This window comes from Phoxinus phoxinus (assembly GCF_949152265.1).
Source record: "Phoxinus phoxinus genome assembly, chromosome: 6".
NCBI classification, from domain to species: Eukaryota; Metazoa; Chordata; class Actinopteri; order Cypriniformes; family Leuciscidae; genus Phoxinus; species Phoxinus phoxinus.
The window spans coordinates 15,042,603-15,607,262 of NC_136881.1; the positions used below are offsets into that span (position 1 = coordinate 15,042,603).

General features: G+C 38.9%; 10 protein-coding genes and 1 long non-coding RNA gene across 18 annotated transcripts; 3 read left to right on the forward strand and 8 right to left on the reverse strand.

The window, feature by feature from the left end:
• Positions 1-2,465: 2,465 nt before the first annotated feature.
• zcchc7 (zinc finger, CCHC domain containing 7) lies at positions 2,466-62,359 on the reverse strand. Its single transcript, XM_079617325.1, has 9 exons — positions 62,221-62,359; positions 60,357-60,928; positions 23,189-23,247; positions 22,880-23,017; positions 21,796-21,966; positions 19,587-19,622; positions 5,051-5,146; positions 3,637-3,754; positions 2,466-3,555 (listed from the first exon to the last, which is right to left on the reverse strand). Exons 2-9 carry the CDS (start codon positions 60,913-60,915, stop codon positions 2,990-2,992), a joined length of 1,743 nt encoding a protein of 580 aa, XP_079473451.1. The 5' UTR covers positions 60,916-60,928; positions 62,221-62,359; the 3' UTR covers positions 2,466-2,989.
• A 5,404-nt stretch (positions 62,360-67,763) lies between these two features.
• Positions 67,764-124,922, forward strand: pax5 (paired box 5). 5 transcript variants are annotated; one of them, XM_079617326.1, is made up of 11 exons: positions 67,764-68,123; positions 76,920-77,085; positions 80,494-80,691; positions 81,921-81,985; positions 84,800-84,925; positions 92,504-92,685; positions 100,439-100,565; positions 109,302-109,403; positions 116,443-116,529; positions 117,447-117,533; positions 119,420-124,922. In XM_079617326.1, the coding sequence occupies exons 1-11, from the start codon at positions 68,078-68,080 to the stop codon at positions 119,500-119,502; spliced, it is 1,269 nt and encodes a 422-aa protein (XP_079473452.1). In that variant the 5' UTR covers positions 67,764-68,077; the 3' UTR covers positions 119,503-124,922. The 5 variants fall into 5 exon arrangements, with proteins under 5 accessions (XP_079473452.1, XP_079473454.1, XP_079473453.1 ...); XM_079617328.1 differs by having other exon boundaries at positions 67,775-68,123; positions 92,504-92,604; XM_079617327.1 differs by lacking the exon at positions 67,764-68,123 and adding an exon at positions 71,615-72,953.
• A 1,582-nt stretch (positions 124,923-126,504) lies between these two features.
• Positions 126,505-136,601, reverse strand: LOC307001143. The gene is made up of 3 exons (XR_013798176.1): positions 136,249-136,601; positions 130,078-130,181; positions 126,505-127,858 (listed from the first exon to the last, which is right to left on the reverse strand). It is a non-coding gene; the product is annotated as an uncharacterized lncRNA (long non-coding RNA).
• A 4,527-nt stretch (positions 136,602-141,128) lies between these two features.
• melk (maternal embryonic leucine zipper kinase) lies at positions 141,129-154,260 on the reverse strand. Its single transcript, XM_079614719.1, has 18 exons — positions 154,002-154,260; positions 153,426-153,506; positions 153,206-153,291; positions 152,900-153,016; positions 152,661-152,804; positions 152,169-152,237; positions 151,756-151,848; positions 151,560-151,658; positions 151,354-151,422; positions 151,171-151,269; positions 150,663-150,749; positions 149,885-150,013; positions 149,151-149,303; positions 148,261-148,525; positions 147,259-147,358; positions 144,134-144,293; positions 142,273-142,376; positions 141,129-141,787 (listed from the first exon to the last, which is right to left on the reverse strand). The coding sequence occupies exons 2-18, from the start codon at positions 153,487-153,489 to the stop codon at positions 141,610-141,612; spliced, it is 2,016 nt and encodes a 671-aa protein (XP_079470845.1). The 5' UTR covers positions 153,490-153,506; positions 154,002-154,260; the 3' UTR covers positions 141,129-141,609.
• A 2,459-nt stretch (positions 154,261-156,719) lies between these two features.
• Positions 156,720-187,507, reverse strand: frmpd1a (FERM and PDZ domain containing 1a). Of its 2 annotated transcripts, none has more exons than XM_079614710.1 (17): positions 187,314-187,507; positions 176,272-176,709; positions 169,277-169,378; positions 169,003-169,166; positions 167,490-167,592; positions 167,250-167,295; positions 166,585-166,689; positions 165,844-165,939; positions 165,344-165,469; positions 164,771-164,890; positions 164,529-164,665; positions 163,603-163,726; positions 163,157-163,249; positions 161,574-161,756; positions 161,312-161,456; positions 159,658-160,737; positions 156,720-159,452 (listed from the first exon to the last, which is right to left on the reverse strand). In XM_079614710.1, exons 3-17 carry the CDS (start codon positions 169,372-169,374, stop codon positions 156,778-156,780), a joined length of 5,295 nt encoding a protein of 1,764 aa, XP_079470836.1. In that variant the 5' UTR covers positions 169,375-169,378; positions 176,272-176,709; positions 187,314-187,507; the 3' UTR covers positions 156,720-156,777. The 2 variants fall into 2 exon arrangements, with proteins under 2 accessions (XP_079470836.1, XP_079470837.1); XM_079614711.1 differs by lacking the exon at positions 187,314-187,507 and having other exon boundaries at positions 176,272-176,335; positions 176,454-176,472.
• A 528-nt stretch (positions 187,508-188,035) lies between these two features.
• On the forward strand, positions 188,036-205,213 carry kdm4c (lysine (K)-specific demethylase 4C). 2 transcript variants are annotated; one of them, XM_079614712.1, is made up of 22 exons: positions 188,036-188,162; positions 188,914-189,092; positions 189,318-189,493; positions 189,878-189,992; positions 190,746-190,939; positions 191,078-191,127; positions 191,230-191,333; positions 191,439-191,576; positions 191,690-191,883; positions 193,717-193,883; positions 194,536-196,268; positions 197,321-197,432; positions 197,808-197,989; positions 198,072-198,291; positions 199,398-199,474; positions 199,565-199,620; positions 199,813-199,921; positions 202,227-202,415; positions 203,554-203,724; positions 203,948-204,067; positions 204,153-204,245; positions 204,551-205,213. In XM_079614712.1, exons 2-22 carry the CDS (start codon positions 188,949-188,951, stop codon positions 204,710-204,712), a joined length of 4,506 nt encoding a protein of 1,501 aa, XP_079470838.1. In that variant the 5' UTR covers positions 188,036-188,162; positions 188,914-188,948; the 3' UTR covers positions 204,713-205,213. The 2 variants fall into 2 exon arrangements, with proteins under 2 accessions (XP_079470838.1, XP_079470839.1); XM_079614713.1 differs by lacking the exon at positions 203,554-203,724.
• A 1,185-nt stretch (positions 205,214-206,398) lies between these two features.
• On the forward strand, positions 206,399-289,418 carry dnah6 (dynein, axonemal, heavy chain 6). The gene is made up of 79 exons (XM_079616837.1): positions 206,399-206,532; positions 206,841-207,200; positions 208,688-208,861; positions 208,949-209,214; positions 209,801-210,068; positions 210,279-210,413; positions 210,732-210,846; positions 210,944-211,058; positions 211,868-212,036; positions 212,741-212,848; positions 212,972-213,082; positions 213,184-213,273; positions 214,314-214,434; positions 214,522-214,673; positions 214,863-215,015; positions 215,135-215,386; positions 216,042-216,170; positions 216,292-216,405; positions 216,712-216,855; positions 217,933-218,088; positions 218,300-218,350; positions 218,434-218,526; positions 218,669-218,788; positions 218,886-219,066; positions 219,306-219,402; positions 219,503-219,716; positions 219,826-219,990; positions 220,068-220,178; positions 220,350-220,475; positions 220,785-220,940; positions 221,483-221,644; positions 224,931-225,068; positions 225,177-225,344; positions 226,050-226,198; positions 227,440-227,547; positions 228,346-228,901; positions 229,014-229,136; positions 229,345-229,527; positions 230,998-231,141; positions 232,864-233,085; positions 233,188-233,335; positions 233,413-233,570; positions 234,873-235,004; positions 236,236-236,407; positions 236,944-237,090; positions 237,733-237,806; positions 238,011-238,165; positions 238,327-238,558; positions 239,978-240,130; positions 240,223-240,363; positions 243,807-244,049; positions 244,248-244,415; positions 244,603-244,838; positions 247,509-247,770; positions 247,901-248,024; positions 248,942-249,138; positions 249,394-249,597; positions 252,620-252,745; positions 253,156-253,320; positions 254,180-254,247; positions 254,729-254,909; positions 255,980-256,159; positions 260,062-260,295; positions 261,006-261,141; positions 261,271-261,443; positions 264,170-264,360; positions 272,394-272,554; positions 273,691-273,779; positions 274,420-274,566; positions 280,716-280,854; positions 281,517-281,636; positions 283,134-283,255; positions 283,369-283,498; positions 283,644-283,771; positions 283,933-284,118; positions 286,998-287,070; positions 287,237-287,388; positions 287,990-288,212; positions 289,155-289,418. The coding sequence occupies exons 2-79, from the start codon at positions 206,922-206,924 to the stop codon at positions 289,256-289,258; spliced, it is 12,492 nt and encodes a 4,163-aa protein (XP_079472963.1). The 5' UTR covers positions 206,399-206,532; positions 206,841-206,921; the 3' UTR covers positions 289,259-289,418.
• Positions 289,419-289,553: 135 nt separating this feature from the next.
• chrna8 (cholinergic receptor, nicotinic, alpha 8) lies at positions 289,554-352,734 on the reverse strand. Its single transcript, XM_079616836.1, has 10 exons — positions 352,221-352,734; positions 339,218-339,357; positions 322,649-322,693; positions 313,343-313,452; positions 300,331-300,410; positions 297,943-298,110; positions 293,326-293,520; positions 293,110-293,196; positions 292,869-292,978; positions 289,554-290,860 (listed from the first exon to the last, which is right to left on the reverse strand). Exons 1-10 carry the CDS (start codon positions 352,291-352,293, stop codon positions 290,318-290,320), a joined length of 1,551 nt encoding a protein of 516 aa, XP_079472962.1. The 5' UTR covers positions 352,294-352,734; the 3' UTR covers positions 289,554-290,317.
• A 10,830-nt stretch (positions 352,735-363,564) lies between these two features.
• chrnb3a (cholinergic receptor nicotinic beta 3 subunit a) lies at positions 363,565-382,489 on the reverse strand. Its single transcript, XM_079615309.1, has 6 exons — positions 382,136-382,489; positions 375,993-376,144; positions 370,390-370,434; positions 370,195-370,304; positions 366,142-367,045; positions 363,565-366,053 (listed from the first exon to the last, which is right to left on the reverse strand). The coding sequence occupies exons 1-6, from the start codon at positions 382,194-382,196 to the stop codon at positions 365,922-365,924; spliced, it is 1,404 nt and encodes a 467-aa protein (XP_079471435.1). The 5' UTR covers positions 382,197-382,489; the 3' UTR covers positions 363,565-365,921.
• Positions 382,490-496,737: 114,248 nt separating this feature from the next.
• On the reverse strand, positions 496,738-517,767 carry chrna6 (cholinergic receptor, nicotinic, alpha 6). Its single transcript, XM_079616079.1, has 6 exons — positions 517,481-517,767; positions 509,027-509,166; positions 507,593-507,637; positions 506,027-506,136; positions 504,783-505,842; positions 496,738-497,853 (listed from the first exon to the last, which is right to left on the reverse strand). The coding sequence occupies exons 1-6, from the start codon at positions 517,536-517,538 to the stop codon at positions 497,728-497,730; spliced, it is 1,539 nt and encodes a 512-aa protein (XP_079472205.1). The 5' UTR covers positions 517,539-517,767; the 3' UTR covers positions 496,738-497,727.
• Positions 517,768-532,950: 15,183 nt separating this feature from the next.
• Positions 532,951-556,541, reverse strand: chrnb5a (cholinergic receptor, nicotinic, beta 5a). 2 transcript variants are annotated; one of them, XR_013798021.1, is made up of 8 exons: positions 555,825-556,498; positions 550,519-550,664; positions 544,307-544,351; positions 543,938-544,047; positions 540,855-541,815; positions 535,749-535,891; positions 535,303-535,524; positions 532,951-533,858 (listed from the first exon to the last, which is right to left on the reverse strand). XR_013798021.1 is itself a non-coding variant. In XM_079615917.1 (7 exons), the coding sequence occupies exons 1-7, from the start codon at positions 555,874-555,876 to the stop codon at positions 535,509-535,511; spliced, it is 1,473 nt and encodes a 490-aa protein (XP_079472043.1). In that variant the 5' UTR covers positions 555,877-556,541; the 3' UTR covers positions 532,951-535,508. The 2 variants fall into 2 exon arrangements, 1 of the variants encoding a protein (XP_079472043.1); XM_079615917.1 differs by having other exon boundaries at positions 532,951-535,524; positions 555,825-556,541.
• Positions 556,542-564,660: the final 8,119 nt, after the last annotated feature.

Genomic DNA, 564,660 nt, shown 5'->3' on the forward strand with positions numbered 1-564,660 from the left:
TTTTTATTTTTAAATCAGACTCGGTCACGGTTTCCATAAACTTGGCCATTCTCAGCACTGAGTGACATTTTCTGGCAAGCAATCAGCACATATGCAGGGACCATAAAAAGTACTGTAAAAACCTATGAACATCTATTTTAACCACAAACTTTTCTCATTTTTCATTATATTTTGACTTTCATGGGTTTAAAGCTATATTTATAGACATATTTATATGCTTTTTTATAGCCTGTGTGCATTATATATACATAGCTTTTATTAAGCCCCAGTTGGGCTGCACTGAGAACTGGACTAATGAAAAAGACATGTCACATACAGCTCATGGACCACAGTAGTGGAGGAAACATTCAGATGCAGGCAAATTTAGTTTTAAGAGGAAACTAGAAACATGACCTAAATAAAGATTTTACAGGCAAACACTGTCCTTGAAATTAAAATCTTGAGTATGGTTAAATCATTACACTTAAGTGGATGACTGTGATGGTTTTGAGAGCTGTATGTTGAGTCCAAGTGTTGTGACATTACTAGGAATGTGTTGTGGCCAACTATGCCAGTAAAAAGCCTGATTAATCATTTCTAAGGAATTAGTCAGTGTAAATCAGTGTGTGACTCAGTGAGTGACTCGCAACTAAATTCAGTTTCACTAGTGACTGCATGTTTCTTCACTCACTCCGTACTGTATCTCTCTTACACATCTCAGCCAAGCCCTGTGGGACACTTGAGTTTACATACTGTCTGCAAATCTTTAGAAGAAGAAAAAAAAAGGGATTTTTTTATTTTTCTGCATGTGGGCTGGATTGCCGTGTTTGGTGTTGGATTTATATTTGGCTTAAGTAATCATCTCTCCTGTTTTACTGTTGAAAACTTTTCAGGCAATAAAAGCTTGACGGCACACACTTTCACATAAACATCCACACACACACACACAGAGAGACGGTCCTGCGGAGCAGAAAAACATTTGACGGAACAATTGAACAAATCTGAACTCTTCTGGAGCTCAAATATTGCACTTAACAAAAACACAACCCGTAAATGCAAAAGGAGGAATTATATAGAGAATTAAAAGGAACGTGGGATCTTAAAAAGTGAAAAGTAGGGAAAGGGAAGGAAATGGCAATGGTTTAAGCACTTAACCAGCTGTTTTCTGCCTGTCATTACTTCAAAGCTGAACAGCCCGAAACACAACACCTGGAGCTCAAGAAGATAATCACGGGAAAGTGGAGAAAGGTGGAGCGCATATTTTTGTCTGAAACTGAGAATTTAGTTCAACAGACAGATTTTTAATATGAGATTGCATGTAATCACAGCCGCGCTGATACGCAGATGAACAGCATGATTGCAAGTTCAATAAACAAGAAGCTCATATTGAGGAGCTTATTAACATTGAAGGCACAATATTGCCAGTTACTTATCTGTTTTGATCCGACAACGAAAACTGTTCCAAAAGCAGAATCCACCGTTGTGAATATCTGAGCAAAAGTTTGAAGTTGCATTCCTGAATGAATCAGCGTTGTTGAATGAATAGGTGGAGTGAATGATTCAATTACTCGCTCACTCACTTGTCACCACCAACTGGCATGCAGATATTAGGAAAGTAAAAATAGACAAGCGCAGAACAAGTATATTTTATTTTATGAAACAAAATTGCAGAAATAATGGCTGCTTTTAAACTGGATTTCAAAACTGATATCAAAATTGATTGATTAAACAAATCCCCCCAAACTCATATCATTGGTTAAGCTGGTGGGATGCTAAAATAAATGTTTTGTTGGCCCCACAACATACAGTATGTTTATACTTTACCTAAACAACCTATCTGTCTTAGTTTTCTTTTGCATACTAAGCTGGGATAGCTTAAAATGACACTTTCCCTAAAAAAAACAGGATATTCATTAAAGCTGCAATAGGTGATTCTCTACAGATTTTTTTTTTGTTATGCTGGTTGAAAGTCTCCTCATATCCTAATAGAAATCACTCTTTTAAGTGGCCTACATTTTTTTTTATATAAATATATATCGTTTGTGGAAGGCGTAGGACCATAAAATGTTCGTTCAATCAATTAATTCGGTCCGAATGAAATGAAAGCATGTGTTCCCTGTCAGTCAACGTGTGTTTGCATACCACTGCACAGCTTGTTCACGCAGACATCACACATCATCAACGCGTTCACGTGCGCTGTGCAGACAGAGAGAGAATGGCAGGCAAACAGTTGTTTATGTCTGTTATTGTAGTACTGTTACTCACTGTACTGTAAAGTTTTCTCACTGGTGAATCCAATAATGTTGTCTCTGGTCGTCTCGCTTCTTGGTCAGTGCGCGTTCATGTGTTTTGGAGGAGGCGTAGCTTTGGACGGCGATTTGCACAATCGTGATGCTTACAATGCTAACAGGCTAAAATTAGCATTTCCCAGATCACCCATCGCACCTTTGAAATAGATGTTAATACAAAAGATCTCAAACAGGATATCAAAACAAACAGACTTTAATTTAATCATGATGTTACAGAACTCCGCATGTACATAAAATAAGAGAACTCATCATGTAGAAGCAGGACACCTGTCACTAAAAAAACTGATGTTTGCTAAACCTATCGAAACGAAGCACTTTTTAATGTCAGTTTAGTGCATGAAAAACATTGTGTAATGCAGCCAAGCAATTAATAGTTCTTTTACAATTCTGTGAAAGTGAAACGCACCAAACACAGTGAATTTGCACTTTCAATATTCATTTGTTTTCCCTATTTAATTAACCTCTAAAATGTGATGTGATCCATTTTACATTCACAATATTCAACAGCACTTTAATTGTATTTGGGTAAGAGGGTCTTGATTCGCATTGATTCGGTTTCCAAGAACAATCCTAAAAAAAGCTCTAATACTGTACATGAAAACGTGGATGGAAGAAAACGGACCAAAAGCAACTAGCCAACCTGAAAAAGCCAGTATTGGTGATAGAATCATCGGAAGTCCTATTCACACGCTCTGGCATTTTTAGGAACGTTTTTTACCCTTTCTTTGTTTAATCTGAAAAAGGTTTTCATCAGATGGATACACGGAAGAATTGTTTTCTGCTTTTCGCTGTCTCTTTTTCAATTTCCTCTCCTTCTTTTTCGTTATTGTTTCCGTTTTCTTTTTATTGTTCTTTTCTATTCCAAAGGCCTTTTTCAGCTTCATATTGGCTTTCTGGGGAGACGAAAAAACCCCTGTCGAGTGAGGGCCCTTTTTGCCACCTCTAGGAAAGTCTGCATCTTCATCTAAAACTAGAACTGAAGATTTTTTCTTTTTCTTCTTTTTGGCTTCCTTCTGGCCTTGCTGTTGTGGTATAAACTTGCCTTTGGCGTGGCTCCCTGGTGTTTGTGTGTTCTGCTTGACACTCAGGTGTTGATGATGTTTGGGCGTGTGTGCGATGCGTCTCTTCGGTGTGTGCTGGTTGTTTGTGTAAGTGTTGTGTGGGTACGGAGACTGTTTGTGGCTGGTTTTTTGTTTCTTCCTGGGCGGTTGAGGGGTAGATGTAAAACCGCCTCCATCAGTGGACATCAATCCGGCATCCTGAAGATCTGTAAGAGAAGCGCATGTCCTTATATCTTTAGGTTGATCAGTGTCTATCAATTCAACTTACCAGGAAGATTCCAACAAACCTTTGGCCTTCTTTTTTAGTCTGTTCTCCCGGCTATTGATGTCCTTTGTTGTGTCATAATAAGTAATCAAGGGCAGGGTGGGATACGTCCCGTTATACATTCTCCTCTGAGAGCATTCCTGCAGAAAACACACACTTTAACACCTCATATTATTCATTACTTTCACTTTTTTCTATTTGATTATATTTTAAAATGTAATTTATTCCTGTGATTGCAAAGCTGTATTTTTCAGCATCAATTCTCCAGGTCTCAGTGTCACGTGATCCTTCAGAAATCATTCCAATATGCCGATTTGATGCTTAAAAAATATATTTTTATTATCAATGTTAAAAATGGTTATGCTACTTAATATTTTTGTGGAAGCTAATCATTTTTTTTAGGATCCTTAGATGATCAATGTTCAAAAGAACAGTATTGATTAGAATTTGTTTTGTAACAATGTAAAAGTCATTACTGTCATTTTATCAATTTAATGCACTTTTGCTAAATAAATGTAGGCTATATCTTAATAGCTATATTGTTATATCTCAAACTTTTGAACAGTAATGAATACAGTGTGTGCATAATAATTATGCAAATCGATATATCACCAAGCACATTTTACCAATTCCAAACCACATCAATCTTAATAACTGCTACTCATTTTGTATATAATCCTTTATAAGTTACACATAAATGTGAACAAGGGCTGGAGGTGGAAAAAAACACCTTATATGCACAATGTATATTGCATTATTATTAAGCAGGTTTTCCTTTACAGGATGCAGTTCTGGAAAATAGTGGCACTGGAGACTAAAGGGTTCCTGATGGTTTCACACCTAATTCTTCACCTTAATTCTTAAAGACTTTTACAGGTTATACCTTTTCTTCTCAACCTGTTTTTTGAGTGACGCTGCTGCCCCAATAAACATTTATTGTCCTTTGGTCATGGCTTAATTGTGCAATTTCTATTATTAATTGCATGTGGTTTGGAATTATTAAAATGTGCTTAGGAAAAATATATATATTTTATAATAACCATGCACACAATGTATACTTTAGTTTTAATATTGTTAGCAGAGCATTATCATGTTGTATATGTAGATAAAATAATGCCAAAAAGATTTGTACACGCATAGTAAGATTTGTGAAAAATCAAATTGCAAGAATTTAAAAAAATCTGCAGTGTATGCTTTGTAAATCATATATTTGGAAAATGTGTCAATTGGTTTAAGTGTGACAAACAGAGCAGTTTTAAATGATGAGGGGCTGGCACAGGTGTCAAGCAGGGGTTTTCATTCATTTGTGTGTGGAAATATTGTATATAAGTTTTGCTGAGGGGTTGTTGTGGTTGTTATCCATTGCAGAGAGCAAAAGTGACATCACAACATCAGCACACCCATGTGATGCCCATGGATGAGGCCGATACACTTACATGCCCAAAGTGTCCTCTCTTAGAGCAGTTATAACAGTAGGCAGGTTTCCTGCAGGCCTCTGGATCACTGGACTTGTTGAGAGGTCCCAAAGTGGTCTACAGAGAAACAAACAGAGCAAAGGGAGAATGATTACCAAATTACCAAAATAATGACACTGCCGAGATCTTTAAAAGAGAGTGTGACCGCCTCGACTGACAAAGTGGACCAAAGTACTCTGTATTTACAGTCTGTCAAAAGAAAAACAGTGAAGCAGTTCCTTCATTCACTCAGTAGTGTACCATTTCAAATAGTGGTTTTCAACCTTGACTCCAAGGCCGTCCATTTTTTTCCAAAACAATTTAGGCTTATTTATGTTTTCTCACAATTTTAAGCTTGGCATTACCAGAAAAATCTATATTCATTATAAAAAGTCATTCAAATTATATTTTATTAATTTACTTGTCTTTTCCTGATTAAAATTTTAATTTAGGCTTCATCGTATAACCCAGCTGGTTCATTAAAGAAAAATGAAAAACTGTTTTTGTTGTTTTAGCTTATTTTGCAATTAAACTTATTTTAAATAGTTAAGTCATCTTGAGGCCCTCTTGAAAGTTTGCCGAGACCCCCTGGTTGAGAACCACTGATGTAAAGGGATAATAAAATAAAACATTGTCATTATTTACTCGTACTCCTGTGTTGCAAAAACCATCTCTGCTTTTTTCCGAGTCAAACGGACAATATTGCTAATATACATTATAGTTCACTTTTGTCCATTTTTGACAGTCCCTGTCACTTTATGCTTTCATAGTGTGGAAAAGAGCAGCTGACATTCTGCGAACGTCTTGTAGCAGGATACTATGCTCATAACAAACCCTTTGTAACAAAAGCATCTACTGTGTGACAAGCAAACAAGCAGTCAGGTTAAGAAACCTCCAATTAGGGTGACATGAATTTGGGCACAACCACTACCAGAACACTCACTAAACACACACAAGAATACAACACGCTCATGTCAAGTGTGTGAATGCACCCCGGCCTCTCAGCTGTGCCCTTTGTGAGCGTGTGTATGTCAGCGGTAGCCGACTACCTGCGTTATATTACTCTACTTCACTCAATTCCTTTCACTCGGTTCTGTTATTATAAACCTCACTTACATTTCCCATCTCGCAAGTGAATGATGACCCCCATTCACTCTCTCTTTCTCCCATCATCCACTCTGTCTCCTCCTCCCACTCTTTCTCACAGACATTCATATAATCTGTATATTTTCCTTTTCTTTGAGGTGATATAAGGGAGTGATTACCGAGGGTATCAATAAATCCCAGTAATGCGCTGGTGATAAGGCCGCCTTTGGAGTGTGTGTATGTGTGTGTGTTTCTCCATCTGGTCCCGGGGAGCCCAAAGGCGTTTCACGCTCCATCGCCCTCCGTAAATACAGCACGATAAAGAGGGTAAGCTGACTGGTGCGAGCATGTTTGTGTGCGTGTGTGTGCGTCGTGCCCGAAAACTACACACATATTGTCTTTTAATGTCTCCTCAAGGGGGCGTCGAGACATACACACACTCATATACACGCATTTTCAATAAGCCAGGACACACGCGGTCCCACTACGTCATATTTTAAACATATCTTCCTCCGTTCCACACACTCTCTCTCTTCCTTTCTGTCCGTTTTCCGCTTGAGTGGTTAAAGGGTGGAGGGGTGAATGCTATTAGAACCGTTGGTCATTATCAGCTCAGCGCTGGAGACTGCTCCATCTCCATCACAAAGACACCACCGGTTACCCCCCCAGACACCCACCCTTCTCTCTCTCCGTCGCTCACTCACTCACTCTCTCTAACCCCCCAAACTCACGGCACGGTTTGCCTTCCACTGGCCTTTATTAGTAATATTTGCTAAACAAGCATCACTATTGCTCATACATAGAGTTTTGGTCAAAGCCTTTACTCTAAGTATTATACTTCAATGTAACTCGTACTGTACTGTATGTGCTATGGACATAAATTACACCTCAAATCATTAGGCTTGTTGAGGAGACATATGCTGTTACTTTTCCAAGCGATGGATTGCCTGGTGGATGCTAAAATTTGTGTGTGTGTGTGGGGGGGGGAGATCCCATAGACTTTTAAGGAGGAATCTACGAGAAACTTGGAGCCTTCTTTTGACCTGGGCCAATAAGCATCCACCCAGAACATCCTAGAAACCACCAACTTACGACGGGAATCGGAATTTATTGGTTTTAATTTGAATTTCGATTCCACAAAGCAGTTCTTTGATTCATTATTAGCCATTTCTAAATAAAAATGCTAATGAATAAAATAAAATAAACACCAAAAAAACTATTGTAGACTGTTGTAAAAATTCTGAATGTAGACTACATATAAAACAGTTCAAAAGTTTGAGGTCAGTATGTTTTTTTTTGTAATCATTTTTTATACTTTTATTCAGTTGATTGTTAAATTGATGAAAAGTGACAGTAAAAACATTTATAATGCTACAAAACGTTTCTATTTAAAATAAATGCAGTTCTTTTGAACCTTCCACAGAACAAAATATATTAAAACATAAAAATAAAAAAACATTTCCCCTCCTCAGATTTTGGGTTTATACTATTTTAAAGTGAAAAATATCATGGTTTTCACAAAAATATTAAGCAGCATAAGTTTTTTCAACATTGACAATGTTAAGAAATGTTTCTTGAGCACCAAATCAGCATACTAGAATGATTTCTAAAGGATCATGAAGATCACAATAAATTACATTTTAAAATATATTAAAATAGAAAACAGTTTTAATATATTTAAGAAATTTTAATAATATTGATAAAAAAAATATCTATTAAATGGGTGAGAATAAGACATTTCTTTAAAAACTATTTCTAAAATATTATACATTGTTTTAAAAATCTTACAAACCCTAAACATTTGAACAGTAGTGTATCTCTTTTCTACTTGGTCCCATATGAACAACCACTCAATAATTAGAAATAGACAACAATTAAATTGAAATGTTAGAAGTCTTAAGCACACATAACAGTAAACACAGTTCTTAACATTTCTGATGGCAAAATCAAAGACTTGTGGTCCAGCGAGTCAGGATCAACTCCAGCTGAGTCAGTGAATGAGTCGCTAGACGGGTTCAAACATATCTCTCATTAGATCCAACATCTTCATAACTGATTCATTAAAAAAAAAATCATCTCATACAAGTCATTTGTTCACAAACTGGACTATACTGGTTTGTTTGTTGTCACGTGCAACCAGTGAGGACAACTCAAAAGAAAGACGTCTATTATATTTCTTTTGAGTTTTTGGATTATTTGGGGGTTTCAGTTTTTTTCCCAGTAGACTTGGGAAAATTCATCATCTTCCATTTATCCAGTTTTCCACATTTCCTGCGTTTTAACTTCCCTTTCTCCACCAGTGTTTCTTATGTTCCTTCTTACTCACTACCTTCTAATCTTTATGTTGTTCTTTCGTCTCTTTGTCCTTCAACCTCTTTCTCTCTCTGTTCCTCTATACTGTACCTTCGCTATCCATCTATTCTTCTTTCTCTAAATGTTTTTCATTCTTGCTGATATCTTATGCAAATTGGTGTTTAGGAAGACTCTCCCCACCGTCACACCTACGCTGTGCCCCCTCCCCTGACCTTGAGCTTCTGTTATCACGCTCGTGCTCGAATGTGCCGGAAAAGGGAGGAAGACTGACAGGGGGGGGGGAAGAAAAAGACGACAGGGCGACCCCTCCTTCATCCGATTCTCTGTGCATAAGAGCTGCTCTGTGGCACTATTAATTACCTCTCTTTAGTGTGTGTGTATCACCTCTATCTGAAAGGATTATCGGGGCAGAGGGTGGCCTCTGATATGTTTGTGTTTCAGGGCCAAGAGTCACAGAGCATATTCTCACTCACACACTCACACACACACACACGACCTTGTGCAAAACTGAATTCATAGACCCAAATATCTGTACCACATTATTCAGTAAAAAAAGAAGAAGAAACGTTAACCTAAGTCGTGACATAAAATGTAGCATTTTTTCCACCCATAGATTTTTGGTTTATGCTATTTTAAAGAGAATTTTGTTTGTAGCTTACAACATCCCACACTACTATTGTACTATTTGGCGAGTTAACATTACATTTTAAGCAGTGACAAGTTGCATCCTACAGTGTGACATGCTATATTTCATTTGTAAAAAGTATGCAGCTTTTATGAATTTATATTTATTGAAAAACTATACTGTAAAAAAAATGTGACAGTAAATAAAGCTTAATTGGTTACCTGACCATATATGATGAAAAACTGTAAATGTTTACCATCAGATTGTATATCATTTTATTGTATTTATTGCAAGTACCATATTGCCATATAACGTACGGTGAAAAACTGTTTTAAAAAAATCCTATGTGACACTTATTATTTAAATGGTTTTGTTTCTTATACTTGTTATCAGTTATGTACATTAGGTTGTTACAATTTCTGTTTATATTTAGGTCTAATGTGTGTTACAGTCATGGTGTTTTGGTCTTTGTGTGACCCATAACACCATGGCTTTCTATTGTGTCACCTGTATTATTTTGGTGGTTTTAGCGCATTTTGAGGTAAAAGGTAGATGTTGCTATATTAACATTATATAATGTTAATATTCATTACAATGAAATATACGGTTATATATTGTCTGTATGTTAAATGTCTGACAACCAATGTTTCTTTTCTTTTTTTACAGTGTGCATGGACTATTTGCACTTGTCAATTTGCTAAAAGATTTCTAGTGAAAGCAATAAAATTAAATAAAAAAATGGAGAAAAAACATTACCACAATTAAAATTAGAAGTTTTAAAATGTAAAAAAATAAAAAATTCAGACACATTTTTTATGTCATTTATCTGGTTAAGATGTTCTCCTTTTGGGTATAAGCCTAATTAAATTAGATTCAAGTCCAACTGATTATTTTGGTCAAGGAAGAGCATTTAATGCTATATAAATTCATGTTCTGGCTTTGATTTGTTTACACTGTTCAATTAACCCAGAAACAAACGCACTCCGTCCACACTAGTGTTTTCCAAAAGTTTCTCGTCCACACTGAAATGTCGAAAAACGCTAAATTCACCTTGCTGCGCATGCGTAAAACCTCATAAACGCTCACTGAGATATTAAAGACAGAACAAGACATAAACAAGTTATGCAATTCTTCTGGCAGGATCATTTTATTGAGCAAAATATCTCACCATTCACTGATGCGCCTTAGGTTGCACTCACTCACCATTATATGTTTGGTCTAAAACGCAAGTGCTGTCCTGCAGCAAAACATGAGAGCAGTTGAGAGTACATTTTTCAATTATCTTTCCAGGACTGTGATATGAAGAGTGTGAAAAGTAGCATATCTTTAGCAACTGTGTGAAAGTGAATAGCACATAACTGGCAGTATAAACATACATATTTATCGGTTCAATATACGCCACATGACTAAACATGCACCATCATTTTCAAATACCTCCGTTTTCACAATCCACACTACAACGTGAAACCTGCGTTCTCTAATTTATTCACTTCGGAGAGCGTTTTCAAAAAGCTGTTTTCATTAATAAAAACGCTGTCTCAAGTGTAGACGGAAGGCCAAAATGGAGAGAAAAATATGTTTTCTAACGAAAACGTATTAGTGTGGACAAGACCTTACACTATCAACAAGCACCAAACACTATATTTATTAGAACCAACTACAAAAGTTTGACCAATTCAGGCTGATTTACGGACTGGTTGCAATCATGATAGGTCCGGTACGTCTGTAAGATGTCTGCTAAAGATCTGTTAATCTAGAAAGCATCTGCTGTGTACAAACATCTGATAAACGTCTTAAGCCGGGGACACATTCACTGTAAGGCTGATTATGAATGTAATTTGATACTTACGACTGATCATGCCCAAACACGCCGAGTCGCGTTCATTCGGTGTTCACAGTCGGTGTTTATAAACTGCTCCAGTCGTTGGAAACAGTCTGTAAGTGTGTTCAGTTCAGTCTTAGAATGATTCAGCTAGTTGTTAAGTGTGTCCCCGGTATTAGACAAAGCAGTTTTACATACATTGTATTGTAAATCTTAAACATCTTAAAGATGTCTTTTTAAATGTCGATATGACATCTAACAGGAAACGCCCTAGAGACGTATTGCAGATGAGCAAACACTAAAAAATACATCTTGCAGATGTAAATGCCAACATCAAATAGATGTCTCAGATATATACTTGTGCTATCAGTAAGCCAATCAGAGTGAAGTACCTATGAAGGTACTGCCTTCCCTCACACGACTTTCTGTCCATTTCTCCCCTCATGCTTCAGGACTTCTAGTATGAGAACATAGCGCTGAAGAGAGGCCAAAGAGACGCTGCCTCTCTCTGAAAGCTCATCTGCTGGTGTTGCTGTTGGACAGTGTTACAAAGATGAGTGATTTGCACAATATTTCTTCTCATATTTCATATTATTTCTTGTACTGTTGATTATTTTCTCATCCAATGTTTTTAAGAGGCACCGCCTCCCTTGCCTCCTCAAAGAAAACGGTCCCTGTGCCCACACAATCACATGTTTAAGCAAATAAAACACACATTTACTCGCACACACATTGCTCATCCTGGCAACAGTACCTCACACCTTGGCTACAGGCGGACACAACCTTAATCCTTAAACCCACATCAAATTTAAACTGTTTCCAGTGTAATCACAATTCAAACATGCACACACAGTGTAAACAGTCTTTGTGTGCTTGGTGGATTAGGGAGAGGTGGGAGATTTGGGGTGCATTTTGCATACGTAATAGAAAAATCTAGAGAGCCCCCCAGAAGGACAGGAAAGGAATGAGGGTAAATAGAAATCATAAGATATTCACCATTTTCATTCCAGAAATGCATTCAAAATATGTCAATCCACAAAAAACAACACTCATTAGATATGACTAAAGAAGAATACGAATTAAGAAACTTAAAGGGTTAATTCAACCAAAAATGTAAATTCTGTCATTAATTACTCACCCTGTTGTTGGTTTGAAAGCCGTATGACTTTTGTTCATCTTCAGAACACAAATGAAGATCTTTCTAATGAAATCTGAGAGATTTCTGTCCCTCCATTGACAGCCTACGCAACTACCACTTTCAAGCGCCAAAAAGGTAGTAAAGAGTCTAAAGACATCATTAAGGTAATCCAAATGACTCCAGTGGTTTAACCTCAATTTTATGAAGCGACGAGTGCTTTGTTTGCACAGAAAAACAAGATCACACTATATTTTAAGGTGACGTAGTTACACTGTAATTGCTCAAATAAGTACGGAGTAATATTAATTATTAATATTACTACATGCACTTATAGAGTTACGGTTAGCTTTAGGGTTATTTACTTGTAATTATGCATAATTTACTGTATTTACTATTAGGGTACTCTGTTGAAGTTTAAAACTTGGATCTGCCCAGAGTCACTCTGGATCTGCCATAACCAATCGCTAACGTTTGGTCGTGACGACTCAAACTAGTGCACAACCTCAACGTCATCGTTCTCAGCTACTCCCTCTGTTCGCTGATTGGACCGGTAAAAAATTGACCGGAGAAAACCCAAGAATATACCACAATCCCAGACGTAGTACTGAAGGAAAATGAAAATTGAGCGGAAGTACGGAGTAGGAGGGCGGAGCCAGGCTAACGTGTAACTACATCACCTTAAAATAAAGTGCTACCAAACGATTTACCATTTTATTTACTAAATGCAACAGCGTGAATACGCTTTGGAGATTAATATTTTGTAAATAAAATGGTAAATTATGTTTGTTTGTTTTTCAAATCAAGCACTCGCAGTTGCATCGCTTCATAACATTAAGGTTAAACCACTGGAGTCACATGAATTACTTTAATGATGTCTTTACTATCTTTCTGGGGTTTGCAAGTGGTAGTTGCGTAGACTGTCAATGGAGGAACAGAAAGCTCTCAGATTTCACAGAGACAGAATTTAAATTTTTGGGTGAACTATCCCTTTAAGAAACCACAAATTAGCTGTGCCTCTTGTGTGGGAGAGAAAGAGTGAGAGGACGTCAAATGGAAGCAGATCAGGGCTCAATTTGCTGGAAGAAGAGGATCCAGAACCTCACAAATTCCCATTCACATCACAATCTAATGTGTTTTAGGAAAAAATTAAGTGTAATAAATAATTAAGGGTGCACTAATATAAAAAATGCTGGTCGATACCAACAAGCTAATAATTACGATCATCTGTGGACCAATAACCAATAAATGGCTGATATTAAAATCCTATACAGGTTTTGTATCAATCGTTTCAAATGCTAAAAGTAAAATTGGGCATTACAACATTATAACGTACAGGTCGAAAATTGGATATTTAGAGATTTGCTAAAGTTTACATTTAACAGTGAAGTTAGAGGTTTTTAAAAATGTATGTTTTAAGTCAGTGTTAGCAAAGATAATCTAAAATCTAAATGTAATAATATTGGAAATGAGGATGCATATTTAAATACCCACTATATCCATCCAATATTGACTAATAAAATATATTAAATAATGTCCAAAATGGCACATCTATAACATCCCCAGTATAACCAGGGAATATACCACTTGCAATAGATTATATAAATGTCAGGTCTTGTCATTGCATGTACATATGCACTGGCATAATATTTTAATATGGCACAGAGATGACCTAAATGTATATACACAGAACCACAATCACAGGAATCAATGTATCATGCTCAAATTTTGATTGTTGATTCTTCTGCACAGCGGACAGAAAACAAGTGATGATTGACATGACAGGGCTGCAGTAGCTCAGTCTTTTCCATGCAGGTACACTGCTTTCCTGTCATGTGATTTACAAACAGATCAAAACAATCTCAATTTCTTCTACACGTAAACTGAACAATTAGTCTTAATTTTTTTCCGGCTATTTACATTAACCGCATGTAGGTTTATCTGGAAACGTATACCCCTGTGTACAAATGCTATGTCAACCCACCTGTCAACATCCTCTTATTCATGTTTGTTTCACGCCAAAATATTCCATAAATGAAAAGATGCAAAGAAATGCTATGAAGGACACTCTCTGACCCATTTCTGGTCTCAGCTGCAGACCGTTTACTCTCCCGTCTCTCTGTGTTCAGTAAGAAGTGTGTGTATACGTAGAGGCGAGAGAGGCTAACAGATAAACGTTTTTCTATTTTCATGCCAGCTCCTCTTGCTTTTGTAATTCAAATGCAGACACAGGAAACTGGCAGCCAAGAGGCACACACACACTTACACGGATGTGCGGCCATACACACACGCCTTGTAATGCTATCGACCCCTGGCCTGTCATGCAATGCCACACACACACACACACACACACACACACACACACACACCGGTCTCTCTGTGCCTGCCTTCCAACTGATAACCAGAAGCCATCGTCCAAACCAGCGGAGGAGTGAGAGACTGTGTGTGGATTTGAGAGTTTAAGAGAGAGACAGAAGGGGGAAAAAGAAAGTAAACAGGAGCGTAAGCACTGTGTTTGTATCAGTGATTGAGGAGTTTGCATCTAAAAAGGTCATAATATCATGATGAATCAAACTGCTCAAGGAAAAATTCTAATTCATATTTCACAATTCACTCCAAATGTCAAAAGACAGACGACATTAAATTTAGCTTAAATTAAGATTAATACATCATGACATGTCATATAAATGTTATCAAAATACCATAGACAATCAGAAGCTGTTGTAGAAGTGATAGAACCGATTTCAAATCTTCTTGCCGCTTTCCCATTCCCCCACCCCTTTTTCCCAATATTACCAGTTGCATTTTCACTTTCCCATAATAAAAGGCAAAAAAGCTCTTTATTTGACAGCTGGAATGAAATAATTACTTTATAAAGAAAGCCCATGCCATGTCTTTAGCTTATCTGAGTTTCAATGAAACATGAGTCAGAAGAACAAGGAAGAAGACAAGAAAGAGATGAATGAATGAATGAATATGACAAAGTGAAAACAGCACAATACTGCTACAAAACAAATGTCTACCGCAGCATTTTGAAGTTTTTCCCCCAGGTGGCGACACCACACAACATAGCATGATGACACTTATGAATCACAACGGTCAGTCCATCATCAACCAGATAGATTTAAAAGGGAGACTATTAATGAATAAAATTTATCAGCAAATGTTATATCTCGCTGGATTACAATTCACATACACATTAATACTTTTATTCAGCAATGATGTATTAAACTGACCAAAAAGTGACAGTAAAGTCAACAAAGGTCTTTTGAACTTTCTATTCGTCAAAAAATCATGAAAAAAAGATTCACGTTTCCACAAAAGTATTCAATTGAAAATTCAGCCATGCCATCACAGGAATACATAACATTGTAAAATATATTCAAAAATAGAAATCAGTTATATTAAAATATTTCACAATATTCTTGTTTTACAGTATTTTTGATCAAATAAATGCAGCTTTATAAGAGACTTTTTGCTAAAACAAAAGAATCGTACAGACCGCAAACTAAATCCTCAAATCAAGCTCACAAGCACATATTCATCCATATTAATTTCTCAATTGATTTAAATTCTTGATTTAAGTTCTTACCCTGAACTCGTGCTTTTTTGCAGACGGCTCCACAGGAATCATAGACTCTTAAAAAGCTCAGCAGCGCAACATCAACATGAGAAAGAACTGCTTTATCTGAGCGCTGTGCTTTGACATTTCCACTGAGCTGTTCCCTTGGGAGTCGAATCGATACAAATACTCGAAAAACTGTGTCAGATCCTTCTCTGTATCTCATGGACAGTGTTCCTCTTCACCATAAGAGAGAAGTTGTCGCACAAATGTCACACACACATTCATATATGTTTACCTGGCAATCAGTGGGGACACTTTTAAATAAGCATTTATGATATTGTGATCCCTACATATGACTAAGCTCTCCTTCAATGTAAGTTTATTTGTTTCGCCCATTTTATACCAGGCAAAAATCTCTTAGAAAAGTTTGAAAGCATACCATATTAATAAATAAAAAATATCTTCTGGGGACATATTACAGCCAATATTTGTCCTTGAAATATGGCTAGATCTCACAAACTCACGCACATAAGCCTAGAACACTGTTCCACTGCTGTAGTGCCTCATCTATATCAGTAGATGGTGCTGTATGTCTATCACACCAACACATATACATCTATGTAGACATTTACAAACTATATACAGTATTTGCTTCCTGTTTAAACATTTGAACAGGCCGATTCTAGCCCTTTTTATCTCCTGATGGCATAAGGTGCAACTAAATGTGCAATCTATCGGCATAACCTTTATAGTGAATAAGAAATATGAAATGTTTGTTATACGTTTTTCAGGCCATTTCTGGCTGTGGTGTCAGAATTACTGAATAAAATCACTAAAATGCTCATATCATCTCTGATGACAGCAAAACCTTTTCTTTATTAATTGTCGTTGACTTTCTTTAAAATAATGAGTTGCATGGCGCAAATCATTAACTTTGAATGCAAAAACTGTTCCTAATACATTTCACTTATACTAATGGTTCAATTAAATGTCATTACAGTGTAAAGGATTACTAGGCTGATCAGTTTGTGGAAAGGGGGGATTTTAAAAAGGAGTTTTAAAAATGGTAATTGCTCACCAACATCCTCTTAAAAGGTCTGGAATCCGTACCCCCTTCAGACCCGTAATAAAAAGCTGTTGTGCGCTGCTAAATACACCTAAACGTCACTAAATATGTGTCTTGTACAGAACATGCTTAAAACGGTATTTTAAAGGAAATTTGATTTGATTATTGGGGAAAACGATGTCCTTACAGATGTAAAACAGGCTGTGGCCATATTATATGATAATGCTGCCATAAAGTTTGAATACAATTGAATAAAAGAGTGAATAGAAATACAGTATCATCGCAACAAAACGCACATTTGTCCCAGATGCCACATTTGCTTGGTAAAACTTTCACTCTTTGCATAGCTTCTGTGAACACTCGCACTTCTCTGTCTGTCTCCTTTGGGTTTTGTGGCAAACTTAGTAGAGTTGAGTGGTTGTTTGTTAGTGAAGACAGGTGCAGGCCTCATCCACACACACACAGTATAAACAGACCCAGTACAAAGGGACTGGTCTGACAGAATGCCTTTTCACACCTGACTGGGCCTAGCATAGGGCGACAGGCCAGAGCTCCCAAAGCACGACACACACACACACACACACACACACACACACACACACACACACACACACACACACACACACACACACACACACACACACACACACACACACACACACACACACACACACACACACACACACACACACACACACACACACACACGGGTATCTGTACTGTATTTAACTTTGAGCCCTCTAGACTCTAGGATAGTTTAAAGGCCTTAAAGACCGTCTGTTGAGGGTGACTCAATTTAAGTACCTACACACACAAACAGAACCAGGGCAGGACCCAGAGGATGAAAGTAATGCACAAGCAGATGGACTCAGCCCAGCAGAACCAAGTGGACCTGAAGGAAACCATCTCACGCTCTTTTACACCACTATAAAGCCTTCAGACTCGGACAACAGTCCACATGCCGTCCACGCAAATAGCAATTCACAGTGACAGCAAGAGGCCTTTTGGTCTAAGCAGAACTAACATTTTGTTGTAAATAAATAATAATTATTTCAATAATTATTTCAATTATACTACTGAAGGATAAACAATCTCCTTCAAACTGTGTAAAACAACACTTTCTTTCTTTATTCAAGTCTTTCTTTTTATTTGTTGTTTCTTATCTGATTTTTAATTTTACAATAGATTAAGTGTATCAAAATCATACTAACACAGTAATAAAAGTATCTTAATTAATCTTACGAAGGGCAAATTAATACTTAATACAACTTAAGACATTAAAATGCATTAATATTACCAAGATTAAGCTTATTAACAGATAATTATAAACATGACATAGGATTAATATAAATTTTTTTATAATAAAATATAATACATTTATTATTAAAATTATGTATTATGTTATAAACATGAAATAGACTGAATACAATATAAAATTATGAACTATAATTAAAATGAATATTCATGTTAATACGTTTTTGTGTGTGTGTGTGTGTGTACGTGAATTTCATGCATATCATATGCATTTAAAGTGCACACATATGTACACACAGACATACATTTATATTTCGTAAACAGGCAGAAGCTTATTTCAAATGAGACAATTGTGGATTTGGGTTTTATGATAGGAAATTATTTTACTTTTTTACTGAAATATATTTTATTTTAAATGCTACTTAACCACAGACATTAATTGTAGAAACAATAACTGTCATAACTATGGTACATTGGCAGAAACAACAGTCGGACAGTATGATACGCTTTTCAAGGAGTGATAATAATATCAGTTTCCTTTGTGCTCCGAGCTCAATCAGTACAAACTCAGGAAACACTTTTTTTTTTCAACACCGAGGAACAAAACCATAAAGCTGAGAAACGGTGAAAGTGAGGAAGATTTTTAAGACTTTTAACCCTCCACGCAGCTCTTTAACAGCCCTAGAGGCAACATTTTCTTTTCATCCCACCTTTCTTTTTTTCCCTCTCTCCACTCTGCCACCCAGCGCACCAGGCTAGCGCTAACGATCTGGCCTTTTCATTAGGCAGGCTAGCTAATTAGACTGTGTGTGTGTGTGACGGGTCGAGTGACTGCTCGGCGCAGCGCGATGCTGGCAGCCCATTTCATGCTTTATCACGTCTTTTAATTGACAAACAACCTGCTCTTTTCTCTTAGGCTGAGGTCTATATTCCAGGAGTCTGCGCGGATGTGTGTGCGTGTGCAGATGTTCCAGCGCGCCCCTTGACGTTTAGCTGTGTGTGTGACTGTCACATGCCTTCTCACCCTGGTGGATCTTTAGGGAGAAAATGCTCACTGAGTTTGCCAATTAACCACTTTCAGATTGTTCTGTGACAAAACACAGACACAGAGATGCAAATACTGAGAAATGCACACAGCGACTCAATAAAACTCGTGTAAACCAATCGTGTCATTTTAAGGAGTCTCAAAGTCACATTCAAATATTAAATTGCATTTTAAAAATTCAGTGTATTAAGTAACTTTATACACTTTAACACAAAGCTAGTTATTAAAGCAGCCCTTTGTGGCGAATGAAAGCTGATCTCTCCTCCGCTTAGACACACCATCAGGAGTCCACCATTTATACACATTCACACAAAGACAAAACCAGCGGGAGTCTTTTCTCTGCAAGCCACAATCAGGACTAATAGAGCTCATGATGAATGTGTGTGTTTCTATACATGTGAGCTTTTATTGCACACAAATATGCTTCGACTTTACTTATGTCACAAAGGACTCCAGTCATTTTCTTAATTCAGACGCTTAACACAGTCAGTCACCTGGAATTCCCTCAGGCAGATTCTGTATGCATTCAAGGTGTTCACACACACACACACACACACACACAAGTTGTCTTCACATTTTATATGAGAGACATAGAAACAAATCTTACCGTAAGGTGGTACTGTCTCCAGATATCTGGGCAGGCCTGTTGAGAACAGAAAAAGTCAGTGTGAAAACATAATGTTTACATAACATGACAGTCCTTTAGGTCCAGAAACACAAATAAAAAACAATCACACAGATGTTTATGACACAAAATCCATGGAGTGCATCAGAAATCCATCTTTTTATCTCTGCTCTACATTTCCGTGCTTTGTTTCGTCATCTTTGGATTAAATGTACTGCAGAATCTAAATGAGTGAAAACTTTTAGGGCCTATCAGGAAACTATTCATGAACTGGATGACGTTTATGGAAGGATTGATAGTGTTGATGATAAAGATAAAAGGAAATCCAGCAAAACAAGAGAAGATGAGAAGATGTGGACATGAAAGGAGATGGGAAAATGAAAGAAAAGGCAAGACAATGAGAGAAGAGAAGAGAAGGTGGAAAAGAAGAATGAAAAGGAAATGGAATAGAGAAAATGAAAGGAAAAGGGGGAAAAAAGAACAGAGAAAAAGAGAATGGAACAGGATAAAGGAAAACAAAATGGAACAGGAAAACAGAAAAAATAGACCAGGAAAAAGAAAGTGGAAAAAGACAATAGAATAGGAGAAAGGAAAAAGAAAATGGAACCGGAAAAAAGGAAAAGAAATTGAAAAAGGAAAGGATAATAGTAGGAGAAGAAAGAGGTGCGGTGTTGACAGCTCAAGTCGTCTTAACAGACACTGAGCGAGGGTGGTTAGCGCATTTGCCCTGCGAGCTTCCTGCATTTCTGTGAAAATTGAAAGTGCCGAGGGCACAGCAGCCAGACTCATTTATACAGTTAGCTTTTCATTTAACCCCACCTGAGAGCCGGGCAGAGGCTGGAGGGTTACCCTGCTGAGGGTATTGAAGGAAACCTTCAAAATCTTTAAGAATCTGCTTTCCTTTCCCTCGCTCACTGTGACAAGGTTATACAGTAATAAAGCTATTAAAAACACATTTCCATACTGCCATGATCTTTATGAAATGATGAGTTCTTACTGTTGTTTTAGACTTGTTTGAGGGCACCCAAAACGATGACCCGTTGTCTATTGGTCGTCTAAATCCATGACAATTGAGATTTTCCTGAGCTTTGATAACATTTTAATTACAATTTAATTACAATTTTAACAATCTGGGTTCAGACTGTCTCGAAATTTACATATAAGAAATATGTAAATATCAAAAACGGTGGTCTTTATTATTTAGAGGTATGTTACAGCAAGCCCAAAAACCGGAAAGTAAATGGACCGGCTGATATTTTTCAACGCTCAGAGTTCATTAACAAATGCTACATAGCAGTTTTTGGGACTAGTGTAATTATAGATTATAAGCATAATTAAAAGTCATGTTGTGCTGGCGGCTGAAGAATTGTTTGTTCAGTTAACCAGTAAGATCAACTAAGCTCTGTATTCCATATTTACTATCCGTTCAAGATTCATCAACAACTAGAAGTCTTACAGGGATGATTGGGCAGTATGATTGTGACCATGTGATGTGAGAACTTGCGGAGTTTAGATAATCAGAACAACTTCTTACTTTGACTAATAGAATGCTGCAGAATATCTTGCAGCAGGATTGTTTAACTGCACCCAAATCCTAAATGTGTTTGTTTGTCATGTTATGCATGAATGGGGCCAATTCCGTTTCAATTAAAACTATGCCAAAAATATATTAAAACTGTTTCCAAACCACAAGACAACAGAAGATGAACAAACTTAACAAGCTTTTATGGTGAGTGAATGTTCTTGCGTTAAAAAAAAAAAACGGAAGAGAATACAAGGGGCTTCGTAAAAATTCAACGCTCATGGCGCGAGATGTTGAATAAAAAAAAAACAAGCAAAATGCAAACCGCATGCAAGAAAAAACTAGTCCACTGCACTAATTGCAATGACCCTGACCCATCCCTAGTTATAAAATACAACTCCAGTCTTTGTTTTAACAAGCTATATCTTTTTCTCTTTCATCTCTCCTGCCGTTTTTAAAAGTCACTTGTATCTCTTCCTCCCCCATTTCTATCTCTCTCAGTGGGGTTGTTGTTGGGGGTGACGAGTGGAGCGTGTGTCCCACTCACAGCCTGTGAAGCGTCTGTCTTAATGAGAGAAAGAATGGCCCAAGAGATAGACTCACAGACACACACACACACACACAAAATGCAACAATACGCAACAAACACTCCCACATAGAACTACTCACGTCAATGAAGTGCCCGGTCATGCCACAGCGGTGGCAGCATTTGTGCCAGCGAGCTTTCTCCAGACAGTTATCATAGGTGTGGCCGGGCAGCGAGCAGTTATAACAGTGACGGTTCGGACAGGTCCTCAGTAAGTGTCCGTGAAGCCCACATAATGAGCAGCATGGCATCTTCTGCTCAAACACACACAATGAGAACAACTCTGATACTTAGTGACACGAGCCTAAATTACAAAACACTATTAAGTTGATACAATCATTGTTCTTAATATATTATAACTAGTAAACTTTTGAAAGAATTATCTTTAATCATTGTAAATCTCATTAAAGATATGTAATAATAATAAACTAACTACACTAAACCTCAGTTTCCACAGCTATTTTATGCAAAACTAATTAAATTGTATTTATAGTCTCTCTCAAAAAAAAAAAAGTAGTATAGTATATAAAAGTAGTATAAAAAGAACAGACATCCTTACACAAAAGAATACTTTTCAAACTTTTCAAAACAAACATGTTATAGTTTATATTAGGGTTATTCAACCTTTTATATTCAATACCAATGCTCATAATTTTTGTAGCATTTTATAGCATATACATAATAGTATAGTAACATACTATTCTTGTGCATGAAATTCATTTATTAGATTAAAAAATACAGTAAAACAGTGACATTATAAAATATTAAAACAATTTAAAATACATATTTTCAATTTAAATATATTTTAAAGTGTAATTCCTATTTTTGACAATCCAGTAAATAAAACAATTTTGTATAGTCAAAATATGTGAATGTTTAACATATAACACAAAAACTTTGACCCAAAATGCTTTTTCATCCCAGAGTTTATCGTGACCTACAAAGTGTTACATTATATCAAACTGTCTGAAATTCAAAAAACTTGATTCTGATTGGTCAATCGCAGCATTTTGAGACAGTCGCTAAACTCTATAGCTGACAGTTTCTTGGCTAATCCGGTACTATATGTGTCAGCACATTCATTGAGTGGAAATGAGAAAATGTGGACCTTTGCTGTGGGGCAGCTGACTGTAGTATAGTCAGAGTGAAGGGTGGATAATGATGTACCTTCGGTGTGGGGCAGTTTTTGGAGAGATGGCCAGTCTTTCTGCAGTTGTGACACGTGATGGATTTTTCAGTGTAGTAACGGTTTGAGAAGCGGTTTGAAACACGCCTCGGGCCAACCCCTTTATTCGAGATCTGAGCCTACACACACACACACACACACACACAAAATGGTAATCACCTCCTATCAAAGACAATCCTTAAAAATAACAATTATTTTCAGTTTTAAAAAGTAACTGGAAAACTATGTTATAAAATACCAGTAATATTTTTTTTTTATCAATTTCAGATTTGACAAAAATGTCACATTACCCATTTATCCTTTTCTGATACAGTCCAGGTTTGTATATTCCCTCCATCATTTGCATGTTCTATGAAAAAAAAAGATCAGTACATGAGAAAAACAATCTCAAACCATTAACATGGAATTAAATAAAACTTCAATAAGAGATTGTATGCGATTATGTGTGTGCGTCTTATATTACAAGAGAAGAGGCCCACTCCCCTAATTTGACCTTTTTTTAAGATCATTCTCAAGAGACAGAGAGACAGTTACTACAGCAATACACAGCTGCACGTCTACACACACAGCTTTAAAAATGACACACACACACGCATTTGTTTCACTATATTATTGAGGACATTGCATAGACTTTCATCGATGTTATATCAGGTTAAATGATATGTTCTATGGCCTAATCCAACCCCTAAACATAACCCTCACTAGTCAGTTGTCATAATATTTCACTATATAAACGAGGACATTTGGCCCTCACAGGTATTGCCAAACCTGCACATGGATACATAAAGTCACCAAAAAAACAACAACTGAAAATTACATGGTAGAGTACAAAGTAATAAAAATAAACAAAACAAATCTCTGGGAAGTGACTGACCAGAGCTGACAAGGGCCATTACACTATTGATGCTACAAAAACTGATGCTAGTTTAGCATGTCACATTAACTGTTCTGAAAAGTGATACTGATTCATGAAACAAAATTAAAATTTTCACAGACAAAAAGATACATTCAGATGCACATATATGCAAACTAATAAAAATGGTTATGAAAATAAACCTTATACGTTCATTAACTTGTGTGTGTGCTTTTTAAATCTACGCTCACAACACGTCGCAACAATGCCCCCAAAACATCCCTGAGGACCCCAAGTACAATAAACAGGAAACATTTCCTTTAATCCTGATGCCCCCCTTCTGTCTCTCTCAGACACACACACACACACACCTCCGTGTGTCTACGTGGGGGAAATGCCTCGTCAGTCACGGCCCAGCAATCACACAAAGCCAGAGAAAGGAGGACCTCACTATGGTAATCCTGCCAGGCCTATTCACAATGACAAACACACACACACACACACACCAAAGATACTATAATGTGCTTCTCATATGAATATTAGGAAATATTTTCATAAATCCACCTATAAATCAAATCGGCTTTATCCATAAATAAAATAGTGTGGGGAGTTTCTCCAATTGGCATCTACACACATTCTACACCACCACCAGGGAGGGCGCTAGAGAGTAAGCCATAATCAACATCACAAAAAACCTTTCGCTTACCATACAGCGAGACCGAGATGGAGGGATGAAAAGTAGAGCAAGGGAGGGGGGAATAGCGACAGATGCTACTTGTACGTCTCATAGGTATGCTAATTAACATAGAACCAACAAATAAAAATAAGAGGTGTGCGCGCAGGGTGCAACTTCATCAGTGTGTGTGTGTTTTAATGAATTCCAGCTGACTAATAGTCTGAGAGAGAAGAAAGCTGGCGTGCGCCCGGCCACCATCGTTGGGTCCACGGAGAACAAAACGGATGTGTAGGAGAAACTAATTAACCATGAACACAAGCTCCCATTAGACAGAAAGAGACTGAGATACTATTCTGACTTTAAGAGTACTCTGTGTGTAGGGAACAGGCCATGTGAAGGCGTATCTCAAAACACAAACAGTCTGGGATTCTCGGAGTGTTTCCTCTCACAGCTGAATCACAGTCCTGAACTAAACGGCTACTAAAACTTGTTAATGGGATCCTCATTGGAAAATTAATTTAGCCAGTTCTGAAGCAAACATAAAGCCACAAAGAATACCATAGTGAATATAAACTACCATTCAAAATGTTGTGGATGAAGATTTGTTTCATGTTTGTGAAAAAAGTCTCTTATGCTCACCAAGGCCGCATTTATTTGATCAAAATACAGTAAAAAAACATTTAAAAATAATAATAATTGTTTTCTATTTGAATATAATTTACATTGTAATGTATTCCTGAGGTGGCAAAGCTAAATTTTCAACATCATTACTCCAGTCTTCTTCGGTGTCACATTATCCTTCAGAAATCATTCTAATATGCTGATTTGATGCTCAAGAAACATAATATAAATGTTGAAAACAGTTGTGATGCCTAATATTTGTGTGGAAATTGTGATATTTGTTTTCAGGATCCTCTGATAAATAGAAAGTTCCGGATTCTCTGATAAATAGAAAGTTCAAGAGGACACCTTTTTTTTAAAGCAGGTTTTTTTGCATAATTTTAAATGTCTGTCACTTAATGCATTTAATGTCTCGCTGAATAAAATTATTAATTTATAAAAAAAAAAAAAAAAAAAAACTATTTCACAAATAATTACAAAGAAGTTGTAAGTTAGCCTAGAAATCTAGACGCCCCTAGCGGCAGCAAAATGTATTTTGCAGCCAGGGCCAGTCTAGCAACTCTCAATACACATTCTAGCAGCAAAAACCCAGATTGGGTCAGGCCAATCACGTCGTGTATAGAGCATGCGGGGCGGGCTTAACATATGACGACAGAGTTGCGACGGCTGGCATAGGCACTTGTAAACAAAGAATGGCGGCAGCAGCTGTCGAACAGCAGTCTTTCAAATCGGCTTTGGCCGCGACTCTGGAGGACTTGGAGTTAAGTTTCTCTTTAAGAAAAGAGCAAAAAACGGCACTTAAATCATTTTTAAAAAAGGAAGATGTGTTCGGAGTTTTGCCGACTGGATACGGAATAAGTTTAATATACCAATTAGCTCCGCTGGTGGGAAAACGCACCACGTCACCTTCTTCGTTGCTCTGATTGGTTGTAGCGCTATCCTATTGCGTGCAGAGGGATTTTGAGAGACAGCCGTTTATCCCGCCTCTCAGAGTAAGCCTAGTCTATGGACAGTGTCCAGACTAAACATCTTGATGTAAGTCTGGCTGGCCAGGCTAGTTGTAAGTAACACATTGAATGAAACGTGAAATTACAAAGCAGAAAACGTGATTTTTTTTTATTTTTTTTTTGTAAAATGTATTCCAATAATCTTTCTTAAAGCAGGGCTATGCAGCTTCAGGAATTTCTTCGCTGTATTCTTGCTTTTTGCTCGCAGGTTTCTCTATAGAGCTCCCCCTACAGCTTCGGAATAGATATTTGACAACACTGTCGAAAAACTTGTTGGCAACTCTCAGATACCAGAGCCTAGTAGATCAAAGACATCAAAGCAGATAGGACATTCTTTACAACGTCTTCTTCATTCGGGTTTGAACAGCATGAGGGAGCGCAACAATGACAGAATTTTAGCAGATTTTTTTGCCATAAAGCAATTCGTTGCATCGCGAGACCTGATATCACGCGATACTTCCTGACGACCACCATTCAACACGAAAAAGTATTAACCATTCCAATGACTCCGAAGCTGTTCAGTTAAGGTAATAAACCTGCATAGTTCACCTTTTTTTTTTACAGTGGTCTATTAGAATTTCTTATAAAATTCATTAAATGTGTGCAGAAACAGAGGACTATGATTCATCATAAATTAATGACATGAAAGTGGTGTGTATAGGTTCAAACTGTATTGTCACGTCCAATCAGTATTGTCACGTCACTTTCCTGTGGCTTTAGGCAGGGGTGTTCGAACTCTTGAAGGACCACTGTCCTGCAGAGTTTTGCGGCAACTTGCCTCAACACACAATCCTGGAATTTTCTATGCTTAGTAAAGACGGTAGACCTTGATTAGCTGGTTCAGGTGTGTTTAATCGGGGCTGGAGCTAAACTTTGCAGGACAGTGGCCCTTCAGGAGCAGGATTGGACACCCCTGCTTTAGAGCCACATGGCATTTAGCTTGGTAGCAGATCTGAGCACCCATGTACCAGCAAATATGGCAGTTTTATAAATTGCATACTTCTAGAGTGACCTGAGGCAGCCGGCCAAGTGCCTTTGAGATGAATAAGAATGCTAACAGATCCTTTTCTCTAGGAATTATATGGACTTCTTTAGGCTAATGTGTGAAATACCACCAATGTAGTCTCAGGCCCCATCCACACTACTGCGTTTTCGTTTAGAAACGAAGACCTTTTGGTACGTTTGCACCTCCCGTCCAGACTACAATGGCAAAAACGAAGACCTAAAACGGAGAAGTTTAAAAACGCTGCCGACCCCGTTTTCCGTTTTGAATCTCCGGAGGGCGTTTTAGTGAAGACGGTCAAAACGGAGGACTTTAGAAATGATGACGCAGAGGCTCACGCTCGGCTCTATGATTGGGTGTCATCAGTCATGGCGAATCCTTCCCTGATTCGTCAGGCACCCATCACATGACCCGTCCCCGGGAAGAAAACATACAAAAACAGCCTGGACTACGTAACGTTATTGACTGCAACATGGATAACGAATTACAAGCGTTACTGACGTTGATGTCTTTGCTAGCAGCTGTTTTGCAAGTAAATAATGCATTTTACAATGCTATAACTGCCTACAAGCGCCTGTTTACACCGGCACACGCATGCCCAGTGTTGGTGAATAGTCACGTGATCCGCGTTTTCAGTCGTTTTAATGTGGACGGAGATCAATTCTAATACGCAACTAAAGCGCTGGTGTGGACGGAGATCGTATTCGTTATAATTCTCCCTTTCTAAACTAAAATGCAGTAGTGTGGATGAGGCCTCACACAGTCAGACTTCTGACTACTAGTATCCAATTCGGTCTACTTTCTAGTATAGTTTCAAGTTTATTGTCATATTATGCATATTCGTACAGAGTACCACAGCAATGAAATACAATGTGCCTTAGCACTCTCTCAGCACCAGTCAATAGATAAAGTAGAAATAAAAAAAATAAAAATAAAAATAAAACATCCGCTCGAAGCTTAACCCTCCTTCCTCTTGCACTATCGTTCAATAGCCTTACAACCTGTGCATAGAAACTATCCCTAAAACGTGATGTACGCGTTGGGATGCTCTGCAAACGTCTCATATGAAGAGACTATGTGCCGGATGACTAACATCCTGTATAATACCCAGTGCCTTCCCAGTACTGCGTTTCCAGTAAATGTCCTGGAGTGATTCCAGTGGAACCCCAATAATTTTTGATGCAGTTTTTACTACCTTTGTCAGAAGATTCAATTCACTTAAAGTAGCCCTGCCAAACCATACTATAAATGTTGCCTGTCAATATACTCTCAATTGTACAGCGATAAAATGTTTTTAAAATGTTTAGTGACATACCATATTTCTTAAGACACCTCAAGAAGTAAAGCCTCTGGTGTGCCTTCTTAATGGCACAGGTGATATGGAGAGACCATGAAAGGGAGTCTGAAATATGAATGCCTAAAAACTTAAAAGTATTAACCATTTCAACTGCAGAGTTATTAATGTAGACAGGTAAATGTGTGGTTTTATTTCTTCTAAAATCTATAATGACCTCCTTGGTTTTCTCCACATTCAGGGACAGATTATTTCTTCGGCACCACATGATACAGTTTGTTGCTTTGTATATACTATAATACTTTGTTGCTTATAGCTTTCTATATTTGCATGCACTATGCATTGAAGGAATTTGAGGCTACCACCATTGAGCAAGGCACTTGTAATTAGACATATTCCCAAATGAAGCAGAATATTCAATGAGAACAAAAAAGTAAGGTGGGACTTTGGCTGATCAGAACTGATTGGATCATTAAAAATTGGGTGTTCAATAGCTTAATGGAGTTAGACCTTGATGTCAGTTTGCAATCAATAGTGGAAACACTGCCAGCATCTTTTTGACCCAAATATGGAAGCTGAAGGTAGGGGTGTGCAATATTTATCTTCTACGATAACATCGTAATTGTTGTTTTAATGAAATGCGAGGTGACATTTTCAAGTATGTCACTCACTTTGCAAAAAGCAAACAGACAAGTCTTGAGAGTCCAAAAGCATTCACTGCATGATAAAGCCTATTAGAATGTAGTTAGAATGCCCCAATAATTCAAGTTATGTGGGCAAAAAAATATCCCTGTATGAGTTTTTTATATTGATGATAACATTGATATAGTTAATATAATATACAGTGACATCACACAAGCAAGGGATCCATTTTCCTGAATATGATATTGATTTTATACAACAGTTCAACAAACAAGAAGTTAAATCTGAGTGAGTTACATCTTAGACACAATATTGTCTGTTTTTGCTCTTTCTTCATCGAAAATAGTTCTAAAAAAGCCGTAGCAGAAAATTTTTGTGCAACACTGTGCTTTCAAAAAATAAAGACATTTTTAAATAAAACCTGACAGATCTGTCCTTCTTTTAAGACATCTTTTGAACTTCTCTCTTGCCATATTTGTGCACTATGCATGTGCGTTAATCAGTTCATACATGAATAAGAGCTTAAATTAAATATGTTCATCATATAAAGCAATCGTCTCTCTTCAGAAGACTTGGATTAAATGCTCGATTCATGTGTGAATTACTTTTAACATGTCTTTATGGACTTATTGCAACATGAAGGTTTAGGGGAAATGGACAGAAATCTGGTCTATTAAAAATATCTTTGTGTTTTGAAGATGAATTTAAGTCTTATGGGTTTGGAACGACATGAGGGTGAGCAACTGATGACAGAATTTTCATTTTTGGGTGAACTAATACTTTAAGTAAGTAAAGGAGGTCAATTTTGATTTCATGCTGACTTAAACCTTGGGTTACATGCAGGTGGACTGTACCTGTAATGTACAGTACAGTACAGTACGGTTCGGTAAACCATGATCCGGCTAGCGTTTCCACCGCCAACAGTACCCTTACTTGATAGGCGTAGCGTTTGCCGGAAAGAAGCGATCAACGTCATTTTCGCACGAAGAAGAAAGCGACATAGTAAACAACAATGGGTGACATACAGCAGATCTTGTTCTTGCTTCTCAGCATGTTTGTCACAAGAAGACAAGCGTCGACATTAGGCGCCGCATTTCTCAATACCAAGTACGCAAAGTTCGGACTCCCGAGGACGCGAGTCCGGTAATTCTGCTGATGGAACAGCGCGTTCTTGAAAGTGCCACTCAGCTCCCTCTGCTACTCCGGTTATATGTAAGCCTACATTTTAGGCAACAATACAACAAAATGTGTTATAAAACACCACTCTGCCTCTTCGTTTTCATTTAAATAAAATTTAAACATTATAGGCACACAAATGTGGTTCAGGCAATGCGTATTGATTATTCACTGCATGTATAACGTTAGCCTATTTATAACAAAACAAAATATAAAACACAACCCTGTTATTCCAGGCAATAAGTGCATTTGTACAAATGTTGCAATAAACAACATTACAGTGATTATCTTGTAATAAAATAAAAATGACAAAAGTCAACCCTATCTCTTTTTGTTAAATTTCAGTAATCAACAATAGCCATTGTAAAAGTATAAGTAAAAGGTACAAGAAGTTATACAATAAGAAATAAAGCAAACAATTCAGTCAAATATACAAATTCAGCGCTCTAGTCTAACGTTACAACGGTAAAGTTAAATAGCCTAAAAATATGAAACTTCACTTAGCCCTCCGCCAAAACGATTGGCCAGGGAACGAATTATAGATTCACGAGACCAAAGATCGCTGTTAGGTCTACACAAGATTAATTATATCTCATGTTTAACCACTACAGAGACATCAGAGTCAGCGTCAGAACGACTAGCCGAGGAAAGGCTGTTCCAGGCGGGGAACATGAGCGCCGAGCTCCCGGTGATCGCCTGGATCTCATAACCTGGATCAAATTTTCATAAATCTTTATAAATAAACCACAGATTTGAGATTTGATTGGTCAACCAATCAACATTCAGCAGCGAGTCTAGCTCCACCCTTTAGTACCGTACCACTGTGCTGGGTACCCAAAAAGTGGTACGGTTCGGCATTTTGGTACTATTCCCAACTTTTGACAGTGGAAACGCAAATGATTGCGTACCGTCCTGTACCGTACCATACCATTCAGTGGAAGCGAGTCATAAGTGTACTGTAAATCATGTTAGCTAAATAACTCCTTGCTTCAAAAGGAATTTCTAGTTATTGGATAGATCTGTTGTCTTATCACAAAACAACAGAAAATAATCTAAAAAATAAAAAAAAAACTCTGGTGTTTGTATAGGCAGCACATAGCATCCCCTACTGAACCAGTGACACAAGTATCAATCCTGAGCACCTCTCTCCGCACTCGTCTCCCTTAACAACCTCCCTCAAGTGTAACCATTCAGCCTTCTTCAGCACAAGGAGGGGGAACATGGGACTGAACCCTGAAAAAGCTGATCAAAGCCTCGAGCAGGCCCCGCCGTTAACCAGTTTTGGGGGATGCAGGCCCTTTGTGCGGTGCTGTTGACTTCTGCCACTGGGCTGGTGGAGGGGACAAAGAGAGCGGAAGAGAGGCCAGCAGTCAGATTAACACAGCCATACATAACAATGGAGCCCGAGTGTGGGCGACCCCATGTACCTTTGTGTGTGAGGGTGTACGTTTAAGTGAAGGAGAGAGGGAAGGGAGAAGTTGCTCATGTTCAGCCCTACTTTTGGTTCTTACTGCAGGGCCCAACAATATAGATGGTCTGATGGCACAGGATCAATGTTAGTGTTTTGGGACAGCTCATAGAACTATCACTTCAACTATTTGGCTAACATGTACTACTGTTCAAATGGTTAATTCTTTTATTCAACAAGAATGCATTGATTTGATCAATAGTGACAGTAAAGACAGTTACATTGTTACCAAAAATACCAAAAAAATAAATAAAAATGCTTTCAACCGATCCTGAAAGTCATGGTTTCAACAAAAAAAATATATATATTAGGCAGCATAATTGTTCACAACATGAATTAATGAAATATTTTTTTTTTATCTCCAAATCAGCATATTAGAATTATTTCTAAAGGATCATGTGACATTGAAGACTGGAGCAATGATGCTGAAAATTCAGCGTTACAGTCACAGGAATAAATTACATTTTAAACTTTCATAATATTTCACAATATTACTGTTTTTACTGTATTTTTTGATCAAATAAATACAGCCTTGATGAGCACTAGACTTCTTACAAAAACATAAAAAAACAATAGCAACCCCAAACTTTTGAACAACATTGTAGATTCATTTCAGATCATTCTGAAAATGACTGGCAATAGTCAAAGTATAACACAAATCAATAATATTTTACAAACTATGCAAATACTTTTTTGTCTGTATGAATTCCTAGCCTTCAGAGCAAGTTTAGTATAATATCCAGCTAATAAATAATATATAACTATATAACATAAAATATAAAATGTTCTTTGTGGTAAAACCAGTCAAAATTTTGGGCAGGGCAGATAAAAACCTTATCTACTGGCCTGTCCAGGGCAGCCAAAAAAATAAATTAAACACAATAAAAATCTTTGTTTAGCCTATTATTGACTAAATCAGTGATTCCCAAAATCAAAAGGAGCCTGATGTCTCTTGTCAATAGTGAAGCGATATATGGAGCACAGCTTTCACAGAACTCACCAAGCAACTTTATGTTGGGCACCGCAGCAAATCCACGTGACCAACTTGAACCTGCTGTGAAATTTGTGTGGGGAAATCTTTCGGCCCATGCGAAATTCCTGATTGTGTGGATTTTGCCCGGAAATGTAACAGCATGTATGGTCTGTATTTAATACTTTTTAAAAATCTAGTCACATTTCTTCTATTTTTTTTTGTCTTTTCCATATAACCCTTCTTAAAGACTACCACAGCATTATTTAAGTGACTTTTTTCCCACACTGGTTTAATCTATTTTAGATAAACCCACCTCTAAATGGCACGCAAAACGAACTGTGGCTGGTTGCTTTCTCTCCCCGTCTAAGTGGGCGTTTCTTGGCCAGAATAAGCAGCAATGTGGACCAGACCTTTTGCCATTTAGTCAAAGGTCTGGCTACGCGAGACTGGCGATAGAGAGAAAGGTAGATGCCCCACAGAAGGGCAGACATGGGGGGTCAGTGGCCCTCACAGACCCTCTGACAAATACTTGACATGGACCACGGAGCAAATGCATTACGTCCCTATTCACCCTGCCTGGAGCAGACCTTAATCCAATCAAAGAGTGATCAAACACAAACGCACACACACACACAGCGTTCGCGGCTGCTTGACCAAAGGCATGTCTTTCTCTCTTCCTGGCCTGCCATTCTCCTGTTCCTCCACTTCCTTCATCAGCTAAATAATCTCCTTGCTCATTCTCATTTCCTGTCGGAATCCATCCCTCCAAAACGCTTTCATACCTTCTGCGCAGCCCTTTCACTCTCTTCATTATTTTTATGGCCCTTTTTGCCATTTTTATGGAAATGATAGTAGAGAGAACAGGAAATGAATGGGGGAATGAGAATAAGAAATGTTGCGAGCTGGATTCAAACACTCATAACCCACACAAGCACCATCCACTAAGCCACAACTCCATCCTCTATGTTCCTTCATGGCTTTCTTTATTCAACAACATTGCCTTTGAACCAGAAATGCCTGATTTACATCCACACGGGCAATTAAACTCTACTTGACAGAGGAGACGGAAGGCAGAATTCAAATGAGTGGTGCAGTGAAATGCATCATGGTCTGTGAACAGACCACAGTGAGTTAGGTGAGCAGTGGTGAATGTGAGTGTGAAAACCAAACAGTGTGTAACAACGCCACACTTCAAAGACAAAATACACACACAAGGGTACCTCACTACAAGAGACTGGAGATACGCGTGCTTACAAACATACTCGCTAGCGTTTCACACTCGACTTAATTCAAGCATCCGGTTGGATCACAAACAGACCATGTTGGAAGAGAGGACCAGGACATGAAATCAAGCAGAAAGAGACAGACATGTTGAGACAAGAGATGAAATGAGAGAGATAGAGAGAGAGATCTCCCTCTCGGTCAATACATCATGTACAGGTCGATTATGGATTACAGTGGCACATTTCATTTCATTTCATGCTCAGTCTTCATGTTTGCAGCACTGCTGTGGAGCCCTGCAACATGGATTACACTGATATCTCTATTGCACACATACACACAACTTTAGCACCAAAAAACACCTGAATATGAACACACAACCAGTTTCATTGCAGTGTCTGTTGCTGCCATCATTGTTTTTAAAAGGAATAGCTAACCAAAATCTGAATTCTGCCATTTACTCAATCGCATGTCATTTCAAACTTTCATGCAGCGATTTTATTAGAGAAACACAAAAGTAGAATATATTTAAAAATCATTACACAACCCTTGCCATAGAATAACCTCATCAAGAGCTTTAAAAAAAAAATATGTTTTGGCATCAATAGGGGCTTTTGCACCAGAGGAACCTTTTCATAGTTCCTAGAACTATTGGCGGAAGAACCCGCTTTTTGAACTAGGAACGATTTTAGATTCTAGGAACTCCTTTTGGTCCGGCAAAGAAGCTTTACATTGCGAAAATAATTATAATTATAATAATTATATTATTATTTCTATACAAAATGATACGATAAAATTAATAGATAATTTAATTTCATCATATACAGTGAAAGAGAGAAAAGCTGCGTTATAGCTTCAGCTGCGAGGTTTCTCTGAATAATGCAGATTTACGTGTATACATACAGCTGGCTAATGAGAGGTCTGTATAAAAGATGTTTATGGTGTTTGAACTGGTTATGGGAATGACAATTGGCATTGCTCGAGGATTTGCCGAGAGCACGTCTACAGAGAGAGTGACGAAAGGCTGTAATGTCACCAATACAACTGTAATGCAACTTTAAATCATTTTTCACCCATGAAGTCTATATGACCGCATTTATTTTAAATCCGCAAAGATGTTTGGAACAATAAGAGGGTTCATTTGTGGAAGGATTAATAGATAAATAACTATGAATAATGACAGAATTGGCAGATGAAGTTTGATACAAGATTTTATAACTTCATTATATATATTTTTCTTCATTATAGCATTTTTGAAAAACCTCCATTCAAATTCCTCATACAGATCTTTAAAAGATCATAAAACTATACGGTGGTTTGTTTTTAGTTTTCCAGACGAACCATCACTATGAACAGTCAGGCCTGGCAGCAGAGGTCCTGAGAACATCCCTGTGCCCCCACCACAACCGAATAGGACTAAAGTATGTGAAAACAATGGAAGTGCTCATTTGGAAAGCCAGGCAAACGCATGATAATGAAGATGTACAGTAAGGATACCCCCAAGTCTGCCAAACAATCTGACTATCAGCTCATATTACACCAACTCTGCAGGTACAAAATGACACTGGGGCATGTGGCCAAACCGGTGCCCCTACCCACCATTCGGCATGGCACACAGTACGTGCTGCCACGCTCCTGGCATTCCTGACTTCTCATTTAAAGGGGGAGGTGGGGCAGGTGGCCAAACCTGTCTGTCAACGTGCCGTTGCCTCTTGCAACCCAGAGGGGGCCCAATTACTGCCCAGCGGGGCGCGGTATGGCAACAGCATGGCAACCACACGGCAACCATACGCTCCAATCAGAGTGGCAGACGGGTAAGTGACAGGAGATAAGGTAAGAGAGTCACATGGGATTGAGAAAAGCACACGCACACACTCAACACGACTCTTTGTACTTGGTAATCTGATGTCAAGTTAATGAAAAAACAAAAACAAAGCCTTCAAACCATAAAAAAAAAAAAAAAAAAACAGTTCATCCAGTTCACCAAATTTAATTCTGCCATTATTTACTCACCCTCATGTCGTTCCAAACTCGTATGACTTCCCAATCCTCCATGGGACATAAAAGGAACAATTCTGAAGAATGCTGAAGCTGCTCTTTTTAGAACTCACTGTTCTCACCAGAGGCTTGCCAAACTCAAAAATGGACTAAAACAGAAATATATTTTCCCAACTTAACTATATTCCACATCATAGCTCTCAAATCTCATTCACGTTATTAATAACACAATATTTTCTGTGAATAAAAAAGTGTTTCCCTGTTTTGGTCTATTCCTTAAACATAGAATTCAGAAACTTCAGAATTTTGTGTTTTAAATTGTATTTATTTATTATTATACTTAATATCATTAGAGTAAGTTTAATAAGTGAATGTGGTATAATAAGTATAATAAGGTTTGTGGTGATTTTGTGTAATATTTAGAAGCTTGATAGCCTCTGGTAACTGTAAACTGTAAATTTTTTTGATCAGGAACAGCTTAAATTGGAAAAAAAGGAAGCTTTTAGTCATTATCATGCAAACAAAAGTTTACAGTTACCAGAAGCCATCAACCTTCTAAATATTACACAAAAATCACCACAAACTTTATTATACTTATTATACCACACTAACTTATTAAACATATTATAATTATTTTAAAAGGCAGGTATGAGGTTATGCATAGAAGTTAGTTGGATGCGTATAAGTATTAGACCTGGTGTTGATTAGACATTTGTTTCTGTTTTATTTTTAGTTTTTTTTACATTCACAGATGGTTGTAAGTAATGTTGAATATATGCTAAGTGTGTTGTTTTTGGACACTGGTTTGTTATTTAGAGTATTTTTAATGTTTTTGTGTGTGATAGTAAATAATGTACGTTTTTAAGTGTTGTCTGGACCCCCAGGAAGACTAGCGGTGCTCTTGGACATAGCTAAAGGGGGATCCAAATAAATTAACAATAGACAAGACATAATGCACAGAATTGTTATGCACTAAACAACTACAAGATTTTTAATGGTAGTTTTATGTAGTTTTATATATCGGTATATTAAATGTGTATGAACTCTTAATTTAACATCCATTTTCAAGATAAAAGACATGTAAAAATGAATTTATCAACAAATAATGATGCAAATTACAAATACTTGATGTAACGTGCACTGGCAGTCAGACTGCACTCGCACTGATAGAAACAGCTTGTGCGCACAGTCTCGCTCAGTCACTCGTCACAGCGCTAGTCTGTGACAAACCTGCTTTAAAAGCCCACCAGAGAAATATGTCTACAGCTTGCCCTGTCATACAAATGATAACAGGGCTGAGACACTATGCTTAGTTATTAGGGATTGTCTCATGTTACTCAAACCTGAATAAAATCCTAAAGAGGGCAAACAAGTTATAAATACTACTGAAAACAAGTTATAAATACTACTGATTTGCCACTACAGCAGTTTTGGAGCTATTATTGGATGCATCACTCATTTCTGAAAGTGTGTGAGAAGATGCTGAACTTGTCATTACTTGTTTTCTAGTGTCACAATGTTCAATATATCTTTCCAAGACTCGATATCAAATGTAAATTGTCTGTAATTTTACAGTGTGGTGCATTTTCCTGGAGCAAATGGTTTGATGTTTGTAAAAGGTAAAAATAATGGTAAAAACAATTAATATTCGGATCACAATCAGCTGACTTAAGCTTTAAAATATTGGCTAGCTTCTCAAAATAGCAGTATCAGCCTTACATTTCTTGATCAGTGCACCACCACTATATGTTTTGTATGAATGTATCCTATATCCAAAAGACTCGACCTGTACTAGAGTCTCCACAGCTTGCAGTGTGTTTTAAGGAACGTTTTTAATTGATATTGACCCTGGAAACAGGCCTATCACAAACACAACAAGCAGACTTAATATTCCAAACCTTCCGTTTTCCTTTCGAATCCACATACGCACAAACACACGAGAAGGAAAAATGAAATACTTAATAAAACCACTAGCTTGCGACTTCAATTTCATTCTGATGAAAATTCTCCTCTGGGAGTGTTTTTCTATCAAGCTGAGGGGCAGATCGACTTTTCATGATTGTTATTATATGAAAAGAGATAAACACCATCATTAATCGGCTACATTCCCTTTCCCTTATCGCTGTGATAGAAGGAGAGGAGGGCTTTTCTTCCTCCCATCCAACCCACACTGTAATTAGGCCTCCCTTTCATTCACTCACTCACTAAAACGTGAACGCGCACACACAGACACACACAAGGGATGCGGGAGACAGCCGTGTTCAGCAAATTAAAAATTTGTCATTAAGTGGAATTTACCATAATGCTGTTTTATCTTCCAGCGGTTGGGTGGGGGTGCTGATGAAGTGTGTGTGTGTGTGTGTTTGTGTGTATGTTATGGGTCTGGGGTGTTAGGGGGTGTGTGGGCAGTGGGGCTTCTGTAAATTGAAAAAGCAGAATAATCCTGCCCTTTCTATCACCCTCTTCAGTCACACACACACACAGCAAATCCATAGCCATTGGGGTAATTAAATAATAGCGCTTTAAGATTCTAATTTGTATTTTTTTTTTTTTTCTGCCTGTAGCCATCATTGGACTTCAGGAAAGGTGGAAACAATATAGGATGGATATAAAACAGGTGGGAACCAAAGACACACACACACACACACACACACACGGACATTAAATATAGCTACACAAATTAGATTAGGAAACATAAAGCTGCCATTATTAAAAACGATATCTCTCAGTCTGGAATTATAATGAAAGACAATAGGAATTATTTCTACTGTTCCCCAAAGAGACCCGGGGAAAAGTCCACGGGGGTGTGTGTGTGAGGGGGGCAGGGGGTGTATGAGAGGACTGCACTGTTCAGCTCGGACAACCTGGAATAAAATATGAGTTTGGGTGGGGTTCAGTTACACCAGATTGATGGCAGGGAGCACACGTTTAAAAATAACCGTTGCATTGAAACAAACACTAAATGTGGCGTTTCCACATACTGAGCATCAAGGAATACTTCAATAAAAAAAATGAAATCCCCTGTGGGTAAACAGGAAGCAAAAATAGGAAAAATTACATTTAGTTTCCTACAAAGCAGATGACTAGTCTATGGAGGAACTGAACTAAAGTGATGATAAAACAATATGGCGAGATACACCCCTTAAAAATCTGTGCCATAATTCCAGAATAGTATCCACAATTTATTTGTAGTAAGACCATAATAGCCACAGGTGTATTTATTAAATGCATTGTTTTTTTTAAACATGACAAATTCAACTTGAAATGGTTTAACTAACTTAACCAAACCAAAAAAAAGTGTTGAGAAATCCACTTACAATGAAAGTCTATGGAGAAACATTGTTTGCCCCTTAGACTTGCACTAAGTGCGTGATTGTCAACATACTCTTGTGTAAATGTTTAGTTTGTTTATTATTGTTATTACCGGTATTTGATTTTTGGTATTTTCTGTGCATTGACTGCAGAACATTAAATTGATCAAATATGTAAATATTATTTTAAAAACAATACTGTTTTTATTATGAGAAATAGTGGGTTAAACTGTCAAAAAAAGGTCGGTTCTTTCAGTTCCCTAACATATTTAGTATGAATTAGTGTGACCATTTCTGTTGAAATACCATTATTTAGTGTTACTGCAATAAAACCAAGGGAAATTCTCTAAAGGGTGATTTCAGTTTCATTACTATAGCTTAGCGTTACTAAAAACGCAGACTGAGACAATATGTCTAATTTTTTAACAGTCACATTAAATTCCATCAAACAAAAAGATAAAAAAAGGCTGAGATGTCAGGCGCAGAGGCTAAGAGAAGGGGAAAGACAGATGGTGGGGCTATGGCTGGGTGAAAGAGGGGTAAAGGGGGGGCCAAAGGAAGCGACAGAGAAAGAGAGAGAAGGTGTAACGAGAGGGTTTGCCTGTCCATCTTCACCTCACTCCCTTCCCCAGGGCATTCCTCCCTTTCCTTCTTGCTCATTCTCCCGCTCGTAATTCTCATTTATCGGGTCTTCCCTTGCTATTCCGAGCTCGTGTTTATTCATTTTGTTGGTTCGCCCATTTCAGCTGGAGTAGTCTGCTCCGTTACAGTCCGACTATGCAGATTAACAAGAGGCTTTTGTTTGAAGTTGTTTTTTATTTAGCATCATTAAATGTTGAGTTCAATTTACAATTTACAGTGATGATTAATGCATATTTAAATTGAAAAGATAGAATGGTTTGCATAAGATGACAGACAGAGCTGGATTTACTCCTCAGAAAGCATTCTTCATCTCTCCACCCATCCATCCATCTCTCACTCTAGTCATCCCTCCATCTGACTTTGTTTTTCTCAGCCTTTGACAGGTAATAACATCCAAAAGAGAACCCAACTGACAAGCCCATTTGAATGTGCGTTTAATATGATAACGATAGACTGGGTCAAGTCCTCAGACCTTCCCTGACATCACAGCATCCTACATTTACATTTATGCATTTGGCAGACGCTTTTATCCAAAAAGACTTTACACATTTTTACATTCTTATCAGTTCTTGCTTTCCCTGGGAATCGAACCCATGACCTTGGCGTTGCAAGCGCCAACGCTCTATCGCTTGAGCTACAGGAACAATTCATATACCGTGGAGAACTCCGGTCAATTTTAACATTGAGCTAATTTTTTTTGTAAATTTGGAGTGCTGTCAATACAGAGAACAATGACAAAAATCGGTGTTGCCTACACTGTGTTATCCTCTTTTTAAAATTTGCACCCTGTTGACCTCAATGGGGCAAGTTTTAAAGCCTGCTTTTAGCCTCTTAACATCCTTGATGTGTCAAACAAGTGCCCAGCCATGTTAGATGATTCTTTTAGAGTGAACACGAGTGAATCTGGCTGCAGTAGATGTGAAAGATATGAATAAAAATGATGTTATTTCAGCCAGCGCCAATACCTGTATTTAGTTCCTGTTTTCGGTTGAAGTCCAAAGTAGTCGATTGTCGAGTTCACGCGCGTGATCATAGGTAACTAAACCTATGCGCGTGAACTCGACATCTACTGCAGTCTGATTCACTCTGAAGGAATCATCTAACGTGGCTGGGCACTTGTATGACACATCAAGGATGTTAAGAGGCTAAAAGCAGGTTTAAAACTTGCCCCATTGAAATCAACAGGGTGCAAATTTTAAAAAGAGGATAACACGGTGTAGGCAACACAACGATTTTTATCGTTGTTCTCTGTATTTACACCACTCCAAATTTACAAAAAAATTTGCTCAATGTTAAAATTAACCGGAGTTCTCTTTTAATAGGGTATAGAATAGAAAATTGCCCCTTTAAATACTTAGGGCCCTATGAAATTTATTTAATTTTTTTCCCAAATTCAGAGTTTTTCTTTTTTTCTGAAATCCGTTTTAAGGATTTAATTGAATTTTAATCATCAAAAAGCTTTTATAATAAATTTAATTCATAAACATTTAGCAATTTAACAATTTATTAAAGTTTGATCAATAATAAAATGCTTTTCACAAGTTAAAGGCTGTGTTGCAGGTTACATTTTTCAACGAATTTGTGTAATTTGCTAGTTGGTAATGAACATTTAAACTGTTATCCATTGTATTTTACGTTGTTGGGTATCACAAAACGGAATATAATACGAAAAAGTAGGTACTATCTTACAGCGCCAACGATTCTCCTTTCCGCTACAATGCATTGCATGACGTCACCTTGGGGAGAGAGTTTACCAAAGCCCGCCTGGAGAGCGTTGAGAGCGACTAGAGAGACTAGTAGTAGACGAGTATTCAGATAGTGCAGATTATAGAACATGATCATTGTCTATACAACACATCTATAGTCACCTATAACCGTTTAAATTGGTTCATAAGACTTTGTGAAAAAAGTAAACAAACAATTAACATACTCGTGCGTGCTGGCTTGAAGGGGACCATGATCCTGCCTGAAATGTATGCTATCTTCAGCACAAACGGATTCAGGCAGCATGCATTACGCATTCAGTCACATCTGGTCGCGGGGTGAGCTGCTCGACCAGCGACCAAAACGCACTCACTGCCCTACAGTCTACAGGTACAGAAAAACGCAGTTTCCATCTATTGCAAGCACCTGCCAAACACCGCGACAGACACGCGGCGGCTACGTTTGCAACAACATTTTCACCGGAGGAAGAGAAACGCTTAGAAACGCCCATATAGCTAGCACGATGCCTTCTATTTATAGATGACAAAGACAGAGTTTACCAGTACTATGACAAAGGCTACCGGTAACGTTACTTATCTGAACTAACGTCATCACCGCCACTATAAAGAAAACGTTGATTTTTCACTCGGTGCTATTCAATGACAGTAAAAAAAAAAATGTGTCGTTATCTCATTGCTGCGTTGCTAAATGATAGCAGCTCACCAGGACACTTCACCAACTCTCCACTCATTCTCCTCGGACCATGCATTTCATCGGCTTTGACAGTCATCAGGCTACCTTTCCTCCACTTCTCCCCAACGTGACGTCATCACCGAATTGCGTGAAAAAAAACGCTAATACCAAAAACGTAAAAAACTGGTATTTAAGACCATTTTTGAGACATTTTAAAAATTATATACATATCTTGAGTGATTTATGTACCAATTAATCGACAGTGGTGGTTAACCTGCAACATGGCCTTTAAGTTTTATATTTTTTTAGGGTGTTCACTTTTCTAGTTCGGTCCAATTAGTGTTCCTATTTGCATTTTTATCACCGAACCTGAATGCATAGGGATACATTCACAACCTGATTGGTCGACTTTTATGGCGTGTTGCCTATTTTGAGACGGAACTTACCGAACATCCAAAACAATGCTGTGTGCTGCGAGGAGACGCGGTTCTGAGGGACACCTGTACCGAACTGTGATGGGCAACATCATGACTACTATCATGATGAGAAAAAAATAAATGCGTGAGCATTCTGTCCTTTTTAGGGTCTCACCTTCCTGTTTTTGGTTTGATTACATCCATGTTGCGTTCCAATATCATTCGAACCGCACAAGAGTTCATTTGGATGTGGACCGTTCATTTGAATAAGTGTGAATGCTGCCATCCGAACCCTGGTGCGCAGGCCTCTGTTTTGACTCATTTACACATTTTGAAGCTCTTCACGAGTTCTCAGCTGGTCAAAATACCATCATATGCAGACTACGCACATACAACGAGCGCATTTATCCCAGCACCAAGCATTGTTTTGGATGTTCAGTAAGTTCGTTCTCAAAATAGGCAATTCGTCATAAAAGCCGACCAATCAGGTTGTGGACATATCCCTATGCCTTTAAGTTCGGTCTCTTTTGGTTCAGTGATAAAAATGTTAATCTGAACGCTACTCTCAGTCAAGGACAAAATGTTGTTGTTTTTTTTGGTCTGGAACAAACGAACCAAGCCAACCGAACTACAAGTGTGAACACACCCTAACAGAGCAATCGCATCAGAGTTTGTTTTATTCTAACCGATTATAAAACAATTCTTGATTTACTTTTTACAGACTTGAAAATCTTAAAATCTTTTTTTATTATTACATATGTAATAAGTATTGTGAAATATCATTACAAATTAAAAAAAATTGTGTGTTAAGAATTTCAAATATATAAACTAATATAGCTTCAAAACCTAAAAGCAAGTAGTAAATAAAAAAGAGAAACAAAGAAACATATTACAAGCAATAAACAGAGTGCTTTCCGTACTTAAGAGTATCTGAACGTTTTCCATTGAAGAGCTGCGAGTGATTTTTCTCTCAGCTTAACTGTTGTTTGATTATTACTGATGACATCATAGACAGCCGGAGATCTAATTAGCTGCATTCACACTAATGCACAGATCTCTTTAGAAATAGAAGACGTTTTTGTCCTGTCTGTATAATTCCTTAAGACATTTTGCAATATAAAATAATTTTGAGGCGCAAGTATAGTTAACCACTGACACGGAGTCGCACACAGCCGCACGCACAAGCTCTTCACAAAGCTCACGTGAGCATTTGAAATTGAAAGCAGCCTTCTGTCGTTGAGTTTCATATTTTAATATATAAAATCCAGCTGCATTCCAAAGGATAAATGAGGCCTTCGTACAGCATTTGTAAGGAAAATACTGGCGGGCGAGACCACACACTGAAAGCGTTACATATCAAGCAAAGCGCGTGTTTCTCACTGCGCATATCCTGTGCAATTAAGCCCACTAATGTCCTTCTAATTTCCTTCAACCTTTTCAAACTTTATGAAATATTATTTTATGGAAGGTGTGTGTCTGTGTGAGGAATTGGAAGCAATCAGAATACGAGTGTTTCTAAAGCATACGCAGCGTCATCGCGCACCTGTGGTTAAAACTAAGCTCAGAATCAATTCTGAAATTCTCAAAAGCGATCCAGAATTGTTGGAGAAAGAATCGCGATGCATCGATTTTTCATCACGTGATGTTACTGAGAGCTTATTGTTTGCATGCGTCTTTATGCATTGCGGTTTTAAAACAGGTGATTTTAAGACAACTGAATTCCCTGGCCTTGGAGCGCAATAAGTGGGCGTATCGTATTCAAATAACTTGACAAGTTGACGTCATCTAGTCAGAGAAAAAGCTTCGGTCTTCTAACGATTCATAAAAATGACTCAGAGTCAACTCTTACTTTTGAAAGACAATAACTTTATATACGGTGCACTTTCATATTTCAAACTTTGCAGGATGTTTTTGTTCACTTAGATCTATGTTACACACTACATGAAAGGTACATTTCAAAATTCCATAATAGGTGCCCTTTAAAGTGACCATGTATTTGCAAGTAAACATGGTAATCTATGTAAAGAGTAGAGGAAAAAAACGCATGAGTATAATGGATCCGTGCAGTCGGTCTTAAAGTGACAGATTGACCAGCTGTCGTTATTAGTGTTAATCAAACAACAACAAAAAAAACTAAAAATCTCTCTCTGCTCTTGACTGAATCACTTTTGTAACTTTAATAAGAATAAATGTTTATTCAATTTACACAGTAGACTACGCATTTTTTTAAATACATTTGATTACTTTATACAATTTATGTAGTTTCTTATTTCTAGTGCTTGAAGTTTTTCAGGTGGGTCTATTTCACTTGTGTATGTTCTATTGTAGTTTGTTTTCTTAGCTCTTTATTTATCACTGTTTACTTGTCTTCAATAAGCTTGAGAGTTTATTTATTAGTTTTTTAATTGATATTGAAAATGTTCTAAAGAATAATGAAAGATCAATGGTATTAAAATTCATCATTAAAACCTTATTTAAAGCAAAAATAACTACATTGTGATATATATCGTTATCAATCGTGAACTAAAATGACTTGTATCATGATTTAAGATTTTGGTCATATCTCTTTTTGCGGATTAAAAATTGCATGACATTCCATGTTATACAGTCTCTATCCCGGTTACGCTCACATGACGTTGCTGTCCTACACAGTCACGAAAGCTTATCGTTTGCATGCTTTTTTAAGCATTGCAGCTTAAAAACAGGTGATTTTTAAACCACAATCAAAGATTATTATTAATCTTAGATTTTTTAAATTATGGTCTATTCTACCATGCAAGCACTGGCATTTACATTTGCAAATGCTCATTTCTTCAAATAGCATGCATCTCACTCGTGAACAAAAAACGAACGAGTTTGTGTGCATTTTTGTTTACAAAGTGAGTACTATAAAATTTGTCACTGACAGAGGAAGCTTTACCAAGTAGAGTGAATATATAACCCTAAAGTGCCCTTGCACCATACATCAGAAAATCCAATTACACCCAAAGGGATCTGCAAATTGAATTGAACGTATTTATATGAACAACAGGAGGTTTCTTTAATACACCTTAACGATTGCCTAATGCCATCACTAATACCTCCCTATTTGAATGTAGTCACTTAAGGAAAAGCCTTTATGGGAAAAATCTATTAAATATGCCATCAAAGAGTACCGGTGGTTTAGCCTCAAAAAGGATTACATTCTGGACCCCTCTCTCTCTCTCACTCTCTCTCTCTCTCTCGCTTTGGTGCATGACAGAGACAGAGAGAGAAAGAAGCGGAAAATAAAAATATATAAAACAGGGGGTTGAGAAAGAAAGATTTTAGATTAGGCCTAATGCTGAATAAATATGGAGAGATTTGCGGAGGAAAGTCAGTCACGCTCAGTACCTCGTAAACACTCTCCATTTCTCCTTCTGCTGGTCCACCGGGCCACTAAGCTGGTCAGCAGCGGCAACCCAATTACTATTGATCACCGCACTTCAGGAAAACGAGAGAGAGGAAGAGTGCAAGGGGAGAAAGGAGATAGACAGATAGACAGCAAAATCTATTCAAAAGTGAGCATCACTTTGCCCTACTCACTCTGGAGGGCGCAGGGCATTACTATGTGCTCATTTGGTACACCCTAAACGAAGACGTTCGGCACTGCGACGGTATTTTGAATCGGCATGTTACCTTGACAGCAGCGGAATTCATGTACAGCTATTAGAGGTATATTTTAATACAGTGAAAGTCGATGGGGCCCAAAACTAAAGAAATGCGTACAGGTTTGGAATAATGTGAGGGGGAATAGCTAAATGTTGACAATTTTAATCCATGGATTAGCAATCCTTTTAATATTTAGCTTTTTGGTAAAATATGTCAAAACATTTCCTGTTGTTACTCCTGAGCAATTCAGAGTTTTGAAATCTTAGATAAAAGACTTAATTACCATAGGATTTCGTTTTAGTGTGTAATCACCAAATAAACAGCAAAATTAAAATAACCATCGTCCACAGAGTTACATTTCGTATTCAGGGGCTCCATTGATCACCTTGAAATACCTAGAAATCACTCAGAAAGAAGCAGAGAAGAGAGTCTTGTGGGATAGAAACCATTCGTCAATAAAGACTAGGTCAAACCACTTGACAAGCGTATTCTTCTTTCCAGTGTTGGTGTATTTTCTTTTGTAAAATGAAGTTTGGGTGGTATAAAAAGATGGGTGCTACCCATTTGTTAATAGCCAATAGAAATTAGTTCTGTCACAGCCATGAATCATGACTTGCTAATCAGAGGCAGGTGGTATTATTCTCATTTTATTACACGGCTCGGTGGAATACGGTGGTCAATCGCGCCATCCAGCGGTATTTTAATCCCCAATAACAACCGCTGAAAACAGATAACAGGCTCATCCGGGTTACAGAAGTCAGCAGCGATACGCTTGTTAGGAACAGTTTTTCTTCGTGGAAGTTTTGCATTTGGTGACCCAATACAATATTAAAACTCAGTCAAATCAATAATATTTTGCGTACAGTTATTTAATTGTCATCCAGTATTGTGGACTGGCTCTCTCGTTTCATACAAACGCAGCTGCCGCCAATTGTTTTGTACACTGTAATAGATTATAATATAACAAATTCATCTCAAATCAATATCTCTTATCCTCATAATTATTTAAGTGGCAAAATGTTGTGTAATAAGTGGTATGACTGTACTGTATCCCTTAAATGAATGTCCGTCTAGTTTGAACTAAATGTGCATCCAGCCGTTTGTTATCTCAGAATAAACCCCTTCAGGCTGATGCAAGACCCCTGCTCTTCAGGGTCCTGATCACCCTGTCGGGGTTATTCTGCGATAACAACTGACTGAGGGGTCTTTACACTGGGCTCGTTTGCTGCGGTCCGAGCCCGAGCGCGATTCTTCCCGGTGCCCCCCGCAGTGGTTTCACACTCGACTTGATTCTATCGAACCGTGGTGCGTTTGCGTGCATATTACGTCATCGCAAACGTGCACGGCGAATGATAGAAGCAGAACGCGAGTCAATATATTGTGTTTTTTATTCATTCGGCGCTATTATGCGCAGTTGAGTGAACAACACAGGTTTACTGTGCGTGTGACGCATAAGGTGGGCTTCTGCTGCTTGCAAGCGGACTCTTTTTGATGAGACAGTGGATTTCCAAATTTGTTGCCCTGATTCCATGTGCAATGCGCGAATACACTGCAGACTCACTCTCGCTCGAATCCAAGGTAAATCATCAACACTATCATCCCTTACATGTGTTTTATTTAACTGAATACATCATAATAAGGTAAAACGCATGCGCAGGTCACTTTACTTCCTGAACAAGTGCGCACCCGAGTCCGTGTTGCTGTCACATTCACGCGAACCGCGGCACGGTTCGGGAGCAACCGAACTCAGACCACCTCCTCCAGGTAGTCTCGGGTTCGGTACCCCAGTGCGCACCCGGGTCCGCATGCCATGACAGCGTTCACATTAGCGATTTTTCATGCGAACCGTGCCCCATTCCGAACTAAACTGCCAGTGTGAAAGCCCCCTGAATGTACATTATCCCTTACCTATAGAGCAACTGATTGGATCAAATGTGTAGTTCAGAGAATGAGTCATCACAATTTCTGGTCTGTTTTTCACAAAAGAGAAAAACTTTTATATGTGTACATCTGCTAAAAGTTAACTAGCATGCTAAACACACTGACCTCAAAGCTAATAGACATTCACTTTCCAAAAAATCATTGTGCTTGTGTGTATTTTCGTTTACAATGTTACTACAACTTAATTTGTCACTGTCAGAGGAAGCTTTTCTAATGACATGCGTGAGGGCAGAGCATTAAGGTTGTCCAATAGGCAGACACGTTTCAATCCCTTACCTTCAGCAACCTGACACTCGCATGAAACGATTCTAGAAATTAGCAAATGACAATGATCGAATGATCCAAACAATTCCCGGTGGACAAAAATCCATTTAGGAAGTTTAAGAAGTTGTTTCAATAACATATGCGTCACAATAGGGAAGAAAAGGCCATTTCCATTTCATGAAGACTTTAACATCTGCCAGATCTGTTAAATTATCACAGAGCTATTGAACTATAAAAGGACTAAAACAAATTGCATATCTATAAGCGGACATGGAGCTGTGATGCTCACACGGGTGATGCAGAATACATTTTCCACCTTCTTCGAAGAAATTTGACCAAAAAAAAAGCTTTTTACTTTCAAAAATGATTTTTTCACTCAGCCTAAACATTTTTTTCAACAGCATTCCTGCTGGTATAGCTATTATTTACCCTAAGAAATGTTTAGGCTTCATCTTATATAGCCTAATATTATAATGAAAATCCCTGCTTATGTGATAATGAGGATGATAGCTAGCAAAAACATTATTGGATGTTAGTGGAAAGATAAACCACCAATATGTCTGGCGTATATGCAGCAATCGCAGTGACAGTAAATGGAAGAAGAAGTGGAATGATATAAGAGAAATGGCTTCCCGACAGTCGCCGCATGAACATATCGGCCTCATTCCGCCAATGAAGCCAAAATCTACACAGCCAGATTCTCAGCTCCACTGTCAGCTATCACAGCTAAACCAACTGTATGCTCGGGCTGTATTAGATAGCAGACGAAACTCAAAGCTTTACATCTCCATGTCATTACGAGTTATGACTAGAAATTTTCAAGCTAAAAATCCCAACGGATATAAGCGAGGTTTCATTATTTCTGCATGTTGGAGAATTATTTGATACGTTTTTAGATCATCGTATGAAATACAGAAATCTATGAGGACAGAAGGGTTCCAAAGCCTTCAATGAATAACATAACAATAAAACATCTTAAAACATTAGACAAGCATTTGTGTGGTTCAAAAACATAATGTCACCTACAAAGCAGTAATCATTTCACAGAGACCAAAAATGTGTATGAAAAATGTGAAAGACGTTATTCTAATGAGCATATCAAACCAAAGACAAACCTTCAGTCAGGAAAAGTAGATTAAAATAATGAGACTAGAACCACTGTGAAAAGGCAAAATGCAAGGTATCACATTGAAAATTGTATTTAAAAAAATCTAAAAAATAAAATAAAAACATTAAAAAGTAACATTAACCATGGTAACTATGGTAATATGGAGCAAAATTATGAATTTACTATAGTATTATTACAAATACCAGTTATAATGCAAGAATTATGGCAAATGTGGTTTCTTAAGGTAGTAGTGTTAATACCCTATAATAAAAATACAAATAAATTAAAAGATTAAAGAATAAATAAAAAATATATACATTTTGAAAAATTATTCAAAAAGGATAAAAAATTGTTTTAACAATCTTAAAGGTGGCATTAATAAATGACGGTACCAATATCAAAAAAATAAATAAAATAAAAAATAAAACTAAGCTATGGATTTACCTGAACTTACTAGTCTTAGAACAAATACAAGTTAACTCAATAGTTACAATACAAGAACTGTGGTAAATTTGGTTTATAAAGGAGCATTAATAACTGACGATGTTTTAGGTTCTTTCTTTCTGCCTCACAGCAACCGTACTAGAGAAGTAAAGTAGTTATGAAGTTGTTTTTGATGTCACGAGTTTGGTTTAACAGTTGGCACAAAAAGGAAAACTTTTGCTGCACACATGGCGCACTTTCACTCTCTCCTCACACATACACGATTGAGCGCAACTCCCTTAATATGCAAAAGAGACCCTAATAATAGTGAGGTGGCGTTTTCCGGAAGGTCCCTAAGGGAGTTAAGAAGGCTTGAGAGATTAGTAACAGTGAGACACAGACTGACTGGCATACAAATATATACACACAAAAACCTCAAAGCTCATGAGTGGAGAAATCAGTACAGTCATAAGCAAAATAAATAAATGAGAAAGAGCAATATGTCTTTAAAGGAAAAATATAAATATCATGAATATGACTTTACGATGATACTTTTTCATAGTTTCAGAACTAAATCAAGATTTTTTTGGGGTAGATATTTAAGAACAACAGTGAATGTCAATCATCTACACTAATGCATTTGGAAAGTAATACAGACTACTGTGATAATATTGATCCAGTTTTCATAGGTAGGTTGCATCTATATTTTTCTGAATATCTTTAGTACATAAAGATAAGTGTGGTAGCTATTTAATTTTACTTTAATGTGTCTTTGTTACAATTTAATTACACACATAAGTACAGAGTAATATTAACAGGTTTAGTATTAGTTGCTTTGAAATATGCATAATTCACTGTTATTTTTTATAGTAAATACATATAACTTTCAAACCTGGGACACACACTTTACTTTAATATTTCTGTACTTTACTTTAATATTTCACATAAAATCAGATTTCTCTTGAGAATTGGTTGATAGCAGTTATATAAATGCAGTGATTGTATAGAAGACAAATCATATATTTTTTGTTTTCAAACATTACAATGATCCATGCTCTAAGCTGTTGTATGACAATATCAGTTTTCTAATTCCTTCCTAACCTTTTGAAATATCCCCACAAGATCGACTTGAAGAGGCCACAAAATTCAAAACAGATGCAGAATGTTCCCGCTTCATTTTGCCCCACTCCAATGAAATGATATTAATAATCTATAGTCTAATAGTCTACAGTCTAATAAATACCCCAAACAGTCAGGTAATCATCATATTGGCTCAGTTTTAATAAATACCCCTTACCCAAACACCCCACCCAAAGACACAGAGTGATTTAAAAGTTACAGTTGTGCTGAAAGGAAGAAGAAGAAAAAATTAATCAGGTCTCACTGGGGTGCCTCCGTCCTCGGCTGCTGAGGCAATAATTTGATTTTATATTAAATGACTGCTTAATTATAATGAATTTTATTGGTAATTGCAATTACCTCCCCCCACCCCCCCTCATTGAAGTTTCCCCCGCACCGACACACAACTTATGAGGGCCAGTACCTCAGAATGATAATCAACCCAGACTATAAGAGACTAGAGGAGATGATCATATCTACAGACCAGGAATTTTTAACCATAATCTTCTGGCTTGGATTACACTTAAAATGAAGTAGAACATAATACAATATTACTCTGAATGTGAATAAATAATATCCTTTATATTCATTCTACGACCCACATAACTCATTTCTGTATTTTTGGGTCTTCATTACATTGTTTCAGTGCCAATAGAAATGGTTTCAAAACCCGCTCTTATGCCCCTCACCTCTGGACACACAAAGCCAAACATGAATTCCTGTGGTCTCAATTCCTCTTCTTAAGAAAAACAAAATATGCATCTTGGTTTTTTTTTTTTTTTTTTACCACCATCTTATCATCACATTTAAATAATTCTGTGAAAAACAAATACATTTGGTGTGTGGAATTATCAACAGAAGCTAGTGGGTGGGGGGACTTTTTCCACTACACTTTGTCTGAAAACAGCCCACACAAATATTCTATATTGAAAAAACGTTCGCATCAAACCAAATGAGCACCTGCGAAAACAAACACAGATGTTGGACTTGAGGTTTTCCGGGACAACACTGCATCTTTGTGCGGTGAAGATAATCACAGAGGAACAGACACGACATTCAGATTTAACCTGCTCTGGGAGAATATTCTCCTAACTATTACAAAATATATTAATAAACATATTGAGATAACTTCATTAAGGCATTTAGATTCTTTGGTGAATAGGTAAATCTTCATATAACAAAAACAGCTCATTTGTTATAAATGTAATGCAGCGTGTATTAAATTTATAACATTTTATAATGTTTTTTTGTTTGTTTTTATTAAAGTGTATTGGACTAATGTGGGGAAAAAGTCTGAAAAAAATAATAATAAAGTTGAGTCTATTCACACAGATTACCATAGTCAAAATACTTATTCGTTTCACACGTAAAACCCGCAGAAAATGGAGTGAATAATTCCTCCAATAGAAAACCTACAACGGCTTTAAATGCACAGACCTGCCGCTCTGCACCAATGACAGAAACTATGACAATGGGTACCTCGGCCTTGCCTTCTCTAATCAAACCTGGTGTGTGACCATTTAGTATGAAATTGGGATGGGAGCTTGCCAGCTAACCCCTTCTCAAAAATACACCCCGCACCCCGTAACATGATTAAGGATACCTGCTGTCCCATGCAGAGCCCACCCAAAACGCCAGACGTCCAACCAGGAACACACGCAGACCTTTCAAACAGGATTACGCTGGCCACACTCATAGCGTAGTTCACCGGCCATTCGTGAAGAAAAGGCTGATGGAAATGCTCTTTTCTCAGAGAAGCCGGATGCCGAGCCGATGGAAAATTACAATCTCTTGGAAAAGTTTGATGAGATTCTTTCGATTTAAAGGCAAAAGTTTAGTGAGTCACGTTGCCTACTTTTTTTGATAAAGAGAACCGTCTTGATGAAATGTCTTGGTTCAAATAAGATATGAAACATTTGCAATAACATAAATGCATGCATATTTCTTTTTGTATATATATATATATTTTAAAAAAAATAGTAACAGCTTGCAGTGATAAAACCTGACCATATCTGACCATATGGAAGTAGTGATATTGAAATTTCCCTTGATACAGATAAGCCAATAATTATTTTTTAAATGTTAAGGATGACAACTTATACATTGACAATATTATAGGGTTTGTAAAAAATAAATAAATAAAACACACCCACAAAATAAAGTATTAAAAGTGAATTTAGGCACTACATACATACTACATACGTATGACAGATAGATATAACTATACCTTTAGAGATCTGAATAATAGAGGAAAATATATACTGTTTGAATAAAAGAAAAGTCTTCATAATAAATATGGGACTTCTGGGAGCTTGTTAGACTGTCCTTGAAAACAGGTGAATCCAATTATAGTCACTAATCAATGGATTGTAATGATACTTTGGCTATTATTTGGCTATTTTGGTTTGTGTGTGTGCTCGGAAACAGAATAAGATAAACATGCACATTAAGGTAAAAATAACAATTATAATGCATACAGTACAAATATGTACAGTGAAAATAATTTTAACATCTCGTGCATCTAAGTTGAAAGGCTTGATGTAGTAGGACACGATAGGGTAATTTACATTTAACATTTTGAAAAGCAATTCAATACCAATGTCAATACAAATAAATAAAAACCTTATGATCAAAATGCATACAAATGCATCAATATCTGACAGCATTTAGATGTTTCTCATAAATGCCATTAAGGCCCATTTCATAATATTTCGTAACAGTACGTAGTAATTATTCAATATTCCTACCATAAAATCCAACCAATAAATATATGATCTCAAAATATATATATAAAAAAAAACACAGCCTCGAGCTGTGATTTTATGGCAAATCTGTGTGTTTGTGCGAGGACATGGCGTCTGTTCAAACAAACCGTGTGGAGAAATGGGTGTGGTGTTTCAGCTGAAGTGGCACTGCTGTGCCCAGATAAGAGTTGATGCCTATCCCTGCCACACACACACCTCCAGGTCCACAATAACACACACACCAGCATCACTTGTCTTACACAAACTTACACCCAAAAAGCCCTCCAATCTCACACACACAGACCTACAGACACATATCACCTCGCAGCTGCCACGCCTCACTCACACACACACACACACACACACACACACACACACACACACACACACACACACACACACACACACACACACTAGAATCACGCAGCAGTATGTGACGCAGGATCTTCACAAATCCTGCAGATAAAACACCTCCACTCTCTATAGCACTCAGCAACAGAAGTTACAACACAACATATACGGTCTCATTTCTCCAGACCGACCGCCACCGCCTCAAGCTAGAGCATTGTGACCCATCCATAATGATGCACTTCTCCTCTTCTATTGACTGCGTATTCAAAACAACCACATTCATATTCACTTACACCTCACCTTCAAGCCCTTCTCAACACACAGCTCAATGTGAAAACAAGCACATAAAACATAAATATGGAGGAATTTACACAAAGAAAAACTGTAAGGTTGCTTATGTGTTTGCAAGGAAACAGCGAAACCTTGAGTTAAAGAGCACTTATTAGGCTATTAGGATATGCAAAATCCATGATTGATTGTGAACCTCAAAAAATGCAAGCATATGCAAAAATGTGCAGTTTTTACATCCATACCACACAATAAGCAACTTCTAGAAGTCTATTAGCATTTGTATGAATCTCTTTTGCTCTCTCAATGGGAATAACAAAGACTTGGCTGTTAAAAAATATATATATTTCCTATATATATTTATATTTAGACACACAATTAAATTTTTATGTATATTGTTTTTTTTTTTTGTATGATTTTTTACTGCCAAGTTAGCAGATATGCATTAAATTTATCAATTTTGACAGTAAATATTTTACATTGTCACTTCAAATAAACTCTAATGGATGGAAAAATGGAATGGAAAAATAAAAATGAAACAAAATCCTGGGAAAAACATGATTTCCACAAAAATATTAAGCAGCACAAATGTTTTAACATTGATAACAATAAGAAATCCTTATTGTGCAGCAAATCAGCATTTAAAATAATTTTGTGAATGATCTCATGAAGGTTCATGAGACATTGAAGGTTCATTCAAATTCAGCTTTGCATCACAGAAATAAACTACATTTTAAAACGTTTTAAAATAGAAATACAGTCATTTCAAATTGTAAAAATATTTCACACGATATTAATGTTTTTCTGTATTTTTGAATAAATAAATGCAGCTTTGGTTGCCAAATGGCTACCAAAATAATTGGTTTCATGCATTAAAATAAAAAATACTTAATTTAAAGATAAGCTTCACAATGGTGCCTATATAAACATTTACATGTAGATTATAGGAAAAGTCAAAGTTCAAGGGAAAGGTAACAAAGGTGATTGACACCTGTCAGTTATACGTGGAGGTCTGGGTGTGGCCTCATGAAAGTGAGTGAGAGGGAAATATAAGAAAAAAAGAGGGAGATCAAGAGAGAGCGAGGCGATGACGACAAGAGAAAACAACACCCAATAGGATACGGTGGGCCACGTTTACCACTTTGAAGATGGCAGTCGAGTAAGAGAGCCAAAAACAGAATGATTCACACAAACAGCTATGAACAACTGTAAAGAAGCTGTAATGCCATTTCTGAACCCTTGAAACAAAAACGAGAGGGAGACGGATTGCTAATGTCTTACCTTTGCATATGCCCTGCAGTGTATCAAACACACTCAAAGACACTTCTCTTTCAAACACCCATGCATTCAGCTTAAACTAATGCCCATCTGCTGCCACTGCTTTAGTCCAACCTAATGACAAAGTTTGCTGTTCACAGGGTGAAAAACCAGACAGAACCAAAAAGGGGAGGGAAAAACACTGGGGGGAAAAAGATAAAAAGGGGGAAAGGGAAATTAAAAAGGCACAAAGGGGGAAGAAAAAGAAAGTGTGACCACTGAGGAAGGCTCAACAACTCGAATTCAAGTTTAGAGCCCCCCTTTGCCGAGTTTCCCCCTCCTTTTTTTGGAGGCTCTCATATTTCTTGTCTGTTCCGTTTGAGTGGGGTCCAAGGGCCCCCCTCCATCCTAACGGGGTCCAAGGGCCCCCCTCCATCCTAAAGTCAGATAGATTCAGAGACACAACCTGTGTGTGCTGGACTGTAAGGACAAATAGGATATTTTGGGAGGGATTTTGTGGATGTTTTTGTCTCATCGTGCCGTCGTAATGCTTTTCCACCCACTACCTGTCCTCCTGACAGAGTACTGTAGATGGATGAGCTGAAATATTATTAAAATCTCGCTTCAATTGATAAGAAACACTTGTGTGCACACAAACATTCTCATTCTCAGGTTTTTTGTCCTCTAAATGTGTACCATTCTTCAAATCAACCTCTGTCGACGTGTGTGTGTGTCTCTGTCGACGTGTGTGTGTGTCTCTGTGTGTGTGTGTGTGTGTGTGTGTGTGTGTGTGTGTCCCATATAGTAACAGCAACACTAACAACTGTAGAGAATTGGATTTCGGTGTGTGTGTGTGTCACAATACGACTGTATGTTGTTCGGCTGACACATCACATAGTTGAGACCTTGCAACTGAAGAGAATTGGATTTGTGCGAGAGTGTGTGAGTGTGAGTCTGTGTGCTCAAATGAAATTAGTCACTGCTGTCTAAAGCTTTTTACTAGTGTATCACAGACACAATCACACTAAACACAAATTCCTCGTCCCCTATGGAGAGTGCATATAGCCATGACAGGACAGGACATGTTAACAAATCAAAATGTGTTTACTTCCCCCTATGCACACAATGCTGTTTTGGAGGCATTTTCACTCCATCTATATATACACCACATCTGCCTTTTAGGCCTCATTTTCTAGACTAAGTGGTAGATTGTGTATTGCAATGGCTTATGGCTAATATTATGCTCACGTTCTAAATATTATATATAATAATAAATATTTGATATATACATTTAATATATATTTATTTTACATTTTGATTTGATATCAAACAAATAAATCAAACTAAAAATAAAATAAATATTTACTTAAAATTCACTCACAAATATTTGAATTTTGAGATTTCAAATATTTATTTAATTATTAAATGTTTAGCATTTATTTTAATAAGAGATATTGAAAATGACAAAGGGGAACTAACATTTCTGTTAAATGGCCACGTGTGTACAGTCCTAGGACAATGCCAATAAACAAAACAAAAAAGTCATCCAATTTACATTTATACATTTGACAGATGTTTTTATTTAAAGCGACCTTTACATTGAATTCAAGGTATACATTTCTCAGTTACTGTTTGAGCTACAGAAACATATGTCCGAAATTTTAGTCTAACACTATTCTAGAATATAGTATACACTATCGTTCAGAAGTTTGGGGTCAGTAAAAAAAAATTTGTTTTGAGATATGAATACTTATTTTTAACATTGATAATGCTACAAGAGATTTCAATTTCAAATGTTGTCCTTTTAAACTATTCATCAAAGAATCTTTAAAAATATTAAGCACCACAACAGTTTTCTACATTGATGATAATAAAAAATCATTCTTGAGCACGCATATTAAAATTATTTCTGAAGGATTGTGTGACACTGAAGACATGATGCTGAAAATTCAACTTTGCCACAGATTAATTATATCCTATAATTAATATTTCACAATATTACTGTTTTTACAGTATTTTGAGCAAAAAAATGCAGCCTTTGTGAGCATAAGAGACAAAAACATTTAAAAAATGTCAACGGTAGTGTATATGATAAATATATCATGATAATATAAGGCTGTCAATTGAATTTGTGGGTCCTGATAAAAAATTATGATGGCTCTGGTTTGGTAGGCTATACGTTTTCTCAAGCGCGATAAATGCAAACATTTTTTGCAAAAAACATGGTCTCAACCCTCACATACACTCCCACCTCACCCGGGTATCCTTTTGTCCCGCTCTACCACAGTTAAACTGGCAATGGAAACTGGTTTTTAGAGGTGTAAGTGCACATGCAGACTACAACCTCTTCAGCCACTTCCTCCCAGCTCCCCTCCCTTGTGTGACCCACATGTTCTGGAGTGCAGGGTCAAGCCCCAGAGATCAGAGACACAGAGGAGAAAAAGAGAGACAGAGAGCTGCCCCGTTCCTCCCTCCACTCTCTGTATATCCCTCTGTACCCCTCCTCTCTCTCTCTCTCATCCTCCACTGAATCTCTCTCTCTGGGTAACAAAAGCAGGCCAGGGCAGGAGAAGGCCCCCTCTGCACATGAGTGTGAGAGGCATGACCGACAGAGCAGAAATACCAGCCCACAGACTCCTCCAGTCACCATTCAAATAAGCCAGAGAGAGCAAGAGAAGGAAGGATGGATGGAGGGAGGGAAAGAGAGAGAAAAGGCACAATGAAATCCTCTGTATTTGAAGGGGAGAACTAGATAAAAAAAGAAAGAGAGAAGGAGAAAGAGAAAGAGTAGAAAATGAATAATAGGAACAGGAAGGAGTCTACGAATGGAAATGAGGACAGCACATTCAGGGAGGACTGAGGGAAAAAAGGGAAGAGAGGAAAGAAAGAAACAGAGAGGTTTGCTGCTTTGCTGAGCTCTGCAGGTTAACCTAATGTGTAGATCTGGAGAGATTTGCAAAGACATTTTTATTCATCTATGATTAAAGTCTCTCTCTCTCTCTCTCTCTCTCTCTCTGACAGGAGCTTTGTTATGTTTTGTTTGTTTTTTCCACTACATACACAGAAATATTCCCTCATTGCTTTTCCTGCATGTTCTCACACGCATGCAAATTAACTTTGCACACGTAAAGCCGGATGCATGTGCTCACGCACACACCTAGTCGTTCAATTGGTATACCGGCACGGTAACTTTATAACAAATACAAGAAGATGAGACATCAGATTCACTGATTATGCACATACAGCCGAGTGCTTTGGGGATAAACACACATTTTGCTTTGCTTATATTAACACAAGTGCTCTGGCCTGCAGACCCTCTAGGCAGCCCATCCATACAGATTGTGCAAATATGATTCAGATGTACAAGCACTACCCAGGAAAGAAAAAAGAAATGTATTCAATTAATAAATTAAACATAATAATTTATAAAAATGATCAAACATTGGTTGTCATGAATTCTTACACCATTGTCTCTGACGGCTTGGCATATGCGTACAAGTCACATGGGCTAATTTTATGGGGGGGTTTTTTTAGGCATTCAGTGCATGGAAAAGAAGTGCGCACACATAATTCAAAATATTCTATTCAATATTCAATTCTATCCATAATTCAATTCTAAAATGAAAATGCTCTCATCATTTACCCTTACGTTTTTCCAAACGTGTATTATTTTTTCTTCTTCTCAGGAATACAAAGGTATTTTGAAGAATGTTGGTAACTAAACAGTTTTGATTACAAAAAAAAACATTTCTCAAAACATTTTATGTTCCACAAAAGAAAGTCATACCGGTTTGGAACAACAAGATGAAGACAGAATCTTCATTTTTGAGTGCACTATCCCTTTAAAAGTGCAGTTTACAAGAGTTTGTTTACATTTTTACATCAAAACATTAAAAACAAACAAACAACTTAAAGGTAGGGTAGGCAATTTTCAGAGAGGCTAGCAATAACGGGCAAGCTTTGAAAGCATAAGATCCCACCCTCCCTTCAGAGCATCATTCAAAACACATGAATGCGTACAGCAGGGAGCAAACAAAAGCGTCACGAGAGACAACTTACAGAGCTCTTACTTGTACCACATGCCTGCTGCAGATTTGAGAATGCGTTTTGTTGTATTGCCACTGAAAATTTGAGCTACGAACCGTTTCACGTAGAACGTCGTGGGTTTCCATCTCTTCCAAATTACAGTAGCTATGGCGTGAATGCAGCATAAGCTCGTTGTTTTGGTTCAGGAGCAACTGTAAAATGTGGCATAGTGCTCGGTGACATAGAATGAAACGCGTTAATGATGTGTGATGTCTGCGCGAGCAGAGAGCGCGGAGGTATGAATATACATACGTTGACAGGCAGGTATGACATCGTATCGAATGCAATGATTGGACGAGCATTTTATGGTCCTACACCTTCCACAGACTATACATATATAAATACATTTAGACCACTTAACTTAGTGATTGCTATCAAGATGTGAAGAGACTTTCAACCAGGATAACAAAAAATGTTTCTGGAACAAATTGCCTACCCTGCCTTTAATATAGATCATTCTGTTCTTATAGTGAAAGGCCACATGGGCATTTTGGGTGAGCTTATTTAACAGCTTTAGTATTTGTCTTAAACTTGAGTGAAAATCCTTACCTGGATTATCCGAGATGTTGAGTTGGATGCTGTGATCTTCATCTTGTTTCTCCTGACCCAGAATCATCCAGTTCTCCAGTACATCTGAGTCTGAGTCCGAATCCAGATCCTCCACAAAAGGAGGTATAGATTCAGAGGAGCTCTCGTCGGATTCAGAATCCAACAGCACAATTTCATCTGGAGAGCTCTTTGCTGTTTGAACTTGTGGTGGACAGGGTGAAAGTAAGCTATTGTGATGCAACATCCTTTTCCAGTATTTTGATGATTGACCTTTGTTAGCACACACACTGTCATCTTCCTCTGTGTTGTCTGACACTGTGATGGTATCTGGGCCGGAGTCAATCACAATAACCTCTACAGGTGGAGCAGGAGGCAAGGACTTCTGCTTTGGCTGAGTCCGTGGTACTGATGACTGGACCTCGCGGTTCTCAGCGTTGTAGTGCAGCTGGGAATAGAGCCGGAACTCCAGCTCGCTGTCAGTGTCAGACAAACCAGAGTCCGCCTCATCCCGGTACAGTTCGTCCTCATAGTCCTCCCGCTCCTGATACCCTGAGAACATCTCAAGGTGATCCCTAAACAGAGAACAGCCCAGCCATAAGCATCATCATCATTCAATGGCCATAAAGATGACTTTATTCAATATCATTCTGCCAATATCTGCACTAGCCCAACCACAAAAATAAATAAATATATATTTTTATATCATTATTTTATTTTATAAAAACAAGATTAATGTATAAGGTTTTTAATTTGCAATAATAACAGAAAATGAAATCATTATTTTACTTATGTTCTAGCTGATTCTTTTAATACTATCATAACTCATTCTCGCAGTTTAGCCTGCTAGATACCTTTGTGACATATTTAAAATACCTGAATTCACAAGAATAATATCAATGATTTGTCTTGATAATTAAAACTTAAATTAAAATAATTACGCTGTGTGAGACAACTGAGAACAGTTTCTGAATTACTCAATTGCTGTTGTATATTAGTATACTAATACAGTGCTGAAATTGTGAACTTCACTTCAGCCCTTTTAAGAGCACAACAAATAAAGCTAACATTAACATTTTGAAAAAAATATAATATTTTCACGAGTAAACTTTGCAAAGATAGATAAGATAGATAGATAGATAGATAGATAGATAGATAGATAGATAGATAGATCAAACTTTTTTATTCAAAGTGAAAGCCATGAGAAGACAATCTGTTTCCATAACACAAAGTGCAATAAGGTAAACATAAAGCACTGTTTAATTGATCAAACTATCAGTTTACTGCTTTGTCTTCTGAACAATAGCAATTCGACCAGATCCATGCATTATAAGCAATTCTGTTTTGTTATCCTCTCTATGTCTCACTTGACAAAAAGCGAGTGGATTTGTTTCAATTTAGCCTGTTTGACAACCACACATAAGTCACAGAGAGAGAGAGGTTTCTGGTCAAATCCACAAAAACGATTCCAAACATCACGAACACAGCGGATTTAACGCATAAACAACACCACAGAACACAGGCGGTTACTATGCTAACTGGAACCCTGAATATTTCAGTAAAAACAGGAATGGTTCACAATAATAAATATCTGTATAAAAGCAATGACTACATAAAAAACTTGCCATCTAACAGCATTAAATCAATGAATACTCATATTAGGAAACATATGTTTGATGAACATGTGTTAGCTTCAGTGCTATTAAGTGCTACTCAATGACCCACGTGTGTTCACGTACACATGGATGTCGGCTGTGGATGTATTACTAATAAACGGGCACGACAGTGTTTTAAAACATCTGTAACCTTAACTACACAATATGACACGTTTTAAATGGTTTTCTACCAGGCTGAATAAAAATCTGACCTGTTTACAAGTTCCGATTTGCAACGCGGTGACACTCGCTTCCGGAGTCCGGACTCCGCATGAAATTAAATGGTTGGCCAACTATTCTCCAATCCCTGGGAAAAATGCGCTACATTTAGCGCACACACTGAAGGTTAGTGTGGCTCTGGGTCTAGGGATTGTTTTTAACTGTTACCATGCTTGTTCACAGTGTGCATGGGAGAGGGTTTGGAAATCTTTGAACTGTGCATACTTGAATGCTCTATTTGTAGGAATTTGTACAAGAAACATAAGGAAGCCAGGCATTAAACATCGGTCCCTGAAATGTCTACTGAAGGCCTAAGAAAAATAAAAAAATAAATAGATATAGTGTCGTTGTGAAGAGGTTGCAGTTAATGGCTAATTATAATAATTATTATAAAGGTTTGATTTGCCATTGGTAGGCTATTAGCCAGAAAGCAGAAAATAATAACAAAAAAAATAACACACACCAAATGATAGCCTAAAGCATTGCCTCATAACTTGGCTGCAAAAATAAATAATGTGTGAATAAATAAATATGTGTATGTGCTGTAGATGTATGTAGGACCATATATATATATATATATATATATATATATATATATATATATATATATATATATATATATATATATATATATATATATATATATATATTGTTTGTTATGTTGGCCTATAGCCTACAATTTCAGTTGTAGCAAACAGTTATCCAAGACATAAGCTGGCATTTCAAGATGTTGGCTTTTTTACTTGAGATGTGAACTTCTTGCTATCTTTATTGCTGTGATAGAAATAACATGCAAAATGTCCTTTTATCAGTTGCTATGTTTGGCCTCTTCTGAGGTCCAGAATTTACATATCTTAACAGGCAGCATATCTGTCACAAACATATCTGAATATAAATCACACATTTTTGTACTTTCTTTCTTGCTTGCTTTTCTTTCTTTCTTTCTTGCTTGCTTTTCTTTCTTTCTTGCTTGCTTTTCTTTCTTTCTTTCTTTCTCTTGTGAAATCACAGGCTATACCTTTATCATCTCCAGAAGACATGAACAGAGCTCGCGACTGATGTGGGAATCATGGTGTGAATGCCATCTGATTCTGAAGACGTCTCCATGCGTGTCAGTGTCAGAAAAGGCCATCAAAGCAGTGGATTGTTTTCTTTCAAAAGGTTACATTTCCTAAATGAAGCCAAAAGCCCACCACATACGCCATATTTTGGGAGAACGCTGTAGAAATAGGGATTGCAGCTGGAGAACGGAATGCCTGGCTGCTCTTGCCATATTGGACGTATTTGTTGATCGTTATTACTATTATTGTTTTAAAAGGAAAAGGGAAGCGCTTGTTCATCTGTTAATCTGCACAAATTCAAACCAGTCGGGTGTTGAAGATGGAGTCACAAGCGAGGATGCAGGCTTTCCCATTCCAATATCTGATTTCACATGGCTGTTCTGCATGAGAAAGATTTTCATTTGGGAAATGAAGCCAAATGGCCACCTTCACCTACCCCTGCGTTTATATCGCTGATGTCTCCAGTCTGCACCTTCAGTGTGTTATTCAAGTGTAACATTGCCCCATACTGTGCTATGATCAATATTTGAGCATACAATTATCATGGCATCGAAAGTTATAAGTCTATTTGGGTGCTATATACAAACATAATAGCTTTATTGCTGTGTAGGAACCAATCTAAAGATGGAGAATTCTTAGTAAAAACAATCATATGAACGTTATACGTACCAGATTGTACACTAAATAATGGGTTAATAACAAATGTAAATAATAAATGAGATTTTTTTTCAAATACTGTTCTCTCTCTCTCTCTCTCTCTCTCTCTCTCTCTCTCTCTCTCTCTCTCTCTCTCTCTCTCTCTCTCTCTCTCTCTCTGCAGGCAATATATAGCCTTTGATTCTGACAATTTATTATAAAGGGTGATGTCATTCGCCTGTTTGATTGTTTTCCATTTTGAGGGTCCACTTAGAATATCAAGGCACAGTTTGACCCCAGCATGTCGCTACACGTCACATGATCTGGAACAAAACATTGAGTGAAGAAAACCATGTCCTCTTTGTGTGGTCTGGTGTTGTGCCAAGTGTTGACAGGTCTAGAACTGGCACTATTTCCTGCTGAGGCTTGGGGTTCTCTACTTCAGGAGACATTTTCACAGTTGTTGGCAGGTTTAAAATGCATCATGATAATAAACCACTCAATTGGATAATTTCCAATTTGATACATATTTTGGCATAACACCAAACATGGCATGTTGCCGAATAAGAAAAACTTATTTTTTAGCAGATTTTCAGTATGAGGATTCTGTTTCTCTTGCTGACTATCACTTCTGCACAAGTTATTAACATAGGCTATTGTTTAATAATAATACTCTAATAGGACAATAAAAAAAGGATACCACATCAATGTTCTCTGCATTCCAAACTAACAATATATTTAAATATATGGGGGGGAAATGTGCATGTTAACACCTTTGATTTGTTAAATAAGCCCAGGTGGGAAAGTATGGTTTCACAGATTTGCAACAAAAGCTTTTATTGTTTTATGTATAGTTATTATAACCAAGCAAATTTCCAATTTCAGGTTTTTGGTAGATACAGATAAGATATGTAAAATAATTAATAGGCCTTATATGTGAAGTAATTGCTTACCAAAATGTTCTCCGAATATAGTCAGACGAAATACAGGTAGGTGGATCCAAAAGGGGGTCTCCTTCAAACTGCGTAAAAATATTTTTTAAATATTTTATTTAGGTTAGGCTATCACTTTTTTTCTTTTTTGATAACAGTGTTGAACAAAATAATTGTATTTAAGAGAAACAAAGAGCGAACTATTAAGAAACACGTAAAGTGTGTTTCTGCATACGAGGGTCAGAGACAGACACTCAGAATTTCTTCTGTTGTTTTTGTTTTTAAATGTTTACTGATAAAGACGCTTTTTGATTATATTGTTTTATGTGAGCTAGCGGGGAAAGCATTCGATTATTGGACTTCTATAACACCATTCACAGAGCAAATGAGTTGAATAAAAACAGAGGCGTCATTAACGTTGTTGATTTTCTCTGTGTATTTGTTTACTTTTTATTTTAATTGTCCTCCTTGACTCTCGCGTCTCGGTCAAAAGCGATTATTTCCGCTTCCAGCAGGGCAACAACCAAAATCCCCCTTACCAAAAACTCTCCGCGCTTTAATTAGCCTACTTTATTAATTAAACCAAGAAGGAGCCTGAAACACCACATTTTGTAATCCTATCACGTTAACACTGCATGCGGTGCAATGCTGCCAATCGAAATATTAACAGTCAAATTTCAGACAACAAAACTCTTTAGAATGTTGTTTTAATAAAAAAAAAAGTATTAGCCTACTTAATTAAAAAACAACATTTGCATAGGCCTATATATATTTACAAGCAAATGTGAACGTTTTAGTTACAGAGCAATTTAGCTAATAAATTATGCCTTGCAAATGTATCATGGTAGCATAGTTTCTAAAATAGATTGTTACAGTCATTGTAAATTATATGGGACAGCCTTCATACTGTCAAAATATACTATAAGACTTTTGAGAATCTTTCTAACGTTTCTTGCCTTTTTTTTCCAGGTATAGCTCTACCAGGGAACAATATGCTATTATTATTTTATGATTGTATTAATAATAATGATTAGGCTATTGTTATCGCAATATTAATAATAATAAAAATAATAATTATATATTATACATTAAAAGGCTTACATGCAAAATTATAGTTTATATAGGCCTATGTATACTATTTTATTTAGTTTTCCAGGACTATAGCAATAAGATTAAGCGGAAACGGTGTCATTCGACTAATAAATCCATTAGAATAAAAATCACAGAGCTATTTTATCGTCCTTGATGTCTTAAGAATTATGCCATCGTTTGACCATCGTGGACACAAAACTGAGGAAACTGAAGATTTTAAAGTCTATTGTTAAATCCATGGATGGATGAAAAAAGGAAATTCTGTGGTCTCATGCATGTGTTAAAGGAGGCGATATGAAGGGAGGAAGGGGAAGAAAGAGTGGACGTTGATGTAAGTTGATGTAGGACAAGCTTGGCCTTTGATCTTCGAGCGGAGAGTCGTGTGTAGCGATGCGGTTACATCGCCTCAGGTCACCGTGACAACAGACACCTGCACAGAAACAGCCAGAGCTTCACAACTCACAGAGGGCAGTGACTCAAACTCTGCATGGGCTTTATCCTCGAAATATCAGTCAGCTATTTATTTATTGCAAACGAATACGGGCTTTTCCCGTCATGCGCGAAAAATGTTGTAATTAAATAATTGACCTCTGGGCCAAAATTATCTGAGACAAGCCACGGGCCACTCTGAATTAAATTAATAAGGTCTAAAGCCTCATTCATTATTCTGCCTTTAGCCCTCTATCAATGGAACATGGCTTTATGGGGCGCGATTAAATGAGCTACATTTGTTGTTTTCTGAGAAGAGGTCAGAGAGTGCTGATCGGCGCGTCCATCGCATTGTTCCGCGCTCAATTGTGTCTGTGTCGCCCATGAACCTAGAGACCTCGAATCATCGCCTGGCGTCATCCAGCGCGTGCGTTCACGTGCATTGTCGGTGTTATACGGAAAAAAAGCAAAAACATTCTGCAGTCTTGTTATAGGTTGACCAAATTATGCTTTAAAAAGTCAAATCAATGCAACCAAAAGGCCTCACCGGCTGAACATTATTTTTGTTGTTTTGGCAGATACATTTGATTGGTAACACTTCTAGCCTGGTCCAGGCTATAGGCCTATAAAGCAGCATTACACCTGCATTATTAATGCTTTATATAGACCATTGGTGAAACATGCAAATAGTAAAAACTATTAAATGAAAAAAAGAAAGAAAAAAAGCATAGGCTATATTTTCATATTATATCTTAATGAATAGGTTGGATTTTATAAATAAATAATTTGATAAATCAACGTTTTATTAACTGAATATTGACATTTTTGGGGGCTTTCTTACCGTAACCTCGTTACGATTCGCGCACATAATTAGAGTGATTTATTATTATTATTAGCTATTATTGAACTAAATATAATGTTCTGTATTTCACTTATTTATAGTTCACCCAAAAAGGAAAATGATGTCATCATTTAGGCCTACCCTCAAGTTGTTCAAAACCTGTATGAAAAGGATTATTTTGAAGAATGTCGCTACAGTTGATGGACCCCATTGACTTCCAGTATGGAGGTAAAAACGATGATGCCCCACATCTGTTTGGTTACCGACATTCTTCAAAATATCTCCTTTGATTTTTCACATAACAAAGAAATGCATACAGATTTGGAACAACTTGAGGGTGAGTAAATGATGATAGAATGTTTTTGGGTGAACTATCCTTTTAAACGAGGGAGCGAAAGTTAAGTTTAAAAAGTAGGCCATACCAACAAATGATCAGATCAATGGGCCTACAACACTGTCTATCTGAAGAGGGGGAGCGTTTGTGTGTGTGAGTGAGTGAGTGAGTGAGAGAGAGAGGGGAAGAAAGAGAGAGAGAGAGGAAGAAAGAGAGAGAGAGAGAAAGAGGAAGAAAGAGGGCATGAGCGCGCGGCTCTTTCTTGACTTTGCCCCATAATCGTTTCACGCTTCCTTCAGAGTCTCTTTTCCACCTAAAACGTTTAGTCTCACTCCAGTGAACAATTGCAACGGCGCAACAGGGAGCGGAAGAGTCACATTATTTCAAACTACCATTCGTCAAAACCACTGTTACAAAAAAAAAAAAAAAAAGAGCACAGAGAACAGCAACAGAGGATATAGGAGAGGGAACTTTTTTTGTTCTCGCCCCCCCCGCTCATCCCTCTGTCCAACCTCTAGCCACGGCATGGACTTGGACCAAAAGGGTCCATCTCTGCGCATCGGACGGTCGGGTAGGGCCTTGTCTGTTTCTCCATTTCACTTGAACTATTGTTTGTTCAAAGTAGTCTACTAGGTCTCTGTTTTACAAAACTTTTTACAAATACAGCATTTTTGCACTTGCTAAATGGGCTATATGTCTTTTATAAAACTGTTTTTGGGATTGATCCTTATATTGAGATGAATGTTGGTGGTCCATCTTTTGACACTTTTAACATAAGAAACAAATCAAGAACAACACGTTGTAATGGGTCTAAATAAGCTTATTTTGGCCACACCTTTGCTGACTTTTTGGATTTTGACAGCAATGTGTTTTGAGCTTGAAGTGTGCTGGGTTTGGGCCTATTTTTCTGGCCTACAATCCAAAGAACATAATCAAAATTCAAAACCGTCAGGAAATTTAAAAACTATAGGCGAAAATGGTTGAGGAACCAGTGACGTTTCCTGTCACACAATGGGGTTCTTGAAAGATGTTTGTTTAAAAAAAAAAAAACGTTGATGCTTGTGAGTCCCTGCAGATGTTTTCATTATGACCCAGAAGCAAACATTAAGACTGTTCAGCCCTTGTATTCAATACGAAATATTTTTGTGTTTTCATAAACGTCCCTCGTTCACTCGTCACATTTAAAACTCCCAATGAAATGGCGCGTGCAGATGAGATTTCTGCGTTAAATCTGTTGGTGTTGTTGCTGCTCACTTGGCTCAACGTGAGATTGAGCTTCACAGCTTCACATATGTAACAGTAGTCAAAATGTATTGTTTAGGCCTACATGTAGAATGTGTTTGTACATTGGCTAATAGGCATAAAGGGACTTTTTATAACAACGGTAAACAACACGTTATTTAATAGTTCTGTCTTAAATAGACCAGTTTAAATGAGCTAGGTGGTTCATCTCACCTGCGTCAAAAACGGCTACGCCCAGATTTCCTTGAAGACTAAATCATATTATTATGAGACATCGAACATCGCAGTAGGCCTGTATTGTGTTCTCGTGTTTTTATTTGTCTTTTGATTTTTATGAGCATACAATTTTTATAGTAGGACTACTGTTCAATTTTTGTGTCAAAATATACCTATCTTTAAAACTTAAACTAAGCAGACTTGCAATGCTAGCCATGCATTGTCATAGGCTACACCTGATGTTCTGAGGGTTTCCTTTCCTCAATGATATAGCGCCCGGGAAATAACTTGATTTAACTCGAATAAAACTAAACCGTAAACTAAACTTAACCGAAAAGAATACTAATTTCTGTCAATTGTGTGTAAATCATTAACAGCGGAGTGGACTGGAAGCCTTGTTTTTGGCTTTGACTCTGATAGGCTTTGAACTATTCAGAATTATTATTCAAATTTGTGTACACCGACTTCTGAACACTTCTATATTTTGGTCTGTGTTTTTTTTTTACTGTCTATTATGTAGCCTATAGCCTATTTGTTTTTTGTTATTACCTAAGTGATCTCTTTAATAACCCGAATCCTAAATCATTTTGTCTTTTAAAAAAACACTAGCCTATCTTAATAATAGATTATGATAATGATTTAGAAATTTTTTTTTGGTTTGAATCATGATATAACTTTTATTTAAAAAAAATCCAAGACAGAGCCAAAAGCAAACTGCAGGCTACAAATGATTAGGTGTGTTTTAGATGTACTTGTTATGTTTAATTTGCGAAGACTATAGCAGAACATTTTGCCAACTGTTATAAGCACGCATTTCCTCAAGAAAGACAGAATATGAGAGCATTTAATCACGTGGGCCAGAGTTAAACACGTGGAAACTGAGAAACAAAAAGGAGCATAGCCTACAATAATTCAAATAATTTATGCGAAAAAATGGAATTTCTAAATCATCATAAAGTTATAAAATATGCCTACTTCATGTTTATTTGTGGGCTGCGTTTGTCTCTCAAAAACAAAACAAAACAGCGACACAAATAGCCTATTTAAACATCTAATGAGATTAAAAACGGGACAGCCTACAAAATATCTGCAAATATAGCGGTTATGGCTTTTTTAACATTGCAAAACGTCTAGTTGCTTTAATTTCACAAGTTTATAAGTGTGCGTGTGCATTTGCTGTGTGCGCGCGCTGTGTGTGTGTGTGTGTGTTTGCGCGCGAGCTCCATCGAGCTTCTTCATAAGAGACCAAAGGTTCGCCCCCTCGTGGCACTTATGGCGCACCACGGAGGAATCTCTCCTTCACAGAATGCAGCGAATATGTGTGCTGAGCACATGCATTTTGAGCATGTACCACAGGATTTCAGTGAATTAAAGATGACATTATTCTGACCACACAGGCAAATACATATAAGATATTTTTTATCTTTGATCTATAGAATAACAATGTGACTAGTCGCAGAATATGCACGGAAATCTGCCCAAAAGTGTTCTCAATCAAAACATTAAAATGGAGTTTTAGAAGAGTTACGGTTTGGGTGTTCCTTTTAAATAGAGGCAATGGTACATCTGAATGTAACCCACAAATTTATAAGCTCGTTTTATGGTTTGCCTTGTCGTTTATTTTTTGTCTTTTTTTGTATACAAATGAATGAAGGACATAAATAAATAAATATACACAACGGTAATTATATAAACAAATCAATAGGTGTTGAAAATACTCCCAAGTTAATTCATTATAGGCGTAGCTGAATCAGTTAAGTTCAAGTAGCCTATGTTTTGTTCCTTTTTCGTGTGATCTGAAATTAATCTAAAATGAACGAATGAATAGATTAGCCTAGGCTACTGTTTTTTTTTTTTGGTTTGTTTTTTAATAATTAAAAGTGTATTACACTGATTACCATGACGCTAGGCTAAATTATAATCAACATTATTTAAAAACACACCACAGTTTCTAAGTCAACTAAACTTAACATGACTTAATATCAAGCGCTTAATAATCTGTTGTTAGGGCTGGTAATGAAATATTGTTTAGTATAGAGCAAAAGTGTGGAACAGCGCTCGTGTCCGTGAAACATTTAGGAAGATTTGTGTTGTTGTTGTTGTAAGCAAATAAACCTCATAAAAAAAAACGAATAGATTTCATTATGAATGCAGAATTGTTAAACCTTTAAAGTAGTTTTTAAAAATAACAATATTCAAACTTTTGTCGAAGATATAGGCTACTAAACACTACAGCAGTCGTAACGTGCAAGTGGGACATAATTTATCATTTCTAATGTGCAAATACAACACTAAAAATATGTTGATTTATTTTTATGTATCATCTTTTATATGTAGGCCTACATGTAGCTCAGTAAAATGCTGCAATACGTCTGTTGTCATAAGCATTTTTTTTAAACAATGATTTAACAAAGCTTATTCATAATTGAAAACATATTCTGACGCAATACCTAACTATTAACTATTTATTAATTTAATGACTGAAAAAAGTGCAAACGGATATTTAAAAATTTCAATTTCATCACCTTCCTTAATTGAAATTAGACATGGGATCAGCGAAGCCAGAGAACCAACTTCGATGCAAGACTCCCTATTTGTCGGTGCACAATTGGGACAGCACGCCACTCTCATATTGGCTCAGTGTTAGCCAATCGGTGTCGTCTTTATCTGAGCGCGACTCGGGGCGATTGTGACGGCAGAGGTGCAGTGCTCGGATAGGTAGACTTCTCTTGATTGACAGTCTCGCTCGGGCTCGGTAGTAGATTCAGAGCGCTGTAGCTTTGGCGCTGTCCACAAGAGAGCAGGTTCTGAAACGCGCCGTGCGCTCGTGCAGTGTTTGCGCGGTAAGGACTGGAAGCTCGACCACTGCTTCTCACACTGGAAGAACACCGTTCGGCGGACATCAATTGCGACGAGAGAGAAAAACTACACTACCGTACCAGTCATCCGAGACTTTCCGTGGATTTTTACGCGCGTCAAAACTTGATAAAGCCTGTTTCTTCTTCACGACATTTCTTGGACATTTTTTTTCCCCCAAGTTCAAATGCTTCGCGCAATGGCTATTTATCATTTTCTGTTTAACTTTGGCAAACATTTTGATTCGGGGTTCACACCAAGTACTTTTTAATTTCATATGTCCACGGTCGTATGTCTATTGTTTGAGGATCTTCGTGCTGTCGGAGTAATCTGCATATTTTCTTTCTTTAAAAAAAGAGTGAGTCTGAGAGCGCGATTTGAGCCATTAGAAGACCAAGATGCAGGGAAATCGCGTTTATGTGAAGATCCGTTAAACATGAAGTAAATGTTTGGATTTCTCAGAAACCTCACCAGGATTTTACAGATCCCTGGAAGGGACGCGCTCTGACAGTGCACGCGAGCCTCGGTCACAGTTCACGGGTCACGGTCAGTGGAGCGAGGATGTCGAGATAGGGCTTGGAAACGAGACTTCTACATTTGTATCTAAAGCTTAAGAAGACTGTTCGGACTAATATTAAAATTGGTACATGCCAGGACTTTTCTTGATATGCCATTTTGATGAATCCCTACAGATGTCTGAGTTAGTTCACTCTGGATGTTGGGCCGCAGAAGCCTTTTTGCTTATTTTTGTAGACTAATTAATGACGGAAACGATAAATGATTATTTATGAAATTATCATTTTTTTATTCCCTCCTCGCAATTCACAAAAACTACTTTTACTCTTGACCCAATAGGCCTTAGGTCTTCAGGGTCAATTGTTTATTTTCCAACCAAAGTTTCTTTGGACTTCCAAACAGCTGAAACTGCGTTTAAAAGAGACATTTCCGAGCAGAACGGACTAACGCACAAACCTTTAAAATAAAAAGTACAGGACATTAAAGACTTTTTGCTTCTTTTTAACGGAAGGCCTGTCCTGCTAAACGATGGAAATCCACTGCAAACACGACCCGTTCGCAGCGATGCACAGTAAGTTCCCCGTAGTCTTTCACTAACTGCTTTCACATGTTTGAAGTTATCAGAATGTTTTTTTTAATTATGAAAGAAAGAGGATAACAAAATATAGGCTACATTCTTAAAAGGGTTCTTTATTGGCATTAGTTCCATGAAGAACCTTGAAATCTTTCCATTCCACAAAACGTTCTTGAAAAGGTTCTTTAGATTTTTCAAATGTTCTTCACACTAAGAAAAACATTTTATTTAAAGAACTGATGACCTGAAGGTTCTTTGGGGAACCAAAAATGGTTCCCACCTTTTGAAACCTTTATTTTTAAGAGTGTATACTCGGATTACATCTAATGAAATCAAAGCATAGCTGCAAACTTTAATAAGGCAACTGTCTTACATAAATGTGACGTTTTTTTGCAGTTTGGTCCGATTGTTTTGGCATTCTAAGAATCGGATTGCTTTGTTAGAGCTTTAGCCTGCTTGACAATCCCTGGGGGAAAGAGAGGGGGGAAGAGATCGCGGCCAAGGCCAGCAGCCAGCGGACACAAACTGAACTTGAACCGCAGCTGAGGATATGGCAAACAGGCTCCGAAACCTTTAAATACATTGCTTGAGGGTAGCTGTAAACAGCCCACTCGTGAGGTTAAAAACGAAAGCTGAAGTTGCTCACTGTGGCGGAGAGATGTGTGGTCACTCATTCGTGACATGGCGGACACCGGTGGTCCCCCAAGATACCAGCGTAAGGGCCCCTTTTCTCTTTCCCTCCTCTTTATTTTTATTCGTGTTGCAGCCAGCGTACAAGCCGCAAATAACAGCTTCATTTGAATAGTCTGCTACAGATTTTTACTTCATTATGAATTAACATTTTCAGTGTGCAAGACATAGGCTACTTTTTAATTTATTTATTTTAAATAATCATTAAATATGTATTAATTATGTAAAATCAGCGTATATCTTCAATTTGTAAGAAAATATTTTTTGAAATCCGAAAATTGCAATGTCTTTGTTACCAAAACCCAGCTGCCAATCACATATTATGCACCCTGAAAATGCAATTGTGATCTCATCATCTCTCTCTCCTCCTGTTCCTCGCTCGCTCGCTCATTCTTTCTTTCTTTCTCTCCCTCTCATCGATGAATAAACCCGCAAAACTCAAATATGCGCGCACCCACCCACTCTTACACGCACACGCACGTCTATGTGAAATGACATCTATTGGCACGGTGAATGAAACGGTGGATTAGATGTATACACATTTCAGAAGCTAGAACGAATCACGTTTCCTCTCTGCCACAATATCTCAACACAATCCGCGGGGTAAAACGATTACACCGAAAATGTCAAACGGTGCAAGCCTTAAGAATGGACTGTGCCACGAACCTGCGAGACTATTAGGAAAGAAACTCCACTGACGTTGCAGAGACAGGAAGAAGACTTTAGGATGTTTTAAACTCATAGGCTACTTATCTTTCTCATGAATATTAATAAGACTTTGCAGGTTTTAAATGATCATAAAAAGTGTGAACTCTCGTACAATAAGTTACCATATTTAACACTCCCACTGGGGCGGTAAATTATATGTTACAGTTGTTATTAGGCCACTAGTTGGTCGTATAAATTGGTTAAAGTTTTACCCTAAATTGACACGAGTGATGAATGCGTATAGTCATATACTAGTAGCCTATGAATTTTGCAAAATATTTCTAACAGTGTTTTATCTGTTTTTATTTAAACACGAATTAAATAGTTATTTTAAAAACGAATACATTTTCATTGTCTATCGAAAAATGACTAGTTCAGTCTTATTTAGGAGTGAAGCATTGACGTTTGCAAAGATTTATTTATTTATTTTTTGCTGGAATGTCTGAAGTGTCACATTGTTTCGTTTCTGTGCTATGAGTTTCCCTTGGTTGTTTGGTCTCGCTTATTTAAAAAAAAATTGTATTCTTTTCTTTTTATTATTTAATATTTTACGTAAATTATGCAAAAATTCCTTATTAGAAAATAAAATAAATAATAGGCTACTAATCAGACAGTGATGCATTAATTGATATGCTACGTGATTAATTTGAGTAAACTATGACAAAATATTAATAATCAACCTTTCACTAATAATATGATGTATTATGAACAAAAATGAAGAATAAATGAAGAATATCTCTTTAAAACTTTTTTAATCCAGGAAACCTAAACGTTTATATGCACTTTATACGTTTAAACGTATTTTTAAATATAGCCTAGCCTACAAGATAAATCAAACTCTTCTTTAATTTTTTAAAATGTAAATAGGCCTATCTGTGATTTTATTTACAAATGCTGCATGCATTCTTTCTCGTAAACAATGCATTTACCCTGCATGAATGAATGTAGTCCCTTACTTGTTTCTTTCTTTCTTTCGTTCTTTTTTTCTTTTCTTGAGTGTGTTTGTTAAAGCACGCCTGATGTCACGTCGCTTTGCTGGCGTTTGGTTTAATCGTAGCGGCCGATAGCGGATCGTAATGGAGCAGCGTCTCTAATCGGGTTTATTTTCTGGATGGGGGAGCATGAATGTCTTTCAGCCGCTCTCGCCATTTCTAAACGGAACCTGCCTCGAAATCAATCAAAGCTCCAGGAACACTTCGATTTATAAGCCAGCAGTATTTGCTGCAGAAACGGGAGAAAAGTCTGGGTCAGATCACATCTGAATAGCTTGTTTCGTTTAATCCTTACTGCAGCCTTATTTCTCTACGCTCTTATATTCAAACAAACATATCTCATACACACTTAAACACATGCTTGCTCAATGCATATATTAATAATATGTAGTCATAACTATAACCTAAGTAACTGTAAATCCAGCTGAAAAAGTTTCAACTTTTTCTAATATTAGAAATTCAACATAAACTGATCTAAAAACTTAAAACTTAAGGCCTTCCACATGAAGAATCATTTTATACTCGACTTTCAAATGTGTTTGTCTGATGTATTTCACTGTGTGTTTCTTTTGTAGAAGGACACAGACGTGATGCTGTTTATCACATTAAAATAGGGGATTAAGCAAAACATGTTTTTTTTTAAAAATAATTATACATTTGATCATAAAAAAGTTTGCACACCTAATTTTTAATGTACATCTTTAAAATCAATTGAGCTAGTTAACTACATGACTTTGTCACTTACGTTTTTAAATAATAAGCTGTAACTGAGCGACAGAAGAAGAAAGAGAAAAGGAAACTGCAAACTAGCATTGAAAGAAACGAAATAGAAAAGAGGTAAAATGAAACTGAAATCAGACTTCCTCAGAGGTCAAATCACTCAGTAAAGGAACTTCATTAAAAAGCAGCTCACTGCTTTGGGAGAATGAAAATGACACGTAGCTGGGTATTCATTTTCTTTTAGCTGAACTTATATATAGTTATGAGGACACAAGGCCAGTTAGGTCTTTTTGATATCGCCTGCCCGGATGTATTTAAGATCCATTACCCTGTAGCTCGGATTAACAGATCCCCCAGTCCCTTTGTGTGTGTAAATGTGTGTTCCCCTTCTGAAGCAATCAGTATGTTAATATAACAGATTGACTGGATTACCACAAAGACTTCTGCACTGAAATGATGATAAGATACTGAATTCTAATGAATATATATATATATACAGTACAATAATGAAAGAAAATTGGTATCCAAAAGTCTAAGCCCATCATGGAGGTCCAGCCCACCACCCACTGTGCAAAAAAAAAAAAAGAAAAGACTCCACTACAATTATAGACAATATACAAAAACAAACTTGAGTGAGGAGGTCATGTGCAATTCTCTAGGTGACCACCAGGGGCAGATATGATAAAGAGGAGAGGAAGAGACTGCATAATGAATCGTAACCTTCAGGTCAAAGACACGCGCGCGCACACACCAGGGTGGGACAGCAACACCTCTTGCCTGCTATGTGACAGCTTCTGTATTTAAGGAAGATATGATTTGCTCAGTGTCCTTTTATTGCTGTGTGTGTCCGCAGGGCATGGAGGGGTGAATCAGCTGGGTGGGGTGTTTGTAAACGGGCGGCCCTTGCCTGACGTGGTGAGGCAGAGGATAGTGGAGTTGGCCCATCAGGGCGTACGTCCGTGTGACATCTCCCGCCAGCTCCGGGTCAGCCACGGCTGCGTCAGCAAGATACTGGGCAGGTGAGTTCTGCTTATCATAAGAAAATGTCAAACAAAAGCATATATACATAAAACTCATATCACTAGAAAATTCGTACCAAGAATGCATGGTACTAACGAGATTCTTTTATAGTACTTTGCATGTAACATTTTATAAAAGAAAAATGTATATAGCCATCATTCAGTATCATTGCACCACAGTATGTGTGGGATTTCTGTTGGCCATATATTCACGCTGTTTCTATATCACATTTAAACATTGACAAATACACTACCATTAAAAAGTTTGGGGTCAGTTCAGCAAGGACACATTAAATTTATCAATTGTGACAGTAAGGACATAAACGCTGTTCTTTTGAACTGTATTCCTCAAATAATCTTAAAATAATCACCCTGTTAAGAAAAATATTAAGCAGCACAACTGTTTTCAACATTGATAATAATAAGAAATGTTTCTTCGCATCAAAAAAGATATATTAAAATGGAAAATAATCTATTATTACACTGTTTTACTGTATTTTTGATGATCAGCCTTGATGAGCATAAGAGACTTAAACAAACCGTATGTAGCACTTTATGAAACTCACTTCTCAAACTGTAAACATATTAGCGTTTGAGCTGTACAATATTATATAATAGAGTGGATGAGTCTTGCAACTATAAGCGAACATGTGACTGGACATGCTATAGAGCTCTCATGTGTCAGCATAGGGATGAAAAGACAGTTTCTTGAGATATTATGTGATTATTTCATATAACAATGTATTGGTGAATAATATGGATTAGTTCCCACAGACAGAGTTTGGCAAAGAGGATTCTGAATGGAGAATCTCCATTGCCTGTGCTATTTTATCCAGAAATGGGCTCAATCATTGCCTGGGAAACCAGCTTAATGTCCTCTATTGCGTTCAAACAGTGGAGCCAGTGTCTGTTTGTAGTCTCGCCTTTAAATGCTTTCCAACCCTCCTTCCATTCTTTCATTAGGTCAACTTATATGTAATCCATAATAAATATCAATTTCTAAAATATCCATACACTGATGAATGCTGGCCGTACGGCTGATATTCCCTCTGCCGTAGGTTCAACTTGAGGCTGACTCAGCGCTTCCTTTCAAAGGAGACACGTTGAAATTCAGTAATTCTGAAATCTCGCACCGAAGCCAAAGTCAAAGCGCCGTCTTTTCTTTCTGTCTTTCTGGGACAAAAAAGAAAAGATTCATCACATTTTACATTTGCATCAAAATGACACTGGGCACCATACGTCTCCCGAGGAGGGAGGGATGGCTGGAAGGACAGAGAAAGGGAGAGAGAGAGGAGGAAAGAGAGAAGGAGAGGGAGGAAGGGGTTAAGGGGGAGGACAGAATTTGAATGGATAAAGGTGTGGATTAGTGCTAGAGCCTTTAGCTATATCAAAAAAATGTGTTTCGCATTGTTCTCCTTTGCCTCAACCCTCTTCCCCCAGCCCCGGTCCAACTCACTCAACCGTTACAGCAGCGCTCTCTGTGTGTGTGTGCGTGTGTGTGTGTGCGCGTGTGTGGTAATATCTTCCCTCCCTCTTACTGCTCAGGCAGAAAACACACTAATATGTGGGCTGCAAGTGAGGTTTGAGTAAATAAGGCGTATGACTAACTCGGCTCTCTTGTAATGAGGGAATTTTCTGCCTGCTCATTTTGGTGAACTTTTCATGGCTGTGCTGTATGCTTTATGTTTGTGTGTAGGGCATTAACTAAATCTAGCCATGCAAGATGAAGCAGAGCACCTAAAACCCCCTTATTGGTAAAAATTACTGTTATGCATAGCTGGGCTGGATGCTTCATAAATCAGAAAGAGCAATATATGAGACACCAATGTTCAATAATTGTATTAATGTTAATAATCTAAGATCACATTCATTTATTAATATTAATCATCAGATTTTCAGTACATTTTCAAATGGCTAGTAAATGCATTTAATATAATTATAAATAAATAAATAAATAATATCATATCACTAATATCATAATATACACTACAGATCAAAAGTTTGAGGTAATAAATTAATAAATTAATACTTTGAGCAAGAATTGAACAAAAGAGAGTTTAATTATTTACAATGTTACAAAAGATTTTTATTTCAAATAAATACTGTTGTTTTGAACTTTCTATTCATCAATGAATCAGAGCACAACTGTTTTCAGCATTTATAAAAATAAATGTTAACCTAATAAGCATATTAGAATATAATAATAATAATGCATTAATATGAATAATTTAAATAATTATTATTCACCAAATGATCTCATTTTTAATATATTGTAATATTTTCAATAAATGTATTAATATTAAAAATATATAATAATTTATTAATATTACTAATTTAAACCAATGATTATTACACCATGATTTGCTGAAAGGGATAGTTCAAATTCTGTCATTAATTACTCAACCTCATGTCGTTCCAAACCCGTAATACTTTCGTTCATCTTAGTAACACAAATGAAGATCTTTTTGATGAAATCTGAGAGATTTCTGTCCCTCCGTTGACAGTCTACGCAACTACCACTTTGATGCTTTAAAAAGTTATTAAAGAGTACGTAAAACTAATCCATAAGAATTGAGCGGTTTAGTCCAAAATTTCTGATGAGACTCGATCGCTTAGGCTTTTACTTCACATATAAACATTAATCAACTCACACATCAGTTGTGGTAAACAATCGCTTGACGTGCAAGAACCAATGATGTTCATTCTCGTGTTACGCAGCAGGTTCGAGCTTCCGCAAGAGCTCTCGCACGTCAAGCAGGTTCGGTTGAGCTTCTGTTTATGTTCGCTGATCAATGTTTATATGCAAATAAAAGCCTAAATTCAATCTGTTCATCATATGAACCGATCGTGTCTATCCAGAAAATGTGGACTAAACTGCTCAATTCACAAGGATTACTTTTACGATCTCTTTATGAACTTTGAAGTGGTAGTTGCGTAGCAATGGAGGACAGAAAGCTTAGATTTCATTAAAAAGATCTTTATTTGTGTTCCCAAGATGAACTTGGTCTTAAGGGTTTGGAGGGACATGAGGGTGAGTAATTAATTTTTTGGGGGTGAACTGTCCCTTTAAATATAGGCTGTTTACGCTTACCATAGATGCATTAATATAGAATGTGCGGACACAGGTGTGCATTTATCTGCATGGCTTTGAAGCGTCTCATCCAATCAGAATTTAGACCAGGGTGTATTACAGAATTCCCCTGTGTGGCTTAAATATAAAATTTTTGTTTTAATAGGCTGAACAGATTGATCATTTATTTCAGGTTTGTGAAAGGTGTTCACAGTGTCTGTGTTAACCTACTGTGCGCTGACCGCAAGGCATTATAGAACTACAATGCCAGATAAGCATTGTAACTCTCTGTTTATCTTGCCTGGTGAAATACAACTCTCTATCTATTTGCTCCACAGGTACTATGAGACAGGCAGCATCAGACCAGGGGTGATCGGAGGCTCCAAACCAAAGGTTGCTACACCCAAAGTCGTCGACAAAATCGCTGATTACAAACGCCAAAACCCCACCATGTTTGCCTGGGAGATCCGAGACAGACTGCTGGCAGAGAGAGTGTGTGACAATGACAGCGTGCCCAGTGTCAGCTCAATCAACAGGTGTGTGTGTGCACTGTTCAAATATTTTCATTATTATCCATTCAACTTGACACAAAAAGTGACTTAAGATTTAACCTTTTAATATTTGATTGGGTTGAAATGGTTTAAAGTGTGTTTTTCCAAATTAGTTTTTCCCATTGCTTCACTTTCCTAACATAAAGCATGTTTGTGTACATATATTACAGTTCAAAACTTTGGGGTCAGTAAAATTGGCTTTTTTTGTGGAAATTAATACTTTTATTGAGCAAGGATGCATTAAATTGAACAAAATTAACAGGAAATCCATTTATAAATGTTACAAAAATGTTCTATTTCAAATAAATGCTCTTCTTTTGAACTTTATATTCACCATAGATCCCTGGGGGAAATGATGCTCTAAATTCAGCTTTGCATCACAGGAACAAATTACATTAAAAAATAAATAAATAGAAAACAATTATTTTAAACTGTAATAATATTTTACAATATTACAGGTTATTGTTTACAATATTAATTATTGATCAAATAAGTGCAGCCTTGTTGAGCATAAGACTTATTTTAAGAATTTCTTACTGACCCCAATGGATGTGTACAACCCATTCAATTTTCGTGAACAAGTTGATCATTATAGAAAAGGGATAGAGCAATGCATGGAAAAGAGAAAGAATGATTGTAGCGGGATAGAGAAAAACAACAGGACTGACTGAGTTAGTGGAGTAAAAAGACACATATTCATGAGCAGTGTCCAGCTCACTGGTTCAACAGCATGTGTACAATGACAATCTTTCTGAGAGAGAGAGAGAGAGAGAGAGAGAGAGAGAGAGAGAGAGAGAGAGAGAGAGAGAGAGAGAGAGAGAGAGAGAGAGAGAGAGAGAGAGAGAGAGAGAGAGAGAGATGCAGAGGAGAGGGGAAAGGTGCTTTGCTTGAGCAGCCATGCAGGAAGTGTGAGACTCTGCTGCCATGTCAGCCTGCATGAGCCACTTCACACACACACACACACACACACACACACACAGACACACACACACGCACGCACGCACACACACACACACACACACACACACACACACACACACACACACACACGCGCGCACACACGCACACACACACACACACACACACACACACACACACACATACTTATATTAAAGGATATACAGTACCCACACACCCTCACACATAGAGCCTTGCATGGTAAACCTCAAAAACACCATAATGTCTAATTCCTGTTTGCTCTTTCTTTGCCGCAGGATAATTCGCACTAAAGTCCAGCAACCACCTGGCCAATCAGGACCTATCTCTGCCCATAACTTAGGTAAGAGTCAACGTCACATTCACTTTTGTCATATTTCAAATTTCTCACAATGGATAACTTTAGTCCTTGGTAGGATTGAAACATATTTGGATTTTAAAAATAAAAATAAATGTAGCTTCTGGAAAAAAAAAAAAAACATTCAAAAATTTTGACTTTCAGATTTAAAAAAATACTTTTATTCAGCAGGGAAGCATTCAATGCACATAAAATGTTATAAAATAATCCTGAAGAAAAAAAAAATGCATCACAGTTTCCGCCAAAAAATATTCAACATTTTCAACCCTTTATTAGAATGATTTCTGAAGGATCAAGTGACTGAAAACTGGAATAATGACTGCTGAAAATTCAGCTTTGCCATCACTGGAATAAATTACATTTTAAAATATATTCAAATAGAAAAGAGTTTTTAAAATTTTACAATATTCCTGTACTTTTGATCAAATAAATGATAATAAGAATCAAGCATTAAAAATCCCCAAACTTCTGAACAGTAGTTTGCAGTTAGAAAGCAATAAAATTAATTTGGATAGCATAGACAATATGGTCAAATAAAGTGAAAATTGTTATATAGCTGACTTATCTTGGCAAATCTGAGCACAATTTGAGACATTGTTAAAACACCAGAAGAGATGCATGTGAGAAGAAATCTGAGAATCAAACAACCTATTAGCAAAAGTATCAATTTACTCTCTATTTAACTTCATTAATTCCCTGGAGGTTTCACCATACCAGTAACCCCATGAAACTTATCTAGGCAGTGTCGTATACCAATGCCATAGACACTGAGGGGGACTGAGATTTGAGATTTTGAAACATTGACATTTAGACATACTCAATCTTCAACGTTTGATTACATCCTTGAATCCCTGACACTCAAAATGCCGCCTCCAAAAAACCAAAGGGGAATCTCTAAAAACGGTCTGAGACCAGTTTAAGAGGAAAACTCCCGTCGGCAGTTAATAAACTATTGAACTGTGTTTGTCTCACTGTCAGTAATCTTCATAATCGCACACCTCCGCTTAATCTAAATTAATTTCACACGCACAACGCTCGCCAGTTCTCTGTCTCCTTCAGATTATGATGATAAATAGTTCTCATACTCAGGCGGAAAATTGAAATTTAGGGATTTTGAATATAAAGCGCTCGCTTTGGGTTTCCATTCCTTGACGTGAGGGGGAAAAAAAGTGCAAAAGAATAAGAGAATCAGATAATTGAAACGATAAATCAGGGGTAAAAAATGGATGGATATGCATTCATTACATTTTCCACCTGGTTAGCAAACGAGAGCGGCGGGCGAGCAAAGGCGTTTATCTTTTCTCCGAGCGATTTGTTTTTCTTTTTTCCCACCTTCTTCATTTTAGCACAGTCTGTTGGGATGTGGGATTAGCCTCATCTCTACACCTTAGTGTCCCCTTGGGGCCACTGTACTGTCACTCAGGCTGTACGTCAGCTGACAGGAAGTGAGATAAAGAGGAGAGAGAGAGAGAGAGAGAATGAAGGGTTGACAGAGAGAAGACTTTGTGGCCTCGTCCCTTAGCCAAGACCTCACAGACAGCCAGACGTGTCGAAAAGCTGTTAGCTTGTTAGCATCTTATCCTTGGGCGGCAGCACGCTGCTAGAATAGAGTGACAGCAGTTTTTGGTGAAAGGTCTTTAACAGGGAAAACGCTGGGCCAAGAACCACGAGAGAAAAAACAAAACTCAAAAACATACTACACATCAACAAAAGACAATGGGCTGAGAGTTTTAGCAGAGGCTAGAATCACATAAAGCCCAATTCTGTCCGGAGATATTTACACAGATACACACTTTCACATTCCATGCATTGCCTGGAAATTCAACCTATGATTAAAATGGACTAAAAATGGAAGATGATACTGCAGGTTACACCAGTTCAATACAAAATATGAAATGGATGATAGTTCATATTACAAATTCTGAGCGATTTATGTATAAGGGTTGATGACATGATGCTAATTTTCTTTTTAAACTAATAATATATTTTAATTTAAAATTTGGATATATTTTTGGGGCATAAAGTAAAAATGTTAGAGAGGTACTGTCCTGCTATTATATATATATATATATATATATATATATATATATATATACATATATAAAAACTATTAAAATAATATTCTTGAAAAGAAAGCTTTATTTAAAGAATAGTTCACCCAAAATGTAAAACAAATTTATTCACCCTCATGTCGTTCCAAACCTGTATGCATTTATATATATATATATATATATATATATACATATATAAAAACTATTAAAATAATATTCTTGAAAAGAAAGCTTTATTTAAAGAATAGTTCACCCAAAATGTAAAACAAATTTATTCACCCTCATGTCGTTCCAAACCTGTATGCATTTCTTTCTTCTGTGGAAAACAAGAAATACATTTTGAAGAATGTTGTATAAAAAAATGGACTCACAGGTTTTTAAAACTTTTGTCTGACAAATCAAAGTCATGTTGTGCAACCAACATACAGGGGGAAAAAATGACAGAGGACACCTGCAGTATAATAAATCCTTTCAAATGTCAGTTAATTTTACTTTTTTATGACAAAGCAAGATTAGTTTGGGTTGTAAGATATATATCTAAGAAAAAAATATATATAATTGTTAGTATTATGAAAAAAATGATTTATATGTGTACAAATATTCAACGTGTAAGCATTTTAAACTAGATTTTTGAAAGACTTTTCTTTATCACAGTATATTCTTTCCAATGTGAATGTCCTGTCAGCGCAATGAGCAGCACTTTGTTTTGGTCATTCGTGGTCTTCATAACCTCTCTGTAATTTTCTAGCCTCTACAGTGGCAGTGACCCAGGTATCCTCAGTAACCAGTGACACTGCAGGCTCCTCCTACTCTATCAGTGGAATTCTGGGAATTAGCTCACCTGCCGATGCAAGCAAGCGGAAGAGAGATGACAGTAAGTCGATGTGTGCGCTTTGTTTTCGGGAACAGAAAATCTACTCTAAACTTAGCTTAAAGTGTTATTCATGCTGTTGCACTGAGGGAGTTTATTTCATGCAGGACACTAATGAGACATTATGTATACCAGCAATTACAAAACAAAAATTCAATTACACCATGCATTCTTTCTTTCTTTCTTTCTTTCTTTCTTTCTTATGCACAACGTCATCTTAATGCACACACACACACACACACACACACACACACACACACAGACACACACACACACACACACACACACACACACACACACACACACACACACACACACACACACACACACACACACACACACACACACACACACACACACACACACACACACACACACACACACACACACACACACACACACACAGAGACACAGAGCACAGATGGAAGTTGCTGAACATTGACAGATGCATCAGAGTAGGTGGGGGATTGGACACCGCTGGCACGTCTTAGATAAACATCTCTATCCAGGGGAGGCACAGTGTGTGCATGTGGATGTGCATGTGTGTGTGTGTGTTTGCACGCGTGTCTATTAAAAAGCCATTGCTTGGCAGACCCCTGCAGTACATGAGGGAACTCCAGATGTCACCCACATACTCTCACACACAATATGACTTATGAAATACCAGACATCAACACTAGAAGGTTCCTTTCTATTTAGTAGCTACACTTTCATTGAGCTGTTTAGCAATAATTTATATGTAAATATGTAGATTAAATGTTTTGACAAATTATATAATATAATATAATAATACATAATAATACTCAAGGTTAAATTAAGCAACTGCATAAACTATAGATGCAATGCAACTTTGTAAGCTGACTACTGGCTTAGCTGAACACACACACACACACACACACACACACACACACACACACACACACACACACACACACACACACACACACACAGACACACACACACACACACACACACACACACACACACACACACACACACACACACACACACACACACACACACACACACACACACACACACACATCAACGTTCATCCAAGCTCCAATTAGGCCGACGTCTGCCACTTTAATTAATGCAACACATCACATCCAGCAGGGAGGGAGGGGCGACTAAATGAATTTGTGTGTTTAATTGACGTGGTGAAACTGCGGGTGGTCAGTGCTGTGATGTTTTGCAGTGTGTGTGAGTGTGTCTGCACGCTCGCTGCGAGCGACGTTCTCATGGGTTTGCTGAAGGCATAAAGTAACATAAGCGATAGTTTTGGCAGCTAGTAGCCTACACTGCTTGCAAATTTTAAGAAGTATAAGGCACATGTTAAAGGATTAGTTCACTTTCAAAAAAGATTTTGCTGATAATTTACTCACCCCGATGTCATCCAAGATATCCATGTCTTTCTTTCTTCAGTCGAAACAAAATTAAGGTTTTTGAGGAAAACATTCCAGGCTTTTTCTAATGGCAACCATCTATCCCAATGTTCAATACAAGGTTCAAATGTCCGTCTCAATGCAGCTTCTCTACACGATCCCAGTCGAGAACTAAGGGTCTTATGTAGCGAAACGATCGGTCATTTTCTAAAAAAAATTATACATTATATACTTTTTAAACGCAATTGTTCGTCTTGTGCTGGTCTGCGATGCGCCACGCATTACGTAATCACGTTGGAAAGGTCACATTCATGTCATCTATCTAAGTTATTTGTCTGTGTACTCCGGTTCAAAAAAGTAGGGAAGGGCGAAAAACTCAATCTCATTTTCTCCTCCAACTTCAAAATTGTCCGACATCTTTGTTTTAGTTTATTTTTATTATTCTATTTTTTTTTTTTCGTGACCTTTCCAACGTGATTACGTAATTTGTGGCGCTTCGCAGACCAGCACAAGACGAACAATTGGGGTTAAAAAGTATATAATATATAATATAAAGACCCTTATTTCTCGACTGGGATCGTGTCGAAACTTTAAAGCTGCATTGAGACGGACATTTGAACCTTCCTTTGAACATTGGGATAGATGGTTGCCATTGAAGTCCATTCTGTGTAGAAAAATCCTGGAATGTTTTCCTCAAAAAACCTACATTTATTTTCGACTGGACATATTGGATGACATCGGGGTGAGTAAATTAGCAGAATTTTTTTTTTTGAAAGTGAACTAATTTTTTAAGGAGCGTGGTCATAATTTTGTGAGATTGAAAACGAGTAGGATGGACAAAAATTGTGATTTACAGTTCTTTTACAAATCAATATCCCATTTATCAATATTTTGGTCACTTTTTCAAACCTCTTTACACACTCAGCACAACAGCAGTCTATGTGGGCTAAACTGTGGATCATTGCTTTGGCACAAAATGCATTCAATGACTACATCTTTCAAATGACTTGAATACTTTTCTCACTCAGACACAAACACCGCCAAAACTCTATATAACAAACAGGCCAATTTCTGTTCAAGTCAGTTCTTTTTAGTGTATTAAAAACATACAGCACGACGAAAACGGTTCTTAGAAGGAATGAGTCTTATGGGACGGTTCTTTTTAGTGAATCAAAAACATACTGCATGACAAGTGTAAACCGATTCCTAAAACGAATGAGTCATATGAACCGGTTATTTTTGGTGAATCAAAAACACAACCAGTGCAACCAGAGTAGCTCAATTAAAAAAATTATTGACTTTTGTTAGCCGGTTGTTTCAATTAATAGTTTTAATGAATAAAAGACGAGTTACTCATTTCAATCAGCCTGAATCACTGCCCTGTATAATACACAGCATTAGCAGGGAGAGAATTTCTTTCATATGTTTGCAAAATGGACATTATAACTGAAATATACCCAAATGAATTGCAGTCAAACAAGCTTGTGAATCAGTGTTGAATTGGGAAATTTCTTACTTTCTTTCTTTTATTCAACTTTCAGAAAAACATGAGTTGGGAAATTTCTATCGATACCCAGGCCGCAAAAGCGAGAAATTAAATAAAGGCGTTTTTCATGTACTTCGGTAAATTGCGTCTTTGTAATACTAGGAATTTCTATGCTGAGTGGTAATGCTTTCAAAAAGGGAGAGGGAGACAAAATACATGTTTAGTGAAGCAAGACACTATGATTTCCAGCTGCACACAAGCAGGAAAGGAAGTGGCAGAGGGTTTGGATGGCTTAGTGTGTGTGTGTGTGTTGTGTATGTGTTTGGGGAAAGCCCACTGATGCCCTTTGACCCAAGGGAAGTGATCTGAAAGAGAGAACTTGACTCGTGGGGCCTCTAGAACAGAAGCATTGTGTCTGCCCATTCTCTAAGAACGGAGGAGGAATGGACGAGGGGAGGAGTGGAGCAAAGGAGAAATAGAATAAAGGAAGACAGGAGGCCTGTGGTACGGGGCAGAGGGGTCGGACAATGTTCTCTTTGCCCCCTGAAACAATAAAGAAACCTTCCTTTAATGTAAAAACTTCAAAAAGTGAAAAAAAAAAGTCAAATAGAAAAATGATACAAATTTATGGTTGTTATTCTGTTCAATTTAACAAACCAAACCTGGATGTTTGCATCGGCAGTGGACATCATCAGGACGGACATGATTTCCTCTGCCGTTTAATATGTTCACTTCTTGTCCAGTTTCATTTCAGTCATTTTTATCTCGTTCATTCTGTGGAATATTCTGAATGGAAGATAGGGGGAAATTTTAATAAGGTGGGGGGATTGTGAAAGAGAGGGGGAGCGAGAGAGAGAGAGAGAGAGAGAGAGAGAGAGAGAGGGAGGATAGGGGATAGATGATAACAGTGGGATTTGTTAAAGGTTGGTATCCTCCTTTCAGAGACTTATACTTTGATCTGTCAAGGTTGGCACACGCACGCACACACACACACATGCACGCACACACGCACACACACACACACACACACACACACACACACACACACGCGCGCGCACACACAGTACCAAGTGCATAAGAAATCAGCAAAACTGTTTTCTCTGCCCCAAAAACCTTCAACCTCACCCCTGAGAGAAAGAGAGAGGAAGACAGAAAAAGACAGAGGGGGCACAACGGTGATCTCATTGTTGCTATTGTCTCTGCTTTTGAAGCAAGGAAGATGCCTCTCCTCCGTTCTCCTTCTGTGTGTGTGTGTGTGTGTGTGTGTGTGTGTGTGTGTGTGTGTGTGTGTGTGTGTGTGTGTGTGTGTGTGTGTGAGAGTGTGTGAACAGTGGGGTTAACCCTGAATGCAGCTGGGCTGTATTGTGTCTGGTTACAGAGAGTGGTTCCCTAAAGCAGGTTCAGAGGCTGGAAGACAAAAGGCCAGAGAACATCTGAATACCTAAGACCAATGATTCTGTTTGTGTGCATGTGGGTGTGTGGGGTTTGAAACTTATCACGAGGAAGGTTGGTTAACCGTGATGCTGGTATGGCGTGTTTGTTTAAATTTGGTGTAAAATAGCTTTATTGGCGACCTCTCTTCTTTCTGTCTCTCTTTTGCTCTGATATGGCTGAGTGGACTTCCAGATGTGTCTGAAATTGCATTTCACACATGGTGGCTGACACTGTGGAAGAGTTACACGCATAACATACTCGCAAACAGTCACAGATAAACACGTATCTGTGTAATAATAACAACTAAAAAAAAATTGTTTTGACACTCAATGGCTATGTTTTAAGATATGGATGTTTGTGGACGCCTGAAGCTCTAGAAGAAACAATAGGCATCCGTTCTTAAGGTGCAGTCACATTTGGTGTTGTTCTGCACATTTTTGCTGGTGAAATCCAGTAACTTCAATAGGAATCCATTAGATTGGGAATTTCGCATGAGGGCGAAAGATTTCCCCACACAGATTTTGTAACGGGTTCGAGTCGGCCACGTTGACCAACAGAAAGCTGCTTGGTTTAAATATGACTTCTGTGTGAGCTGTGCTTCATACATCGCGACACTTTTGACAACAGACAATAGGCAATTTTTTTTGCTTTGTGAAATTCTGGTGAAATTTCGCTAATATGACTGCATCTGTATAGATGTTTCAGTGGGATTGAAATCTAAGACGTGGTTTATTGAAACCTGTAAGGGTTTTGATTAGGATTTTGAAACACAACAGAAAGTTATGATGATTTTTTTTTAAAATATATAATATAATTAATCAGACTTGTGGGATTTATGCCAGCTTGAGTGCTGCTGTCACTGAAGGAAAATGGGATAACCCAATTACAAAGAAATTCAGAATTTCATGTAAATTCAATATTTATCTGATAATACAATTTGTAATAAGGCAAATGTTGTATGAAATTAGAATGCTAAATAAATGCATTTTCACTAGTGGTCTCTGAGTTTTAGTCCCTACTGATGCATAAATAAACAACCATGTGCACAAATATAAGCAAAGCACACAAACACTCCAGAGAGCTGCGGTTTACAAACAGCCCTTTTAAAAAACAAAACAAGATCCAACCTTTCAGCCATCTTTTGTGTGTGTGTGTGTGCCGTCAGTGGACAGTCTTTGAGAAGAGTGGAAAGCAATAAACCTGCTGAAATGGTGCCATCTCACAGACATGATTGATCAATTGAATTCTATCAGACACACTGACCGCTGGGATTAAGAGGGTCAAAACACTGGAGATCATACACTCTCAGTGCGGACTGTGTGTGTGTGTGTGAGAGAGAGAGCATTTAAGTAAGTCCTGCCGTTGAGGTGTATTAGAGACACATGGGACCTTCACGCCATCAGCGAGGAGTCAGTGACTAGCAGATCTTTTTTTTTTAAATAACCGCAGGCGGCAGTAAACTGGATCTGAATTCACATTCAAATGGATCGATTTCTGTGTTCAAATGAAGGAGGAAAAAGGAATGTTAGGATAGCGGCTTTGTCTGCCTGTAATTTTATCCTTCTATCCCTCCATCTCTCTCTCTCTCTTTCTCGTTTTGTGGGGATTGCTCTGGCCTCTGACTCAAACTCCCAAGAATAACCTCTCAGAGGCATTTTGAAGAAATGAATTGGCTCTATATCAGGGATTTTCGTTTCTATTCTTCTTTTTTCATCCCCCTCTCTCTCTCTCTCTTTTCTCACCTTGTAATCATTTGAGGGCTGTAGCTTTCTCAGCTCTTATAATTGTCTCTTCAGAAACTCAACAGCCCAGTAATAACTAACTCACACGCTGCCTTAACACTCGCTCAGAGAGGAGGACGCAAGTCCAGGAATCTGTTTGTGTGCCTGTATGTGTGCTTGAGTCTCTGTCTGTTGGTTTGTAGAAAAGTTCAAGTACCTTTATGATCATGATGACAAAGAGAAATAAATCACTATTATAATTTCCCCCCCGATGACGTTTGGCGAATGTAGTGTAGGCACATTTTTGAAAAGTAAGTTCATATAGGTACATGTAGCACATACTACATAGAGAGTATACAATTTAGGATGCAGCTATAGAGTTTCAGATCCTCACGATTATGTTAAAACAATTGAGATTAAAGTGGTTGACTTGTAAGACGGTTTGGTACCATTATTTAAGTCAACAGTTAAAGGGATAGTTCACCCATTTACTCACCCTTATGCCGTTCTAAACCTATATGACTGTATTGTTTCAACTATTTACACAAAATGAAATAATATTTTCACACTTTTTGCATAATTTGACAAAATGACATTTTGATACGATGCCAATAAAAATATTCGGTAACACTTTATTTTGATGGTCCCTTTTGAACATTCTGTTGACTAAGTAACTTGGCAACTACATGTCAACAAACTTTCATGCTTACTCTTTATGATGCTCCCTCAAAAGATATTCTACTGACTATAAGTAACTTTACAAGTATGTCAACTTATTCTAACCCTACCAGTCTACTAATACTCTAATCAGAGTTAGTAGACATATAGGTGTAATGTTACTTATAGACAACAGAATGAGTTAAAGGGACCATCAAAATAAAGTTAAACCAAATATTCTGCTCAAGGTATGTGCTTACTTTCATAATTATGCTATTTCTTCAAACACCATGTCTCATTTTTCATCTCAAGCATTTTTTTATTGATACTGTTGTTTCCTTGGCATACAAGTACTTTAAAAACATTTTTAATAGAAGCAGAATTGTTCGGTGTGGTGGAAATGACGTCAAAACTGTAATATTTGAAATATTTACAGAAATTATTAAACTTTTGTTTAGATTATCATAGTTCTAAAAAATGTATAATATTTTTATGATGAATTTTCATTTTTATTATATTATTGAAAAGTCTGGGCTGGAGACAAGACTCCAACAATGTAATCTAAACTTAAAAGCCATTTGAAAATTAGCAAAAATAAATGATAAAGCATCCTTTAAAGAAAAGTCGAAATCTATTGGTTTAAATAAAAATCAAACCCTGGCACATAAAAGTGCCTGAAGTTGAAGCACCCATATGTTAACATTATGAATTAACAATAAACAAAATAATGATGAATTCATGTATAGAACCTTATTGTAAGTTGGTTTATTGTTATTATTACATCCAAAACACGGGCTTGTGCTTAAATATGCACTCTTATTCTTAAATGTCCTACTTTTGTCAATTTTACTTTGTATATTATTACTACTTCATGAAATCTGTGTGAATCTCTCTCCAGCTCTACAGGATTCTCCTTTGGCAAATGGCCATGCCCATTCAGGGCGGGACTTCCTGCGGAAGCAGATGCGAGGAGAGCTCTTTACGCCGCAGCAGCTCGAGGTATTGGACCATGTCTTTGATCGACAGCCCTATCCCGACATTTACCCCGTCCCTGACAGCATCAGCTACAAGCCCGCCCAGGTAAGGGCTGGGGGGTAGGGGCGTGTATCCTGCCACGGTGGTTGTGTGCACCTCCTCTGAAAACTCACGCTTGCCCTTGCCTGGCTGCCAATATTGCTTGACCCTGTCCCAACCCTGCTGTTGACCTATGCGCCCCCACACTGAAGCTAATGCTAACCTTTCACCTCTTTAAGCTAATTCTGGGGCCTTGACCCTGCTGGTGCTGATCTGTCCTCTATCGAATTTTAGGGTGAGGTTAAGTCCCAGCAATGTGTAGAGGTTTAGGGTTAAGTAGCAAACACTTGTTTATTAGCTTGCAAAAGTTACTCACACACATGGAATTATGTTTCTATATCCACATCAGATACATTCTGCAATTATTATTATATAAAACAAAACATTTCATACTGTAAGACGAGGGCTTCATAAATGTTCAGTTTTTATTTAGTGTATATTATAGTGAGCTTTTAGGCTTATTTCTTTTAACTGCTGTCCACATCATTTTTAAACAGGCACTAGAGGCAGTCCTGAGTCACTCACATATTTGAGATAAAACACAACATAAATCATCACCCAAGCACCAAATCGCAATCAGAATGATTTCTGAAGTATATTCAAATAGATTTAAAAATTGTACTACTATTTCTCAATATTACTGTTTTTACTGTATATTTGATCAAATAAATGCAGCTTTGATTTATTTATTTTTTGACCGGTAGTGTATAATTGAAAATAAACTGGACAGCTACTGCACATTCATTGAATGAAAAATAGCAGCTTTGACATTCTGAAAAGAGTGACCTAAGTTTCGAGCGACATGAGGGAGGGTACATGATGACAATATTTGCAGTTTAATGCAAATGATTTGCGAATAGTGTGACTTCACTGGACTGGCCAAATTGTGAATAGAATATTTCTGCCACTTTTTTACCATTTTTGGAGATCCCTTTGGATCAAAATGGGCCTGTTGTCTCCATTCTGGTCAGTGCTGGGTTTGTGTAAATGCTAACACATAGCAGATAAGATGCAAAAGTACAGCTGCATGCACAAACAAACGATCACATTGCATAAAAACTGTCCACAAGAATAGTCAGTCAAAGATGTCACTCAAAAGTCAAATGGTATCACCCCCACATTCATTCAGGCACACACACACAAGGCCAGTGTCAGAGTTCTATAGACTTGTCTGAAAGAGCCCATAATTCCTCTGTCCATTTCACCACTGAGCGCTGAGGCTGGCAGGGTCAAAGGCTACTGAGCAGGGCATTAACCCTAGGGTCAATCCACATCCCCTGGGTGTGTGTGTGTGTGTGTGTGAGTCAGGTTTGTTGTGGCACAAACGATCAGACAAACTGAGAACTGGGTATTTGGAGCTGTCTCTTTTTTTGGAAATTAGATTGTATGTGAGAGAGAGGTATATGCTAAGCGGTCTTAGGTGATTGACTGACAGGTTGTTTTCCCTCCGCTGACAGTCTAACCTGTGAATGTTGCTGAAGGAGAGAGAAATGATAGAGAGCTTGAATCTGTTGAGTGTGTTTGTGTCTACCAGAGGCAGGAAATGAACTTGGGACTTGATTTAGTTCTTTCCCCCGTATCTGCTGTTTTGATTCGGTAGCAAAAGGGCTCAATTATATATAAAAACAATGGTGTGATTACACCATTCATATGTTTTTCTTAGATAAGGTAAAAGTGTGCTTCATGTAGTGACATCAAAATTTATTAATTTGATTTAATATGACCAAATCAACTGGATTACATTAAGTTACACCAGCGAAAGACACTTTAAAGAGTCAAATTAGGTGCCTTAATGTAACGATAGCACAGTTTCACTTTTTACAGTGTTCTAACAAAACCTGCAACAATCAAATAACCTGAAATGTTACCTGTCATTTTAAGTCAAATCATGATATTAGAAGTTTCCCTGCGCTTTTAAAATAAGAGTACTATGAAAACGAACTGCAACTTTCAGAATTCAAACTTCAAGGTCTTATTCGAAACTTCTGTGACTTTCTGATGTCAGAAATCCAACATGTTAACCATTTCTTTTAGATGTTGTAACTAAACCTCATGGTGGCACAGCATGTCTTTCAGCCATTTAGAAGTAGCAATATTCATCCATCCATCCATCCATTCTGCAAGGATGACATATTTTTTAGGCCAAACCAGTAATAGCATCACTCTGTTTCCTTCGACAATAAGCAAATATGATTTTCCCACTGGCTTTTTGATTATTGCAGAAAATAACTTTGTGACCAACAAAATTTCATCTTACACAGGTTGTTCATCCTCACAAATTAACAAAGTGTTTATGAATTTTGAAGCCTAAATACAATCGCCAGAGGTAAAAAGCTACATTTAGCCTATTAATGAACTACACCATGGCCACATGACTTCAACATCACCACCACTAAGCTTCTGAAAAAATCTTTTAATCTAATGTAAAATCTGCCAGTTGGAAAGTTTGAGTTAGAATAGTTTCTAAAAGTGTTTCTAAGATCAAATAAATGTTTCTGCTGTATAAAATGCATACAACGCATCCATCAAATGGTTATTATATAGTTAAATATACAGGACTGGAATAATGGCAAGAGAAAGCCGTGTAGATGTGAAAAAATGAAAGAATATAACTTAACAGTCACTACAGCAACAGTTCTCAACTGTGCCAAAGTTTATACGATGAAAGTATATGTCCAATTTCCGACTAAATGTTCAGACTACATTTACAATAATTCCGATACCATTTGAAGGCAGCATAATTCCTATGGCCAATTAGTAATTGGTCTCATGATATTTATGGCTCAGATGATTGGCTCAAAAAATCTGTATATGTGAGTGTCCATTCGCAAATCCCGTGCGCCTGTGCTGTGGACAGGTGAGGATGATATGATGGCTGAGCAAGTTCCATCAAGATCAAAAAGCTCCATGTATTATGGATCAAATAGAAGTCTTACATACACAGCAAGAAAATAAGAAAATAAATACAAAAATATGAAATACCTATTTAATTAGAATGAGTTCTTCAGCAAAATAAATGAAGCAAAATCCTTGACTATTTTTAATTTTACTATTATTAATTAAAAGTGGAAAAATGTATTTATCTAATATCCATAGCAATCTGCTTGTTAAATACTTTGTAAAGTCAATGTGGTATGAAAGCATCTGCTGTGATGGTAAACATAAAATGTTCTGTTTCTCTTTTCTCTCCACCCATACATTTACCCTCAAGCTATATCTATAGTGATGAAATTTCTTTTTTCATCTTTCATCCTCCCCTCCCGCACCCTTTCTCCGCCTCTTTTACATTTTTTTTCACTTCTCCTCTCATTTGCTCTCTCCATCTCTCAGTTTGTGGTGCTGGAAGGACCATTAAGCACTGGCAGATCTATTAATTAGTGTTCTGCACTTCAAGGGGGAGCATATAAAACTGCACGCTCGTGAGAGTCTTTTCATTTGAATTTCCTCTTTCCTTCTCTTTATATTATGCCAAAGATACATCAACAGCCCAACAACCCTTACACTGAACTAATTACTCAGCTAGACCAATAGACTAGAGAGATAAAGGCACTGGAAAATATTCATTCATAAAAACAAACTTTAAAGGTAAATAGTAAATATTAAGAGATCAGAGCAAAAATGCATGCACTTGTGTTTGACTCAGGCCAAAGCGTTTTTATTTTGGGGGCTTTTACTTTTATATTATATGAACGTATAGCAAAAGTACAAGATTAAGGATAATGTATGGGGAATGGGACATGACACAGGTCAGACTCCAAACACTATGTGCCTCCCTTTTAGCAAAACTCCAAAAATGTAACTATAAATACAATTTACTGCAGTTTCCAGCTGAAATCAACAGTGGCAGTAAAAAATAAATAATTTTTTTTTATTCCTTTTCGCAAAATTATGATTACAAGGGGCAGATTATCAATTACTGGTAATAAAAACTTAGGACATTACTATGTTATGACCTCAAAACACTATTACCATAGTGCATGATTTGTAAACTAATAAATTTGCCTCACATATTCAGCTCCATATGTATAGATTTTTTGATGTAGTAAACTTGCTTGGTGGCTCACCTGGCATTGCACATATCATGATGAAAGTCATGATGAAAGAGCTTGTAGAAGCAAGCTAAAATGGCATGGTTGCTTCAGTAATGCATTTTTATTTTACATTTTTGTTAACACTATCGGTTTAGGTATAAGGTTTAGTGTAGGTGGCATGTTAGTTTCAAATGCAATCGAGCATTAATATTTTAGCGCGACTCACCGTACATTAACTGCTGCGATACAGTAAGTGAAACAAGTAACAAAACTAACAACAACTAAAAAATAATCTGTTCACATCTGTCACCGATCAAACTGAACATGCTTTTAGCACCACTCACAGGACGTTTCACTTTGAGAGTGCTAGAAGTACGTGATATAATTTTGCAGACATTTAGCCATAGGCAAGTTGAACCCGTGTTGCATGGCACAGGCAGGTGCTCAGTCCCCTGCACCATAGCAGTAACTGAGTGTATAGGGCCTTTCGCACCAGGTAGTTCTAGAAACTTAGTTCTAGGCACTAGCCACCTAAGAGGACTAAATGTTTTTTGCAATTTTCCCGGTTGCATTCAGACCGCCAGTAGTAACTCTGAAGTGACGTAAGCCGTGCATGTTGTTGTGACTTTTATTTTGATAGTGCGGAGGACATTTATTTTGACGGCGCTGAGAACACCAGAGCCTGAGCACACAGTACTCCCATTTTCCATCTTCATTAGTTTACGATCTGTTTAACAGTCTCTAATATGTTATTAGATAGAATTGTTATACAAAGAAAGTAAATAGTATATGAAAAAATATTAGCGATTGCAGTGTGGTTGATGCCCAATGTTGCTAGCTGAGCACAAACACAATCATGTTTTGCTTGGTCCCCTAAAAATTGTGTTGGATTTTCTTCTTAGTGTAAAGGTTGAGAGGTCCATCTATCACCGTTTTCCATGTTCGTGCTGGTGTTTCGCATGTGATCGGCCAATCAGCGTACACTTACGCCACAGGTAGTTCCTACTGTAGTGGGTTAGACTCTAAAGTAGGAGTTAATTTAGTTCCCCAAAGGGCGTTCCTGGAGCTAAAATCATACCCAGTTCCCATGGTACGAACACACCAAAAAACAGGTACTTCGCCAGTAGTTCTAGGAACAATGAGAAGGTTACTTCGGAGCGAAAGTCCTTCATGTGGAGCACATGAGTTTGAGTGACCTGATCCTATTCTCTCTATCATTTCCCATAGGCTACTCTTTCTACTGTAATAATACAAAAAGAAAACTTAAGTGTGCTCATGTAAAAATTGTTACTTAAAATTACACACCGTCAACACTTTATATAACTTGTATAACATATTTGTATAACAGCGCTGGCAAGGGACAGTTCACCCAAAAATAAACATTCTGTCGTCATTTACTAAAGTCTTTTCAAACCTGTATGACCTTCTTTCTTCTGCAAAACTAAAAAAGAAGATATGGTGCAATACAGTGTTGTCCATTGTTGTTTTGGACCCCACTTACTTTCATTTTATGAACAAAAACTGCTGAAACATTCTTCAAAATATCTTCTTTTGTGTTTCTCAAAAGAAATAAATTCATATAGGTTTGGAATGAGGGTGAGTAAATGATGACAGAATAAACATTTTTGGAGGGATTGTGCCTTTAAATATAATATTTCTCCAAAAAGGTATGGAAACAACGTGGTCTCAAATAAAGCATTTAAAAGTGTGTGTGTGTGTGTGTGTGTGTGTGTGTTATACATGCTGAGAGCCGCGACTCTTTGCTCCAGAGGAGCTCACCAATAAATGCCTCCCTGCCAGTCAGGCTCATTTAATACTGCATGCACTGCTAAATACCTCCCCCATCACTCTGTCTCAGTCCCACACACACATAGTGCAGTTTACAGGCTCTTCTAGGAGACAATGCGTACAAGCTGAGGGAAAAATAGAGGAAGGGAGATAGAGGGAATGGAAGAGAGAAAGAGCATCTGAGAGGAAATACTATTATGTAAATGTGGCTGCGGGTTGGGGTGAAATTATTTTGGTGTCGCGCGATTAGGGGCCTCATCTGTTATTGATGTGCGCGAAGAGGAGAGCCATTACAGAGGGGCTGTGTCAAAAACGACCCCCGAGAAAAATGTGACCCCAGAGAGAAATCTCGACAACAAGGAATACAGTTGAAATGAAATTCCAGTAAGTTTCAGAAAGGCTGTGTGCTTGTTATTTAGTCAAAATCAATAAAAGTTTTTTCTTCTTCATTTTTCGTTTACCCTCTTTTTCTTCTTTTCATCTCAATTTATTTTACAAACCCCATTCCTTGTTAACAGACACTTTTTCCCAACCTTATCCTCTCTCTATGTCTGGCCTCGCTCCAATCTTTGCCCCAGCTGTGGTGTGTGTGTGCCACGTCTATATGTGAAATGTGTGTGTGTGTGTGTGTGTGCATCATGGTCGCTGATGGGTTGCGTAGCTTCAGAATTGACAACATTTACAGGCTAAAATGAGAATCATCCATCTTCACTAGGCTGCTGTCAGAGGTAGGGCCAAACTTCATAATCCCCAATTACTAGCGCTAACCTTCCCATCTACATACACACATGATGAGGGGGTGGGTGCGAGCTGCATAAATAGAGAGGAAATGCCTATCTCAGACTGAATGACTGAAACAGAGAGAAATAGACAGTGGGAAGGAGTCAGGGATGGAGAGAGAGAGAGAAAGAGAGAGAGGAAGTGGACGGCGTGAGCTGTGATTGGTAAGGTCACAGTCTACTGCCCTCGCCGTGGTGATGAGCACTGAGGTGTTTAAGGGGTCACTGGGATACACACATACATTCACACACAAACACAAACAAACATCCTGCTTACCCTGTGTATTAGAGAGGAATTTAGCAGCTGTGGTTTTCGGTTGTAATTCTAGTTAAGAATTATGGTTCCATTAACAATTCTCTTAGGTCATTTAGACTGAGGAAACTCCCTCCCCCCAATAATCTGAGCTAACTATATATTGAAGAGAAAAACTGTTTTTATTTTGTTACATCACAATTGATGAAATCAACGAATTGTGGTTTAGTGATGAATCTCTTTGACTTTTTTCCTGAAGAGAAAGACTACACATTTTAAATGCGTTTAAAGCCACAACCTTGAAATCAAATGATGTGGTTCCAGTATTTTGTCTTTTTATCCCAAATGGAATCAGTTCTGAAAAAGATGATTTCTAAACCCTAGTATAAGAGCACAAACTGTACGGTAACAGCAGGGGCAGGTGTATCATCAGGATTTTGTTGAGGTTTAATTCACACCTAATCAGGGTTATTAATAACCTCCTTCTGCACTAAAACAGAAGCGACATCCACTTCCCAAACTCTGCCATCAAACCACATTCACACCTGAGTGACAAACCCCATTACCGCCAATGGAGATAAATCACTGTGGGTGTGGGGTGGGACCGAGATCATTGTAAGTAATTGGTCATGAAAGCACACAAGCGGGGTCAGTCTGAGGTTGGCCACATACATCACCTGAATCTGTGCCACCTCTACTCATTAGTGTTGACTATGTACCTGTGTGCCATTCACAAATTGTGAATCATATTTTGGATACACATGCAAACAGCGAGTAGAACACGCGCGCACACACACACACGCACGCACGCGCACGCACGCACACAAATATGAGGGTTAACATGCAAAGTCATTTCATAAAGTTGATTTTCTTCCATTATAGCCATCTAATGAAATCTGTTTCCATAGACTGATTACTCGGCTATGGCATCTCTGGCTGGTGGATTGGAGGAGATGAAGAACAGCTTGGCCAATCAAACAGGAGCAGAGTTGGGTTCCACTGTTCCGGGACCTCAATCGTATCCACTAGTGTCAGGTAAGCAAACTACCTATGTAAAAAAAAAAAAAAAAACATGTACCGGTAGTCTAGTTTTCACTTCTGTCTTCTTTCCAGATGTTTGCTTATCAAAGCAACCCATCCCAGTCAGCATGTGACCAACCTTTAAAGCTGAAATGTGGTTGAAATAATGTTTAATGCTAAATGGTTGTAAAACGGTAACAGTATACTTATCACATATAAATCAACATTGAAATTTTAAGACATTGTAAAAGTAAAATGTTGAAACATCATCGCAATATGTTAATTTGATTTGTAAAATCGAAACAAACTTCAACAGTGGATCAACCTTGATCCATGATGTTGATTTACACGTGAATAAATGTTGAAATGCCAGCTGGGTTAAAGGGGTACTTGACTGCTGGCAAAATGGGCATTCAATAAAACTAGGCTGCATATACAATAGAAAGGCGGAAACTTTTTTGAAATCGGTGCTACCTGAAAAAAGGCTGTTGTCTTCCCTTTTGCCAAATAGAACTCCAATGCTCATAATTCACTGGGCATGTTGCCATCCAAGGCCACTCCCACCAGTCTGCTATGGATACGCTTACCATAGTTAAATACCGCCTTGCTTTAGTAGGAAATACTTCTTAGCAAACTTATAATGGTGCCAACTTGTATTGTTCCCAGGTCCAAGAATTGTTCATGTACACATACTACCGTTATTGTAACAATACAAAGCGGGTTGAAAATCTGGGAAGTTACACTTTCAGAAAGGGCATACATCAAATTTGATCATTTCTACAACTAGTAGTAGTAACTACATAAACTAATGTTTATGTACATCTATAGCTGTGTTTAGAGGATAAATAAAAATAAACGGCATTTGAATGCAAACAAACTACAAGCAAAACAGGTAAGGCTTAAATTAGTCAAAACATGTTTTATACTAAACAATTAATTAAACAAGTGAGACTAGTTTGTTTATTTAATTAATTAATTAGATTTGTCCAATAACATCCAACAGTAAACATACATGCATCATGGAAGAATTGTCTCTTTTTTTACTGAGTAATGAAAATTCCCACCATAGTGTCATTTTCACATCTTAAATTATGATAAAAAAATGTTTTTTTTTTTTTTTGCATTTTGAAATTAAATGGCCAACACCTTTGTCGTTCTAAGACCAATTTCCACTTTTAAATAATATTTTCACACAATTTGCATAATTTGAATTTTGAGTTTAGAAGTCTAGGATAAGGGTACAACAATAAAATCTATATACTCCTGGGACCCAGGAATAGACTTTTGCCCACTGTAGTGGACATTATATTTTAGTGAATTTCTCTGACACCATATGTCCCATGTCACAACCTGGGTGTCAAGAGCACATGCACGGCTTTTCAGAGATACCAAATGTTTGGAGGTTTCACCATGAAAACAACTTCTCCTTGGTCTTTAAATATGTCTGACATTAATTTAGTGATCAAGTGTAGCACTCTTATGGAAATATTTGACTACTTTTCAAATTGTATTTAATAAACCAAAATCTCAGGAAAACGTTATGGGGTTTCAAATAAAAAAATAACTTTCTGTTACAGAACAGGGCATTGATTTCATACATGTCCACTGTAGAGGACATCAGGACTTAAATAATGTTTATCAGGCATTTTGGGAGACACAACAAGTGAATATGGATATAAATTATACATCAATATTCCTATGTAATATTAGATATTATTATTAAAATGTTGCTATTATTACTCCAATTATTACACTTCTTTTTTCATTAAATGTTTCATTAGAGTCTTATGCTCTAAAAACAATGTGATGACATGAAAAGAAAGAAAAAAAAAAAGAAGAAAAAAAAACGTTTTTTTTTTTTTCTGAGTCTCCGATATATAAAAGGAACTTGAAACGTAGAAAAATGTCAAAGGTATGGTTCGGCATTTCTAAAGCAGTGTTAATGCGAACATTTTATAGCAAAAAGAAAAGTAAAATAAAAAATCAACCTCTGGGAAAGAAATAAAAGCCAGTATTGTACTACAGTCCTTCCAGTCTGCTAACAGCTGAAGTGCTGATCTGAGATCCGCAAGGCTTTGCTGTTATTATAGCGGTGTTACACATGAAGTAGAACCACCTGATTGTGGTTCAGCTTGCTGTGGGCAGCCCAGGGGTGAGATGAGTGTTATCAGACCTGTTAAACAGTGCTCAGTGATTCAGATTCAGACTCTATTTCCTATGGGACAGAGGGAGTGGATGGAGACCTGTAATTACTATATACACGTCTCCTCCTCTCCCGTACTCGCTCGCTCCATTTGGGAGTAAGGGAGCGCTAATTAAGAGCTGCTTGGACAGGAGCCCTAACGAGGGAATCATGGAATTGGGATTTGTGCACCATCTGACAAGGTAGAGCGAAACCTGTACATCTACACGGTGTGTGTGTGTGTGTGTGTGTATGAGTGTGTAGAAGGACAGAGAGCTAGAATGGATTACAACCAGAGACAAGAATGGACCATGTGAAAAGACAGGATTGAGTTCCTCATGTTTGCATAACGGCGCCCCCTATTGGCAGATCACAAATTAACATTTTATACTTTACATTTATAATGACTATACTTTTTTTTAATCAATTTACAAATGACACAATACAATTTGACATGAATGAAGAAATTAAGATATAAAAAAAATTAACAGAAAGAATGGGGGGCTTACTGTACTTGCATTGACCACATTAGCACCACCGCACAATGTGTCAAAGCATGTGAACTACCCACCAGACCCAGACCCAGATTTGATCTCTTTTGGACAAGATTTTTTTTTTCCTGTCCACCCTCTTTCGTTCTTCTCTCTTCTGACAATGTCTCTCAGAGGACTAGGCCTTGTCTGTTCTTCCTCTGAAGAGTCCACCTCTCTCTCTGTCCCTCGCTGTTGCCCTGTCCACTGACCCAGAGTGGATTAGTATCCAGTCTTCACTAATGTCTTCCTGTCACCTTACATGGACAACTCCCTAACATGGCAACCAGCAGAACAGAGAGAGAGTGAGACTCTTTGTAACTGTGTAAGGACTGGGCAAGGTACATTTTCACTGGGGCAAGTGGTCACATACATTTTGAACGTCAGAAATTTTTGTATTTGATTTTTTTTATTTTTGCTGCTCGTTATGTTTTCGGTACAGCAGGAGAAAAAACTTTTTAAATTTTTTTTTATTAAACAGTTTACTGTACAAACTATGTTTGTTGTTTATGGTATATAAACTTAGTTTATAACTAAGTTTATGGTGCTGTTGTAATTGGGGAAGGGATTTGAAGTGCTTACACTTTTAGATTCAAAATATGTTAGCAAAATGTTTTAGGATAAGGTTAGAATTATTGTGCTCCCATTCTAATCCGCGCCGTCTATTTGACGCGTACCCGGCACTCGTTCATTTAAGTCTGCAAAGTTAAACATACAGTAGACTAGGGCTGGGCGATATGACCAAAATCTCATATCACGATATAAGTCATCTCATATCCCGATAACGATATATATCACGATATAGTACCTTTTCTGTAAATTCAATCAATTAATAATTTATATATATAATTATTACATGGAAAATACTTTTAGCATATATCAAATAAAAGAAAAGTTGATATATATATTGAGTATATATTAAGTATATCCTCAAAAATGTTTTTATATATATATATATATTAACGTTATATTCTCAAAAAAAAAATGGGCAAATGTTTGATTAAGAATGTAGAAATATAAAATATGAACGAAATTTAAAACACTTTTCAAAAACAAATGATTACAGGCCCAACATAAAATATTGCTATATAAAATACCAAATGTAAAAATTCAATGGAAGATGTTTAAAATGTAGCAGAAATCAGGGCTCTGAACCTGTTCAATGAACGAAAACAAACAAACAAAATTTTGACAGGAGCATAACCAGAACCGGAAACCAAATTAAATGTAATCGTTCTGAACAGACCGTTTATATACTGTCTATGGAACAGACACGCTTATTTGAAATGGCCATTATCCGGTTAACAACGTTATTTTATCGTTCTGTTAACTATTTTAATTTGCCAGTCAACCAATCATGTATTCAAATAGTACAGACTGAGCAAATGTGATATTGACGCGCATAGCCTATCCAACGTGAGTGAAATGCCCATGCTCAGCAGTCAGTCATCATTGATAGTCGCAATGGGAATGCGCTGGCGTTAGTTTTCCATACTGTATGTCACCAACTGTCAAAAATTAGGCCTACATTTCAGTGAAAATGAATAGCAGGTAATATGCAACTTTTTGTTTTTTGAAACCAGCGAAAATTGCAGGATAGTGTAGAACATGGATCCACACAACGTCACATCACGCACTTAAAGCGCTTCTGTGAACGGAGAAAACAGAATAAAGCTAAATATATAAAACTAATATATAACGTTAGGCCTATATGCGAAATATAGGCTATTTGCCTTAAATAATTACAGATTAACAAAACGAAAGGAAGCATTTTGCTGAGCTTCGGATCATGCGACAGGGTCCAAAGTTCACAAAAAGGAAACCGAGATGTTAGAAAAGGGAATCGAGCTTGTTTTCTGTATTTTACGGCTTTACAGTTTTGAATCATTTTTTGCTTCTATCCGTATGACCATAAATTACGGAGTAACGGATTCCTGTTCCTGTGATCGCGCCGACGCTTCACGGCACGCGCACACGTTATTGCATTGCTAACTTGACATAGCAGCATGTTCATTATCAAAATATAATAGTCAACTAAACATAAATAAATTTTACCAAATCATGTTCAGGCTACAGAGGTAGCCCCTCATTTAGGAACGAGCTCCTCGGTTTGTCCTGGCTGGTCCTGCTCGGAAACACCCGGTTCTATCACCCTTCACTCGCCATGTTATTCACGTTTCTGCCTGCATTCTCATGGCGGCGTGTAAGATTGCAGTCCTCCAAATGATGAAAAAAGTTTTGCCGTAAACAATGTTTTTTGCGACACCACGATATGAACGATAGAGCATAATATGAATCGATAGACTTTTTATATCGTCCATCCGATATATATCGTCATATCGCACAGCCCTACAGTAGACTCGCTTGCTGTCATGATAATCCTTTATGCGAAATGGGAATTCTTGCATGAATTGTTAACATTTACAGTTCAGTACACACTGCATTCATTCGATACGCATGTGTACCGAACAGAAAGACCCGTAACAAAATGTTTTGGCTAAGGATACGTGTACCATTACACCCCTAATACAAGGGGGATAATACATTATACCCACTGCAATTCAGCCAAAGGCATGATATTCAGAAAAACAGGATAATTGGGAGTGTGATATTGCTTTTATACAACAGTTAATATTTAGTAACTTGCATTTTAGAAACAATATTGCAAGTTACTTTTGTCTGTTTTTGTTCTGTAAATGAATAGTTTCAAACGACGTTAAAGCAGAAGAACTAACCATTGTGCAACTCTGAGCAACACAGTAGGTGGTGTTTCGTTTTCGTTCCCGTTTGTGAATGAATCGGGCTGGATTCATGAAAATCTTTTTAAGAGAGAAGTTAAGAAATTCTAAGAAGTTTGTCAGAATGTTTCTGATTTTATTTTAATCTTAAGAAGAAAATGACTTATGTTATTTAAAAATGCTTAATATTCGAAACAGCCCAATAAATTCAGTAAACATCTTACATTTAAGAATTTAAGACAATAATATTCTAACTTTAAGTGGTTATTTACAATAATTGATTTAAAGAGATTTAGAAAAATAAATGTTTTTTGAGAAAACAAAATATTCTTTTATAACTACCGGTATTCTTAAAGGTTGTATCAGCGATTGTGGGTGACGTCACTTCTGTTTGTGTTTGAAGCGAGATCCCAAACAAACCAAGTTAGCTCGTCCAAAAAACATCCAAAAAAGTCAGCACTAGCAGCTACTCACCTGTCCAGAAGAAACAGTGCAACCTCGACGTCCGATTTAAAAATGTTCAGTTCTTTAAGTTCTCGATAACTATTCGTGTCTTGGAATAAACACGATGGTATTCCCTCGCCCTAATCCTCCTCCTCCTCCTCCTCTTGGGGATTGACTCAGCCATGTTCAATTTCTCTTGTTCATTGATAGACGCTGGCTTCTTCTTCAGCTCCGACTTCGCGTGAAGCCGTGCACGAGCGCAAAACCTCACAACACCCAGCCCCTGTCGGTGATTGGTTGAACACTATTTATTTTGATTTTGAGTGGTTGGTGAAACCAATTGCTTTTGTGTGTGCAGATCTCAGAGCCTAGAGACGCATTTTTTGACGGCCTGCTTATGGGGCGGGCAGCTAGCGGATCGTTAGGAAAGATTAGATGAATGTGATCATTTATGTTTGGGCCTTTTTTGGGCCTGAAATCGCTGATACAACCATTAAGTTAGAAAATGAGGAAAATGGCAGTTAAGAAGAATTTTAAGAATGTTTTGTGAATCCAGCCCCTGTTGAGTGAATGATTCAATGACTTATTCATAAAGACAGTTCCCTTGTGTCATTCTTGAATTAATCAGCACTTTTGAACAATCAGTAGACTCACTCATAAAGACAGTCACTTGCAGCCACCTACCGACGTAATGATGTAACCAGCAGAAAGAGGTAACATGCAGAAAAACTGTTTCAGTGCTGTCAGAACTCTGCTTGAGCAATCAGATTCCAAGACCGTTTTTTTTTATTTATTTTACAAATTTATGTTTTCTTGACTGTTATGTGAACTGTGATAATGGCATTTTCAACACTCACATTTCATTTGCTTTATACCTGCAAACATAGAAACAGTAACTGAACAATGAGTTTATTTTATCCAAAGGTCACACACTCATGTTGCGCAAAAACCGATGGGTATTTCCCTGTCCACTTTTCACCTCTTCCCATCCTAATGTTCCTTTTCCTCCATCCCTGAGTTATTCCCCACCTTGCCTCAATCTCTCTTATTCCTTCTCTCATCTTCTCTATCATGTTTTTTAAGCTCTGATAAAGTATTCAGTTTCCCTCCTCTGACTCTGTTCTCGCCTCCCTCCACCTCTCAGGCCCTACAACGGCTTAAATGGTGGCTGTGTTGAAGAGGATGGATGAACTGAGGGTGATGGTGTTTATTATGATGAATGGGCTGCAGTCTACAGATCAGCACCATGTGCAGACTGAGAGATGATTCACTCTGACAGCCATGTCATGTAGCCTAATACAGTTATACATCCATACAACAGAGAGAGAGAGAGAGAGAGAGAGAGAGAGAGGAGAGCGAGAGGGAATTAAATTTAGAACCTGCCCAGTGATCATTGTGAAATGGTTAAATCTTGTTAATATTTTTAATAATACATCCTTGTTCGTTTTTTAATTAACTCTAATTAAAGTTCTATAGGGTACTGACTGTTGCCACACGTGAGTCAGTTACCTGTGCCTAAAGAGCTTCATTTTTTACCTTTCAATTTCACTGACGTGATTCTCTCTTTAGTTCCTCTCAGGCCTGAGGGTGACACGGGACATGTATTTTTTTTTACACTAACAGTAGAGACAACCAGACCCTGTCATACATCAGTGCATAATTATACCAGAGACCCTATTACTGGGGCAAAGGCAGATTTGTGATCTGACATAAAGTAAGATGGCTGTATTAATCGGGATGGTTATACAGGATGTCGCTAGTTTACCAAGCTCATGAGATGTCACTTATCCGATTTAATAAGCTACAGCAAAGATCTGCGTTTCATTCGCTTAGAAATGTGAACACTTTCTATATCAGCTTTTAAATTACACTAATCTTTAATTGAAACTTTATTAATAAGAAAAATGGTCGTAAATGCATGCACAATTACAAAAATGCTCCAAAGAGTGCTGTATAGCCCAACCTGAGTGTTCTGCAGGTTATATTAATACGCCAATTTGTGGCGAAAAGTCTTTTTGAGTGAGCCATTAAATATAATTTATTCAACAGATTCGTTCAAAAAGCCAGATTCATTTAGGAACATCATTACTGTGTCAGAGACTAACAACTGTCAATTCGGTTTAGGCTTCATTTGGAAATGTTTCATTTGTGGAACAATAATACACAAAGTAACGAAGTATTTCAGTATTAACTTTTTGTTTTTTGCACTGTTGCATAAAAGCAATATCCTACTCATACTGTTGGTCTAATTACCAGCCATGCTCAGTGGTAACACTAGAATCAAAACAAAAATACCTTCGTTTCCTTGAAGACAGACCTTTGTTGTTTTCAAATGTTTTATGTTTTATTTATAAAAAAAAATATATATATATATATATTTTATGTTGATTCCACATAGAAACTCATTGTAGGACGTTTATCAGAATCTGTTTGTTAAGTCTGACCTCACACGCTTTTGTTTCCAAACGCTCTATTAGACCTCAAAAACAAATAGACATTCACGTGTTCAAATATTGAGCCTGCACACTGTTTTTTGTTTTGTTTTTGTTTTTATTTTTAAAGCGGAGCTTAAATGTGTGCTATAAATGAATAGTGCTAATAAATGTCTGTTGATATAGTATTTTCACTTGAAACGGAGTAGAGGCTTGGACCCGGAAAAAAGTATTCCTTTGCGTCACTCACAACTAACAAGCGGATAAAAAGGTTAAAGACTAGTTAACTGAACAATTATAGGATAAATTGCTTCATAAATGGTTGTGGTGATTGGAATGACTCACTGACAAGTTAGATCAATAAACTCTTCCCTATGGAGTTGATGCTAATCATGCTAGAAATGCTCTTTTTTCTATCTTTACAGGTCGTGACCTGGCCAGCACCACGCTCCCTGGTTACCCTCCTCATGTTCCTCCAACTGGGCAGGGTAGTTACTCCACATCCTCCCTCACAGGGATGGTACCTGGTGAGTCTCAACCAATTTTTAACCGGACAAACTACTTACGGTTTGCTTAAAACAGTAATATTGTGAAATATTATTAACATTTTAAAATAAGTTTTCTATTTTAATATATTTTTAAAATGCAAGTTATTCCTGTGATGGCAAAGCTGAATTTTCAGCATCATTACTCTAGTCTTCAGTGTCACATGATCCTTCAGAAATCAATGCTGATTTGGTGCTCAGAAATTATCAGCACTCAGTTATTAATCATGACGAAAATGGTTGATGTTGAAAGTAATTTAATCTTTTTTTTTTTTTTGTGGAAATCATGATACATTTTTGTTAGGATTTTTTTGATGAAAGAAAATTCAAAAGAACAGCATTTATATGGAATTTAATTTAAAGCCTCCTTGCTGAATAAAATATTAATTTTACTTACCGCAAACTTTTAAATGGTAGTGCAAATCACGATTTCCACAAAAATATTACGCAACAAAAACTTAAGTTTGTTAATTATTGAACTGTTAGTTATTGATAATAATAATAATAATAATAATAAATGTTTTGTGAGAAACAAATCAGCATATTATAATTATTTATTAAGGATCATGTGACACTGAAGACTGAAGTATAATGATGCATTTTAAAATATATTCAGATTTCAAATAGAAAACAATTCTTTTAAATTGTAATATTTCACAATAATACTTTTTTATTATATTTTGATCAAATAAATTCAGCCTTGGAGAGCATAAGAGACTCTTAACAACATTAACACATCTTAATTATTCCAAACTTCTGATTGTAGTGTACAGACAGATACGTTTTTCCCACCCATCATAGTGGATTGAGTTATTTTGGCATATTGCTGAAGAAGGGATTGATGACAAAACTAATAGATAGGCTAATTTTCATACATGTGCCACCCTCATTCTTTCTCTCTCACCCTCTCTCGCTCTTCCTGCTGTAGTCACTCTCCCAATACCCCCTTTTCACCTCTGCTTTATTTCAGTTGAGGTCCCAGTGGGAGGGGGTCTTGTCTTTGCCACTTCCTGTCTCCCCCCATCTGCCAGGTTGACAGCACTCCCAGGGGGTTATGGGATGGAGAAGGGTGGGGGGGTTGTTGGGTGGTTGGCAGAGTGTGGGGCGGGTGGACTGGCTTTGAGTCTTCAGCAGGAGTGGCTGGACTATTAGACCCCAGTCACACAGCTGTCCCTTCTCAACATCAGTAATTTGTTTTTAATGAGAATCATCGCTGACCCTTGACTAATTCATTCATTCTCCTGGAGACTCCCTCGGCCTCCTTTCTTTTAGCTATTTTTTTTAATCCACAGGCCACTTCAGAATCACAGAAATACAAACGGATTTTCTCACTAGGATATTCATATTCACAAACACAAATGGCTTTGAATACTGTTCACATAGATGCACATGGCTTTAAATAATACTAACTTGAACAAACGGTTTCTTCATCCAACATAATTTGAAATTAACTGAAAAATACTTATCTGTTTCTTATTAAAATAATCTTTTTGTTATGATTTTCTAATGGTTAAGGGCTACCTGATTTTTTTTGTGTTGTCATTGGAACACATTTAACCGTTTTGAATCGTATTTTTGGGTTGATGTTATATATATAATTTAGTCATTGCTGAATAGTCCTAGATAAAGTAGAATTGTAGTCGAAATTGCTTGACACCCTGCAGTATTTCAGTTGTTGTGTCTCCTGTTGAAGGCTGCACCCTCTGGAGGTCACAATTTTTAGCTGCATGCGTCATTGAGGCTGCCTCATTACAGAAAAATAACCATTACATTCTAAAGTACGGAATAAATTACAGAAATGTACAGATCATTAGGAATAACAATCAATTTTATAATGGCTACTTTCCTGAAATGAAACATCCTCGATGACGTATGCACTGACAGATGCAGTATTGCAGTAAAGTTGCAGTATTGGCTGCTAAATGGTCTTTTAAAACAGGTAGAAATAATAAAATATATTGAACATTTTTATCTTAAAGGGACATTGTTTTATAGCAAAATTGTACCTATTAATTCTTTCGCCGCCAACGAAAAAAAAAAAAAAAAAGTTGCCAGCCACCACCAGCATTTTTGGTTATTTTCACAAAAGTTTCATAGCCCCCAGAATATTTTGGGTTACACATTATTTTGATAGTCCACTTTAGACATTCTACTACCTATAAGTAACTTTTCAACTATGTCAAAACTCTCATTAGAGTATTAGTGGACTGTAGTAGACTGTTAGGTTAGGGTTAGGTGTTTGGGTTCGGGTTAGGAGAACAAGTTGACTTGTAGTTGCCAAGTTACTTATAGTCAGTAGAATTTATGTTTGGGGACCAACCAAATAAAGTGTTAGCAGATATTAATTAGATCTACTATTAATCAGTCTACTAATACTCTAATGACAGTAAGTTGACATGTAGCTGCAAAGTTACTTAGTAGAAATAAAGGGTTACCATATTTTTTTTGTACGAATATTTGAATGCAAAATCAAAAGAAAGAACATACCCTCTGCTTTTAAACAAAAAACTGTTTTATTCTAGTTTCTTGCTATACTTTTGATCAACTCTTGAATATGGGTAATTAAAAAAAAAAAAAGTTGTCGTCAAAGATTACATCTGGATGGGATTCAGAACGATGATCAAAACATCGATGGAGTAGATCGAGTCTACTCAAAGCTTGCACAGTCCTATAGCGTGTCCTGGGTCGACATTTCACTCAGTAACATTAGGCAGTTTTGATTTATATGCCGTTTAATGTTGATGATCGCGTTATTTTACATATGCATCTACTTACATATTATATAGTTTGCTTCTGCTTCTTCTTTTCCTGTGTTTTGATTAGGAGATACAAAAGAAGCGTAATAACGCCCCCTACCATATAACAGTGAAAACAGGGAAAGCCGTAAATTTCCGTCAATGGCGGGGAAAGAGTTAAAAGAACTATCTCTTGAATTGTGCCTTCTCTTTAAGAGCGCATGGTAGTTGTTGTGCACGTGACAGTATCAGAGCATTTTAGAGTATGCTTTTTGCGTAAAAAAATATGATATATGATAATTTCTTGCTAAAAGTTCTGCAATCTTTAGTAATATTACTTTATAAATGTTATTGGTATCTAAATTAACTTACATACTAACATAAACTGTTAAATTTGTTTAAGAGTTTTCTTTTTTTAAAGAAAAGTAGTAAAAATAATATTGCCTTATATTAGCTAGAATGCATCTGTGCATCCCTATCTTTAAGATAACTTCCATCCTTAGAAATAATGCAAATTCACTACCGTACACTACGGACCACAGAGGAGGTGAGGGAGCACAGAGCCAAGGCGGAGCCGAAGTGCTGACGGGCCGACGTGGAGACCTGGGACCCACTTCACAGAGCCGTGCTAGTGGTAAATAGGCCCGAGGCGGAGCAGGAGCCGGAGAGCTGAAAGGAGTCAGCGGCGTGGGGCTGCGAGGCACGAGCCGAGCAGGCGAGTCCAGATGGATGGACGGAGCCAGCAGAGAGGACAGGAACAAAGGGGTGGGGAGATTACAGGGTGGGAACAGGTCATCAAACAGTTTATTTGGAGCAGACTTAGGATTGCAAGGTCAGGGGTGGGAATAAGGGTGGGAGCTGGCTCTGTATCAAAATCAATGAGCCAGTGCTACTCCACTGGCTCAGGTGTGGATTGTCTCAACACCGCCAACTCTGGGGTTGATCTGTCGATGGGCTCCGGCCTCGAGACGGACATTGCATCCAGCTCTGGCTTTGGAATGAACGAGATGGCTGACTCTGGCTCCATGGATGTAGGTGGTACAAGCTCATGGTCCATGGCGAGCACTGGCTTGGGCTCCGGTTCCGTGGCGGGTTCAGGCATTGTCGCTGGGTCCGTGGCAGAAGATCGTCCTTGAGTTCCAAGGCCCTCCGGAATGGGAAGATGAGGATTCCTATCTGGAGCAGGCAGGGATATGGCTGCTGGCAATCGTACAGGCTCTGGGGAGTCTAAGTTGATGGTGTCTTCAACAACTTACACTGTGAAGGAGGATCCACACACCCACATCATCCAACCCACTTCAAATAATGAACTTCAGAGCCTCATCATCCCACCGTGCCTCATGGTACAAATCCAGGATCTCCTCTGCAAACTCTTTCAAAGAACGACCGTTTTGTTTTGAGTATTACTCGTTTTGAGGGTCGGTCATTCTGTCACAGCTGTGTGGCAATCCAACACGATTGACTCGGATAAATTAACAAACAGTCTTTGTTAAGCTAACAGAACACACTGGAGAATCTCAGGAGAGTAGCGACTTAAACACACAAACAATATACTAAGACCTTCTCCACACTACGTTTTTGTTGAAAAAAAAAACAAATTTCTTTTTCACTTTGTTTTGGCCTTCCGACCACACTGAGATGGCGTTTTTGTCCTCTGAAAACTAGCCTAAGCTTTTTGAAAACGCGTTCCCAAGTGGATACATTTGAAAACAGTGTTCCTGCATTATAGTATGGACTGTGAAAACTGAGGTATTTGAAAACAATTATGCATGCTTAGTCATGTGACGCATATTGAACCGATGGATATGCAGGTTTATACCTCTGTGCCTGTTATGTGCAATTCAATTTCACACAGTTGCTAAAGATTTGTTACTTTGTACACTCTTCATATCACAGTCCTGCAAAGATAACAGAAGATGTACTCGCAATTGCTGTCCTGGGGCAAAACATGAGAGCGGTTGCGTTTTAGACCAATCATATAATGGTGAATGAGTGCGACCTGGGCACATCAGTAAATGGTGAGATGTATTGCTGAATAAAATGATCCTGCCAGAAGAATAACACGATAACTTTATTAAGTCTGTTCCATCTGTATTATCCCAGTTAGCTTTTATGAGGTTTTACTCATGCGCAGCAAGGTGAATTTTTGTTTCAGTGTGGATGAGAAACTTTTATAAAATGCGTGAAAATGCTAGTGTGGACAGAGGGCATTCTGAAACGTAGCCTAAAACAATGATCGACAAAGAACTGAACAAAACAGGGAGTGTATATACACAAGGCAACTAAATGAGACTTGTAATAGCAACCACAGTAATTAGCAACCAACTACTGTTCTCTTCCCAAATGTGGCTTACCAAGCTAAATTGTAACTGATATGAAAAAAAAAAATGCAAGGAGGGATTTCAGTTCTAATAAAGCTACTCAGTAATTAATTTTCTCTCTCAGTGTCTCATCAAAGTGTAGGTAACAAATATGTGCTTGTTTAGCTTCAATATCAAGTGCAAGGTAACAAGTGATATAGTGGAAAATCTCTAGTGCAAAAAGACAAATAGACTGGTATAAAAAAACAAAAGGTCTACGATGAAGGATTGTTCAACAACCCTTGTATCAACTCCCTGAACACAACAAAACAAACCCAAGCCAAAACAACAACATGTCTCTTGTCGTGTCTCCAGTCTGTCACACGGGTGTCTCTGTCGATGCTCTCCCCGGTTGCCACAGTGACTCGTAGGGTCTTGTCGGGTCCCCTCTCTTCAGAGCAAGATCCGTAACCTTGTCTCGTATTTCCCTCCGACTGAATCCCCCATGTTTCCCCCACTTCTGACAAGCATTTATGACCTTGCAACCCATCTCTCGCTGGGGAGACCCCATCCCTATTTTCTTCTACGTCCATAAGTCATCCCCCTCGCTTTCACGAGCATCTTCCCCTAAACAACCTGACACGGTTTAGACGCTGTGGTGCAGAGTTGACAGAAGAGAGGTAACCATGCCAACGATCCCATCTAAGAGCATGCTGAAGGTTAAGAGTAGGAACAAAGCTCCAGAAATGCACTTTAGATAATCCCATTTCATTTACCTTCAACTATTGTGTTATTTTTTTTTTGTCTTTATGATGTCACATTTTAATTACTTTGGAAGGCAACATTCTCATAAATAATTTCATGTTCACGTATCCCTATTCTTTTATATAATATACACCGTATGCGTGAACTTTTTTATATTTATGTACGCAAATCATTCTAATATGCGGATTTGGCACTCAAAACACATTTCTCATTATCAATGAGGCAAACAGCGGTTTCCACAAACTATTTTTGTGAAAACTGTAATGCCTTTTTTCAGGATTGTTTGATGAATAGTTCAAAAGAACATTATTTATTTGAAATTTTATAATTTTGTAACATTATACGAGTTTACCTTCAAAGTGTAAGTTTTTCTTAGTTTGAAGAACATTTCATAACCTAAAGAACCTTTTTTCCAGTATGAAGAACCTTTTTTTACAACGAAAAGTTCCCATGGAACCATAAGTACCTTTATTTTTAAGAGTGCCTTGTTAGCTTGCCTAAAACCCCAGTTAGCATTTTGCACAGCTTGTATTTAATCAGTTATTTTAAGTACATTGATATAATTAAAATAAATAATCTGAAAAAAAGATGAAAGATGATCATAATTATTGGTAAAACTCCCTAGAAACAAAAACAAAAAGAGTATCCATGTCTTAAATGCTTATTTACAGCTCTCAGATATGATAGATTTATATATTTCACTGCCATTTTTTTGTGAAAAATGGATTAGTAGTGCCTTTTCTTCTCTCCCTATATCTGCTGGATCCTCTTCCTCCACTTTCTCTCAGAGTGTATCACTTATTTCTCCTCTCCTTCTTTCTGTTGCTTCCTCTCTTTCAGCAGGGGGGCTGACACACAGGGGAGGGGGGCACAGAACCAGCCAGGCAGAACCGACAGAGCGAGAGACGGAGGGAAAGAGAGAGCGAGAGAGTTGGGGCCTCTGATTTTGTGACAGCCAGCAAAGGGAAAGTGTTCCCCAGGGAAAGGGAGAACGAGGGAGATGGGAAAAGAGGGAGAGAAAGAGACATGGAGATAAAGGGAAAACTACACTGAAGCAATGGAGGAGAAAAACTGCCACAAATCGACACTTTCACCTAGCCAAATGGAACTTTAAGGCTCCACACTACATACACTACACTGTATAGGATGTAGAATCAACCTGCAGACTGAACAATTTTACATGCATATCTAATGTTACTATTGTCTTTTCTTACATTTCAGGAGGAGATTTCTCTGGCAGTCCATACTCCCATCCGCAGTATTCGACATACAATGATTCTTGGAGATTTGCAAATCCCAGTCTACTAGGTAAAAGCTGCTGAAAGCACAACCGTCTGGACCGTGATGGGGCAAACTTTCTCAGCCCATGCTTTTGTAATAATGTGCTTTAAAAGGAATAATTCAGCCAAAATTAAAATTCTGTCATTATTTACTCACCATCATATGGAAGCCGGTTTCTGCCTCAGAATAAGAAAATAAATGAAAAAGGTAATTGTGACTGACTGTATCCACCAATATAACTTTATATTTCAAATTACGACTTTCTCGTAATTGCAACTTTATATATCACAATGAGACTTTTTATGTAACACTTACTACTTTATATCTCATGGTTATACTTTTAATGCAATTCAAATAATTTGCCCTCATCTGCAAATTCATCCTCCATTCTACATATTTGAACTGCCGCAATCACTAGTAAGGACTCACGCTAGAACCAATGGACATGAATTCGATTTCAGGGTTTCAGTGAAAGGGAAGATTATCAGAAAATTTAACAACTTTAGTCTGTTCCACAGAAAGGTTATGTATAACTTATACACTACCATTCAAAATGTTGTGGTCAGTATGATTTTTTTTATTCTTTTTGGAAAAAAAGGCCTAGTTTTGTTTTTATTATATTGTTTTCAGCAAGGATAAAGAATAAAAAATATATCACTGTTTGCAACATTGATAATAATAAGATATTTTTCTTGAGCACCAGATCAGCATGACCCAGTCATTCTATATGGAAAAGATTATATGAATAACAAAATACCAGTTTGGATGGACATGTGGGAGACAGAATTTTCATTTTTGGGTGAACTATTCTTTTAAGTGGAAAATAAAACGCATTGGCTTAAGAGTGCTTTATTAAAGATTCATTTTTAGTCACATTTCAAAAATAACTGCATTTTCTGTGAACTATAAACTTCTTGTTGTATGTGTGTGCACTTTCTTCTCAGTGTTCCAGCAGGAGTACGGTTCTTTACTGGGCTCGGAGAGAGCAGCTTCATCGGGGCTATTCGCTGGCCAAACCCCACAACCCACAGGTACCAAAACACCCACGCCATCAGAGGGGGATGTGACGTTTAAAACATTGTTGGGTTAGCATGTCATGTGTTTTTGTATGTATGGTGCACAGAATAAGTGTTTTAGAAAAACCTGCCCCGATTAGCAAAACCTCAGACTGACACATTTGTCAAGAGCAAGGTGAAGGAGCATAGGCTTAAAAACAGTCATATATGTGTAAGAGAGAGCCACAGAGCTGACCTTAACGTTCCCAGTGGACAAGGGGTTCCTTGGAGAATTCAGGATTTTTTGCTTTGTGTCAAGAAAGAGACCCTGATTTGACAGAAGTTTGACAGTGTTTGTGTGAAGTGCTCCAAGGCAAAGTTTAGTGTCTATTAGAGCTGGGATATATCGTTTTATTGAAATCTCTGTTTTAATGCTCTCATCTTAGTAGTGAGACAAGGACGAATAGTGAAACTAGTCTACTTAAACTTACTGGGCCAAAAAAATAATCACAATTGTTGCATAATATAGTTGTCAGTAAAATAATTGTGAATATAGTTTAAAAAATATATTTTAAATATATCCGTATCTATGACATTGTGATATACCTCACGCTCTCAAACCCGGTTTTACCACAGCACAAAAGCTACTTAATCACACTCATATAATCTTCATTTCCAGGGAAGACAAACACACACATCCGCCATATTTCTCCAACAAATTTCTCCCAATTTCAAACTCTTCACCTCCGGCAATAAAGACTTAGCAGCGTCGCTGTCCCTGCTATACCTTTTACTCATGCCTGCCGTCTCTGTGTGGAATAAAGAAAAATAATTCCTGCTAAAACTAAATATGATACTAAAGGCATTTCTGGGTCTAAGGGGTCCATCAGCACTTAATGCCAACACAAACACAGACTGATCTAGAAGGATCATGTGTCTTATAGAGCAGAAATGGTCTTTTCCAAGCAGAAACTGAGCTGATGATGATGGTGTCATTCCAAATAAGTGGAAGGGTGACATGATTGTGGGGGACTGATAAATCAAAAGTACCCTGGGCGGGCTGTAAATCCATCATCCTGTAATCATATATATTCTTTGTATTGAATGCGTTGCTTCTTATTTAGCATTTATTTTAAAGTAATCTTTAACTGCTGTTGATTTCAGATCATTTTAACAGGAGTGCATGGTTAAAAATAAATGCAGTGCCACCAAATTTAGTTAAAATGGTTGAACATAATACATTTAACATGACTCATGTTACACTATGGTTAAAAAAATTGGGGCCAGTATGTATCGTTTTAATATTATTTATTCATTCAGCAAAGATGCTTTAAATTGATCAAAAGTTAAATTAAAAAATGTGTATAATGCTACAAAAGATTTATATTTCAAATAAATGTTGTTCTTTCCATTCATCAAAGAATCCTGGAAAAAGCTATCACATTTTCCAAAAATTAATATGCAGAACAACTGTTTTCAACAATGATAATAATAAGAAATGTTCCCCGAGTAAAGAATCAGCATACAATGATTTCTGATGGATCGCGTGACACTGAAAACTGGAGTAATAGCTACTTCAGCTTTGCCATCATGGGAATATATTACTGTACATTTTAAAATAAATTAAAATTGAAAACATCCATTTTAAATTAATAAATATTTCACAATATTATGGGTTTTACTGTATTTTCCATCAAACAAATGCATCCTAAATGAGCATAAGATACTTTCAAAAACATTAAAAGCATTAATAAATCTTACCTACCCCAAACTTTTGAACTGTTGGTAGTGTACGGAAATATTTAAAGAGAGGTTTAATTTGATCATATAAACAGAGTTGCAAAACCTGGATTCAATTTAATTATTAGATGGGGGCCATTTGTATATCAGATGACTGACCGTTTTTTTTATATCCCTTGTAGGATCTCCATACTACTATAGCGCAGCCACACGGGGACCAGGAACGGCAGCTACAGCAACTGCCACAGCCTATGACCGTCACTGACCAGCCGAGCAGGGGAGAAGAGGAATGGTGAAGGAGTGGGAGACACAAAAACAAAAAAAAGAGGAGTGAGAATGGATTGATAACGCCCACATGAGACTGCCTACATATGGAAGAAAAGAAGTGGAGGAGAAGCAGGAAGGAGAATGGAGAAAGAAAAAAAGAAAGAAAGAAGAGGTGACAATGTTTTCCTGCCAATTACAATCAATGGTCCAATCAGTAGCTTCAGCTGATGTGTCTAATTTCTGTCCATTAGTGGAAAGTATACACCCATTCACCTGTATTCCTGTGGTCTCACCTCACACTAAGGGGCTGTTTACATGACACCGTTTTTAACTAAAAACGGAAAACTTTTTATGCGTTTTGACCATTCATTTACACGGCAACAGCGTTCTGGGGGCCTGAAAACGCAAGCTTTTGAAAGCGATACCGTTGTCGTCTCCATGTAAATTACAAAAACGTGAATTTGTGAAAATGGTGACGTCATGCGCATGCATATTACATGTTCAGACTATAGGTGCGTAGTGTTTCTTAAAGTGACATCGCCAACTATTGGCCTGGCCTGCATAATACAGCTTTTTAGTAATTTTCGCGGATCCGTGTGAACGGGGATTGTTTTGACAACATTGTTGCCTGTACGCGAAAAACGCGAAAGGAAAAACGTTTCCGTTTTTAGTACATTGTTGTCGTGTAAACGTAGTACCCTAAATCTGTTATTGCTTTTAATTTATCTTCTGTCATTAAAGCCTTGCTTATCCTATCGTCTTTGCATCTCTATGCAGTCTGTTTTTATAGAGATGATCAGGTGTTGGGAGTTGGTACCAGACAATCTACTAGTGGCAGCTTGAGATGACCTACGGGATTTGAGTTAATTTTTGAGTCATTTCATCAACTGTGTGAATGTGGCATCATAATCTGTCCTACTAAACTTGACTAGACGGTTTTACTAGTCCGCTAAAACTATGAATTGTTTTGGAGAGAACCTAAAGTATCAAGTGAACAGAGATTCAATAGAGTTGGACAGATAACTCAGGTCGGAATATTGGCATTATTTACTTTAAAATTAGCCAGCGTGAAGGACAGACCTATTTCACCATTGATCATGTGATGCTTCCATTTGAAATAGGAGTGTAATTACAGTAGAGTTAGGAGAGATATTACTGAACGATTCTGATATTAGCCCTGATGTGTAAGCACAAGAATATTTGAGTCCTAAATTCTAATCTAGGTACCATTCAAGCATAATGGACTTCTTGAATAAGATGGAAGTTTAGCATTAGCGCGATGCGACGCATATAAATGGGACTGTTTTGTGATTTCAGTCATTAAGTTGGAAAATAGCAGCATTAAAGCACTGTTGTCATGAATGAGAGCACTGTATTTTAAAGACTCCTCTCCTTCCTCAGTGTAGATAAATACTATTTACGCATGTACAGAATACCCTTATTCAACTGTACATTAGTAAGATTTATAGTTATTTATGATGGAGAGTAATATATATAATTGTGTGTGAAAGTTTACCGCAGACAAATGCTACAATGCTACTGCTAGCTAAAGATGTTGCCGTGGAATACGTAGCTGGTTCTCTTTTCAAACCCCTGATGTTTCATTCTAACCGCAAATCAGTTGCAATTAACAGAGCTTGCTGGTATTGAAGCGCTGACAAACTTTTGTAAAGTCGCTACATTTTAGAAGGGGAACACCGTTAGCGATGCTAATGTCCCTAACAGGAAGTGATGTCATACTGTCTGTCCATTCAAAACGTCTCCTTAGCCTCCCCAAAGATACTCTTTAGTAGTGCAAATAGACGCTCTTAAAAGCACAAAGTGGCAAATCTGTTATCCGGAAATGACCTTTTTTGTTCATGCTCTATGAGTGCATTTGTTTTTGAATATTCCCTTCATCCGTAATGCGCCAAGACAATGCATGAGACCAAGGTGGAGGCCTTACCAAACTCTCTATGTAGCAACATTAATGCTGTACATTCTTCCCTATTTGTCTGTCTGAGATATCCTGTACATCTATCATTTACAATGACAAGAGCTTTTGGTATCATTATTGACTAATATATTGATATCTAACTTTAGATTCTAGTAGACGAGCAAAGACAAAAAGTGTGCTTTATTTAGCTATTGTCTGTGATGATGAGTGTTCCCAGTTCTTGATTTCCTTGTTTTCTTTTTTTTCCCTTCAATACACTGTGCATTGCTGAGTAGCTTTTGAAAAAGGAGAACACTGTAGTTGTAGTAGTGAGTCGCAAGCACCAAAATTTTGATGTGAAATAATAAGAAAGAAAAAAAAGACAAACCTATGAATATATATATAGAGGTTGATAGATTTTATGTTTTTATGTTGTTGCTCTGGACTGTAAAGTAGTAATAGGATTTGTTTGTAGACCATAAGTTGCACGTTATGCAACTCTAAAGAAACCCTTGATGCCGTTCACCACTAATGACTACTGGTGAACTTTGACCTTTTAAACTTTTAGTCTGAGGCATTATGAACCTGAAGTACACCAGCTGAAATCAAGGACAGTGCCTTTATTTTTCTACTGAGTCATCCAGAATGACCACGCGTCACTAAATTGCGAAGCTGTCTGCATGACATAATGAGATCAGAGCTTGACCAACCAATCAATCAACCGATGCCACTGCCCACAATTTTTAACAGCGTTTTTTTACATGCCAATTTTACAATATAATTAAAACTCAGCAAACAAACTAGAGGGAAAGATGATACTCATATAATCTATTAAATATTCTAACAGCAAGTGATATATCATTATCCATTAAAAAAAACATTGTTCTATTATATACAATATTGTACTGACTAGTAATTTACACTAAAAACAGATGAGACTAAAAAGTTTTAGTAAACTAATAGCAAAATTATTAGCAAAATCCACATATCCTGAGACCCAAAAGCTGTTTTATTTTCTGATGATATAACAGGGTACACTCTTAGAAGAAAAGGTTCTATTTAGAACTTTAAAGGGTTCTATCAAGCGCATCATAGAAGAACCTTTTAGGGGTTCCCATTATTGGATAATTTTATGGATTTAGTTTCGATTTAATCGTTTTTTATTTTAATTAAATTGTATGAATTAAACAGCTTGTTAACATCCTTTATCACTAGATTTTTTTTTTAAAATAACCTGTTAAACATGAAAGTATTAAGCAATCATTAAAGACATTTCTTATTATATAAAACCTTTTTGGCATAAAAGGTTCTCTAAAACTGAGTCAAGAACCCTAGGGTTCTATATAGAACCACACTGAACCTTTTTTCTAGAAGTGTACAAGAGACTCCTGATGGCAACATGAATTCCTTTGTCTTAAAGTGAAAGTTCACACAAAAATGAAACTTTTGTCATCATTTACTCACCCTCATGTCGTTCCAAGTGTTTTTGTGAATATACGGAAAGTCCGTCCAAAATAACATTGGACCACTTTGACTTTCATTGTATGGACAATAAAAACACTGATGAATTAAAAAAAAAATCTTTTGAAATGTATGCATACAGGTTTAGAATGATGTGAGGGCGAACTATCCCTTTAAGCACTGAGAATGAATGTTAGATTAATTATGAAGGGATTGCTGTTTTGTTTTGTTTAAGTAGTGGCTATGTGTAATTCCGTTGGGTTAAAGTAGAGAGATACAAAATTAAATACACACATGCAGTCCTTTTGTCCTTCGTCAGGTCATGAACACGCCACACCTCTCCATCGACATGATCAAAACCTGCTGCACCAGCAAAATCGAAGAACACTCCTTTCTCTTTTCTCATCCCCTCTTATTTCAATTTCTTATTTGCACCCCACCCCCATTTTACTCCCCGTTTCCTCTCCGGTGCACCTTTAATCTCATTAGATCTTCCTAACCCCTTCCTCCAATGCCATCAGGATTAGAAATTCTACAAGTTAGCCGTTGATCACCTTTATAAAAATCCCCCATTTTCTCTGAGAAGATTACATTGTAATTGTAATTTTGGTGGCAAGGAAATCTCCCAACTTATCAATATCTTTCAAAAGCACCTCACAATATTAGCAGTTAATTAATTTTAGCCTTTTATTACAGGTTTCCCGTTGCACATTTCAGTTTAATCACATGCATTTCAGTTATAAATAGCATTCATAAATTATCTTGGTTTTAGATAAGATTATTAGCACGTTCATTTAAGTAGTCTTATTTTTCTCATTCTCATTCGCAAAAATGTGGCTAAATATATAACAGGGTTTCAAATATACCTTAAAACAAAGTAGTTTACTGTCTAGATATGACTCCAAATTGAAAATGTTTCTAAAGTAGAGGCTAAGCACCATGAATGATACACATTCATCCAGTGAACCTGCCTTGTGGGAACAGCCCTCAATTAGTTAGCGTCTCCCAGTTTTCCTCAGTTCAGGAGTCAAAAGCTATTTCCGAAATAAACAAAAATTGGTTAACATCCTAAAACTGTAATATATATTTGGTAATTGATTCTACAACCGGTACGTCCAGATCAACATTAAAGGTTTCCCCGATTAAAAAAGCAGACTTTTCAAAACAGAGGACTTGGTTATCACCTTATTGTGGCCTTCTGTGTACAATCGGAAGCTCCTTCTGTAATTACTTGCTAATAGTTTCTTTCCCAATGGGTTCATAAGTATTTTTTACTCGGTTTTTGAAGTAAAGATAAAAGATTTTAAGAAAGTTTGAAACGTTTTGACGAATTTGATAACAGCAATCAGTTCAGAAAAAGAAAAAGAAAAAGAAAAAAAAAAAAAATCAGACCAATAACATATCTGTAGCATCCACCAAAGTTAGAGATGCCCGGTTTAAAAGTATTCTCTGGTGAAAAAAATGTCAAATTATGAAATAACCAACATGACAGAAAGATGAAGGCAACAGATATTTGCAATGAGTAAATGAATGAACTACTTCTTTAAGAAATGTATATGTTTTTTATTGAATTTTCTAGTAGTAAAAAATGATTGGTGTTTTTCTCTGCGTGTCGTGTGTTGTCTTAATATTTGAATGTATTTACTGCGGAACAAAATTTGCCAAAGATATCATGCCACTTGATTTCAATCTTTTTGGTTCTTCATGACTTAGCTTATTTCTTCATTTTCTTAAAGTCTGTCAAGCTGGAAATAAATGTGATTTGATATTGATTTTCTAATGGAATTATATTGTTATAGTTATTATTATTTTTATTATTATGATTTTATTTGTTTGTTTTACTGTTGTTCAGGGTTATTCAATTGTCTGGCATTCCTCCTAATCCCTGATACAGGGTCATAGGCTACTCTGTGTATGTGCATATGAGTGAATGTTGTTTGTGAATTATCAATTTACGTATATTGTAATGTGAAACTAAGAAGTAATTATTTGTAAATATTGGCCATAATTTTATTGGTTCATCAGAATAAAAGTAATTTTTTAAGTTCACAGGTTGTATTAGTATTAATCAAAAAAGCTTGGCTTTCATGATATGGGTCTTTCCCCAGTTATGTAGTAGTTCACACATAGAGGGAAGTTGAAATGTATCAGATATAAGATATGGAATTGGGGTTGTTTGTGGTAAAGTGAATGAGTTGCGAATAATACAATGCCATTAATACAGAGTTTATTTTCAAGGATGCAACAAGCATATCTCCTTAAAGAGGTGTGTAGAAATTAACAATTTTAACCAGAAATTTTAAATATGGGTAAACAGAAAAGCACTTTAGCAGCCATTTACAATTTTCTTCTTTCTTTCAACAAGCAATGAAGTTATATTGCTACAGACATGTAGGCTAAGTAGATGATACAGGTTTCATAAACCTAATTAAAGAAAAACGTTTAAAAGGCAACAACTGCAGTGTTTTTACACAAAAGTTGAAATTAATCTACTTCCCTCTATAGAGCTGCATAAAAACAACCTCCCCACTTTGTGCGAATGGAGCTTACCAGCGCTTCAATTTTGGCTGGTGGCCTGGTCCACAGGAGGTCTTAACGGGGTGATAATGGACCACAAACTGCAATACAACAACAACACGCCACACACACACGAAAAACAGCTTCAGCCCAGCTGGATACACACTCAGCACCAGCTGGGATTTGGTCGCGTGCCAGGTTACCATGTCTCTCACACACATTCAGTAACAGTTTTGGGTCACTGCCCGAATACCTAGTTTGCCAGGTTGGCATTTCGGTGCTTGGGTGCATTCCCAGATTAGAAGGCACAGTGGCAAATTGTGATTTCTGCAGAGCTTGAGTCTCAGCCAGATAACATGATGAATGAGCACTTCAAAGCAGAGGAGTTCCTCAGGTGTGTACTTTTGTGACTCTGGATATTCTGGATAGTGGATCATTCTCTCCTAGCAGCCCTTTCTAAAGCTCATTAAAACCTCCAGGAGTTACTTAGCTAAATGTGTGGTTGTGTCCCACAAAACCTTATACGTAACTCCCAAATTGATTCTCCAAACCAAGGCAATACACCTTTTCTGATTTCTTACAGATATTTGCTCAGGGATTACTTAAAATATAATGGGCATAATTACCAAAGCAATGTAGTACCACCAGCTGTACATCCCTGATGAAAAGACCAGCATGACATCGCCTGGCCATCAGGTTGCATGAATTCCATTTGAGAATCAACAAGTTAAAAAAAAATTGTCACAAATGAGCTATGCACATTCATTCAATAGCTATTTTATTAATGTGAATATCACATTAACATAATTTGGTCAAAACTCGATCATAAAGACACTATCGCTTTATATAGCGGAGCACATCAAGTACAGTAAACATAAGCTGGAATGCAAGAGATTTGTTCTCGTGCCTCAAGGATACACGATTGAGCTTGTTTACCATATTTGATGTGCTCTATGTATATGCGTTGATCAGTATTTATATGTGAATAAAATCCATTATGTCTTTAAGTACTTTTTGGTGCTTGAAATTTTTGGGTTGCATGGACTTTCAATGGATGGACAAAAATGATAAAAGAATATTCAACCACCAGCATGATTAGGAGTGTGATATTGCCTTGTGTTTAGAGTGGTTGAGTAAATTATTCAATGACTCACTCACTAATTGCCACCTGAGGTAATGAAGCAACATGCAGAAAGATCCCCAAATGCACTAACGGACAGTCATTTGCACAAACACAAAAAGGGGAAAATCCAAGTGATGTTGGACTGTATACAAGGACTTTTGGAATGACGCCTGGCCATCCAAAACTTTTTATTATTCAGTTGATAATTATATCACAGTTAGACAAATGGCATGTGCATTTAAAGTGCTCGGCATGCTTTAGTAAATATGGAGGGGGAAAACATATGTGAATGTTATATCCACATTTGTTAATTACATCCACACCACACTAGCCTTAATAAGACATAGTGAGCTATAATTGAGAGCATACACCAATATGAAGATAAATATAATACAGAACTGAATTTCAGTCTACAAACTAAAATGAATCATCTGTGTTGGACAAATTTTCTTTCTCTTCATTAGACTGGCTTCTTCAAGCCTGATTAAATAAATAATCATGACATTTTTATTTTTCCTGTCTATTTTATTTGCTCTTGCTCTGCGAGAAGAGCGCAAGTGGGAGAGATAGCCATTAGAGGGCCAAGAAGCCATGCAAATTAACGTCACTCACAGAGCAGCTACTTCTGCGTGTGTGAGTGGAAATTGAGGGTGCTGGTAAGGTAATTGCAAGAGTCTTATTAAGACAGGAGTATAAAGCTGACGTGCAGGTGAAGACACTTGCAGGCATACACATCGACGTACACACACGCTTACACGAGGACGCACATGTGCTCTTCCCCTCATACACAAGCAACTTGAGTAACTTGATTACTAAGACTTGCAGTTTCTTTTTTCTCTCACATTCACACATGATGGTCGTGAGTGGGCCTTAGGGGAGGCCAAGAGGTGAACAGTCGTTTTCAGGAAAGTGAACTCCCTACAGTAATAAGTTTAGAGAAGTACTAGCTCTTATTTAAAACTTTTAATAACAACTAACTTCTTTGGGAATTTAAAGGTCTGTTCATATGTTCTGCAATTGTAAGAGAAGGACATTTTCTAGTGAATTACAAAGGATTTGTGTTGAGGGCATCATGTAGCATGTTTGCAACACCATGGTTGTGGGTTTAAATCCCAGGGAGTGTGATGAAAATGTATAACTTGAACCCAATGGAAGTTATGAAAAAAAAAAAAAAAAGGAACTGAGATAAAGTTTTAAATAGGAAATAAAGTCACATTGTGAGATATAGTCTCATTTGAAGAGATAGGCTAGTTCACCCAAAAATGATGTCGTTCCAAACCTGTATGACCTGTATTTTTCTGCAGAACACAAAAGATGTATTGAAGACTGCTGGTATTCCTATAAGAGAAATAAATAAGAAATGATAAGAAATAAAGTCACAATACTATAAACTACGTGATATAAAGGCACAATTGGGAGAAATAAAATCACATTTAGCCTACCTTTTTATTAACTCTGGATTGGAACAATCTACAACAAATATAATTTTTTTAATTTTCTATTTGATCCAATAGCAAAAGATAAAATCCACAATTTCTATGACTTTCAAAAAGAGGATTAAAATACAGAGCGCTTTATTAAGGTAGTCAGAAGAAAGTAAAGTTGTCAATAAGCCGCCACTCCCTCAGCCGTTATATTAGAAACACTCACTCAGCACAGTGTTAATTCGTTTTCTGAAATATAATGGCAAGGCAATATATTGCAAAGTATGGTTTTATAAATGTACATAATTATTTTTATTTATTTTTTAATTGCTAGAATCACAATGTTAATAACTGTGGAAATGCATCATCACAGTCTGTGAAAATGCCAACATTTGGTTAAGATCAACCTGATTTTAAATTTTCACCAAAATTCAACATCTGTTTAGTGTTGGAAGCCGAAGTCATGCAACGTTGGGTTTTGACATCAACCCAATTTTCATTTACAGTGAATCACATGATGCAAAACCATGCATAAAACAGATATAAAACACAAGCATTTCTGCAGTTTCCATGTGTCTCTAAGACATGGAAAATGTAGATAGTTTCAAACATCAGTCATTTGCTGATAGGATGTCAGGGGACACGGACTGCCTTACAGTGTGCACTGTGATTTAATACTACATTACTCACATGAGTAACCATTGAGTTCTTGCTATCGTCCTGCTTTCACACACGCACACACACAACCGTTCACTCTTCTTTATCCTACTTCACCATTCTCATTTCTTAAATGCACAACAGAGTAAAAGTTTAGTTCAAGTATGTGAACATTTGTGTGCGCATTAAAGGGTTAAAACAAATGTTGATCTAATCGTCTAACTAATGCTCCAGTGAGCTGTACAATTTCCTTGTCTTTTCCTACGCCTGTAAAACTGACACTCATGACGAGTTGGAAAAAAGAAAGGAGGAAAAAAGAGGAGAAAAGTGAGCTGACAGGCAAAAGACCCTCTCATCCAGCTGTCTGACCCCCCTCCTTGCTCTCTCTCTCTCCGTCTCTCCCAGAGGGTTTGTCCTTCTGGTCTCGTCCATGATGAATGGACCTGTCTAAAGAAACTCATCCTAGACCCAATTAGAGACAGAGAGAGGAAGAGAGACAGGGAGAGAGAGAGAGGGGATGAGTGAGAGTAAGAAAGAGTGACAGCGAGACTGCGAGAGAGAGAAAGAATCCCAAACACAAGTAAGCTATTCAGGAAAGAACTGTATTATTTTAGTCTATACTCACTTTCAAAGCAGGGTTTCTATAGTGTTTCATACACTGCACTAGACTGCTGGTCTGAATTCATTTAAACACACATGTACTGACAAAAAAAAAAAAAAACATATCCCACACAACAATGTAACAGTAACCACAGTTCCTGAAAAAATACTGTAGTTACTACAGCAGGGGCTTTAAACTTCTTGATGCCAAGGTCCCCCAGTTATTTATTTTTATGCATTGTTTGACAATGAAAATATATAACTCGTTTTATATTTTAGGAGGTGGATCACAAAAAGATAATCAGATTTTGGGAGTTTATATTGTTTATTTACACTGCACTGAAGGTAAATCAAATCATTATCATCACATTAGGTTGACAGTGCATCTTTCTGCACATTGTTTGTGTATTGATAGAGTTATACATTTCTAATTTAAAAAAAAAATCTATTTAAATTTATTTGAAAATGTCATAATCAGTATTTTATTATTGTTACCAGACCTTAGTATAAAACAAGAACAAAACTATCAAATTCTGAAAATGTGTTGATGAATACTGCTGTAAAAAAAAATTAATTAACATTTTAAGCTTAAACTTTTACAGTCTTCTCAAAACCAAACCCCTTACACTAACCAAATCCCTAAACCTTCCCATCACAGAAAACTTTCTGCATTTTTACATTTTCAAACAACATCACAGTATGATTTAAGCCATTTTCCTCATGGGGACCAAACATTCTCCCCACAAGGATTTGGATACTGCAATCTTTGAGGGGACATTTTATCCCCGTAATGTAGGTTTAACCAGGTCACCTGCCCACACACACACACACACACACACACACACACACACACACACACGAAGATCAGACACCCACCTGAAAGAGCCACTGGGAGCATTTTGTACAGCAGTGAATAGAGGGCTTTTCCTTGATGATTCTCAATTTCCTCTGGGCTTTTGTTGTTTTGGTGTGTTTGTTTCCTGCTTACAAGTGGAGAGTGTGTGTGAGTATTAGTGGTCTGAAGCTCAAAGGCGTGCGCACGCACACACACACACACACACACACACACACACACACACACACACACACACACACACACACACACACACACTCTTGAAAGAGGTCTTAGGACTTTAACCTTGTCGGTTTAAGCTGTAATGTAACTGACAAGAAGACAGCAGGAAGTATGTGTGTGTGTGTGTGTGTGTGTGTGTGTGTGTGTGTGTGTGTGTGTGTGTGTGTGTGTGAGTGGTTAAGACACAAGGATGTATACATTTGGAAAAATCCATTAATACTGTTGTTACATTAAAGGGATAGTTCACTTTAAAATTAAAATTCTGTCATCATTTACTCACCCTCAAGTTGTTTCAAACCTGTATTAATTTATTTCTTCTGCTGAACACAAAGAAAGATATTTTGAAGAATGTCAGTAACCAAACAGTAGTCTGTACCCATTGACTTCTATAGTATTTTTTTTTCCTACTATGGAAGTCAATGGGTACAGACTACTGTTTGGTTACTGACATTCTTCAAAATATCTTTCTTTGTGTTCAGCAGAAGAAATAAATTAATACAGGTTTGAAACAACTTGAGGGTGAGTAAATGATGACAGAATTTTAATTTTAAAGTGAACTATCCCTTTAATGGTAACAACAACAACAGGGTGGGAAATTAGCACCCGCCACCCGCCGAGGGCGGGTACTTTTTCAAAGTGGCGGGTCACTTTGCCGTGTATACCAGCCACAGTGGCGGTTGGATTATAATAATGCTGCGTTCGCACCAAAAGCGAATACAGTTCGCAAAAATTCACATCCACCGAGGGACCAGGACAGGACCACCAGACGCGCATAAACGCGTCTTTACATTTACTTAACATTGAATGTATTAAGTAGTAACCAATAAACACATGCTGCGAGTGATTTCATTGTACGGATTGGACAGCCTTTGTCAAAGAATGCGGTTGCTAAGTAACAATAATACACTTTTGTCGAGTAACTCTTTTGATTGGTTTTCAGCGCTGTGTGTCACGGCGCTGAAGAGACCGTTATACTGTATAACTTATACACATAACTTAGCTAAGCTGAGAATAAAAATAAAATAAAAAGTGTATATATATAGCTGAGCTGAGCTGGTGCAGAAGAAAGGGAAATTATTTTTAACCATGCGCGCGCGCTCTCTACACTGCTGAAGCGCGGATGATCTGAAAACACAGACAAGCTGGAGTTCAGCGATCTTTATTTGAGATTTTCTACTTAAATTAAAGTGTCATTCAGTCGGTCTGTGTTCTGTCGCGAGCCGCTTGCGCTGTTTGTACGACTAAATCTGCGATCAAAATGCAGGCTGATATCCAGCAGTGTTTTTAATGTTGATCATATATGAGCAAGAATGCAATGTTTCCCGAATATCCACACGATTTCAAATGTGACATTGATTTTATACAACAGTAAAAAAAAAAGGGTAACATTTAAGTGATGTACTGCATTTAAAACAGTAGTCAGGCTTATTGCTCTATTTTGCAACGAAATCTGTGGCTTTGAACAAATCGTGAGATTCAATGAATGAATGACTCGATGACCGCCACCTACTGGCTATTTTAATATAATATTTTTATTAATATTAAAAACGTTTTTTAACATTGCATATTTATTGAACATTGTTTTATTTAAAGCATTATTTATTTTTAAAAGGTATTATAAAGGTTAAAAATTAAATGAAAACATTTATTAAAGGGGGCGAATATTGTCCCTTAATGGAAAAGGTGTGACTGCAGTCTAAGTGGAAGAGAGGAACTTAGGAAAAGGGATGTGTAGAATTGCACAAGTGCTACTGCTAAAGAGTGCAATGTAAATAATTTATCATCATAAGCTTAATTGAATGGCCTAGAGAGAATAATTGACATTTTCTGTCTAAAGACTACATATAAAATAGCTACCTAAAGTAACTGCAGTTTACTAAAAGTAATGACTAAAAGTTTGCATTCATAAGCATTTTTGTCTGAAGATGAAGACTAAGACTGAATCAAAAATGGTTGCCAAAATGAACACTGGCCTACACACACCAAGCGCACTACAACGCTGTTGCGTATGTATTAAATATGACTGATCATTTAAATAAAATGTTTTATTTAATTCAAGTAGCCTACATAGTAGCCTACATAATTATTTTCCAGGGTTTAAAATGTATACAGGTTTGACATTTTCCCCTCATACTTATGTTGGAATGGGTACGAAGTTGGCATTGAATTTAATTTGAAATGGTATTAAAAAGGTCTTAAAAAGCCTTGAATTTAAGCTGGAGGATCCTGGGGGTACCCTGAAATAAATAAAAAACGTATTGAAGCAATTTCTTTCTTGCAATTTGAATTCCGGAAAAAGTGGCTGGTAAAAAATATAAGTGGCTGGTAAAATTGGGCATCCACCAGCCACTGTGGCTGGTGGACAAAAAAGTTAATTTCCCACCCTGAACAACAACAACAACACCTCTGTGAAAAAAAATCTAGGAATTATGGGATGGCATTATGGTGTATAATAAATAGGTTTTACTGTAAAATTCTTAAATTGTTTTTCCATTAAACTAATGAACATTTTATTGGCATCTGTGAGAACTTCCACGATCACCTTAGCAGTGCAGCCACTAAACAGACACATCCAGTTAGAGTGCGATAAAGACCTGGATAGTATACAAGGACAGATGGAGAGAGAAAAGTGAAGATTAGGGAGAGGGCCAGACCGATAATGAAAAAGTGAAAATGGCTGAGATACTGAAGGTGAAAAGGGAGGAAAAGTAAGACAAAAGTCATTCAACGGATAGAGAGAATTATACAGATATAGAGGAGGCAAAAAGAGAGAAAGATGGAATAGAAAACAGACCAAGAAGAGATGGAGGAGATGGATGTGGAAGTTAAATTTAAAGACAGTCCAGAGAAAGTGATCAGACACAGAAGAGAGGAGAAACAGACAGGAAGAGAGGGTAAGAATGAGAGTTGGAGGGGGTCAGATACAAGAAGGGAGAGAAAAAGAGAGAGAGGATAAAGAGAGGATGACAGCACAATTAGGGATTTTAATTCTCTGCATGACTGAGTAAGTCCAGTCTACATGATAATGAGCAGTTTCAATGTAATAAATCTTTATGATTCACTGACACACACACACACACACTCTCTCTCTCTCTCTCTCTCTCTCTCTCTCTCTCGCTCTCTCTGCATGGCATGCACCAGGTTTACGTTGATTTCTCTTTTTTTTCTCTTTTTTCTCTCACAAATATTCTGCAGATTTTTATACAAAGTAAAAAGACTAGTTAAAACTTGTTGGAAGTTTCAGAAATGTGTGGCAGAAATGTTAAAGGGAAAGTTCACCCAAAAATAGAATATTCAGTCACCCTCATGTTGTTCCAACTTGTATGACTTTCTTTCTTCAGAACACTCTCCTGTGCACTATCTAGTTCTTCACACTCCAGACCAGTAGGTGGCAGAAATGTTCACTTTTTTTAATGGTGTTTTTATGCACAAATTTAATAAGGGCATTTCCCCCATTTCACCAGAAGTATGGAGGCCACCACATCAATATATATATGAATATATATTAGCATGAAAAGGGATAGTTCACCCAAAAATATAATTTCTGTCATTAATTCTCTGATAGATTAATAGCCTACTATGTTCTGTCATTTTACAGCATTCACCCAACCAGCTATTCATAAATTTGATCTCCATTTATGTTGTGCATAAGAAAGAAAGTCATATTGGTTTTCGGAACAACATGAAGTTATATCAATGAAGACAGAGGTTTTAGTTTCGGGTGAAGGTTAGCCTGAAATGCTCTGTAACATTGTCAGGAGCAGCACAAGGTTTGACAGACTTTCCCAGTAATTACTCTCACATCATTTGTGAATAAATGTATTGTGAAAAAGATGTGCGCTTAATTATATTGAATGTGCACTTGTAGTGTACTTAAAATCTTAAAAGTAGTATTTAAAATACTGTAAAAAAAAACTTGCAGATAATATAACAATAATAAAATGAAATGCAACTTAAATGTACAAGAGACCACTAGAGTAAAACAGAGTCACATTTACTCAATTAAATTAGTTTCTTGTAGCCTAATTAAACCCAAGGTCCATGCACAGCCTGGTAGGTGCAGGTAGATAGCAGGAACGAACTTAAAGGGTTAGTTCACCCAAAAATGAAAATAATGTCATTAATGACTCACCCTCATGTCGTTCTAAGCCCGTAAGACCTCCGTTCATCTTCGGAACACAGTTTAAGATATTTTAGATTTAGTCCGAGAGCTTTCTGTCCCTCCATTGAAAATGTATATACGGTATACTGTCCATGTCCAGAAAGGTAATAAAAACATCATCACAGTAGTCCATGTGACATCAGTGGGTTAGTTAGAAGTTTTTGAAGCATCGGAAATACTTTTTGGTCCAAAAATAACACAAAATAAGACTTTATTCAGCTTTGTATTCTCTCCCGGGTCTGTTGTCAATCGTTCACAGTTACGCTGATGGCTTAAGACGCTGATGACGTGTTATCTGGTGCGCCCGAGCTTCATTTATAGACTGAGGGAAACGCACGCTGTAAAAGTGTCTCATCCGCGACATGCACATTTACACACCATTAAAAAAATGATATCCACGCAAACAATGTAGAATAGCTTGAATATAGCGTGCGTCTCCCTCAGACTGAAAACGAAGCTCGGGCGCACCAGATAACACGTCATCAGCGTCTTACGTCAGCAGTGTCACTGTGGAGTCCTGAACGCAGATTCACAACAGACCCGGGAGAGAATACAATGCTGAATAAAGTCTTATTTTGTGTTATTTTTGGACCAAAAAGTATTTTCAATGCTTCAAAAACTTCTAACTAACCCACTGATGTCACATGGACTACTTTGATGATGTTTTTATTTCCTTTCTGGACATGGACAGTATACCGTATATACATTTTCAATGGAGGGACAGAAAGCTCTCGGACTAAATCTAAAATATCTTAAACTGTGTTCCGAAGATGAACGAGGTCTTACGGGCTTAGAACGACATGAGGGTGAGTCATTAATGACATTATTTTCATTTTTGGGTGAACTAACCCTTTAAATGACAATAATAAGAACACTCTACCACACACTATTGACTTAACTCTATTTTAGATTTATTCAAGTTATTCTAGTTTATTGTACCCTACTTAACAGAAAAAAAGTTGTAAACTCAACAACTGATTATATTAGATTTTTGTGCTTTATTTTAAAAAAAAATGGCTGTGCACACTGCACAGTTCAGCAGCACAGTGATTGTAACTTCTTTACTCATTAAGATAATGCAGATGCTTGTGCTATTGCAAACTAGCAGTTAAAAGTAACCACTTACCTAAACATGTTATTTCTTTCACTTTAACTAAAAATAAAAGATTATTACATTAATTAAAGTTTGATTGGATTAGGCTACATTAAGAATCGCGAGAACGGCTTTAGATCAGGCATAGATATACATAATAAAGGCCTTTATTATGTATATATCTATTCTCATAACACACACCGGTGTTTCGGGTGCGTTCAGCCAATCAGCGTACACTAACGTCACGGATAGTTAGACCCTACTCTGAAGTATGAGCTAAATGAGTTCCTCCAAAAGGAGTTCCTAGAACTAAAATCGTTCCTAGTTCCTGCGGTGCGAACACGCCAAAATCCGGGAACTTCCGATAACAGATCTAGGAACTATGAGAAGGTTCCTCCGGTGCGAAAGCACTCAAAGCAGTGGGTGGGTGGATGTAACACATGTGCAAAGTGGGTGCTTATCTCAACATCAGATGTAGATACAGCAGCGCAAATCTGTTTTGCTGATTTTACAGTATCTTGGAATGTCAACAGTTCGCTCATACCATTAATTCTAGCGGTTAAAAACAAAACTGCATGCATTTTGCGGAAGAACATTGTTTTGGTTGTGCTTCAGCTCTGATACCACATGACTGTGCGGATGAATATTATTATTCACATCTTTACAACTCTGTTAGAGACGTACGGCAATTTATGTTCAATAAAATATCTTGCTTACCTGTTGAGTAATACAAACTCCATCTAAGTGTTGCTACTTTAACATTTCGAATCTTGGTGCCATCTCCGAAAAGCCCATGTTGATTGTCGTTTTGATAAGCTCAGTCGCGTTCGTGCCAACAGGTATAACGTTACACTCCTCTGTTTTTTTAACGGGTGACTCCCGGAGGTTGGAGATTTAGCATGCTTTAGGTTTTTACACCCTTGAATGGCACTTCGGGAAGAAGACACCATTTGTAGGGGAGTTCCAAACGAAAAGTGAACTGAATCCCTTCAGGAAGGGCCTCCCTTTCACAAGTCCGTTAGCGAAAGGAAGGAACATGCGATGGTCACGTCAAGGAAGCAATTTATGGTCATGTGACCCAGGGTGACGACGAGTCCTAGTTATGATTCATTTTAAATCTAGATATGGCGGGAGATTTGTTTTGTTTTGATTTATTACACACATTTTCGCCATGCATTTCATATTAAGTTTTTAAAAGTTTCATAGAAGAAATGTGTTTAATGCTTAACTTAAGAGCAGATCGGAACACACACTCACACACAGCATATTTTACTTCATTAGGCCTACATTTGTATAAACACCAACAATAAGATATTCCTGCTTAGCTTTGTTGTCTTTCCATGTGAAGATAATGAGGACATTATGTGGACGTCAAGGGCCCTGCCCTTCGCACTGAGAGTACCATGCTTACTTTTGCCATTCATGCCTCAAAGTAGCTGGAGCAACTGTTCTCTATTTATGGATATGATAACAACACTAGTGACATTACACAAATTATCATGAAAAACGTCCCCAGGTCTAAAATATAAACACAATATGCTTACCATAGTGAATCAGGGTAAGACAAAACATGTTTTAAATAATGAGTGATGATGCATTATATGATATGACTCAATTTACATTTCATTCATTTTTGACAAAAAATAAAAAAGTTATAGTTTTTCACATAGTGAACCTTTTCAATTACGCAACGTATAACGTGGAATATACTATAGTTTCATTTAAATATAGGATCTTAGAAATTAAATGGTTTATGCCAATTGGTTTCCTCAAATGGTTTGAATTACTTGTTGGGTTTCACAGAATTTCATGACTATTTATATTAACATACTTAAAGCTAGGGTTGGTAATCCTGTTCAGAAACATTTTTTTTTATACTGGGTGAAATGGTCCTTCCATTCTGATAGTAGTCAATACATTATGTGTTCAGAAAAAGGAATGAAAAAAATCTGACCTCTGTAGCAGCTGTAGGACAGTAAAAACTCTGACCAATCACTGCCATTCGGTGCGAATGTAAAGAACCAATCAGATGCCTTCATGTCTAGTGCCCGAGCACCACTGCGTGCACAGCAGTGATGCGCGGGTCAATGTATAAACAACCCGCACCCGACCGACGTTTTCAACTAACCCGCCCGCAACTCGGACCGCAAAAAAAAAAAAAGAAGAAAATATTGTACCCGACCCGCGTTTTTTAAAGTAGTAAATGCTCATCGCGTCATGGGCCATAGACGGAGGAACTAGGGGTGCGCATTTTTCAGAATGCTGTATGATATAGCCTAGTGTTTTGTAATAAAGGCTTGATTTATTCATTTATTTCGTTTCATTTTCTTAACAATTAAGATGCTGCATGTGTTTATCCAGTCTAATCGACGTGTGCGTCTCTCCCCTGACTTTCCCAACAAAAATCCCGCCCCCTCTCAGCAAATAGGCTACATAAAACTGACATTACTGAGCTATATGCGTTTAAAAGTACCCTATTAAAATGGCACAATGGCATTGCTCAGTTCAACGCATTGGGAAATCGGGCATTTTGTCCCGCGTCAGCTTTTATTCAAAAGTTAATAACGCGCTGAACATTCAAAAGGTAAATAAGGATTTCCCACTTTCATCTGCAGACTGCTCGTGCGTCATCCTCGCGCATTCAGCCAATAAAGTGTAGACCTATGTATTTCATAGAACATTGTGTCTAGTACTATATAAATTACAAAGGTAAACGACCCGAATATCATTAAAAATATTTTTGGATGACTCAACCGCGGGTAACCGCAGGCACCCGCTCATTTTGGATCAACCCGCGCATCACTGGTAGGTAGGCCTACATGCAGCTGACTCAAAATGTGGATGCGCGTACATGTTTGTGGGGGGGCGTAGCTTTGGACGGAGCACTGACAGGAGGGGGCGGAGCTTAGAAGAGGTGCCACTTTCAAATCTGGCTAGCTCTCCAACATTACCTACTCTAGCTTTAAAAGTAGCCTACATTTAAAATATTTTTGTTGAAATAATCCCTTGTCATGATTTAAAAAGTAGGCTACACTTATCTTGATATAATTATCATTTTAGTTGAAGTATGTTACTAAATATTGTATTAAATATACTAAATAGCAACATCATTATAAATGTTTAATTACAAATATATTGAAACATGACATACAAGCTGACCTTAAAGTATATTTTAGATTACCATAAATGCTTGTCAGTAAATATATTTCAAAGACAAGAAGTAATTATTCAATTAAATATAAATCGATATTATTGATTTGACTGCACTGACACTATTGGATGAGAACTGAACTGAGCTGGACGACAACATCCCTGTTTTCTGCAGAACTGCTTTATAGATGAAATTAACTAATTTAATAATTAATGATCTTTACAACAGAGCGGAATCAACACTGAACTGACTTCAGCTAAACAATGGCACTGTTTTATTTTAGAGCTGCTGTAAAACTGAATTGAACTCTGTTTGCATCATTGAATAATTTTTCTGTTATCACTGTAAATCTTTGAAACAATCTATTGTATAAAGCGCTAGGCTATTTAAATAAAGGTGACTTGACTATATGTACTGAAGTCCAACTTAAGTGGGTAAAAAATTCCTCTAAAGATTATTAAACTGCATTTGATATAATGTTCATGATAACCCTTTTAATTCTGGTACAAGTAACATGTAGTCTATATGTCTAAAAAAGACTTGACATCCCTTAAAAAAAGCAGTAAAGATGTAATTCTGTCGGTATCTTCAACTATAATCTTAAACCTTGCTCTAACAGCAGTTTTTTTTTTTACATCTACAAAGATCATATCATTGTCCTGCACTGCTGGCATATTTGCCAATAGTTTTCTCAGGCTGAAAAGACATTCGGCATGAGAATCAAACTCTTCATTTGTTCCTCAACCACTGGAACCAGTCGTCCGTTAACAAAACAACACAGCGCATAATTTTTCCCATTGGAGACATCACACGCCGCCATCTACTGTACATGCCCATTAGCTCTGGGTCTGTATGTGTGTGTGTGTGATGGAAACCCACATCTTTGGAATATGAAGTCCCCTAATGAACAGGCACCATCAATGGAAAGCAAAATTCGTTAAAACTGAAGGAGGTAATTGGAAAGTGAGCCGTCACAGTGCAGGCGCCTTCTGAATCTGTCAGATTCGTAATGAAGAGAAACATCACTGCCTTCGTTGACCCAAGAAAACACACAAAGACAAGCAGAGGAAGGGGCAAACACATGTTCACCTCATTACGTTTAGCTCCTCAATGGTGTGTAAGTGAGAGTAATGAAGGAAAAGACCTGGGGTCATGTGTTAGCAGACACTTTAGGGTACATGCACTGACATGAAATCAAATGCACCTTTTCTCACTTTAAGCCTATTTAAGACACTATACAGTCCAAGATTACTTTGGGTTATGAAGTAATTAATAAAAAGATTTTTGTCTGTATAGGCTAGGCTTCCAAAGAACATTCATATGAGGAAGAGCAGAGTGTATGGAGAAACAGAAAAACAGAAAGAGACGGCTTATAAGGAGATGTGAGAGATGACAGCAAGCGTCTGTTCCCGCAGCTGGCCCTTGCCCCGCCTCTATGAAATGCACAGCAGGAGTCATTATCAGTGGGGGGGGTTAGTTCATCCCCATATTACCACCTTACCCCCCCATTAACCATCCACCTCCCCAGCAGATCACACACTTCATCTGATGTTAACTATGTAAGCACTCATATCTGTCACACTAATAGCTATTGTTATGCTGATATGCACAGTAGGACTGACACACAGGTTGCTCCCACTTCAATCATAATAGAACAGTTAAAGCAAGATAATACATGATCTTACCAGCATGTGACATATTGGTTTTACAGACATAGCTTAAAATGATGGGAGGGGTTTCAGCTACTCAACTTTATTGAATTAATATTAAACAAGCCGTTTGACAGGCTAAAGTGAGGTTTTCTTCTCAAGGCCTATTTTTCTTTCTTTCTTATTCACATATTTATTTTGTTGAGTAAATATGTCTTGGGTATAAGATAAGCATGGAATTGAAACTTGACTTTAAAGTCAGAAAATGAAACTTCGCCTATCTATTTCATATTATTCATCCATGCATGTTTTTTTTTTTTACCTTGTGATTTTTTATTAAAACAACCCTATCTTCTAATGAAACAACAGACTTCTCTTTGATGATGTGGAGTAGACTGCTTCAATCATTTTAGCTCCACCCCTTTCATACAATCCACCTCCATCCAATAAACAACTGATGTATAAAAGACAAAGCCCCCCACCCTATATTTAGTATTTTCATAATCCATTTCATGAACACGTAAGTCACAATACTGAAGAAAAGATCTGTCGCCACGTCTGTTACATTGTGACTAAGTTACATATATGCAAGGGAAGTAAGTTTTTTTGTTGTCTAATGTGATTTAGTTTCTTTTTAGCAGTCTTCTTATAAATAGTACTATAATATGGCAAATCAATTTTACATATTCCATTTTGCTTTCAGTCAATATATCATTGTGTATTTAACTTAAAGGTTAATAAATGACACTATTTAGCATGAATTTGAATATCAACAAACTTTTTGTTGCTAGTATAATGTAAATGTTAATAAAGCTGAATTGAGGAAAATGTCCGATGACAAATAATTTAAAATACACCTGATACAGTGGGACAGATATTAAAAAGATTTATTTAATTACAAGTCAGATTTTCTTTATTACAATGCAAACATGAATAAAATGACAGACATCTTGAAAAGGGTAATAGATTAGAAGCTTTACATATTAAAACAAATAAAACATGACACTAACACTATATCATGGAGACGAACACAAAAACAAATAAAAGACAGACATGTGCTGCCATAATGCTTTATGAGTATTGCTTATTGCTAAATTAGAAGGATGTATAAAGAGAAACTATTTTAAAGAGAAGAACATAAAATAATACTGTACTGCCTCCCACACATAAATGATGAAAAATGATGAACATGTTCATCAACTGGAGGGTCATCTATAATGTTCATCAAAAAAATACTCCAAATCCTCTGATTTAACTCAGGGTGAGCCCAAGGTGACATCAGATGTTAGTGGAGGACAGGATGTCCTCTACCAGGTGTTTATACACCCATGCGTCACCTTTGAGACGCTGTCGACGGATCCCGACCACCTCAGGCTTCTGCAGGATACAAACCTCCAGCTCGAACTGCATGGTCACCTTTCCAAAGTCTGACTGTGTGTGGCACTTTAGAGTATACCTAACAGAAAAAAAGGACATGATAACATAACTATACTTAGTTATTTGTTTAGAGCAGCGGTTCTCCACCTTTTTGACACAAAGACCTCCTGTTGTCCAACACAATTTCTGAAGGACGTATGCTACAATATATCCAATATTTCAACTGTAATTATGACAAAGCTGCTCGTTTACAAACCTTTTATAGATACATAGAATTAATTAACATGCAATTATGTTCTTTATTATAGAACTATGTTCTTCAATTAAAATAATTGTTATTGAGGGGAAAATAAAATAAAATTGATTTGAGTTGATTTCATGTTTTTTTTTAAAGCATTTTAATTTAGATTAGAGTTCGATTTTTAAAAATATAATATCAATTTAAATACTTTTAATTTATTCTGAAGTTTGCCGAGGCCCCCTGCATGAGCGCCAGTGGTTTACAGGAAAAACTAAATTTGAATTGCCATTTCAGGAAACACTTGATGTAAGAGTTTAACTCACCCTTTTTGAACAAAGTCCACATTCTTCTCTGGTAAAATGCTGAGAATCTGATTGAGCACTTGCTCAGCATTAGTCTGACTGGTGAATGTCACATTGTATTGAGCCTGGAAAACATTAACAGTTATGAAATCAGATGTAGCCACAGAGTTTATAGTCACCGGCAAACATCTACATCTGCATTATGGAGAGACTTCCTGCAATGAACATGAAAAAAGGTGAGGACTCAAAGCAAATGTTAAAGTGACAGTTCAGCAACCTTTATCATCATTTATCAGGGGCCCTGCTTACACCTGGTATTTTAATAGGTCTCTTTTGTCCACTTTCAGCCACTCCTGTTTGGAATTCTTCGAGGGTCTATGGACGGGTAAATGTATGGTTGTTGTTTTTTCCAGATCTTTCAACCTAATGGACAAAACAACCTCGCACAATTTACATATGAAAATGCCCGGAGACGACGGAAAAACATATGGAGAGCAGCAGCTATAATTTCTGCTCTGATAGCCACAAGACCATGCCAATCGCTGTAAGTACGTGTTAGAAATCAAGAATGGTGAGAGAACATTGTGCTTGGGACATTTTAGTCTTCAAACCAAACTTTGGTCTTCAGCCAACAAAGTTTAAATCCCGTCCAGCTAGCGCACTTCCCATAATGTTTACCGTACACATTAGGTCAGTAGGCGGAGAGTCTTTTGTGGCTGTTTGACATATCAGACCGCATGAGTGTCTACACTACGAAAGCAATCCGGTCAATGCATTTTCGACTACCTCTGGAAGTGGTAGAAAGTGGACAAGCTCAAAACATTTTATCCCTGTTTTACACCTGTATTTAGCATCGTCCACTTGTGATCCGATCAACCAAAACGCATTCTAATACCAGGTTTAAACAGGGCAAATGTCTTTTGAAACCATTTTTTTATTCCATTGACCACAAAATGTTTTCAAGTTTGTTCTATACAATGAAAGTGAATGGTCACCACATCTGTCAAGTCACCAGCATACAAGATGTATGGTCCGTTTTCTTTATGCTTTAAGGCAGTGGTTCTCAATCAGCGGACTAGTCCACTTATGATTTAAAATAAGCATTAAAATAAGCAAAAATAGATCTTTCTTATTGTAATTCAACCCGTAACTACTGTTTGTTTTCTTTGAAAAACCAGCGATTCCCGGAGTCATAAAAAACAAGGAAGTCTATTTTTTATTTTTAAGTGTGATTTTCTTGACCTGGGAAAGTCAAGAAAATTAATAAAATCTTATAACTCCATTGGAATTTCTATAATGAATATACATTTTTCAGATTATGCTCAACTCTAAAATATTTTATAGGGTAGAAATAATTGGTCTGTATCAAAAAAAAGAAAGGAAGATTCATGTGAACTTCGCATAATGTTGTGGACAATTGCTTTAAGTTTTTTTTTTTAGTTTACAGGTTTAGGACGACATGAGGGTCATGTCTAAATGATGACCTATCCCCGTTAAACACATTTGCCCCCAGTTTCACAAACAAGTCTTAAACCTAGTCCCAGACTAAAATGCCTGTTTAAGTCTATTTTGTCTCAAGATGCACACCAGTAATGTTTTTTTTCTAGGACAAGTTTATAAAAGGTACTTAAATGTCTTAGATTAAGCCAGGATTAGGCGTTAGTTTAGTTAAGCCCTGTCTGTGAAACCAAGCCTTTGTTTACCATCAGTGAGTTGCTGTTAAAGCTACTGGTTGCAGCAGAGTGATAAACATGCAAAATAATAATTCTAAATCTTTGGAATGTGGAAAAACAAGGGAAATTTTAAGTAGTCAAAAGCACAAAGGACAAACAACACAATCTTAAAAGACTAAATGCAAATGTGAAACCGAGACGAATAATACCTTAATTTTGCGTGGTCCGTCTCGAGGTCCTCTCTTCTTGCTAGGTGTGAGCATTGTAATGACTTTATCCAGGCCTCTCTCCAGACTGCCAAACACTTTTCCTCCCTTACGCTTCTGCCCACTGTCCACTTGACAGCCAGCCAGGTCCAGAGATCGAGACCTGGGCACATAGGAAATGCCGTTTAGAACACAATTGCACATTTCTGTAGTTGTACAATTATTACAAAGCAATACAGGCGTTGCCAAGAGGAAATTACTGGAGAATGGGGCAGTTACAATTACAAATGGCTTGACAGAATACACCAAAAGTAAATGCAGCATTTTTTTTTTATAATAATTTGTTTTCGGCAAAGATACAATAAAACGATGAAAAGTGACTGTAAAGACTTTTGCATAATAACATTTTTTTTTTACATTTCAAATAAATGCTGTTCATTTATACTTTCTACTGATCAAAGAATCCTGAAAAAATGGTATCACGGGTTCCACAAAATATTAAGCAGAACATCTGTTTTCAACATAGATAATGTGAAATGTTTCTTGAGCATCAAATCAGCATATTAGAAATATTTGTCAAATAATTATGTGACTGAAGACTGGAGTAATGATGCTGAAAATTCAGCTTTGCCATCAGTGTAATAAATTACATTTTAAAAGGCCCCTATTATGCTATTTTAAAGTTTCCTAATGTTGTTTTGAAGTCTCCAACAACAGGTTTACATGCATCAAAGGTCATTTCATTTTCCCATAATATACATTTGCACATCACCAGATTTTCAATGATTCTCAAACGACTCGCCAGATGAATCAATCTCTCTAAATCCCTCCTTTCCACGAGCTACTATGCTCTGATTGGCCAGACAGTTCAGTCTGTTGTGATTGGTTTAACTCGTACAGCGCGCGTCAAAAACAAAAACTCCCATTGCCATAACAATGTCAGCTCTGCGTGTCCTGAGGCTTCCAAACACCGTAAACTAAACACAGTAACGAACAATTTACCATATCAAACCGAGCGCGAGTCCGATGATGAAACACTAGAAGAACTAGTCATTCAACCCGAACCTCCATCGCAAGGACGACTCGAGCAGGACGTTACTCAGTTTGAGGTACTTTATGAAATGTTGCAACTGTAATTCCTCACTATCAGCATTAACAAGTTGGCCTGGTTGAATCTGCCGGCACAGACTGCGGGAGGGGCCACAAATCCGTGAGCAGTTTACAAACCCGTGGGAACGGATTGCGAAAGCGTGGGCACGGTTTATGAATTTGTGGGTACAGAACAGATTGCAAAAACTGAAGGCACGGTTTACAAATCTGAGAGCGTGGATTAGAAACTCGTGGGTACGGTTTATTAATCCGTGGGCACGATTTGTTAAACCGAGGGAACAGTTAAATTTGTGAGTACGGTTTATAAACAGTTGCGACGGATTTATTTATTTTTTCTCCCCACAAGTGACTCCGTACATTGTAGAGCACAGCGTCTCCTCGACATGATGCTATCCAGTATCCACAGGAATCAGCTGCAGTGTTTGGGGTTCAAGTTTCCCTGGTGTCTACGCGCGCAATAAGTGGGCGGGGCAATATGCTAATGTTTCGTCTTGACGTCACGGCGAAGCGGCTTATGACTCGTTTGAAAAACAATTAATTTCATTGACTCAGAGTCGACTCTTACTTTTGAAAGACAATAACTTTGTATACGGTACACTTTCAGATTTAAAACTTTGCAGGATGTTTTCATTCACTAAGAGCTATGTTACACACCACATGAAAGGTCATTTTCAAAAATCCATAATCAAAAACCCAAATAGGGGCCTTTTAAAATCTATTCAAATAGAAAAAAGTTCTTTTAAAATGTAATACTGTTTCTACTGTATTTTTGATTAAATAAATGTAGCCTTGGTGAGTATTAAAGGCTTCTTTGAAAAAAATCTTTGAACAATAGCATATATATAGCTGTTATTGGCTAAAGAAACAGACATAAGTTGACTTTGGAAAAAAAATATTTTTAAAAAAAGTGTGATTTTTAAAGGTAAAGTGTCAATGATCATCTAATTTATTTCATATTGAGATTTCCCCCTTCATTTACAATGGTTTTACTTTAGTGAAAGCTTCAGTGGCGGCTCATCAGGGGAGGCACAGCCTACCCAAAATTTTGAGGTGAAAAATGGGAGAAGGATGATTAAATGTTAATAAAATTCCCAGTTATTCATTTCTCAGAATGTGAATTTCTTGTTTGTAATTTCACCATTGTAACACTATAAAATATTACTGAAGTCGGAACCACTGCTGCTCTTCCCCAAACGTGCCGAATCTGCCTTTCGGAAAACTGTGCTAAGTCTGAGGAGATAGAGAAGGAGAGAAGGGGAGGGGGAGGCTAATCCTATTGCCTCTGTAGGTAACAAAAATTAGCCAATAATCATAATCAAAGTATTTGACTTTCAGAATTTAGTGCTGATCAATATATATTTATATATCAGAGTCTAGCCTCCTTTGGTAGAGAAATGTAAATTCTATGATATTAGTTTAAACTGCTCCCGCTGATAATTTTGCAGCTATGGAGAGTAGATATTGAATATTTGATCGCCAACAGATTTACCATTCGAGCCGCAGCTACAAACTAAAAATGAAGGAAGACCCCACGCTGAAGTTGGCCATATAGTGTAATCAGCTTCACTTAAATGGCCAAACGTGCTCTTTTAACATGGATATTTACAAGGACATAATTATTATTTTATCAAGTGATAGGCTAGGTGAGTGAAATATTTTCTTGCTGTATGCGTCTTTTTTTTTTTTTTTACATTCTATGGTTAAGTGCTTTTCAAGGCAGTAAAAAAAAAAAAAGGGTCAAAAGGATAAACAATGCAGTTCTATTTATTTTCACAGCCTTCTTTATTCAGATTTATGAAGGGTGGCAATAATTCTGACCAGGATTATGTATATGTATATTTAAAAAGCCCTTTGAACACTGAAACTGTGAAATCTGCTTGGAATGGAAACAATTTTTATAACCCCTTTTATTCATGGGGCATAAGTTACACACTTCACCTTTAAATCCCACAGTCCTCTCCATTCTTTCTCTCCACTGTTAATTTGACCCTTCTCACAAAATACAGAAAGTTCTCTACCTTCTCTCGGGGCTGAAAGCCAGTATATCCAGCAGTTGGCCGCTCTGCTGTTGGTCCATCTCTCTCCTGTGGGACACTTCTTTAGTGGCACTGCCCGGTCCTGCACACACACAAAGGATAAACACGTGTCACTAAATGCTACATGCTGCCGGAGCACTGGGAACAGCGACACGTACACCTGTCAGTATGCGCTTCGGGAGTTGTCTCGTACACACGGGCATGCACACATACACACACGCTCCGTCCCCAGTGTGCTCCTGTCTGTTCCAGTGCAGGAGGTGGTGTGTGACAGTAACGAGGTGGACACAGTGGGTGTTGGGACATGAAGACTTTTCCCCAGGTACATTGCGCCCATACAGAGACATACACACACTCCGGTCAAAGTGAATCAAACTAAAGATGCTAGATGAATGAAAAGCACAAAACACAGGCACGCACACTTTTTAGGTGTATTCTTAGATACTCTAGATGCCAGATGCCATTGAAGCATCTGCAGTAGTCACGCTACTGTGCAAAATGACACCTAAAATCCACCGTTTTCAGAAAATTTGCATTTCGGCTTTATCAGAATACAAGAAAAAAATTATAAGAGAAATTATCCAGGTATTGCCACTAGTGAAGAGCCAGAGAACCCCAATTCACAGATAAATCACTTTCTTTGAGCTTTCATTTTTCTGTAATAATATTCCACAATATTACTGTTTTTACTGTTAATCAAATAAATGCTGCCTTGGCAAAGTCTTTAAAAAAAATAAAAAAAATCATTCTTACCAACCACAAACTGTTGAACAGTAGAGTATAATTTAGTACACAAGCAAAAATAATTTAATTTAGAAAAGTGTCCTCTTCAGATATATAAAAGGCATACAGACAAAGACATTATTTTAACACAGGACTGCAAAACTTTGTATGTTTTCAGATAACAACTTCAAAAGTATACAAATTCCATCAGTTGTACAATTGTGGTGCCATGATGTGCAATCGATTCATTACCCAGCTCACCTTTGTTTGTGTCACTGCTTGTGTAAGTGATGTTGTTGTTGGGTGTTGCTACAGTTCTGTTGGATTTGACCTTCCTGCTGGACATTGGAGTTCGGGGGGCAGGCAGAGCAAAAATATCTCCATCTGTGCCAGTCACCACATTCTCTTTATTTTCTTTGGTTCTACCACGCCTCTCTGACTTCTGTTGGCGGGTTCTTACATGCCCAATGATGGGAGAGTAGTTTACTTCATTCCGTTTCTTCTCTGGTGTTTCAGAGGTGAACATCTGAAGAAGACAAGAGTTTCCACATTAAAGAGGCCATGACATGAGAAATCAAATTTGCCTTGATCTTTTGACATAAAATAGGCTTTGTACCATTAAAACATCCAGCAAGTTTTTATAGCTTAAAACATTATCCTCATTATGAACAAGCATTTATTTAATCAAGCTCCAAAAACGGCTCGTTTGGATATTGCGGAAATTGTGACGTCACATGGGCAAATATATTTGCATAGGACTGCCTCCAGAGCAAGACATCGACGAATAGTTTTACATCATCATACCATATTACGAATTTTAATTTGTTGCAATTACAGGTTAGCGTTGCTGTAAATTGTTAATATTAAATTCATAATGGATCTGGGCTGCTAATACAAAGGATGCAAGTTCATAAACATTTATTAGCCTGACCAAACACAATCCAGTTCGGTCTACATTGCAGTAATGCAGGAGGACTGTTTTTCCAATTGGCGTTTTGTAAAGTATACTACATTGCTAACAAAACAAAATAAAGGCGGTCAGAGAAAAGGAGATTGCGGAGAAATAAAAAGGATGTAAAAAAAGACAGGCAGAATAAGCAGCACTGGACAAGAGGGAAGAGCAGACAAATAAAGAGAACATGGAGGCTAACCATGCGTGGAGTGTTTGTGGTCTGTGTGTTCCTGGGCGTGAGAGGGGTCCAGGGATTCTCGTCATCGTAGCAATCAGGGGGGAAGACCATAGAGCCAAGCACCACTGGGTGAACACCATCATCATCCTCACTGAAGCGTAGACTCTGCTTCAGCTGAGACACAGATACACTAAATTAAACTCCTGTAAATGACTGCAACTACACAAGCATTTATACATCAAGCAACACCCGACCACAGTGATATTTAACAGTATTTGTTATAATAATTTATCTATACACATATTTTTAAATACATGTGCTTTCATAAACTTTAATAAAAATAACTTCCCCTCCCTCTTGCAGCAACATCTCATCTATTCTCTAATGACGCGTTTACTGGCGCAAGGGCGGGACAACCTGAACCTCACTCAGATGAGATCACAGCAATAGCAAACCCAATTCCAATTATCCAATCAATTCCTGATGGACAAAATCAAGTCCCAGCCTACATTTTTTTTTGTCCGAGAAGCCGTTTAATTCGGATATACATCACAACAGGGGAGAAAATAATTAAATAAACAAACACATCCATCACTCCCACGTGACTTAATGAATCTGAAATACCCTTTCAAAAAAGTTACCATCACTGCATTTTTAATATTTTTTATAAAGGTAGCGTGAACTGACCATTATGCAATCATAACGCATCTAATAATAGCTTTATGGTCCTGACTGTGTGAATATGAAAGACTTACTTGTATGTCCTGTAAAGGAGAGTACATGGGCTCAAGCATGGGGCGTTCTGCTCTCAGACGCACAGGGCGGCCGTGACGCTTTTTAGCCAGCAGTAAAAGGTAGGTGACGGTCATGTGATCATACTTCCACTGAAGAAACAGGCACAAAGTAAAGATTTCTCTTTTGTGTGATTGATGTATAATTCTCTTGTTTAGAAGTCACATTTCAGTTGTTAAAAGGCAAGCAGCTTTGGCTGATGCTCTGGACTCTACTGACATCTAGTGGTCATAGTATTAAATTCAATAAAGTCAAATGTCACTTTCATTCTCATTACTCATTACCCGTATACTGTATGTCAATAAGAATTTTACATTATTTACAAATAAACTTTCCTCAGTCAGGGACAAACAGTCCATGTTTATAAAGGGACAGTTTGCTACTATTTGCTTGAATTATTAGTGTACCATTCAATAGTTTGGGGCTGGGGACGTTTTCTTTCTTTTCTTTAAAAAAATAAAATAAATGAATACTTAATAATAATTTAATCATATTTCACAACATTACAGTTTTACTGTATTTTCTATTAAATAAATGGATCATTGGTGAGCATAAGAGACTTGGGGAATAAAAAAAATAAAAAGATTACTAATTTAAAAAAATGTTACCGACCCCAAACTTTTGAATGGTAGCGTCTTTGCTGTTAGATCTATACAATAAATACAACAACAAATAAATATTTATGAATTCTAATATTAATAAATAACAGGAATCACTCAGTAATATGTCTTGTTTCTCTACCTCTGACACAAGTTGGATTGTGCGATGTCTGGACTGTTTAAAAGCCACTGCCATTTCAGTGATACAGTCTTCATCTATATGACCCAACTAAAAAAGAACAACATATAAAAAGGAAATTATACACAATAATTTAGTAAGTTAAAAACCTGGTTGTTTGTTTTTCAAAAGTAAAATTATGTATGACTCTTGTCATTGATACTGATACAGTATTCTCTACTTGTATTAGCAGTGTTCATCTAAAAAAATAAATCAAACACTGCTGATCAACTAACAGCCCGAGTCATGTTTGCTTAATTCATCCAGAGGACTAAAAATATTAAGGTCATATTGATCTGTTAAAGCTTCAAGGGAACAAAATCACATATAATTTATGGACAAGTAATCAATAAGAATCACAACAGCATTTATGCTTAAAAAAACTAAAATGTCTTACAAGAGCCATATTGGCATCACTTGACTAACTGGATTTTGGAGGCATGAGATGCAACTATGAGCATGTTTATCTTACAGGATATTTACTGTGCCACTCCACTGGTGTGCTGTATCCCTTCATAACCCAGGGGTGATCAAGCAACTGTTTCACTGTCAAACGCCTCTTTGGATCCACCTGCAGGAGAAAAGAATAAACTGCCATGAAATTGTATCGACTTCCTAAAACGCATCAAACAGACATCCAAACTATGTACAGTACCTGCATCATCTGGTTTAGAAGCAGAATGCTAGCAGGTGAAAGCCAGTGCGGGTTGCTGTATTTGCCTCTCTGTCAAAACACAAGCCAATATTGCAAACTATGAGATCACATACTACACAAAACTACTTTTATTTTAGTAGCCCAATAAATGCATGGATGAACAAAATGTGGTGGTGTAATTAAAGGCTCACATGCAACAAACTTACTGTGATTTTTCTGTAGAGGACCATACAATTGTCATCATCAAATGGTAGAAAACCACACAGTAGAGCGTAAAGCAATACACCCATACTCCACACATCAGCCTGAAGCATATATACACACACAATAAATAATTTCTTAAACGTATAATTGAATTTGTCATTCCTTTTAAATATGCTGAAACACATATGCCACACTGACCTCGGAGCCGATGTAAGCCTTGCCCTGAATGAGCTCTGGAGCCGCGTATGCTGGACTGCCACAACAGGTCAGCAATTCGAAACCCAAACCACCCTAATTAAAAGTAAAATTCAAAACTTTTAAAATGCTACTAAAACAAGGGACGTGTTACTTATTAATAAGTGTTACGTAAAAAATTAATGACATGAATTTGAACCATTGAATTGAACAATCCACATTAAACTAACTTGAGCTGATTGTATTCTGTTGAGCTGTTTTACAACTAAAATTGGGGTAGTTTTAGAATTGTTGAATCTTAACTGTTATTTTCCTGTTTATTACCATCAAGCTTCTTTGAAACTATCTGTATTGTATAACACGCTATATAAATAAATGTGACTTGAATTTATGGGGCATAATCGATGGATACGCACCTTAGGCTTTGCACAAAGGCCGAAGTCAATGAGTTTCAGGTTATGATCTTCATCAATCAGCAGGTTTTCCTAAGGTCAATAAAATCAGTTATTGTACTATATTAAAGTAATAAATTACTGCAAAATGAAAATAACGCCATCATATACTCACCCTCATGTTGTTCCAAACCTGAATATCTATCAGACAATTTTTTTACACCAAGCTTATCACATGGCTTAACAAAAAGGCCGTGTTGATGGCGCTTTTATGTCCTTTTCAAAGCTTAAAAATATCAGTCCAGATAAATTGTAATTGAATGAGAAAAAGGGGTGAGCACAGTGTTCTGCATTTCTCTTTTGCGTTCCACAGAATGAAGTCTTATGGTGGAATGTCATGAGGGTGAGTATTGAGTAAACGAAGACACTTTTCATTTTTGAGTGATCGGTTCCCTTAAATGGGAGAACTCATAAGCTTAAGCTATTTAAAAGTCAAGTTCTCATCAACCAACTCACAGGTTTGAGGTCTCGGTGGGCATAGCCTTGGCTATGAACATAGGCCAACGCAGAGATGATCTGACGGAAAAACACTCGGGTCTCTTCCTCTGGTAACCGGTCTTTAGCAATGATGTAATCAAACAGTTCTCCTCCAGGACAGTACTGACAAAGTGACAAGATACATGCATGTGAACATATAAAGCTAGCATATTAATCAATTTCTGTTAAGCAGCAGAATCACGTTCAGCAAAACATACCTCAAGCACCATGTAGATCTTGCTTGATGTCTCAATGACATGGTAGAGACGACACACGTGTTGATGACTGAGGTTCTTCATAGCCTCTATCTCTATTTTTACTCTGGGAAGATCATCCTAGATAAAGAATACACACTTTAAAGAGCATTTCTTTTCAAAATGACACGCTCTTTTCATTTTCATCATGCTAACAATGCGTTTCATCTAAATGTAGAATAAATTAAGCAATATTCCCATTTTTCCTCCATAACGTATTTCTGCAAATGTTGTTTTATGGTAAGGCCAGGATTAAGGAGAAGATCTTACCCCTAGGTCTTTCTTCTCCATTATTTTGATGGCCACTTTCTCACCTGTAAGTATGTGTCTGCCAAGTTTGACCTTGGCAAACCCACCTGTGGATTAGAAATGATAATAAATAAATAAAAACTGCACTTGATTAAAGGTGATTTTACAACTTTCTCTTATAAACACAATCTCTGAAGCAATCAAGAACGTTTTCCATAAAAGCATAATGAAGGGGAATTACCTGAGCCAATGGTTTCATAAACCTCATAGTGCTTGAGTAGTTCAGAAGTGCTGTCTACAGGCATACTGATGACACTTAGACCTGCATTATTAACAGCACATTTTTATTCAATATTAAGGGGACACATTTGTTTAAGAACACCGATTAAATGGCCCTCATCACGTTTGCAATATCAAGTACTTGATGACAATGACCACACCACGGTGTACAAAACACGATCAAAACAGGATTAAACCACAAAGTGTAGCTTTTATATTCAACTTTAACTCATTTAATTACTATCTTTAGAGAGAATCCCATGTTTATTATTATTATTTAATGCTCTCGATTAGTTTTCTAATGTGGCAAACTGGCAGTGGCAATACAGCTCATATTCCTAAAGCTGCATTGATTCGCATAACGTTAACGTTACTCGTGGATCAGAGTACTGATGCATTAGCAAATTCCAACCCAATAAAGGTGAATAGTTGAAAATGTAAATGCGTCAAAATAACGCCAGATAATAAATTGAACTAATATAAAATCAGTCATGCAAAATTGCTTTTTTCTGACTGACATGTTGAACAACAAACTCACCAGCTTTGCTCCTCCAATGATTCACTTTAAAATGCCGATAAAAGAGAGTTCAAAACAACAAAGAACTTATAATTTAAGGTTAAAAAAAGGCAATCGTTTACCATATTACTCAAGACTACACATTAATGTGATATCAAATTAAAAGTGCCAAAACATCTTTCAGTCGAACATGTTTTAAAATTTGAATTTCCCACTTGCTACGTCAGAAGAGTTCCTGTTTCCGGTAGAGATAAAAGTCTCTTAGCTCGGTGTTTTCCCCCGAATAACGTGAGTATATATTTATTTATATTTACTTAATTTAGCAATAAAACATTGATATGTTAATGTGAATGATCTGCTAGCATTGTTTATTTTACGTTATTTTTTGGGGGGTTTTTTTCGGTATTGGGCTAGTTGTCACAATTGTTTTTACTCAATTTCATACACGTTGTCACAATGAAATGTCCTAATTTACTTAACAGGGAAGGCAAACATTTACAACTTTATCTATGACCAAGGAGCTCTAAAATACCTGACATTTTTATTTTATTTTATAAAATTCATTTCCAAAAGAGCTTGCGTGCTTGATGTAAAAATGAGACAATGCTGGTTATTGAGATTTACCGTAATATATATATTTTTATTCATATTTTATTTATTCATATAAAAAAAGTTTCAGATAGCCAATGAACATGCTTTATGCATGTCTAAACTCCATAAGTATTAATATCAATATTAAATATGAAACTAAATTAATATTACTTTTGAAAAATTGTTCAAATTAAATCATATCAGTAATCTAATAAAATTGTATTTATTTTACATGGAAGCTGTGCTGTCTCATAGGGGCTGCTTTGTTAAAGTCGTCATGAAATGAAATTCACCATATTTTCTAATTAAATGCATGTTATTAATCTCATTGTTATCAATTCATCTGTGCATGTATCATTTAAAAAAGTTTTTTTGATGTTGTATCATAACTGGACTTCTTTCTGATGACGTATGCTGGATTTCTCTGCTTAAACCCTGCCACTTCAAGCTTGCATTTTATGTGTCTCCACTTTTGTGTCCAATGCCCACATCTCGAAACAACCGAAGCATAGAACCAAATCCCCGCCATATTTTTCCCCCCAATAATCCCTTTACACTTGGATGTAAGCTACGTCACAATATGAAGAAAAGATCTTCAGTTTTATCGTAACGTTAAGATCACTTGACTAGCCAATTAGCCTACTATTCCTTTTTTTGGGCAATCCCCCAATTTTTAGACACTTTCACTCCCTGAATAAATTAGTCTCAGCTGACAGGGAATATCAGAATCACAATCTGACTAAAAACTTTTGCTTACATGAGTTTGCATCTGCAGCTAGGCTTCAGTGGTAAATCCACTGACCCATATCAGTCAGCGCAACATAAATATAAATTCCTGGATGTAACGTGGCGTTGATGCAAATATATGTTGGCATTGATATGGAAGAGAATAGTGTGAAGTCCAATTAATAAAACAAACTTCTCCAGTTTTTTAGAAGTAATTTTAATGGGGGTGAATGCTGCATTACAAAGCCGGTTTTCATTGTTATAACCATTCATTCACTCACTGGCCAACCTTTCAATCATGCATTCATTTTTGCATGCATCCCACTATTTCCAAGGTATACAGTATGTCTATGGCTTACAGCATGCCTTATAAGAAGAGAGTGCATGGCAGCTTTTTGGTATTCAGACATGTAGCCTACTAGACTTGGACTGGTAGGCAAATTACTTGGCTATTAATTTAGTCATTTTGATATTTTCTCACACTCAAATTTGTAATATTTCACTCCTGTCACCTTTCAACCATTTTCTACATTAATTTGATCATTGTATGATTATGTGCTCAGTGTTTTGTGAATAATTTAGGGGGAGGAATGACTAAAAAGGAATAACTTGTCAGTGAAAAAAAAATCAATGGCACCAAAAATTATACTATTATTTTTCCACAAAGATAATCAAATGATCCAAATAATATCCCCCTTATTAAGCTGTAAAGCATATGCAAAAGTCAATGTAAAGTCTTTTGAATGAATCTGCATTCACTCTGCAAAATCATTCATTCATAGGCTTTGGTATATTCTTCTGAAAGAACACGTAACATTACTGGCAACTCAAGTAAATATTGTTTGTATTAGTAAACATTTATAACCCAGGTGATTACTGCAGAAAGCTTTCATAATATTCTCTAATAGACACTAGGTATTGAGAAGAGAATATACTGTATGTGCAGAACATTGGTGAGGAAGCAAGAGAGAGCAATTATGAGAAAGATAGCAGAGAATGTTGAAAGATAGCAGAGAATGTTGAAAGATACTATGGAAAATCCCTGTCTATGCTTTCCTCATGAAGCAGAATAAATTACTGACAACCATAGTACAAAGACAATTATAGTTTAGAATTACATTCAATACTAAATACTTATACCCAATATACAAATACTGTAAAACAAGCTGTTTAGTACCCTGTTTAGAAATTCTGTTCTCAGTACATTTGTCATTTTAGGCTAATCCATTCAATACATTTAAATGGCAGGTTTTATGTTTCAGTGTCTGTATGTGTGTGAGCGTATATGTATTAGTTTATGCTTGTTACTGGTATGCCAGTGCCTTTGGACACTGCCTCAATATTAATGTTGTATATCTCAACAAGTTTATTTATACCACATTGGAGTTATTCTGACAGGTTTCTTGCTATTTTTTGGGGGGAGGGGGGGGGGGTAACTGTAACTGTCTGTAACTGGCTACTCAATGTAACTGTCCAAATGTCAAAGGGCAGTGAGAGTGCGAAAGAGCTGGGTGAGGCAGAAGACTGAGGTTGTCAGTGCAGTGCATTGGCGAGCCAGGAGTTTTATACTCAGATCATGACAAGTCTTCCTTTCTGTAGCACTTCCCACAAGCTCTGCCGCCCGAGCAAAGTCTTGATAAGTTTTTGCAACATTTGCTAGTCCTGTAAGTGCTTGGGCATGGCGCTCCCTGCATCGCTGGCAACTGGAGAAACATAAGCATACAATTGTCAGCTGTACCAGTGAGCGGAAGCTTTCAGACAACGATTGAAGTGTTTCCTCTGGCGTCTGCCCAACCCTGACCACACGCTGGCATCCAGCTAAAAGCCCCCGAGCCTCTGCATGTAATCGCCTTTTGTTCTCTGAAAAGTGATCCACACAGGTATCCCTGGGGTGCTCGTGGACCCTATCTTGGTTCTTTATAGCATCAGCAAGAACACTTAAGATGGTATCCACATCCCTTTGCAAAGAAAGGAATCCTGTTGGTGGTAGGGGATACCGGCGAGTCAGCAGTGAAGTCATGATATCTTCATGGGGGTTTGTTAGGAAGCAGTACGGAGCACCCAAGGGAGACAGAAGGGGACTGAGCTCTGTAGATGACGAAGCAGGCAGTACTAGATGAGGGAATGAGGGCAATGGAGAAGATGGAGAGAAAGATGCAGGGGATGCAGAGAGAGAAGAAGGAGAGACAGATGTCAGCATTGTATCCCCTGTTTCACCCTGGCTTGTTCTGCGGGAAAACTCGTAGACAGTTAGTTCATCATCGAAGCTGGCACTGTCAAGAACTCCACTGAAACAGTTGGTGTATACTGTCTGGCAGACCTCTAAAGGTGTCTGAGCACTCTCCATTACAGTGTCACAACCCATAGCCAGTACTGATCTGCAGCTAAGGTCTTGTTTCTTATGTTGATTGGGGCTGGGCAAGGATTGTGGCTGGGCTATGGTAGGTTTGGACTGGCAGTTTGTGAAAACCCCACAGCTAGAGGTAAAGTTTTGGGGAGTTGTGCTTGAGGGAGGGCAGCTACATTTTTGTAATCCACCAGATGTTACCACCCCCCAGGGTCCGTTTAGGTTTTGTGTAGTAACCACCACAGATGAGGGGGTGACTTGGAGAGAGTTGTCTGCCTTGGAACACAAGGGTGATATGGCTAATACAGAAAACTCTTTAGGTTCAGTTTTGGCTTTATGCTGTCCACATGCTTGAGGACTAATATGGCTGACCTCTCTTATCTCCTCAATGACTTCAGTTACTTCTTCAGATACTATGGTAACCACTTTTACCTCTGTTACTTCAGGAGAACCTAGATTCAAGGTCACATCCTCAGTTACTTCTTTTGCTACCTCAACTTCATTTCTTTGTAGTTGTGTTTCTGAAAGTCTTCTCACAGGCTTAACGTTGCCACTGCCATTAGAACTGGCAGTTATCATTTCCTGGGAACGTGATAAGTAGAGAGGAAGGCTCTGGATCTTTCCCCGCAATGTTGAGGCAGAAAGTCGCCCAAGGACACCAGATGAACAGGGCGTAAGAAGGAACCTCTGGGCTGGTTCATAAGAAGGAACGCCAGAAGACAGTTCTTGGATGGAAGCGTTACAAGAATTGTCAGTTTCATCAGATTCTGATCCTACGACTCGCTGGGGAAATAACTTTCTTGATGGGCAATGTGGTGCACCACTGCCAAAGGATGCAGACATGCTTTGACTTCTTGTCCTCTCTGTGGGGTCCACTGAGCATTTTCCCATCCCAGATTCTAGATATAAAGTATCATCATCCTTGTCTATATTAGGGCTTGTGGTGTATGATATACTCGGGAGATGGAAGTAGGGTAAACTTGATGGGGATATCTGGCCTAGTCTTGGCAGTGAACTGCTCTTTTGGGTCACTGATCTGGCCTGGGATGAATCCTCCATTTGTTTGGTTACATGGTCATCTCTTTGACCAAATAAAACACTGCTATCACACTTTCCTCCAGATATATCAAAGAACAAGTGGCCTCCAAACAGTCTCTCAACAAGACCTCCAACTGCACCCTCCTCCTCCTCATCTCTGCCATGGTTACTGGAATTAACTTTGTCCTGCAGGTCCATGTGGGAGCGTACTGCTACTATAGTTGGTGATGATACTGAAGACATTAGCTCAGAGACTGATTTGAACTCCATGGAATCTGGTTCCATCTCTATAAGTTGCTGTTTCCGCTGATATACTTTCTTTGAGTGTCCCACTTGTGTATCAGTAGGATTATCTGGTCCTGATCCATTGACTTTGGATGGGTTGATGGGTTTTGATTCCAGTGGTGATGGTTCTCCTTCAGAATCGGTCAAAGATGAGACTGTTGGACATGGACCTTGATTTGAGCATCCGCCATCAAAACATGCTATTTGTCCAGCACCATGGTTGACTGATATAGAACCATAGCTAGGTATGCTATTTCCATAGCTGTTATCTAATTGATCCTGTTCTGGGAATGATACCAGGGATGTGTAATTTGTTTCCATAAATGAGCGACGTTTTTTGGATCTTTTATTGAAATTTGAAAATTCATCTTGTGTAATCATTTTTCCTTCCACCTTTTGTTTCTTTTCTAGATCCTTTGCTTCTTGTTCACTCACACAGATGCCAATCCAACCCAGGCTTATGGTGCTTGGCTTTGCAGAATTTTCTATAAAGAGAAATATCAGCAAATACACATGGTAAGTATTTGTTAGCAAAACTCTACATCACTATTTTGGATATGATTTTTTTTTTTCTTAGATAACTAAGTGCAGATAACTACTTTTTTATATGATTTACTAACTTCTTTAACTTCTACAACATTTGTTATAATAATTGGAGAACATTTCATAAGAATTTTCCCTACGTCATACCTCTTGTCATCGCATTTGAGGAGGGTTCTTCAGGGGATGTGAATCTTTCCTGAGCATCAAAGAACTCATCATCTGAACTGCTGTCTCCAAACCCTGGTGGAGGTTGAAAAATTGCCACTGTTAGTGTCTTATTTACTTCCCTTCCTTCCCGATCCGGTTGTGTTTCTATAGGACCTGGAGGAGAGAGAGGTTGTGGAAGGCTGCGGGCACTGTCAGGGGTCACATTAGAGCAGATATTGTAGTAGTGTCTAGTGTCTCCTTGTTCAAAGTTGAACACATAGTCTCCAGGAGGGGGTAGGGTAGTTCCAGGACATTTTGCAGGTGACCCCTTTTCATGTTTTTCAGTCTCTGGCCCAAACTCCTCACAGTCCTCCTCTTCACTGGCTGCAGGGGGACTAGGTAGACATTCAGCAATATTTGAGAGTGCAGCAAAGCAAATGAATTGGTCAATATCAGACTCACAATGGGAATCAACAGAGCACAGGTCACTTTGAGAATGGGAATCTTTCCTGTTCAGTTGCTGTGGAGACAATGCTGGAGAATAGCGGTCTTCACAGCAGTAAGAGTCTTTCACTGGTAAATGGCATGGGCGTCTGGTAGAGAAGTAGGTCATCAGGTCATCCTCTTCTAGGGCATCTATAGAGTCACTGGACATGCTGGTCATGAAATGGGATTCAGTTTGGTATGAATCAGATGCTTCAGATGAGGGGTCATCCACAATGATGACACACTGAGGTTGTTCAGGCTTTTTCTCTTGCTCTTTGTCTTCCTTTTCTGTGCCTACTCTCTCATCATCTGTTTCTACTGTCTTTCCATTATTACCATGTATAGATTCATGGATGGTTTCTTTATCCTCTTCTTCTTCCTTCTTCTCAACCACCTCCTCTGCTTTGCCTCCTTCCTTCTCCACCTCTTCATCTTTTTTATTGTTACATTGTGTTTTTTCAGTTCCTTCTGATAGCTTATCTCTGGATTTAACTGCTGTTTTGTTGCTTTTAGCAGTGCTAGCAACATGAGTAAGGAGAGCATCCACATCTGTGTCTGAGTCGTCAGAGTCACTGCCACAATGTGACACATAACCTACACACAAAGGCAGAAGCAGAGACAAAATTCAGATAAACCACATTGTGAAAATATCCCTTTTCAAACATGCAAAAACAGTAATGTGGTCACATTGTCGGCCTATCATACCTGCTGACTCACCTACTCTCCTACTCACGGTTAGTTCCAGTCGTGTTTGTCACTAAACTGTTACCACCATTTTTTTTTTCATAGTAATGACATAAATGTCATATTCCTTTTGATTTTATAGACACTAGTAAGATGCAAATGTTTTTCACTGTTAAAGAGTCTATCTAATATATCACAACTTCTGGTTTTAGAATGTTGTTATAGTATGTAAGCAGTGTGGAGTGGAAGTGAAGTTCTGGGAATTTGCCTGAAGCATGGATGGAAGATTTTTTTTTTTCTGCATTAGGCTAGAATTTGCATTGATAATGTTAGTATTAATAGTGTTATTTTTGTGGCTCTGTAGAAATGCCTTTAAAAAAATCCTGAAAATCCTACCACATTCTAAAATTCTGTTTTTAAAGTTCAAAATGTAATGTTTCACCAGAACAAAGAATTCAGTAAAACAGACAAATAGGTTGTATACCCTCCTCTGCTGATATGCGGTGGCACTTTGAATTAGTTGACCAGGGGAACACGCAGATCTGGGGGTCCACAAATAGTCTGCAGTATCCAGCAACCAGACACAATAAATCTTTAGCTGCCACTGACTCCATCAGCAACGTTATTGGCTGAAGACAGGAAAAGTGACCAATGTGAAACAAAGTCAGAGCAGAGAGTACAAAGAAGGGTTTATACTGTGTGTATGTAGATGTAGATTTAAGTACAAGTGCATGTATATTGTTTACCTTTATATCCTGCAGGTAGATCTTGACCAGACTTACTCTGTCAGACTCGGGTAATAGTTCCACTCTGGTAATGCAGCTGAATTCAGTGAGTGTGGTCATGATGCTCAGTTTATGGTTGATCACCTGACTCACCCCATACTGAGCTCCCACCAACAAACTCACCATTGACTCCCTGTCCTGCAGCTAGTTAAATAGAGAAAAAGTGTACAGTATGTGATAAACCATATGATATATGGAATGGACTGTAGGGAGAAAAACAGATAAACCAAAAGAGAAATATGTGAACATTTAATCTCATCTTTTTTTTTCTTTTTTTTTGTAGTTAATTTCCTCACTATCACCTGTTTTATTTAGAAATACAGGCTATTTGATTTAAAACAGAAAGGTAATATTTGTATGGAAAGGAATTAAATAATGGCCCACTTCAGGGCTCAACATATACGGTACTTTGTATGCCTTGCAAACATACGTTTTTGTTTTTCTTTGACATATTGAATACTGCTGTTATCGATTTGGATACGTCGCTATAGTAAAAATTACGTTTTACGTTCATATAAAAAAAACTATTTATGTAAACCTGCAATATTTATTTGAAAAAAATATTTCAAATAAATAAAGTTGATATTATTTGAAGTATCAGTTAGAATGGGTTGATGAGAATTATGATATTATAAGTTTGTGTCATTGTTTTCTAGTAAAAGTTTGTTCATGAATTTATAGATGTATATTCTTGCTATCAATCAAAACATTTGTTGTACATTAATGCACTCTTTAAGAAAACTTAATGTTTAGTGAAAGTTAAAGATATTTACAGCTGCATCACTAAAATGTAAAAATATACTACCATTACCGGTAATTAAAAAGTTTGGGGTCAAGTTTTTTTTCTTTTTTAAAGAAAATAATACTTTATTCATCACTGAGGCATTACATTGACAATAAGTAAGGGTGCATAAAGCAACAGTCAATACTTATAAATTATTACAAAAATTATATTTTGCATAAATGCTGTTCTTTTGGACCTTTTTAAATCATTAAATTTATCACGGTTTCCACAAAAATATGAAGTCGCGCAACTATTTTCATATTAGAACGATGTCTAAAGGATCATGCAACACTGAAAAAAAATAACAGAGCATAATTCTGCTTTGCTATTTTTAAATATCTTAACATTGAAAACGATTAAATTCTAATAATATTCACAGTTTTGCTGTTTTTAATTCATTTTAATCAAGTAAATGCAGCCTTGGTGAGAATAAGAGACTTTCCAATCCTGCCCCAATCTTTTGAATGACAGTGTACAGTAAATAATTGTTTTTTGTGGTGTGGGCAGTGAATCTAAACTACTGGTCCGACTGGTGGAAAATTGTATGACTGAAGTGAGCATGTGCAATGTAGGTCTCTGACTCTCCAAAGTGGCATTTTGATGCTGATGTGTGAGTGGTAGCAATGCGGATGAAAGATGTAAAGCCATTGCATGTGTAAATGCAGGTTGGGTACATTTAATGGCATTTTTTTTTTTTTACAGCAATTTAATGGATTTAATGTCTGAAAGTGGATATTAAGACTCAGAGTGCATCTCTTACCATCATAGTTGCACTAAAAGCTTTTCCTCCATAGGACTTCAGTTCAGACATCTCATTCAAGTAGTTCAGTCTAGCACGATTCACTGAGATCACCTATGAAAACACCCCACACATGGGACATAAAGTAAATACACATTGTACTGTACTTCAATAACAAAGAATGCCAAATTATTCAAGTTTTGAGCACATCTACCATGGGAATGCTATGGTATATTTTTTTATGTACCATGATATTCTTTCAAAGTAAAAAACAAACAAACATGAACATCGTGGCATATGTCACGAATCACGATACTATCTGAAACCATCGCTGTTCAACGGCATACAGTATGGGTTATGTTTTTTTAATTTAGAGTTACAGGTATACTATATACTATGTACATTATTTACATTTTCCCACTCAATGCTCAGGACAGAACACAAATACAGTATACACATGCACACACCTTTTGCTTTGGCTCCTGAGATAGAATCTTTTTCATGTGGTAACTGATGGCTTTCTTCAAGTCCTTCTCTCTCATGTTTCGCAGTAAGGTGTGGGACACAAAGCTTTCAATACCCCACTCCTTCCTTCAGACAGAAATAGTACAGACAGAATAGTTTTTGATGCTATTGAAAGTCTTACCAAGCCAGCATTTATTTGATCAAAAATACAGAAAAACAATAATTGTAATGGTTATGTCTTGTTATAGTTTTTCACCCTGTTTGATCTGTTCCTGTTTGCCGGATTTCCTAGTTAGTTAATTAGTTTCCTAGTTGTTTGTTAAGTGGTCCCACACACCTGTTCTGTTTCATCCTGATTACATTTCCACATTTTTATGAGCCCAGTGTTTCCTCTTCGTCCAGTATTGTTTATGTTAATGTAGTTGCTATTCTGATTCGTCCTACGTGCTCAGATTGTTTTTTTTTTTAAAGACTCTTTATTTAACTTGGATTTTGTGCATGTTAGTCTACACGTTACAGTAATATTGTTAAATATGATTACAATTTAAAATAACAGCTTTTTATTTTATCATATTTTTCTCCAGTACTTTACATTACACCAGTCTTCAGTCATATGGTCCTTTAGAAATCATTATGCTGATTTGGTGCTCAAGAAAGATGTATTATTTTTATTATTAAAACGGTTGTAGAAACATGATTAGAGACATTTTTTCTTATATATAATTATTTAATATAATTTCAATTTTAAACAATTTAATGTAGCGTTGCTAAATTAAAGTATTTATTTTAAAAAAGAACATCTTACTGACCCCAAACCTTTGAATAGTAGTGTACTTGCTAAGGAGGACAACTAGAAAATGCAGCTACAAGTTTTCGTTTATTAGTTAAAATAGCATGGACACGTGTGTGTGTGTGTGTGTTTACTCACATCATGGCCTTCAGAGGTGTTTTAAGAGATTGTCCACAGCTTGCTAGTTTTTCCTGTACAAGTAGAGCAGCCAGTCTGAGGGCTGTATTACATTTCATCTCCACTGCAAACCTTTCCTGCAATACATCACTCACGCTCTACACACACATACACACACCCTGTTAAAAACAATCTAAAGTCAATCTGCGGCAATATTATTATTATTATTTGAAATGCCTGTATATACAGACTCAAATGCACACCTGTAAGTATAGATACTCAAAGGCCACAGGATCTTCTTTGAGCATGCTCTTAAAGTCTCTCGGTAGAAAACAGACACGAAACAGACACCTGTAGTCATGAGTCTCCTTCTTTTCAGCCACCTGTCACATATACACAGAGTGTTAGATGTATACTGTTTGTGAGTGTAGAAAGAAGAAACTAAACTCTTTAAAAGAAAATTTTCACCCAACATGTAAATTCTGTATGTAAAGTGAAAGAGGAAAAGGACTCTCCAAAAAAAAACACAATGTGAAAATATCATAAAAGTGGTCCATATGCAAAAGGATTTCTGGAGTCAAATGACAGCTTTGTTTAAGTCATAATCAAATATCTTTCAGGCTGCTTTTATGAGTTCTAGATCTTGACTTGTAGCCCGCATCCTTATTCATCTTTATTACATGGTGATAAGTGGGCAGTATATTCTTTTAAAAAAAATTTGTATTGTGTTCCAGAGAAGAAAGGAAGTCCCACAGGTTTGTAACTACATGAGGATGAATAAATGATCATTTATTGATGCGTTTATTTGTTTGGTTTCTTCTTGTGTTTGTGTGTACCTTTTGAATAATCTCTTCCTCGTGTAGTAGATATAGTTTGCTGATGCTGTATTGTTGTTCAAGTACCAGAGAGAAGTGTTCGATCCGGGTGATTGAGAGTTTCTCCTTCAGGGTCATCACTATGTCCTAAACCGTGATATATTTTTTTCAGGATTGTTGCATACAAAATTCAAAAGTACCCCAGTTTTTTTTTTAACAGAAATAACTGTTGTAACATTAAAAATATCTCTACTGTCATTTTTGATACATTTTATGCATACTTGCTTTAATTTAATCTGACCCCTAAACATTTGAATGGTAGTGTATATAGCATTTCCAAAAATTCCCTAACACTGCGATTGGAGCATGCATGAAATTATCTTAGGATGCTAATAAACATCATAAAAAGCAACATAATTAATGCTGACTGAAAAATAAGCCATCACATAACACTACAGTACAGTAATATGTAAATATGTAATATGTAAATATAACACATACAGTAAATATGTCTAAAGTACCTTAACAGTGGTTTTAGATTCAAATTTAAAAGCCTTTGTTTGGCCATTCTCCAGATAGACCTTCAGAACATTGGGCAGGAACAGCAGAGAGTTACCCTGGGGGTCAAAGGTCGATATATGTTCAATATATTGTAGCAATGGTAAAACAACAGCCTGTTTCAAGAGTGTTTAAACAATTCTAGTTAAACCAGGGAATATTATCAGTCTCATTATCACATTAAAAAAGATTAAGCACTCAAAAGGCTGCATAGAACAAAGATAAAACAGCTTTATCACTGCTTTAGTCATGTGGTGTGCCTGATAATGGGTTTTTTTAATTAGATGTTAATTAAAAAACATCTTGGGTCGAGGGAAATGAATAGACTCACGGCACTCCACCCAAAGGAACAATTCACTCAAAAATAATGACATAATTTTTACTTTTAGGTTAACTGTGCTCTATCATAAATCACAATTGCAGCCATACTATACACTATGTCAGCACAGTTACACATAGATTATGATTAATGGTTAATTGAATAATTAATAAATAAGTGCTAAATTATTGACTAAGGTTTTTCCCAAGACTGGGTAGACAGCCAAACCTCTCCCTCTCAATGCCTCTCTATTGTTCTACATCTTTTGTTCATATTCTCTCGCTCTTATTTTCGTTATCGCTTATTCACTTTATCTCTTTTTGTAAATTAGCAAATGTGAATACTCCATTTCTAACATAGCATGAATGAACAGAATTTGTCAAACCTGTGAGTGACCATTGACCACCACCTCCTCTGCAAACCTCACTTTAACAGGGTTTGACTTCAGCTTGGCTCTCTTCTCTGGAGTTATGAAGGATGACTTTGGCCCCTAAGGCACAGGCATAATGACAATCAGCACAAATATAGATCTGTTTGATCTTCAGTGACATATTCTTTTTAAAAAAAACATTAATTGCAGAATTGCACTGGCATTTGCATTGACTGTGACATTTACCTGTCACTGATAAAAAATTATTATTTCCAAACAGAGTGACATTAAAACATCCTGAGATCAAACCATCTGTATTTCCTCTTTATGACCCTTACAAAAAAAAGGTGCCTTATTCATTCCTGTGGATTACCCGAGTTTGTTTTATTTAATAAATACTTTTGTTTTGGAACCATTTGCATCTTGATGCGTTGTATTTAATAGGTTCACTGAAAACTGAAAGCATAATCAAATTAGAATAAAAAATAAAAAATAAAAATAACACATAAGAGGTGGGAGATTTGTAGAATTTTTATTATTCCAATAGTTATCTATCAAAAAATTATTTTTGGTAATTTCTGCCTGCTGCCATAATGCAACAACACAGCATCCTCCTGCCATGCCCCAATCAGAAGTAACAGTTTGTGTGAGTCTCTAACTATATGCACACATACACTTACCACAGTATTTCTCAGGACAGTCAGTATTACGGTGTTCTGACATTCTCTATAAATAATTGAAAAAGATTACAACAGAATTAGTGGTACAGATAGCTAGAGCCAACAGATGAGTCCCATTTGTTCCGAAGATACATTGGGCACATGAAAATGATCTAAAATATTTGGTAAAACTGGACATCTGGGAGCCCAGATACAGCTGATTTAGTAGTTTTCACATCGACACTCTTACATGTCGCATACCTGATGATGTCAGCAGCTTGCTCAGTAGATAGATCATCAACAGCAATATTGTTTATTTTGAAAAGTTGGTCACCAGGGACAAGCTTTCCATCAGCAGGGCCTCCTATAAATAAACAGACAAACATACCATGACACTGTAGCTGTCAATCTGTTTACAAGATTGTCTTAATTATGCTGTTTGAGAAGGAATGTTTGAGAAAGAGTGTTTATGTCATCCCATTTGGCTGTGGGGTAACCAGATGGCATCTGAGTAGGGTTTCCTGTAGACATTGCTCCATGTGCCAAACCAGTCAGCCAACATGTTGCTGTCAGTGCAGGCAATATATGCACATAGCTGTTTGATCACATTTCAACCTTAAACTTATGTTCATAGAACATTTATAAAATTAATCAGCTTTTAAATTGCTCTATTAAAGATTACAGTTTTTAAGGTAACACATTGCAATAAGGTCTCATTTGTTATCATTAGTCGATGCATTAAAGAAATAGTCCATCCAAAAATGAAAATTCTGTCATCATACTCCCCCTCATGTCGTTTCAAACCTGTATGTCTTTCATTCTTCTTTGGAACACAAAAGAAGATATTTTGAAGAATTCCATTGACTTCCATTGTATGGACAATAAATACAATGGAAGTCAATGAGAACCAAAATGGTTTGGTTATCAACATTCTTTAAAAAATATTATTTTGGGTTCAGCAGAAGAAAGAAATGCATACAGGTTTGGAACAACATGATGTCAAACTGACGGCATCAGAGAAGGAACGCCATTCCAGACCGGAAGTAACTTTTTACTTTTTGACTTTGATTAAAGATTACCACGGCAAACTATTTTTTTTTTGTGTATTAACTTGCACGGATTAATTGTTCACCACAAGACCAGTAATATGCGCTAACAAAGTAAATAGGGGCAATTTTGATTTCATGTCGACTTTAACCTTTGTTATTGTAACTTTATATAAAAAAAGTTAATGTTCACAGTGCATTAATGTTAACAGATATAATTTTTTGATCATAAAAATGGGATCATATACATATGCACTAGTAGATTCATCTGCAAAATGTACTAAATTTTTTTTATAGTCAAAATATATGTCATAGTAATTTTTTAGGTAACTACCTTTAATATGATATTTTTTAAGATTTATTGTGATTTTACTCAAATATATTCTAATAATAAATATTACTGCAGTATACTTTTTGCAGTAATGGAACCTTTTCTTGTAGCTAATGCACTGTAACCGTTTTATCGATTTTCATGAAGGGCTTGTGTGCTGTATAATCACATTTTTACTTAAAAATGTTAATGCTGCCTCAGACCTGCTCCATCAAATGGCTCAACAGACCAAAGCTGCATTTCTCAAAAGCATAAGCCATTCGCACCAATGGTCTCTACGATCAACTTTGAGAAATGCAGTCCTGGTCATCCACTTCTTATTACGATGACATCTTCATTGAGTCAATGGGCATTTTCCTGCCAGCAAGCTAATCTAGAGATTGTGGGTGTAATGTACCTTCTGTCACGTCCAGCACCTGGGGTGGAGTGTGTGTTGATACAGTGAAGCCATGAGAGTTAAGGGTGGGGTCAAGTGGGATCTTAACAGTGACTCTAATTGAACAGCTCCTCTGATCCTGGGAGCCATTGTCAGCAACTTGCCCATCTTCTAACACACGCTCGCTATATACAGACAGAGAGGGAAATGGGTGATGCTGTTCGAAAACAAAATACAAAAAAGAAATGTAAAAGTACTCGTCCACACAATTATTCTTAGATTAAAAGAGTGGTACCGGCTGATGGACTCTCTGGAGCGGCGAAGCCAGCGTCCCACCACCTGTTCTACTCTGCTGGTCCTGCGAGATGGTGAGCGACTGCGGTCCCGCTCCATTTAGCTACACACAGGGAGAAAGGTCACTATTAGGCCACTATTTATTGCAAAAAAACCATCACTCATATCTAACGTTAACCAATATACAGAGAATTTATGAATTTGCTAATTTATTGTTGAATACGTTACACATATACATGTTTTAGAATATCCTCTTTAGCCACTCACAGTCCTCATTGACCTCATTGCATTACACTTTCCTCCCTATACGATCAGAAAGAGATGTTTATATACAGTAACAGGGTTTCCCGGTTCGTGAGTTGATGAAAAGCTAATATTTAAAACATAAACATAAAAATGTAAATAAAATAAATTAATAATTTAAAAATAAAACAATCATAAGATTAAATATTTTATTTGTTTATCTGCATGTCATGTGACTGTTAACCAACATCAGAGAACATGGGAATGTGTTGTTAAAATATTGAAATAATAAGGGGGTACAGTATAACAAGTATTATATTATATCATATTTAATTATAATAAAATTTTATCATTTGTCATAGGCATAATATTAAAATAAATGTGGTCAGGTTCATTAATAATATATATGAGCCTTAAAGTCGTCATGAAACAGAAGTTGTGATCGTCTTTTCTTTCTCATGTAAGTGACAGGTTGTCCCAGCCTCACTCTAAACACATCACCAGAGAACAGAAGAGGCAGGGGAAGTTATTTCTTTCAAAGATTACAAGGGCACATAAATAAATAAATAAAACGCGCACAGATAAATAATTTATAATAAATACTGCAATATTCTATATAATTTTTTTTTTTTCAATTTTGATTTCATGGTGACTTATAACTGCAATTTAACAGTAACATATCTTGTGTGTATTAAGAAAAGAGTCAAACTTTTAGTACTGAGGTGGTGCACTATGACTGGTTGGTAAATTTCTCTATCCAGTTTCTGAGAAGTGATAAAACTCTGTACACTTATTCATGCTGTTTACAGTGGCCTTCAGGTTGTGCATGTAATGGGCAAGCTGTGGCAAGCAAAATAGCGTGTCCAGCAGTACAGCATAATGTGCGGTCAACCTCTCTTATATTGGCATTAAACATTGTCTCTCTTTATGTTGTACAGTATGTTCTGTAAATTGTGGTGTTGTTGCAGAATTGCTTTTGACGTTTAAGTTGCTTCTATATGGTGAGGTATTTCTCACTAGGGAATGTGAGAGACAATCTGGAGCCTAATGGTGAACAGAGAGAAGGCCAAACAATGGCAAAGAGACAAATTACACATTGCGACAAATACTAGAGAGAGATCCCAGGAGATCATGAGTCATGGTCCCATTATGTTCTCAGATTTCACAGGATTTGGATCTGACTTTCCATTTATTTTTACTACTGTCAACATCGTTATCAATACTGTATACACCACATCACAGTCGTTACAGACTGCGCAACATTTGCCCAGACTGTGCACAATAGTGACCGCTCACTTTTTCAACAGCCCTGTTTATGTTTCAATATTTTCAGAAGGATGCTTTTTTCAAGAAATAATAATATCCTTGAACCAAACCAACCAACATTATAACTGAATACAAAAAAGACTGAAACTATGATCATTGCTCCAGAACAAAAAATATCGCAAATTAAACAACACCTCAGAAATCTTGGTGTTCTGTTTGACCAATCGATGTCCCTGGATGGTCATTCTAGACAACTGGTCAGAAACTGTTTTTATCAATTGAGAAATATCTCTAAATTAAGAACAATACTGCCCAAAACTAACATGGAGATGATCATTCATGCTTTTATTTCTTCACGGTTAGATTATTGTAATTCTCTTTTTACTTGTTTTAACAATTGTTCTCTGAGGCGTCTTCAACTGGTTCAAAATGCCGCAGCCAGGCTTTTAACAGGAACAAACAGAAGGGCACACATTACTCCTATTTTATTTACTCTCCACTGGCCACCGGTAAAATACAGAATTGATTTAAAAATTTTAATTTTAACTTTTAAAGCACTACATGGACAGACGCCTCAATACATCACTGACATGTTGACCCCTTACTCTTCGTCTCGTATTCTTCGCTCCTCAGGTCAGAATCTCCTGATGGTACCTAAAACCCGCCTTAAAACTAGGGGAGATCGTTCCTTCCAGGCGACTGCTCCAAAATTGTGGAATGCCCTGCCCTTGTCGTTGCGTGTGGCCGATTCTATTGTTTCTTTTAAAAAGCAGCTGAAGACACTACTATTTAGACAAGCTTTTAATTGATTGTGCTTTTATGTTTTATGTTTTTATGTTAGTATGATGTTTTTTTAAATGGTATACTTGCTACTTGTAAAGCACTCTGTGATTCTTTCTGTGATGGGTGCTATATAAATAAAGTTTACTTACTTACTTACTTACTAACCATTCATTTGAAGCAAAAACATCTTTGTCAAAAATGATCCGTGTTCACACATATCCACGAAAACAATAACAAGCTGTATTATGCAGGCCAGGCCAGTAGTTGGCAATGTCACTTTGTAAACAAACACTACCTATAGACTGAACACGTAATATGCATGTGCATGACATCACCATTTTCACAAATTCACATTTTTGTTGTTTACATGGAGACGATAACAGTATCGTTTTCAAAGAATTGCACTTTAAAACCCGTTTTCAAAAGCTTGCGTTTTCAGGTCACCAAAATGTTGTTGTCATGTAAATGAATGGCCAAAATGCATAAAAAGTTTTTAGTTTTTATTTGAAAACAGTATAGTGTAAACGGCCCCTTAGTTTAGTCATTCATTAATAGCCATGGTCCCTGATTAGTGTCTCATCTGTTCTTTTGATCATCACCATCTTGTGTATTTAAGCCCACAGTTCTCCTCTGATCTGCGTCTTGTGTTAGTGTTACGTTCTCTTTTGTAAAGTCTTAGTGTCTATTAAAATGATATTGTCATTCTTTCTGCGTCATGCATTGTCTTTGGAATGCAGGGTGCGAGAAGTGGAATTGCCCATCTTTCCTCACCGATGCCACTACCGAATTTGCAACACTGGGGAGACAATAGCTGATGAAGTGGGACTGATGAAGTAAGGGGCATACACTTCCATCTCCGTATTTTCATAGGAGAAGCGGAATAGCCCATCTTTCCTTACCGATGCCAACCAGTGCATAACTATAAGCACAGGAAGAGCATATTGGTACTATTTCCACATTTGCAACACTATGGAGACACTGGTCCCGTTTGCATGTAGCATTGTATTCCGATTATAACCAGTTCAAAAGGCCAATCACAATGAAAATGCTCTGTGTCAACTCCTCAATCGGAATAAAATGCTCAAACTGATTGAAATTTCAGTCGGATTGAAGGGGTGTAATAAACCTTTTTAGGAACCGATCAAACGAAAAATTACACCATGTAAACGAGCTGATCCGATTACTTTGAGTCTACGTCTTTCTGCGAATGCCTGGTTTTGCGCCGGATAATTCTGTCAGCTAACATCAGCTTTAAAGACTTTTTAATTTAAAGATAATTTACCTCAAAACTCTCTTTCATGTTTGAATGGTGAAACCATTTGTTGGTGAAATTATGGGTTTGTGTGACGTTGTTCCAACGGACAAAATTCTAGCCACCGGAAACACTAACTGATTAAGTGAGTCGTACAAAACCTTTCTTTTTAGTAAATTTTGTGAACACAAACAATGAATTCAATGCTCAAGTTCATGTGTAGAGCCCCTGCTGATACTTCGAGCACAGTTTTATGTTGTGTCAAGCCTTCTTAGTGTATCATAGAAGTGCCCCATGAACTCCCATTTAAAAGGCATTTTGACCTAAAACGAAAATACGGTCAATCTTAAAAGTGGCATTCCCATTCTAATTATACTTTTACACGAAATCCAAAAACATTAATGCAACAATGAACTAAAGGAACAGAGGGCTCAAATACACTGAGGATGACAATGAACAGGCGTGGACTAATCTAAAACCAACTAATGAAAAATACAAGCCCAGGCAAAACATAAACAAAGAAAACCATGAAACTAAACAAGACAATGAAACTAAACATGACCGTGATTAAGTTTATTGCAAAATGTATAAATATTTAAGTAGTTTTGAATTGGTTTCAAGGCCAATTCACACTGCACCGACAGATGCAGGCCAATGCAGACAGTCACTGGATTACAGCACGTCACTTCTCAGATATTCTAAATTCAATTCAGTATGTTCAATCTGCGAAAACAAGCTCCTGAAAATGCTGAATTTGCACCCATAATATGCGAAACGTGTAGCTTCTACTGAATCAACTGAATAACAACTTCAGAGCTTATGCTAGGTTCTAAATGATTTATAATGACTAAATCACTAAAAATCTATTTATGTATTGTGAAAGTTAATGACATTTCTACCTCCCTATAGAGCACAACTCATTTGCTTTGCTCCAGGCTAAGGTATTTTATTTAACAATTAAAGATTACTGGGGCAGATTTTCATTAGTATCAGGTGACAATTATAATACCATTAGTTTAATAAGGTTACAGTTTTTTGTTTATCTAATTTCAGCTCAACTGAGGCCACAATAAAGCATCACATTTTAACTTTTAAAAAAGTTACATAGCCTACTGCAGCTGTAACATTCATTGACAAGAATTAACAGCGGATTAGAAAGAATTCATGGGAAATTAACGATTCTGATTCTGACATACTTTTAAATTTTATATTCCCCCCCTGATCTTGACTTTTTTTAAATAACTAAATCATAATTTCTAAACATTACAATTCCCTTGCCTATGCAAATAAGAGAGAGAGAGAGAGACAGAGAGAAAAGGGAAGATTGAAATAACAAAATATTATAATTTGCCCTCTGAAGAGTTTCCAAAGCAGTTTGTACCTCAGGCGGTTTGCATTATGGATAAAGAAAAACACCCCTTGACCATGATGCACCTGCCTTTTTTTCCACTGTACTGCAACAAATCAGTTTCCGTTATAATCAGCTATTCAGTTATTGCATTATTGTTTCCTGATTAAATATTGATACGTTTAATAATAAATGATAATAACATATAAGTAGCTATTCTACCAAAGAACGTTGTTCACTAAAAAACAACAACTCTCTATTTCTTTTTTTTAAATACAAGGGTGTGCCAGGTAGCCATCCATAGATCCCTTCCTTTAATTCTCTCTTTAAAGCTCAGTCACTTAAGGATACCAATAGCATCCCCTCTCTCACCCGGTCTTCAAGAGGATTAGCACGAAATGTTGTTGAGGTTTTCCTATACAAATCTCATTACATTCAGCACTATTTAATATATTTTATTCATGATATGCTTCAGCAGCCTCTTGGTCAATGGAGTTATTCTATACGTAAGGCTTCATCTCACTGCAAAATCTTAAGATTACATTATATACTAAAGATAGAGATTCAATTACGTTTAGGAGTCTGTGAACTGCTAGATCACTAAAATGGATCCAGGAACTAAGTCTGTGTTGTAGCATTTAGATATAGGGGCCCATATTCAATGAATTTCACAATGAAACATATGACTACACTATTCTCTCTCTCTCTCTCTCTCTCTCTCTCTCTCTCTCTCTCTCTCTCTCTCTCGATTAGATTAGTGGCCTGTAGAGTGGGGTTTAATTCCCCCTTACACCCATGTTCCCTCATAAAAAGGTCTGCTCATGCTCTGTCTGAGAGATAATGGCTGTACTCCATCATTAGCATGGGCAGCTAACGCTAATGGCTAGGTTTGACTACTTAACGTAAGAATTGTCTACAATTCATTGACATTCACATGGGAGGATTACAGGCAGTGGACCAGTTAAGACACACTATGTAACGTTAGCACTGAGCACAGCTAAATAGCTTAAAAATGTACACTTAGTCTATTATATCAGGATCCTAGCTTGTAATAGATCTTTCAGCAGGCTAAAAGTGTCCAACGCAGTTACATACATCATGTATCGCAACAAGTCTGTCTCTCAAAAATCACTTAAAGACAGTGCTGACGGTAAGTATCGTTATATGCTATACTGTACAGTACTGTAAATGAGAACAAAATCAGGAGCCGGTTGCCCCAGCTTTGCGCAAGTTACAACTTGGCGTAAAGGGGCACTAACTTATGCACTACTAAATATTTACGGAAGCCTCCGACCTTAAGTAACAATTGGAATGTAATAGCAGGACAACTTTGTACCTTTTCTACCTCTAAAAGGTGCATTTTAGTACCTTAGTGTGGTAATATGTACCCTTACTACTTTTACGGGTAAATAAGATACAAAGATGTTCCATTTCTGCCCCCGTGACATGCTGTTGTACCACGATTTACCATTTGTTACGTAAGGAAAAATAAGTTAGAATCAAGGATAAACTGAAGTTCGAATGCTGCTTACGAGAGCTTACGACCTAGTAGATATGTTCTGCCTTGAACAAATGGTGCAGCTTAAATAAAGTACATCTCGGGGGAGGGTGGGACTAAATATCCCGCACAACTGACTGCAAACTGGGAACTTCCTACGATTCAATTCCTGAAGACAAAATCAAGTCCCGCTCTAAAAAGTGTTCTCGTTCCAGAAGCCGTTTCACTCAGATATACTTCACAATGGTAGAAAAGACTACCAAACCCTAACCCTAACTACCCTAACCCTAACCCTAACCCAACAATCCATTTCATGCACACTGTGCAATGCAAAATTCTAATTACGGGAAAACACCTGTAAGATTTCTTCATATTAACATTGGACCCATTGGACTTTATAGAGTGTAAATGCACAGAGAGTTACAGACAGTTGACCCTAAGGTTACTGACAAGTATTCTAATTGGATTAGGTTTGTAAAGGCTGGGACAAAGTGTAATTGCGTCACACACTGAGCCGATCACTGAGCCACATACACACATGTAAACACCTAACACTATGGATACACTATACACACAGTCACAGACACAAATACACCCTCTACTTACCTTAAAGTCAGATAATATGTCGCCCCATTGAAGAGGAACTTTTCCTTGGACTGCATCACCCAATCTTCAAAGCATTAATTTGATCATTTTGGTCTACTCATTTTTTTCAAAGGACTTTTCAGTGCCTCAGTCTGTTAAATTGACAGCTAACATTAAATAAACTTCTTTATTTCATTGGCTACCTCAGAATACATATATGCAGTGTAAGGGATTTTGACGTTTTTGTCCTATCCATTTGCACTGCATCTATATGGATGTTTTGGACCTGAACATTCGGAGGTTAATATGAGCAAAGAGAAAGATAAAAAAAAAAAAAATCATCAGTGATGATTTCCAGAGAGTGCAGGTGCTTTGTTTTCTTCTTGATCCATTGGTCCTCTGCATCAGACATGGACTCTTCTTTGTTGCTATGGTGGGTGCTCCAAGGGGTCCTCAGCTCTATCAAAAAGACACATACTGTATGTTATCTGATGTTGTTTTTTTAAATCTCACAATGAGAAACGACTCCTGCGTAACTGACCAAAGAAGACGACTCTCACAGTACTATAATTCACTGTTATTGCATCATTCTCATTCTCTCTCAACCTGAAGAGAAATTAACAGTTTATAGATTAGCCGTCATGGTAACATCGCTACACATTATGTTTTATTGTCTATGTGATGAGCAGGGTCGATTTCACGTGGAGTGAGGAGTGTTTTATCTGTGGTCAGTTACGCCTGAGACATTTCCCATAGTATGCAATGGTGGGGAAAGTTACTTTTAAGAGTAATACATAACAATATTGTGTTACTCCCTAAAAAAATTACTAATTGCATTACTTAGTTACTTTTTAAGGAAAGTAATGTGTTTACTTTTGAGTTACTTTTCCTGATCTGTGCTGGCTCTGCTTGTTTGATTTTAAATACCAATTAAGTTCTATTTTTGGCAAATGTAAAGCCCTTTTATGTAGCAAAAGTGAAATGAATAAGCCTCAGGCTGAAGGAAATGCACATTCATTCCTGTACAGTAGAGTGCGCAGCTCAAACTAAATTCTGGATTGCAAAGGAATAGGGCGCAGGAGAAGAAAGATCAACACTTACTTCAGCAATAAAAAAAATACAAATGTGATGTTTATAAAGTAATTTTTGCTTATTAGTATGGTTGAAATGATTATTAGCAAATCTTTATTAGCAAATTTGTTAATAAAGTGAGATTAAATACATAAAGTACTGTATATTTGTGAAATTTTGTAGGTTTGCATTTCACTGTTTTTATTCATTTCTGTTCATTTCACTGATATAATTAATCGAAAAAGCAACTCAGATATTTTGTTGTAAATTTAAAAGTAATGTGTTACTTTACCAGTTACTTTAGAAAATTGTCTGTTTACGTGACTCGCTTAACTTGTAATGCGTTACCCCTAACACTAGTACCTCACTCTTTCAGAGAACAGTGGTTAAGCAATTTGCCATGAAAATTAGAATTTTGAACCTGGATTTCTGTTCTGGAAATGTCTGCAAATTAGTGCATATTTAATTAGATGATCCCTTATTTGCATATTTAAACATTTCACAAAACCTGTAATGCACAAATATTTGCATTTCTTAATAAGTCAAGTGGTGAAGTGTGGTAATAGTTAGGCTACATTTTTTCACCCTTGCCTGAAAATCAAATGCTAAAAGGAAAATGAGACATGACCAAAAGGGCCTTACTAAAGATCTGGCAAGGAGGTACCAATTAAATGAATAGTCACATTAGGTTGCAATTGATGTTCAAAGCTGTTGTACCACAAAGGATACAGCTCTTTTGGTTTGTTTAATTGAAAGAGCTCTCTCAATGAAAAGCATTTTTTCTTGTTTAAATGAGGAATGATATTGCAAGTAGTATTTCTTATAGTATTGTATTGTGTTTCTTTTACTCCATTTAATTTATTTCCTACAACTGTATTATGTAGGCCTAAGTGCATAATGTTTTGCCAATACTGCAATCATCTAATGTGCTAATCCAAAGCGATGCTAATAAAGGCTTTCTCTTTTTGTTTAAAAGGAAAATAAGGTATTTTCCTTATCACTGCATATCCAGTTTGTTGTTGTATAATGGCAAGAATATAACCCCATCCTTGCAGACCATATGCCATATACACCTGTATCCCTTAAAGGAATAGGTCACTTTTAAATTCTGTCATCAGTTACTCACCCTCAAGTTGTTGTATGAATTTCTTTCTTCTGCTGAACACAAAAGAAGATATTTTGAAGAATGTTGGTAACTAAACAGTTGATACCCCATTATTGTTTCCCCTATGGAAGTCAATGGGGTACATCAACTGTCTGATTACCTGGTTACAGTGTTCAGCAGAAGAAAGAAATTCATACTGGTTTGAAACAACTTGTGAGTTTGTAAATTATTTCAGGATTTTCATTTTTAAGTGAACTATTACTTTACAAAAATGTTAATGCTGTTGCTCAACTTGTTTTTAACATCTGGAAGTTGTCTCATCTCAACACATCCTGTCTACCTTTATCAAACCATAAAACTCAGTCTGGACATTAATTCATCTCAGCCTGAAATGGCCTGCCCAGACCCTGCATCTCATTTTAGCTTTTGCCTAAAGCATTTGCATCGCATTCAATGAACATTTTAATATTTTTTAGTTCATATTTCCTGGAAATCAAATCCATGACCTTGGCATTGCTGGTAACATTCTCTTGTTTATTTAAGCAAGCAACTTTATTTAGCACATTTTCAAACAACAGATGTTGCCCCAAAGTGCTTTACAAAAATGATAACATTAAAATCATACAACAAAACAAACATAACTTATTCAAAAGCTAAAGAAAATGAATACGTATTTAAATAAGACTTAAAAGTGGCAATTGATGGAGCTGACCTCCTTTTGATTTTAAATGACAATGAGGGACCTTTAAAAGCCGTTGATCGGAGGACCTGAGAACTCTAGAAGGAGAGTAGGGAATAATAAGATCATTGATGCAGTGGTGGGGCAAGGCCGACAAACAAAATAACTTTAAAATCAATCCTGAATGTAACCGGAAGCAAATGTAAGGATTGCAGTACAGGGGTAATGGTCTCTATTTTTTTTCACCCGTGTTAAAAGCCTTGCTGCTGCATTTTGCTCTAACTGTAGGCGGACTAGCATAGTCTGGGGGAGACCAATCTATAAAGAATTACAATAGTCAATCTTTGATGAGATAAAAGAGTGAACCACAATTTCCAAATCTTTACTGGATAGAAAATGCTTTAAAAAAGATACCTTTAAAGGGCACCTATTATGGAATTTTGAAATTTAGCCTACCTTTCATGTAGTCTGTAACATAGATCTAAGTGAACAAAAACATCCTGCAAAGTTTGAAATATGAAAGTGCACCGTATATAAAGTTATTGTCTTTCAAAAGTAAGAGTCATTTTTATGAATCGTTAGAAGACCGAAGCTTTTTCTCTGACTAGATGACGTCAACTTGTCAAGTTATTTGAATACGATACGCCCACTTATTGCGCTCCAAGGCCAGGGAAAATATCATGGCGACGAGACGCTGTGTTCTGAAGTGCGACTCAAAAGCAAACTTTTTTCATCTGCCCAAGGAGGAGCATTTGAAGACTAAGTGGCTACAGTACAATTCATATATACAACTATACCACAGAAGTATAGTCCGAGCCTTGTGCTTTGCTCGCGCCATTTTCAAGACGATTGCTTTACCAACTTAAATGCACTCAAACTTGGATTCGCGAGCCAGCTGATATTGAAGGAAGGTTCAGTTCCAAGTGTATTTGCATCAGCTTCCTCCTCCGTATCACAACCTGTAAGTGTTATTAATAATTGTTGCTTTTATGTTTTATGTAGCATGTTTAATAATTATTTTGTTTGTTGTGTAAGCACCGTTTAGCTTCTAGGTCTTCTATGACAATTGTATTGAGATAGCCTATGTGAAGTGTTTGTCGTTGTTTTCGGAGTTGTCTTAAAGAATAGAGTAATACCTCGTAGTAACGTAACTACATTTTATTTTTTTTATTTTTGTAAAAACGTTATGTTTATGCATCGGGCTAACGCAAACAAAGACTGATTGTGCTTTTACAATATGAACTCTGGGCTATGCTCGCTAACATAACATTAAATTCTTTATTTTAGTTTTAGTTTTTTACTACAAACTACAAAGCAGTGGACTATAATAATTATTATAACACAATTTAATTGATAAAAGCATCATTGTACTCCGTGTTAAACAATAAGTAGCCTATTATCTATGTAAACACTGCTGGGTCATCTGACCAATCAACGCAGATTAGCGTCGCGCAAAGGAGGGGTTTGAAAAATGAGTCGTTGAACGATTCATTTGGGAGTCGGTGAGCAAATCAGGTAAAAATAAATGCATATTATACGACAACAAAAGTGTTTTTTGTCATTGCATGCATGTAAAACTGTTGTTGGGGACTCCCTAAACAACATTAGGAACATTTTAAATGTCATAATAGGTGCCCTTTAACAACGGCACCAATCTGTTTATTAAAATTTAGTGATGAGCTACAACAATGGTTTTCCACTAATCTTCCATGTGACGTGTTTGATTTACATGGAGTAGCTCATTCTTGTCATTTAAACATTAGAGAGCATGGTGCTAGCCAACGCCAAGGTCTTGGGTTACATTCCTAGAAAATGCATGAACTGATAAAATGCAGTCTCTTTTGATAAAAAAATCTACCAAATATAATTATACATGTAAATGTAGCCACCTGAACAAACTGATTCAATAAATGAACCTAATTTATTTGAAGCCCCGTATGCATAAAAGTTCCTTCATAGCATTTTACGTCTTTTAACAAAATATTTAGTTAAAGGTCTGGTAAGCAATTTCTGAGAAATGCTGTTGAAAGTGGATCGGATCGAGTACCACAACACACTTGGCTTACATTACAAAAGAGAAAAGGTCAGAGGAATATCACTGGGGAAAAAATGGTTGCGATAAGGCAAGAGCTTTAGAACCCTCAATATCAGAAAAGCTTTCCACCACGGAAAGACCTAAGCGGGAAGGCTTGAAAACGGACGCCATGGTTGCATTGTTTCTGCTCTATTCGTGAGTAACATTGGTTTTGCTATATGTTTCACAGAACCAAAATATGCAGTTGTTGCAATGTTAGCTAGTAACAAGACAGTTTTGAGTGTTATTGTTTGGCTTGAGCTGGTGTGCTGCTGGCAACTACAATGAACTAACAACAAACTCTTGCTTGTATACTCTTGTGTACTAGGCTATGTTCATTTTTAGTTTTTTCCTTGTCGTTCATTCATCAGTTAGGTTTATTTTTCACTAAGCGTTATTTTGCTTGGCTTCAGCTAAAGAGATATCCCTGCTTTGGGAGTTTGTGTATCTTGGGGGTGGAGCAAATGAAAAGAGGATTGTGTTGTTTGGGTTGATTTCAAATACAGCGTTTCTCAGAAATCGATTACCGCAACTTTAAATGCTGTTGTTCGTTACTGTTTTCTTTTTTTGTATGCTGTTTCCTGCTCCAGTTTACAATTTAGCATGTAATATCCCCCTATTTAAGTTAAGCATGTGCTGTTCAGCCATTTTGTTGCGAGGCATTTGAGAGAGCATACATATAATATCTATCTCCATCCATACTTTATTTACACTTGAAAAAGGCATTGTCTGTAAGTGTTTTTCAAATCAATAATGTTATGAATGTTCTTTGGTGTTTGTCATATAACATGTTTATAATGATGTTGGATGATACCTAGGACTATCAACCAGCTTTCACAGCTTGTTGGATTTACATCGCAATTTGGGTATTTACAGTTAAGAATCTTTTAATGATTATAAACTTGTGTAAACATTATGTGCTTGTAAAAATAAATTATATAATCTGATTTTATTAAAAAGATACTTCCCTCTTGAATAGCATAAAGTTAGCTAGGCTAATTCTTTAGTATTTTCAGAAGGCTAGTTTGACTATGCTCTATTTTGAGTCATGGGAAGCTTATAGAGAAGCAGTTACAAAGTAGCTTCCTTAACACTGATAAAGTGACAATGGAAGTCTACGGAGGAAATTAAGAGAGAGAAAGAGAGACAGAACCATCAGGGCTGTCGGAGTCCCCTCTGAACATTTTCATCTCCAAGCTATTGAATAATTAATGTATCCCAGTAAAAACAGAGAACACAGCTCTCTTTCTCCCTCTCACTCGCTTGTTCTCTGCTGTCGTTAGTTTATCCTTCTCTCAGTGCTATTTTTCTCCCAAAACCACAGCCTGCCTTGTCAGAATCTTTCAGTGCCTTTATTTTGTTTTTGTTACTTCTGTCTTTCTCAAACGAAATATTTTAAACAATGCAATACAGATGAACGTTGAACAATGAGAGTAGTTACAATGGATGAATGAAAAAGATTAAACCCATGAAATGTTTATGTCACAAAAAAAAAATCCTTTAAAAATTGATTGCACTGTATAACGGTAATGGTTTGATTGATTTGTTTGATATGAGTTGTTTGAGCAGATGTATATTTATGAAGTCCCCAGCACTGCATGCATCCTTCAAGCTCTCCTTAAACACTTTGGTAATCCTATCATTGCCCTTAAACTCTTCTTTCAGACTTGCAGAGAGAGAGAGAGAGAGAGAGAGAGAGAGAGAGAGAGAGAGAGAGAGAGAGAGAGAGAACCACAGAGTGCACAGCTTTAATAATGTATCTTAATGCTGCCTCGCCACTCACACACACACACACACACAAGCACAACAAAACAAAAAGACAGTGATAGAGTGGCAGAGCAGCATGATCTGACCACTGCATGTGTTGATCGGCGAGGGTTATAACTTATAAGTAAAGGGTGAATGGAAGAGGATTGAGAAAATGAGAAAAAGATGTACAGTAGATAGAAGGAAAACAATGAGAGAAAGCTGGGAAGATGAAAAGGTTGACGGAAGAGAAAGAGATGCTAAATAAGAACATAGAAAGACGAACTGGGGAAGTTGCATGTGACTGTGTGTGCATTATTTGTTCTTTGGATCTTGGCTTCTGGGAGTCTTAGCATGAGGAGAGAGGTGTAGCATAGAACAGGAAATGCATCATCTTTTTTCCCCCTAAGAGCTTGAGTCACGTGTCATCTCGATGTATAGTTTGACTAGGTTTATTGTTTTATACATGTGCCTGCTTTGTATATGGAATTGTTTACAACAATTATTTGCATAAAATTTTAAATTTTAAATTTTAAATAAAATGATAAATGTGGTGCTTTACAATGCAATTATTAACATGTAGCCTAATTATTATTCCAGGGACATGAAATTAATGATTTAAGAGTGTCATTGATTAAGGACACATCTTTTTTAAAGATTGTACCAAATTTACTAACATTTAGGCTAACCAAGTTTTTATAAATGTTCTCTTCATATTTATTTTGGTTTCATAAAGTTAAAAAAAAAACATTTGTTCCAGTATCAAGAAAAGTTTCACTTTAATGACATAAAAATGTCATGTGGTCCAACCATAAAATAGAAAACAATAACATATCGTCCTTGAATACATGTGTACAAATCTTAATCAAAATGTTTTAAAATAACTTTTTCAAGTTTTTTTTTTTTACAAATACCACAAAGTATTAATTCATAAATGGGGGGGGGGGGGGGGGGGGGGGTGTTGGACCAGATGATATTTTTACAACCTGGACTAAAATTGCCTTTTCATAAAAAGTCTAATTATTTAATAATCTAAGAGACTACCTTGACAGTGTCACATTTTAGTTCAGATGAAGATTATTCAAAAAGTATCAAACAAAGTATTTAACAAACTCAAGAAATCAAATAGCGAGTGCAATGGCGATGACAAAATGGACAAGATGGAGACTAAGGTATGGCGAGAAACTAGCACAAAGAAAACAAGAAACTAACGATAAACAAACTAAGACTGAATCTGAAATCGCCTCAAATAGGGCGTTATTTCAGGAGACAGCCATTTGTGGTGTCCGAAACCATAGTGGACGTTATTGAGTGCACTTATTCAATCACACATTGCACTGCAATAATGAGTGTACAACAAATGTAAGCTCAACGGCTGTCCGAATCCGCTCACTCCTTTTCATTCACTCCTTCAAGTGAACAGTATTAGTGGACTAACGCAGGGAATAGTGAATGAGGGTTTAAGGGGCGATTTCAGATTCAGCCTAAAAGTCCATGAAAGTGAAACTAACAGAACATAATTGTGACAGACAGACAGTCATGCGGGTCTGCAGGGGACCTCTCTATGATATAATTTCTTGTTTTATGTTTTTATGCGTTTTTTTGGAATAATATTTGATCAATAATGTAATAATTAATCATATAAAATTATGCCAAACTACTTAATAAAGCTTTGTTTTTAATACTTTCCTTGTTTTCACGAGGCCTTTTTCTTAATTATGATGTATTAAGAGATTTTATACAACTAAAAAGTTGTATGTATGTCAGTAAGATTGTTAAGCTTGTCTTTCGGACTATATGCATTAAATTAGCATTTAAGCATTTCCTGAAGCATTTCCTATTTTGTAAATATCAATGAAAATTTTGATAAATTGTTAAATATACTGCAATCTAAGATCACTATATTGACATCAGAATAAAGGGCAAACTAAACTCTATGTCAGAGGTCTTCAACCTTCAAGGACCTCTTGGTGGATAGAGCATACATAATGTATAAAACTAAGTGTTGCATTTGAAGCCCATAATAAAATGTGTATAGTTTCACGCCAATGTATTTATATACTTTGATAGCAAGTCCATTAGAGTCATATAATATATATAAGCAACCCATATATACAGAAAAGCGACAAATTAAAAGAAAGTTCATGGACTATGTTATGGATTTTGCTGGGATTGTGTAGGACCGACTGAACCCGTAGGGGGAAGGGTCACTGCAAATCAATACAAAGCTGTTCTGAGCAATAACCTTTATCCTATGATGAAACATATCTATTCTAATGGGAGAAGTCTCTTTCAGGATGACAATGCCCCCATCCATAGGGTGCAAGGGGTCACTGAATGGTTTGACGAGAAAACAATTATGTGAATCACATTGTATATCCTTCTCAGTAACCAAATCTCAACCTGATGCACTAGACAACGCTCTCCACCACCATCATCAAAACACCAAATGAGGAAATATCTTTTGGAATAATGGTATTCCATCCCTCCAGTAGAGTTCCAGAGTCATCACATGGTGGCCCAACATCTTAAGACATTATTTAATAGGTTTTCTAAAGTTTTTGAAAGTAGCCTCACCAAGGCTGTATTTATTTGATCATAAAATACATCAAAACAGTAATTTGATGAAAAATTACAATAATTATGTGATGGCAAAGCTAGATTTTCAGCAGCAAAATGTTACTCCAGTCTTCAGTGTCACACGATACTTTAGAAATAATTCTAAAATTCAGATTTTGTGCTCAAGAGACATCTCTGATTAGTATCAATGCCAAAAACGGTTGCGCCGCTTAATATTTTTGTGGAAACCGTGATGCAATATTTTCAGGATTCTTTGAATTAAAAGAACAGCATTTATTTGAAACAATAAAAATAAATGTTTTTAATAATAAAAAAGTCATTTTTGAACAGTAGTGTACATATATGACATACTAATATGACTTATTTTACTTTTTATTATGAGGTACAATGCTTCTGAGAGACTTTAGCTTCTTAATTTTAGCTTATTTGGTTGTTGTTTTCAATTGATTGCATTCACAAAACCTATTCTTGTGGTTTACACGCAGTAAATCCTGATGAAATCAATATTGAATATAAATAGGCACAGTAAATGTCTCTACCTCTCCCAAATAACAATTTAAGGCCAAATACTGGTAATTGTGATCAAAGTCAGTGTCTTTGGATGGATGTGTGATTTTCTCTTTCCATGCGCAAATGTGTGTGCTACATTTGGTGTCTGTAACCGGAGCTGTCATTTGCCCTGGGGGCTTCAGTCACTTTTATATGCGTAATCAGATCAGTTCCTGTTGGAGATCTCCCGCTCCAAGAGCCACTTAAATGAATATTGGCACAAATCCCCCAATTTCAACTGTTAGCTGCTTGTAAAATTCTGCTTCATGCCTGAAAGACAGATGTGCTATGAAGTGTGTGTTATCGTAGGGCAAAGATCACAGTTGCATCAAATGTTTTAAGCACTATTTTGCACGTGCCTATTTGGTCTTACTGAGCATATCATCACTAGATTATTAGGTTTTAAATAAGTGACAGACACCTAAGCACAGTCTGCTTTGGTAAGTTTACAATTACAAGGCATCAAGAATTCACAGTATTCAGCTGCTCCTAAAAATAACAGCATAAATGAATTATGGCCCTTTCTGAAGCCTGCCGGATCTCCTGTCTGATTTCTGCCCTTGTTTTCACTATAATTTTTATTTTTTCTAACAGTGTTGTTGTGTAATGCTTGCAATAAAATGGTAAAAATAAATCAGGTACATCAATCAAATAATTAAGTTTTAGAAAATGTGCTGTGGATCTTGCACAATAGACCTATTGTTGTATACTAGGCTAATTGTACTGATGCCTGTCAACTGCCAAATTCCCTGAATCATCCAGACACTAGGCTATATGAATTGGGCACCTTTTGGCTTGCTGTAACTAATGATATATATATATAGCCTAATAGTTTTTACACAACCCATTTCTTTAAAGGAAGCACTGAATTCATTTCTCACTCAAATAAACAAGGTTATCTGGCATTCCCTGAAATGCTGTAAGAAGATAGGCTAATGTACTAATATTGCCTGTGGTGCAGAATCTCTGTATCCGACGAGTAGAAAAGACAAACAGTAATGTTATTACTATGTTATTATAGTAATAAATCATGTTTTCTTGGTCAGACACGAGCAACTAATAAAAAAAATCCTATTTTTATTTCAGTTATGCTATCAAACATTCACAAGTTTCTCAATAAACGCTGATAGAGCGATTGAAACTGTCATTCACTTAACGTTAATTCCCTTTAATCTGTCTAATTCACCACGTCCAGTCAGAGACGCGCCTTCATCTTCACATCACATCGTTTGCGAACAATATGCTGTGCTATCACTCACCTTACATGAAGAGTAACATTTTCACGAACTATCAATCGCCTTGCGAACAGTCATTGGGGCCGGAAAATAAATAAAGTGAAGGCGGGTTAGTCCGATGGAGTTTCATAGAGACGCACTTCAGTTGAACCGTTTAATCTGCTTTCAGCGCTTGATCAGTCTCTCTCTCTCTCTCTCTCTCTCTCTCTCTCTCTCTCTCTCTCTCTCTCTCTCTCTCTCTCTCTCTCTCTCTCTCTCTCCCTCTCTGATTGTACCATTAAAACCTAAAATAAATGCATATGTCCACCTTTTGAAGGTTATAAGCATCATGTCATTGTTGGGCGTGCGCGCTCTCGTTCTCTCATTGTTGTCGAAGCGGTGAAAAAAAAACAGAAACAGGAAAAAAAGTATTTTTTTAAACAATTACATTCTTATTTAATTTATTGTTTAATAAAGTGATATGCCTATTATTTTTAGTTTAGCAACAGCAATAACAATAATTAAAATTTAAAATATAAATGCACAATACAGCCTACATGTTTTTTTTGTGTGTGTGTGTGTGTGTGTGTGTGTGTTCAGTTACTGAAGACAACACAATAGAGTTCTGGGCATAGACCTATAAATACATTATTCTTAACTATTTTATTTACTCAGTGTCTAAACTAAATTTAACCCTTCAGATTAAAAAAATGTTGTGATGTATTGCAGTGAATGGCATACATACAGGCCACCAGATGGCGCTGGTCTCTCTGAAGCCCTAGCGAGATAAAGAGAGGCAGACATGAAATCGTGTGAAAGAAGAGAGCTGTCATGAAGTACAGCTGGGGGATTTAAAGGGACTGGACTGCGTGCCCACGATCACACTTCACTGAGGTATTTCTAATCTATACACCTAACAGAGCACAGATGTGTCATGCGCATAGAAGTAGCTTCATCTTGCTATTATTGGCTCAGAGAAGAACTTTGACAACGACACTAGTTGACATTTAATATAGTCACTCTAGCAGCTAATGAGCTAGCTGTAAATAAACCTATCTGAGTACAGTAAACAATATAGTTTGAACAATAAAAATCATAACGCAGAGAGTTTACACTTCCTGCGACTTCATGCGACGAGATTGTGTATGTATATTTCACCTTTATGTAGCTCGTCTTTTTCTGGTTTATGTTTTATCAGCAGATTATGGGAGTGGGCCTGCATTAAAACTCATTCAACTAGACGTTTGTAAATGACAGTCACAGGCTTGCTGCATTGTGCATTCATATTGAATTAAGTGGTAACGTTAAATAGGGCTGATTTAATGGAACAAATATGATTTAATGGTAAATTTCTTCAGAAATGAAATATGCTGTAAATGAGGATATTTTGTAGGTTTTACTGGCAGTGATGAAATCCTAATCAGGTGAATTGTCTGCATACAGTTCATATCAGTATGTACTATCTGGACCAAAATCGTTGTATGAAAATAATTAGAATGGCTATACACTCAGTCATGTGCATGTAAGCTGTTGGACTTGCAGCTGTTAACACCCAAACTAGGTTGAACACAATATTTGTGCATGTTTTACTGCACGATCAATGTTGTGAAGGGGACGTCTAGTTGCAACACAGTGTGCTCTGCAGGTAGATCCTCTGGGAGGCTGGAGGAAGAGGTCAGGATGGCAGGTGTTGGGGAAAGTGCCCTGGCTAACCCTGCCTGTAAGATCATGACCTTCAGACCTACCATGGAGGAGTTTAAGGACTTCAACCAATACCTGGTGTATATGGAGTCTCAGGGAGCACATCGTGCTGGCCTAGCCAAGGTTAGTATGCTTGTATGTTTATGTATGTGATTGATAGTGAAAGTTCAACTCTAATATATAATATAATTATAATAATATAGTAAAAATAGTAATAATAATGTCTAGTTATATATATATATATGTGTGTGTGTGTGTGTGTGTGTGTGTGTGTGTGTGTGTTTGCGTGCATGCGTGCAACTGCATACACGCTTAATTCTTACATTTAGATCTTAATTATTTCCACAGGTAATTCCACCCAAGGGCTGGAAGCCACGTCGCAACTACGATGATATTGATGATTTTGTCATCCAAGCACCTATTCAGCAGATGGTAGCTGGCCAATCAGGACTCTTCACCCAGTACAACATCCAGAAGAAACCACTCACTGTGAAAGAGTTCCGTAGACTGGCCAACAGTGACATGTAAGTGACAAACACAAAAATGCACATGTCTGGTTCAAAGTAGCATACTGCTATTATAATATTTTAAACACAGAAGGTGCATGCAGTTTATATTCTATGCAGACTTTGCAGAGTATGCACATTCTGTCAGTTTCTTTGTGGTGGTCAGCCATAACCTACATTTAGATATAAGGCAGGCTGTTGTAGGTACCAGTTTTGTATTGTGCCACAAATTCCAATGTCATGAAATGGCATACAGTTCACAAACACCTCTAATTTGGTTCCTTGTTTTATTTATTGTTATGTGCTGGACTTCTAATGCACTCTGTAATGAGTTTTCTTTAAAATGATGGATTGACCTATATTCGTTAAGGCCATCTGGAGATGTGTGATTTACCTACTCAGGTACTGCACACCTCGCTACCTGAACTATGATGACCTGGAGAGGAAGTACTGGAAGAATCTCACATTTGTCTCGCCCATCTATGGTGCTGATGTGAGCGGCACGATCTACGATGAGGTGAGGATGCAGGTGGAGAACAGCTCTTGTCCACTGAATGTCCAGCGTAACATATGTGAATGGCATGTGTGTTATAACAAAGGATAACAGTGTTCATGACTGGTTGCAGTTAAAAAAAATGGATTTAAAAAATAATTACTGGTACTTTGCCACTAAATCGCTACAACCGCTATTATTACTAAATCACACTTCAATAGTCTATTATGCTCTTACTACTGTTATTATTGTAAAAATTAATTTAACAACATTATTAACAAGAAAAAGAGAAAATTGCAGTTTTATTTTATTTATTTACTTTTTATTTCTGTTTACTTGGATGATTACTAAAAAAGTTTTAGCAATTTTTCGCAATGGTGTATTTAATTGAGAAATAGTTGAAAGCCTAATGCCATTTTGTTGATTTAATGTGTTACTATTATTATAAAAAATTTAAATGGGAGAATTTTTAAATTGTTTTAACAATTTTTTTTAATTTGCTATTCATTCAGTTCATTCAGTTATTTTTTGAAATTATTATTGAGTATTGTGAAATTTAACTGCTTTGAAATATACCATAAATGATTACCATAATGAATTACCAGAATATTTACTTGGTATTTTAATATAAATCTGAGGTATACACATAAAAATATAAAAAAATCAGAAATTAACATGCAACATATCCAAAAAGTCTGGGTAGTGCCATGTTACTTTCTTATTTGTGCTGTATACTGGTAAGGAGTTGACATACTGTTACTTCCACTCTTATCTCAGGACATTGAAGAATGGAACATCGGGCACTTGAACTCAATCTTGGACGTAATCGAGGAGGACTGTGGTGTGTCCATTCAGGGAGTAAACACACCCTATCTGTACTTTGGCATGTGGAAGACCAGCTTCTCCTGGCACACGGAGGACATGGACCTCTACAGCATTAACTACCTGCACTTTGGCGAGCCCAAATCCTGGTAGGACTCGCTGTGGTTTTCTGTGTTCCTTCAGCACGCATAGTTCTATTTGGACTTTTTTCTTCTTGTACCTCTCCTGAGGACCAGGAATTTTTCCATTTCTTAATAAATAAATAAATAAATATACCAATTTCACAGGTATGCCATCCCTCCAGAACACGGGAAGAGATTGGAGCGTCTTGCTATAGGTGAAAACTTTAAAGTAGTGCTATAAAGGTGTCTTTTAAAGGAATGTAATGCATATATACACTGTGTTGTACTGGGTGTGATAAATGTGTCTTTGTCCTTAGGTTTCTTTCCTAACAGCTTTAAAAGCTGCGAGGCGTTCCTGAGACACAAGATGACACTGATATCCCCCTCTGTACTAAAGAAATACAGCATACCATTTGATAAGGCAATCCTTTTAGAATCAATTTACAACTATTTTAGGTTTAGGATATTTTTGCTGTGTCTCAGTTCTCCTTGTATGTCTTCACAATAAACTAATATATGTTTATAGATAACACAGGAAGCAGGGGAGTTTATGATAACATTTCCCTATGGTTACCACGCTGGCTTCAACCACGGCTTCAACTGTGCTGAATCCACCAATTTCGCCAGTCTCCGGTGGATTAATTATGGAAAAGTTGCTACGCAGGTAGAAGCACATAATAACAGCTGTTGCTGATGTAAATCTGGCAACTTCATGTTACTGTTCCTTCATCTTCAGCCAGTGAACATTTCACACTTTACTTTTGTGTCCTCTTGCAGTGCACATGCAGTAAGGACATGGTGAAGATCTCCATGGATCCGTTTGTCAGACGATTCCAGCCGGATCGATATCAGGCTTGGACACAAGGCAAAGACTCATGCTCATTGGATCACACCCTGGCTACACCCAGCACCACACCAGAGCTGCAGAGCTGGCTTCAGAGACGTCGCAGGAAAGCACCCTCCACCACAAGGTATTATCAGGGTTTCAAGAAGGGTTGCTATAGCGAGTATTAATGTATACTGCCGTCTTCTATGGTCAGTTTTCTCTTTCAGGTCAACTACAACAGTTTGAGTAACAAAAAAGTCTGTTAATAGTCGGCATGAAACGGAGGTTGCAAAGGTCTTTTCTTCCCTATTGTAATGTATATACGAGTGAAAAGGCTCCTGGAATGAGTAAAAAAATTAGCCATTTTGAGGGGGAGGGGAGGTTAACATTTTTGATTAAAAATTATGAATGAATTAAAAAAAAAAAAAAGATGTACATGGATAAATAATTTATAATAAGGCAGCAGCTATTACGCTAACATGCACTAAGTGCTTATAGCATTAGATAATATTTTAAACTGATATTTAATATTTAGCAAAAATTGAATAGAGATTGTCGAACTGTTTAAAGATTTGTGAGAGATTTAGAGCATAGAAGTTTCTGTCAAATAATTTGATTGTATTAAAAGAGCGGCTATAATAAAAGCCACTGTTACTTGTGTCTCTGGAGTTGGAGAACCTCTCAATGCAGGCTGGCAGTTGCATTTCAGCCACCCCTAACCAAAGCTCTCAAAGAGAAACGTTTACATTGGATTTAGAAACGCATGAAGACTTTTTTAAATAGTTGTATTCATTGACGATTTCTGGATGGTTGGTGAATGACCACCCCGTTCCAACAAGACTGCGATGTCAGCAAGGTGCTGGCGGTTGATGATTTAGGCTGGAATATTGGGAAGTGAGATGAAAAGTCCCTTTAGGGTTTCTGAAGGGTGTCAAAGAGTTCATAACTGACCATTTTATGCTATGGTGGGAAAAAAAAGGATAGTACCTTCTGATATAAATCGATTTTCATGCAGGACAACGCACTATCCCATGCTGCAAAAAACACCATGGCAATTAAACTGTTTGAAAAATGATTTCTACACCCACTGTAAATGTTTATCTTTGTAAGCTTTGGTTAGGGGTGGCTGGAGATGTTATTGGGACTCCAGAGACACAAGCAGCTTCAAATACCTGTTTGCTGCTCAACATTGGCTTTTTTATATATAGCTGCCCTTTTAATACAATTTATTGGTTTGACAGAAACTTTCCTTAATAAGCCTTTATCTGACGGGGTTCTTCTGTTCCTCCAAATCTTTTGACAGTTTGACAAGCTCTGTTCAGTTTTTGCTAAATATTAGTTGTTTACATGTCTTTTTACAAGACATTGCACCATTTCATGCTTTTCATCTTCATAAAGATCTTTCTTCCTCTCTAATTGCATAAGAACTCTGACTTGCTTAATAATGAGGAACAACCTCTTTAAGTAGCTTTTCCATTACCTAAGTAGACCTGGTAAACTTTAACAAACTTGTCTGAGATTGATACCAGTTATCTTAAAAGAGACGATAAAACAAACAAACAAGCACTTTCTTTGAAAAACTAAGATCTGAATGTTTATTGAACTAAAATCCTACCATGCCACTTGCATAATAAATAGGAAATAGTACTTAAACAACACGCCACAGTAATTTAAGATGGCACAATAAGTAGCCTACAGCAGGCCTGCACACTTGTTGTTTTTGCCCAACGTTCAAGTCTGAGTTTGAGTGCTTGAATAAAATATTACAAAATACATTTTCAGACCTATTATAGTTATAAACATGTTGAGTCATATGGTGGCAAATTCCCGAATGTCATCTATATAAAATATAAATAAATAATAATGCATCTTTGATATAGTCAATGACTATAGAGATTTGTTTATGGTTGTGACAGGCTCAATTGACAATCTTGGACAGCATGTGATTTTTTTTTTTTCTCTCTCTTCGTATCAACAGTCTCCATTATCCACGCACATGCTCCAAACGATTGAAGACTGTGGACACCGCACCAGTAAAGGGAGTAAGTCGGAGGAGTAGAGGGGCAGCTTTAACATCAAAAGACAAGGAAGAGGAAGACCCAGTGAAACACCAAAAAGAATTGCAGTTCCCAACTGAATTAAAAGGCTAGTATCTCTATTATTTTTGTAAGTTCACAATACATTCCACAAATACACAAAGCCTAGCAGTTTGCATTTGTTCTCTGATTCAGAAATACACGTAAATAAATGAGCATTTTTATTTTATGTGGCATTGATTCGTGAATATAACCTGTTAACAGTCACATTAAGGACAGATACCGTTTGTGTTCGACAGTTTCAGTATCGGTCAGCATTTTATTTCAGACCTTTAAGTCCTAGTTATCTCAACACCACATTTTTACAGAATGCAAATGAACACTTGTGATCTCTGTTTCATCACATTCTCTTCTGTTACTGGCCTGTCAAACGTGACAGTAAAGTTATTTATAATATCACAAAAGATTTCTATTTCAAATAAATGTTGTTCTTTTGAACTTTCTATCCATCGAAGATTTCTGAAAAATAATGTATCACAGTGTTGATAATAATAAGAAATGCTGCTTCATCACCAAATAGCATATTAAACTAATTTCTGAAGGATCATGTGACACTGAAGACTGGAGTAGTGGCTGCTGAAATTTCTATTTTCCCATCATTAAAATAGAAAATAGTTTTTTTAATAGTTCACAACATTACTATTTTTACTGTATATTTGGATACTGTATTATTGTTTCATGACACTTATTTGTCTTTTTAGGGCTCACTGGTCCATGTCGACAAATGTGTGTTGTTAAAGTAACAAGAGTGGAGAGTGACTTGCTGGCCCACTCTACCTCACAAGTCAAAGATGCTTCACCTGAACGTCTCTCGACTTCTCCCCTCACCTCCACATCCTGTCAGAATAACCCTGATCCAGGTCACGCAAGCTCCCAGACGTCTGTACATTTGGATGAAGGTCGAGTATCCACAAACACCGTCTCCACCGCAAAGCCTGGGCCTGAACCAACCTCAGAGAGTGACATCACTGTGGATGTGAATATGGACTCAGAAAGGACTGCTGAAAGTCCTACTCAAACAGACTGTGAATCTGTCTCAGGAATAAATGCACCTTCTGTTCCTGTGACCCATTCACAGAGACGTAGCTCCACTGGTGCTGCGGTTTTATTTTCGGACAGTGATTCCCAACAGGCTAAAATTGAAACGGAAGAGACGGTCGCCGATATCTTGACTGAGGGCAGCATCGATTACGGCACATTAGCACTTTACAAGGAGCAAAGCTCGATCCGTCTACACTCTACTCTTCAGGATTCAGAAACCTTGGAGAACAGAACAAACTTTGAAATCCAGACTGCTCCTTTTTGTGAAATGCCTCTTCTAATGCCTGAGCTCACAGAAGAGAGAGTCAATCCTCACTCTCTCGCACCTGAAATGCCCTCGCTGACTCTCGCTGTACGACCCGACACTGCAAATCACCGCCCTCATAGTCCGAGCAGTACTGCACCTGTTCTCCATCTGGAAAAATCACACTCACCTCCTGTTATAACAGCTGATGTGGGGACTTGTGAAAAAGCTTGTCCCAATTGGCCAATTTTACCCCAAGAAGGTGTGAGCCAATCGTTCAATAACTCGATCTCAGATACCTTTATAGCAAAACCAGCACCTCCTTCTTTGGTGTCACAGTGGGAGCCACAAGAGGAGTCCAAACAGGAAGGACATAAACACACATGCCCATCCACAGACCAGAACACTCAACATGAGTCAATTTCGCAGTTTAAAATCACTACTCACAGTATTTTACAACGTTCTACAGTAGCAGACATGGATTTTATAGATGCCCGCAACTCTAATAACTCAGCAGAAGGAGGGGACAAACAAACCTCTATGTCTTTTGAAGAGCAGTCCGGCTCTCTCACATCCTCCCATGGCCCCTTTGTGGAGTCCAAACCCTTCACCATTTGGAAAAACATTAGCTCCCAGAATCCTGCAGTGCTAATTGAGAGCTTGCAGCCCGAGTTGGTAATGGGTCTTACTACAGGTGTAAACAGTCTCACAGAATATTCCCATGACTCTCTGCCCTACACCATGTGGTCTGAATCAGGGTGCCAACAAGAAAAGTTCCCAGATTCTCCGAACTCTTCACCATGCACCCAGACCTGGACCAACCTGGAGCCCATTCCCATGCAGTGCTCTGGTGCAGACGTTGCTCTAAACACCCCCATAGATCTCAAGCAGCAGAACGTCGAGATGGTACCAGCTGTAGCTTGTGTGCTCGGTGAGCAGACAGGCTCTCAGGAAACTCAGGAGGAAGAGTTTAAAGGGCAGGAGTATTACGAAGGTGTGAAGTCAGAGCATGATGGGTCTGTGAGCGACTCTGATTCGTGTGAATCGGGAGATAAAGGTGCGGACAGCAGCAGTGAATCCAGTGAGGAGAATGCCATGAGTGACCCTGAGTATGTGGAAACGGGCCTGGAGCCAGGGGAAGTCTGTACAGTGAGTTCTGGTGCTACACCATGACAAGCAATACATCCTGTATTCTTCAGTATTATGTTCTGAGCTTCTGTCCCAAACAACATCGACCACAGTGACAAGACATTTTGCAAATTTTTGTTGTTGTTTGTGTATATTTTATTATTTGTTATATATATATATATATATATATATACACGTAAATACAGTAGCCAACATTTGAAGTGGATTAAAACCTTTCATCAAAGTTACACTTGAATTTTGAACAATACCTTTTCTTGTCTTAGGACAACTTTGATTAACTTTTTTGATCCACTTCAAATGTTGACTACTGTGTGTGTGTGTGTATATATATATATATATATAAAAATTTATTTTTTGGAAACTGTTTATATTTTCAGAATACTCTCGACCCCTTACATTTTTGCAATGTAAGTCTTTACTGTGTATTTTGAGCAATGTAATGCATCCTTGCTAATTTATTAAAAGTATTAATTTTATTGACCCCAAACTTTTGAGTGGTAATGTATAATAATTTGCTGTGAATCCCAATTTATTTTCTTTTTCTTTTTTGTGAGAACTTTTTCTCTTCTCATACATCAGAGGACTTACTTAATTACTGTTCACACATTCATGCCTTGTAAACAAAGCTTTACAGTGCCAAAGCATTAATGGTTAACACTTTACAATAAGGTTTCATTATTTAACATGAACTAAGAATGTAGAATACTTCTAAAGCATTTATTAATCTCAGTTAATATTAACTTCAACATTTACTAATACATTATTAAAATCAGAAGTTGTATTTGTTAACATTAGTTAAAGCACTGTGAACTAACATGAACAATTTATATTAATGAATACTGTAACAAATGTATTGCTCATTGTTAGTTCATATTAGTTGATACATTTACTAATGTTAACTAATGAACCTTATTGTAAAGCGTTACCGCATTAATAAATGTGCACATACTGTATATACACATGTACAATAAAGGTAGCAACAATATTTTCGTAAAGTGTACGGTCTCTTTCACTGACCTCCTCTTTGTCTCTCTCTTTTTTTGCTCTCATAGTATCACATGCAAACTGTTAAGAAGACTACCAAGAGTTGGCGTCACCCCCTCAGAAAGCCCACAGCAAGAGCAGTTCCCAGTGCTGTGAAACAGCAGGCTGCCAGCGATGATGGTGGATGTTTAACCACTTTTATTTTATTATGAGCAAAAAATAGCTTACAATTATGGATGAAAAAAAAGAAAGAAAAGTAACAAAAATGTCATTCTTATTTGTGACATTGTAATGGTTTTAAAAATCTATGTACCATTTATTAAACTGCATGTTGTCACAGGACATAATTACACTAATAATGCGTTGTTGCATTCTGTTCCTGGTATTTTAAATTAATCATCTATGTACACAATGCAAGTAGACTGATGTCTTGGCTGTTGTGTCCCGCTGTTTTCACGCATGCACTTTTAAAAAGCTGTGTCAATTTAAAAAATTAATCATACTAAATGAAATTGACAGCCCTAGAGTAAATATTTATTTGTGTGTGTGTCTCAGAGACTGTAGAGGAGTGTGAAACTAAAGAAGAGGAGCCAGAAACTGAGGAATGGGCAAAGCCTTTAGTGCATCTGTGGCAACACAGAAAAGCTCATCTTCAATATGAACGAGAGTACAACGCAACCGCAGCTCAAACCGCTCCTCACTGTGCTGTCTGCACCCTTTTCATGCCGTACTATCAGGTAGACAGATGCTAGGTACTAATCTGGTTGTGTATATGTGCTATGTGATGCAAAAACATTTATTGTTGTTTTTTTCTCACAGCCTGAGAATTTAGAGGAAAGAAGGCATGATGTCTTGATGAATCCTGCCTCAGAGTCTCAGGGGTCATGTTCACAGGTGGCAGGCTTGAGATCGCGACCTCTGATCCCTGAAATCTGCTTTGCATACCAGGAGGGCCCATGCCCTTCGAACACACTATTGGAGGAGGATGGATCCAGTCCTCTTGTGGCATGCGACAGTTGCTGTGTTCAAGTTCATGCCAGTACGTCACTGAGATCACTTAACAACACAATTAACAACTGAAAAAGCCCCAAAATATCATGATCCTCTGGCAAGGGAAACCTGGACTTTATAAAATATAATTAATTATTAAATAATATAAAACCATTCAAAAGTTTAGGGTCTGTAAGTTTTTTTGTTTTTTTGTTTTAAAGAAGTCTCTGGTGCTCAAAATACAGTAAAACAATACTATTGTAAAATATTACAATTTAAAATCTTTTCTATTCTAATATATATTCAAATGTAATTTATTCCTGTGATGCAAAGCTGAATTTTCAGCAGCCATTATTCCAGTCTTAGGTGTCACGTGATCCTTCAGAAATCATTCTATTTGCTGATTTAGTTCTCAAGAAACAGCTGTGCTGCTTAATATTTTTGTGATGATATAATAATGTTTTCAGGATTCTTTATGAAACAGAAAAACAGCATGTATTTGATATAGCAATGTTCTTTAATAATGTAATAGTCCTTACTGCCACTTCTGAACAGTTTACTCCATCCTTGCTGAATAAAAGTATTAATTTCTTTAAAAAAATTAAAATGGTAGTTTTTATAATTTATTTAATTTGTTAGTTATAAATATTAAATTATCCATTTATACTATGCATACTATATTAATTATTCATTCATTTTTGTTTTATCTGACTTTGATGTTAATTATGATTTTAAAAAACGATTTAATAAATTAAATAATTGGCTTTTATATAGCCATTTTACTAAAGTAATTTATTATATTATCGGAAAATCGTTATCTCTACTTTGTATTAAATTTATGGTTATATTTTTCTGCTCACTTCTAGAGTAATGTTAGATATATAAACTGGAAGAGAAACATTTTTACTTCAATGAAATCTTTTTGTACCATGCTTTAGGGCTGTTAGTCGAATAAAATAATTTAATTCATCTCATGATTTAATTTCTGACATTTTACAAAGCAGAATTATGTATGTGTGTTAAAGAAATGATTGTGTTAACTTAAATAATTAATATCTTAAGCATACACATTAACCTTGACGACCCTAAAAAAAGCATGTTGTAAAAAAAATTGTTTGGCATAGTAGAGAATGTAACAGTTTGATTGGTCTACAGGTTGCTACGGTGTTTCTATTCATGATGTTGGCCCAGTGTGGACATGTGACCGATGTGTGAGCGGAGACCTGGCAGCTGTAAGTAATCATGCAGTCAGTCAACATTTACTGTATCAGTATACTTTATTGACTACATCTTATATCTGTTTTGTGTGTGTTTTATACCAGGGATGCTGTTTGTGTAACCTGAGGGGAGGTGCATTAAAGAGAACCTCAGATGACAGGTAAACTCCCTTATTCAGATCCCTTAATCCTAATTTAGTGTTTAATTAAACAGAGCAGAAGCCTCAGTGCTTTTTACACACGTCCTCCAGTATTTAAAATAGACATTATAAGCAAATACGCATTTAGAAAAAGCCAGTGTTCTTAGATATTAGTGAATGAGTCAAGCGGCTCATGAATTATACATGTTGTAGGTGGGCCCATGTGATGTGTGCTGTGGGTCTCCCTGAGGTGAAGTTCATAGATGTGGTGAAGAGAGCTCCTATTGACATCAGTGCCATACCTGTACAGAGATATAAACTGGTGAGTAATAAACACACACACTTTTGTTTCACTATATTAGTGAGGACAATGCATAGACTTCCATTGATTTTATATCAGGTTAAAGATATTTTCTATCACCTAACCAACCCCTATCCCGAAACATACCAATCACAGAAACGTGCAAAACACTAGATTTAAATAAAAACATGTTTTGGCCAATTTATAAGCCTTTTTAAACTAGTGAGGACCAGTAAAATGTCCTCAATAGTCGTTTGTCATAATATTTCACTATATTAGTGAGGACATTCGCTGATAACGTCATTAATGAACAAATAAGACTGAACCATGGCAATGGTATATGACACAGTGCTGCCCACAAAGCTATTGCTTCTACATAACAGCTTATTTTGATCAGTTCTTTTGTCATTGGGCCATTATTTTTCTCAATGATTCTGCTTGTTTTAAATCAAACATAGATAAAGTAGCATAGTAAAGAGTACATGTATATGAATGCATTAGTGAAAGAGTGATTTCATGTGAATTAATTATACCTGGTAGCGTCTCTCTACTAATAGTGCAGCTGTGGGGTTTAGTTATTAAGAAATATATTCAAGAACTTTTCAGTTTCAATACATTACATTTCTGCGCTACTGAATGTTTCTGCGTGCGTGCAATCTGTATGTGATGTACGAGCTACTGTATGTGTGCAGTGCATTAGTTTAAAACAGTGATTAACTTACATGTACAATAAGCTGTTTAAAACATACATTCACTCGACCAATAAAAGCATAGGGTTTACCAGAAAAACACACACACACACACACACACACACACACACACACACACACACACACACACACACACACACACACACACACATTAAGAGTGCATTAAGCATACTAGACAGATCCCACAGCAGAATTAGTGAAACCTTGAAACCCCGTTCAAGTGCCGGCCCGTGCACCTCTCAAGCAGGTGTTGACCTATGATGTTCCTGTCAATCCCCACATGGCACGCAGAAATTGCGGCAAGATAAATTTGAAGTTTAAAAGGCACTGTCCTTATCCAAAAGTTCCTGCATAAAACATAACACATCCGCAACAGAACAAAGAAAAGTAACAATGAGTCTGTGTGCGCACAATCGCTCAAACACATTCTATTTCTGATCATATTCAGAGCACGTTGAAGCCGCTCTCACATTCTGAATAATCTCAATCACCCTTGAAAGCAACCTCCATCTTTCTTGCGTAAGTCGCTCTGTTGAGCATATTTGTCACTGCAGCACTGAAAAGGGATTTCAGCTCCACAGGGGCATCAAGGAACTCCCTCTCCGACAAGCCTAACAGACCCAACCCAGGGCTCTTTCACCCAACAGGGTGAAGCTGTGGCGGGTCACAGCTTTGGACTTCTCCCCTAGATGAGCGCAGCAGGTTGAGTTCTGTAATGACACATGATGTAGTCAGCCTGGATCCGGGCCGTATCCAGACCAGATGGAGGACCTGCACCTAGACAGGACCTCATCAAACCCTTCTCCATACCGACGTGACTCCGATCTTCAACCAGATGGAACTGGATAATATTCTGATTGGTCCAAACCAATCTGACTTCTGACCTATAATGCTGCCTGAATCGTAATCATACACTGTTCATTCGTTGGCCAGAGGAGAACTGGCCCCCCGACAGAGCCTGGTTCTCCCAAGTTTTATTTCTCCATTCTGCCATCTGATGGAGTTTTGGTTCCTTGCCACTGTCGCCTTTTTCCCTCTTTGTAGCCATTGGCTTGGCTTACTTAGTTGGGGACATTCAATTTAACATTTAATATTCAACAATAATATTGATCTGCCTGCATTGACACTATTATACATTGAACTGAACTGAGCTGGACGATGACATCACGGTTTACTCCAGAGCCGCTATATGTATATATAAATGAACTAAATTAATATATTTTTTTAAACAAAAATGAAACATCACTGAACTTACTTAAGCTGGACTGTGACACTATTTTCTTCTGGAAACAAACTTTTTTTGCATTATATTTCTGTTATCTCTGTATAGCTGCTTTGAAACAATATGTAAAAAGCATGACTTGACTTGACTAAATGTTGAAATTAACATTACCAGGCAGTTACTAAGATTATTAAATGCTTTAGAAGTATTGTTCATTATTATTAAATGTTAACTAATGTAGTTATCTTGTTAACCAATGTAACCTTATTGAAAGTGTTACCTGAATGTTTCATACACTGCTTTTTTAATGATTCGACTAAGTCTTGTCATTCTTTAATGTATTATGTTATGTGTTCTCTCTCGTTCTCTCTCTTCTCTTTCTTACTCTTTGTAGAAGTGTATATATTGCCGTAACAGGATACAAAAGCTATCTGGAGCATGTATTCAGTGCTCATGTGGCCGTTGCCCCACCTCTTTCCATGTCACCTGTGCACACGCTGCTGGAGTGCCCATGGAGCCTGATGATTGGCCATATGTGGTTTTTATCACCTGTCACAGACACCAATCACGGAGCTCCAGTGCTGTAAGTACACTCACAGCCGCAAAACTTCCGGGCAATTCAGAGAATATCTTTAACATTTCAAGTTATTTGAAATAACTTTATTTTTCTCCTCTATATATATATATATATATATATATATATATATATATATATATATATATTATATATTATATATATATATATATAATTAGGGCTGTTAAACGATTAATCGCGATTAATCGCATCCAAAATAAAAGTTTGTTAACATAATAAATGTGTGTGTACTGTGTATAATTATTTTGTATATATAAATACACACACATGCTTGTATATATTTAAGGAATATTTGCTTGTATATACTGTATATAGATTTATATATCATTTATATTATATATAAATATAAACATTTTATATATAAATAACACATTTTTCTTAAATATATACATGCACGTGTGTGTATTTATATATACAAAATAATTATACACACTACACACACATTTATTATGTAAACACAAACTTTTATGGGTGCGATTAATCGTTTCACAGCCCTAATATATATATATATATATATATATATATATATATATATATATATATATATATATATATTTATATATATATGTGATTATTATATTTTTTTACTGATATCATGAACTTTTCATTTGTTTTTTTCATAGGTTTATAGTGTTTAGTTTAGTTCACCCAAAAATGAAAATTCACCCTCATGTAATTCCAAACCCATTAGACTTTTGTTCATATTCAAACTACAAATAAGATATTTTTTTAATAAAACCTGAGAAAAATCTGTCCCTCCATTAACAGTCCATGTAACCAAAACGTTGATGCTTCAAAAACTTCATAAAGACATGTAGATGGAATCTACATGAATCGAGCGTCTAATCCAAGTGTTCTGAAGGCATGACAACTTTATTTGATGGATAGATTTTATTTAGGCTTTTAGTTTACTCGCATATAAACATTGATCAACACACATACAGAGAGCACATTAAATATGATAAATGAAGCTCAAACGTGCTTGATTGACAGATCAGAACCAATACCAAGTACGGTTGAGCTCTTCCATTTATAAATATTTATATTTTTACAAATAAATTAATTCATACAGAAAAAACTGTCACATAATTGACCCTTTAACATCAAGATTTTTTTGTCCCCTCAGAAATTGAAAGTTAGCAGAAGTGAATTAGAAGTGGGCCAGACAGTGATCTCCAAACACAAGAATCTTCGTTACTACAGCTCACGTGTTACCCAGGTCACGGCCCAAACATTCTATGAAGTCATGTTTGATGATGGCTCATTCAGCAATGATACATTCCCTGAAGACATTGTAGTGAGTGTTTCTATCACTGCTAGCCAGTTGTTCTAATGAATAATCTGTGGCATGTTTTCATTGAACTGATGAATGCAAACTTAAATATACAAAATATAAGCTTACAAAGTTGTCAGCCTCTTATTTATCACAGAAAATTCTCATGCGTTGGTAAGAATGAGCCCAATATTTCTAGTTTTTAATCCCGGCGTCTGAGTGGAATCTATTCTCTTTCACCCTGCAGAGCAGAGATTGTACCCAGCTTGGACCTCCTGAAGTGGGGGAGGCTGTTCAGGTGAAGTGGCCCGATGGACTTTTTTATGGAGCCAAGTACCTTGGCTCTAACACTTCATATATGTACCAGGTACAAACGCACGTATTTTCTCAAGTACTGCTGATTTACTACAGTACCTCTCTAATCATTCATGGTTTATCCTGTGTTCTTGTAGGTGGAATTTGAAGATGGATCCCAAGTATTGGCGAAGAGAGAGGACATTTATACACTGGATGAAGACCTGCCCAAAAAAGTCAAAGGTCGTTTGGTGAGTTCTCACTTAACTCTTTCTTTAAAGGGTCACTTAACCCAAAAATTTAAATTCTGTCAAAATTGAATCACACTCATGTTGTTTCAAACCCACAAGACTTTTGTTCATCTTCGAACACATCAAGAACTGGATTAAACCTCTCGATTTATATGGATTACTTTTATGGATGATATCCTTTTTGAGGCTTGAACATTTTTGGACTTTCAATAGGTGGACAATGATGAGAAAATATAAAAAATACTGTCCTGTTCTGTTTTTCTTCATGAATGATGTTTTGATGTGTTTGTTTCACCCCTTTGCAGTCCACGGCATCCAGCATGCGTTTCCAAGATGCATTCTTTACCACACAAGGTGAAAGGAAAAGGCGACGCACTCCAAATTCTCGGTTCCAGACTGATTATATCGCCCATATCAGCCCTCGAACCTTCGCCAGGATCTCAGAAACGCACAGCAAAGCCAACTAAAAGACGAATGAGTTTAAAGAGCCCTTAAATTACAAGGGGCTGTTTTCAATTGGGCTTGAAGATTGTACATCAGTCAGTGAGATCATGATTTTTAAAAGTGGCAGAAATACTGTGGTCTCATAAGTCAGGGACAAGAATGTTTTTCTAAATTAGAAGTTTTTCCTGTTATATTTCAGAGGTTTTTCTTGCCTCAAATGGTATTCTGTAGCATCGTAATCATGTAATTTCCTCCCCAACACTGCTGAGACTAATTTCACCCGCATGCTCGGTTTGTAAATGATTTGTCTTGTCATGCACCATTCCTTCACTGAAACATTTAGCGTTGAGCTTAAAATGGTATAAATGGCAAATAAAAAAAAAAGTTGCTACTGATGTCCAGCAAAGCACATGTCACCTTTTACTTATAGTCATGATTTCTTTATTTATTTGGGGGTTTATTCTTTCTTTTCTATGTGGTGCTGCTTACAGCTGTTGACAAAAATTAAAGATGTTTGCTTTGTGGTCTGTGCCTTGACCTCAGTTGATGAAATGCTTCACACTTTGCTTATATAAAATATAATATAGCTGATGATAGGGATTTATATACTAATTTATTAAATATAACTTGCAAGAGCAACATAAATGGCAGTTTTAAACATTCACAATCGGATCTAAACCAGTTCAAAGACAGAAGTGGATGGGTAACCAGGACCACAATTTTAGTTTTTGATGGTGAAAAAAAATTGATGGCTGAATTTCTCAGATCGTTCAGTAAGGTGTAACGTTAGTTGAACTTGATCAAGAGTGCGAGACACATTACACACAAACGGAGCGACAAAAATGTCATACTTTATTAAAAGGCGCAGCACATATTCATACACTTTAAATCGATGTTTTTTTTTTGTAAAAAATAATATAAAATAATAATTATTCTAGTTTGTCAAAACTTTTTTTTTCTAGCGGAATGGTTCATTGCTTAGCAAAACTGGATTCTCTCGTGTGCTCAAATGCCATGTGATGGATGCCAGCTTTGTGTCAGCAGGGGTCTCAAATGCCTGCTTTGTTCGAATCAATCATTCTTTTGAGACGGATATTTTGAATGATTCGGTTGGTTTTGAAACAAAACCAAATCTGTCCGAACGGTTTTCGAGTCAACAATTTGCTGAATCATTGAGCCTGGAAATTCTTTCCACCAGTGAACCGAGCAGACTGTAACAAAAAAAAAAAATGGAACAGGCATGGAATGGTAAAAAATACTTTACTTTAATAGCCACAATAGCGTACATGCTACAAATTACTTATAATATTGTATAACAATATTAACAATTTAAAAATATATATTTGTTGTGCAACAACTTTTGAAGCTAAGGGAGTTTTTAATGTAAATAACTATACTATTTGCTCTGATATTTGTTTTATATTCTGGATATGCTGCTACAAACTGCAGTTATGTGTCTTCACATAGTTTTATTGAAAAGTGTATGATCATATACTTATATATATTACACACATTACGCACTGTCCTGTCTTAAAAGAATCATTGAATTATTTGAGTCGGTTCTTCGAAATCGTAGTTTTTGATTTAAAAGAATCGATTCGCTGCAATATGTTGCGCTTTCCATCTGTCCTGCTGTCATCTGAAGCGGAAGTGGTGAAAAGTACACTTCGTTGCTAAGTAACTATAAACAGCCCAGTAGAAGAAAATAACCGCCACTCAGTTGTCACGTTTCGAAGAAATAAAAATATAAACATGCCGTCGCTTTTCATGAATGCTTGGCAGCAGCTAATTTAGTTTGCAATTGACTAAGCATGTCACACTCTGGGACTTGTAAACACATTTAGTAAGTATTGCTGCTGTCTTGTTGCAGGAAAGTCAGTGCGCCGTTTATAACTAGTTTGCTAACGAGCGGACATTTACATTTTTTTGTTAAAAACGCCTGAAGATATGCCTGCCTGTATAACTGTTACATATGACGAAATAAACTACAATATTTTGGTTAACGTTGCTCTATAATTTGGCACCAAGTTTAAAAGAAAAACAACACGAGACTTCCTGCACGTTACTTAGCAACACTAACGTTAATCATTTTGTTGTACAGTTTTGTACAGATTCTCACTAACATGCTGTTGTCTTGACTGTATTTAAAAGAGTTTACTGTCCAGGAATAACTCCGAGGAGAAGGAATTGAGACTTTTTGGGAAGAACACAAAACAAGAGGAAAGTTTGGTCATGCACTCTTTTCAGAAAGGCACCTCCAGGAGCCAGCCAAGGCCAGAGCAAGATCATGGCAAACAGAAGCTGTTTGGGACGGCCAAGTCTTCTTTACCTGTGTCTACTAATGCACCTGGTTCTCTGGCACCTGTTGATGTGGAGCAGCTGAGGGCTAGACTTATCTCAGCAGTGCCCAGACGTCCACAGATGAACGCTGATGCTCTGGTATTCCCTCACAGAACTAAGGCTCAGGAGAGACAACTGACCTCACAAAGACCAGCACAAGTTGAGATGTTGGTAAGAGCATCAAATGAGGACTCAGTGTACAAATCGTTTGTTTGTTTGTCCATTCATTCTTTTAATTCCTTTTGGCTGTCAAAAGTGGGTCGATGAAGTGACAAATCTAAAATGAATGTTAAAATAAAGTTTACATAAACTGTAAAAAAAAAAAAGTAAGTATTTGGTTCCCTTAAAAATCTGATTTAATTGAAATTTTAAGTTAATACAATGTAGGAGATTGGTGTAATCAACAGAAACTCAAAATATTAGCCTATGTTATCTAAAGTTTAAACATAAATGATCTAAAAGGTGATTTGACAAAAGAAAAAATGTTGTGATAACAAATCATGAAAATATTTTTGTACAGTGCACTTGTCTTGAATACAAATATAATGGGCATGTTTTTAATATCGTAATTTAAATTTATTTTTATATTGTTTTGGGAGTATAAAGTAAAAAAAAAAGGTCAGGGTGATACAACATAGCCTGGCTCCGCCCTCCTACGTACTTCCGCTCAATTTTCATTTTCCTCCAGTACTACGTCTGGGATTGTGGTATATTCTTGGGTTTTCTCCGGTCAATTTTTTACCGGTCCAATCAGCGAACAGAGGGAGTGGCTGAGAACGATGACGTTGAGGTTGTGCGCTAGTTTGAGTCGTCACACGTCACAACCAAACGTTAGCAATTGGTTATGGCAGATCCAGAGTGACTCTGGGCAGATCCAATAGTTTTAAACTTCTACAGAGTACCCGCCTACAAGGAAGTTAACGCTTGTCAATGGAGAGTGGCCAGACTCTCTGCACAAATGAAATGTACTAGAGTCTGGTAGAACCAGGCTAGATAAAACAGCCCTGATGTCATATTGAAGAAAAATACCTTATCAAAAGAATACAATTCTTATTAAGTATTTTAGTATAATATTTTATTATTATTATCTAGATTTTTTTTAATAAATTATTTATACATCTTATAAAAATTTGAAAAACGTGGTCCATCCAACATGCAGAGAGGGAGAGGGAGGGAGAGAGAGAGATTATATCATAGAGAAGATCCCTGCAGACCCTGAATAATTATCTTGAATAAGTAAATAATACTATTTTTATGAAAATTTAAGATTAGTTCAGGTTTTAAATATGGTATGATTCCCCAAAAACCGAACTAAACTTTAAAAATAATAATTAATCGCAGATGTGGACACTTATGTGCATTCAAGTTAAATACAGTATTTATACCACATGTTTAATCATTAAATTAAATTTTTTTTGGAAGATTGTACGCACATTTTTCAGTGCAATGGAACCAACATGAGTACAAAGAGTATATTTATATGAACATGCATTTTGAACTAGATATTTCAAATATTTTCCATTTTCTTAATTAATGATACGGTTGTATGTCGTTGACTCAAATATTAATAAACAAATAAAAGTACAGTGGTAAGAAAAAAACCCCGTCATACTCATTCGTGTTACCAATTTAACTGCATGATCTGTATTTTACCCTAGCCAATTCTGAAGAGACGCAGTGAAAGTATGAAACTGGAGAACATCCAAAGGTTCAACTTGAGCCCTAAGATGCCTTTTTTCTCGGATGAGGTCCAGTCCATTGACCCTGCCTTGGAGAGAGGACCCTCTACGCTACAGCTGCCCAAAATTCCTGACCATGTCAAAGATAGACAGGTCTGACCACTCTACTCATAAACAACTCTGGCAGGTGCCTATTGTAACATTAGTAAAAATGATGTGCTTTTTATGTGATGATTTCAGGTGCAGTTGACGCAGGGCTCACTCATGATCCCATCCCCTCCTAAAAGAACAAAGAGCTCATTTAGAGGTTGTCCTGTTACAGTTTCACCTCTGAGCTACACCCTCTCTCCACCGCTTTACAACACACTAGAGGAAGTAATTTGTGCTAAAATTCACTCCCCACCCGACATCGTTCAAACCATCCGGAATAACCCTCACTTGGGATTCCTCTATGTGACGTCTACAGCACCTAAATCATCCATCAAATTTGACACTTACAACCTCAAGTAAGAAATCCCGTTTTTGCAATTATTTAGAAGTGTGGTTGCACACTATTGTTCAAAAGTTTGGGGTCAGTAAGATTTATTTAAAGAAATTAATCATTTTAAATTGATCAAAAGTGAGAATAAAGATTTTTTATAAGGTTTATATTTCAAATAAATGTTGTTCTTTTGAACTTGGTATTCATCAAGGTATCCTGGATCAATATACTATGTTTAAAAAAAATAAAAATATGAACTGTTTTTAACATTGATAATAATAAGAAATGTTACTTGAGCACCAAATCAGCATTTTCTAATGGATCATGTGACACTGAAGTCTGGAGTAATGGCTGCTGAAAATTCAGCTTTACTTTACATTTAAATTCATAATTTAAATTCACTTCAAACCATTTCACATATTTCATCAAATAAAGGTTAATATTCAGTAACTTTTCATTTGTATTCTAAATAATGTGTGACATCACATGATCACTATCAATGATAGTAAAGTATGAAAAAGTAAAGTATGGAAAGAAAATACACATGACCTGTTATCTGTGCGGTTAAACCATATCTTTGTCTCTAAATACTCCAACTTTTCTTCCAACAGAATTGCAATGTTTGACAATGTCAACAAGTCAGACTACTATACGGTCAGTACTCATGCAGTGATGCACTACTGTGGGTCTGAGGTGGACTATTTGCCCTTAGAACGCTGGGAGCAGGAATACCAATACCACCGGAAGCTTTTGTGCATCCCTGTGTTTGCCCTCTTCCGAAAGTGGAAGGCTTTTCGTGTGTGGCGTACCAATGTGCGCTATAAGAAAATCAGCAAATGCAGACGCTCATTGCAAGAGCATCTCTTCGTTCTTAATGAGGTTTGCCAAAGTTTTTTCGTATGTGAATATATATAGATATGGCTTTTAGAAAAGTTGTTTTGTTTAAAAAAAAAAGAAAAGATCTATCAAAGAGAGAGAGAGATGTAAAATTTTACGTACTGCATATACTTACAACGAGGTTTTTTGCAGAACCTTCTTTATAAAAAGGCAGCAAAAAGTATGGTGAAAATGATCATGTCTGTATTTCAGTCTCTGCAACCAGCATTGATTGACATCAGGGAAATGTGTTACCACATCAGTGACATGCCTCTGTGTCGGCTAGAGAAAGACCACACATACACACTTGAGGAGTTTCAGAGCGCACAATACAAACAGCTGGAGGAGGTGAGAGAGACTTGAGTTTGCATGCGTTATACACTCTTAAAAATAAAGGTTGCATGTTTTTTTGGCAACAATGCCATAGAAGAACCATTTTTGACTCCCCAATGAACCTTTCAGTGGATAGGTCTTAAAATAACCTTTTTTTTTTCTTAGTGTGAAGAACATTTTTAATCTTTTGTGCAATGGAAAGGCTAAGGATTTTCATGGAACCATAGATGCCACTACAGATCGTTTATTTTTAAGAGTGTATTATGTTCGCTGTACAGTGGGAAGTGTCTTTTTTCTGTAATTTATGATTATTTTTGTGGATCCGTGTTCTAGGTGTCCTCCCGTCTTGAAAAGTTCAGGAAGCTGGCAATGGAAGTGGCAAGAAGTGCCTGTCGAAATGCTTTGAAAGAGTTTGGACACACACCAGACTACAGCGACTTGGAGACCGGTGACAATTTAATCCAGACACACAAGCAATTATGTGTCAAAAAGCTGGTATATTGTGAATTTGAGCTTTTTTTCTTCTTCTTACATGCATGTCTCAGACGGTAATGAAGAGTTAGCATCACCTGATTTTGGATTGTTCTTTGAAGACACACCTAAGAAGATGAGTTACACGCAACAAGCAAACAAGAGCTACTACTGCAAACGTCTTACTTGGTTAGTCAACATTTCTGTAATGTTGCAGAAGCGGGAGGAAACAGGCACAAGCGAGGATCTATATGCAGAGATTTTAATGAAGTGGCAAAGTAAACAAACAACAAGGAACAATGCTGTCATTATTTATCTTCATCAAAATTTGATTTTATTTTTGTTGTGTACCAATAAAAGTGTATATATACATACAGTCAAACCAAAAATTATTCAGACACCAGATATAATTATTGATATTTTTTACTAGTGAGTGCAGGACACTATAGTTAATTTATGTAAGTGAAGATAGCAAAATACAGTAAACTGTGACATTATACCCAAAAATTCTTTATAAAGTGGACTACCAGTAAAAATGTATACAAATTTGGGACCTAAAATTATTCAGACACTTTGACCTGACTATGTTTTGCTTACCGTAAGTGTTTTTTCACACTAATTGCTTAATGCAACATTTTTACACCACAGACTGAACAAAATTAAGCATTGCTTGGTAATTGGTTGACCTAAATTGGTATCATCTAATTGTGTACTTAAATTTAACATTTGACAGCTGACAGCTATTCAACGTAATTCATTTGTGAGACAGTCTAACAGAAGGATGGCCAAAACCAGGGAAATATCAACTGATTTGATAACTCTTGAGCTCTTGTCATATTTTATTACCATTTTCTAAACTATAGCGAATAAACTGTGATAATGTGAGAAATGTTGAAGGTGTCTGAATACATTTTGCAAACCAAAATGTATTCAGTTCTTTCACAATGACAGTTTATAGTGACTAAGGAACTGTTGAATATTTTTCTTGGTCTCCATAGTTTCATCAGAATGACTGATTATCTGATTGTGAACACCACACACATGCTTGTTGTCAACTCGGTCAGTAAGCTACTGAGTGTGTTTCAGGAGCAAAACACACACACCCCTTCATTTGCCCTCATCCAGAGCTGGGCAGGCAGCGAGACCAGCCATGATCCTGAAATAAAGGTTAGTATGTGTGTGTGTTTATGTGACACAGGGAAATATTTTAACGTGTTTTTATTTTTTATTTTTATTTTTTATTCTTTAACTACAGTCAACTTTATTTAGGGCTTGATAAAAAACAAAACAAAAACGAACAGATCAACCTGATTAAAACTCTTGATTTTCAAATATGAAAATGAATCATACACATATGAATAAGATTTTAAATATTATAATAATGTCAAGAAATATATACAGTACATCAATATTTATTTTTACGCAAAATAAATATCACATGCGACCTGTTTTATTGTGAGCATTTTCAACCAAGCGTTAATGCATTTTTATTTATTTTCAGTTTTTAGTTGTTTAAAAAAAAAGTAATTTTCACCACAGAATGTTATTTCTATTTTATTTCTATTTCTATTTTTCTATTTCTATATATATTATTAACAAACACAATACATAGCCTAAGATGTGGTGGAAAGAACATTTTGTGGTGTTCATGTTCATGCTGTTTGCAGAAAAAATAAACTGGACAAACCTGTTGAACACCAACTAGTGAGCCATAACTCACTATTTAAAAAGACTTATAAAGTTTAGCACCGGTGTCTGTGAGGGTAGGGGTCAGGTTAGGCGATAGACATCATTAAACTGATGTAAAAACATTGGAAGTCTGAGATGTCCTCACTAATATAGTGAAACAAACGTGTGTGTGTGTGTTACAGGTCACAGCAGAGCAGAATGTCATTGCTCCCCACCAGCCAATGTTCATAACTGAGCTGATGCTGGACACACACTCCTTATCATACCAGCCCTCCATTGATGACTTCCAGGTTTGTGTTTTTAGGCACGCTATCAGTTTTTGTGTGTTGCAAACATTGCAGCATGCCCAGTATGTATATATGTACACTGCATACAGTATCTTTATGCTTTCCATGTGTTTGTGTGTACATCAGGAGTGTGTAGCAGAAATTACTGGGCGGTTTGAGAACACAGTATTGTCTGTGGATACTCTGGTGCAAGACACCTACTTTGATGCTTTTACTCAACCAATTATCAACAAAAAGGTTAAAGAAGACCAACATTTACCTCTTCAATGTATACACGCTCTTTAATAATCGGACCCTGGCTGATGTGTGTCTGCACATGTGTATGCGTGGTGTTTCAGGTTGAGGAGAAGACATGTGGGGATGGCCCTAGTCTTGCAGAAATCCTGGAAGATGACACTTGTCTGCAGAACATCATGCTCAATATTAAGGTTTTTATTTTATTCTAAAATGAATATGAGCTAAATGCAGGAAGAAATAAACAGTTTTCATGCACCATTTTAAATTACCGGTAAGTTAAAAGTTAGAGTTTTCCAAAGGAAGATTAAAGTTTTTTTTAAATATATATATACCAGTATTTAAATGTTTTTTATACAAGTCATAGAAATCATTTATTGGATTATTTAATATCGTGTTGATAAGTGTCACCATTTGGTAGTTCTAAAGTAGAACTTTAGCACCCAACAATGCCATTACTGTAAACAACAGTGTTCTCAGGTAATGTAACTTACTTATTTAAATGTTTTTCTGTCATGATAGTTTAGCATGTTTATGGATGCTAATGACAGTGATATGATTGCATGCAAAGGACCTATCAGTCTGTTCCATCTAGAGTTTCATGACTAAACTAGTCATTGTTTGAATAAATTTGAACACTTGAGGACATTTGGGAATTTGTACATAATAGCCGCTGTTCTCAAATGAGAAATAATCTGTGTTAAGGTTAAAGGAACGGTTGACCCAAAAACGAATTCATCATTTACTCACCCTCATGTTGTTCCAATCCCACAAGACTTCCGGTGGAAAACAAATGAAGATTTTTTTTACCTTCTCTCATCATTTTTGTCCATCCATTGAAAGTTTACGCAACTAAAATATTAATGTTTCTAATAGCACAAAAACTAAGTAACTAATGGAAATCTGCACACTCTTGTTTATTTTCATATTTTTCGTTTTAATCCTGTATCTATTGAAGATAATTTGGATGTGCATAGTTTTCTACACTTTTTCTAGAAGTGCAAAATGACATCGTAAAAGTAATCCAAATGAATTGAGCAGTTTAATCCAAGTCTTCTGCATACAATCACTATAAAGCGCATCAAATATGGTAAACAGAAGCTCCACCATGCCTAATGCATGAGAACAATCCAAGAAAGAACAATTGTGATTTCGTGGTAATCATGAACTTTAAAATGATGTGTTCATAACTGTCTCTAATTGTGAAAATGTTTTATGTTTCTTCCCCTGTCAGAAATCTATTCAGATTGCATTTAATACCGCTAATGTGTATGCTCGTACATTTGAGCCATTCAGACTGTTTTACAAAGAGAATGAAGACCTGGACCTGGAGGCTCTCAAAGAGCAAGACCATGGTACATCATCATGATCTACAACATTCCTGATTGTCAAAATTATGATTGTCTCACACTTCTTATGTTGTGTATGTGTGTCTGATGCAGAAGTTGCATTTTTTGGGGACAGTCTGGATAAATATCATCGAGAGCATAAAGAGGCTTTAGCCATCAAACAGAAAAGGCCCCTGGGAATTCTGCTGGTGGATACTACACAACTGAAGGACAAACTTATACCATCCCCTCTGCGCTGCATAGAGGTAACACACTGACAAAAACACACACATTGAAATAGAAAATACAGAAATAGGAATTGATTTCTCCTGTAATATTTGCATTCCCACTGTCTGACCTAGTGGGACCACACCATTTACCCCAACAACACAGTTGGCAATAGGGAACATAAATGCACAGATTGCCTATACCTCATTTTGAACCCCTTTCTTCAGGCCATTAATGACATCCTACCTCGGCTAGCAAAGAAAAAGATGGATGACATCATTGCAGAAGCTCAGGATGCCCAGTTCAAACTGGACTTTGTTCCAACAGTAACCAACGAATACGTAAACTCCCTCAACTTCCTGGATGAAATCCAGAAGAGGGTAAGAATCAAAAGAGAACCATGATTTAAACAATCATTCTTCTGATTTTTTGAGTATCAGACACTAGACGGCGGTTTGGTGTCAGATGTATTTCATTTATCTTTTTTTTTTTTTTTTAGATTGAGGTGCTGGAAAAGGAGACTGTGACTGTCTGTGAGATGTACAAGTTGATTGAGAGTTACTCTGTCCCCACCCCTCCTGAGGATATTGCAGTGTATGCCACATTGCCGCCATGTGTAACTGCCATAAAGAACACCATCGACAAAGCGGTGGGAGAGCGAGACTCTTATGTGGACAAATTTTGCCAACACCTCCAGCAAGATATCAACCAACTTAACAACAATGTGCTGGCAGTAAAAGAGCAAGCTGAGGTGAAAGAAAGGAGAGAGAAAGAAATAGTGATAGTATATCAGAATAATGTGCTGGAGTCATTTATAATAAGTAAATATACACATATACACTACTGTTTAAAATTTTTGTGAAAGAAATTAATACTTTTATGCAGAAAAGATTAACTTGAACAATAGTGACAGTAAGTACCGTCAATATATAGATTTTTAATGCTGTTCTTTAGAACTTTCTATTCATAAAAGAATCCTTAAAAAACGATTTCTGTTAAAAAAATATAACAAAAATATTAAGCAACCTTAAAAATATTAAGCAGCACAGCACAACATTGATAATCATGTTTCTTTCAATCATGTAAAGACTGGAGTAATTGCTGCTGATAATTCAGCTTTGCCATCAAAGGAATAAATTACATTTTAAAATTTTTAAAATAACTGTTTTAATTTAAAACAGTTATTTTAAATTAATATTTAGGAATATTACTGTTTTTACTGTATTCTTTGAATAAATGCAGCCTGGTTGAGTATAAACATGAAAAAAACAATCACACTGACCCTTTGAACAGTAGTGTATATCCAACTTTAACAAGGTACTGAACTGGTAATGTGAAACACTGAAACCCTGCTGAATCATTCACAGCTTGTTTTTGTGTTTGTTGGATGGATTTTGTTTCTCCAGAACCATCAGCTCCTTGACATTAATGCAGATCGCTCTAACATACGCCGGCTGCTGGGAGATATTCAGATCTCTATCGATGAGTTGCAGGCTCAAGCCTTCAAATATAAAACCTACCAGAAGAACTTTAAGGTCAGTGTGTCTCTCTGTCCAGCAGAGGGCGCATTTTCTGTATTTATCATCTGCACATTTTGTTATAAATTCTGCACATCATGATTTATAAAAAAAAGAAAATCTGTATTTGTTTATGCAGGTGGAGGTGACTAAATATAGTGCTTTAGAGGGACTGACTGCTGAAGTGAAGCTGAAGCAGCTACTCTGGGACTCTCTGGAAGAATGGGAAAATCTAGAGAACAGCTGGTTGCAGGTTTGGATTAAGGGGGTCATTTTTTACTTTAGAAATATTTGACTTTTTTTCCTTTCACTGAAATCCACTTTAGGGTAGTCAATACACACAAAGCTCCTTAAAACTAAACTGCAAAAGAAAAAAAAAGAAAAAAAAGGGTGGTCAGTTCCTCCACTAAAGAGTTACTGAGATACACAGTCATGCTTTGTCATAATTATTGCCTCAAATAAGGCATTTTATACTAGACCCTGCAAATGGTTTGCTGGAAGCCATTTTGAATGAAAGTGTCCTTTAAATGTCAAATGGTCAATTATCTCTTTGATACAGAATAAGTTTGATGAGCTGGACCCAGAATTGCTGAGCAGGCAGGTGAATAAGTTTGGCAAATATGTCAGCCAGCTGGAAAAAGGACTGCCACCAAACAATGTGGTACCCTGCCTCAAAGAGAATGTGGAGAGTATGCGAGAAAAGGTGGGTCAGATTGACACTAATTCCAGTGTGTCATTGCTCTTTAACTGTCTCCCCGTTTGAAGTTGACTGCTGTATTTTGCTTTGGCCCATGGAAAAATGTCTAAACCCCATAACAAAGTGTACTCAACCATTCAAAGGTTTGGGGTCAGTATGATTTTTTAAAATGTTTTTCAAAAAAGTCTGCTAAGCTCACCAAGGCTGCATTTATTTGTATATTGTCAAATATTATTACAATTTAAAATAACTGTTTTTAAAAAGTGTAATTTATTCCGGTGTTGACAAAGCTGAATTTTCAGCAGCTATATTCAGTATTCCAGTATTCAGTTTCACATGATCCTTCAGAAATCATTCTTATATGCTGATTTGATGCTTAAAGGAACACGCCGACTTTTTGGGACTTTAGCTTATTTACTGTATCCCCCAGAGTTAGATAAGTCCATACATACCCTTTTCATCTCCGTGCGTGCCATAACTCTGTCTGACGCACACACCGCTAGCCTAGCTTAGCACAAAGACTGGAGGTAAATGACTCCAGCTAGCATACTGCTCCCAATAAGTGACAAAATAACGCCAACATTTTCCTATTTACATGTTGTGATTTGTATAGTCACAGCATGTACAAATATCAAGGTCACATGAGACACATCTTCTATCTAGACATACTGGGAACTATATTCTCAGAAGGCGAAGCACTGCTACTTCTGCGGAGTGATTTGCTCGCAGCACTTGAGAAGCCCTGTGGTGAGGAGCAGAGAGTTCGCTCAGAGTGTTGCGCTAATTACTCCACCCAAGTAGCAGTGCTTCGCCTTTAAGTAACATTTCATATTATCAATATATATTATAATCACTAACTGTGATTCTTTTTTTCAGTGTTTTCTTTGATGAACAGTTCAAAGGAACAGCATGTATTTGAAATAGAAAGCGTCTGTAACATTATAAATGTCACTTTTGATCAATTTAGTGCAATCTTTCTGAATAGAAGCATCCTGCTTAATAGAAGAAGAAAATGTAGTGAAAACTTTAAAAAAATGTAGTGTATGTATGCATCTGTGTATTTAACGTTCTGTGTTTGCGTAGTTGCCAGTGATCACAGACCTGCGTAACCCATGTCTGAAAGCTCGTCATTGGGAAATGCTGGAAGAAATTGTGGAAGCCAAACTACTGGAAGAGCCACTGACTCTCGCCTTCCTGCAAGAACTCAACATCTTCAACTTTGGACCACAAATACAGGAGGTGAGAGAAACACTGCGGCTCTCAAAACCTACTGATCTACTTTCCTAAACAACATTTTTGGGCATCATAGACGCATTCCAAATTTCCATAACATGTTGTCTTGGTTTGCAGCTCACTAGGTTTTGAAGTGCAACCTGACAGGAAGAATTAAATCAATGTATAGTTGCTAAAGATTCTTCTTTTAAACTTATGAATCCTCTTAAACTCTCAGGTGTCAGCACAAGCCTCAGGAGAAGCATCTCTGGAGAACCTTCTGAGAAAGGTGATGGCTATGTTTATAATACTCTTTTAACAACATTTATACATGTCCTTATATTCATCTTCACACACACTTACTTTTGATAGATTGAGGAATCCTGGAAGACGACAGAGTTTGTGGTGCTGTCTCATCGGGACTCCAAGGATGTGTTTATCCTCGGAGGAACTGATGATATTCAGGTAGGAATGTGTTGGATCCATTGTTCACAGCGTTTTCAGATTGTTAAAACATTAGATTTATGTGTAATTATCATTAAAACCTAACTTTTCCTCGCTTATTAGTAATATTTGTATTCTGTCTGTGTGAATGTAAATTTTGTAGGTGCTTCTTGATGACAGTATAGTCAATGTCGCCACAGTTGCTTCCTCACGTTACGCAGGCTCCGTCAAGGCCAGAGTAGACAAGTGGCAGAGACAGCTCTTTCTTTTCAGCCAGACCTTGGTAATCTGAGTGGTGATCATCAAAAACATTGTTTTTTGTTTTTTGTTTTGTTTCGATAAATCAAACATTCTCTATCTTTCTTCTACCATGTTTCCAGGATGAGTGGTTGGTATGTCAGAGAAGCTGGCTTTATCTTGAGAGTATTTTCAGTGCTCCTGACATTCAGAGGCAGTTGCCTGCTGAGTCTAAGATGTTCCTGCAAGTGGACAAGTCTTGGAAAGAGATTATGAGGAAGGTCAACCGCATACCCAATGCCCTTCGTGCTGCCACACAAACAGGTCTGATAGGATGTAGCCCAGGAAACACACATAAAGCATAGGCAATCTAATATCTACAACTCAAACATTAGATTAACACATTTACATTCAAAAACAAAATTATTTTCCAGTGTCAAATAGTTTGAATCTGCAAAATGGTTCGCTGTCTAAATGAAAGCTGTAGGTGAAATGCAACAATGAAAAAGGGTGTAAATTATAAATGACTTTCACCAGTGTTGCCCTCTACTCTGTCTCTCCAGGGATTTTGGATATTTTCCAGAATAATAATGCACTCCTGGAGCGGATACAGAAATGCCTGGAGGCTTACTTGGAGTCCAAGAGAGTTATCTTCCCAAGGTGTCTATGCGCACTCACACACGCACAGCAGTTTCTCATCAGAATGCTGATTTCTCTTGATGCCGTGCCATGACTTTACTCGTTTCTCTCTGTGTCTCAGGTTCTACTTCCTGTCTAATGATGAACTGTTGGAGATTTTGGCTCAGACGCGAAACCCTCAGGCTGTGCAGCCTCATCTGAGAAAGTGTTTTGATGCAATATCACAGCTGGAGTTCGGCCTGCTTACCCCCACTACACCTGGAGAGGGCGAGACTGTCGAAAAAATCCAATACAATAATGACATCTTAGCCATGGTGTCACCTGAGGGAGAAAAGGTCAAGTCTTATTTATTTTATGTAATTTTATTTTCTTTAATTTTTTTTTTTTTGTTCAGTGATTTATAAAACGACAAAGGATAGAAATATGTGTGTGTCTGTGCTGTAGGTGGCACTGGGGAAAGGGCTGAAGGCTCGTGGAAATGTAGAGGACTGGTTGGGAAAAGTAGAGGAGGCCATGGTCTCCTCTCTTAGGAGACTCAGTAAGGCTGCAATTGCTGACTACCAGAGCAAAGCCAGAGTAGAGTGGGTTGTGGCTGGGCATCCCTCACAGGTTTGTGCTTGCCTAGGTGAGATTGCTTATGTGTGTCTCTGAGTGTATGAGAAATTCTCACCTGTGATTTTCTGCAGGTGGTGTTGACCATCTCCCAGCTCATGTGGTGCAGAGACATGGACAACTGTCTAGAGGGAGATCATGACCACTATCATGCATTACAAGAATTTGAGCTCACCAACTTTGAGGTGACAACATATTGCTTTCATTGACCAAATTATGTTTCTTTGTATGAATGTGTTAATTGAAGTTCCCTTGCAAATAATTTACTGTTTAGGTGAATATATGTGTGGTATTCATGTGGTTTTTGCATATGTGTGTGTCTGTCTGTTTTTATCTTTTGTTGTTTTTATAAACAGAGACTGAATTCTCTTGCTGCTCTGGTCCGTGGGAATTTGCCTAGTCTTCATCGGAACATCATCACAGCTCTCATCACCTTAGATGTGCATGCCAGAGACATTGTCACAGAGCTTGTCAAAGAGAAGGTTTGTGTATTGGCTTCGTCTTATCACAGGGATGGAGAAAACATGGCCTGTTTGCAATAGATCAGTAGTTCTCAACATAGTTCATCAAGTGACAGAATCAACAGCCTTTTCTGCTCTGTTTTAGAAGTCAATAAGCTTATTTATTTTATTAATTTTAACCCTGTTGTCCGTGATCATCAGAACAGACCTGTAGTTGTATCAGAATAGACCAAGCAGTTGAGAACCACTGCCATACATAATATGCCAATTATTTACCTATTATGTCTGATAGTTCAAGAGGTTATTGCGTATGTGTTTATGTGTTTGTAGGTGGACTCCAGCGATAATTTCGAGTGGCAGAGGCAGTTGCGGTATTATTGGGATGTGGACTCAGATAATTGTGTGGCTCGGATGGCTCTCTCTCAATATGTCTATCGTTATGAATATTTGGGAGCGTGTCCTCGTCTGGTGATAACGCCACTGACGGTACATATATTCACTTTTTTATGAAGGGGAACAATTATTTTCATCCCTCCCCTCATTTATGATGATTCTATAGATACTATATGCTGTATATATGTTTGGAGTTTTGCCCAAGTATATCAAATAATGTAAATACATTTGCAATTTGAACAATGATGGCTTTAACTTCATTTCAATCAAATCAAGATTAAAAACAACAGTAGCTGTAAAATAATGCACATATTAATTATAGATGCACAATGTAAATGTAGTTATCAAACAACAAATAAAGCTCTGATGGAAGTTTTTTCAAGTCATCATTGATTTAGATTTTTTTGCCGCTACATTTTAAATATTAAAATGGTGGCATTTATGCCCTCATGACCAATATCAGTTTGCGTATTTTCACGTCATAAGAAATACAAGTTTAACAAATAAATTAATCTTTGTATGCATGTATGGAAATTTCAGATCTATGTCAGTGGGGTCTGTGTGATCTATCATGAGCATGATTGTACTAATAATGTGTGTGTGAACTGCATATATGTTTACTTTTTTTATTTTAGGATCGATGTTACCTCTGCCTAATGGGGGCGCTGCAGCTGGATCTAGGGGGAGCTCCTGCAGGTCCAGCTGGCACAGGCAAGACTGAGACCACTAAAGACCTTGCAAAAGCTCTGGCAATCCAATGTGTGGTCTTTAACTGCTCAGATGGACTCGACTATAAGGTCTGTATATATTATATATATCTGTCTCTCTTACAGTTCGACTTCTATTTTCTTTTTTTCCTTATCAATTTGTTAAGGAGCTAGACAACCAGTATGACATAGAGATGGTTGTTTTTCTGTCAGATTAGAGTGAATTCATTCATTGCATTTGTCAATAGGAGGCAGCAGAGCTCCAATTGAAGTTCTCTGTACATTAAATAAAAACAACTGTAGACATCTTTCTGAGAGCTTTACCCAGCAGGCTATCCTTATTTATGGCCAGTGTTTAGTGTTTGCTGGGGGAGTCATATGTCATAAAGACGTTAAAGATTCTGACTAGGCCTTAAAAACAGTCATAGTCATTGTTCACTGTTTGTCTTTTTTATTCTGTAACTGGAACATTAATTTACCATATAGCTCTTTCTTTAGATCATTCCTTTCCCTGGGGGTTTGCTGGGCTGGGGATTGTTATTGCTGTAGTTCAGTACATGGCTGGCATGTGAGAATGACAGCCTGTGGATAAGTATAGTGCATTAGTGTTCACTTTTTCAGTGGGATTAATTCTGGAAGTATTTTTTTAAGCATTTTTTCTATAGCATTATAAATCCATTAACCAAGCCAACCAGTATACAAATAGATACAAATATTTAAGTATTTTGACAGCATAGTGAGACAAATTCTATTAAATAATTTCCCATGCATTATCGGAGTGGGTGTTCCCTGCAAGCTCTTGTGTGACACATTTTGCATAGCAATTCTCGGCAGTAAAGTAGCAGACAGAGAAGATAAAACACATCCTGTCTCAGCGTGATTCCACCAGGCCTCCGAAGTTGCACTCGTTGCAGAGAGTCTGCAAAATTTAGTCTGCAAAACTGCGCCACCCCAGCTCCGCTGCTGCCTGAAACGAGTTGCCGGAGGAAAGTGACGCAGGTGACGCAGGTTTTGAATCTCAGGTGACCGGCAAGAACCCCAAGAATGCATCGAAGAGTTTCTGAGATGGCGACCTAGGGATGGTAGGAGCTGCTCTTTCCCAGGAGGTGGTGAACCTCCGGGCTGGGCGGAGAATCTTTGGTTCTCTTTTTTTAATTTGGTTCCCACATTTTCAAACAAAAAAAGGAGCATCCTCTGCACACCCTGGCCACACAGCCTGCAGCCCTGACATGATGGACACGATCCCCTCGCCTCCTCAGTACACACAGAACCCCACACAGGTCAGTGTGACGCGCTTTCCGAGGACACAAAGCTTTCCACTGGCTAGGCATGGGACAAAGAGTTCCAGTATACCCACAGCCAAGTGGTGGCCTACGCTCCGCAGCGCCGGACCCCGCAGGTATGTCAATCATGATTGCTCCTCTGGTGCCAGTTGTGCAGAGTTTGGAAGCCTGGCTAGCGCTTCCCAACCTGTCGCGCTGGCTTATCAGGACAGTCGGACTCGGCTATGCAATTCAGTTGACCAGACGAAACCTCGGTGGCAGGCAAAGATGCTCCTGTTCTGCGTGCGGAAATTGCATTACTATTGGCGAAGGACACAATTGAGCCTGTCCCTCCAACTGAGATGAAGAAGGGTTTCTATAGCCCTTACTTCATCATACCAAAGAAAGTCAGTGGGTTATGACCAATCCTAGAGTTCTGAATCAGGCCCTGCACAGGCCCATCTAAATCAGGCCATTCCATTCAAGATGTTGACGCTGACACACATTCTGATATACGTTCGCCAGCAGGATTGGTTTTGCGGTTATAGACCTGAAGGACGTGTACTTTTAATGTCTCAATCCTGCCTCAACACACATTTTCTTCGGTTTGGCTTCGAGGGTCAAGTATTTCAGTACAAGGTCCTTCTTTTGTGGCTGTTCCTGTCACCTTAGCCGCTTTTCCATCGTCAGGCCGATAAGTGCAGAGAGCTTTCCCTGGGCCAGTATGAGTGTGATGCTGAGTACTTCTGCGACACTGTTGAGGGTTTTGCCCAGCAATTAGCAAGTAGCAGACCGAGGATAGCAAAGCAGCATGGGACGAGCCCCCACTTTTTACGACTCCGTCTAGGGTGAGGCTGCAACATAAACTGGAATTGGCAACCAAAGATCCTTTACAGAACCACAACTTCAGGGGTGAGCAAAGGCCAAAACAACAAACAAACACCAAACAAACTCCTAACAGAAAAACTAAATTCCCTATCAAAAGAAAATAAACTAAAAATACAATCAATTATCCTATCTCCCTATCTAATGAAAAACAGGAGGAAACAGTATTTACAAAAGAAATAAGACTCACCCCCTACAGCTTCTAAGTGTGGACAAGATATTTACAATACTTTACTAAATATACAAAAATCAACTCAATACTAAAAGAAAAACTAGAAGGGGAGGGAGGGAGGACGAGGACCAGCAAAGCAACACATACACAATACGTCACGTTACCACATGTCTGCACCACTAAACTTCAAATGACAGATTTTAAGGGTGTGACACAGTAGCACATATACAGTACACATCACCCATGATTTTCTACAGTCAACAGGAAACACCTTATGGATGTCCATCCAAATCATTACCTAGAATAAGGTCAACACCATCAACAGGAATTCTGGAGCATACACCAATTTGCACTTATCCATTTTCAACCATTAGAGACTGGCCTGCTCCTGTCTCTCTCAATATGGTGATCGGTGTAGGTTTTGAATTCTTAGTGAGTGCTACTGATCCAGACAACATGAAAGGCTTGTAGAAAGAAGACTGAGTTGAAAAAGAGGAAGAATCTAAGACAGGGTGAACAGATGCAACACCAACACGTCTGGATTGATCAGAGGTGTTGATTACTCTGTTTCCAGTACTCACAGTTAGCTATAAGATGATCCTGCTCAAGACAAAGCATTTTACCACTAATGGTGGGCAAACTTGTGTTTTTCATACAGTGTTGAGCAAAGATTATTGCCATTATAATCACTGAAGCTGTCAATTACAATGTGCGGTACACAAGCTGCAGGCATGATTTTTGGCCAATAAGCTGATTAATCAACCTGGCCAAATTGTCGCTGCAGCGTATTTATCAAAGTCATTGCACTTACAACAATTGCTTACGGTTTAACTCTTATACATTACCTTTAAGGTGAACATGTAAATGTATTGTAAATATTCACTCTGTGGCAGTGTTATGGTACAAATAGTATGAGTTTTCAACTATTTGTTTATTAATTACTTTAGCTATGTCGTATTGTAATGCTACTGTATGTACTACTATATTTTCTTTCTAAGCCCTTAGGGGGTTCAGTATTCAGCTTGCTACAAGTGTTATATGACATTTGTGTGTTCAGATGATGGGGACGTTCTTCAGTGGTTTGGCTCAGTCAGGTGCCTGGTGCTGCTTTGATGAGTTCAATCGCATCAACATCGAGGTACTGTCAGTCATCGCTCAACAACTCATCACTATCAGAAATGCCAAGGCAGCCAAGGTAGAGCACATACACACTCACATATGCATGTACAGTATCATATGCTCACAAACATGTACTTATACTGGAATGTTGTGCAACTGCACGTGTCTGGAATGTTTTCTGCAGCTACCTCGGTTCATGTTTGAGGGAAGAGAGATAAAATTGGTGATGACGTGTGCTGCCTTCATCACTATGAACCCCGGTTACGCTGGCAGAACCGAACTCCCTGACAACCTGAAAGCCCTTTTCCGACCCATAGCCATGATGGTGCCCAACTATGCTCTTATTGCTGAGGTGTGTGATTAAACCACCTGATCTGATCCCAGTAATGATGATAAACCACACTAGGTGGAGGGGTCAGAGATGGAACTGCTCACCTAATGTGTACTCATTAAAAGCTTTTCTCTGTTCATGTGTGTGCGTTAAGGCTAATTCACACTGCACTAACAGACCAATGGAAACAGACACATTCTTCTGGATTTGTTGGATCAGTGTGTCATCAGTCTGCGTCTGTTGCCATTGTTAAGCGCTTGGTTTCGCAGATTAAACATTGTCGGGTGGTGGAATGTTCGAGAAGTGATGTGCTGTAATCTGGTGATTGTCAGCTTCATTCGACGTCTGTTGGTGCAGTGAGAATTAGCCTTTCCTTAGAGGAAACTGGTGTCTTTCCACTGTGATTTCCTGTTTGTAAATTTCCACAATTCATTGGTTAGAAAATGTACTGTTAACTTCAATACATACTTTATTCCCTGTGTAAAATGATGAAGTACTTTGGAGCATTTAGAGCATTTAGACCCCTTTCCCCCCCTCCTGTGATATAGCGTGGCAGGCCATATCAAAAAGGGTCACAAGCCAACTTTAGCTCACATGGGCATCTCATTTAGAGATTTATTTTCTTTTACAAAAAAAATACAATTCTCATAATATTAGGATGTCTTATCTGACAATCCAAACGGTTATACAGTATCTTTAACCTTAAACCTCTCTCTCTCCCTGTAGGTGATCCTGTACTCTGAGGGCTTTGAGTCTAGTAAGACTCTTGCTAGGAAGATGACTCAGATGTACAAGCTCTGCAGTGAGCAGCTCTCTCAGCAGGATCACTATGACTTTGGGATGAGAGCTGTCAAATCTGTGCTGGTCATGGCAGGGTGAGGCATTCAGGGTTGATCTCTGCTCTTTTTCTACAGCACAAACACATTTTCACATTACTCAATGAGTCAATCTCACATACACTACCGTTCACATTTTTTCAGGATTTTTTGATAAATAGAAAGGTTAAAAGAACAACATTATTTGAAATAGAAATCTTTTGTAACTTTAAATTAATCAAAAGTGACAGAAAATACATGTACTGTATAATGATCTTTCAACAATGAATGTTACATAAATAACGTAAATCAGTCTTGGAAATTGTTTGTTTAGGGCTTTTCTTGGCCACTCTTGTCTTCTCACACTTTGATTGTCTTTGTTTTATAAACAAGTCAGCCTTTGATTGAGAATTAATTTGCACATGCTCCGTCTCAGTTAGTGATGTGTTTGGGGTAAAGGCCAATAATATACAGCTATGCAAGAAACCTCTAAGCAGACCATGGCCAACAGAAAGTCTTCAGTGTGTGTGTGTGTGTTGACCTCATGTCACTGGCATATTTTATTAGCACTCAGGTTTTATGTGCAGTATAAATTCACTCCCTTGTCCCTTTATTTCACTGTGTTCTTCAGTGGTTCAAAAGATCTGTCTTTAAATCAATTTGATTTAGGCTACTAAACTATTTACAAGAATATATGAACAGCTGTAGGCGAGAGTGTTTAAAAAGTGAGAGTAAATTAGAGCACCATATTCTGTGTAAATTACTGATATGGAATTAATAGAGGCTGTTTAATAGCTTGGATGTATTTTATGATTCCCACAGTACTAATTAGTGGTGCTTATCAAGGCATGAATGACACCTCGAATCATGTGTCTTGTTGAGGAGAGGTGTGAATTGATCAAATTGATCAATAAAACATTAAAATTTGTAAAAGAAAAACCCTAAGCCAGGAAGCAGCCACATAGCAACCATCTAGAAATGATCTAGCAACCACCCTAGCAAAACCACATACAACATCCTAATATTGTGGCGGGCAAGCACCACTTACATCAGTTTCCACCCTAGAAACCACATAGCAATGCACTAAAAGCACTCACAGAGCACTTTCTTCAGAAAATGTAAAAATCTTGTTTAATTTGTGAATGCCATCTATAATAAGATCTATCGTGTGATGTCCTGTGTGCACGCAGTGTAACAATACTGAGAGAATCCAAAGTTTTTGTGCTGCAAGTTGTGTATTCCTGCTCACATTTTCTGAACAAGTGTTAATATATTATTTATTATGTGTGTGTGGTGTTCAGGTCATTAAAAAGAGAAAACCCTCTGTTGAGCGAGGATGTTGTGCTGATCAGAGCTCTGCGAGATTCAAACCTGCCCAAGTTCCTCAAAGATGATGCAGTGCTTTTCAGGTGACCACAGGTTTTTATTATCGCATGTGGAAAAAAAAGAAGTAAAAACAGTAATGTTTTAAAATAATATTGTGAAATTTTTATTTATTTTATTGATGACAAAGAGGAATTTTCAGCAGCCTTTACTACAGACTTCCAAATCACACGATCCCTCAGAAAGCATTGTAATATACTGATTTGGTGCTCAAGTAGTTACTTTTTATAACCAATGTTAAAAACATTTTTGTTGCATAATATTTTAGTGTGTATTATATTCAGGATTCTTTGATGAAAAAAAGAAAAAAAGATCTGCATTTATCTTAAGTAGCGATCTTTTGAAACATTATAAATGAGATAATGAGTGAGGAAGGACATAACAGAAATCTTTGAACATTTTTAAGGTCCCCATGATGAAAACAGCTTATAAATCATACACATTTTTTTTTAAAATGTAAAATGCAGATTGTTTTATGTAAAGTTTATACAGTATACAAATCCTAAAACACAAAACCTACATACACACAGTATGTGTGTGTTTGTGTGTGAGAGAGAGATAGTTATTGACCATGACACCCACCATGAGGGGGAGCCACCATTACGTAGAATAAAATAGCTTTTTCTATCTTATGTGAGTGAGATACATTATTTAATTATTATATCTCATTATTATATTATTTAAGGCATATTTGTCAGAAGTACCATTCATTTCTTTAGATATAAAGTAAAAAAAATGAAGTGAAATGAAGTGTGACTTTAAAGTCCAAGGACTTCTCGGGGCCACTATATTTGTGTGTGAATACCCACTCTTTTTTCCTTTAGTGGCATCCTGTCAGACCTCTTCCCTGGCGTCGCCATCCCGGAGCATGACTACGGTGTCCTGCAGTCTACCATTCACTCATCTCTGTGCCAACGCTCCCTTCAGCCCCTCCCATGCATCATAAGCAAGGTCATCCAGCTGTTCGAGACCATGCTGGTCCGCCATGGGGTAATGCTCGTGGGGCCTGCCGGGAGTGGCAAGACTACTGTCTATCGTGTGCTGGCAGACACCTTGGATACCCTGCATCAAGCTGGCCACCAAAATCCCTTCTACCGCCCTGTTAAGACCAATGTGCTCAACCCAAAATCAGTGAGCATGGGCGAGCTTTACGGGGAGGTGAACCCGCTGACGCTGGAATGGCGGGATGGTCTGATGGCACTTTGTGTGCGGGCAGCAGTTCAGGACTTCAGTGATGACCACAAATGGGTGATCAGTGATGGCCCGGTGGATGCACTGTGGATTGAGAATATGAACACAGTCCTGGATGATAATAAGATGCTCTGCTTGGCCAACAGTGAAAGGATTAAGCTCACGCCTTCCATACACATGTTGTTTGAGGTGAGATGCGCAAATGTGCACATGCTCCCCGTTTGTTAAATTCCACATGCATTTCCCACTTTTAACTAGAGGCTAGTCACGCACGCTTACATGCCACGCTTTTCTCAATCAGGTTCAAGACCTGGCAGTGGCGTCTCCTGCCACAGTAAGCCGTTGTGGGATGGTGTACATTGACCCAGAGGAGCTTAAGTGGATGCCATATGTCCAAACGTGGCTCACAGGTTTAGCCGAGAAGGTGAAGCCATTAAAACTATCTGAGGACTCAATAAACAGTGTTCACATTGTTTTACAGTCAGTGACACATTAGAAAGAGTCTTAATTAATAGTTTATTGGCAAACCTTAAAGAGGTTGGACTTAGAATGTCTTTTAGTTTGTTTTTAGAACTGTAGTCCCATTACCATCTGGGAAATGTGTGTTTTTCTTTCTTTCTTTTTTTTTTTAGATTACAGAGCCTGTACGTGGATATCTGATGGAGCTGTTTCAAAAATATGTGGAGAAGGGCCTGCAGTTTGTTTCAAAGCACTGTGTGCAGGCCATTGGACAGGTGGACATTAGTAAAGTCACAACCCTCTGCTGCCTATTGGAAGCGTTACTGTTCAGCAATGGAGCCCCTAACCTCAAAATGGTATTTATCATCATAGCTACAACCAAAATCTATCAGACACAGTATTCTAACATATTTTAGAAAGCTTCTACAGGACGTCTAATTGACTATGTGGTTAGAGGCAAAAAAGAAAACCTAGTAGATCTACACTCTAAAAAATGCTGGGTTATTTTAACCCAATTTTGGGTCAAATATGGTCAAACCCAAATGTTGGGTTAAAAATATAATTATAAAATGTAACCCAACGGCTGAGTTTGTCCATATTTGACCCAAAGTTGGGTTAAAACAACCCAGCATTTTTTAGAGTGTACACTACCCATCTACACTATTGTTCAAGGTAGTTCAAGGTTTGTTTGTTTTTTAAAGAAAGAAATTAATAATTTTATTTAGCTAAGATGCATTAAATTGATAATAAAATATAATTAATTTTTACTTATAAAGCAAAAATTTAATAATTCATTGTAAAATATGTTAGAATGTTACAAAAGATTTTATTTTAAATAAATGCTGTTCTTTTGAACATTTTATTCATCAAATAATCCTGAAAAAAAGTATTAAAAAAAATAGCACAACTATTTTAACATTGATAATAATAAGAAATATTTCCTGAGCACCAAACCAGTGCATTTGCATGATTTCTGAAGGAACAGGTGACACTGAAGCCTGGAGTAATGGCTGCTGGAAATTCAGCTTTGCCATCATAGGAATAAATAACATTTAAAAATATTAAAATAGAAAACAGTTACTTTAAATTGTTATAATGTTTCACAGTTTGACTGTTTTTACTGTATGTTTGATCAAATAAATTCACTCTTGGTGAGCATAAGAGACTTTCTAATCTTCTAAATATAAAGAAAAATTATAATCTTATCGACCTCAATTTAAAAAAAAGCTATGATCCATTGTACTTTAAATTATGTCAGAGAGCCCTAGCTAAAATATAAAGGCTATGTACAAAGACCCATTTATACTATGTGAGCAAAAAAAGTGTTATAATATAAAGACATGTTATTTGCTAAATTACATGTCTTTTATACTGTTATTGTACTGAAGCCATAGCAACAAAAAAAAAAAAAAACTTATTTGGAAAATATTTACTTGCATGAAGTTGTCTTATCTTTTTTTACCCACTAGTAATGCTAAATTAATAAACCTGAAGAGAAATTCTGATTTATTTGTAACTGATATTTTCTATTCCATTAGGCATTCAAATAAATTCACATTTACACTTCACTCTGAATGTTTGGTTTCTCGCTTTTGAGAAAAATGTGGAAATATAAGGATTCAGAGAGGAGTGGGAAATTGAGTTGTCAGTTAAATAGCACGAATTAAAACCCTGGACTACTGGCACAGCTCAGAACATTTAGACCCCAAAACTGCTGCACACTCTCATATCGACATTCAGTAGTGTCTCATATCAATTTCAGTAGAAATTGCAGTGTGTGATATCCAACTGTTTGCTTTATGTGCTTTTTGTGTATGTATTTGTAGGAGTCCAGCCAGTTGAGCAATATGTTATGTCAGACGTTTGTGTTCTGCTACCTGTGGGCAGTGGGCGGTAATTTGATTGACAGCCACTGGGACACATTCGACACCTTCGTCAGGCAGCAGTTTGAGGACAACAGTGATACAAAGGTAAAGGAATAAATGTAAAATGCACTGTAATGCATATACAGAGCATTTCATATACTCTGAAATAATCTCAGATCATTTTGATTAACCTGTGAAGTATGCTTACATTTATGAAAATGTATCAGTGAGCAGCATATCTGGGAATTTCTATTTTATTGCCTTAATTTATGACATATTAGCTTTCTAATAGCATTTTGTTCAGGAAGAGACCATTATGTACTACAAGATTTGGATGAACATGTTTAGTTCTTTACAGATCTGCAGCCATAATGTTTTCATAATTTTACATAATTCAAAAGGTAATCGTTTTTTTTCCTCTAGTCCCATCTGAATGTATCAATGGCCATACAGCAGCTATTCCTTTTAAACAACTGATGTGGAACATTGAAGACGCTGCAAACCTCCTCTGGGCTTTGTCCCTGAAAAGAGCACATTGATTGACCTGACTGAGAGGTCATTGTAAATTATATATAGCACCTGACTGGTTCAATTATTTTTATATAGACAGCTGTGTCTTGTCTCGTGTGTCTGTCACATTCATAAATTAATGTTAATGAGTGGAGGTCACATTCATAAATGTGACCTCAGGAATATTTAATGGGAAATAGATTGAAGAAAAACAATATGCCCCAGATATTTGTTTAAGAATTAAGGGAAGGTGTGTTTATTTCAGAAGGTCGGAATGCAGTGTCATTATTAGTATTCCACAGAGCATGACAGAATGATCCAGGGAGGAGGGGAGTGGAGGAGGGGCGAGCAGAAGAAAAGGAAGTGGTTAATTTGAGATGAACAAGGGTGCTAGAACCTGCCCTTAGGCCGTGTGCACCAAAGCGTTTTTAGGCTATGTTTACACGGAAACGGTCTGAAGAGAAAACGCAAAAGTGGCGTTTTTGATTGATTGATATTTTATTTAAAAGGGACCATGTGCAATTAAAAACATAAATGTAAACATTTGATGCATTACACCAGAGTTAGCCTTAGGCTAATTTACATCTGCAGTCCCTGTGTACAAATAAATAACAAATACATACAGCACAAATACATACAGCACAGGTTAAAATATAAACATTATTCAAGAATATGTGGCATATCAAACATAAGACATCAAACATTATTCAAGAGCATATAGCATGTATTTAATGCCCCTCACTAGCACGCACACACAAACACACACACACACACACACGCACACACACACACTATAATCACAACATACAGTGGTATGCCCAGACACAACCCTTTCTCGACCCTTACGTCAACCCTGCATGTAATGAGGAAATGTGACTAAAGAATGTGACTGTTGCGTTATCACTTTTTATTCTGCGTTTAGAAAAGCGAAAATCTGCGTGCATATGGTGACGCAAAAGTGTGTGAAATTCGATGTAGTATGCACTCCAGGCGGCTAGGTGGCAATGTGAAGCACTGAAAGTGAAAGAGTGTAATTGACCAAAATTTGTTGTTGCTTCCTCAAAACTGTTTCTCACACACAACTATTGAGAAAACCTGAAATACAGTGCACAACCCATATGGACTACTTTTATTGTGTTTTATATTGTCGTTTTAGGAACTTGACCTGTACCCATTTACTTTCATTTAATAAAAAAGAGCATCCTAAATGGAATACATAATTCAGTGATCTCTCTCTCTCTCTCTCTCTCTCTCTCTCTCTCTCTCTCTCTCTCTCTCTCTCTCTCTCTCTCTCTCTTCTCTCTCTCTCTATAACAGTTGCCCAGTGGAGGTGATTTATGGAGCGTATATATGAACTTCGCTACTAAATGTTTGGAGCCATGGGAGAGGATCATTCCTCCCTTTAGTTATAACAGTGAGTTGCCCTTCTTTGAGATGCTGGTACCCACCACAGACACTGTGAGGTATGGATACCTAATGGAAAAACTGCTGTCTGTTAATCACTCTGTCCTCTTTACTGGCATCACTGGAGTGGGAAAGGTAAGACGGGCATATGTTTAATGTGATGTAAGAGTGTGTGAAGCAGTAAAGTTTTATGTTTCGTCACTAGAAACTGCTTACTAGGCTTATTGTGTGTTTTAGTCTGTTGTGGCACGGGCATTGTTGAACAGTGTCCAGGAAAAGGCAGGTTATGTACCCATCTACATCAACTTCTCAGCCCAAACTTCATCAGCCAGAACCCAAGAGATCATTGAGTCAAAACTGGAGAAGAAGAGAAAGAATATACTTGGTAAGGGGAATTTAGATACAATTATGGCGGGTGTGTAAACTGCCATACTGAAAATACTCTGTGTTTATGTATCTCAGGTGCTCCTGCTAATAAAAAGATTGTGGTGTTTGTGGATGATCTGAACATGCCAAAGTTGGACAGTTATGGCTCTCAGCCCCCTATAGAGCTGCTCAGACAGTTCCAGGACTTTCATGGCTTCTACGACAGAGAAAAGTTCTTCTGGAAGGAGATACACGTAAGCAACCCAGACACTTACACATAGAAAATAGAATCATGTGTCATGTTTCCTTGAGAAATATGAACAGATTTGTCCTTGTTTGACTTTACTGGCCTGGCATGGGAATTGAAAATTCTTTCTTTTTCATAACCGGTTTTGATAAAAGGAAAAATAAATAAAAATAAACAGTGTAGTTTGAATGAAGTTCTTTTCTGTTTGATTCTTGAAGGTCAGAATTCTTCATGAGAACACTGGACATAACACTAAAAAGCTCCCACAGTATTACCACAAAACAAACATACAGCACAGCCACTGTAGTCTAATTTATGAACTCTCATTAGCCACTTTTTTTTTAACGAATCTTGCTCTCAAATTCATCACAGTCTCATGATTCACTTGGACCCCTTGAATTGATCAGAATGGATCTTGACTAAGTTTTTGTCATGTCAAAATAAACTATTATGTGTATTTAAGTATCTGTTATGTGTATTTAATGAGACTTAAATCTGTCTAATTCATTGATGTGGATATTGGAGTTTTATTAAATACACATTATAATTGTTAACTAGAACCAAAATTGTTACCTTTCTGAAGATTCCCATCCTTAAGCATGGGCAACTGCTGTGAAAATAATGTATGTTGTAATGTTTATCATATAATGATCGGCACTAATGCTTGATGTTTGAAGCAGCTGCTCTCATTTTATTGTTGTCTCACCTCGGGAATGATGCTTAATTATGTATTTTTCTCACACCAGCATCAAGTAAACCCTCTGCTTGTTGAACACACACACTAATACACTTGTACAAACAAAGATAAAAGTGCATAATATAAACAAGGACAATTATGCGATTTGGCAAGGTTACAGAGAAATATGGTGATCTGAGAAATCGCAGTCGACCTCAGTACTCATCAATCTCAAATATGAGTTACGATAAAATAAAAGACAGAAATATGACAAGAGGAAAGAACCCACTGAGGTTTAAAAGGATGATTTGTGGTACTCAATTTAGCTTTGCCCTTGGAGAAACTGATTTGGGTTAGTGTAGCTCTTTGGTTGCTAAATATGACACTGCTTTGACTTTGACACAGCAACATTTCCTGAATGATTTTTTCTGTCATTTGAAGAGAAGTTGGTCATTAAGTTTCTAGCTGTCAAAAAGGCTCTTTTAATTTGGGTTGTAATCAATATTACTTTAATTTCTTCTAGCAAAGGTTTGATGAGATTAGTGAAAGTGTCAAAAAAGTTAAATGATGTCCCTTGGATATTTTTTCATATGCACTTATTCACCATCTTCTCTCTCCTTCTCCTCCCTAAAGGATATGACTATAGCCGCAGCCTGTGCACCTCCTGGAGGAGGTCGAAACCTTGTGACTCCTCGTTTCATCCGCCACTTTAGCATGCTGTGCCTCCCAACGCCCTCTGAGCACAGCCTCAAACAGATTTTTAAGGTCAGACATATGGTAGCACTCATTTTGAATGAACATTTTTCTTTTAAAAGTCAACATGAAATCAAAATTGACCTATTTACTTTTTTTATGTTCTTGGTCTTATTGTGCTTGAGTCACGGGTGCACATTATTTCAAATAAACGTATTAAAAATCAATAACTTGCTTTGCATCTGAAATAACTTTCCCTTTTAGTTGACATTATGATTTCCTTCCAACCACCTGTCTCCATTCTGTATCTAACATCCAGTCTTGTCCCTCTGGATAGAATCAAGTCCTGCTCTCTTTTTTCTCTCTCATTGAATAACCTGTTTCATTCAGAAATATGTCACATATACAGTATGCATGACAGTCAATGGGTAGCCAGCACTGTTTCATGTTTACTTTAAAGCTGTTGCATGCTGTGCCAGTCTGTTGTCTTGGCTTAAGTTGGCTCAAGATCATTGCCTTTTCTGTGTTCCCAAACCTGGTGAGCTGCCTACCTAGACAGCATAGTAAAGCTGAAAGAATACTTCACTTGTATTTACAGCTGTTTGAAAATGTAGGCAACATTATTAGTATTCTAAGATACCAATACCATGTGTTGGCCAAAAGGCATAATTTCATATCCTTCTCAGATAAGTCAGTACCAGAATGCATTGCGACAAACACATTTTTAATTTTTCTTCAAGATGATGATGGATGAGTTGAGAGAAATGTATTGTGTTCAACACCGAATAATACTAATAAAATACTAAAACCTTTCAACAACAAATACAAGACATTTCTGAGGCTTTTGTTTTTAAAAACACATGTCAAGTTTTTTTCCCATGATGTTGCATGTCAATCGAGCTGTTTTTGAATTCCTATTATGTGAACATTCTTTTTAGAATCCTTAAGCGTCTGAAGTTTTGTAGGCATGAGCCGTAACCTGCATAATTGGGCTTCCTCATTAAGACAACCCACCGACTAGATGAGTTTTAAAATATGCAGTTTTCCATATCTCTAGTAGTTTCCTATATAGAAAGTTGACAGTAGCTCATTAGGAGCTGTCCAGGGTTCTGAAGCCACAGCCTGAGAGCTGGAGTTGTCCATGGTTTTGAACTGACAGTCTAAGCGCATTAACTGGTCAATGCTCGAGCTGTCCGTAGTGGTAAAGGTCTTCAGACAAACTTAACGCTTAGAAATATCACTATCTTAAACGCTACGATTGCTGCGCACATTGACTTCTGTTCTTATATGTGCATGTTTGTAGGCAATTTTAGGGGGTTTCCTCACTGAATTTCCCATAGCAGTGAAGCAGGCAGCTGACAACATTGTGGATGCTGCTGTTGAGATCTACCATCGTATGAGTGTAGACCTGCTACCTACACCAGCAAAATCTCACTACGTTTTTAACCTTAGAGACCTCTCTAAATGTGTGCAAGGTAAGAGACACAGACAAGTGTGCAAACACACATCTTCAGGGTAAATTCTTTGCAAATGTCTAAGACTGCCATTTATAAATTGCACACAAATTATTTAAAACCTTTAAAATCACAATGCATCCATAACTCATAGCCTTTTTGTCCAGAGTATTTGGCAACTCTAGTGCTTAAATACACCAAGGGCTTGTAAAAAGCTTCTTTTGTTTTTGAGCTTCCAAATGACCAATAAAAATGCTCTTTCGTAATTTGACAGGAGACTTGGGGGCTGCTAAAAATAACTGAATTGTAGGCTAGTATAAATACTGACAATGTAAACTAAAACCAATCAGCACAACCACCATTATGTTTTTATGTGTGTTTTTATTAACGAAAGGTCACAGACAAGTTAATCTATTACTGTTCATTGATCTGTAGACACAGAATTGATTCTTTACCATAAGTCATTCTTATAAAATGAAAGATATAATGAAGAATCTGTATGAATGTTAAAGAAAATCATATAAATTCTCTGCCTGTGCATGTGTGTTTCTGTATAGGTATGTTGCAGTGTGAACCAACTACAGTGAGAGATCAAACCCAGATCTTCCGTTTGTTCTGTCACGAGTGTCAACGTGTCTTCCACGATCGACTCATCAACAACGAGGACAAGAGCTATTTCAATACCATGATCTCTGAGATGGCCAGTAAGTCTCATTTTCACTGTTAATCTCTTAATCCAGTTTAGTCCAGACAACTTTGAAAGTATATATTCTTAATGGAATATTGCAATACAATATACGTTGAAATGTCTTACAGTAGGTGGGTAGAGGGAAAAGTTGGCCACAAAGTCGAAAAACAGGTTTATTTATTATTTTAATTTTAATAGCTGCGTCATAATGTATAAAAGCAGTTTTATTGCATATGCTTATATCGTAAAACGCTAATTGTAACTCATACTTATTAGTTCAACTCATAATTGCAGCCTCAAAATCCCCCTGTAGTAAATTGTATCCCTTAAAACTCACATTTGATCACCAAAATGATATATTTAAACTTAAAAAAAGTTATTAATGCCTTAAAATAGCTTGAATGTAACTCTAGACCCTTGCCTCATTTAGTATACGTGGTTCTATGAATATGCAAATTAGCCCTAACTCCACTCACCTTTGTTTACAAGGTAGTTTGTGACGTCAATGACACCAGCGATTTCAAACCGCGTTTTTGAGACTGTCTTTGGTTCACTGCAGTTTTAAGGAATGTTCTATTTATTCTTGTTTTGCCCCCAATGTGTCACCCTTTACCTACATTAAACTTTAGTACCCTGAACTGCTCCTTTTGTCCAACAGGTAAACATTTCAGCATAAACATAGAGCCAATGTACTTTGTGAATCAGCCCATCATTTTTGGAGATTTTATCAAGGTAAAAGTACTTTGGGGATTGTTCTGACCGTTTTGCATCTGTCAGTGTAATGCTTTAAGTGTGTTAACATTTTACTTTTTTAAACTGCAGTACTTAGCTAGTTAGAGCAATAGTCATCTTTTTGATTAGGGTCCTTTTTTGAGTTAATAATGTTTAGATAGTATTTAAAAAAAAGTAAAAAAAAATTTAATGTATATTGTGCAGGTTGGAGCAGACAAGGCTGACCGTGTCTATGAGGATCTAACAGACATGAAAAAGATTCGCCAGGTGCTGCAGGACTACCTGGATGACTACAACACAACCTTTGCCAAGGAAACCAAGCTTGTCTTCTTCCAAGATGCCATTGAACACGTGTCTCGGTAAGCAAGCAGCTTGCCTTTTCATATGGTGATCAAAAAAGGTGTTCAGATGACCCCGCCATTCAGCCTGGGCATCGTGATCAGTTTACTAATAGAATGTTTTTGATCAACCACCCAGTTTACCTTCTTTTCTTACCATAAATCTCTTCCCCTGTCAACAGAATCGCCCGCATGATTCGGCAAGAACGTGGCAATGCCCTGTTGGTTGGTGTGGGGGGCACAGGAAAGCAATCTCTAACACGTCTGGCTGCTCACATGTGTGGTTACCGCTGCTTTCAGATTGAGCTGTGCCGTGGTTATAATTACGAGAGCTTCCACGAAGATCTGCGTAAACTTTACAGAATGGCAGGTGTGGAAGGCCAGGACATGGTCTTCCTCTTTACAGACACGCAGGTACAATCAAAGAGAGATCTGTTTATAAATGGTCAATTAGAATTCTATACGAGTTTGTACAGATACCAACTAAAACACTAAAAACTAAAATCAGCCATTATAAATGCTACAAGTAAACTTATGCATCACAATATAATAATGTACTGTATGCATATTTATTTTGAGATTTGCTAAAGGTTACATTTAACTTTTAAATGATTACCGGTAGTGTTTTTAAATATTAACTTGAATGACTGCAAACTGTGCAAAGGCATTCTGAATATAAAAACAGGGGAAATGGTCATGTACAATCACAATAAATATCCAATATTGGCCGATATGTGTCCAATTTACTTTGAAAATGTATGTAAAATCAGCCTAAAACTGATATTTTACCAATATTGTGCATACATATTGTCAGTCCCAAACACTTACTGTACATAGAATATAGGAAAAGATGATATATAAATGTTGACTCATTTTGAATTTGTGTCCCACAAAAGCGTCTGCATTTAAGACATTTCTGCTCCATTCTGTCCTTTCAGCAGAGGCAACAGCTATTGTCCTAATGTCTTTAATGTCATTTCAATGGCAGTTTACAAATTTCTTTTTATATGAGTTTTTTTATTTTTATTGATTGATGTGAATTAAAATAAGGGTCTAGAAATCGGAATGCTTGGCCCAGTCTAACCCAAAACTGCACCTCTCCAACAGCCTCCTGTATCCAATTCAAAAGTTATGATTTATTAATATCCTGATATGAATCTGGATGCAGAGAGGTTTTCTCCGAGCTGTGAAATAGACAGTTGGTCATCTCTGTTATGACTCCGGGCCCTCTGCCAGTACTGTAAAGTACTGTCTTGCCTCATGAAAGCAGAGAATGCTGCTGCTTTGTGATTCAGCATTCAGGCTCGGCAGCAGTAATGACCCCCTAAATTATTTCATGAGCAGTTCCTAATGAGACAGACACAGACTTGTGCTATAGACATGAGATATATGTTGTGAAATGTGCGTGCCTATCTGTACTGGTAATTACTAATGGGAATAAGCATGTTTGGTTGTATAGGCCATTTTAAATGTAATTTATTTGAGTGTTTTGATATACTTAAGGGAGTGAACTTAATGGAAAGTCATTCACTGTCGAAACATTTTTTTTCAAACTTGTCCTTAGATTGTGTGTGACCTTTCAGTTTAAATGTTTAAATTGAACTGAAATACCTACGAGAGTGTGTGTTTGTAGACCTAAGTGTGATAAGTTTGTTTGAGTGAGGAACCACTCTGATAAAATTAGCATATAAACTCAGTGTTTCAAGACATGCCAGATTTGAAATCAATGATGCCAAATGGCATCAGTTCTTGATAGTGATGCACCAGAATGTTTAAATCTTTGTTGGTCGAATGATGTTTGACCATGCGATTTGTTTTTCTCATCTGCTTCAGATTGTGGTGGAAGAGTTCCTGGAGGACATTAATAACATGCTGAACTCTGGTGAAGTACCAAACCTCTTTGAGAAGGATGAACTAAAACAGGTGCTGGCTGCCATTAGCCCCAAAGCCAAAGAGGCTGGCATTTCTGAAGGAAACAGGGATGAGGTACGTGATACAACCAATAACCATCCAATCTGCTATACTGTTCTGTTTAGAGGTCAGTTGTCTAATCTCTGTTTATGTCTTTGTGTCTCAAGGTCTTCCAATTCTTTATCTCTCGTGTTCGTGAGAAGCTGCACATAGTGCTGTGCATGAGCCCTGTGGGCGACTCCTTCCGCTCACGTTGCCGGATGTTCCCCTCGCTAGTTAACTGCTGCACCATCGACTGGTTTGTACAGGTGAGAATCTGCCTTCTTCCTTTTATCACTCCCTTATCCTTTCAGACAGAATCTTACTTCTGCTTCTTCAAACCAAAATTACTGAGCAGTGAATTAATTAAACAACTTCACCACTAAACCGCTGCGCCTGTGAAAACCCTGTGTTCTATTCAGATTCCACCCGCAACCACACTTAACCAGCTGCTGTATGTGCAGGAATAGTACTTCACTGTGCATATTCAAATTAAGTTTGCACACGTTTCCTTATGTTTCATAGAGAGGAAACATGGGTGTACTAAAAAGAATAATGATGACTTAATTTAAATATGCACAGGCACATCACATAATGGCTTATCACAGATAGTGCCTTACAAAAATCAGTGCTAAATACAAAAAGCTGGTGGTAAGCAGATTTTTAAATGGGTCGCAAAAACGTCATGCAAATATGAAATGCGTTCAAGTCCTCCTGTGAAGTTCGTATTCACATAGTGGGAAGACGTGTTTACGACGGCAGGTGCGTTCAAGTCACTTTCGTCGGAGTAAAATGGCGGTGTACTTACTCTTCATTAATTACACAAAAATACAGCAGGTTCTTAAACTTTAGTTCTAGAAAATGAAGAACAAAGAAATGTGCATCAGGTGTGTTTTGCTTTTTATGTTTTTAATTAATTTATGAAGCCACCGCAAACTTTATTGTTATTATATTTTTATATTATGATGCTATCATAATCTGTGCAGGCAATTAACTGTACTTTGCTGTGAATAGAAAAGCCTGACAACATCACTGCAAAATACCTTTAAGTATTGTGGTAGTCCGCTACTGACACGCCCCCAACTCGTAAAGATCGGGGCTTAAAGAAAATCCCGAGCTTCCCACTCGTATTTACGACATTATGGTGGCATTCATGTGCGATCTTGACTAGATAACTTGAACGCACCATAATATTTGGGCTTGTTTGCACTGTTTAAAGGGATAGTTCACCCAAAAATGAAAATTAGCTCATGATTTACTCAGCCAGAAGCCATCCTAGGTGTATATGACATTCTTCTTTCAAACGAATACAATTGGAGTTATATAAATAAAATATCCTGTCTCTGCCAAGTTTTACAATGGGAGTGAATGGCTTGAGAAAATTTGAAGCCCATTAAGTGCATTCATCCATTATAAAAGTAATTAATATGGCTCTGACACTGTTAGTTTTAGAATGACACTGTGTCAGTGTCAGAAATATATGACCAGTTTTAGAATGAGACCAAACAGAATAATTTATTAACTAAAATTCTGTGTTGCAAGAAATTCTACAAATATGCCTTCAAATGCTCTGACTAGTCTTGGTGTACATCAGGATTATGAGCGCATCTATTCTCCAGGGCCAATCTGTCCAGCATGGAACATTGATAAGGGAAATTGCTACCCCAAGTCCCTAGTCCCTACACATATTAAAGAGTCACTTATGCCAGACTATGCATCATACTATGATGATAAGGAGCAGCTGTCATTCTTTTATATACTTTTATGCTTTAAAAAGACTACTTATGTGTTTCGTCCTCAATCCCTACACTTCAGTTCAGTTTTCACTCAGTTTTTGCTGGTTTTGGTTCAGGCCCTGAGAGAGAGAGAGAGGGGGAGATGGAAAATGAATAAATGAAACAGCCAAAGATTGTGCTATTTGAAGCTAAATTAATAGACCTTAGTCAGATTAGACGGCATATTGAATTTAACGCGGATAAAAAAACGAGGCTGAGACTTACAATGGGATGCACTGTATAAAGGTCCTAGATCACATCATTTTCACAAATCACAACTTTTCAAACTGGTTCTTTGAGTTTTTGTCTACTGAAAGTGAAAGATTTTTTTCCGAAAGACGTTTTGACAGCTGAACAGTCATATGTTGTTAAACTCCATATCTTATAGTTTATGCATGAATATATGAATAAATGCACAAATAACCTAAGTGGTGTTTAAAAAAAAAAAAAAAAGGGGGAAATGATAGGGGAATCAAAATTCACAAGCGCAAATAAATTGTCATATTTTAAAATTAATGGGTTTATAAAACTACGACTGATCTAGGAGGTTGAATCGAAAAACCAATACATGTTTTGTAGCAATCTCTAAAATATTTTTTTTTTATGATTGGCTATATGGACATGTAAAATGCATAAACTTATTTATAAATGTTTATAAAAAATACACCACAATCACATATAATATTTTAATAGAATAAGTTTCGATTTAATTTTGACCTATTCTGCTTTTTTACATTTTGAACTTCTTGCTGTGAAAAATGACTTTTTTTATTTATATTAGTTATAATGCACAAAGTCCACTCCTAAGTTATTCTTTATATCATTAAGCACTGTTTCTGAACTCCCTGAAATGCCTTAGTCTTGAGTTTTCTACTGTGAATGTAAACGTAACAAAAACATATTCCTTATTTAAATCATTCCTGCCCAAGGAATAAGCAAAAAAGGGGCGAGGCCTGGTTGAGTTGCGTTAGTAGTGTGTTGAAACTTGTGATTATGGGAAACGGGTTAACCAATCACAACACACTGGCCCAGCAGACGTTGAGCTTTTCAGAATGAGGGGCTTTATAGTGACAGCATTACTGACAGTGACAGACTGGGGAAAAGAGGTGCTGCAACAATGTAAAATATGTGAAAAATTTCAACATTCAAGCATGAAAACCTATTCTGGTAGACCCCAAAAACAAAATCAAGACTTTGTAAAAGGGCATAATCAGAGACGGTGATGGAAATCTGATTCTAAAAAAGGTAGGGGGCTTCACACACATACTATACAGATGGTCTGGTCCCATCATTCAATATCTTTTTGCCTCCATTCATTTGTTTCATTCTATTATCTAATGAGACGCATGTTGACTGACCTCTGTGGGGCTGTTGCATAGCACGAGGTGTTCTGCTAATTACTATAAAGTGTGTGTGTAGTGCGCTTGCATCTAGTGTCGATTTTATTTGTTGTGTTGTCTGTTGTAGTGTTGTGTTTGTGGTTGTGATGAATGACTCAGCGCTGGCCAACTGCAGCTGCTCATTAGCGTTAAGCAGCAAGCCCATACGGCTGTTCACCCTGCTTTTATTTGCTTATTTGTTTCCATCGCCGTGTGTTTGTTTACTTGTGTATAAACACACGCTCACACTCGCCCCACATATTTCAAGGTGACAGCTATGGTTCTTGCTGAATGAAATGAAGAATAGTTTATTATAATGTCTTCAAGTAAAAATATCAAAAATGCGGACAAAAATATCATGCAGATTGCACTGGTTTGTGGAAGCTATATTACCATACATAAAAAAAAATCATGATAAGGAAATGAACATTTAAAGGAATATTGCATCCAAAAACGAAAAAAAACCAGCAACTGGTATATGCAATTCACTCTGTGATATGTTAGAAAATTTAACTGACTGCCACAAATGTATTCTTTCTTTCCATGTTTATTTTTCAGTGGCCTCGTGAGGCTCTGCTTTCTGTGTCCCAGACCTTCTTCCAGAACGTGGATTTTGGCAGTGAGGAGATGAAGCAGTGTTTTTCAGAGATGTGTGTAGAGATCCATGTTAGCGTGACTGACATGGCAGAACGTTTTTACTCTGAACTGCGTAGACACTACTACACCACGCCCACCTCCTATTTAGAGCTCATTAACCTATACCTGAGCATGCTGGGAGAAAAGAGACAACAGCTGCAGGTGGTGAGGACGCGAAGCTATGCAAGATGCATAAATCTTTGATGTTACATCATTACTTCAAATTGTGAACACTCTTTTTAAATAAATTTCAAGACAAAAGGTTATCTTTTTAAATGTTGAATTATGTATTAGAGTAAAGGCCTCATCTGAGCTAGACAAAGAAAGAAATGTTTGGAATGTAACTTGTATTTGTTTGCATAGGCACGAGATCGCGTGAAAAATGGTCTTACTAAATTGCTGGAGACAAATGAGGTAGTGGATAAGATGAAGCAAGACCTCTCTGCACTGGAGCCCGTGCTTGAACAGAAATCGATCGATGTCAATGCTCTGATGGAGAAGCTTGCTGTGGACCAAGAGAGCGCTGACCAGGTGTTTGTATTAATAATAATACAACCATTCTGGTATATTAATTACATTTTTTTCCTCTTGAAATGTTGTCCACTTTGAAAATCCCAAAACAAATTATTAAACTTTTTTTATTTTTCATGATATGTACTCTAAAAAAAGGATCTTCTAACAGTTTAACATTTGCTTTTATTGACCTCTTTGCCTGTAGGTGCGTAGGGTTGTGAAAGAGGATGAAGCTTTAGCTAAGGTAAAGGCAGAAGAGACTCAGGCCATCGCGGAAGATGCACAGCGTGATCTGGATGAGGCTCTGCCTGCACTCGACAGTGCCAACAAGGCCCTGAATTCCCTGGATAAAGCTGACATATCAGAGATCCGTGTCTTCACCAAACCACCAGACCTCGTCATGACTGTAATGGAGGCGGTGTGCATTCTGCTCAACAACAAGTGAGTTTTATCTATATAATATATTATTATGTATTATATTTAGCTTTGGTGGAAGGAGTCCTAAAATGCAGAAATTAGTTAGCAGTAGGTATGTTACCTAAAGTTGGGCAATTAACCTTTGCGCAAAATTAAAAGTATAGCATAAAAAGTTTGCAAATAAAGCACTTTTTCCATCTCATGTGTTCATTACAAAACACTGATTCATCCTATAACTATTCTTTCCTATTCTTTATGAATGAGACACTGACTCTATGAAAATATTTTTTTTATTTCGTCAAATTTGTCTTTTAAATAGACTAAAGCAATGACCATTTTGTCAGAAAATCTAGTTTGACTTTGCATGTTATTTTGTTTAGCTGTCTTGCCTTTTTCTTCAGAATTGTGGGAGAATCACGATCTCCATTTCAAACAAAAGAAATCTTGATTTTCAATTCATCCAGAATTGTGCAGCTCTAGTATTTATTTAAACACAGTCGAAAGTAAAAGGTAGACAGTTAGGAGAAAATCGATTGTGTCTATTTGGATCCTTCCATTAGTTCTTAAAGTGACAGTTTAGCCTAATAAACCTGCTCCTGAGTCCATAATGTTAATTCAAACAACAAAAGAAAAAGAGGAAATCACTCACTGCTCTTGACTGAGTAATAACTTCAGTAGCTTTAATAAGGATTTATAAAAGAAAAACCATGCACTGTTATTTTACATTTGATTACTTTATTCAATTTCTGTAGGTAGTTTTTCTTACCTGAAATGAGTCATGAACTGGCTTAAAAAAAAAAAAAATTGTTGTCTGAGGTCAGCTTATGACGTTCGCTTGGTTTTTACATTTAAAAACATCAAAATTCAAAATGAAAAAGTAATTGGCTTTTTTCTGTCCTGGTTTTGAGCCTAGCTCCTGAAACGCTCGGTTTTTATGGACGTGCCACATTGAAGACTTGAAGTAAACACCCACTGCTATGACTGGATAACAGTTTTGCTTATTATAATGAGTTTCATGTAATGCGCGAATCGGTGGGCGGGGCTAAACAGGCAGTGCTGAAGTAGGCGTTGGTCTTCTTCTGCGGAGGCGGTGTTTGATACCCTTTGATGTCATAGATCCCCACTTTGAAAAACCTGTAGAATCATATTTAATCTGAGATAATATGTTTGTGATCAGACACCTGTCCTACCAGGCTTGCAGAGTAAAGAAAAAGCACTGAACTGCCATTGCATTGAGCATGTGATAGAACAGACAAGACTTATCTAAAGAAGCAGGAATGATTTGGACATTTACCTTTACAGTAGTCCAATATTTCTGGTATTTTATTTCATCAGGTTCGTGAAGTTTTGATATTAAAACTTTTTAGGTATCTAATCTAGCTGCAAAAAAAAACATGTCCTCACACATCATAAACCCCCCTCTGGCTTTGAGATCCTCCACAGTGTGACTCAGTATGTGCTGGCCATGTTAACATCAGATACTCTGACTGTGCAGCATCTGTGCTCTTTTCATTCAATCATCAATCGTATCCCTCTCCATCTCCTTACTTTCAGCATCATTATCATCATCTGCAGCTGAGCTACTCATTATTAACTTTATAAGACACCAATTTAATGGGTGTTTTAAAATGTCATAACACAGACTAAACAGTCTGTGTTTCTGGCCCTTCACATCCCTCTCTCTCTGCTTTTCTTTTATCCTTCTAATTGTTCAATTTGCTCATAATATTAAACCTCTGCTGTATCTAAGTGGCAGATTAGTGGAGTTTAAACTCAACATGAAATCAAAATTGACCCCATTTACTTTCGTAATACATGTTCCTGGTCTTAATGTGAATTATTCATCAATAATTTTCAACCCCTCACTTTCAACCACCTGTCATATAGACCACTTTTCATGATACATTTAATTTACAATGGATAAAATCAGGCCATACTTGACTCAACTCCACTTGCATTAAATATCCTGTTTCACTTGGAGATATTTAACTTCATGGGACTAAAATGTGTTGCGAAAAGCATTCCGTAATTACTTCTATTACTTACACTATTAGTTACAAAACAGTGTGCAGTTCATTTGCTGATTAATATGAGACTTTTAATTGCTCTAGATTAGATTTAAAATATTAACTCCAGTACATAATTAGACACCTTACTCTCTCTATATTGCCTGATTTTCAGGTGTTAAATATTTATGAATTAATTTCATGTGATTTGCTTTGGTGCGGCTGGAAATCACCTGCTATTAAATCAACTGCTATTCTAATCGCCTTTGTTTTATATTTCCAGCTGCGTACTCATCCAGCTGGTGTTAAATCTAATAATGTAATTAAGGGTTGGTGGAATGGATGTGGGGGTGTTGTAATATGTTGAACATTCAGATATACCGGTCATAATCATTTGTCAAAAGAAAAGAACAAAATACACTTAAGTCTTGTAGGATTTGAACACTTTACTGTACATCCACTTTACCTTTCTTCATGAAACAGGACATTCATCATTTTATTCAGTTATTACAAATAAGGCAGTTTTCTGAATCTCAGTATCTCAATTTTTATTTAGGTAAAATAGATTCTATTTCCTAGCTACCTAATTCTACATTTCATCGTGACAAACTGGCTATACATGCTTTGAGTCAAAGAAACCAATTGATTTAGTTAATTTCCCTTTATTTTCTTGTTTCCCTCCAACTAGGCCAGACTGGGCCAGTGCAAAGCAGGTCCTGGGTGACGGCAACTTCCTGAAAAAGCTGATGGACTATGAAAAGGACAATATCAAACCTCAGATTATTCAGAAGCTACAGAAATACATTAACAATCCAGACTTTGTACCTGAAAAGGTGGAAAAAGTGTCCAAGGCCTGCAAGTCCATGTGTATGTGGGTGAGAGCCATGGATCTGTACTCAAGAGTTGTGAAGGAGGTTGGACCCAAACGTGAAAAACTGGCTACTGCTCAGGTGAGTTAAATGAGAACATGATAAAGATACAGGGTTAATTAATGCATTATGAGTATCATTTACATTATTCCATTATGATTTTCACAGTGTATTGTTTGCTGTGATTATTAATCTGATTAGTTTTTATCAGGCCGAGTTGGACACAACAATGTCCACCTTGAAAGAAAAGCAAGAGAAACTACAAGATGTGGAGGACCAAATCAAAGTTTTGCAGGAGCAGTTTGAGTCCAGCGTGGCTGAAAAAGAGACGCTAGGTGAGAGAAAACGAGAGATGAAGAGACAGATAGTGTATAAGCTTTCACAGCTTTATAATTATTTAAATTAGTCAAATGTGTCACTGAGGGCACTAAATGACAGAAAGCAAGAAATTGTGTTGGGGGCAAATAAAGGGATTTAGAAAAAAACAATAATAGAATCAAAATTGAAATAAGGCTTTTTTTTGCCCAAAACTAGCTACCATTTTAGCACTTTCGGTCCCATCGATGGGTTTTTTAGTAAAATGCCGGAAATACGGTCTGTAGTTAAAGACAAGTTTAAGATATTTTCACATTTAATTTTATCACATAAAATACATTAGTTATACTCCCTTGTGATTTTTTTAAAGCTTTTTACTTGTCTTTAAAAAGACAATTGATAAGTGGCTAAATCGGACTAAGGGAGTTTGTTGTTGGAGACATAAAGCAACATCACAGCAAACAGGAAAACTCATCTACTCACTAGTCCGCTTTCACAGCCATGTTATGTTTATAATCGCGCTCTTGCAAACTAACTATTTTTTTAAATAAAAATTTAAAGATTTTTTAGAAGTGATGGTGAAGTCATATGACCATGGTGTAGTTCCTTTACAGCCTATATTTAGCTTTTTGCTTCTGCCGATTGTATTTGGGCTTCAAAATTCAAGAGTTGTTATTTTCTGCAATAATCCAAAATCCAGTCCTATGGGGTTTTTGTCAAGGGAACCAGGGTGATTCTGACTTCTGAGTTAACCTACAAAAATACGTCATCAATGCAGTGCTTTATATATGCTGTGGGTCCAGTAATAGTGGAATTTTGTGCATGTGTAATAAGTATTTTTATTTTTAAGGTGCCACACAGGACAGGTTGCTTTCCATTTTCTTGTGTCTATATGAATTTGTGTGTATGTTAATGCGTGTTTGTATGTGGGTTGTAGCTAAAACCAGGGCTCTGACTGAAGCACGCCTGGGTCGGTCGGGAAAGTTAACATCTGCTCTGGGAGACGAACAGGTGCGATGGCAGGAATGCATTACTCTGTTTGAGCAGGAGATCCACAACGTCATTGGAAATGTGTTCATCGCTGCAGCTTGTGTGGCTTATTATGGAGCCTTCACCTCCCATTACAGACAATTGGTAGTATATTAGATCACAACCTTTTTTTACTCCATAACATATCTTGATTATGTAATGCCACTGAGAATATAAGATTTTCTAGATTGTCTTTAAAGTCAAACCTGTCGTATCTTCTTTCTCCTGACTTATGTCAGTCGCCCACCATACCAAACTATGACACATTAAAACACAATTTCCCCTTCAGCTTACTGAACACTAACAATTGTTTCTGGGAAATACGCATGTGTTTAATAAACATTTTTCTTTTTCCTGTAGCTTATAGATCACTGGATCACACGCTGTCAACAGTTAGGGATTCCTATCAGTGACACCTTTAGTCTTATCAGCATTCTAGGAGATCCCTACGAGATCCGACAGTGGAATGCCGAAGGGTTGCCACGGGATAATGTCTCCACAGAGAATGGAATACTTGTGATGCGGGGACGCCGCTGGCCACTCATGATTGACCCTCAAGATCAGGTGACCTCTAACATTTCCAAACCTTCCATCAGTGCTCTGTGTTCCAATACAGTACCTTGTTAATTTATTAGCAAGAACAAATTCTAATTTAATAATGGCATTTATAGTCATTTTAAATGGTACAAAACAGTATAGTTTCTAGACTACAGTACGTCACATACACATTAAAACTCTTCATGAAAGGATTAAGAAGGATCAGTGTATTCAAAAGCAGCTTATTTTTAGGTCGAAAGGAAGTTAAGTTATTTTTCTGGCAGGCAAAACAGCTGCCACACACTGTTTCAGGATGATCATTATAGTTTACCCCATGCAAACTTGATGGTGACATCAACATTTATGATAGCCCAACCACAGACTTTCCCCACTGCTGTGGCCAAGTAAATGCTACTGCTGTCTCATGACCCGCATGGATAGGCTCAGGAGGAGCTACTTCCCTCAAGCACTCTGAATTCTTAATGAGGACACTGCCAAGGGACTGCTTGATACCATAAACTCTCACATGACACCATACTCTACAGTACATTTCATTACTATACTACAATTACTATGCATATCTTTTGCACATTTAACCATCCTACATCAAACACTACCACGTTTTTCTAATGTAATTGAAAAGGCTTTGCACATTGGTAATTTGCATTATTTCAAGTAGACACCCTATAGATTTGCAGTTTAAAGTGTATATACTTTATTTGTATGTTTATATTTGTGCATGTACAGATAATGTTTCTTTCTGTCTTATTTTATATTCATGCTTATTTTGTTTCATATTAATTTATTCTTACAGGTGAAGTACAGTATGTACATTTCTGCAGCATTAGCATCATCAAATGGATTTGCAAAAATGTCTGTGTTCATAAGTTTTCAGAATGCTCCTTCTGTCTGCTATCAAATAGACCACCCTAAACTCACACTGTTTACACTTTTTGGGGAAATTAACCCATAAATCAGGGTTTCTGCAGGTCTTAAAAAGTCAAACTTTGCTCTTACAGAAATTAAGGTCTTGTTTTTGTAAAATTAATTAAAAAGTAATGGATATTTGTTTTAAGTTGTATTGTCAAGCTCTAAAGTTTTGCTAATACAACTCATTGTGTTTCTCCCTAGACATGTACATTTAGAGAACATATTGACATATTGTTTTCCCATTCATTTATTCCTTAAATTTTCTTTACTTGGTCTTAAAAAGTTATTTTAAAAGTCTTAAATTTACCTTCATAAAACCTGCCGAAACCTCAGCATATTAAGCACATCAACCTCTACATAATAGATTGGATAGGTAAAGTATTTTAACTTTGGGAAATTTAAAGTTTGGGGTCGGTAAGAATTTTTTACTGATTTGAAAGAAGACAACATTACTGTATTTTGATCACATAAATGCATTTTTAATTTAATATAACTGTTTTCTTTTTTCATGTATTTATTTCTGTGATTGCAAAGCTGAATTTTCAGTAGCCATTTCTCCAGTCACATGATCCCTAAGAATTTGTCCGAATATGCTGATTTGGTGCTCAAGTAACATTTGAACATTTCAAATAACAACAGAAATTATTTGTATCATTATATCTTTACTGTCACTTGCATCCTTGCTGAATAAAAGTATTAATTCTGAAAAATTTTACTGATCCCAAACATCAGTGTATAACAGTAGTGTGTTTAAACTGACTTTTAAAACTTCACAGTATATGCACTACATGCATTATGAGTCAAATGAAAGACATTGATGATTGGATCAGTGTAGCACAGACAGGTAATTTGAAATGGTGTACTGTGAATGTAAAGAGTTTAGTCTAGCTGTATCCATATTTTCAATCTATTCCATGAAAGTCTTGGAAGTATGGTGCTAAACTTACACTGACTTGTTGAAAGATGCTTGCGGAATAATTCTTGACACCTCAATAGATCTATTCCCATTGGATTCCCATTTTGCATTTCATACCCTCTCTGTGACATAAATGAACGCGTCAGGTGAAGGACATCTTTAATAACTGAGTGTTGTTCAATTGGTTGGAGATGTTGTCAAACTGGTACGAAGTACAGCCTTCAAAATCCAAATAGGAAAACAACCAGACTCTCTGCATTACCATACAAATATCTTTCTCCCATTCCACCCTCTCCATTTTCATTACTGTCCTCCGGTTTCAGCACACTTGGCTGTCGTTCTCCTTTTTTTCTCTGCTCTTTCTTGTCGTCTGTGTTTTGCTCTCTCTCCATCCGGCTGTCTCTCTTGGGAGAATCTGTCTTCTGAAGAGACTGAAACAGACATTCAAACATCAGTCTGTCTCGCATTTATATACACACAAATACCATGACACAAACACTCTACACTCAACTCAGCTCCACTCTGCTTAGTGGCACTGATGGCATGATGCTTAGATTCCACATACACACTTCTATATAGTAGTTCATTACTTTCTTCATTTCAGCAGAATCTACTTGCGGCAGATTTTTACAAAGGGTCAACTGTCACGTCCTTTCCATCTGATAAAGATAGTTTTCTTTTTAGATCTCTTTTTTTTCTCTCTGTTTGTCTTTCTGTCACACGTGCACACAAATATACTCATGCACACACATACGTACACACACATGGTGATTAAAAAAATTATTTTATGTCATATCGCTTTATGTCATCATCTTTATATTATTTTCAATGATGTGAAGCTATCTATTAAATTATTTAAATTAATAGATTATGTTTTATTTTAATTACCTTTATTTTATTTAAAATACATGAACAATGTAATTAATTCATACAATGCATATACCTATTCTTGAATGAGCTTGTTGCTATTTTCTTATTTTGAAATTTTATTTTGATATTTAATATTTTGGGGCATACAACTGTCTTAATGTCATAATGAAGAAAAAAAAAATAAGAAAAATAAATTCTTAAATAATTTGCCATTATTTTTTTAACATATTATTATGATCTGGCATAAATTTATTAAGTTTTTGGGGAGTCAGACTATATAACATTTTACAACCTTTATAACCTACATTTTCAATTTTTTCATTTTGTGTCTAGGCAAACCGTTGGATACGATCTAAAGAGGCAAAGAACGGTCTAAAGGTGATCAAGCTAACTGACGCAGGCTTCCTCCGAACACTTGAGAACTCCATCCGGCTGGGCATGCCTGTACTTCTGGAGGAGGTAACCCTTATTTCACCTCCGACACTTTTTAGTCAAATTTAAATACAAATTCACTACTGAAAAAAAGCTAATAAACATTTTAAAAATTACAATTATGAGGAACTGATAACACTTCCAAACTGATTTGATTGGCATTGAATGGTTTAATTCAGTCTTAAATGAGTGATTCTGTAGTGTGTTTATTAGTTCTGACTCTTGCCAGATGTGATTTATCTGATGAATCTAGTTTCAGTCATCTTTGTTTATTACTTCTGACAACTGAAACGTATGGTTTCCCCCTATTTTGGCCATTTTGTACCAAAAAGAAATCTAACATGAAAATGAAAATTAATGCTGAATGATATTAATCATAACTGCAAAATGATGAACTATTATGCATTTCACTCATGTCTGTGTGTGTGTGTTTGCAGCTAAAAGAAACTCTAGACCCTGCTCTGGAACCCATTCTTCTGAAGCAGACGTTTGTGTTAGGTGGCAGAACATTGATCCGACTGGGAGATTCTGACATAGACTATGATAAAAATTTCCGTTTCTACATGACCACCAAAATGGCCAATCCCCACTATCTTCCTGAGGTGTGTGTGTGTGTGTGTGTGTGTGTGTGTGTGTGTGTGTGTGTGTGTGTGTGTGTGTGTTAGGAAATACATACAATTATATTTACAAGAAACACAATTTTTATTTTTAGGGGGGGGGGGGGGGGGGGGTTAGAAAGGGGTCTCTGGGGTCGAGGTTGACACCTGTTTAAGGTCAACTGGATTTGGCACTGTAGCAAAGTGGACATGGCTGGCACCAGCCCATCACATATCTGTTCTGCCACCACCTTGTGCACCAATCCCTCTCTGGCTCCATGCCATATCATCTCTCGCTGTATAATTCTGGGGTGGATGCGGATCAGCGCCCACCTGCCAAGATACAATGCCCTAGCAATCATAACAGACAGGACCACGGGCAACAGCGCTTGCAGCAGGCAGAGAGCACACCACCAGATATGGTTGCCTGTCAAACGGGGCTGTGCCGTTGTAAGCTCCAGCATTAGAGACAGGACAGACCTGTCATCTCAGCTTAAATAAGGGAGATGAGCTATGCTGACAGACCAGTCTGGACTAAAGAAACATTCTCACAGACAGACAGCAAATACAAAACACACAGGGCCAATCAAAGTGTGCCTCCAGAGAATTTTTAGAGAGGAAAGGGACAATAGCAGCATCTCTTGGGGGATTCATTTAGCAGATAGTGTCAATCATTATTTACATGCCCCTAAAGAATACATGTTTAGATTGTGCTATTTATTCAATTACATTTTTTCAACATCTAAATTAGAAAGTTTTTTTTTATGTAGCTTGTTTTCAATTAATGTTGAGAATGTACAAGTTAGGATATGACCCCTTTAAGCTACACATTCATAATTGTTTTGTAACCAATTTTCTATGTCAGGTGTGCATCAAAGTGACTATCATAAACTTCACTGTTACCAAGTCTGGACTGGAAGATCAAATCCTCAGGTAATCCCCTGCTTTTACTATTCAGATTCAAAATCAACACCCAGGACACTTTAGGAGAAACTTTTTTTTTGCTATATAGAAAAACGTAATAAATTTAATAAATAAATCCTAAATTTGAATCCTCCAAAGGTCTAAATATTCACCTAAAAGACTGAATTAGTGTTTTTTTTCTTTTTGCTAAAAGCAAGAAGCGATAGAATAATATAGTAGCATAAGAGGCTAACTAGCTCAAAGTATTAGAGTTAAATAGAAATTCACTTTGGCCTCTTTTCACCTTCATCTTAGGTGTTCCAGTCAAAACTGACCAACCAAGACACGTTAACATTTACAACTGCATTGGGTGCATTTGTAATTCATGACATAAGCTGTCTAATAAAAAATATTATTTGATGTTGATTAACTTTATTATTCTCTTTCCAATGCTCACTATGTAAAATATTGGTTGACTTTGTTGTGATCATTTATTTCTGTCTGTGCCCAGTGATGTAGTCCGTCTGGAGCGTCCTGACTTGGAAGAACAGAGAAGCCAGCTGATAGTTCGCATCAATACAGACCGGAACCAGCTGAAAGCTATTGAGGACCGAATCCTTAAACTGCTCTTCACCTCTGAGGGCAACATCCTCGACAATGTGGATCTTATAAAAACTTTACAAGAGTCAAAGGTCAGTGGTTTGGGGTCAGAAATTTAAAGATTTAAAGAGAGGAAATGAAATAGACAAAAGGGCAGAGTAGTAGACAAAAGCAGGTCAATGATTATGTAGTAAAGCCGGTTATGGAATTTAAACTGGTTACTCTTAACTGACTTATTAAACTACAGTTCAAAGGTTTGGGGTTGGAATTGTTTTATTTATCTTATGCTCACCAAGGCAACATTGACATATCAAAGACATTTTAGTGTCTAAAATCTTTTGCCACTGTTTATTTAATAATTGTTATTAAATCCCCCCCCCCCCACCACCACCACTATGCTAATAAATGCTTAATATAAAAAGGAGATGTTTACTTTAAAATAATTTCTAATGCCACACTCAACTAAATAGAAAATAGCCTCATTTGATAGCGATTACGTGTTTATTTGGGAATGAGTGCTGACACATACTTTAATCCATAGCTTTTCTTCTGTGGATTTGTTTTAGCACACTTCATTTTTAGCAAATTCCCTCAAAATAGTATGTTTGTGCCACTGCCACCTATGCGCAAGCACGTCACTGCCTGTCACTCTTCCGACACCCACAGAGAGTTATGAAGGCCTGAATGGGAGGGAGGGATAGATAGATAGATAGATAGATAGATAGATAGATAGATAGATAGATAGATAGATAGATAGGTAGATAGATAGATAGATAGATAGATAGATAGATAGATAGATAGATAGATAGATAGATAGATAGATAGATAGATAGATAGATAGATAGATAGATAGATAGATAGATAGATAGATAGATAGATAGATAGATAGATTGATTGGGCCGGCAGGCCCGGCAATGAACGAAATGTCTGTCTTAAAGACAAAAACTTCTCCCTCTGACACCTTTGCTACAGTCTCATGTATCTCTACGACACTTATAATGCTGTCAATGTGGACGGTTTTACAGCTCCTCTTGCATTTTAAGAGCTCTTTATAAACACATCAAGCTTTCAAGTCATTACATTTGTCTCTGTTTGGAATATAACACTTATACTTGACGTAAAGCAGATCAGCTCACAATTTATCCTCTTTTCTCTTGTACAGGTGACATCTCAGGCCATTAAGTCTCGGCTGTTGGAGGCGGAGACGACAGAGGAGATGATCAATGCAGCCAGAGAGAAATATCGCCCTGTTGCCACACGTGGCTCCATCATGTACTTTGTCATTGCCAGCCTGTCTGAGATTGACCCCATGTACCAATTCTCCCTAAAGTACTTTAAACAGGTAATTTCCTTTTAGAGTAATCATTCTATAATATTTTTTTCAGGATGTAATATATCAAAAATAATATTTTTTTATTTTATACTACCGGTTTGGGGGTCGGTAAGATTTTTTAAATTCTCTCTTTATGTCTCTTATGCTCACCAAGGCTGAATTTATTTGATCAGAAATACAGTAAAACGCGAACTAGTAATATTGTAAAATATCATTACAATTTAAAAATAACTCTTTTCTATTTTTAAAATGTAATTTATTACATTGTCAATTTATCTTTTAGCAGCCATTATTTCAGTCTTCAGTGTCACATGATCCTTTAGAAATCATTCTAATATGCTGATTTTTTATTATTGTTCTGTTGAAAACGTTTCATGTTACGAATGTAACCATGGTTCTCTGAGAAGGGTAATGAGACACTGCATATTAGATCGACGCTGTGGGGAACAGCATCAATGTGACCGATGTCTGAAGCACGTGTAGACACACGACAATTTCATTGGCCTCAATGGAGCTTCAACTCTACTACCCCAGAACAATCGGAAGACAGCGCTCACACCCTGCCTTGACTAGTACAGGACCCCAAGACTCCCATCACCTGACAAATGTGCCTGATAACAAGAAGAGCTGCCAGAAGGCAAATTAACCTCTACTTGCCAGGTTCTAAGGGATCGGTTTAGGCTCCAACAGGGAATGGAAGACCCTACTTCAAAACCCACACAGTAGGACTTGTCCAGGGTCCCTAGGCTCCCAGCACCTGACAAATGTGCCTGATAACAAGAAGAGCTGCTAAAAGGCAATTTAACCTCTACTTGTTAGGTTCTACAGGACCGGTTGAGGTTTAAACAGAGAGTGGATGACCCTACTTTAAAACCCAGACAGTAGGGGAGGGTTCTACTCTACACTCACACCTGCCAAGGGTCCCAAGACTCCCAGCACCCAACAAAGGTGCCTGATACTAAGAAGAGCTGTTAAAAGGAAATTTAACCTCTACTTGTTAGATTCTAAATGACCAGTTGAGGTTCCAGCAGTAGGAGGGTTCTACTCTACACTCAACCCTGAAGAACAGCTTGCCAATGGGAGCCTGGTAAACGCTAGCTACGAGAGGAGCCATCCTACTTAAAGATCCCTCTCGGTGGAGGCAGCTTAACCCTCTGACACTCTCATCTAGGACCTGCTATGCCCAGTGCTAATTTAGATTAGCACTAGCCCTAGTAGAGCAACAAGAAATTCACAAGTCTATTCTCAAGCCCTGTGCCAGATCTATCAGATAGTGGATCCTGAAATAGTAAGGCAAGGCAAGGCAAGTTTATTTATATAGCACATTTCATACACAATGGTAATTCAAAGTGCTTTACATAGAGGAAATTAAAATAATCAAAAGAAATAAGAATAATTAAAACAGTTTAGAATAAAAAATAAAGTAAAATACAGTACAAACAGTCGGACGAACAGTGGCACAGTGCTCATTCAGTACATGCAAAGCTAAACAGATGTGTTTTGAGTCTGGATTTGAATGTGGCTACTGTAGGAGCACACCTGATCTCTTCTGGTAGCTGGTTCCAGCTGTGGCTGGCATAATAGCTAAAAGCAGACTCTCCTTGCTTTGAGTGAACCCTTGGTATTTCTAGTTGATGTGATCCTAATGATCTGAGTGATCTGTTGAGTTTATATTCAGTGAGAATATCTGCAATGTATTTAGGTCCTAGGCCATTAATTGATTTATATTCCAGTAATAATACTTTAAAATCAATCCTATATGTAACTGGGAGCCAGTGTAAAGACCGGAGGACTGGTGTGATGTGTTCATATTTTCTGGTTCTGCTCAGGATCCTGGCAGCAGCGTTCTGTATGAGCTGCAACTGTCTTATGGTCTTTTTGGGAAGGCCAGTGAGGAGTCCATTACAATAATCCACCCTGCTGGTGATGAAAGCATGCACAAGTTTCTCTAAGTCTTGACTGGAAACAAGGCATCTAATTATTGCAATATTTTTCACATGATAGTATGCTGATTTAGTTATTGCTTTGACAGGACTACTAAGGTCTGACTCTAGAGACACACCAAGATTCCTGACTTGATTTTTAGTAGTTTGACCTCTAGAGTGAATATATGCATTCACCTTGAGAACTTCATCTTTGTTTCCAAACGCAATGACTTCAGTTTTGTCTTTGTTTAACTGAAGAAAGTTTTGGCACATCCAACTGTTGACTTCATCAATGCATTGAAACAGGGAGTCAATGGGGCTGTAATCGTTAGGCGATAGGGCTAAGTAGATCTGTGTGTCGTCTGCATAGCTGTGGTAAGAGATTTGGTTCTTTCTCATTATTTGGCTCATTGGGAGCATGTACAGGTTGAATAGGAGTGGCGCAAGAATTGAGCCTTGAGAAAGAATTGAGAAATAAACATGACTGGCGCAGATTCAGTGGCCACCTAGTTGGTCAACTTTCATCCCTCAAGAGAGAGTCAAGCTTAGGTGGAGCTTCTCACCGCAACCACATCATTCAACTCACTTGAGAGCCAGATTCTTATCACCACAGTCTGCTACCACAAATGCATTGCTATGAGTGCCTACAACTCCCACGAGAGCCAAAACGTGCTTGTGCAAATGCTGACTATTATCCCTCAGGTGAAAATCAAGGAAAAACAAAGCTTCTTACCAGGGGGGCAGTGTTCCGAAAGACATTGAAGCCGACCTGGGCGCCGCCATTGGCTAGCGGACCCCCACCTGCTGTTAGCATTCCATTGACTCCCATTCATTTTGGCGTCACTTTGACAGCGAATAACTTTACATCTGAGGCGTTTAAAGACACCGTTTGTCCATTGTTTATTTCTAAAGAAACACGAAAATGTATAAAAGGCTCCATTACCTTGTATCTTACGTTATGGTCCCGTAGAAGCAGTTTTAGTAAAAATAGGCTAACGATTGCGTCATACCCGCGCGACTCTGTCGCACAAGTCCAAAAATTACCGTATGGACAGGCAGAGAAGCTCGCAAGCAATCGGGAGGACGTGGAGGCATAAAGTCAAGGGAGAAGCCCATAGAGAGTGATGAAGTTGCTCCCGTTGCTAGCTCATGGACAGCTAATGCCCACGCTCTCCGTCTCTGCGAGATTCGGAAGGGAATGATTCAGATTTCTCTCGGCACAGCTACTAGAAGACCTACAGGTTGCTCACGTCACATCTACGTCGTCAAGCTCAGTTTGAGCCTGCGCAGTTCGCCTGGCGATCAGGAAGTGAGTGCTTCTAATTGACTTCATTTCTCTCCGTTGAAACCTATGGGGTCGCTGTGTCCAGTTTATATACTGTCTATGCTTCTTACCAGTCTCTTTCAGTCAGTCTCGCGAATGCATCCAAATGAGCACATCCTGCTTCCTCGAGGAGTCAAATGCACTCCACCGGTAGCGTTTGTTTTACATGCGCATACAAACAAGCATATCTTGAAGACAAAAACAGTTGTTGACATCTATTGCAGGCACTCTCTTATAGGCACGGACGCTCATAGACTGTCGTCGACATCATGGACTGTCGTCGTCCAAGGAAATTGTCGTGTGTATACACGTGTCTCAGACACCGGTTACAACGATGCCGTTCCCCATAGCGTGCATCCAAGATGCAGTGTTGAGTTTCACTTTGAAAGGGAACAGTTTTGGTGTTTAATATTTTTGTGGAAACATCTTTTTCAGGTTTCTTTGATGAATAGAAAGTTCTAAATAACAATTTATTTAAAATAGATATCTTTTGCAATCATAAATGTCTTTACTGTCTTATTTGATACATTTTTGAACAGTAGTATGTGTGTTTGTATATATATATATATATGGATATATATCTGTATCATCCAAAGTGACTTCCAATGCAATTGAGGTATACATTTTGACATGTCACGCATTCCCTGAAAATTTCTTCACAGTTGTTCAACAATACTATTGAGTCAGCAGAGAAGCACAGAGATTTGAGTGTGAGACTACAGATCCTGTTGGATCAGACTCTGCTAAGTGCCTATACGAACGTGTCCCGTGGCCTTTTTGAGCAACACAAGGCCATCTACAGCTTCATGCTGTGTGTGGAGATCATGTTGCAGAGGGGAGAGATCTCCCAGCAGGAGTGGCAGTTCTTTCTGAGAGGGGCTGGAGGCATGGAGAAGGTCAGAGATGTGGAAAGGGCATATGACAGAGAGAAAGAAAGAATACTTTTGTGTGTGTGTGTGTGTGTGTGTGTGTGTGTGCGCAATTATCCTTCTACAAGTCATGAATGATATTTAATTGTGTTAATTGTTAGATTGGAGAGCTGTGTTCTATTTTTTTTCCCTTTCCTCAGGGGCCTGCGCTATATGCCCCCATCAAAGAGCCATTTCTTTCACAGCGCACACTGTTATATTGTTTTAGTGTGCTTTTTTGCATGTATTCCAGTAAACAGAGTCCACTTTTGTTCTATTGCTAAGGCAAGCATCTCTGTTGCTAGAGATATATACACAACCCTAAGTATTAAACTTGATATCTCATCCTGTTGTTATTTACAAACTTAGTATAGGATGTTTATAGTGTTAAGAAATTGCGAAAAATGGAGAAAAGTTATTTGGGGAGAGAAATAAGAGAAACGAGATTCCAAGTGTAATCATCCAATATCTAATTTCTTTTTAATTTTCTTAATTTTGGCTGGTTTTATATTTCATTCTACTCCAATGTTTGTCAATTTTAATACTCAAATGAATTGCTTGATCAAAGTCTCAAACCTTAATTCATGCTATTTGATTGTTTTTGACATACTGTATCAGTATGATGAAATATTCCTCTCAGCCCTATGCACAAATGCACAGGCACTTTCTGTTCATAACACTCCCCTTTCCCACTGCAGGAATTGCCAGAGAAGCCAGAAGTGTCATGGTTGTCTGATTTTGCCTGGGAGACTTGTTGTAATTTAGAAGACCGACTACCCAGCTTTAATGGCATTAAAAAAGAGATGATATCCACACCTATCTCTGTCAAACTAGGTATGTGTTTTAGTTTTCCATAAAATGTCACTGGCTTATAAACTTATACAATTTCTTAAAAAAGCATCAATCACAAAATAGAAATCATACAGTAAGTCTTATCCTAACACTATTTTTCCCTCTCTGTAGGGCAACTGGAGGTAACAGTAAACCCGAAGCAGTGGGACGGGTATGTTACTGACCTTCCTCCTTTCTCAGAAGACATACCCTCTGAGAAACAGCCACAGGTCAGAGGTCACTGGAACCAGCGGCTTGGGGCCTTCCAGAAACTCATCCTCATAAAGAGTTTTATGGAGGAGAAGGTAAAATAATAATAATATATATATATAAAAAAGTGATTTGTAATTGTGTAAATGATGTAATTACTGTAATGTCCAAACTGTTGCATTACATTTTTTTGTAACGGAGCAGAACGTTTAGTTAGACTGTTTCCAACACAGAATTTTATTTATTTATTATTTCTTGCAATTCTAAATGTATTCCAAGTTACAATTTTGAGTTAAAATCTCACAATTCAGACTTACTTTCTCAGTATTGCAAATTCATTACACACAAATCTGACTTTATTTCTTGTGATTTCAAGTTTATATTTTTTTATAATACTTTTTTCAGAAGTTTTCTCAGATTTGTTCTGCTGAATAAAAGTATAAATTTTTCAGAAATAAAAAATAAAAGTCTTACTGAAAACAAAGGTAATTGACCGTTCGCAAAGACCTGCCCCCCTTAGTTACTGCCGCTATGTCCGACAAGCTACGCCGCTCTCACGCCACACCATGTTCTCATGCAGTGAAAAATACATTGCGGAGCAGAGAGGACACTGACAACGTGCTGACAGACAGGACAGACCAGGATATTTTTCGGTTACTTTTGATATTAAACAAAGTCTCACCTTTCAAATTTGGTCATTTGTTTAAAATAAATTTAAACAATAAATACCGTTTTGTGTCTGACAGTTCGCTGTAGAGCATCAGTTAAAGCTGCACGTGAACCGATCATCTCTTCCTTCTAATTTATTTATAGCATCAAATAAACATGAATGAAGATAAGAAGGAATGTTGTTTTAACCGCAGAATGGCGTCAGTACACTCCGTTTTTAAAGTTCAAATCCTCCCATGTTAATCTACTAACTCGTTAATCAAGCTCCCTGCGAAGGGTCTATTCCAGCCTTTTGTCTCACTATTCTGACTTTATTTCTCACAATTCCAAGTTTATATCTAACAATTGAGTTATTTTCTCACAATTTAAGTTCAGAACAACATATTATATCTCAGGAGAGGCTCTTCTCTATGAAATTACAACTTCACTATATTTATTCACAGTTACATACACTACATTAGTGTACATAATACCACAATGGATTTATTTCCTTTGATATTAAAGCTGTTATTTGTTTGCGTGTGTCCCCACAAGAATAGTACAAATGTCCCCTCAAAATTAAGAAAGTTTTCTGTGAGAGATGTATTTAGGGGATAGAATATACAGTTTGTACTACATAAAAATGATGTCTATGGATCATGGCTATGGAAAGTCCCCATAAAACATGTGTGTACCTGGTAAACCCTATGTTATGAAGACCAAATGTTGACATTTGACATTGCTCCCCATGAAGAAAACAGCTTGTAAATCGCCTGCTAAAGACCTGGAGGCGGCTGCCCATGATATTGTAGTTGTAAAGGGGCTACATGCTCAATATGAGTTTCCTTACCTACTGTAGGAGGTCACGAGCTCTCAGAAGCTGTGACAAAGACCGTGCAAAGAACCCAAACGGGGAAGGTGCACTCATTCTAACAGCCTCAAGGTTTTGTAGTTGGAGGCTCCCTTGGATATTGTCAAGCTGTGGGCTTCCCCAATTTGCGTAAGCTTTGGTGCTCCATTAAATGCCCGTGAAGGAACTTTCTATTAAATAGAAAGGGAGGAAGTACACCTCATGAGCCATAGAATGCATTGCAATGACTCCTAAAAACATTGCAGTGGTTCAGAGATGGGACACCTGTTTAGAGACCAGACTCTGGAGAAGGCAGCCGTGGCTTCACAAGTCATGAGGGAGCTGCCTACTTAATGAACCCAAATTAAGGGTGGCAACTCAACCCAAAAAGCATTGCCAAGGTTTGCGAACGGACCACCTTCATAAAGCCCCGAAATTCACGAGACATAAGGAACCTGTAGTCACAGGACCTCTCCACCTCAGCGTGAAGGTCCGGGAGAAATGGAAGACTCACAGGAGCTGCATGTTTATGGTCAGACAAAAAAAAAAACGCTCAACAAGACGCTCGCAAGCGATCTGCGGCGTTTCCTTGATAACTTCCATAACTTATAGCAGCTCCTCGTACGCGGGGCAGGCAGGCTAAGAGGGCTTCATCTGTGTATCATCGCCCTCACCAGCCACATCCTGCTCTTCTTGGCTGGAAGCCAAAAGAGCGCTGTCTGCTACGGTGGTACACACTTCCTGAAAAGCTTAGAAACAGGTTCAAAACAAACAGTCTCCTGAAGACAGAAAGCTGATGTCGTCTAATACAGGACGTATTATACTCCTATACTCGCGTCACACCTGTGGCGACATCATGGATTGGTCGTTTGTCAATGACATTGTCCCGTTTTTACCTGTGCTTCAGACACCAGTCATTCTGAGGCGTTCCCCAAAGTGTCCTCTAGAGCAGTGATTCCCAACCTTTAGTCCATGAAGCCCACCTCCTTACATATAAGAAAACCTGAGTGATCGGCAAGTTGAGAGACCACGTATATAATCAAAGGACGTACTGTTATTATCAACTGGTTCATATCAGTGACCAATCATTTGAAGCATTCCTAGAAACTATACCTATGAAAAGTTTTTTTGTATACATGTTTGACCTCAAACCATATAAGCTCGCACAAAAACACGGAAGTATGAAATTGGCCTATGATAGGAATACCAAAGTGTGTATTAAGTTTCATGTGAGTCTCCATGAGTTATGTATCATTATCAGCTGTATAAATAAATATGGTATCATTGAAGTGTATTTCAAGTCTCTGATTCTGTGTGTTCCAGGTTGTGTTTGCAGTGACTCAGTTTGTTATCATTGGTTTGGGACAACAATTTGTGGAGAATCCTCCAGTGGATCTTTCAACCCTGTACACAGACATGTCCCCAACCATTCCCCTGGTCTTCATTCTAAGCACGGGCTCAGATCCAATGGGAGCATTTCAGCGGTTTGCCAACGAAAGAGGATACCAGGATCGGTACTGTGCACTGTGACATTTATACACTCTGTTTACTCGCTCACTTCCTAGTTAAGTGGCACATATACAGTCGTGCTCAGAATTGACGGCACCCCTGGTAAATATGATCAAAACTGGCTATAAAAAATAAATCTGCATGGTTTATCCTTTTGATCTTTCATCCCTCATCAGGTCAGGGAACATGGGACGGTCATGGCTTCATTTTCAATTCAATTCAATTCAAGTTTATTTGTATAGCGCTTTTCACAATACATATTGTTTCAAAGCAGCTTTACAGAAAATGCATTTCAAAAATATACACACAAAATACAGTTAGTTAATCATAAAATTTAGGGCATAACATATTGCCGGCGTTGGGTCGTCTCTTCACAGGCGTCGAGTCGTCTCATCACAGGCGTTGGGGCATCTGAAGTCTCCATGAGAGGCTGGATACATAACTGGAGCTGACGAACTCTATTTGAGTTATCTCGGGACAGGCGTCCCGAGATAACAACAAAAAAAGGCAGATGGGAAATAATTAGCGTAGCTGCTGTTCATAATATGAATGCATTTGATCTGATTTAACTGTAGTATAAAAGGTATGAGATGCATTATGTGAATGCTTGGCTAAAGAGATGCGTCTTTAGTCTAGTTTTAAACTGGGAGAGAGAGTCTGAGCCTCGGACAATATCAGGAAGGCTATTCCAGAGTTTAGGAGCTAGATGTGAAAACGCCCTCCCTCCTTTAGTGGACTTAGTTATCCTAGGTACGACCAGAAGCCTCGAATTTAGCGATCTTAAAGAGTGCGATGGATTATATGGCGATAGAAGATCTCTTAAATACACAGGAGCTAAACCATTTAGGGCTTTATAGGTCAGTAACAATACTTTGTAGTTGATACGGAACTTAATAGGTAACCAGTGTAGAGATGATAAAATTGGTGTTATATGATCATATTTTCTTGACCTAGTAAGAACTCTAGCGGCTGCATTTTGGACTAACTCTAGCTTGTTTACGGAGGATGCAGGACAACCAGCTAATAAAGCATTACAGTAATCTAGTCTCGAGGTCATGAATGCATGAACTAACTTTTCTGCATTAGAAACTGATAGCATATTACGTAGCTTAGCAATGTTTCTAAGGTGGAAAAAGGCTGTTCTTGTGACATTTGAAATATGATTTTCAAAAGACAAGTTGCGGTCTAGTATAACACCCAGATCTTTTACTGTAGAGGATAAAGTAACAGGACGTCCATCTAGATTAAGGTTGTATTGTAAGAGGTTTTGTGGGCAGTTTTTTGGACCAATCAGTAATACCTCCGTTTTATCTGAATTTAATAGAAGAAAATTACACGTCATCCAATATTTTATATCTTTAACACACTCTGTCATTTTAGATAATTTAGTGTTATCATCTGGTCGTGATGAAATATATAATTGAGTGTCATCAGCATAACAGTGGAAACTTATTCCATGTTTTCTTATAATATTACCAAGTGGCAGCATATAAATTGAGAATAGCAGAGGGCCTAACACAGATCCTTGCGGCACTCCATAATTTACTGACGTTATCTTTGATTTTTCCCCATTTAAATGGACAAAATGGTAACGGTCTGATAGGTACGATCTAAACCAGCTTAATGCCTGTCCCTGTACACCAGTGTAATTTTGAAGTCGATCTAAGAGTATTTTATGATCTATAGTGTCAAACGCAGCACTAAGATCGAGTAAAACTAGTATTGAGATACAGCCTTGGTCAGAAGCTAAAAGTAAATCATTTGTAATTTTAACCAGCGCAGTTTCTGTGCTATGATGTGGCCTGAATCCTGACTGAAATTTTTCATAGATATCGTTTTCTTGCAAGAAAGAGCACAATTGAGCGGACACAACTTTTTCTAGTATTTTAGACATAAATGGAAGATTTGAAATGGGTCTGTAGTTTGCTAGGTTATTTGGATCTAATTGTGGTTTCTTAATAAGAGGTTTTATAACTGCCAGCTTGAATGTTTTTGGAACATGTCCTAAAGATAGAGACGAGTTAATAATATTGAGAAGAGGCTCTTCCACTACAGGTAACACTTCTTTCAGTAGTTTACTGGGTATTGGATCTAATAAACATGTTGTTGGTTTAGATGCAGTGATAAGTTTATTTAGCTCTTCCTGTTCTATAGATGTAAAGCACTGTAGTTGTTCTTGAGGGGCGATAATTGAGGCTGAATCATAAGACGCTGTCAAAGATTGTACATTTACAATTGTGTTTCTGATGCTTTCTATTTTCTCAGTGAAGAAATTCATGAAATCATTTTGTGCTCCGTAACATTTTTTTTGTTTTGTTTTGGATCGTTGTCCTGATGGAAGATCCAACCACGGCCCATTAAAAGATTTCTAGCAGAAGCGGTCAGGTTTTGATTTTTTTATCTGTTGATATTTGATAGAATCCACTATGCCATGTATCTGAACAAGAAGTCCAGGACCTCCAGCAGAAAAATATGCTCACAACATTAAAGATCCAACGGTATATTAAATTGTACACATGGGGTACTTTTTATCCTTCTGTGCACCAAACCCATCTAGCGTGTTTGCTGCCAAAAAGCTATTTTTTGTTTGTTTGTTTCAACCCTGTGCCGTTTGAAGTTCCAGTCATGTCTGACAACTGAATTTGCTGGAGTTTGTTTTTGGATGAGCGAGGAGGATTTTTCTTGAAACCCTCCCAAACAACATGTGGTGATATAGGGGTTGTTTGATTTTTTTTTTTTTTAATAGGCTTTCTGACCCCAAGACTCCACTAATCTCTGCAATTCTCCATCTGTGATCCTTGAAGACTCGTTGGCCACTCAAACTTTCATCCTCACCGTCCATTAAGGCAATATAGACACACATTCTCTTCCTGGCAGATTCGTAACATCTTTAGTTGATTGGAACTTCTTAACTATTGCCCTGATGGGGATTTTCAATTCTTTAGCTATTTTCTTACAGCCACTTTCTATTTTGTGATGCTCAACAATCTTTTGATGAACATCAGAACTATATTCTTTGGTTTTACTCATTGTGATGGATGATTAAGGGAATTTGGCCTTTGTGTTTCCTCATATTTAAACTGGAGTCATGGCTGGACAATTTCATGTTCCTAGTCACCCTGGTGTGCTAAAAAAAGGTAAATATTAATGGGAATATACTTCAGAGATATTTTACTCGTAAAAAATTCTAGGGGTACCAATAATTGTGGCCAACGTGTTTTGGAGAAAAACATTTATTTCATAATGTGATTTCCCCCCCCACTTTCAATTATTTTACTTCAATGAAAGGTTAGATTTTTGGCTTTTTTTTTAAAGAAAGATCAAAAGGATAAACGATGCAGATTTATTTTTTTACAGCCAGTTTTGATCATTTTACCAGGGGTGCCATTAATTCTAAGCACTACTGTAAGTACATAACTTACATGAATGAATACTTCATGTGTTGATTATATCCATACCGAATGTGTTGCATGTTTCAGATGGCAAAAAACTTCAGTATGTGATACTTATGAAGATCATTTCTTTGCTGTCCTGGTTTTCCTGCTAGAAATGTGTAACGAGGTTAGATGTTATGGGAAGAAGGAGGCGGGAACCGGCGAACATTAAACAACTTTAATAAATAAATAAACAATTACAAAAATGAAAGTATAATCCAGCAGCCCCTCGCGGATGACTGCTGGCCACACAAAACAGAAACAAAACACAAGTTCAGGCCTTCTCCTCTCTCGATCTTTGTTGTCGTTACTCCTCCTTTATGCTTCCGCTTCTCCGTGAGAGATATGAGACAGGTGGGTCGCGCAGGTACTGCTCATTATCAATCACGCCACCCACGGCCCTCGGGCTCGTCCTGCTCGCCACAAAATGCTTACGCTCTTTATATTGCACCTAAAACTGGGGTACCACAGGGATCAGCATTTGGACTTTCATTCTTCTTCATCTATACTACTTCAAAACCCATGCTTTTTTAGCACTGCTGTACTGATGACATTCAGAAGTACACATCATGTCCTCCTTCTCTGCGTGTGCCTCGTCGACATATCAGCTTTAATTGTGACAAGTTCCTCTCCCTCTCAGCCATGACATCCCTCACCAAATTCCTCTCTGTCTCATTCAGAGGTCACATACTCATTGCCTCCTGGTATGTATCATTACATTGTGTCAGCCTGGGTGACATGCTCTTTCTTAAGGACCACATTATGATAGCAGCGTTCTTACTTGACCACTGGCTTACTCAGCTCCTCGTCCATGTTTCGTTGATTTTATAGCTAGATGTCTGGAATTACTTTCTTTTTTGCCAACTAGCACCTGCTATACTTCTGCTATATTCCTAGAGTGGGTCCAAAATCCTATCTCTCAATTGGTTTTTAACCCTCTGTAATTTTTTCACGTCACGCCTCTTCTCAGATCATTTTACCAGCTGCCACAATACATTGCTGTCACAGAATTTCCTGTCCTCTTATTACTTTAAACCTGAGCCAACATGTTACCATCGGTTGCATTCGTTTGCCAACTATGAGAACAGTTGTTTCATTAGCCAGATTCATTAGCCATATACACCTGTACCAAAAAAGACCAACGTAGACTGGACAAACATCAATCATTTTCGTCCTTTCTTGCTAAAATGCTTGAGCAAATTATGGTTTCTCAGTTATACACTCACCTCACTTTACACAGTCTTTTTGAACCCCTCCAATCTGGCTTCTGCAAACTGCATAGTACTGAAACAGCATTAGTTAAAGTCACCAATGACCTGTTAATTGCTGCGGACTCTGGCTGTCTTTCAATCCTGATTCTTCTCGATCTCAGTGCAGCTTTTGATACTGTAGATCATTCCCTTTTACTCACTCGTTTGGAAACTATTTTTGGTGTTACTGACACTGCATTAAACTGGTTCAAGTCTTTCCTCTCGGACCGTAGGCAGTTTGTGTCCCTGGGTGAATTTTAGGTCCAATATTGGTTCAGTGCAATTTGGTGTCCCCCAGGGTTCGGATTTGAGTCCCTTACTTTTTAGCATGTACATTTTCCCCCTGGGGCAACTTCTAAGATCTCTTGGTCTTAAGTTTCAGTTTTATGCAGACAACACTCAGATTTACATTCACTCTAAACCTAATAACTCAGCTGTTGCCTTTCTTGAACACTGCATATCGGAGGTAACAATATGGATGTCACAAAATGTTATTTGTCTCAACAGTGACAAAACTGAGGTTATGCTGATTGGTTCACCCCACCAAATTCGTAAAGCTGGCACTTCAAACTTAAAAGTGGATGGCTCTGCTTTAGAGTTTCAAACTAAATAAAAAAATCTGGGGGTGATATTTGATTCAAACTTAACATTCGATCCTCATGTCCAGAACACAGTTAAAGTATAATTTTTGTTCACCTTTGCTTTGCAAGACTGCGCCCCATGTTATCTTTCTTCGTGGCGGAAAAACTGATCAACACGTTTGTTTTTTCTCGTATCGACTACTGTAATGCTCTGCTTGCTGGGGTTTCTAAATCAACTCTAAATAAATTACAGTATGTTCAAAACTCAGCTGTCAGAATCCTGACAAGGTCCAGGACAAGTGAGCACATCACTCCAATCTTGGAGTCCTTGCACTGGCTCCTTGTCAGGTTTCGCATAGATTTTAAAATTCAGATGCTTACCTACAAGGCCCTGCATGATTTATCACCAGAATACTTTTCTGAACTTTTAACTGTCTACACCCCAAGGCGTAATCTCCGCTCTTTTGATTCAGGCTTTTTAACTTTTCCCACTACTCGTTTACGCTCTATGGGTGACCGGGCTTTTTCTTCTTTGGCTCCAAAATTGTGGAATTCTCTCCCCACTGAGATTAGACATGCAGAATCTTTTAGTGTTTTTAAATCTTCTCTTAAAGGGTATTTTTTCCAGCTAGCATATATGTGAATATTATTATTATTAGTGTTTTTTTGTTTTTGTTTTTCTCCATGACTTTCAAAAGATTTTTGATTGTATGACTATTTATTTAGTTTTTATTTTAGTTTACTTAATGTATCTTTTCTGTACGTCTCTGTAAAGCGCTTTGAGATGCAACTTTTAAAGGTGCTATATAAAATAAAGTATATTATTATTATAATATTCCATTAAAGCCATAAGGACCACATTTTCAAAAGGTACATCTACTCTCACGGACCTGTACTAGTTTTGGACAGCCATATTTTAAATAAGAGCATGGTATATTTTGTAGCTTAATCTGGCCAAGAACTACCCATTTAAGTAGGAAGAGACTCTTAAGTTTGAAATACCTTTTCAGCGATACACTGTCAACGTTGTGGATATGTTTGCATGAGCTCTTCAATTCGGCACTCCAATCAAGTTATGTCACATTTATACGATAGATTGCTTTAAGCCAGCAGCTTTACACTATTAAACATGAAAAAACTGTGTCAGTGTTATTTTATATAGAATTACAATAAAAAGTTGTTTTTACTCGTGGATATTTGACCTTAACGGACTGAAAAGAATAAATTAACTGGAGAAGATTTCTATTTCAAAGAAGGCGGAGCCCCAGAGAACACCTACCAATTAGGCATTGCCACAGACGGTCGTTCAAAGGTGTTTATTAGCTGGAACAAACTTTTCCGGAAAGTTCGTGTTCACAAGCTATTTTGAACTCCTGAAACAAACTTCATATGAACTTTGTTTTGGTCTGATTTTGTTCAAAAGTATGTCACCAGTTTGTTCTTTGATTTCGCTTTAAGTATGTCGGGGCCTTCAGACCAGCAATGTAAAGCCACCAAGTACAGTTTTATAATTTTTTTGTGTTAATGTGACATTTAGGCATAGTTTGTAACATACATCAACTTGATGCAACTTGATGTATGTTAAAAACTACAACTGTTTAAAACACACCCACGCCTAAATGTCACATTCTTCTCCCTTCTCCACTTTTGTTGAAATCTTATGAGCTAACGGCAGCTTGGAACAGCTGGCCAATTGTCGCGAAGTATGCAAATACTGACAGTATAAAATGCATGGGTGTCAGAATCTCTTTCTGCACGCTGCCATCGTGGAAGCTGCACCAGGAGGACTAGCAACCTTTTTCTCCGAGCATCCGATGGCTTCAACTTGCCAGATTTGTGCTGGCCCCATCGAACATGAGTTCTGCTTCGCCTGTCTGGGCCTCGCCCACGCCGAGGCGGCCTTCACGGACTCCACGTGTGCCAACTGCACCGAGATGAACCAGGAGGGATATGGTTCGTGCTATCCTTTTCACGGACTCAAGTGCTCCGCCCAGGCCATTGGCCTCTCCAAGGGTTTTATGATCGTCCTTAACAGGCACCTGTGGTTAACCCTAGCTGACCTGAAGGACGCGGACCACAAGACGCTCCTTAATGCTCCAGTCACTCCCTCCTGCCTTGGAGCCGTGGAGTCAGTCATGGAGCGATTCTTTGAGACGCAGAAGCGCGCGAAAGCGATGGGCCGCGTTATACCCCGTCGCTCGCTCCAGCCCTTGTCGAGATCTCGCTCTTCCTCGGCGCCCCGCTCAGGGACTGGCTAGACAGCCCGCGCATTGGCTTATGAATGCCAGGGGAAAGATTAACATCAGAGCTCATTCGACGAGGGCGGTTGCCTCTTCGTGGGTATGGTCTAGAGGTATGTCTATCCAGGATTTATGTCATGCTGCTGGCTGGTCTTCTCAGAACACCTTCGCCAGATTTTACAAGCTGGACGTACCGTCTGTGGCATCGTAAGTTAAGTTTCTAACTCATGTATTGTGAACTTTCTAGTTGTATGTGGGAACGAGACATTGCATTAGCCACTGTGTTCGCTGTTTGATCAGCTGTGCAAGCGTTCAGTCGTGATTCTGACGCAATTGTCGTGCCCATGCATTTTATACTGCCCACGAGCCTGTCAGTATTTGCATACTTCGTAACAATTGGCCAGCTGTTCCAAGCTGGTGTTAGCCCATAAGATTTCAACAAAAGTGGAGAAGGTTGCTACGCAATGTCTCGTTCCCGCCTCTCAGGGAACCAAGGTTACGATAGTAACCGGAGACGTTTTCTTGTATTGCAGGGTGAAATCTATCTCGCTGGGTCAGGGTCAGGGTCCTATAGCAGAGAAGCTGATTTTGGAAGCTTTGAAGATTGGTGACTGGATCTTCCTTCAAAACTGCCACCTTGCTGTGTCTTGGATGCTGGCAATGGAGGAGCTCATCAAAACCTTCACTGAACCTGGTTAGTTTGTGTATGAGTGAGGTTTTGCATCAGAACCTAGTCCTTTAAGGCAGAGATCTTCAGCATTGATCCCTGCAGTCCCTATGGGGTCATTTAATGTGTTATATCAAAACTTGTGTAAACAAACAAACAAACAGCCAAAGCTTAAGTTTAAAAGCGGAGGTTCAACTGCACATTGTCATAGAGCAAAAACAGTAATAATATGAAATAATATTGCAAATATATATATATATATATATATATATATATATATATGTATATATATTTTTTATATATATATATATATATTTTTTCAATTTTAATTTATTCATGAGATGGCAGAGCTCTATTTTAAGCCATTACTTCAGTCTTCTGTGTCACATGATCCTTCCGAAATCATTCTAAAAGTCCAATTTGGTGCTCAAGAATATAATTTTTTATTATTACTATTATTATTATTATCAATTGAAAACAGTTATGTTCCTTAATATTTTTGTTTAAACTGTGATACATTTTTTTCAAAAAAGGAGTATTCTCCTTTCAGGAGTTTTTTTTTTAAAAAAGAGTAAAGACTTACATTGTTACAAAAATAGTTTTTTAAATGGCTTTGGTGAATACAAATATTATTTCTTTAAAAAAAGATATGTTACTGACCCCAAACTTTTGAACGGTAGTGTACTGTATATGTTTGATTGTCTTTCCCGCATTAAAACGTATTAAGTAATGTTAAGTAATGTTAAAAATAAGTGGGCCTGAAAAGTTCCTGTTTAAAGAATTAAAGGCAGATCTGTGACCTATCTCTCGCTTTTAGTGCTTTTTTTTAGTACATCAAAACTTTATGAATATTATTTATAAACACTTGATATGTGGTCACTATAATTTCTCCAGAACCACTGAAGCTGAAATTGTTAAATTAGTATGATCTTCCAAATAAATATGTCAAATGAATTACTCGATTTATGAAGTAACTTTTTTTATGTTTATATTTGTGTACATGTTTGTATGGTTCAGTGAAAATATTATTGTTCTTTAAGACATACTCACCTGTTTTGTACCTGCTTCAACCTTATTTACAGATTGTGTGTTGAACATGTGAATCCATTATGAAGCAAAAAAAAAAAATTTTATGTTGTCCTGCTCTTGTATGGCCTTTGCAGACACCGTTATCCATGAGGACTTCAGACTGTTCCTTAGTTCCATGCCTAGCAATGTGTTTCCTGTCACTGTATTACAAAACTCTGTCAAGGTAACACAAGGACACAAACTTACATACATGCATACATACATAAAAGCTTTATAAAAAAAACTGATAATCACTGATAGTTCTTACATGAGTAAACTTTTTTCAGGAAAGCACGCACATGCCTCTATCTCGTTTTTTTTTTTTTTTTTTCGGACATGAAAACATGCATCAATGTGGCATCCATATGCTGATGACATGCACATATTTTTACCTTTACTCATCATTCATCCTTCCAGCACTTGGATGCTGCATCTGCATGTATATGAAATTAAAATTTTAGTCACACTAACACAGTCACACACTTCTGCAAGAAGAAGATAACACTTCACAAGGAGGAGCGCTTTCATATTTTATTTACTCTTTACCTAATACATGAACACCCCTGTGCTAACGTCCCTATCAGTTAAACCCCAGCTTTACTCAAATCACTGGAACCAATAGTAGTCTATAAGACCATAAACAATATTTCATTATAATGAAAGTGCAGTGACGTGGATGTCTTTAAGTGGTCAGACTGTTTAGAGTTTGTAACTTAGTTTTATTAATTTTAGCAGTTCTATTTTGTCTTTGGCTCTAATTTTTGTTTTGTTGCTAATATGTTTGTTGCCAGGAAACTAATGAGCCTTTGTTAATGTGATGGTAGGTTACTAACGAGCCCCCAAAGGGTCTCCGTGCCAATGTGAGACGCGCCTTTACTGAGATCGACAGTACGTTCTTTGAGGAACACATCCTTGGCAGGAAATGGAGGAAGATCATTTTTGGAGTGTGTTTTTTCCACGCCATCATTCAGGTCAGGGCTCAAGGGTTGAAAATTATGTTTCTATTCAATTTGAAGCCTCAAGAGATTGTAAATTTAAAAGCATGAAAGCAGTTTTTATGATTAAATAAAAATGATTAGATGGAAACTTTTCTCTTGTGCAGCTTATATGGTAAATTGGCTTTGGAGTAACTTTAAATTGTTTCTCTTTGTAAGGTTAAGTTTACATTTTTTATGTCTATGATTTTTATGAACAGCAGGAAACCACTTACCTAGTAGGTGGCGGAAAATATACTTTATAAGCTATGTGTTTGATGCAAATATACTTAAAAACATACAGTATATTTCTCTCTCTCTCTCTCTCTCTCTCTCTCTCTCTCTCTCTCTCTATATATATATATATATATATATATATATAGAGAGAGATGGAGAGAAAGACTTTTGGTTTTATAAGGTCTATATTTAAAATTCTTAATATGTTGATATTTGTACATATAGTTTTTACACCCCCTACACATGTGCTATAGATTCATTCGTTCGAGGTTGGTAAAAATGTTTTTTTTTTTATGTTATTTTCATTAAGGCTACATTTGTTTGATCAAACATACAGTAAAGACATTCATGTTGTGAAGTATTATTACAATTATATATTAATATGTATTTATTCCTGTGATGGCTAAGCTGAATTATTAATAGCCATTACTTTACATGATCCTTCAGAAATCATACTAATATCATTCTAATTAGTAAGATTAAATATTCTTCTAAATGTTGAAAATGGTTGTGCCGCTTAATGTGTTTTGTGTTAGAAAATTCAAAAGTACACCATTTATTTGATATAGAAATCATTTGTTAAATTTTACTTTAATCTAGGTAACAAATGTTCGTAACACTTTCTATGAAGACCTTGCTTATAATGAGTTATAGCTCAATTTATACTTATATTTATAAATTAGTAATACTTATAAATATTTATAAAGACTTAGGACCTATACTGCATTACAAGAACAGTGATAGTTACATTTATAATATTTATAAAAAGTCATGCATTTGCTTTTTCAATGCACATGCTCATAATCCATTATCCACTGATTTATCATTTTTAACTAGTCAGTAGTATGGTTCATGATTTAGTATGAATCTATTTATAAAGATTCAGTTGGTGTTCTCCGCACCAAGCAGAGAACAGTTTCCATTTCAATGCATACAGTCTTCTCGTGGAGGGAGCTCTAGATTGGAGTATGGTCTCCACGACCTCGGTCGAGAGACTAGAGATGCGCGGTTGGTGGTTACAGCCGCGGACTCCGCGGATCGGGCGGATGACGGGACGAAAAATTATATTTTAATTAAATTCGGGCGGGTGGTTGAACCAATCAAATGAAAAATATATGTATACATTGTTAAATATTGTTATCTGACTATACAGTACCTACAATCCAAAAAAAGAAAATAGGGGAATGATATTACATGCCCTTCATGAGGCACACGCGCGCTCTTGCTCTCTCTCCCTCTCTGCCGTGCATGCGCTACACGGTTTGGAGCACAGTCTCTGTCTCGCTCTAGATTCCGGGAGATTTTAACTAATTCGCGGGCATCAGTGAGCCGCTATCAATATTCCGGGAGACTTGGGATGTCTGCATTTCTGTACTGAAATAATATCGCCATTATAATTATTGATTTTTCATTAGGCTAATTTTTTGGTGCTCCCTCAGCTCTTGGTGCCCTACCGTGTGATGCGCGTGGTGGGAGCGGTGGCGCTGTCCTATAGTCGTCACCCTGACATGACAGTGCGTAGAGTTTGCCTATAATGTAAATGACTTGTTATTTTATTCGAGCTTTCTATCTATTTGCTAAAAAATAAAGTGAAATAGGCAGTCATTAGTAGTAGGCTAAATAGCAGCATGTTGAAATGATGTGCCAAAATGCGTTTTCTATTAGGCTACGATGAAAATATTGTACAGTAGCCTATCAGATAAGGTCAGGTTTGCCGAAGTGCGTTTAATTTAGGCCATTTATTTATTTTTGTCCCTGTGCGTCGATCGGAGACGGAGTTCACTGCTGATATTCTGAGATAAGAGCTTTCTAGTCTCGCAGCTGTCATCAGCAGCGCCTTCCATCGCCCAATCAGCAGATGGCGGGCGGGTGTGGTTTTGAAAATTGGTCAAAAACGTTGGTGCGGATGGATGGCAGACGGATGATGAGTTTTGTGATGCGGTTGCGGATGAAATAATAGCCCATCCGCGCATCTCTACGAGAGACCTGATTCTATGAGCTGGGCCCCCTCAGGGGCCAGGCCCACAGTTTCCACAACTCCGGGCGAGGGTGAAAAATCGTGCCCCCTGCTTGGAACAGCAGGTCCCTCTTGAACGGAATCTCCATCAGATCGCCGAGAACCAAACTCGGCCGGCCAGTACTGGGCTACTAATAACAGACGGCCCACTTCCCGGCAAACCCTCTCCAGAACTCCCGGAAGCATGGATATCGGAGGAAAAGCATACAGGTGTAGACTCGGCCACACCTGAACCATCGCATCCAGTCCGAGAGGAGCTGAAACTGTTTCACAGTGAGTGACTGGCCTAGTTTTCCGGCTGAGAGAATCGAAGAAATACGTGCAGGTGACAGTTGTACCCGCATCGTTGTCGAATCCCATACCACACCTGGAAAAGTTGTCCTCTGAGACGAGAGGAGCACACTCTTCTTGGCGTTGAGCCTCAACCCCAGCATCTTTATGTGGGACAGAATGACATCTTGATGCCGAACCGCCATCTGCTCAGACTGAGCCAAAATCAACCAATCGTCGATGTAATTCAACACGCGGATGCCCTGGAGTCTCAGGGGAGCCAGAGCTGCATCCACGCATTTTGTGAAAGTGCGGGGTGATAAACCTAGGCCGAACGGAAGAACCCGATACTGGTAATCTTCGCCCCCAAAAGCGAACCTCAGGAACTTCCTGTAATGGGGATGGATGGATACATGGAAGTAAGCATCCTTCAAGTCTATCGTGACAAACCAGTCCTCCGACTGAATCTGTGACACGATCTGTTTGAGTGTAAGCATCTTGAATTTGAGTTTCTGAACCCTGCGGTTTAGTTGCCGCAGATCTAAAATAGGACGGAACCCCCCATCCTTTTTTGGAACAATGAAGTACCGGTTGTAAAACACTGACTCCCTGCTGGGAGGAGGAACCCTTTCTACAGCCCTTTTTTTTTTTAGAAGAGTCTGTACTTCCTGCTCCATAACCAGAGCCTGCTCGGGGTCCACCACAGTAGGGAGGACCCCTAGAAATCTGGGCGGATGAGAACCGAACTGAATTCTGTAACCCTTTTCTATTATATGCAGGACCCAATGAGAAATATTTGACAGTAGCTTCCACGCTGCCAGAAAATCTACTAAGGTAACCAGTCTCTCGAGACTGGCCTCTGGATTTGGTCGAACAGTCATTTCGATGCCGTGAAGTGGCGAACTAGCAGGGAACAACCAAACTGACTGTTCTACGACCCTCCTCGGATGATCGTTGAGATGTGCAGGCACCTCGGTGCCCTGAAGCGACGAACCGGCAGGGAATAACCGAACTGACTGCTTTACGCCCCTCCTTAGAAGATCGTTTGGGGACGCTGACACTTCAGTGCCCTGAAGCGGCGTACCGGTAGGCAACAATCGACCTGGTAGCGCTGCGACCGAGGAGGGCGCCGAGGAGAAACGGTTTCTTGAACCCGTCTCTCCCCGGAGGGGACCACCCTCAGAAGCCTGATAGCCTCGGCGTCAGGACTTCTTCTTTGTCGAAGCCTTCTCGGAGACGATGACAGTCCTCAGATCTTGCCTGCCTCTAACTGGCTTCTACTTCTACTGGTATGCCTGCAGTATTGACATAGTGTGCAAGCATGCCGCAGCCGAATACGCTTTACCCACCAGCGCTGTAGTGGCTTTTAATGGCTTGGTGGGTAACGCCGGGTCTTTTAATGATGACGCTGACTCGAGAGAGAGAGAGATAGCTTCCAAGCGTCTCTTCAGCCGGAGGCATCATCACATAACCATCATCTTTAATACCCATCACATTACTATAATTAGATGTTTGAGGATTAAAAACACTATATGAAACCGGTTTCTTCCACATCTTCGACACCTCAGTGTGGAGATCGGGAAAAAACGGCAAACCCCGGCGGGGAGCCTGTGACCTAGATGGTAAAAATCTTTCATCTAGTAAACTTTTCTTACATTCCTCTTGTTCCTCAGCTGGCCAGTCAATATTTAATTTGGCAACAGCGTGAGTCACAATCTCCATAAGTTCCTCATCAACAGCGGTAAGAGATGGCGAACTCTCATAATCCCCTGCATCAATGCTGACGACATCCAATTCTTCAGAACTGGATAATCACAGCATTGGTGCCTCATATTGGGGAGAAGAAACCGCAGCCCCTGCTTCTCCCTGAGAAAAGGCACTGGATCTGGTAGGTGAAGGCTGAGATAGGGCTGGGCCCATCTCAAACCCCGCTGTCAGATCCATTTGCGAACCCCAAGATGTGCGTCGCCGTTGTGCCTTGGCACCAAACCGGCCTCCTCGAAGATTGCCCGGCGGGAGCGAAGCGTCCTCACGGACAGCTTCTTGCAATGCTCACCGTCAGCCCCCTCGAGAACTGACTGGGCATCCTCCACTCCCAAACAAGCAACACAAAGCTGATGTGTGTCCCCACCCGTGATGAAACGAGGGCAGGGAACAACACATCGCTTAAATTCGTGCTTGCAAGTATTTGATACACTGCCAATTTTGCAGGTTTTCACACTTACAAAGCATGTAGAAGTCTGTCATTTTCATCATAGGTACTCTTCAACTGTGAGTGATGTAATCTAAAACAAAAATCCAGAAAATCACATTGATTTTTAAGTAATTAATTTGCATTTTATTGCATGACATAAGGATGTGATACATCAGAAAAGCAGATCTTAATATTTGGTACAGAAACCTTTGTTTGCAATTACAGAGATCATACGTTTCCTGTAGTTCTTGACCAGGTTTGCACACACTGCAGTAGGGATTTTGTCCCACTGCTGACCATCAGACCACATGACCTTCTCCCATTCCTCCTCTGGATCATCCAGATGGTCATTGGCAAACTTCAGACGGGCCTGGACATGCGCTGACTTGAGCAGGGGGACCTTGCGTGCGCTGCAGGATTTTAATCCATGATGGCGTAGTGTTACTAATGGGTTTTTTTTTAGACTGTGGTCCCAGCTCTCTTCAGGTCTTTGGCCAGGTCCTGCCGTGTAGTTCTGGGCTGTGCCCCAGACCGAGGGAGATTGACCGTCATCTTGAACTTCTTTCATTTTCTAATAATTGCGCCAACAGTTGTTGCCTTCTCACCAAGCTGCTTGCTTGTTGTCCTGTAGCCCATCCCAGCATTGTGCAGGTCTACAATTTTATCCCTGATGTCCTTGCGCAGCTCTCTGGTCTTGGCCATTGTGGAGAGGTTAGAGTCTGTTTGATTGAGTGTGTGGACAGGTGTCTTTTATACAGGTAACAAGTTCAAACAGGTGCAGTTAATACAGGTAATGAGTGGAGAACAATAATTCCTGTAATAATAAAATGGGGGAAAAACAGAAACCATTAATACAAACAGTTGTTGTTTTTTGGTATAAATTACCATTCATGACCTCTAATGCAAACATTAGCTATTAAAGACATAATTGATAACTAACTGGAACAGCAAACAAGTGTCTCTAGACATTGAAGATGGACATTGAAAAAGCAAATGCAGGACTTATAAGTAATTATAAAAATAATTGTATTATAACTGTATACTATAACTGACCTATAACTGTTCTTTTAATGCAGTATAGGTCTTAATGAGTCTTTATACATATATTTATAGAATAGTAATACTTATAATTAATTATAGTATACTTATGTATAAGCATGGTCTTCATTGAAAGTGTTACCCAAATGTTTGAAAAAAAACAAACAATAGATGTACAGTACAATAGATGTTCAGGGTGGCTTTACTTATCAACATCCTCTAAATCCTTGTTGTGTGTGTGTGTGTGTGTGTGTGCGTGTGTGTGTGTGTGTGTGTGTGTGTGTGTGTGTGTGTGTGTGTGTGTGTGTGTGTGTGTGTGTGTGTGTGTGTGTGTGTGTGTGTGTGTGTGTGTGTGTGTGTGTGTGTGTGTGTGCATTCATGTGTGTATAGGAGAGGAAGAAATTTGGTCCTCTGGGCTGGAACATCCGATATGAATTCAATGACAGCGACAGAGAGTGTGCTCTTCTCAACCAAAATCTCTACTGCAAGACAGGACATGTACCCTGGGATGCTCTTATATATATCACAGGTATATGTGTGTGTTTATTGCAGAAGTATGTATAGCATTCAGTATTTATATCAGTCATTAGCCCCTTTCACACAGCAATCCCAGAAAAATCACTGTAAAATGACCAGAATTACTTTTCCGATAAAATACACATATACTGGTAAACTGTGATGTCAGTCATCAAAAATGATCTTTAAACACTGATCCTTCATCCACCTAGATGAGAAGCGCTTTAGTTTCACCGCATTCTGACCTTGTACAGTACATGCTCATATCGGTAATCACCGGTACTGGTAATCTACCGGTATTTTTTTTGTTTGTTTCTATGTGTTTGTCTGTTAAATAAATAAAATAAATATGAATATTTGTGTAATATTATTGACATTTTTCAAAAAATCTTTTGGATTCCAGAATGTTTTAGAATTGTTATAAATGCATTTCTCATATGTAGGCATCATTTTACAGACCATCAGCTGGTAAAAATAAATGTCATTAAATTGGGTGCAGCTGATGGCCTGCGGGAACTATGAGAGAGTGTTCCAGTAATTTTGTTATGAGAGGCTTTGGGAAAGACTCATTAAGGAAGCTTCACACAATGTCAAATTGTCTCATTAATTTTTGGCAAGGTGTCAGTCAGTCATGCAACGAATTGAAATGTGGTATGTTTGTTTTATTGTCTCTAGGTGAGATTACGTATGGAGGCAGGGTGACGGATGCCTGGGATCAGCGATGCTTGCACACCATACTCAAGAGTTTCTTCTCCCCAGCCACATTAGAGGACGGCTATACCTACTCTAAATCAGGTATACACAAACACATACGTTTACTTTGATAAATGGGGAAATTCCATAGACTTCTGTTGTTTTATACAGCTAGTTCTAAATACTCCCACATGGAAAGAACCTATATAAACATATATGTTTTAATATAGGTTTTGATATAGGTTTTTAATATATGTGACATATATAAAATTGGCCGTTTTCCTATATTGTATGCACATATGTTTACATAAATGTACACATATATGCACACATATATGTACACATATATGTATATATATGCCCATATATATACACATATATGTGCATACATGTACCTATATAGGTACATATATGCACGTATATATGTGTGCATATATGCACGTATATGTTCACCTATATGCATGTATATATGTGTGCATATATGCACGTATATGTTCACCTATATGCATGTATATATGTGTGCATATATGCACGTATATGTGTGCATATATGCACGTATATGTTCACCTATATGCACGTATATATGTGTGCATATATGCACGTATATGTTCACCTATATATGCACCTATACGTTTACCTATATATTTGTAAAATTATTAATGTATATGTGTGCATATATGCACCTGTTTACCTATATATTAGTAAAATTATGAAAATCCATAGTTATGCAACATAAATAAAAGCCCAACATTTAGAAATTTACATTATTTATTTACTTAAGAACAATCAAATAGTACAAGAACAAAAATAAGTAAAAAAACAGAACAGAATTTATTTATTTTTTATCTTGTTGATCTTCTCAGCGCCGTGAGCTTCGAATTGATAGATGTGCCTATCAGGGACCCTGTATCCTCACCCTCAGTCCATTCAAGTAGGACATATTGGAACTCCAACGCTGATATCGCCATTTTTACTCCCAGCCGCTATCTTTCGGCGCAAAATATGAATATGAATAATATATATACGCATATATGCAGCATATATATTATCATATATGTGCATATATGCTGTATATATGCAGCATATATGTGCATATATGCTGTATGCAGCATATATGTGCATATAAACTGCATATAGGTTTCATATATGCGCATATATCCTCATATAGGTTTTTTCCATGTGGGCTATAATCTTACCCTAACCCCAACAGAAACATTCTGGATTTTTACAATAATAATAAAAAACACTTTGTCCCCAAAGAAAGTTTTGTCAGATTTCGCTCCCTTCTGGGTACAAATTTGCCCCCAAAATATGGTACACACACAGACACTCTCTCTTAATTGGTAAATAATACAGACATAGATTCAGCTTCACTCTTTAAATACCATCTGGTATTCAGACTTGCAAATTACATAAATTAAAGATGGAGTGTGTATTTTTCCAACGCTGAAATACTTTGTACTGTCCCAGTTTTAATGTGCAGAGACGACTATATTTTGTTTAGTTCCACTACACTTTATTACAGACATCATGTTAGTGCCAGTAGATCATTACACACTTCAACTTTAAATAACAAAGGCTCTCTTTCCTTTTGTGCAGGGATTTATTTTGCTCCTGATTCAGACAGCTTGGCTGAGTATAAGAATTATATTGATGATCTGCCTCTTATTGATGATCCAGAGGTCTTTGGCATGCATGAAAACGCTAATCTGGCCTTTCAGGTAACTCTCACTTCTTCTTGCTGTACACAAAATAACAAAAAATCTTGATGAAGAGCATCTGCTACTTGACATATAACACACACATGGGGTCTCCTTTTCATCTTTGAAAACAGAGGCAGGAGACAATGACACTGATCTGCACCATTCTGGAAGTCCAGCCCCGCTCCTCAGCAGCTGGTGGAGGGAAGAGCAATGATGAGGTGGTCCATGAGCTGGCTGACACCATCTTAGCAAAGATCCCTGGTCAGTCTCAAACCCCTAACTCCCTGCATACAAGTCTACTGTAACTTCATCGCTTTTATAATGAGTTTTTTTAACCTGCCTGTGTGTGTTTCTCTGTGTATGATGTGTGTGCATCTCTGTGGATGATGTGTGTGCATCTGAGCAGAGAAATTAGATATGGATGCAGCAGTGGAGAGTCTGTTCTTGCAAGATTCGAATGGTAGATTTAACTCCCTAACCACTGTGCTTGGTCAGGAAGTAGACCGCTTTAACTTCCTGTTGCGTGTGCTGAAGGTAAGGGACCGGTTTTGTTACAGTGTTTAGATTTTTTTTATTGTAAACCACATAATGAATTGATTACAGCTGCGAATCAAACAAGAATTAATTAATTAATGATCACACTAATTTTCCCACTCTTAATTGTTTGTGTTTGTGTGTGCGTGCATTTCCTGCAGACTTCGCTATGTACTCTGCAGAAGGCAATAGCAGGTCTCGTGGTGATGTCAGAAGAAATTGAGAAGATTTATAACAGTTTCCTGAATAACCAAGTTCCTGTTCACTGGTCTAATGCTGCTTACCCATCTCTCAAACCTCTCGGCAGCTGGGTTAGAGATCTCACCCTGCGCACAGCATTTGTAGAGGTATGTCTATGTCACCAGCGTTTCCCATTAATTACCTAGATGTGGCAGCCCAATCATTTATCCAGCCATAGTTTCAAGAACTGAAAATATTTTACACTTTTCATAATAACATAAAATATGTCTAACACTGTTTTGCATCAGTGCTTTGGCAATGCATCCGAAATTACATATGGCTTAGTCCAATTATCAAATCACAAAAGGCTTTTATTATTATAATCTGTTTTCAGCATTTCAGAGCGGCTTGGTTCATAGTAAATGCTGCGACATCCATCTCTTTGTGTGATGTGAGTTTAGTTGTGTGCCAAGTTCACTTAATTTTTTACATTTGCATAATTGACAACATTTTTGTGGACAAATTTACAGAACTGCACTTGATTTGTAATGAGAAGCATTTATAAACTAAACACAAAAGCCTAAAGGTCTCCCTGCAGTTTTCCAACACATAAAAAGCTCAAGGTTTTAACTCTTGCAAAAGAAGAAATCAAAAAATAAGTATTGTAATTTTACTTCTGTAGTTTAAATGTCATTTTTATTTTTACTCTGCCGTTATATTACAATATTATTATTATTATTATGATGATTATTATTATATATTAAAATTGTTTAGCTTTCTACATTTTGAGTGTACTGAATCTACTTTAAAGACCAGGTACAGTACAAATCAAGTCAATGCCATTTGCATGGCATTTGCAAAGCATCATGCATTTTAATACATTGCTTACAGGCTTTGAAGCCAATCTGTACTATCGTATTTCAGAAAGGCAAGGCCTTAAAAATAGTCTTAGGTTTAAGACTCCACTCACATGCACGTGCACACACACACACACACACACACACACACACACACACACACACACACACACACACTTTTTCCTCTGTATTCAGGAGGTTCACTCTCATTGTACATGGACAATTTCCTCAGGGTTGGGGATTCCAGTAAAGGCCAGTGATATATGAGCTGTGTGCTGTTGTTATTATTGTTCATGAATGGAGCCAGAGGGGCTCACAGCCATTCTGAACCACACTCAAAGAGGCTACATAAACAACTACAATTTCTTTACTGTATATCCTCGCCTTGTCTGGCACTTACATATGGTGATTGCTCTCATGCACGGGTTGATGGGCACACCAAACTGTTATCTCTGACTCGATGTGCTGTTCCGTGTGGCTGGTCTGAGTGCTCTGTTATATAACACACAGACACACACGATAAGCTCATGAATTTCAGAAAAAAATGTGTTTCTGAACTCTGCGAACAGGCTCAGCATATGTAACTGGACTAGTTTAAATTTCAGCAGTGAAGTGAGAAATTTTCCTCTACATCAGCATGAATAGACTGAGGTACAATACATAATATAAGCCCACCATCATATACTGTATGAGAGAGAAAACTTAAAGGGATAGTTCACCCAAAAATGTGAAAGTTATGTCATCATTTACTCACCCTCAAGTTGTCCCACACCTGTATGCGTTTCTTTTTTCTGTTAAACACAAAATATATTTAACGAATGTTGGTAACCAGGCAGTTGACGGCATACCATTGACTTCCATACTATTTTTTTCCCACTATGAAAGTCAATAGCTACCGTCAACTGTTTGATTACCAACATTCTTTAACATATCTTATTTTGTGTTCAACAGAAGAAAGAAACTCATACAGGTTTGGAACAACTTGAAGGTAAGTAAATTATGACAAATTTTGGGCAAATTATCCTTTTAATTACCCATTGCTGTTATTCTCCTCAGAAATATATAGTTCTTACAAAAATGTAAATTCTGTCATAATTTTCTCACTCATATCGTTCCAAACACTTACACTACCATTCAAAAGTTTGTGGTCGGTAAGTTTTTTGGAAAATTATTTCAAGTCTATTATGGTCACCAAGGCTGCATTCATTTGAACAATAAAAACAGTCATATTTAGATTTTTCTATTTTTGTGGAAATAATTTTTTTTTAAAGGTTCTTTGATAAAAAACAACATCATTTATTTAAAACAGAAACAATTTGTAACATTGAAATGTCTTTACTGTCACTTTTGATCAATTTAATGAAGTCTTGCTAAATAAACATTAATTTTAATGTTTTTTCAAACAAAAAACTTTTTGAAACCTAAACTTTTTGAATGGTTGTGTACAATATTTTTTCATTTGTAAAACATAAAAGGAGATATTTAACAGAATGTCCAAGCTGCTCTTTTCCACATAATGGATGTACATGGGAAATGGGGCTGTCAAAAGGACAATAAGTAAACTAGTATGACTCATGTGCTATACTAAATGCCTTCCAGAATGATATGATGAAAAGCAGGGGAAGGAGGAGGTAAAGAAGAACATGCATGCACGCATATCTCATTGACATTCTTGTCTAATTTCTTGTGAAGCCGTAAGTTTAAATGTTTGGAGGGTGAATGAGATTTGAGAGCTAAGCCAGAAGGCAAGATTTTCACTGAATAAATCAAATTTTCATTTTTTATTCTCATACAAAACTTTTTTGGGGGGAAATGAGGTGAACCATTTCTCTACAAATACTATGGCGCACTAATATAAGCATTTATTATTTATCAGCTTAGAAATATCCTGATATCCTCCCCAAGCTGTATGATTTGAGTGTCTTTGTTAAGGTTATGTATGTAGTTGTGTCCATCAACTAGAACCTTCAACGCTCTAGTTACTGATTCTTTTCACATGCTCTGAAATAGAAATGATCCAAGACTGTCGGCTTTACCTTGAGCTGACTTTGTTTGCCCTCAGGGGGGAAAGTTGAGTAGTTTTGCTGATTTTTGTTTTGTTTTACTTTGAATTACCTTTGTTCTTTCCATTTTGAATTCACAAGATTGTAAAGTACCATTGTTGGTTGTGTGTGTGGTTGTGTAAACAGAGTTGGATCACAAGGGGTCAGCCCAAGTCTTTTTGGATTTCTGGATTATTTTTCCCTCAAGGATTCCTTACAGGTAAGAAACACGTTTACAATAATACCTGCTCTGGAAAATAAAATAAATCCCAAACAGATTTAAGCCCTAGAAAATACTTGGAATCAAAACGTACGTATGTATACAGGATTTTTCAAATGTCATTTGAAACACCTTTGTTCAATAAAGAGTTGGTTCTGTCTCACAGGTGCACTGCAGAATCATGCACGTAAATACAACCTACCTATTGATGAGCTGAATTTTCGTTTCAACGTGGTACCAGTGTACAGAGACCAGACTCTTGTCACTGAAGCTCTGAAAAGCCTTGAGCCAGGGAAGGAACTTGACATGGACAAGGAGGTCAGCTTGGAAACAAGCAGGGATACTTACAGAGATATTTTAACATATATTTTTGAATATGATTACAACAAAATCTTTAGATATATACTGTAAACATGAACATCCCATGATCAATTATTTTCCTCTTTGAATTACACTGCCGTTCAGACGTTTGGGTTTGGCTTATGCTCACCAAGGCTGCATTTATTTGATCAAAATAAATAAATTGTAATTGTAAAATATAATGATTTTTGTAGAAACAGTGAGACTGATTTTTTTTCAGGATTATTTGATGAATAGAAATTTTAAAAGAACAGCATTTATTTGAAATATAATTTTTTGCAACATCATAAATGTCTCTACTTTCACTTTTGATCAACTAATGCATCCTTGTGGAACAAAAGTATTAATGGCTTTCAAAAAACACAGAATAGGTGTTGTTGTCCTATATTTCGAAGGACAACAAGAGAAATTTGAGTTCTAAAACCAGCCTTTCGGTAGTTTTTCAAAGTGCATTTTTATTATATTTTATTTCAAAAGATCAAGGATTTTTTTCTGTCATGGTTAAATCTCACATCATTAATGTTGTCACTTGTCAATATGTTATGGTCTGCCTTTGTAGCTTCCCTCCATGGAAGATGGTGTGTTGGTTCATGGGATGTACATGGACGCTTGTCGCTGGGATGACATAAACATGGTTATTGAAGACGCGCTGTCGAGGGTGATGAACTCCGTGCTGCCTGTGGTGCATTTTGAACCTCAGCAAAACTATGTTCCTGAGTCCACCTTCTACGAGGCACCACTGTACAAGACCTCTGCTCGTGCTGGAACTCTGTCAACTACAGGTCAGTTTATGAGTCTTGTGAAGTTAAAACAGTTATCCTGTTCCTGCCACAGAGTAAAATAAAAATAGTCTGTATAAAAATAAAAAAGTTAATTTTTACTTTAAATCTCACAATTGTGACTATAAACTTCAGCTCACAATCACCTTTGTTTACAATGTAGGTACTTAACTGACAATTAACTTTTTTTTTATTCTGAGGCAGAAATATTCATCCATAATTTAACTCCAGTAGGCTATTGTAAAAAAAAAAAAAAAAAAAAATGATTAAAAAAATCCACTGTCTAACGCCCGTTTCACTCATTACTCCGTGTGCAGTGTGTATGCGGTGCGTATGCGGTGCAGGAGCAGCACGCGCTTTAGTGCTTTCACATATGCTGTGTTTGCAGTGTAAAACTGATCCGCGGGAACCACAAACACATAATCACTATTTTTGTTTCAAATCCAGAAGTTATGCATCAACTTTTATTTAAAAAAAAAGAAGTTTTCCTTGCTTTACACTGGTTGTAAGGTAAAAAGAAGACTGTGAAAAAAAGTAGTATTTAATTGAATATATTTATGAGATTACTATATTTGATTTAATTAAGTGCATTTATGGTGAAATTACTACATTTTCATGTCAATCTGTGTTCATTCTGACCACGATCCATGCACTGTCACTTTAATTCAGCGTTTGCAGCAGAGCAAAAATAGACTCGGTGCGGAAACGATCGCTGCACTGCTGTGTATACGCACCGCAACTGGAACGGATCGACGGACTGCATCCGCGTGCAGTGTGAAAGCTCTAACCTGTTAACATGGGTACGGAAAAAAATACGCACCGCATACGGAGTATGTGTGAAACGGGCGTAAACCATTAGTATCAGAATTTAGCTTTTACATTTTATCTTATGATATTTTTACTTTTTTATTTTATTAAATTGTATGTTTTTGTTCTGTCTATTAGGGCACTCCACAAATTTTGTGGTAACTGTGATGTTGCCATCCAATCGGCCCAGTGACTACTGGATCTCAAAAGCCTCTGCACTACTCTGCCAACTCAATGAATAAGCAAAGCTTTACTTTGCGACTTTAGATAATTTCTCAACAGAGCTTGTAGTGTTTTTGAGCACAAGTAACAGTAAAGAATAAAAAAAAAAAAAACATTAGACATTAAAAATTAATTATAAATCAAAATGACCTGTAATGTTGATTTTTCTCTTCCCTTCCCCTCTAAAATGAATAAATGCACCTATAATACACAGAAATACTAGTTGTAAGTGAAACCACATACACAATATCCAGAAAGTGCAAATTAAATGCCAAGAAATACTTATGCAAAATACATGGATTCACCTATAGAACTTTAAATAGTTTTATAATTTTTTTTATTAATATTTTCTAACAAAATTACTTATCCACAGTGTTTACATAGTATTTTTACATAATACAACAGAGCACAGGGTCAGAATGAAGTGACAAAATAATGACACTCTGATTACGTGGACAAACTGGACACAAGTGAGAGATTTGAACACACTAATAACTGTAATATTTATTTATACAAAAATGTCAAAATGATGACAGTTACAGAGCTTATTAATTCTACAGGTAACATAGGTTATTGTTGCTTTGATAAAGAAAACATTTGCTAAAATGTACGCATTTTATTACAGTTCAGTGATAACTTTTTATTCTAACAATATTAAATGTCAAAAATATTACTAAAGCCAAGAAATGAAAAGAAACCAAAGCGATTATGGGATTGGTTGTTTATATTTCACATAAACTTCACAGACATAGCTGTGTCTAAAAGTGTTGTCACACTGAGAACACATCTTTACATTAACCAACCCTCAAGTGCTCAGTCCAAATACAGTATATAAAGACATACAATATCACCCAAACAGCTTTTCCAAGGGTCTGTATGTTTGTTCGAAAAGTTCAAAAATACACAACTTTGACAAGTTTTTTTAATCTTAATTATTGTAACAATAGTTCACGTTGATCTCAGAACGATGAGAAGAGGAAGGACTCGACTTTGGTGGTAGACACTTCTCACACTCAATCACGTTTTTTTTTTTTTTTTTATCTTTAAAAAGAAAAAAAGAAAATACAATGCTATTGCAATTATGTGAAGTCTTTTGAGACTGCCTCAATGAAGTTTGGCGCAGCCATGAGAATGGTAAAGGTGCAGATGATGGAGAAAAGTGAAAACGCCACCAGACAGAGCCGATCCACGACTGCTGCCGCAAATTTCCACTCGCTGCAGATTGCCTCTGCCTCATCCTGGTCACGGAATCGCTGAGCAATGTACATCACTTCCGACAGGATGTGATGGATCTCCTGTTCGCCTGAAAACACCCTCACTGCCTCCCGCTGTTCTTCGTTTGGCGACCCGCCGACCCGACCAACGCTGCAAGACATGCCGGAGTCGCTGCTGGGTGGGCAGCAAGCGCTGTCAATGGAGTGGTAGCCGAAGTACAGGTTCATGTGACCGTTGGTGGTTGAGTTGGTAGAGGACGGCTGACCGGGCATTACCCCCATCTGAATGCTGCTGGCGCTGGCATGGTGCGCCGGAGAGTGGTCATATTTGTTGTTGGCTTTGCGTTCCTCGCCTGGCTTCTTCATGCGCAAGAACCAGGCGCACCAGTTGAGCAGGATCACGCGCACCTAAGAAGAACAGGAAGAATCTGCTAAAGATAAGGCACTCAGATGTGTGAACAAGATATTTCTCTCTTTATTATGATGATATGCTGTATGAAATCAGTATATTTTTTTATATTATGGGAGAAAGTGTCCACTAAAGGTTTGTGTGTTTAAAAATTCAGACGCTTCAAGCGGCAGGTGTGTCCCACTGGACATGAACCAAATAAGAAACACCAGACAGCTTTTCTTCTCAACAGTAGTGGCTGAGGATACATTAAAGTTTAATACAAATAGACCTCATTACCTCTCCAGTGGGATCCCACAATGTCAACTGCACTAAAGTCATTCTACAACTCACCCACATATTGTGTATATTCAGATTTTCTCCGATTTTTCTCAGAAGCAATTTTTTCATTTGAATTTTTGTGAATGCAGCAATTGCTGTCTGGAAGAGTCAGTGCTAGTTGGTGAAATTCAAAGCTAGTCTGTATAATTTGGGCTGTCGATGTTGACAGATTTTTCAGAAAATCATGTTGTGTATGATGGGCAGAGGCTCAGACACAGATTGTGTTTTTAGCTTCAGACTTTGATTACGTCTACTCAGAAGATATCAAACATGTTTTGAGCTAATTTTATAACATACAGTATTGTTTTAATTTGTCATGTGGCTCCTAGCAATGAGGCACATGTTTTCTGCATGAGTTTGTGTTCGGAGTGACTTGAACGTCTAGCAGTTTGTGATGCTCACAAGTTGTATGATGCCCAGTTTTTCCTCTATTTACAAAGTCTGTATGATGCCTGTGTAAAATCTGTTCAGATATTAAAAGTTGTGCAATGTATTCCAGCCTTAGCTCTAGATATCCACTTGTGTGGAGTGAGCGGACGTTGCCAATACATTCTCTAGAAGTTGAGAAACACACTCACCCAGTAAATTGTGGGAATGACAGAAGAGCATCAAAAAGTTGAGGAATACTTAACTTTGTGCAAAAGTTTGCAAAACAAACTTTATATGAGGTGAAAAATGCCAGTTACTTTGAGTGGTGATGTTTGCAAGTTCATTGCATTTTTCTAACTGTAAAATTTGTTATCTTTTTAGTTTAAAAATCCAAGACACACTGCGGCAGAATGGTAAAAAAAAAAGCGCATGGTGGTTGAAACCCAACTGTGGTTGTGGAGGGAGGCAAACTAAGAAGATGAAATTCAAATAATTTGAATGCTAAAAGGGATAGATGCGAGCTGAATATGACTTCCTCCATGACTTCATTTTGGTGTGAAGTTCAGGAATAAACGGAAGGCTCATTGGAGCGGGGCGGTTATGACCTGACAGGAACCGCTTGTTAAGTCTGCCACAAGCAACTTCCTGTCTTTCGCGCCCCTTCACCTCCAACACTCCTCATATGTGGGGCTGGCAGGCTGAGTGGGCTCACTACAAGTGATATCCTCGCCCTCCTCAACCACATCCGCCTCATCCTGGCTGGATGGTGCCAGAAACATGCTATCTGCTGGATCAGAAGATTCAAGAGACTGTACATCCTGATCCAGCAGATCAATCAGGCCAGTGACTGAGGAACACGAGAGAGCCATACCTTTCTCAAACTCCTCAGCCACCTCGACCTGCGATCCCCACAACTTCAGTCTCTGCTGTGCCACGGCTACCACAGAGCCTGTCTCTTGAAAATAGGGCCATGGGCAAACAGAGCTTACTCAATGTGAATTTTTCACAATGGCGCATTCAGATCCCTTGAGAACCAAACGCGCATGCTCCTCACCCAAACACATAATGCGGTGTGTCCTTAGGTGTCAAAACATGTGCTAATACAAACAAACGGCTCCTGAAGACAAAAAAGCTGATTACGTGCATTACATGTGCCTTCTTATTCTCACGGGCGTACCAGTAATGATATCATGGACTGTCATTGGCCAATAAAAGTGTTGCGTTTACACATTTGCTTCAGACATTGGTCACGCAGATGATGCAGTGTTAAGGTCCACTTTGAAAGGGAACTACTCAATTGAAAGAGTTTTCACTCACCCATCTTGGCATCTTTCCCCCTTGTGGATCATGATGATGAAACTGCAGAACGAGGACAGTGACAACAACTGACAAGCCCACAATCATCATGGTGCTGGCGAAGTACTGAGCTACAGAGCCAAAGAAGACACAACCGTTTAAATTGGCAAGATACTCACTAAAACAACATCAACGAAGAAGTAGTTCTTCATGAGATTCAATAAGATTACAATTTCCAATTTGAATGAAGCCCTTAACTTACCTATGAGAGGAACTGAGTCAGAGGTGGCCGGCATGATCTCAGCCACCAGCAGCATGAAGACCGTTAATGACAAGAGGACAGTTATACCTGTCAGACAGGAAAGTGGAAAAAGTAAGTGGAAAATAAAATAATGTCATTTCTTCATAAAAGTGCATAATTATGCGTATTTGGTCATTATGATACAAAAGATAAAGCTTTACTGCATGTTTATCTTACCCAGTGATATCTTCTCTCCAGAATCAGCTGGCAACAGGAAAACGAGCAGAGCCAGGCCAGAAATGAGCACACATGGAATGAGCAGATTCAGACCATAGTACAATGTTCGCCTGCGCATTGTTACTGTAAATGTCACGTCAGGGTAAGGCTCCTTACAGCACTCATAATATAGCTCATTACGCTTCCCAGGGACCCCTGACAAAACACAAAGGAACGCAATCAGGTTTATGTCGTACAACAGCAAGCATTTTCCACAAATACAGTACATTCTGGTGTCCCATTACTTTTTATGAAGCAGTAAAGGCACAAATCCCATGTTTTTTTTGTTGTGAGAACTATTAGATATTGTCTAACATACAATAGCATGAAAAGTGGCTGTTTCTTCTTTTTTTCTTCAAAACGTTATAACATTAATTCACAATTACGAGAAAGCCATTATGATATTTTTTTTAATTAGTTTCCTAATTAGACTTACTGTATGGTATTTCTTTACTGAAATTTGGCAGAAAAAGGCTTCCATACCCTACTGAATGATAGCTTAATTTACTCTACATTACCCTGATACTCCTTCTGCCATTTTATTTTATTTTGATACATTTTGTCTGTTAAATTCAGATGTTTATTTAAAAATCGATTTCAAGATCATGATTTCGAACCACATTTTAAAGTAAAATGTAAACAGTTCATACAAAAAAACAGCTCATACAATATTTAGTTTGATATCCTGAGGATGATCAACATTTAATTTGATTAAAAAAAAAAGTATATTTAAAAAGGCAGCCAGCAGAGTGGTTTAAGGTAAAAGCTAAGGCAGGACTTCAAAGTGACTCTCTACAACATAAATGAGATAAAGGCCTTTAAAATAAAAAAGAGGCTGTAAGCTAAGACGAGCATATTTGTTACAGGCAAAATCACAGACAGGATCTCCATGACCTTTTAAATTGCATAACTGAAAAAACAGTTTTTCCCTAAACTTTTTGTTGTTGTTGCTAAATCTATAGCAAACACAAGAATCAGCCATTGTTTATTCTGTTTCTTGTCCTTGAACTTGGTGGTCACAAAACTGATATTTTCTTTCCTTTTCCCTAATGTTTGCAATGCAATCCACTTAATACTACAGTGGTCTCCAAAATACAATCAAATTCAATAATTCTGTGCTTAACAGTCAAACAAGGCTAACCCACATTTTTATTATATAAAACACAGTCATGTCGTCTATAAAATACCTTAAAAGTCAACCCAAACTAAAAAAATCATGAAATAAGCTTATTTCTACCAGTTGCAAAACTAAAGGAAAACAATGACATGACATGTTGCAAATGAGACAGCCTTGATCTGTCCGGGTCAGACAGCCCTCCTCTCCAATTGATTAAAAATGAAATCAAAATTGTAATTAATCAAACTAGGCAGGTGGATGAAGAGCTTTCATCAGGATTTCACGCTGGTCAGAATTGTTATGGTACTCAGAGACAATCACATCAAAGCAAATAGCTGGTTTGAGTCATTTAACTGATTAGAAAAGACATACCTGAGTGATGTGGTTTGTGTGTGTGTTTGAAGGGGGAGGGAACTTCTATTTACAATGATAGTTATGCAAATGTGTCAGATAAATGGAAAAACAACCTATTAATGCATAAAAAGATGTAGAAAGATTCTTGTTATTTGTCATAGATGTTTACACTTTTGTGCAACAGAGTAATCAGTAGATTGCGGCTGTGTGTGCAAATTTGTGGCTCCCTGTGGTGTTAAAGATGCCCATTCACAGACTGCCCGTGTCACTGCACAACCTTGGCACCCAACTGGCCATTGGTGCCAGCCAGAATCAGTGCCAAAGCACTGCCAACTACCATCAGGACCCCATCTGTCGAACAGACCCTGGGTCACATTGGCAATGAAAGCGTAAAAATGAAAGACTGAGACAGAAACAGAGAGATTAAACATCCAAACACGGCCAGATTATGAGATTAGAAAGCCTGCGCCATGCACGCAAACATTAATTTCTAATATTAATATTTCTAATATTAGTTCAAAACATCCTATGATGTTGCACAATTACAAGAATTTCACACATATTATATAACAATGTTATTTTATCCTGTTATAATTTAAAGCCACATATAAAAGTTTACTTTGTATAAAAATGACTTTGTTGTGATCGACAGGATGTTAAAATTCTGTCTGTGTTGTCTTAATCCATAAGAATAACAGAACGTTTGTGCGGTATCTCTCGGCAGGGGAGGCATTGACACTTAAGGGTTTGGCTCTGCCATTCAAGCCCCTTAAAACAACTTCACACCACAGATCTCGCTCTCCGGTCCACAAAACAAACTGCTACCGCGGTCGGTAGATTGTTTCTTTTAGGAGACCAAAAAACTTTATTTGTTGTGCACTTTGGTCTTTAAAACTTCAGACAGATATATTATACACTGCATGAAACGTAATATTTGAAAAAACATAATAGGAGCATGAAGCCATATATGGAATTTAGCCATATCTAGACTTGTGGATGGCTCTTAAAGAGCACATTTTATGTCCCCAGAGTGTGTAAGTGAAGTTTTAGCTCAAAATACCCAACAGAGAATTTTTTACTGCATCTTTAAATTGCCACTTTTTGGGGCTCAGAAAAACACTACGTTTTAGTGTGTATTCTATTAAATGCAAATGAGCTGCTGCTGCTGGCACAGAGGGCGGAGCTTGCGCTCTGTGGACAATCTCATCTCGCAGAATGATAATATCAAAACAGAAACTCTCAGTAGCAGTGTTAATTTCGACCCGGAGTCGGACAATAATGCCTACAGAGTCAGAGAATATACGCTATATGGATATAGAACAGGTATAGTTTAGTTTAATTACGGTTATAATGTATTTGTCATCTGCTTTTATCCACTATTAATACAAGCCTGCTGTAGCGGACCGCGTCCGAATGATGGCCAAAAATATACTGAGGAGTTCAATGAAGTTTATTGTACATCACACAAAAGATGAAGAGTCAGTTTACTGCAGTTACTGCAGAAAATCACTCTAAGAGCTGAATAAACTGTATAAGAAGTGCGAATTAAAAAGTCTTATCCATAAATTCTCTCTCTCTCCCTTTCATTATCATCAACATACACAGCGAATTTCACAAAACACTTGTTACAACTAACAGTAAACAATATATACACACCTTTTAAGGGGGTTCTTAATAAACTGTCAAACTTTATATTAGGTCTATCACTCCGGAGACTGTAAACTGGATCACGAACAGTTGGTACTGATCCATCCTCGAGTAACAACAGGAGTAAATGAAGACTGCTACAGTATGTTCATTCTTACATCCAACAACAAAACTCCTCAAATCGCTTAGAAGACATTCTTGTCTACAGCTGCTGACTGTGAACTGACGAAACAATGGCGGGTCTACGCTAAAACTGCAGTGTCAGTCAACAGTCGTGGGAGGGGCTTGTCTTGTGCAAAAGTACAGTACGTCACATTGCCCCAAATCTGAGAACGGGTTGTTATGAGACAGTACTTATGATTTATGGGTCAAGGACACATGTATTGTGTACAATCATACATATGGGTGGATTTTTATCATTATAGGGTGGTTGTGTACACACATTTATATTCAAACGCCATGTAAAAGGTAAATGCATAATTTGTGCCCTTTAAGTGATGTTTGCAATTCCTGAATTAGTCAGTTGATTCAGTGATTCACTCATAAAGACAGCCATTTGTTAACACCTACTGCAGAAAGAGTCACAGAAAAGATTCAACCACTAATGCACAGAATGTACATGCAAATAAAAACTGTAAATGTGACATGATCAGTAAATCATAGCAACTGATGTTTTTACATTATTAAGTTTTACATTATTACATTAATATATATTTTTAAGTCAGTTTAAAGGGGACATATCATGAAAAATCTGACTTTTTTCATGTTTTAAGTGCTATAATCGGGTCCCCGGTGCATCTACCAACCCAGAAAATTTGAAAAAAGACAACCCTGTAACTTTGTGTTGGTAAGCCTTTCTCTGCAAGCATGTCAAAAAATAAGCCGATCAGATTTCGCTCCCCTTCTGACGTATGAAGGGAATCTTATTATAATATTGGCGCCACCTTAATCTGCACGTTTCCACTCACAGTGCCATAATTTGGTTTTGCAAGCGGCAACAGTGATGCAATGACAAAAGTTCGAGTAAAGAATGCAAACTGTTCTGTCGTTGGCTGCACAAACGAGCGCAGAACACTATTTGACAAAAAAAATTCAACTTGTGTAAATGTTAAACATGAAGATTACTCCACAACAACTACATAAATGTATCCACTAACCATTCAGAAACGTCCAGGTGCGTCTAAAAGTATATTACATCTTGTGAAAAGGGGCATAATATGTCACCTTTAATATAATTTAAGTTGAAATTACTTGTACAACCAAGTTGATTGTACTTAGAAATTTAAGGCAGTAGCTGAACTTAAGAAATAGGTGGAATGTTTTCTGACTATAAAACTGTTGGAATATATAACTTCCACCCTTTGAAACACCACCCTTCCAATCCAATTCAAGGACTGAAACGAACTGTTGAACTATTTAAATATGAAAATGACAATTTACAAGTTTCGTAGGACTCTTACCCACTAAATCCCACTCTCCATTGGGGATGTATGTAGAGATATCCACTGACTGCATCTGTAGGTCCAGCAACCATCCGTTATGAGTCCAGGAGCCAAACTTGAGGTCGCATTTCTGTATATCGAATGGGAACCAGCGCACATCTATGTAACATGTACTCTTCAGAATACCTGCGTGGTAACACACAAACATACATACTGCAGCACATAAAAATAAATAAATAATGGCAATAAAAAAGTCATGCTGGATTGAAAATGAATGTTGAAATTATCTAAAATATTACACTATATATCACAATTGTTAAACCTACAAAACGAACTGTAGACTATCTATCATACTAACTAACTCAAAGTAAAAATTAAACTATAATAGTATATCAATGACACTAAAATAACACTTGTTCCCTTTCTAATGGGAACTTGCAAAGTGTCCTCTAGAGGGCACTATGGGCAATGGCTCCGGCATGACCGGTGTCTGAAGCATATATATATATAAATGTGGCAATTGACCCTTCGCAGGGAGCTTAATTGACAGATGATCTGACAAATCATACTTCGCCATCCGCCATTTTGGCCGACAAAGCAGTCAGGATAGTTAGTTGATTAACATGGGAGGATTTGAACTTGAAAAACGGAGTGTACTGATGTCTTTCCGCGGTTAAAACAACATTCCTTCTTATGTTCATTCATGTTTATTTGATGCTATAAATAAACTAGAAGGAAGAGATGATCGGTTCACGAGCATCTTTAACTGAGGCTCTACAGCGATCTGTCAGAAACATGAAAGAGCCACAAAACGGTATTTATTGTTTAAATTGATTTTTTTTAAATGGCCAAATTTGAAATGTGAGACTTAGTTTAATATCAAAAGTAACCCAAAAGCAACCTGGTCTGTCCTGTCTATCAGCGCGTTGTCAGTGTCCTATCTGCTCCGCGATGTATTTTTCACTGCGTGAGAACATGATGTGGCGTGAGAGCGGCGTAGCTTGTCAGACATAGCAACAGTAAGTAAAGGGGGCGGGTCTTTGCTAACGGTCAATTGCATTGTCCGGAGACAGCCTATGATGTCATTACTGGTGCGACCGTGAGTATAAAAGGGCTCCTGAGGAACACATCATTCTCTTCTGTCTTTAGGGACCGTTTGTTGTGAGGAACTAAGCGACCTAGATATAAACTAGTGAGAAGCACTTCAGGAATTTTTTATCTGGACATAACCGCCCAGCTCCCGTAAGTCTTCCTTCCACATGGAGATCGAGAAAGCTTGGAAAAACCCGTATTTGGCCCGCATCAATTGACAACAGCATGCCAACTATGCTAACATCGAAGGAATGCGTGAGCACGGATTCTTGTCGATGCCCGCTATTGAGGAAAAGTTTGCGAGGGTATCACTCGGCAGGCGAGGCATTGACACTGAAGGCTCCGGCCCTGCCATCCAAGCCCCTTAATATAAGTGGTAGCTGAGTTGCACCGCAACCACAGACCTCACTCTCCAGGCCACAAAACAAACTGCTGCCGTGGTCGGTAGATCGATGCCGGCGATGGTGGCCACGGAGAGACATACAGTATGTGGGTTCAATTCAAGGAGGTGAAGGCCTGATCAGCAGCGTACAAGACGTTTATTCTGTTAATGTATTTTTGGCACTGGCCATTCCATTTAAGGAATCTCTTAAGTACAATTCCAAGCCTTTGAACGTTACTGTAAGGGAGAGAGCAAGGTATCCTCCTCATTTAGGGTATGTAGTTTGGGCAGTGGCCATAGTGGGGTAGTGTAGCAGCAAACTGGTGCATCCTTTGGGGAATTTTTTTAATCCCTCAGTTTGGTAATCAATGTTGAGTGCTTATGTCACAAGGCATGCATTCAGCATGGCAGAGGAATGTCTCAGGTTACGCATGTAACCATGGTTCCCTGAGAAGGGGAACGAGACACTGCGTCTTGTTGACGTGCTTCTGGGATGCCAGCTAATTCTCCTTCAGACAAATAAGTGGATGATGTGTTCCTCAGGTGCCCTTTTATACTCACGGCCGCACTGATAATGATGTCATAGGCTGTCGCCGACCAATACAATTGTCGTGTTTATATACGTGCTTCAGACACCTGCCGGAGGCATTCCCCATTGTGTCCTTAGAAGACACAGTGCGAGTTCTCAGGGAACCATGGTTACATGCAAGACAGTTTAAATGAAATGATAGCAAAGGTAATCTAAATGTAGAAAAGAAAATGAGCACACAATTAAATATCCAATATTAACCCATACCGAAAAAAAAAGAAAAAAAACTAATATCAGCCAATGATCAAAATGTTAAAGATTTACTGTGCATCCCTAACTTAAACCTGTCAGGCTTAGACAATTGTGTGGTTGGATAATTAAAAGTGGTAAGGATAATTCATACCTGGTGGTATGTACTGACAGGCACCTGATGCATTAACCAGGACATTCGTATGGAAGGTAGCATCAAACCTCTCATCAGCACTGCAGAGAAGAGTGTGAGGAAAAAAGTACAGATTAAACTTTAATCAAAATATTTTTGCAACTGCATGACTGCAATTGTTTTGCCACTAATGCACCCTTTCACACTCATCACTGTGACCTGTATAAACTGGTGGGCTGGCCCTCCCTTCATACCCAGCGGCTCCATCATTGGTTTCTCTTCATATACAAGACAATCCTGGGCAAGACACCTCTCTATCTGTCATCTCTTTTGCATGCTGCCCATAACACCTATCACACAACTACTTCTACTACCTTTGGATGTAACGACTTCCGCTTTGCAGCAGCACATGACTGGAACATACTACAAAATACTTACGTCTCTGATCCCAATCTCCACCTTTAAGCAGAACCTCCAAAACAACATAGTAATAGTTGACTCTTGTTCCTGCTGACAATCCTGAACCATATTTATACACACATACTTAAGCACTTTATTCTTTTTTCTTTTTCTTTTCTTTCCTGTCTACTTTTTTTAAATTTCATTTAATTGCTTGTTCTATGTGTTATGTGTATGAGTAAGTACAGTTGTCCAGTATGTTTCTATTTATTCCTGTAGCCTCTTGGCCAGGTCATGTTTGTAAATGAGAAGTTGTTCTCAAACAGTTTACCTGGATAAATAAAGGTAAAAAAGAAAAAAAGATTGTTCCCGAAATGTTTGCTGCCCTGTAATCTGAATAAAATGACACACAGGTTAAACAATCAAATGCCAGTTATTGCCTTCATACTATGCGATCGGTCATTATGCAACTTAAAATAATTTATATGCGCTCTCTGTAGAATAATATATGTGTCCTTGTCCTTTTGCTTTTCTCCTACCTACCAGAAGAATAATATTCCTTTGATTAAAATGTCCAATTCAATTGACATTGTGGTTACGAGGAGGCAGTCCAGCAGTTGTATTATTCAAAAACCTATTCATAATTAATCATACATACCAAAGCACTATTAGCAGTATGATTCAGAAATTAAATTCAGGTAAAATTGATAATACCTTCATAAAATAATGTCATAAATCCTCTGTGACATTTAGGGCTTATTAGAATGTAAGAGGCACACAATATAATTCTAAATATGTCATAGTAATTATACACATGTCCTGATTTTTTATTTGTGTGTGTGTGTGTGTGTGTGTGTGTGAACCTGGACCACAAAACCAGTCACATGGGTAAATGTTTTGAAATTATATTTATACACCATCTGAAAGCTGAATATATAAGCTTTCCATTTATGTATGGTTTGTTAGGATAGGACCATATTTGGCGGCCGATATGCAACTATTTGAAAATCTGGAATCTGAGAGTGCAAAAAAATAGAAACATTGAGAAAATCGTCTTTAAAGTTGTCCATTTATGTTTGCGATTGTGCTGCATCCACTCTCAAAAATAAATGTTATATATTTACGGTAAGAGATTTACAAAATATATTTATAGAACATGATCTTTAATTAATATCCTAATGATTTTTGCCATAAAAGAAAAATTTATAATTTTGACCCACACAATGTATTGTTGGTTATTGCCACAAATATACCGGATTTGTGATACAGGATCCATGTATTCAGATTTATTTCAATTAACGAAAATAATTTTTCTTAGTTTTAGTTTCAGATTATCAGTAAAAAAAAATCGACACTCAAAAAGTTTCTTTCAGTCTTTTACTTATTCTGCACACTTACTTTTTAAATATTTGTCTTTGAGTTAAAACACAAATACCATTATGTAACATAAAACAAGATGCAAGATACTGCCCACTTGGGATATTATGCTCATGGCATTCCTTTCAGTCTTAAAACTTGTCTCAAAAGTCTTCTTTTCAAAGCCAGAGGAAAAAATCCCATACAAAGTTTCATACCGTGAGATGGCCTCTGCTCTTTGCTGTCGGACATCAAGGATGACCTTTCAGCAACATTGCCAAGATAATATTGTCTCTAATCCTTTCCATTTCTCAGAAAGCTGTCCTTTTTTATGGTGGTTTGGCAGATTGGAACCTGCGATACTAAATGGAGGCTGTCTGGTTAACAGCCATGAGTAGATGTTTTTTTATTTTATTAAAAAAGCAATACCTCACATTATGACACATCAAAATTATTTTGACAGCAATTAGCCTACAAATGATCACTTTGCCACAAAAATCACTTGTCATGCTCACAATGATGCTTTTGCTTAAAGGGATACTTCAGGATTTAGCATTAAACTTTGTATCAGTAGAAAACCTGTAGTATTTTCAAATTACCGTGCTTCCCTCCCTCGTATTCCCCTGAGACGAGAGATTTATGTATTTTTTGTCTGTAAAAAAATCCTCAGATGACGTAAAAATCGTCATTTTGGAGGCTTTTTTGGCCATCAGAGGCTAAAAACTACAGCCAGTAGAAGGCGCTAGATCTGCATGTTTTCAACCCGCCCATAGAGGGTGGGATCTCACTCAAAGAATCTTTTTTTGGAAGCTAAGCTTACAGGTTCTTATTCTGTGGGGAGCATCCTCTTTTTCCCGGACATGTCCGGCCGTGGAGATCTTCCAAAATCATTGGTACACCCCTCCCTTCTCCCCAAGAACTGTTCTCATCCTAGTGAGTGAAAGGGCTGGCAAAATCGCTCTCGCATCCAGGCCACTTCCTCTTTGAACTCTTGCTGTCTGGTCGGTCCTACTCAGCACCAGAACAGCCAGGCACAAGAAGGACATCTACCTCAGTTAAATGCCCCCACTGGGCAATAGTTGTGCAATTGACAAAACTATTTATACTTATATTTATTTAGCATCCCATACCTCTTATTCACATTCCCTTTCATTTGTATATAACATACCTGTACATACATCTATTGTCTATTTTGTAGCTGTCATTCTGTCTGTGCAATGGATTCTGTCTGTGCTCTGTCACCAAGACAAATTCCTTGTATGTGTAAGCATACTTGGCTATAAGGATCATTCTGATTCTTGTAAAAGAACACTTTACTATAAGGTTTTATTTGTTAACATTAGTTAATGTATTAACTAACATGAACTAACAATTAGCAATATTTTTTTACAGTATTTATTAATCTTTGTTAATGTTAGTTAATAAAAATCTGAAACTAGTTAATAATAAAAAAAAACACCTGCTAATTGTTTGTTCATGTTAGTTCACAGTGCATTAACTAATATAACAAATACAACTTTTGATTTTAATGTATTTGTAAATGATGAAATTAACATATATACAATTACAAATATATGAATTCAGAATGGTGTACACGCATACTAAAATAAAACAAGCATTAATTGCTTTATATGATGAACAGATTGAATTTAGCCTTTTATTGACGTATAAACATTGATCAGCGAACATAACCGGAAGCTCAACCGAAACTGCTTGACATGCGAGAACAACCAAGCGAATATGCTTGAGCTTCTTTTTACCACAACTGTTGTGTAAGTTGATGAATGTTTATATGTGAATAAAAGCCTTAATTCAGTCAGTTCATCAAATAATGCGGCCGTGTCTTTTGGACTATAAGGACTATACCGCTCAATTAATATGGATTAGTTTTGAGATCTCTTTATAACATTTTTGGGTGAACTATCCCTTTAAACTCACAATAAAATCAAAATGGGCAATTATTTTTTTGGGGTAGTATTTTATGTAGGAATGTCGTATTTATTATAAATGATTTATCCGTGCACATCATTATTTTTTTTAATTCATGTGCCCTCATAATCTTTCATCAAAATAACTTCTCTTTCTGCTCTTCAGTTCTCTGATTTGTTGTGAGGACGGGACAACCTGTCACTGACATGAGATCACATCAATAGCAAACCACAACGATCCAATCAATTTCCAACGGACAAAATCGAGTTCCGCCCTACATTTTGTCTTGTTTGGAAGCTATTTCACCCGGATATACTGTACATCACAATAGGGAAGAAAAGACTATCGAGACTTCCGTTTCATGCTGACTTTAAATAATGAATGCTCTTTTGTCAATGAGTTAGTAGCTGACGTCATAAAATCTGTTTTAGTGTTGAAGTGGACAACAGGTGGTTCATTGTTAAGCTGAGAAAAAAAATAATCTCTTTGACCATATCCTCTTGCCTAACTGTGATAAGGTGAAGATGAAAACTTTCCATTGTGCACAGAAGCATTCTCCATCAATCTTCCTGCTAAAACAATGCATTGTTTTTCTGTGAAATAACACGTCACATTCTAAACAATTAGTAATCCAAGTGTCTTTAAGTAATCCAATCTATTATAAAACAAATAACGGAATAAATGGATGATCACACAAGTGCATTATCTTCTGTCCTGCACATTTACTTTATATTGCTTAATTTCCACATCTTTCTCCAGTTTAATGCACCCCACATCATCTAAATGCATCCTGCCTTGTCTTTAGAGGTTTATCCTCATTTGACTCTTTCTCAGAGTCAGTCAGCAACGTCAAAATCTCTTTTGTGTGTTATCTTAATATATTCATCTTAAAATGGCATGATGTTTTAGCTTATGTCTTCTGCCATGAGGATCATTGTAATTGGCTAAGTGATACAAGTGGCCATGAGCGATATTTTAAGGTATGCATGATCTGTCAGAATTCCGATGATGTAGCTCTTTATAGAATTTCCTTAAACAGAAAGTATGTTATAACACAGTTTTAGGGAGAGGTGATTCCTGTCAAGCCTCAACAAGAGTAATTTGCATAATGCAGATTTCTGAAGCCGGGCCATAGAGAAGGCAATTACTGCTGTCAGTCACTGACACAAAACCCAGCTCCCCTTTCTCTATATCATACAGACACATTTAGTTGCCAAACTAATTATCTATAACAAACGTGGTGAATTAAATCCAAATTATTGTAAAGACTATGACGTTGTTGTTATAGTGGTATTATTAATATGGTGAAAATAAACTGTTTTCAGAGCACATGGGACCAACCCAGACCAGCTTAGTAATGGATATGCTACCCCTGGAGGTCCACTTCCCTGCAAATTTTATATTCATCCTGCTTCAGCTTGTGATTTTTTTAAAGCGTTCCTGAAGAGCTTGATAAGCTGATTCAGGTGTGTTTGTTTAGGGTTGAAGCTAAACTCTGAAGGACAGTGCATCCCCAGAAGCAGGGTTGAAGACCTATGGATTGTGTACTAAGAAGATCTAAACAGTTGATACATTTCCTTCCTTCAACAAACTTCATGCCAAAGTGGAACTTTGATGCTGTGTCTTGGTGTTGACGCTATGGGGAACACCTATGGAGAACTAATGGCAATAATCATTGGCAGAAGGCATTCTATGATGACACAAGTGGATTGCCCGAGAGTTTAAAAGGGGCCTGACTTACACGTCATCAGCTTTTTGGCAGATTGAACTGGTGGAGGAGTTTGGGAAAGGCGTGTCAATTTCCCAGTCTCCTCAAGCCAGTTTGATCAATTTGTTGGATTTAGAAGCCCGCTCTACGGATTCTTCTGATCCAGCAGAAAGCATGCTGCTGGTGGCTCCTAGTTCTGAAGAGCTAGACAGCATTATTCTCTGAGGAACTAGATGTAATTAGAGTAGAGAAATGATAGTGTTATGCAGTGGCGGAGCCAGGATTTTTTCATGGGGGTGGCCAGGCAAGGGCCAGCAAACAGTCTGGGGTGGCACAGACATTTTTATCATTTTAATTTAAAAATGAGTTTGACTATAAGTATTGGACTGTTTTAGTGCCTACACAACTGAATACAGTTAATTTATACTTAATTGTAATTGAGATAGTAGTGAATTAGGAATCATGGAATACTGAGTGAATTTTTATCTTTTTTATTATTATTATTCACCACTTCCAGGCATATTAATAAAGGGGCACACACTAAGTTCAACTTGCTCAGTTAGCTTGCTTCTGGTTCTCAAAACACCCAATAGCTTGTTCTACATTGTTGCACCTTCATGAATGAGACATGCAGATAACTACTGTAGCTCAAAGATTAATCAACCTTCAGTGAATTTTATATAATCATTGAATTCTTCAACCAATTCTGAGTTTGTCAAAAAAAAGTTGCAACTGAAAAAGTTAACACTCTATGTTTAACTTTTCAAAATTAGTTGTCAAAATAAATAATTGCAACAGTTCTATAATAGGCTACTTAAATTAAAAAGGGAAACAATTTTTTTTTTGAATCCTCATGTGCAAGAATGTGAACAAGGCAGAAGTCAACAGCACATAAATGCCAGAATGTAAAATTAGTTATTTTATGGGTTTAAAAATTATCCATTTTTGTCCTCTTTAAAAATTAACGCCAGCTAGTACAAATGCACAGTGCTCACATTTATTTGTAGGCTACATTTAAAAATGACATCAGTTTGTGCCTTATATTGTGATCTCACATAGCAGATTATTATTATTATTACAGACAGATGTGACACATAACAAATACATGATGCATGCATGCAGTTTTGACACAGCTTTAATCGCCTTTTTTTGATTATTTCACGAGTCAATTGACGTCAAAACACGCCGCATTTGCGCACCACAAGCACAGTACAACGGCTGACAGGACAGGAAAGTTAGTTTTACTGAAATTTGGCCTGACAACATCTCATCTTACCGAAGATAGCCAACTGATGTAGGACAACGCGCGCCGCTTTTCTCAGCATCTGACAGAAGTCAAAATAAAAGTGGCATCAGAAAAACAAAGATTTACGCTTGTTGTTTCTTTGACTGCACACTAGCGACGGTCTTGCAAACCAGTTGAGAAACATTGACTCTATAGTTACTATGCGTATATCACTGTCTGTTGTTCTGCTGAAGCTCGTTCGGCACCTGCACATTTCCGCACTCGTTTGACTTGCGCTGGCGCTGAGGTGTAGTTGGAGTGCGCGTTTTTTTTAGGTTTTTTTTGTGGTCTTAAAGAGACGGTTCTGCGTTAAAAAAACTTAATTCTTGACAATAAAAAAAGAGACAGAAACAGCAGTTGTGAGAGGGGTGGCCAAAGGGGTGGCCAAGCTTAGGCAAAGCTTGTCAAAGCTGTCTCTTGTATAGCACACTGATAGTGCAAATATTACTGTCATGCGATGCAGAGACTTTTTCATGGTGTTGGTGGTCTGTTGTATGTCCGAGGGCATCCCGCCCTCTTCACCTGGTAGGAGAGTGGACTACCGCAACCGGTGCTCAGACACCGGTCGAGCTGATGCCGTTCCCAAAAGTGTCAACACCAAGATACAGCATCTCGTTCCCCTTCTCAGGGAACCGGTTTGCATTTGCAACCCGAGTCATTTCCTTGTGATTGGCAGATATTGTAAAGCACCTTGCCACAGTTTCTCCAGTTTTTCTGCTGTTGTGCGATGTGTTTATGAAGGATGTTCAGAGTCAAATATACTTTTTCATTCATACAAACAAGAGGCTTTGGTAAACTTACCATTTAACTTATAATCCAGCTTTTTTTTGCATTTTGATTGGAAATCTACAAAATTCTGAATGGATTTAACCCTGTCAAACATCACACACGCATAAAAAACAGCAGCTTCTTTCACTATTTTACAGTTCCTCTGGTATGTGATTCAAGTTAGATTTGTTTGCCCTGATCAATCTCTTTTATTTTACCACTTTCAATGATTCAAAATAGTGAAAGATTTTTAGTGAAGCACCAACAGTTTTTTTTTTATTACATTGTCTTTCAAGCCCAGTTATTTTTGTCACTAAGAAAATCATCCAGCTGCAATCTGCTCTATAAATAAGTGTTGCACACAAAATCTGGCACAAAATATGTAGTTGCAGTTCTGAAACAAAATGAAAGCTCATTTTAATTATTGTTGCACTCAGTCCAAATATAATAAGCCCTGATCATTTCACAGGCATACACTTATAAAATGCAAATGAGGTTATTGTAAATCTCTTAAGACTCAACGCCATGAACACAGCCTTAAGACCTTTACTGACTATTCTGTGATGTGAAAGCCCCATAAAAATAAAATGAGACCCTGGTTAAATTTTTTTATAAAATAATAATAATATTATTAATTATTATTTAATAAACTACACAGATATTCTCAAATGATCAACAATCGAGACGTTGGGGAACTAAAGGGCAACACTGAACAATTATACATTTTAAGTAAACGTGCATTCCTGCTGAATACCACAAATGACTGTGATGGAAGAACAGAAAAGAAAGAAATGGGGAGTGGAAGTTTTGTAATCAGTGCAGTCCATTATATAAAGAGAGGGTGGTGGTAGGGAAAGTGAAGCTGACCTCCAAGCTCTGTCTAAATAATACATAACACTGCATCTGTCCTCTCTCAGTGCACACAAACATGGCCAATGCACAAGCTCACAGCGTGTTTTACATCACAGATGACGGGGCAATAAGTGTGAAGTGAGAGGGTGTTTATACTGGACTGCTTAGCATAATACATTCATGTGTTATGTATGTAGAGTACATCGGCACACATTGTAGAGTCGCCATCTGTTCTGGGTCCCACTTTCATTTCTATGTAGTAACATTTAATTGTTTAATAAATAATTTGATACAATGCACTTACTGTGTAAATACATGTTTTTACATTCTACATGTATTAAAAAAATTGGATACACTATTTTACAGTGTCCTTGTTATACACGTTACATGTCATTACTGTAGTAATAGCTATAATTATGCATAAATGCATGCAACTAACCCTAAATCCAATCCCAATTCTAACCCTATAGTAAGTACATGTAGTTCATTATTATTACTTAAATGTATACTTGCACTGTAACACGGACACCTTAAAATAAAGTGTAACCAAAAAATGACCTGCATGTAATTACAGCTGTAATTAATATCTGTAATTACATCAATAATTACAGATATTGTTGACCCTTTCCTTACACATTAACCAACCCTTAAACCTAACCATACCATGCAACATATCCCTAAATATATAAATAACATAAACCCGTATTCCACCTCAATAGCAGCAAAAGTGTTTTGCAATACAACATGAACACAATTAGTACATTTTACCTGATATGTTTTGGATGAAAGTAGTTAAAGACACCCTAATATATAGTGTGACTGAATGAAAAGGTCTATTTACCCAGACTTTTAAATAGAGTTAGCTGACATACACAGGTGTAGTAGTCTGGGGAAAATATGGACCTTTTCGTTCAGATGTGCTTTTGTCTGTTCATCTATCTTAGATAGAAGAAATAAAAAGGTTTAAATTGAATCTCTTTTATTGTTCGTTTCTTTTCAGAAGAGTGTGATTGCCATCATCAGGAGTTGATGATCTATGGATAAGCAGCTTAATGATGGATGCAATTCTCTTCTCTCATCACTAACTTCTCTGTCTGTGTTCTTCTCTTTTCTTTTTTTTTTTACTGGTGGTATTCAACTTAAAGGGCACTATCTTGCACCGAGCGCAATTGACTTTGAACACCGACGCATGTATCATTCCTATTTTGCACCCGCGCACAGCGGACTTTTCCCTCCACAGACGCACGTCGGTAAATTAGGGAATGAACTTGCGCTCGCGGGGGCGGTTCAGCGCAAAGAGGAGGCGTGTTCCGGCGCAAAACTTCCCTGGTGCTATTTTCCAGTTTTAGAAAGCAATTTCGCCACTGACCAGGAAAAAAACAGTCTAAAGACAGTGGCGCGTTGCGCGTTAGTCATATGGTATTTTAAGGGCGCGTGCTTGGCCATAATGTAGCGTGTTAACGCGCATCCACTTTGATTCTCTAATAATTATAAACAGACGCAGCAGTTTTCATTTTTGCAAATCATACATTATTACAAGGAAAAATATTAACACACGAGGGAAATCATTGTTGTGCCCGTAAAGATGTGAAAAAGACTTGCGCTTTGCGCTTTGACACTTGCGTTTCAGATCGTTAAAATAGGGCCCAATGTGTTTGTTTGCTGTAAACTTGGTTCTAATCACATCTACAAGATCTGAACATCTGCTGTCCAAGAAGAGAAGGAAGTGGGATTGGATTAAAGATGAGATAATTCTGAGGCAAAGTTAATACATTAGCCGCTTTTCCAACGTTGGGCCAAACCGTTCTCTTTGTTTAACTGTTCCAGCCGGTACAGTGGTTTCATTTTCATTCATGCATCAGTGGTTTCATTTCACAAATGCATCAGTCATTGCCTTGTTAACGCACTAATAAAAAGACAATATGACATGTAAATGGTGTCTGCATTAAGGAGGTTGATCAGATATTTACGGTCAGACAACCGTGCAGAGAATTCAAAAATACAACTGAAAATACAATTGGAACCATTCCTAACCATTCTTAGAATCGTTCGGCCCGACAGTGGAAGTGATATTGTCCACAAGCTGTTTTATTGACGTCTTTTCGCGGTTAAAACAGATGGAGTGATTACACGAGTCATGATACAGATTTCAGTAAGTTGTACTGTATCTTTCAACATACCTTCTGATATTCATGCATGTTTTTCTAGATGTAATTTGTATTGAAGTGGGAAAAAAAACACTTTTTTTTTTCCAAAGCGCAGCTGCTTGAACTGAGGCGCTACAGCGATCTGTCACATTTAAGAGCGTCACAGTGCCATTTATTGTTGGAATTTCGTGATAAAATGTATATAATTTGAAAGTTGAGACCTTGTTTCTTATAAGAAGTAACAAAGCTCTTTGCGATTATTGGATAGGAGGCACTACAAATAATGTTTAATGTAGAGAAAAAACTTAGATCAGACAACCCTGGCGTGAACTACGGGTGATTCAAAAGGTCAAATAAAGCCTCCGTAAATGTCATTATCTTATAACTGTTATAGCGGTTGCGTTAGTTTGCCCTAAATTCAACACAAGAGAGATTTTCTTCACACACAGTATGAGTTGCAATCTGATACGTTTTTCCACACCCTTTGGATTAACCCGGGAGGAATCTCGTGTAGTCCATACCAGCCGTTTGTTGTAGTCCTTTTCTTTAAAAGCAAATATCTTCCTTTGCTTTGAACTTTGAGTGTTGTAACTTTGCAGATGTTGTTTATGCTCAAACAGCAACATTTCACACTAACTAAAGTTAGAAAAGTAAAATCATACTTTACCACCCATTTAAAGTTTTTGAGAGAAGTCTCTTATGCTCATCAATGCATTCATTTGATCAAAAATACAGAAAAAAACTGTAATATTGTAAAAATAGTATTACAATTTAAAATAATGGTTTTCTATTTGAATATACTATAAATATAATTTATGATTTTTTTATCGGCCATTACTCCATTCTGATTAAATAATTTAAAATAATTAATAATTAAATTATTGTTTTAAAATAATGTATTTTAAAATAATTAAATTAATTATTTTAATATTATGATCAAGCCTTTCTCGATCTTAAGATTTGAATGGTTCTGCTGTTGTTGGCAGGTGGATTTGTCGTAGTTTGTGAGTTAAATATATTAAAAAAGGAAAATATATTTAAAAAAAAAAATTGTTTACAATTGCCTCTGGTGTCCCCTACTGCCTATTTGCGACATGTTTGTGTAAACTGGTGTTTTACTGCTTTTATTTACTGCCTGAGATTTCAATTGTAAGAGCAACTAGACAATGATGTTGCATTACAGATCAGTTCAGCCTTGGAACAGATGGCGACTGAAATCTACTGTGTGTAACACAAGTTGTTTTTGAAGTTCTACCTGAGAAAGAAAATCATACCAGTTTGGAGGATGAGTAAATGATGACATAGTTTTCATTATTGAATGAACGGTTCCTTTATTCTGCAAAATTGCACAGAAAGATGTTTGGTGCTGTGAAACATCACATATCGTCACTGTAACCTTGTATCACCATATTTTGTATTATTATTTTATTTGTCATAAATCATTACTACTGGTCACCCTTTACATCTGTCTGTGGGTTTTGTATTTGTGTGAAAAGTATTAAAAAAGCTTTAGAATAAACCTCGTAACTCAATTGGATCGTCAAACTGTCTGTAAACCTCATAACTCCACCTGCCTCAATCTTGATTTCTGACATTATGCTTGTTTTCAATGCAAGGGTAAATGTAGAACTGTTTGTTTGTCAAGAATGACTATATATAAAGGCTAATGTTTTATGTTATGATGAGTTGAGAAGAGTGTCTTAGCCTAGCATTTGTCATAGAGTCACTGCCAATACATGTCTTATAGCTTGTGCAAGCACTTCATCTTTTATAACATGTGATTTTGGCCAAATGATAGAAAGAATCGGAGTGTTTACATAGCTACAATAAACTTTATAACCTGTTTGTGATGCACTTTCCTCCAAGGTTTCCTCCGGACAGCAACGGTATATCATTACCTGTGTCAAGATGCATCAATAAAGTGTATGCTACTTAATGACTACTTACCATTAAAAAAAAACCAGCACCATATCCATAGTTCTGAGGCACATACAAATGTTCTATCTACAAGCTTGATAAACCTCTGTTCCCTCTAAATTAGTTTTGGCTTTCTCCTGTTGGAGTGAGATCAGAGCTCATGCATTATTAAATACACTTTCTCTGTCCCCCGTCGGACACATTCAACACAGCAGAAGTACAAATTTACCCTTAGTCACTTCATGTGTACTGATTGATCGAACTGAAATTTAATTGTGTTTGCACATTCCATTTACTTATTGCATATTCCTGAGCCAAGCCTTTGCCCCCAAAATGCTTATTGCTTAGACCACTATTTTTTCAAAATTTTTGATCACATCCAATATGTATCCATGCTAATGTATGTTTCTTGGCAACCGATAAGATTTTCTTGCCAGATTTTATTCTAACCACCTAAGTGATTAGTGTCTATGATCATTTTTATGTTGCTGTTGTCTTATAAAAGCAATAAGCCACTTTTTGCACATGTTCTGTGTGTAGATGGTAAATCACTGAACAGCCCTGTGGCTTATTGCGTTGTTAGGCTAAGGCAGTTTATTAAGCATGTTTAAGAAGAAAGAGTATTTTAGGCTAAAAGAAAACAGAAAAATGTAAATGTAACTATTCCGTTACCTGTTATAGAGCAAAATATCTGGTGTCCAGATCTGATTGGATGGGAAACGCAGGGTCTGAACACCAGGGTAGTTATCAGGGTTCCAGCTCAAATAGACATCCGTCCATCCCTGAACACACAAAACATACATCAGATTCAGCAACATTAGAATGTTTGATTGCTAAAGAGACAAACATATTACACACACAGCCAGTAAACATAATAACACAATCACACAGCTGGGGTCTCCCAAGGGTACACACATTTGCTACTGGGAAATGAAGAGAGAACATACAACACAGAGCAAAGGCACATACATATGCAATACCCCAAGTTGAATATGACATAATGTGCTTAAATAGCCTCTAACAGCCACTTAAATGCCAATAATTAAAGTTAAATAAGGTCATTGAGTCAACCTCTTTAGTATGAGTATGTGTGTTGACATCTTCTTGCATAAACTCCACCTGATTTCTCTTCCGAGGAGTAGATGGTCCTCGGTTATATTTCTCTAGCCTATAAAGTTGCCTCTCTGCTGTATTTTAGGTTAATATGTGGTGCCACAGCAGATTTTAGAGTAATATAATCTTTTTTTTAAGCAGCATATTACCAGTCTTTCTTAAAAGCAACAGGAAGCACACTTAAAGTCACCATGAAATCAAATGGAATATTGCAGTGCAATATATAGTATATATACTGTATATGGAATATTCCCTTCCCACTTGCAGTGATATCTCTTCTCTGATGCGTTTAGTGGCATGAGGGTGGAACAACAATGATCCAATCAATTCCCTATGGGCAAAATGAAGTCTCTTCCTACATTTTTTCTTGTTCAAAAAGCCATTTCACTGGGATATACATCACAATAAGGAAGACTATCGTCAACTGACAAAATGCAAACAAGACATTGCAAAAACTAACAGTATAGGCTGAAATCAGACTTGCTGCATTGATAATTAGAACAAATGTTTCCATTGTTTGTTAAGGATCCTCATTAGGGAAAATGTAAAAATAGTTCATTCAGAGTTTAAACTTAGCCACAACTCTTTTACTCATCCACAAAGCTGTGTGGAATTATGAATATTGAATTATACTTAAACACAAACACAGCTTTAAAATCTATAATTAGCTGCGCTTCCACTATCGAGCCAAAAGCGAGCGTGCAAGTGCATGCCAGGGCCAGTTGCGCTTCCATTGTCACTTCCAAGGCTTGCTCTGGCTAGAAAGGTTGGGGTGGGCTGAAAGGTGAAATGCTACAACAGAAACTAACCCTACCCGACACCCTAACAGGCAGCTTTCATGGCCAACTGTAAAGACTTTTCGGCACACCTCTTCCTTTCATCATACCCATTCAGCAACCTGCAGATACCCACACTTATCTTAGTCCAAAGTGGGCTAACTGGGGCTTGAGAAGTGGCCATGAACAAAGGTGGAGTTTTTCCTGAGTCAGGACAGGGCTGCTTGCTTCTCATTTCTCATGTTATTGTATCAGGCTGCCAGCAAACATAAACATTTAAAACAATTTAAGCTCAAAACTCACTTTCAGACACCAGTGAATGTTTCAATTGAGATCCGTTAGGAATTCTGATCACTGTATGAGGCAGAAATATACGTGATGCTAAAGGCTACTTATGCTAACCATTGCGATAATAAATACACATATGAATATGGAAAATATCAGAGATTGTTTGAAGAACTTCGACAAATCATGTATGATTATAATTGTGTTTTATTTGGTTCCATGTTTCATCTGTCTTTTCCCTGTGCCTTTGTTGATGCTGGACTTATGGATCCGCATATGTCATAATTATACACTCCGGTTAACTCATTAAACTCGTTCCTGGGTCATGGGAAAATAAGTAATTTCTGTAGGCTTTCCGTGATTTCACTGTTATACGGTAAGGGGTGCTATGACACAACTTCTGAAAGAGTACTAAATCTCCTGATCAAAACACTGGCAAAGAAGAAGCAGAATGATAGCATAAATACGCAGATGCATATGTGAAATAACACGATCCTCAACATTAAACAGCATATAAATCAAAACTGCCTAATGTTACTGAATGAAATGCCGACTCAGGACGAGCTATAAGACTGTGCAAGCATTAGCAGTGTTAATTTGACTCAATCTACTTCATATATGTTTTGATCATTGTTCTGAATCCAATCTAGACAAAGTCTTTAACAAAATGTCTCAGGTTACGACTGTAACCCTAGTTCCCTGAGTAGGGAACGAGACGATGCGTCGATGACGCTTTGGGAACGCCCCTGCGTGATTGCATCAGAAGCACTTGTGTCAACTAGTCACATCCGGTTTAGAACCGCGCTAGATTCGAAAAAGGCGAAGCAAGGCGATCACAGGGATGTAGGAAGTATGGCAAAGTGACGCATCGTCTCGTTCCCTACTCAGCGAACTAGGGTTACAGTCGTAACCTGAGACGTTCCCTTTCGAGGGAACTCGCGATGCGTCGATGACGCTTTGGGAAAGAGAATGCCCAACGCGCCATACGAACCGGAGCCTGTCTGTGTTAATACTGAGAGCACAACTAAGACAAGAGCACCTGTGAACCTGAGAGCACCTGGGTGTGTGAGGGAGAACTAAAGTGGACAGTGCGTCATATCCTGAGACGCGAACAGATCCACTTGTGCCTGGCCATAAATCCCCCAAATGTGCTCCACCACCTTGGTGTGGAGCCTCCATTCCTCGGGCCTCAGGCACTGCATCAACAGCCCCAAAATAAAAACTGCTCTCAGGGAGAGCAGCCTCCCTAGGGACGATTTATGTAAGAGACCACCGATGTGTTGTCTGTACGGACGAGCACATGATGGTCCCTCAGGTCTGGGAGGAAATGTCTCAATGCATTGAAGACTGCCATCATCTCCAGGCAGTTTATGTGCCAAGAAAGATGATGACTCTTAATACTAATCTAACTAATGAAAGTCAGATAAGCATACATGATTTAATTCCTCAAAATTAAACACAGCAAAATATCAACCAGACAAGTTAACAAGGTCTGGATGAAAGGCTTAACTTATACATGAATCTAACTAATGAAAGTCAGATAAGCATTCATCATTTAATTCCTCAAAATTAAATGCAGCCCACTAATTTAATTCCTCAGAATCAAACAGCAAAATATCAACCAGACAACTTAAGACGATCTGGATGAGAGGCTGAATTAATACTAATCGAACTAATGAAAGTCAGATAAGCATTCATCATTTAATTCCTCAATTAAATGCAGCCAACTTATTTAATTCCTTAAAATTAAACATAGTAAAAGGTCAACCAGACAAGACAACATAATCCGGATGAATGGCTGAATATATGTATACGCCTATATATAAAAAAAAACTTCAACATACAATAATAAAGAATTTAAGAATCATAAATTCATAGCTTCCAATACACTATGTATCTCTTTAATATATGCATTGTATTTGCATAACCACTCGATTCTTATTGCAGTCTTTTTTAAATAAACAGTTGCAGGGGGAAACTCCTGATAGTTTTGCACACACGTCGAATGTTTATGAATGAACATAGCCCGCCCACTTATTTTCATTTTTATATAGAGCTACGTGATTTTTCTTCGAACATGCTCTTCATAGATGAGGGAGGTGAGTTTTTATTCCCCTGCATCGATGCTCAGCACCTCTACTCTTCAGAGATAGACTGCTGAAACACCGGGCTCTCTACCAGGGCGGAAGAAGCCGAGGCGCGGGCCGATCTCAGAGAGAGAGCGCTGGATCCCCCGGGTAAAGGCAGAGAAAAGGCGGAGCCCGTCTCTAACCCCTCTGCGAGATCCATTTGCGAACCCCACAATATTAGCTTCCGTGCTGCCTCGGCAACAACAGGGCCGGTACTGCGAGGAACATGAGCCTGAACACCCTCCTCAAAAAGTGACAGGCGGGAACGGAGCGAGTAAAGCAGGGAGGAACACATGATCTAAGGTTGTTTGTTCGCCATAATATCTATGCTTGTGACTGATATAGTGACAGACAACAATAAATAAGACAGACAGTATGTAACACAGAGCGCTTGCTGAGGCACAGAAGCTGGCACGGTTCTAAACCGGATGTGCTTTTATCCTTTCCTGGTCGTGACGTCACCCACCCGTGACGCTCACTCTCGCCATTGGACTAGTTGACACAAGTGCTTCAGACGCAATCACGCAGGGGCATTCCCAAAGCATCATTGGCGCATCGCGAGTTCCCTCGAAAGGTCCCTCGAAAGCTTTTTGCTCAAAATGTTCTTTTTTTTTTTTATTTACCCAAATTAAAGTGTTAATAAAAAAAGGATGCATGAAGCTAGAAAAAAGTTTTTTTTAGTTTGTTTGAAAGCAGAGGGTCTGTTCTTCCTTTTGACATATTGCATGTTCAGATATTCAAACAAAAAAATATTCTGAGGGCCATGACACTTTTGTGAAAATGATCAAAAATGTTGGCGCTGGCTGGCAACTTCTTTCAAAATGCTGGTGGGGAAAGAGTTAATCACATAACTCCTGTTTTCTGTCCATGAGCTCCCTCTGTTGCTCTGGCTGAAAGGACAACAGTATAGTGAAATGGGAGAGTTCGCTCAAACATTCAATGCTTATTTTTTCAAAAGAAATGTGACGTAAACAAATGCTGTCATATCACAATTTCTCTAAACGTGTAAGCCTTTGGACTTAAAAGTACGGTGGCCCAGTAGTGCACAACACAACGAAATTTAAAAAGCAAACATAAGTTCACAACACAACGAAATTAAGCCACAACACAACTAAATGAATGAAGCCATAACACAACTAAATGAATGAATCCACAACACAACGGAAATGAGCCACAACACAACAGAAAATGTACAACACAACGGAAATAAGCCACATCATTTTAATTAATACAAATTATACGTTTTAACAACTTGGAGGAATTGGCAGATGTTCCCTTAGGCATCATGCGCATCATTCCAGCCCTCTAGTGGTCAGGAGCATTTCCGTTGTGTTGCGGCTTTATTTCGTTGTGTTGTGGCTTATTTCCGTTGTGTTGTACATTTTCTGTTGTGTTGTGGCTCATTTCCGTTGTGTTGTGGATTCATTTTGTTGTGTTGCGGCTTAATTTTGTTGTGTTGTAAACTTGATGAGTTGACAACAATGAGTTGTCCGAGCTCATTGGATGCCCAGAGCGTAGTTAGGCCCTGGCTTACACTGGTCCGACAGTGGAATTTAGGCTCACTCTCATGTTGTTCCAAACCCATAAGACTTATGTTCATCTTTAAAACACAAATTAATATATTTGTAATATTCTTTCATAATTTTGTCCATTAAAAGTCTCCATAATCAACGAGGTTCGTTCTGATATGTCAAGCATGCATGTTTGAGACAGAATATATCTTAAATATCCTCATTTGGTTTCTAACGATGAATGAAAGATAAATGGGTGTGAAGCAACATGAGGGTTACTACCTCTCTAAAATATTTAATTATTTTGGTAGAATACCCTAAACACTTTCCAAAAAATGTAACAAAAAAATGTGTGTTGGGCACAACTATTATACATTTAATTTGTCCCTCTTTATATCTTGCATTGCCACTTTTCAGGTTCACAGATTGCCATCATTATAAAACAACCTTTCAACTATTTGTGATAATTTGTTTGTGTATTGTTAACTGATGCAAAATTAATTCAGTTCAAGCAACAGGGAGAAATGATGTTTATTTCATCCTCACAGATCAGATCAGTCAGGAGGAAAGAGGAGTTTCTGTCCCACACATCTCTCTGTGGCTCAGATGTCCCAGTGTGCTTTAGTGAGCGTGTTCCCTGGGGCGCTGCCTCTCTCTGTGGACACAATGGCTTGCTCGGCACTGACATCATGATAGGATCAGGGAATGTGCGCTGCACATATTTTATGTACTGGAACACATACTTCGAACATACTATTTCTCCATGTCCAAGAAAAGAACAGATCCACTTTGTTCCCAATGTCACGTGCAGTTTCATGTTTTTAATCAACACTAAAGAATTTAGAACCAAAAAAGAGGAGGTGAGAGTACATTTGAACCAAAAAAGAGGAAAGTTTGAGTGGCCAAAGACTCTCCAAGGATCACAGATGGAGAAATGCAGGTTTAGTTGAGTCTTGGGGCCAGAAAGCCTATAAAAAAATAAAAAAATACACCCCAGAAAAATAGGAGGTTGCAAAAAGTATTTAATTAAATGTGCAAATAATTCTAGCCATTTCATTTTTAGAATGAAAGATCAAAAGGATAAACAATGCAGATTTATTTTTTTAGACATCTTTGATCATAATTTACCGGAGTGCAAATAATTCTGACCACAACTGTATATTAAAGCAACTGAGGTTTGTAGAAGCTACATTATGCTAAAATTGGACATATCTTAGGGGTACAAAACTCCCTGGAGGGCCACAGTCCTGCAGAGTTTAGCTTCAAATCTAATTAAACACACCTGATCAAACTAACCAAGTCCTTCAGGGTTATTTGAAACTACAGGTGTGTTGGACTGGGTTGGAACTAAACTCTTCAAGACTGTGGCACTCCAGGTGCTGAGTTTGGCACACTTTATCTAGGACCAAAACACAACCGTAATCTCTCTCTTAGCCTTTATCTCATTCATAATCTTATGTGTCTAATGCTACATTTAATATTTGTGGTGTCTATCTGTGGGCCATAATCTACAACGTCAAATAATCTTTTTAAAGCTTTAGTTCACCCAAATTCTGTCATTATTTACTCACCCTCATGTTGTTCCAAACCCATAAGACTTTTGTTCATCTTCGGAACACACATTTTTAAGATGAACGATGGTCTTACGGGTTTAGAACAACATGAGGGTGAGTAATTGATGACAATTTATTTTTATTTTTGGGTGAACTAACCCTTCAAGTCAATATATGGGCGATCATCTGTGTAAGGTCTGTTTCTAAATCAGTTTAGCACTTTGGAAAGCAACTGGTCTGGATGTTGGGTTCATAATCAGAGCAGCTCCTTAGTGGAAAATTTCTTATCCAGCTTAATTTCATGGTTAAGTGCTCAGTTGGCTAAAATCATGCATTATGGCTGATGAGGTCAATAAAGGTGAATTAGAGCCAAGGAATGTTTCAGACAGATAGAAACACCTTTCAACAACTAAAACTCACTGTTGGCATCAGCCAAATTGGAGCCATTTGTGAGCGTATATTTTTATGAAATTTCACACTTGCTTTTAATCTGATTATGTGTTTACCAAATATATTTAATATGCTTACGGTTTGCATGTTTAGTGGGCCTGGACATTTTCACAATTAATTTGGTTTGTAATGTTTCTCACCATGGAAGCTTTCACTCAAGTAAATAATATCCAGATTAGGTTTGCAGAACTCTACTAAATTCAAATTCTGGCATCATTGCTCTTGGTTGCTGAAAACAGTTGAACAACCTTATGGCAATGTTCATATGCTTTTTTTATGATGCTCATTTAAATACTGCAGTGAAATGAATAAACATAAGTAATGTATGCAGCTGTTTATATAATATAATATAATATATCTATTTGTTTTTATTTATTCTGAATTTTGCTTAGAAATATTGTAGATCTGTTTTTTTTTTTTTAAAGTGAAACAAAATATGCTAAAAAAAAAAGGAAGTCTGAAGGAGTGCACCAGAGGATGGCAGCCTTGATCAGATCCAAATGCAAACAGCTTAATGTAATTAATCAAGTCAGAAAGGCCATTATAAGTCAAGCTCCCAGACATAGACTTGTCCTGCTCCGCTCCAAGCTGTTATTTTAGTTGTAAATCTGCCTGATGTGACCAAGGGATGTGACATTAAACCTAGAAGCCATTGAAATGTCGTTATCTTGTTGCTCTGAAGTCTGAAACTTTTGTTAGCGTGACCTGCCATGCAACTGGAACAGCCTATTTAAATTTCAAATAATCCTGCTGTTGTTTTTGCTTTCCAGGGTGATGTCTGAACAATGAGGACTTGAGGAAGATGTGCCGCTGAGCAGCATAACTGAGCAGGACAGGAAAAAAGGCACCGTCATGTTTAAAACAAGCCAAATTGCTATTAGACTTTAAAAAATTATAGCGTGACAGTATAAGGGAGAGGAGATTAACTACTTTGTAGTGTAAGACTTGAGAAATTAAAAAATGCCGGGCAGTCTGGTAGAGGAATGACCACTCCCTGAGAAGACAAATGACCTTTCTGGAAAATTAACATTTGAACTCTCTCTTGTGAAATTAGCATCTCCATTCCAGATGCAAGTCTCACCTAAGTATCATCCTAATCTACATCTCTTTCCCTTGAGTCCCCATTCTCCCAGTCCTCTCTCTCATGCTGAGATCACCTGAATTCACCCAAAAATCTATATGGTTTAATGTGAACAATTATCATACAACACTATACATGTTTGGTCATTTGGAATGTCTCAGTGTGACTGGTACAAAGGTCTCATTATCCACAGAAGTAAACCAAAAGGTAATACAGTTTTTAAGAGTTTAAAGATAACTTGTTTACAAATGGCATCCTGCTATCAAAAGGTGTAAACTCTGAATGCAAATTCCAATTGTTAGCAAATTGTTTCCATGTGAAAGAAGTGTCTGTCTCGGTTTGGACATTTAAAGGAAGTTCATAAGAGGCTAAGGGCGATTTGTAATGAGATCGGCCCATAATGCTGAGTGTCTCTCAGACACTTAGCATCATGTATTTCTTGAGGTACATCTTTTACTCTTTTTCTCTGAACATTTGATGTTATTATATTGATTATCTTTGAACTGATTATGAAATTGGCATGATACATTTACCTGACATAATACATTGTTACATTTGATTTTATTCTGAATTACTCTGAAATTATTTTCTCAAGTAGATTAAGTGAAGTCTTATGTTTCCGCAATTCTGCGTTCAGGGTTAAGTACATAGATCCCAGTTTAGATGGACCGTGAGGCACATCTGGTGGGATTTTAGATTCCTGACTAACTGCTTGACTTTATCTAAGTTGTTATGCAGTCTGAAATAGGGGGCTAGATAAGAATACTATTGGGGTAATAGCAGCATTTTGGAGTGGCATTATCTTAATGTATTAGCCATAACCTCTGGTTTTTACTGTGAACCATTGATACACAACCATTGATTTAAAATATGTTATTGAAATGTAATCTTGACAAATAGTCAAAACAAATGTGGTCATCCCCAAAAGTAGCTGTGACACTTAGTGAGTAAATACTGTAGTTGCCTGGGACATTAACCAAAATGGCCACCAAGTAGATTCCTTAAAGAGATTTTTGACCACACACACTTACACATACATGCACAATGCAGGAGTGCAAAAGAAAGTAAGTAGAAACTCACCAGCTGTAGCCAGGCGTTGGTTATTAATACCTGATTTTTTTCATCCTGGGGCAGAGAAAAAGGAGATAAAAAGAGATTCAGTATCAAATGAGGACATAAATTAAGGATTACTTCAAATTGAACAAATCTCCTTTCTGCTTCTATAATCCCAACCCTTTTTATGAACAAAGACTTTTATTCTTTTTTTGGCTTCTGTGTACCATTCGCTCTCTATCTCTCTTTCTCACACACACAAATGCAGACTTTGCCTTTTGGAGCATTTGAGATAAGGCCAAGAAAAACCCAACTATGACACTCAATGAATAGGAGCAATCAAACCTTAAAGCAGTTCCACAATGTGACAATCACCATTACAATACAGATCTCATAGTAAACCTCTTGGGATTTAAAGCTTCACTTCAACATGCATCGATCGGTGTCAGAATCTCTCTGTATTTATTTGAGCTAAAGAACATACAGCTTTGAATGATCAAAGATGTTGGTTTCGTTCAGAGACGTGTCAGCTCTGATTTCCTCACATTTCATTCAGTTTGGACCAGGGATGATCTACAGTGTCATCAATTTCTCATGTTTTTACCCTCGATATACTTGTTTCTGGCTTCATCTATAGTTCAATAAGTAACTGACTGATATGAACAGACAGCATAAGCTTCAAACAGGTTCAAGTGTCAGCACAGTTTATACACAATATCAAAGATATAGAATAAGATTTGAACAAAAATAAATATTTTTTTAAGGGAGTTTATAGAGTGAGTTTCACTAACAAAAAAGTACTGTTGTATTGCCGTGTAGCCCTGTATATTATTAGTAATACCATGGATTTTGTTACAATAGTTACAAACCATAGTTACTTGCTACCATGTCAAGTCATCTTCATTTATATAGCGCTTTTAACAATGTAGATTGTTTCAAAGCAGCTTTACAGTAATAAACCGATAATTTAAGGTAACAGATTATTTTGACTTTATAGCGGTTCTTGAATAAAAATATTTTCTAGCTAAAGTTAGTTTTGATTGATTCAATTCCGTTGCAAGGGTCACTAAATTAGAGGCCGCTAAGACGACACCGTTCTCTCCACACAGACTTTAAACGCAAACCTGTGAGATGGCGCCCACGTGCGCATTAATTCTATAGATATGCGCATTTGAATATATGTGCGCAGGTTTGTAATTCCCTACAAACCAAGCCTAAACAAACTACTTGTCTGGCCTTAAAATTTTGATACAGAATTTTATCACTTCGGGGTAGATACGCGAAACCGAAATTATCCCGACAACGCTTTATCTGTAGAGTGGTAAAGGGATCCTTCTCAGAGGAGAGACTAGTTGGCACTTCAGCACTGTGTTGACATCGGGTCCAGGCGAAGGTCCTTCGTCAGATCTGGATATGGCCTGGATCCGGCAGGCTGCAAAAAACATCGGGATAAACAAAGACACAAAAATTTGCGTAGATGCCATTCTTCTTATTATGTAACGAGTAAGTAATCAGCAATATTTTAAAATGTATACAATGTTTAATAGGGAGCCAATGCAGTGTTGACAGAACAGGGCTAATATGGTCAATACTTCCTGGTTCTGGTAAGAACTCGAGCTGCTGCGTTTTGAACTAGCTGTAGTTTGTTTATTAAGCATGCAGGGCAACCACACAGTAGAGCATTACAATAATCTAGCCTTGAGGTCATGAACGCATTAACTAATTGTTCCACATTTGTCAATTAGAGCATATGGCGTAATTTAGATATATTTTAAGATGGAAAAATGCGGTTTTACAGATACTAGACACGTGACTTTCAAATGAAAGATTGGTATCAAAGAGCACACCCAGGTTCCTAACCGACGACGAAGACTTAACAGAGCAGCCATCAAGTGTTAGACAGTACTCTAGGTTATTACGTGTGGAAGTTTTTTGTCCAGTAATTCGAATCTCTGTTTTTTCAGAATTTAGTAGTAGGAAATTATTTTCCAATTTCCAACATCCAATTTTTTATATCAGCTATGCATTCCGTTAATTTTGTGAAATGTCGATTTAGATGAAGTAACGAGTTTGCAAAATTCTTCTAAATATTCATTTGTAAATGTAAAATGTAAAATGTAAATATTATAGTATTTCAATATGTTAATCATACACTACTACAGTATATGTCAAAGTAACATTGTATTAATATGACTATAGGGATCCAATATGTCTTACATTATTCATTAGGCTACATTCAAAAGTTTGGGAGTCAATATGATTTTTTTTTTTAATAAATAAATATTTAGCAAGGATAGATTAAACTGATCGAAAGTGACAAAACACCCTTTACACACAAAAATCCATTTCAAATAAATGCTGTTTTTTCTTACAAAAACAAATTACAACATTTCACAATACGGTTTAATTAGTTAACATTAGCTCTGTCATGACAACTCTCAGAGATTGGCATGATAATAGTAATTAATATTGGCAAAGGTGCTGCAAGTACTGAGACTTGCTACTGCCATTACATTCACAGACATGGTGCTGTGAGCATAGACGTTGGAACAGGGGGGTCGGGGCGCGCAGGTTGCCGCCCGAAGGGTCGTCTCCTCCATGGCCGCCTGGAGTCTTCAGTCCCTGCTGACCCTCCTGAGGAAGACTCCAGGACCTCCGTTAAATAGTTAAAATAAAATTATAATACTTTTTGATAATAATTTTTAAGCATGCCTCTATTTTAGGGCCACTGAATGTCATGTGCAGTATTTCTACTATTTTTGTTCATGATGTCGATTCTCACTCTTGGGAACAACGCTTTGTTTTTTTCCCCGTCCTTTTTCTTTATTATTAAATTACTATTATTGGCCTGTCTGCTGAAACTCTGTCACTTGAAAGAATTAATGCCTCTCGCCATGGGTTCAGTGAGTAAAAGACTCTTTGTTAAGCCATCTTGATATAAGGTCCCCACACAAGGTTAGTAATTTCTCTATATATCCTCCATATGTGTCAAAACCAGACAGTATCTGTCTCTTCTTATTTTTATTCCTTCTGTCTCTTCCTTTGTCACACTAAAGTCCCTGTTGTTTTCTGCTCTTGCAGAAGAAAGTGAACATAACATGTTGTCTGTGAAGGATAAACTGAAGTCTTGTGACATGCAATCAACGTCAGACAGGGAGGATGATAAGGGTGCCAGCACAATCCTGACCAAAATTTCATCTGTACATCTACTAACCCTCTTTGTTAAGCCATCTTGATATAAGGTCCCAACACAAGGTTAGTAATTTCTCTATATATCCTCCATATGTGTCAAAACCAGAGAGCACGCGTACGAGAGAGAGAGAGAGAGAGAGAGAGAGAGAGAGAGATGAGGGACACCCTAAATGTACACCCGTAAACATGACACATCAGTTGCCTGTTTGATCTTTTGTTTTGTTTTTCTCTGCTGAGTATCTATCATTTACTTTTTTTCTTGTTCTCGCTCTCTGTCTCTTCTTATTTTCCTTCCTTCTGTCTCTTCCTTTGTCACACTAAAGTCCCTGTTGTTTTCTGCTCTTGCAGAAGAAAGTGAACATAACATGTTGTCTGTGAAGGATAAACTGAGGGCTTGTGACATGCAATCAACGTCAGACAGGGAGGATGATAAGAGTGTTATAAGAGTGCCAGCACAATCCTGACCAAAATTTCATCTGTACATCTAGGTACTAATCCTGAACCTACCCCTAAACCCAACCTTAACCCATATTGCTACCTTACATTACTTACAGTATTCTCATGGGTAAGTACGTAAGTACATTGAAAGTGCATATAATATAAAATAAAGTGCAACCGTAATATCTCTCTATATAAATGTTTGACAAAAATGCAGTTGGATGTGCTACGCTATCATAATGGCATGGGGAAGTCCTTGGAAATGTGTGTAGAATTTGATCAGATTGTCTGTCTATCCAAAATAATGAAGTACCCATAAATTCACAGGCATAAAGTGGAAAACAATCCTGCTGTGGAAATCTAATTTACTTTCTATTAAGTTCCTCGGACAACCCCCTCAATATCTTTCAAAGGATTGATTCCACCTTAATTTCTAATGATTAGTGGATTTGAAGCTTAATCTTCATTGTAGCCAGCTGCCCAATACATTGTAAACAGGAGTGTTTCCTGGCAAACTAATAAACTTATACACAATGACTTTTAGACTGTGTTCCAGCTACCCAATCAGATTTGAACAGCACATTTTCAGCCAGTCTTGTCATTTTTGTGAGCAGTATACATTAGATGGTCATTGAACATGTGCCGCCAAAAGACAAACACAGGGGACAACATACAGTATATTACTGTATGGATACGACCTCCACGGCTAAGCTTTTCCAAATATCTTTTCCTGCATATGGCAGTACTCATAAAATTGCAGTTCCATTCCAATATCTAACTGAAACCTAGTGAAACATGAACACAGCCACAACAAGCAGCAGCCAATTCTGTATGAGCATCAAACAAGCTTGCTGAAAAAGAAAGAAGGGCATACAGCATTAGAACAACATCGGGGGAAAATGGTGACTTAATGTTTATTTTGGAGGAACTTTTCCTTTCCTTTTAAAATGTGTACTGTGAAATCTATCAAGCTTATGTTATGATATCAAATACTGGATTGTGGGTTAATAGTGTATTTGAAGTCATTACTGCAGTAATTAGTGTTCCAATTGACAGGGAATTTGGACCGTATTTACTTTTAATTAATCCTCTCTCAGTGCAATTGGGTTAATTGCGAGCGTAAGAGGAGCTAAACACACAGCACTAGCAGGAACAAACAATCTGATTGGTCCACTAATTGTGACTTCCCAAGTTTAAAACATTGATTCAGATTTTAAATTTCAGGCATATCACCCATGCAAGAAATATGGTTTGCTATCCAGTACAGTAGGCGGAGACAATGCTTCTAAAGAGTTGATGGCCATTAAAACAAGGATATTACAAAAAAAATATTACCTCACGAGGGAAATCATGAAATCATTCTGGTGTCCATGAAGATGTGAAAAAAATAGGCATAAATCTAGCTTACACATTTACCATTTATTCAGGCTAATTGAAGTAATGACGGATCAAACCTGTTTGATCAATAGTGGCAAGACACATATAAGGACACCTGACAAAGTGGGTTGTCCGTCAAGAAACAGGAAACAAAATTCTGAAGATGGTGAAATCACCTTTACCATCATGTAAGTTGCGTGCGCCTGGCAAATCTGCCGTTATAATAGCAATCCGCCATGGAACAAGCGCGCCTGCTCTTAAAGGGAATGTGAGATGGCGCTCTGATTGGTTTATTGCACGTTATGCCCAAACACCTATGAGTAATGTAGCTACTTCAGACCAACCATTTTAGATTTGCGTTGGGCACAATAGTAATTTATCCCACCGGTGTAATAGCAACAGCGCCCTAGATCTGCCCACAAAGGTACTTGCGTTTCACATTTGATACTTGCGTTTCAGGTAGTTAAAATAGTGTTCACCTTCCAACCCCATATTCAGTTCCAGGCATTGGAGGTGTTGTGTTTGTTGCCAGTACTGGACCCCTGTCACCTGCTGTAAGGGCACCCAGACTTTTTCCCGCTGTTATAGCGAATCAAGTAAAAAACAAACACCTTCACAAAAACAGCATTTCCACTCCATTCCATGCTACTGCAAGTGTTACCACCCCGTCACAGTGCGGCGGGCTGCCATCTGCGGCTCTCCAACCCCACGCCGCCCGAAGCCGGTCTAGGGAAGCCATTACGGGCATGTCGAATTGGGTTTTAGAAACAATAAAATGGTGATACTCGCTCGAATTTGCTCGCAGACACGCTCTGCACCGCTTCCATGCGCTGCTCAAGAACCAGCACGTACTAGTCCGATCAGACAATACCGCAACAGTAGCGTACATCAACCGATAAGGTGGTCTACGCTCCCGCCATATGTCGCAACTCGCCCGCCACCTCCTCTTATGGAGTCGGAAGCATCTGAGGTCGCTTCGAGACATTTATATCCTGGGAGACCTGAACTGTGCAGCCGATGAGCTCTCACGGCTTCAGCCTCTTCCTGGAGAATGTAGACTCCATCCCCAGTCGGTTCAACTGATTTGGGATCAGTTTGGGGACGCTCAGGTAGACCTGTTTGCCTTCCATTACTCGTCCCACTGCGCCCAGTTTTACTCCCTGACCGAGGGCACGCTCGGCACGGATGCACTGGCGCACAGATGGCCGTGGGGCCTCCGCAAGTATGCGTTTCCCCCAGTGAGCCTTCTTGCACAGACCCTGTGCAAGATCAGGGAGGACGAGGAGCAGATCATCTTGGTTGCGCCCCATTGGCCCACCCGGACCTGGTTCTCTGAACTTGTACTCCTCACGATAGCACCTCACTGGCCAATTCCTCTGAGGAAGGACCTATTTTCTCAGGGACGGGGCACCCTATGGCACCCTCATCCCGATCTTTGGAACCTCCACGTGTGGCTCCTGAACGGGAAAGAGGTAGGTTTGAATACATACTGGACGCCACTGCTTTGGCTTACCAGCAGCAAGGTCGACCGTGCCCCCTTGGTGTGAAGGCCCACTCCACCCGGAGTGTGGCTGCCTCTTGGGCTCTAGCACATGGCGCCTCGCTAACAGACATCTGCAGAGCTGCTGGCTGGGCGACACCCAACACATTCGCCAGATTCTACAATCTCCGAGTGGAGCCAGTGTCAGCTGGTACTAGGACCCGCTCAGGTGTCTTCGCTTGCCACTCCATGGACTGGATACGTGCGATATTCTCCTCAGGTGAGCCTCACAAGCCCTGAGTTCCTCCAGCGCTGTTGACGTCAACGCCAGTGTTATGCCTCCGACAGCTTTCGCGATTGGCTAGGTGCCGCCATGTGCATGGTTCCCCCTCTGGGTGACCCCCACATGTGTATTTCCACTGTAAGCCTCTCTGAGCATGTGTCTTTCCCTTGGCAAGCCACTCTGCCACCCCTGGGGTTGAAATATTCCACCCTGCGGGCTGGACACCCCAGTGTTCTCGGTATGCACCCCCCTACGGGTCATATGTGTATTCTGTAAGTTGAGTATTTTGAAAGAAAAAAGTGTGAACAAGAAGGCCAAAAGCAATTACTGAGGGCCACCACATTAATAAATGCGAGTGCACTGAGAGCGCATACTTGGTGGCTAACCGTATTGCTAAGAAACTTCTGTAAGTGTCAGCACATTTCTGTGAACACTATTACAGTTAATCTGTCAATACATAAGAGATCACTGTAATGCAAAATAATCATTGTGATTCTACCGCACAGTCTTGCATCAGTGTTTACAGTATGCATACTATACATTGTTTAAGTATTTATTTTATAAAAAAGCATATCCAGAAAGTCAGCATATTTAAGATGAGTTCATCATGAGTTCATAAGCTGCTTATTTAGTGCTGATTTTCTAGATAGCTGTAGAGTAACATCATTACTCACTTCCCTGTTCAGGCTTCATGAATTTAACAAGGTTCGTTGTTATGGAAGGAAGGAGGTGGGAACCGGCGAACATTCAACACTTTAATAAAATAAATACATAATGAAAGTATAAGCCAGCAGCCCCTCGCGGACGACTGCTGGCCAGTGGCCACACAAAACAGAAACAAAACACAAGTTCAGCCCTGTTCCTCTCTCGATCTCCACTGTCGTCACTCCTCCTTTTATACTTCCGCTCCTCTGTGAGAGATACGAGACCAGTGCATCGCGCAGGTGTCGTTCATCATTAATCACGCCACCGGTCTCGTGCAGCTCTCTCACTCCGGATTTCCACCAACTGCAGAACAGCTGTGGATCGGCTCCGCTGCTTGTCGGCGCCGTGCTCCGCTGTCCCCACCAGGTCAGGATTTGTTGCGGAACGGCTGCGGCCGAGGGCCCACGACATCTCGCTAATTCACGTGTGATCGCGCGATATGTAGTTTCGATAAACAGAACCACCAAACCAGGAACAGATTTCCATCCGGATGAGTAGAGGGTACGTTTTCAAGGTGTAGTGTAGGGAAATATGATCCGCCATGATCACAGTGTATTTTATTTTGAAAATTAAACGGATCTTTTATTTTGTTTTGTTCTGTTTTTTGCTCGACTTCCTGTCCTGCGCACTCTGCCCTGTAGTGCTGCGGAGCTCTCCGGCATCCGGCAAAAATAGAAGCTCTGCGTATCTGCTCCGGAGGGCTGCGGATCGCCGGAGTCGGAACGCAGCCGTTCCGCAGTCAGTGAAAATACACACATTGACTTCAATGGAAACCTATTGACTGTTGGTGGAAATTAGGGGTCACGTCCCTCGACCTCGTCCTGCTCGCCACAATGAAACTTCACAGTCAATAACATCTATGAGTTTAACTAGTCTGGGGTCGTTCCAACCATCGTTCCAACGAACATTTGCAAACAGCATCGAAAAGTTTTGTGCTTGGAACGACAGCTCTCGACCTGTGGTTAAAAACAGTTTCTAGTTTGCATGAAATGTGGACTAAATAAATCTTTATTTTGAGCGAAACAAGCAAGCCGACATTCAGTACAACCGTTGTCTTTTATTTAGAATACATACAAATGTCTTTTACGTCTTTTAGTTTGTCTAGAGATTTGAAGCACCGTTATTGAAGACTGCGCATGTGCGAACGTGCTCTAATGTAAGATCGAGTCTATGATTGAATCTGGAAATAAACCAGAATAACTGAGAAAAATGAGAAATAGTCCTCAGATACCATGTCTGTAATTTATATCAAAACATCTAGCGTTAATTCGATCTCAAACAGTTTCATTAAAAGAAGTTTTTACTCCACCACGTGTGTGACGTCATAAACCAACATGGTTGAATGACCACTTTGCGACAATAGGTTTCGGGAAACAGTCTTGAACTGATTTCTTCAACGATGCATTTAACTATGGTGAAGCAGCGAGTTACGTCGTTGTATGGGTAACACACACCATGTCTGCTTTACTGCAACTGCTTTTGGATAATGCAAATGTCTAACACAATTCTGTGAAAGAACACTTCTACAGTACTTAAAGGAAATGAGACACATGAAAACCTGCATGCGGTAATGAGCAGTGACGGACTATTGTGATCGTATAGATAAGGAGGCGAGTGAGCGTTTTCGCTCTGTGAACCGATTAATTGAATCTTTCATATGAAAAAGATGTGGAATGAACACACATTGCAGATGACAGGAGATTATCCATAAGTCTGGAGGATCTTTAAATGGAGAATATAATAATGTGTTACTTGATTTGATAAAAAGAGGATGTGACTAATAATATGCACTTGAGATGAGGTGGAAGTGAACAATGGAGCGGAACTATGGAGAATCGGGGCAACTGTTCTAGGCCATATCTACTACACCCTCTCTCTATCTCTCTCCTACTCTCTCACGCTCCCAAAGCGTGTATGATTTTTGCCTGGAGCGAGGAGCATTTTGGACATTTTTGAGTGTTCTTGCTCATTCTGAGATTGTACCAATCATGAGCTTAACACGTTAACGGCCCATAATACAATTAGATGTCAGCAAGAATTCCTCATGTGTTAATGTCAGAGGTTTAGCCCAGTGGGCTGTGCACATGCTCTGACATCTTGCGCGATTGCACTTGTATGCAGGTGACCCTGAAATCTTGTCCAGCTTAGGTAATTTCTAGATCCCACCCTTTTATTCCCCCTTTTAATTAAAGTAACAAAATAAATATATATATATATATATACAGTATATATAATATATTAAAAACAACTTTAATGTGCTAAAGGTTCGGTCACATTAGCTGAATTTTAGTGAAATTTAATTCACAGGCAAAAAAAGGTTCATTATCAGACTTTTTTTTTTGTAAAGGTAGAGTACCTGGAAATGACTGACACTGAAAGTCTTGCACATAAAAATGCCCGCACCCACTTTTAGGTTAAATATATGGTGGATAGAGCTAACTAAAAGCGAGGTTTCTTTCACCATTGTTCAGTAAGCTAGCTTGGAGTGGGGAATGGAAAAATTGGAGTGGATGGCAGAATGCTATGGTCTTTCCATGACTGCAGGTTCCCATGTAAAAGAGAAAGAGTGGTACTGGCTGTCTTGTGGTATGAGGACAGCAGACGGTGAGTGAGAGAAGCCTGTACAGCATGGAGACTGGAGGACAGAAGGATGGAGGTCACAGAGGGGTTACTGTTTCTCTGGCCAGGCGGTGAGTGTGAGAGTTTCCTACCCTAAACCTCCCCACTGACACTGCTGTTTGTGTTTCCAGAATTCACTTTAGGTGTTTGCTGAACCATTATGAGGACATGTATACACATACTCAAGGGGTCAAATGTATTACATGGTGTTTGAGCTCCCCAAGACCCCTCTTAAAAGAATGTTTCAGGTTCAAAACAAGTCAATTGTATCATGTTGCATGTTAAGGTACCAGAGAAATTGATCTCAATATGTCCCTTAGGTTTTTTGTGTGTGTGTGTGTGTGTGTGTGTGTGTTTTTTGTAGATGATAACTGTTGTTAATGCTCTTACAACGTAAGTAAACCGGGCCAGTGCTCCAGGAGATTTAAAAGCAGAAATGTGGACACTTGCATAAATTATTCAGTAAAAAGCTGTCTATTATTTGAGCTGTACATTTGCCTAAAATTTAAATTTTTGAAGTTGGGACATTATTCTAGCTGGATTGTCGTCGAATGTACCTATTGTGTCCTGCCTAGCTAGATCCTGTTGCCAAGTCAAGTCCAGTCCAGGTCAAGTCTGTCTTGGTTTCACCTACGGGGTAGTTTTTGTTGTATTTTGTTTTATCTTATTATTGTTAAAAGCCCATCAACTCTGCACTTGAGTCCTCGCTCCTTTCACCACACAGTTTAATTGTTTATTGTTAAGTTTATTGCCTGACCCCATGCACTTTGATTGTTAGTCTTACCATAAAAAAAAAAATATATATATATTAAAGATGCATGGACTAGTCAAAATATTTTTCTGTGGTTAACAATACAACCTTAAAATTGATTGTAGCTCATTAAATTGAATAGCTCATTAGTTCAGTAGTTAATTGGTCAACCCTGTCTGCATTTAATTTGGTCCTGTCTGGACCATTAATTTGTCTTCAAGTCTCCCATCAGCCAACATTAATTCCAAACTACTGTTTTGTCTCCTAAAACTACAAGCTGTTTCCATTTAAGCCAATTCTGATACATTTGCGTAAAGTTTTTATTGCACATGATCATAAAATTCTATGCCATGCTGTAATGTAATGGACACACTGCATTCCAAATCAAAAGAGGCCTTTTCAATCACAAGAATTTTTCAGCTTTTGTTTCTCACAGTCCACCTATCCTCACACTCATAACCCTCCCGGCACTGTGGTGATGTAGAATGGTGTGGCAGCTGCCACCCCCAGCCCCCCTTAGCTGATTGAGAACAACTCATGCGTTCACGGTTTCACAGCATCCCAGTCATAGCTTATGGGCCTCTCGCCATCTGGGGCCGCGCAAGAGCCACGCCACGGCAGCCATGATTTAACACACAGGATAAAGAGATATTTCATAATTCACACAGTGAGATGGGTGAAGGATATAGATTTCAGCCAGGTGACGGGTGTTTTGGGACAGTGGAAATGGGGCAGTCAGGCATGCATACTTTTATTTTCTTTAATTTAATGTAATTTTTTAAAAACATTTTTATTGTTTGCATATAGAAAGTGGTTACAATATTAAAAGCAATATTCAAATTCAAAGAAAATGTGTAAAATAGTGTTAGCAAAACTAATCAAACAGCTATTATTTTTACCATTCTTTTTGGTGCCTCTATTCATAGAAATTATGCACTTTAAATCTGATAATTGCTCAGCATATACATTTAACTATTTTGCAGTATAATCTGTTATGCAAACATGTTGCACTCATCTTCCAGGATGATAAAGCTAAATTGCATGCTGTTAAATTCAAGACACTTGTAAATGCAAGGATAGTGTTCAGTGCCTTCAATGGCCTTACATATCAGCAGATTTAAACATCATTAATCCTTTAAGGGAAAATTTAAAGCGAGAGTACAGTATGTATTTTTACTAACGTTTTACACAGTTCAGGTTTAATATGCTGAGAAGAGCTGGATTAACCATATGGCCATTTGGGCCTAGCTAAATCAAAGAGGCTATGATGCAAGGCTGTATACTGGAAATGTTTTCAAAAAGTGTGAGATGCAGCGGAATGGCCAAAGACTGAACTAAAATAGTTCTGAAGACAAAATGTACCCCATTTCCTAAATTAGCTCTTGATATCAATCTATTGTTCTTTTTTGAGGGAACATCAATGCTGCGTTATTGTGTTGATGCTATGGAATGCTTTTACAATGAGGAAGCTCTGATGCTCTTTGATGATGAAGAAGAGTGTGTCTCTGCACCTCATGGTTCAGACCAGGCCAGGCCAAAGTGAATCAGATCATGGAGCTCGCAGATGGAGCTGTTAGAAGAGCCTGAGACAGGCCCAGCCCTTTCTCTTCCTCTCTCTACAGACTCTGAAGGTCACACTCTGGACTCGGAAGCTCTCTCTGCGATTTCTTCAGGTCTAGATGACGACCTGCCATCTGGGGAGTCTAGCTTCGAGGAGCAAGATGAAGAGGGGGGTTACGAGTCGAGTGTGGCTGGTGAGCAGCGCTCGTATTTGAAATGTTATGAGTAGTTGCTCGAAGTCGTTACTCGAGCGGTGGCTAAATTGAACATCGAAACTGCCGAACGTCTCTCCTTGGGTTCTGAAAACTATAGAGAAAGGTTACAAAAATCAGTTCAGGTTTCGTCCTCAGTGGCATGCTCGGTGAAGCCAGAGCAGATTGTGTTGCTTACGCAGGAATTAAAGTGTCTCTTGGACAAAGGGGTCATATAAAATGTTCCTCTCCCAGAGAATCAGGTTTTTACGGTCAGTACTTTCTGGTACCCAAAAAGGACGGGGGGTTGTCTCCAATTCTCGATCGTCTCTTGAACTGCACTCTGTGGATTTACAGGTTCAAAGTGTTAATGTTGAAGCTTATCGTGTCTTAAATCCCATCCAAGGATTGGTTTGTCACGATAGACTTAAAGGACGCATATTTCCAAATATTGCCTGTGCTCAGGGTGTTCCTGAGGTTCGCTTTTGGGGGGCGATGTTTACCAGTATTGGTTTCTTCCCGTTGGACTAGCCTTGTCTCCTCGCACCTTCACCAAGTGCATAGGTGCAGCTCTGGCTCCCTTGTGACTCCAAGGCATCAGTTTACTAAATTGACATCAATGACTGGCTGATATTGGCTAAAGCCAGATGCACACTGTGTGATTTTGGCCATCTGTTTGGCCATCAAATTTGACCTGCAATGATTTTCTTTGTAGCCACCATTTCAATCCTGGGTCTTGCCCATGGACTGGCCAAGGTGATATTGCACCCTTGGCCAGATTACATCCTGAGGGTGCCTTCATCATCCTTTCATCCTGTTGTTCTACAAGCCTTCTACCCTCCACTGTTTGAAACTCAGGAGCAGGAGAGGCTTAATAAATGATGTCCAGTTCGGGCCCTTAGGAAATATGTCCCATGGTGGTATGGGCATTAATGATTAGAGTGCGGATCGGAACACATTTTTCTGTCCAATTTTCTGTGATTTTCCAGCATCACACGACCAACCGTCACATTCTGCTTGTTCAACGTCAACAGATTACAAGAATAAGCATAATGGAACAAAACAATTCAAAACAAGAGCCAGAGCAAATACTTTATTATCTATCAAAATTTTTACACAGAAACGAACGATCTGTGAAATTAAATACCAGTAACACTTTCGCAAAGCGTTTCAACTGAAAAAACGCTACGCTGCCAAACCGCTCTGAAGCACCCACAGCTAGGTGCTTTGGTTGACACACAGCCATATTTATTAATGGAAAAAAGAACTGTGATGTCCGCACACTGAATTGACAGCTCCAAACTACTTTAATTGAAAGTGCAACGTTTTGACAGTCAGGTCTTCATCAGGCACCATCAGGTGCGGACATCATGCTTTTTTTCATTTTTTTTTTTTTTTGTGTGCACCTGAGCCCAATTAAGGTGTGTGGGATATGCACATTTTTTTGTATTTTTGATTCTCCACATTATTCATTGCCCACAAATTTATCATATATATATATATTTATGCAGTCAAGTGCAACAGCTACTGAGCCAAAAAGTGATCTTATTAATGTTTCATGTGGATCTTTTCATGCTCAGGGACTCCCGCTGTGATGAAACATCAACATATGTATTCGTCAGGCATATAAAAAGGAAAAGAAAAAATTAAAAAATTAAATTGTGCCTGTGAGAAAATAAACTTTTCACCTGGATTCACAAAACATAAAAAAAAAACATAAAATAATTCTTAAAGGTGGGGTATGTAATTCTCTTTTTTGGCCATTTTTTCAAAATCACTTAAAATCCTATTCCTAACCCACTCACAGCCACTGAGTTAGAAGCACTGAAATAAAAATTAAGCAATTCATTATTTTGTATGCACAAAAGTACTTAAGAATGTTCTTAAGTTAAAATGAACCTACAATTTGTCTTAAATTGCTAAATGTAAGATATTATTGAATTTATTGGGTTGCTTCAAATGAATTATTGTAATACATATAAAATACAAATTGCTACTACTAGGGTTGAGCACTAGTATCACAAAGTGACAGGATCCATAATGTAAACAATGATCAATCATAATAATGTATGTGACGCAACTTTGTGCTGAATTCAAATTCAGTTTGAAATATACAAAAACAAGTTAATTAGGGACCTTGTTTTTCATTTTTATTAGGCTATAACTTTCTCCTGTGTAATTCCTGTTTTGTTCTCTCAAAATTAGAAGAAAAAAAATTATAACCACTTAAGTTATGAAAACCCTAGTTTTAATATACCCTTACAATTATAACAATAGGGATTTTCTCAAATTAAAGGGTTTACTATACTTAGTACTGGGACTTGGTTACCTTTGGAAGTACAAAGAAAAGATTTAAATTATTAAGAGCCCGGTGAAAGGAAAACAACATCTGCTAAGGAGCAGAAAACAAACATTTTCATTAACAGCACAGTTCCCAAGTGAACTGGTCTCGTAAGTCCAAGCGGGTCAAAATATTAAAACCAGCCATATAAAAAGGGTGTTAATTGTTAGGTTTGTATGGACTTTGCACTTTGAAGCAAAAAATAATAATAATCAGAAGGCTCTTGATGTTTACAGTAAATTATCAAAATAAAATAAGTCTACTTTTGAACATTTAAGCCACAAATAAAATATATACATTTCATTTCCATTAGATAAACCAAGTGACATATGCACAGAAATTATGATAAAGATCTAACTTAACATTTCTGGCCATATCTTTTAACCAACTGTTTTCAAGGTGATTTTTAGTGGATCTACTGTATAAAGTCAGTTCCTCTCAGGTGTAGTGTCCAAATACAATCAGAAAATGTCTTGAGTCTTAGTTTTAAATAAATCTTACAAACTCCTTTTTTTGTTTGATATTTTGCTGCATAATGCGAATACTGTAAATTTGGGGTCGATGTCCTTTGTAAACACAAAACACAATTACATCATAAATCAGCTTTATGTGTGTAGAGACAGTGGGCCCTATTTTAACGATCTGAAATGCAAGTATAAAATATGAAACGCAAGTAACTTTGTGGGCGGATCTCGGATCGACGCAAATCTAAAATGGGTTGGTCTGAAGTACATTACTCATAGGTGTGGTTTGGGCGTAACGTGCAATAAACCAATCAGAGCGTCATCTCACATTCCCTTTAAAAGCAGGCGCGCTTGTTCCATGGCGGTTTACTGTTATAATGGCGGATTTGCCAGGCGCACGCAATTTACATGATGGTAAAGGTGATTTCGCAGTCTTCAGAATTTTGTTTCTGGTTCTTGACGGACAACCCACTTTGTCAGGTGTCCTTATATACCATGTGTCTTGCCACTATTGATCAAACAGGTTTGATCCGTCATTACTTCAACTAGCCTGAATAATTTGGGTAAATGTGCTAGATTTATGCCTATTTTTTCACATCTTCATGGACACCACAATGATTTCCCTCATGTGGTAATATTTTTCCTTGTAATTATGTATGGTTTGCAAAAATGGGAACTGAATGCATCTGTGTAGGTGAGAGAAGCAAAGTGTATGTGCATTGTGCACACGCTACATTATGGCCAAGCATGCGCCCATAGAATCTGAAAAACACGCCACTGTCTTTAGACTAGGTTTTTTCTGGTCTGTGGCGGGATTGTTTTCTCCTCTTTTCGCTGAACCGCGAAAAGTCCGCTGTGCGTCGGGTGCAAAATAGGAATGATACATGCGTCGGTGTACAAAGTCAATTGCGCTGGGTGCAAGATAGGGCCCCATGTGTGTTCCACCTCATGTAAGCTACTATCAAAGACCATTTTTGAACCAGGACAGTCCTGGCATATGGTGGAATGGAGGTAAAGATTACCTTCACCTACTCCATGTACAGTCTTATTAATCAATCTGAAATCAATGGATGCAGTAGTGAAGAGATTGATCCAACTGCAAATCACCACTTAAAACACTAATATGCATGGTGTGATACAAACCAGCCTCATGAAAGGAAGATCACATAAAATAGAAGCAGACGCAGAAACTCACCACGTCTATGATCTGAAGCAGTGTGAGTCCCAGCTCCACCACTATGGGTGAAGAATCATTGAGCACAGGCCTTTCCAGTCTGTTATAGTTGTTCATCAATTCCTTATACAACTTTCGCTGATATTCCCCTTGTAATGAGTCTAAAGAAATAAAGAAAGGAAGAAAGGATGAAAGGAAGAAAGACAGATTACAATTCTGTCATATTTTCCTAATCTCTTTGTAGAGCCGTCCCAAGCGTGGGGTGGGGCCCAGTGCAACCTCACTCCAAAAGATGGCCCTGTCTATATGTCTTTCTTTTTTTAAGGGATCACATAAGACATTTTGAGGAATGTACTGGTCTTTTCACGCAGTTACAATTACAACTGTGAAAAGGAGACCAAAGAAAACATGAAAGCATTAAAGGGAAGTTGTAATAGTCATTTCTTCCCTGTGTAGTGAAACATCTTCTTGTACAAGAAGAAATGTAGGCCGGGACTTGATTTTATTCATCGTGAATTGATTGGATCTTTGGATCATTGAATGATGTGCACGAATAAATCGTATTATTATTTATTATAATAAATACTGCAATATTTCATAAAAAAAAAAAAAAAAAAAAAAAACTAGAATTGTCCAATTTGATTTCATGGTGACTTTAAAGTATAATAAATATGATACATATGCTGCATGATATATGGGCTTATGAGAGTTCATGAGTAGCAATGTTGTTTTTGTGAATGAAACATTTTCAGTTGATCCAGTTCACAATCCTTGTCTGAATCATATGCTCACAAAATCACAACTCTGTAGCGGTTAACTGCTCAACAGAAGGCAATAGTATCAGTGAATGATACAATAAACTTTGGACTGTTTTTCACACGAAGCTATCGCATGACTGCAAAAAAAAACAAAAAAAAAACATATATATAATATAGCACACAAGTCCTGTAGACCACTCTTATGATCCTTTCTTGAGGCTTGACTGTAATTGCGTGGTAAAATAAAATCTATTACAATTCTCCCTTTTTTGCGACGTAATGGTCTGAAACAAGTGTAAGTAATGACAGAATTTTGTGAACAATCTCATCAAGAGTGAATGCATGAGAGATGGTTTGCAGTTACATTTTTAATTGATCTTTAGATTTGATTTCCACAGGCTCTGAAAGGCAACTCAGTAACACAGAGACTAATTCCCTCAGGGAAAGTGCTGTTGTCCTGTAGATAAAGAACAGTCTGAGAGAAGACTGCAGAATATCAGCAGTATAAAATATCCACACTCCTTCCACACTCCTTCACAAAGTTGGACTAAAGCCCCCTGATGTGTACAAATGGGATTTGCTCAAAATATAAAAACACGATGAGATGGAGAGATGAAACGGAAATTTTCAAGAAACTAATGAATGACATAATATTAGCAGTCCAGGAAAATTCAATGTGGATAATTTAATTTTCTTGGATCTGTGATGATGTCTATGTTTAGATTCAGTATGGTTACGCTGTTATATAAGCAGAATTTCCTTCATAAATCAAAGGAACCCATTCACATTGTAAGTGAGAGGCATCATTCACACTCTCCTGACTCGCATGTATATGAGGAAATTAAAAAGAGCGTATGTTCTGTGGATCTGTGCATGAGATTGTAGATGTGACAGAGAGAGAGAGACTATATGTAACTCACATAAAATCTGTTTAGCATGAATCAAGTTTTGAATCAATGCACTGTGTTAAACATGCCAACCAACAAGTATGCTTTGTCTTTAATCTGGGTAGACCTAAAATATCACTGTTGTTATTAAAAATATTAATATTAATTAATATTAGTATTCATTTTCTTTATTAATTCAATAGAAACAAATGTGTCTTATTTTATCCAAAAAGATAATGTTAAATCAGTGGCTTGTTCGTTTAATAAAGTATTTAAAACGGGCTCTTATCAATTAGAAGCATTTAGTTGTTATAGTTTGTATTACTTTTTAATGTTGCAATATGTTGGTTTTTTAACTTATCCTCTCTAAACGCTGGCCTTAATTATAATAATGTGGCATTTTTGCAAAGTAATGCCAATGTTTACTTTTAATTTCAATGTGCACAGTAAGTTTATTGCTGACTACATCCAAAATGCTCTTGGAATTCAAACTGAAAGCTACCTAAAAGTTGAACTTTAAATAAATTAATAAACATCAAATAAGATTTTAAAATAATCTAGAATGATATAATAATTAAATTAAGCAGTGAAATAAAAATCTTATGACTTGCTGTCAATAATGAGTGACTCAAGTTCTAATCTTCAACGAATGAGCTTTATTAATAAACCAAGTATCTGTATTATCAGTGAATAGCAGCTTCTGGCTTCTAGCAGGTAAAGAGTTTTTTTTTTTCATAGGTAGACCACTTCTATTGTCCATTCAGGCAGGTAGCCATAACTAAATGGGCAGAGAAGTTTAACACAAGAAGATGCCTGGTATAGATATCTCATACTTTAGGACACAATTTCATTTCATTAAGAGCGCACATGATCTTAATTTCCACTATACCATTTAACATTCTTGGGTTCTTTTGTTCTGGTATTTCTACAGCTGATACTTGCAGTGGGCAGTTGTGGCCTAATGGTTAGAGAGACCTTGTAACCCAAAGGTCGTGAGTTAGATTCTCAATACCGGCAGGGAACGACTAAGGTGCCTTTGAGCAAGGCAACCAGAAAGCTCTCTGGGTGCCGCAGTGAATGGCTGCCCGCTGCTCTGCTTGTGTGTTCACTACTCAAATTCCGAGTATTGGTTACCATACTTGGTCTTCATGTCACTTCAAATGATTTTGCAGAAGTCATAGCCATACCTCTGCCGCACACTATTGTAATCCTTTCCATTAAAGGAAATGTCAGGCATGCATTTGAATGAATGGGCATTTGTTAAAGAATGGGACTTCAATCTCTGGCTTTTTTGTCTGAATCATACAGAACAGTGATAGCTGATACATGACATGCCAAGCAACAGGATACAGGCTGGGCTTGTAAACACTCAAGCAAAAAATCCTAATTGAAAGTTGCTTTGAAAATTTTTAAAAAATTGTTTCGGCAATAGTGTCACACACGCATACACACACACAAACACACACGCCAAACACAGCATGGAGCACTGACAATAAAGAAAGTAACAGAGGATTTAACACTATGACACTAAAGGATTACAGCCCCTGACGAGAATGACTGACACTCTTAACAAGGTCCCTACAGGGAGGAAATGATGGATTCTCTTTTGTTCTCTTACATAATCAGAGTAATCTAAGCCATTTTTGCACTTGTTATTTCTGCAATTTACTATGATGTCATCCAACTCTTAGACTGACAAATTTCACTGGAATCTTTCTCTACCATTTAAACTGGTACTTATTTTACATTATAGGGTTAAGAATAGGGTTTGTTTAGGGTTAGTTGCATATAATTATGCATAATTTATTGTTATTACTATAGTTACCACATGTAACATATGTAACAATGACACTGTAAAATAAAGTGCTACCGAAAATGTATTATAGTTTAAATTTATATTAAATTGAATTAACTGAACTTTAGAGTGCTGTTTCGCTGACTTGAGTGGGACTAAAGTACATCTTTAAATGTAATTTCTACATTCCTACTTCTATTGTCTTTGAAATACGGTTAAAGCACACCTCAGAATGTACTGACAAGCACTTATGGTAAACTAAAATACTTCTCTATTGAAACTTGTCTGTCATGCATTTAAACATATTTAGTTACACATTTGTATTAATGAGTGTGGCGAGCAGGACGAGGTCGAGGGCCGTGGGAGGACGGTGGTGTGATTGATAATGAGCGGCACCTGCGCGACGCACCGGTCTCGTATCTCTCATGGAGGAGTGGAAGCATAAAGGAGGAGCGACGACAGTGAAGATCGAGAGAGGAACAGGCCTGAACGTGTGTTCAGTGTTTTGTATTATTATTTGTGACAGCAGTCGTCCGTGAGGGACTGTCTTTTACTTTCGTGTTGTATTTACTTTATTTTTGGTATTAAATTGTTTGTTGAATGTTCGCCGGTTCTTGCCTCCTTCTTTCCATAACAACGAACTTCGTTACACTGGTGCCGAAACCCGGAAGGAAGGAGGAACACGCTGTCGGAGAGCCCTCGCTGCTGAGGAGGATCGCGGTGCTGAGGAGGTCGGGCAGCATGAAGGAGCGATGACCGCCGATTGCTGCCCGAGGCAATGATGCTGGAGCTATGGAAGATCAGGTGGGACGGAGAGCTCGCTGTCGTGCTCCTGGGTCGAGGAGGGGTGGCTGCCATCCGACAGGGAGTGGAGGAGTCGCTCCCGTTCGCCGTGGGCCGGAGCCTGTTGCGTCGGCCATGATGGGGGCGGAGCAGGGAACGGGGGACTCGCTGCCGGCTGCCCTCGACCGGAGGAGCCATCGCCGTCTGCCAGGAGGTGGGGGAGCGTCGAGCCGTCCCCCAACGGATGTCCAGTACCATCGCATGGCACCGCGAGTGAGTCTCTCAGCTGATTGAGGACCGAGCGGCAGTGTGTCCGGGAACCAGACCAAGATTTTTGATTTTTTTTTTCCCTCTCTCATCTCTGTCGCTCCTCATGCTTCTGTCTCCTTTTCTCTCGCCTTGTCTGTCCATACCCCCAGGTACCGCAGCCGCCTTGCCTGTCTCCCTCTCACGGAGAAGTGGAAGTATAAAAGGAGGAGCGACGACAGTGGAGATCGAGAGAGGAACAGGCCTGAACTTGTGTTGTGTTTTGTTTTGTTTTATGTGACAGCAGTCGTCCGTGAGGGACTGTCTTTTACTTTCGTGTTGTATTTGTTTTATTTTTGGTATTAAATTGTTTGTTGAATGTTTGCTGGTTCCTGCCTCCTCCTTCCCATAAAAACAAACTTCGTTACAATGAGGTTGCAATTTAGTACATGTAGCCTACAATATTTTATATTTTAAAAATAATTTGAAGCATGACAAAATATTATTGAAACATAATGATTTAAAATGTCCTATCTAAGTAAAATGTTCAATTTGAGTTTACAAAATAAACTTTTTAGAAGTGTACTTCAGTGTGTTCAGAAATAAAGCCATGAAAGTGTAGAATGGACGTTTTAAAAAAAAATATATATACATTGAAGTACAATCACACTTTTTTTTTCATAAAGGACATAATAGAATGGAATAACCAAAATATGACTGAGATCATATGAAAACCCTGCTAGGATTTGAAATGAACAATCTGCACAGATGGACCACTGGTGATCACCACCATAATGTATGCCGATTAGTAATGCTTTCCAACTTGATGTAACCTGTGCCAAAACACTCTTTTAGAGGCAGACATCCCAGTTGCTTTCCAACAACTGCACAAACTAAAAAGCATGACTAAAAACAAATAAAAACTCACTGGCTTTACATCTCGGAAATCATTGGCTTATTAGAACAACGTGATGTTTTGTTTGGTCAAAAATATTATCTTGTGAACTCCATGTTTGTTCGTGTAATATACTTTTTTTTATCTGTATGAAAATGTGAACACTCTGACAGTAATATCTAGAATGTATGATTTAAAATTATATTTCTGAAACAATGTTTTCATAAACACTAAAATGGAGGAACAAAGACAGAATCTATAAGCTTAATAATAGATACGCTGGACTTGTTCAACTGCATCCACTTAATTGGCCAGAAAGAAAATGAAAGCAATATTTGCCTTAACATGTAGATTGCTGATCCACATGAGAAGTGAGATTTGTCTGATTTGACTGCTCTTCTTTCACTCCTCCCCTGACTGCAGCCGTCTACTCTCATTTACACTGAATGCGAGGCAATTTGGAATCTCAAATGAGTCTGTTAACACACTGTAGACTTGCTTGTGAAATGTACACATCAGAGCTTAGGTGTTCCAGATTACCCTAGTTCATCCTAATGGAATAAGTGTTTGGGCCTCAGGCAAATATCAGCCTGAGGGTATGCAGTATCTGGTGAATGTGATTCAAATGCATATTTAAGGCATGGAGAAGACTGTCTAATGATGGAAACCAAGAAAGAGATACTGTGGCTGTTGTGTACCAGATCAACACTATTCTGGTCACATCTTTAGCACATAAGTCTTTAAATCACGTTCGTTAAATTTCATTACTTATTTAAATCCTTTTTCCCACTGGTCAGCACAATCTCATTTCAATGTATGTGCCGTCATTGATTAACCCTCTATTGCCTTGGGGAAACAAACCCATTTTATTAACTTTGTAAGCACTCTTAATAAATCCATCCATCCATTCAATAAAAAAGCCAAAAAATAAACTAGTTCCAATCATTTGTCAAGTAGTTTTTAGTATTTTGACATCAACACAATTAAATGATTTTAACATTGCTTCCATAATGTGTGCATTAGATGCTAATCATGTTACTAGAAAATCATGAATCTTACATAAAAAACATTAGGTAAAAAAAGTAGACAAAAGACCATTAATTACAAGCACAAATCAAAAAGGAGGTGGGTAAATAAATAAGCTGAGAAACAGATGCTGTGAAACACAATGTGGGGCAGAGTTACATATTTAAACAGACTGGAACAAGTATATGCCACTTCAGCCTGCCTGGGAAACAAGTGCTCACTGAACTTTTCCTCACACCTCACTTGAGTGCTATAGCATTCAACGCTTAACCCCATTACAACAGTCAAGGAGACTCCAGAGGGAGATGGGTGGCTATGAGATCAGCAAGCTCATGGACCTGACAGTGAAGGTGTGATGGGTGATTTTTTGAACTTCATGCAAATGCTGAAACATAATAGCGAAGAGAGCATAATGGAAGCATTGTGACCGCGAGACTGGTCACAAAAGAGAAAGCTGGATGTAAAGTGAAAAGAAATGGAAGAGAAAAAGAGAACTAAGGATAGTGAGAGAGTGTGTTAGTGCAGTGGTCTTGACTGGCTTTGCTTTACATTGCCCATCAAGTGTGACACAGTATGGCAACTGTTTATTACTAAACTAAGTATAAAACTTAACAGAAAAGCAGTTAAAATTAAAACTGTATTAATATTTGTATAACAATGTATTAGTATTATTACAACAACAATACATGTAATTATATTAACTATTATTTTTATGATTAAATATAATATAAATGTTTTATCATTCATTTTGTTTGTTTACTTGTATATTTAAGAAGCACACACACATAATGACGTTTTGTAAGGGAACCTGTATTTAATAGATTTGTTTTGTTTTTTACTTTACAAAGGTTTTTTTTTTTTTTTTTTTTTTTTTTGATGATGGGATGTAAAGTAATGTTTCCTTGTTTAAATGTTTGACTGTGATGGCCAGGATTTATGCCACACATGATTCTTATACATTCATCTTTGCATTGATCAATAAATGAAAAGACATTACTTAACTGGTTTGTTTTAATATCTTTATTTGTAATTGCACTGAGTCAGTGCACAGGCTTAGTTATTTAATTGGCTTAAAAGTTAAACATCCTCTTTGGATAAAATGTGATTTTAAAAACAGCTAAAATTGTTAAAAACATTTTTTAATTAAGGTGACTTGAAATGTTTAGTACCTGGTGTGTTGTGGGAATGGACCAGCCTAATGACAAAAAGTTTAAAACAGAGGTTGAACTGTTTTTATGGGAATGCTAAAGGAAGTGAGTACCAGAAGAAGTGTACCAACTTTGATGTTTTAGAGGGGACATAAGAAAATGTGATGTCCTGATCAATGTGACGTTTGTCTTATAGCATTCTGTTTGCATTAACTAAAATTGTATCCATGGCTCTAAATTTAGTTACATGTATTGTGTTAATTGCAGGGCTTGTGTTGTTACTGTTGTGAGAGTTTGTAATGTTTTTGTTTCCCCCTTTTTTGTTTTAATGTGTCTTGTCAAATGAGTTTATTGTTACTCATTACACATTTTTGGGTCTTTACCCACCAGTTAAGAACTACTGTATTAGAGTAAAAGAAAGGATGCATGTAAGTCAGAGAGGCAAATATAAGAGAGAGAGAGAAAGAAAGAAATGGAAAAAGACAGATGTTTTTTTATTTATTTCTCAAGCTCTTCTTTCTCTAAATACATCTTCTGCTGGAAAGCACCAGACGCAGATGTTCTTTGCGTGTGTATGAGTGTTTACTTACTCATAGTCCAGGCCTTTTATGGGGATTTATCTAAGTATGATTATGACGGCACAAGTTAGATCAGAATCAGAAACGCTGTAAATTCCAGCTTTAATCTTCTGGTACACTTGTATGTGAAAAATTACCCATTTTATTACACTTCCTCTCCACTGAGGATAAAGAGCAAATCATTTTATATGGAAGCCTGATCAGGAACAAGATATTCTTTGACTCAAACATCAAATCATCCGGTCTAATAACACATCAAGTTTCACCTCATGTGTTTGGAAAAAGTGAGTGAAAAAAAGTGAGAGAGAAAGAGAAAATCCCTGTGGAATAAATGGGTCAGGTCACTCTCTGTAGGATTGTAATATAGTCCAGATTAGTGATGAACGTCTGGCTTTAAAAGCTGAATGGCTATCACACCACTCTTGTCCTGATGAAAAACAAGATATAGAGGGGGGACAGGGCTAAACAAAGCACACTTTCCCTATAAATTCATTCACTAATGACAGTACTGGGCTAAAAGGGGCAGAGTAGAGAGAGGGGTGAAGAGACTAACCCTGGAAAGTGACTAATCCCTTATTATCATGATCTCTGCTTTCTAGAGCCTAAATAAGGTCACACATTATTCAAAGTGTGAAATATTAACTTTATTAACGTTACATTTACTTTTTTCACTTTTCCTACAAATCATTGCTTTTGAGATTTGTCACCTCTGAGGACAATCACATGTCCTGTCTAGCTAAAATCCAGGGGTAATGTGTTAAAAGTAGGACTGACAACCGGGGAAAAAAAAGACACCCAATTTTTTTAATTGAATATAGCTATTCATCATTACAGTAATTGGAATACAGGCCTAATCTTCAAAATGCTTTTTATTTAATTTATTTTAATTTAATAACAATTACAGAACATTAAAAAAGTTATGTGTGTTACATACTGTAATCAGACGACAACACATTTTTGTTGTAAATGAACACAAAATCAAAGTTACATTTTCTTATAAACTTACTTCCCTGTTGATATGATTAACTCTAAATACAAAATAGTAAAAATAGTAAATTTATCTAGTAAACTGGTAATTAGTATTTAGTGATAAATATTAGATGCTACTTTTTTAGAAGGGAATTGAGAAGTGAGATCCCTGTGTCTTCCTGAAGGTATAGGTTCTGTATGTATATGTATATTTGAATAGTGAATGAATGTGTTTTTTTAACCCTCATATTTCACTCTGAAATGTTTTTGGTGGATCTTAGCATGACAAATTTTGGGGAACCTCTGCTCTATAATATTAAGAAAATCAGACCTTTCTTATGCAAACTGATTGCAGCAGTACTTTTTTGTATATGCAGTATTACACCTTTAAAAATGAATCAGATGATGATGCATGTGGTCTTCAAGTTAGACCTTAATGGCTCGTGTTAGTCTCACTCTTCTGGCTGCCAATTGCTGCCTGCTATTAAGTGGTGATTGCATACCGAAAAGTCACTAGATGTGCACAAAGAGGTACAAAATGCTTTTGCCAAATATTTTCCATCAATATGCCACTATAGTGTAATGCCAAAAAGGATCTATATTAGGAGAAATGTCTTAAATTATTGCATCAAGGGCTGCTCTTTTATGGCAAAACTCTTAATCATAATTATTTGGTCAATATTTTAATTATAAGTTGACTATAAGTGATGAATGCATACACAGCCCACTGGATGTGCACAAAGAGGTAAAAATGCCTCTGCCTAATCTTTTTCTTCAATATACCACAATAGTGGAAGGTTTTTCCCAACTCCATCCCCAGCAAAGTGTGAGTGTGTGTGTGTGTGCGCGCGTGCGTGCGAATATCCTCACACACCCAGACTTTTGTTTGTTTGAATAAAGTCTGGTCAACAATCCAATGTATTCCTGCTTATTAGTTTCAGACCAGTCTTTAAAGATTTACATGAACAGGATTGAGGAGCACTAATATATGCAGTTGTGCTCAAGGATACTTTGTACTTGCCACTGACTGTCTCAAAAATTTAAAAAAACAGCAGAATAACTTTGGGAAAAACCTTGGTAGTAGTTCTTCCTCATAAGTGCCCAATGCCGCAATCTGGTACTTGACACACGAATCTGTGTATACGCTGGAGAACTAATTTAGAACTCTTTTAGGAGAGGCACCTTTACCACAGCTTTGTGTTTATAGGCTAATTGTAAATCACATAACGGAGTCTAAATTCTGATGGGATACACCATGCATGAAACCACTACCGATATATGCACACCTGTGACCGCACATCAGTTAATTCTACCATAAAGTGCCAAGTTATGTTGCTTGGCAACCTAAACAGCAGTGTGAACTACTGTATATGGCTAAAAACATCAAATTATGTTTTATTAACAAAGTTAGAGATGAACACTTTCAAATGATCTATCCAATCATCACGTAATTCCAATAATCACGCCATCCCAATCATCCCGTCATTCCAACTAGCTGTCAACAATCAGTAATCAACATGTCTACCCAATCAGCATGAGTGGAGGCCTATATATACGCAGTCGAGTCACCCATGTTCCTCGACAGTTTTCAGCATTCCTCCACCACCCCGTCTCCTCACACTCGCCTCGTTACTTTCCTAACCAGAAATACGGGAGGAGTACTCTGGGTTCGGGACAAAATACTGAGCTCGGAGCTCTCTCCTCGGACAGCATGCCAAATACGCATGCTACTTTACTCTGTCTAATTATTTGTAAGTTGAATTTCCAAATAGTTTTCAAAGTAATTTCTATAAAGCTAAATCTTAATTCCATGTCATATGCTTTTAGTTTTTTTTTTTTCAAGAGAACCATATGGTTCTTGGCTCCATTTCTTTATGCCAAAAGGTTCTATATAATGAGAAATGTCTTAATTAATTGCATGATGACTCATGTTAGGTTCCTCAAAGAACCTTTTCGGTCCCCGTTAAACCTTTTAAACCTTTCAAAAAAACAAAAAAACCGGTTAAACATGAAAGTATGGTGTGCAATGGCCCAGTTCACAAAGTGTGGTTCATGTAGAAATAGTTTACTGGGTTTGGTGTTCAAGCTTAGACCTGAACCACACTGAACCCAATTGCAATGAATTGGAACACTTGCTGCTCTTACATTTGAATCAGAGCCAATCACTGCATCTATGTTCCAACATCTATTGGAAGAGCTTCCCAGACGTGTGAAGCAAAGGGAAGGATTAATGTATTTTTGACATGATTTTGAAAGTAAATATTGATACAATCAGCGTGGTACGTTACTGACATGATGATGAGCCCTGGCTTACTCAGACCAGCCATTTCTGCCAATGTAAGGAAAATACCAATGCCTTCAACAACAAAACAGTAAACCGTTATTTTGTATATTCCTGCTTTTAAATGCTTTGGTTCTCACACATGCACAGCGTGTCACATTGTCACATAAAAAAAAAGGCATACAGATTTAAAATGTGGCTAAAAGGCCAATACACTCTCATGGTAATTTGTATTTTTTTTATGTTTTGGCGAATTGGTGGCTACGTTTTCTGCTTATGCCCCACTGATGTTAGGTTTAGGGTCGGGTTTTTCTAAAAAATCTATTTGAATTCACACACCATTGCCCACAATTTTATTATTAATTAAAGAATAGACATGAGTGGTCCAGGAATCTAGTGGCCCTTGTCTGCAAATGTTTTACCTTTTAAAGAAATCTGCAGTCAGCATTATAATATTACCATAATTGGCACAGAGCTGACCAGAGTCATAAATTGAAGTAATTTTTACTTAAAGCATTGGGTGAAAGAGAGAGAGTGAGTGACCTCTGTAAATAGTTTTAGGGGAATCCCAGACCTTAAATGGTTAGAAGTAAAACCCACACACACACACTGAATGTCCAGACAAAATCAGTCTAAGAGTTTTAATCATGCTTTGGCTTCAAGGGAAATAAAACGACACCAAGATACCTCTTTCATGTCTCAGGAACAGAATGTGTTGCTTATCCAAAAACTCATCATGACACAAACCAAGTTATAGGCCTGTTTTTAGACAGGTTACTATTCAGAGGAACAGTTCCAATGCTAATGTGTGAGAGAGGTGAAATTCCTAAAATTTGTTTGGCTGAGTGGTGTTGCAAAAGTGTTGATATACAGTCAATCGGACATGTCACTGTTTATATCAGTGCTTTTCTGTGTTTACAAACAAAGATTGATGCTTTGGTTTCTTTTGGAACAATTTTCTGTGTCAGCAAAGGAATATACATAGGCCTACCAACTCGCCAATTTTTGTCTGAAACGTGAGTTAATCAATATTAAATGACACTCAGGCATAGCCTAATATTACTCGCGCAAAAGATTTATTGAGCAATGCGTTAATTGAAGTATCAAAAGGAAGTCAAGCATAGACATGCACTTGATCCGCGCGCATATAGCCTACTCATGCAATGAGCTTACCTAATAGCCTACCCTGAAATTATAGGTTATAAATCCTTTATGTCCTTGCTACATGGTTGCTTGCGTCTCACATCGGCGTATTGGCGACAATGGCGAGCAGATCTAATGATGTTTAACTATATTTTTTGTCAGTGTTCATGCGTCGGTGCGATCATGCCAGATGTTACGGGGTACGAGGTCGAGCAAGGTAAATCGAACACAAACACTCAAGCAGTACATACAAACAAACATAAATGCTCATATTTTTATACAGTGAAATGATCCATCCTAGCTCTAATTCAGCAATTCTAAGTAATTATTTTGTCATACTTTAGCTACACACTATTCACGCTAAGTTACACTTTAAAACAAGTAGCCCAGAAGCAACTAATCTAGATAGCCTACGATGCACTTTCGCGGAGTTCATTTTTACTATTACAAATCAATCCAGTAAATTGTAGCTATGTTACGAAAATTATTCAAACTAGACAAACAGCAGCACCTACCTTTAATACAAAATGACGTCCATATAAAATATCCAAGGTGTAGAATTCCAAAATGTCTTTGATTCTGCATCATTCCTTTAATTGGAAGTTGTCCTCATTCACACACGCCGACGAAACTTTAGTCTGTCAGCATCAGAGCTGTGTGCTTAGGTGGAACACTTGCACGAACCCTCCTCTCACTCTCACTCTCTCTCTCTCTTTCTCTCTCTCTCGCTCCCGTTTGCCTTTAATTTCTCAAACACACTCACTGACCGCAATGTAAGATCAGTCTGTCTTTATAGGCATGTTATCATTATAAACTGTGACCCATAAACTGGTTTTTTTTTTTTGGTTAATCAATCTAAAACAAGTCTAATCACTATGCATTACAATATAAACAATTTGCAGAATTGCGCGCGCTCCTACATTATGCGTAAAGGCGACATCTGGCCACGCGCTATTCGCAGAAATCATTTCACTCTATCGCTTGCTGTGATTAATATGCTGCACGCACGATATGATGCTTGTAAAATCTGCATTTAAAGTATTGAATCCGATGGGAGATTAAAACGCCTCTTACTGGGCAATGTTCTTCATGGATCATTATTTGGTTCAGTTAGGATTTATAAATATGAGTTTGCAGCCCGAGCGCATCATCAGGTATTTGATCGGTGCACTAAATCTGAAGTAGATATTAGGCTACATTCCTCTCGTTCATTTATTTTAGAGGTTAAAGACGTTACCTATTATCGGAAGGTCGATGTTTTCTGTGGTTTAATTCATGATTCCTGTCACTACGTGCCATATGAGCAAAACACTTAAAGCATATAGTTCACGAGGGAATGTCCCTGAAGTCAAAGGTGTGTAGACTGTTAGGATAGCGCAGAGCGGGGTTAGTTTTCACACTTTCAGTGAATATTCTTAAGGGTACAGGTTCATTTTTAAGTATTGACAGTTTTGACAACAAAAAGCTTTTTATTTTCAATTCAAATCAATTCACATTTATATGTATAGCACTTTTCACAATGCATATCGTTTCAAAGCATTGTCTTACAGAAAATGCATGTCTACAATTACAATTTAGTGTCTACATCAGAGGTGTATCCAAGTCATTTCAGAAATGTACTATACAAATCACACAGTTAGCTAACAATTCACACAGTTAGCTACAAATTACACAGTTAGCTAACATCATGTATTATTTAATAATAAATAATAATTAGTTACATTTATAGCTATAGCGTTTTTCTCGGCACTCAAAGAACTTGGAATGGGGGGTCTCTTTAGCCACCACCAATGTGCAGCATCCACCTGGATTTAGGCAGAAACAGTGAGCTCATTAAAGTAATTATTACAAGTTATAGATATATTTATAGATTTATCTTTATAGATATATTACATATATAAGATATAGAAACTTAGCATTGGTGCGTGTTGATTCAGAGTTGGCGTCATCTGAAGTCCTCACAGGAGTTGGAGGCGTCTCTTCACAGGTGTTAGGGCATGTGAAGCCTTTGTGAGAGGCTGGATCCAAACTGGAGCTGACGTAGTCTCTAGGTAGTTCGGGATGGGCATCCCGAGATAAAATAGAAAATCAAATAAAGTAATTAGCGTAGCTGCTGTTCATAGCATTTCAAGCAACGATAATCATGTGCATTTCATAACTGAAGTATACAAGGTTAAGAGGTGCATTATGTGAATGCTTGGCTAAAGAGATATGTCTTTAAATTGGGATGGTGTCTCTGAGCCCCGAACATCATCAGGGAGGCTATTGCAGAGTTTAGAAACCAAATACAAAAATGCTCTCCCTTCTTTAGTGGACTTAGATAGGTAATACTAAAAGTCCAGAGGTTTGTGACCTTAAAGGAGAACTCCGGTCAATTTTAACATTGAGCTCAATTTTTTGTAAATTTGGAGTGCTGTCAATACAGAGAACAACGACAAAAATCGGTGTTGCCTACACTGTGTTATCCTATTTTTAAAATTTGCACCCTATTGACTTGAATTGGGCAAGTTTTAAAACTGCTTTTATCCTCTTAACATCTTTGATGTGTCATACAAGTGCCCAGCCATGTTGAGTGATTCCTTCAGAGTGAACACGAGTGAATCTGACTGCAGTAGATGTGAAAGATATGAATAAAAATGATGAAGGAATCACTCAACATGGCTGGGCACTTGTAATGACACATCAAGGATGATAAGACTAAGAACTGGTTAAGTTTAAAACTTGCCCCATTCAAGTCAATAGGGTGCAAATTTTAAAAAGAGGATAACAGTGTAGGCAACACCGATTTTTGTCGTTGTTCTCTATATTGACAGCACTCCAAATTTACTAAAAATTGAGCTCAATGTTAAAATTGACCGGAGTTCTCCTTTAAAGAGGGTGATGGATTGTAGGGCGATAGAAGATCAATTAAATACACATTTAGGACCTTTTAATTACCGTATATAAAATGTTGAGAAATAAAACAAGATTTTGACTCTGATATCAGTTACATATTTATAGCAAAATAAGTTTATCTTCTTTCTACTTTCATACAGAACTGTGATTAAAGTGCCAATGTGATTTCATTGTGTTCAATTGTTTCGCCAACTGCTATTTTTAAACAGATGATATTTTAATTGTAAACCTTTGATCTACTCTCTGTCAACTAATTAAATGCTATGGTAACAATTCATGGCAAGTTTGCCAAGTAAAATTAACCAACAGCATCATATTATATAATGCCTGACTGTTCATCAGTCAAATTACAATGTAGGCACGATATGGGCTTGAGGCCATACCGCGCCAACATTGGGCCCACCTTGAAATCTAATCATGTTTGTTGTTTTACTTTAATGCTAAATGGTATTGTTGGCACATGTTAGTCGATAATCCAATCAATGGCTTAGATTGATTTTTCTGGAGTGTGGATGTATTCACAATGTAAGGAATCCAATACATATCCAATAAATGGATAGAGAATACCAGTACAAAATGATTATCATTCAAATCCATTTGAACACTTTATTATGCTCGGTGTTAAATTATGGAAAAATTGAACTGGCCCTTGGAGCACATATGGTTTTACAGTGTAGTGCACTTTGCAGCCGCATGAATTGCAAACAGATTCATCACACACTGGTGCCCAGGCAGACGTTCGTTCTCACACAGGACTATGAATGAGAGAGCAGGGCATTGAATCTGACAGTCCCCAAAACCCCATCGGTGGCAGACACCGGTATGTGACCTCTCCCTCTTCTCTCCTTCTCACGACATCCACAAGCTTTGCACAACTGTCTCTCAGCATCAGACGAGAGCAGAGAGCAGTTGGGGGAAATAGACAAGCCTCATGCACTGTCAGCTTGACTCAGAGCGCATGAACTCACTTTTATCGTATGAAAATGAGACAGTTTTAACTTAGCAAAACAATAAACAAATTATTATCATTGCACTCTCCTCTTTTTCTTGGAGTCAAAAGTCATTTGCTTACTGGCATATAGCCTACAGCCATGGAAATCTTGCATTCGGCTGAATACGAGTATCATATATTTAAACTGCTTTTGGCCATGAATGCTTAATTGGAGGTTATACAAATGTAATGTGAGAAGTTCCCATTGGAGATATATAAAAAAAGATCACACTTTCCTTTGGATTGAAAATGTGGTTTCGTTTTAATCCTTTAGAACTTGTTCTACTAAAATTTTCTACACATTCATCAAGGAAACAAATTATTTTTATTTGTGCTAAATAGTGTTTAGAATCATCCTGCTTTCACAAAAACATTATAATGTATATTATAAGATTAAATTGTGTATTATAAGATTTAATTGTGTATTATAAGAACATTTTATAAATGCTATAAATGTTTGTAAACAATTATATCCACATTCTAGAATGTAATAGCCTTCAGTATTACAAAAAAAGAAAGTAGTTTATGAAGCTTATTAACCTTATGAAGTACAAAAAGAAAGAGAGTGAGAGAGAGAGAGAGATAGAGATAGGAGGTAGAGATAGAGGTAGAGGTAGAGGTAGAGGTAGAGGTAGAGGTAGAGATAGAAAGAGATGTGATCGGAAGTATTCCAGGCACAGATTTATATTAAATTACCCTTATAACCCCTCAGAAGACCCTGGGCACACTATAAAGGCTTCCATATCTTTCTCCCTATCTTTTACTCTTTCAACTTTTATCATATGAGAAAGAATATGAGAGTCCAGAAGATTGGAATTAAAGCTCCAGAGATTGGAGGGCAGACGGCGAGGAAAAAAACATAGAAAAAGAGAGAAACAGCAACCTTTTTTTGTGAGCTTTCTTGATTTCACTTTAAAAGAAATTATTTTTTTTCAAAAATAACTTGTTCAATCACGCTGCTTCAGATTAAATGAGCATGCTACTTGTAGCAGATGACACCGGGTCCTTTTTTAGCTATCATGTTACCATGGCATCTGATTTGTACATCGTGTGAAGTTTCAACAAACTTTAACCATGCATACGAAACACTTGTGCCTGTATAAATCATCAGAATATACAGATACATAAAAATTAGTTTTTGATTACCTGAAAATGCAAACCTGAGACACTTATAGGCAACCTTGAATGCATTGCACATTATAAATGAACATTGACTAAATATCAGTTAATTAAGTGATTGATTTCACAGAACACATCTAGGACAGGAATGAGAGCAGAAGATTAGCTTTAACCCCTTCTGAGAGAGTTGCAGTGTAGCTTTAACTCAGTAAAAACAAAACAAATAAATGTATTATGTAAGTCAACACTCTTTCATCACGAGTAATGTTGGTCATAAAGATGAATGTCATTTCCATCCAATGTCATTACAGTAGGATATGCTGCCATCTGTTGGCAAGTAATGCCTTACTTTTTTTTTCACTTGACCATATATATCATCTCAACACATTTAATGAATGGCTATGCTCTTCTCAATTTTACAATTTTATCTGAATGTCACTATATATATATATATATATATATATAGTGAAAATATATAATTAGACACCCCTTGGGGGAAAGAAATTGGGACTAAAGGTCAAAAATTGGGACTAAAGGTCTGGCATGTAGTTACTAGTTTTATAATTTTACATTTTTATACTTATTGTAAATCACTGGGTTATTATTCAGTAATTACTGGGTTATTATTCAGTAATTACTGGGTTATTATTCAGTAATAGTCAATTAGTTAGATGTACATTTCAGACATCACACTATTCATTACAATATAGGCTAACTGTGTGAAATTAATTATTTTTAATTGTGTGTGTGTGTGTTCAATATATATATATATATATATATATATATATATATATATATATATATATATATATATATATATATATATATATATATATATATATATTCAATTTTATGTATGTTTAGCCGGTGCTATAACAACTGAATTAGCAAATATTTCTATTTGTGTCCCTTAATAACACTTTGGCTGATTCATCATCATCTTACACATGCTAAATGATTATTTAAATGTGTACATTGTTTCCTCATCTCTCCCTACAAACAGTCAAATACAACCAAACCATTTTATGATTTTTTCCCCCCTAAATGTAGTGCAAGTTTTTCTAAGGACTCAAGCATACATATTCATTCATAACAGATTCATTCTGACCATTGTAAAATAAGAAATAAAGTTGTGAGAGTGGATTGTAAAGTAGGTTAGGAAAACTTGTTAGGATGTTATGAGGATTCTGTTTTGAGACTGCCACAAGCACCAGTGCTGTCACACCACATAACATCTCCTCTACTGAATTATACAGGAAGAGATGAAGTCAGACTCTTTAAAACCTGAGCTTGTCTGTTTTAGGTTTGTTTCAATTAAAGGACAGGTCCATTTAGCATTTGTGTCCATTTTGTAATTAAATGATTTGATAGGTGAAGAAATGACAGCTTAAGCGTAGGTTCTGCCAGGAAGACTCAATCAGCGTGCCACGTATTACTTCTCTTCTAACCAATCATGTGCTAACACTCACAGTATAAAATATCGGTACTTACATTCGTCTGAGTTCGCAGATGCTGACGCCGCCAAGTACCTCCATCCTCCCCAACCACCACCAAGATGGTACCTTCCCCCTCATCCTCCCCACCACCACCAGGATGGTCCCTTCCTTAACCTCCAGGGGGGTCGGCTGCGCCCCTGCCTTCGTCTTCAGGCAGGATATGCAGATTCCGCTACCCTCGCATTGCTCTCTAAGGACGGGGCCTACGCCAAAGAACTTTGTAAATTCATGCTTGCTGGGCTGTTAATAAATATGCGCTGTTATATCAATTTATCCCCCGAGTCTTTCTGGTAGAACATTGTAGCATTGTCTAAAATTGCATTATGCTTTATCCAAAATATATATATGAATTTATAATGGTAAATAAATACTTTAAAAATAAACGAATCTGATTTGAATGTTTTATTATCATGTTCTATTTTGGTCGACTTCAACATCTCATTATGGGATATCTTTCTGCGAGACCATCTGTTGCACAGGCACATTTCACAAGTCTCTAAATTTCCCTTATCCCAGCATGAAATTGATATTTGGTTCAGTTACATTCAGTATGTTAGTACAACGTATAGTATGCTGTGTTGGCTGTAGGCTTATGTTGGCTTGAACATAAAAGAAAGTATTTTTGTGACATGCATTAGAATGATATTGATAATAGTCAAAAATGAATTTTGATCAATGAATATTTTAACATAGAGAAAAGCTTTTTATTTGCAAGAGCACGTGGGACCTGAAGAGAATGCACCTACAGCTCAAGCTTTGGAAAAAAAGGGTTGCCACAACAGCGAGAAATTCAATCCACCGTTTACACATTATCGGTTGCTATGTCAATGATTACAGAGCCCCGATGTGGCTTGAAAACATATCTGAGGAATTCACATGCTCTAGAAATGGAAATGTTTCATGCTCTGTCAATATCACTCCCAGGCGAGGTGCTTTGAGATTAAAGCCCGTCTATCAAGAAGGCAAAATACACTGTCAACAATACCTTGCAGCGCTGTACATTTGAATAGTTTCTCTTTGATGCAATACAAAAGCAGCATTCAGTAATGTAGACATTAAATACAGTCTTCATTAATACAAAAGGCAACATGAAATTGTATTCATTCATTTTACTCCGGTCATATTTTGAAAGCCACTAATAAAAGTCATTGGAGAGGCAGAGTGCGTACTGATAAATCATGTTCAGTAAGATTTCATGTTGACTTTAATGTGACATCAGAATAATAAATAGAAAAACAATGGATGCTTTAGAGAGGAACTAACAATATCCAAGTTGCCAATATCTACTTTTGAAGAACACTTTTCTCATTAATATAAACTGAACTTTCAGTTTCAGTCCAAATCACATTCTTTGCTGTCCCAAATTAATTGATATAAGTACCAGTGTAGAACACTATATAGAAACTGTGTCTATTCCTCGTTTAGTGAGGCCAAACAATAAATCTACTGCAGGATCTAAGAAAAATCTAATTGTGATTAAACCAGAAAATCTCAATATTAGTGAACAAAAACAATTTCTAAAGCTAGGTCTTCTAAACATTAGATCGCTTACACCTAAGGCGGTTATTGTAAATGAAATGGTCACTGATAATAGCTTTGATGTACTCAGCCTTACTGAAACCTGGCTTAAACCAAATGATTATTTCGGTCTTAATGAGTCCACTCCACCAGGATACGGTTATAAGCATGAGCCCCGTCTGATTGGTCGTGGCGGCGGTGTTGCAACAATCTATAGAGATATTCTTAATGTTACTCAGAAAACAGGCCACAGGTTTAATTCGTTTGAAGTACTTGTTCTAAATGTTACGCTCCTAGATGTAAGAAAGAAATCCCTATTATCTCTAGTCTTGGCTACTGTATATAGACCGCCAGGGCCTTACGCTGATTTGCTAAAAGAGTTTGCAGATTTTCTCTCAGATCTATTAGTCAATGCCGATAAGGCAATAATTGTTGGAGATTTCAACATACACGTTGATAACACAAATGATGCGTTAGGAGCTGCGTTTACAGATTTATTAAACTCCTTTGGGGTCAAGCAAAACGTTAGTGGTCCCACTCATCGTCTTAATCATACTCTAGATTTAATTATATCATATGGAACCGATCCAACCGATATAGATATTATACCGCAAAGTGATGATGTCACTGATCATTACATGGTAACTTGCATACTACGTACGGCTGAAATGTGTCATGTTGCGCCACGTTATCGACCAGGCAGAACAATCCTTCCAGCCACTATAGATAGATTCTTGAATAGCTTACCTGATCTATCTCCGCTCCTCAGTGAACCCAAACAAACAGAGGAACTAGAGGAAATGACTAGCAGTATGAGCACCATTTTCTCTAGTACATTAGAAACTGTTGCACCAATTAGATTAAAAAAGGTTAGAGAGAAAACTAAAGCACCATGGTACAACAGTGCTACGCATGTTATCAAGAGAGAAACTCGTAACTTAGAGCGCAAATGGAAACAAACTAATTTAGAGGTCTTTAGAATCGCGTGGAAAGACAGTATGTCACGTTATAAAAAGGCTCTAAAAGCAGCCAGGGCTGAGCATCTACGCAAACTAATAGAAAATAACCAAAACAATCCAAGGTTTTTATTTAACACCGTGGCTAGATTAACAAATAAACAGACATCACCTGAACAAAATATTCCGTTACATTTTAATAGTAATGATTTCATGAATTTCTTCACTGAGAAAATAGAAAGCATCAGAAACACAATTGTAAATGTACAATCTTTGACAGCGTCTTATGATTCAGCCTCAATTATCGCCCCTCAAGAACAACTACAGCGCTTTACAACTATAGGACAGGAAGAGCTAAATAAACTTATCACTGCATCTAAACCAACAACATGTTTATTAGATCCAATACCCACTAAACTACTGAAAGAAGTGTTACCTGTAGTGGAAGAGCCTCTTCTCAATATTATTAACTCGTCTCTATCTTTAGGACATGTTCCAAAAACATTCAAGCTGGCAGTTATAAAACCTCTTATTAAGAAACCACAATTAGATCCAAATAACCTAGCAAATTACAGACCCATTTCAAATCTTCCATTTATGTCTAAAATACTAGAAAAAGTTGTGTCCGCTCAATTGTGCTCTTTCTTGCAAGAAAACGATATCTATGAAAAGTTTCAGTCTGGATTCAGGCCACATCATAGCACAGAAACTGCGCTGGTTAAAATTACAAATGATTTACTTTTAGCTTCTGACCAAGGCTGTATCTCAATACTAGTTTTACTCGATCTTAGTGCTGCGTTTGACACTATAGATCATAAAATACTCTTAGATCGACTTCAAAATTACACTGGTGTTCAGGGACAGGCATTAAGCTGGTTTAGATCGTACCTATCAGACCGCTACCATTTTGTCCATTTAAATGGGGAAAAATCAAAGATAAAGTCAGTAAATTATGGAGTGCCGCAGGGATCTGTATTAGGCCCCCTGCTATTCTCAATTTATATGCTGCCACTTGGTAATATTATAAGAAAACATGGAATAAGTTTCCACTGTTATGCTGATGACACTCAATTATATATTTCATCTAGACCAGATGATAACACTAAATTATCTAAAATGACAGAGTGTGTTAAAGATATAAAATATTGGATGACGTGTAATTTTCTTCTATTAAATTCAGATAAAACGGAGGTATTACTGATTGGTCCAAAAAACTGCCCACAAAACCTCTTACAATACAACCTTAATCTAGATGGACGTCCTGTTACTTTATCCTCTACAGTAAAAGATCTGGGTGTTATACTAGACCGCAACTTGTCTTTTGAAAATCATATTTCAAATGTCACAAGAACAGCCTTTTTCCACCTTAGAAACATTGCTAAGCTACGTAATATGCTATCAGTTTCTGATGCAGAAAAGTTAGTTCATGCATTCATGACCTCGAGACTAGATTACTGTAATGCTTTATTAGCTGGTTGTCCTGCATCCTCAGTAAACAAGCTACAGTTAGTCCAAAATGCAGCTGCTAGAGTTCTTACTAGGTCAAGAAAATATGATCATATAACGCCAATTTTATCATCTCTACACTGGTTACCTATTAAGTTCCGTATCAATTACAAAGTATTGTTACTGACCTATAAAGCCCTAAATGGTTTAGCTCCTGTGTATTTAAGAGATCTTCTATCGCCATATAATCCATCGCGCTCTTTAAGATCGCTAAATTCGAGGCTTCTGGTCGTACCTAGGATATCTAAGTCCACTAAAGGAGGGAGGGCGTTTTCACATCTAGCTCCTAAACTCTGGAATAGCCTTCCTGATATTGTCCGAGGCTCAGACTCGCTCTCCCAGTTTAAAACTAGATTAAAGACGCATCTCTTTAGCCAAGCATTCACATGATGCATCTCATACCTTTTATACTACAGTTAAATCAGATCAAATGCATTCATATTATGAACAGCAGCTACGCTAATTATTTCCCATCTGCCTTTTTTTGTTGTTATCTCGGGACGCCTGTCCCTATAACTCAAATAGAGTTCGTCAGCTCCAGTTATGTATCCAGCCTCTCATGGAGACTTCAGATGCCCCAACGCCTGTGATGAGACGACTCGACGCCTGTGAAGAGACGACCCAACGCCGGCGATATGTTATGCCCTAAATTTCATGATTAACTAACTGTATTTTTGTATGTATATTTTTGAAATGCATTTTCTGTAAAGCTGCTTTGAAACAATGTGTATTGTGAAAAGCGCTATACAAATAAACTTGAATTGAATTGAACTTTATTCATCTAGTATTCTAAAAAAAAAACAAGTTTGGTCCTTAAACATTTAACATTATGCATTATTTTTAATTCATCTAAAGATAGGTCATTTTTGTGTGATGTCTGAATGCAGGGAGTGTGTGTATACAAATACATAAGCTGAAAGACAGGATTGGATGAACATTTTATGGTCCTATGCCTTCCACAGAAGATATATATATATATATATATATGCAAATAAATACATTTACACCACTTAACTTAGTGATTGCTATCAGGATGTGAAGAGACTTTCCACCAGCATAACAAATAAACAAATCTGGAACAAATCGCCTACCCCGCATTTAAGGCATTGTTTCCCAACCCTGTTCCTGAAGGATATATTTCTGGTCATGGAGGCCCTACTATCGAGCTGATGAGCTGAATCAGTTGCGCTTGATTAGGAGGAGTTTGAAAATGCGTAGTGTTGGTTTGCCTCCAGGAACAGGGTTGGGAAACACTGATTTTAAGGGATGCAAATAACATTGATTTCCTTAAAGTTTACTATGCAAAATGCCAGGTTATCTGAACCAGAGAAATGTTTCTGATGTGACACTATGGAGTAAAAGACATTAGAAAACAGGTCACTGACAAGATGATTTATTAATTGTTTTTGTACAATTAAATATTCAAACAACATAAGACTATGATACAACAACAATGACAAGAAATAAAGGAGGGTGTCATAATCCAGTCCTTGCTAATAATACCAACTAGTTGTGATCAGTTAATCCCACCCATGTGCTCTTACCATTGGATCAGCAACAATATCCATAAAGATCTAGGGCCTTGTGTGTAATGCTTGCCAAAGACTTTATCCTAAAAAAGTAAGCGTGAGGGCAAATGACAGATATTAAGACTTATAAAACCATATGTGCCAGTGCAAAGTTTTTAAAAAAAATCCCAAATGGTGGAAGAATGTACATACATACACGTGCGTTTTGTATTATGTATGGCCTCATCTAAATAAAATGTACATAAGCATAATGCCATCCAAAGGCATGATACTACTGCATTTAACAGTACTAAAAACTAGGAAAATAGATTATAGACTGTACAGTAAATATCACATGTGCCAATAAGAGAGATACTATTATAATTGATTATACTTACTAAAAGAAAAAGCTATCATCCAGACTTATAGAAAAACTTCATTTTATTAGTAAAAGGGGCCCATTTCATATGAAGTGTCTTTAACTATGTACTAACTAATGTCTTCAACTATGTACTAACATTTAAATTAATAATTTGTTACAATGCAGTTATTGTGTAAATATTGTATTTAAAACTCCTGCATGTAATTACCACTGAAATTAATTTTCTGTAATAACATTTAGAATTACATTGTTGACCCTTTCCTTACACCTAAATCAGCTCTTAAACCTAACCATACCTCGAAACCTTACCTGTATGTGTTTGCATTACAACATGAACACAATAACTACACTGTAAAAAAATATTTTCATGATTTGTTATCACAACTTTTTATCTTTTGTCAAATCAACTTCGATAACTAATGTGTGAAGATAACATACTATTGAGTTTCCGTTTTTCTTCATTGTATTAACTCAAATTTTTAATTACAACGAACTCAAACTTTTAAGGCAACAAGGTAACTTGCTTTTTTTAAGTTAAACCAACATATTTTTTTTTTACAGTGTACATGGTACCTAACATTTAATATTATTATTATTGATGATGATGATGATGTAAGTATAGTAGTTAAAGACACCTAATACAGAATGTGAGCAGTAAGATTAATACACGTTTAAGCCTGGATGGCGATCATTTCTGATTTAAACTCCATACAGATTGCATTTTAATTCCAAAAGTGGTGAATTAAAATAAAAAGCAGTGCAAATAGGTTTGTTACAGTAAAATATTACGTACATAGACAGTGGACAAATTAAACCTGTAAAAATATTTGGTAAATCATTTGTATAAATAATTTTTAAAATAAATAAATCTGAAAGCAAAATGAGAAGCCTAAAGCCGGTTGCACACTGTGCGATTTTGGCCGTGATTTGATGGTGTGAGTCTAATTTAGCAAATCCTAAAAGAATCCTCTGATCCTATTCCTAGGCTAAAATCTGAAGTCTTTGAACGTTAGTTTGACATGTTCACCGACAGCCGATTAATGACCGTTATGATCAAATTTGATCTCCGACGAAATTCTGACAGTGTCAAAAGATTTGACTCACAGTCCGGCAGTGTGGCTTCTCCCAAGACGGCCATCAAATTGTCTTTATTTTTCAAGATAAGCCGTGACCAAAAATTTACATTTGAGATTTCTTTGTAGCAACCATTTCAATCCCTTGTGTAATGCAGCTCACATCACCGAACGCGTCATTGATTGATGATATAAAACTCTAAATAAAACTCTCGAATAAAAATTTTATTCGCGTGCGTCCGTTTTTAACGCGTCTTGACTGTCGTACAGTCTGACATTAATGACAGCTGAGATCTTACAGTGTGACATGGCTTACAGCGAGGATCATGTTCGTACAGTCTGACAAGCAACAATCGTAAAGGACGATAATAAATCGCACAGTGCACCCGGCTTAAGACGTGTGGTTTCACCTCATACATCACAATAAAGTCAAATTATTGAAGATCTTTAAAACCATGATCCCCTCAAAGTGTTTATACACAGATCCAAACCCACCCAACTGTATCAGCTGCCTCTTAGTTATATGTTTAATGGGAAGAAGATTCCTAAACTTCATTTCAGCTGAGTTTTGCTATTTTCAGTCTAACTATTAAACACAGCATCTAGGAGGGAGAGAGAGGAGCTGAATTTGCAGCGGATTACAGATGTGGCTAGGTCAGAAAAGGACTTTTAGAAGGATTACTGTAGTATTGTGGGAACATATATTTCAAAGGGGTCATAAAAATGCTGTTTTGAGAAAAAGAGATTTGGTAGGCTGAAATCTTGTGGGTTTTTACGATGAGCTGAGGTACATCCGCACAGCCGGGTAGAAGATGAGGATTGTCCCGAGCACAGAAACTGTGAGAAAGGCCCATAGGAAGATCCGGTCCAACACCTGAGCCACAAACTTCCAGTCTTGAACGACCTGAGAAACAAACAGACCCAAATACACTAAATACACAGTATAAAGCAAGCACTTATTATCAATAATTTGACATTTGATTGAGTGGTACCTCTCTGATGAAGTGTTCCTTCTTGATGTGTCTGGAAATATAGTGCACTGAGTTAGTGGCTTTCTCCAACAGTGCGATCCAAGCCTGGTTATCATCTTCCTTTAACCCCCCTCGTCCACCTCCGGCACTCTTCTGTTGTCCTTTTTTCGTCCCTCGTTTTGGCTCTGGGCTCCTTAACTCGATGTCTGGGTACTGATACCGATCAGAGTGCCCCCTCATGCAGAGCAGTCTGGGTAATCTCTGGAGGAAAAGACTCTTAACCCATGGTGCCATGGGATGGTATGTGGCAGAAGAACGGTGATGGACATTGATGACAAAGACAGTTACAATGATAGAGAATGTGACGAAGATCATGATAAAAAGCAGATACTCTCCTATCAGAGGAATGACTTTAGAGGAAGATGGGATGATCTCTTCAATGACGAGAAGAAACACAGTGAGAGACACAAGGACGGATGTGGAGAGGGAAAGCTTTTCTCCTTCATCCGAGGGAAGGTAGAAGACCAGCACGGTAAGAAATGACAGGCCGAGACATGGGATGATGAGAAAGAGTGTGTAAAAGAGAGGGAGACGCTTCATTATGAACGAATATGTGACGAAGGGAAAGGAGTAAATGCCGTCATGCCGACTGCCCCTCTGGCCGGTGGCATTCAGTATTTCCCATTCGCCATTGTCAAAGAAGTCTTTACGGTCTACGTATGCATCTACCAGGGTCAGGTCCACCATAGTGCCATCGTATGTCCATGATCCAAACTTCATTGAGCAGTTCTGCCTGTCGAAGGGGAAAAAGGTGACATCCATGGTACAGGCGGATTTATAGCTGGCAGGAGGAGTCCACATGATGGTACCATTAGACCTTACAATGGCTTTGGTCATTAGAGACCCTTCAAACCGGCCATCAGCACTAAGAGAGATGGAGAGAGAGAGAGAGAGAGAGAGAGAGAGAGAGAGAGAGAGAGAGAGAGAGAGAGAGAGAGAGAGAGAGAGAGAGAGAGAGAGAGAGAGAGAGAGAGAGAGAGACATGATATTAGCAAGCAACAACATTTCACATTTTGTGATGAAAATGTGAGTAGTTATTGCCCATGCAAATGTCAATTCTGCAATGCTCAGAGGTTCTGGACATTGCAGTAACACTTTATATTAAGTATACAGTAATAAAGTACGTACAAATCATTTGCATACTATTAATGAATAGTTTCTTAATAGTTTATATATTGTAGTCTCTACATTATTAATATATTAATAGGCTATATACAAATAGTGTGCTCTTCATTCATTGTCACTGTAATTACCAAAATTATTATTGTTTAATTAGCTCATAAAAATAGTTAAATAATGTTTTGACTGCTTTATTAATAACTTATTAACCATATATCAATGTTTAGTATTTTAAACCAGTAGTTTAAAGGGAGTTGTTAATTGTTATCAGGAGTAAATATTTCTCATTTTAGATTAGGTCAGAAAATGCCATTAATTAACCACACACACACAACACACACACCACACACACACACACACACACACACACACACACACACACACACACACACACACACGCGCGCACACGCGCACACGCACACACGCACACACGCACACACACACACACACACACACACACACACACACACACACACACACACACACACACACACACACACACACACACACACTTTATAGCAATAAAGATTTGTATACGAACTGTATATTCTATCCTCTAACCCTAACTGATGTATTTTAACAACGTGATCTCATGAGTATTTGTTTGTATTTTTTTCTACCATACGTATTTGCTTACATTCGCATAAACACAAAAACAGTGTATTGACATATTGACAGCATGCAATACATATAATACATCCCTTAAGGTACAAGGTTAAGGGATCATAGTGAAGAGGTTGGATTCTGGGATAAACTGTCGCTTCAATACATATCATAGTGATTTGTTTTTGAGAGAAGCACCCAACACATGTTAAAACATATATTTACTGTTCTAGCTGACCCTGACAACCTAGGTCACGGGGTCACTCAGGCCTGTCTCATACGTGACCAATTCTTAGTTCAAGCATTTACTTAACTTTTCCTCTTCAGAGAATAATGACAAATGTTGTCTGAACCTATTACTGAGAGAAAGTATCTCATTATGTTTTAGGAAAGTTTCCTGATCAGAGCTAGAGCTCGACCAACTCTAACCATGAAGAAGCTGTGTGTCTGTGGGTGTGCGTGTTTGTCAGTACCCTTTTGTTATAGGACCTGATGTTCGTGAGGTGACCAACTGGCCCCCAGGGGAGATGAAATGACCATCTGACAGACAATCTGGAGCATAGAAACTCAGATTTGTGAACTCAGGGATCCTGGGTGTCATCCAGATAATCAATGGAGATATGCTTCTGACTAACAGCCCATATGTTGAAGTTTATCTATGTCTTAACCAATCAGAATTATTCAACCTGACGTGATGACGTAGTTTAGTGACCTGTGTTAGAGTATAATTGCTGCTGTATTGAGTGTGTACACAGAGCGACATGCAAACTCCTTGCTGAGTGTGAAGCTGATTTCTGCTGATAAAACAGCAAAATATTCTTCTGTAAAAAAAAAAAAAAGAAGAAGTTGATTGCAACTCTGACTCATGATCTTCATCATATCTGGTCCTGGGTCTTAACTATAAGTTCTCCAACAATAGCTTAATGTATTTGCAAAATTTTAAGGGACACTTAATACTAATGCAGTTAATGTCCAATAAAGGTTGGTTTAAAGCACTTAAGGACATTTTTTATTTTATTTTCCATGACTTAATCTAAAGTGAGAACTATTTATGGTTAATAAGTTGTTAACAAAGCATAAAAAACATCACTCTTTAAATACGAGCTACCGTAATTAAACAATAATAATTTTGTTAATTTAAGCGACTGAATGAAGAACTCACTACAGAGACTACAATATATAAACTATATATTAACATTAGAATAATAGTTTACAAAATATTTGTAACTTGTACTTTATTATTATATACATATTGTAAAATGTTACTGATATGGCTAAGATTTTGTGAGTTACATTACTGTATGCTGCTGCTATGGTATTCTAAATGGGTTAGTTCATTAGATTATTGTGCATGTATTTGGAAAGAACAATAATGGTGTCAGATGGAGCAGTTAATAATTCCATTCCATTTCTACTCTTCTAATAAGCATTTGCATTTTATTTGCTTATTTGAATATGTTATAGATCATTAGACATGACGTTATGGTGTCCTGGAAGGTCCAGAGGAGATACTTACATAAAAACTTCATAAAATTGTCTGACACAGTGTTTCTCAACCTTTTGTACCTTCTCCCCAATAGTTATTTGATAATGTCAAATTGATATTAAATACAACCCATAGGTGTGATTAAATATGAAGAAAACTTAAACTTTAATTAAAATTAGACTAAATTGAAAAAAATTAACCATTATTAATATGTAATGTATTTTATTGTTTCTATTTAAACATTTAAAATGTATTATTAATAAAATAGTTATAAATAAATATAAAATATTAACAATTCCTGCTTTTTAATTTAGCTGGATATTGGCAATATTTGCTCTCCTGGTACAGCTTTTCTATGTCTGCTATACTTGAAATGAACTCTTCCAGTCTCAGCTACAACTACAGTTTTTTAGATGTTGTTCACGGGCAGCCAATGAAGACCATAGGCTGGCATTATGAATATTTGTTGCAAATCTACGTAGGTTTGAGCAGGAAGTAAGCCTGGGATCACTGACGACTAGTTTCAGGCAGTTCAGAATCGGTTCTTTCTTTCAGGAGACAATAGCTCCACTTATTTTGCCTTTTGATCTTTCTTCAAAGCTATATAACACACTAAATGAAAGGTAATATCAGAAAAAGCATAACAGGGCACTTTAAATACAAATTGTGTGTCATCTAGAACAAGCGCACAAAAACTGGCCAATTGTAGTCCGATTAACATTGGATAAAGCCAAGACACAACTGCATTATCTAATATGAGCACCTATATGACATTATAGACGTATAAGAGGTCATAAAATACTTACTTCTCATAAAGGACGATGTCTGGTAGCCAGATAGTTTCTGAGGGCACTCTGATGGATGTGATTCCACCATAATCTTCTGGATTCCAGCGAAGCTTAGCGTCTGTCCACTCCTACAAGAAAGAGAGCATTAAAGCATGAATCAAGAAGGTATTTTGGGACATACTTTAAAATGAAAGCCACATTTCTTTGGGTTACCTGCCATAACCAGACATTTGTAGTCATTAGTTGATTCTTTTCATCCTGAAGAGAGAAATGAAGAAAACACACAATGAAAGGTGAAAAAATTTCGATAGTTGCTAAAATGCGTTTACAGCATACATGAGCTTGAATCACATAACATGTTTTAAATAAACCCGAATGCACTATTTCTCTCAAAGCCTCAAAATCTATCACCATTGACCTACTTGTGTTATTCAGAGGATTAACTCAACTGTGCTATTTATATATGCAGCTCAAAAGATAATATTTTATGTCTTTTGTTTAATTAAATTGAAATTCAGACCCTGAATAGGAACCAATATACTGAGACACATCTGTTAAATAAGAATGGTGTGAAAATCAATTGTTCCCACAGTGTTTCACCAGCCAGAAAATTTCTACTGTCAAATCGTGACAACAAGGTGAGTGCTGAATATCATGTTGATTACAGGATATGACCATCAGGTGGCTCTGCAGGACAAATATATATACTGTAGGATGTGCCTGAAAAAAAAAACCTTGCTGCCTCACTGCTCAGACTAAACAGGCTTCCAACAAAGCACCATATTGTCACGCTGATTATCCTGGTTATGTCTACAGTGAGGTTTAGACATAATTAAGCAAATATTTATTGACTAAAATATGTGTTATATTTTATTTCTGAAAAATGTTAAAGTCAACATGTGAATGTGTTCTATGTGAATGAAAGGTTTAAAGGGATAGTTCGCCCAAAGATAAATTTCTTTGCGGTATGATCAAATTTACAAGTTGAGCACATGAACTCCACAATCAAGTTGTAACTGCCAGTGAGAAACTCTCGATCTTCGTTAAGTCACGTCTTTCCAAGTTTTCAATTAAAGAATAATGACAGAAACAAATTGGTACTGATCATAATAAGTTTGAATGTTCATGGTACAATTTTGTCTGCTCACATTTTGTGCTTTTAATAAAGAATATTGATAATACTTCACAAAAAAGCAATAAAGATAAAATCACTTCATGCACCTCATGTTGCAATTGTGAAATTGTAAGTATAGGCACATCTCAAGAGGACTTGAATACGGCAATATGAGGAAGTTTTTTTTGTTGCTTTTGTGAAATTAAAAAAATCATTATATTCCCATTATAATCACTGTACAAGGTTAATTTGAAAACATATTATAACTTTCAGAATTAAAAACTCCCTCCCCATTGTTTTGTGAACGTGTCACAGAGTAAATGCAGTTTTTTAAATTGAAATAATTGTAAATAAGTAATACAATTTAATTGTATTAACAACTTGTCTCTACAATAAAGATCAACTGATCACCCAGGATGAATTTTGCCTTTCTCTGATTCCTGTGAAGTATGCAATGGCAATTAATATTTCATAGGTAAAAGATTAAACATTTACACATCATGTGGATTTAAAACCCCCACACTATTAAATAGAGCCAGTCTCACTATAACAACAGCCAGTATAGTTACGGGGGAAGTGTTGCATGCAAACATGCTCATACAGTAAGACACAATTACTCACACACTTTCTGTACAGTGCATTATTGCGTGATTTATGGATTTATGGACTGTTGCACTGACTCAGACTCTGTGATTTAATTTAAAGTGGGCAACTGGGTGAAGCTTAAAGGGACAGTTCACATAAAAGTGAAAATTCTGTGATTATTTACTTTCATTGTTCCTAACCTGTATTCTGTTAAAATAATTATCTGAAGAATCCTTTTGCAGCCCTTGCCACACAGTGACAGATCATTCATAGTGACCAGAGGGCTTCTTTTCACAGCACCTTACACCTTCTCAACTGGCTTTACTCTCTGCTTATTCACAATGGTAAAATGAAAACACAAATTGTTTTCAAACATCAAGCGTAGCGTCAGTTCTGGCAGGTCACGTTAGTCAAGCTCTCATCAGCTGGCTCTCAGCTGATCCATGTCTACCTATAGGAATACGACGCCTATCCCTGTATACTGTACATATAAGCTCCTTCAGTATTATCAGCAGCTATCACGTTCCTCAGGAGCGAATTACCCTCCTCCATCCCCAGCTCCTCTTCTCGTTAGTCAGTATGGCATTCTGATTCCTCTTGAATCAGACTAAACTCACAAATTATGTTGTATATTAAAATATTGACATTCATGATATCTGCAATACATTCATGTTGGTTCTGTTCTGTTTACCCTAAGTGGGGTCATTGCTGCTCTTATCCATGCTAGGCTGCAAGGATGTGTGGGGAGTTCTTGCCCAGAACACAACCACGCCACCAATCCAAACTGTATGCTAATTGTCAATCGTCTTTGACGATAGTGCTCCAGACAGAAACCTAATTTTCCAAATTACTGCTGCATAGTGTTTTTGATTTAAAATACAAACAGATCTCTGTATCAGTCTTTTTTTATTTATTATGCTTTATATGTACTACAGAAATATAGCCTCCTATGTTATAATCAATGTAATATCCAAACAAACAATATTAAATATGTTATTTTAAAGGGATAGCCTAGTTTACCCAGAGTAAATATTTATGTAAATGTAATGTAAATATTTAATTATATTTATTTACTCACCCTCATGTCATTCCAAACCTGTATGACTTTTTTTTCTTCCACAGGTTTAGAACAATATTTTTTTAAAAATTCTGTGTTTTTTGTCCATACGATGGAAGTCAATGGTACCAACCTCTTTGAAGGTGAATACATGATTAAAGAATTGTCATTTTTGAGTGAACTATCCCTTTAATACTATACTGTATTATATTAATAGTATTAATACATTCATTTTAACCTCTATTTATATTCGACACCCCAAATAGCTTCTACTGGTTTCTTTTTAAAAGGGGTTCTGCATAACCGATGACACAAATGATCATCTTCAAATTGCCAAATTGGTAAAGCATTTATGGAACTATTGTTGTGGTAGGGCATGATAAAAGTGCGTCTAGTAATATTACACACGCACTAGCATTTTCAATCAGGTTCTTGAATGCTCAGCATCATCAGAAAGAATACATGGGTCAAAAGAGAAGAGGAAAACAGAGAGACAGAATAAATTAGGTAGAGTATAGAAAACGCAAAGTGTGATACAGCTGGTTGTCATAAATATGTGTTGAGTAAATATAGTCTAGAAACTATGATCTGAGTTGCCATTCACGTATCCTGCCTAAACTAATCAGTTGAGAGAGAGAACAGGCTGGTCCAATTGAATTTGCGTCCAACTTCAGCATTATCTCATATTTCAGAGTGAAACAGATTATTCAATTAGAAATAGTGGAATGCCATTCCAAGACAATTTTTTTTGTTTGTTTGTGGTTTAACTTGCACATTTTTATTGTTCACCATAAGACTAATGTGTGGGTCCATTTTAGTATAGAGTCCAATTTGATTTGACTATGTGCAAGTGCCTCTGGGTAAACAATAATAGGCAATAATAGACAGAAACAGTCTGCTAAACCTTGGTTTCATGTTTCATCTGGAACATTTAAGTTCTCTTTTTCGAACAGACGAGCAGAGTTTTCGGACAGCAAAGCAGCTGATAGCTAGCCTGGGAAAACCCAGACCCTCTCAGTTGTAACTGAGTAAGGGTCTGGCAAAGCTCCATAGACAATTCATTTCCACAGGGGCGTCACCAACGGACGTCGGAAAGATCTAAAACCAATCAGAGCGATGAATGACATGACGTATGCAGAGCGACGGAGAAACATCTCGAGACTCTCAGCAATTCTCTGTTTGTGTTAACGAAAATGACCATTTTAAATCGCTTGAAACAGACGCGATAGCTGATTCGAACGAGTGATGTTGTGATGTTCCACGGCAGCATCCATGTCTGTAATGTACAAAATCTCCGTCACCGTCTCTGCTCTGTCGTCATCGTGTAAAACGTTTCTGATTGGTGCCGCGATTTCGGCGGATTGGAAATGGGTTTCAATGGGCTCTTTGCCAGACCCACTTGCAGAGCAAATCTAAATTTGCCGGAAGTGGTCTGGGTTTTCCCAGGCTAGCTGATAGCATTTGGACAACTGATTTTAAGTCATTATTGTCATTCTAAGTTTTATAATTTAATATACACTTATTTAAACTTTAACAATTTAATCAAGCTTTTAAAATGTAATAAAATGAAAAGATAACAATTAAAGGGGTGGTAAAATGCCATTTTCACAAGATGTAAAATAAATCTCTGATTTCCCTAGAGTGTGTGTGTGTGAAGTTTTAGCACAAAATACCCCACAGATATTTTTATATAGCTTGTTAAAGTTGTCACTTTTTGAGGGTTTGCAAAAACGCACCGTTTTGTGCCTGGTCCTTTAAATGCAAATGAGCTGCTGCAGAGGGCGGGATTTCAATAGCTCATGTGTGTTAGCAGCTGCGATTACCTCACACAGACACACTAAAATGACAGAAACTGTTCTGTCGTTAATGTTAAAACGGAGTCAGACAAAGATGGAGAGACTCAAGAAGAAGTGACAACATGTAGAATGCAACAGGACGTCTCTGAATGGTTAGTTGATGAACTTATGTTGCTGATGTGGAGTTAACTATCTTCAATTAGGATATTCTGTCATGGTAATCTATAAATCGCTTGTATAGGAACTGTTGTGAGAAGCACACAGAGTGACTTTCTATTGCATGTGAAAAGATGAATGCTAAAGTTTGAGCTGACTCACAAATGTACTCTTATACAACAACTTTTCCTCTTCTCAACATGGACTGCGTGTTCCCGGGGGCGGGGTTTATGTACATTTTAGGCTTGCTGATGTCACTAACCCGGGAGGAATGTCGTGTACCCAACCAGCCGTTTGTTGTAGTCCTTTTCTTTAAAAGCAAATATTTTCCTTTGCTTTGAACTTTGAGTGTTGTAACTTTGCAGAAGTTGTTTATGCTCAAACAGCAACATTTCATACTAACTTAAGTTAGAAAAGTAAAATCATACTTTACCAACCCTTTAATTAACAACAAAACATTGTATTTTAATTTTTTGGCAAATAAGATGCAGCACAACAGAACTTTATAAATTTAAAACATGGATGAAAAAAAACTATTAGTTGTATGATATTTCTTAAAAAATTATAATATTATTATTATTACTTTGAGAAGTTAGTATAGGAGAAGTGAAGTTAGTACAGTTTTGATTTATTTCTGTCATCATTTCTTGAAGTTTTATTTTGACGGTTTGTTATGAAGATCTCAGTTTTAGTTTCAGTGTGAGTATTCGAGGGTAGTTTTTCTCAAATGAAACGGTGATAAGCTTGTGAAGTGACTCTTAAAGCAGCTCTAGAGATAAAGTTATTTCTCATTGAGACAGCAGACGCTGAAAACACTGGTCGTCACAAGTGTGTGAGTTTGTGTCAGCATCAGACTAAACCGCACCGTTCATTCACTTAGAGACACACAGAAATCACTCATTAGTGACATGCACTGATGTGATAGGCTGTTAGATTAATCCACATCGAGTAAAAATGTCCAGAGCTTATCATCACTATCGACGTAAATTTTAACGCAATCTCGATATGATATTGTTATCATCAAGCCCTATGTGTGTGCTATTTGTTCATGCATTTTGTGACTTAGTTGAAGATCAGATTTTACAGTGGATATGTGTGTGTGTCTCACCACATCCACCAGCTGGGAGATCTTCAAACCGAAGCGAACGGTAATCGTGTCGTTGGCGTGAAGGACAGGTCTCACCCACTTCTGATAGCCCCGAAAAAGATTCCTCAACAAAGTGTCCTCCATCTCAGCCAATGAGACAAACTCTTCAGGAGCTAGAACGAGGGTAGAACAATATGAGAACAATTCAAAAAAACTAATGAGATTAAAGCCTCAAGTAGCATCTTGTGATAAGGTTTAGTATAATCTTAAGCTGCCATGCTAATTTTCAGTGCTGTATAGGCCTATATACATAAACATATCTGTCTGATTATGTAGGAAGGTACTTCCTGTTTCCTGTTTGATATGCCATCTTGAGGAATGACACAATAAATTCAGACACACTCTCCCACGAGTGTTAGATGAGCACGAGTCATGAAGTGACAGCTGGCCCAGGCTCCTCAGAGTTCTTTCTGCTGACGCAACCATTGCCATGATATGATGACCTCAGACAAGAGCACTACAGAGAGCGTCAGTAGAACAAGACGATCCTACAACTACATGTACACACATATACACAGGGATGGGCATTATTTCATTTTGAGTACTACTTCCAAGTGGATGCTGCACATTGGTGGTGGTTGAGGAGATTCTCCCTTCTATGTAAAGCGCTTTGAGGTCAGAAAAAGCGCTATATAAATGTAACGAATTATAAATGTAACGAATTATTACTTATAGGTCTCAAAAATGAGTTCCTCGAGTACTTGGGGGGCAGGGCGTGTCTGTCATGGCGATAATGAAATTATTTTAATTAAAACACTGTTAGGAAAACTAATGATGACAAATAAAAATAAGACATGAAAATATGTGGAAATATTACAATAACTAGAAAAATAACACTACAAGATTATCAATAATGCATCTGTCATGATTAGTGTTTCCCTGTCTTGTCTATTAGTTATCCCAGGTTTCTCTCATTTCCCACGCCCCCTTGTTATCCTGTTTAGCTCGTTTGTCTCTGATTATTTAAGACCTGTGTTTCTGCCCTGTCCTTGTGAGTTCTTGTTTAATGTTTAACTGTTAACGTCGATGTTGGTTGTTCCTGGTCCCGAGCATCGTTGTCCTGTCTAGTTTATACACGGCTCCGCCCTGGCCACCATCACGTCCTGCTCCGCCCTGGTCCCCGTCTGAGTCTGCTCCGCCCTGGCCGCCGTCACGTCCTGCTCCGCCCTGCTCCGCCCTGCTCCGCCCTGGCCGCCGTCACGTCCTGCTCCGCCCTGGCCGCCGTCACGTCCTGCTCCGCCCTGGCCGCCGTCACGTCCTGCTCCGCCCTGGTCCCCGTCTGAGTCTGCTCCGCCCTGGCCGCCGTCACGTCCTGCTCCGCCCTGGCCGCCGTCACACCCGGCTCCGCCCTGGCTGCCGTCACACCCGGCTCCGCCCTGGCCGCCGTCACACCCGGCTCTGCCCTGGTCCCCGTCATGTCCTGCTCCGCCCTGGTCTCCCACGCCCGCCTTGCCTGTGTCCTGGTCCCGTTCCCCTGCACGGGCCTGGCCCTCCGTCCCTCCCCCAGGATCGCTTTCGCTCTGCCCCCCGCCTGGTTCGTGTTTGGAGCGTCTGGAAGCCGCTCCTTTGTGGGGGGGCTATGTCATGATTAGTGTTTCCCTGTCTTGTCTATTAGTTATCCCAGGTGTCTCTCATATCCCACACCCCCTTGTTATCCTGTTTAGCTCGTTTGTCTCTGATTATTTAAGACCTGTGTTTCTGCCCTGTCCTTGTGAGTTCTTGTTTAATGTTTAACTGTTAACGTCGATGTTGGTTGTTCCTGGTCCCGAGCATCGTTGTCCTGTCTAGTTTATAGTGTATAAGTCTGTTAAATAAAGCGTGTGCTGCATCTGGATCCTGCCTCTTCTCTGCTTAAGCCGCTCCGGCGTTACAGCATCAATGTTTTTGAACAACATCTAAAATGAATAGCTGAAGTGAATAGGTGAAGCTGAAGAGTGAATGAACACCAGTAAACTGAAGCCCGTTCTGTATGAAATTAATCAGATATTATAGATACACAACGTAAACGTAACATCACAACTGATTACGTCATCATACGGAGCCCATTTCTCATCTGTGCCCACAGGGGACTGTTTTGCCAACCCTGCCAACCTTGATGCATTGGGGCGCAGCGGTTTCCAGGGAGTTCAGGTCTCATTGTCCGCCCAAAGATGTTGGGGCACTAGGAGACTCACCCCCTTCGAGTAGGACTTTAGAGAAGCCAGGTGGGTTGTTCCCTGTTGGCCATCCGCTTCAGGGCACCGAGCTGACCACTCGAAAGACCAGTCTTGAGAGGCTGGTTCCCTTAGTAGACCATCTGGCAGCATGGAAACTTCTGCCAAATGTATCACCATGGGTCCTGCAGACCGTAGAAAGAGACTACGGAATTCAGTTTTGTTCTCATCCACCTTGGTTCAACGGGCTCCTACCAACAGTGGTAGGCCCCGAACAGGAAGTAAAAGCTCTTTTGGGCAAGGAGGCTATAGAGCTTGTTCCTTCACCCAAAAGAGAATCCAGGTTTTACAATTAGAGGTCCCGACACGCTAAGCCCAATTGGGCCGTGCTTGGGGCATTTTTTTTTTTTACAGATCGGGCTTGGGTCGAACTCGGGCTTATTTAGCTTCTCTCCTTTCATTGTGCCCATAATATATGTGCAGAGCACACGTCACAGTGTGTATGAAATATTGTTATATTGATTATATTATAAATATTAAAACTAATCGTGACTCAAATCAGATCCGAGGACTGGTTTGTCACAATAAATCTAAAGGACTTCCATAACACAAGAAATTATTCAGGTTTGATTTCGGGAGTGAATCGTACCAGTATCGGGTTCTTCCTTTCAGCCTAGCCTTGTCACCCCGCACTTTCATAAAATGCGTCGATGCAGCTCTGGCTCCTCTGTGACTCCAGGGCATCCGTGTATTGAATTACATTGACAAATGGTTAATTCAGGCTCAACTGGAGCAGATGGCGGTTCGGCATCACCCACATGAAGGAATTGGGGTTAAGGCTCAGTGTCAAGTGTGCTTTATCCATCGTGGAGGGTCAGCACAGGGTCTTTGGAGGGGTCATCAACTCTCTTGGCACATAAATTGCCAGGAGATGATGGCTGTCTTTCTAGCTTTGAAACACTTATTCCCAGACTTGAGGGGCCATCAGGTGTTTGTACGGACAGCCAACCAACACATTGGATGTCTTCTACTTAAATCATCAGGGGGGTCTGCAGTCGTGCCTACTTTACAAACTGGCACACCAGATCCTGAACAGTCTACATCCCTGGTCACCTGAATCAGGGAGCAGACATCATGTCGAGACAGGGGCTGAGGCCCGGGTAATGGAGACCCCGAGGTGGTGGGGTTGATATGGAGGGAGTTCAGCCAGGCAGAAGTGAATCTATTTTCATCTTAGGAAACAACACACAGTCAGTTCTGGTTCTCCCTCATGTTTTTATAAAGCTTTTAAAGTTGCTTTTATCTGCTAAATTCTTTTCTTTATCATGTCGAGTCAAAAAAGAAAAGAAAAAAAAGAACACTCACAATAAACTGGTGCGTGCTACTAAGGTACTCAAGTAAATCAATTTGTCTACACTATTTTAGACATGGACATACTGTATATTTTCTGTGTAACAACAAATGAAATGGGCTAATACTTTTACATTAAAATTCAACCTGGTTCCAAGAACTTCAAGAACAATCCTGCATTCACTCACTGAGAGTTCACAATTCCATTATTCATTGGAATTCTTAATTCTATTTTAGGTAATTATAAAAAGAATAGTTTCAGTCTAAACTCAGGTTGCAAAAGTTTAGATTGGTTAACAGCATAACTTGAAACAACTGTTCAACTCTCTATAATGTCAATAATTATACACACGCACATGCAAAATGTGACAAAAGGAGAAATAATTAAAGAATGATAATAAGTTTTCTGTATCCTGGTAATTAGCCATTAGAATTGCTATTATCGTTAGAAACCCGCTTTGTCCATTTAATTCTTTAACTCTATCTCTTTTCTCTTCCTCCTAATTTTTTGTCACATCTCTTCCCTTCTCTCCGCTTACATATGCCCTTTCCCTTTACAATTCCCTTATTTCCAGCAATAAACCATTTTATAAACTAAGGAAAGCAGGATAACAGTATGTTTTCCATTAGATAAATATTAAGTGTGTGTGTTTGGAAGTAGGGGTTGATCATGAACGTCTTCTGAAAAGACAGGATGTAAATTGTTGCTGAACAACCAGCATTACTTCCTTCCTCATAACCATCTGTCATGCCCTGCATGGCAAAAAGGCTTCTCTGCCTGGCTTAAGGAAGCCATTTTGTTTTTTTTGTTTTTCACCCCAGCCGAGCAGGGCTGTGAGTCTTGCAACAGCAAGTACTGTATATGAAATGACATCATAAATAAAGACTGGCAGGCCATTTCTCCAGGGTTTACGATTCGACCAACTAGGGAGTGGACAGGGATGTGTAAATCAAAAGACAAAAAAGGGGAGGAGGGTGATAAAGAGAGTGTGAAAAACAGACAGTGTGTTTGTATGCATGTTGAAGTGCATAGATGTTATTTTAGCCTGTTTAACCTATTTCAGTGTAAGAACAGGTTAAAGTTTTGTGAGAAAAGGGTTATGCATGAGTCTTTTTGCTATTTCTTTCTGTTAATGAGTTCCTCTTTTTTCTCTAGAGAAGTAAGATTACTGTCCATTGCATCAGGACGTTCAAAGCCACTTTAATGCATTTAAGACAAGCTTCAATTCATAGAACATCATTACCCAAAGAGCAGAAACACACACTCAATATGAATAATCTTCTCAGTCCAATGTTGCAACAGAAGAATATTCATATATCGAGTGTGTGTTTCTGCACTTTGGGTTATTATAGACTTCAGGGAAAATGATTCCTTCTTACAGTATGAAATAAAATATCATGAATGAAATGGATGTAGCCTACATGTATTTGCATATATATATGTGGACAAAGTTCACAGACACGACCTCATTACTCATTGGGCGCAAATGTGAACAGACGACCTCTTCTCCTCCCCTACAGCAAGCCATCTGGTCAAAGCAAGATTTTAAGGGTAAAGGGTAGTTTGGTGTAAATTTTAGCGTTGAGTCAAAAGACAAGAGTCAAAATAAATAATTTGCATGGCGCTACTATAATCATCCTGTTTGACTTCTTTGGGGACCAATTTCGTAAAGGTACAGAAGAAATTAACAAAATAACCAGCCATGTTAAAATTAAAAAGTTACTCAACATTAACTCATTTTTGGAATTGTTGTATAAAAAAAGTTAAATCACACTTGCAATCAAGCTGTTATACTGGATATTAGCATGGGAATATTACCCAGTCAGCATATGGCCATGCTGATATTCAGAGCAACAGCAATATTGCAAATGTAATATTGGCATACAGGCCTTGCCTTGTGTTACAGATATGACACAGCAAGTACAATTTCCGTTAGAGCAGAAATGCAATTCTGTGAATCAATGAATGGCGAGTTTGACAGCAATTTCCCCTTGAAGAAAAAATGTATCTCCTTTTTTTTCTTTTTTTTTTGACCAGAGAGAAGAAGAGAAAAGCTGTTGTCAAATATTTCTCTCCAGAGTGCTGCTGACATCCAGTCCAGCAGCTCAATTTTCAGATTAAAGCAGCCAAACCCAGACAAAACACATTTTCTTGCATTAGTGCTTAGTGCTTCATCAATGTGTTGGTTGTCTGTTAAAATCATGTTTTTATGTTTCAAAGCTGGTTCAAAATAAAGAGTGGGGATGGGAAACCAGTAAAAGTGTATGGTTGTATGACTTTGAGCAGGTCACACACAACATCTACACTCAGTGACCCAAGAGGGCGCTAGAAGTCAAGCAATAAGCGTAAATTAAGCATGGGACAGATATCTTTCGCATTATTCAGGGTTGAATGCACAAGATAAAACGGCTGGTAATGCTTGACTGCTCTGCTTCATTCGGATAATTTATGAATTGTCTAAATTAACATTTTAAGTCACATTATTATGGAACCGAAAGCACTAATATAATTTCAATATTTCTAAATACATAAAACTGAGGAATGTCATATACAGTGAAACGCAGGAAAACTTAAGATCGTCAGTGCAGTAGATTACTCACCCTCTATCGTTGCATAGGCTACAGCCATTACGAGCAAAAGACCGGAGATTTGTAACTGCATGCTGTCTTTCCCGGCTTCAGTTCCTTCGTGCAATGGAATTATTTCATGCTGTTTGAATTGTGAGCCCCTGTCATCGACAAAGGGTATACATATGCTGTCCTTTATTCATACGGCCGGACACCGGGCCGTTTTGTTAAACGATCAGACGTACTGCAATCTGCAGTGTGATGAAGCTATAAATTAATCATCAACGGAGTGTTTTTAGCCTGCTCCATCTGAGACGAACAGAGGAAGACGCTCTCTATCTCCCCCCAGTCGGCGTTTACGTGATGTCGAGAAAGATGCCATTCATTGGAGCAGCTGCAGCGTAGCAGGATGAAATGAGCGCTCGAGAAGGGGAGGGGATAAACAAACCAAAGTCTTCGAAACGAAAATGTAAGCTACTTTACGTAAAGACATTAAAGACGTTCTCAACTGTTTTTTTATTTTATTTTGCTTAATCAGGAGTCAGAGTTTACAGTAGGCATTAGGTGACTTGACACACACAAGAAAAAGGTAACCAAAACTGTCCTTAAAATCTAAAACTAACTTATTACCTAATCAGGTCCGGCAACATAATTAATGTGAAATATTCTGCAAAAAAATAAATAAATAAATATATAATTTATATGAATAAAATTAGCTACATTTTATGAATATTAATTATCATAAGCTTGTATCATAGCATGTGCAAATCAACGGGGCAAGTTTTTTTTATTAATTATTGTATTTTATATTAGCGTTTGTTACGTCTAGCTTTTTACTTCAGATTATTTGGCTTCGAATTTCAAAAAATGTTGTTCATTTCTGAAGATTATCATCATGTTGATAAGAACGTGTAAGAATCATAAACAACTTATCACAGAGCTTACTGTATTTTCTGCAAAAATCTAAAACCCAACACTTTATAATAACTGCACGCTATTAATCATTAGTTAATCATTAGTAAACAGTTAAAGCATCAATTATAAAGCATTATTATTAACAAGCAGTTTATAAATAGGCCTACAGCTATACTTGATTTCTTTTTTTATTTATAAGCATATCTATAATGTGTTTAATAATTGTATTATCAATCTTTATTAATCTTTATTAATGATCATTATCATCTCTAACTGAAGTATTGCATTATTTACAAACCAGTTATTTTGAGTTGTCAGTGGTTCATAAGATCACTCAGAACGGGTAAATAAATGATTAATAAACGATTTAAATGTACATTCATACATCTTCTTATTCGGACATATATAAAAAGTTACTTAGTGTGTTAATAAATGCTTTATTAACAATTTTTTTTACTGTAATTCATGGTTAATTAATGTAGTTATAAAGCATTTAGTAGAGGTCAGTAAGCTTAACTATTTTTGTGAGCTCATCTAAAGTGAGGACAATTTTTGCCTTGTAAAGCATTTACAAAGGAGATTTAAAGGCTCAGTTATCTTTTAAACAGAAAAAGGAAACAAACACAACACAATGATACAGAACTGTCAGATCTGCTTCTGTGTCTTGTGCTCTGTGGGACTTTTATGTTGCAGTTTCTTTGTGTCTAGTTTCTGTATTCTTTCCTGTGTCCTGTTTCCTGTGGCCAGGTTGTAGTTTTGTAGTCTTTTACATTTTCATTAGTCTGCTCCAGGTGTGTCATTTTCCCTCGTTAAGCTCGTTTACCCCTTTTGTTTAAATAGCCCTTGTTTTCTCTGGTTCTCTGTCGGCCGTTGTTTCATGTCATGCAGGTGTCTCCAGTTCCCCGTGGTTTCTTTGTTTTTCTCAGTGTTATTTAGTTTTTCAAGTAAGTTATGATTGTTTATTTTCATTAAAATCCCCCTGCATTTGGATCCTTCAACTCTGCCTGCTGTCTTTGATTCCCCCGTCCCGTGACAGAACGACCGACCATAATGGATCCAGCAGGGAGAATTACGCGTCTCCGTCAAGGAGATCGCTGTGTTGAGGATTATGCTCTGGATTTTATTGAGTTGGCTAGTTTGAGCAACATGAGCAAGGAATGCCTCATGATATTCTTTCGGGGTGGGCTGTCTGAACCGCTCAGCTCACTCATGCCATTTTGGGATCTTAACTGGACACTGGAGTATTACATCTATCTTGCACTGCAGTTGAGCAGCTCTGCACTTACTGTGGGAGTCATGGAGTAGGAACACGACATTCCCACAGCAGAGCTCACCCCAGAATCTCGTCCTGTCATGGCAGCCAGGCCAGAGCTTTCAGCTGTCATGGCCACCAAGTCAGAGTTCCCAGTAGCCATACTTATGGATGAAGAGGACATTAGGGTGGTCCATGGGTATTTGAGACTGGCGTCGAGCCTGGAAGACACGGCGCTTTGTTCGGTGCGAGCAGCTGGCATCTCTGCGGTGGGGTCAAGTCTGGGGGTTTCAGACAGGGTGCCCGCCGCCGTTCCAGAGTCTGAGACCGTTCACGTCGTCACGGCTGCCGATCCAGAGCCCGTTCACGTCACGGCTGCCGATCCAGAGCCCGTTCACGTCACGTCTTCCGAGCCAGAGCCTGTGCCGTCACGTCTGCCCATCCAGAGCCCAGCTGATCCAGATCCAGAGGCTGTGCACGTCACGTCTGCCGATCCAGAGCCCGTGCACGTCACGTCTGCCGATCCAGAGCCGGTCGCCTGCACAGCTGATCCAGAGCCGGTCGCCTGCACAGCTGATCCAGAGCCGGTCGCCTGCACAGCTGATCCAGAGCCGGTCGCCTGCACAGCTGATCCAGAGCCGGTCGCCTGCACAGCTGATCCAGAGCCGGTCGCCTGCACGCCTGAGCCGGTGGTGCCCGTTCCAGTGCCTGAGCCGGTGGTGCCCGTTCCAGTGCCTGAGCCGGTGGTGCCCGGTTATCTTGCACTGCAGTTGAGCAGCTCTGCACTTACTGTGGGAGTCATGGAGGAGGAACACGACATTCCCACAGCAGAGCTCACCCCAGAATCTCGTCCTGTCATGGCAGCCAGGCCAGAGCTTCCAGCTGTCATGGCCACCAAGTCAGAGTTCCCAGTAGCCATACTTATGGATGAAGAGGACATTAGGGTGGTCCATGGGTATTTGAGACTGGCGTCGAGCCTGGAAGACACGGCGCTTTGTTCGGTGCGAGCAGCTGGCATCTCTGCGGTGGGGTCAAGTCTGGGGGTTTCAGACAGGGTGCCCGCCGCCGTTCCAGAGTCTGAGACCGTTCACGTCGTCACGGCTGCCGATCCAGAGCCCGTTCACGTCACGGCTGCCGATCCAGAGCCCGTTCACGTCACGTCTTCCGAGCCAGAGCCTGTGCCGTCACGTCTGCCGATCCAGAGCCCAGCTGATCCAGATCCAGAGGCTGTGCACGTCACGTCTGCCGATCCAGAGCCCGTGCACGTCACGTCTGCCGATCCAGAGCCGGTCGCCTGCACAGCTGATCCAGAGCGCTGCACAGCTGATCCAGAGCCGGTCGCCTGCACAGCTGATCCAGAGCCGGTCGCCTGCACAGCTGATCCAGAGCCGGTCGCCTGCACAGCTGATCCAGAGCCGGTCGCCTGCACAGCTGATCCAGAGCCGGTCGCCTGCACAGCTGATCCAGAGCCGGTCGCCTGCACAGCTGATCCAGAGCCGGTCGCCTGCACAGCTGATCCAGAGCCGGTCGCCTGCACGCCTGAGCCGGTGGTGCCCGTTCCAGTGCCTGAGCCGGTGGTGCCCGTTCCAGTGCCTGAGCCGGTGGTGCCCGTTCCAGTGCCTGAGCCGGTGGTGCCCGTTCCAGTGCCTGAGCCGGTGGTGCCCGTTCCAGTGCCTGAGCCGGTGGTGCCCGTTCCAGTGCCTGAGCCGGTGGTGCCCGTTCCAGTGCCTGAGCCGGTGGTGCCCGTTCCAGTGCCGGTGTCTGCTGCTGTTCCTGAGCCGGTGTCTGCTGCTGTTCCTGAGCCGGTGTCTGCTGCTGTTCCTGAGCCGTGGTCGCCCGAGTGGTCGTCTTCGCCCTGGTCGTCTCCGCCATGCTCCAGGTGTGTCATTTTCCCTCGTTAAGCTCGTTTACCCCTTTTGTTTAAATAGCCCTTGTTTTCTCTGGTTCTCTGTCGGTCGTTGTTTCATGTCATGCAGGTGTCTCCAGTTCCCCGTGGTTTCTTTGTTTTTCTCAGTGTTATTTAGTTTTTCAAGTAAGTTATGATTGTTTATTTTCATTAAAATCCCCCTGCATTTGGATCCTTCAACTCTGCCTGCCGTCTTTGATTCCCCCGTCCCGTGACACAGAACATAGACATATTTAAGATGTATGAATGGACATTTAAATAGTTTATTAATCATTTACTTAAACTTTCTAAGTGATCTTATGAACCACTGACAACTCCTAAATATCTGGTTTGTAAATAAAGCAATATTTCATTTAGAAATTATAAATTGATCATTAATGAGAATATAAAAATAAAATTATTAAACACATTACATATGCTTATAAATCAAGAATAAAGCACCTATATAGCTGTATTTATAAACTGATTATTAATATATGAATGATTTATGATTAATTAACTGTCTATTAATGCTTAGCTAATGATTAATAGTGTGCAGTTATTATAAAGTGTTACCAGCCTATGCAAAATTAGTTTTAGTTAAGGGGATCAGGGTGATGCTAACAAAAATATGCCATCATTGCAGCGGTCTGTTGGGGTCAAGGTTTTGGCCCTGGTATAGCCCTGTTAGCCCCTGCTGGTAGAAAGCATGTATACAACTTGAGGGAAGATTAGGATGATTCTATAGCCTCTTTCAGCGTTCAGACTGTCATTCCGAATTCGTTTCTTTGTGCATATCCGATTAAAATCCAATCATATTTGGCAAGTGTGAACATCAAAAAATTCACATGAAATGTGATTTTTACAACTCTGTTTTGAGTTACATTCAAATGTGATTTGAAATCCCATTCAAATTGCGCTCTGATCAGATTCCGCATGGTTTATGTGACTTTCTCAAGCCATGTAAAACTTGTTGCAGTGCTGGACAAGCAGAAAATGACAATATAACAGAAACATGTTTTGAAACCAGCGGAGACGAGGGCAGAGAATAAAGTCACACATACAGCCTCCCAAGTTTCTGCCGCTGCCTCATAAAGCCTTGTTTATACTTTCACTGACTCTCGACCGCGATCCTCCGCTCATTGCGCGCACACCTATCCAAATGGACAAAAGGTGTTTATACTTGACACGCCAGCTGTTGTATTATTCTTTGAAATGTCAGCAGTGGGCATGTAAAGTGGTGCAGATATGACGCCAGAACCCGGAAGACTAATTGGTCGCTGGTTTTTACTCAAATTGAAAAACCCCATAGGAAAATCTTGAAGGAACTAACGGCAAATTAGTCTTCCAGGTTCTGACGTTGTAACGGTGCGGAGAGACGGAGAGAGAATCCACATGACTGCACAACTTTAATAGCAAAATGCAAAAACATACAGTAGATAATCCACACGAGAAGACAGGAACATCTATAGGAACTTCCAACCAAATACACAAACACTATCCAACAATGACTAGCAAAACACAACTGAAAAGCACAAGCTTAAATACACAGATACGTGCATAATGCATTTCAAAATAAAAGTCCTTACAAAACCCAAGACACAGAACCAGGACCGTGACATAGCCCCCCTCAAAGGAGTGGCTACCAGACGCTCCAAAACAGTCTAGGAGGGAGGTGGAGCAGAGGCAGAATGAGGGAGGGATGGAGGGCCAGGCCACTGAGGTAGAAGGTGGTCTGGGAAATGAGAAGTGAGCAGGCGGCCAGGGTGGAGTTGGCAAATCAGGTGACCATCACGGCAGATCAGATGGAGCCAAAGACCACCAAGGCAGAGCAGACAGAGACAGAGACCATTTCATTGGAGCTGACAAGACTGGCAACCCCCACGGTGGAGCACATTGAACTGAAGACTGTAAAGAAGGAGCCAGAGAGGAGATGATGGTGGGAGGAGCTAGGGAGGAGATGATGGTGGGAGGAGCCAGGGAGTAATAATAATAATAATAATTCATTACATTTATATAGCGCTTTTCTGGACACTCAAAGCGCTTTACATAGAAGGGGGGAATCTCCTCAACCACCACCAATGTGCAGCATCCACCTGGATGATGCGACGGCAGCCATATTGCGCCAGAACGCCCACCACACACCAGCTTACTGGTGGAGAGGAGACAGAGTGATGAAGCCAATTAGTATATATAGGAGGATGATTAGGAGGCCATGATGGACAGAGGCCACTGGGCAAATTTGGCCAGGAGGCCGGGGTTACACCCCTACTCTTTCGAAAGACATCCTGGGATTTTTAATGACCACAGAGAGTCAGGACCTCGGTTTAACGTCTCATCCGAAGGACGGATTAACCCACAACAGTAACCCACAACAGAGCCACTAGGATGAAGGCCCACGGTGGAACAGAAGGAGGGAGGAGCCAGGGTGCAGCCAGGAGTGAGGACAATGTTGGAGCTGGAGGGAAGGAAGAGCCCTGTGGAGCCAAAAGGGTGGAGAGACAAGGCATAGGCGGAGGATAGACAAATATCTGTGGCGCACCAGGGTTATGACTGACTAAGGTGGAGCCAGAGGGATGAAGGAGCCCAGCGAAGCCTGAGGGATGATGGACCGAGGTGGAGCCCATGGATCGACAGGGCAAAGTGATCTATACACCAGGGCGGAGCTGGAGACCTGGAAGCCTAAGGCGAATCTGAGGTGCTAGGTGGAGCCATCAACGGAGGGCTGAGAGGAGCCAGTGGATAGGGGGCGGAAGAACTGGATGGCATAGGAGGAGGGAGTGGGAGTCTGGTAGGGAGCATCAGCAATGAAGGACACTTGGTGCTAGGAGCCGAAACAGACTTGGAGCTGGGCAGGACCAGTGGTGATGAAACAGACTTGGAACTGGGCAGGACTAGCAGTGACGAAGGAGACTTGGACCTGGGTGGGAACAGCAACTAAGAAAACTTGGTCCAGCAGCGACAATGGATACTTAGAGCTGGGCAGGACCAGTGAGGACAACGTACTTGGAGAACAGGTCCTTTCCCATTCCTCAAATAACACAATAGGGATTGATCTCAGCACACTCGCTTCACCACTGGGAGAATTGGCGGGGCTCCACTCCCTCATACTCCATTAAAATGGCCACTGGAATGGACATCGGTGCAAGATTTCGCAGCTGTTCGGACTTCATTACCTTTTCTGACACCGGGACTAATGTGGGCTCAGGTGTAAGCTCCAGGAAAAATATAAGAGTCGGCTCATGCACCTGGCCAGACATAGCTCTCCGTGGCTCTATATATTTACAAACGGAAGAAAAAAGAAACAGGTGGATCAAATTATTCAAACAATAAAAAACAATGGAAACTAATGCAAAGGAAGGAAACAGAGAGGGACAACAGAAAACAATGAAAAAGTCCAACTCAAACTAAACTCAGACATAACGTGACAATATCACCCTATATTGAATTATTATTGTTATTATGCTATTATAAGTATAACATGGAAGTGTAAAAACATTTTGCCTCTCTGCTACTTATGTCGCAGCTCATGATCATTGGTGAAAGATTTGGGACTATGGACATTTTTGTCATGCCATCAATGCCATTGAACAAGGCGTTGTACTGAGACCATTGTTATTTTTTCTATACCATAGATTATTTGGGTTTCATATCAAATCTATAGAAAGTCTATAAATTTGTTAACTTTTATTCACTACTATACTCTACTCTACACACTACTAAATAATACCAATACCAATAATAAAAATCACATCGTATTGCGTAGCTAATACGCATAGGGGAAACTCCTTTTCCTTGATAATACTGATGTCACGGTAGACGTTTTCTCTGTTCCTTCTAGTCTCGTGTTTATGTTGTTGTGTGAGCGCGTGGTGTGTGAACGCGTGGTTTGGTGGGCGTGAATGTTGACATTACCTGATCCGCTCCAGCTGTCCATCATCATCACTTCACCAGCTACGGGCAATCTCACCACTCTACTTATACTCACTGCTCATCTCCTCTCATTGTCAGATCGTTGTTTGATGTCGTCTGTGTTGGTGTTCTGGTGTCCTGTTCCTGCGTTCTGTTCCTGCCTTGTGTTCCTGTCTTCGTGTTGGATTCCACTACCATCTCACCGTCACCTCTGCACTGCACGTCATCACGGATCCTGACCATCGAAGTCCCTGCGTCACTGTTACCACCTGCTTGTACTGTTCCCCGTTATTGTAATAAACACTGCTTGCACTTGCTTCCAGTTTCGTATCCAGTGATTATGACAGAACGATCTGACCATGGAATGGAAGCAGCGGGCGTGTCTTCGGGGTCATTGGAAGACTTCCAATCGACCTCCAGATGGGTTACTTCAGCCGCTGTCGGTTCCTTCGAGACCCTGGTCCCATATCGCTCTAGATTTTGTTACCGCCCTCCCACCCTCTCAGGGGAACACAGTGGTTTTAACTGTGGTGGACCGGTTCTCGAAGGCAGCCCATTTTGTTCCCTTACCCAAATTACCCTCAGCTAAGGAGACAGCGGTAGCGGTCGTTGATCACGTCTTTCGTTTACATGGCCTTCCGATTGACGTGGTTTCCGACAGGGGACCCCAGTTCGTGTCCAAATTTTGGCGAGAGTTTTGTAGATTACTGGGGGCGACGGTTAGTCTTTCGTCAGGGTTTCACCCCCAGAGCAATGGCCAAACCGAGAGGGCCAACCAAGATTTGGAAAGAGTGTTGCGATGTTTGGTATCCAAGAATCCTTCCTCATGGAGCCAACAACTCTCTATGGTGGAGTACGCCCACAACACGTTGCCAGTGTCGGCCACGGGCCTATCTCCGTTTGAGTGTAGTGTAGGTTACCAGCCACCTATTTTTCCCAGTCTGGAATCCGAGGTTGCGGTTCCCTCCGCTCACGCCTTCGTTCAGAGGTGTCACCGCACCTGGACTAGAGCCCGTGAGACTCTACTCCAGGTGGGGGCGCGCACCAAGGCCAAGGCCGATCGCCTCAGGTCAAAGCCTCCCGTATACGTCGTGGGTCAAAAAGTGTGGCTTTCAACTAAGAACATTCCTTTGCGCACCGTCTCTAATAAGCTTGCACCCAAATTTATTGGCCCGTTTACTGTCACTAAGATCATTAGTCCAGTGGCAGTCCGCCTCAAGTTACCTCCCGCGTACAGGAGGGTCCATTCCGCCTTTCATGTGTCCAAAATCAAACCCGTGTTTCATTCTCACATTAATCCGCCTGTCCCGGTTCCTCCCCCACCGCGTCTCGTAGATGGGGAGACCACATATTCGGTTAACCGTATTCTGGACTCTAGGCGGAGGGGACGCGGATTTCAGTACTTGGTGGACTGGGAAGGTTACGGTCCGGAGGAGAGAAGTTGGGTTCCTGCTCGAGACATCCTGGATCACTCCCTTATCGATGATTACAATCGACGGGTAAGGGAGTCTGGGAACGCCAGGAGGCGTTCTTAGGAGGAGGGGTACTGTCACGGTAGACGTTTTCTCTGTTCCTTCTAGTCTCGTGTTTATGTTGTTGTGTGAGCGCGTGGTGTGTGAGCGCGTGGTTTGGTGGGCGTGAATGTTGACATTACCTGATCCGCTCCAGCTGTCCATCATCATCACTTCACCAGCTGCGGGCAATCTCACCACTCTACTTATACTCACTGCTCATCTCCTCTCATTGTCAGATCGTTGTTTGATGTCGTCTGTGTTGGTGTTCTGGTGTCCTGTTCCTGCGTTCTGTTCCTGCCTTGTGTTCCTGTCTTCGTGTTGGATTCCACTACCGTCTCATCGTCACCTGACCATCGAAGTCCCTGCGTCACTGTTACCACCTGCTTGTACTGTTCCCCGTTATTGTAATAAACACTGCTTGCACTTGATTCCAGTTTCGTATCCAGTGATTATGACAACTGAAGCCTAAAATGTAAAACGCATTTGCAGCTGCACAGCTAGCACAGAGAGTGTCTGGCTCACTCATTGGCTGTGCTGCAGCAACTGCGTTATACATTTTAGGCTTTAGTATTATCGAGGAAAAGGAGTTTCCCCGCTGCGTATTAGCTACGCATTACGAAGTGACCATTCTCGCAAGACGTGTTTGCCAATGAGCTAGCAGTGCGCCGACACACGTCAGAGACCGCCAAATTGGACGTGGTCTATACCTATATTATCGCCCGAAATAGCCATTATAGCAGATCTATCTCTTTCAGAGACAACTTCACTTCTCTGAATCCTCTGAAAGCCTTTGCCGTGGAAACAAGCCCTTCTCAGCTTGAGCGAGCCGTCTACAGCAGTGAACACCTTCTCTCAGAAGTCGTTCTTCCTCCTGTCGCCGCTCTCCTATGGCCATCCGGCGATCGACGCATATCCTTTATTGCATTTTCTGTGTGTTTGCAATTACTGTGTGTTCGCCGTTGCGTTCACACAGCCTAAAAGAGCTGCGAGCGTTGTTTCAAATGCCTCGCTCATCATGCTCCACGTGCGGATCCCATCTGCACGAGGCCGACGGACACACGGAGTGCATCTCATGCCTGGGAGTTTCTCACGCTGAAGCTGCGCTCTCCTCCGGCGGCTGCTTGATCTGCGAGCTCATGCCTGTCTCGGTGCTGCGGACGCGGCTACCTCTCTTTCGAGATGGTTACGCCACTCATTCCGCTCTTCCTTTTCCCGCCCTACTTCAGCCTGGAAAAAAAGAAGCGCTGCAGCCAATTGCAACCCGAGAGCATGGAGGTTAGCGAGCCCATGCCGGCCACGTCTACGCGTATCCTGCTTTCCCCTGCTCAATCACCGACACCGGCCCTACTTGCGGGAGACCAGCCAACACCCCCCACCCCACCCCACCCACGTGGCGGACCTCGTGTCTTTCGGAGGATACATCGACGAACACGACAGTCTCTCCATTGCCGCATCGGAAGAGGATTGCCCGGGCTCTCTCGACCCCACCATCGCTTCTCTGTCTGGCGCCAGCGTCTCAGCCACCAGGACTAACTCTGATGCAGAGATGCTTCGGGTCCTCACCAAGGCCGTCTCGGACCTCAAGCTCGACTGGGCCGCACCCGAGGATCTGCTTCGAAGTCGGTTGGACAGCTGGTTTCTGACGGGGCGCCAGTAGGCCCCTCACCACAGTCCTGCGCCGTTTTTCCCTGAGGTGCACGAAGAACAGACTAAATCATGGCGTGCTCCTCACTCTGCACGTGTGGGTTCTTAGGTTCCCGTCACGCTCTCCTCTGTGGACGGCACGGCGGAGAAGTGCTACGAGTCGTTGCCGCCCCTCGAAGAGTCCGTGGCCGCTCATCTGTGCCCACACACCGCTGCTAGGTGGAGAACTAGAGCGGTGCACCCAACCAAGCCGTGCCAAAACACCTCAGCCCTCGCTGGACGCGCTTACTCCGGCCAGGCTGCCTCGGCCCTGCACACGATGGCTGTGCTACAGGTCTACCAGGCCAAACTCCTCCAGGCAATGTACGAGTCCGGCCCGGACCCCGAGGCCTTCCGGGACCTCCGAAGCGCCACGGACCTATAATGCTATAATGGCTATTTCTGGCGATAATATAGGTCTAGACCACGCCCCATTTGGCGGTCTCTGACATGTGCGCCAAATGAGCTAGGAGCGTGCCGACACACGTCATAGACCGCCAAATTGGGCGTGGTCTAGACCTATATTATCGCCAGAAATAGCCATTATAGCAGGTTTAATCGACCGAAGCAGCAACTTGCAATGTTACTATAGAGGCGCCACTCCATTGGATGTACAGTTGCTGCAGCACAGCCAATGAGTGAGCCAGACACTCTCTGTGCTAGCTGTCCAGCTGCAAATGCATTTTACATTTTAGGCTTCAGTATTATTGAGGAAAATGAGTTTCCCCGCAGCATATTAGCTACGCAATACTTGTTCCCTACTCTCGGGGAACCGAGGTTACGATAGTAACCTAGTACGTTTTTGATGGCTATTCATTGGGCCCTATTTTAACGATCTGAAACGCAAGTATTAAACGCGAAACGCAAGTAACTTTGTGGGCGGATCCCGGGCGCTGTTGCTATTATACCGGCGAGATAAATGACTCTTGTGCCCGACGCAAATCTAAAATGGGTTGGTCTGAAGTAGCTTCATTATTCATAGGTGTGGTTTGGGCGTAACTTGAAATAAACCAATAATTCATTACATTTATATAGCGCCTTTCGGGACACTCAAAGCGCTTTACATAGAAGGGGGGAATCTCCTCAACCACCACCAATGTGCAGCATCCACCTGGATGATGCGACGGCAGCCATATTGCGCCAGAACGCCCACCACACACCAGCTTATTGGTGGAGAGGAGACAGTGATGAAGCCAATTAGTATATGAGGATGATTAGGAGACCGTGATGGACAAAGGCCACTGGGCAAATTTGGCCAGGATGCCGGGGTTACACCCCTACTCTTTCGAAAGACATCCTGGGATTTTTAGTGACCACAGAGAGTCAGGACCTCGGTTTAACGTCTCATCCGAAGGACGGAGCGTCATCTCACATTCCCTTTAAGAGCAGACGCGCTTGTTCCATGGCGGATTGCTATTATAACAGCGGATTTGCCTGGCGCACGCCAGGAGCGGTTCACAGCCGAGGAGACCGACGTTCTCGTCAGGGCCGTAAAAGACAGAGAGAAGTGACATTGTATGAGGATGGGAGAAACCCACCCAAATTAGCTTTGGTTAAACAGGCGTATAATAATTTGGGTAAATGTGTATAGATTTATGCCTATTTTTTTCACATCGGACACAACAATGATTTTCCTCGTGTGTTAATATTTTTCCTTGTAATAATGTATGATTTGCAAAAATGAAAACTGCTGCATCTGTTTAGATTAGAGAATCAAAGTGTATGGGTGTTGTTCACACGCTACATAATGGCCAAGCACACGCCCTTAAAAATAGCATATGACTAACGCGCAACGCGCCACTGTCTTTAGGCTAGGTTTTTCCTGGTCAGTGGTGGAATTGTTTTCTGAAACTGCAAAATATCACCAGGGAACTTTTGCGCCGGAACACGCCTCCTCTTTTCGCTGAACCGTCCCCGGGAGCGCAAGTTCATTCCCTAATTTACCGACGTGCGTCTATGGAGGGAAAAGTCTTCTGTGCGCTGGTGCAAAATAGGAATGATACATGTGTCGGTGTACAAAGTCAATTGCGCTGGGTGCAAGATAGGGCCCTAGGTTTTTCCTGGTCAGTGGCGGAATTGTTTTCTAAAACTGCAAAATAGCACCATGGGACGTTTGTGCTGGAACACACCTCCTCTTTTCGCTGCACCATGCCTTCATTTAAATGTACCGGAATATTGTCTATATTTTTTATCTCTATTGTATACTATTTAGCTCACCATGTTGTATTCAGAGTAAACTATTATTTTATAATCTGCCATCAAGACAGGCTACATTTATATCTACCCTTATAATGCGATTATGGCAGTACTTTGAATAAATTGAAGCTAATGCAAACAGAATACTGTGATTATGTTAATGTAATCATGCTCATAGTTAGAAGAACCCACCCGCATTACGATATGACTGACATAGTGTGCTTGTGCTAGTGCTGCAGATAAAATAAGTGTGACGTTCATCCACAGCTTTGAAACAGAAAAAGACACTTTATTTTTCATTTGCTAATACCTACAGTAGTGTTTACCACTTCTAACTTTAGAATCGAGGCCCATTCAGGATTTGTATTATCATTAATATGGTCTGCCTGAAAAATAATTCTAAGACACGGACAAACACTTAATATCCGTGTAATGAAATAAGAGATTAGCCTGCCAGCTGGTCAAAGATATGAAAACAAGATAGCATGCTAACACTAGGCACTTCAACTGATTAATGAAACAATCAAGGTATGGAATAATAATGTTATATAAGAGATTGTAATGCACAATAGAAAATATTTTTCTAAGACATGCAAAACAAGAACACAAAGGAAATAAGGCAACTGTACTGTAATATTATCAGATTGCTAATCTATACGTATGACAAAAGACAAACACAGGGTAAAAGTAAAAGAAAATAAAGTAAAGGAGAAGGAGAGTAAGACTGTGAGAAAGAAGAGAGTGCAAAGAGACATGCGTTTAAAAGAGCATGCTGGGTAAATCTCCCATAACTAATTAAGACTCTCCACTGATCAGATCAACAGAGACCAGCAGGGATCCTGTTACACACTTAAACCTGTATACTGCATGCATGCTTGTGTGTGTGTGCGCACATGTGTGTGTAAAATAGTTTGTATGTGTTTCCCTGCTGGGCCACGAGGGAGCCCCAAACTGATGGGCACTGGCAAACCAAATCACACACCAGCATAAAGCAACTAAGAAAAGGAGGTTCTGAATTTTGATGTGTGAAATGTGAGTCTAATTCAGCATGAAAAGCTCATCAAACAGCAAGAGAACCCAACACCTGATCTCTCCAACACACTCTGCCAAGCTTCATCTTCATGCTCACAGACAGAACAATACACAGCAGAAGTTCAGCTTCTCCCATTCGTCCATTAATCTGTTATTTCTGTGTTTAACCAGAACAGGTATCTCTTCAGCAGGAATGCCCCACTCGTCTAAACCAGACTATTGATCGCTGTTACGGAAATATTCCCAATGCTTATCAGTATACCCCGATAGGTCTGATAGGTGTAACGAGCAACTAAAGGCGGGCGTACACGGTGCGAGTTCGGACACTCGGGAGGTCGTGAGATATTGCACACGTTACGAGTCAGTTAAACTGATAATCGCGTCAAAGCAGCTGGTACACGGCACGACTGTCCTCCTGCACAAATTTTATCCCGAGCTGGCGGTTAAACACAGTCTCTGTGAGAGCTTTCAATGTTTCAGGCAATAGCTTCAGATAGAAAAATGACAGAAATGTGTGTGCAAATGCAGATACTGTAACAGTAGCCATTCCGTTCAACATAAAAACATGAGAGAGAGAGAGAGAGAGAGTGTGTGTGTGTGTGTGTGTGTGTGTGTGTGTGTGTGTGTGTGTGTGTGTGTGTGTGTGTGTGTGTGTGTGTGACAGTGTATGCGCACGCTGTGTGGTTGCTGCCACTGAGGTATAGCCCCATCGATCTAGCCTGTGAGGCGGTTGTGTATGATTTGGCAATAGGGGACAGCCTATACTCTGGTGAAAATCGGGCCGACTCCCCGAATTTTTTAAACATGTTTAAAAATGATCGGGAGGTCGGGGAGGTGCTCATAACGTGCTCGGCTCGGCTCGTAATTCCTCTCACACGCTGCGAGCCGCGACCATGCGAGCATCACCGATTTGCACTCGATTTCTCCCGAGTGAAAAAATAATCTGCGAGCTCGTAAAACAGCAAAAAATCGCACCGTGTACGCCCGCCTTTAGGGACTGCTTTGAGGAAACTAATTGGGACATTTTCTTTCAATCTTGTCATGATTCTGATGAGTTTACAGACACCATTACATCATATATTAAGTTTTGTGAAGACAGACACTGACTGGGTCCCAATTTGCCTACTTATACTACGACCTAAAAGTATGTACTCTTTTTGGTAAGACAAAGTATATACTTTTGAGTGTGTAGCAAAAAAGTAGGCAAGCTTTGAGACTACTTCGTCATCTTTAACGGACAGATCTGTCGCGTGCATCCTGTCACTGTAAACTGCCCTGTCAATCATCTTGTCACAGTTAAAATCCTCCATTCAATCTAATTTAATTTCCTACCGTTTCGGAGAGAAATGTAGTAGCACGTTCATCTGCCAGTCGCGGATTACATGCAGAGACTCTCCTCATGTGTTTGGAATTTGAATAATGCATTTAAAAGTTAATGGTAGGCTACGTGTCTTTACAAAAGTTCACAATGCTGCTGCAGATGCAATATAATGTGGACAACATTGAATAAATACATTTTCATCAGGTTAGATACTGATAATTAATCACTCAGTCAAACCCCGTTATCTCCTCTCTACATAACGCCGGACTCGCGCGTCCTCCATGTCTGTAGTTTTTTTAACACCTTTCACTCGTGTTTGTAGTTCTAACCGAATCCTCGGCCAACGCGCGATGGGTTATGGGCATTATTAGCCGTTAGAGTGTTCGGCCTTGTCCCAAATGGCGCACTTCATGTGGACTTTCGGTCTCGTGGACTTAAATTGCGCGTGCTCGCTGAGTCTACGAGTCCGTAGGCCGTCCCATTCATCATTTTAACGCTCTGAAGTGTGCTCAGCAGCGCCCCCTTTGTACCCTTGAAGCGGTCTTCAGCGAAGCCCGCATAGATGCAGGCTTCACGCACTTTCCAGGAATCCTTGCGAAAGGCCAATCAGACAACGGATGGGAGGAGCTTTCGCTCACGGACAATTGTCAACATGTTAAAAGTCTGAGAAGAAAATATTTAAGTGTAAATATCATTATGTTTTGTATGACTAGGTGTACATTTTTCCAGTTGTTACCTACAGTTAATACAAACATTATGGTCATCAACCAGTGGTTGATGTCTCAAACATAAATGTATATTTAATGTAAACAAATAGCTTGCTGAATAATAGGCTACGATCGCATTATGATTCATTAAATAAATAGAACCAAATGTCAGGGCTTTACTGAGTCATATGTAAATGTAGAAATATAATGTTTAAACAACAACCGGACCGTCTTCCTATTTCCGGCGTGACGATCGAGTCTGTCCCAAAAATACCTCTCAATGCGCCCTCGTGCACTCGCAACAAGGGCCCTATAGGTCTGCACTACATGACGTCACCAAAGTGTGGACTCCGAGGAAGTCCACAAGTCCGGAGTGTGCCATTTGGGACAGGGCCTTCATCGATCTGCACTTCGGATTCTGACCGGAAATAGTAGACCATCCGGGTATCTGGAACACTTATTTCAACATACTACGATTTGGGACGAACTAATTCTACTTTCGAATACTGTTTAGGACGGATAGTATGCGAATTGGGACGCAGCCACTGTGTCTGAAACTAAAACTGTGAAAACTTTCAAATTAACAAGCCCTGTATCGAAACAGCTAAAAAACTGAAAGGAAGTTTGCCTTTTGCTCCGGTAATACAGATTTACTGTGTGAGTAAAAGGAGACAGCTGTGGGGAAAATTTTTAAAGGCAAAAATTATTTAAAAAATAAGATAGAGGGTAAAATTCTTAACTGGTCATATGAGACAGGCTTCGGAGGGATTAAATACATTAATGGGAAGGCCTAATAAAAAATATGATAGTAAAAGCCAAACTTTCATTAATGACTTTTAAATAACTTAAATCACTTTTATGACAGATTTGACACTGCGGACGGTAAGACAGAATGTGATGAGATAGCTATGTAAAAATCTCCCTGCAGAAACATCTATAGTTATTAATGATGTTATGGCAAGCCTTAGTAAATTGAGGCCAAATACTGGCCCAGATGGTTTAAAAGCCTGCCTTCTTATAGGGACAGTGAGTAGGAATTTCTCCCATCTAGCGGTGAAATTGTATTTTGCCTTCAAACGAATAGTGCTCTATAGCTCCTCGCTTTTTCAAATGCTTGTTGCAACTACTACGATAGCCGTTATGTTCCAAGAAGCTATGACAACAATAGCCCTTCGTCGAGTTTAACTATACATTACATGTTCTACTGTTATGCTGCCTATATAATGAATTACACAACCAAGCAATGAAAAAGCTTGTAGGCTAATTTAGACCGTAACATTGACTTACCTGTCGAGACGAAAGCAAGCAACTTCAGAGTCCCTTTGAAAGTCTTTCTCCTTCATTAGCTCTTTCCAACTGGGTAAAGCTATCCTGTTATTTACCCTTGGTTTTTGAATTCGCCGGTCACGTTTCCTTTTAAATACTATTTTGGCATTTCTCCTGTGGCTTGGCATAAGTATGATCCTGAATTATGAAGTACCGTGCAGTGCAGCCTTTAAAATTTACCGGGGCAGTTACACGCATTACGCCTCTTGTCGTGATGCTGGCTCTGAACAAAAACGCCTTGTGGAAACGCGTTAAGGTAGGCTAGTGCTTTTTGTCCCTCTCTGCTATTATAGTTTTTCAAGATGGCAGAACGACATGGAAGCCTCCGTGGAGTTACCTGTCCCATGTAAATAAAGATAATAAATTATTTGTGTTATAGGATAAGTCGGATCAAATGGGAAAGGTAATTGTACACCATTGAGGACACATTTATGAATAAAGACATTGATTTTAGCTAATAAAATACTTTTAAAAAATACACACTGTCCCTTTAAAGAGTGCTCCTTGTGGAAGTAAAATAATGACAAATGTTTTTGAAATAAAAAAGCCTGTTGAATTGCACTACTTGAAAAAAACATGCATTGCATTAACCATGCTTTCATTTTAATGCATTGTATTTTTAGACCTCGCATTTTTATGGGCTGAAATTCAACATGGTTGTATATTTAAGATGTGAATATTTCAATTCAAAACATTTAAAACACATTTTCATTCATAAAAATTCAATAATCCATTTTCACCTTTCATATTTCACTTCCAAAATATTCAAACTGTTAAAAAATACAACCTATAATATTCAACGGGCAATTTTCGGTCCACTTTATTTCGCTTTACAAATTCGCTTCCACAAATTCAGTGGTTCAAATTCGACAGTAAATTCAACAGTGACCTCCAGGAACTGCAGGAAAATCAGTAGATTACCGAGCATAATCTCCATCTGCTGTTAATCAACCTCACCAGCAGGGGGTGCAAGCGTGTGTTGTTGACGAAGACCAGAGCAACAGTTAGAGCAAGCCATTCATTCATTCATTCATAAAAACTGATTTATAGAAATGTAAGTGTATTTGTGATTATTGTGAGGGCTGTTTCATGTTTAATTCAGTGCAGAGCCATAGAGAGAAAGAGTTGCGACACTCTCTGATGTCGCCGCTGTGGCTGTCACGTGGTTCATGAACGCCCCAATAGTTCCAAAACATACGCTGGCTGTCATGTTATTCTATGGGACAGACAGCAGCGATTGCATTATTGAACGGAAAATATAAAATAAAACACACACCCAAGTACTTTTTCAGCTGTTATTGCATTTTGTTAATGTCAGTTTTGCATTTGGAGAGGCAACGAGGTACTGTATATTACTTATATTAAGTTTTAGGCGGAAAAAGCTTAGTGTTCATGTTCGCATGGGTAGTAGCACTGGCTTTAGCGGCTTTAACTTAACTTTTCCATATCATTTATCTGATGATGATGATGGACGTCTTATATTTATTTTAGCACAACTGGGCTGTATTAGGCTATTGATTCCCGTGATTTTGCTTATAAATTCCGATTCAGCCATTACCCTAACGTTACCTTCGTGATCACGCAGAGGTCAGCCGTGGCGGTCCGTTCAGTATTCGCTTAGAAGCTAGCTCACTTCTTCTGATGAAAGTGTCCACCCCCAGGACCACAACGTGAAACATGATCATGTTAAGACTATATAATTTTAAGATTAAGCCATACACATATTATCAAAACAGATTAAAAACGAATTCCACTGATACAAATGAAGGTTTTCAAATAAACTATTTTTTATTAAACAATGACAGACAACAAAAATGTGTGCTTGTGTTAATGTGTGTGTGAACAAGAAAACCAAAAACCAGGGACAGGTGATCCATGAAACACACAGGACTGGTGATGGCCATAACAATCCTAGAGGTCCAGCATTGTTCTCACAAGCCGCTTCACTCAAGACAACAAATTATAAGTTAGTAGGCTATATCCCAAAAATTCAATTAAATAAAAGTTGCTATAAAGATTCATTACCGAACTAATTAGATGCTACCTTCACAGCTGGTGAAGTCGCGCTAGCAAGCAGCCAGGCAATGCTAGAAAATCGGTTGATACAACCAAGATAAAATATAAATAATAACGCTGTGCATGTACAAATGAAGACCAGTATAAGCATCGCAAAGGGCCTCTAAAACAATATAGACAGTTGACAATTCAAAAGAGGTTGATATTTCATCAAGTTACCTCTGGAACAACTCGACGCGCTGCAATGTAAGTGAATGGGGTTCAACGCCCAAATGACAGTGTTTGGAACTAATCCGATCTCCACATCCCGGAAGTAGGCGGTTAAAAGCGCCGCCATTTTTTACAACGGAGGTCTATGGGAGTGTCGCAACTCTTTCTCTCTATGGCTCTGATTCAGTGTCTTCACGGTCCCTGTGTAGCCTACATCTTTTTCTACCGTGAACGAGATTATAACGTTATTCCCCTGATGCTGATGTACAAAACAAATGTTACATTTGAGGTAGACATATATTTCTCTTGGTTGTTTAGTTGCCTTAACTTTGTATCACGGTGATGTGCTGCAGTACTGGGGTTTCCCTCAATAATTCAGGATTGCTGGACATATAAAACGCTTAACATAGGCCTATCCTAATGGACTAATACAGTGATATAAAAGACCAAACTCGCACCTTATTGAGAAGGCGCTGTACTATATGGCTACAGGCAAGCAGACTCAGAATATGAACTTAACACGCAAAGTTTCACGCGTTTCCCAGTCATACTGGTTATAAAGTTGGCATGACATTCGCACATTTAGGGGCCGTCTCTAAAGTTACATACGACATTGGTATACACGTTTCTAACTTCAATAGCATTGGAAGAGAATGACTTGCAGTCATAAAAACAACTGTAAGTGTTCATGTAGGTGTCAGGCATGATGCACACCTTTTACATTTTTTATATTTATTCATATAAATAGAAGTTTGCTATTGAAGTTAGAAACGTGTATACCAATGTCGTATGTAACTTTAGAGACGGTCCCTAAATGTGCGAATGTCCAACGTCAAGGCAACTTTATAGCCATTGGCCAGTAAGTTATGTAACTGGGAAACGCTTAGCGTGAAACTTTGCTTGCGCGTTAAGTTCATATTCTGAGTCCATCTGCTTGCCTGTAGCCATATAGTACAGCCTTGTCAATAAGGTGCGAGTTTGGTCTTTTATATCACTGTATTAGTCCATTAGTATACGTTAAGCGTTTTATATGTCCAGCAATCCTGAATTATTGAGGGAAACCCCAGTACTGCAGCACATCGTCGCGATATAAAGTTAAGGCAAAACAACCAAGAGAAATATATGTCTACCAGTTAGTGTTCCATATAAAAAACTTTATATCCATATTAACTTCAGCCGATTAGCCAGTAAGCTCGCTACGACGCCGGTGTAACATACAATATTCTTCGTTAGTTTAATTGGCAGTTGTCAAACAAGCTGAGTGATGTGCGATGCATTACCGTCCGCCATCACGCACGGTAATAGAGCTTTTGTTTCATTTTTTGCCGCTCCAGTCAGAAAGACTGAGAGGAAATTAAACTAAGTTGAATTTATTTATTTTTAAAAAAAGATTCGGGGCTTTTGACAAAACATTCGGGGCTTAAGCCCCCTTAGCCCACCCCTAGCGCCGCCCCTGATAACGACGCCCGTTATTCCCATCACTGGTAACAGGGAAGGGACTGGTTGACACTTCAGGACTGCGTTGTCATCGTGTCCAGGCGCAGGTCCTTCATCAGATCTGGATACATCCTGGATCCGGCGGACTGCGGAAAACCTTGGATAAACAGAGAGACTAATATTAGCGTAGACGCCATCCTTCTTATGATGTAACAAGTACATCAGGGAGTGTTCCCGATTCCAGCTGACCTAAACTATGCAGCTATGTGTATGCTAGGCCAAAGAGATGTGTTTTTAGTCTAGATTTGAACTGACAGAGTGTGTCTGCTTCCCGGACAATGTTAGGAAGATTGTTCCAAAGTTTTGGTGCTAAATAGGAAAAGGATCTACCGCCAACAGTCGATTTTGATATTCTAGGTATTACCAACAGGATGGAATTTTGAGATCGCAATAGACATGAATAGACATCAAGTACTGGGGAGCTAAACCATTTAGTGCTTTGTAAGTTCTACCAGAAAGACTCTGAAGAATTAATACTGTGACGATGAACATTTATTTAAGAGCTCAGCAATCAATCAAGTTCTTTGGCGTAGGCCCTGTCCGTAACTCGCATTCCGAGAGTATGGAATCTGCATATCCTGCCTGAAGACGAAGGCAGAGGCACAGCCGACCCACTGCGAAGTAAGGAAGGGGGCCATCTGGTGGTGGTGGGGTGGAAGGAGGAAGAGGACATCCTGGCGTCTTCAGGATGGGGGGGAGGACCCGACATAGTGGTGTTGGGGGGGATGGAGGAAAGGTCCCGTCTTGGTGGTGGTTGGGGAGGATGGAGGTGGTTGAAGCGACAGCATCTGCGAACTCAGACATGTGTAAGTACCACCCTTTTATATTGGGCTATTAGGTTATGATTGGATAGACGAGAAGGTAATAAGTGACATGAACGATTGAGTCTTCCTGGCAGAACTTGCGCTAGGCTTCATTGATCAGCAATATTTTAAAATGTATGTTTAATAGGGAGCCAATGCAGTTTTGATAGAACCGGCTAATATGGTCATACTTCCTGGTTCTGGTAAAAACTCTAGCTGCTGCATTTCGGACCAGCTGTAGTTTGTTTATTATGCGTGAAGGGCAATCACACATAATAGCATTACAATAATCTAGCCTTGATGTCATGAACGCATGAACTAATTGTTCTGCATTTTTCATTGAGGGCATTAGACACAATTTAGATATATTTTTAAGATGAAAAAATGTGGTTTTATAGATGCTAGACACGTGACTTTCAAACGAATGGTTGGTATCAAAGAGCACACCCAGGTTCCTAACCGACGATGAAGACTTGACAGAGCAGCCATCAAGTGTTAGACAGTATTCTAGATTATTACGTGAGGACGTTTTTTGTCCAATAATTAGAATCTCTGTTTTTTTTTCAGAATTAAGTAGTAGGAAGTTGCTAGTCATCCAGTTTTTTATATCAGCTAAGCATCCCGTTAATTTTGTGAATTGGTAAGTTTCGTCAGGGTGTGAAGAAATATAGAACTGCGTATCATCAACAGTGAAAACTTATGCTATGCTTCCTAATGATATCTTCTAAGGTTAGCATGTACAGAGTGAACAGCAACAGTCCTAGTACTGAGCCTTGTGGTACACCATACTGAACTTGTGATCGATAAGACATATCCTGTGGACATATGGCTGAAGGCCAGAGTAACTGGTACTCGGAGCGTGCCGTGTTGCCATGCCCACCTTGGGACTCGATCACGAAGCCAAAGCTAAAGTGGTCTCATATGAAGCAATCCGAGCGGCATTCCTGCGGCATTCCCAGTTGTCCCGAAGGCCCAGGCGAGCTAGGTGCCGGAGCACTAGGTCCCTGTGTTCGCAAACCTGGTCTCGAGAGTGAGTTAGGTAGAAACGGTCTGTGTCAAGGAAGAATGGAGACATGAAGTAGGCGTCCTTCAGGTCGATCGCTGCAAACCAATCCTGTGGCCACACACATTAGAAAATGCGTTTGGCCGTGAGCATCTTGTACGGCGGCCTGTGAAAGGACCGGTAGTAGGGGCTGTAAAAGTCGGACTTCATTTTAGCTAGAGGGACAGTCTCGATCGCACCCTTCGCCAATAGAGTGGCGACCTCCGCTCTCATAACAGGGGCATAGCCACCGACCATAGTGAAGCGGACTCCCCTGAAGCATGGAGGAGACCATGCGAACTGAATCACATAGCCGAGCCTGATGGTTCGTGCGACCCAGTGGGACAGGTTGGGAAGCTCTAGCCAGGCTGCCAAGAACTGTGCCAGCGGGGTCATGCGAACCACAGACGTCCCCTCGGTGATGGCCCGGACGTGGGTGGCATAGCGGCCCGGTGTGGGGGCACGGTCATTAGCCGCCTCCTGACAGAGGAGGCCAGGGAAGGACCAGAGTTCCATGGGGGCCTGCTCTGCCAGGGGTCTGGCGACAGAGGGGGACGAGAGTGGCGAGGTCCGTAAGCGGCGTGCATTGTCATCCCAGAACTCTGTGACAGAGGAGGACAAGCGTGGCGAGGCCCCTGGGCGGCGTGTTTAAGAGGTGCTTTGTCTTTTTTTTTTTTTTTTTTTTTTTAGTACTGCCTGTATAGTTATTTTATGTGCTGGTGAGCCAAAGACAATTTTCCACCTTGGTGGACAATAAAGAAATACAATACAATACAATATAATATCTCTGTGAAACAAAAAGCATGTGTAATAGGTTGTAATTATATGTAATGGGTTGTATTTATATTATATGAAATAGATTGTAATTATATCTGACTTGCAGATAATACAAACGCAACAACGTAGCGTTTGCAATGTAGGAATATGCATGTGGTCTGTAACGGGAGAGAGAGAAAGGAGACGAGCGGTGCCACGCCCCCCTCGCCACAATGCAGTATTCCTAGCTCTGTCTATCTGTGAATTAACACTGAATGCATCAGCTTGTAATGTATATACACATTTGCAGGGATGTATCTTCTAACAGGTGTGTTGACCTCATCTGTGTAGGCCAGGAAGTTGTGTAACACAGAACAAGCTTTCACAATGTCAACTGCTTTGTCTGGCAGACATTCTAGAGGTCGCCCAAGGATTCACCACCTTGCAACCAAAATGCCAAATGCATTCTCAATCACCTGTCTGGCTCTGGAGTGACGGTAATTGTAGGCCTGCTTATCCATGGGCAGGTTCATCCCTATGTAGCAAAACAAAACAGCATTAATTGATAGGCAATCATTGTGTGCCAATGTAGTTATGATCAGGAATATATACATATACACAAAGTACTATTACATTAAATACATTTTGTCTGTGACATACCTGGAAAGGGACGCATGAGGTTGTTGTGTAGGGGGAATGCAGCATCACCAACTATCACAAGTGGGATTTTGACTCCTGTTCCAGGAAGATTGGCTGGTGGGAAGCCTAGAACCTTCAAGAAGCCTAGAACCTAATTGGCTCTCCTTGAAGACACACACCGTCACTTTCCCGTCCGTATCCCCCCACATCCACCATGGTGAAGCGATATCTTCTGCCTTAACCGGTTCACGGGTCGCACGTACTGTACCTTCTCCTCCGACGCCTTCTCTCGTTTCTGCCTTTTAGTTTTAGTAATTTCACTAAAATTAACTGTTTTTCCACCTTGATAAGCTCTAAAGCCCAATTTATACTTCTCCGTCGATATCCCGCCATAGCTACGTCGTAGTGATGTATGTCTCGAGACCGGTCTGGTCTCGGTCTTGTCACGGCCTTGACGGTCTTTGGTCTCGGTATTGTCTTGGTCTCGGACCTCTCGGTCTTGTCTAGGTCTCGCTGTCTCAGACCGACATAGTGGTCGGGGGATTTAGCAATACAATACTACAATATCCACAACGACACAACGTTCGATAATGCAACATTATTAATTATTTCGCGCCCTTCAAATGCAACCAATCACATGCATGTATTTTTTGTGACACAGCTGTTTCGCCTATTTCATCAATGTATATCTTAATAGCCCAGTGGTAAAACTTTCGCCAACCGTGTAAGAAAATTAACTGTTTTTCCACCTTGATAAGCTCTAAAGCCCAATTTATACTTCTCCGTCGATATCCCGCCATAGCTACGTCGTAGTGATGTATGTCTCGAGACCGGTCTCGAGACCACTTTTACGTGGTCTCGGTCTTGTCACGGCCTTGACGGTCTTTGGTCTCGGTATTGTCTTGGTCTCGGACCTCTCTGTCTTGTCTAGGTATCGCTGTCTCAGACCGACATAGTGGTCGGGGGATTTAGCAATACAATACTACAATATCCACAACGACACAACGTTCGATAATGCAACATTATCAATTATTTCGCGCCCTTCAAATGCAACCAATCACATGCATGTATTTTTTGTGACACAGCTGTTTCGCCTATTTCATCAATGTATATCTTAATAGCCCAGTGGTAAAACTTTCGCCAACCGTGTAAGAAAATTAACTGTTTTTTCACCTTGATAAGCTCTAAAGCCCAATTTATACTTCTCCGTCGATATCCCGCCATAGCTACGTCGTAGTGATGTATGTCTCGAGACCGGTCTCGAGACCACTTTTACGTGGTCTCGGTCTTGTCACGGCCTTGACGGTCTTTGGTCTCGGTATTGTCTTGGTCTCGGACCTCTCGGTCTTGTCTAGGTCTCGCTGTCTCAGACCGACATAGTGGTCGGGGGATTTAGCAATACAATACTACAATATCCACAACGACACAACGTTCGATAATGCAACATTATTAATTATTTCGCGCCCTTCAAATGCAACCAATCACATGCATGTATTTTTTGTGACACAGCTGTTTCGCCTATTTCATCAATGTATATCTTAATAGCCCAGTGGTAAAACTTTCGCCAACCGTGTAAGAAAATTAACTGTTTTTCTACCTTGATAAGCTCTAAAGCCCAATTTATACTTCTCCGTCGATATCCCGCCATAGCTACGTCGTAGTGATGTATGTCTCGAGACCGGTCTCGAGACCACTTTTACGTGGTCTCGGTCTTGTCACGGCCTTGACGGTCTTTGGTCTCGGTATTGTCTTGGTCTCGGACCTCTCGGTCTTGTCTAGGTCTCGCTGTCTCAGACCGACATAGTGGTCGGGGGATTTAGCAATACAATACTACAATATCCACAACGACACAACGTTCGATAATGCAACATTATTAATTATTTCGCACCCTTCAAATGCAACCAATCACATGCATGTATTTTTTGTGACACAGCTGTTTCGCCTATTTCATCAATGTATATCTTAATGGCCCAGTGGTAAAACTTTCGCCAACCGTGAAAGAAGTTCTGGGTTCAAATCCACGCTCGTATAAATTTTTTTTCTCATCAAAACCGATTATGTTAATCAGTGGTTGTATATCAAGCAGGGACACGTTTGTGTGCATTATGTTTTGTGATTTCACCAGAACGAATAGAGAGTATTCGCAACGGATTGAAGCGCGCGTCCGAGTGAAGACAGTGCGGCGTGTGCGCGAGCCACACGAGAAAACACTGTATCTGCGCCACTGATCGCAGCGCAACGAGCACTTTGATCACTTGATTTAAAAACCACATATCAGTGACATGATGGGTTTTAACTTCATTCAGGAGATTTTGGGTAACTGCACAACTGACAGATGACTTTGAGCGCACCACCAACGGTGTGTGTGTGTGTGTATGTGTGTAAGTGTTGTTTGATTACAGTATTGTATTTAAGATGGTGTTAGACTAAATAAATGGTCTTAAATATCATCTGCATATCTCCGTTGTGTTGACTAAACATTAGGCCTAATCCAAGTTTATTATTGTGTATCTTTAATTTGATGTTACTTTTTCATCTACACATTAAGTATAATTTCAATTGGTTACATATTTCTCATTCTTTAGACAGTTGTTGGAGGAGCAGCAAGATGGTGTTTGATGTTTTGTCAGATGAACCAGTCAGTACCAGTCATGTCAGTCCTCAACAGTACACAAAAGTTAAGGGAGTCTCAATCCTCTAATAGTGCAGTAACAGCCGTCATGCAATTGCTACACAGTTGATCTCACCCAGTCTGCAAAAAAACATTTCACAGTCACACACACGACATGGTCTGTCTCTGTTGTTCTGCATGTGTAGTTGAAGTAATACCGTCAAATATGTATTGAATGTAAACCCTAGTATGCTGCTGTTCTTGAATTCATACAATATAGCTTCAACTCTAGTCTGTTTTTTCCCCCTCCGGTCTCGACTTGGTCTCGGTCTCGACTTGGTCTTGACTTGGTCTGTCTTGGTCTTGGTCTTGGTCTCGATACCCTCTGGTCTTGGTAGTGTCTTGGTCTCGGTTTCGGCGGTCTTGACTAAAAGTCTACTACGTCGTAGGCTGTGTGTAGCGAGCGTACCCTTCGGCATACCCTGACGTGCACCTCTCCAAAAACATAACAACTCGTCAATTCTTCGCGGACGCAAATGCTGTGATTGCTCTGCTAGAACCGCTCCCTCGGGTTTCACATGCTCCCTCTGCCTGTGTAATTGCACGTCAACGCGGACAACGGCGCTTAAGTATAAAAAAAAACCAATGCGTAGTCTATAGCATAGATAGAGGCTATAAGTATAAATCAGCCTTAACTCCAACATGATCCACTCTCTTTCAGTCGCCATGGCTTGTAGTAGCCTGAACTCAAAACAGCCGCGAGGAATCTAAACAGAGTGGAACATTAAAACCCGCCCACCAATAGCGTTTTGGTGGTGTAACTCCAGAGCAACACAGACATAACGCAGCAGTATAAATGCGCACGACGGTGTCACCTACGTGCTTAGCCTACGACGTACACTACGGCGTACACTCGCCGCAAAAGTATAAATTGGCCTTTAAAGATTATGCGTATTTGGCGTGCTGTCCGGGGGAGGGCTCCGGGGGAGAAATTTTGGCCCGAACCCAGAGTATTCCCCCCAGTTGTTGTAAGAGTAGTTATGACTAGAAGTGAGGAGATGGGTGGTGGAGGGATGCTGTTAAACTGTCAACGAACGGAGGTAAGTCTGCTGTATACCTCTTAACTCGTTGATTGAATTGATTAACTGAATGTGCTCTACTCGTGTTTAATCAGGTTTGTTTATCTGAATGTGCTCCACATGTGTTTAATTAGGTTTAATTATCTGAACGTGCTCCTCTCTAACTTTGTTAATAAAACATAATTTTGAGATACGAGCGCTGTTATTATTATTAGACAAGACAGACATAACGGTGATGATAATGTAAGAGTGGAAATCTTTCAGGGGTTCAGGCCCCGTTTACACGATGGGAAAACGCAGATATTTCTCTGCGTTTTGGCCTGTCATTTACACGAAAACGCCGTTTTTATCCCAGAAAACGATTATTTCTAAAAACTCCGGCCAAAGTGGAGATTTCTGAAAACGCTGGTTATGTGTTGTCGTGTCAACTGGGAGAAACGGGGTTTTAGGTTCTCTCTTGTCGATTCTGAGGATTCTGATTGGCTTGCATGGCTTTATCCTTCTCCCTACACTGCCGCCCATAGGTTTGGCATAGTTATAAAGGCGCTCGACGGCGTATTTATGCGGGTTGTGTGCACGATGTTATTATTGAAAACGGAGGGGGGGGAAATATTCGTTTCTCTAAATACCCGGCTATGTGTAAATGTGGCCTCAGACTGCAAGACTGCCGAGCGACTAAAGAAACGTTATTAGCAAGATGGTTTAAAGCTGTACATTTCTTGTCTGTTCCACTCACTGCCACTTATACCAATGACGGAAAATAAGTACAGTTACAATAGCTTCATACGTGGGAGAGCGTTGCTATAGACTAAAGAGAGTGATAGTATTGTATTGCACTATGTAGCACAAAAGTTAAGACCAAATCTAAACTAGCACACTAGCTGTAATCGAAAGATTTAATGACAAAATATGGTGATGGTTACACTTAAAATAGTTACAAAGTAGATTAATGAATTGATGATAACTTAAACCAAATAATCTTAACCTGCATGTAAATGTTACCTTAGAGATAGAATAGAGAGATAAAGAGAGAGAGAGAGAGATGAAGGAAGAGAGCCCAAGAGAAGGTGAGAGCCAGAGCTCCAGAAAAGGAAAAAGCCAGAACAACAGTTTCAACCTAATTTATCCTTCTTGACCATGTGACTAAAACCCAAATTGTGAGACATTCAAAACTGACCTATCAGGTATTTACACTTCCCCCGTGCATACACAAACATCTTGGCCTACAGGTCTTGATCGTTATCAGAAACAGCAGGGAACCCCACTGTGTCTTTGGGCAAATGGTCATTGGAGGAGAAGGGGTCAAAAACAGTATTTCATTTCTCAGTTCATTTGAAATGTCTTGAATTATTTTCAGTCTTACAATAACACCAGTTCATCGGCGATGCTGCAATATTGAGTAATCGCATGTGTGCTTGCATCAAAGAATAAGTTAATCTCTTTGATTATACTGTGTATTTACACAAAACCCTTTGTGTTTAATAAACTTTGTTGACATTTTTATATCCAGCTGTCAGTCTTCAGTCTTCTTAAGTCATCGTGACGGAACAACCAACCTAAAATGGAATATGCAACAAAGTTTGCTGCTGTGGCTCAATAATAATGTCTCATTATTAGCGCACAAGTTGTTTGCTCCAGTTATATTATACATTTATGATGCTTTAAATATCACTCCCAAGTGGAGTGGTAAGTAGATTCTTCAACGATTTTCGTTCTTTGTTTCTCAGAAGAAAGAAAAACAAAGAGTTTTGAAATAACATGTTTGATAAATGATGAAATAGGCTACTATACATTTTTGGTATATCTACTCTATTTTTACATATGGATGAGTTTCTTTGTTTCAAGCCTTATAATGATGCATTCAAAAATGAAAAGAAGACAATTTTATTGAAGCACAGATCACCACATTTCCTAATTTCTGCACAACCAATAAAACATAATTATCAAGGCTGGAGTCGATTCTTATAAACTTGGCCAGCAGGGCAGCAGACGGTTGTCTTCACCACAGTCCATCCTCACATGAGATGGTTGATTATGATTTAACTTTTTAACTTTAGTTAGTGCGTAAGTATAAAGCAAGTGTGTTGCTGTTTGAGCATGACCATCTGCAAAGTTATGAAGCTCAAAGTTCAAAGCAACGGAAGATATAAGCTTTTAAAGAAATGGCTTTTTAAGGACTACAACAAACGTAGGGACTACACGACATTCCTCCCGGGTTAGTGACATCACTAGCCCTAACATTTACATAACCGGGAACGCGATTTATAGATTATCATGACAGAATATGCTAATCAATGACTAGAAGTTAACTACCTAAGCTACCTAAATTCATCAACTGACCATACAGAAATGTCCTGTTGCATTCTACATGTTGTCACTTCTTCTTGAGTTTCTCCATCATTGTCTGACTCCGGTTTGAACATAAAAGGCTGAAAAGTTGTAAAATTTTCAGTGCATGTCTGTGTGAGGTAAAAGGACACTAGCTGTTGTAGCTTCATCCTGCCGAGAGCAGCAGTTAATTTGCATTCAAAGGGACACTGTCACTGTTTAAAGGGACAATGTGTAGGAATTACTCCCATCTAGCGGTGAAATTGTATTTTGCATTCAAACGAATAGTGCTCTATAGCTCCTCGCTTTTTCAAATGCGTGTTGCAACTACGGTAGCCGTTATGTACCAAGAAGCAATGACAATAATAGCCCTTCGTCGAGTTTAACTATACGTTACATGTTCTACTGTTATGCTGCCTATATAATGAATTACACAACCAAGGAATGAAAAGAAAGCTTGCAATTTAGACCGTAACATTGACTTACCCATCGAGAAGAAAGCAACTTCAGAGTACCTTTCAAAGTCTTTCTCCTTTTTTAGCTCTTCCCAACTGTGTAAAGATATCCCTTTATTTACCCTCGGGTTTTGAATTCGCCGGTCACGTTTCCTTTTAAATTCAATTTTGGCATTTCTCCTGTGGCTCGGCATAAGTATGATCCTGAATTATGAAGTACCGTGCAGTGCAACCTTTCAAATTTACCGGGGCAGTGACACCAGGGGCGGAGGCAGACGATTTAAACATTCGGGGCTTAGCCCAAACCTAGGGGGGTCCGGGGGCATACTCCCCCGGGGAGATTTTTTTACCATTTACGTCAGCTAAATGCACTATTTTTCAGGCTGTTTGAGATAATAGAATGGCTAAAAATCTATACACTATCTGGGAAAATGATGATAGTTAGGCCTACTCAGTAAAAAAAAAAAAAAAAAAACTGGACGCGCGAATGAGGTGAATTCGCGGCCGTGCTAAACGTCATTCGCGCTGCAGGACCTCCAGACGTGCGTAAACGCGTCTTCACATTGACTTAAAGATTGAAATCACTCGCGCCAGACGCTCTATTCACGTTCGGTGTGAACGGGTGTGAACGCAGCATAACGTTACACTTGTCCGCGGTTCGTCCGATGCTGCTTCTGAATCTCTCTCTGGCCGGTGAGGTTTACTGTTAGTGTTCCATATAAAAAAAACTTTGTTATGTCCCTAATATTAACTTCAGCCAGTTAGCCAGTATGCTCGCTACTACGCAGGTGAAAACATACAATAGCCCGCCAGCCCCTGATGACAACGACGAAGAAGAAGATTTATATTCTTCGTTAGTTTTTATTGGCAGTTGGCAAACAAGCTGAGTGATGCGCGATGCATTACCGTCCACCACCACGCACGGTAATAGAGCTTTTGTTTCATTTTTTGACGCTCCAGTCAGAAAGACTGAGAAGGAATGGAACAAAGTTGAAGTTATTTAAAAAAACCTAAAAGATTCGGGGCTTTTGACAAAACATTCGGGGCTTAAGCCCAATTAGCCACCCCCCCGCTCCGCCCCTGAGTGACACGCATTACGCCTCTCATTGTCCGCTTCAGCTGGTGTCAGTCACGTTACACTGGCTCTGGATGAAAACGCGTTGTGGAAACGCGTTGAGGTAGCCTAGCGCTTTTTGTCCCTCTCTGCTATTATAATTTTTCAAGATGGAGGAATGACATGGAAGCCTCTATAGCCAGTCAGTCTCTCAGTAGCCTCGCGCAGCAGTCCCAGCCTGCAGTCAGAGCAGAGAGGAGACACACCCTCCGCGTCCAGGCTGCAAATGAATCGCGCATGCGCATGGCCGCCACCGTTCCCGCCCTGGCTTACAGAGCGGGGTAAATGTAAATGTTCACTCACTCTCACACAAAAATAAATCACTGCATTTAAATTGACTCACGACATAGCTCTCCATTCACTCTAGTCTAGTCTCTTGCCAAGTTCGCTTGTGCCAGCTCTCGCTAGTCTGTTATCAATCTCGATTTACGTAGGCCTTTACTACAAATCCCAACAGTCTTTTTAAAGACTAAACCCACAAAATTTTTGTTAAAGATTAGATCAAATCTCAGCCCTAGCTAGTATTTTTTTAACTGCTAGGCATTAGCTACACTTAGCTAAAACTACCCACGCGACTAAGACACACACGCACGCACGCACACACACACACACACACACACACACACACACACACACACACACACACACACACACACACACACACACACACACACAGAGATGAGGACTGCAATCGTTGAGTATTAAAATAAAATCTGAATTGTCTGCAAAATAATTATTTTGTTTGTTTAATTAAAGATTGTGCCTAAGTCCCGACTGATTAGCTCCTGATACGTCTCTCAACATAGTTTAGTTTATTTTATTTTTTTATATAGCACATTTCCACTGCCTCAAGTGCAGCCCAAAGTGCTGTACAATTCCAACAATAAAACCAAACAGAGAGAATACAAAACACACCAACATAAAATTTATATATTTAGGTCTCTCCTGAGCCGGAGTTAAATGCCAAGCTATAAAAGTGCTTCTTCAAAGCCGTTTTAAAAGAATGCAACGTGGGGATGGAGCGGATGGCAAGAGGTAAGGTATTCCATATCCTAAGACCGGCTATCGAAAAGGTTCGATCACCTTTCCGCTTGAGTCGGGACCGTGGTACCCGGAGCAATAATTTATCTGCCGATCTCAGGTTCTTTACTGGCTGGTGCAGAATAATAAGATCAGATAGATAGGAGGGTGCGAGATCATTTAAAATTTTAAAAATGAATATTAAGGTCTTGAAATCGATCCGAAATCTGATAGGTAGCCATTGAAGGGATGTTAGAATTGGGGTGATTCTATCACTCTTTCTCATACTGGTCAATAGTCTTGCTGCGGCATTTTGAACCAGCTGCAATCGATTCAGCAATGACTGAGAGAGTCCCAAATATACCACGTTACAATAGTCCAATCTGGATGATATAAAAGGTTATGGATAATCGTCTCCAAATCCCTAGATGAGAGCATAGGTTTCATTTTCGCTATTAATCTTAGGTAGTAGAAGCTACTTTTCACCACAGCACTAACTTGTTTTGTAAATTTTAATTCAGAGTCGAAAAATACACCCAGATTTTTTGCACATGGGTGAACATTTCTGGATAGTGGCCCCAAATAGGTAGAGATAAGTGGTGAAGAGCCAAGAGGGCCGAACATCAGTTTTGCTCTCATTTAAGTGGAGAAAATTCTTAGCCATCCAGCACTTTACCTCATCAAGATACTTTACAAGGTTGGAACAAGACTTATCAAGAGGATGTAGTGGGACATACATTTGAGTGTCGTCAGCATAACAGTGATATGTGATCTCATATTTCCTGAAAATAGAGCCCAAAGGTAACATATACAAGGAAAATAGAATAGGACTCAGTATAGACCCTTGTGGGAGCCCGCATGATAGTGGTACTGAAGGTGATGAGTAGTTACCAATTTTAACTGAGACAGACCTATTTGAAAGATATGAATAGAACCAGCGTAAGACCATGCCGCTAAGCCCAACCTCCTGCTTTAGACGATCTAAAAGAATACTGTGATGGATTGTATCAAAGGCGGCGGTTAGGTCGAGCAAAATTAAAATAGCGGAGTTACCCGAGTCCAAAGTGAGCAAAAGGTCGTTTGTCACTTTAAGGAGGGCGGTTTCAGTACTATGACGGGTCCTAAATCCCGATTGAAATTTATCAAGAAGATCTTGGTCTGTTAAAAATGCAGAGAGTTGGAGAAAGACGATCTTCTCCAACACTTTAGACAGAAAAGGTATTGTGGAGTGTGACGGCCCCATGGCCTCTGCCGGGGGTGTTTTGTGTGTGTCTCTGTCTGTGTGTTACAGGGTGAACTTCTTGGTGGAGTGGAGCTGAAGCCATCAGACGGATTAGAGGCAGCTGGCCACTGTCTCCAGATTGCATAAAACCCGCCCCTTCCTGATTGTTCGTCTCTCGATTGCTTGGTTTCTCCTAGCCCCAGCACAATGGCGTTTTTCCGTTGTTGTGTTTTGTTTATTTAGCGAACCTGGCGTTATGATCTGCCAGCCCCATGTTGCTAAGTTTTTAAACAATTATTTGTTATATTTGTTCAGTTAACTTACTTTTTGTGAATAAATATCTTTTTCCGGTAACCCCCTGAGCGTGGTTTCCTCTATTTGTTGTGGCCTTTGAGCCGGGCCGTAACAAATTGGGGGCTCGTCAAACTCGGAAGTTATGCTGTAGGTTGGGGGGGTTTCCAGTTGGTGACGTCTAGTCTGGGATCCCCTTTGTTCGTCTTGTTTTGTGGAAACCTACGCAAGGGAATTAACCGGGTTGTATTTGGTGCTGTGGGGTGATGGAATCATTGGTATCTGTCTAGTCACGGGACAAGGAAGGTAAGTGTTGACCTTTTGTTTTGCGCAAATGTATGGATTGAGTAAATTCCCCTGTAGGTATAGCGCGTTTTCTCTTTAGAATTCGTGTGCACATAAATGTAGTGCGGGGTGAAAGTGGTTGGAGCGGTTGTCTCGGGAGCACGTCCATGGTTGTGGCGAAGTTGCCAGCTTGCTGGTCGCTTAACCAAACTATTGGGTTTTGGTGCATAAATACCCACCGCAAGTAACTCCTGAAGACTAGGGTTGAGTTATATAGATTGGGTTAGGCAGTTTAGAGGGGATGCTCAATTTGTGAGGTTACTTTGTGATCCGTGTTGCGCACTATTTAGGTCAATACTATACATTCCTTTGTTTACCGTAGTCTGATTACTGTTGTGCATTGTGCAGGTGGTGTTAATCATGGCAGGAATAGATGATTTTATTGATATTCCTTCGGAAGAATTTTTGGATCAGTGTACTAGGGATCAGTTGTTAAAGATAGCTGATCATTATAAAATCAGCGTGGGCGACAGGAGGTTAAAGGAGAATGTTCGATCTATTGTAAGGGCACATTTGTATGATATGGGTGTTTTAACAGCTGTACAAAAATCGCATAGTCCTACTGATTTGGCTTTGGATGGTTTTTCTCAGGATATGTCTCCTAGTGTAACTTTGAATTTTGAACAGCAAAAAGAAATGTTGATATTGCGGATGAAGTTAGAGAAGGAGAAGGAGTTAGAGTTGGAACAGATACGGCAGAAATCAGAAGTTGATAAAGTGTTGGCACTAGAAAAAATGAGACAGCAAACAGAAATGGCAAAGTTAGATTTGGAGAGTGAAAGACTGAGATTAATTGAAGGAGGTAAATTATATGACTTCTCAAAGAATGAAGAGTTGGCTCGGGGTAGCGATAGTTCACGTGATATTTTGAATAGTTTGCGCTTGGTGCCTAAATTTAGCGAGAAGGACGTTGATGTATTCTTCACGTTGTTTGAGCGTATTGCAGACGCGAGGGGCTGGGTTGATTCAGACCGTATAGTGTTGCTACAATGTGTGTTAACTGGGCGTGCGCAGGAGGTTTTTTCCCTGTTGTCTCTGGAAGACAGCAGTGATTATGCCGCGGTTAAAAAGGCTGTACTGAAGACATATGAGTTAGTCCCTGAAGCATATCGTCAGCGTTTTAGGAGTTGGAAAAAGGGAGATAAATCATATCTTGAATTTGCCCGTGATTTGGGGATGCACTTTAATCGATGGTGCTCGGCTGTAGAAGTGAAAGATTTTGATGACTTGTGTAACCTGATGGTGCTTGAACAGTTTAGAAATTCAGTCCCAGAGCGAATTGCCATGTATATAAGTGAACAGAAGGTGAGGACAGCATGGGGAGGCTGCTGCCCTTGCGGATGATTATTTCTTGACCCACAAAGGTGGCGGTATGGATGACCGCACGCGTGCTTTGGCTGGGGGGAATGTTGCGCCTGCGGGAGGGATGTTTTTCTCTAGGCGGTCAGGTGGAGGTTTTCCTCGGGAGCAGAGAGTTGATCATGGAGGCCGTGACTCTGAGTGTCATTTTTGTCATAAATACGGTCACTGGAAGAGAGAATGCATGGCGTTTAAGTCGCGGAATGGGCAAGATGTTACTCATGTAAAGCCAGTGGCTTTAGCGGCGCCGGTTTCCAATGTACTTTCAGGTCAATCGAATGTTGAGTTATCAGTTGGGGTGTCGAAGCCTGACTTAAGCCCATACTTGCCGTTTATTTCAAAAGGACATGTGTCGTTGGTTGGAAATAACGAGAGGGTGCCAGTGACTATCTTACGGGACACGGGAGCATTTGATTCATTTGTTCTAGGGTGTGCTTTACCGTTTTCTGAGGAAACTGATACTGGATCTTTTGTACCTGTTTTGGGCATGGGTATGTCTATTTTTCATGTTCCTGTACATAAACTTGTTCTCTATTCAGAGTTGTTTGAGGGAGAAGTTAAAATGGCAGTGCGTCTCCTGCATGCAAAAGTACAGGCTGTTGAGTGTTATCCACCTCCAGCTACAAAAAAAGATCTTATGAGATTTCTTGGTTTGGTGGGTTACTACAGGGGTTTCTGTAGAAATTTTTCAACTGTGGTAGCACCATTGACAGATCTTTTGAAGGGTAAGGTCAAATATATCTGGTCTCCTGTCTGCCAAGCGGCTTTTGAAAATGTGAAGGCAATTCTGTGCAATGCTCCTGTTTTGGCAGCTCCTTCTATGGACAAAGCATTTAAACTTCAGGTTGATGCCAGTCATGTAGGGGCAGGTGGGGTGCTGTTACAGCAAGATGAGTTTGGTATTGACCGACCTGTGGGTTTCTATTCGAAAAAATTTAATAAACATCAATTGAATTATTCTGTAATTGAAAAAGAAGCATTGGCTTTGATTTGGTCCCTGCAACACTTTGAGGTGTATGTAGGTTCAGGTCCGGTGGTTATTTTTACAGATCACAATCCATTGACATTTTTGAACTCGCTGCACTGTCCAAATCAAAGACTTGTTAGGTGGTCTTTGTTTCTCCAGTCATACAACTTGGATATACATCATGTGAAGGGAAGAGATAACATTGTTGCAGATGCTTTGTCCAGAGCCCCATGTCAGTGATTGTGCTATAGTTTTTCATTGTGGTGTCTCTATCTCACTCTTAAATTGCTTCCAGGTCCCAGTTGCAGAGATGAGTTGTGAGGCTACAGGGTGAATGAGCAAATACTGTTCAGGTGACTTGGTATTGAGGGTAGTGACAGTTATGTGTAAGTATAACTTTGAGAAGTAATTTGGGGGGGGGGGGGGGGGGGGGGGGGGGTTGGTGACGGCCCCATGGCCTCTGCCGGGGGTGTTTTGTGTGTGTCTCTGTCTGTGTGTTACAGGGTGAACTTCTTGGTGGAGTGGAGCTGAAGCCATCAGACGGATTAGAGGCAGCTGGCCACTGTCTCCAGATTGCATAAAACCCGCCCCTTCCTGATTGTTCGTCTCTCGATTGCTTGGTTTCTCCTAGCCCCAGCACAATGGCGTTTTTCCGTTGTTGTGTTTTGTTTATTTAGCGAACCTGGCGTTATGATCTGCCAGCCCCATGTTGCTAAGTTTTTAAACAATTATTTGTTATATTTGTTCAGTTAACTTACTTTTTGTGAATAAATATCTTTTTCCGGTAACCCCCTGAGCGTGGTTTCCTCTATTTGTTGTGGCCTTTGAGCCGGGCCGTAACATGGAGATAGGTCGAAAGTTAATCAACTCAGATGGATCAAGACATGGCTTCCTCAAAAATGGCCAACCGATGCACCACCAGCTGCAAAAAAACTTCGAAGGTACGATGAAGCATACCTGCAGTTTGGGTTTACAGTCACGGCTGATCTGAGACCTCAGTGTGTCGTGTGTGCCGAGGTACTGGCAAACGACAGTATGAAGCCCTGCAAATTAAAAAGGCACCTCGAAACAAAGCATGCTGGCATTAAAAATAAACCGGCTGAATATTTTAAAAGAAAGCTTGATGGCCTCCGTCAGCAACAGGCAACCATTTCGGTGCACAGCACTGTGTCTAAACAGTGTTTGGAGGCATCGTATGTAGTGGCCAAAAGAATCGGTAAACTGGGTAAACCGCATACAATCGCCGAGACTCTCATTTTGCCGGCAGCGCAAGACATGTGCAGAATAATGATAGGCGATAGTGCAGTACCACTGTCCAATGACACAGTCGCTAGGAGAATTGTAGACATGTCCAATGATATCAGAGAGCAACTGATAGAGTTCGTAAAAAAGAATCCTTACTATGCGCTGCAGCTGGACGAATCCACTGATATTGCTGGGCAGGTACAGCTCCTCACCTATGTCAGGTATCTGCGGGACAAGGCGATTGAGGAGGATGTCCTGTTTTGCCGGCCTCTTCAGTCGCACACTACAGGAGAAGCCATTTTCAATGTCCTTGATATTTTTATCCGTGAAAATGGTTTGGCTTGGGACCGATGCGTTGGCCTATTCACGGATGGTGCGCAGGCAATGACGGGGCGTGAGCGTGGCCTAGCTGCTCGCGTTCAGCAAGTAGCTCCACTTGTGAAATGGACACATTGCATGGTCCATCGCGAAGCAATAGCTGCTAAAAAAATGCCGGTTCTCTTTAACTCCGTGCTGAACCAATCCGTGAAAATGATAAATCTCATAAAATGACGGCCGATAAACTCTCGCTTGTTTGGGGTCCTCTGCCAGGAAATGGGGTCAGGGCACGAACAGCTCCTTCTGCACACTGAAGTTCGCTGGCTCTCCAGGGGGTGCGTATTACAGCGGTTGTATGAGCTGCGAGAGGAAGTGAAGTGGTTTTTGACAGAAATCAAATCAGATCTGGCGAAGCATCTGGATGACACTATGTGGCTTGCGTCTCTGTCCTATTTGGTAGATATATTTGACCGCTTGAATGGCCTCAACCTGTCTTTGCAAGGCCGCGAAACTCATATTTTGCTCCTTGCAGACAAAGTGCACGCCTTCACACAAAAACTAGACCTCTGGCATTCCCTCAGTCGAGGGAACTGTGACATGTTCCCCAGCCTTGCGGACTTTATCACTGATGCAGGCACTTCACTCGATTTCTCCTTCCTATTTCAATCAGCGTCTGAGCACCTGTCAGCAATGAGAAAACAATTTGCAACATACTTTAAAGAGGATTATCGCTCTTTTGCGTGGGTTCGAGATCCGTTTGTGTGCACAGCAAACGAGCTATCAATTGATATGCAGGAACAGCTTATTGAGCTGAAGAGTGACCGTAGACTGAAGGAACTCTTTAGCTCCTGCCCTCTTTCGTCATTCTGGGCAGCATTGATGCAGGAATATCCTGAACTCTGTGACGTCGCCTTGAAGTTTCTCCTTCCTTTCGCATCAACATATTTGTGTGAGGCAGGATTCTCAAAAATGACTGCACTCAAAACAAAATACCGCAATCGTGCACAAATAGAGGATGATTTGAGGCTATGTTTATCAAACATTGAGCCAAGAATTGAGGATCTTTGCAAGGCAAAGCAGGTGTCACGGGGTGACAAATAATCCCCGGAACTATTCCCACCAGAGAAGTGTTCCCGCCGGGGCACTTTTAGTAACACTGTCCCCGGGCTTGTGTGTGTGTCTGTCGTCATGACAACTAAACGGCAGATTGGCAACAGGTGTGGGGACTTCACTCTGAGTCTCTGATTGAGGTGGCGCCAGTGTTTGGAGAGGATAAAAGTTTAACACAAGGGGAAGAGAAGGCTGTGGGTTCTCTCTCCGTGTTGTGTTGTTGTTTCTTTGTCTTCCCCCGTCGATCTGGTGTGGTTCTCTCCCGTTGGGAAGTGTTTGTAGAGTGTTGCAGCTGAAGGATCATCGTGAAAGAAGAGGAGTGTTGCTTGTGGGATCCAAGGGCAGTTTTTTGAAGAGTGGAATTCGTCGCCTGGACTGGAAAAGAGTGAGATGAGTGATTGACAAATTGAATCTCATAAACGCATGTTTTCTACACTAAATTGGATACTGGTTTGGAGTGCTCGGATCACGTTGTATACCTCGCACTGAGTGAAATATACTGATTCCTTGTCGATCTCTTGCCTCATCCTTGGCCATTGGAAACAGCGAAGTGAAGCCCGCTTGTAGTGGTGAGGAAATTATTCAGAACATCTGTCCCAACTCTGACGATCATCGGCTCTTCAGATCGAGACCTCTGGGTGAGGGTTGGCCTTATTTTGCACTTGAAGAGTGGATTTGTAGTGCTGGAATTGACGTTTCCCATCACGTTGCATGTTTGGAGTTGGACTGTCGTGTGTGTGTGGAAGATTTATCTTTTATCGCCGTGCACTCCCCATGTGTCATGCTGGTCTACCGTTCATCATAAGAGCCTAGTAAGATCGATTGTAGTCACTTGTTGGATGTCAGAAGGAAAAGCCCCCGTGTGTACACTACACGTGAGAACTGTTTACCTCTGCTTGAAGTTTTTTTATGCTGTCTGTCCCAGTGAAAGCCCCGCTCAGCTTGTGACTCTGTCTCCTGTCACCTATGTGAGAGCTGTTCACCTCTACTTGAAGTGTTGATTCTGTCTGTTCCAGTGAAAGCCCCGCTCAGCTTGTGACTCTGTCCCCTGCAGCACACGTGAGAACTGTTTACCTCTGCTTGAAGTTTTTATGCTGTCTGTCCCAGTGAAAGCCCTGCTCAGCTTGTGACTCTGTCTCCTGCCACCCATGTGAGAGCTGTTCACCTCTATTTGAAGTGTTGATTCCGTCTGTTCCAGTAAAAGCCCGCTCAGCTTGTGACTCTTTCTCCTGCCACCCATGTGAGAGCTGTTTACCTCTATTTGAAGTGTTGATTCCGTCTGTTCTAGTGGAAGCCCGCTCAGCTTGTGACTCTGTCCCTGCAACACACGTGAGAACGGTTTACCTCTGCTTGAAGTTTTTATGCTGTCTGCCCCAGTGGAAGTCCCGCTCAGCTTGTGACCCTGTCCCCTGCCACCCATGTGAGAGCTGTTCACCTCTATTTTGAAGAGTTGATTCTGTCTGTTCCAGCGGAAGTCCCGCTCAGCTTGCGACTTGAGTCTGCCGCAGCCCTGAAACCCATGTGAGAGCGGTTCACCTCTATTTGAAGTGTTGATTCCATCTGTGCCAGCGAAAGCCCCGCTCAGCTTGCTACTTGAGTCTGCTGCAGCCCTGAAACCCACCTGTATGGTGCGAAGTGCCTGCCCTTTACAACCCACGTGAGAACTGTACATCTCTGCTGGAGGTCTTGGTCCGGCCTGTTCAAAGAGAGTTCTGCTCCGCCGACGACCCTGAGGTTGCTGTGGCCCGGAGGCCCCTTGTGTGGTGTTCGTCACTTACCACTGTGAGTCTGGTACTAGTGCCAGGAGGAAGTGAGCCCTGATCCACCTACTCACCTGTGATACCCACCTGTTCAGTACTTACCACTGTGAGTTTGGCACCAGCGCCAGAAGGAAGTGAGCCTGACCCACCCACTCGCCTGTGATACCCACCGGTCCATCACTTACCACGGTATCGCCTTGGATTCCTGGGAAGAGGAAGGAAGAGGATTTTAGATTAGGATTTTCAAATTACTTTTATATATTAAATAAAGCTTGTCATTCTTTTTATTCCTGTCTCCTGCCTCCTTCTTTGACACGCTCCTCAGGGTGATCCTGGTCCAGGGGTGGGTGCAGTCTGGCTTGGCCCACCTCGACCTGTGACACAGGCTCAGGTCTCACATTAACATCACCTACCTGCAAGCTTCTGTAAAAAATGCAGATGATGCCTACTATTAGGCCTAGTAATAATAGTAATAATAACAAATATAGCTGCAAGCAGCCATTACGGGGCCAAGCGCAAGCAAGATGACAAGACATGCCAAAGTGGCTGGGAGTGTGAGACCAACTGCAGCAAGGATCAATTGAAGACATTTAAAGATGAATTTTGGCAAAATGGTTGAAAAATCACATACAATAACTAAAAATATGATTATCACCTTCGACCAATAGGTGGCGCAGTTACGAAACTGATGTGATGTGGTCAGAGTGAAGTGACAATGACACATACAAAGTTTGGTGTCAATATGTCGAGGCATTGCATATATAAAGCCTGAATAGTCATTTTGGCATCATGCCTCAATTTTGCCACTGCGGTATACAAAAACGGTTTTGTCTATCGACACGAAATCCATAACTTTTACTCGGCACAGTCTGGAGATGACACGATCCGATTTTGGTGAAAATCGGACGTTCGGTCTAGGAGGAGTTTGAAAAAGTAGGTTTTAAAAGAAAATAAAGATGGCGGACAGGAAGTTTGACTGACTACACCAAAATTGGTATCTATGTTTTCAGCATAACCCAAGGAATCTATTGAGATCAGTGTCATTACTATAGGAAAATTTATTCAAAAGTTATTAGCATTTTTGGAAATTTCATTATAACTTTTGACCAAAAGGTGGCGCTGTCTCATAATCTTTTGAGTACCTTTAGGGCGTTGTACTGATGACCCATACTGAGTTTCGTAACGATACATTCATGCATTCATAAAATACAGCATTTTAGCACATAATTCAAAATGGCCGACATCCAAAATGGCCGATATGGAAAAATTGGATATCAGTCAACTCAGCACGACGCCCTGAATCTAACGAGACCACTTTTGTGATTTTTGGACAAACCGTTCAGAAGTTATAAGCAAAAACATAAATTATTCATATCTCCGGGCCAGTAGGTGGCGCTGCGCCGAAACGCAGCATGTAGCCTCAGGTCATGCTTGTGATGACATGTACCAAATTTGGTCTGAATCTGATAAAGCGTTGTGGAGATACGGCCTTACGTCTGTTTTTGCAAGCGCTACGTAAAATGTATTTGCGCGGTATTTGAGAACGGTAATTCGAATCAACTTGAATTCCATAACTTTTTGGTCGTCAAGGTCTGGAGATGATCTGGTTCATTTTTCGTGAAATTCGGAGCAACGGCCTAGGAGGAGTTCGAAAAAGTAGGTTTTTCGGGAAATTCAAAATGGCGGGAAAACTATTATGACGGAAAATGACGTCATATAGTGCAGTCGAATCGTCATGAGCTCAGGGATCAGAGGAAAAAAGAATTTTGTTTCTAGCCCTTGTGGTTCAAAAGTTATTAGCATAAACATGAGTGAAACTTTGGACAGCTGGTGGCGCTAGAGGGAATGAGTTGGAGACTCCAAATTTGCTATGGTGATAGTTCAGGCTGTCCTCTATCACTGTGCCAATTTTCATAAGTTTCCCGCAAACGGTTCTATAGGCTGCCATAGACGCCCAGTCGGAAGAAGAAAAAGAAAAAGAAAAAGAAAAAGAAAAAGAAAAAGAAAAAGAAGAATAAGAACGGGAACAGATACAATAGGTGCCCGCACCTTCAGTGCTTGGCCCCTAAATATAGCTGCAAGCAGCCATTACGGGGCCAAGCGCAAGCAAGATGACAAGACATGCCAAAGTGGCTGGGAGTGTGTGACCAACTGCAGCAAGGATCAATTGAAGACATTTAAAGATGAATTTTGGCAAAATGGTTGAAAAATCACATATAATAACTAAAAATATGATTATCACCTTCGACCAATAGGTGGCGCAGTTACGAAACTGATGTGATGTGGTCAGAGTGAAGTGACAATGACACATACAAAGTTTGGTGTCAATATGTCGAGGCATTGCATATATAAAGCCTGAATAGTCATTTTGGCATCATGCCTCAATTTTGCCACTGCGGTATACAAAAACGGTTTTGTCTATCGACACGAAATCCATAACTTTTACTCGGCACCGTCTGGAGATGACACGATCCGATTTTGGTGAAAATCGGACGTTCGGTCTAGGAGGAGTTCGAAAAAGTAGGTTTTAAAAGAAAATAAAGATGGCGGACAGGAAGTTTGACTGACTACACCAAAATTGGTATCTATGTTTTCAGCATAACCCAAGGAATCTATTGAGATCAGTGTCATTACTATAGGAAAATTTATTCAAAAGTTATTAGCATTTTTGGAAATTTCATTATAACTTTTGACCAAAAGGTGGCGCTGTCTCATAATCTTTTGAGTACCTTTAGGGCGTTGTACTGATGACCCATACTGAGTTTCGTAACGATACATTCATGCATTCATAAAATACAGCATTTTAGCACATAATTCAAAATGGCCGACAGCCAAAATGGCCGATATGGACAAATTGGATATCAGTCAACTCAAAATGACGCCCTGAATCTATCGAGACCACTTTTATGATTTTTGGACAAACCGTTCAGAAGTTATAAGCAAAAATAGCCTTTTTTCATATCTCCGGACCAGTAGGTGGCGCTGCGCCGAAACGGAGCATGTAGCCTCAGGTCACGCTTGTGATGACATGTAGGAAGTTTGGTTTGAATACGATTAAGCGTTGCGGAGATACAGCCTTACGTCTGTTTTCGCAAGCGCTACGTAAAATTTGTTTGTGGGTTTTTTCGAAAATTGCTAAGCGAATCAACTTGAATTCCATAACTTTTTGTCGGCATGGTCTGTAGATGATCTGATTCAATTTTCATGGAAATTGGAGCAACGGCCTAGGAGGAGTTCGAAAAAGTAGCTTTTTCGGAAAATTCAAAATGGCGGAAAACTTTTCATGGCGCAAAATGACGTCATTGGGTGCAATCGAATCGTCACGAGGTCAGGAATCAGAGGAAAAAAGAATTTTGTTTCTAGCCCTTGTGGTTCAAAAGTTATTAGAATAAACATGAGTGAAACTTTGGACAGTTGGTGGCGCTAGAGGGAATGACTTAGACACACCAAAATTGGTGTATTTAATGTTGGGACTGTCCTCTATCCGAATGTCAAACCATTACAACTTTCCCGCGATCGGTTCTATGGGCTGCCATCAGTGTTGGGGTAGTTACTCAAAAAAAGTAACTAGTTACTAGTTACTAGTTACTTCTGTAAATTGTAATGAGATTACTTTACTAGTTACTGCATTTGAAAAGTAACTTCACTACTTATTACTTTACTTTCCCGTTTCTTAATTTACCGTGTAGATACATGGACAAACATCATAGCCCTATCATCATTTAGCCTGCATGTCCGCATAGTGTTTATAAATGTAGCCGATAAAAATGGCATGTAAAACCATATAAAATAACAATATCCCTGTCTGCACAAAGAAATATGCCTCACTGTAAAATCTACAAACAACAGGATTATGTCCGTGGTGGTAGACACATGATCAGGGCTGGACAGAGATAAACATTATATTTTATTTTGACGGAAACTGCAAAACTGAAACTTTCTTCTCCATCTGTATTTTGACCATAGACCGTATATAAGAGATTTTGACAGATACACTGACACTGCACGCTCGCTCAAACAAAGGGGGAGGCATTTAAAGATGTGATTGGGCCAGTCCAGTGTCAATCAAGAAAATAACCAATGGGCCAATCTACGTGTTTCATGGGCCGGTCTGTCAGAAAAAAAACTAACGCTAACTTTTTTTAACCAATGCATTACACCGGCACTTACCCAGCGCCGCCAATTAAGCAAAACAAAACGAATGGGCCGCCGATGTACGAGTTTTATGAGCCGTTAAGACAAACGAACAAAAAAGTTTTAGATGCATCGGATCGGCCCAAAAAGCCGTGAATCTCCCGGTAGTCCCGATGGCCAGTACTTGCCTGCCAGGGCATAGAGTGAATTTCTGGCAAATATTTGTGTCCTTTCGAGCAATAAACTGAAAGTAATGTGAATATCGCCACTGGCCGAAACTCGCGTCTCCGTCTACATCTCTATTCCTCTCTGTCATTCGCACCAGCAGCTACGTCACTCAAATCGATCTCTATGGCAACGGTGCCCAGGCAAGCACACACACACAGGCGTGCACGCACCACTTCGACAGATCAGAGCTTTACACACATGAAAACACGGCTTGGGTAACGCAGGAAAGCGCGTTCCTATAGTCTAGTAAAGTAGTATAGTTACTGATATTTTTAGTGTAATGCGTTACTTTACTTCGTTACCCAAAAAAGTAATATCGTTAGGGACCGTTCGGTATTTATGGAATGGGCCACCGGAGGAAAATAGGGGAGGGTCATGCCTTTTTATTCTTTGTTGAGGGGAGGGTCATCCAACTTTTTTTAGTCTAGGGGGAGGGTCACCCAACTTTTGTATTCATAAAAACAACAAACTTTCAAAGTGGCTTGTTTTGTGCATATTTTTCCATGTAGCTCTCTCAGTCTCGGTCCCCCCATAGCTAGCAGATGGGTCTGACCCAACAAAAATCAGACGCGAAAGATCAAGTCCAGTTTGGCGCTGTTTGACAGTGCGCGCGCGCTCAGAAAAAGTGTGGTCCTGGTGTGGTCGCATAAATGCGTTTTTGCTAAACGGATTTAAATCCTATCTTCAATTCTTCAAATAGTTTGCACGTTGGCTCATCTGCAGTGATGCGTGTTGCAGTAGCGTCGTCATATCTGGCTATAACACGCTCTCACGTTTATTTTTATTTTATTGAATTTTTTTGGGAGGAGTACAATTTACATAAGTGGTTTCAACAACCAGATGCATTTGCACATGTCCAGTTTTGTCTGGAATGTGGCCCAGACCTCCCCTGAAGTGGTTTGAGCGATCGGATCCGTCTCGAATGCGTTTCGGAGGGCATTTATACCTGGTCTTTTCTAGGGCTGGGTACCGAGTCTCGATAGTTTTTAGGTATCGACCGAATTGCCTCGATACTACCGAGTATCGAAAAATGGCATGTTGTTCGGTTCCAGATTTCGATACCGCGCACATCTACTCATATGAGACGCGCGCGCACTCACAAACTCGACGCGCATACTTGTATGACGCGAGGACACACACACAAACTCTCCGCGCACATATTCATATGAGACGCGAGCACACACACACAAACTCTCCGCGTACATATTCATATGAGACGCGAGCACACACACACAAACTCTCCGCGCACATATTCATATGAGACGCGAGCACACACACACAAACTCTCCGCGTACATATTAATATGAGACGCGAGGACACACACATAATAGGCTACCTTAAAGATGTGGAAAAGTCGATCAAAAGTGTGGGTATTTCTCCAGACTCGATGCCAACAGCGTGCGATGCAGTATTGGTAAAATAATTGCTGCAAAGACCGATAAATACGATGAAGACCTTGACAGTGCACGGAGTTCATAAGAGCAGAAAGTTGCTCCGTCTTCGACTGGTAAATGAAGAGATACCTTGTTGATCTGACAGTGTTTATATTGCAATAAATAATAACCTACTGAATGTACACTGCCGTTCAAAAATGTGTTAGTTTACTTGGCTAGTCAGAATTTTTTTTCAGTAAGGATGCATTAAAGTTATCAAAGGTGACATTAAAACATGTGTAATGTTACAAAATATTTCATTTTTAAATAAATGCTTTTCTTTTGAATTTTTTATTCATCAAAAAATCATGAAAAAATGTAGGCCTATCATAGTTTCCAAAATACTTTTGGATACTTACTAATTAAATAATGTCAAATATAGTAAATGTATTGTTGCCATATACTAAATGTTTGACTAGTCGCACGTTAATTTCTGCTTAAATACTGCATGGGATATAGCCCATTCTGCGCTCAAGCGCATGTAGCCTATAATCTTGCCGCAAAAACAGGCTAATGATAATTAATATGTATTTAAAAATAACGATGCATTTTAATTGTTTATTAATAAACTCTTTTTTTTCTAAATCAGTGTCCGCTGCAAACATGTCTCCATACATCTCCGCTGTAATGTGCGCCTTTAAGAGAAATGCATCTTTCATACGGATTACATCAGATGATATTTGCTTTCGATTTGATTTTTTTCGTTTTTAAAAGTGGACATATCAATCTTTATATAGATATTTTTTTCATATATTTGAGGCTAGTATGCTATATAGCCTACGATATGTTTCTGCTTTTTTTTTTTTTTTTTTTGACGCGCTACAGTTCACGGAGACTATGAAAGACCCTGATTGTTTTATTTTATTTTACGAAAGCAAAACGTTTTCTTGTTATTGTAAGTTTACAAAAATAAAAGTATTGCGACTGATGCATTATTCTTTTCTGTATGGCCATAAATAGAGTATTTTAAGTTGTTTCACTGTTGATCGCATCGGCGCCTCCATGTCATGCAGTGCGCGCTACACACTCCGCACACACACTTGGTTATGCGCCTAAGAACAGCGAACAAATATCTAGGTTAATGTTAGAGTGAGCGGCGATGCCAGACGGATAATCCTCATGTTTAACAAATCAAATCATGCAGTTTCTACCGCGAGTCAGCGCTGCGCCAGTTTGAAAAAGGCGGGTGTGCAGGAGTCTTTTAATGAACGTTTGGTGTAGGCATAGAGATATCTGAACATCTTTGCCAAGCGCAAACCAGTACAGAAGTAATAATCAATAAATGATCGGGGAGGGTCATGCCTTTTTTCACAATCATTTTGGAGGGTCATAGAAAAATTTATTGCTGGCGAAGGGAGGGTCAAGTCTTTTTTTACTATTGATCTCAAAACTCCTCCGGTGGCCCCATAAATAAATAACGAACAGTCCCTTACTGTAATCCGTTATTTTGTAACTCGTTACCCCCAACACTGGCTGCCATAGACTCCCAGAGCGGAAGAAGAAGAAGAATTATTTTTGGTACGGGAACAGATACAATAGGTGCCCGCACCTTCAGTGCTTGGCCCCTAATAATAAGGGAACCTTTTTGCCATTTATAGTGCCACCTATGGTCCGATCTGCATGAAACTCGGCACGCTTGTTCACCATGTCATGACACATATGCTCAGCGATTTTCGTGATGTTCTGAGTTTTTGTTTAGGATTTATAGGCTTTTGACTGTATTTTGCCCCGCCCATTTTCCAAATGACCCTGTTATAGCCAACCAAATGCAAAAATTCTACTTTTTTTCAAAAACTATTGATCGAGAGAGTCCAGAGAAATGTCCTAGACTGGTTTGGCTCCGGTCGGGCGAAAAACCAGGGACTAGTTCGCAAAAGTAGGTTTTGGACAAAATTCGACATAGCAGAAATTTTTTCTGGCCTAAATCGAAATCGGAGATGGCCATTTTGTCCGCCTTGAGCCAAGGATTCCAACGATTTGGGGCACTTGATCCTGGGACAAACGGTCTAAGAGCTATGATCAATTTTGAACTTTTGGTTGCTGTAGCGCCACCTATGGGCCATTCGGGGTCATACTCTGATAGGTTGTCCCCAAATTGAGGCCTACCATCTGGCCAGGTTTCACGTCTCTAGGCCTTACGGTTTGGCCTGCACGATGCGTTTTACGAATCCTTAATTACAATAGGGTTTCAGCATTTCATGCTTGAACCCCTAATAAGATTGAAGGCTTTTTGCCAGTTACAGCGCCACCTATGGTCCGATCTCCATGAAACTCTGCATGCTTCCTCACCATGTTCTGACACATATGCTCATCAATTTTGGTGAAGTTCTGAATTTTCATATGGGATTTATAGGCTTTTTAGTGTATTTTGCCACGCCCCTTTTCTAAATGACCCTGTTACAGCCACCCAAATGCAAAAGTTCAACTTTTTTTTCGATATTTATTGATCTAGAGAGTCCAGAGAAATGTCCTAGACTGGTTTGGTTCCGATCTGGTGAAAAACCTAGGACTAGTTTGCAAAAGTAGGTTTCGGACAAAATTCGACATAGCAGAACATTTTTCTGGCCTAAATCGAAATTGGAGATAGCCATTTTGTCCGCCTTGAGCCAGGGATCACAGTGGTGTGAGACACTTGAGTCTAGGACAAACGGACTCTAGGAGTTATGGGCGATGTAGTACTTTTGCACTAAATCTGTAGCTGTAGCACAACGTAAAATTTGTTTGCGCGGTATTTGAGAACGGTTTGACGAATCAACACGAATTCCATAACTTTTTGTCGGTACAGTGTGGAGATGATACGATTCGATTTTGGTGAAAATCGGACAAACGGTCTAGGAGGAGTTCGACAAAGTAGGTTTTGACTGAAAATCAAGATGGCGGACAGGAAGTTCGGCCAAATATGGCAAACTTGGTATCTATGTTCTCAGCGTGACCCAGCGAATCTATTGAGACCAGTGGCATTTCAATAGGCAGATGTATTCAAAGGTTATTAGCCTTTTTGGAAATGTTGTTATAACTTTTGACCACAAGGTGGCGCTGTTTCGAAACTTCTCACGCTCCTTCAGGGCATCGTGCTGATGACCCATACCATGTTTCGTAACAATCCATTCATGCGTTCTTAAAATACAGCATTTTAGCACAAAATTCAAAATGTCCGACAGCCAAAATGGCCGACATGGTAAAATTGGATATCAGTCGACTCAGCATGTTGGCCTGAATCTAACGAGACCAATTTGATGATTTTTGGGCAAACTGTTCAGAAGTTATAAGCAAAAATAGACATTTTTCATATCTCCGGACCAGTAGGTGGCGCTGCGCCGAAACGCAGCATGTAGCCTCAAGTCATGCTTGTGATGACATGTGGCAAATTTGGTCTGAATCCAACAAAGCGTTGCGGAGATACAGCCTTACGTCTGTTTTCGCAAGCGCTACGTAAAATTTGTTTGTGGGTTTTTTCGAAAATTGCTAAGCGAATCAACTTGAATTCCATAACTTTTTGTCGGCATGGTCTGTAGATGATCTGATTCAATTTTCATGGAAATTGGAGCAACGGCCTAGGAGGAGTTCGAAAAAGTAGCTTTTTCGGAAAATTCAAAATGGCGGAAAACTTTTCATGGCGCAAAATGACGTCATTGGGTGCAATCGAATCGTCACGAGGTCAGGAATCAGAGGAAAAAAGAATTTTGTTTCTAGCCCTTGTGGTTCAAAAGTTATTAGAATAAACATGAGTGAAACTTTGGACAGTTGGTGGCGCTAGAGGGAATGACTTAGACACACCAAAATTGGTGTATTTAATGTTGGGACTGTCCTCTATCCGAATGTCAAACCATTACAACTTTCCCGCGATCGGTTCTATGGGCTGCCATAGACTCCCAGAGCGGAAGAAGAAGAAGAATTATTTTTGGTACGGGAACAGATACAATAGGTGCCCGCACCTTCAGTGCTTGGCCCCTAATAATAAGGGAACCTTTTTGCCATTTATAGTGCCACCTATGGTCCGATCTGCATGAAACTCGGCACGCTTGTTCACCATGTCATGACACATATGCTCAGCGATTTTCGTGATGTTCTGAGTTTTTGTTTAGGATTTATAGGCTTTTGACTGTATTTTGCCCCGCCCATTTTCCAAATGACCCTGTTATAGCCAACCAAATGCAAAAATTCTACTTTTTTTCAAAAACTATTGATCGAGAGAGTCCAGAGAAATGTCCTAGACTGGTTTGGCTCCGGTCGGGCGAAAAACCAGGGACTAGTTCGCAAAAGTAGGTTTTGGACAAAATTCGACATAGCAGAAATTTTTTCTGGCCTAAATCGAAATCGGAGATGGCCATTCTGTCCGCCTTGAGCCAAGGATTCCAACGATTTGGGGCACTTGATCCTGGGACAAACGGTCTAAGAGCTATGATCAATTTTGAACTTTTGGTTGCTGTAGCGCCACCTATGGGCCATTCGGGGTCATACTCTGATAGGTTGTCCCCAAATTGAGGCCTACCATCTGGCCAGGTTTCACGTCTCTAGGCCTTACGGTTTGGCCTGCACGATGCGTTTTACGAATCCTTAATTACAATAGGGTTTCAGCATTTCATGCTTGAACCCCTAATAAGATTGAAGGCTTTTTGCCAGTTACAGCGCCACCTATGGTCCGATCTCCATGAAACTCTGCATGCTTCCTCACCATGTTCTGACACATATGCTCATCAATTTTGGTGAAGTTCTGAATTTTCATATGGGATTTATAGGCTTTTTAGTGTATTTTGCCACGCCCCTTTTCTAAATGACCCTGTTACAGCCACCCAAATGCAAAAGTTCAACTTTTTTTTCGATATTTATTGATCTAGAGAGTCCAGAGAAATGTCCTAGACTGGTTTGGTTCCGATCTGGTGAAAAACCTAGGACTAGTTTGCAAAAGTAGGTTTCGGACAAAATTCGACATAGCAGAAAATTTTTCTGGCCTAAATCGAAATTGGAGATAGCCATTTTGTCCGCCTTGAGCCAGGGATCACAGTGGTGTGAGACACTTGAGTCTAGGACAAACGGACTCTAGGAGTTATGGGCGATGTAGTACTTTTGCACTAAATCTGTAGCTGTAGCACAACGTAAAATTTGTTTGCGCGGTATTTGAGAACGGTTTGACGAATCAACACGAATTCCATAACTTTTTGTCGGTACAGTGTGGAGATGATACGATTCGATTTTGGTGAAAATCGGACAAACGGTCTAGGAGGAGTTCGACAAAGTAGGTTTTGACTGAAAATCAAGATGGCGGACAGGAAGTTCGGCCAAATATGGCAAACTTGGTATCTATGTTCTCAGCGTGACCCAGCGAATCTATTGAGACCAGTGGCATTTCAATAGGCAGATGTATTCAAAGGTTATTAGCCTTTTTGGAAATGTTGTTATAACTTTTGACCACAAGGTGGCGCTGTTTCGAAACTTCTCACGCTCCTTCAGGGCATCGTGCTGATGACCCATACCATGTTTCGTAACAATCCATTCATGCGTTCTTAAAATACAGCATTTTAGCACAAAATTCAAAATGGCCGACAGCCAAAATGGCCGACATGGTAAAATTGGATATCAGTCGACTCAGCATGTTGGCCTGAATCTAACGAGACCAATTTGATGATTTTTGGGCAAACTGTTCAGAAGTTATAAGCAAAAATAGCCATTTTTCATATCTCCGGACCAGTAGGTGGCGCTGCGCCGAAACGCAGCATGTAGCCTCAAGTCATGCTTGTGATGACATGTGGCAAATTTGGTCTGAATCCAACAAAGCGTTGCGGAGATACAGCCTTACGTCTGTTTTCGCAAGCGCTACGTAAAATTTGTTTGTGGGTTTTTTCGAAAATTGCTAAGCGAATCAACTTGAATTCCATAACTTTTTGTCGGCATTGTCTGTAGATGATCTGATTCAATTTTCATGGAAATTGGAGCAACGGCCTAGGAGGAGTTCGAAAAAGTAGCTTTTTCGGAAAATTCAAAATGGCGGAAAACTTTTCATGGCGCAAAATGACGTCATTGGGTGCAATCGAATCGTCACGAGGTCAGGAATCAGAGGAAAAAAGAATTTTGTTTCTAGCCCTTGTGGTTCAAAAGTTATTAGAATAAACATGAGTGAAACTTTGGACAGTTGGTGGCGCTAGAGGGAATGACTTAGACACACCAAAATTGGTGTATTTAATGTTGGGACTGTCCTCTATCCGAATGTCAAACCATTACAACTTTCCCGCGATCGGTTCTATGGGCTGCCATAGACTCCCAGAGCGGAAGAAGAAGAAGAATTATTTTTGGTACGGGAACAGATACAATAGGTGCCCGCACCTTCAGTGCTTGGCCCCTAATAATAAAGCATAAATTAATATCAGAGGTCTGGTGCCAATTCCCAATTATAGCAATAGCCTAGTAATGATAATAGGCCTACTGATGATAATAATAATAAATATAGCTGCAAGCAGCAATCACCGGGGCCAAGCGCAAGCAAGACGACAAGACATGCCAAAGTGGCTGGGAGTGTGAGACCCACTGCAGCAAGGAGCAATTGAAGACATTTAAAGATGAATTTTGGCAAAATAGTTGAAAAATCACATTCAATAACTAAAAATATGATTATCACTTTCGACCAATAGGTGGCGCAATTACGAAACTGATGTGATGTGGTCAGAGTGAAGTGACAATGACACTTACAAAGTTTGGTGTCAATATGTCAAGGCATTGCAGATATAAAGCCTGAATAGTCATTTTGGCATCATGCCTCAACTTTGCCACTGCGGTATACAAAAACGGTTTCGTCTATCGACACGAAATCCATAACTTTTACTCGGCACGGTCTGGAGATGACACGATCCGATTTTGGTGAAAATCGGACGTTCGGTCTAGGAGGAGTTCGAAAAAGTAGGTTTTAAAAGAAAATAAAGATGGCGGACAGGAAGTTTGGCTGACTATGGCAAAATTGGTATCTATGTTTTCAGCATAACCCAAGGAATCTATTGAGATCAGTGTCATTACTATAGGCAAATTTATTCAAAAGTTATTAGCATTTTTGGAAATTTCATTTTAACTTTTGACCTAAAGGTGGCGCTGTCTCATAAATTTTTGAGTACCTTTAAGGCGTTGTACTGATGACCCATACTGAGTTTCGTAACGATACGTTCATGCGTTCATAAAATACAGCATTTTAGCACATAATTCAAAATGGCCGACAGCCAAAATGGCCGATATGGGAAAATTGGATATCAGTCGACTCAGTATGACGCCCTGAACCTAACGAGATCACTTTTGTGATTTTTGGACAAACCGTTCAGAAGTTATAGGCAAAAACATACATTCTTCATATCTCCGGACCAGTAGGTGGCGCTGCGCCGAAACGCAGCATTTAGCCTCAGGTCATGCTTGTGATGACATGTACCAAATTTGGTCTGAATCCGATAAAGCGTTGTGGAGATACAGCCTTACGTCTGTTTTCACAAGCGCTACGTAAAATTTATTTGCGCGGTATTCGAGAACGGTAATTCGAATCAACTTGAATTCCATAACTTTTGGTCGTCAAGGTCTGGAGATGATCTGGTTCATTTTTCGTGAAATTTGGAGCAACGGCCTAGGAGGAGTTCGAAAAAGTAGGTTTTTCGTAAAATTCAAAATGGCGGAAAAACTATTATGACGGAAAATGACGTCATATGGTGCAGTCGAATCGTCGTGAGCTCAGGAATCAGAGGAAAAAGGAATTTTGTTTCTAGCCCTTGTGGTTCAAAAGTTATTAGCATAAACATGAGTGAAAGTTTGGACAGCTGGTGGCGCTAGAGGGAATAAGTTGGAGACTCCAAATTTGCTATGGTGATAGTTCAGGCTGTCCTCTATCACTGTGCCAATTTGTATAAGTTTCCCGCAAACGGTTCTATAGGCTGCCATAGACGCCCAGTCGGAAGAAAAAAAAGAAAAAGAAGAAGAAGAAGAACGGGAACAGATACAATAGGTGCCCGCACCTTCAGTGCTTGGCCCCTAATAACAAATATAGCTGCAAGCAGCAATCACCGGGGCCAAGCGCAAGCAAGACGACAAGACATGCCAAAGTGGCTGGGAGTGTGAGACCCACTGCAGCAAGGAGCAATTAAAGACATTTGAAGATGAATTTTGGCAAAATGGTTGAAAAATCACATACAATAACTAAAAATATGATTATCACTTTCGACCAATAGGTGGCGCAGTTACGAAACTGATGTGATGTGGTCAGAGTGAAGTGACAATGACACATACAAAGTTTGGTGTCAATATGTCAAGGCATTGCAGATATAAAGCCTGAATAGTCATTTTGGCATCATGCCTCAACTTTGCCACTGCGGTATACGAAAACGGTTTTGTCTATCGACACGAAATCCATAACTTTTACTCGGCACAGTCTGGAGATGACACGATCCGATTTTGGTGAAAATCGGACGTTCGGTCTAGGAGGAGTTCGAAAAAGTAGGTTTTAAAAGAAAATAAAGATGGCGGACAGGAAGTTTGGCTGACTATGGCAAAATTGGTATCTATGTTTTCAGCATGACCCAAGGAATCTATTGAGATCAGTGTCATTACTATAGGCAAATTTATTCAAAAGTTATTAGCATTTTTGGAAATTTCATTATAACTTTTGACCAAAAGGTGGCGCTGTCTCATAATCTTTTGAGTACCTTTAGGGCTTTGTACTGATGACCCATACTGAGTTTCGTAACGATACGTTCATGCGTTCATAAAATACAGCATTTTAGCACATAATTCAAAATGGCCGACAGCCAAAATGGCCGATATGGAAAAATTGGATATCAGTCAACTCAGCACGACGCCCTGAATCTAACGAGACCACTTTTGTGATTTTTGGACAAACCGTTCAGAAGTTATAAGCAAAAATAGCCTTTTTTCATATCTCCAGACCAGTAGGTGGCGCTGCGCCGAAACGCAGCATGTAGCCTCAAGTCATGCTTGTGATGACATGTAGGAAGTTTGGTTTGAATACGATTAAGCGATGTGGAGATACAGCCTTATGTCTGTTTTCGCAAGCGCTACGTAAAATTTGTTTGCGCGTTTATCGAAAACGGTTTGACGAATCAACTTGAATTCCATAACTTTTTGTCCCCACAGCCTGAAGATGATCTGGTGCAATTTTGGTGCAAATCGGACAAACCGTCTAGGACGAGTTCGCAAAAGAAGGTTTTTTGGACAATTCAAAATGGCGGCCATATTTTTATGACGGAAAATGACGTCATAGGGTCCAGTCAAATCGTCGTGAGCTCAGGAATCAGAGGAAAAAAGAATTTTGTTGATAGGCCTTACGGTTTAAAAGTTATTAGCATAATATAAGTGAAACTTTGGACAGGTGGTGGCGCTAGAGGGAATGAGTTAGAGACACCAAAATTGGTGCAATTACTGTTGGGAATGTCCTCTATCAGAATGTCAAACCGGAACAACTTTCCCGCATACGCTTCTATGGGCTGCCATAGACGCCCAGTCGGAAGAAGCAGAATAATAATAATAAATATAGCTGCAAGCAGCAATCACCGGGGCCAAGCGCAAGCAAGACGACAAGACATGCCAAAGTGGCTGGGAGTGTGAGACCAACTGCAGCAAGGAGCAATTAAAGACATTTGAAGATGAATTTTGAGGCATTTGAAGATGCCTCAACTTTGCCACTACGGTATACGAAAACGGTTTTGTCTATCGACACGAAATCCATAACTTTTACTCGGCACTGTCTGGAGATGACACGATCCGATTTTGGTGAAAATCGGACGTTCGGTCTAGGAGGAGTTCGAAAAAGTAGGTTTTAAAAGAAAATAAAGATGGCGGACAGGAAGTTTGACTGACTATGGCAAAATTGGTATCTATGTTTTCAGCATAACCCAAGGAATCTATTGAGATCAGTGTCATTACTATAGGCAAATTTAATCAAAAGTTATTAGCATTTTTGGAAATTTCATTATAACTTTTGACCAAAAGGTGGCGCTGTCTCATAATCTTTTGAGTACGTGTAGGGCCTTGTACTGATGACCCATACTGAGTTTCGTAACGATACGTTCATGCGTTCATAAAATACAGCATTTTAGCACATAATTCAAAATGGCCGACAGCCAAAATGGCCGATATGGGAAAATTGGATATCAGTCAACTCAGCATGACGCCCTGAATCTAAAGAGACCACTTTTGTGATTTTTGGACAAACTGTTCTGAAGTTATAAGCAAAAATAGCCCTTTTTCATATCTCCGGACCAGTAGGTGGCACTGCGCCGAAACGCAGCATGTAGCCTCAGGTCATGCTTGTGATGACATGTACCAAATTTGGTCTGAATCCGATAAAGCGTTGTGGAGATACAGCATTGAGCCTGTTTTTGCAAGCGCTACGTAAAATTTATTTGCGCGGTATTCGAGAACGGTTATTCGAATCAACTTGATTTCCATAACTTTTTGTCATCATGGTCTGGAGATGATCTGGTTAAATTTTCGTGAAATTCGGAGCAACGGCCTAGGAGGAGTTCGAAAAAGTAGGTTTTTCGGAAAATTCAAAATGGCGGGAAAACTATTATGACGGAAAATGACGTCATAGGGTGCAATCGAATCGTCGTGAGCCCAGGAATCAGAGGAAAAAAGAATTTTGATTCTAGCCCTTACGGTTCAAAAGTTATTAGCATAATATAAGTGAAACTTTGGACAGGTGGTGGCGCTAGAGGGAATGAGTTAGAGACACCAAAATTGGTGCAATTACTGTTGGGACTGTCCTCTATCAGAATGTCAAACCGGAACAACTTTCCCGGAAACGGTTCTATGGGCTGCCATAGACGCCCAGTCGGAAGAAGCAGAATAATAATAAATATAGCTGCAAGCAGCAATCACCGGGGCCAAGCGCAAGCAAGACGACAAGACATGCCAAAGTGGCTGGGAGTGTGAGACCCACTGCAGCAAGGAGCAATTAAAGACATTTGAAGATGAATTTTGGCAAAATGGTTGAAAAATCACATACAATAACTAAAAATATGATTATCACTTTCGACCAATAGGTGGCGCAGTTACGAAACTGATGTGATGTGGTCAGAGTGAAGTGACAATGACACATACAAAGTTTGGTGTCAATATGTCAAGGCATTGCAGATATAAAGCCTGAATAGTCATTTTGGCATCATGCCTCAACTTTGCCACTGCGGTATACGAAAACGGTTTTGTCTATCGACACGAAATCCATAACTTTTACTCGGCACGGTCTGGAGATGACACGATCCGATTTTGGTGAAAATCGGACGTTCGGTCTAGGAGGAGTTCGAAAAAGTAGGTTTTAAAAAAAAATAAAGATGGCGGACAGGAAGTTTGGCTGACTATGGCAAAATTGGTATCTATGTTTTCAGCATAACCCAAGGAATCTATTGAGACCAGTGTCATTACTATAGGCAAATTTATTCAAAAGTTATTAGCATTTTTGGAAATTTCATTATAACTTTTGACCAAAAGGTGGCGCTGTCTCATAAATTTTTGAGTACCTTTAGGGCGTTGTACTGATGACCCATACTGAGTTTCGTAACGATACGTTCATGCGTTCATAAAATACAGCATTTTAGCACATAATTCAAAATGGCCGACAGCCAAAATGGCCGATATGGGAAAATTGGATATCAGTCAACTCAGTATGACGCCCTGAATCTAACGAGACCACTTTTGTGATTTTTGGACAAACCGTTCAGAAGTTATAAGCAAAAACATAAATTCTTCATATCTCCGGACCAGTAGGTGGCGCAGCGCCGAAACGCAGCATGTCGCCTCAGGTCATGCTTGTGATGACATGTACCAAATTTGGTCTGAATCCGATAAAGCGTTGTGGAGATACGGCCTTACGTCTGTTTTCGCAAGCGCTACGTAAAATTTATTTGCGCGGTATTCGAGAACGGTAATTCGAATCAACTTGAATTCCATAACTTTTGCTCGTCAAGGTCTGGAGATGATCTGGTTCATTTTTCGTGAAATTCGGAGCAACGGCCTAGGAGGAGTTCGAAAAAGTAGGTTTTTCGGAAAATTCAAAATGGCGGGAAAACTATTATGACGGAAAATGACGTCATAGGGTGCCGTCGAATCGTCATGAGCTCAGGAATCAGAGGAAAAGGGAATTTTGTTTCTAGCCCTTGTGGTTCAAAAGTTATTAGCATAAACATGAGTGAAACTTTGGACAGCTGGTGGCGCTAGAGGGAATGAGTTGGAGACTCCAAATTTGCTATGGTGATAGTTCAGGCTGTCCTCTATCACTGTGCCAATTTTCATAAGTTTCCCGCAAACGGTTCTATAGGCTGCCATAGACGCCCAGTCGGAAGAAAAAAAAGAAAAAAAAGAAAAAGAAGAAGAATAAGAACGGGAACAGATACAATAGGTGCCCGCACCTTCAGTGCTTGGCCCCTAAATATAGCTGCAAGCAGCAATCACCGGGGCCAAGCGCAAGCAAGACGACAAGACATGCCAAAGTGGCTGGAAGTGAGAGACCAACTGCAGCAAGGAGCAATTGAAGACATTTAAAGATGAATTTTGGCAAAATGGTTGAAAAATCACATACATTAACTAAAAATATGATTATCACTTTCGACCAATAGGTGGCGCAGTTACGAAACTGATGTGATGTGGTCAGAGTGAAGTGACAATGACACTTACAAAGTTTGGTGTCAATATGTCAAGGCATTGCAGATATAAAGCCTGAATAGTCATTTTGGCATCATGCCTCAACTTTGCCACTGCGGTATACGAAAACGGTTTCGTCTATCGACACGAAATCCATAACTTTTACTCGGCACGGTCTGGAGATGACACGATCCGATTTTGGTGAAAATCGGACCTTCGGTCTAGGAGGAGTTCGAAAAAGTAGGTTTTAAAAGAAAATAAAGATGGCGGACAGGAAGTTTGGCTGACTATGGCAAAATTGGTATCTATGTTTTCAGCATAACCCAAGGAATCTATTGAGATCAGTGTCATTACTATAGGCAAATTTATTCAAAAGTTATTAGCATTTTTGGAAATTTCATTATAACTTTTGACCAAAAGGTGGCGGTGTCTCATAAATTTTTGAGTACCTTTAGGGCGTTGTACTGATGACCCATACTGAGTTTCGTAACGATACGTTCATGCGTTCATAAAATACAGCATTTTAGCACATAATTCAAAATGGCCGACAGCCAAAATGGCCGATATGGGAAAATTGGATATCAGTCAACTCAGCACGACGCCCTGAATCTAACGAGACCACTTTTGTGATTTTTGGACAAACCGTTCAGAAGTTATAAGCAAAAACATAAATTCTTCATATCTCCGGACCAGTAGGTGGCGCTGTGCCGAAACGCAGCATGTAGCCTCAAGTCATGCTTGTGATGACATGTACCAAATTTGGTCTGAATCCGATAAAGCGTTGTGGAGATACGGCCTTACGTCTGTTTTCGCAAGCGCTACGTAAAATTTATTTGCGCGGTATTCGAGAACGGTAATTCGAATCAACTTGAATTCCATAACTTTTGGTCGTCAAGGTCTGGAGATGATCTGGTTCATTTTTCGTGAAATTCGGAGCAACGGCCTAGGAGGAGTTCGAAAAAGTAGGTTTTTCGGAAAATTCAAAATGGCGGGAAAACTATTATGACGGAAAATGACGTCATAGGGTGCAGTCGAATCGTCATGAGCTCAGGAATCAGAGGAAAAAAGAATTTTGTTTCTAGCCCTTGTGGTTCAAAAGTTATTAGCATAAACATGAGTGAAACTTTGGACAGCTGGTGGCGCTAGAGGGAATGAGTTGGAGACTCCAAATTTGCTATGGTGATAGTTCAGGCTGTCCTCTATCACTGTGCCAATTTGTATAAGTTTCCCGCAAACGGTTCTATAGGCTGCCATAGACGCCCAGTCGGAAGAAAAAAAAGAAAAAAAAGAAAAAGAAGAAGAATAAGAACGGGAACAGATACAATAGGTGCCCGCACCTTCAGTGCTTGGCCCCTAATAATAATAAGAACCGGAACGAAAACAATAGGTGCCTCCGCACTTTCAGTGCTTGGCCCCTAATAATAATAAGAACCGGAACGAAAACAATAGGTGCCTCCGCACTTTCAGTGCTTGGCCCCTAATAAATATAGCTGCAAGCAGCCATTACGGGGCCAAGCGCAAGCAAGACGACAAGACATGCCAAAGTGGCTGGGAGTGTGAGACCAACTGCAGCAAGGAGCAATTGAAGACATTTAAAGATGAATTTTGGCAAAATGGTTGAAAAATCACATACAATAACTAAAAATATGATTATCACTTTCGACCAATAGGTGGCGCAATTACGAAACTGATGTGATGTGGTCAGAGTGAAGTGACAATGACACATACAAAGTTTGGTGTCAATATGTCAAGGCATTGCAGATATAAAGCCTGAATAGTCATTTTGGCATCATGCCTCAACTTTGCATCTTCGGTATACAAAAACGGTTTTGTCTATCGACACAAAATCCATAACTTTTACTCGGCACGGTCTGGAGATGACACGAACCGATTTTGGTGAAAATCGGACCTTCGGTCTAGGAGGAGTTCGAAAAAGTAGGTTTTAAAAGAAAATAAAGATGGCGGACAGGAAGTTTGACTGACTATGGCAAAATTGGTATCTATGTTTTCAGCATAACCCAAGGAATCTATTGAGGTCAGTGTCATTACTATAGGCAAATTTATTCAAAAGTTATTAGCATTTTTGGAAATTTCATTATAACTTTTGACCAAAAGGTGGCGCTGTCTCATAAATTTTTGAGTACCTTTAGGGCGTTGTACTGATGACCCATACTGAGTTTCGTAACGATACGTTCATGCGTTCATAAAATACAGCATTTTAGCACATAATTCAAAATGGCCGACAGCCAAAATGGCCGATATGGGAAAATTGGATATCAGTCAACTCAGCACGACGCCTTGAATCTAACGAGACCACTTTTGTGATTTTTGGACAAACCGTTCAGAAGTTATAAGCAAAAACATAAATTATTCATATCTCCGGACCAGTAGGTGGCGCTGCGCCGAAACGCAGCATGTAGCCTCAGGTCATGCTTGTGATGACATGTACCAAATTTGGCCTGAATCCGATAAAGCGTTGTGGAGATACGGCCTTACGTCTGTTTTCGCAAGCGCTACGTAAAATTTATTTGCGCGGTATTCGAGAACGATAATTCGAATCAACTTGAATTCCATAACTTTTGGTCGTCAAGGTCTGGAGATGATCTGGTTCAATTTTCGTGAAATTCGGAGCAACGGCCTAGGAGGAGTTCGAAAAAGTAGGTTTTTCAGAAAATTCAAAATGGCGGAAAAACTATTATGACGGAAAATGACGTCATAGGGTGCAGTCGAATCGTCATGAGCTCAGGAATCAGAGGAAAAAAGAATTTTGTTTCTAGCCCTTGTGGTTCAAAAGTTATTAGCATAAACATGAGTGAAACTTTGGACAGCTGGTGGCGCTAGAGGGAATGAGTTGGAGACTCCAAATTTGCTATGGTGATAGTTCAGGCTGTCCTCTATCACTGTGCCAATTTGTATAAGTTTCCCGCAAACGGTTCTATAGGCTGCCATAGACGCCCAGTCGGAAGAAAAAAAAGAAAAAAAAGAAAAAGAAGAAGAATAAGAACGGGAACAGATACAATAGGTGCCCGCACCTTCAGTGCTTGGCCCCTAAATATAGCTGCAAGCAGCAATCACCGGGGCCAAGCGCAAGCAAGACGACAAGACATGCCAAAGTGGCTGGAAGTGAGAGACCAACTGCAGCAAGGAGCAATTGAAGACATTTAAAGATGAATTTTGGCAAAATGGTTGAAAAATCACATACAATAACTAAAAATATGATTATCACTTTCGACCAATAGGTGGCGCAGTTACGAAACTAATGTGATGTGGTCAGAGTGAAGTGACAATGACACATACAAAGTTTGGTGTCAATATGTCAAGGCATTGCAGATATAAAGCCTGAATAGTCATTTTGGCATCATTCCTCAACTTTGCCACTGCGGTATATGAAAACGGTTTCGTCTATCGACACGAAATCCATAACTTTTACTCGGCATGGTCTGGAGATGACACGATCCGATTTTGGTGAAAATCGGACGTTCGGTCTAGGAGGAGTTCGAAAAAGTAGGTTTTAAAAGAAAATAAAGATGGCGGACAGGAAGTTTGGCTGACTATGGCAAAATTGGTATCTATGTTTTCAGCATGACCCAAGGAATCTATTGAGATCAGTGTCATTACTATAGGCAAATTTATTCAAAAGTTATTAGCATTTTTGGAAATTTCATTATAACTTTTGACCAAAAGGTGGCGCTGTCTCATAATCTTTTGAGTACCTTTAGGGCTTTGTACTGATGACCCATACTGAGTTTCGTAACGATACGTTCATGCGTTCATAAAATACAGCATTTTAGCACATAATTCAAAATGGCCGACAGCCAAAATGGCCGATATGGAAAAATTGGATATCAGTCAACTCAACATGACGCCCTGAATCTATCGAGACCACTTTTGTGATTTTTGGACAAACCGTTCAGAAGTTATAAGCAAAAATAGCCTTTTTTCATATCTCCAGACCAGTAGGTGGCGCTGCGCCGAAACGCAGCATGTAGCCTCAAGTCATGCTTGTGATGACATGTAGGAAGTTTGGTTTGAATACGATTAAGCGATGCGGAGATACAGCCTTATGTCTGTTTTCGCAAGCGCTACGTAAAATTTGTTTGCGCGTTTATCAAAAACGGTTTGACGAATCAACTTGAATTCCATAACTTTTTGTCCCCACAGCCTGAAGATGATCTGGTGCAATTTTGGTGCAAATCGGACAAACCGTCTAGGACGAGTTCGCAAAAGAAGGTTTTTTGGACAATTCAAAATGGTGGCCATATTTTTATGACGGAAAATGACGTCATAGGGTCCAGTCGAATCGTCGTGAGCTCAGGAATCAGAGGAAAAAAGAATTTTGTTGATAGGCCTTACGGTTTAAAAGTTATTAGCATAATATAAGTGAAACTTTGGACAGGTGGTGGCGCTAGAGGGAATGAGTTAGAGACACCAAAATTGGTGCAATTACTGTTGGGAATGTCCTCTATCAGAATGTCAAACCGGAACAACTTTCCCGCATACGCTTCTATGGGCTGCCATAGACGCCCAGTCGGAAGAAGCAGAATAATAATAATAATAATAATAAATATAGCTGCAAGCAGCAATCACCGGGGCCAAGCGCAAGCAAGACGACAAGACATGCCAAAGTGGCTGGGAGTGTGAGACCCACTGCAGCAAGGAGCAATTAAAGACATTTGAAGATGAATTTTGGCAAAATGGTTGAAAAATCACATACAATAACTAAAAATATGATTATCACTTTCGACCAATAGGTGGCGCAGTTACGAAACTGATGTGATGTGGTCAGAGTGAAGTGACAATGACACATACAAAGTTTGGTGTCAATATGTCAAGGCATTGCAGATATAAAGCCTGAATAGTCATTTTGGCATCATGCCTCAACTTTGCCACTGCGGTATACGAAAACGGTTTTGTCTATCGACACGAAATCCATAACTTTTACTCGGCACAGTCTGGAGATGACACGATCCGATTTTGGTGAAAATCGGACGTTCGGTCTAGGAGGAGTTCGAAAAAGTAGGTTTTAAAAGAAAATAAAGATGGCGGACAGGAAGTTTGGCTGACTATGGCAAAATTGGTATCTATGTTTTCAGCATGACCCAAGGAATCTATTGAGATCAGTGTCATTACTATAGGCAAATTTATTCAAAAGTTATTAGCATTTTTGGAAATTTCATTATAACTTTTGACCAAAAGGTGGCGCTGTCTCATAATCTTTTGAGTACCTTTAGGGCTTTGTACTGATGACCCATACTGAGTTTCGTAACGATACGTTCATGCGTTCATAAAATACAGCATTTTAGCACATAATTCAAAATGGCCGACAGCCAAAATGGCCGATATGGAAAAATTGGATATCAGTCAACTCAGCACGACGCCCTGAATCTAACGAGACCACTTTTGTGATTTTTGGACAAACCGTTCAGAAGTTATAAGCAAAAATAGCCTTTTTTCATATCTCCAGACCAGTAGGTGGCGCTGCGCCGAAACGCAGCATGTAGCCTCAAGTCATGCTTGTGATGACATGTAGGAAGTTTGGTTTGAATACGATTAAGCGATGTGGAGATACAGCCTTATGTCTGTTTTCGCAAGCGCTACGTAAAATTTGTTTGCGCGTTTATCGAAAACGGTTTGACGAATCAACTTGAATTCCATAACTTTTTGTCCCCACAGCCTGAAGATGATCTGGTGCAATTTTGGTGCAAATCGGACAAACCGTCTAGGACGAGTTCGCAAAAGAAGGTTTTTTGGACAATTCAAAATGGCGGCCATATTTTTATGACGGAAAATGACGTCATAGGGTCCAGTCAAATCGTCGTGAGCTCAGGAATCAGAGGAAAAAAGAATTTTGTTGATAGGCCTTACGGTTTAAAAGTTATTAGCATAATATAAGTGAAACTTTGGACAGGTGGTGGCGCTAGAGGGAATGAGTTAGAGACACCAAAATTGGTGCAATTACTGTTGGGAATGTCCTCTATCAGAATGTCAAACCGGAACAACTTTCCCGCATACGCTTCTATGGGCTGCCATAGACGCCCAGTCGGAAGAAGCAGAATAATAATAATAAATATAGCTGCAAGCAGCAATCACCGGGGCCAAGCGCAAGCAAGACGACAAGACATGCCAAAGTGGCTGGGAGTGTGAGACCAACTGCAGCAAGGAGCAATTAAAGACATTTGAAGATGAATTTTGAGGCATTTGAAGATGCCTCAACTTTGCCACTACGGTATACGAAAACGGTTTTGTCTATCGACACGAAATCCATAACTTTTACTCGGCACTGTCTGGAGATGACACGATCCGATTTTGGTGAAAATCGGACGTTCGGTCTAGGAGGAGTTCGAAAAAGTAGGTTTTAAAAGAAAATAAAGATGGCGGACAGGAAGTTTGACTGACTATGGCAAAATTGGTATCTATGTTTTCAGCATAACCCAAGGAATCTATTGAGATCAGTGTCATTACTATAGGCAAATTTAATCAAAAGTTATTAGCATTTTTGGAAATTTCATTATAACTTTTGACCAAAAGGTGGCGCTGTCTCATAATCTTTTGAGTACGTGTAGGGCCTTGTACTGATGACCCATACTGAGTTTCGTAACGATACGTTCATGCGTTCATAAAATACAGCATTTTAGCACATAATTCAAAATGGCCGACAGCCAAAATGGCCGATATGGGAAAATTGGATATCAGTCAACTCAGCATGACGCCCTGAATCTAAAGAGACCACTTTTGTGATTTTTGGACAAACTGTTCTGAAGTTATAAGCAAAAATAGCCCTTTTTCATATCTCCGGACCAGTAGGTGGCACTGCGCCGAAACGCAGCATGTAGCCTCAGGTCATGCTTGTGATGACATGTACCAAATTTGGTCTGAATCCGATAAAGCGTTGTGGAGATACAGCATTGAGCCTGTTTTTGCAAGCGCTACGTAAAATTTATTTGCGCGGTATTCGAGAACGGTTATTCGAATCAACTTGATTTCCATAACTTTTTGTCATCATGGTCTGGAGATGATCTGGTTAAATTTTCGTGAAATTCGGAGCAACGGCCTAGGAGGAGTTCGAAAAAGTAGGTTTTTCGGAAAATTCAAAATGGCGGGAAAACTATTATGACGGAAAATGACGTCATAGGGTGCAATCGAATCGTCGTGAGCCCAGGAATCAGAGGAAAAAAGAATTTTGATTCTAGCCCTTACGGTTCAAAAGTTATTAGCATAATATAAGTGAAACTTTGGACAGGTGGTGGCGCTAGAGGGAATGAGTTAGAGACACCAAAATTGGTGCAATTACTGTTGGGACTGTCCTCTATCAGAATGTCAAACCGGAACAACTTTCCCGGAAACGGTTCTATGGGCTGCCATAGACGCCCAGTCGGAAGAAGCAGAATAATAATAAATATAGCTGCAAGCAGCAATCACCGGGGCCAAGCGCAAGCAAGACGACAAGACATGCCAAAGTGGCTGGAAGTGAGAGACCAACTGCAGCAAGGAGCAATTGAAGACATTTAAAGATGAATTTTGGCAAAATGGTTGAAAAATCACATACATTAACTAAAAATATGATTATCACTTTCGACCAATAGGTGGCGCAGTTACGAAACTGATGTGATGTGGTCAGAGTGAAGTGACAATGACACTTACAAAGTTTGGTGTCAATATGTCAAGGCATTGCAGATATAAAGCCTGAATAGTCATTTTGGCATCATGCCTCAACTTTGCCACTGCGGTATACGAAAACGGTTTCGTCTATCGACACGAAATCCATAACTTTTACTCGGCACGGTCTGGAGATGACACGATCCGATTTTGGTGAAAATCGGACCTTCGGTCTAGGAGGAGTTCGAAAAAGTAGGTTTTAAAAGAAAATAAAGATGGCGGACAGGAAGTTTGGCTGACTATGGCAAAATTGGTATCTATGTTTTCAGCATAACCCAAGGAATCTATTGAGATCAGTGTCATTACTATAGGCAAATTTATTCAAAAGTTATTAGCATTTTTGGAAATTTCATTATAACTTTTGACCAAAAGGTGGCGGTGTCTCATAAATTTTTGAGTACCTTTAGGGCGTTGTACTGATGACCCATACTGAGTTTCGTAACGATACGTTCATGCGTTCATAAAATACAGCATTTTAGCACATAATTCAAAATGGCCGACAGCCAAAATGGCCGATATGGGAAAATTGGATATCAGTCAACTCAGCACGACGCCCTGAATCTAACGAGACCACTTTTGTGATTTTTGGACAAACCGTTCAGAAGTTATAAGCAAAAACATAAATTCTTCATATCTCCGGACCAGTAGGTGGCGCTGTGCCGAAACGCAGCATGTAGCCTCAAGTCATGCTTGTGATGACATGTACCAAATTTGGTCTGAATCCGATAAAGCGTTGTGGAGATACGGCCTTACGTCTGTTTTCGCAAGCGCTACGTAAAATTTATTTGCGCGGTATTCGAGAACGGTAATTCGAATCAACTTGAATTCCATAACTTTTGGTCGTCAAGGTCTGGAGATGATCTGGTTCATTTTTCGTGAAATTCGGAGCAACGGCCTAGGAGGAGTTCGAAAAAGTAGGTTTTTCGGAAAATTCAAAATGGCGGGAAAACTATTATGACGGAAAATGACGTCATAGGGTGCAGTCGAATCGTCATGAGCTCAGGAATCAGAGGAAAAAAGAATTTTGTTTCTAGCCCTTGTGGTTCAAAAGTTATTAGCATAAACATGAGTGAAACTTTGGACAGCTGGTGGCGCTAGAGGGAATGAGTTGGAGACTCCAAATTTGCTATGGTGATAGTTCAGGCTGTCCTCTATCACTGTGCCAATTTGTATAAGTTTCCCGCAAACGGTTCTATAGGCTGCCATAGACGCCCAGTCGGAAGAAAAAAAAGAAAAAAAAGAAAAAGAAGAAGAATAAGAACGGGAACAGATACAATAGGTGCCCGCACCTTCAGTGCTTGGCCCCTAATAATAATAAGAACCGGAACGAAAACAATAGGTGCCTCCGCACTTTCAGTGCTTGGCCCCTAATAATAATAAGAACCGGAACGAAAACAATAGGTGCCTCCGCACTTTCAGTGCTTGGCCCCTAATAAATATAGCTGCAAGCAGCCATTACGGGGCCAAGCGCAAGCAAGACGACAAGACATGCCAAAGTGGCTGGGAGTGTGAGACCAACTGCAGCAAGGAGCAATTGAAGACATTTAAAGATGAATTTTGGCAAAATGGTTGAAAAATCACATACAATAACTAAAAATATGATTATCACTTTCGACCAATAGGTGGCGCAATTACGAAACTGATGTGATGTGGTCAGAGTGAAGTGACAATGACACATACAAAGTTTGGTGTCAATATGTCAAGGCATTGCAGATATAAAGCCTGAATAGTCATTTTGGCATCATGCCTCAACTTTGCATCTTCGGTATACAAAAACGGTTTTGTCTATCGACACAAAATCCATAACTTTTACTCGGCACGGTCTGGAGATGACACGAACCGATTTTGGTGAAAATCGGACCTTCGGTCTAGGAGGAGTTCGAAAAAGTAGGTTTTAAAAGAAAATAAAGATGGCGGACAGGAAGTTTGACTGACTATGGCAAAATTGGTATCTATGTTTTCAGCATAACCCAAGGAATCTATTGAGGTCAGTGTCATTACTATAGGCAAATTTATTCAAAAGTTATTAGCATTTTTGGAAATTTCATTATAACTTTTGACCAAAAGGTGGCGCTGTCTCATAAATTTTTGAGTACCTTTAGGGCGTTGTACTGATGACCCATACTGAGTTTCGTAACGATACGTTCATGCGTTCATAAAATACAGCATTTTAGCACATAATTCAAAATGGCCGACAGCCAAAATGGCCGATATGGGAAAATTGGATATCAGTCAACTCAGCACGACGCCTTGAATCTAACGAGACCACTTTTGTGATTTTTGGACAAACCGTTCAGAAGTTATAAGCAAAAACATAAATTATTCATATCTCCGGACCAGTAGGTGGCGCTGCGCCGAAACGCAGCATGTAGCCTCAGGTCATGCTTGTGATGACATGTACCAAATTTGGCCTGAATCCGATAAAGCGTTGTGGAGATACGGCCTTACGTCTGTTTTCGCAAGCGCTACGTAAAATTTATTTGCGCGGTATTCGAGAACGATAATTCGAATCAACTTGAATTCCATAACTTTTGGTCGTCAAGGTCTGGAGATGATCTGGTTCAATTTTCGTGAAATTCGGAGCAACGGCCTAGGAGGAGTTCGAAAAAGTAGGTTTTTCAGAAAATTCAAAATGGCGGAAAAACTATTATGACGGAAAATGACGTCATAGGGTGCAGTCGAATCGTCATGAGCTCAGGAATCAGAGGAAAAAAGAATTTTGTTTCTAGCCCTTGTGGTTCAAAAGTTATTAGCATAAACATGAGTGAAACTTTGGACAGCTGGTGGCGCTAGAGGGAATGAGTTGGAGACTCCAAATTTGCTATGGTGATAGTTCAGGCTGTCCTCTATCACTGTGCCAATTTGTATAAGTTTCCCGCAAACGGTTCTATAGGCTGCCATAGACGCCCAGTCGGAAGAAAAAAAAGAAAAAAAAGAAAAAGAAGAAGAATAAGAACGGGAACAGATACAATAGGTGCCCGCACCTTCAGTGCTTGGCCCCTAATAATAATAAGAACCGGAACGAAAACAATAGGTGCCTCCGCACTTTCAGTGCTTGGCCCCTAATAATAATAAGAACCGGAACGAAAACAATAGGTGCCTCCGCACTTTCAGTGCTTGGCCCCTAAATATAGCTGCAAGCAGCAATCACCGGGGCCAAGCGCAAGCAAGACGACAAGACATGCCAAAGTGGCTGGAAGTGAGAGACCAACTGCAGCAAGGAGCAATTGAAGACATTTAAAGATGAATTTTGGCAAAATGGTTGAAAAATCACATACATTAACTAAAAATATGATTATCACTTTCGACCAATAGGTGGCGCAGTTACGAAACTGATGTGATGTGGTCAGAGTGAAGTGACAATGACACTTACAAAGTTTGGTGTCAATATGTCAAGGCATTGCAGATATAAAGCCTGAATAGTCATTTTGGCATCATGCCTCAACTTTGCCACTGCGGTATACGAAAACGGTTTCGTCTATCGACACGAAATCCATAACTTTTACTCGGCACGGTCTGGAGATGACACGATCCGATTTTGGTGAAAATCGGACCTTCGGTCTAGGAGGAGTTCGAAAAAGTAGGTTTTAAAAGAAAATAAAGATGGCGGACAGGAAGTTTGGCTGACTATGGCAAAATTGGTATCTATGTTTTCAGCATAACCCAAGGAATCTATTGAGATCAGTGTCATTACTATAGGCAAATTTATTCAAAAGTTATTAGCATTTTTGGAAATTTCATTATAACTTTTGACCAAAAGGTGGCGGTGTCTCATACATTTTTGAGTACCTTTAGGGCGTTGTACTGATGACCCATACTGAGTTTCGTAACGATACGTTCATGCGTTCATAAAATACAGCATTTTAGCACATAATTCAAAATGGCCGACAGCCAAAATGGCCGATATGGGAAAATTGGATATCAGTCAACTCAGCACGACGCCCTGAATCTAACGAGACCACTTTTGTGATTTTTGGACAAACCGTTCAGAAGTTATAAGCAAAAACATAAATTCTTCATATCTCCGGACCAGTAGGTGGCGCTGTGCCGAAACGCAGCATGTAGCCTCAAGTCATGCTTGTGATGACATGTACCAAATTTGGTCTGAATCCGATAAAGCGTTGTGGAGATACGGCCTTACGTCTGTTTTCGCAAGCGCTACGTAAAATTTATTTGCGCGGTATTCGAGAACGGTAATTCGAATCAACTTGAATTCCATAACTTTTGGTCGTCAAGGTCTGGAGATGATCTGGTTCATTTTTCGTGAAATTCGGAGCAACGGCCTAGGAGGAGTTCGAAAAAGTAGGTTTTTCGGAAAATTCAAAATGGCGGGAAAACTATTATGACGGAAAATGACGTCATAGGGTGCAGTCGAATCGTCATGAGCTCAGGAATCAGAGGAAAAAAGAATTTTGTTTCTAGCCCTTGTGGTTCAAAAGTTATTATCATAAACATGAGTGAAACTTTGGACAGCTGGTGGCGCTAGAGGGAATGAGTTGGAGACTCCAAATTTGCTATGGTGATAGGTCAGGCTGTCCTCTATCACTGTGCCAATTTGTATAAGTTTCCCGCAAACGGTTCTATAGGCTGCCATAGACGCCCAGTCGGAAGAAAAAAAAGAAAAAAAAGAAAAAGAAGAAGAATAAGAACGGGAACAGATACAATAGGTGCCCGCACCTTCAGTGCTTGGCCCCTAATAATAATAATAAGAACCGGAACGAAAACAATAGGTGCCTCCGCACTTTCAGTGCTTGGCCCCTAATAAGAACCGGAACGAAAACAATAGGTGCCTCCGCACTTTCAGTGCTTGGCCCCTAAAGAACCGGAACAGATACAATAGGTGCCCGCACCTTCAGTGCTTGGCCCCTAAATAAAGCATGTAAGCTCATATAATTATATAGCAATAGCCTAGTAATGATGATAGGCCTACTGATGATAATAATAATAATAACAACAATAAAGCATGTAAGCTCATATAATTATATAGCAATAGCCTAGTAATATGGAGCTAAAAGAGTCTCAATAAAGATAAATGCACACACTACATTCACATATGCACACACAGGATTCATACATGCACACACATGATTCATAAATACACACACAGGATACACAAATGCGCACAAAATTCACAAATGCACACACAAAAATTAAAAAGCACAGAAGATTCACAAATGCATACAAAATTCACAAGTTCACACAAAATTCATAAATACACACACAATTCAGAAATGCAAACAAAATTTACAAATGCACTCAAGATTCAGAAATGCACAGGGCAAGATTCAGACGTGTATTTCTGATGCACACACAAATATATATTGATTTACAAACTGCTTGCGGTCTGTGAACTTCACTGCATTTGTGTGTGAATTTTGAGACTCCCTTGACTTGGCTCGACACACAAATGCCTTTTTTTAAACAGGGAATGATCAGCAACCAATCAGATATCTCCCTTGGTTTAGCCAATCACAAGAACGCACCCCGCGTGGGGGATTGTTTACTCATAAGCCAATCACATGAATGCATTCACACAGCGCGATATGCATGTGGCGCGGGCGCGGTGGAGTTCTGTCTTGTTGGTTGAGACATATACTCACACTAGCCAGTTTGAACCGTGCCCGAGTGCGTTTGACCACCAAAGCGCGGTTCGTTTGACTAGTCTGAGTGCTCCGAACCGTGCCCGGGCGCGGCTCGATAAGCCGGCCCTGGCCCGCTTGGAAGAGGTGGGCCAGAGCACGGTTCAGTTGGACTCGGGCGCGGTTCGCATGCAGTGTGAGCGCTAACTGTGCTGGAGCACGGAACAGGACGTCACGGTTTAACAGGGCGCGCTTGACAGGGCATAGCAGAGAGAGAGAGAGAGAGAGCCCCGGCCGCGCGCGCGCACTCACCCGAGCGCTGTCTGCTCTCTCTCTCTCTCTCTCTCTCCCTCGCGCATATTAATCAAAATCAATTAATACGATGGTGTCGAAAAAAAAAAAAACTCCAGTGATTAAATGTTTTCTGTGTTGACAAATCTTGTGCGATATCCTAAACTGCCGAATTCATTGCTGGTTTTTTCTGTTTACATTTCATGGTGTGACACTTCTCTTCATTATGCACCATAATGACGTCACGTAAGCGTGCTCCGGCACGAATGCTGAAACCCTATGTGAGTGCAGGCCAGAGGGGGAGTGGGGAGGGGGACAATCGTACTCGGGCCCGGTTCATGGCAACCGTGCCTAGTGTGAGTACAGTCTATATAATATCTATGGGTTGAGACCTCAACATGGCTTCTGGCAACGACTTACCGCTCCCCTGTCGTTGCCAGAAGCCATGTTGAGGTCTCAACCAACTGACAGACAGAACTCCACCGCGCCCGCGCCACATGCATATCGCGCTGTGTGAACGCATTCATGTGATTGGCTTATGAGTAAACAATCCCCCACGCGGGGTGCGTTCTTGTGATTGGCTAAACCAAGGGAGATATCTGATTGGTTGCTGATCATTCCCTGTTTAAAAACAGGCATTTGTGTGTCGAGCCAAGTCAAGGGAGTCTCAAAATTCACACACAAATGCAGTGAAGTTCACAGACCGCAAGCAGTTTGTAAATCAATATATATTTGTGTGTGCATCAGAAATACACGTCTGAATCTTGCCCTGTGCATTTCTGAATCTTGAGTGCATTTGTAAATTTTGTTTGCATTTCTGAATTGTGTGTGTATTTATGAATTTTGTGTGAATTTGTGAATTTTGTATGCATTTGTGAATCTTCTGTGCTTTTTAATTCTTGTGTGTGCATTTGTGAATTTTGTGCGCATTTGTGTATCCTGTGTGTGTATTTATGAATCATGTGTGTGCATGTATGAATCCTGTGTGTGCATATGTGAATGTAGTGTGTGCATTTATCTTTATTGAGACTCTTTTAGCTCCATATAGTAATGATGATAGGCCTACTACTACTCATTATAATAATAATAATAATAATAATAATAATGCCTGCAAGCTCACATTAGAAATCTGGTGCTACTGCCAATTATAACAATAGCCTAGTAATAATAATAGGCCTACCTACCGCTACTGATGATAATAATAATAATAATAATAATAATATTAATAATAATAATGTGGGCCTAAAATTATTAGCCTAGGGCTATCTATCTATCTGTCTATCTATCTATCTATCTATCTATCTATCTATCTATCTATCTATCTATCTATCTATCTATCTATCTATCTATCTATCTATGCAAGGTGGGGGGATGGGGGCGGGGCACTGGGGCCCCAACTGCAATGAACCAGCATCTATCTATCTATCTATCTATCTATCTATCTATCTATCTATCTATCTATCTATCTATCTATCTATCTATCTATCTATCTATCTATCTATCTATCTATGCAAGGTGGGGGGATGGGGGCGGGGCACTGGGGCCCCAACTGCAATGAACCAGCTTTGGGGGGGGGCCCAGCTTGCAAAAGGTTGAGAACCCCTGCAATAAACAATACAATATACACATATACATTGTACTCATATACTATAAAATATACATAAACAATATACTCAAACAGTGCTGACAGCAGAATCTATGAATATACAATACACATGTATTATACATTTATGAAACGTCAATGAGAACTCAAATGGCTAATGATGGAGGGCAGTTGATGAGAAGTTGGGGTCAGGATAACTGATGCGAGAACGCCTGTCATAATGCATTAAATTTCACAGAGTGTGTGCACATACATATGCTGTGGTAAGATGCAGCAAGTGGGTGAGAAAAGAGTGACATAGTGCTGAAGGTTTGTGTTGTGAAGGAATGCGTGTGTCATACAGAGTGCAGACACAGTTATAAAAAAGAAAGACAATTCTGTCATCATTTACTCACCCTCCTGTTTCAAACCTGTATGACCCTCTTTCATCTTTGGAACACAAAATAAGTTTTTTTTTTTTTTTTTGGTTTGTTTAGGTTTTTTTTTGTCCATACAATGAAAGTCATTGAGGTCCAATGTTGCTTGGACCCCAGTGATTTTCACTGTACGGACAAAAACAATCAAAACATTGTACAAAATATCTAATTTTGTGTTCCACAGAAGACAAGTCATACAGGTTTAGAACAACATGAGGGTGCGTATGGAGGGTGAACTCCATTAGTGGAATGGGTCTTGATGCATTCATACTGCGGAAGTGTACAATACCTTTTAGAAAGAAATACTAAAACACAAAGCAGATTAACAACTTTAGTCTTTGAAAGCAAATGTTTAAATACCTAAAGCATTTAGCATAATCTAAGTTTGTATGTTTTCTGTTAATAAAGCTGATGTTTTACTGCCTAGCCAGCTGTGCTTGTGTTCATATAAAGCAAGGGTGGTAAACGTTAGTCCCGGAGGGCCACTGTCCTGCAGAGTTTAGCTCCAACCCTAATCAAACACACCTGAAGCTAATCAAGGTCTTACTAAAGTTACAGGCTGCTGAATATTTTTTTCAGGGTTGGAGCTAAACTCTGCAGGACAGTGGCCCTCCAAGATCAATGTTCCCCACCCCTGATATTTAAGTGAGCTCCTTGAAAAGGAGGGAAAGCCCTCCAAAGAGACCTGAGCACAGTGTGTGTTTGTGTGCACTGGAGGATGAAGGGGTGTGTAATCTGGCAAGGGATGTAACTCTTGTGGGTATCATGCTGCTGTCTAGAAAGGTTCGTTTCAATCTCAGAATGATAGGTGAAATGATAGAAGTCTTCTAGATTGCTGTCTTAAACTGACATTTTACTATCTTTAATGGAAATATTATTCATCCTCTTAAGCACAAAATCAACTGAAGATAATTCATAAACAGAATCTATGCTAAAATACCATTTTTGACACAACTGTGCTTTAGGCATTATGAAAGTAAAATCCTTCATGTAAGAGTTAGTGATTGCTGTAAGCATAATCCAACTCTTTGAGGGCTGCTGAGAATAGGGAGGATGAGAATGAAAGAATCCTATCCAAAAACACCTTGTGTGGCGTGATAGGAAATATCTCACTATTGGATGCAGGGTGAGACTGCTGCACGACTACAAACAGGATGAAAAATTTGGACCATTACAATTTATTATCTGTGGTGTAATTAAAGCTGCCGTCGGCAACATTTTTTTTATCAAATTAACTGAAATTGACACTATAATCCGACAGAACAACATAAATAAGGTGGTTTTAGAAAAAACCCCGAGCTTCTAACTCCACCTGGAGCGTAGGGTGACCACCTGAAATTTGAAGCTTTGTCCCGCGTCCCGCAAGTCATAAGCAGTGTCCCGCATTTTAATTTCGTCTGCATTTTATTTAATCGTCCTTTAAATTACAATTCTACAATAAAAATTTTTTTAATAAGAAAACACTGAACATGCGCAGCGCAGACGTTATTATTGGTTCTAGCCAGAGCGGGAAAACAAACACTGAGAAGAATGGGGGGGAAAAACCACACCCACACACACACAAAAACGCAACAGAAAAATGGATCTATCTGGAGCTGCCGAGAAGAAAAAGCGTCTTTGTTCATATAATAAGGTATGGGAGAAAAAATATACATGGTTAAAACCAGTTACAGATGACCCGTGCTGTTAAAATGAGTTTTATATTGACGTTCACAGCGCCGGTCAGCGCCGTCATTAACATTTTTATAAAGTCTATTAGCAATTTAAAGCATGTTAACATCCCTGCAAAAAGACATCTAATATAAAATCAATATTTATTCACCTAGTATAATAATAGTAAGTTCTCTCCCTCGTGTCCCGCATTGTCCCGCAAAATCAGGTCTGCTGACCTGCAACAGAGCAATAGCCAGGTGGTCACCCTACGGGAGCGTGTTATTTTGTTTTGTAAAAATCCACCGTCCCGGATCATCGGGTCTAATCAGCGCAGGGGGGTGTGAGATCTGACTGTCAATCACAGGTCGTGCACAAATCACAGATCCCCCAACCTCGCGCAGACGCGGACGTTACAATATCACATGCACACGACACGCCTGAAGTTCGCCTGAAGATTGTACGAAGCGTGATGGTAGAGAGAAAATCTAATAACAAGCTTTCAATTCCTCGGTTATTGCTATCTATGGATAGATTAGCCAGGACAGCCTACCTCCGAGTCTATGGTGTTGATCGATGCTGAAGAGACGGACGCGTTCACAGAAAATCAGGTACACACGCACTGACGATGGGCGGGTTCTCGTTGGTAGTGGGGGAGGGGCATGAGAGTTGTAAACATTCAAAATTTTGTCTAAGTCCACTCAATCTGCCAGACTTGCCGACGGCAGCTTTAAGAAAGTTACAAGAGACTGTTTAATGTAATTAAACATCGCCTGTTCATTGGAGGAAAACTTTTTGAAGGAACGAGTTTAGCTTGCTGTTTCATGACAGATGAGAATATCCATAGAATGTAATCATAAGGGATTTGGAATCAATGGCAATTGCTTATAAGCCAATTCAGCTTCTTAAATCTCTCAATGTTTTAAATTAATTTAGATTTTTTTTAATACTATATTTTTATATAAAAATTCCAACAAGGTTTATTAAACACAAAAGGCAATAAGGCGTAGCAGTGCGCGTGAGACACAAACAACAACCGACTCAGGAGAAAGCAGAACATAATTACACACTCAAAAAATATAATTCATCAAACACAGCTGATAACAAGGGAACTAATAATGACTGTTATCATGGTAACTAAAGAGTGGTAGGAAATTCAAAACACTGAAAACAAACTAAAAGTCCCTAAAAAATTAAACTAACTGAACATAAATGTGACATTATGCCCCCTCCGAAAAGGCACATCCTCGCACCGCAACAACAGACAAGGTAGGGAAGTTGGGGACTCTGGAGGTGGGCGAGGAGGTAGCAAATGAATGTCAAGAGGAGCAGGCAAAGGGATAGTGATAGAAGGCAGCGGAGGAATGGTGACAGACGGACGATGCCAAAGCCCCGGTGGCGATGATAGATGATGCCTGCTGATACAGACCGCACAGCAGGGATGTCAGCCCACGGTGGAGTCGAGGGAGGGAGGAGCCATGATGTAGCGACATCCTGGTGATGACTGACGAAGAGGGAGCTGATGGAGCTAAACGACATCACTGGGACTAGAGACCTAGACGAAGCTGTTGTGATGAGTGTCTGAGGCAGAGCCAGAGTGCTCGAGGACTGAGGCAGAGCTGGTGTGACAGAGGCAGAGCCGGTGGGAAAGGAGGTACCTGCTGTAACTGTAGGGGTGGAGGGACTGAGCACAGCGGAAGTAGAGTGACGACTGACCAAGGGGCAGACGAAGGAGCCCGGAGAAGCCATGTGGCCGATGGTTTCCGGTGGAGCGGAGGGAGGAGCCAGGGTAGAGCCGATGTGTCGACATGCCAAGTTGGAACGATGGGCACAGAGGCTGGAGGCGGAGACAGGGGATCTACTGTGCGAGATGGAGCTGGTGGCCTGAAGACATTTGGCATCTCCACCTGGTATGTGGGAGATGCTGAAGGGCTGAATACAAGCAGAGAAGCTGGACATTGGGAAGGTCCATGGGGGAAGCAAAAGAAAAATCAAACTTGCAAACAGATGCGAACAGGAAGGAAAAACGCAACAAAATACTGTTAAGGTCGGTTCTTCTGTCACGTAACGTGGTAAATAGAAACCCTCACGATGAGGAATAATTCAAGGAAACAGGTTTTACTATCAAATTCTCATAAATAGGATTAACGCAGTGGAAAAACACATTTACATTGACGAGAACCAACAGTGAACTGAAAGAGACGACAGACAGCTGAATGTAATCTGTAACTAAGGAGACTAGCAGGTAATCAAAACTGAACTGAAGTACATGAAACAAACACACAGGAATGAAATAAACACAAGACACATTGAAACCGTTACAGAAATCAAGGCACAAGATAACATTACAAACTTAAAGTCTCAAATGTAAAATAACACATCTAGGGCATTGTCAGGATAAGTTAATTGGAAACTGAATTACTGAAACAGCATTGACGCTGCAGTGGAACGTGGCCAATTGAATGGAGTTGAAAGGAAGCCAATTCTTCCATTTTGCCCTACCCTGGTATTTAGTTTCTAAAATAATTCAGTTTTAGAATTTGCACAAACCTGGTAATTTAGTTGGCTGGAAATGCAGTTCATGTTTCGATATATTATATGATAAGTAGATGTAAGCAGTTAAGGCTATACGGGTACTAGTACAAATGTTGTTAATTCAACTGGAGGGTGACTGAAAGAACTTCATTATATCCTTTAGATTTAGATGGCTTAACAGAGACTAAGATTAGTATACTTTACTTTATACTATACTTGTACATTACTTTAGGCCAGTGGTCCTCTGTTCTGGTTTGTTTTATATAATATTAAGTTATACATATTCATATTCATATATAAATATTAAGTTAAAGGATGCCTGCCGGGCAGGTTATCATGCGGTGACCGTTGCACTACCTCAGACATATACAGTGTACAAAAGGAATCGGCTTTGCTGTGCAGAGACCTCTTTACAATTATGTGATGGTCCGGTCAGTACAGCCCAGTGTGCGCATCCTGTCTCATCTGTAGCTGCAAGTTCCGTTAACAAACTGGGATGTGCAAGAGCATTTGTGCATCATGTCAAAATTCAGCCTGAGGTTCAGCCCATTCAGCAGAAACTGAAGTGGTTACCTTTCAAAATCCGCAATGTGGAGTCAAAGGAATTACAGAAGCTTGTACAACAGGATGTAATTGAGCCTGTTGATGCACATGAGTGGGTCTCCTCAATAGTGCTCACCAGAAAAAAAGACGGGGGGATTCGGCCAAATAAATTCGGCCTAATAAATCCATAGTGGACCGTTTTCCTCTTCCACATAGGGAGGAGATGTTCGCAAGCGTGTGGAGCAACAGTCTTTTCCACATTATACCTCCAATGCGCTTACCATCAGGTTGTGTTGCGCATGAGGACAGTTATAACCTTACTGCATTAATCATGCACAATGGGTTATTTCGTTTTAAAAGGGTTCCATATGGACTGGCCTCACCTCCAAGCTGCTTCCAGAGGATGATGTCTGAAATCCTTTTAAAGGTCAGTCTGAAGTTCATTGCTACTTAGCTTTTGATGTTTTTGTACGTTTGTTTGTAACCTCAAAAGCTTACTATGATTGAAGTCAATATTAGGGAGTTATCTCGCTTTTCACTTTAGAATACTGACCCAAATAATTAGTATATTCTACTAAATAATTAGTAGTTTTAGACGAAAGTAGTAACACTTGAGTCATTACTATCCAAAGCCTTAGGCTATGTTTACACGGAAACGATCTGAAGAGAAAACGCAAAAGTGGCGTTGCGTTATCACTTTTTATTCTGCGTTTAGATGAGCGTTATATAAATCTGCATGCATATGGTGACGCAAAAGTGTGTGAAATTCGATGTAGTATGCACTCCCGGCGGCTAGGTGGCAATGTGAAGCACTGAAAGTGAAAGAGCCGCTGACACTGTTTTTCATGTTTAATACGGTAAAGCTGCTGCTTTAACCCTCGGTGCTCTTCGCGTCGCTCAAAAATGACAGATTTTTTTTTTTTTGTCAATGAAATTAATGCTATATTTTAGTTTGATAATGTTTTGTTATTTTCCTGTACAGGCACTGTCACATGTCTGTCCTGTCTTGTGATGCACATGGGTGTTTTGTTATTTTGGGGCCATGTGCTCTTGTCATTGTCTGGTCCCTCCCCCTTGTTATCTGATTATTGGTTTAGTTGTCCCACCTGTCCTGCTCGTTACCCTCCTTGTTTGCCTCCCTATTTAGTCTTCCTGTGTTTGCTGTCCTGTGCTGGTTCGTTGTACATGTTACGTGTGCCCTGCCGGCCCCGCCCGAGCTGCTCGCCCTGCCGGCCCCGCCCGAGCTGCTCGCCCTGCCGGCCCCGCCCGAGCTGCTCGCCCTGGTTCCTGAGCCGGTGGAGCCGGTGTCTGTTGCTGTTCCTGAGCCGGTGTCTTTTGCTGTTCCTGAGCCGGTTGCTGTTGTTGTTCCTGAGCCGGTGGTGTCTGTTCCAGTTCCTGAGCCGGTGGTGTCTGTCCCAGTTCCTGAGCCGGTAGTGTCTGTCGCAGTTCCTGAGCCGGTGGTGTCTGTCCCAGTTCCTGAGCCGGTGGTGTCTGTCGCAGTTCCTGAGCCGGTGGTGTCTGTCGCAGTTCCTGAGCCGGTGGTGTCTGTCCCAGTTCCTGAGCCGGTGGTGTCTGTCGCAGTTCCTGAGCTGGTGGTGTCTGTCGCAGTTCCTGAGCCGGTGGTGTCTGTTGCAGTTCCTGAGCCGGTGGTGTCTGTTGCTGTTGCAGTTCCGGAGTCGGTGGTGTCTGTTGCTGTTGCAGTTCCGGAGCCGGTGGTGTCTTTTGCTGTTGCAGTTCCGGAGTCGGTGGTGTCTGTTGCTGTTGCAGTTCCGGAGCCGGTGTTGTCTGTTGCTGTTGCAGTTCCTGAGCCCGTGGTGTCTGTGACTGTTCCTGTTCCGCCTTGGTCTTCACCGCCATGGCTGCCCGAGTGGTCGTCTTCACCCTGTTCGTCTCCGCCCTGGCCGCCAGATGGACTGTCGTCTCCGCCCTGGCCGCCAGATGGACTGTCGTCTTCGCCCTGGCCGCCCGAGGGGTCTTCACCGCCCTGGCCGCCCGAGGGGTCTTCACCGCCCTGGCCGCCCGAGGGGTCTTCACCGCCCTGGCCGCCCGAGCGATCTTCACCGCCCTGGCCGCCTGATGAACTGTCCGCATCGCCTGTCCCTCCCGTCCCGCCTCCCTATTTAGTCTTCCTGTGTTTGCTGTCCTGTGCTGGTTCGTTGTACATGTTACGTGTGTCTATGCCTGTCCGTGTTGGATTAAGTTCCGATTTCCGGTTTTATGTTTTATCTTAATTAAACCTTTCATTTCACTCCGCACTTGAGTCCTCTTCCATTTTCCACTACCCACCGTGACAGGCACATGCCTGTGATGTAAACGTGTACACAACGCCTTCACTGTCTAGCACACTTTAGAATTTTTACCGTTTTTACCCTTTAGACGGGAACGCGATGGTGGAGTTTTTTTTTTTTTTTTTAAGATTTCCACTCTGGAAGGTGATTTCACTTTTTTGCGTTTTTAAGCCCCAAAAACGCCGTCGCCGTGTAAACAAAAGGCACATCCGATAAAATATTTTTACGTTTTCACCCGCGAGCGTTCTCGTGTAAACAGGGCGTTACAAAAACCTCAAAAGCTTACAATTATTTCAGTCATTACTAGAGAGTTATCATGTTTTCCACTTTGATCCAAATAATTAGTCATTCATTCTGAAGGATTTCTTAATACTTGAGTCATTAGCCTACCAATGGGTTACCATGATCTTCACTTTACAATTAATTATACATTATGCACTATTCATGTTTATTGAACCTGTATATAGTAGTTCTTAGTAGTCCTCTGGCAGGTATGAAAAATAAGTAGTTACTGATTCAACTGAGTGCTATTACGTAATAATTCATTATTAAGTGTTTATTGTTAGTTAATAGTATAGTTATTGTTAATAGTACTTTACTCATTTGTTCCTGTGTGGTTATTCATTAGTATTCAGGAGTCCAGTGAATTGCCATTGTTTGGCTCTGGGAATACAGAACCAGCAGAGGGTGAACAACCTGCTGTAGTTGCACGGCCTGATCGGGGTAGGTGTGTGCCTGCATGGACTCAAGATTATGTGATGGAAAATGTCAAATTTAATGCATTACTATTGTACCATATGTAAAGTGTATAAAGAAAAAGAACATAGCTGCTCTGTGAATATTGTGCGAGTATTGTCTGTGAGGGTTAAATTGAGTGTTTTGTAATTGCATTACTATGTGACTATTTTTTCTACAAGGTTCTGTTCAATTCACACTGTTTAAATGTAAGAAATTCAATGGTAAATGACAGCTTTAGCGTAGGTTCTGCCAGGAAGACTCAATCAGCGTGCCACGTATTACTTCTCTTCTAACCAATCATGTGCTAACACTCACAGTATAAAAGATCGGTACTTACATTCGTCTGAGTTCGCAGATGCTGACGCTGCCAAGTACCTCCATCCTCCCCAACCACCACCAAGATGGTACCTTCCCCTTCGTCCTCCCCACCACCACCAGGATGGTCCCTTCCTTAACCTCCAGGGGGGGTCGGCTGCGCCCCTGCCTTCGTCTTCAGGCAGGATATGCAGATTCCGCTACCCTCGCATTGCTCTCTAAGGACGGGGCCTACGCCAAAGAACTTTATAAATTCATGCTTGCTGGGCTGTTAATAAATATACGCTGTTATATCAATTTATCTCCCGAGTCTTTCTGGTAGAACTACTAATTTGTGCCTTTACTCTTACTAGCAGGTTATTAACAGTTAAATTAGTCAGAAGTGCAACTGATTATAAGTGTCTTCGCGTCATTATTAACTATATTGCTTAGAGACATTAAAGTCTGCGTGAACCGGAAATTGCAAACGACTTTTCTCAAGTGTTGTGACACATTTCCGAGTGAAACGGAATATTGAACAGAGGGCAGGGTTTTACTTTAGTCCTCCTCCTCTCCATCTCTCGCCCATAGCAGAGTGACGGTGTGAGGGGAGTGGTTAAGCGATTAACCAACCCAAGCCGTCAAGCCGTCATCAGAAAAAAGAACCATTCCAGACCCGGAAGTAACTTTTCAGACTTTCATTAAAGATAACTTCGGCAAACAATTTTTTTCCTTGTATTAACTTGCACGGATTAATTGTTCACCACAAGACTAGTAATATCCGCTAACAAAGTAAATAGGGTCAATTTTGATTTCATGCCGACCTTAAGGATATTTTGTTACAGAACCACACACACATACATGGAAGTTGCACAATAAATCCTCTTGAAGTACAGACTTGTGTGAGATGTAATGTTTTTGCCGGACATCCTGTAGCTGTTCAATTAATCCGAATCAGTGAGATATCTTAAAGAGCAGCCGTTTTTACAATGACAAAATGGCACATTTAGTACGTCCAAATTTCATTTATACTACACGCATTCATACTATATAGAACATAATTTTTAGTGGTTGTGAAGTAATTACTTATTAAAAATAAACCTACTCAAGAGCGATTTCAGACTCAGCCAGCGCTTCCCTGCCATTGACAGAAATTTCTGGCTTTCCCTGTTATACGGTAGGGGGTGCTATTAGGCATCTTCTGAGAGTACTGAATCTCCTGATCAAAACAGGCATAGAAGAAGCAGAAACAAGTGATATCATATGTAAGCATATGCATATGTAAAATAACGCGATCATCAACATTAAACAGCATATACCTAAATCAATATTGCCTAATGTTAAAGAAAGAAATGTCAATCCCGACAAGCCATAGGACTGTGCAAGCTTTGGGGGTGTTTATGGACTCGATCTACTCCATCTATGTTACGATCATCGTTCTGAGTCCCATCCAGACATAGGGCCCTATCTTGCACCCAGCGCAATTTACTTTGTACACCGACACATGTATCATTCCTATTTTGGACCCGACGCACAGCGGACTTTTCCCTCCACAGACGCACATCGGTAAATTAGGGAATGAACTTGCACTCCCGGGGGTGGTTCAGCGAAAAGAGGAGGCGTGTTACGGCGAAAACGTTCCCTGGTGCTATTTTGCAGTTTCAGAAATCAATTTCGCCACTGACCAGGAAAAACCTAGTCTAAGTCAGTGGCGTGTTGCACGTTAGTCATATGATATTTTAAGGGTGCATGCTTGGCCATAATGAAGCACAACACGCATACTCACCCACATTTAAGCACTGATAAAAAGGAATGCGTGAAGCTATACAACTTTTTTTTTTTTTTTTTCTTAAAGCAGAGGGTGTTCTGTATAGCATATTCAGATATTTAAACAACAAAATATTCTAGGGGCCATGAAACTTTTGTGAAAATTATCTAAAATGCTGGAGGTGGCATGGCAACTTTTTTCAAAAACACTGGAAGGGAAAGAGTTACGAGAGAGGGGTATGTGGTGTTCTGAGTAAGCCGCTAGATGGAGCCCTTGTATGTAAGATATGCGATGACATAAAAGTGAGTAGTGAAGTAGGTGACCAGTAAGTGAATAATAAAAAGACACGTTGAGTTCCAGTCACTGAGTTTATAAGTTTTATTTCAAGGCACTCAACTGTCCACTTCTCAGGGCATGTGGCAGAGTGGTGGGGTGCCAGGACTGTAAAATGAGAACCACCGCTTTACACAAAGTGGGGTGACAAGGAACAACGTGAACTGTACAAACAGAAAAAAAAAAACGCAGAATGTGCATTGCTTATACAGACAGTCTGTAGAGAGATGTGTAATCTGCACTGCATGAAGAGACGATTTTCTGCTCCAGTTGCTGCAAAGGCACAGAGCGCAGTGGTGTGGCTGCTTTAACGACACACGCTCTGCTCCGTCACACCACGACTAGTGTCCGATTCAGAGGACACTCACATATGGCATCTTACCCGCTCATATACTGGAGATTGTCAATGCAAGATGTTCACACTCAAACTGCTTTAGTAACTGTACAAGCATACGCAAGTATTTATGATGGCAGATTGTATAATTTGTGATTTTTTCCCCACAGACAATAGCTGTAGGCACCAGCCTCAGAGTACATCTATAATTATTTCTAATACACTGAGGATATTTACTGATGTAACAGTGATTAGTCATGGGATGAGTATATCTTGATGCAGAACATTATAGGATTATAGTGGTCAAATGGTTAAAGGTCAATGAATGAGAAAATACTATGTTTCTACTAAGTTTTAATGAAAGTGTCATGCATGTACATTTTGAACTTTTAAAATGAAACTTTATAACTGTGAACAAATGAGCAACTATGAAAGCCTATTTCTTCCGTACTGTATGTATGTATATGGGGTTGTATATTGTGCTATATATATATATATGTGTGTGTGTGTGTGTGTGTGTGTGTGTGTGTCTGTGTGTGTGTGTGTGTGTGTGTGTGTGTGTGTGTGTGTGTGTGTGTGTGTGTGTGTGTGTGTGTGTGTGTGTGTGTGTGTGTGTAAACACCCTGAGTTTGGTTACTGTTTTTTTGTTTTGTTTGTAATACCACTACTATGCAGTAGGGGGCTCTAGGTGTCATGCTCCATTGTATATAGCCATGTGGGAGACGAAGTCTGGTTTGTTTGGGGAAAGGGAAGCATGGTTCCCTTTCGTAGTTACTACTAGTTACGCTGTGATGACAAATGGGGTTTCGCTTAGAAAGCCTATCACCTTAGAGTTCTTACAAAACGAGCCAATGGCAATGAAATGCCATGGGTCTGCAGAATTTGCATAGCGTAACTCCGCCCCACCTTGTGGGTATATAAGGAAGTACGCCGGCAACACGCAGTTATGTTTCTGCTTCGGAGCCAAGAGGTCTCCTGCAGCCTATTCTCTGACTATCTTCGATAATCTTCGAGACGAGTAGCTTCCAGTTGGTGTTGGTGTGACGCCGTGTTCCAGCGAGTTTCATATTTCTGTCTGCTGATCTGTACAGGGGTCTGCAACAGCATGTGTGTTTCTCCCTGGGCGCTTCAGCACTGCTGCGAGCTTTCCTCTCACAAAAAGAGCTTGTACGTGGCACGTCTTTTTAAAGATGTTTCGCCCGTGTATTTCTGGATGTGGTAGACAGATTAATTCTGCTGATGGGCACGAACGCTTCCTGGCGTGTTTGGGCTTAAATCACGCTCGGGCAGCATTAGTGGATGCGTCATGTTGACCTTCACCTACTGGCGAAGGGTACGATAAAGACCGTCCTTCCAGCCGAAATGAAGTCCGGCCTCTACTGCCCCTACTTCATTGTACCCAAGAAGAGCGGTGGGTTACGTCCAATCCAGGACCTGCGCATCTTGTACCGAACCCTTTTCAGGCTTCCGTTCAATATGTTGACAGTCTAATGAATTTTCGAATGTGTTCGTCCGTTGGACTGGTTTGCAGCGATCGACCTGGAGTACTTTCATGTCTCCATTCTTCCTCGACACAGATCGTTTCTGTAGTTTGCTCTCGAGGCGCAGGCATACCAGTACACGGTTCTCCCATTCGGGTTAGCCCTGTCCCCTTGCGTCTTCACGAAAGTCATCAAGGCAGCCCATGTGCCACTCTGGCAACACAGGGTTCGCATCCTGAACTATCTCGACGACTGGCTGCTCCTAGCTCACTCTCGAGACCAGGTTTACGGACACAGGGATCTGGTGCTCCGCCACCTCGCCCGTTTGGGCCTTCGGGTCAACCAGGAAAAGAGCAAACTCTCCCCCGTGCAGAGGATCTCTTTTCTCAGTATGGTCGACTCGGTCGCCATGTGCGCGCAGCCTGCGAGCAGCAGCCCTGCTCGGACTGCTTCATATGACACCGCTTCAGCGTTGGCTTCGCAATCGAGTCCCGAGATGGGCATGGCAACCAGGCAGGCTCCGAGTACCAGTTACTCGAACTTAGAATGAGTTTCCAGGCATGTTGTTGTCTCAACAGATGCCTCCACCACGGTCTGGGGTGCCATGTGCAATCAACATGCTGCCGCGGGCTCCTGAACAGGACCCCAGCGCATTTGGCATGTCAATTGCCTCAAGTTGCTGGCAGTATGCTCGGCTCTGCACCGCATCCGGGCGTTGATCAAGGAACAACACGTACTACTCCGTTCAGACAACACGGCCACAGTAGCATACACCAACCAACAAGGTGGCTCCCACCATATGTCGCAACTCGCCCGCCATCTCCTCATATGGAGTCAGAAGCATCTGAGGTCACATCGTGCATTTCACATTCCGGGAGACCTGAACCATGCAGCCGACGAGCTCTCACAGTTTCGACATGCCTATGCGTTGAAGTGGAACCTCTTCGTCACCTGGTGCTCTTCTCGCCGAGAAGACCCCAGAAAATGCCCGAGTGTTGTGCAAGATGGGTTGGAGCGAAGGCTGTCTTCCTCCACCCTCAAAGTGTATGTTGCCGCTATCGGCACACATCACGACGCAGTCGAACGTAAGTCTGTGGGGAAGCATGACCTGGTCATCAGGTTCCTGAGGGGGGCGAGGAGACTGAATCCCTCTCGCTCTCCCCTCGTACCCTCTTGGGACCTCGCAGTGGTCTTATCTGCCCTGCAGAGAGCTCCCTTTGAGCCTTTGCAATCAGCTGAGCTTAAGATCCTGTCAATGAAGACAGCGCTCCTGGTTGCATTGGCCTCCATCAAGAGCGTAGGGGACCAGCAGGCATTTTCGGTTGATGAAGCGTGCCTGGAATTTGGGCCGGCTAACTCTCACGTGATCCTGTCTCCTCTTGGGCTTTAGCGCATGGCACCTCGCTAACAGACATCTGCAGAGCTGCAGGCTGAGCGACACCCAACACCTTCGCGAGATTCTACAATCTCAGAGTGGAGCCAGTGTCCTCTCATGTACTCATCCCCAGTGGCCAGTAATAGGACCCGCTCTGTGTCATCGCTTGCTCACAATTTTTCCAGTTTCCCCGTGAAGCCCTGAGTTTCTCCAGCGCTGTTGACGTCAATGTCAGCGTCTATGCCTGCGGCAGCTTTCGCGATGGCTAGGTGCCTCCATGTGCATGGTTCCCCACTTGGGCGACCCCCACGTATGTATTTCCACTGTAAGCCTCTCTGAGCATGTGTCTTTCCCTTGGCAAGCCACCTGGGGTTGAAAGATTCCACCCTGCAGGCTGGATACCCCACTGTTCTCCCATATGCAGCCTGCTCGCTGGTCATATGTGTATTCTGTAAGTCCCCCCTTCGGGCAGGGAGGGAGAGCAATTCCGCAGACCCATGATATTTCATTGCCATTGGCTCGTTTTGTAAGAACTCAAAGGTGATTCGTCGTCATGACGTAACGTCTCCGTTGCCTAGTCAGGGAACGAGGGTTACATAAGTAACCGAGTAACCGAGACGTTCTTCTCTCTTGAGTCCAGATTGAGAAACTATTGTTTCAAACTAAATCAAAAGGACTCTTTGAATATCCTCTATACTGGAGGATACTGTGTGTGTGTGTGTGTGTGTGTGTGTGTGTGTGTGTGTGTGTGTGTGTGTGTGTGTGTGTGTGTGTGCCCGCGCGCGCGCGTGTGTGTGTGTGTGCGTGCGTGTGTGTGTGTGTGTGTGTGTGTGTGTGTGTGTGTGTGTTACAAGAAGTCTCTTTTGCTCACCAGTTGCATTTAATTGATAAAGCTATGCAGTACAAAACAGTAAACATCATAATATTGTGAAATATGATTACAATTTTATTTTTATTTTCTAATTTAATACATTAAAAATATATATATATATATTCCTGTGATGGCAAAGCTGATTGATAATAGCCATTACTCCAGTTTTCAATGTCACTGTGTCACAATGTCTGATTTGGTGCTCAAAAAACATTTTTCGTTGTTATCAATGTTGAAAACAGTTCAGCATTATGTGTGATTTTTTTCTTCTTCTCCAAAGTCTTTGTTCAATACAAAGTTCAAAAGAACAGCTCAAAAATTGTTTACAATGTGAGTCTTTACTGTTAATCCATCCTTGCTGAATAAAAGTATTAATTTATTTGCTTTGATGACACAAAAAAAAAAAAATTGATACATTGTGTTTGCATTAGTATGCACTAATGTTCCAGAGGCACACAGTTTCACGGATTCTCGAATGAGCAAATTACTGCATTGCAATTCAGTATGTGTGAATCATACATAAAACCATTTTAAAGGGCCCAGTTTGTGATTATGCAGGACAGAAAACAATAGTGGAGAATAGAAAATGAATACTAAAAGGTATTTCAAAGGCATGAGAGATAAAGTAAACCCATTGCTGAAACTGTAAAAAAGTACCGTACTAAACAATTTCCAAGTGTTTAGAAACCCCACTGAGCCCTGTTGATGCAACTGTCAGGAAATGTAACATGAAACAAAACAAACGCTGCATAGAAAAGGTCAACCTTCAAAACTTTTCGAAATCAAAGAAAGAAACTTGTGAGAGACACAGCCAAAGATGATGGCTTTGAAGGAGCTACATAGTTCAGTTTCGGAGATCAGACTGAAGTTGCACCAGTAAACCACATAAAGCTCTCTCCATAACACTAGGCTTTACTTAGAGACTAGAGTGACAGAAAAGAAGCCTAACTCTAAAAAGATCCATGTGACAGTAAATCACATGGGGCCCTATTTAACGATCTGAAACGCAAGTGTCAAAGCGCAAGTAACTTTGTGGGCGGGTCTTGGGCGCTGTTGCTATATTCCCGGCGGGATAAATGACTCTTGCGCCCGGCGCAAATCTAAAAAGGGTTGGTCTGAAGTAGCTTAATTATTCATAGGTGTGGTTTGGGCGTAACGTGAACTAAACCAATCAGAGCGTCCTCTCACATTCCCTTTAAGAGCAGGTGCGCTTGTTCCAACGCGGATTGCTATTATAACGGCGGATTTGCCAGGCGCACGCCAGGAGCGATTCACAGCCGAGGAGACCGACGTTCTCGTCAGGGCCGTAAAACACAGAGAAGTGACGTAGGGGATGATGGGAGAAACCCACCCAAATTAGCTTCGGTTAAACAGGCATATAATTTGGGTAAATTAATAGATAATTTTTAGAAAATTAATAGATAAAAATTAATCTTCACGGACACAACAATGATTTCCCTCGTGTGTCAATATTGTTCCTTGTAATAATGTATGATTTGCAAAAGTGAAAACTGCTGCGTCTGTTTATAGAATCACAGTGTATGCGCGTTAACAGGCTACATTATGGCCAAGCAGGCACCCTTAAAATAGCATATGACTAACGCGCAACGCGCCACTGTCTTTAGACTGGGTTTTTCCTGGTCAGTGGTGGAATTGCTTTCTAAAACTGCAAAATAGCACCAGGGAACTTTTGAGCCGGAACACGCCTCCTCTTTCCACTTGGTAGGAAAGACCTGGTTGTTCGTTTCCTTAAAGGAGCTAGGAGATTGAACCCTCCCAGACCTCCTTCAGTCCCCATCTGGGACCTTTCTACGGTACTGAATGCCATGAAGGGTGGCCCATTTGAGCCTGTGCACTCAGTTGACATGAAGCACTTGTCTTTCAAGACAGTGTTTCTTCTGGCTCTCGCTTCAGTGAAGCGCGTGGGGGATTTACAAGCGCTCTCGGTGGGAGCGTTGTGTATGGAGTTCGGGCCTAATGAGTCTAAAGTTGTACTAAAGCCGAAACATGGGTATGTGCCTAAGTCCCTCAACACACCATTCAGGGCTCAGGTTATCTGTCCAGTTCTTTACTAAGCTACCTGCTATAGCTCAATAAACTCCCCACTGGAAGGGTTTCAGGACAAGTACGGCGGATACAACTCGAGTCACTTTGAGCTTTTATTGCGCACACACATACACAATACTCATCCACAAACTAGGTAGCCTGCATGCTATCGCTACGTTAGCCTGTCAGTTGGATATTTTAGTGACGTTAGTTAGTTGGGTTAGGTTGTAAACCTGCAATGAAAACACAAACACCAGAATTACCTAATAAAATAACCCCAATTATGTGACATTAATTATTTATCTGGAATACTAGCAATGCTAGTCACTCACCGGCAAGGCATACCAGTCCTGAACATCAACTAAATGAAACTGAAACCTAAAGGCGGAGGCGCCTGCGCACTAACTAATTAAGCATACACAGACAAATAGCCTAGAAAAATAACCTGGTGACCAGTAATAATAATAAACAAACCTTTAACCTAGTAAGAAAATAACATAAACATCCATCACTTGTAATATATAGATCTATATACATATATATTTATATGTAACACTAGTTATACCTGCTGGAAAGTTCTACACCTCCCACTTGGTCTACTGATTCTAAAATCCAAGTAGGCCACCATAACCAAAACAGTTAAACTTCTAGATATCAAATTCTCCCCATGACCATACAAATAACATTGCATGCTTAGATATGAATGTACTATGTCACAACACGAATAACTATCTCTTCAAGTTAGCTTTAAATGTCCACAAACAATACACATTGTCCTTGATGACATTACAACCTCCTTTACCGAAACACACCACCAGCCTTTGGGAGGATGGTAGTGGGGAGAGTCTCGATCCTTCACCGAAACACACCATGGTGGGGATCCTTTACCAACCGAAACACACCATGGTGGGGATCCTTTACTGCTCCTCCACTGGAAGCAGAACCACCAACCTCCTAACGTCCCTGTGGAGGATGGTGGAGGGATAGTTCTCCATACCTTGGTTTTTCTTGAACCGTCCGCCGACAACTGGACAGCTTCGACATGTTCTCACTCTCACATCTCGTACTACGCCCTTCACATCAGGACACACCTCCACGACTCGACCCAGCCTGAACTGGCCCCTCAACGCGTTCTGATCAGCTAACCACACCAGGTCCCCCGCTGCAACATTTCTAGCAGGCGCGTGCCATTTCTGACGGATGTAGAGGCCCGGACCTGCCAGCTGGCTCCACCGCTTCCAGAACTTGTTAACCTCGATCTGGATTGCTCTTAGTCGCACGACGGGGTAAGTTGGATACTTAAACCCCCGGGAGTCCCCACTGGGTCCTGCTCGACCAAGCAGAAGAGAGTTGGGAGTGATGACTTCCACGGTCTCATCTTGTACCTGGGCTCTGGCACCGATTGGTCTCTCATTTGACAGGTTAGCAGCAAGGTACAGGAAGGTCTGGAACTCCAGCGCTGTCAGGTTATCTTCTTTACCAACACTGCTTAACGCTCTCTTGAGAACACGGACAGCTGCCTCAGCTGCCCCATTTCTGTGGGGAGAGTCCGCCGGGTGAAACACCCACATCCAGTCGGTTCCTACAGCTGCTGCCTTCTTCTGGACCTGATCCTTGTCAATGCCACTTAGGAACTCATAAAGCTCCTGTAATACTGGCCTGGCGCCCACAAAGTTTGTCCCTTGATCCGACCAGAGCTTCCTTGGATGACCCCTGAGAGCTGTGAAGCGCTGGTATGCTTTCAGGAATCCTTCCGTCGACAGATCTTCCACAATGTCAGCATGTACTGCTCTCGAAGCCATACAACTGAACACTACACCCCAGATTTTCATCTTTGTTCTTCGTCTTATCGTATCTTTAACAACATATGGTCCGAAAAGGTCCAATGTCGTAAACTCGAAAGGTGCAGCTGGTTCAGTTCGTTCGAGGGGAAGCTCACTCATCACCTGTTTGCACATTCTCGCTTTGGTCTTTCGACAGTGCATACAGGAGTCAATGACCTTTCTGGCAATCCTTGGTCCCAGTACCACCCATGCTTTAGACCTCACACGGAGGAGTGTGCCAGCAACACCTTCGTGGTTAACCTTATGAGCCTCTCGAGTGAGAAGGGTGCTAATCCACGCATTGTAGGGGATCAGGGGCACACCGGTATCCCCCTGGGTAATGGCCTGGACTCTACCATGGCATTTTAGGAGCCCTGAAGCCTCATCCCTGCTGACGACGAGTCTGTTTAGCGTCGTCACAGGAAACGTAACTCCCTTCTGGGCAGCTAGGCACAGGTCTTGGAATGCAGCTTTGCGTTCCTCTACTGTCAATACTGCCTCCCACTTTGCTGGTTTAGAGGCCCTGCCTACACGGGCCAACCACTTCTTCACAGCTCTGCGGACATAACCAACTACTCCACAAAGCTTAGCTAGAGAACTGCACCTAGTTGGTTCCACTTGGTCTATGAGCATGGCTCCCCACAGTGTCTCTGTTTCTTTGGTCTCAGCTAAGGTCAGTTTCATCCCATTTTCTGAGGACGCTGAAACCCCGCTAACTCCATCTGTAGCTATTGGATCTTCACCACCAGGACTGTCAGGGTTCAACTGCTTCTTGGCTTGAGCTCTGGTGAGGACTGCCGAAAAGGCCTTTCTCTGGAGTTTACTCACCACCTCCCTAGCATCAGCTGCCACTTCTGAAGCGGACTTCATGGGCCAATCCTCGACTGGACTAGACAGGAACTCAGGACCTTCCTGCCACACAGAGTTCTCACCCAGCAATTCAGGAGAGCACCCCCTCGTGACTAGATCAGCGATGTTGACCTCGCCTGGTATCCACCACCAGTCAGTTACGGGTCCAGCCTTCTGAATCTCTCCGACTCGGTTCGCAAAGAACGTTTGGAATCCGTAGCTCTCTCTCTGGATAGCCCCCAGCACCGTCTGACTGTCAATGAAGTGGTACCACTTCTCCACGCCTACCCGTCCATGCTTCAATACGTATCCCTTTAGACGTGTGGCAAAGACAGCCCCGCATACCTCAGCCTTGACTGCGTCACCTTTTTGGTTGAGGGGGGTTAACTTGGCCTTTGACTCTACCAGCCGGGTGACCACGCCATTTGACGTCTCCCACCGTAAATACAGTACAGCGCCATAGGACTCACAGCTCCCGTCAGAAAACGTGATTCCCCAGGGTTTACCCCTCCAGTCAGAGGGCTTGAGGCTTCTGTGGAACTTAATGCTACTCAAACGAGCGTACTCCTTGAACAGTTCAATTGCCTTTCCTCTGAGCTCGTCAGAAAGAGGTTCATCCCAGGTGTCTTTTGTAAGCTTGCCAGCTTCCTGGAAGGCTCTTCTCACAAGGATCACTCCTTTCTGTTTTACAGGTGTTACTAGACCGATCGGGTCATACAGCCCAGCGATCTGGCTCAGTAGAACACGACGAGTCAGAGGGTTTGGTGTCTTTACCTCCACTTCTTCTTCAGTGAGGTCATTCTCAGTTCTCATTTTCTTCTTCCTTCTGGAGAAGTTGATAGAGACCATCACAAAGAGTCTGTCCTCTTGCACGAGGTAACCAACCCCCAGGGCTTTGTTATCTTCCTCACTCAGCTGGTTGGGCAATATCAGAGTCATTGATTTGGACACTGACCCGTCCCGCCTCCCACTTTGACCGGACCGGACCCAAGGCTTGAGGAAGAAGCCTCCTGCTTTCAGTATTTTCTCTACTCCCTCTTGGATCTTGTCTAGACAGTGTGGGTCATCGTGGGATGTGAGGAGATCATCGACGTAGGAGTCTTCCTCGATGACTCTTCTTTCCTCCGTCATCTCAGAGAACTGGGGCAACTTTGCGGTCTCTCGCATGGCAACCTGTGCAATGCACCCTGCTGGTTTGTCCCCCATGTTCACCCTCACGACAGCATAATCCTCAATCTCATCCTCCGGCGAGTCTCTCCATAGGAACCGATGCACATGGACCTCTTGTTCCTCCAGCCAAACCGAATTGTACATCTTGGTGATGTCCCCGATGGCTGCATGTTTTCCTTCCCGGAATCTGAGGAGCACCGCCCTGATGGGATTTAGGACGTCTGGGCCTTTGAGCAAAATACTATTCATGCTCACCCCCCTGAATTCCTGGCTGCTATTCCAGACGAGGCGCACCGGCGTAGTCACTGAGTGGGGATTTGGAGCGGTTAAGTGGCTCACCCACCACACAGCACCTTTCCAGCCGTCCATCATGTCCTTAGTGAGCTTAACAGCAGCTCCCCTCCCCACCATCTCATGGACTTGCCTCATGTAAGCCTCTTTCCACAGGGGGTCTTTCACGAGCCGCTTCTCAGCTCTCAGGAACGTTGCTTCCACCGCTTTCCGGTTGTTGGGAAGAGAGGCTGGGTTTTCCTTCCAGGGGTACTTCGCATCCCAGTGTGGCTGGTCGCTGTGGGCGTCTCGCTCCCTGAAGGTTAGACCTGCCTTTATTATCTCCAGCTCTTTTTCATCAGCCAGGGACATCTCCTTTCCTCCCGGTGAGCACTTTCCACAGCGACACCCTCCACAGGTAGGGTCACAGGCAGCACCGATGCTGTCCCATTTTAGCCACTCAAGGATCTCTTTATTGGACACTGCTGTCGTTCGAACTCCTACACTGCCTTCTTGCTCCAAATGGCTTCCTGGCCTTCCCACAAAGTGTTCTTCAACTTTTAAGGCTACCGTCTTCATTGAGTGAGCGAAGTGCGTCTCTGACTGCCATGTGGTCACCTCCACTTCCTCGAAGAGGTTTGGATGCACACCGCTCACGATCTTGCCCAGAGGGCCATCCCACAACACCAGGTCGCCGACCCTTTGCAGCCTTTGGGGAGCTAATCGACCTTCTCGAGTACTAATCAATAGATCGATCTTCTCTGGGCGGGCCAGCTCCCCCGGCTTAGCTTCAGGGAAGAACTGCTCTAGCCGCTCTGATCTCACCACACGATCCACTTTGGCGATGTCTTCCATCCCGTAGCAGATCATCTCGTGAAACTTCAGGGTTCCTCGTGAGGTCCACACCTTTATTGTCACAAGATACCTTTTTGTATCAACTTTCACCTTCATTGTGCCGACACCAAACACGACGAGGGAGATTGGTTCACCTGTCAGCCCGAGCCTTTCTGCAGCTTGGTGTGTAATGTAATTTGTGTCAGAAGCGAGATCGACTAAGGCCCCAAGACTGTCTCCTCTCTTTGTCGTGACAGGTACGAGCATCATGAGGACTGGATGTTCCTTCAAGCCACTCTGTTCTATCAGGCCCTTGCCAGAACACACTGTCGATGTTGCCTTGTTAGTACAGGCTCTGCGGACAGCCTCCAACTGGTGGGGAGTCAGTCCCAACTCGGCGAACACAGCCTCTTGCTCCTCTGTCGGACCACGAGGTCCCCTCTTTTCCTCTTTGTTCTCCCTCTTAGCAGCATCCTTCTTTGTTGACGCCTTAGGGCAGAGGAAATAGTGGTGGTCCACTGGAGTGTCGCCTTTCTTACACTCCTCTTTACGACAGAGGAACTTAGGAGTGCAGCCACCATCGACCCCGTGAACATCCAGGCACTTTGTACATGCTTTTGCCTTTTTTACCAAAGATTTCTTCTCCGACAGACTGGCCTTCCTGAAAGTTTTACAGCGAAACAGTTTGCCTCCATGTTCTTCATCACCACACGCAGCACATGGTAACTGCTTGGAGTCTCTTTTGACTTCACTTGCCGTAGTCTTAGTGAACGACTTCTTTTCTCTCCATCTGTCACCTGGTTTCTCCCGGTAGCTTGGCCTCTCAGGAACATTAGTAGGCCATGGCTTGCTGGGCAGCAACTGCTCCAACCTCACGAGCAATGACTTTTGGTCTTCCAGGAACAGCAAGAGTCTGTCGAAACGGTTTCCAGGATTCATGTTGTTGACAGGGTTTCTCACACACATAAGCCACTCTCTTTTCATAACATCAGGGAGTTTACTCTCCAAAGACCGAATCACCAGCTGATTCTGTACAGCGTCTGCGCACCCCAGGTCCGTGAGGTCCAATGCTGCCCTCTCTACCGCTAGGATCAACTCTAACGTCTCTCGTGGCTGGTGGTTCTTTACAGCAGGTCGTGATTGAAGCTCCATCACAATCTCTTCTGCCGTTTGTGCTTTGTCACCATAACGGTTCTCCAATTCCCTGAAGATATCATTTGCATCTCTGCAACGCAACAGTCTGAGTTCACTTTTCACAGACTCACCTATACTGTCTAGCAAGTGAAGTTTCTTGCATTCCCTCGACCCCGTTGGTTCCGCTTGCGCCTGGATACTCTCCCATTCAGCCTTCCAGCGCCAATAGTCCCTCCTGTCCCCAGAGAACTTAGGCAAACTTATAGGTGTGAGTCTTATTTTTGGACGGGCCCATTGAGAGCTGTTATCCCCACCAGCGTACGAACCAGGGTTGTTATATGGTGTGCTACTACCTTGTCCCAAGCTGAGATTGACAGGCGGAGCGGCACGAACACTCATCAGTTGTGGCGTGCTGGCATGGGTTGGAGGTTGGGCGAAACTAACACCAAGCCCACCATCAGACCGTCTTGACTGCAGGTTTGGCTGTAAAGTCTGTTGGGGTGTACCGTGTGTGGTAGCTGCTACATACCCGCTCTGAGGTCGACTAGTGACAGTAGCACCTTGAGCAGCACAGGAAGAGATGCTTGCTCTATCAGATAACATGAATGAAGGAGAGCTCGTACCATATACCGTTCCCTGCCTATCAGTGGGCGGATTGATGACAGCAGGCCAGGTGTCAACAGGTGGAGTAGCAATAGCAATGCTTACTGGTTGGGTAAAGGTGATGTTATCTGCGGCTGTAAGGTTGTCGATAGCTGTTGTGACAGGCCCACTGACCGCATCATCGCCTCCGACGTCCTCATCCTCCTCACCTCCATCTACATCATCTTTTTGTTCTGTACTGTTCCTCTTCATGACCTCATTATCACGTCGGCATGTCCACTCATCCATCAGTTGCTCCTTGTCCTCTTTCAATGATAAAAGGAGCATCCATTTATCCTTTCCATGTGGCCGATAGTCTCTCCAAGTGTACACAACCTCCCTGAGTTCATGGAGTTTCCTATCCAGTTTACCACTTTCGACCCCTTGCTGCGTCCATGGCACTACCTTACTTTTCCCGAGCGCCTCAGCCCGATCAAGAGCAGACTTGAACTGTGTTACAAGAGCGTCTATATCTGGCGCTGCATACTTGGACCAAAGTATTTCCATGATCTTGCTCTCAGTTTCAAGGAACCTTTGCTCACTGGCATCTCTCTTCGCCAGGGCATCCAGTGACTCACTGTCGTAACCCATAGGGTCTATCTGGCTCAGTGCATCAACATATTCATTACTGACATCGAGAAGTTTGTCATAATCATCCTTCAGTCTTGCTAACTCTTCTGACAACTCAACTTCACGCAAACGGCCAGCACTAACATTAAGGCGGTTTATTCGTGTTGTAAAGTTTCGTTGCGCATTTGAGCGTTTCCGCTTTAAGCTCTCCAGATCTGGCTTGTCATCTGCCATTTTGTCTTTTTATTTTTTATTGCTTCTTCTTTTTCCCTTTTTCTAGTGAACAGAATCTCTAAAATCACTTTTTAGCAAAATGACTCGTTCAAAAGAATCATCCAAAAGAATCGTTCAAACGAATCGTTCAAAAGAATCGTTAATCCGCGAACAGACGTCTTTGCCAGCTGTTATGGCTTGTAGCGGCGTTGTTTACAAAGTCACTATATTAGCCCGCGGCTGTCATCATTATCCACACAGTTTTACTCACGGTTGTGGAAGTTATTCAGCCCACAACGGTCCCGTTAGCCCTTGACTTCGGCTCTTCCGTTGTAGTTGTGTTGTTGACGACCGCTTCAGAATCTGATCTCCGATCCCGGCGCGGGTCATCAACAATGGCTCTCCTCCGCTCGGGGGTCCGTGTATTCTCTAGCACGGCTCCTACCGCGGTTTACAACTGTCCAGTTCTTTACTAAGCTACCTGCTATAGCTCAATAAACTCCCCACTGGAAGGGTTTCAGGACAAGTACGGCGGATACAACTCGAGTCACTTTGAGCTTTTATTGCGCACACACATACACAATACTCATCCACAAACTAGGTAGCCTGCATGCTATCGCTACGTTAGCCTGTCAGTTGGATATTTTAGTGACGTTAGTTAGTTGGGTTAGGTTGTAAACCTGCAATGAAAACACAAACACCAGAATTACCTAATAAAATAACCCCAATTATGTGACATTAATTATTTATCTGGAATACTAGCAATGCTAGTCACTCACCGGCAAGGCATACCAGTCCTGAACATCAACTAAATGAAACTGAAACCTAAAGGCGGAGGCGCCTGCGCACTAACTAATTAAGCATACACAGACAAATAGCCTAGAAAAATAACCTGGTGACCAGTAATAATAATAAACAAACCTTTAACCTAGTAAGAAAATAACATAAACATCCATCACTTGTAATATATAGATCTATATACATATATATTTATATGTAACACTAGTTATACCTGCTGGAAAGTTCTACATTATCTCCCTGTCGGCTCTGCTGGCCTCCGAGGAAAAGGATGACGCTAGCTTTCTTTGTCCGGTTAGGGCGTTAAGAGCTTACGTGTCCCGCTCCGCTGCTTTTAGGCAGACGGGGCAGCTCTTCGTTTCGTTCAGCGGACGTTCCAAGGGACGAGCTGCGTCGAAACCGATCCTGTCCAGATGGGTAGTGGATGCCATAGCACTAGCCTACACATCAAAAGGACTGCAATGCCCGTTGGGCATCAGAGCACATTCTACGAGGGGCATGGCCTCCTAGTGGGCTTGGTCTAGTGGAATCTCGTTGCAAGATATCTGTATGGCGGCAGGCTTGGCCTCCCCATCTACATTTATAAGGTTTTATAACCTAGAGGTTCTCGCCTTGCAGGCCAGACTGCTCTCGGTCTGAAAGACACAATATGGCTTTTCTGCCCCATTCTATTACGGCCCAGATTGCCAAAATGTTTTAAGCATCACTCACTGACAGTTATGTCCTATGAGCTGTGTAATGACCTACCATATATATTTATATACATATATATGCTGTAAATGCCCTTCGGGGCACTAATTATAAAGGAATGATGCTATTCTAGCCTCTCTTTCCTGAAACTCTGTGTGAGTTTTTCTGATGATTATGCACTTGTGTGCCCCGGGCGCGCGCGCCCTTGGGTATCTGGTGTCGGATCTCAGCATGCACGGCGTTTTACACGGAGTTCCCGCAGCGTCTTCGACGCAGTACGAGAGAACTCTCGTAAGAGAACGTACTCGGTTACTAACGTAACCTCGGTTCTCTCTAGAAGAGGAACGAGTACTGCGTCTCTGTGCCGTGCCTGCATCCAGCTCTGGTTCGCTTCGGCTATGAAAATCGGAGTATGGCAGCTGTGCTCGGTTATTTATAAGCCTAGGCCACGCCCATTCTGGCGGGACGTGACGTAGAGGGCGCGAAGTGTCCTCATTGGGTCAAGCGCCATGGAGGCCTCGCATAGGCTGCTGCTTTTGCCGTAGAGCAGCGAATAGGCGCGCAAGCTGTTCCGCCTAAGGCTGTATGCTGCTGCAAAGCGTTTTACATTATTACAAAATTAAAGATTAATTTTTTTGGCTTCAATATCTCGAGGAAAATCTTTCCCGCAGCGTCTTCGACGCAGTACTAGTTCCTCTTCTAGAGAGAACCGAGGTTACGTTAGTAACCGAGTAAGTTTCATTAACCAATAATTGCACATATTGTGTACCTTTATGCTATACTGTTCAAAAGTTTGGGATCAATAAGTAAATTTTTATGTTTTTGAAAGTCTATATGCTCACTAAAGCTGCTTTTTTTGGCCAAAAATTTACAATTATTTTATATTTTTTATCATTAATATTTATTTTTAAATTATAAAAAATATATATATTTGGGCTAAGTTGCTCAAGAGAGAGAGAGAGTCACCTCAGCCGCTCCCCGCGCTAGTCCTTCTACAACGTACAAGACTGCAACGGCTAGCACTGAGGGTGATATTAGGGCAACAATGGGAATGTTTCCACTGGGTCAATACCCACGGCCTCCAGTTCCTTGTCACGCATGTGGCGCCTGGTGGAGTTCCCAAATGAGTTTTGACATTGCGTCACATGGCGCACCTGATTTCTCATTCAGGGCACCAGATGAGGATGAGTTGTCGACAACAGCATCAGAGGGTGGGCTAGTCCTGTTGAGGAAGACTCGACTGGGCTTCCACCCTGGGGTGCAGTGGCCCAGTTTGAGTATTTCCCCAAAAGCATCGGGCTAGAGTGGAATTCTTAGTTGGTTGATTGGTATATAGGCACAGAGTGAGACTCATGGCCGCACCGCACCCCAGGGCCTATCTTCCCGGAAGTGCATAAGGAGCTCACAAATTTGTGGAAGGCACCTTTTACTGCCTGTCAAAAATCTTTGTTTCCCTTTTGTTTTTGGTACCCAATTTTTCAAAGAAAGAGCAGCCTCTGCACTCCCTGGGTCACACAGCCTGGCTAACGCTTCGCAACCCGTTGCGTTGTCCCTGTCCTGTGTGTAGAAATTGTGATTCTTTTGGAGAAGCCTGTCCCTCCAGTCAAAATGAAGAAGGATATCTACAGCCCTTACCTCATCATATCAAAGAAAGGCAGTGGGTTACGTCCAATCATGCCAACAGGATTGGTTTGCGTACTTTCATGTCTCGATCTTACCTCGAAACAGACCACTTCTTCGGTTTGCCTTCGAGGGTCAGGCACATTAGTACAAGGACCTCCCTTTTGGACCCTGTCCCTGTCACTTCGTGTCTTCACTAAAGTCTCAGAGGCTGCCCTTGCCCCGCTAAGGGAGTGGGCATCCACATTCTCAATTGTCTTGAGGACTGGCTGATTCTAGTTCACTCTTGAGATTTATTGTGTGCACACAGGGACCTGGAGCTCAGACACCTAAGCCTATTGGGACTTCAAAAAGTCAGTATGACAGGCACGTATCATGAATAACAGGCCCAGTCGGTTCTGAATTCCCTGAAGTCATTCAGGGGAAAACAGCGGTTCCACTAAAACAATTTCAGAGGCTTCTGTGGCTTATGGCATTCTCAGTGACTGTCCTCAGGGAGGACGAAGAACAGGTCTTGTTGGATTTGCCGTATTGGCCTACCCAGACTTGGTTCTCGGAGTTCATGTTCCTTGCAACAGCTTCTCCTTGACGCATCTCTCCTTTTTTAGGGGCGGAGCACAATCTGACACCCAAGCCCAGACCTCTAGAACCTCCATGTCTGGTCCCTGGACAGTGAGCGGAAGACTTAAATGTGATATCTCCAGCAGTGATCGACACTATCATTCAGGCTATAGCCCCCTCCACAAGGCGGACCTATGCTTTGAAGTGGTCTGTTCGCTAACTGGTGTGCTTTCAGAGGGGAAGACCCACAGAGATGCGCAGTCAGGTCAGAGCTTTCCTTCCTGCAGGAGAGGTTGGATGGCCGACTGTGTCCTTCTACCTTGAAAGTGTATGTGGCCATTATAGTTTCACATCACAACACAGTGGATGGTAAGTCTTTAGAGAAGCATGTCCTGATGAGGCTCCAGGAAGTTGAATCCTCCTAGACCACACACTCCTAGATTCCCTTTCTGTAGTTTTGCTGGGCCTACAGAGCTTCTTTTCAGCTGCTGGAGTCAGTCGAGCTCAGGAACCTCTCATTGAAGATGGTGCTCCTGACTGTGCTCACTTCCATCAAGAGGATTGGTGACCTGCATGCGTTCTCTGTCAACAAAACGTGCCTTGAGCTCTGTCAGGTATACTCTCTTATGATCCTGAGACCCCGGGCTATGTGCCCAAAGATCCTACTACCCCTTTTAGGGATCAAGTGGTGAACTTGCAAGTGCTGCCTTGACTTGAGGCAGACCTATCCATATCATTTGGAAGCTCTGAGCAGCTCTTTGTCTAGTTTGAGGGACAGCAGAATAGGGAAGGCTGTCTCCAAATAAAGGTTGGCCCACTCAATCGTGGATGCTATTGCCTTGGCAAATCAGGTACAGGGAAATGTGCTGTGCCCCTTCAAAATTCGAGCACACTCCGCAAAAAATGTTGCATCCTTCTGGGCTTTAGCCAATTGCACCTCTCCAACAGATATCTTTAGAGCGGCGGGCTGGGCAACACCTAATACCTTAATGTGATTATTTGATCTCTGGGTTGAGCCTGTTTTGTCCCGTGTGTTTTTAGGTATGAGCAGGTAAGCTGGCCGGGTGCTCCACTTCCACACAGTGCCTTTCCCCTCCCTGGGGCGATAATGTGTGCTGTTTTGTCTATGTTAGTTCCCCAAACCAGCGTGCACTGGATGTATCTTACCATCAGCACTCTTCAGCAATCGAATGCCCTTTTCAGGTCAACCCGTATTACGTAGTGAATACCTGACGGTAATTCCATATGATGTATTGTCAATGATATGGTTTCCCTGAGGGTGAAACCTTGTCTTGCTATATGATTAGGCAAATCTCTGTCTCTGTCATCAGTCACTGAGTTTGTAGTTTTTTCTCTACATTTAGGTAGGACCTATTGCAGGAAATTCTTTACAGGTGTGGTACTTCCCGGTAGGTACGTCCATATAATGTATTCTCTACATATTAACCTTCCCTAGTGCATGATTGTGGTCTCATTAGTATTCCTTCACCAATCTGGGAGTAAGAGTGCTTCCGCAGCCCACAAGTCTACAAACAGCTTTGATTGTTTTTTTTTAAAGAAGAAGAAGAACAGAAAAGATCAATGAAGCAACCTATTCCCATTGTAAGTACTGTCCTTTTGGTCCCAGAGTGATACGAAGGACTACACGCCTTACATGGGGCATTGGGTAGGTTACAATGTTGCGATTGCACTTATTACCTGGCATGCAGTAGCTTGCCAATGTCTGCATCACCAGAACCTCATAACTCAGTTCAGCTGTTATGATGCTTTCCATACAGACCCCTAGTGTCAGTCCTTGACACCACATTGAAGTGACTGACAGATAGGGAACGTCTCGGTTACTGTTATAACCTCAATTCTCTGATGGAGGGAGCGAGATGTGGTGTCCCTCCTGCCACAACGCTGGACTACCCGCTGGATGGCCGGATGGCTCTCTGCTTCTCGGCACAAACTTAAATGAATAGATGCACACCAGCTCCTTCTATAAGCATATGTCCGGGGGAGTTGCGCATGCAAAATCCACTCGCCAATTCTCATTGGCCTTTTCTGAAGAGGTTATTGGGGCTCCCAGGTATGACCCCTAGTGTCAGTCTTCGACACCACGTCTTGTTCCCTCCATCAGGGTGCGAAGATTATAACAGTAACCAAAACATTATGCTAAATATTTTTGTTCACCTAGGTAATGTTTTTGTCACATTCTGCTACTGAGATACCTTCTCAGGAAGGCAGCTTGAAAGTACATTTGACTGCTTTTGATATCCTACTATCCTGATATCACTTTAAAAAATACACAAATATGAAAAACTACAAGTGAAGGAAGTTAATGAAGTCCAATGACTAATGTACTAACATAAAATAATTTGTTCCACATTAAAATAAGTACTTTTGACTTCCAAATGCTAATCTTGAGTGCTTTGAAAAAAAAATATGACTCAGAGAAATATTTTAATGAAGAATTTGTAATTCAGTAAAGTAAGACTTAGTAAACTATCTGAATCGGAATACTTTTGCGTGTTTCAACTTTGCACCATGTTTTTTATGCATTTAGACTTGTTTTATGTTCTGAATGTTACACATGCAGTGATGCATACTGTACACGGTTCTCAGACGCACACATGTGTGCGCACACACACACACACACACACACACACACACACACACACACACACACACACACACACACACACACACACACACACACAGCTGCAGGGCACAGTAAGAGGGCTAGAAGGATTATAAAGAAAGGGTGTTTGAGGGAGTTACTTTCATTAGATTCACCCTGTGGGCAGATGAATTGTGCTGCATAACTCCTCAAAGAAGTTTGGTGTTTGTGTCATTGTGTTAGTGTGCGTAGGGGGAGCTGAGTAAGGCCTCTGTGGCTGAACTTTGTAAACGTCAATAATTCTTTGATTTAGCCATCAATAGCATTGGGACTTGTTCAGTATAAATAGACATGGAAGCTCTATCATAGAAGAAGACTGCTTGCAAGAACGCTAATCTTGTAGTTACCCAACTTTTTTTTTTATTTGCTCTTTGTTACGTTATGTAATGGTGACATTTGTGGGTCCAGTGTAATCACCCATGTGGGCCACATAAGGTTTTTGTGTGTAGCCCACCTTGGCCCCATTATTAGCACCAATTTGGGACCCAAGTGAGCCCATACTGAACATCTAAGTGGGCCCCACTTAGAAAAGTAGTACTCACTGCAGAGTCAAATGATGTACAGCTACTCTACTCAGACCTCTAATGGGGTGGAGGGGTAAAGTTGTGGGTAGGTTAGGGTGTGGTTCGATATTCTATCTCCACCCATTAGGCCCAAATTACGTTCACTCCTCTTCACTCTTTGGGCCCCATTTGGGTTGGCCATGCATTGGCCCAAGTCGTCCCCTTGGAATTATAAGGTTCTATCTGACATTTTTGTCAAAATTGAGTTATTCACATATTGTTATTCTGTGACAACCTATTTACATTATGTGATGTTGTTTTTTAAGTTGTGTACATTTTGGAACTTTTTATTTAGAAAATAAAAAGGTTCTTTCTACACAGTCGAATGGAATGCAAAAACTTTAAAGCTCAATATCTCAAAACCAGTCAGAATGCAGATAGAACCTTATAATTCCAAGGTGGCGAAGTGACAACCCATCAAAAACACACATGGAAATGTTGGCTGGGTAGACACTTCCCACTGCAACAACTAGTATTCCTGATGTATGACTCCTGTATGTCACTGTAATCATCTGTACCTTCATTACAAGCGTCATCCATCAAAACTTTATTAGCGGCACTGGTTTTCTTTATCCAACTGAGGTGTAGTTTGCATTTCCCAGGCTCATGAAGCGGCTGGATGTTTTGAGCCGTTCAGTCTGTATTTCACACAACGCAATGAGGCTGCTCCGAAACAATCACATAATACGGACGAGAGAGGTGGTCCTTTGTTAAAAAATGTGTTTTTATAAAATTAATAAATTATATTAGTATATTTAGGGGATGGCAGTGCACAACACTTTTTGACTTTCTCAGTTTATGTAAATACACTTGGGGTTCAGATTATTTTTTTCCCCCACATTCATTTCAAACATGTCTAGTACAATTATGTGGTTTTGTTTCATTAATACAGTGTATACTTTTTTCTTGATTTACCCCAAAAGAATGTAAAAGAAATGTGACAACATGCCTGTGAGGGGCACATAACATGATCGATCCAAAATACAAAAACAAGATAAACAAATATTTTGTCAATAAAATACAATTATTAACTTTTTTATATATCTTTTTTCACCTTTTTATCATGGTTTCTCAATAGAATGCATAAAAGTATAGAATAAAATGGCATAGTTCTAATAGGGACACATTGTTACGCAGTGTTACAACATGCCCCACCTTCGCAACTGGGATTTAAACCCAGCTAGTGTCTTCTTCTGATTAGATCAACATCAAAGAACTATCTCAACTGTTAAACAACAGATATACGATTAAAATTATATCAGATTTGTCTTATTTTAAATAAACAAAAAAACAGAGATGAAAAATTAACTTCAGTAAGAAAATTACTTTCTGGGGGCCATAAAAGTTGTGTGAAAATGAGCAAATATGGCGGTGGCTGGTAACTTAAAAAAAAATCGTTGTCAGGAAAGAGTTAAAGACCTTCTGCACCTACTTCATGTCCTCATCTGTGTGTTCCAGATTTTAGGACCCTTTTGGTGCTCCAAGAGATCACCATCCCACAGAACATCACATTCAAATCTGCTGAAATATATTTTGTGGTATAGATACGGACTTTCATGAGATCGTGTTGCCTTTTCTTACTGCATTGTTACCCAGCACAACCAGTGGAAGACGTCACCGCAACTGGACAGCTTACTCGACCATGTGGAACATAAAGATCGCCTCTTTCCAGAGACCTTGGCATTGTTGTATATTATCATTATATGATTTTCTAATTCACATTAGTTGTTAAATAGCTGATTCCAGTTTACAAATAAATGCATTATTAGGTTCTTCACCTTATTAGTTTCAGAGAAAAAAACTGTTTATCTTTCCATTAGATAATGTAACTCTGCCATGGCCACACCCAACTTAATCACTTGTATTTTCTGCTTATGCACTTTAGTTCTTTATCATTCATGGTATTTATTTAGTAGTTGTGTTGATTACTCTTGTTTATCTTTTTGTTAATACAAATAATGGTATTAGATTTCTGTCTTAGTGTGGATAATGCAGTAAGAATCTCTACAAGTTATCTCACAATTGACATACTTTGATGTACAGTATTCAACAATCATCTTTGATTGTTATTTTACTGTTAAGGTGAAAGTCCTTAGCTGGTGCACTGAGGTCAAAGGAGTTAGAGGTCATTTCTAGGATTTCTTCTTCACTCATATTTTAGTCTAAGTCGTTTTTTAAAGACATTATATGACAGCTTTGAGACTATAGCCTATCTCTGTAAGGATCCTTCACAGTAAGGATACCACTGTCAAGTTCTCAAACTCCTGCCTGATGACTGCAGTATTGACACATATTGACAGAACAAAACTATGGCCCCTTTACACCTGCTTTAAAAAGAAAGCTTTATTAAAATGCCAATCACATGCACAATAGTCACATAAAAGACTGACCTGCAGTGCAGTCATAATAAATCACAAGGGATGCTCTGTCTCACACCATAGGTTATTCAGACAGACACAACACAGTAAGTTTAGACCCCTATAATCATAAAGGCGCACCGCTGAGCCTTGGTCACTGTAAATGGAATTTAAAAGGCTGTTAGTCTGTTAGAGTGGTTGCAAGGGGCATGTGACTCAGCATTAACATGCTGCTAATGAACAAAGTGCTCGATGGCCAGATCAAAGCACTCTGACTGTGAGAGAGAGCAATGAGCAATACTTATGCCAGAGCTGAGCTGCACTGGTTTATCAGCAGGGGGAGGACTAGATAAAACTGAGACTGACAGAGAAATGCAGACCTTCTCTCTAATGGAGCACAGGAGAGTCTGTACGGGAGGCTGTGAAATCATTTTTTGTGCATTTTTTCTTCCAGGTCAAGTGTGAGCTGACTGATTAATAGCTTTTCCCATCAAATATATGTGAGATTTTCATTATTTTTTACAAATAGCTGATATATGAGTATGCCAGGACTAAAACGGCCATTAAGGATTTTTTTTCCCCTCTGTTCTCTAAATGTATAATGAAATCATATTAATTTGTATTAAACATTAGTGAAGCAACTTTTTTGAAAGAAGTTTGTTTTTATATTAAAAAAACATGTAAACATGAAATATTATAAAACATTTTATAATACAATATACAATTATATATTATAATAAAACATTAGTTATATCATATTTATTTGTAGTAAACATTGGTAAAGCTAAAAGGTGGAAAAAATTATGTAAATTTGAAGGCAGCTATAGAGACAAAATGGCTAAATATATAATATAATACAACATAAATTATATCATATTTCTTTGTATTAAATATTGGTAAAGCTATGTGTAAAAAAAAGTGGTAACATTTTTTGTTTTGATAAAAACTCCTAAAGTAAAAACTAGAATAAAACATGAATTAAAATTGATAATAAAATTCATCAATTTGATAAACACTTCAATTTATATGTAGGCCTATTAAATATTGGTGAAGCAATTGGCCTTTGTCTTTTGTGTCAAAATATCTGATAGATTCAGCAGTTCTCATTTGCTATTAAAAATATATTTCATGTTAATCAAATGACCTCAAATTCGACCTCTTGAATCATGACAATTCAACACATAAAAAACAAAAACACAAATGTAACGACTCTAGCATCACAGCTGTTTAAATGCTCTGTAAATAGCAGCATAACGCCATAATTAAAGAGCTTTGTGATGATAAAGAGCTGGTTTATGAGAGGTTTTCATGCTAGTAAAACAAAAGTTGCTGTGTGGCTTGGACAAGCATAATCTAACAGAAGCTCTGCACACTAGAATGAATTATTGAGTGATAGGCTCTTCCCTTTACTTCCAGTTGACTTCACTGAGATGCGTGTGAGTGAGTGTGCACACAAGTTTGCATGAGCATTCCTCATGTATTTTTAGTGACCATCGTCAGATATGTATGGCACTAGGACATGTATGTTTTAGGTTTCCAATCTAACCTGAATAGAGACAGGGGTGGCATATATAGTGGAATTAATGACATCTGTATGTGACTGTGCATCTGATTTGTGCTTGTGTGTGTTGGACTGTGAACTCTTTACACTAAACACACAAGAGGCTCCAGCAGATGAACCATCCAAAAATCACACCTGGGGCCCTTTTATACTTCATGTGTGCCAATAGCTAATATTCTCTGACTGTGTAATTTTTCGGAAATTACTTCAGTGATGAGCACACTGCTTTTAGAAAGAGTGCTCACATTGATTTATCTATAAAACATATCCTCGTTCAAGCCTTCTGAGAGATCCATTAGACATTTAAAGGCTCTCTATCCCTCCATTGTGCTTCTATGTGTGTGTGGAAAACAACAGACATTCATCAGCTTTGCTTTATATGCCTATTAAAAAAAGAAGAAAGAAATAACAGCATACAGTGGGGGTACAAGCAACACCCGGTGAACAGGTGACATTAAAAAGTTTGAGTTTTCATTTCCACTGTTTGAGAACAACCCTACACAAGGGCAAATACATAGATCAGTGCAGCATTTAGTGTTCTGTGAGTTAAAATGAGGTGATGTCCTTGAAAGACCAGCAATGACAAGATAAGAACCAAGCAAGTCAGTCAAGCTTATAGGAAATGATTCTGCATGCCTGATCAAAACAGGAAAGAGAGAGGATTTTGTTATGTAGTTTGAAGAGAAAGAGAGACAGAGTGAGTGAAACGCCTCAATGCTGATGTAAATGACAGGCTGTCCTTAGAGATCCCTAAAACTCTATTTCTGACTTATCATGTGCCACCTCTTGAGAATATCACCGATACAAACAAAAGTTTAAAATGGGGATTATCAAAGAAACTAGTTCTTACTTAGCAAAATCCTTTTTGGTGGAGAAATGTTTTATTATTCAAATATTTCAGCTACTTATTGCCTGCCTACCCATTGATATTGTATCTACAAACTTTCAAAATTCAGAGAGGGATACAGCTGTGTGCTTTTCTCTGTGGTGAGAAGTCATGTGGAGACAATGAAGCCTACTATTAGTGGACTGAAAAGGATGTAAAAGCATCTCCTCTCACCAATAGAGTAACAATAATATTTTAAAATCTGTGTGATGGTATTCAACACCATGTTGAGCAACTCTAAATGTATGATACAATAGCTGAGGTATAATGTATATAAACATTTTTACATTTACTTAGCTATATAATTGGGGATATTCTATAGACATTTATTGTCTCCAATAAAAGGTCCAAACTAGGTCCAAAACTTTTTTTATATCTTTGTGGGGCTTTCTATCAACTTCCATTGTTTTAAAACTAAGATGATGATATTGTTCTATCCCCCAACCCTTGCAGAAACGTTTTTGCATATTTAAATATTAATTAAAACATGATTAATTATGTTTATCCATTTATTACCATCAACTGTCCCACAATTAAGCTAATTTCAGGTTTTACTATTCTTGTGGGGACCACAACCTGTACACACACTTTTACCTATCTATCTAAATTAAGGACATACAACAGACTTGAAGCAGAAATTACTTTATTTATGAATCATTTAATCTTTAAGGACATCCCTTTCGACAGATTTAGCTCATTTCTTGGGAAAATTTTGTCTCTGAAGCTGAGTAACATACAGTTCCTTGGGCAGACATATACTACAAATAGGTCAGTCCACTATGAACCAACTACAGCAGCAGAATTTTGAGTTATGAAGGTACATTGTTGCTGTAGGAAGCACTATGATTGGGGTCTCTGGTGTAGAATGTCATGATCACTAGCCTCTTCATATAGGGATACTCATATACTATTTAAGTATCTGGGTGTTTTGCCAGCCATGTCCTGTTCTGCTATTTTTCTTTATGGTCATGTATTGGTTAGTGGCCGCTGTCCTTGGTTCTGAATGGCTGCCTTCAAAAAAAGTGACTCAAGTGTTTGCTTCACTATAAAGCAGACAAAGATTGACTTTGTCTGCTTTATAGTGAAGCAAACACTTGACTCCGTCCAGGAAGGACGGCAATGCAGTATTTTGAGGAAAGCATGACCTCAGAATTTAAGCACTGCACAAAAAAACTACAAAAATCTTCTAAGAGAGAGGATTGCAGGAAGGTAAACGTGTATTTTATTTAAAGATCGTATGTGCTCTCCTGCAAACATCACCTTCACCATGCCATGGTATTTGAGCTCTCAAAAAAAGAACACAAACTACAGGAACCCCAGTTCCTACTGGCTCAGCCCATCAGCGTGCGCGCGTGTGTGTGTGCGTGTGTGTGTGTGTGTGTGTGTGTGTGTGTGTGTGTGTGTGTGTGCGTGTTTTAGAACACATACACAATACGCTTGGAGAAGGAGGCTTTGCTATTGGATTATTGGCTGCTGTTGCAGTGACAAAAGCTTCAGATTCCATATATAGTGACTAGCCTGGACCATGGAGACCAAGGCACACCACAACAAAGAGCTCAAAAACAACTACTATAACAAGGGTAACAATAATGACAACAACACAATGTTGCCTGACTAATCCAGGAAGGATGGAAATGCAGTATTTTGAGGCAAGCATGACCTCAGAATTTAAGCACTGCAAAAAAAAAAAAAAAACTATCTTCTAAGAGAGAGGATTGCAGGAAGGTAAACGTGCATTTTATTTAAAGATCTTATGTGCTCTCATGCTGAGCAACACACATCCAGTTTGGTAAGCAACCAAAGGGAATAAATGACAAAAGGAGAGTAATACAAATGCAAAAACATGCAAATGCACAAACAAATGTTAATTTTAGATATGGCATCACATGATCCACAGTAATCTGTATAATGATTCAGATGAAAACACAGAAAGGAAGAGGGTGAGAGAGAAATGGGGTTTTGATGAGCACTCCTATTTTCAAACTATCAAGAAAATGAACTTGATGTTCATCCAAGCAATTCTCTAATTGTCCATGTCACATAAATACATTAATAAATACATGTATTATGATCACTGAATGAAAACACAGATCTTGGACTATTATGTGTCCCAAATTTCACTCTAGACCTACAGTATATGTGAAGGACAACAACTGTGATTTTTTTTCTGTTTGACGTGTAAAGTGCATTGCATTTTGTTTTGTGTTGTAGAAGTGCCAGACAAAGCACTTCACTTATACCCCAGGTGTTATTTGTATTATGCTTTAAAAAGTGTGTCCTGAAGGTATGATTTTCCACACACACATACACAGGGGCAGATATGGTGCATTTTCCCCTTGACAGCCCTCTAATGCTCAAACAAACAAACCCGAAGTCATTTTCCTGCATTAGTCTGTGATTTTCATAAAACCTATGATAAAGTGCATCTGCTCCCTGAAGCCATATATCAATAATGAGCAGTTTTATGCTCTTTAGTGTAATGCTAATTCCAGCCAAATGTTGGTAATTAGCTATTTTCCCTGCATCAATGTGAATGCATATTTTTCTTTGGAATTAATGCATTACATGAGCTTATGGAGCCACGGCCAAATGTTGGCACATATCAAAGACGCTGTTGCAGTCTGTGTGCTTGATACTGAATCAAGACATTCTGCTGATATTAAGAAAAGAAGAAAATAGACATTCCTGAACATAAAAAAACCCAATGCAGTGACAGCACAGTCTTTAGTGTTTCTACCCTATTACATTTGCCATATCTTTGTTCTCTCTCAAAAGATAGCCCTGTAGGAACACATACCATTTGTTTAAATCACTCATGCAGTAATTTAAACATGGAATTAGGAATGAATTGCTGATTACGATAGCTACATTAAATACAATTTCTGAAAAATAATTAATTTATGATTCATCTAATGCTATATTTTCACAATTTGTTTAGAGCTTCTCTACTGCTCTTAAATCATATGCGTACGTTCCATTTAAATTTCAAAAATTGTAATTTCCACACACCATAAACAGTGGTACTGTACGGGATTATGGTGTGCTAAGTCAGATATTCTGAAACTGCTTTGACACTTAGGAAATGATTATAAAAATCTGCTACTTCAAAAGGCCTAATACTACTAAAACCAATCATAAAACCAGAGGCACTTTCAACTTCTGCTATAGCAGCCAAACCAAGATAAGCATGTGCGTTTCACAGACATACGCTACGTTTCCCAGTCATACACCACATCACACTCATTGCTTGCTGAGTTCAACACACAGGCAGTAAGACAGAGAGATTATAGAGTGTACAACTAAAAAATAACATATTTTTATTTGAAAGACATCGGTTTAAAAAAAACTGTTTTACAAAAGTGTCAGAAGCTGACAAGTGGAAGTGGGAAAAAAAAAATGTTGTTATTAAAGAGGGGATTATGTCTCTGGTGGAGCAAGAGAGAGACCATGAGTGTAAGAGAGGGAGGAAAAGCAGTCATTTTAATAGCCTGCACCGCACTAAAAACATGGATTTAGACATCATTGTAGATACATCTGCTTCAAATAAAAAATAAAAAAAAAACTTCACCATGCAGTAGGGATGAGACACACAGAGAAAAAAAAAGAGATTAATAAATCTCATTCTAAACACAAATTATTTGGCATAAATGGGACCTGATTAGTCATTTTTATTCTGGAATGCAGCCATGCTACAACTCACAGCTATTTAGAGATAACCCATATTCTTGACTAATTTCATCCCATAATCACACGGCTCACTGTTTATCCTCAGATATTTTGGTGAACTAATCTACAAAAACACATTTATTTGTGTTTAAACTAGATTTCCTCTATTCCCCCTGGCAAGGAAAACATCACTGTCTGTTGCAGATCTTCCTGAGTGACTGTTGAGTAGTTGGTTGAGAGAAGATGGACATGTTGTTTGGTATAAAACACCACATATGATGTGTGTGTAATCAGAAATTGTAAGTGGAATTTTAAGAAGTGGACTGGACACAGAGCACCAATCAGTCTGATTAGTCTTCTTGTGGACATTGCAGTGCTTCAAGATGGAAGGTGATTAGAAAGGCAAAAAGCAGTCTTTAAGTCTTCAATTGATTAGTGGCAGAGAGAAAAACAGAACACCTGATTAGCCATTTTCTTTTTGCGCAAGGATACCGGTAAATAGTTTTAAAAGAGCTTTGTTGTAGTGACGGAAAACAATTAAATACTGTATGTCAGTGACTCGGATAACTGTTGGTTAACACAGGTAAGCTGGCATCTGTGTGTCATAGTTAATTACGAGAAGAAGCCAATTAGAGGTTGTAGGAAAAGCCCCAGAGTTCCCAGCACACACACCAGCACAAAGACCCAAAGGAAGATGCGGTCAATCACCATGGCAACATACTTCCAATCATCCTCCACCTAAGAGAGAAAGGGCACACAATAAATAGAGAAAAAAAAGAAGAGATAAGGAAGGTTAATAAATGAAAGAAAGAGAGGTTAGAGGTAACAAGGAAAGAAAATGAGAGAAAGAAGCAAAATGAGAACGTGAAAGCAAGGTAAATGGAGGAGAAAATGGCCAAGTGAGGATGAGAATGAATGAAAAGCAGGCCTACTGTCTGTCCAGAATGCTTTACTAAATATACGGGGATAAGTTAAATCATATTGTGTTACTATAAGCGGAGCTGCGCAAAACATTTTACCTCCGTATATTTAGGCAGTGGGTGCTTTACAATGCAAATGTGATTCAGTAGTGAGGCTCTGAGCCAAGAATGAAGATGAAGGATTAAGTGGTGAGACTTTCCATATCAAAGTGTGATGTCTCTGTTGAGGGATCTAAAGCACTTATTGTCAGTGAAGCACTCCGTAAACATTTCCACTAAGAGTAGAGGAGTCTGTAAGCTTATGCTTGATGTCTGTGATGTATAACCTGTCCTTCTGAGGATATTACAACCAAAACATAATATTGGAATTTGAGTCAGACACTAAGTGGGAACCTTCTTCGAATGGGCAATGAAGATCTTTATTATAAACATATTATGATATCTGAATGGACAAGTGGATGGAACAATGGCACTGCATGCATTATCATGTGAGTAAAGGTACAGTTAAGCATACAATTACTGTTCCCAGAGGGCAACAACGTACAACACATTGACTATTGGAAATCACACTTGAAATGCATGCCTGAAAAGCCACTAACACACAGTGACACCAGGTGGCTACACTAACAAATTGCTGTAGTTTTATACAGCAAAATTGTACAGAATATTACTGTTTAAACATTTTACAAGATGTAGTCATATAGGTTGCAATGTATTATGGATCAAACATCGTTTTACAGTTTTATGAAGCGACGCGAGCGCTTTATGTAAAAAAGAGTTTGACGCAAGAGCAGACGTTGATGCGTGAACGCGCGTCATTGATTATTATTTTGTAAATAAAGTGGTAAGTTTTGTTTTTGTCAATTATGTTAAGCACTCGTGTCGCTTCATAAAATTTATCTTAAAGTCACTGGATTACTTTAAGTCTTTGCTAACGTTTTGGGGTTTGAAAGTGGTAGTTGCATAGGTTGTCAATGGAGGGACAGAAAGCTCAGATTTCATCAAAAAGATCTTCATTTGTGTTCTGAAGTTGAACGAAAGTCTTACAGGTTTGGAACGACATGATGGTGAGTAATTAATGACAGAATTTTCCTTTTTGGGTGAACGACCCCTTTAATAGGAGATGAGCTCAAACAACAGAATTTGTGGAATACTGTTGATTAAAGCATTTTATTTGAATCCTTTTCTTTAAGAAAAATCTGTGTTACAGTCAACAGTCAAAATATTTTTTGGGTACTAAAATGCCCCAAATTCTGTATTTGACCTTCATTTCTATTGAAAGTTAATGTTCTTTTCAGAATATGGCTTAAAATAGCTTTTTAAAACTCTTTAAAAATAAATAAAACTCTTATTTTTAGTTATTTTGTGATACTATGTAATTTTTAGAATAAGGTTTTAACAGTTTAACAGACTGAAAATGTTATAAAAGCCTTGCAACGCCTTGCTGCTAGTTTAATAAATATTTACTTGCAAAACCCTTGATTTGGTTTTTATTCATTTTTAAATTTATATTCAGATAGTGTTAATCCTAATGCATTTAAATCAATGTATTACGGTTTACTGTTAAAATTATTCTTTACAACATTTTCTATCTTAAACTTTAAAGGTGCACTGTGTTTTCTCTCATCTAGCGGTGAAATTCTATTTAAACGAATAGTGCTCTCTAGCGCCTTGACACACAACGACCAAACGACATGTGGCTCGGCATAAGTATGATCCTGCATTATGAAGTACCGTGCAGTGCAGCCTTTCAAATTTGCCGGGACAGTGACAAGCGCCTCTCACTGATCTCCTTGTCCGTTTCAGCTGGTTTCAGTCACGTGACGCTGGCTCTGAACGAAAACGCGTTGTGGAAACGCATTGAGGTAGGCTAGAGCTTTTTGTTTCAAAATGGCGAAACGAAGCCTTGAACTTACCCGTCCAATGTAAATAAAGATAAAAAATCATTCGCTTATGAGGATAAGTCAGATCATTGGCAGAGGTCATTTTACACAAATGAGGACATATTTATGAATAAAGACATTGATTTAAGCTAATACAATACTTAAAAAACTACAACAACATCATCTTGGATTTTGGGATATTTACAGGATTTTATTGGCAACTGTAGTTGCCAGGTAAATACTGTACTTAAGTTAAATTACAAAATATTGCTGTAAAGTAAACTACAAGTTTAATTCAATGTTACTGTAAAAAACGACTTACTATATTTACATACAACAATTAACTGTAAATTGCCTTGCAGTATAATACTGTAATCTATTTTACAGCACTTGCCAACATTTTAAAGGACTTTATTGGCAACTTTTTTGCCAGTAAATTTCTGTCAATTCTACGGTACATTTTTTCACAGTGTACATCCTAGCAGGAATAAAAATACTGCGGTGTACGTCATTCCCACCATTCATAGAGGCTCTTCACTTAGAGTGGGGTTGTGATGCGTTGAACATCATCCCCCTGCTTCTGGGACAGTCATTATGTATTCATAGTTATATATATATATAGTTGCTCTACTCTGTGCAATACATTTACTAAAAGACAAATATCCAGCAAATATAGAACAGCTTGGAAATCCCACGAGTTGAATGACTGTGCAAACCCTCAGGCTGTTACAAGCCAAGCGATAGCTTCCACAATTCAGTGATAAAGACGTTGCTTAGACTGCGCTGTACAATGAGCCGGATTGGCAAAACAGACAAAGATTTGATCTAAAAATTGAAAAGGTCTTAGACATATTGTTGGATAGTTTAAGACACCTCGCATTTCTCAAGGGGAACCCCACAAATTTCCATATGACATGCTGAAAGTTTTTAGACTTTCAGAGTTAAATAAAAGGGAAAAATAAAAATAAATAAAGACTATTTGTGGAGGCTTCGCCATTATGAGCTCTAGAAACATGACTGAGCCCACAACACTGACTTCAAAGCCCACAGCTCTGGATAGGGATGCAGAACTTCCCCCTTTGCTTGGGTGAGCAGAACTGTAGCAAATAGGAAACGTTAAGGTCCAGATTTACTAACAGCTTGTGCCAGCGCAAACCGTCTTTTGGCCTTAAAAAAATAATGTCAGGATTTACTAAAGACATGCACGCAGTAAAAAATCAGCGCTGAAAAGGCGTCAACACAGTTATTTTGCGGCTGACCTTATTGCATATGCATTTGTAGGAGTTTCCCTTTCTATGGAAGTAAAATAATGACAAATGTTTTTGAAATAAAAAAGCCTGTTGAATTGCACTACTTGAAAAAAATATGTATTGCATTAACCATGCTTGCATTTTAATGCATTGTATTTTTAGGGCTTGCATTTTTATGGGCTGAAATTCAACATGGTTGTATATTTAAGCTGTGAATATTTCAATTCAAAACATTTCAAACACATTTTCATTCATAAAAATTCAATAATCCATTTTCACCTTTCATTTCACTTCCAAAATATTCAAACTGTTTAAAAATACAACCTATAATATTCAACAGGCAATTTTCGGTCCACTTTATTTCGCTTTACAAATTCGCTTCCACAAATTCAGTGGTTCAAATTCGACAGTAAATTCAACATTGACATCCAGGAACTGCAGGAAAAGCAGTAGATTACCGAGCATACTCTCCATCTGCTGTTAATCGATCTCACCAGCAGGGAGTGCAAGCGTGTTGTTGACGAAGACCAGAGCAACAGTTAGAGCAAACCATTCATTCATTCAAACACTGATTTATAGAAATGTAGGTGTATTTGTGATTATTTTGAGGGCTGCTTTTATGTTTAATTCAGTGTCTTCACGGTCCCTGTAGCCTACATGCATCTCTCTAACGTTATACCGTGAACGAGATTATAATGTTATTCCCCCGATGCTGATGTTATGTTACATTTGAGGTAGACATATTTCTCTTGGTTGTTCAACTTTAGTTGCCTTAACTTTATATCGCGGTGATGTGCTGCGCAGGTTTCCCTCAATAATTCAGGCTTGCTGGACATATAAAACGCTTAACGTATCTTAATGGACTAATACAGTGATATTATAAAAGACCAAACTCGCACCTTATTGAGAAGGCTGTACTATATGGCTACAGGCAAGCAGATGGACTCAGAATATGAACTTAACACACAAAGTTTCACGCGTTTCCCAGTGATATACTGGCTATAAAGTTCGCTTGACATTGGACATTCGCACATTTAGGGACCGTCTCTAAAGTGACATACGACATTCCGTTTCTAACTTCAATAGCATTGGAAGAGAATTACTTGCAGTCATAAAAACAACTGTAAGTGTTCATGTAGGTGTCAGACGTGATGCACACCTTTTACATTTTTTATATTTATTCATAAATAGAAGTTTGCTATTGAAGTTAGAAACGTGTGTAGCCTAATGTCGTATGCAACTTTAGAGACGGTCCCTAAATGTGCGAATGTCCAACGTCAAGCCAACGTTATAGAGCTGGTAAGTCCCGCCCCTTCCGAAAACCCCGCTGGACCTCAAAGTTGAAAAAACGTCAATGCAAGTGAATGGGAGAAAATAATTATTTTCTGGTCCCGTTTGAATTGTGCCATGAATGTGAACATATGTTGTCTGTGAATTTTTTATATAATCTTTCGTGTGAAGAATGCTACAATTTAGCGGGTAGAAGTTTGATACGGGTAGACTTTGTGTGAGAGCACTTTGTGGACTACAACTCTTCGCTGCTTTCGACGCGTTTGAAACGTCAACACCACTAGCTCACGGCTCTAGCTCACGGATCCCGCTAGACATGGCTGTGTCTTTGGTGCACTTCACCTCCTTCTTTCAGGGAGAGGAAAAAATCGTTGAGGTTGGCGAAAACCACGGGTAAGTCAACTTTATGCGGTGACGTCACATAGGCGACATGTAGTCTTTCTCGTTATTTCTTTTCCACAACTGCTAGCCGACGAATCATACCATATACTGTCAAACTTGTAACATGAAAGATTATATAAAAAATTCACAGACAACATATGTTCACATTCATGGCACAATTCAAACGGGACCAGAAAATAATTATTTTCTCCCATTCACTTGAATTGACGGTTTTTCAACTTTGAGGTCCAGCGGGGTTTTACGGAGGGGGCGGGACTTACCAGCTCTATAACCAAATATAACTGGGAAACGCTTAGCGTGAAACTTTGCTTGCACGTTAAGTTTATATTCTGAGTCTGCTTGCCTGTAGCCATAGTACAGCCTTCTCAATAAGGTGCGAGTTTGATCTTTTATATCACTGTAGTTAAGCTACGTTAAGCGTTTAATATGTCCAGCAATCCTGAATTATTGAGGGAAATCCTAATACTGCAACACATCGCCGCGATATAAAGTTAAGGCAACTAAACAACCAAGAGAAATATAAGTCTACCTCAAATGTAACATTTGTTCTGTACATTTGTTTGTTCTCGTTCACGGTAGAGAAAGATGCATGTAGACTACACAGGGACCGTGAAGACCTGAATTAAACATAAAAACAGCCCTCATAATAATCACAAATACACTTACATTTCTATAAATCAGTGTTTGAATGAATGAATGGTTTGCTCTAACTGTTGCTCTGGTCTTCGTCAACAACACGCGCTTGCACTCCCTGCTGGTGAGATCGATTAACAGCAGATGGAGAGTATGCTCGGTAATCTACTGCTTTTCCTGCAGTTCCTGGATGTCAATGTTGAATTTACTGTCGAATTTGAACCACTGAATTTGTGGAAGCGAATTTGTAAAGCGAAATAAAGTGGACCGAAAATTGCCTGTTGAATATTATAGGTTGTATTTTTAAACAGTTTGAATATTTTGGAAGTGAAATATGAAAGGTGAAAATGGATTATTGAATTTTTATGAATGAAAATGTGTTTGAAATGTTTTGAATTGAAATATTCACAGCTTAAATATACAACCATGTTGAATTTCAGCCCATAAAAATGCAAGCCCTAAAAATACAATGCATTAAAATGCAAGCATGGTTAATGCAATACATATTTTTTTCAAGTAGTGCAATTCAACAGGCTTTTTTATTTCAAAAACATTTGTCATTATTTTACTTCCATACCTTTCAGGCACAAAATGAATGGGAGGAGAGTATTTAAATGAATCACGCAAAGAGATTTACCGTACTAAGGTTTGAGCTCGTAGAATGTACTGGCGCTTATACGCCATTTTTTACCCCCCCAAAAAAGCACGTCTTAAACCAGACGCTACCTGGTAGATTGCGTTGGTCATTATGGAAATGATCCGGGTGCGTCTGTGTTCTTTAATTTGCGCGTCGTCAGTAGATAATGCGCAGAACTTTCCACTCCCATCTGCGCTGTTTTGGAATTGAGCTCTTACGCTAATTTGCCCTATTTAGTAAATCTGCCCCTAAGGCTGTCCTACTAGAATGTTAATGATGTCAGCATACCATGTTTTCCCTCCATGTGACTATGTCACTCCCACCATCCTGTCAACAGGATATACACAGACGCCTGGACAAAATAGAGCACTGAACAGGAAGCCTAATTTGACTACTACTATCATAGGGGTCATCAGCTCAAGCAGGCGCAAAAGTCTAGTTTGCTGCCCAGCTTACACTAATGTGATAGTTGTGAAACACAACTCTGTTGTGACAGAAAAGCTATATTGCAAGTGGAGTCAAGTTACATGACAAGGAATCTTATATGTTGGCAGGGGAATACAATTTTGGCAGTGTGTTTATCCAAAGAGAACAATTTTTTCATAGTCAATGTGTTGTACAGAGTGTATTGGCTGAATAGGAACCTCTTTACCTCTTTGGCTTTGTTGCGGCTCCTCATGTTCTCAGCAATGTACTTCACACTCTCAATAGCCTGTTTGATCTCTGGTGACACCACAGAGAAAGCCACAACTGTGTTAATAGCCTGTGGACTCAACTGACGACTCACTTTCCCACAATCCCCCTCGGTTGCCTCTTTCATTGGGTGACAAGGGCATCCCCCTTTCTTTCCTTCTAATGCTGCTTTCCCTTCTCCAAATTCCAAAGAGTTCATCGCTCCCTGTTGGGATCCACTATTTTTCCTCTTCTTTCCCTCTCCACCTCGTCCCGCTCCAGTCCCAGACGTGCTCCCGCTTTCTAGTCCTCCTTTTCCAGATGACTCTGATGGATCGAGAGGCCGGCGCATGAGCATGATGCGGGGTAAAGCTCGGAGAAAGACAGTACGTACCCAGCTAGGCATAGTGTGGGTCATAGGGGTGCGATAGTGCACATTCAATACAAAGACTGTGATGACAATAGAGAGGGTGACGAAAATCATGGTGAAGAGAAGATACTCGCCTATCAGAGGGATCACAAGTGAGGTGGAGGGAATGGTTTCTGTTATGACAAGAAGGAACACAGTGAGAGAGAGGAGTACAGAGATGCACAATGTCACTTTCTCGCCACAGTCTGATGGAAGGTAGAAGACGAGTACTGTCAGAAATGAGATGAGGAGGCAGGGGATGATAAGGTTAATAGTGTAGAAGAGGGGCAGTCGGCGTATGTAAAAACTGTAGGTTATGTCTGGGTAGATCTCTTCACAGCAGTTGTACTTGATGTCATGCTTATAACCGGGTGCATCAATGATCTCCCACTCTCCACTCTCCCAAAAGTCTTTAAGGTTGACCTTTGAGCCGATGAGAACCAGGTCAATCTTTGCCTTGTCATAGGTCCAGGAACCAAACTTCATTGAGCAGTTCTGATAGTCAAAGGGGAAGTAGGTGATGTCCATAGGGCAGGATGATTTGAAGATTGCAGGAGGGACCCAGGTGATGGTTCCATCATATTTCAACAGAGCTTTGGTTTTGTCTTCCACCAAGAAGTCCCCAACAGCACTGTGTCAGAAAAATTATATTTGAATGTTATGACATTATGAAATTTAACCCTTAGGACTATTAGTTCTATTGATGCTCATTTCGCTCCAAAAGAAATTAAGAATTTGAAAATATCCCCCAAATTACTACATTTCTAATATAAAATGTATACAAGTTGCATGTTAAGTTGGAATATTTGACTCACTTGTTGTAAAGTACAATGTCAGGCCTCCAGATTTTATTTGATGGGACTCTGATAAACTCAATCCCATCAAACTCTACTGGTAACCACTTCAGCTTGTAGTCATTCCATATCTATGACAAAATCACAAAAGATTAAATCTGGCATTTACACTGGTATGTGTACCTCAGTCATCTGTGCCCTGTCATAGTCTTTAAAAGTCTTTAAGTGTGTTTTTGCGTGTGCACATCGCTCCATCTGCAAGGGGGGAAGAAAAGCTTTTTCTGTTCGAGCAGGTATATTGTCTTTTACCGTATACTATCAGATGTGTATACAGAGCTGTAAATCTTTATAGTGGTTTATTTGCATAGCTGTGAATTTGTGCTCATTTTGGGTGCACATCGTTGTTTTCTGGCATGTCTGTGTAGAGATATTTTATTAAGACTGCTTATCTCTCTGTGTTGGTACTGAGATACTGCGATCAGGCGTTGTACAATTCTAAAGGGTTTAACACAAGCACACACATACACACATTCTTAGAAAAATTTGCAATAATCCAAAAATGCTAATTTAAGCAGTAAGTCCAGCAGTCATGCAGGAGCATCTTGTACTTACTATTGTAGAATTTAAATATAACCAGACATTTCCAAAGAAACCCTATAACTAATAAGGTGCAATATTATTTTCATTATAAAAATAAAAATGCTGCAGCACTTTAGACATATAAAGCTATTTTTTATGAATTCATATAATGCATCATACTTAGATGGTGAAAAATAGGTTGACTAAATTAATAAAGTCCTAAACTAAATAATAAACAAAATTAATTATAAAAATTAATTATAAAATAAAAAAAACTTTGCTGTGAAATTCCCTTTCTGGACAGTAGTTTATTATTATTCAGATGATTATTAAAAACAAAGTGAATTGTTTGATCTAGTCAGAATAAACAATTTTTGCACATATTTTACCATCTTTCTATTCGTTTTGGAGATAACAACTGTGCTAAAGTACCTCTCAGTTTTTAATTATTTACATAATAGATACCTTCTCATCGTATCCATCTATAGGTGAAACTCGAAAAATGTTAATATTGTGCAAACGTTTTTATTTCAGTAATTCAACTTAAAAGGTGAAACTCAGATATTATATAGACTCATTACATGCAAAGTGAGATATTTCAAGCCTTTATTTGTTATAATTTTGATGATTATGGCTTACAGCTATGAAAACCTTTTCACAATATTCTAATTTTGAATTTGGGGGTTTAATAAGCTGTAAGTCATAATTATCAAAATTATAACAAATAAAGGCTTGAAATATCTCACTTTGCATGTAATGAGTCTATATAATATATTTGTTTCACCTTTTAAGTTGAATTACTGAAATAAATTACCTTTTGCACGATGTTCTAATTTTTCGAGTTTCACCTGTATATCTTTATTCTTCTTCCCCTACATTGCTCAATCCCATCCTATTGAATGTTTATGCTATATACATTTTCTTGTCACAGTACATTCTTACCGTCAATGAGACAACAATGAGATGCACAAGGTGCAACAGTACATGCTGCACACATACATCACTTACATGTCTCAGCCAAAGGTTTGTTTCCATGATCTGATTGACTTCATCCTTTAGAGAGGAAGACACAGGCAGAGACAAAGACGAAGAAGAAAGAAGAAAGACAGCCATGCTCTATTATTTAGAATGGAACATGTTCTAGAAACAAAATCAATACAGTTCTTGTCTAAAGGGAAAGGGAGATCTGACCAGATCTTAGAAAAGGGGTTTGGAGGACTACTTTCATTAGTTATTTAATCTTCTATCTTAAAGTGCATACTGGATGCCATTCATCACAGTACCCTCAAAAGTGATAATAGCTTCTGCATATTCACTAGAAAACATATGCAAAAAAATTAAACAAAAACAAAAAAACCTTGTTGAGTAGAAATCCTTAATCCTGTGAGTGAGTATAATCTATAATCCATGATTCTGTTCCATAGAGTGGTGGGTTATGGCTTGTTAATCTCTCAGGTGTGTGAAGCTAGGATAAAGGTGTGATGATTATCTTGGCCGCTTTCCCCTGGTGAAGTGGAAATTTAATCCAGGAGTTATAAGAGGCATGCTGATTTTGTATGACGCCAGGGAAAGCACAGAGTCTGCACTACTTCCTGTAACAGCGGGGCACAAAGGCTTTTAACTCAATTGCACTTTCTGACCACAGTAAATGAAACAATAAGCCATCACAACAACTGAAAACAGCACAGAATTCCACTCATATAAAGCAACCTGCGGAGAAAACAACCTTGCACTGTATCCTAGCAAAAAAATATATATATATTAAGCTTTATTAAGAGGTCAAAAGTTTGCATTTGATTGAGCTTTAGTTTACACAACTAATTTATTTGGATAAGAATCTTACGTGTTTTGATGCAAATGTCTCAGCTATTCTCTTTTTTCTATAATGCTTAACAATATGATGATTTGTAATTAGCCTATTAACTAAATATGCACAAATATATGAAAAGGCTGTCTAGTCCAATACTGATCAGGTGATCTTACATACCAAAATACTGAAATTGTACACTATTTTGTCACCATAAAAATAAAAAAACACAACAAAACAAATAATTGTTTTAAATGCTACAAGTGAGGCATCACAACATTATAATGTATATTATGAAAAATGGATATTCATATTAAGATTGGCTAAAGACAACATTTGAATGTTATTAAATGTATGTTATTTATTAAATTCTTGTTTTTAAAGATTTAAAGTAAGTGAGTGTTCAATTATTGCAGACATAATACAATGTAAAAATATGCAATTAGCATTCACAGTTAAATATACAATACTGACCGATATTGATCATTTAAAAAAAAAAAACATTAATATTGACCAATAACCAATATATTATGTAGTACTAGTAATACTGACCACAGTTGAGAGTTACATCTTATCACAAATGTCTGAACAAGAATCAGGTTAAATGTTTTGAGACCATGGACACTTTTTCTTACCACTTTAACAAGCTGTGAGATGGAGACCTCAAACTCCACAGTGACAGGGTCAGACACATTTTCCACTGGCCGAATGAATTGATTATACCTCCTGAATAAACGACGAAACAGCCTGTCCTCTCCTTTAGATGATAAACAATCTGCACAAACAGGAACAGAAATCTACTTTAGTATGCAGTGCACTGGGTGGGACCCAGGGACAGACCTCATTCATTATACAGTGGATGGCCAAGTAGAAACTACAGAGAATGAGGCACATGCAGTATAACAATCGGAATCGGGAACGGGAAAGTAATGTATAAGTAAAAGTGGTTGACTGATATGAGTTTTTACAACCAAGGCCAATCAAGAGAACATGGTCGATATCTTTATTTCAAGGAAAACAAGTAGGCCTAAGCCGAATTTACACTCACACTCACACTCACACTCACACTCACACTCACACTCACACTCACACTCACACTCACACTCACACTCACACTCACACTCACACTATATTTTTCCATTTACACAAAATATAAATTTTGAAATGTACAATAAATCGTATAATTAAGCACACAATGTTTGTAAATATTTGTGTGAAAATTGTAACATTTGTTTTATTTTAAATGCAGTTCACCCTAAAGGAAAATTCCATTAAAATGCCGCACACGCACATTTACTGTACATGGAATTACCACTTATGTTAATAGCCCAAGGCCCCAAGCACAGTTGTCAGCTATTGTCAGTAATCCAAAGCGGGGAAATCATTTTGTACTTGTATATGCCTGTGAAAATTGTGTTGTTTTTGTTTTTGACTGTCCCCTCACTCTATTTCTTGTTTTATATTCCGAATGCATGCTTTTTGTAAGAATGTGAGTGTGTTTACTCTGGTTGCTTTTAGCATATTCCTTGGGGTCAGAGCCAAAGTCCTACCACCAGACACTATAGGGTCCAAATATAGCTCTCAAGGTCAGAGGTCATCATCAGCTATCACCAAAGAGACCAGGTGTAATCAAGTGGAAAATGGAACCACTTTAAAATAGTGCACTCTGATTGACCTAGACAAGTCTGAAGTAACACTGAAGAACACACGACGCGTCAAGAACAGGGTAGGGTCACACTTGAATGTTGGTATTTACTTAAAATGGGATACAACTTCACACTATATGGATTAGTTAGTTTGTACACTGTGAAAAAAAAAATGTTGGTTTAACTTAAAAAAGCAAGTTACCTTGTTGCCTTAAAATTATTCTAGACATATGGTACTGGTTGTAAGTATAGTCACATAATGAGGTTTGCCTGTACTAATGCAAAAAGTGGCTTTCAAATTTTTAAACAGATGCAATGTCCAGAAGCTTACATTTCAGTGTATCTTCATACTTGTCAGTGTACTTATGTTTCTTTCGCCTCAACTTTTTCCTTTTCTATTGAAATATATATATAAAAATTATTATATACTTAGTTCCTATATCTTGGTATATATTTAACTATCTCAAATGATAATATTTATAAAATAAATACATTTTATAAATAAATAAATGTATAAATAATAATTTTATAATATACATTAATTTAATTCGGTTTTTGTAATGCACTGTTTAGAGACAGTAAAACTAATTATTAGCATCTTACTTAAAATATAAATGAGTGTGAAGGTCAATATTATAATATACAGTATGTCTATGAATTAAGTATGTTCTGTCCAATATCTGTTGTAATTCAATCACTCTGCCATTTTATTTGTAATGTTATAGCTTTAAATATTTAGTAAATATTTAGTCAATACACGGGGTTACATTTCAGCTAAATGTAATGAATGTTCAAATATTCAATATTGTAATTGTAACTTGGTGCTAAAAAAGGTCTGAAAGAAGCTTTTCAATACAACCGTAAAGCGTATTGCAACAAATTACCTTTTCAAATTTATATTAAATAATGGATCAGCAGTGATATAACATAAATTGACTTTGCATTTTGGAAACATTCCTTTGCAGTAATCACTTCTGTAAACCTAGCAAAAATGGAACAGGACTGAATGCAGTGAGCCTTGAAAAGCCATATGCTGTGAACTTTAAACACCCAAACACACTCATGGACACTCAGAGATTTCAGTGCTGCCGTCTCATGTGTGTATTGCTCTTGTTTTAGTTTCCTCTTCTAATTACTTCAACTAGTTAACTCTCCAATGGCACCCTCTATTAATGGGGTTAGCCAAGGATAGCAAGGCCTTGCTTCCATTAATTAAATGGACTTAACCCTCACTGAAATGCAAAAGATACAGTACAAAGCAGAGTGTTGAAGTTTAGAGTTAGTTTTCTGAACCCCATCAAGCTTAAGATAACCCTTTTAAATTAAAGTAGAGCAGTGTCTACATGGACCATAAAATCTTTTAAAGTTGAACTCGTATGCAGACCCTGGTGGGAAACTTAAAAGGATAGTTCACCAATAAATTAAAATTCTTTCATGATTTACTCGCACTCATGCCGTTCCAAACATGCATAACTTTTATTCTGAAGAACACAAAATATTGTTATCAAAGAATGTTGGTAACCACTGACTTCCGATGTATTATTATTATTATTAAGAAATTTTCAAATTAAAAAGTCATACAGGTTTGGAAAAATTTAGGATGTGAAAAGATTTTCACTTTTTATACCATTGTTCAGTGCCCTTGGTGAATTTTGTGGATTCTGTGCATTTACTAAAACTGGCAAATCACGCACGCACGCACGCACGCACGCACGCACACACACACGCACACACACACACAGGATGAATCTATATTTTATGTCCAAGAGACTATCTGGCAATTATATCACATGTATTCCATTTCAGAGCCCAATTCTCATATAAATGTAAGAATGGAGCAGAAATGACATACATTATCATAATTGCAAGAAAGCCATCAGTGGCCACAATGAAGATGGAGGCTGATCAAAAATAGCTGCGGTACGTACGTTAAAATTACAGTTAATAACAGTTAAGCCCAACATTTAACTTGGTCCACTGGATTCAGCACTGAAGCGCATTAAAATTGCAATTACATATGAAAAAGCCACAGGTATGAGTCACCGTGGAATTTATTCTCTCCTAACTGAAATTAGTTACAGTAATTGTTGTATTTTTTTCGCTAACAGACATTATATATATTGGATTTTTTTTTTTTTTTTTAAGTCGCCATATGGAATTTTACATGTATTCAAATGTTTTAGTAAAACATGTTGTAAACACTGCTTTTGTTTTGTTTTTCTATTGGTGCAATATAAATAAAAACTAAATTAAAATTAAATTACATAGAAAGATAGATTTATAGAAACATTTAAGAAAAACCTGTTTGGTCAAAATTATGGTTTTGATCAAAATGACCATTAAGCCATTTTCGAGCAAATACATGTATTTCAAGATATCGTGAATATCATAAAAACGCTATAAAAAAAAAACGAAACACTAAAAAAAGATTTTTCCAGAAACGGGTTTGATGGAGATCAAAGAAACACACAAGCAGCGGTAATGAAGAGTGTTCATTTGGTTGGAAAGACTAAAGAGTCATCTGTGATAATATAAAGCCATGCCACTCCTGAACTGCTGCTGAGCACATATGCCCTCATTTAGAAGTAATGAGTGAGAGAAAGCGAAAGAGAGAAACACTCCTCTCTGCTCTTTCCCTCAAAGTGAGTAGGACACTAAGTGTGTTTCTCTGTCAGTGGAGGAAAAGCATTACAGATAGAATCAGACAGGTGAGCTGTCCTTGTTGCCCAGAGACTTGAGCCTGCAGTAGCATACACATGCCTGTTCCCCACAGCAGACTGTTTCTGTATGTGTGTGTGAGGTGCTGTCAGGACATGCGTCACTATCTGTGGTGCGTGTATGCGTGTGTGTGTGTGTGTGTGTGTGTGTGTGTGCGCGGTGTAGCTTCTATCTGGAACAAAGAGTATGTGAGTTTGTGACTAATTCCGAACGCAGGAGGAATGACACTAAGCCACCTGGAAATATTCACATTTCAAGCACTGTCATCCATTCTTTAAAAAGTGAAATGTTCTGCTGGTCTGAAAAAGATAAACTTGGAGCGATCATCTTCTATTATAATTTCTTCTGCTCTCAGTTCACCCTACATTTGAATTGAAGCGTTACCTCTGATCACACTGAAACATATAGAATTGTGCAAGTGCAGGGTCCTGGGGCTCCAAGACCCTTGACATCATATATAAATAAACCAGCCTCGGGAAGGCAGAAGAAACAAAGGTGGCAAAGCTGGTATAAGAAAGAAAGAAAAAGAATGAGAAACGATTCAAAATGTCTTTACACCGATCCTCGAGGTGAGGTGATTTTCTCTTTTCTTTTGTTTTCTTTCTCCTTGTTTGGAGCAGAGGGGTTTACCTCCTACAATTTCTCTCCCTGCTGGAACCTCATTGATTTCTCTCCTCAGTACCAAAACACAGATGTGAAGCTATAGAAAAAGAGCATTTGAGTGGATAAAAGAGCAATCCTCCCCTAAGGATGTTCCTCCTCAGCAGTGGCAGAGCAAGGATTTTTTCATAGGGGTGGCCAAGCAGGGGCCAGCAACCAGTCTAGGGGGTGGCACAGCAATTTTCATTATTTCAAAATAAAAATGAGTTTGACTAACGTACTGGACTGTTTTACTACCTAAAACACAACTGAATACAGTTCATTTGTACTTGATTGTAGTTTTAAATAGTAGTAAATTAAGGAAGTAGTCACCTGATGTGTGGCACGACTGCATAACTGACTGGTTCAGCTGACTAAAATCCAAAATGGGCTCCCCATCCATCTTTGGAAAGATTAAATAACGGCTGTAGAAACCTGTTTCTCTGTTGAGGGGTGGTACACGCTCTATATCCCCGTTCCCCAACAAAGCTTTCACCTCTTGTTCCATGGACAGATCCTGCAAGGGTCCTACCACTGTGAGCAGGACCCCCATAAATCTGGGCGGGCGAGACCCGAACTGAATAATGAAACCCTTTTCGACAGTGTGTAGGACCCAACTAGATATATTTGGCAATAGCTTCCACACTGTCAAACTATCTACTAAGGGAACCAGTCTCTCGAGATGGTGTTGCTCGAGTAACCAATTCAGTGCCCTGAAGTGGCAAATCCGTAGGGAACAACCGAACTGGTCGCTCTGGGACCATCCAAAGAGGCGGAGAACATCACAGCACCGCTACGTTTCCGGGCGGACACTGAAATGTGAGCTCGCCGGAGACCGCTGCGCTCCGAACCACACGAGGTGGCAGGGTTGTCAGAACTGCCCCCTGGGGGCACAAATGGGCACCATATAATGATTTGTTGACCACTTCCCCCCCGGAGGGGGGGATAATAACGGTCCTCAGGTCCATTTTACCCCCGTGAAGGCTGCGTTTAAGAGCACCAACCCGACCCCCATTCTTTCTGTGGTGAGGGTGGTGCTCGGGTGGCGATGCTCTGTTTTTGTGTCCCACCCAGCAGCCCCTGAGACCTGAGAGCAGCGGGGGAGACGTTTCTAAAATGCCGCTGCCTGTTTGCTAGCCTCCTGAAACCTCTCGAAGACTATTTTGACAGCGTAGCCGAAGAGGCTAGGAGGTGACAGCAGAGCATCCATAAGAAAACTACTATCTTTCTCTTTAATGCTGCTAAGGGCTGAGTCACAGCCAGAGGCCCGGAAGTCCACTGCAGAACTAGGATGAAGAGTGACCAAGGAGGGGCAGGAGGGACGAGGGTGTCCGGTGAAGCCCAAGCAATGTCAGACCATGGCGAAGCTGAGGGAGCACAGAGCCAAGGTGAAACCGATGCGCTGACAGGCCAAGGTGGAGTCATGGGCCTGAAGGCCTGAGGCCAATCCGTCTCGTAGCTTGGCTGGTGGAGAGGAGACCTGAGGCAAAGCTGGAGAGGTAGTGGGAGTCTTTGGCGGAGTGGAGGCGAGGAGCTGCACGACATCAGTGGAGCCGGTGAGTCCTGGGGACTGGACAGAGCCAGTGGTGATGACGTGGATAATGGGGTGGGCAGGTGACAGGGTGGGAGTGGAAAATATTCAGGGGACTAGACGGAAACAGCCATGATGATGAGGACAGCGGAACAGGTAGGAGACAGGATGGGACTGGGTCACCTAATATCGTCACAAGGCAGTGAGTGCTAAGTTGTATTTAATTTTATATTTAAAATCAGTGCTGTCTTAAGTCAAGCAGATGGTAAAAGAGAATTCTCGTAAAACTAAGGACTTAAGGACCTCTTTTCAAAACAAACTGCCAACGAGGTATTTGTTTCACTTGTTTAATTTATTGGTCATTTTGTATCTCATTTACTATCAGAATACACATTGTTTAATCTGCTGATATGCTTATACTATGTTCATTTACGAATGTTCTCACGGCGAAAACAAGACGAGGCTAAAAATTAAACGCCCATTGAAGGAACCGACCTGTGTCTGTGTTGTTGTGAAGAGAGCTACAAGTTGAGAACCACTGAATTAAAGGGTATTTGTTCATTGGGCATTTTAATAGAATTTTCCTTTAGGGTGAACTGCATTTAAAATAAAACAAAGGATAACATTTTCACACAAATATGTATAAATATTGTATGCATAATTATACAATTTATTGTACATTTCAATAAACACGTAAACACGTGCGTGTTTGCGTGTGTGTGTTGATAAGAACGTTTTTAATAAACATTCATTATTTTAATCCTTTAAACACCCCAGTTACTCAGATCATGATTTACTAGAATACATTATTTTACAAGTTCATAACTGTTGTAAGTTAATAAATTAAAAAAACATTTAAAATGGCTTTTTAAAATATATATTTACCTACAAATATCCATTGGCTTAATTTGCTAAACTATTTGCATTGACCTTGCCCGATTCTGAAACATGTAATAAAATAATTTAATAAAAATATATTCTATGATAATGAGTGGGTAAGTGCATGACTATTCCAAAGAAAATCTTTGGCAAACAGTGATATATAGCGTATATTAGCACTCTCCCAAACTTGATATTTGTGCATAATCTCCAGATAAACCTTTCCTAGCCACTCTTGTGCCTTTCAAACTCGATCTCTCTGTCTGTCTCTTCCCTCCTCCTCACTTCATACAGTGGCCTTGTAACCAGTCCAGCATGGAGGGAATGCTTGCAGCGAGAATGACATACAGCTGGAGTTGAACACGAGTTCATCCTCAGACAGATCTCTTCTAAGCTAACAACAGCAAAAGGAATTTAACGATGTGAAAACTCAACAGGGTGATAGAACAAAGCAGTATGTGTCCGGGGTCTTTGCCTGTTTCTAAGTGTATCCCCTCAGTGTGTCTCACTCTTGGGTGACATGGATGCATGGCAGTGACAAAAAGTGAAGCCTCTTGTTTCTTATTTACTGTAGATCCAAATTGACCACCTAAACCAAAGAAGATGGTAGGGAAACTAAAAGCAGACACTTAATCCAGTGAAAAAACCCGGTGAACACGAGCAAACGCGGACATGTTGCAAACTTAAGGTAAACAGCTTTCTCTGAGCCGAGAAGACTTATATTTCAAAGCTCTGAAGCACAAGCGGATGTTGACGAAAGTGAAAAGCGAACTGATTAACCCGCATTTCATTATAACAATGCCACTGGGCTCACCTACCGGTTTCATTCAGCCGATAAAAGGCTTTAAAGCGATTAAACAAAATTGTGCAATCGTTGTTGTCTAAAATAGCCGTGGGATCCCGCAGTTACTGTCTCCCGAGCGAGACGAATATGCGCCCGAAACTCCGCGTTCCGCGCGCACGCCAACAGCGTGGAGAATGGATTTGACTATATTAAAATGTTACGCTTTGGCATAAATCTAAGATTACTATCAAAACCGAGTACCTAACCTTTTAACAAATACGGCTGATTACTAATTAACATGCATAAACGACTCTAGCACCTGGTCTTTTTTTTTTTTTTTTTTTTTGCATTAACGAAACCATGTTAAAGGGATGATTTACCCCAACATTTCTGTCATAACTTATTCACCACAATGCTGTTTAAACCCTTTCTGACTTACTTTCTTCCGTGGGATACAAAAGGGGGTGTTAGGCAGAATAAAGCGAGCAATTAGCATACCATTCACTTTCGTTTAACCTTTTTCCACATAATAAAAGTAAATGATGACCGAGTCTGTCATTCTACCTCTTTTTGTTTTCCACGGAAGAAACAGGTTTAGAAAAAAACATGAGGGTAAACGATGCAATATTTTTCCTTTTTGGGCGAACCATTCTTTAATTTTTTTTTATAATAATAGCCTACATCATGGGAACTAATCAAATGTTCTACATTCTCACCAAGTTTATTTGAGGACATTGTTTATAGTTCACGACTGACATATAGCCCAGGCTTGTACTTTTTTCGCTTGATCACAATACCGTGAGGTCAGTGGGCACAAAAGAAGCAGAGCAAGTATACTTTTTCAAAGTTATTGCAATCATAAAATGTATAAACTAAATACAGTGGAACTTACCTTGCGTGATCAGGGCAGTTAAAAGAAACAACAAAGTCACTCTCCCCGCAGAATTCATCGAGCTTCGCAGTTAGGGAGTCCGTCTCCCTTTCCAAAATAAATCAACAAATTCGTGAATGAATCGAGTAGGAACAAACTGTAAAAAGGATGTTCGCGGATCCCGGTTGTGTGGCTGCAGTTGCTTTTCGCGAGCAGAAAGCGCGTGAGGTGGATTTGATTTCGTCCCTCCCCCTGGGCGCGTGCATCCTTCCCGACGTCTTCAAGCAAGTGTCATTAATGAGACGCACAATCACAGAGTTGTTTATACAGCCATTTAAAGATGTAATAATTCATGCAAATATGCTAATTATTATTTCGAAATTTACACATCGTGATGCGGTTCACGTCCTGCAAGATTGTCTGAAGAAAACAAACGGACACATTTTGGAAAAATATAGGCCTACTATTCGTTTGCATTGCCAATGAATGGTGACTGAAGACACACAGTCTTAAAAAAAGGATGCAAAATCACCATAAAAGTAGGTAGTCCATGTAGGCCTAAAAATAACTGTCTTCTAAATCCATACGATAGCTTTGTGTGATAAAGGCAAGTCCAATTTGTGAGATCGGTTTTGTAAACTCCCTCAAGCCGATTCATTGTAAATTCCGAATCAAGAACCATTCCATAAACTCTTCTTTCGTATCAACGCGCCACATTTTTCACAACTTAAATTTGAGCTATTATGGCAACAGGAAACTTTATTTGGACCACTTAAAATACAGGCCTACTTTGTCTTATTTGTATTATTATTATTATTTTAAACCTGACATCTTAAGACATCATTTATGGTTAATGCATGAAAAAACATATTTGTAACAAGACTGCAGTCATGACAGAATGACTTTAAAGGTTTTACTTCAATATATATGTGAAAAGTACTTATTTACATCTTGATGAAGTAACAACCAGTTCCATTTAACAATATACACATAGGCCTACATTGTACTTATACAATAGAACTCTTCCAACATATTGTGATATTGGCAGAAAATTTGAGAGAAACATGTCCGAGGTTTATTTCCTTAAATTGCTAAATGGAAGAGGCTTTCTGAGTTGCAGTTTTGTGTCAAGTTTCAAGCAGAGCAGTCGATAAAGAGTTTGTGGCTGGTGGAACTCAGCAGGTGACTAACAAAATGCTGTGGGAAAAGCCTGTAATATTGATTAAATTTAGCCCCGCTCATAAAAGCCTTGAGTGTTTATGAAAAGGTATTTTAAATCTCACTTTAATTATACAGAGCAAACAAAAACACATCCCAGGGAGCTGAAAGATCAAGGTCTTTCATCTGTAAAATCATATTTAACTTTTAAACGTAGACACGCATGTATAGGCCAAAGGGACGCACATGGCTCAGCAGCTGTTGTTGTGCTATTGTTGTTTTCCCAACAAACGGCTGTTTTTATCTGTGTATGTTTGCTGTGATGATAATGGGAGAGGGACACTCTGATGTTTCACTGATGTGCACGAGCAAAGATATAAGCATCATGTGCAAATGGCTAGAAAATAGACAGAGAGAGAGAGATATTTGACCTTATTTAAAGCCTTTGTATAATGACAGGATAAACAGAAATATGTTAATTTCATCCATTTCATCAAGTGCTAATAGCAGCATACATTTTCACAAAATATATGATAATGTATAAATTATCTTGTCAAATATCATGCTTATCTGTATTATTCAGGTTGCTGTCTTTATTTTATTGCTTATCGGTGGATGTTTTCAGTTTATTATATGCTCTCTCTATTTCAATTTCAGATTTAAAAGCTCAATTGGCGTAATAACATTGCCAAATGTTAATAATTATAATAGACACGTTCACATACAATAAAGATATTTATTTATTGCATGTCCCATTCGTTGCCCTTTTCAACTGGCTTTGTATAGGCCTACCTTGTTGATATGTTTTCACATCCTGCGTTTCACGGGTAGGAGTTTGTTTGTGTTAGATTTTAATTTAAATTATTTACTGGAAAGATACATTCCTAATTTGTTTACAATTTGGAAACAAGGCTAAAAAGTGTAATTCTGTTTCTACCTCATTTTGTGTGCATGTAGGGGAACAGTCTGTCTTGATTTTGTTGCTCTCTCTCTCTCTCTCTCTCTCTCTCTCTCTCTCTCTCTGAGTGTGCATGCGCTAGAGGGAGCAGGTGCTGCAATTCAGAGCCCGAGCCCTATACATTTTTACATATTAATTAGTGCAATCAATGGTTTTTGTTTTTTCTCTCGCACACGTATTTTCCTTTCAATTAAATAAATCCGTTTAAATTCAGTTTAGGTCATTTATTTCATCAACATATCAATATGTATAGAATACACTCTTAAAATAAAGGCTCTATAAATGTTTTAAAATAATGTTTCAAATAAATGTTATCAAAATTGTCATAAATGCAGTATAAACTAGAGTCTGTCTATCAATTTCTACTCATTTGACCGCTGTAACCCCATATTTAGTTCCTAATTTAACAGCATTTGCAGCAGCAGCAAAATCCCTTTCAATGGTTTTGAAAGGAGAAAATAGGAGAGAAAATGTGTGTTGGTACGGAATCATTGTGTGTACGCATCCAGGATAGTCAATATTTTTTCTATTCTATATGGGAGAATTAGACCATTTTATGGCTGCAGCACCACCGCTGTCCATGGTGCTAAACACTGATTTGTGGTTTTGTGGTGTTGTGATCTTTTTTTTTTTTTTGTGGTGGCTGTATCCAAAACTAAAGCTGAAACTCAAAGTATCAAAAATGTTCATTAACTAAAATAAAAAGCTGAAATTAAAAATAATAATATTAGATTAAAAACTGAAAGCAACTTACTTAAAGTTGAAGTTGAAGTACTAAAATTACTAAAACTAAACCTGACCTAAAAACAAAATTAAAGCTAAAAATAAATGTAAATGAAAAACCAATCAAGCTGAAAATATAAAAATAAAAGCTAATTCAAAATAATAAATGAATGCTATAATAATATACTAAATAAAACATTGGAGATTAAGAAGTTGGTTTACAATCTGTATGAAATCTTTACAATCTCTGTCAAATTGAACTAAAACTAAAACATTTTCATCCTTCGCCATTAGGATCCAGAAGTGGATCAGCAGTGGAATTTTTTTTCCTCTTTTCCTCCTTTCCTTTTTTCTCCATCTTTAATTCATGGCTTCCTAAAAGCAAGACTTGGTGACTCGCAGAGCCATTAATGTCTCACTCTTTTCTCGTCTCTCCCTATCCTTCTCTCTCCAATCTGCGTGTTTGCTTTTCCTGTCTCTCCAGTCCCCACCCACCATGCCATATCCCAAACACTCCTTTAAAAGCTTCTTCTATCTTTGGAACAGAATTGCCATCTTCTAGTGCATATTAAAAATAGAAAAAATAAAGTTGCATTCCTCAATAGGACTTTTATGGCCTTGTAAATTATTCACCTCACATCTACAATACCTAGACGATTATACCTGAGTGCTTTTATTCTTACTAGCAGGAATATCTGGAATCACGATTATCCATTATGGGTGCAGCGCTGGCCTGGTGTTGGGTAGACATCCAGACAAAGCAGAGACCATCATCAACCCCACAAAACCAAATGCTCCCGTCAAGATCTTGGTAAATAAAGACTCTTTTATATGACTCAGGACCAACATTGTTACCAGTTACTGAGTGATATTGTGCTGTTTTCTTTTCCAAGGCTATACATTCACGCTGTCAATGTTTGGAATTGACTGCCATGTGACCCTGGACCACAGTCACAAGTTGTGTATTGTGGCAATAGCCAACAATACATGATATGGGTCAAAAATCCTGGGATTAAGGATTAGGATCATGTTGCATGAAGATATTTTGTAAATTTCCTACTGTAAATATATTTTAAAAAAATATCAGCACAATCGCGAACATAAATTGACAACTTTAAAAGCGATTTTCTCAATGTTTAGATTTTTTTGCATCCTCAGTCCAGATTTTCAAATAGTTGTATATAATATTACATTAATATTACAGTTACCATCCATAAAATAGCTCAACAAAATGGGCTTTATAATCCACCAACTAAAACACAGGAAATTGCTAGAGAATAACGTAACACAACCACTTAACATCAAAGAGACCGGACAATGAAACAGGAAACTGAGGGCTTAAATAACTAATTAACAAACGAGGAAACTAACTAGCAAATATTGCAGGCAAAATGGGAACAGAACAGAGAAGACAAAACCAAAACTGATTACACGTGGCATTCCACCCCGCACCGCAACAAAGTCCAATTGAGTGACATCACCATTGCAGATACCACCATTGCCATGACATCACCATTGCCATGCAGCAAGCTAGCTTGAAATATGGAAAAGCTTACATTCAGTGGATGGAAATATTGCCTTTACTTTGACTTTGTCGGGAGAATGATGAAAAGAACACTGTTGTCAAATGTACGTTTTGGCATTCTTTACTCTGGCATTCCATGGCTTACCCATCCACATCCCTTTGATCCCGATATACATCGTACCTACCTATTACCTAAAAGTCTTTATAGAAAACAAAGCAAAACATTTTCTTATGACCTTACGTGAATTCTTTTAAAAACATACACCATCATGAAATATAATCGTACCTGGGTAGCAGGAGAACTATAGCTACAATTAGCATCAAGCTACACATGAAAATTTATGAGATTAGTACGCTTTTACTCAAAACTCATTGTAAACCATTGAGTGTTTGTAATATGATGAACTTCGTCATCGGATTCGGAAGAGACAGAGCGGTCTTATCAACACGTAGAGTACTTCTTAAATGAAAGGCTTGTTATGGAAATTATTCTATTTGAAAAGTGAGGAGGAAAACAGACAAGTGGAACCTTCGAAAAGTCAAAGTATCAAAGTTTATTTCTTGCAAGAAATTGGCATTCACATACAGAGAACGTCTGATATGAGAAGGCAAAGGTCAGTCCCTTTTGCCAAGATTATATACCCCCAACATATCCTGAGTGGGTTGCATTTGTCATAAAGATTTGTCTCTCGTTTACCTTAAAAGGAAACGTCTGTATACTTCTGTGTTCAAGATCTCGTCTAAACATAAATTCTATCTGGACAGAACAATGCCCTGCCTGCACAAAAATCCCCCGTTCTCAGCCACTGCTCTTTTTTTCACACCTCTTACCTATCTTTAGTTCGAACAAAACTACACACACACATATATTCTTCACACTTGGAGTACAAAAGGTCACTCGGAGTACACATAGTCTTTTGCTACTTAGTTCTTCTTAGAACATATTGTTCCTGCAAGCTTATTCTAACTTATGCATCTCTAAATGTTTGGTTACATATTTTATTATTGTGCTTTAGCTTATATGATTAAAGGTTGGTTACATATTCTATTATTGTGCTTTAGCTTATATGATTATATTCCTTTAAATGCTTATGAGTAAATAAAAGTTCAACGTTAATACAAGTCATATCTATATATTCAAAAACAAAAAGAATCACATCTAAAATAAAAGAAACACATCTAAAGTAAAAGAAATCACATCTAAGGTAAAAACACATCTAGAATTAAAATTTCCATCACAGGCTGCATCCTAGTAAGGCTACATATCTCAGCTGCCACGTCATCAAGCGCCGCTGAAGGCCATCTCAATTCGAAGAATTCTTTTAAGGCAGCCTTCATTTCGTGCCCTTCATTAAGCTAATTTTGAAGGATGCATCAAGTGTATCCTTTGTGTCCTTAAACCACCCACAATCATTTCCACACTTTCCAATTCACGAAAAAGAGCTGATGGGAAACGAGTAGGCACTGAGCTTGTCTGAGTTCATTATGAAATGTAAGACAAAAATAATGCTTTCGGAGATGAAGGCATACGTGTTATCTTTTGTTTTGGTTTAAATGAATCACTTAACACTTAACTAAACTGCCAATAATGTAGGCCACTGGGAGACCTCAGACGGTTGCTGTTCAATGTATTGCATTGATAGAAAGCCAGTTAAAATAAAGATTTTTAATACAAAGTATTTGTCCAAAATTAAGTTTTAATAGTCATTTCTTGCAGTGACCGAGGGGGCGGGAACATGTGTGATGCAGCCATGCGGACTTACTAAACAGTCTCATTCTATCGTATCATTTAATGCTGAGGAGGACTCTAGCCTACAAGCCTCCGAAGGACTGGGCAAAGAAGGAAACAGCCTCAATAGGATGCAGCCTTCTGTTTGAGAAGCGTCCTGAGGCTGTGGCCATTCCATTACAGTCCTATTTTTATCATTGATAACATAGCTCCACAGTGATTTAAAAAAAAAGCTTCTTATATTAAGTAAAGCCTATTCATATTGCATAGTATCTGTATATCTTTACGTTCATTATTCATTCATTAATTGTAAAAATAGCTGACGTGTAATGGACTGAAAATATAACTATACAATTAATCCATAAATAATATAAACGTTGCACCATTTGAATACCCATTCTGATTAGTTTAGTGATGAGAGGAGCCCTGCTGTTATTCTCCCCTAAAGGCTGATTTACACTGCACTGACAGACAGCAACAGACACCACATCAGGTTTTGTCGGTTCAGTGTTTCCCCTGTCTGAGTCTGTTGGCGTCTGTCTGAGCTTGTTTTCGCCGACTGAACATGCTGAATACTTGTTAGAACATCATTACACTACAAACACATACTGAGGCACACAAAGACAAATACAATATTGCAGCTACAGTACATAACAGTGACTCAGAGTCTATTGCCCCAAGTACCGCCAGTCTTTAACCAGCTTACGGGAAGCACAGAGGCCACCATGACTTTTACTGGCTGTGACAGTCAAGGGATGAAGTAGATTTCCTCTTTCTGTCCCCATTTCTACCTCTCACTCACTTTTTTTTTTTTTTGCCATGGGCTACCAGAGGGAACCTAATCAGCATAAAGGGTATATGGATAGTGAAGAATATGTAAAGAGATGTACTGGCAGTTAATTGATTGGTTGTAACCTGAGATTGTCTTTTCTGAAATAATATATGATCGATAAGTTCGGGAAGATCACATTCAGATAATTAACACGAGGGGAGAGCACTCAGCAATCAACTATAAGAGGGTATATATAGACTCAGCAGTCTCACCTCAATCCATTGACAGTTTAGCAGCATCCCTCCACCACCCCTTCTCCACACTTCTAGTCCTAACCACTTACATACAAGGGGAGTACTCTGGGTTCAGGGCGAACTCCGTCATGCCATCATGTGCACCCTCATGTCCTTCCTAACTATGGATTTGTTTCTTCTTCTGTGAAATGTAAAAAAAGATATTTTGAGAGATGTCTCTGTGTTTTTTTTATCCATACAATAGAGGTCAATGGAATCCAAAACAGTTTGGTTACCAACGTGCTTCAAAGTACTTTCTAGTGCAGAACACAAGAGAAGATCATACAGATGATGAAATCATTTTGGGGTGAATTATAGATTTAGAAGAAGTGAGAGATTACACTGTATGTGCAATACACTACATGGGCATTTGTTAAACTTCAAGCATTTCTATTTTACATAACTTTTTTTATTGAAATATACAATTTTTGTTATATAATAATTCATGGCAATTACTAAATGTATTTATGCACCATAGAAAGTTGTTATGCATGATTTCCAGTCAACGTGTAGTTGCCAAATGCAAAAATGACAATTGTCATTTATGAAACATGTATCATAAATACATATGTGTATTTATGATACATAAAATTTTAGATATGAAGTTAGCGTTAGCAAGAAAATGTCAGCCAGAGTCAGCCATTGTATTGCAAAAATGTTTAAAATATCATTCCCATCACAAGATGACATTAAAAACTATACATCATATTGAGATGTACAGGAAATTACATGAAAAATCAACGCTATCTCACGACCAATTCGTACGAATTTGTACGAGTGATTAAAAGGTGGCTAATTTGTACGAATTTGTACGACCTCACTCGTACGAATTTGTACGATTTGTCTAAACCCACGTGACGGGTAGGTTTAGGGGCGGGGTCAGGGGTAGGTCATTCGTATGAATTCATACGATTTTGGCAACTCGTAAAATATGTACGATTTAGCAAAAAACGTACAAATTCGTACGAGTGAGGTCGTATGAATTGGTACGAATTAGCCACCTCATAAAATTCGATATGCAAAAAAATCCAATGTTGAACAATGTTAGAGCACTAATTAAATAAGTCATGACATTTAAATGGAGACAGGAGTCATTTTGAATTCAATTATGTAATTCTTCCTGAAAAAAAAAAAAATTAATCAAGCAAAAATACAGCAAAAAGGGAGCAATTATCTAATCAAAGCATGCCTGTAAATTTGACCTTATGTAGGCGTATAGACTAGAGTCCTAACAGAGTGTTAAGGAGTTATTATGTGCTTGTTTTGAAATGACAGCTGTGTATGGTTAGTGTTAGCAGTATACGTCACGGCACTCTCTTATTTTTAATCTTCAATGACAGCAAGAGTGATCAAAAGCAAGCCCAGCTAGTCTCTCCATAAGCCTCTGGGGATGTGCGACCTTAAGACAATATTTAATGAGAGATATCTGGGAGAGGCTCACAAGCTAATGAAATATTGTGTGTGTGTGTGTGTGTGTGTGTGTGTGTGTGTGTGTGTGTGTGTGTGTGTGTGTGTGTGTGTGTGTGTGTGTGTGTGTGTGTGTGTGTGTGTGTGTGTGTGTGTGTGTGTGTGTGTGTGTGTGTGTGTGTGTGTGTGTGTGTGTGTGTGTGTGTGTGTGTGTGTGTGTGTGTGGCAGTCGCTCCTCGGATTACCCCATTCTAATGGTATTTATAGTTTACTTTGTCATATTCTTTCTTCATTTTTCCTCTCTTTCTCATTCGCTCTCTCTCTCACTCCATCAACATTTTAAGATGGGCAGTTTTCCAGGAGTAAAGTCAGAGCAAAACAACAGGCAAAGAGCCGTCTGGCAATGCTGCAGAAGACTGGTTTGGCTGAAGGGCCAGGCAGTTTGCACTGATAATTCTGGCAAAACAAGCCCAGAAATGCCACATTCTAAACCAAAGCAAACATTCTAGAATAATCTGAAGAGCTCTGGAGGCTTTGTGAACTTGTATACACTTAGTGAGATTATTTAATTCCTAAAAAATATTTTCAATCAATTAATCAAATTAGGAGTGCTAAAAATTCAAATTGAGTAAATAAATTGAGAATAAAATTAAAATAAAACAACAAAAATAAAAGATCCCCCCATCTCCCCAACAACATACGCACAATTCCTACTATGTTTGGATTCTAAACTCACTCCATTTGAGTATAAATCTGTATCATTATTATTTATTATTATTAATGTCACTCATGGTTTATATTTAATTGAAGATTCACTAGGACCAACAGACACATCCTTCCTTTCTCCACACTTTAGAATGCACCAGTGCATATAATCTGACAGTAAATATGAGAGACGTCGATATCTCAGCACACTAAGCAATGGATGGGCGTTTTTGCTGATCAGCAGCATTGCAGACAACAACGGCTGTCTCTGCTGAGGCAATGAAGTTTCCACCATGTTAAATCTTCCCCCCGACATCATCGCTATGGGCAGCTGAAAATATATGTGCAAATAAAAAAATAAATATATAAATAGACAAGACAGGCCTTACAAATTATGGTCTCTCGATAAATAGCATATATAATGGATTTTTTTTCTTCATTCATCTTACTTTACAGTCACAATATTCTTATGTAGCTCTAATTGTCTCCTTATTTTAAAATAATTTTGAGTTAGTCAAATTAAGATCTGCTTAAGTGCAGATTTACCACACGAACAACTTCTTGTGAGCCTTTTCTAGATGTTATAAATATCTGACAGAGATTTAAGCAATACGTTTTATATCCACTCTGGGAAGTGTGTGTAATTTGTTGACATGACAGACTATATGAGTACAGATGAGTCGAGAAGAGGACATTCCATTAGGTCTTATATGTTTTATGTTGTCATTCAACCACTCACAATGAGATAAGCAATGAAAAGATGAATGCAGCCATCCGAACAGACCGTGAATGAAGACAGTGCGTCTCTGTTTATATGTGCAGACACACAACATATACTGTACATAAAGGCTTCCTCATGCTCATTTACACACTGGAGATGAATATTTTGTGGATTTTACAGATGGAAAAAAAAGGTGTAAAACACTGAAGTCATTCTATTTTGTGGATTTTACAGATGGAAAAAAAGGTGTAAAACACTGAAGTCATTCACGCACACACATCACAATATTGACAAGAGAATGCAAAGAATCCAAAGAAATTTAATTCTGTCATTTTTGAGCGACACGCGAAGAGCACCGATGGTTAAAGCAGCAGCTTTACCGTATTAAACATGAAAAACAGTGTCAGCGTCTCTTTCACTTTCAGTGCTTCACATCACCACCTAGCCGCCTGGAGTGCATACTACATCGAATTTCACACACTTTTGCGTCACCATATGCATGCAGATTTCCCCCCCATAACACTCGTCTAAATGCAGAATAAAAAGTGATAACGCAACGCCACTTTTGCGTTTTCTCTTCAGATCGTTTCCTTGTAAACATTCTTAAGCTCAAACGGATACTTTGACAATTTTCAATCTGGTTTCCGATCGCATCACAGCACAGAGACAGCGCTCATAAAGATAATAAATGATATTCGCTTAAATACTGATACAGGCAAATTATCAGTACTGGTACTATGACCTCAGTGCTGAATTTGACACTGTCGATCACAACATACTTCTTGACAGGTTGGAAAACTGGGTGGGGCTTTCTGGGATAGTCCTAAAATGGTTCAGGTCATACTTAGAAGCGAGAGGTTATTATGTGAGTATAGGAGACCATAAGTCTGAGTGGACATCCATGACATGCGGAGTTCCTCAAGGCTCAATTCTTGCGCCACTCCTATTCAACCTGTACATGCTCCCAATAAGCCAAATAATGAGAAAGAACAAAGACAAAACTGAAGTCATTGCATTTGGAAACAAAGATAAAGTTCTCAGGGTGAATGCATATATTCACTCTAGAGGTCAAACTACTAAAAATCAAGTCAGGAATCTTGGTGTGTCTCTAGAGTCAGACCTTAGTAGTCCTGTCAAAGCAATAACTAAATCAGCATACTATCATCTGAAAAATATTGCAAGAATTAGATGCTTTGTTTCCAGTCAAGACCATAAGACAGTTGCAGCTCATCCAGAACGCTGCTGCCAGGATCCTGAGCAGAACCAGAAAATATGAACACATCACACCAGTCCTCCGGTCTTTACACTGTCTCCCAGTTACATTTAGGATTGATTTTAAAGTATTATTACTGGTATATAAATCATTTAGTGGCCTAGGACCTCAATACATTGCAGATATGCTCACTGAATATAAACTCAACAGATCACTCAGATCATTAGGATCACATCAGCTAGAAATACCAAGGGTTCACTCAAAGCAAGGAGAGTCTGCTTTTAGCTATTATGCCAGCCACAGCTGGAACCAGCTACCAGAAGAGATCAGGTGTGCTCCTACTGTAGCCACATTCAAATCCAGACTCAAAACACATCTGTTTAGCTTTGAATTTACTGAATGAGCACTGTGCCACTGTTCATCCGACTGTTTGTACTGTATTTTATTTTATTTTTTATTCTAAACTGTTTTAATTATTCTTATTTCTTTTTATTATTTTAATTTTTTCTATGTAAAGCACTTTGAATTACCACCATTGTGTATGAAATGTGCTATATAAATAAACTTGCCTTGCCTTGCCTTGCCTATTCATAAAAGCTGTTACACTGCCTTTGTTTCCTCCTGTGATTCCTGGATAATTGTGTTTCATTTGATTAACAGACTATAGTTAATCCTCTCTTCTGCTCATCCTTGCGTTGTAAGTATGTTACAGTTTACCGGGCCTCAAAATTAGTAGTTAAGGGATGGACTCACCAGCAGTGCGTCTCATTCTCCTTGAACGGAAGACATTAGTGGAGTACTTGTGGTGGGTACTATGGCACAGCGGTTCCTCTCTCATCTGCGAGAGGAGAAGCATGTTAGTGCCGCGTATCCCACACATCATGAGCCCGAGCCTGCCACCTAAGTTGTCCTGGAGTTGAACTGCATTCCCCAGTCCCTCCCAGAGCTAGAAGCAGGTGCCTTATAGACCTGTGGTCTGCGGATCCAGTTACCAGTTACCTCCCGAGTCCCCACCCTCAAAGTGACGCCCTTTCTCTCTGTCCTGTCCGGTTGTCTAGTTGCTCTGGTTCCATCCGGAGACCTTCTTCCTCCTATGTTCCCACCCAACATCCTGGTCCCATCTCTTCGGCTGGTTACGTCCAGCTTCCTGGGTCCGTCGGCTCCGCTGGTGTCGTCCTGTTCCTCGTCTCTGCCCCCGCCGCGAACACTGTGCGGCTCTTCGTCTCCAGCTTCCTGACCACCAGCTCAGCATAAGTTTGAGTCCCCAGTTTCACCTCGGACCTCCAGGCCCATGTCTCATCCTCAACCTGTCAGGTCTCATCCTCAACCTGTCTCATCTCCGCCGTGGTCTGTCAGTCCTAGGACTCCTCCGGGCTCCCTCGTGCCTCCGGCTTAGCCTTAGTTAGTCGCCGTTATGCCTCCGCCACTGACTTCCTGGTCTCCGACTGCACCTCGACCCTCCACCCCTTCTGCTCCACTGGGCCTCTCCTTCCCTCCGGCTTTCCCGTCGTCGTCCTCACTCCCTCCATCGTCGCCTTGGTCTGTCAAGCCCCCGTCTCTACCTTCTTCTGCTCATACTTGCCGAATATGTCACAATATTATTGGGAGATATAGGCCCTGTTTACACCTGATATTAAAGGGTTAGTTCACCCAAAAATGAAAATAATGTCATTAATGACTCACTCTCATGTCGTTCTAAGCCCGTAAGACCTCCGTTCATCTTCGGAACACAGTTTAAGATATTTTAGATTTAGTCCGAGAGATTTCTGTCCCTCCATTGAAGCTGTATATACAGTATACTGTCCATGTCCATAAAGGTAATATAAACATCATCAAAGTAGTCCATGTGACATCAGTGGGTTAGTTAGAAGTTTTTGAAGCATCGAAAATACTTTTTGGTCCAAAAATAACACAAAATAAGACTTTATTCAGCATTGTATTCTCTCCCGGGTCTGTTGTCAATCCTTCACAGTTATGCTGATGGCGTAAGACGCTGATGACGTGTTATCCGGTGCGCCCGAGCTTCATTTATAGACTGAGGGAAACGCACGCTGTAAAAGTGTCTCATCCGCGACATGCACATTTACGCACCATTAAAAAAATGATATCCACGCAAACAATGTAGAATAGCTTGAATATAGCGTGCGTCTCCCTCAGACTGTAAACGAAGCTCGGGCGCACCAGATAACACGTCATCAGCGTCTTACGTCAGCAGTGTCACTTTGGAGTCCTGAACGGAGATTGACAACAGACCCGGGAGAGAATACAATGCTGAATAAAGTCTTATTTTGTGTTATTTTTGGACCAAAAAGTATTTTCGATGCTTCAAAAACTTCTAACTAACCCACTGATGTCACATGGACTACTTTGATGATGTTTATATTACCTTTATGGACATGGACAGTATACTGTATATACAGCTTCAATGGAGGGACAGAAATCTCTCGGACTAAATCTAATATATCTTAAACTGTGTTCCGAAGATGAACGGAGGTCTTACGGGCTTAGAACGACATGAGGGTGAGTCATTAATGACATTATTTTCATTTTTGGGTGAACTAACCCTTTAAGATGCGTTTTGGTCAATCGAAACACAAGTGGACAACACTAAATACAGATGTAAACGAGGTCTAAAACGTTTAGAATTTGTCCACTTTCGACCACTTCCAGAGGTAGTCAAAAACGCATTTGGTGTTGCATGTGGTCGAATATGTTTGAACAGCCACAAAAGACCGCATACTAACCCCCCTTCTGACTTATAAACATTATTGGAAGTGCGCTAGCCTGTCGGAATTTAAACTTTGTTGTCTGGAGACCAAAGTTTAGTTTGAAGATTAAAAACGTACCAAGCTAAACACAGCGTTTGGGATGGTCTTGTAGCTATCAGAGCAGAAACGAAAGCTGATGCTCTCCGTATGTTTTCCCGTCTTCTCCGTGTGTTCATACTGTATGTTAATTGTGCAAGCTTATTTTGTCCATTAGATCGAAATAGACCTGCCCATAGACCCTCTTCTCTAAGCAATCAGGACAGAAGTGGTTGAAAGTGGACAAAACACCAGGTACAGGTTTGTCTCTCCCTCAGGGGCGTAATTTGTGGGGGGGTTGGGGGGGAGATAACCCCCCCCAATATTTAAATCTATGCATTACAACCCCCCACAACCCCCCCAATATTTATACCATGATCACATGAAAACCCCCCCAATGTTCAAACCAAATCTACGCCCTTGCTCTCCCTTATTTACTTCCGATCCGATCGACCAAAACACATCTTAATACCAGGTGGAACAGGGCCATAGAGTGACAAGTTCTGATATTTATATTCATTCATGTAAGCAGTCTGCTAATGTTTTAAAGATCTCATTCATTTGCATTATAAGCTATGATAATTTCATCTTACTTTTTTGGCCATATACAGTACATATCAACAACTGCAGTAAATTCCATATTTCTGCTTGGGCCTCTAAATAAAAAAAAGTCCTCCTCGAGTATGACCTCCATATTCTCCTATTTCATACTATATGTGCCATAAAAGCCTGATGTATAAAATGTAATACTCAACAAAAAAATACATATGCAATCTTTTTTTAAAGATTGATTTTATATTTTATCTAAAAGTTCAATTAACGGTAAAAATTCAATTCTTTTGACTATTATTTCATATGTCAGGCTTTACGGGTTAAACTGATTTATTTTTATTTTTGAGGAATATTGTGTACATAGAATTATAAACTGTATATGAAGGTGCCGAAATTAAACAAATATTAACCTTAATAATATTAAAAGCAATTCTAATAATGCAATCATACATTCATGGTAATATTTGAAAGGATTAAGTTGTTGGTATAAGGGTTTACCCCTTTACAGGGATTATGTATTACATACTGTAGGGAAGACTACTTTAAAATACAACACACCCATGTCTCAGTGGTTTCCATGGCAATGGAATACTATCCATGCTAATGTTAAAGAAAAGATTAGCAAAGGCATCTCATTCTGTTACCCGGCACCTGCATGTTATTGAAGTATCAGTGAAAAGGATAAAAGTTTGTCTCTGTATTAGTAACTGTGAGGACACATTGAAAAAATACCCACCGGTGTATGTATCATATAATATAACCCATATGTCAATAATGGAGGATTGTCTAGGGATTTAAAGTTTATGTACTCTGGGCTCTCTCGATTCAAAGATGGGACATAAAAGTTGAATGTGCATTAAGAGAATGAACAGAACAGAGAAAGTGAGATAAAGAAAAAAGCGTTCACATAAAAAGTAACACTGAAAGAAATGAAGGAAAAACAGTTTTATTGGATTATTTTTATAATTACAATGCTTAGATTGAAAATTCTATTGATCATAATGTTGTGGTGGTGAAGTGCTTTTCGATCACAGCATGAAACTTTCTTTTAAGGCAATTAAAATGTGATTCATTTCCAGAATACCACTCACAGCCATTAATCAAATGTTCATATCAAACAATATTGAGTGAACTACAGTTTGTGTGTCAATGCATTTGTGTGTCAAGCAAGAAGGAAAAAAAAAAACATCTTAGAAAATTAGTCCTTGTATCAAGGTCTCTGATAATCATCCTGCTCTTGAAACCCTGTAAACCTTCTTTGATAGAAGTGAATGTGTGCCTTGAAAAAATATAAAAGTGAACACTACATAAAACATATAAATATTATAGTTATACAACAATTTGGCTGCAAAGATTTCGACTAAGTGGCACTGACAGCTGTCATAAGATGATATTGTTCAAATGAGAAATTCTTAACTAAAGAGACAGGATCATTGGTTTGTAGCTTTGAGAGTGTAGTGGGCAAAGTTTGTCATGTGGCACATGGGAGGAATTCACTAACAAGGAATTGAACCAGCTGATGGGTTCATTTTCATCAAGGAATTATTCAAATCAGGTAATGGCTGATTTTCCGGCTTATTATAGCACTCTACTCCAATTAATCATAATTTGATAATTTACTGCTATTACGTTCAATAGAAAATGCAAACAAATATCTGTGTTTACTTAAAGTTGTTTACAACTTGCTTTCTAAGGTCGATAATAGCACAACGTTAATTGTACCAGGCACACAGCGCTCATTTTCGAATACACATTCTATAAGAAGCCTAATCATTTGCATAGAAAGGTGGTTAGCACAGAAAACAATACATTTGAATACAAAATGCTATTATGTACCAGCTTAAACTCAGAGGTGGGTAGTAACGAAGTACATTTACTTCGTTACATTTACTTGAGTATTTTTTGGGAAAAATTGTACTTTTAAGAGTAGATTTAAATACTTTTTACTTTTACTCGAGTACATTTCTAATAAAAAAACGGTACTTTTACTTCGTTACGTTGAGCGATGTTCCTCTCGTTACTTTATTTTAATGCAATACGTGTTGTTAAATGCGTAGTTTATTCCAAGCGCGCTGTATCTTTTTTCTGGGCATGAGCGATGCTCAATTCACAAATGAATCACTCTTTTGAGTCGATTCTGTTCAAAGACTTCATCAAACAAGTGGGCAGATCTGTCTAAATCGGTTCGCGAATCAGTTTGTATGATCTGTTCAGTTTCCTGCACGCACTGAATCGTCTGAAGCGCTTTCAATTCACACTCGACTCGGAGTCGTAACAGGAAGATTTAAGAACATCAAGAGCGTTGGATGAAGTGGCTGTGGACCTACAGTACAGTCAAGTGAACGCAAATCTGCAAATGCATAATTTTTGCCAGCGATGAAGATCTCTATTATCTTCGTATGCTGAGGACGATATCCTGTGGAATATCGTTCCACAGGACGATATTCGATTTAATTTCATTCAGGTAATACATTTTACAACCAAACAGATTATTACGATATGATAGCACTACTTCAAAGTATGACATTACCCGTTTTTTTTGGACACATTACTTTATACAATAAATAAGCTACCATTGTCCACATATGAAATGAACACCCGCCATCCCGCGGTAATGTGTGTGTATTGCGCAGTCGCGTGCGAACTCAACTTGAAAACGAATGCCTTTGCCTGCCTTAGACACTGTTGACCAGTTTAAACATGCTTGCAGAAATATACATTTGATTACATTTTGGAGAACAGACAGAAGAAGATCCGTCGATGTGCGTTTGATCGTCGTTTGTGTTCAGATGCTCATTAGCGGTCAGCTCGAGTACATGAAGAGTTTTAACTCTTTCTTCTCTGTGTCAATGTTTCCCTTTACATGCCTTTAAATGCAAAACTCTGCAGATACACTATATTTCGACATTGTCTAATAATCCAACTTGTATAAGTTACTATTATACAAACCAAAGGACAGGCAATGATTTTCGGGCTACAGATGGCAGAAATAATGCTCGTCTCTTCTGTTTTTGTGGCAAAGATAGCCTATCTAATTATGATAATAATAGTCATTTAAATAAAAAATATCTAAATAATATCATGTTTTATATATATATCATATATATCGGCCTATGATCCGAAGTAACTAGTAACTAACTACTTGAGTAGTTTTCTCATTGGATACTTTTTTACTCTTACTCAAGTAACTATTAAGATTGTTACTTTTACTTTTACTTTGAGTAAATATTTCTAGAAGTACTTGTACTTTTACTTGAGTACAGTTTTTGGATACTCTACCCACCTCTGCTTAAACTGGATTGCAGGTGGTTTGTGAATAAAGATTCATGTTTGCGCAGAAATACCATAGCTAAAGTGGTGCAACAGTTTAGTGAATTCGCCCCATAATGGTTATGTTCCGCTGAACAATAATGTGGATTTGTGTTTGTGATATGTCAAAACTCGGTCAACAGTTCTGTCCAAAAGTCACAGGATCATTCAGCAGATATTTTAGAAATCCCCATATCTGCAAAAGGACGACAAAGGAAAGAGAAGAACACCATGGGAAAAGAAAGAGAGGGGGAAAAAGAAGCAGGTGCATCAGTAAACATCAGAAAACTTTACCAAATTGAAGGTGACCTTATTGTTAAATTGCATATGAAGTTTACAAAACTCCGGAAGGCATTGGCCTCCAAACACTCCTCTATCATGAATTAAAGAGAAGGTGTAGAGAAAGAATATGTGACTCACACTTCCTCTGCCACGGGGGTGTTGTAGCTCTGAAAGAGAGGCTGAACAAAGAGTCCGAGTGTGCCGACGACACACACCAGGATAAAAATCCAGAGGAAGAGCCGGTCGATCACCATGGCTACATACTTCCAGTCCTCAATGATCTGCATGACACATACAAGCAAAAACACATTAAGTACAACTACATGTATGCATAGTCATGGAGGAAATTAGGGAATCAGGGATGAGCTTAACCCTGAGTGGATTAGTAAGCTTTGAACGTGTTTTAGCACAATGTTTTCATGCCTGGTATTTTGTCCCGCACTTCAGACGTATGTCTAGGGATGGAAATTGTAAAGAATTAACTTTTTTTATTGGTTCCATTAATGATTATTTTGGTATATGTAAGGGATAAATATTTAATTAATTAATTTCATTAATAAATATTTATAAACACATTGTTGTACAAGGTGTTTACACAGACTTTTAAAAAAAACGTTACAGTCTTTTGGGAGGAAGCATAAATGCTGTCTAACAAGTGGCATATTAAACAACAATACTAAAGAAACAAAATGTGATAACAGATTTCATTAATTAATTATTATTATAAACAGCAATAATCAAGAGAATAATAAAAAATGATCAGCAATAATCTGACATTAATTTGATCTCAAACTAATTAATTAGGGGAAGTCATTGAAGTAATATATGCAGAAGTTACTATTACCTGCGTGACATCATTAACAAAAGTAATTAACATGGTTTGAACAACTAATTTGAGTAAATGTAGATTAGTTACTGTACTTAGGTATCTTTTTGGCTAATTTGTAGTTTGAATCACAGATATTAACTTTTACTCTCTTCTTGAGTACATTTTTGAATAAGTAGGCCCTATTATGTAGCCTACTCTTTTCTCCAGTACATTTGTGATGAGTAGAGCAATTACTCGTTACATTTTGCAAGGCACCTAACTTTTTCTGCAGCAGTTTATTTCTGCTGCAAAAGAAGTGATATAACTATCTACAGGGCATTGCAGGTACTATACCTTGTACGTTTTGCCCTTACTCACCCAAACTTGTCAACAAGGCTACTTTACGCAAATGTGAGTTCATTAGCACTTAGTTGTGAATCGCAGGTGTTTCATACATGAGATGCATGGAGATACATGGCTGCAGCTGGTTATGAGGCCGAAACCAGCACATTTAGTGCAAATAGGCTTTGACAATTTAATTTTACTTAATGTTTTATTTATCCGTTATATTGAAGAAACCTTTTTAAAGGATATTGCTTTACTTATGCCCTTTTTAAGCACTCAAGATTAAAGGGCACCTATTATGGAATTTTGAAATGTACCTTTCATGTAGTGTGCAACATAGATCTAAGTGAACAAAAACATCCTGCAAAGTTTGAAATATGAAAGTGCACCGTATATAAAGCTATTGTCTTTCAAAAGTAAGAGTCGACTCTGAGTCATTTTTATGAATCGTTAGAAGACCGAAGCTTTTTCTCTGACTAGATGACGTCAACTTGTCAAGTTATTTGAATACGATACGCCCCCTTATTGCGCTCCAAGGCCAGCAGGGAAACATCAGGGCGACGAGACGCTGTGTTCTGCAGTGCGACTCAAAACCAAACTTTTTTCATCTGCCCAAGCAGGAGCATTTGAAGACTAAGTGGCTACAATTCATATATACAACTATACCACAGAAGTGTAGTCCGAGCCTTGTGCTTTGCTCGCGCCATTTTGAAGACGATTGCTTTTTAAATGCACTCAAACTGGGATTCGCGAGCCGGCTGATATTGAAGGAAGGTTCATTTCTAAGTGTATTTGCATCAGCTTCCTCCTCCGTATCACAACCTGCAAGTGTTATTAATAATTGTTGCTTTTATGTTTTATGTAGCATGCTTAATAATTATTTTGTTTGTTGTGTAAGCACCGTTTAGCTTCTAGGTCTTCAATGACAATTGTATTGAGATTTGTGAAGTGTTTGTCGTTGTTTTCGGAGTTGTCTTAAAGAATAGAGTAATACCTCGTAGTAACGTAACTACATTTTTTTTTTTTGTAAAAACGTTATGTTTATGCATCGGGCTAATGCAAACAAAGACTGATTGTGCTTCTACAATATGAACTCTGGGCTATGCTCGCTAACATAACATTACATTCTTTATCTTATTTTTAGTTTTTTACTACAAACTACAAAGCAGTGGACTATAATAATTATTATAACACAATTTAATTGATAAAAGCATCATTGTACTCCGTGTTAAACAATAAGTATTATCTATGTAAACACTGCTGGGTCATCTGACCAATCAACGCAGATTAGCGTCGCGCAAAGGAGGGGTTTGGAAAATGAGTCGTTGAACGATTCATGTATGCATGCATGTAAAAATGTTGTTGGGGACTCCCTAAACAACATTAGGAACATTTTAAATGTCATAATAGGTGCCCTTTAACTGAGACTTCAAGTGTTTGTAGAATTTTAAGAGGCTGTTGTGTCAATTGCAATATTGAAATGTTCAGTTTTATTTCGACTTTAGATAATAAACATGTGATTGCTCTCCTTACAAATCAACTGTTTCTTGTTTTCATTGGCATGTTTTAGGTATTGACTAGTGCATCTTTGAGCCTACATTCAGTACGAGTAAAAATACTTAAAGCACTGTTAAAATCAGAACCTCTAAACTTTTACTCAAGTCATATTAGAATTGGTAACTTGTAATGGAGTCATTTTCGCTGTAAGTTATCTGTACTCTTACTCAAGTATGTTTTTTAGTACTCTTTACACCTCTGAGAAAAGTACACCTGGTTGTTCTGTCTAATTAAAATTTGCAAACTACAAGCAATCAATTAATTTAGGGGGCTTTCACACTAGGCACGTTTGCTGTAGTCTGAATACGAGTGTGATTGCCGTGGAAGGCATATAATAGAAGACAGAAAGCAGGTTAATATATAGTTCTTTTTTATTAATTTGGTGCCATTATGCAGAAAAAAGTGACTGAAACTTGCGTCTGCTGTATGGGCGTCGCATAACACCGTGTCCTCCTAAGTCCTAACCAGACGCGATAAGATTCCAGCGACAAGCAATTTGCCTGTCCACACCAACACGATCTCACGGCAATTCGTACGAGGTGGCTAATTCGTAGGAATTCATACGACCTCACACGTACGAATTAGTAAAAAATTTGCTAAATCGTACATATTTTACGAGTTGCCCAATTCGTATGAATTCATACAAATGACATTCCCCTGACCCCGCCCCTAAACCTAACCACCACGTGGGTTTATACAAATCAAATTAGCCACCTTTTAATCACTCGTACGAATTCGTACAAAGCGTTGTCCACACCAGAAGCTACGCGACTACGAGATGCGTCAAAATCAATCAAAACCCACAGCCATTTAGAACAGCATGTAGGCGGGCTCTCGTGGGAAGTGCACAGCACCAGAGAGTAATCTTGATGACACTCGCAAGAAAATGGATAAGTAGCCTACATAATCAAATTTACAAATATTACACCATTTAAACATTATTAAAAATGCATACTGAGCTACTAAAACAATCTTTGTCAAAGAATACACTTGTTTGTTCACAGTTTGAATGTTCTTGTTTCCATGTGTTTCATTTCAAGATCTGAGGTGAATTATCCATTTTTGCTTTTACGGCTACAAACCTGAGCACTAAATGATATTCAAAGTCACATTACATGCTGTTAACCTTAAATAAAGAACATAAACAGTAGCCTACCGGAGATTATCATTACCACACTTGGGGCCCTATTTTAACGATCTGAAACGCAAGTGTCAAAGCGCAAAGCGCAAGTAACTTTGTGGGCGGATCCCGGCGCTGTTGCTATTTTCCCGGCGGGATAAACGACTCTTGCGCCTGGCGCAAATCTAAAATGGGTTGGTCTGAAGTAGCTTCATTATTCATAGGTGTGGTTTGGGCGTAACGTGAAATAAACCAATCAGAGCGTCGTCTCACATTCCCTTTAAGAGCAGGCGCGCTTGTTCCATGGCGGATTGCTATTATATCGGCGGATTTGCCAGACGCACGCCAAGGATATCCGACGTTCTCATCAGGGCCGTAAAACACAGAGAAGTGACAATGGGGATGATGGGAGAAACCCACCCAAATTAGCTTCGGTTAAACAGGCGTATAATTTGGGTAAATGTGTAGCCTAATCTAGATTTTTTTTTTTTTTTTAAATCTAGATAGATCTTTTCCACATCTTTACGGGCACAACAATGATTTCCCTCGTGTGTTAATATTTTTCCTTGTAATAATGTATGATTTGCAAAAATGAAAACTGCTGCGTCTGTTTATATTAGAGAATCAAAGTGGATGCGCGTTAACATGCTACATTATGGCCAAGCACGCGCCCTTAAAATACCATATCACTAACGCGCAACGCGCCACTGTCTTTAGACTGTTTTTCTCCTGGTCAGTGGCGAAATTGCTTTCTAAAACTGGAAAATAGCACCAGGAAAGTTTTGCGCCGGAACACGCCTCCTCTTTGCGCTGAACCGCCCCCGCGAGCACAAGTTAATTCCCTAATTTACCGATGTGCGTCTGTGGAGGGAAAAGTCCGCTGTGCGCGGGTGCAAAATAGGAATGATACATGCGTCGGTGTTCAAAGTCAATTGCGCTCGGTGCAAGATAGGGCCCTTGGTGTTTGTTGTTCCAGCCACGACCTCGCAGAAAATAGAAAACAGAATCGTCGTGTGTCACCGTTGCGACTGGTTAGGACAAAACTCTGATTAACATGGAAAAGATACCTTTTATCGCATGTCACGTCTAGTTAGGACACGGTGTAAGGACGGCTTCTTTTGAGGAGACAGCTGATTGAACCATTCATTTGGCACTCTAATTTAACTAACTGTGCACGATTACAGTGCACGCTCGAGGTAAATCATCATCACTGTCATCCCCTACATGTGCTTTGTTGAACTAAGGATGTCTAGAGATAGTCTTAGGTTCGATATTCCGGTGCACTCCTGGGTCCGCAAGACAGCATTCACATAACTAATATTTCATGCGAACAGTCCCCTTATTTGAACTAAACTGCCAGTGTGAAAGCACCCTCAATAAGTCAATAAATCAACATACTCAAAACCCTTCTCACCCCTTCATCATCATCCTCAATCTTCATATGTTCAGCAACGAACCTCACACCTTCGATGGCCTCATCCACATCTGGGTCGTGTCTGACTTTAACTCTCTGCCTGAAGCCTGACCCCTCAGGAAGGTCGCCGACCCTCCATGCCCCACACACACGTCCAGGGTCATCACTTAAGAAGAATGAGTCTCCATCCAACCTTATGCTCTTTGCATCAGTGGAAAACGATTTCTGCTGGTGTTTCCTTCTAAACCTCTCCCGTACATTAGACCTTCCCGGCCGTCGCATTAGAAGGAAAGTAGGAAGCTTATGCAGGAACACACGCTTGACCCACTCGGGCATATGGTGGGTTGATGGAGAACGGTGGTGCACGTTGAGCACACACACACTCGTCACGATAGAAAATGTGACCAGCACCATCGTAAACATCAGATACTTCCCTATTAATGGAACAGCCAGTGATGTTGGCGGAACGATCTTCGAAATCAGAAGCAGAAACACAGTAAGAGCCAGAAGAACTGAAATACAAAGTGTCATCTTCTCCCCACAGTCTGAAGGAAGGTAGAAAACCAGAATTGCAAGAGAAGTGATGAGGATGCATGGAATGATGAGGTTAATCGTGTAGAAGAGAGGCTTGCGCCTGATCACAAAGTCGTATGTGACATCCAGGTATGTGAGGTCATTGGGGTCTTCGTTTTTTCTGCCAGGGAGCGACACAATATCCCATTCGCCGCTTGGTGTGTAGTCATCACGACTGGCAAAATCAGACGTCAAGACAAGATCGAGTTCTGTGCGGTCGTAGGTCCAGGAACGAAATTTAAGCGTGCAGTTCTGTTGATCAAAGGGGAAGTTACGGACTTCAATCGCACAGGCGCTCTTGTAGATGGCAGGAGGGAGCCAGAAAATGTCACCGGTGTTGGAGACAACTGCATTGCAGTAAAATGATACTTCATACACGCCATCTGCACTGCAAAATAACAGAATATACATTCCAAATATAGATTAAGTGTATACTGTGTAAAACCCCCTTGTTAAAAATAAAAACAATGGCAGCAATTAATTTTTTTATGAATAAAAACCTTTTATACTGTGTGAAAAAATATTTCATTTAAATATTGTTTAATTTCTAACTTAAGTTAATCTCTTAAAAGTTGTACTAAAGCAAATTATTGACATGTTATTTGGAGAATATTTATATGGTATTAAGTTGACGTATTAAGATAGCGCAAGTTTTTTTGCCCACTATTAGAGTATTATTTTTTAATTGCAGCTGTCAAATCAACATAATTGTGATGAAACTGTAGTAATATAAAATTTGGTGTGTTAAAAATGATTAAATTAATAGCACAAGTGTATAAAATAACAACTTTGATTGCCCTAATCATTTTATAAGCATCTTTATATTTTTGCTCTCAAATTTTCCCATGCACTTCCTTGCAGCCCCATAGTTTGAAAACCCCATATATATGAGACGTTGAGAACGCCTCCTCGTCACACACAGTTCCTGGTTAATGTGCATTAATTAACAGATCTTTAATCCAGGATCTCTCTTTTTCTCTGTGCCCTTTGAAAATTATTAGTGTACAGCTTTTTAATTAAAATTAGCATAGACACACAATGCTTATTTTAGCAAAGGATTACATGCACCAGTGTCTCTTTACATGAGGAAATGCCTCTTAAGCAAATTAGTCTCATCCCACCCAATTTACCCATTTAAGCAATGAACATGTGCAAGTGCATCCTCCATTTTTATCCGCTAAAATGGGGATTATATAAGACACAATGCTTCCACTAGGAACAAACATCTGACCTAGATCAAACAGTTTAAACATTTTTGCATGTCATTCATCTTTCTTTTTTTTCCTTCATTCTTTTGAGCTTTGTCAAGAGCGAAGACGTGAACGACCTGAAATAACAGCAACAAGGGAGGCAACTGCTTTTGCTTTTGGCAAATCTTTAGCATAATTAACCAGTCTCTTGGAACAGTGACAGCTTGCTTGTTGTATTGAGTTTGTCACTAAACAGTGACTGCATCAAAGCCTCAAAACATCCCAAAAGTTTACACGGCTTATGGCTGGGAACAACTGTGAACACAGTTGTTAGTAAGGTACTAATAACTCTTTCCAAATCTACTGCTCCAAGCTATTACTAATCAAACATCAATTCATCAGATGTTATGATATACAGTATATTAGTGCTTAGCGATGAGAATGGCCAGTATGTGATCGTTTTCCAGCAAAAGTGTTTTAATTATGTAGTTATTTTATAATTTTCAGCATGCATCTTTCATTGTAAAGAAAATAATATATACATTATTATTTAAGTTGATATGTTATAATTATATATAATTTATAATAATATCAATATTTACATAAAATATAAATAAAATAAACTGCAAAAAAATCTTCTGAACTAGTCATCTAACAGAAAGAATGCTTAATGTTGTGCTCATACTATTGTTCAAAAAGTTTGGGATCAGTAAGATTTTTTTTTCTCTTTATTGAGCAAGGATGCATTACATTAAATTGATCAAAACTGACAGTAAAGACTTACATTGTTGCTATATATAGAAATAGATAGATATAGATATATAGATATAGATAGATATAGATACATATTTCAAATAAATGCTTTTCTTTTGAACCTTCTTTTCATCAAAGAAACCTGAAAAGAAAAATACTTTATGGTTTCCACAAAAATATTAAGCAGCACAACCGTTTTCAACATTGATTATACTAAGAAACTAAGAAATGTTTCATGAGCAGCAAATCAGCATATTAGAATGATTTCTGAAGGACAATGTGACACTGAAGACTGGAGTAACGGCTACTGAAAATTCAGCTTTGTCATCACAGGAATAAATTACATTTTAAAATATATTAAATACAGTCAATTTAAAATGAAATAATATTTCACAATATTTTTAAACTATTTTTTACTAATATTATTATTTTACTGTATTTATAATGCAGCCTTGGTGAGCATAAGAGACTTTCAAAAACATTAAATAATCTTATCGACCCCAAATGTTTGAATGGAAGTCTATATATACAGTACACAGTATGCTACTGGTCACAGATATGGCATACTTGTTATAGAGTACTATATCAGGGAGCCAGATGTGTTGCGATGGTATTCGTAGTTTTTTGATGCCATCGTACTCATTCGGATCCCACATCAGTCTGTAGTCATTCCACTCCTACAGAAAAAGTAAAATGGGGTTGAAAATACTGTTGAAATTAATGAAAACATTTATTTAAAACAGACCAGCTAAATGCATTCACTCGGTTAAACAGGATTTTCCATCATGCAACAGAAATGACCTAAAAGTGAACTATGATTTAATTTCCACTCAAATCTGCTACGTGCCGTGTTTGCACTCATGTATGGGACAGCTCATTTGACTGTGTTTTATAACACTGTCCAGATGAGTGCACAGACATAGAGAGTGAGCTTACCTGCGTCAGCCACACATTCGTTGTCATGATTTGTTCCCTCTCGTTCTGTAAAAAGAACAGAACATTGAATGTGTTTGTATTAGGGCTGTCACCTTCATACAGTTGATTGGTGACAAACATGATGCAGGGCAACAGCTCACTGCTTGATGTAGCCTATACTATAGAATGCAGTTAATTGCCCCTAAAAATCAAGACATTTGGGCAAGCCCTGTATAAGTTTTTGTCTCATATTTATAACAAATTATAAAGCAGTATCACATGACATGATTAACAAGTATCACTCGAGTGCTGTCTTTGTCCCGAATAGCACGAGCAAATGTGATATTGATTTTATACAACAGTTGGTTGGGGTGGTAAAATGCCATTTTTACAATATGTAAAATAAATCTCTGATGGCCCCAGTGTGTGTGTGTGTGTGTGTGTGTCAGTGTGTGTGTGTGTGTGTGTGTGTGTGTGTGTGTGTGTGTGTGTGTGTGTGTGTGTGTGTGTGTGTGTGTGTGTGTGTGTGTGTGTGTGTGTGTGTGTGTGTGTGTGTGTGTGTGTGTGTGTGTGTGTGTGTGTGAAGTTTTAGCACAAAATACCCCACAGATATTATTATATAGCACGTTAAAGTTGTCACTTTTTGAGGGTTTGCAAAAACGCACAGTTTTGTGCCTGGCCCTTTAAATGCAAATGAGCTGCTGCAGAGGGCGGGGTTTCAAGAGCTCATGTGTGTTAGCAGCTGCGATTACCTCACACAGACACACTAAAATTACAGAAACTGTTCTGTCTTTAATGTTAAAACAGAGTCAGACAAATATGGAGAGACTCAGGAAGAAGTGACAACATGTAGAATGCAACAGGACGTCTCTGAATGGTTAGTTGATGAATTTATGTTGCTGATGTGGAGTTAACTATCTTCAATTAGGATATTCTGTCATGGTAATCTATAAATCGCTCGAATAGGAACTGTTGTGAGATACACACAGAGTGACTTTCTATTGCATGTGAAAAGATGGATGCTAAAGTTTGAGCTGACTCACGTACTCTTATACAACAACTTTTCCTCTTCTCAACATGGACTGCGTGTTCCCGGGCTGAGGTTTATGTGCTTTTTAGGCTTGCGGATGTCACTAACCCCGGAGGAATGTCATGTAGTCCATACCAGCCGTTTGTTGTAGTCCTTTTCTTTAAAAGCAAATATCTTCCTTTGCTTTGAACTTTGAGCGTTGTAACTTTCCTGATGTTGTTTATGCTCAAACAGCAACATTTCACACTAAGTTAGAAAAGTGATATCATAATACTGTTATATTTTAGACACAATATAGTTTGTTTTTGCTCAATTTTGCAAATTAAATTACCTATAAATTACAGCAGAACTTTTGTGCGTCTTTGAGCAACACACAGTGGTGTTTCATTACTGAATGAATCTGCGTTTTCAACGAATCGGGTGAACCAATGATTCAATGGCCCATTCATAAAGACGAATCAAGTGAATGAATGACTCAATGACTTAGTCATTTAGGCATTTACCAACAGCTACTGGCAGTTTTAGTTTCTTATTAAGGGTATAATTTCATAAAAAATAAAAAAAATCATATTTCCCTACTAATAAAAAATAAAGGGAGTTGTTACAGATAGTTGTTGCAGATCTGCCAGGCTCTCTCAACAGCCAATCGCAGCGCACTCCCTCACCTGAGTTCTGATCACACACACCTGCACCTCATCATCACCCTCATCACTGCCATTACTATAGCAACAACTTCACCACAGGTCACTGTCCTGTCTCATTTGTATGAAGAGGACTACTTACCTTACAACGACCTACCTGACTTCTCCAGCGATCTGTCGACATCCCAACCAGTTATGCCCCCTTCAGCAACATTTTCTGCCCACAGAGAGCCTCTCCGCTACCTCCACACCTGCCATGGGACTGCGCCATCGACCTTTGATTCCGGGTGAGCCAGTGCCCCACGGGAATATCTATTCCCTCTCACTTCCCGAGCAGAAGGCCATGGAGGAGTATATAGAAGAGCTCCTCAAACAAGGCTACATCCGCCCTTCTACATTCCCTGCTGCTTTGAGTTTCTTCTTTGTGGCCAAGAAGGACAGAGGCTTGCGGCCTTGTATTGATTACCATGCCCTCAACAAAATCACCGTCTCCCTCACCTGAGTTCTGATCACACACACCTGCACCTCATCATCACCCTCCTCACTACCACTACTAAAGTACTGTCACAGTGTCTGGTTGGTGTACCCTGGGTGTCCACTAAAGGTCTCTTCCCCATACCGTCACCACCACATCATGAACTGCATTTCCCACAATCCTTGTCTGTACTCATCACTGATCATTGCACACAGCTGTTCCCTCTCACATTGTTTGTATCTGTCTATTTATACCCTGTCTGTTTCAGTGATTGTCGTGGAGTCTTTGTTTAATGTCAGTTTGCACTTCTGTGTTCGTTTCTTGTTTTGGACTGTCTTTGTATGGATTTTTACCTTTTGCCTGGCTGGATTGTGATTACTGATTACCCCATTAAACTGCACAGAATGACCTGAACGTCATGGACCCAGCAGAGAGGTGTCTTTTTTCCGAGAGGGTTGCACAGTTTGATCAGACTGTGGCACGTTTGGCTACATCTACACCTTATCAGCATGCTCCAATCCAAAAATGCATGTTATCAAGGATAGGTTAGATTGTTTTCTTAATGGCTCACCCACCAGCCTGTCTGTTGCCCGGCCTACCCCTTTGCCTGCTTATAACAGTCCTGATGTTTCTCTACCAGGAGGAGAGTCAGGGACTTGTATGACCTTGTTCGCGTATTTTGCCATATGTGCTCAAAGGACTGAGGAGACCATGGCAGCCAGCCGTCAAGCTGGAAGGGAAAGATCCAGTACTGTTTCTAGAAGCTGCCCTTACCTCCCGTCCATCAACACAATGGATCCCTGTTCAGCAGATACCCCCGTCTACAAGCAATCCTTTGAGGAAACCCACCTAGCCATATTCCCTGGGACCCGTGGAGGCCGCAAGAGAGGACGTGGTCGATATGGGTTCTGACGCCATTTCCCGCTTCAACCTCTCTTCAGCCTAGAGCCCGTGCTGACCTGTGTTCCAGAGCCTGAGCTGACCAGCGTTCCAGAGCTGACCAGCGTTCCAGAGCCAGAGCTGACCAGCGTTCCAGAGCCAGAGCTGACCAGCGTTCCAGAGCTGACCAGCGTTCCAGAGCTGACCAGCGTTCCAGAGCTGACCAGCGTTCCAGAGCTGACCAGCGTTCCAGAGCTGACCAGCGTTCCAGAGCTGACCAGCGTTCCAGAGCTGACCAGCGTTCCAGAGCTGACCAGCGTTCCAGAGCTGACCAGCGTTCCAGAGCCAGAGCTGACCAGTTTTCCAGAGCTGACCAGCGTTCCAGAGCTGACCAGCTTTCCAGAGCTACCAGTTTTCCAGAGCTGACCATTTTTCCAGAGCTGACCATTTTGCCAGAGCTGACCAGTGTTCCAGAGCAGACCAGTTTTCCTGAACTGAGCAGCTTTCCAGAACCCCAGCTGACGTGCAGCTTTCCAGAGCTCCAGCCCAGAGTCCCAGCTGACGTGCAGTTTTCCAGAGTCTCGTCCCCCCGAGAGCGACCCCCCAGAGTCTACGTCAACCGACCTTCCAGAGTGTTCGCTTACGGGCGCCCAAGAGACTGTGCCGTTCCCCGGCGCCCGGCTTTCCAGAGACTCCTGTCCCCGGTGTTTTGTCGATGGTCCAGCCGACTCTTGCTCCCCGTGTCCTGTCGGCGGCCCAGTCGATTTCTGTTCCTGTTGCCTTGTTGACGGACCCTTGGCCGGTCTTCAGCCCAGCTGACCCGTCGCCTGCCAGACTTCCAGAGGGGTCTCGTCTTCGCCGCCGGTCTTCAGAGGGGTTTCACCTTCACAGACGGCCTCGTAAGAGTCCTCGACTTCCTGCTTGGCCGCCCGAGGGGAAGTCTGCTCCGCCCTGGCCGCCCGATGGAAAGCCATCCATTCCTGTTCTTGTTCCCCTCCATGGACCTGGTAAAATATTTGTATGGATTTTTACCTTTTGCCAGGCTGGATTGTGATTCTGATTACCCCATTAAACTGCACGTGTACCTTACCTTTTGTGTGTGCATCTCGTGACAAGCACACATAGTTCACTGTCCGGTCTCGTTTGTATGAAGAGGACTACTTACCTTATCTTGCAACGACCTACCTGACTTCTCCAGCGATCTATCTCCAGCGTCTTGTCTCCATTTTCCTCTGTGTGATTCTCCCAGTGTCTCGTCCTTCCTCCGTGTCTTCAAAGTCTCCAGCAATCCTGCATTTCACGCCTTTAACAATCCATCAACATTCCATCAACGATCCATAAGAAGATACATTCCATTCACTGTCAGCATCCCACTCTCCGATTCATCATTGCACTTCTTACTCACCTGCTTCCAGTTCACCCGCTCAGTTGTTGTCCAAATAAACGTCTGATTCCGTAACGGTAATTTCTAAGCTGAATGCAAATTTGATGTGATTCATTTGCGATTAACTAGATTAATTAATCGCCACGCACATCATGTAATTAATATGATTAACATTTGTAATCACTTGACAGTCCAGTTTGTATGCAACGTAGAAAAAGGAAGAGAAAATGGTTTCTGGCATGACAACTCTCGGAGTGTTTGGCATGGTAATGGGTATGGCAATGCTGACATGTTTGGTCTTGGCAGAATAGATCTGCTACTCTGCTGCTTTTATTGCTTCTGCTGCTGCAGCAGAGCAAGTACGGGACTTGCTACTGCCAATACATACACGACATGCTGCTGTGAGAAAGTAAGACATGCTGCTGTACATGAATTACCGTAGCAGATCTATACAGGTGGAGCTGGGGAAGGTGGAGGGTTTCTGAAAGCGTGCTGCACTGCTAAGGCAAAAATGCTAACCAAGTGCTGTATTTTAAGGTTGATACAGCAGGCTACTGATACAGTTGGATACTGATACAGCAGGAACCAATCAGCTGTGCACTATAGATAACAATTTATTCCAAGCAGGTTGAGCTATTGGCTTGTGCCATCTAGAGATTCATGAGAGAAATTTGTTTGGATATGATGAGGATATGACACAATCCAGACTCAACCCTGTATCGCCCGTGTGAGCACTTACACTGTCCTAATCAGACATGAATGTGGCAGGGTTCCAGCGTCCTCATAAAGAGTGGAAGTCAGTCTGAATATATTTGATGTTAAATATACAGCTGTCTGAAGCACAGAGTTGAACAAATAAGCAGAACAAATTTAGCAGTGGGTGGAGATACAGAATGTAACCGGACAAATATAGAAGCACATTGTTGTGTTGCTTGTCACTTTGTGACATTATGCCTGGTTAGAACACAGTGTCAAAGTAAATTTACCTGTCACTCTGAATGTACCTAAAGTCTCTAATGTGTCATGGGCATTCTTCTGTTGCACCATGGATGTAATGCAATTGTGTGCTTGTGACATGAACATTGAATGCTTTAAAGTGTTTAAAGCAAGAACATTTTATAATATTTATTTAAATTTGTAATACATTTTTAATATTTAAATTCATATTTATATAAACTTTTTTTAAGTTGCCCTGGATACTACTGTATGCTCAATGTCTAAAATATTTTGTGTGTGTGTGTGTGTGTGTGTGTGTGTGTGTGTGTGTGTGTGTGTGTGTGTGTGTGTGTGTGTGTGTGTGTGTGTGTGTGTGTGTGTGTGTGTGTGTGTGTGTGTGTGTGTGTGTGTGTGTGTGTGTGTGTGGCTTGGTTTATTATACATTGTGGGAACCGAATGTCCCCACAAGGATAGTAAAACCTGAGATCACCTCTATTGTGGGGACCAGCCAGCGGTCCCCATGAGGGGAATGGGTTAATAAACATACTAAATTATATATTTTTGAAAATGTAAAAATGCAGAATGTCTCCTGTGATGGGTAGGTTTAGGGATAGGGGCAGTGTAAGGGGATAGAATATACAGTTTGTACAGTATAAAAACCATTACGCCTATGGAATGTCCTCACAAGGATAGAAATGAAAAACTGTGTGTGTGTGTGTGTGTGTGTGTGTGTGTGTGTGTGTGTGTGTGTGTGTGTGTGTGTGTGTGTGTGTGTGTGTGTGTGTGTGTGTGTGTGTGTGTGTGTGCGTATTTGTTTGTTTGTGTGTGTGTGTGTGCGTGCGAATGTGCGTGCGTGTGTGCGTGCGTGAGTGAGTGAGAAACACTTACCACACTAATGAGCTGTGCAAGAGAGACTTTGATGCCAATAGTGACCTGCTGACTCTTATTGACCGCAGGCCGGATAAGTTTATTGTAGCGCTCAGGACCAAGCAGAAAATCTACCAGCCTTTCCTCTGCATCAGCAGCAAGAGACACTAACATAAACAAACACACACACACACAAACAGATCCACATGGGAGAAAAAAAGAAATGTTTGAAGATCAATAAATGGCAAATGGGTCATATCATGACTAATCAAACTTTCCTTGATCAAAGATTGTGAGACCATTTACTGAAAACAATCAGCAAAAACAGATCATTCTGAAATCCTTGGATTTCAGACATCTGATTTCAACAGTCTGAGCAGCACGTTATTGTGTTAAATTGACTATTTATAAATTACTATAAATAAACTAAATTATGACTGCTAATTATGACTGCTTTGCAAAAAAATTATAGAAGAATAATTATAAATTGATCACATATTATAAAATTGATATATGATATAACGCATTCAATGCTGTTTGCCAAAACCTTTTAAAATTGTGTCATTAAATATCAGATATTCATCGAAAGACATTAAGTCACAAAGCAGTAATTCATCTCTACAGTTGTTTTTTTAATATATATATATATAGTTCTTAAGTTTTGAGAATATCATGAAAAGGTCAAAAATGTCTGCTAAGCTGCATGTAATCTGCTTTCACTGCAGAGCAAAAAACACAAACATGTCAGAATAATTTTACTATGCATCTTATCCCATCATAACTCATAAGCCCACCAATGCTGTGAAGGGAGTGTGCCAATGACATGGCAAAACAATGACTTGCCAAGACTGTATCAAAAAAACACACACAAACACATGCCATTTCCTTCCCACTGCAAGTGGGATAAGATCTCCAGTGACTCTACTCTCTACTCCTCCTCCCAAAACAGAACACTGACACACAAACACACACACACACACACACACACACCTAGTTCCTGTCATGAATCCAAGATCGTGTCAGACTCGATTGGTATGATCCTTTCCACACCAGAAGAGATCACACACACACACACACACACACACACACACACACACACACACACACACACACACACACACACACACACACACACACACACACACACACACACACACACCTCTGAGCTTTTGAGGCTATGCTGAGCCTTAGTCATTTTGGATGGCTTGTCTCCTTAAGCAACAGAAAGTCCAGATCCACTTATCAGTTTGTGGAGTTTTTTTGTAACTCAGTCTTCAAGGACGATATTCTAATGCAAAAGCCATATATGACTGTGTATGACCTATTACCTCTAATCTTAGACCCATCTCTGACCACCATTTCCAGGCGTTGGCCAATGCGTCATAAGACAGACAAAACATCTGCAGCAGCATCTGATTCAAAGCCTAATATCCATTTTATTGATTCTATTTTTCAGTATTTCAATGTCTATATGAGCTGCAGTGGATTCAAATGCAGTTATCAGTACCCAAAACCACTTCTAAAAATATGAGCATGTTTATAAATAAACAAGACTTTAATATTTTACAATTTACATTAGACACAATATTGTCTGTTCCGAACAAAGCTAGAAAAAAGGAAGAGATACGAACTGTTCCATGTAATAGACCATTTGGTCAGTAAGATTTTTTCTAATGAAATACTTTTTATTCATAACATTTTTATTCAGTAAGGATGAAATTAAATTAAATAAAGGTCAGTAAAGACATTTATAATTACACAAAATATTTCTATTTTAAATAAATCTGAACTTTCTATTCATCAGAAAATCCAAAATTGTATCATGGTTTCCACAAAAATATTAAGCTGCACAAACATTTTCAATGTATAATAAACTCTTGTCATCTGATTAAATCTTGGCTAAAATGAAGTACAGATGAACACAACCTGCAGGGACTTCACACTTAGTGCTGCAAAGGAAGGATCCAATTGGCTGCTCCTGCCACTCGTTCTAAAACCGCAGGGCTTTTCCAGGTTTTGAAGCCGAGACCTCTCGCACCCAAAGTGAGAATCATTCCCTTAGACCAACGAGCCTGGAGGCTAGACGGTCCTTTGTGATGTCACTGTAAATTTAATGCAGCTCATCTGACGTCAAGATAAAAGTCTTATTGCTTATAGAAAAGCTATATTTTTTTTTTTTTTCTGTATTCATCAAATAAATGTAGCCTTGGTGTTGGTGATCATAAGAGAAAACGTTAAAAAAAATCTTACCAAACCCAACATGTTTAATTAAATACAAGTGATATTTTGTTCCTGAATAAATCTGAGTTTTGGAATGAATCATGTTCCTAAAATTCAGCCCATTTCACCACCAACTAGTGTAACAATAAAAACTGAGAGAGTAACAAAACAATCTCCACCTCTAATTCACAGGCAGACTGATACAGTAAAAAACAGTAAAAACTCCCAGTGTTGTTGGACTGTACATCAAAACTCTTGGAACGCCACTCAGCTAATCAAATTCAAAGACTGAAACTAAATGCTGTTAATATCGTGTCACCAACTTCTAATAGTGGTTAACACACACACACACACACACACACACACACACACACACACATAGGGGGTGCTGATATTTTTGCTGCTATTGAGGTGAGACATAAGGTTATGGATTTGTTTCATGGTATAGTTAGGTTTAAGAAAGTGTTAAGGGATAAGCTCAACAGTGTAATTAAAGAATTATAGAAATTAATTACAGCTGTACCATAATTACAAGCAGGTATTTTTTTTTAAATACAGTGCTATGTAAAAACATCTATACTAGTGCTGTCAATCAATTAAAAAAAAAACTCTATTAATTGTGTTTAATCGCAACATTAAAGTTTTTAATATATTTTTTATGTAATCTCCAAAATAATGTAGAATGTAATTTCCCCATGTCTTGTATAACGACTGAGACAAATCAGACACAATCATTTTTTACAGTTAACAAATAATATTTAAAACTCACTCTGGGATCTGTGGTCCCATCCCCCCAACAAGGGCAAGAAAGGTCTTTGGTTACCATGACTACGATCAGATAGGTTGGTTTTATTTGCTGTTAAAAATGTGGTCAGGACCTCGGCCATAGGTCCTACAGACATTAAAACAGACGTTCCCGCATTCATTTATCGACGAACTGATCTATAAATGAGCATTATTTCCCCATGTCTTACTTTTGTTGTATTTCCTGTCCTAGAGCCATGTTTGTAGTTCATTGTAGTTTTTCATGTTGATTAGGATCCCCAGATGTGTCTCGTTTCCTCTGTACCCTGTTAAGCCTGTTTGCACCTGTGTATCTTTGTGTTTCTATTGTGCTTTGTTTGTTTCATGGTGGACCGTGTTCATGTTTTGGGTCAGATGTTCCTGTCTATTCATTTGGAGTTTTGTTATTAAAAATGTGCATGCAAGTGGATTCTCTCTCTGCCTCATCTCTCAGCATTCGTAACATACAGTAGAAACAACATATATATATTTTAAACAAACATATTTATTTTAAATATTTGTTTAGTGGCATTGGTTTACTAAGCACTAATGAACACTGACACTGTTGCTGTAAGAGATACATCAACATAAGCAACAAGTTGTGAAAGAGATGATAATTAAAGATGAAATTAATCATATAGGTGTGATTTACACTATAGGTGTGTGTTTTTGTCTATTCGTTGAGCTGTAATTGATGTGAACTGACTGTGAAGAGGTTGTGTGCTTTTGTCATGCTTGCTCTTGTGTTAATGGATGTTAGTGGGGGTTAAGTGCTCTCATCCCTCACATTATGGGTCTTCTCCTAAAGTATAGTAATAATATTACACAGGCATAACCATAACTACAAAAACACACAAATATATATATAGCATGTTCTTTGCATCTTAGAAATTGATTTCACATACTGTTCACTCAAAGTCTTGGCAGTAATTCCATGACAAATTTCTTGATATTATGGTTACTCTTCTGTATTGCTTTTTGGTTCATATTACATATTCATTTTATCTTATGTTTTTTTTTTTCCTCAATGTGCAGATGTAATTGAATGAAGATAGCAAATAAATCCAAATTACATGCTATCTTTATTAAGTTATATATGCACATCGATCTTAATCCTGTATCCTCTGAACTGCTACATATAACAGTAACATATACGGTTGATCATTTGAAAATACGGATGTTGTACATACGTTTTTCTGTCTTGCTTGGGCACAAACTGTCACAAAGACATGGACCATATTTTTTAATATAAAATAAACAGAATGCGTGTTATAAAATGAACCAAAATCAATGCCTCGATACAGAACTGCAGTGGAAAAGGACTCTTTTAAAAGTTTAGTGATGTTTGATTTAATTTAGCCATGCAGGTAAAAAGATTAAACTATTTCTTTCTTTTAAACTATTGTATTATTAATTGTACATGTGCACTCTGGAATTCTGTGATAACATTGCACTTCCATTTACCTCTATTTTTACTTAATTTACTTCAACTTATATAAAAAGTGTCTATATGGATGGACTACCTATAAAGATATAATTTAGCCTGAAAAATGTCTTAACTTCAAATACTTTCACAACAATACCTGCAGGTTCTTAAAATGTTTGTATATAATGACACGTTTGTCCGTGTGTGTGTGTGTGTGTGTGTGTGTGTGTGTGTGTGTGTGTGTGTGTGTGTGTGTGTGTGTGTGTGTGTTTGACAAAATCAAACTCATTTCATATGTGGTTCAAATGTTAAATATAAAAAATCCAACCTATATGGTTTTCTTTCTTGCATGGAATACATAAGGAGAAGTAAAAGAATGTGCATGCTGCTCTCTTCAATGAAAGTGTGAAAGTGAATAGGGACCAGGGGCCTTCAATCTCCAAAAAGCCCTGTTAAAGCTTCAAAAGTAGTCCATACAACTCAAGCATTATATCCAAGGTATTTTGAAGCAGTGTAGAAAACTACTTATCACCTCTATTAAGTTTCAGAAACATGGAAACAAAAAGAATAGTGTTTGACCCACTTAATGAACAAATCAATAAACTTAATCAACAAGTCTCTCTATGCACGTGTCCCTCAATAACTCATGCATCCATTAGGAGAGAGAGAGAGAGAGAGAGAGAGAGAGAGAGAGAGAGAGAGAGAGGGGGGGGGGGGGGGGTTGGGAAGGAGGGGTACAAAGGATAAAGGATAAAAAAACACCTTGTTACCAATGTCTGTAATAAATAGTATTGCATGCTTAGTTCATGTGCTGTCTTTACTAATTTACTGAATATATAAGACAAACCATAGCCTTATATATATTAAAAAAGTGTTATTGAAAAACTAGTAGTCTTACTTGTCACGCACAGCCAAAATAGACAGGGACATAAAAACCACTTTGATGCCATCACGGAGCCCGTTACTCTCTTTCTTCCGCTATCTCTCTTCTGTCCCGCGTGAAGGTTCACAGTGATGTCCAGTCCACGTCCACTTTCACCCTCCAGAGTCCTCCGTCCTCTCCAGGACAGGTGCTGTCGTGTGTTTAACGCTATACGAGGCTTATTCTCTGTGCTCCAGGCTTTGCTCTTCCTCTCTCAGTTTTCAGCTGCTGTCTCCCAATCATCGGCAGATGTTTTGCTCGCGTTAATACAATGTATTCCAGTTCGCCGAGAGAAGCGCGAGCCCGTCCACAGACTCCAGTCAGATTACGCGCGCTTACATTTGAAGCACGCTTGAGCCATTTATCAAGTCAGCACGCATGTCTTAACAAGAAAAAAACATCGTTGTTGCATTTGAAAACATGTTTCCCGAAAACACGAAAATAACCGTCAGTAGACACCGGCTCCAACTTTTAAGCGATGAAGCGCAAGAACACAATGATGGGACTGTCCAATCACCCAGACAAGTCTGATTCGATCCTTTTCTGCTTTATGAGCTCACAAACTTCGGTACCGTCAATATTTGTATACTGTTGTACCAGGCTATTGTGTATTCCTGGCTGAGTGATCTTCGGATGCAGTGCAAGGATCTGTGAGAATAGATTCATTCTCATATGGGGCATCGCTCCGGGAGAACCACGTGACGGACCGCACCGTTTCCCGTGCGAGGTGCAGGAAACGGTTGATAACAGGTAATTTGTTGAACAGTTAATATATTAATTTAAAGATGTTTCACTTTACCATATCTATCTATCTATCTATCTATCTATCTATCTATCTATCTATCTATCTATCTATCTATCTATCTATCTATCTATCTATCTATCTATCTATCTATATCTGTTTTATTATCAAAATTTATTTCTTTTCTTGCATTTGTTTAACTGATAGACACACGTGTCTCTTCTTTTTAAGGGATACAACATAAATGTTTTTAGATAGTAGAGGTCATGTTTCATCTCAGTCCAACAAAAATCAACAAAAAATCAACTGTATCAGCACAACTATCTCCCATTAGTTCATCCACATTTTTAAATGACCATTTATGTTGTTCCAAAGCCATAAGACTTTTGTTCATATTTAAAACACAAATTAAGATATTTTTAATTAAACCTGGAAGATTTATGTCCCTCTATTGACAGCCCATTGTAGGCTACTAAAACATTCTTAAAAACGTTCACAAAGGCACTGTGAACTAAATCCATATTATTAATCAATATGATTATAGCAATAAGCTATAGAATATTTCACTCGACGGAATTCTCTAATCAGTTATTAATTCACCCCCAAAAAATGTATAGTGTTTCAAACCGATAAGACTTTAATTCACCTTGAAACACAAATGAACATATTTTTTATGAAACCTGCCAGATTTCACGGTTATGGACTTTTTATATATTTATTTTGTTTACCTTTGTTCCTGTTTCTTTGCTCTATTTAGTTTTTGTTTCCTTGATTACTTATTACTGTATCTCCTCATTTGTTTCTATGGTTAATTGTCATCTGTCAGTCACTGTATTCATCTTGTAAACTTATGTTGAGTCTTTTGTCGGTTCTCGTCTAGTGGTTTGCGATTTCTCATTTCCCTGTTCCTGGGTGTTATGAAGTTTAAAGAAATACTATTCTGAGTTCTTATTCCTTCTCATCCACGCTGCAGACCAGTTACAAGATACTTATGTCCCACCTTTAAAAGTCCTTTCCACCAAAACTTTGCTGCTTCAAAACATTCAAAAGTCAAAGTCATTGTAAACATAATCAATATGAATCAAGCGGTCTAATTCAAATCTTTCATTTTTTGGGTGAACTAAAGAATGTAAGTTATTTAAGGAAATTGTAAGTATTCCTTATCCTTCCATTAGCTGCTGACTAACACATACCTGTCACAAAAAAATGTGCTCCCTTTCTCTTTGACCTTTGTTCCAGAGAAATCACAAAAAGGACTTAAACCAAATCTTCCATTATCTTCTGAAAGATTTTACTTCTTTCTGTGACACCAATTATGGTTCTGGCTTACTTCTCAGGAGATAACATGGCCTGTGGTCTAGTGGTATAGTTTTCAATTATCATACAAGGACATAAGGGTTAAAATCCCTTTCTATATAATTTAGTTACAAAGTGCTCACAAAGTGCTGTAAAAGAGCAAAATTTTGATAACTTGTTTTCCATACCAGGAAAAAAGTTTCACATCACATTAGGGCTGATAGATGTCAGAATATTCAGTTTAAAGCAAGTGATCTGAGGATGTGCAACTCGATTTGACTGCATGTACACATGCGAATGGTGATTTCTGCCTTAACATTTTACAAATATGCCTTTCTTTTAGGTATACCGTATACATTCAAAATCTACTTGACTGAGGGGCATGTCTCAGATATCTTCCAGTTGAATGGGCATGGCTGCAGATTTCTGCAGATGCCTGCTCTTTCTCTCTCACACGCACACAAATACAAGAAGAGACAGTAGGCTTTAAAAGGCTAGCTTCAGCTTTCCACAACTGCAGTAGGTTACCTGCCAACTGTTAAAAGCAGAATCATGTTCACAGGCACAGCATAGAAAAGCTCCACACTGCACACACACACTTTCACATATCCTGTACAATCAATTCAGATTTATTATGTTTCATTGGGTCACTGAACATTCAAATTTGAGACACTCATTTCAGTGGGACATCTACTAACATCATGTTAGTGTTGAGAAAGCAAACATATTTAATGCTGTGAAACTGCACAGGAACTGACATTTTTGGCATCCAGAGGATCTAATCCATAAACATGCATGGGATCATAGCCCGATTTAAAATTGGCATCCTTCAAGAGGATTTCCTTGACGCTTTTTCTTTAAGAGAAGCATGATGCTTTTTTGAGAGTACTTAATACTATAGAGTTATATAAAAAAAAACAAAAAACAGCTAAAGTACACAGAGATCCATCAGTTTATTAACACACTCAAAGAATCGTGTGACATAAAAAAAAAACGTGATTATGTTTGTTGACATTTTAACAATATGATAACTGTTTATGATAATGTTAATTTAGTTAACATTAGTTATTACACGGCTTTGTGGAATACTTGATTCTGATTAGTCAATCCATCCAGTGGTATGTTATTCCCTGATAACAACCGCTAAAAACACAGGCTCATCCGGGTATCTGTCAATGAAGTTGGCGCCAGTGCTCGAAGTGGGGCGGTACTCACCGGTACGCAGTACCAGCACTTCTACATTTTACTCTTAAAGGGGTGGTTCAGGATTTTGGACATCGGACCAAAATGGGACGTAAAATGCATAAATTATCATTAATAATAATAAATACATGGTGTGAAAGTATTGTGGGTGTGCTTGATTTGCCAGAATGTGCACTTACATAGCTATACAAGTTCCTAGACTTAATATGGGTTGAGTTAGGTTCAGTTTTATTCTTACTGTCCCAGAAATCTTCTTGAAGAAAATTCCTACAAAAGCTGTTAACATTATCAGTTTACCAAACATCATCATTCCACTGCACCTCATGTACTATAATTATCCATTGATCTGTTGTTACTTTAAAAACACATACATATGTTTTGCATTGACTCAAATCAAAGGCTTGGATGCCATATGGTGTAGGGTGGTTTATAACAGAGAAGTGTTGTGTAAATTGTGCTCAGACGCACACCTCTCATTTACAGGATGATGGAGATTCCAATCTGTCATAATGGACTTGGATCACCTCTCGCCTTGTGTGGCCTGCAGTAAAAAAGATTGACGGGCATTATAAAGGTGTGTGAGAGACAGATTTCTGTAATATCTTGGGGAGGGGTACAGATTTTGAAACATGACCAGGAATGATTCATTAGATGTGCCATTTTAATTCTATTTCTGGGAGACAAACACCTGGTACCTAAGAGAGGTGAGATTACAGTTCTGATCCATGATCATCCACATCCAACCCCTCTGGCAACCACTTTTCACAACATTTCTGTCATTGATATAAGTGTGTATTGTGTTCAAGATCAGTTCAGTATTGATTCAGTTCCATTCAATAACTGTGTAAAGATCATCAAATATGGAATGAGTTCAATTCACCAATTAAGCATCTCTGTAAAAAATGGTGATGTCGTCGCCCAGCTCAGTTGAGTTCAGTGGCAAGGAACCAAACTCTATTGATGACAATGGAGAAAAAACCTTAGGAGAAAGCTCAGGCTCAGAGGACTTGTCTGGTTGTGGTCTTCACAGGGGATCTGTCTCTAGGGCACGTCTAGTTGTCATAGTCTCCGGTGACATTCAGGGCTGTTGTGGTCATCACTTGGTGTAGGTCCACCATCTGATCTGGACGGCTCCGGCGGACTCCGTTAATTTTGGGATAAGGATGAATTAGAGAGACTAATATAAGCAGAGATGCCAATCTTCTTATGATGTAACAACATTGGGTGTTATGGGAAGTGTTCCTGGTTCCAGTTGATCTAATTTATGCAGCCTAATAATCCTTTAACAGATTTAAATTATAGAAATGTGATAGTGTGTTAAGAGTATGCTAGATTAAAGAGATGAGGTATTTAATCTAGATTTAAACTGACAGGGTGTGTCTGCCTTCCAGACAATGCTAGGAAGACTGTACCAATGTTTGGGTGCTAAATAGGAAAAGGGTCTACCGCCTGCAGTTGATTTTGATATTCGAGGTATTAGCAACTGGCCAGAATTTTGAGACAGCAATAAACATGAAGGACTTTGATGAAGCTCGCTCAAGTACTGAGGAGTTAAACCATTTAGAGCTTTGTAATCACATCCGTAATCAGCAGGATTTTAAATTGTATGCAATGTTTAATAGGGAGCCAATGCAGTGTTGGCAGAACAAGGCTAATGTGTTCACACTGCATTTTGGACCAGCTGGAGTTTGTTTATTGAGCATGCAGGGCAACGACCCAGTAAAGCATTACACTGATCTAGCCTTGAGGTTATGAACACATGAATGAACTTTTCTGCATCTGACATTGGGTCTCATTCACTAATAATTGTGTGGAATATTTCGTATTTATACGCACAGGAGAACTTTGTAACTTCAAACTTCGACATCGTACTTGTGAGTTTACACGGAAGACCGGTGTTTTGTTCCGCGACTATTCCGTCCTACAGTCACCCAGCTGCCCTGCTGCAGTGGGCTCCTGAACCGGAATCGAACAATGTACAAGGCTCACATTCTTCTAAGCAGTTTCTAAAGCCCCTGCCTTCTTATTTCCCTCGATTAAAGTTTGGATGCGTGTCACTAATTTTGAAATTGTCTCTGTCTGATTAAATATTTCCCTGCATTTATCACAATTGAATCCCTCACCAATGACAGAGAAGGCTAAACACACGCTAAACATGTGGCAGGCAGTGCAAGAAACAATAACTGTTTATAATTGTTGATTGATATCGACTTAGAGCAGTTGTTTGATGGACTCGTAAAAGATGGAGCACAAGAGAGACAAGAAAGGGGGAAAAATCTAATTCCAAGTTAACTGGCAAACGAAATGCTAATGCATTATCTTAGCGATAACAATTTATAATAAAAACTATTTTAAAAAGATAGCAATGTCAGATAAATGTGATATTATATAATATCAGATATGTGGTGATGATTAAGTTATACTTAGCTATTTAAACCACAAGGAATGGTAGTAAAATAGAGATTTAAAACAAGGTCTACATAGCTGCAAACGCAAACCACTCAGCAAGAGGCAGAGAGGCTGGCGCAATGCAATAGGGCTTCAGTATTCTGGAAGAAGGGTTTCCACCTAGCATCAGCCACTGACACAGTAGCCGCGTTTCTGTGATGTGGAGAGAAGAATGACCCAATAGCGAGATGCGGAATAACAGTCTTTTAATAACAGAAAATTGCTGTCCAGAGGATGAGAACAAATATCTTCAGCGATAAAGGTTAACGAAAGATCTTCCAGAGGAATATTGACAGAACGTAACTTGATCCTCCGATCAGACAGCAGTGCGATCTCGGAGACCGAAAACACCGAGGCGATGCCAGGCAATCAGGAACTCACAGGAGGTCAGATCTCAGCAGACGGAGACGAGCAGGTATTCTGTAACAAGCACAGCTTAGTCGCAAATGCAGAGAGGTAGAACAATCTCCCAAGGAGCACAGGATAAGACAAGACAGGAACGAGAGGTTAGAATACTGACGACTCATACGTATAACTCATGAAATAATCTGGCAATGAGACAGGGAGAAACAGGGCTAAAAGAAGCAGACATAATTAGAGAAAGAGAGAACAGGTGTGGAAAGGATGACATAAGTGGAATAGAGAGTGGAAACAGCTGGGGGTGATGAGAGAGATGTGTGTGTAATGAGAGGTATGGTGATCAGCGAGAGTGCATGAGTGTGTGTGACCAAAAGGGGGAGACAGAGTAAAGGGAAAGAGAGCCAGGATCATGACAGTACCCTCTCCTCAACGAGCGCCTCCTGGCGCTCCCGAGGCAGGAGACTGACGGGACCGGAGGAAATCATCAATGAGCGAGGGGTCCAGGATGTCCCGAGCTGAAACCTAACTCCTCTCCTCAGGACCGTACCCCTCCCAGTCCACTAAATATTGATGCCCACGACCTCGGCATCGCATATCTAAAAGTTTGCGGACCTTGTAAACCAGAGTCCCCTCAACACGAATGGGAGGAATAGAAGGGCGAGAGGGCGCGCGAACGGTAGGTTTTATGCAGGAGACGTGAAAAACGGGGTGGACACGACGAAGACTAGGAGGAAGGGCGAGCTTAACAACGACAGGACTGATGACCTTAACGATACGAAACGGCCCGACGAAACGAGGAGCTAGCTTACGAGATTCCGACTGGAGAGGTAAATTGGACGTGGAGAGCCAGACCCGTTGGCCACAAACATTGCGAGGGCTCTTGACACGACATCTGTTAGCGGTGTTGCTCATGCGCCTCCTCGAGCGACAAAGTGATGATCTCACCCCTCTCCAAGTGCGCTTGCAGCGATCGATGAACGCTTGTACAGAAGGAACATTAGATTCAGCATTCTGCGAGGAGAACAATGGGGGTTGATAACCCAGGCAGCAATTAAACGGTGAGAGACCCGTGGCGGAACTGGGAAGCGAATTGTGCGCATATTCTGCCCAGGCAAGTTGCTCTGACCAAGACGAGGGATTACGGTGTGCAAGACTGCGGAGAATGCGGGCGACAATTTGATTGGCTCGTTCGGCCTGGCCGTTAGTTTGGGGATGAAACCCGGACGAAAGGCTAGCGGAAGCTCCGATAAGACGACAGAACTCTCTCCAAAATTGAGAGGCGAACTGTGGTCCCCTATCAGAAACCACGTCGGTGGGAAGACCGTGTAACTTAAAAACATGATCAACCATGATCTGGGCCGTCTCTTTGGCAGAGGGAAGCTTGACGAGCGGAATGAAGTGTGCGGACTTAGAGAAGCGGTCCACGACAGTTAAAATGACCGTGTTCCCTGCAGATGGAGGGAGACCGGTGATAAAATCGAGTCCAATGTGGGACCAGGGACGTGAAGGAACCGGTAAGGGGCGAAGTAGACCTGCAGGTGGCGAATTACCGGCCTTGGTCTGGGCACAAACAGGACAGGAGGCGACAAAACGACGCGCGTCACGTTCCAACCTAGGCCACCAAAAGCATTGACGGATGGAGGCGAGAGTGCCCCGCACGCCGGGATGGGCGGACAATTTAGAGGAGTGGCCCCACTGAAGGGTTGCTAAGCGCGCAGGAGTAGGAACAAACAAAAGATGCTTAGGACAGGCGCGCGGAACGGTAGCGTGAGTGAGGGCGCGTTTTACCAGTCTCTAGACTCCCCAGACTGCCGCACCCACTACACAGTTAGAAGGAATAATCTCCTCCTGTGTAGTGGTGGAAGTCGAGGAGTCGAAGAGACGGGAAAGAGCGTCTGGTTTAACGTTCTTTGACCCGGGACGATAAGAGATGGAAAAATCAAAACGCGTGAAAAACAGAGCCCAACGAGCCTGGCGAGCGTTCAATCTCTTGGCGGAACGAATATACTCCAGGTTTCTGTGGTCCGTCCAAACAATGAACGGAACTGGAGCCCCTTCTAACCATTGACGCCACTCTCCCAGTGCCAAGCGTATGGCGAGTAATTCACGGTTCCCGACGTCATAATTACGCTCCGCGGGAGAGAGACGATGCGAAAAGAAGGCACTGGGGTGTACCTTCTCATCGACCGACGAGCGCTGAGAGAGAACCGCCCCGACCCCCACCTCAGAAGCGTCGACCTCGACGATAAACTGTCTCGCAACGTCGGGGGTGAGCAGAATGGGGGCGGTAGTGAAAAGGGATTTAAGAAGATCGAAAGCGCGCTGAGCAGGAACTGACCACATGAATTTAGACTTGACTGAGGTCAAGACGGTGAGAGGGGCGGCCACCTGACTAAAGTTGCGTATGAAGCGGCGATAAAAATTAGCGAAACCGAGAAACCGCTGCAGCGCGACACGAGAGTCGGGAGCGGGCCAATCAATAACCGCCTGGACCTTAGAAGGATCCATACCGATCCCCTCCGCAGAAATGATCGAGCCGAGAAACGTAACAGAGGGAGCGTGAAAGGCGCACTTCTCAGCTTTGACAAAGAGTTGATTCTCTAATAACCGCTGGAGAACCCGACGAACGTGTTGGACGTGCACTTCGAGAGAGGGTGAAAAAATCAAAATGTCATCGAGATAAACGAAGACAAAAATATTAGGCATATCCCGGAGGACATCGTTGACGAGGGCTTGAAATACGGCAGGAGCGTTGACCAGACC

What these genes read in the sequence shown, in the direction of transcription:
- chrnb5a (XM_079615917.1), bottom strand. Translation starts at nt 555,876, where the DNA reads ATGGCATCAAAGTGGTTTTTATGTCCCTGTCTATTTTGGCTGTGCGTG. An exon ending in ATTTTGGCTGTGCGTGACAA is followed by an intron (nt 550,665 to 555,824) that starts GTAAGACTACTA and finishes TGTTTATGTTAG; the next exon opens with TGTCTCTTGCTGCTGATGCA. An exon ending in TTGCACAGCTCATTAGTGTG is followed by an intron (nt 544,352 to 550,518) that starts GTAAGTGTTTCT and finishes TTCTTTTTACAG; the next exon opens with AACGAGAGGGAACAAATCAT.
- melk (XM_079614719.1), bottom strand. Translation starts at nt 153,489, where the DNA reads ATGCCTGTAGACAGCACTTCTGAACTACTCAAGCACTATGAGGTTTAT. An exon ending in TGGAGAAGAAAGACCTAGGG is followed by an intron (nt 153,017 to 153,205) that starts GTAAGATCTTCT and finishes TTCTTTATCTAG; the next exon opens with GATGATCTTCCCAGAGTAAA. An exon ending in CTCCTTTACAGGACATACAA is followed by an intron (nt 149,304 to 149,884) that starts GTAAGTCTTTCA and finishes TCTGTGTCTCAG; the next exon opens with CTGAAGCAGAGTCTACGCTT.
- zcchc7 (XM_079617325.1), bottom strand. Translation starts at nt 60,915, where the DNA reads ATGTTCTCAGGGTATCAGGAGCGGGAGGACTATGAGGACGAACTGTAC. An exon ending in CAACATCTCGGATAATCCAG is followed by an intron (nt 23,248 to 60,356) that starts GTAAGGATTTTC and finishes TTTTTTTCATAG; the next exon opens with AACATGCAAATGATGGAGGG. An exon ending in TATCAGAAAAGGATAAATGG is followed by an intron (nt 23,018 to 23,188) that starts GTAATGTGACAT and finishes GTGTGTGTGTAG; the next exon opens with GCTCAGATCTCGAATAAAGG.
- chrna8 (XM_079616836.1), bottom strand. Translation starts at nt 352,293, where the DNA reads ATGATGCAGAATCAAAGACATTTTGGAATTCTACACCTTGGATATTTT. An exon ending in TGGAGAGTGGGATTTAGTGG is followed by an intron (nt 293,521 to 297,942) that starts GTAAGAGTCCTA and finishes GTGTTTTGTCAG; the next exon opens with GGGTCCCTGGGAAGCGTAAT. An exon ending in TGACTCAGTTCCTCTCATAG is followed by an intron (nt 292,979 to 293,109) that starts GTAAGTTAAGGG and finishes TTGGCTCTGTAG; the next exon opens with CTCAGTACTTCGCCAGCACC.
- kdm4c (XM_079614712.1), top strand. Translation starts at nt 188,949, where the DNA reads ATGGCAGGTGTTGGGGAAAGTGCCCTGGCTAACCCTGCCTGTAAGATC. An exon ending in TTTGGCGAGCCCAAATCCTG is followed by an intron (nt 190,940 to 191,077) that starts GTAGGACTCGCT and finishes CCAATTTCACAG; the next exon opens with GTATGCCATCCCTCCAGAAC. An exon ending in GTTCCCAACTGAATTAAAAG is followed by an intron (nt 193,884 to 194,535) that starts GCTAGTATCTCT and finishes TTGTCTTTTTAG; the next exon opens with GGCTCACTGGTCCATGTCGA.
- chrnb3a (XM_079615309.1), bottom strand. Translation starts at nt 382,196, where the DNA reads ATGCAGTTACAAATCTCCGGTCTTTTGCTCGTAATGGCTGTAGCCTAT. An exon ending in AGCCTATGCAACGATAGAGG is followed by an intron (nt 376,145 to 382,135) that starts GTGAGTAATCTA and finishes CCCTCGTTCTAG; the next exon opens with CTCCTGAAGAGTTTGTCTCA. An exon ending in GACATCGTCCTTTATGAGAA is followed by an intron (nt 367,046 to 370,194) that starts GTAAGTATTTTA and finishes CATCTCTCTTAG; the next exon opens with TGCTGATGGCCGGTTTGAAG.
- dnah6 (XM_079616837.1), top strand. Translation starts at nt 206,922, where the DNA reads ATGCACTCTTTTCAGAAAGGCACCTCCAGGAGCCAGCCAAGGCCAGAG. An exon ending in GAAATGCCAAGGCAGCCAAG is followed by an intron (nt 225,069 to 225,176) that starts GTAGAGCACATA and finishes TGTTTTCTGCAG; the next exon opens with CTACCTCGGTTCATGTTTGA. An exon ending in CATGATCTCTGAGATGGCCA is followed by an intron (nt 237,091 to 237,732) that starts GTAAGTCTCATT and finishes TTTGTCCAACAG; the next exon opens with GTAAACATTTCAGCATAAAC.
- pax5 (XM_079617326.1), top strand. Translation starts at nt 68,078, where the DNA reads ATGGACTTGGACCAAAAGGGTCCATCTCTGCGCATCGGACGGTCGG. An exon ending in ATCGTATCCACTAGTGTCAG is followed by an intron (nt 100,566 to 109,301) that starts GTAAGCAAACTA and finishes CTATCTTTACAG; the next exon opens with GTCGTGACCTGGCCAGCACC. An exon ending in CCTCACAGGGATGGTACCTG is followed by an intron (nt 109,404 to 116,442) that starts GTGAGTCTCAAC and finishes CTTACATTTCAG; the next exon opens with GAGGAGATTTCTCTGGCAGT.
- frmpd1a (XM_079614710.1), bottom strand. Translation starts at nt 169,374, where the DNA reads ATGGAGCGGGACCGCAGTCGCTCACCATCTCGCAGGACCAGCAGAGTA. An exon ending in GGTGCTGGACGTGACAGAAG is followed by an intron (nt 167,593 to 169,002) that starts GTACATTACACC and finishes GTTTATTTATAG; the next exon opens with GAGGCCCTGCTGATGGAAAG. An exon ending in CTCAAATGCGATGACAAGAG is followed by an intron (nt 159,453 to 159,657) that starts GTATGACGTAGG and finishes TTCTCTTTATAG; the next exon opens with AAAATTCTGCAAAGCCAAGC.
- chrna6 (XM_079616079.1), bottom strand. Translation starts at nt 517,538, where the DNA reads ATGAATTCTGCGGGGAGAGTGACTTTGTTGTTTCTTTTAACTGCCCTG. An exon ending in AACTGCCCTGATCACGCAAG is followed by an intron (nt 509,167 to 517,480) that starts GTAAGTTCCACT and finishes CTGTTTGTGCAG; the next exon opens with ATTGTTTATCATCTAAAGGA. An exon ending in TCTCACAGCTTGTTAAAGTG is followed by an intron (nt 507,638 to 509,026) that starts GTAAGAAAAAGT and finishes TCCTCTCTAAAG; the next exon opens with GATGAAGTCAATCAGATCAT.